The sequence below is a fragment of the Corythoichthys intestinalis genome, chromosome 14, assembly GCF_030265065.1.
Source record: "Corythoichthys intestinalis isolate RoL2023-P3 chromosome 14, ASM3026506v1, whole genome shotgun sequence".
Lineage (NCBI taxonomy): Eukaryota > Metazoa > Chordata > Actinopteri > Syngnathiformes > Syngnathidae > Corythoichthys > Corythoichthys intestinalis.
Genome location: NC_080408.1, coordinates 14,720,107 through 15,296,822, shown reverse-complemented (window position 1 = coordinate 15,296,822; position 576,716 = coordinate 14,720,107). Strand labels below are relative to the sequence as shown.

At 39.4% G+C, this 576,716-nt stretch overlaps 1 protein-coding gene across 12 annotated transcripts; it reads left to right on the top strand.

The window, feature by feature from the left end:
• Positions 1–105,868: 105,868 nt before the first annotated feature.
• On the top strand, positions 105,869–570,673 carry LOC130929923 (receptor-type tyrosine-protein phosphatase F-like). Of its 12 annotated transcripts, XM_057857553.1 has the most exons (35): positions 105,869–106,008; positions 106,085–106,387; positions 269,207–269,382; positions 310,890–311,035; positions 314,865–315,006; positions 372,541–372,729; positions 376,877–376,894; positions 388,540–388,650; positions 412,733–413,002; positions 414,718–415,299; positions 420,550–420,683; positions 422,745–422,889; positions 428,715–429,020; positions 431,589–431,782; positions 448,683–448,709; positions 458,572–458,689; positions 459,266–459,838; positions 462,309–462,409; positions 465,679–465,932; positions 468,769–468,847; positions 472,552–472,776; positions 502,671–502,828; positions 515,917–516,029; positions 522,930–522,962; positions 524,519–524,616; positions 537,712–537,835; positions 537,921–538,096; positions 546,833–546,952; positions 549,674–549,828; positions 553,171–553,456; positions 558,254–558,432; positions 566,120–566,246; positions 568,766–569,046; positions 569,122–569,257; positions 569,418–570,673. In XM_057857553.1, exons 3-35 carry the CDS (start codon positions 269,301–269,303, stop codon positions 569,484–569,486), a joined length of 5,751 nt encoding a protein of 1,916 aa, XP_057713536.1. In that variant the 5' UTR covers positions 105,869–106,008; positions 106,085–106,387; positions 269,207–269,300; the 3' UTR covers positions 569,487–570,673. The 12 variants fall into 12 exon arrangements, with proteins under 12 accessions (XP_057713536.1, XP_057713537.1, XP_057713540.1 ...); XM_057857554.1 differs by lacking the exon at positions 376,877–376,894; XM_057857557.1 differs by lacking the exon at positions 428,715–429,020.
• Positions 570,674–576,716: the final 6,043 nt, after the last annotated feature.

Here is a 576,716-nt window from a genome sequence, read left to right as displayed (position 1 = left end):
AAACAAAACAAGTTTAGCGCGCACGGTCGTACTTTGGGTGTCAAATTCGACTAATGTAGGACGTTACGCCGATGTAACAGATTTTGGCAGAACACCGTCTCTGAACAGATGAGGTATAGCGGTCTAGTGCTGCCGCCAGGTAAAATGAACAAAAATGTGTTGGTCTACTCCACCTTAAAGACTCTGTTTTCTGCATCAATATTGCACAGCTTTGAGCACGCCATTTGCCGTACCTTTTCGGCTCTTCCTCCAACTTCATTCAGCTCAGTTTTTGGCTGTCACTCCGCGGAGTCTGGAAAGCGAGTGTGAGACATGCTGTTCTAAAAATAACTTTCAAATGCTTCGCTCCCATTGACTGGCTCACGCGCGTCACCGCTAAGGTTTTTGTATGTTGCTCACCTCCGCTCTGCAAACCCGCAGAAAAAAATGATTTTTGTTGTTGCAACGTGTATAAGTCTGGACAGCTTGAGATCCGGTCCAGATGGCTTGGGGGTCCGGAACCGGACCGAGGTCCGCAGTTCCATGACCTCTGTTTTAGATGTTAAATAATAATAATAAATTAAAAAAAAAAAAAAAAAAAATGTTTAAAAGGGTAAATGTATGAAAATGAAAATCTCGATCACTCCTTGATGTCTGCGATTTCTGCATTGCGACCCTTTTTATATTACCATGTTTCACTCATTAAATCCCCCCAAAATCCGGTTGTGGCCATTCACAGCTGTGTCTTGACACTCGGTGATGCTACATGGAGTTTGTGGAACGAAAAGAGGTAAGTACGCGATATCTCTTTAAAATCATGGCGTCTTTAATTATGCTCTTGCGTGCTCTCACCTCCAGTTAGGGTTTTACTGTTAAAAAAAACAACATCTTTTTAAAATGCCCTCCTGTTCAAAATTTTTCTTCCACCAGAAAATTGAGATTTTAAGCTTTCCAATGATGTATCACACATGCATATAGCACAATTTTGAAATCTGGCCGATTTGGGGGTCTCAGAGCAGGACTATATATTATATATATATATATACAGTCCTTCTAAAAAAAAATTGCATATTTTGATAAAGTTCATTATTTTCTGTAATGTACTGATAAACTTTAGACTTTCATATACTTTAGATTCATTACACACAACTGAAATAGTTCAAGCCTTTAATGGTTTTAATATTGATGATTTTGGCAAAAAAGTCAAGAAAAAACTCAAATCCCTACCTCAAAAAATTTGCATATCATGAAAAGGTACTCTAAAGAAGCTACTAACCTAATCGTCTGAATCAACGAATTAACTCAAAATCCCTGCGAAAGATTCCTGAGGCTTTTAAAAACTCCCAGCCTGGTTCATTACTCAAAACCGCAATCATGGGCAAGACTGCCGACCTGACTGCTGTCCAGAAGGCCATCATTGACACCCTCAAGCAAGAGGCTAAGACACAGAAATAAATTTCTGAACGAATAGGCTGTTCCCAGAGTGTTGTATCAAAGCACCTCAGTGGGAAGTCTGTGGGAAGGAAAGTGTGGCAGGAAATGCTGCACAACCAGAAGAGGTGACCACACCCTGAGTAAGATTGTGGAGAAGGGCCAATTCCAGGCCTTGGGGGACCTGCAGAAACAGTGGACTGAGTCTGGAGTAGAAACATCCAGAGCCACACAAGCGTATGCTGGAAATGGGCTACAGGTGCCGCATTCCCCAGGTCAAGCCACTTTTGAACCTGAAACAGCGGCAGAAGCGCCTGACCTGGGCTACAGAGAAGCAGCACGGGACTGTTGCTCAATTGTCCAAAGTACTTTTTTCAGATGAACGCAAATTTTGCATGTCATTTGGAAATCAAGGTGCCACACTTTGGCAGAAGATTGGGGAGAAGGAAATGCCAAAATGCCTGAAGTCCAGTGTCAAGTACCCACATTCAGTGATGGTCTGGGGTGCCATGTCAGCTGCTGGTGTTGGTCTACTTTGTTTTATCAAGGGCATGGTCAATGCAGCTAGCTATCAGGAAATTTTGGAGCACTTCATGCTTCCATCTGCTGAAAAGCTTTATGGAGATGAAGATTTCATTTTTCAGCACGACCTGGCACCTGCTCACAGTACCAAAACCACTGGTAAATGGTTTACTGACCATGGCATTACTGTGCTCAATTGGCCTGCCAACTCTCCTGACCTGAACCCCATGGAGAATCTGTGGGATATTGTGAAGACGAAGTTGAGAGACACCAGACCCAACACTGTGGATGACCTTAAAGACCAAATGTGAAGTAAGGTTGGCCAACCATGTTTTTGAATAATATCAATCGCTAAACAATTATAAGCATATTTTCGTTTTTTTTTTTTTTTAATGCAACCCTTCCAGATTCTTTGTTTAACCCATAGTAACGCCCTTGACAACGAAAATGCTTTTCTTTGACAATCTTCGGAAATCTTCGGAAATGACGTCACACCGAGAACTGCGAGGGAAATCTACCATACACACAGTATTGTTGCATTGCTTCTCGGTAAGATGCCACGGCGGTGTGTGGCGATGTATTGTTCTCAATCTAAAGAAAAGTTGTATGAGTGGCTAAAGGATAGCAGGGCCATGCCCAATGGACATCTTTTGTTCACACTAAGCAAATGAATTTCACGCCATCATCGAGTAGTATTCTCTGCTACAAACACTTCGAAGATGCCTGCTTCCTCAGCTGGTCTGCTTATGATCAAGGATTTGCAAAAAAGTAAGTGTGATTTTTGGATAGATGACTGATGACTTTGTCAAAGCAGAGCTGCGAACTGTTGTGGAATGAACAGCAGAAGGTAGCGACGCTAGCCGAAAGGTAACTCGAGGCAAAACCCCAGTCGTGTTGTGGAATAAACAGCAGAAGCAAACTCGTGGCAATCCCCGATCATAGTTGTATTTAGTTCCTTTTGCTTACACTTATAAATTCGTCAAAACTTTTCTTTTGTCCCAGGCAATAGTAGGTGGTTTATCCACCTGACATGCCTCGGCGAACACCCCCACCCCCATCAGAGGGTCCGAAGGCGGAAGTGTTCACCGAAACACGTCAAGCAAACAAAAGCTAACGTCGCTAGGCTCCACCGTTCATTCCACAACACGATCGGGGATTTGTCAAAACTTTTCTTTTATCCCAGGCAATAGTAGGTGGTTTATTTACATGACATGCTTCAAATCATAAAAATAATACCAGCCTATATCTTATCAATCTTGTTATCTCGATGGGTCTTGTCTCCATTCCATGTCAGGTAGTCTGGGCACATTGTTTGCATCCTGATTAGCGTCTGGCTAATACATGTACGGTCCAACATAAAATTCCAACCTCCTCCTCTTCCTCCAACTCTTCAAAAACATCGATCTCCTCACTTGCGCTCGATCTGTTGCTTATATCGCTATTTGAATAGTTGTTTTGAAGGGCTTTGTATGGCGGCCGTATGGAGCGCTATCATTGCTGTTCTCGATGTGACGTGTCACTTCCGGGTTCGTCCCTTTTCAGGCTCGAACTTCGGAAATGTTAGGTTTTGTGTTGATTCCCTCCTAGTGTGTCCTTGTGAGTGCCCATTGCTTTCACCTGTGTGTGTTCTCCCAGTGTATCCTGCAATCTGCATCCACCTGTGTTACCCAGCTGTTCCTCGTCTTGTTACCCCTTGTCTGCGTGTGTGTAAATAATGACCCAGTTTCTTGTCACTCCTGGTTGCGTCATTCTGTCACGTGGTGCGTGGGCAGGCAGGACGTGTGTTGACCCAAATGCAGGGAAAGTGAGGCGAGGCAGGTAGACTGTGCAAAAACGTTTTAATCAATGCCAACAAAAAAAAAAGTATCAACAAAATGACCGGGGAATCCAAAAAGTCTTAACAAACAAAAGTCAGTCTAACAAATCAACTTACTTCAAATGCAGGACGAGGAACACGAGGAACTGGGAAAAAATGCTGACATGAGCGTGGACATGCGCATAGACAAACATGGACAAGCACATGGGCATTGACATTGACAATGACGCAACAAGGAGTGACAAGAAACTGGGTCATTATATACACACACGCAGACAAGGGGTAACGAGACGAGGAACAGCTGGGTAACACAGGTGGATGCAGATTGCAGGATACGCTGGGAGAACACACACAGGTGAAAGCAATGGGCACTCACAAGGACACACTAGGAGGGAATCAACACAAAACCTAACAGGAAACGCGATTATTTTGTCAAATATACAACATATAAATTATTTTTTCATGCTTTATTTGTTGGACAATGTTTAATTACTTTAATTGTGACCCTATTTGGCATTTTATGAAATTACTTCACATTTGGTCTTTAACGCCGCTATCGAAGCATCCTGGGCCCCCATAACACCTCAGTAGTGCCACATGCTGATTGCCTCCATGCCACACCGCATTGAAGCAGTCATTTCTGCAAAAGGATTCCCCAAAGTATTGAGTGTATAGCTGATATAATTAATTGAAGGTTGACTTTTTTTGTATTAAAAAACACTTTTTTGTATTGGTCGGGTGAACTATGCTAATTTTTCTTGACTTTTTTGCAAAATCATCAATATTAAAACAATAAAAGGCTTGAACTACTTCAGTTGTGTGTTATGAATCTAAAATAATATATGAAAGTCGACTTTATCACAATATGCTAATTTTTTTAGAAGGACTAGTACCGGTATATATTTTTTTTCTCAAGGAAAAGTCATCCTTCTCAGAAACAGACTTCATTCTGGCATTTGATTGGCTGAAACAAATGTAAGGTACGAATTGATACAGCTCACACAATGTGCATCTGCAGTGATTCATTGTCAAGTAAAGATCCACGTTTCAAGCGGTGCAAAAGCATTCCACTTTCATAATACTTGTACACGCAAACCCCAAGCACATACGAGTTAAGCCTGTATGTGCCTCAATTTAATACAGTGCTTGAGTGCTACAACGGCGTGTGGTGCACGCAGGCAGCACTGATCGATGCCGATTGTTTGCAGACGCTCGCGGCTGCATCGGAGCTCCCGTGAGCTTTGTCTTCATCACAAACAGCAGGCAAGAAATACCCGATGTGATGCCAACACTGAATCTGTTGCCTCACATACACCGGTGTCGGTAAAATGTGCAGTGAAACACAGTCTACTTCAAGAAGAAAATAGTAAATTGTCTGCATGTTTTGTAGAACAAAAAATGTTGGTGGGGTTTTCTTAGACAAAAACATATCTAATCTGTATAATAATGGCACCTTGGATAGTGGGTCGACTGCTGTGAATCAGACTGGTGAGAACCGTGTGGACTCAGCGTAAATCGGAATCTAAAAATTACTCAAGGAGAACCACCGTTTTTCTGACACGGTGTTCTGCCAAAATCTGCTACATCGGCGAAACGTCTACATTAGTCGAATTTGACACCCAAAGTACTACCATGCGCTCTAAACTTGTTTTGTTTACATTCATACAGGAATAACGTACTAAAAAATGCCTGCAGAAAATACTTAAATGTAGTTATATCAAATAAGGACGGTTTAAATACGCTACGTGCCTAATGTGGTCAACTGCTTCAAAGCTAACACAAAAAAACACAATGGTTAAAAGTATGAGAGGGTAATACATGCAAAAAGTATCTTTGAGACTGTGAAAAGGTTCTAAATAACTAAATAAAAACAAAAATAGTGAGTACTCACCGCTTCTAACCGATGTGCGCATGCGTGTGAATGATTGCGCAAGCGCGCTGAGCATTGTGTTGGACGTTTCGCCGCGTAGTAGGGAATGGCCGAACACCGGTTAACACAACTAGCAGAACTTTGTGTGGCATTTCGGTCAAGCAACATCAACCCTTGTCTGTTCGGTAGATTTACCGGCGAAACTACACCGCGGCAGTCTGCAAAGAGCTGATTAAGCTAACAGCTAAGCAAACAACTACTGACATGGCGCATAAAGCAAAACAAGGTGGGGATAACTTAAACGCAGAGGTGATGGAAATCCAGAAATCACTGAGCTTTTTAACTCACGAAGTCGCCACCATATCAGCTCAACAGAAGCAAATACTGGAACTTTTGTGCAACATAAAAGAGTTGCAAAGACAGAACAAGGAGAAAGATCAGAAAATTGCCCTACTGGAGAGCCGCTTGGATGATCTCGAGCAATATTCCCGCATAAATGATGCCATCGTGAGCGGGTTGGAGATCAGGCCCCGTTCGTACGCCCGCGCCTTAACACCAGAAGCCGCTGCGAACGGGGGAGAACCAACCGAGACCGAGGCAGAATCATTGGAGCAACAGGCGATCACCTTCTTCACCAACAAAGGCATCGCCATCAATCGATCGGAGATCGAGGCCTGTCATCCTCTCTCCAGAAGAAGAAATGATGCTAAACCGGCGATCATAATCCGCTTTGTCAACAGGAAGTCCAAAAATGCTTTGCTCAAACAAGGCAAAATGCTCAAAGGAACAAATGTCTATGTGAACGAGCACCTCACAAAGAAAAACGCGGACATTGCCAGAAGAGCACGAATCTTAAGAAGACAAAGAAAAATTCAATCAACTTGGACTGCAAACTGCAAAGTCTTTATTAAGCTGAATGGAGCTCAGGAAGATGCCAAGGTGCTCATCATCAAAAACATTGAGGAGTTGGATAAGTATTAACAGCACAGCGCCACCCTCAGGTAACCACAGGTCATAATCCACTGAACACGCATTAAAATGAACATACATGAAGATATTGATCCTGATTTGAATTTTTTGGACCAGCTATGCAACAAATGTTGCTACTACACAGACAGTCAGTTTAAAAGATCATTTGCTCAAGAGGATGGACTGTCAATACTCCATTTTAATGCAAGAAGTTTGTATGCTAATTACCAACACATTAAAACTTATTTAAATAAATTAAAAAGACACTTTGGTGTCATAGCAGTTTCAGAAACCTGGATCACCGCAGAAAAAGGAACAGATTTTCCTCTTGATGGATATGAGCCACTTTTTCTAAACAGGACAAATAAAAAAGGAGGAGGTGTTGCATTGTACATAGATAAACATCTTAAATATACCTGTAAGATACGAGAAGATATGACACTAACTATTTCTGATGTTATGGAATGTTTGACTGTGGAATTGTATTTAGAAAAACAGAAAAATGTGATTATAAGCTGTGTGTACCGTGCGCCTAATTCAAATATGGACATTTTCAGGAACAGTTTAGAGAATTTGTTTTCTACAACAAGCAAGGTCATGTTTGTGTGTGGTGACTTCAATGCTGACTTGTCCAAAGAAGGAAAAGATAAAACAACTGACGAATTTATAGAGACCGTTTGTAGTATGGGGTTATATCCACTGATAATCAAGCCTACCAGAATAACTGCTCATAGTGCGACAATGATTGTCAACATCTTCACTAACCACATGGGAAGCAGTCTTAACTGTGGATTACTGATCAATGATATTTCAGATCACTTGCCGATCTTCGTTATATATGACTGTGCTGTACTAAAACAAAAAGAAAAACAAACAATTAAACATTCAAGGTGTAGAACAGAAGAGACAATAAATTCTCTCAAAAATGAGATGCAAGAGTTTAACTGGGAATTTTTATATGGCAAGAAAAATGTTGATGATGCTTACGAATACTTTTTACAGGTATTTATATCTTTATACAACAAAAACTGTCCAATAAGAAGAAGTAAGTTTAATTTGAAAAATGATGATAAACCATGGATCACAAAAGGTCTAAAAAATGCTTGTAAGAAAAATAATTTGCTATATAAACAATTTATAAAACAACAAACAAAAGAGTCAGAACTCAAATATAAAAAATATAAAAAATAAATTAAATACCATATTGCAATTATTTAAAAAAGACTATTATACTAAAGAGTTAGAAAAACAAAAAGATAACATAAAGGGTATGTGGAAATTAATTAATAATTTAATCAGGAACACTACAACTAATCAAGACTATCCAAACATTTTCCTTAGGGAGGACGAACATATTAGCAAGACGGAAGACATAGTTGAGGGATTCAATAACTATTTCGTAAGTGTTGGGGAGAAGCTGGCTGCGAATATTGGGGGAAATCAGATCATTGATCCAACTGTTTTTAAAAATATCTCAAGAAATCCAAATTCAGTATTTCTAAGCAAGGTGGAAAACAAGGAGGTTATTGATACAGTAAATACATTCAAAAACAAGACTTCAACTGATTGCAATGGGATTGACATGACGATTGTAAAAACAGTAATACATAGTATAGTAAATCCACTAACCTACTGCAACCTCTCTTTTAGTACTGGAGTTTTTCCACAGAAAATGAAAACGGCCAAAGTCATTCCACTTTATAAATCAGGTGACAGCAAATTATATTCCAATTATCGCCCGGTGTCTTTATTGTGCCAGTTCTCAAAAATACTGGAGAAACTATTCGAAAAGAGACTTAAAATTTTCTTGGAAAAATTCAGTATTTTGTCGGAAAGCCAGTATGAGTTCAGAGAACAAAGATCAACTGCACTTGCATTGCTTGACGTTACTGAAGAAATATCTCGTTGTATTGACAAAAGTAATCACGTAGTTGGTGTTTTTGTGGATTTAAAAAAGGCATTCGATACAATAAACCATGATATATTACCAAAAAAATGGAAAATGGAAAGATACGGGTTTAGAGGCATTGTTCTGGAATGGTTAAAAAGTTACATGGGAAACCGCAAGCAGTACGTACAGATTGGTGATTACAGATCATCATTATCGGACATCACAGTTGGAGTACCACAGGGCTCTGTATTGGGTCCAAAACTCTTTATACTATTTATCAATGACCTATGTATGACATCTAAAAAATTAAAATTTCTACTCTTTGCAGATGATCCTATGCTCAGGAAAATTTTTAACGAATCTGATGCATGAGGTAATGACTGAATTAACATATCTGAATCACTGGTTCACGCTAAACAAATTATCAATAAATATGGAAAAAACTAAATATATTTTGTTTGGAAATAAAAAGAAACTGCAGAAAAGATTATTATAGACAATAGCGAAATTGAGCGAGTAACTGAGACTAAATTTTTAGGTGTAATACTGGATGAACAGTTGAATTGGAAGTCACAAATAAAGCACATAAAAACAAAACTGGCAAAAAGTGTTGGACTACTGAACAAAACGAAACCCTTTTTAAATTATAAAGCACGCCATATCTTGTTCTCTTCATTAGTAATGCCATACCTCAGCTACTGTGTGGAGGTTTGGGGCAATACATATCCCAGCAATTTACAGTCACTTGTGGTACTTCAAAAAAAGGCAATAAGAATAGTGCACAAGGCTAAATACCTCGAACATACAAATAGACTGTTCTTGGAATCCAAGTAGTTAAAATTCCTGGATCTAGTCAAATTCAAAACGGCCATAATCATGTTCAAGGCATGGAAAAACGCATTACCTGGAAATATACAAATTTTGTTTTCAAATAGACAAGGAGGGTATAATCTGAGAGGGGAGTTAAATTTCAAAAAGCAATACCACCGTACAACAAAAAAGAGTTTTTGTCCTTCAATTTTAGGTGTGGACTTGTGGAACAAACTTACTGAGGACCTAAAGAAAAGCGCTAATTTGAGCGTGTTTAAGAGAAAATACAAAGATCTTGTTTTCTGTAATTATAGAAATGAATTATAGTATTTATGTTGAGAAAATGTTGAGTGATGCCAACAATTGTTCTTTAGGCATTATTAAACTGTTGTGAACTGTATTTGTTTTGTCTGATTCATGCTGATGAGTAGGTAGCGGACAAAGGGGTAGGATTCATATAAGTTTTTACTTCTTCCTACTCCTTTTCGAATCTTATGTTTTGTTTGTATTTTTGTATATCCATAATGTGATGCATGTTTTCGAAATAAAATTCAATCAATCAATCAATCAATAATATAAATGCTTGGAATACTACACAATTAAAAACAGTTAAATTTGCGAAAACAAACTACAAGAAAAATGCCAGATTGAAAATCTGTCAATTTTATGGAGCGGATCATAGATTCGTGAGATTATTGTCGTCTTTTTAACGATGATAATGAGTGAGTTGTGTCGGTTGCTGCATCAGTTCTATTATGACATTGGACCAATTGCTTCGGAGCACTAATGGAAGTGCCCCGAGAACACCATGTCCAGGCACTCTCGGCTAGGTTGTTTTATTTCGCATCCAAACGCGATTGTTGTGCTCATGTATGTCCAGGGGTGAAAGTGGCTATAATTTCTTGCTGGAACTCCCTGAAATGAAGGTTGCCATGGAGCCAGATTTTTTTTCAAATCTCCTAAAACCACTGAAATCAAAGACAACTGCTTTTTATATAGTTATTCCTATAGCACATTAAAAAAAAATCTGATTTTCATTCAAAATGGTATATTTTCAAGGTTTTTGCAAAATAAAAGTTAACAAAAATGGCAGTAACCCCAACCTCCATCTCCTATTTTTTATTTGCCCTCATTTACTCACATCTAAATGCAAAATATCAATTTTGACTACCGTAATTTTCGGACTATAAAATGCTACTTTTCTTCTTTTTTTTTTTTTATCCTGCGGCTTATAGTCCAGTGCGGCTTATTTGTTGATTTATTTGGGTTATTGGTAACACTTTATTTGACAGCGGTGTCATAAGACTGTCATAAGACCATCATAATTATGGCATAACTCTATCATGGGCGTTACTGAATACTTATGACAGATGTCATTAAGTGTCATTTGGCAAATTATGTCACTAACTCCATTTATGTCCAGCTTGGATTTGTTCCATCCATTTAAAAGTGAGATAATTTGCCGGATAACACTAAATGAAATCTGTTATAAGCATTCATTAATGCTCATGACAGTGTCATGCCATAATTATGATTGTCTAATGACAGTCTTATGGCGCTACTGTCAAATAAAGTGTTACCAAATACTATAACTAGCGATTATTAAAACAACTGGAACAACTGGAATGATTTGTTAGATTACCCCGTTACTTAAAAAATAACACCGTTATGTAGCAAAGTAGTAAAATAAATGAACAAAAATAGGTTCAAAGTGCACATTGACAGGTAAGATGTTCTGAACCTCCCCATCAGAGTAAATAAAATACAATAAATAAGCATTTTCAAATCTTTCCTTGCTCTGAAAGATTGTTCTTTTTTTCCTTTCTTTTTTTTTTGCTGTTCCAGAAAACGTGCATTTGAATCAGAGCTATCTCTTCTGATCACAAGTCAGTATGTCAGCCAATGGCGTACCGCAAGCAACACATCACTTCCGCTCATTAACATTCATGACGTTAGCAACTGTTGCTAAGGGGGAACAAGCCACTGTTTGTCCCTAATAGGAAATGAATGGAAATGTTTGAGCTAAACCTACCAATTCTCTCCGAAAATTATGTCCCTGGTGCCAAATTCACTGGTAAAGATGTGGAAGTACATAAAAATGTTCAGTTCAGGCTTGAGTGTCGAGGGCTGAAAAAGACGAAAAAACGAGCCGACCTAAGCATAGCCTTAGCTTTTTTATCGACACCTTTTTCTTACGCGACTGACAATGACATTCTCCTGTTTCAACAAGCTATCCTTTACTACGTCACCGACCGTTCTTGGGGTTAATTTAGTTAGTTTTGTGTAACGATCGCAAATGCTAGTCAGTGTCAGCCAACGAACACTTTTAATTTTTTCATTGATAACAAATCTTAATTCTATAATTTATTTACACTTCCCTCTTACTAAAGTTGTTTTTTTTTTACAACAGAAAAGGTAACTGGCAGTCAGATACCATTTTAATTCTTTTTAGCTCATTCATTGTCGGACAGAAGCAGCACAGCACAACGTCACGCTAAAAAATAAGTTAAAAATATCAAAATGGCTTACCTCTTTGTCCTCTGAAAGAACATGCCAACCCAACAAAATGTTTACTGCATATGAAATGTGAATGGCATCACCCTGGCTTCACCAAGCTGGCGTTAAAACGTCCGTGCAAGTTGATTAATTCTTCACATTTTTTCCTCCATTTTTTGGTTTCGGGACACGTATGAAGAAACATCCTTCATATGTCGTAATGTCTAGTCGTATCTACATGTTCCCAAAAAGCAATGTGTGTGTTAGGTTTTGTGTTGGTTTTTTCCTAGTGTGACTGTCCCTGTGATTACCAATTGATTTCACCTGTTGTGCCTGCTCCTAGTGAGTCCTCCTGTATTGCCCAGCTGTTCCTCGTTTTCTCGTTACCCCTTGTATGCATGTGTGTATATAAGCACCCAGTTTCTTTTCACTCCATTGTCAATTGCCACGTTTACATGGAGCCAAATATTCCAATTACAATCAGAATATTTGTTCAAACCGAATAAATGTGTTCCATATAAACACCTCATTCGGAATGAACAGGCCCAAACCGAATGGAATTTCAATCCGATTCACAGGGGTGGAATATTCCTTTTCCCAAACCGATTAGAAGTAAAATTATATCATGTAAACAGGGAAGCGGAATGGTGTCTGGTTGCGTTCTTTCTGCACATGCTCCGTACTGACGTGGTGACGTCACTTTGTGACGTAAGTAACGTCACTTGCAACATGGCTTCCAAGCACAGCGCACCTAATTGGAGTCCGGCGGAAAGATTGTATTTAATTCAAACTTTAAAAGAATTGAATATAATTGCTCGCTTAGACGGGCGTAAAACGAGGAACAGTGAACTATTTAAAAAAGTTCACGAGAGGTTACATGAAGCCGGAATAGACCGGAGCGTTGACCAGATTAGAAACCGGTGGAAAACCGGCTACTACAAGGCAAAAGAGCAAAACAGCAGAAGCGGATACGACCCCGCAAACACAACAAGTGGGTTAAAGTTAAAACAGCAGCACTCCGACGATCGATCTCCATGTTTTGCAACGTGACGCTTTGTTTTGATTAATCTGCGCATGTCAGACGGCAGTTGTCAAACGTCCTTTCGGAATAAAGGCAGTCACATGTAAACGCTGGATCGGAATAGATGAAGTGACATGTAAACAGCTGATCTGAAATTTCCATTCGGAATGATTTGAATCGGTATGAATAAAAGTCAGCATGTAAACGTGGCTAATGTCAGAGTCTCTGTCGTCAATATCTTCGTTCATGCCAGTGTCAGTTCTTGCCCGTTCCTACGTCAAAGCCCTCGTGTTTCTCTGCCTCAGTAATTTTTTGATACCCAGCCTTTTGTTAGTAACCTGAGTTTTGTTTGCTACTAGGGATGGGAATCGAAATCCGATTCCAATTCGGAACCGGTTCCGAGTGTTTCAAGGCCTCGACATCACAATGAAAAAGCCTTAACGATCCCTTTAACGATTCCTAAAGACGCGTATTGCGTCGTGACGTGTCTTGTTGTCCAGACGCATCAAACTAGCATGGCGCCAAAAACCACTAGCTCCAAAGTTTGACTAGACTTCACCAGGAAAGAGTGTGAAAATGAAAGGTTACGACGGGTAAGCACGAGCATTGCGGCCATAAACATAACGATGACAGCACGCAGGTTCAAACACTCGAAAGTGTGTCTTCACTTCACGAGGAAAAATTACAACAAAGCGACTTGCAGTGTGATTGCGAAGTGGAGATAACTGCATCGGGAGGGAATGCGACTGCGCTGTCCTCACAGAGAGGCTAAGGCTCAGTCCTGGCTATACAGCTAGCTAAACTCCCAAATGACGATGCAGAAGACGTTGTATAATTTGCTGACTTTATTCAACCATCATTTGAAGAGTGAAACTAAGAATAGAAATGAAACAAATCAATTTCGTCCCCAATAACAAACAGGTTTGCATCAACGTAAATCAGCGATGATTAGTTGCTAATAACAATAAAAACAAATGGTAAGCATTCATTCGCTAGCATTAGCACATCGTTCAAACCACTACACAACTGGATTTAAGAGTCCGATCGCGAGTGGAAACACAACAACAACAACACAAAAGATGATACATACAGGCGTTGCCTCTGTAGATATTAACATTAACAAAGAACATAGGCTCGTAGAAGTGTTTCCCTCTCTCACTAACTCGCTCACTCGCTTGGATGCGGCATTTCTTCTTCGGGTCTAAGCGCGCTCTTCTTCACGTGAGCGCGTTCTTCTTCGCGTGAGGAAGCGCAAGGGCGCCCCCACTTGAGCGTGTAAGCGCCACAAAAACTAAAAGGCATGCATTTCAATGTAATGGTAAATAATACACGTTAACCCAGGAGTCCCCAAACTGCGGCCCGCGGCCCAAATACGGCCCGCCTCCACATTTGGTCCGGCCATTTTGAAATTTTTTTTTTCCTCAATCGTGTTATTTATTTCCTGGCCTTTTCCTTGAAGAATTCATAGAGGGTTATTTGGTTATTATCTATTTAATTAATAGTGTTTTTATTATTAATTATTATTATTATTGTTATATTATTATTTTTATTTTATTTACTTTCATTCCGTGAAGAATCCAGAAAGGGTTATTTGATTGTGGCTTTCTGAAAAACAATAATTTTTTACATTTATGCACTTCTGCAATCATCACACTTTTTCTGCTACAAACTGACCCCAGCCCCTCATCAGAGAAGGGAAAAGTTATGTGGCCCTCACAGGAAAAAGTTTGGGGACCCCTGCTTTAACACATATTGCCAAAGGCAGAACAACAACCTATCTGCCAATATATACCAATATTTTTTATTTCTATTAGATAAATGTTTCAGTAAAATGTTACACATTCTTGTGTATTTGCCACTTATTGCCACAGTTAACATTGAGGCTTTGGGCCTCTTTTGATCTCGTTGTGAGTTTGTAAGGTTGTGACTTCTGATTAAACAAACTCGATGCCAATCAAAACGTTTGTTCTTCTTTTTCCCCAAATTAGAATCGATAAGAGAATCGATAAAGAATCGAATCGTTAAGCAATATCGATAATGGAATCGGAATCGTAAAAATCCTATCAATTCCCATCCCTATTTGCTACTGTGTTTTTTGGATCACCTCAGTTTTGGTTTGTACTTAGTTTTTTCTGTCGGCCTTAATTAAATCATTTTTGAACCGCCTTTTTTGCCTCGCTTCACTTTTACTGCGTTTGGGTCAACACACACCTGCCTGCCCGCATCCCTGACAGTGTGATCGGCATGCAGGCATGCAACCTGGTTAGGGGTGAAAAAGGTGACAAAGTAACATGGACACACGGCATGCACGGAAAAGTGCATTTCATAGTGCAACCAGAGACATCTCGAATTAAACACAGTACATAAAAATTTAACAAATACAAGTCTAAATCTCTCATCCTGAAATCAGAACATATAAGACGCATTAAGTAACAAATTATACAAAATCTAAATTATAAAATATACAGTATGTCCTATTTGCATTAAGCAGAGAACAGCTGTGCAGTAGGGGTGTAACGGTACACAAAAATCTCGGTTCGGTACGTACCTCGGTTTTGAGGTCATGGTTCGGTTCATTTACTGTACAGTAAGAAAACAAAATGCAAAATATAAATGTGCTAGTTGTTTATTACACCCTTTTGTGCTTTCAACAATAGGAACATTAGCCTATACAAAGCTAGAATTCTGCTCAAAAAGTAGCAGGTATTTAAAGATAATCCAACAACAATTTGTCTTTCAGACCCCGCGTATTGGTCAGCTTTCTTTCTGAAAGAAAGAAGAAAAAAGAAGTCCTGTGCTAAAGAGAAAAGCAATCCCAACGACAAAGATTTTAGCATGTATTTTACAAATGCAATGCCTCAATGAAACATTTTTTTTCTTATGAACGGTTTTCAAAAGCTTTATTGGTGGATTAAAGCACCACACAGAAATTAATCAATTTAATTGTGTAAGCAGGATCTGTGTATTATTCTTATTATTTAATTACAGGTGTTTTAGCTCATTTCAATTTATTTTATTGAAATGGGCTTTTTTTTTATTTTATTGTGTGTTTCTATTTTACAAACGTGATGTAGTATTCATTTATATTGTATATTTTATGTTGTATAACTTTAGTTGCTATGTGAATATTAGTTCCTACTTGTTTTGTTGTGGTAGGAGGATTTTGTATTGTTATTATTATGGCAGAGAAGACAGCAGTAAATCAACAAAGACAAGTCAACTGTGCCCCGATCTACCACTCAAGAGATCTGATGGACTCAAAAAGTAGGTTACGATTGCATATTAGTTTGAAAATCGACCGGATCCACCGTATTTTTACACGAGTGACTTCCGGCCCGATCCAAGCTACCGGTAGTAGTATTGATGCAGGAGGGCCACGTCTCCCGTCAAATAATCAACTTTGCCGTTTTCGTTCGTCGCGTTGAGCCGCTTCTGGGACGCGTCTAACACGCGGCCGAACTGCGACTGGTGTGCATTGGCTGATTGACTTTACCGCCCGCGTTTCACTGAGTGGTCAAGGTGGAAATATAATTTTTTGTGAATAAATGTGCATAAGTGGAAGCTTCTCCCCTTTTTGGTATTTTTATACACGATCCTAGCTACCACGCATTACAATGTACAAGACATGGATTACACAAGATGTGCTCTTTGGCCTGTACTGTATGTAAAGCACACAACTCTGGATGCTAACAATCTACATAATTATATTGGGATAAGTTTGAAAACGCAATACGCTTACCTTGAATATCTGCTAATAAAACCGGAGTTCCAAACAGCATACACTCTGGCTCCCAACCGGAGTTCCAACAACAGCACTCTCTCGCATCACCAGTTTTGCCCAACTTTTGTCTTATCAGGTATTTGCTGCACGCATTTTCCCCTGAAGCTCGTCTTGTGAACGACCGACAGTGCTGTCCTACTCTTAACTTTTCAGATCTGGTTCAAATAGGAAGGGTAGAACTGACGACATGTTGGGAAAGCTAACGAGTGACACGCTGGAATTTCGGCAACGGGACCGGTTACGTCATGCACTGCGACGTAACAAGAAGGGCGACCTATCACTTAAAAGAATTTTACAAACGTTATTAAAACAAAAATATTAAGAGGGGTTTTAATATCAAATTATTATAACACATACTAACATTTATCTTTTAAGAATTACTTGTGTTAAAAATAGAGGATCCCTTTAACACTTGTGCGTGTAAGTCTGATGTTGGTAGATTGTTGGAGATGAGATGAATGTGTGGCAGCCTGGCAAGTCTTTTTTTGTTTGTTTGTTTTTTTACATAGAATTTTGACAGACATATTTTCGAGATCAAAGCACCGAGTCTTATACCGGAACGGCGTTCCAGATCATTCCGGCCTACTTTCACCCCTGCATATGCCCAAACACATTAGTCCTCATTTTGTTTTGAAACAAATACTCATAATCAGAAAGGTGTGAAAGCTCCCATTAACAATGCGTCTGATTTCTGAATTTTTCCGAGAAATTACTTTCTTGAGACTTTTGTTTGAGATCGTGTTAATGATTTGCTGTTATTGTGCCTCCTGTGTCTTTTACGTTCGGCTGACAGCCTGTATTTTAATGAACTGAACAGTTGACAGATTTGTTTTGGGTTTTTTTTTTTCATATCCACTTTCATTTGGTAGAACACAAAAAAAAAAAACTCTTGGAAAAAATTCATGCATATGTGGGTGGAGGTCTCTTCAGGCAAGTCTTTTCTCAATGTGTTTGTCCTCCAAACACTTCATTAAAATTCGCAAAAAGACACAAGTTTCTTACCTTACAAAGCAGGAGATTAGACACCAAAGGTGGACTGCAGGGTGATGAATGAGTGACGCGAGCAGTGAATAAAATAACAAGTCAAAGAGAAACAGGTGGTAACATGAGGACAGATTGAAGAGGGAGGAAATGCGTGGGCCAAGTGAGCCCTGAGGATTTCTTTCAGCCTAGCCAAGGTTTTCATCACCCAAAAAATTGACGCGGTCTCAAAGACGTGTGTTTATTTGTCAGAATAGTTGCTTCATAAACATTCAGTAATGGAAATTTTAATTGAATTTGATGGTTACACAAATTTCAAGTTCATTGTTGTTACCAAACGTGCCATGCTCATTCATTCATTCTCCAGTACTGCCTATTCCCACAAGTGTCCAAGGAAGATGGAACCTATCTACAGTGGTATGAAAAAGTATCTGAACCTTTTGGAATTTCTTACATTTCTGCATAAAATCACCATCAAATGTGATCTGATCTTTGACAAAATCACACCGATGTAAAAACAGCTTTAACTACCACCCAAACATTTAAAGGTTTTCATATTTTAATGAGGATATCATGCGAAGAATGACAGAAGGAGGAAAAATATGTAAGTGAACCCTCTGCCAAAGGAGACTTAAAGAGCAATTGAAACCAATTTTTACCAAACAATTTAAGTCATGTGTGTGCCCAATCACTGATGAGTGGTGTAAAGCTGCACTGCCCACTATAAAACACAAACCTGGTAAGAATTGTCTTCATGAGAAGCATTGTCTGATGTGCATCATGGCGCAGTCAAAAGAACTGTCTGAAGACCTGCGATCAAGGATTGTTGATTTGTATAAAGCTGGGAAAGGATACAAAACCATCACTAAAAGTCTGGATGTTCATCAATCGACAGTCAAAGAAGTTGTCTACAAATGGAGAGAGTTTGGCACTGTTGCTTCTCTCCCAAGGAGTGGCCGCCCAACAAAGGTATTGCCAAGAGTTCAACGCAGAATACTCAGAGAGGTTAAAAAAAAAACAAAAAAACCCTAGAGTGTCTGCTAAAGACGAACAGTGGTATGAAAAAGTATCTGAACCTTTTGGAATTTCTCACATTTCTGCATAAAATCACCATTAAATGTTGTCTGCTTTAACTAAAACCACACAAACATTTATAGGTTTTCATATTTTAATGAGGATAGCATGCAAACAATGACAGAAGGGGGAAAATAACTATGTGAACCCTCTGCCTAAGGAGACAAAGTAAAAATTTAAACCAATTTTTACCATACAATTTAAGTCAGGTGAGTGCCCAATCACTGGTGAGTGGTTTAGCTGCCCTGCCCACTATAAAAAAAAACACCTCGTAAGAATTGTCTTAATGAGAAGCACTGCCTGATGTGCATCATGGTCTCGGTCAAAAGAGCTGTCTGAACACCTGCGGATCAAAGATTGTTGATTTGTATAAAGCTGGGAAAGATTCATAACCATCTCTAAAAGTCTGGATGTTCATCAATTGACAGTCAGAGAAGATGTCTACAAATGGCGAGAGTTTGCTTCTCAAAGGTGACGGCAAGAGTTCAGCGCAGAATACTCAGAGAGGTTAAAAAAAGAGCCCTCGAGTGTCTGCTAAAGACGTACAGAAATCACTGGCACAGTCCAATATCTCTGTGCAAACATCAACTGTATGTAAAACGTTGCCCAAGAATGGTGTTCATGGGAAGACTCCACAGAGGAAGCCACTGCTGTCTAAAAAAAAACACTGTTGCTTGTTTAATTTTCGCAAAAAGGCACTTGGACACTCCACAGAAGTTTTGGCAAAATATTTTGTGGACTGATGAAACCAAAGTTGGATTGTTTGGGAGTAACACACAACGTCACATGTGGAGGAAAAATGGAACAGCTCTACAACATCAACACCTCATCCCCACCGTGAAGCAGGATGGAGGGAGCATCATGATTTGGGGCTGTTTTGTTACCTCAGGGCCTGGACAACTTTCAATCATTAATGGTACAATGAACTCAAAAGTTTATCAGGATGTTTATCAGGAAAACTTTTCACTTGAGACCGCCCCAAAAAGCCCTTTTTTTTCTCCTTCATTTGGAGGGTTTGGGTCAAACAATTTGGGCGCGCACGTGCAAATGCTCGTCCCCGCGCATCCCCGTGGCAGAAGCGCCGTTTCACCAGGCCTCCACCTAGTCTCAGCTTGGCAAAAACACTGCAAACTTGGGCTAATAATTGTCCACAATTTACCATGGATTCTGCAGACCATAAGAAGAGACCGGCTTCCAAGCATGTGCTTCATGCACGAGCTTAACACAGAGGCTGCAGTTATGCTTTAGGCCGGAGGTGGCATTCAAGAGTAAAAATGTGATAAAAGTGCAACAGGATATAGAATTTTAGGCCAAAACTGAAATATAAAAATCTATTTTGGTTTAATGTACTTCTATATCCAACCCAACAAATGAGTCCAGTGCCTCAACAGTCATCAGCCCAAATGCATGTCACAGTTACAATTAGAGATGGACCAAGTTTTTTCAGGACCAATACCAATTATTAGTAGTTAGAGGGCCCGATAACCAATTTTTTGAGTCGATATTCATTTTCAGTAAAAGTGTAAAAATTGGCGTAAAAAATTCAATAATGCAAACATTGACCTTCATTGAAATGCCGAAAGCATGTTTATTGAATCACACAAATAAAAAATAATAGCTCCGCAAGTGCCTGAATTTCCTAGACTCAGAAACATCTCTTACAAAGTTGAATAAAAGCTTGAATAAATAGCTCTCCGGGAAAAAAAAAAAAAAAAAGTTTTAACATTTTACTATTCCACCGTGCCACCTTCATTATGCCAACTATTTTTAAAAAATAATAATGTAGAAAAGGTCTTGCCTCTTTTAAATGCTTCATTGAGTTACCGCTAAGAACAGCTGCGCACACAGACACACACACCCCAACACACACGCAATGAGTTGCCACAGCACACTCGTGTTTAACAAGCTAAACGATGACTGACATATTCGGCGTCTTTGAACGTAGCACTGCCAAGCTTCTCTGGCAAGATCAAAGCTTCAATGCCTGTCAATCATCATTAACTTTAACAAGCAAAACTCGCAGTTCACTACTGACCAAGAAAAGCAGCAGGAGGTAGAGTGAGGCTGTACGAGCATGAAGCAGAAAAACATAAATGTATTTTTTTTAATTAAAAACTTGATCCTTTTCACACGATTCCGATCATCTGAAAAATGGCGCTCTCTAGTCCCAATCCCTAGTTTTATTTTGTTATTTATTTATTTATTTTAAACCTGTCCTGTTCAGCTGTTTGACACGGAGAATGGAAGTCTAAGTGCCCGGTTGGTCTGAACAGTTTTAATGTTTCACATTGCAAGTATGACATACTCCAATTGTGATCATTCAACATACCTCGTTTATTATGACAAAGCAACGATCAGGAAGGGGTTATGGGGGAACAGAAGAAAAGAAACACAAGAAAGAAAAGAAACACAAACAACAACAAGAAATACATTGAACGTGTACACTAACTATTAATATGTTGGTGCTATCGTCAGCTAGATGTATTTCCGGTTGACACCATGTGGGGGGCCTGTTGACCCGGGAAAGAGGGGGATGGGGGCGGGGGAGTCTATAAGCTAAGTGATTGAAAGTGGTAAAGTGTACACAAATCAGCTCTGTGATCTAGAACCCAGTAATCATGTGAATCCCTTGTGAGTGTAAGCCCGCTGGCGACCGACCCTACGCCGCTCCATCGCCAATCCCGGCACGGGCACCCCCAATCGCTAGTTTTAAATTAACCGATATCGATATATGTCAAATTTTGAAATATCGGCCCGATATATCGGCCTAGTAACAATTATAATAATTTAAAGAAGCACAAAAGTATTTTTCAATATGTTAAACTGTTTAATGCAGAAAACTCGAAAGGGTATTGTGCCCTGGTTGAATTTTGTAATCTATGTAGTTTTTTTTTTTTTTTTTTTTTTTTTAAATTGCAATTATTTTTCAAACTTTTTTTATTTTGGAAACAGTATGTTTTGAAATTGATCACGCCATGCCTTTTTATGCATTACCCCTCCTCATTCTCCTGGCACGCTGTCACGCCTGGGTGAGGGTTGTCATGTCTTGGTATATTGTCTCTTCATGCTTTATTCTGAAGCCTCACCCTCCTGTTTCCACCACTCACCCTTCCTGCTGTCTCACCTGTCTCTGATTATGATTACCTATTGTTACCACCTGTGCCCCATTCTTCATGTGCTTAAATTGTTTGTCACTCCCTAGTCTGGTGCCAAAGTGTCTTTGTCCTTCGTCGTCACTACAGCCCGTGTTCATAGTCCAAGATATTCTATTTTATGCCTAGTGCCAAGTCCTTTGTTATAGTATTCTACTCCAGTGCGTTTTGCCTGGCTCTCTTGTTTCCCGTTTGTACCATTTTATTTCAGAGCTCGTCATGTCCTCCTTCTGGAGCACCCTCAGTTTGTTACTGCTTCTGATTATTTGTGTTCAATAAAGACTGAATTCTGCACGTGAGTCCACTCCATTCCGTCCAAGTGTGACACACGCCTGCTTATCTTGGTAGCACTGAGAAAAGCTGTCTGGAAGTTGCCACTTCCTGTTTCTTAATTGAGCTGCAGCAAGCATAAAGTATATAAATAATGCAGTATTTAAAGTGATCCTCCGATTTAAATACATGTAGGCTCTAATAATCCACAATTAATCTCTTGTACTAAAATATGTTGTTAGAAACACATAAAATGTTAAATCAATGGCAATATTAATAATATTTAGTCCATATTTTGACCGTTAGTTGGCGCCATGGTTTGCGGGCTCGCAGTGATGACGTAATTGGTATCTTTCCAAATGTGTACCGTGTTCAACAATTGCTTATTGCTGCCTAAATTCGCGAAGTAAAATGCCACGATGTGCTGCTTTTGGATGCAATTTCCAGTCAAATGGAAAAAAGGGGAGTGAAGTAAGTGGTCAAGGTGGAATTATTATTTTTAGTGAATAAATGTGCATAAGTGGAAGCTTCTCCCCCTTTTGGTCCCTGTATGCATGTATCCAACCCACCACGCGTTACAACTGTCGCCCGAACATTTTTCCTGGATCCTCAGTCAAGTAAGGGTCCCATCGCGTCTGCAATAATGGTTTTGGATCTGTCCATTTATTTTTATTCGTCGGTCCCACAGCGGCTTTTCGGATCAGTCTATTTTGTGGAATCGATGGCCTAATCGCGGCTGCGATATTGCCATGGGATCAGTTTAATTCCCGGATCTCCGAATGAGTAAAAAACGCGGATTTGGATTAGTATTGCTATCTTTTTTTGTTGACTATTCTTCGTGGGAGTTTTCCCCAAATCATACTAAATAATTAAAGCACTATGGCACGCTACAGTGACGACAGTGACTCTGACGTGGACCTTACAACAATGTTGGAGTTCGTCAGGGAATGCGTGTTTGCGTACTGCTGAGCTCCCGAGTGAAGAGAGGTCAAGGTGGAAATATTATTTTTAGGGCTGTCAAAATTATCGCGTTAACGCGCGGTAATTAATTTTTTTAATTAATCACGTTAAAATATTTGACGCAATTAACGCACATGTCCCGCTCAGAAAGTATTCTGCCTTTTGGTAAGTTTTACAGCAAGGCTTTTTGTGCTGTCCAACAGCGAACTCTTGTGGTCGCTTTGCGACATGGTTTATTGTTTTCTTGCCAGTTCATTATGGCTGCACGACGTCTCGGGCTGATAATGTTGTGCTTATATGATCCTTGGACAAGATTTGTCCGTAAGTATGGTTGTTGTAAAGAATGTACATATTATGTTAGTAAGCGAAATGTTATATTTTTTGTATGAGACGCTTTTTGTTTATGTTTAGTGAACCTGTATAGCGTGCTCAGCTAACGTTGTTGCTAATGCAATGCTTGTGTACTTTTTGTAGTTTTACGACGGTCTAAAATGGTTTGAGGCCATTTTATTAATAAATCAGATGAAAAAGGAAGAAGTCTAATTATTAAGGCGTCGTTCACTAGCTGTCTAGCTTTGGAAAAAGTAGACGCTTCGGAGTGAGAACAGCATAGACAGATTTAAATGACAGTAAAGTGAAATGCCCACTAGTCTTTATGTACCGTATGTTGAATGTATATATCCATCTTGTGTCTTATCTTTCCATTCCAACAATTTATTTTACAGAATATATATATAATTTACAGGAAAATATGGCATATTTTATAGATGGTTTGAATTGCGATTAATTGCGATTAATTACGATTAATTAATTTTTAAGCTGTAATTAAATCGATTAAAAATTTCGTTTGACAGCCCTAATTATTTTTTGTGAATAAATGTGCATAAGTGGAAGCTTCTCCCCTTTCTAGTACTTTTATACACGTATCCTAGCTACCACGCGTTACAATGTACAAGACCTGGATTACAAAAGGTGTGCTCTTTGGCCTGTACTGTATGTAAAGCACACGACAGCTCTGAATGCTAACAATCTAAATAATTATATTGGGAAAACGTTTGAAAATGCAATATGCTTACCTTGAATATCTGCTAATAAAACCGGAGTTCCCGAATCACAACAGCATGCACTCTCGCTCCCAACCGGAGTTCCTAACAGCACTCTCTCGCATCACCAGTTTTGCCCAACTTTTGTCTTATCAGGTATTTGCTGTACGCATTTTTCCCTGAACATCGTCTTGTGAACGACCGACAGTGCTGTCCTGCTCTTCACTTTTCAGATCTGGTTCAAATAGGAAGGGTAGAACTGACGACATGTTGGGAAAGCTAACGAGTGACAAGCTGGAATTTCGGCATTCGGGGCCAGTGACGTCACGCACTGCGACGTAACAAGAATGGCGACCTATCACTTAAAATAATTTTACAAACTTTATTAAAACAAAAACATTAAGAGGGGTTTTAATATCAAATTATTATAACTCATACTAACATTTATGTTTTAAGAATTACTTGTCTTAAAAATAGAGGATCCCTTTAAATCTATACATCTATATTTCATGCTTTTTAGTACAATACACACAGTCACACAACCAGTTCCTGTCTTTGTTTTTTTCCATAATGACCAAACCTGTTCGTATTGCGGCTATAGGCACTCATAGTTTTTGTTTTTTTTTTTCTTTTGCAAAGGCTTTAGTATTTGCAATTTGTCTGACATGCCCTGGAAACTATAGTTGAAGATTCTAGATTCTAGTTCTAGAATTTAAAAAAAATCATGTTCAATTCATTGATGGCTAAATTATTTTGATGTTACATAGGTTAGGTCATTGAAGACTTGAATTGTTTTTGTCGTTTACAAAAACATGTTAGTTAGTTAGTTAGTTAGTTAGTTAGTTAGTTAGTTAGTTTGAAGACTAAAATGTTACTAGCAAAAATTTCTATGCAAGTTTTGATGTCTGATGTCTGAAATTAAATAGTTTAAGATGCTAACAAAAATGCGTACTTGTTGTAATTATCACTCCAATCCATGTTTACGATAATTAAGGCACTTTTCTAGCACTCATTCAAATTAGCTCAACCTCGGGGATATCCAATCATATCTCAACAAAACCCGTCAATATGCAACAAAAGTTCAACTGGCTGTCTTATTCAATAATGCATGTGCTGTAAGCTTCTTGCATCTGCTCGGCTCCTGCTTCGTAATGATCTGATTAGCAATATTCAGGCTGAAATATTAATGTGACCAGCGTAAAACAAGTCATAATATTTGAGAGGTCGGAAAATGCACACAGTGCTCGGATGTGCAAATGACTGTAAATAGAAGTTCTCCAAATGGGAACGTTGCCCTAATCAGTAATCATTTTCATATTGTCATCCATGGATATATTTCTGAAATGTATACATGGTTATTATGGATACATTCTACTTCTTACAGCTTCATTGAAGACTAAATTGTCTCTGACAATTTCTTGAAAAATATTCTGTTCAGTTATCAAAGCCCGTTTGCAAAGGACTTTAATATATGTGATATATTCTATCTTGTCTGGTGCATTCCATGCAACTCCATGGCATCTAGCGCTAGGCTAAGTTAGCGGCACACAAAAACAACATTGCAAAATGATGGAGAATCTATACACGGCAGACCAACATGTCTCTTTGCTTAACGACCGGTGACGATGGCAAAGATTTGTGATCTTTTGAGGGTTGTGCCCTTCTCCCCCAGCGATTCCATCCAATGAAAGGGAACGAGCTGTGGGGACAATCCCATCTGAAAGCGGCGGCCACGGAATTGTCGCCATTCATCTATGTCTCGCCTACCACGCTAGGGCTGCGGGCAGTGTGACACATTCCTTGCTGGCCACTTGTCAGCTGCCGACACCAGCCATGTGCTGCAATGTGGATGTGTGTGGTCCACAAGGAGGCTCGCAGGCCTCCGGACTGGGCATTCATTTTTTTTTTCAGTTTTCCTAAATACAAAGAAGTTCACAATTTCAGTATTTTTTTTCTTGGCAAAGTTAATCAAAATAGCTAATGAGCAACAAATGTTTTGAGCAGGGCTGTAAAACGATTAAAATTTTTAATCGAGTTAATCACAGCTTAAAAATTAATTAATCGTAATTAATCGCATATCAAATCATCTGTAAAATATGCCATACTTTTCTGTAAATTATTGTTGGAATGGAAAGATAAGACACAAGATGGACATAAACATTCAACATACTGAATATAAGTACTGTATTTGTTTGTTATAACAATAAATCCACAAGATGGCATTAACATTATTAACATTCTTTCTGTTAAAGGGATCCACGGATAGAAAGACTTGTAGTTCTTGAAAGATAAATGTTATTACAAGTTATACTAATTTTATATTAAAACCCCTCTTAATGTTTTCGTTTTAATGAGATTTGTAAAATTTTCAATCAAAAAATAAACTAGTAGCTCGCCATTGTTGACGTCGCCGAGCGGCTCCCTGCCGTTCTTCCAAGTGTCTTTAACTACGTAAGGTAGTGAGTGAAATACACTACAAGGTGTCAATAGCGAGTTTTAAATTAACTTTGAAATCAAGCCAAATAGTGTGTTTTGTCCCTTGACTGACGCCGTAGTTCCCTGCTAACTGGTCCGTCCATTGTAATTCACGTAATTTGAGTGCTGGCTTCACAACGTACGAGACCTCTGATAGTTTGTATATTGTGACTAAATATTGCCATCCAGTATATTTGTATACCTACCGTAATTTCTCGAATATAACGCGCACTTTTTTTCCCCAAAATCAACTTTTAAAATCATGGTGCGCATTATAAACAGGTACATGGATGGAGACAGAAATATATATATATGTATATATATATATATATATATATATATCAAAGGGTTGCGCTAGACTTTTCATTGTCTGTCATTTTGACTGACAGGGTCATAAAAATCCGGTCATAATCTATTTTTACCCGTCACTTAAATTTTTAAAATGATGATAATGACATTGTGGTGACCCTTTGTTTGGCATAATTCACCTTCCGTACTTGTGTGTCCATTTGGCCGAGCGCGTTAGCGGCTACGACACAGTCACGTGACAGTTTTCATTCATTTTAAATTAATATTCTGTCCGAACAAGCTTAACAGAGAATCCACACCGTGCCATCACACATCAAGCAGATGAATATGTAACTTTTTCTCCGCAGTAACAAAAACAGCTGACTGTGGCCCCAGTAGGTAGGTAGCCTACCATATGTAGCATATGGAACAATGAAATTAACAGTTCCCCTGCTGTGGCCTGAACGTAGTTTTCACACCTTCCTCCTGGTGCGCATGGACTTGAATTGCGTGCCCGTTTGTGCAGTCCCTGTTTTTTCACCTCTTTTATCAACACCATCGTCGTTTTGGGGCTTTTTGAAGAAACTTCGGACACTCAGTTGCCTTGACATTTTTTAGAGTAAGGCCAACGACGTCATGCATCAAGAGAGACAATAGCTAATTAAAATGCTCACTCGCCACCCTGTGGTCTGGGGTGTGAATTGCAACCTGTCAAAATGACGGATGGACTTCAGTTTTTTCCGTCACCGTTTTAAAAAAATCGGTCAACGACGGAAAATATTCGGTTAACGCGACCCCTGATATTATATATAAATATATATATATAAACCGATTTTTATTTTTTATTGACACGGCCACGTTGTGTTGAAGAAACGTATGCGGCAATCCGTTGCCGACCATTACGGTACGTGATGTCACCATTTTGTTTCGGTAATAGTTCACTCTGGTCGGCCGAATGATTTCGTCTGTTGAATTCTGCTTTTTTCACTCTTCATAAAGCACAGAATTTAGTTTCTTGAACTCATTTGAGTCAACGTTTATTGCAGCTCCGCAACTCCGACCATAACAAACGTAACAACACAGACTTCCTGTGTCCGTCAACTATATCTGTCCTTCAGGAAACTCAAACCCAAATAACAATAGTTCCTATTGTTACTGTCGTGTCGACAGCGATGTGCTCTTTCGGTTTTCCGACTTCACTCCTCACTTTTATTTTACCGTATCAATCAATGGAAGAAACATTTATTCATCATGATGAAACGAGCAAGTTATACAGCAGCCTTTAAAAGAAACGTCACATCTGTTTTGTTTTCTCCTAGATTCTGGTAAGTTCTGGAGAAGTTGTCAAATCATATTATTACTGTAAGTATTGTCAGTTTATGGTAATGTTTTGAACTACCAATGTGCTATGCTTGTGCTGTGTTTCACCAGGTCTTTGTTTTTACGTTCTATTGATTTTAATGTGATTTTTGTGACCTTCATGTGATGTAAAGAACTTTGAATTGTTGAAGTGTTGAATTGTGCGATATAAAAAAAAAATTGATTTTATTATTTTTTTTTTTTTTAAATGCCCTCCTGTTCAAAATGTTTCTTCCCCCAGAAAATTCAGATTTTAAGCTTTCCAATGATGTATTACACATGCATATAGGACAATTTTGAAATTTGGCCAACATGGGGGTCTCAGAGCAGAACTTTAAGTCACCTGAGTGTTTTCTGCCACATATATTGACTGCCAAGTTTATTTTTTCTTTTGATGTGTCCTTATATGTTTGTTCACTTATTTATAGTGAATTTATGTGTGCAAAAAAAAAACATTTCTTTTTACTGTGAGCACGAATGGGTTGAGAGCCCCAGGGATTCACTGCTTCGAGCCCCAAGAGAACCTAGCAATGCCACTGTAGACAGTGCGACTTAAAAAAAAAAAAAAAAAAAAAAAAAAAAAAAAAAAAAAAACGAGAAGCCAAGGTGGCAGAAATGAAGATGTTGAGGTGCTCTCTATTAATGATCAGGTTGCATTGGATCAAAAACATAATTTTATTAGCAGAAGAGCCAAAGTGAGACGTTTAGGAGACAGAGAGCAGACGTCAATAGCTTTGACACATCCAGGGAAAAAAGATTTTCATTACGTGGGACTTTTTTTTTATTATTCATTGCCATTTTTACAATATCCTCTGATAGCAGCATTAGACCAATTTAGTTTTTCTGTATTTCTATTCAATTTTGGATGCAATCACACACCCCGTGTGGGTTGTGTACCTTTCTCAAATTATGCTATTCAATGCAAAGTGATTAACTTGATGACAGATATGTTGTGTAGCAGACCCATCAAAATCAAGAGGCAACCGAGGTTTCCTGTAACCAAATGACAACGCCATCCTATCTTAACATTGACGCATTATGATTCATGGTCTCGCATGGCAGAATTAACCATTCAAAAGCATCGTCTCGAGTGTGCTTTGTCTTCATTAACCCGAAGATCAATATGTCATTGGCTCAATTACGTTAGACACCGATGACATTGAGCCCCTCGGTCCTATTTGTTCCGCGCCGCTTCATTTTGGAGCATCAACACTATTCCAGCCCTCACAACCCGAATGTAGTAGGCCCACTTGACTCCACCCGCCGTTTTCATCAGCGAGTTTGCAGAGTAAACAGCCTCCTGTGATGATGTGCACAAAAGCCAGTGCCCTCTGGGAAGAAAGGGCTAATACAAAGTATTTGCACGGCACAAGGAATCATCCATTGGTGGAGCTATATTGGTTGATATAGAGGTTGCTGGGGAGGAAAAATGTTGGCTCATGCTGGGCTAAGATGAGATTTTCTGCCTTCAAGGCACTATTACAATGTTGTTTTTACTGATTGTTCCTATGTCTACAAAAACATGTGTAGTTACATTGAAAGCTCAGTACAATCCAAAATACTTACAAAAACCATCATAGTGCGCTTTTTGAAACTAGAATTTCCGATGATGTTTACACAAACATATATGATGGCTTCACAAAACAAATATCTATAAAAACTATATTAATGTGAATTACGATCGCTGTTGATGGTAACATTACATTGGTATGAAAAAGTATCTGAACCTCTTGGAATTTCTCACATTTCTGCATAAAATCACAATCAAATCTGATCTGATCTTTATCAAAATCACACAGATGTAAAAACAGTGTCTAATTTAACTAAAACCACCCAAACATTTATAGGTTTTCATGTTTTAATGAGGATAGCATGCAAACAATGACAGAAGGGGAAAAATAACTAAGTGAACCCTCTGCCTGAGGAGACTTAAAGAGCAAATGAAACCATTTTTTACCAAACAATTTGAGTCAGGTGTGTGCCCAATCACTGATGAGTGGTTTAAAGCTGCCCTTTCCACTATAAAACACATACCTGGTAAGAATTGGCTTGATGAGAAGCATTGTCTGATGTGCATCATGGCTTGGTCAAAAGAGCTGTCTGAAGACTGGCGATCAAGGATTGTTGAATTGTATACAGTAGAGCTGGGAAAGGACACAAAACCATCTCTAAAAGTCTGGATGTTCATCAATGGACAGTCAGAGAAGTTGTCAACAAATGGAGATACTTTGGCATTGTTGCTTCTCTCCCAAGGAGTGGCCGTCCACCAAAAATGACGCCAATAGTTCAGCGCAGAATACTCAGAGAGGTAAAAAAGAACCCTTGAGTGTCTGCTAAAGACTTACAGAAATCGCAGGCACAGTCCAATATCTCTGTGCACACATCAACTATATGTAAAACCATGTCCAAGAATGGTGTTCATGGGAGGAAGCCACTGCTGTCAAAAAAAAAAAAATTCTTGCTTGTTTAATGTTCGCAAAAAGGCACTTGGACACTCCACAGAAGTTTTGGCAAAATATTTTGTCGACTGATGAAACCAAAGTTGAATTGGTTGGGAGTAACACATAACGTCATGTGTGGAGGAAAAATGGAACAACTCACCAACATCAACACCTCATCCTCGCCGTGAAGCATGGTGGAGGGAGCGTCATGATTTGGGGCGTTTTTGCTGCTTCAGGGCCTGGACAACTTGCAATCATTAATGGAAGAATAAATTAGAATGTTTATCAGGATGTTTTGTAGGAAAACCCGAGGCCGTCTGTCAGACAGTTGAAGCTAAAAAGAGGATGGAGGCTGCAAAAAGACAATGTTTCAAAACACAGACGTAAATTAACTTCAGAATGGTTTCAGAAGAACAAAATACACGTTCTGGAGTGGCCAAGTCAAAGTCCAGACTTGAACCCCATTGAGATGTTGTGGCATGATCTAAAGACAGCGATTCATGCCAGACATCGCAGGAATCTGACTGACGTACGTACAGCAGTTTTGTAGAGAAGAATGGGCCAAGTTTTGTATGATCGATGTGCATGACTGATCTGCAGCTCCAGGAAGCGTCTGGTTGAAGTTATTGCTACCAAAGCGGGGGGCGATAAAATATTAAATTTGATGGTCCACTTACTCATTGTCCACCTCCTGTCATTGTTGGCATTGTATCCTCATTAAAATATGAAAACCTATAAATGCTTGGGTGGTTTTAGTGAAAGCAGACAGTTTTTTTTTCATCTGTGTGATTTTAACAAAGATAAAATCAGATTTGATGGTAATTTTATGCAGAAATGTGTGAAATTCCAAAATGTTCAGATACTTTTTCATACGACTATATATGGTACAAATGGATGGAAGCTTCAAAAGTACAGTGCCTTGCAAAAGTATTCGGCCCCCTTGAACCTTGCAACCTTTCGCCACATTTCAGGCTTCAAACATAAAGATATAAAATTTAAATTTTTTGTCAAGAATCAACAACAAGTGGGACACAATCGTGAAGTGGAACAAAATTGATTGGATAATTTAAACTTTTTTAACAAATAAAAAACTGAAAAGTGGGGCGTGCAATATTATTCGGCCCCCTTGCGTTAATACTTTGTAGCGCCACCTTTTGCTCCAATTACAGCTGCAAGTCGCTTGGGGTATGTTTCTATCAGTTTTACACATCGAGAGACTGACATTCTTGCCCATTTTTCCTTGTAAAACAGCTCGAGCTCAGTGAGGTTGGATGGAGAGTGTTTGTGAACAGCAGTCTTCAGCTCTTTCCACAGATTCTCGATTGGATGCAGGTCTGGACTTTGACTTGGCCATTCTAACACCTGGATAGGTTTATTTTTGAACCATTCCATTGTAGATTTGGCTTTATGTTTTGGATCATTGTCCTGTTGGAAGATAAATCTCCGTCCCAGTCTCAGGTCTTGTGCAGATACCAACAGGTTTTCTTCCAGAATGTTCCTGTATTTGGCTGCATCCATCTTCCCGTCAATTTTAACCATCTTCCCTGTCCCTGCTGAAGAAAAGCAGGCCCAAACCATGATGCTGCCATCACCATGTTTGACAGTGGGGATGGTGTGTTCAGGGTGATGAGCTGTGTTGCTTTTACGCCAAACATATCGTTTTGCATTGTGGCCAAAAAGTTCAATTTTGGTTTCATCTGACCAGAGCACCTTCTTCCACATGTTTGGTGTGTCTCCCAGGTGGCTTGTGGCAAACTTTAAACGAGACTTTTTATGGATATCTTTGAGAAATGGCTTTCTTCTTGCCACTCTTCCATAAAGGCCAGATTTGTGCAGTGTACGACGATTGTTGTCCTATGGACAGACTCTCCCACCTCAGCTGTAGATCTCTGCAGTTCATCCAGAGTGATCATGGGCCTCTTGGCTGCATCTCTGATCAGTTTTCTCCTTGTTTGAGAAGAAAGTTTGGAAGGACGGCCGGGTCTTGGTAGATTTGCAGTGGTCTGATGCTCCTTCCATTTCAATATGATGGCTTGCACAGTGCTCCTTGAGATGTTTAAAGCTTGGGAAATCTTTTTGTATCCAAATCCGTCTTTAAACTTCTCCACAACAGTATTTCGGACCTGCCTGGTGTGTGCCTTAGTTTTCATAATGCTCTCTGCACTTTAAACAGAACCCTGAGACTATCACAGAGCAGGTGCATTTATACGGAGACTTGGTTACACACATTTGGATTCTATTTATCATCATCGGTCATTTAGGACAACATTGGATCATTCAGAGATCCTCACTGAACTTCTGGTGTGAGTTTGCTGCACTGAAAGTAAAGGGGCCGAATAATATTGCACGCCCCACTTTTCAGTTTTTTATTTGTTAAAAAAGTTTAAATTATCCAATAAATGTTGTTCCACTTCACGATTGTGTCCCACTTGTTGTTGATTCTTGACAAAAAAATTAAATTTCATATCTTTATGTTTGAAGCCTGAAATGTGGCGAAAGGTTGCAAGATTCAAGGGGGCCGAATACTTTTGCAAGGCACTGTATCTTGAGTGGTTGTATAACTGCTGACTTCACTTAAAACAAGATCATCATTGATATTCACAAAACGATCCACTAAAGGCTCTATAAAGCCTAATGTTTCAAAATACACATTTTAAATTTATGCATAATTTATCTTTAATGTTTATGAAATTCTTAACAAAAACCGTAAAGTGTGTGTGTTTGCTTTTCTAAAGACATCATTAATATTTATGTTTGTGCTAACATGTTTTAGATTAAAGACTCCCTCTAAAAATTGTCTATGATTCATACAAATATGTTAAAGAGGATATGAAATAATTCTGAGCTCTCTCAATTTAACCCCTTCAGACCTGAGCATGCTGCTCAAGGACATGACGCGTTCGCGTCTCTAAACTAATAAATACACGGAATTTAGTTGCTATTGCCACTTCTGGGAGATGATTGGATGAAACTTTATCCATCGAAATCAAATCATGAAGTTTAGCGCGCCCTCTTTGCTATTTTTGGCTCTTTAAAAATGGCTTCAAAAAGGCAAACATAAGTGCTCATTTCTTATCAAAAACACATTAACATTCAAAAATAACAAATAAAAGCATTAAATATCACTGACAGAAAAATTGCACTTTGTTCTGGTGTTTAAGTAGAGTAAAAGTCAGCGATTTTTTTTTTTTTTTTTTTTTTTTTTGCCCAGCAGAAAAAATGTGGATCTGAAGGGGTTAAAGCAAAAACACAAACTTTTTTGTTCATGAAATCCAAAATTTTTAATTATCTTTTTGGGTTTAAATTATTTCTATTTTTACATTATTTTATTTAGAATAGAATAGAATTGTCGCCATAACTAGTACAATAAAATTTAAAACCGTCCTTAAAGTAAGAGCAAAAATAAATAATATATAAATCAGATACATACATCATTCAATTCTTGAAGAGGCATTCATGGATGTGGCGGTGGTTGAAAACAAAAAAAAAACAAAAAAAAACTTGTGCATGTCTCTCAGTTCTGGCAATGAAAACTAAATCATGTTTATTTTTTAAGCAAGCATCAATTATGTTCTGTTTAAGTTAGTTTCTTAATTTCTTGGGGGAAAAAATCTTTTAGATACATGAGAATATAGTCTTTGATGTCAACAAAAATACACACGCATAGACTTCACTATCATTTGACGGGACACGGGGCTCGGGGCCAATCCGTAGGGGGCCTATTTTAAAAACTTAAAATTCAAATATTTTCAAAACCAAAGCCGCTGGAGACCTAAAAGCAAAACAGGCACCTCCCTTAGGCATATATGAGTTTCCATGAGCGGTCACATCAAAAAATTCAAAGTCATTCCCTAATAAAATACCTTTTTTATTTTTTATTTTTTTAAATAACAAAACTTAAAATTGCAATAAAATTTTCAAATTTGCACAAAAATCCCCAAATACAAAGATAATCACCTACATTTCCAGGATCAATAGCAATATTCAACATAAATCATACGTTTTTAATCAAAATAGCAACTTCATTTTTTTTTTCAATTTCGTGCAAATTTTCAACAGCTAATAAATTACTCAAATGTCACATCAGAAACTTAATAGTTGAGGAAAGCATGCAGAATCATCTTAATTTTCCTCAACAACAGCAAAATTTTCATTTTTCTATATACAATCACAACTTATTTAGGTTGAATTCCGCTATTGTGCAGAGATACAATATCCATCATGGCGGCCGTCACAAAACAGCTTTTTAAGTAGAAAATTCTTGCAAATAAAAGATTAAATCACGGAATTTCTATAGATATGAACGTAAAACAGCCTAGATTCTTGGTTAAAAGCAAAAAACGGGCAGTTATCATTCATTTTACATACATATTTCAAGCCAAAGTTACGGTATTGTTTAATCGAACATGGCTGACGTCACAAAACAAAGAGCTTTTTAAGCTGAAATTCTTGCAAATAAATGTTTACATCATGAAATATTTGTATATATGAACGTAAAAAAGTCTAGACTCTTGGTTAAAAGCAAAAAAAAACGAGCAGTTTTTATTCATTTTACGATTTCAAGCTAAAGTAAAGCTAATTTTTTTCTATTTATTTCATCGTATTCACAATCTTTCAAAATGCATCCATGCATGGTGCGAAAAATATAATAATTACCTTGAATCCTCAACCAAATCTCTCTTGAAACTCTCCTGCCTGGTTGTATGCCGTAAAACATTCATCCTATTTCCACCTAAATCCGGCGTTAGAACGCAGCGTGTGTTTGAGTTTATCACATTGAATAGTGAAAGCCACCTCAACGCTGTATGGGTTGGCCCCCTACGGGAAGACGTGGCACAAAGTCTGTGGGAGTTGTGTTGTCAACTGATAGTGGAGTCTATGACACACGTTAGGTTCAATTTTTGACTTCATATGAATTTTTCTCTTTTTTTCCCTACATGTAAGCTTCCTTGAAGTTGCTGAAAGGCTGTTGATATTCATAAGAAATATGAGTTCATGTAAAGCTTTCAACTTCCTCATTGCACATAACAACTTAACGCTAGCCTCGTTGAACTTTACTGTCTTTGATGCCTAAAAAGTATCAGTCAGACATAACAAAGACTGCGTTTCACAAAACCAAATACATAAATCATCTTTGACACTTACGAAAATGTATGCTAGTCTCATTGAAGATTCTGAAATCGTAGGTTCTTGGGTTGTTTACAAAACTTGTTAAGACTTTTTTAGGCCGTCAGCGTTAGTTTTATGCTTGAAAAAAAAAAATAGGTCACATTGAACAAAGACTAAAAATCATCTGTAATCTTTGCGAAAACATGGTTATTGTTAAAAAGTGAATTGTTTTTTTTATGTTTAAAAATACATTTTACAATAGTTTCATTGAAGCATCCAACACTTGATGTTAATCTACAACATTGTGAATTCTATATGGTGCTATATAGCTAGTTACCCTTCTGGCTGCCTTGACATGAGACACATCATTGTGTTCTGTCTTTTTCATGATGAAAGCCACTCTTCCTCTTCAATTTGAAGTGGGAACGTCAAAGAAAGAATTGTGTGACAAAGATACAGGTCAGCAGAGCCGAGAGGAGCAGGTGTCACCAAGGCGTGTTTAATAGGATCTCCTCAAGCCTCTTACACTCATTCCATGACTCGAGAGCCAGTGCCCCACTTTTCCAGCCGTATTGGTTCCTGTATCTTTGGCGCATGTAGTTTTCTGCAATTACAAAATAATAATACTATTTCCCCTTTAACTGTTTTAGAAGATGCTGCTAAATCATATGCTGAGAAATGTATGCTCTATTTAGAACTGAGGGGCCATGTATCAAGCAGTTAAGAGACCATTTTTCTACACTTACTCTAGTTTTTATCCAAGAATGCAAGAATCTTGTTTACAAAACTCGCTGCTAGGGTCATTTAATACTCTGTATCATGATTATTTTATGCTTACAAATACATTAAACGTGCTGCAGTGGAGATGAAACGGGCTTGAAGGTCATCCAAGGCAGTAAATTGTCTTAAATGTTTAAAAAAAAAAAAATTTAAAAATAAAAAATAAAAAAAAGCATACGCAGTATGTAGTAGTCAGACTACAGAGAAAATTAAATGGTCTTTCACATTGACAAAACAATGTAAATTTATTAAGCGTCTCGTATTATGATTAAAAATAAATAAAATAAAAAATAGTACCGTATTGGCCCTGATTATAAGACGACCCTCTCTTTTTCAAGACTCCAGTTTGAAAAAAAGACTTTTTGAACACCAACTTAATTTTTATACAGAAAATAATTACAGTGCATCTGAAACAAATGATTATAACAATATATTTGAAAGAAAAAGCATGTAATTTTGCCTCATTCAAATCTTAATATCTGAACATTTAAATATGTAAACTAAAGTGCAATCACATTTGTAAATGAATGGTTAATGGTTTTTGAAATGTAAATAAACCAATCTATTGTGATAAAACAACAAAATTGCAATAACTGCGTTAACCATCAAAGTGAGGTCTAACTGTAACTGTAGTCTTGAAACAAATCTGAATAAGGAAAAACATTGCAATAAAATAATGCAAACTGGTTAAACTTGAGAGTAGCTGAGATCTGTCATGACAGAACATTACTCAAGTTCAGCATTCGCTTAATTGATATCTGGCGCCATCTGGCGTCGTGAATGGGTATAATGTCTAGACCCCAAATATACAGTAAGACGACTCCCACTTTTTCAGTCTTCTTTCAATGCAAAAAACACTGTCTTATATTCGGACCAATACGGTAATTGAAAAAGATAATGCGATGAAATGTTCATTTAGAGGTGAGTAGTAATGAGTTACATTTACTTGAGTAACTTTTTGAGAAAAATGTACTTCTAAGAGTAGTTTTACTAACTTTTACTTTTTTTTCTTCTTAGCCTGTACTGTTCAGCTGTTTGACACAGAGAATGGAAGTCTAAGTGTCTGGTTGTTCTGAACAGTTTTAATGTTTCTCATTTAGAATATGACTTACTCCCATTGTGATCATTCAACATATCAACAGGAAGGGATTATGGGGGGACAGAAGAAAAGAAACACAAGAAAAGAAAGAAAAGAAACACAACAACAAGAAATATATTGAACGCCTATACTAACTATTAATATGTTGTTGCTATCATCAGCTAGATGTATTCCCGGTTAACAACATATGGGGGGCCTGTTGACCCGGGAGAGAAGGGAAGGGGTGGGGGGGGGGGTCTATTGAGCTAAGTGATTGGGAGGGGTATAGTGTACACAAATCGCTCTGTGATCTAGAACCCAGTAATCGTGTGAATCCCTTGTGAGTGTAAGCCCATTGGCAACCGACCCTACGCTGCCCCACAGGAAGTCCCGGCACCGGGACCCACCACCCGAGCGCGCCCAATCACATCCAGCCGCACGCAAGCCCCGCCAAACACGTGACAGCCAGGCAGACGAGCGGAGACACCGCGCATGCTATTTAGTCAGCTTTGAGTAAAACATTAGAAATGAGGCCTTAAGAAAAGCACCCATATTAGGTCTGCTGAAGACATCAAACGGTCTTGGATGTTTACAAAAAAATCACACTAATAAGCAACCTTTATTTGGAACAGAGAGGTCAGGTGTCTACAGCAATTAACAACAATTACGTGCTCCGGTTATTCTAAATGTGTTCTAGTTGAGTGTTGCATATTTTTAATTAAAGGTCGAGCACATCGCCAGCTATCACTTTGCACGACGGCGACATTTTTGGAGGTAGACGTCAGCGCAGACGAGTCTGGCCGGCTCGTGACCCTACGCGGCGGGCTGTCTGCCCAGTGTTTACTCAGCTGCTCATCACAAAGCCTCCTGACGGCTTTTGTCTTTATTTAGTTCCGTCACTTAGCGGGCGTTTGCAATGCCTGGGGTTGCAAGCAGGGATTATTTCCTTACAGTGAGCATTCCCCCGGAGAGACAAAAGGCCGTCAGTGGACTTTGTATGTTCATCACTCAGCGTGACGCTTGCTTCTGTCGAACGGCTTCGACTGTTCTGCTACAACGCCGATCGCGAGATCCGGGTTTTACTCTTTGGGAATGACTTCTTTTTTTACAGAATTACTTCAAAAGAAGCAAAAACACATATGTTCCATTTATAAATGAATAAAAACTTTGAGGGATTGATTCTCATATGTTACCCTCTTAAAGAGTCTATAAATGAATCTTTGGCATTAGCCCCATTGAATAGATATCTAGCTGCATGGGTTTGCGATTCGATACAAAAACAATATCACCAAAGACACGATGATACAATTTGGTTTAAAGGATTACCATCCCAAAAGTAATTGGAATTTGCATGAAAATGTATTTTTCAGATGCAGCATCCAATATTATAAAAAAATATTATGTTCGCCTATCACTACATTGTTATCGAGTACGAAGACTTCAGTGTCATCTTATAGAATTTTAGGAAGTATATAAAAATGTATTTAAGAAGAAAAAAAATAAAAATGCATTTAAGAAGAAAAAAAGGCAATACACACAAATTGGTTAGGTTTTCAGCAAATAGCACAGATTCCGCGGGGGAAAATGCAAATGAATGAATTCATGAATAATGAGCCCTTTACTGTAATTGCTACTTCTGGGGCATTTCAATAATCAATTTACCTGTAACCCATTTATTTCTAAGCGTGTCTTTGTACGACAACTTTGAAATGATATCAAGGCTCTATGGAGTTGATGTTAGGGCTATATTTAGAATTTAAACTACAGACATACAGTACATATATAGGGCAATAGAACTGAATTCTAGTTTTTACTAAATACACTAGGTATTAGTTTCTAACCCCCACTAACCAGATAGCAAAATATAACTGGAGCAGACAAGGGCCGGATGTACTGCAAATTTCAGTTCATTTTCATATAACGGATCCGCCCCAGTGTCTTTTTGAACAATGGGCCAAACAGGGATTCAGTTGCCGGATCAGAAAAACAGTTTTGGGCCAGAACTAGCCCAAATCGCAGACATTAATATATGGCACACATGTTACCCAATCTGAGCCAGCACTGGGCCAGATGTACTGTGGAGCAAATAACTATTTAGTCAAAACACCAATTGTGCAAGTTCTCCTACTTGAAAATATTAGAGAGGCCTGTAACTGTCAACATGGGTAAACATCAACCATGAGAGACAGAATGTGGAAAAATTTATTTCCAAATTAGAGTGGAAAATAAGTATTTGGTCACCTACAAACAAGCAAGATTTCTGGCTGACAAAGAGGTCTAACTTTTAACGAGGTCTAACAAGGCTCCACTCGTTAACTGATTAATGGCACCTGTTTTAACTCATTATCGGTATAAAGGACACCTGTCCACCACCTCAGTCAGTCACACTCCAAAGTCCACTATGGCCAAGACCAAAGAGCTGTCGAAAAACACCAGAGAGAAAATTGTAGACCTGCACCAGACTGGGAAGACTGAATCTGCAATAGGTAAAACGCTTGGTGTAAAGAAATCAACTGTGGGAGCAATTATTAGAAAATGGAAGACATACAAGACCACTGATAATCTCCCTCCATCTGGGGCTCCACACAAAATCTCACCCCGTGGCATCAAAATGATAACATGAACGGTGAGCAAAAATCCCACAACCACACGGGGGACCTGGTGAATGACCTACAGAGAGCTGGGACCACAGTAACAAAGTGTTTTCTGAAATTTCTAGGTTCGCGGTGAGTCAGCAACAGGCAAACACTTTTGCTCAATAGAAGATGTTTATTGATTAGAAAATGCAGAATAAATTAGATTTATTGATTACAATCCCACAAAAGCGAGCATCAACAGGTCAAACCTACACAATCAAAACAGGTCAGACATGCAAACAAGTAGTAACGGGTCGCTAGATTTGGGTTTGTCAGTCTCAGATCCCAGCGTTACCGTTACAGCTCAACCAAGTTGTCCCTTAGAAATGCAAATCGCTTACCGTGACAAAATGAGTGGGAAGCCAGCAGCACTCCGGTAAGGCGAACAAAAAGGGACACGCTGATGTGCTGTAACAGTAACGCGGGGGTGTGAGGTTGGCAAACTCAGACTTAGCGTGAGGTTACTACTTGCTGTGCTTGTTTTTGATACCTGTTTGCTTGCTCTTGTGGGATTGCAATTAATAAATCACATATATTCTGCAATTGTCATAAATAAACATTGTCTATTGAGCAAAAGTGTGCCCGTTACTGATTCACTGCGAACCTGAAATTTCATACAACACAAAGGCTACTATCAATAACACAATGCGCTGCCAGGGACTCAAATCCTGCACTGCCAGACGTGTCCCCCTGCTGAAGCCAGTACACGTCCAGGCCTGTCTGCGGTTCGCTAGAGAGCATTTGGATGATCCAGAAGAGGACTGGGAGAATGTGGAAGAATCTGGAAGAATACTGAATTGCATCCGAAGAACACCATACCCACTGTGAAGCATGGGGGTGGAAACATCATGCTTTTGGGCTGTTTTTCTACAAAGGGACCAGGACGACTGATCTATGTAAAGGAAAGAATGAACGGGGCCATGTATCGAGAGATTTTGAGAGAAAATCTCCTTCCATCAGCAAGGGCATTGAAGATGAGACGTGGCTGGGTCTTTCAGCATGACAATGATCTCAAACAGACAGCCAGGGCAACAAAGGCGTGGCTTCGTAAGAAGCATTTTAAGATCCTGGAGTGGCCTAGCCAGACTCCAGATCTCAACTCCATAGAAAATCTTTGGAGGGAGTTGAAAGTCCATGTTGCCCAACGACAGCCCCAAAACATCACTGCTCTAGAGGAAATCTGCATGGAGGAATTGACCAAAATACCAGCAACAGTGTGTGAAAAGCTTGTGAAGGGTTACAGAAAACGTTTGGCCTCCGTTATTGCCAACAAAGAATACATAACAAAGTATTGAGATGAACTTTTGGTATTGACCAAATACTTATTTTCCACCATTATTTGCAAATAAATTCTTTAAAAATCAAACAATGTTGATTTTCTGTTTTTTTTTTCCACATTCTGTCTCTCATGGTTGAGGTTTACCCATGTTGACAATTACAGGCCTCCCTAATATTTTCAAGTGGGAGAACTTGCACAATTATTGGTTGACTAAATACTTATTTGCCCCACTGTAGTCCTGATTCCCAGATAATGAAATATAACTTGAGTGGACATGGGCCAGATGTTATGCAAATTTTGGCCCAATTTCGTAAAACGGATCCGTCCCAATCTCAGTATGGATTAGCTTGCCGGATCAGCAAACACTTTGAGCCAGAACTGGTCCAAAGTAGCAGAAACCAAATTAATGTTCGGCCCATTGTTCAAAAAGACACTCGGGCAGATCCGTTTTACAAAATTGGGCCACAATTTGCAGTACATCGGGCCCATGTCCGCTCCAGTTAGATTTTGCTATCTGGGTAACATTAATTCTTGATTGAATAACTTGTTTAGCAGTCAAGCAGTGACTTCAAAACGTGATTATGACTTGGAATAAAGCACTTACCATGAAAATTTGCCGCCCACCGAAATGCTGTGTCCTGACTCCTGCGTGTTCTCCTGTTTAGTGTCGAAGCGCGGACACCCACCTTCGGGGTGTGTGCTGCTGTGACGTCACACGTGAACCATTAAATTTCAGATTTTGAGCGCGGCCGGTCAGCACAGTCCACCCCAGGACAGTGCGTAACATATCATTTGGTCGGTCAGATTGGGCGGTGTGATTGCTATGTGATTCTGGCGAGCTGGGGCCGGAACCGACACGCAGTGACCTGCTGTTGGGGTAATAGAAAGGGATCACTTTTAAGTGTAAAACATGTGCAAACTTAATACTGTACCAGACTTACAATTTCCTACAAAACTGCCATCAGAAAATTATCAATATCAGTGGCCTCAAAAGGTTTCATTCACCTGTAATGTGTACTTTTGCCATCTTTTCGTTAGCGCGTACAATTAACTGCACAGTCCCGTCACGCTTGAACACAGCCAGCGCGTTGCTGTTTGACTCTAATAGAACTGATGGGACAGGCCTTGCTTCTCAATAGTTGAGACAGATTGGAAACTTTTGTTGTTCTACTTCGCTCATCACCTTTGCCGTGTCGGGAGTGTCAGATGAGAAGATTGATTGCCCTGCGCATTCATTATGACAGCACCGGTGTGAGGCGAATACAAATGACGCACAAAGATGAGACACACTCCTGCAGGCACCAGGCGGTGGATGGAATGAAAGAAAATAAAAGCTTTATTACTGTGTTTTATTGATTTTTATCAACATGAGAGAAATCATATTTGGTTAACTTTCTGACATCTTTAGAGCAAAGTGGTAGACATGACTCTCTCTGTTTGGCTGTTAACATGTTTAGAGTAATACAGTGGGGCAAATAAGTATTTAGTCAACCACTAATTGTGCAAGTTCTCCCACTTGAAAATATTACAGAGGCCTGTAATTGTCAACATGGGTAAACCTCAACCATGAGAGACAGAATGTGGAAAAAAAACAGAAAATCAACATTGTTTGATTTTTAAAGAATTTATTTGCAAATCATAGTGGAAAATAAGTATTTGGTCAATAACAAAAGTTCATCTCAATACTTTGTTATGTACCCTTTGTTGGCAATAACGAAGGCCAAACGTTTTCTCTAACTCTTCACAAGCTTTTCACACACTGTTGCTGGTATTTTGGCCCACTCCTCCATGCAGATCTCCTCTAGAGCAGTGATGTTTTGGGGCTGTCGTTGGGCAACACGGACTTTCAACTCCCTCCACAGAATTTCTATGGGGTTGAGATCTGGAGACTGGCTAGGCCATTCCAGGACCTTGAAATGCTTCTTACGAAGCCAGTCCTTTGTTGTCCTGGCTGTGTGTTTGGGATCATTGTAATGCTGAAAGACCCAGCCACGTCTCATCTTCAATGCCCTTGCTGATGGAAGGAGATTTTCACTCAAAATCTCTCGATACATAGTCCCATTCGCTGCTCAGCCTTCACCGCGTACAGACGCACTCTGAGCTGCTGAAGCACTCTCTTATCAACCGATAAGCGCTCAGGGCCAGCAAGCTCGACTCCCAGTATGGCTCCCAAGAATTTGAAACCTGGAGACTTGGATGAAATAAAATCCTTCATACAGAGGTTGGAGGTCTCCTTGACTGGCTTGATTCAAAACCAGAATCAAGAAATCGTCAGAGAGCTCCAGTTAATTCGCGCTGAAAACGAGAAACTCAAAAATGTCAGGGGCATGACAAAGCCTAACCTTGTACGCCCTGAAATTAATCGAGCTGCTTGACTGGACGCTAAGTTACTAAACCCAGATTGTTGATTGTGTTATTGTACAGTTTTGATGTATGTCCCATGCCTGAATGTGCGTCTTTAGTTGTATGGGGGACGGGAAACTGATAAGCATATGCTTCATCCCGTCCGCCTTTGTCTTTTTCTTCGGTTCCCCCAGGCAAGTCATATCACATTTTGTAATTGTCAATGATTGTCAATGATACCGATGATGATGACAATAAAATTCCATTCCATTCCATTCATTATTTCCTTTACACAGATCAGTTGTCCTGGTCCCTTTGCAGAAAAACAGCCCCAAAGCATGATGTTTCCACACCCAAGCTTCACAGTGGGTATGGTGTTCTTCGGATGCAATTCAGTATTCTTTCTCCTCCAAACACGAGAACCTGTGTTTCTACCAAAAAGTTCTATTTTGGTTTCATCTGACCATAACACATTCTCCCAGTCCTCGACTGGATCATCCGAATGCTCACTAGCGAACCGCAGACGGGCCTGGACGTGTACTGGCTTCAGCAGGGGGACACATCTGGCAGTGCAGGATTTGAGTCCCTGGCAGCGCATCGTGTTACTGATAGTAGCCTTTGTTACTGTGGTCCCAGCTCTCTGTAGGTCATTCACTAGGTCCCCCGTGTGGTTCTGGGATTTTTGCTCACCGTTCTTGTGATCATTTTGACGCCACGGGGTGAGATCATGCATGGAGCCCCAGATCGAAGGAGATTATCAGTGGTCTTGTATGTCTTCCATTTTCTAATAATTGCTCCCACAGTTGATTTCTTTACACCAAGCGTTATACCTTTGGCAGATTCAGTCTTCCCAGCCTGGTGCAGGTTTACAATTTTGTCTCTGGTGTCCTTCGACAGATCTTTGGTCTTGGCCATAGTGGAGTTTGGAGTGTGACTGACTGAGGTCGTGGACAGGTGTCCTTTATACCAATAATGAGTTAAAACAGGTGCCATTAATACAGGTAACGAGTGGAGCCTCGTTAGACCTCGTTAGAAGAAGTTAGACCTCTTTGACAGCCAGAAATCTTGCTTGTTTGTAGGTGACCAAATACTTAATTTCCACTCTAATTTGGAAATAATTATTTTTAAATCAAACAATGTGATTTTCTGTTGTTTTTTTCCCACATTCTGTCTCTCATGGTTGAGGTTTACCCAAGTTGACAATTACAGGCCTCTCTAATCTTTTCAAGTAGGAGAACTTGCACCATTGGTGATTGACTAAATACTTATTTGCCCCACTGTATGTTACCTTCTTTCTATGTTGGTATTAACAAACTATAAGCACAAACTATATTCCTTTCATTGTTCCACATAATTGTTCCATCGTCTGAAAAAAACAACGTGGATGCGCTGTAAAACCATGAAAGTACAGTGTTCGTTCAATCACTAATCACCCAATCTTGAGGGGAGCTTCATTTTAGATAACCATTTTCGTAAAAGAAGCTCCATGTTCAGAACGGTAAAAACACCACATCGGTGTTTGTTAGCCTGTGTGACTAAATTGTTTGTAGCGTATATCTCTATTAACCTAGTGGTGGCTACAGTAGGAATTTATTTTAAATACACAATATTTAATTCTCTTTGTAGTCTGGCAGTAATCTGCTTCAAAAAGTCACAAAGAGCTTGATGCTTTGTTATTTTTCATTAATATTAATAAGTAAATAAGCTTTACTCTCGATGGATCTTAGTTGTGATATGAAAAACGTGTGGTCTAGTTGTTTATATACTACTATTTGACCAGAGGGATAATTGGCTTGCTCTGGCCAAGTGTTCGTAGTGACTTGACTTTTGATCATGCACACATTCACTTAGTGCTTCTCAATTTTCTGGTACGTGACACATATTTTAGGGATATAGAGTGCAAGCATCACTATTTCTTCCACAGGTACGGATGAATATGTAAATATGGTTAAGTTGTTGTATAATACATAATATAGCTTTAATAATGAGTTGCCTTAGGGGCCGTTTACATGGTGACACTCCGAGAATGCGAAAAATTTCAAATTTGCATTTATATGGGCCCGTCTCCATTCGAACAATGTTGCAATTCCTCATGAAAACGATGTAGTATTCATGCCAGGCCCTAGGGGGCAGTGCAGATTTACAAGGCGACAGCGAATGATGAACTTTGACCCCACCAAGCTCATCAGCCCGGGAAAAAAATATGCCTGCCCACTCGAAGCAATGGCATTTTGTCTTTTGTTCAAAAAGGCACAAAAATCTAAACATTCAACATATCTAATTTAAAAAATGTTATTAAAACAGTAAATTAAAGCCGACATTCCGCCATATTTGCTGTTTTTAATGTTTACTAGCACCGCTGCGCACGCCCCATGTGACGTGTACGAGTGCTGCGGTTATCGGCGCTAGGGGTGTAACAAAATATCGAAACGATGATATATCGTGATACTTTGTATCCCAAAAGGTTATTGATATGCTTCTGCCAAGAATCGAGATATCATTTTAAAAAGTTGTTAATGTTTAAAAAAAAAAAAAAGAAGAACCAACAAGTTGTTATCCAAATCTTCCACTATAATACAACCCCTAGCAAAAAGTATGCAATCACCAGTCTTGGCCGAGCACTCACTCAGACATTTAATCATAAAAAGCTTGAAAAAAATAATGAATTAGTTAAAAAGTGCAACTCTTTTTTTTTTTTTTTTATGTCTTCTTCAGCCAATCATCTTTGTAAATGTCACTGGAACGGTACCAAACAAAAGTTCCAGCATCATCATCTTGTCAAGAGTCAAGAATCTGCTTTGGACAAAGTGTGACTCTCTGCTTTGGACAAAGTGTCAAGAGTCAAGAATCTGCATTGGACAAGGTGATGATGCTTGAACTTTTGTTCGGTGCTGTTCCAGTGAGACCTTAAATGGCCCAAAATTACCTCATTGCCTGGCATTGACTGCCACTGACAGCCATAGACGTTCAATCCGTTTGAAGTGGGAGGGATGGCAGCGAATGAACTTTCGTTCATTCGCTGCCACCCTCCCAGTTCAAATGGATTGGACGTCTACTAGTGATGAACTAATTCCAATTCACACTAGAAGCTGGTTTTTCTGTTAATTAGTTTTGCACGCAAGGCCATTCCGCTACTCAGTCATTGCGTCTTTGTGTCGCAGAGTTGCCATGTAAACTGCCCCTTAAACTGATGAGATTATTTGTCGGCATGTTAACTCTGATCAACTATGGCACATACACAACCTACTGCATATGTGTGAAAAAACAGGTAGTAGACCCTTTTAGACCATTTTTTTAATGTAAACAGAGCGGAAAATGGCTTTTGATGGCCTGGGACATTCAAATTCGTAGTCCAGTCCCTAAACCCAACAAATACCAAGAATTATAGGCACAAGAAAATTTAGTCCCCGGAACCTTAGGCATATCAGACTAAACTTTTACTAGCACTAAGCCCAATTTCTACACCCTAACACTTAATCCTACATGCCCTGAATACCTTAAAGGCCTTTTCACACTAGCGTAAACCCAGTGTGAAGAGCAGTCCATGGCAAGCGCAAAGTGGGCGGAGCCACGTAGCATATTTACTATAATCCCAAACACCAATATACAGTAATATGATAATATTTCATTGTTGCACAAGAAAACAGCGACTTTTCCTATTTCAAGGAGTAGTGGACATTGTAATAGCCGTGTAAAGAGTTTTACTAGTTTCAGTGAGAATGTGAATATTTAGGGCCCGAGCACAGTGTGCGAAGGCACTATTGTAATGCAAATGTTTATTTTTATTTTTTTTCATGGCAAATGAAAATGGTCAATTTGAAGGCCTGAACATACTCGAAAACTTACCAAAACGCACCAAAATTTGCAGGCTTCGCGTAAATTTCGATAATTTTTCAACGTTGCGAAAAAATGGCTCAGTAGTTCCCCCTTTAATTTTTAAAAAAGTCCTTTCCTTTGATGTTTTTTAACGTAGAGCGATGAAATTTGGGGAGTCGATACGTTGTCTAAAACTGCCTCAAAAAGTCTTAGCAGCCATATTCCAAACTCAACAGGAAATCGGGTATTTTGGATTGAATGTTGAAAAACATGCCATTTTAGTCGAAAACTAGCGTGCACCTTTGAGACCATTACGCCGGGGCAGTAAGTTGAATGCTCCTCAAAATTGGTCAGACTGTTCATGACACATATCAGATGTTAGGTTGTCAAAATGGTGACTTTTCATTCACGGGCCTGACCTGGGCAGGGGAGCAAATTCGGGCGTTTTCTTGTAAACATGCCAATTCAGTAAATGACTAATAACTTCCTGATACAAGGTGCAAACTTTTTCATATCTGGCACGCATGTGAGGTATTTCAGCCTGAACATGACCTTATATAAAAATTACCCATTACGCCTGGCGCCCCCTAGTGGGAACAGGAAACACGAGAAAGTTCTCCTCCTCCTCAGGGAAAAAAATCAATTGACCTCAAACCTGCATCAGGGGAGCCTTAAAACATGTGTTCAGGTACCTGATGAAAAATGTTGTTTCGTTGAAGCAGAGGGGTCCAATAGGAAAGTCAAAATGACTGTCGCCATTTTGTCTCGCCACAAATTCTGAACATTCAGACATACAAAATGTATCTGCACCAACCTTCCCCTGCTTAGTGAGAGTCATACCCTGAAGAGTCCTGTAGTGTTCATTTGTATCAAGCCTACAGCGCCAACTAGTGGCAACAGAAAGTCACTCATTTTACTTATACATGTCCAGTTCGTTTCAGGTTAATCATTGTACTTTCAAGAACCTTTGTAATACTACATTTTAAGGCCCATGTCCACATTTCTCTGTCTGTTGTCGTGACCACCCTTTCTTCGCCATTAAGAGAAAGAATATTTTTTTCTGGGACTTGGCCAGCTTACAGCGCCACAGAATTTGCCGCACTTTGTCGAATTGGCCCAATTAAAGAAGATTCATTTTGATTTTCAATAAGGGCGTGGCTGCACAGCTCAGTAGGATCTCCTTTTTTTTTTTTTTTTTTTTTTTTTTTTTTTTAAAGAACTCAACAACAGGGTTTTTTTCTTCGAGGTGTGTGAAATTCTTTCTCATCCCTAAAACAGAGGAAGAGGACACTTTCCAGCATGTTAGGTTATCATTAGATGATTAGAGGGGGACGATCTGCCACCACCCCGACCTGCATGCCCTCCGCGTTTGCGTGAAGTCCGAGTTGTGCCATTCTGTGAGGGCAGGGCCCGTTCAGTCCTGCTTGCAGGGCTAGTTTTTTGTTGTTGTTCGTGAACTACATTTCCACACAAATACATATCAAGGTACCGTTTAGCTTAGCAAGGAGAGGTGTGGGAGTCATTTCTCAAGTGTCCCAGAGCTCGCAAAACTTTTAAAAAGCGCATTTATCAAGTTTTCATCAGCCGTGGTTTGTGTATATCCGTCTGCCGAAACAGCCTGATGGCACAGATATAAGTACGCCTCCCTCTCTGCTACTGGATGCGTTGTTGACGTTAGCGAGGCAGCGCTCTGAAAATAGATCAAGGCTGTATTATGGGCCTCGCATCTCGGTGCAAATTCATTCAAACTTGCCGTTCCGCCCTAAACAGCCGCCCACTGCTCACTTTTGCCCTCCCACATACACAATCAATGAGTTGCTGCAGAACCCTTCACACTAGGCTGCCGCTAGTTTGAAACTGCCTGAATGCTCAGCCTTCAGTTCTAGGAATTACCAGTATCATGAGGTTCTCGAAACCTTAGGTAGAAAGCGGCTTTTATCTAATATTTTCTGCAAAGAAACTTGATTGCAGTGCACTGCAATGACGCGTACATAGGCTGGCATATACACAGTAATCACATAACTTAGTAGTCGAAAAAGCCTCTGCCGCTCCACAGAGCACTAACTATAGAGGTGGCCTGACCTATACATTACTGCCTGTCTCCTGCTCTGGCAAACACAATTAAACCTGTATTTTGAAATGCACGCACAGTCCTTTCCTCTCGCATAACGGATATTTGTCACTTTCCACCCCAACCAACTCAACCACTCCCACAAACACACTCAGGCAGAAAGATATGGAAAGGGATAACAGTGCTTTACAGTACAAGGTGATCGGGAGCAGACCTGCTCGCTTACAAACACATTCATTATTCAATAAACATTTCAGGTAGGTTTAAATGTAAATTCATACCTAGCATATTTTATAGTAGTAGTAGAAAACTGAATATTGGAAACATTTGGCTGAAAAACCGAAAGGCAGAATAATACACATGTATACAATTTTTTTTTTTTTTGTGATAATTATTTCATTCATTCATTCATTCATTTTCCATGCCGCTTTTTCCTCACAAGGTTCATTATTTTCCAATTAATGTCATTTTTTATTATTTATTTTCTTTTGGAAATAAAATAGGTTTCTCATAAAATGTTCTACGATCCCTGAGGCTCGAGAAATTTTGTTTGAAAGGTGCAGATTCTGAACACCCTCCTATGGGGCGCTGTTTGTAAAGCAGCACATGCTGAAAATTACGACAACATTTTCTCACATTTAGCGCCACACAGTGTTTAAAACGGTGTGAAATTTTTAGAGTCACATTTTTTTTGCACATTTACAACATTATTTAGCAACTTGAATATTTATTTTTAAATAAGAAGTTTTGGACCTGATTCTTTAAACCCAGTACTATATATTTTATATAAATCTTAAATTTAAATCCTATATCCTAAATGTTAAATCAGGAAACGGTCGGAACTAAATATTTAGCTTAATATGCAAATTCACAAGACTGGAGACCGGAAGTAACAAAATAAAAGCTGGTGGAGCAGCTCAGACTGTCTGTTGACTTTGTTTGAAAATGAATAAAACCTACTCAACGGTGGCAGTCTGCTCTTAGACATGAGTCATTGTGATAATAACAATATATAGGTAAAATACATATTTAGGAGAAACTATTTAAAGAGTATTTTGTGTGCTCCAGCTTTTATTTTGTTACTTCCGGTCTCCAGTCATGTGAATTTGCGTATTAACCTAAATATTTAGCTCCAACCGTTTCCAGATTTAGCATTTAGGATATATGATATAAATTTAAGATTTAAATTAAATATTTAGCTCTGGATTTAAACATTCAGGTACAAAACTTCTTATTGAAAAAGAATATTTAAGTTGCTAAATAATGTTGTAAATGTGCACAAAAAAAAGGGACTTTAAAAATTTCCACCACATTTTAAACACTCTGTGACGCTAAATGTTGTCGTAATTTTTAGAGATGTCCCGCTCGCCGATCGATCGGGTCCAATCACGTCATTTTCAAAGTATCGGAATCGGCAAAAAAATATCGGCTATGCCTTTTTTTAATATATATATTTTTTTTAATTAAATCGTTTTCTAATTGTATTTAACGTTACAGACATAATATGTTACACTCATCCCGAGACTTTAGTTTAGGCTTAAGGTAGGGTTATCAGATTTATCCCTTTTTTTAAATGTATCACATTAAAATATTTAACGCAATTAATGCATGCGCTGCACGACCCACGCACGCATTGTCGCGCTCAATCTGTAATGGCGCCGTTTTACCTATATAGAGAGAAAAAGCAGCGTAAAATGAGTAGAGTAAATTTTGGCAGCCTTTGGAGCCTTTTTTAATTGGCCGAAGCCTTACAATCCCTCTCCCTACGATCAGAAATATCACTGGAAGCAATGTGGGGAAGTAAGGTAGCAATTGATCTTTTTCTTAACACCTTATCAATTGGTAGCACTACGCACAGTCATGGTTCCACTTCCCATCATGCATTTGGGCATGGCCACAGTATCATTTACTGCAAGCTCAACAAATACACTAGATGGCAATATTTAGTCACAATATACAAAGTCACAAGTCTTTCTATCCGTGGATCCCTCTCACAGAAAGAATGTTAATAATGTAAATGCCATCTTGAGGATTTATTGTCATAATAAACAAATACAGCACTTATGTACTGTATGTTGAATGTATATATTCGTCCGAGTTTTATTCATTTTTTTTCTTAATGCATTGCCAAAATGTATATGATCGGGAAAAATTATCGGGAATGATTGGAATTGAATCGGGAGCAAAAAAAAAAAGCAATCGGATCGGGAAATATCGGGATCGGCAGATACTCAAACTAAAAAGATCGGGATCGGATCGGGAGCGAAAAAACATGATCGGAACATCCCTAGTAATTTTCAGCAAGTGCTGCTTTAGAAACGGGTCTTATAACAGAGGTGCCAGTGTCGTCGTAGCATTCTGTTCGGTGGACGTCACGGCCGCTGATACCTCGATAAAAGCACTTTCTTGGAAGTTTGGGACAATCGAAAAATGGGTCTCAAGCCTCCAATTGCTAAGCTAATTGAGATGTCGATGTACGTTTGTGTGGAACTGTACTTTACAAAAACAACACAAAACTATTCCGTTCTCGCCAAAACTATTAAAGCTCTATACAGGGCTATTACAATCTTTTGTACTCCTTAAAATAAAGATTCGCTGTTTTCTTGTGCAACAAGTGGAATCAATCGAGAACCAGGCGAGTGGGCCGAGTCCTAGCGGCGACGAAGGCGAGCGAAGTCGCTTCTTGTCGGATTAAACGGCGACTGGCAAAGGGGTGGTGAAAGTCGCCAAAAAAATGTGACAAAAAGAGGAAGTGGTCGTGCAATAAAAATATTGTACTAAACCACAGCAAATGCACATGTTTGCATATAAATACTACTGGTACTTTATTTGTATATTGCACACTTGATTAAACTCCAAACTACTCACACACGGACTCAAATGCACTGTACTCGATGTGACGCGAGACATCAATGGAAAGCAACTTCAGAACGAGCGTGTAGCAGCGATGAAAGCAAATTTATTTTCCTTCATTTAATAATTTATACATTTCTTTGATACATCAAAATACTTTTAAACTGCGGACATGTTGGCTGTGAGCCAGTTGTGTTGCTTCTCGCCGTGTTTTGATCGCGTCATCACAAGAGGACTACGGTTTTTCACACTATTCAGTAATAAACTAAAAATGCAATTTTAGCTATTTTCGGCGTCGCAATTTTCGGTCACATCACTATTTATATAGTATATCTAGCATATTTGGTACAACTGGAGGAGAACATGCTTCGGTACAAGGCAGAATAGGCAGAAGAGAGACCCGTAAAGATCAAGTTAGAAATGTTTTAAAATATTTTCAAACATGCATATTTCATTTTGTAATTTAAAATATACAGTTATTATACTGTTACAACCTTGTGATTGCTACAAGTCAAACAGTAAAAAAAAAAAAAAAAAAGTAATCAACAATGACTTAAAGACTTAAAATGTCAGTAGTACCTTAAAGGGATCCACGGACAGAAAGGCTTAACAGATAAACGTTATTATGAGTTAAAATAATTTGATATAGAAACCCCTCTTGATGTTTTCATTATAATACAATTTGTAAAATTAGTTTAACTAGTAGGTCGCCATTGTTGTTGACGTCACAGGGCGGTGACGTCTCATGGTTACGCTCAGGGCTGGCCCAGCCTATACGCAGACTATGCAGCTGCTTAGGGCCCCTGACCACTAGGGGGCCCCCAATTGTTTAATTTATATTATATTTTGTTTATTACAGTATGCTTTATTTAACTTTTGTGAGTTTTGATGCTTGATTACAAGTAAAAAAATAAAAGTTCTTCCTTAACTTCTTTTTTTCCTCTTTTAGAAAAAGGTTTGACGCTTTCTACTGTAAGTCGGCCAAAAACTGCCAACTTTTTTATCACTTTATGTCGTATTTTTGGTTGGTGCACTTCATCATTTATTGTGTACATATGTTTGCTGTGAGTCTGTGACTTATTTCCGTGTCACACTTCAAGTATATGAAGAATAAAGCACAGATTTGGTGTCAAAAGAGTTGTTTTGAGCTTTAATTTTCAATAACAGACAGTTCACACACACGATACATCATCACTGATTGAGAGTGCCTCGGTGCTTTTTATGATAACGTTAAAATCAAGGCTCCTAACACAGTTTGGGAAGTTCCATAGACGCCAGAAATCTGCTATGGCTTCCCACTGGATGGTTGTAGGACACGGCAAACAAATCGGGCTGGAGGGCTTTGCGGACCTTGAACGCAGTGCTCAACGCCAGTTTGAAGCTAGCCGCCACAGCTAGCTCTCTCCACCCGAGTCTAAAACTCTCTGCGCGGCATCAAAAGTCGGCCAGACCGCCTCGAAACCTTCTTCTGCGTCGCCTGCCCCTCAACATTTGTATGGTCAATATTTATTCAGTGTTGATGAGCAGAATATTTACTTTCAAGAGTTCCATCTTGCATTGTTTATTTTTTCTCCAACTAGCGGAAGTCAACAAGCATGCCCCAAAACCGTACAAACATAACGGCACATCCCTCTAGTGGCTTGGCGGTGAATTACAGAGCAACGCGTTTCCTCACCGCAGAACTATCAAATGTCGAATGACGCCGTAGTCGCTGCGCCGTCACCGCAACGCGGGAGTATAGCTCAGGTTTTAGAGCAAGCATGTCCAAAGTCCGGCCCGGGGGCCAAATGCGGCCCTCGGTCAAATTTCATCCGGCCCCCAGCCTCTGTCATAGTAATCATTAACATCTGGCCCGCATAGACTTAATATATTGGTCAGCAGTACTGCTACCAGCATATGCAGTAGCTTACACACTAACTGCTGCTCCTCATTTACCCACTAAAAGGCAGCAGCACTCTAAGCAACATTACCCCGTGTGACCCTTTACTCCCAATTTTCTAAAATGGCAACACTCAACAAAAACTGTTGACTGCGACAGCCGACGCTTCAGGGATAGGTGGAAATTGGACTATTTCTTCACTAAAATATGCAACAGCTGTGTCTGCCTCATTTGCAAAGAGACAGTGCGCTGTTTTTAAATAGTGCAATGTTAGGCGATGATTACCAGAGGCGATATTACCAAACAAGACACGCTGACATGTACGAAAAGATTACAGGGAAGGAGTGAGAAATTGAAGCAACTTGAAGCTAGTTTAATTTTACAGCAGCATTATTGCATTATTACATTACATATAACAGCAGTATTTCGCAAGAGCCCGAGAGTCGAAAGAGAACGCCACAAAAGCTAGTTGCGAGATTGTTGAAATTATTTATTTAAAAAATTAGGGCTGCAGCTATTGATTATTTTAGTAGTCGATTAATTGATGAACTAGTTTGTTCAAATAGTCGAGTAATCGGATAAGGAACATGAAAAATTAAAATACCTGAGCCTCAAACGGTATAAAAAATAAATAAGGATTGACAAAAGAACAATGGGTAACTTACATAGCAAATGTCTGCTAGCTTAAATGCTATAAAACACTCATGCTTTTTTTTTTTTTTTTTTTTTTTTTTTTTTACAATGCTCTTGACAAATGGTTCAAATATTCCCACAAAAAAAACAACAACTGCTAAATATACCGGTAAACTAAATTACGAATACATTTGAAAAAAAAAAAAATTAGCCCAAACAAAAACTTGGCTTATGTTGGTTTGAACATGGAGCAGCTGGATTCAGCCATGTGAAATGAGGCAGACTAGAGAGCAGTGTATTACTTTGATTAAACGAATACTCGAAGCAGCAAAATTTAATTCGAATCTTTTTTCTTTAATGGAATACTGGAGTTAATCGATTCATCGTTTCAGCACAAAAAAAAAAATAACGCAAATGTGACACACAGAATGGCTTGCTAACATTTCCTTAAATATATTGTTCTATGTAAAGGACGTCAGCCAAGGTCGGCCCTCCACATTTTTACCACACCAAATCTGGCCCCCTTTGCAAAAAGTTTGGACACCCCTGTTTAAGAGCCTACAAGTCTTTAAGTCTGAGGTTTACTTTAAGATATATTTTTTTAAATACTGTAGTAATAGTTTGTTGTTTTTTTTGTACAGTTTCATCACATAGTTAACCATTTTTTGGAAACACAAGCTGCTGATAAAATGAGCATCACATGCTTCACTGTAAGGGTCTGTAAAGACGAATGAAAAAAATTTTGCAAATTTTTGATAGTTAAACAATGACCAAATCTACACGTGCGTGTGCATTAGTACCTTGTGGGATGTATGTCGGAGATAATGCCATGTTTTTGGTGCCGCTCATGCAAGAAATAGTAAACTGATCATCTAAATTCCCAGTTACCTTCGAGACATACTGTAGATGACAAATATTTTCCTGCGAGGTCTTGGCAACATATAACTGTAGGGTCACCTTCAAAACAGCTTCCAGTAGGTACACACTGCAGACAAGTCAATACTTTATCCTGCCAAACTGTACATCTTAGCCAGAGGAGCATCCCGGGCAGTGGCAATAAGAATACTATAAAAAGTGATAAACTCAAGTCATGTTTCCCAGTGAAATAGTAGTAATTGTGTTGTGTTGTGTTGCTGTGCAGATGAATAGACTACAGTGTGAAACAAACACACACATGCACACACGGGCATATGCAAGGAGCCAGGCGTTCAAACAGACACGCAAGATTAAGTATTGATGCATCACAGCAACATAGCCTGTGGTATGAAACTGGCATCTGGCATCTATTACAGTAAACATAAAAGACAGTTTTTCCCCCCAAAATGCGGAAAACACTGCTGCTGGTCGCTAGTGTGTTTTGCAGTAACTTTAGAGTAAAAACATGCAATACAAGAGATTAGAGGCGACGGTTGATAAATCCTGGTTACCTAGCAACAAGTGTCTCGAAGTGGGAACTCCAAAGCAAAGCGTCTCTGTTCAGTGGGCAATGTTGTGTGCTCAAGAGCAAATGGCAAACGAACCTTCGCCAAGGCTTAAATTTCTTATTTGGTTCAGAACCAAATTGTACACCCACAACCGAAATATGCCTGGATTAATTTTCATTTTCACAAAAAAAGTAATACAAACACAACCCACCCTCCCCCCCACTCTAGCAGAAAAGATCACAACCAATTCTAGAATTTCATGTGTTATAGGAATGTTTCATTGCGAGTGATTTAACGTTGTTGCCATGCCCTACCTACATGCAATTACAAAATCTAAAATGTTTCTTGATTTAGAGTATCTTGGGGTCCTATTCCCGAGTGAGAGAAGACAGGCAGATCAGTTCGGCGTCGCCGATGACGCGGACTCTGCATTGGTCTGTTGCTGTAAAGAAGGAGCTGAGCTGAAAGGCGAAGTTCTGTATTTACTGGTCGATCTACGTTCCTACCTCTTATGGTCACGAATGTGCATCATGACCGAAAGAACAGGATCCTAGATACAGTGGGGCAAATAGGTATTTAGTCAACCACTAATTGTGCAAGTTCTCCTACTTGAAAAGATTAGAGAGGCCTGTAATTGTCAAAATGTGTAAACCTCAACCATGAGAGACAGAATGTGGAAAAAAAACAGAAAATCACAGTGTTTGATTTTTAAGGAATTTATTTCCAAATTAGAGTGGAAAATAAGTATTTGGTCACCTAAAAACAAGCAAGATTTCTGGCTGTCAAAGAGGTTTAACTTCTAACGAGGCTCCTCTCGTTACCTGCATTAATGGCACCTGTTTTAACTCATTATCGGTATAAAAGACACCTGTCCACAAACTCAGTCAGTCACACTCCAAACTCCACTATGGCCAAGACCAAAGACCAGAGACAAAATTGTAGACCTGCACCAGGCTGGGAAGACTGAATCTGCAATAGGTAAAATGCTCGGTGTAAAGAAATCAACTGTGGGAGCAATTATTAGAAAATGGAAGACATACAAGACCACTGATAATCTCCCTCGATCTGGGGCTCCATGCAAGATCTCACCCCGTGGCGTCAAAATGATAACAAGAACGGTGAGCTAAAATCCCAGAACTACATGGGGGGACCTAGTGAATGACCTACAGAGAGCTGGGACCAAAGTTACAAAGGCTACTATCAGTGGTATGCGCGAGGGACTCAATCCTGCACTGCCAGACGTGTCCCCCTGCTGAAGCCAGTACACGTCCAGGACCGTCTGTGGTTTGCTAGAGAGCATTTGGATGATCCAGAAGAGGACTGGGAGAATGTGTTATGGTCAGATGAAACCAAAATAGAACTTTTTGGTAGAAACACAGGTTCTCGTGTTTGGAGGAGAAAGAATACTGAATTGCATCCGAAGAACACCATACCCACTGTGAAGCATGGGGGTGGAAACATCATGCTTTGGGAGTGTTTTTTTCTGCAAAGTGACCAGGACGACTGATCTGTGTAAAGGAAAGAATGAATGGGGCCATGCATCGAGAGATTTTGAGTGAAAATCTCCTTCCATTAGCAAGGGCATTGAAGATGAGATGTGGCTGGGTCTTTCAGCATGACAATGATTCCAAACACACAGCCAGGGCAACAAAGAAGTATCTGCGTAAGAAGAATTTCAAGGTCCTGGCGTGGCCTAGCCAGTCTCCAGATCTCAACCCCATAGAAAATCTGTGGAGGGAATTGAATTAAATTAGCACACATGAAATGATGAAAACATTCTATTTTGCTAAGTGGAACTGACTTTGTGGGTCAAACTTTCCAAAAATCCAGACCTAACGTAGATCTTAACCAGTTTCTCTAAATCAAACTAACATGTTAACAATGAAAACTAAATTGTCCCAAAGCTTAGTGCACGGGTGTCCAAACCCGTCCTCAAGAGTCGCTATGGATCCTGTTTTTAGTTGCTACCGATCGTGCACAGAACATTTAACCAATGAGGAATCAGCTAAAACAAACAGAACCTGACTTACACTTGTAAGACACCAGATTGGTGCAAAGGTGTCGCTTAGGCTACGTTCATACTACAGGTCTTAATGCACGAATCCGATTTTTTCGTGTTTTTCCGACTCGAGTGAGGCATTAACTTGACGGTCTGAACGTGACAAGTCGCATAGAACTGGACCATTTCAGATCCGATCTGGGTAACTTTCGTATGTGGTTCAAATCCGATCTGGGCCACATTTTTCCAGACTGTCGCGGCGGTCTGTACTGTCTAGTCTCTCAAATCGGAATTCATGCAGCAATTACATCATCAAAAAGCGAGAGAGACGCTACGGTAGCGGTGCAGCTGTGCGTCATTAGCGCCTAGCTTGCCTTGAGCACGGCTTTTAAAGAAGGGTCGGACTTGACAGTCATTAAAAAAAATAAAAATGGGTTGAGGATAATCCTGAGAATGATCGGTTTTCTGTCTGCGCCATATAAGCAATATTTCAACATTGCTTACACGGCCGAGAGTCGGGGCAGACTGCCCGTATGTACATGTGACATGCACGGACAGTGCGTGCATGCTATCGATCCATATACTTTGAATATAAACCTAAACTGGGATTATTTATGTCTGATATTTGTGTCCTCTTTTTAAAAAGCAAAATATGATATCCCTGGAATGATCGATGACAGCCAGCATGTGGTCATTTGTTTTGATGCTTCTGCGCATGCGGGTCATCTTGCTCAGCGCGTGTCGGACTGCGAATTAGTGCGCATGCGTAGAACTTGAACGGTCTCAATGGACAAAGGCAGTCTGAACGGGCAAGCCAAAAAAACAGATATGACAAAAAAACGGATTTTTTCGTGTTTTTCCGACTCGAGTCAGGCATTAACTTGACAGTCTGAACGGGACAAGTCGCATAGAAGTGGACCATTTCATATCCGATCTGAGTCACTTTCGTATGTGGTTCAAATCCGATCTGGGCCACATTTTTTCAGGACGTGACTGACGGTCTGAACTGTCAAGAGTCCCAAATCGAAATTCATGCAGCAATTGCGTCAGCAAAGGGCAAGAGGCACGGAGGACGGCAGCCATGTCGGTATTAGCGCCTAGCTTGAACTCTGCTTTTAAGCACGAAGTGGGCTTGGCCACCGTCATAAAAAATAAATAAATAAAATGAAGAAAAGAATAAGCCTTACCATTTTCGATTTTCATTCTGTGTGCCGAATGAGCAATATTTCATTATTGCACACATGGCCGAGTCGGGGCAAACTGACGCATCCACGTCATTTCACGCTCACACGTCAAGGCTGATGTGTGTGCGTGTATGCGTTCTATCAGTCCATTTAAACTTTGAATATAAGACTAAACGAGGATTATTAATGTCTGTTATTTGTGTCCTCTTTTTGGAAATCAAAATATGATCACTCTGGAATGACATACAGCTAGAATGTGTAATTTGTTTTGATGCTTCTGCGCATGTGGGTCTCTTTGCTGAGCGCATCTCGGACTGCGAATTAGTGCGCGTGCGTGATACTTGAACGGTCTCAATGGACAAAGGCAGTCTGAACGGGCAAGCAGAAAAAACAAATATGGCAAAAAAAATCGGATTTGTGCATTAAGACTAGAGATGTCCCGATCACGTCATTTCAAAGTATCGGAATCGGCAAAAAAATATCGGACATGCCTTTTTTAATATATATATATATATATATATATATATATATATATATATATATATATATATATATATATATATATATATATATATATATATATATATATATACAGTGGTACCTCTACATACGATCGCTTCGACACACGAACTTTTCGACATCCGACGTAAAATTTGACTCGCCATTTGTTTCTACATCCGACGACATGCTCGAAATACGACGACAATGGCAGCACCGCAGACGAATGCACGGCGGATTTTCTTGTGTGACAAATCAACACAGGTTTCAGAAAAGGTTGGTACAGGTGGTGAAACAAGGAAAAAGTTGATGCTTACCTTCGAAATGAAGATGCAAATGACAGAAAAATATGAGCGTGGGGTGGGCATCCGTGAAATGGCTCAACAATACATCTCCACGGTCCTCCTCCGACCATCGTTCGCCAGTCTTTATAAATTAAGCTGACAATTCTTATTGTCTCCAAAGAAATCGCCAGCTTCGCCACGTTTTCATCATTTCTTTTACAACTTATTCAACACAAAACGCCTGCTGTCTGCCTCAAATGATGGTGTTCTCAAGAGAACATTCAAAGTGAAAGTGAAACTCAAGCTCACCGGTCTGTTTCTGGCACGTGAGCCCCGCGGTGCGTTCAGGTACACAAAAAAACGTCCGCCTTATTAGAACCCGATTCGTTACACTATTACAGGAATTATTATTATTCTTTTTATTACATTATTCCAATTTTGATTTATAATTTATTTGTTTTGCTACGTGTAATTGCCATTTGTAATAGCACCAGCAGTATTTTTTAAGGATTTAGTGCAGGTTTTTGGGCTGTGGAACGAATTAATGGAATTATAATGTATTCCTATGGGAAAATCCTGCTCGACATACGACCATTTCGACTTACAAACAAGGTCCTGGAACGGATTAACTTCGTATGTAGAGGTACCACTGTATATATATATATATATATTTTTTTTTTTAATAAATTGTTTTCTAATTGTATTTAACATTGCAGACAAAATGTCTTACACTCATCCAGAGTCTTTAGTTTTGGCTTAAAGTGGGGCTGTCAAATTTATCGCGTCAACGGCGGTAATAACATTAAAATATTTAACGTAATTAACGCATGCGCTGCACTACCCACTCACGCATTGTCGCGTTCAATCAATAATGGCACCGTATTACGTATACATAGAATTAAAAGGCAACGTAAAATGAGTAGAGAGAATTTTGGCAGCCTTTGAAGCCTTTTTTTAATTGTCCAAAGCCTTACAATCCCTCTCTCAATGATCAGAAATATCGTGGTAAGCAATGTGGGGAAGAAAGGTAGTAGTTGATCTTGTTCTTAACACCCTATTTTATTTCCCAACGCTGAGAAGATATATCAATTGGTACCATTACGCACAGTCATGGTTGCACTCCACATCATGTATTTGGGCAGAAGTTAAATGGCTGAATTGCTGAATTATCATTTACTGAAAGCTCATAAAAAATCCATTAGATGGCAATATTTAGTCACAATATACAAAGTCACATTTGTCCTTCTTTCTATCCGTGGATCCCTCTCACAGAAAGAATGTTAATAATGTAAATGCCATCTTGAGGATTTATTGTCATAATAAACAAATACAGTACTTATGTACTGTATGTTGAATGTATATATTCGTCCGAGTTTTATTCATTTTTTTTTTCTTAATGCATTTCCAAAATGTATATGATCGGGAAAAATTATCGGGAATGATTTCAATTGAATCGGGAGCAAAAAAAAAAAAACAAAAAAAAAGGCAATCAGATCGGGAAATATCGGGATCGGCAGATACTCAAACTAAAACGATCGGGATCGGATCTGGAGCAAAAAAACATGATCAGAACAACCCTAATTAAGACCTGTAGTATGAACCTAGCTCTAGTGTGTAACTCATGTGTCCAGTAGGCAGTAGAGGTTCAAATTAGCAAGAAATAAAAAAAAAAAAAAAATACCCCAGAATTTCAATTTAAAGTACTCCTGAAAATTCCAAAATATCAGACTAAGATTCACCTGATTAAGAAGGAACATTTTACTGATTGAAAGAATGATGTTTATTGGCTGTTTTCCATTTTTTTAACTATGAAGCTAGTCATTTTCGAGTCCTTCCAAGAAGACATTTAATAAAAATTTGCCGTAAATGGCCTCTAGCTTGTCCAAATCGTAGCCTGTAGCAATAGATGAATGTTGTTGAGTATGGGTCTAATGAGGAGATAAGTTGCTTAATGACTTCAACATTGATCAGCTCTCACCGGAATATGTGCATCCAGTCAGAGCTGTTTATGTGGGAGCGCCGCATTAGTGGACTTGAATTCCAATAGGGTGGTTACTCATTACACTTTAGGGGAAATAGTTGTGTGAGAGTTAGAGACGCCACTGTTTGTCTCTAGGAATGGAGCGGTAGTCGATACTAGGAGCTCTGAAGGAATGGAAATACTCAAAGTGTGAGTTTAGAAAGTGATAGGTGTTTCCATTTTGTGCAGTGTCTCACCCTGACACTGATCAATTCCCTCCCACTGGAGAAGCCATGACTTCACTCAGATGAAGATTTTGTTACCTTTTTTTGGCCACTCGAAAAGAAACAAGACCCTCCCTCCACGACAACACAACACACAGACCATCTGCACCTCACCTCCCTCCCTTTTAAAAGTCGACATTTCATTATCAGGTTTATTCAGTTACAAGGCCCTATCAATTGCATAATCTATATTCGTCTCTAATACTGCAAGCCTTGTTTGGATAAGAATAGGATACTCGTGAAAGTAGATCATAGGAGACTTCTATTTTGAAAATTTGTAACAAAAAACTACATATGTATATAGGTAGGGTTATGTAGGTAAAGAATTATGAACGATAGATATGGCGGAAAACACAGACAAGACTGAAAAAGCAGTTTCTGCTCTTGCACTCCTCTTTAAAAGAAACAGCAGTATTTTAAGCCAAAAGAACTGTTGTGTTTGATAGAACAATATGTCTATATGCTGCCATAGCAGATTCATGGCGCATTAAGCCCCCAAACCATTTTTAGTTTGTCCGTTTTACCCTGAAAACCCACGTTTACAGATGTCGCGCAACCGCTTTTGTTTCAACCTAGCCATAAAAAAAGGTAAGTATTTATATTTAGGGTTGTTCCGATCATTTTTTGCTCCCGATCCGATCCCGATCGTTTTAGTTTGAGTATCTGCCGATCCCGATATTTCCCGATCCGATTGCTTTTTTTTTTTGCTCCCGATTCAATTCCAATCATTCCCGATAATTTTTCCCGATCATATACATTTTGGCAATGCATTAAGAAAAAAATGAGTAAAACTCGGACAAATATATACATTCAACATACAGTACATAAGTACTGTATTTGTTTATTATGACAATAAATCCTCAAGATGGCATTTACATTATTAACATTCTTTCTGTGAGAGGGATCCACGGATAGAAAGACTTGTGACTTTGTATATTGTGACTAAATATTGCCATCTAGTGTAATTGTTGAGCTTTCAGTAAATGATACTGTAGCCCTGCCCAAATGCATGATGGGAAGTGGAACCATGACTGTGCGTAGCTCTACCAATTGATATATCTTCTCTGCGTTGGGAAATAACATAAGGTGTTAAGAAAAAGATCAATTGCTACCTTGCTTCCCCACATTGCTTCCCACGTTATTTTTCATTGCTGAGAGAGGTTTGTAAGGCTTTAGCCAATTTTTAAAAAAAGGCTCAAAGGCTGCCATAATTCACTCTACTCATTTTACGCTGCCTTTTATCTCTCTATATAGGTAAAACGGCGTCATTACAAATTGAGCGTGACAATGCGTGAGTGGATCGTGCAGCGCATGCATTAATTGCGTTAAATATTTTAACGTGATACTTTTTTTTTTTTAATTAATTACCGCCGTTATCGGGATAAATGTGTTAACCCTACCTTAAGCCTAAATTTAAGACTCTGGATGAGTGTAACATATTACGTCTGTAACGTTAAATTCAATTAGAAAATTATTTAATCAAAAAAAATATATATATATATTAAAAAAAGGCATGGCTGATATTTTTTTGCCGATTCCGATAGTTTGAAAATGAAGTGATCGGACCCGATCGATCGGCATCTCTATTTATATTTGTTATTTAAAATGTCATTTTTTGCTTAGAATCATTAATTGATGTCTAATATTTAGTTTAAAAAAAGAAAACGACTTTAAAAAATGATTCACTCGCATATTATAAACTTTTAAACAAATTACGTCACAATGAAAAATTTGGCGTCTGTAAAAAAGTCACGGATATCTACCTCATGACTATCGTTTAATTGTATTTTCTTTGTTACTGTTGCATTTTCCCCGATATGTTAGATGATAAATAATCGATCCAAACAAAGAAAAATTTTAAAATAACGTTTAAAAGGGTAACTATATGGAAAAGAAAATCTCAACCACTCCTTGTTGTCTGCGATTTCTGCATCACGACCCTTGTTATATCACCATGTTTCACCCATAAAATCCCCAAAAAATCTCGCTGTGGCCACTCACAGCTGTGTCTTGACACTCGGTGATACATGCTACATGGAGTTTTTGGATCAAAACAAGGTAAGTACGCGGTAATAACTCGTTAAAATCGTGGCGTCCTTAATTCTGCTCTCGCCTGCAGTTAGGGTTTCGCTGTTTAATTTTTTCTTTTTCTTTTTTTAAATGCCCTCCTGTTCAAAAATTTTCTTCCCCCAGAAAATGGAGATTTTAAGCTTTCCAATGATGTATCACACGTGCAAATCGGACAATTTTGAAATTTGGACAAATTGGGGGTCTTCGAGCGGAACTTCAAGTCACCTAAGTGTTTTCCGTCATATAGTAATGAGGTACATGTTTATAAGGGAGGCACGTAAAAAGAATGACAGATGGATGGTAAAGTCATTGGTCAGTTGCTAATTAGTTTCAGAATCAAAATCTTCGTTATTGGCATGTATGTTAGAAAAACAAATGGATTTTTTTTCCGGTACAAAGAGCATCTCTACTATAATATCAAACAAGCCAAATAGCAGGGGTGGGCAAACCGTCCTCAAGGGCCGCAGTGGGTCCTGGTCTTTGTTACTACTGATCCAGCACAGGCAATTTAACCAATGAGGAGCACGGGAAAACACGAAGCACCCAACTGGAATGAACTGATTGCACTTGTAAGGCACCAGATTGTTGAAAAGCTGTCCTCTTGATGGGTTGCAACGAAAACCTGCACCCACTGCGGCCCTTTGTGGAATAGTTTGCCCACCCCTGCACTATAGATAAAGTACATTTAGGACATAACACATTAATAATACAATACGACATGACAATAGTATGAAATGCTGATCAACATAATATAACGTGACAGCCATCATCATCATTATCATTGGAGATCTGAAATCAGAGATTCTCCACAGGAGAGCCCTGGCAGCCTCTGCCATATAGTCTCTCTGGAAACCACTCTGGCGGCGCCAAGCCATCTCACGGAAGACGAAGCTCCGAATCTACAACACCGCCGTACTCTCTATTCGCCTCTATGGCTCTGAAGCATGGCCCCTAAACAAGACACTGGCCTCAAGAATAGACGGCTTTGACAGCAGGGCTTTCAGAACCATCGAGAACATCAGGTGGCCCCAGCAAATCTCCAACGAAACCCTGCGAGCCCGGACAAATCAGCCCAGAGCCTCCTGCCTGGCTGCACAACGCCGCATCCGCTGGCTCACTCATGATCTTCGTCTTCCTCCTGAACACCCAGCAAGAGCCATCCTGAAGTTTGACCCAAAGGCTGCAGGCTGGAGACGACCACGAGGAAAGCCCCGCACTTGATTGCTTAACACCATCGCAGACGACCTCCAACAACACGGAGTTACGTTGAAGGATGCATCTGCTGGCACAAGATTGCCAGTACTGGAGGGGCGTAGCTCGCCTGGTCAGCTCTACGCAACGGGACGGGAAACCAGCCCCAACGCAAGTGCCGCGATGATGATGAGTTGCGATATATCATATTGTACATGCAGACAATAAGGCTACAACAGTGACTATCATACTACTGGTCAGGGCCGGCGCTAGCTATTTTGGTGCCCTAGGCATAAATGCTTTGTGGTGCCCCCCCCCCCCCCCCAGCCCCCCATCCATCCCCCCAACGATAGAAATGAATGAACCATGGTACAAACATTTTCTAAATTAATTATAATATTATGCAGGCCCATATTTAAAACACAGATACATGAAAACTTTAATATTATACCTTTATAGACATGGACTGATAGGGCACTATATAAACATTCTGGACATAATGTGGAAACAATGAATATGAAAGAGGAAATCTACATAGCTTTTTTTTTTCTAATTAATTTCACCAGTAGATGTCGCTCTTGGCCTCTGAACCTCTCGAAAATGACTACGGCTTCTTACTAATGGAGAAATTTCGGTATCAACATAGTCGTTGCATAAAACCACTATCGGTATGTCTCGAAACATTCCATTTAATTTTCATTGTGCAATGAATTTGCAAGTAACATCATTTCCACCACAGCGTTTTGGAGTAGGTTTTTTTTTGGTTGTGCACACTAATAAACCGATCATAACCCGACTTCTGGAGTTACCAGATTATTCAAGTGGTCATGTAAAGAGCATAATCCGCTATCCTTTATCTGACAAACACCGCTATTTTACATCTCTGAGCATGTGTACAAATGGAAAAACGGATGTCGCTAGAGAGGCCTTAGGGACGCCAAACTGATTCGCTTTCAGCCTATGGGCCTACTCTGCAGTTAGCGAGCTTGTGTAACGCAATCACCACACTCGCATTTGAAGAGGTTCAGTGGGACAACTTCAAGCAAGCATGGGTTTTTGGTAGACATGGAGGAAGGCCTATGCCAAGAGTTTTACGTCATGTACTTGGAAAGAAATTGAACTATTGACTTAACATGTAAACCAGGTTTTTCCTGATTATCACATCACTGAAGTGCAAGTAAATGCGTCAAATCTCATTATTGTCATTACCTGGTTATTCCCAGTTATCAGATTATTGTAGTCATGTAAATGTAGCTGATAATAAACAATTGTTTAAATAAAAAAAATAAAAATAAAAATAAAACATTCTTACCTGCAAGTGATGCGCGGGCATCATCTCGCTGCTTTTTCCTCTTCCTTTTTTCCGCCCCCGACTCTTGTTGTCTTTTCGATGACATTTCCTTTCAAGAATAAACTTCTGCCAAATTTGCGACTGAAGCATAATGGAGCAAACCACCAGGGAATTAGGGGGGGTGGGGACACCAAAGGTAGACTGACGAGAGGGCCGCACAGGAGATTATTTTTTTGTGTAAATAATGAGCATATGTTACTTATATTTGTATTACTTGAATTTATCAGGCTTTACAAAGCTTTATTTTAAATACTATATATTGTTGTTATTATTACAATTACTGTTTTTTAGGATTTTTTACAAACTTGATTTTTTTTTGGTTGACTGACGCGAGAAAAGTCTGAAAAAGACGGACTCACGGAGACGAGAGAGCAGAGCAGGAGTGGGGAGGAGGCAAGGGAGTGTGACGCCGTGGCAAACGCGATGCTACTATGCTAGGTGGCTCCAATAATACCTGACTGGAGCTGATAGCCTACAAACTACGCCCACATGATGCTTCCGTAGATATCACATATATGCAGAACTAGATGCAAATGACAGACACGGCAGCATTAGCAACAAGTATAATAAAGAACTAGATGCGTTAGTAAACAGCCGCCATCTTAAAGCAGTAGACTTCTCAAGAAGGCTCTGTTGTAGAGAACCTTAACTTAAATCTATCTTTATATGATGAAACCGTTTTAAAATTTACACATGTCGAAAATAGACAGAGGGGAACTACTGCAATAACGGGAGCAATTTTAACAACTTTAATGGTTGATTCACAACATTAAATGACTTCCACACATAGCAAAGGTTACTATCTAGTTATCGCAATATCCGCAATACCCCTGTGTCTAGTTAAGTTTAGGGTAAAGAATTGGGCTAGGTCCAATTGTCCCAAAAAACCATTTAAACTTCACATTGAGTGACCTATTTTAAAAAACATGAAAAAAAAAACATGAAAATTACCAGTTACTTTGCCAAGTAACTAATTACTCTTACATTCAGGTAACTGAGTTACTAACGCAATTATTTTTTGGGAGAAGTAATTTGTAACTATAGTTAATTATTTTTTTAAAGTAAGATTAACAACACTGGTTAGGTTGCCCTCTAGTTTTTGAGCCCATAGCGCGATAGTGCCTACTTGAGGGAAGGACAAATTGCAAAAGCAAAAGGTCGTGGCCAGGAAATGAGCGTTCATTGACAATTTTTCCCCCATTGTCCTAGTCCTTCCCAGATTTTGTCCTTCGTTGTAGCCACACCAAACCATAGCATGATGGATGAGCATGGGACTGATTTAATTTATGCTGTGTAACAGTGCCTCAAGAGGGCATGTCATGTTTCCTCAGCAACTGCCCGAAGTACATCTTCTGCTTGGCCTTTTTGAAGATGGAGTTAAAGTTGGCCTCCCACTCCGGGTCCTGAGAGACTAATCCGCAGAAATTTAAAGGTCACTTTGACCAGGGGATAGTTGGCTGACCGAAGTCATGACTATCAGTAGAAACTGGGTTGGTAGATGGGTTGTGTGATAAATGGACAGGTAAGTGTGTAGGTATTAAAGCTATTATACCATTGCCTAGTAAAGGTAGGTACAGAATATAATGGGTTGTTCCTCCTTTCTTTAAATATAGAAATATAATATTGATACACTATCAATCTTTTAGCCAACATCAAATTCAACAGAAAACCTTACCAATTATCCACTAAGTAAAAAACAATTTATTGAATATATGCAGCCATTCAGCTGGATATTCTGGTGATAGATTTTAAAGTTTGTGAATAAAGAAAATAATACATGGGATCCATTGCCTCAATGAAATATATATAATATATATGATAAATATAGTTAACAGAAAGAATAAATATTTAGCTTTAGCTTTTAACCTATACCAACTATAAAGTAAAGTGTCTCTCAAAAAGTCAATTGGCATGTGGTACAAAGGCCCATATTGCCTCAAAGAAAGATATTGTATTGGCGTAGGTTTCTGAGTTACCATCACACCCACCTGTGTGGTAGCATGATATGTACCAAATAGAGAAATGTTGTCACGCCGCAGTGATTAGAGGTCCTGTTTATAATCTCCCTTCTCTCCATCCTTTTTCCACACATCATTACAGTAATACGACAGGCTCTATTACCCCCTCAGCAGCCTTCCAGTGGCCAGCCTTCCTACGGAGAGCTGATGAGGATGCTTGGCTTGAGTCAGGGCCCAGGGCCTTTTTGCTGCAGCATGGCAGCTTTAATTTCACGCTTTGTTAATGCCCCCCCCTTGGAAGAACTTGTCCTGTCCAATGCCCTCCACCACTACCCCCAATCTAAGCCAGGGGTCACACCCACCCGGGATCTTCATCCCTCTGCCATCTGTTTCTACCTGCGCATCCCCCAAGTATCTTATGCACTCTGTCAATGCCTATTTCACTCTTCTACCGCCCTTCTCACGACTCCCCCCACTCTTACGATTATCTGCCTTCTCTATTGCTCATTGCCTTCCTCTCGCCGGTAAACAGCTCTTTTGCCTCCGTACACTGCATCGTCCTCCCTCGCTGCCACCTTGATTACTGCTTTCTATCTCTTTCCACCCCATCCTCTTTTTCCTCCCTTTTAATTCCAACGTCTCATTGCTTCCACCCACCCCCGTCTCTCTCCCTAAGTCCTCCGTTTACACACTGTGCTGTCTGTGTTTGCTAAGCAGCAAAAAGAGGTTGGGAATCATCATTCTGTCAGCGGGCTGCTTCTGCATGAGTCGGCACGCGGCCTTAAAAATGCCACAGTAAGCACAAAGTCGTTGAACTGCACTTTTCTTTTTAAGAGGCATTCTGATAACACAACCCTTATTTTGACGATAATATGAGAGGACATGTATCCAAGAAAGTATCTAAATGATCTACAGTATTGACTTGCGTGCGTGCATACCTACCGTTTTCTATCTCTCTATCTGTCTGTCTGTCTAACAATTGTAATTTACGTAGATTGGCCATCAGATGGTTGAATGGACTGAAGGGAATAGTTACTTTCTCGCACACACCATATAACTGTTTGCATTACTCTAACACACTGAATATAATCAACCAGGGAATAGTACCGTTTCTCATATGTACTGAAGGATTGTTTGTACTACTCTAACACACCTAATATAAAATAAATAGCACACCATAGTTCAATGAAAAGAAGCAGAATAGATACACAACGCCATCTTATCACAGAAGCCCAACGTGTGCGTCACGAGCAAGATTGACGCACCAACTCTCGCAATCAGTCCTCCCGGCCACTCCAAGGACAAAGAGCAGGGCGCTCTGTCCTAAAACAAGTAGCATCGGCCGCCCAACCAGGATATAAAGTTGATAACGGGCGCTTGGGACGTCAAGACCGGCGTCGGTCGTTGTGGCAAGAACGTCCCAGCCACGAAGGATGACGCACGAACCTAACCGACCACAGAGGGATGATCCCAAAACAACACCCAGCCACACCTTCGGCCCGGCCCACTCCACTGCAGCTTTCAAAAAGACTGGACACTGAGATAACAAACGGTTCGCTGTTCGGGATCATTGGTATGTAGCCATTGTTTTGACGACCCTGGATCCAGAATTGTCCCTCTGTTGTCTGTTTTTGCCTAGTTTTTTAAACACTGTCAACGAATAAATTGTCAAACTGTTTTCGGTGAGCCTTCTTCAGACTTTCGGAACATGGAGTCAGTACAAAGGGTTAACACAAGAGGGGAACTCGCAGAATGTCGGCCCCCACCGGTTGGCTTACGGGAGCGGTGCCAGTGGAGCGGCACTTCGTTCGGCTGATGGTGTTTCCACGGCTTGGCGGGGGGGCCGCCAATTCCTTCAGGACGGATAAACAAATGTAAAAGCCATGACTAAAACAGGAAGAGAGACTTACTGTACTGAAAAGGTTTCTATGTAGGTTGGAGGCATTACTACATTAAATGTTGATTATCTATAATGACTGTCTTTTAGCGCTTTCATTTGGTCAGTAAATCCCTGATCCAGCTAGTACAGTACAAACTGTATCTATTGTTGCCATGGTTTTAACAAGCCCAGTAATTGTCTATCCCTTTGTCTGTCTTTTCTATGTACCCATCTCTTGTACCTGGCTTTAATCTCCTTACCTAGTATCTACAGTATACCTACTTTTGTCATGTTTCTACTTTTCAGATGTCCCTACATCAAAACTAAAGACATATGAGTAATGGACAATCAAAATATTTTGGGAGGACAAGCGGGGTGGCTGTTCATCTGTTATTTTTCTTACCTGTCATCAGTGTTGTCAAAGATTACTTGAAAAAGTAATTTAATTACTGATTACTGATTACGCCTCAAAAAAGTAATCTAGTTACTTTACTGATTACTTCATTATCAAAGTAACTAAGTTACTTTAAAAGTAATCTGTCAGTTACTTTATACCCATTTTTCTCCCTTTGCCGCCTCAACATAAGAATGACAACAGAAAAATGTCATCACATGACTTTCCGATGATTGAATAAAGGGGAATATCAGAATTTCACGCTAGCTTAGCCACTCCGGAGCCCTCAAACTAACAAATATCTGACAAACTGCTTGGAATTTGTTAAAATCAACTCCACCAACCAATTAAACCCCGCTAACTCTAAGATTAAACCTAATGTCAAAACGTCTGAATTTCGGCTTATGGTTAACAGCATATCAGTGCCAATGTAAAACAATGCAAACTGACTGCACAAAATTGCAAAGGTGGTGGCGGGCGTGGATGCGCGTCCACAACCCGGAAGTACTCCTCTCAACACACATGTGGTCAATTTGGCCACAAAACGTGGCGGCAACTAAGCACTTTACACTCAATCGGACTTAAAACACATCCCACAGATGCTAAACGAACACATCACTTCACGGCATAAATGTGCAACACGCATATGATGTAAACAAAGCTTGCCAACTTGGAGCGATGACTGCCCGTCGTTGCTACGGCAAAGCTACGAAACGGCCGCACATGTAGGAAGTCCAACCTTTTGCTGATACCCTCCAGAATGAAGGAAAAATACTCACCTTCATTCATGGATATCCACAGATCAATATTCTTTCGCAACGTGTCAACACTCGGCTCCAATGGCCCACGCCTTCAGTCCCACAACACATGTGACACGAGACCAAAACAGGAAATAGCTAAGAGGTTGTCATGGAAACACGTACCGGGAACCTTTTACTTTAGCATTTTCTATTCAAAATGCTCTTCGTACATGACTACAATAATCTTCATTTTACATACGTTATAAGGCAATGAAAAAATAGTAACGCAGAGACACTAAGGAAACTAACTTTAATCAGATTACTGGTGTCAAAAAATGAACGCGTTAGATTACTCGTTACTGAAAAAAGTAATCAGATTACAGTAACGCGTTACTAACTAACGCCTTACTGACAACACTGCCTGTCATCCTCCCACCTTGTATGGCGCCTGTTGTTGACTTTAAACGGCCTGTCCTTCAGTCCATCTATCAACGTACTGCAGTTAAGGGTTGAACATCTACCTGTGTAGCCTTTAGTCCCCCAATAACCCTTAAAAGTATTACTCTCCGTCTGTCCTTAACCCAAACTCTCTGGAATAGTAGGATACAGTAGGTAGGGATTGAAGTGGCACCTGTTTCCCTAACATGTAATTTGGCAATTTCATGTGTATTTTCCTCCCTGGTGGGGCCACCTCATTATGGGTCGTACATGTGGACTTAGTCCTGATATGTGAGAGAGGCAATGCTGACAAAGCATGTATTCTCCAGTGCGTGTGGTACGATTTGACCAATGGTGTGCGCATCATCGCTCACAGTATTGCACCTGCATTTCTATTGTCTCAAGAGAACCTGAGCTGAGAGTATGGAGGTGACATCACAGTAAACACACTATTCAGCACTTTGATTTATGCCTGTCAGCCTGACTCCAAATGGCAAAAGGCTACCCACAAACATCATGCTGTATATTCCAGGGCCCACTGTCACATCTCTGCAAGCGAAAAGTTTGTTCAAGCATTGTATCACTATAAAAATGTCCTTGGAGTAACTCAGCGGACGAAAAGATGAATAGGATAGAAGCCAGGAATCAATTGGTTCATTTGTCAGGTTGTCGATTATTGGCCATACAGATTGAAGGTTTTAGCTTGCATTAAAAACAATTAGTCCTTCAGATCCATCACTCAACTGCCGCTCCAAATCAATCTGTTGGCTAACAGATTTTCAACCCATAGTGAAAAATATGGAAATTGTGAATGTCGTGGGGGTTTGTACTAGAGATGTCCCGATCAATCGGCATCCGATCACATCATTTTCAAAGTATCGTAATCGGCAAAAAAATATCGGCCATGCCTTTTTTTAATATATATATATATATTTTAATTAAATTGTTTTCTAATTGTATTTAACGTCACAGACATAATATGTTACACTCATCCAGAGTCTTTAGTTTAGGCTTAAGGTAGGGTTATCAAATTTATCCCGATAACGGCGGCAGCAAATTTTTTATTTTTTTAAAATATGTCACATTAAAATATTCAACACAATTAATGTATGCGCTGCATGACCCTCTCACTCATTGTCGCGCTCAATCTGTATTGACGCCGTTTTACCTACATAGAGAGATAAAAGGCAGCGTACAATGAGTAGAATGAACTTTGGCAGCCTTTGGAGCCTTTTATTAATTGGCTAAAGCCTTGCAATCCCTCTCCCTATGATTAGAATCATTATGGGAAGCAATGTGGGGAAGCAAGGTGGCAATAGATCATTGTCTTAACACCTTATGTTATTTCCCAACGCAGAGAAGATATAGCAATTGGTGGCACGTTGCACAGTCATGGTTCCACTTCCCATCATGCATTTGGGATGGCCACAATATCGTTTACTGAAAGCTCAACAAATACACTAGATGGCAATATTTAGTCACAATATACAAAGTCACAAGTCTTTCTATCCGTGGATCCCTCTCACAGAAAGAATGTTAATAATGTAAATGCCATCTTGAGGATTTATTGTCATAATAAACAAATACAGTACTTATGTACTGTACGTTGAATGTATATATTCGTCCGAGTTTTATTCATTTTTTTCTTATTGCATTGCCAAAATGTATATGATCGGGAAAAATTATAGGGAATGATTGGAATTGAATCGGGAGCAAAAAAAAGCAATTGGATCGGGAAATATCGGGATCGGCAGATACTCAAACTAAAACGATCGGGATCGGATCGGGAGCAAAAAAACATGATCGGAACAACCTTAGTTTGTCCTTGCTAAGAAAAAAAAAAACAGTATGCACTTACTTACTGTTTTCCCAATCAATCCAATGCAATATGAGTTTTTCCACCAAAATGCAGCAAATAACAAGGCTTTACTGTACTTCCACTTGACATATTTTGTTGTACTTCAATAATGAACATAGCAGTTTTGAGGGGGAAAAAAAGCTGTTTTGTGACATCTTTCTCCTGTCTGCCATCGCTGTAGGTAAAGGAAACTCAAAACGATGCCTCCTCCCCTTCAATTCCTCAGATCTTATTTAATTTCCTCTCTCGCTTTCTCTAGGTGAGACAGAGTGAAGAAATGGAGGATGGCGTTATATTCAGTCGGCGCATGTGTCACTGTCAGGTGGAAGCGGCGGTGGCCAGGCAGCCAGTTAATAACGCCGGTGTGAGGTCTGGTGATGGGGCATCATCAAGCGGTTCGTGCTGCTGTCATGAGCATTTTGCTTGCAAGGAGCTCCTCAACTTAATGGAATATCTGAGTCAATCAAAAAAACAATCATGGCCACCAATATTATTGAAAACAGATGCTTTCTTCTGTGGTCAAAAGAAAACATAGTACAGATGTTTATATGTATCCACAGAGTGACTTGTACGTGCTCCTAATCCTTCTGTTGCAATCATTTTTCAGGGATTGTAGTCCTGTCATTTTGATCTGAAGTGTTTGACTCTTCAAAAGCGACAGATACTGTTGCTTAATTCATTAACCATATCATTATATATCAGAAACAGACCATTTTTGTTGCATATGTGCACCAATACGCAGTACTGTTTATACTGTACATATTTTGACAAACTATTGAACCCCAATTAAAAAGCAGGCATCCCAGGTAGATGGGCAGCATTCAACTGCATAGCTTATTTGCCAACCACGTCGACGCATTAGTGCATGCTGTCAAGATTTTTTGACCATCTCTAAGATCAGCAAAAGAGTAAGCAAGGAACTGTATACTGTGCTATACGACCTATGCGAGTTTTTATTTTATTTGAGGACCTTCCGTTTCCAAAATGTATTTGTTTAACAGTGTTGGAATTTAGTCCCCCCGGCCAAAGCTGCATGGAAACGGCGGCAGCCGAACAGAACTGGTGCTCCGCTGTTTACAGCCCCCCGCGAGCCAAACCGGGAGGAAACAAAACTCTGCGCATTCTCTTCTTATTATAACCCTTCGTACTGACTCCATGTTTCAAAAGTTTGAAGAAGACTCACCGAAAACAGGTTGACAATTTATTCGTCGACAATGGTCAAAAACAAGGCAAAAACAGACGAGGTAGGGACCATTCTGGATCCAAAGCAAGGCTACATAGAAAATGTTTCCGAGCAGCAAATCTGAGTTATCTCAGTGTCCAGTGTTTTTAAGTCCGTGGTGTAGGAGGTCAGGCCGAAGGTGTGGCTGCGTGTTGTCCGTGGACGGGACGTGGTTGCCACAGCGGCCGACGCTGGTCTTGACGTCCCAAGCGCCTGCTATCAACTTTGTTATCCGGGCTGGCTCTACTTGTTGTCGGACAAAGAGCGCTTTGTCCTTGTAGAACTTGTTTTGGTGCGTCAATCATGCTCGTGACGCACACGTTGGGCTTCTATGATAAGATGGCGTTGTGTATTTATTCTGCTTCTTTTCATTAAACTATGGTGCGCTATCTATTCTACACTAAGTGTGTCAGAGCAGTACAGTCCCACAGTAAATATGAGAAATTATATTATTCCCTGATTAATTGGATTCCGTGTGTTCGAGTAATGCAAACAGTTAGACGGTGCCTACGAGAAACGGTACCATTTTTCCATTTCCCCCTCAGGAGCCCTGATAAGGTGATTAACTTTACTGTGTCAAGGCCACTGAGTGAAATCTGCCTAAACTATAGTTAAATGAATGTGTTAGACTAATGCAAACAACTATATTGTGTGTGCGAGAACGGTACCTTTTCCCTTCAACAGGACATTTTGACCAAGCTGTTGCAGCACTGAAGATTCGAAAATCAAACCAACGGTGCTCAGACACATGCTGTAGTGGAAAAATGGCTCAATTGCATGGGATACAAACCCTTATCTTGTGTTTCCTCCCACCATGCCTTAATGAACTGCTCTCAGTATCCACTCAATATCTTTTCAGCCCAGAACTTCCATTGTGCCTCCAAAAAGGGTCAATAGTTGGACAGTGTGTCTTTGAGAGGTTTTCTGCCTCACGCCAAGACTCCTAATGGTGTTCAATGGACAGACCAGCACACAACAATCCCCAGGGGGTGTTCCCAGATATCCGCCCATGATACCTAATCCAGGGGCCCATTAGCTCTCCTCCCAGCCATGAAAGAGCGTGGGCTCCCTCGCAGCTCAGGAATTAAAAATTAACCAGCTAATATCCATTTGTCTGATGGGAGGCGGCGCAGTTGAAACGGCAGATTCCCTGGTGAGGGATGACTGCTGGAACTCAATCTGCTGTAGGGGGGCCAGGAGGGAAGGAACGCTGACAGGGATGACAGGAAGAAACAAGAGGGATCATGCCTGTCCGTCACATCCATCACCTCCACGCCAACGACTCGTGCATTTACTGAGAGATGACCTCCCCGATAAAGCCGCCGTCTATTCCCGAGGCGTCACCTAGCGGCATCAACACCTCGCAGGTTTTACACTTGCTGCATTACCAAAAAGACAGACGTGATGTGCACTCGACATGGTGTAGCATGAGAGATGGAAGAAAGGCAGAGTGTATCTACCTGTCTGCAGTCTTTTAAGGGTCTTCATGAAGCACCATGAAAACTGAGAAACAAATATACAAACATTCAGTATTACAATAATTACAATCGTCAAGCGCAAATGTCAATAAACAAAAATAACATACCGAAAGCCCAAATAGAATGTTGACATGAAATTCTTTTGCTTTCTTTCTGAAAAATTCTCTACCTCTAACGCGCACCATCCGCATTTGTGAACTCAACTGGACGTAACTGTTCACAACAGCAGTGTTACCAGGATGCCAGGTGTGGGCATTAGTCTTACCTGAAGGGGTTGGGGGGGACCCTAAAATGCTCAAGTAGGTCGAAATCCAGTGTAGGGCTACTGCACCTTAAAACATGTTTTCTTTTCTCCTTGAGATAACTGTCGTTGTGATTTGGTCTAAACAAATAAAATTAATTTGATTTTATTTGACTTAGAACACATCCATAACTGAACACTATGGACATGCAGGTGACAATGTGTTTTTTTAGGTAACTTATTGTGGTTCCTCGGTTTTACCGTATTAGCCCGAACATAAGACGGTGATTTTTGCATTGAAATAAGACTGGAAAAGTGGGAATCGTCTTATATTCGCGGCCGAGACATTATACCCATTCACGACGCTAGATGGCGCCAGATATTATTGAAGCGATGTTCTGTCATGACAGATCTCAGCTACTCTCAAGTTTAACCAGTTTGCATTATTTTGTTGCAATGTTTTTCCTTATTCAGATTTGTTTCAAGACTACAGTTACAGTTAGACTTCATTTTGATGGTTAATGCAGTTATTGCAATTTGGTTTATTTACATTTCAAAAACCAGAAGCCATTCATTTACGAATGTGATTGAACTTTAGTTTACATATTTAAATGTTCAGATATAAAGATTTGAATGAGGCAAAATAACATGCTTTTTCTCTCAAATATATTGTGATAATCATTTGTTTCAGATGTAGTGTAATTATTTTCTGGATAAAAATTAATTTGGTGTTCAAAAAGTCTTTTTTCAAAATTGAGTCTTGGAAAAGACGGGGTCGTCTTATAATCAGGGCCGTCTTATATTCGGACCAATACGGTATTATTATTATTATTGTTATTCTTTGTGCCGCAGACCCTTTGAGCTCAATTTGACCCCCTTAGAATGCTTCATTAGCACCAAAATCGGCAGGCAGGTCAAGACAGGTGCAATCTTTGATACCGTGTAAAGACAAATTCCAAATACACTAAGTAGCGCCCCCTAGCTGTCATTCTTTGTACCGCCAACGCTTTGAGCCCTACTTTGACCCCCTCAGAATGTTTCAAAACTCACCAAACTCAACAGCCAGGTGAACACTGGTGAAAACTTTAATAAAATGTAAAAAAAAAAAAAAAAAAATCAAAATATGTGTAAAAATAATAAAATATGCGTAAATGTAAATTTCATTTCTTTCTTTCTTTTCTTTTTTCTTTATTTATTTTTTTTTTTTAAAGGTCAAAGAGGAGGTAACAATGCAAAGGTTAAAACTTAGAACACATCAGTACTATGTGAATGGGATACCATAGGCGATGCCCAGACTGCCATTACTACTGCATCCAGTTTTCTTTGGGTGGGCAGAGCATATCCGTGGCCCCCCTGGTAACGCCCCTGGTTCACAACATTCTCTGAGAATAACAACTTATAACAACATTCAATAGTAAACATTGGCAAATAAGCAGAATTTGAAAAAAAAGCATGTGTTTTACAAAATTATAAATTTTAAATAGAGTCATCTGATATTATCAAGTAGCCGATAATATTGGCCAATGCAAGCTTTTTTAAAATGATAATCGATAATACAGTGGGGCAAATAAGTATTTAGTCAACCACCAATTGTGCAAGTTCTCCTACTTGAAAGATTAGAGAGGCCTGTAATTGTCAACATGGGTAAACCTCAACCACGAGAGATAGAATGTGGGAGAAAAAAAAAAAAAAATCACACTGTTTGATTTTTAAAGAATTTGTTTCCAAATTAATTAGTAAGTATTTGGTCACCTACAAACAAGCAAGATTTCTGGCTGTCAAAGAGGTCTAACTTCTTCTCACGAGGTCTTACGAGGCTCCACTCATTACCCGTATTAATGGCACCTGTTTTAACTCATTATCGGGATAGAAGACACCTGTCCACAATCTCAGTCAGTCACACTCCAAACTCCACTATGGCCAAGACCAAAGAGCTGTCGAAGGACACAAGAGACAAAATTGTTGACCTGCACCAGACTGGGAAGACCGAATCTGCAATAGGTAAAACGCTTGGTGTAAAGAAATCAACTGTGGGAGCAATTATTAGAAAATGGAAGACATACAAGACTACTGATAATCTCCCTCAATCTGGGGCTCAATGCAAGATCTCACCCCGTTGCATCAAAATGATAACAAGAACGGTGAGCAAAAATCCCAGAACCACACGGGGGGACCTAGTGAATGACCTACAGAGAGCTGGGACCACAGTAACAAAGGCTACTATCAGTGACACAATGCGCCGCCAGGGACTCAAATCCTGCACTGCCAGACATGTCCCACTGCTGAAGCCAGTACACATCCAGGCCTGTCTGCGGTTTGCTAGAGAGCATTTGGATGATCCAGAAGAGGAATGGGAGAATGTGTTATGGTCAGATGAAACCTAAGTAGAACTTATTGGTAGAAACAGAGGTTCTCGTATTTGGAGGAGAAAGAATACTGAATTGCATCCGAAGAACACCATACCCACTGTGAAGCATGGGGGTGGAAACATCATGCTTTGGGGCTGTTTTTCTGCAAAGGGACCAGGATGACTGATCTGTGTAAAGCAAAGAATGAATGGAGCCATGTATCGAGAGATTTTGAGTGAAAATATCTTTCCATCAGCAAGGGCATTCAAGATGAGATGTGGCTGGGTCTTTCAGCATGACAATGATCCCAAACACACAGTCATGGCAACAAAGGAGTGGCTTCATAAGAAGTATTTCAAGGTCCTGGAGTGGCCTCGCCAGTCTCTAGATCTCAACCCCATAGAAAATCTGTGGAGGGAGTTCAAAGTCCGTGTTGCCCAACGACTGCCCAAAAACATCACTGCTCTAGAGGATATCTGCATGGAAGAATGGGCCAAAATACCAGCAACAGTGTGTGAAAAGTTTGTGAAGAGTTTCAGAAAACGTTTGGCCTCCGTTATTGCCAACAAAGGGTACATAACAAAGTACTGAGATGAACTTTTGGTATTGACCAAATACTAATTTTCCATCATGATTTGCAAATAAATTCTTTAAAAAAATCAAACAATGTGATTTTCTGGGGGGGGGGGGGGGGTCCACATTCTGTCTCTCATGGTTGAGGTTTATCCATGTTGACAATTACAGGCCTCTCTAATATTTTCAAGTGGGAGAACTTGCACAATTAGTGGTTGACTAAATACTTATTTGGCCCACTGTATATTGGTTAAAAAGTCATTTTCGGACAACTAAATTAAACTAAATTAATACAAAGACTACGGTTTCATGATGTCATTGCAAAGGTTAGGCAAGACTAGCGGCCAGTTACACAGTCTTTACGTAACCTAAGTAATTTAGGGGAAGTAGGATGCAAGTAAAGGACTCCAAGAAAACCCATGGAAAACTATCTTGGGGCAGTACTCCAAAGTGCTGCTTTCAAAGATATGTGTGAAGCATTTTAATATTTATAAAGGAAATATGTACATATCCATTGTTTCGTTTCCTCGTCTGTAAGCCAGCCAACATCTGTTACAAGCAGTGGCAAACTTAGAGCACCAACACTGGGCCTTCAACTCAGCAGCCAACAGCCAATCCATCTGCATCACAGCTTTTGTCTAATCATCGGCAATCAGGAGAACGATAATTTGCAAGATAATGTACATTAAAAATAACTGCACTTTGTGTGCCAAATTGCCTCGTTGTTGACTCTTTGCGACATCTGTTATATTCACAAGATCAGAGCTATGTTGCGATGCAGTTTTCAGAATATTGTCAATATACAGGGTGGTTTTTAACTATCCAATAAGACCTAGAGCAGTGGTTCCCAAACCGGTCCTCAAGGACCCCTGTGGGTCCTGGTTTTTGTTCCTACCGATCGAGCACAGACCGTTTAACCAATAAGGTTTCTGCTAAAACAAGCAGCACCTGACTACAGTCAACTGATTACACTTGTAAAACACCAGATTAGTACACATTTGTCATCCTGTTTTGTTGTAAAGAAATCCAGCAGCCACAGCGGCCTGATGTGGAATAGTTTGGGAACCTAGAGTAATGGGATGGGAAAATGTAATGGGTAAAGTCTCAGTCACTGTCATTGCAAATCGTCACGTGGAGATGATACAATGTTTTCGTTAGACCTGAAATTAACAGTTTTACCTACGTTCAAGAAACCTGGTTTTAACAGGATGGAGCGACATCACCACCACACTGCAATCATAGGAGGCTATGCGAGAATTGTTCAATAACCGTGTGATCTCAAGATTCGGTAATGTCCCATAGCCTTTTAAATTGTCAGATTTGTCCATTTGAGATTTTATTTCTTGTAGGACGTTCAAATGTAAAGTGTACACGACTTGAGTACAATAGCTCTGGATAAGTTAAAATAGAGAATTCTGGTGTAGTAAAGGATAATACAGGGAGGACACATACACACATGGTTGAACAGATACAGATAGTTGTGTACTTGCTTATCCCTCGCGCCAACAGTGTGAATGAAAAAAACATTTAACCTTATTCCTGTTAAGCTAAATGCTGATGTAAGCCACAGGGCAAAGGAGCACAAAATATGTAAGAACACTAATTAAATATATATATACAGTATATATATTAGGGCTGTCAAAATTAATGCGTTAACGGGCGGTAATTAATTGTTTTTAATTAAACACGTTAAAATATTTGACACAATTAACGCACATGCCCCGCTCAGAGGGATTTAAATGACAGTATAGTGAAATGCCCACTTGGTAATTGTGTTTTGTGGAGTTTTGCTGCCCTCTGCTGGCGCTTGGGTGCGACTGATATTATAGGCTTCAGCACCCATGAGCATTGTGTAAGTAATTATTGACATCAACAATGGCTTGCTACTAGTTTATTTTTTGATTGAAAAATTTACAAATTTTATTAAAACGAAAACATTAGGAGGGGTTTTAATATAAAATTTCTATAACTTGTACTAACATTTATCTTTTAAGAACTACAAGTCTTTCTATCCTTGGATCGCTTTAACAATGTTAATAATGTTAATGCCATCTTGTTGATTTATTGTTATAATAAACAGATACAGTCCTTATGTACGGCATGTTGAATATATATATCCATCTTGTGTCTTATCTTTCCATTCCAACAATAATTTACAGAAAAATATGGCATATTTTATAGATGGTTTGAATTGCCATTAATTGCGATTAATTACGATTAATTAATTTTTAAGCTGTAATTAACTCGATTAAAAATTTTAATCGTTTGACAGCCCTAATATATATATATACAGTGCCTTGCAAAAGTATTTGGCCCCCTTGAATCTTGCAACCTTTCGCCACATTTCAGGCTTCAAACATAAAGATATGAAATTTAATTTTTTTGTCAAGAATCAACAACAAGTGGGACACAATCGTGAAGTGGAACAACATTTATTGGATGATTTAAACTTTTTTAACAAATAAAAAACTTAAAAGTGGGGCGTGCAATATTATTCGGCCCCTTTACTTTCAGTGCAGCAAACTCACTCCAGAAGTTCAGTGAGGATCACTGAATGATCCAATGTTGTCCTAAATGACCAATGATGATAAATAGAATCCACGTGTGTGTAATCAAGTCTCCGTATAAATGCACCTGCTCTGTGATAGTCTCAGGGTTCTGTTTAAAGTGCAGAGAGCATTATGAAAACCAAGGAACACACCAGGCAGGTCCGAAATACTGTTGTGGAGGAGTTTAAAGCCGGATTTGGATACAAAAAGATTTACCAAGCTTTAAACATCTCAAGGAGCACTGTGCAAGCCATCATATTGAAATGGAAGGAGCATCAGACCACTGCAAATCTACCAAGACCCGGCCGTCCTTCCAAACTTTCTTCTCAAACAAGGAGAAAACTGATCAGAGATGCAGCCAAGAGGCCCATGATTACTCTGGATGAACTGCAGAGATCAACAGCTGAGGTGGGAGAGTCTGTCCATAGGACAACAATCAGTCGTACACTGCACAAATCTGGCCTTTATGGAAGAGTGGCAAGAAGAAAGCCATTTCTCAAAGATATCCATAAAAAGTCTCGTTTAAAGTTTGCCACAAGCTACCTGGGAGACACACCAAACATGTGGAAGAAGGTGCTCTGGTCAGATGAAACCAAAATTGAACTTTTTGGCCACAATGCAAAACGATATGTTTGGCGTAAAAGCAACACAGCTCTTCACCCTGAACACACCATCCTCACTGTCAAACATGTTGGTGGCAGCATCATGGTTTGGGCCTGCTTTTCTTCAGCAGGGACAGGGAAGATGGTTAAAATTGACGGGAAGATGGATGCAGCCAAATACAGGAACATTCTGGAAGAAAACCTGTTGGTATCTGCACAAGACCTGAGACTGGGACGGAGATTTATCTTCCAACAGGACAATGATCCAAAACATAAAGCCAAATCTACAATGGAATGGTTCAAAAATAAACGTATCCAGGTGTTAGAATGGCCAAGTCAAAGTCCAGACCTGAATCCAATCGAGAATCTGTGGAAAGAGCTGAAGACTGCTGTTCACAAACACTCTCCATCCAACCTCACTGAACTCGAGCTGTTTTGCAAGGAAGAATGGGCAAGAATGTCAGTCTCTCGATGTGCAAAACTGATAGAAACATACCCCAAGCGACTTGCAGCTGTAATTGGAGCAAAAGGTGGCGCTACAAAGTATTAACGCAAGGGGGCCGAATAATATTGCACGCCCCACTTTTCCGTTTTTTATTTGTTAAAAAAGTTTAAATTATCCAATAAATTTTGTTCCACTTCACGATTGTGTCCCACTTGTTGTTGATTCTTGACAAAAAATTAAAATTTTATATCTTTATGTTTGAAGCCTGAAATGTGGCGAAAGGTTGCAAGGTTCAAGGGGGCCGAATACTTTTGCAAGGCACTGTATATACATATACATATACAGAACAGCTGTCCAGAGCCGATCATATAGTCTCACTCTCCATCCCTCCCTCTCCCTGCTCTTTGTTGTTCAGGCAATGCTCTGGAGTTGCTAATTAGAGTTAATGATGATTGAAAGATGTCTTCTATTTGATCTTGCCACAGATCCCTGGAAGCCTCAGCATCAAAGCGCCGCATGCGTCAATCATCGTTTAACTTGTTAAACAGTTGCTGTGGAGACTCATTGTCTGTAAGTGATGAGATGAAGCGGAATTGAGAGAACTCACTTGATGAAGCATTTAACAAAGACAAGCATTTTTATACTTTATTCTTGTTTACAAATAATTCGGTGGGACAGTAAAATGTTTAAAATTTATGATTGTTACATTTGAAGTGCTTAACTCATTTGCTCCCAAAAACATATAAATACGTTCCATTTTTAATTGTTTCAGTGTCCCAAAGACATAGTTATACATCTTTTACGTTTTTTTATTTTTTATATTTTTTTACAAGAGACATCCCTGGGTTCTGATTCAATTTAGCTCCAAAGCACAAAGCTGAAAATCCATTTTAAAGCAATAAAACTGGCCACTGGAGGGCAGTAGCGCATTTGGTAAGACCTGCAACCCGATTCAATGGCAACGAACAGCGTACGGCCGGGGCGCCGGCGGAAGACGACCGAATGGCGTCCAGGATGCCAGGCGGCAGACGACCGAACAGAATAATCTAGAGGACGCACGGGATGCTAGGCGCTGGATGACCAAGCAGAACGACCGGGACCACCAGTGCAGCAGACGATGCCGTTAAGTCCGTGCTGCTCGCCGAGCAGACCCCGCAGAGACTCAAAATCCATCTTTAACAGACAAACGGCGATGAGGGAAAAGTTTACCCGGCTGTCGCGGCCACAACAACGTCATCTCTCAGTTAGTTACTGTATGTGTAAATAAATTGTTACTTTGCTATCAAAAGCTCTATTTGTCTTGTTGTTTATGTTATTTTGTAAAAGGAAAACATGATTCAGATGTTTGGGATGTAACTAAAGCAAAAAATAGCTGTGTTAAAGTCAAAGTTATGTTTGAAATGTATGCTTTCACAAAAAGCTCAATTTCTCAGTTTTTTCCATCAGATATTGGAAAATTGCTCAAACTAAGCTATTTTATAATTCTGATATCTAAAGAATGGAAAAAGATATAAACTTACTTTTTTTCCTGCTAAAAGAAGAGAGTCTAATTTTTCTTTTGATGGGTTCCATGTTTATATAGCAATAGAACAGAATTTTCTGTGGGCCTTGCAAAATCAGTCAAAATCCAGTAAAACAGCCGGGAGCGAAGGAGGTTGCACCGGTGAAAATGGCTGGGAGTGAATGAGTTAAATACCATTTCTTAAAATATACATATACATGAGTTTTTTTTTTGGGGGGGGGGGGGGTTGTTATACTTTGGGGAAAAAAGTGAAAAAAAAAAAAGACTTATATGTATAAATTTCCAACGCTAAATCTGAATAAATACATTGAACACACACACAAAACAAAAGCACAAATTTGTTTTTGTTTTCTTGGTGCGCTACCTCGCAATTTTATAAATGAGGGATCACTATATTCATTGTCTTTACCACCTATTTCACTAGGGTTTTAATAATATAACCCTCGGCCATCACTCTAGTGTAGTGCTGTGCAGTGCTCTTAATTTAAGCAAAGAATTGTTATCATTGAGTTTTGAACATAACTTTTTGATTAATTGACAAATCTAAAAAAAATATCGTCTCAGACAAACAGTAGTGTCACCGAAAGTGTTGATTACTATCACAGTTTTAACAAAGTGCCAACATCATTGAGTGTTGTAAGTACTGTAATGTTTGGACGATATTAATGACAATTTTATATTTGAACTATGTCACGATTGTCACTACAGTAATTTAATTTTTTGTCAGATCTATTATTTGCAAGCAATATGTTTCAAATGATTGGACATACAGAACTACAGCATGATGTATAGGGTTGTTCCGATCATGTTTTTTTGCTCCCGATCCGATCCCGATCGTTTAAGTTTGAGTATCTGCCGATCCCGATATTTCCCGATCCGATTGCTTTTTTTTTTTTTGCTCCCGATTCAATTCCAATCATTCCCGATAATTTTTCCCGATCATATACATTTTGGCAATAAATTAAGAAAAAAATGAATAAAACTCGGACGAATATATATACATTCAACATACAGTACATAAGTACTGTATTTGTTTATTATGACAATAAATCCTCAAGATGGCATTTACATTATTAACATTCTTTCTGTGAGAGGGATCCACGGATAGAAAGACTTGTAATTCTTAAAGGATACATGTGACTTTGTATATTGTGACTAAATATTGCCATCTAGTGTATTTGTTGAGCTTTCAGTAAATGATACCGTAGCCATTTAACTGTTCTGCCCAAATGCATGATGGGAAGTGCAACCATGACTGTGCGTAGTGGCACCAATTGATATATCTTCTTTGCGTTGGGAAATAACATAGGGTGTTAAGAAAAAGATCAACTATTACCTTCCTTCCCCACATTGCTACCCACGATATTTCTAATTGTTGAGAGAGGGATTGTAAGGCTTTAGCCAAATAAAAAGACTCCAAAGACTGCCAAAATTCACTCTACTCATTTTACGCTGCCTTTAAGCTCTATATATAGGGAAAACGGCGCCATTATAGATTGAACGCGAAAATGCGTGAGTGAGTCATGCGGCGCATACCTTAATTGCGTTAAATATTTTAACGTGATTAATTTTTTAAAAATTAATTACCGGCATTAACGCGATAAATTTGATAGCCCTACTTTAAGCCAAAACTAAAGACTCTGGATGAGTGTAAGACATTTTGTCTGTAACATTAAATACATTTAGAAAACAATTTAATTAATAATAATATATATATATATATATATATATATATATATATATATATATTAAAAAAAGGCATGTCCGATATTTTTTTGCTGATTTCGATACTTTGAAAATGACGTGATCAGACCCGATCGATCGGCATCCCGGTCGATCAGGACATCTTTAATGATGTACTGTTGTCGTGTTTCCGGTAATTAAAAATCAAGCACACTTAAAATACTGTAAGTGTGGGAGGGTGCCATGTTCCCTTCTATTACATCTTGGATCCCAGTGTTCAAGGGCCCAGCCAGCCTGCTTTTGCTGCGGCCAACGTTGGGAGAAGAGAACTAAAACACCAGAGGGACAGCCTTGTATTCTTGACCTTCATCTCTCTGCAGGAAAATTTCTGCCTTTCATTTTCTTTTTTTTCTTGTAATTTTCATTCTATAATCACAGGTTCTTTTCAGTGTTGCCAACTCAATAGGCGCTGCGTACAGGTCCTACATCTAAATCCCAACCCACAAACCCTTTCCTCCTTTCCATCTTTGTTTCTCTGCATTGCACCCTTTTAAATACATCTTGTGTATATATGCTCCTTAGTAATTGTTCCATCTTACAGCTTAATGTCTGTTAAGGCTTAAGAGCATGCGTCACATCACGTCATATATATTAAATATATTATGAGACATGAATGGCTCATTAAGCTTAGAAAATGAAAGACTTTTCAGATGAGCTGCCGCCAAGAGAAAAACTGGGACCTAAGCAGAAATTTGCAATAAAGCTCAAGTTGTTTTATTACCGCCACCAATTGCAAAAGCGCAAAAGCATTGTTTTCACCCCTGATTGCCACGAAACTTTGTGGCTCCAATAAACCTATGCAGTCGACTGTCTACTATACATTTGTTTGGCTTTGAATTAGCTGTAAAATAATGCTATGGTGTTGATAGACCAATTTTACACTTTGTTCATGGCAGCCACAGCAGCCCTGCTTCCCGCAAACATATTGTGTTGTGGGAGCTTCGGAATTTTTTTTTCTCCTTCCTGGTATTCCCACTTTATAAACATTAAAAACATGCTCCAGTGTGTGTATAACGGAGGAGTAGAACTTCAAAGTTAGAGTCCACAAGAACAATAACAACCCGAGTGGCGACTTGACAGCTCTACAGCCTATAATACAAATGGAAACCACACAATACAAGTGAACCACTTCTCTCTTTGCTGCCCAGTTTTAACTTAACTAAAACTTTAAAATGGTATTAAATTAGTATTGAAGCACTTCCTGTATGTACTTAGGTTGTTTTGTCATGCCATATCCGATGCAAATTCAGTCCATTAATTCTGACAGCACAGGTGTGTAATAGTGTATTTCTTGTTGTTGTTTGTTCCTCCTTTATCTGCTTTCTCTTTTTCTGTCCCCTCATAACCCCTTCCTGTTCGCTGCATTCTCCTGATAAATCAACAATATTGAACAACCACAATGGGAGCAAATCAAACTCCCATGTGAACATTGGCGTGCATACATAGAGGCCAGGTGGTGCTCAAGTACTGGCCCTTGCCCTCTTGACCAAGCAAGTGCCCTTATCAAGGTTATTAAGTCATGATCATTATTATGGTAGTATTGTGCCCCCCTCGCCCCCCCCCAAGAGATGCAGCCATAATCACTGGAACATCCTACAAACATGGAAACAGCACAGTATAATAGCTTCCATCCACGCCCTCTTCACCTCCGCTTGCAGCCCCTACGCAGAGGTAACAAATAAAGTTATGTGTATGTGCCCTCTTAAACCTCAATTGCTTAACTGTATGTCTCATGAGGTAACTTTTGTCTATGTGCAATTCTCTAAATTAGCCGAATGACTAGTCCCACATGTTAAACAAGCTAGGCTAACCACTCGCCATGAAACTCTAAATAGATGGAACTTGGCAACAGCACACAGCAACAATAAATAAAACTACGTACTGTAATGCCCTCGGCTGAGAGAGGGGATGAGTGACTTCACTTACTGTATTGTAACAACAATGAATACAATAATAATAACAATAATTACAGTGGGCCAAAGAAGTATTTAGTCAACCACCAATTGTGCAAGTTCTCCTACTTGAAAAGATTAGATAGGCCGGTAATTGTCAACATGGGTAAACCTCAACCATGAGAGACAGAATATGGGGGGAAAAATCAGAAAATCACATTGTTTGATTTTTATAGAATTTATTTCCAAATTAGAGTGGAAAATAAGTATTTGGTCACCTACAAACAAGCAAGATTTCTGGCTGTCAAAGAGGTCTAACTTCTTCTAACGAGGCTCCACTCGTTACCTGTATTAATGGCACCTGTTTAACTCATTATCGATATAAAACACACCTGTCCACAATCCCAGTCAGTCACACTCCAAACTCCACTATGGCCAAGACCAAAGAGCTGTCAAAGGACACCAGAAACAAAATTGTAGACCTGCACCAGCCTGGGAAGACTGAATCTGCAATAGGTAAAACGCTTGGTGTGAAGAAATCAACTGTGTGAGCAATTATTAGAAAATGGAAGACAAACAAGACCACTGATAATCTCCCTCGATCTGGGGCTCCATGCAAGATCTAACCCCGTTGCGTCAAAATGATAACAAGAACGGTGAGCAAAAATCCCAGAAGCACACGGGGGGACCTAGTGAATGACCTACAGAGAGCTGGGACCACAGTAACAAAGGCTACTATCAGTGACACAATGCGCCGCCAGACGCAATCCCGCACTGCCAGACGTGTCCCTCTGCTGAGGAAAGTACACCTCCAGGCACGTCTGCGGTTCGCTAGAGAGCATTTGGATGATCCAGAAGAGGAATGGGAGAATGTGTTATGGTCAGATGAAACCAAAATAGAACTTTTGGTAGAAACACAGGTTCTCGTGCTTGGAGGAGAAAGAATACTGAATTGCATCCGAAGAACACCATACCCACTGTGAAGCATGGGGGTGGACACATCATGCTTTGGGGCTGTTTTTCTGCAAAGGGACCAGGACGACTGATCTGTGTAAAGGAAAGAATGAATGGGGCCATGTATCGAGAGATTTTGAGTGAAAATCTCCTTCCATCAGCAAGGGCAATGAAGATGAGACGTGGCTGGGTCTTTCAGCATGACAATGATCCCAAACACACAGCCAGGGCAACAAAGGAGTGGCTTCGTAAGAAGCATTTCAAGGTCCTGGAGTGGCCTAGCCAGTTTCCAGATCTCAACCCCATTGAAAATCTATGGAGGGAGTTGAAAGTCCGTGTTGCCCAACGACAGCCCCAAAACATCATTGCTCTGGAGGAGATCTGCACGGAGGAATGGGCCAAAATACCAGCAACAATGTGTGAAAAGCTTGTGAAGAGTTACAGAAAACGTTTGGTCTCCGTTATTGCCAACAAAGGGTACATAACAAAGTATTGAGAGGAACTTTCGGTATTGACCAAATACTTATTTTCCACCATGATTTGCAAATAAATTATTTAAAAATCAAACAATGTGATTTTCTGGGGGGGGTTTCCACATTCTGTCTGTCATGGTTGAGGTTTACCCATGTTGACAATTACAGCCCTCTCTAATATTTTCAAGCGGGAGAACTTGCACAGTTAGTGGTTGACTAAGTACTTTTTTGCCCCACTGTATATTAATAACAATAATACTATTACCTATTATTAATACTACTAACCATAACAATAATACCTTTGAGTCTGGCACATCAAACCAAAATCACCATCTTCCTGTTTAATTTTCAGGATTTCTTTTTACTCCTGTTTTTTTTTTTCATCTGATCTGTGCCATTTTTTCACTTTTTTTTATTTTTTTTATTGTACCTTTCAATTATAACCAGCAGGCCACATTCAACCATGGTTGAGGTCTGAGCTCTACCACCTCATTAGAGGTGTGGCATCAAGCATGAATGGCTCATTAAGCTCCAGGAGAAGAGGATCTCTCATTTGAAACTGTCGCTACAAGGCCATACCGACGCAGCAAAGACAACAGAGCCTGAAAATAAACCTGTGATTACCACAGAGACTGCCAACAACTGCTCTGAAGTCTGCTCTGAAGCTCTCGCAAAACTTTGCAACGTATCTATGGCTTAGCGTCACCGAGGAATTCGTCTAATGCTGTCAGAAATGTCTTTGTGGCGAAAGCTATTTAAAATGCAGAGAACTGAAATTGATGCTGCTGTCCTAATTCCATTCTTTCATCTGTGTGACAACAATTTAACAGAAAATGTACACATACTGTACTTGCATTTTTCTTGCTGTGATACACACTGATACAAAATTTGCATAATCTGTTTCCAAGTATGAGACGTAGGCATAAGAACAATTTTTCAACATATTTGCCTGCATGTTGGTTAATGATACAAGAAGCACAGTAAATTGTGGTCATTAAATTCCATTAATAACGTTTTCCTGCCACATTGAATTATGTGTTAATTTCTCCTCGTTTTGATTAAAACTCTCCTCATAGCTTGCAGTTTTCTGGTTAAACGTGTTTTCCATAACAAGCGCATTGAGGCTTAAATGTTACAATCAAGGATCTTGAAAGGGAATACACCTGAGTGCAGAATTTGTTCAGGAGCTAAGAACAAATGGTGAAGCTTCAAGCCGAGATTGATAGAAACTTGCTCACTCACTTTTTAATGGTAAATGAATCTTTGAAAGGGATTGACTTTCCAATGGCAAAATTCGATGGAACATGGTAAAAAGCTTCTCAGTCGAGCATTACCCATATTTTCAGATACTTGCTTCCAATTGCGCCTCATTTGGGACAATTCCATTGCGGATGTACACCAAGTAAGAAATCGATATAATTCAACGGTAGAACACGACGGATACAAGCATGCCTTGTACTTGGGGCACTATTGAGATCACACATAAGAAATTGTATGCAGAAGAACACGCTGTAATGAAAACGCTAAGTGACTTTAATCTTGGACAGCAACCACATCCTTCCTTCAAATAGGTGTTATACTGTACTTCCTCCTCGGACTACTACATTCTTTCTTTAAGCAGAAAATAAAATATATGCCAATAAAGGTCATACGGCGACAGCAGGCATTTTTTTTTTTTTTTTTTCAGTATGTAACATTTGTTTGTATACTGAACCATAACATACATTAGATGTTAGGTGACTGATGGATGATGTAACTGCATTGTGCTCAAGTTTAATCCTGAAACAATTACGGTGCAGCTCAGTTATTGGTTGGTAAACACACTAAATAATATGCTAATATCACTACATGCTATTTAATTAGAAACAGCATCGCACCAATATCAGTGCTTCGTGACGAATACAAATAGCACGGTACAAACAACACATTAAGCTGAATTTGAACAGCTCATCAGATCAAGCTAAAGCAATAACAATGCTTCTGCTGTTTTTATTGTGTAATAATTCAAATGGTTCAAAATGTTACTGTTTCACTCGTCTGCGTCCTTCATTTCCCAACATTATAACTTATTGATGTTATTCCCTGAAAAGAAAACGATTTAAGATGTCGTACATTGCTAAATGTCATTTATTTTATTGTACACAATATTTTATTTGAGAATGTTTTAGATATTGGAGCATTTGCAGGTCGCAGACAGTTTTTTTCCATTTGATTTAGATGCCTATTACTGTTCGCATTAAAAGAAAAACATCTTTATATTTTGCATTCTGTGCCTGGCTGACCATCTGACTAAAGTATTGCCCAATAGTTAGGATCATTTAGGGATACCCTATATACAGTATATATATAAAAAAATAAAAATAATGTTTAAAAAAACGGATGCATAGATTAATGTTTTGCTTTGTGACCTTTTCCGTGGCCTTGAAAAATAAAGTATTTAATGAAAAGCAAGACTGAGTGTACCTGTATGACCCTCGTGCAACATATTGTAGTGGCAGAACATACCAATTATCACACCATATCGTGATGTTATTGATTTTGTGGCTTATATTATGATATGAAATTTTGATAGCTAAATTGAGTCCAACCTTGAGATGTGGTTCCGGGTTAATGATGGCGTTCCATTCCTGCAATAGCAAAGTAACTTGAGTACAGAATGCGATGCAGGCCATCACTAACCTACGCTATCCCAGACTATAGTCATAGGCTACATTTGCACTCCATGTCAATTCAGATTTCTTTGCCCATATGCAACACACATCTAATTTTTTTCATGCAATATGAACAGTCCAGTTTCGTTTATTATTTTTCATATTTGAACTGGGCTCATTCATATGTGGATGAGAATCACAAGGGCATAAATTTGGTCTCAACATTGGCATGGACGATACAACAGCATAACCTGCATGGACACTTTTTGCTGAGGACGGGACATTAATAAGACCAAACAGATTATTGAACGGGATCAGAGCTAAATTTCTCAAAAAATATGAACCTAACCGAACAAATATGAACCTAACCTAACCTCCCGTTATTAAAAAAAAATAATGGGGAGCTATTCAAGAAAGGGTCCACTTCTGGGGGACAACTAAACAAACTACAGTATTGTTAAAAAAAAAAAAAAAACGTGATTTGGGGAAAAAAAATAATGAAAATATAGCAGTTATATCCAAGGACCAATCGACATATGAGGCCTACTAAACTACCCCAAGAGTCGAACCAAAGTACTCTCAGCACGTTGCATTACCGTAATACACATAATGCAAGCAATGATCCAAATGAGGGACGGCTAGCTTGACTTTGTTGTTCCTTGTTGGCCTGATCACAGTAGTTTGGCAGGTTAGCAAGTTCATACAGTTTAATTTAATGCTAACTCTGATGCAGGTCGGACTTGCAAAATTAGTGGTGTTTCCCTCACCTCCACAACATTGACGTCTTTTTACAATACTTACAGTGGCTGCTGCTGGCTGAAAAAAATCTTTTAATATCCTTCCTCATCGAAGGGGGCGGAATGTTGTCGACATGAATCTGTCGTGGCTGTGTGAGTGTGCGTGTGTGTCTGTGTGGCGGTAGGGGGGGAAGGTCAAGTCGTCAGCAAAACAAACGTGCGTTTGGGGGAGGGGATGGACCGGCACATTCAGCAGGTGAAAAAGGACAAATGTAAGTCTGAAAATAATGAAAATAATTCACTTAATAATGGTACGGTCTATTCTATCCTTACAACATATGGGAAGATAATCTAAATTACCTGTATTACTGAACTCATTATAAAATGCAAATGAGGTTGCTTCAAATTTGGTGGGGACAATTTGAGCATCCGGAAAAGTTGGTAGAGTTATGTCCCTACCTTCCCTGTGCAAACCTACACCTTTGATCCGACACCTTTGGATTAGAAAGGTATATCCGCATGAATGAGACCCATACGTCAACAAGTGACATATGTCACCACTGTTCAGCAAGAGAAACAAATGTGAATGAGCAATGGCGGACAAAGGTGGAAAAAAATGTTGGCTTCATTCGTATTAAATCTTCAAAAGTTGCCACAAAAGTGTGACGCTTGAGTCTGTACTTCTATAAACACTGCGAAGTGTGATGATGTGATACAGTGCACGTGTGTGTGGCATCACGGAAACATTCCTTTCATGCTACAAGTTGCATATTTCTTTGCAATATGAATGGCTGCACACATAAAATCTGAATTACCAAAAATAACTGAAGAGGGCATCATGCCCTGAATTGTTAATGTAGCCATAGAAACTCGATATTTCCCACATTCGCACTTTTATGAAAAAGGCTGTATAAAACATTCAAAAGAAAAACGGTAAGTATTTTGTAAAACGATGAATGATATGTCTTATTTGCTTGATGATTACATATTCTATTGCATATTCCACTGCACGAACTAGTACATGACTTTTGTTACCTCTGAACATTGCATACCGGAGTCATCGTAAACTGAAGATCACTTTATTTGGACTCAGAAAAGGAAACTCTACAGTAATCATGATGATCATTTAAAATTTGAAGAAAAAAACAAAAAAGATTTCAGAAAAAGTGTACCCTACCTAAAAATGAGGCAACACGGAATCTTCAAGACAAAGCTTTTTCCAGATACAGATTTTAATGTTTTTATTTCTTCTCTCTGTGGAGTAACAAGGGAAAAAGCAAATTCGCAAGTGTCCCATGAGATAAAAGTCTTGCGTTTGAAATTTCAACTGATGACAAATTTAGGGGATGTGATACCACTTTTCCAGAGGTGATCAAAAGCAATTATGCCGCCTGACAGAAAATGGATTTGAGTTGCGGCCCGAAAACGCAGCGGGACACCATTCTCATTACGCGGAAACTGTCGCTCGTCATTACATGTTGTATGGAAACTAGCCTGAAACCAGTAATTGTGGACTAGAGGGTATTTCAGTTGAGTCAATGATTTGGTTTCACTGTCAAGTTAGCCGTGTGATTATTTTTCAGACTGTGTGGCTTCCGTGCTATATTCCAATCATTTACTCCACAGGGATTTTCCTAGTGTTGTAGTCGAAGTGCAAATGTATATATATATATATATATATATATATATATATATATATATATATATATATATATATATATATATATATATATATATATATATATATATATATATATATATATATTAGGGCTGTCAAAATTATCGCGTTAACAGGCGTTAATTAATTTTTTAAATTAATCACGTTAAAATATTTGACACAATTAACGCATGCACTGAATGAGCCGCTCTCGCATTGGATTTCAATGAGGCCGTTTATGGACATTAAGAGTAAAGAGAATGCCACCGGCCGCTTGGGGGCAGCGCAGCGCCGTTCCATACTAATGTTATTCCTTCTAATAGTGGGAGAATTAGTAGTTGTGAGACCTTAATGCTGTTGCTTTGTGCTCCACACATATTTCGGTAAGTTTGCTTTCCTTTAGTGGCAATTATGTGTCTCATGTTGTATTTTGGGTAAGATATGCACAGAGATATATCTTTTATAAAGGCGAGTGGACACAGGCGTTCATTGGACTGCGCCGTTTATTGGCATACGCTTCTGCAACTCCTTCACAACAAACAGAAGTATCATTTAATGAAAGCACAACAAAAATAATATTGCTAATTCTCAAAAAAAAAAAATGTTCACAAAAAGAAAAGCACTTCAGTCTGTAGTAATGAGGCCCTATCTCACACAGCTAAACAACAATGCAAAGTGAACTGGCATTACTCAGAGTTTGGTCACTCAATTCTTATTATTGTTATTTTTATTCTTCTTATTATTATGTTAACTCTACTTTTGATTGAAAAATGTACAAATTTTATTAAAACGAAAATATGAAGAGGGGTTTTAATATAGAATTACTATAACTTGTAACTATAACATTTATCTTTTATGGACTACAAGTCTTACTATCCATGGATCACTTAAACAGAAAGAATGTTAATAATGCCATTTGTGGATTTATTGTTATAATAAACAAATACAGCACTTATGTACAGTATGTTGTATGTATATATCCGTCTTGTGTCTTATCTTTCCATTCCAACAATAATTTACAGAAAAATATAGCATACTTTAGAGATGGTTTGAATTGTGATTAATTGCGATTAATTACGATTAATTAATTTTTAAGCTGTAATTAACTCGATTAAAAATTTTAATCGTTTGACACCCCTAATACATATATATATATATATATATATATATATATATATATATATATATATATATATATATATATATATATATCAGAGGTTGCGCTAGACATTTTCGTTGTCTGTCATTTTGACTGACAGGGTCATAAAAATCCGGTCATAGTCTATTTTTACCCGTCACTTAAATTTTTAAAATGATAATGATGACATATTCAATAGTATTTAGTTTTCATTCATTTTTAATTAATATTGTAACGCTTGCTTGGCGGCGAAAAATTAGACACGGAAGTCGTGGTATTTTTCTCCCTTTTTTCTCTGCTTACCGCCAACAACTCCGCCCCCAAAAAAAAGAAGAAAAAAGAAAAAAAAAAGAGGCAACGATATAGACCCCAATCACCAACGTCACACAATGATCTTAATTGTGGTTGTCAGCCCAAAATCTTCTAAATATATATTAAATGCATCTTACCAGATATAAAATGACTACTACATAGTCTGTGGTGATCGTTTGGTGCCCAGATTTCTTGTCGAATTACAGCAGTCCATCTCGCTCTCATCTTCGGGCTCTCAGAATACGGTAGAACTTCAAGTCTCTCCGTCTATCTTCTCTGTTACAGCAACCAACCGCCACACACGCCTTCACCATTTTGATTATTAATGTTAACGAGCAGAAAAACACGCCGTAATAGGAGGCATGTACCTAGCGGTAATGTGTAAACATGACGAGCTGACACACAATATGGCGGCTCCAGTCAGGGGGGCGGAGTTGTGACGTCATGTGATCGGGCTCTATACACAGGCGGCAATCTTGTCCATCAATTGGATGACGCGCTGGCACACCGGGTGCACCAATAAGAACCTCGCGTTGATGTGTCAATCACGGTGCCACCGCCAGACCCCGGTGACGCTACAATATTCTGACAGAAGAGCCAACGACGTCATGCATTAAGAGAGACAATAGCTAATTAATATGCTAACTCGCCACCCTGTGGTCTGGGGTGTGAATTGCAACCTGTCAAAATGACGGACGGACTTCAGTTTTTTCCGTCACCGTTTTAAAAAACCGGTCAACGACGGAAAATATCCGGTTAACGCGACCCCTGATATATATATATATATATATATATATATATACAGTATGTATAATGCGTTAAATATTTTAACGTGATTAATCACCACCCGTTAACGCGATAAATTTGACAGCCCTAATATATATGCGTGTGTGTGTGGCTCTTCTAATTCCAATCAATTTAATCAATAGAGATTTAGGTCTGTTAGGTTTTTAATTTTTTATTTATTTTTTTGTTAATTAATTTGACAAAATTTACGATGGTTGGTGTTTTCTCAGATTCTATGAATCCCGAATGACCGCCAGAGCATTCCGTCATTCCTCAGAATCCTCGTGCTCATATGAGAAGATTCAGAAGAATTTGGTTGTCACTAGAACTTATACCTTTTCCGAGGGTCAACCTCGTGTCTCAGGGGACTTCTTTGGTATTATTACTTGCACTCCGCATGTACGAATTTATCATTCTGTGCTTACAGCACCGCCTCTGGCGGTCAGCAGGGATGAAATAGAACTCTTTACAGCAGAAGCTGTGTTATAATTTGGAAAAAAATAATAATAGCTAATAAAAATAACAGTAGTAAAATTTCATACAAGAACTATGCAAAAATACTTGCTTTATAATTTGTTTATGGAAAAATGTCGTAAACTGTAGTTGCGCTGAAGGGAATAGTACCCTTTCCCATATTTACTGTTTGACTGCTTGTATTACTCTAACCCACTTAATATAAAATAAATTGCATTTAAATCAAAGTTCAAAAAAACAAGTAGAAAGTATCTGAAGTATGAGTGGGGTTGGAGTGATTGGAATTTGCAACGCCGAGACAACGGGCAGATAAGGGCAATAAGAACTACAGGATGCCTGCTGAGTACGGAAGCCCAACGTGCCTCATGCAGCTGACTGAGCGAGACTGACGCTGACGGAGCGAGACAAGAAGGGGATGGCCAAGACATCTACAAGCCCAAGTCTGGACCACCAAATCCCACCATCAGCTCTTCTGGTAACCAACAATGGACAAACCAGACCAATGAAAGGACATCCTCTTCTCCCACAAAGAACATCTGATAACGGAAGAACCCGCAACTGAGGAGTTGACACTCAGCACTCACGTGGCGCTGAGACTGGCAAAATCCTCAACTCTCGTTGCCCTGACAACAGTAACGCCCAAACTTTTGTGCCCAATCCGCAACAGTCAAATAGCATCCAAACACGCCCTTTCTCCGAACCACAGCCCGCCTCACAAGAGCATTTAAAAGACTGAATGTTTAACTAATTGTTGTCATTTTTGCTTGGGAATATTTTGTTGACCCCTGATCCAGCCTTCCTCTTCGTCTGTTTGTTGTTTTGCCTTGCTGTATGGTTGCTGTTGGAATGAATTGTCAACTTGTATTTTGAGGCCTTTTTCCAGCTTTTAAAATGGAGTCAGTGCAAGGGGTTAAAACTAAGGTGAATGCGCAGAGTTTGGCCTTTTGGCTGGATTGTTGGAACCGCCCCGCCCCGGGTCATTGGTATTGCGCTAGCGCATTTCCGTCAGCCTGGCTGGTGTGGTTCCGGCAATCTGGCTAAAAAGTCAAATTCCAACAGCGCTTATTGGATGTACATATTTTGCATAGAATTTTGACATATTGTGTGAAGAGGGACAGAAGAGTAACTGTAGGCCTAAAATATTAGCTTTCCACCTGTCACTTATCAAGAATGAGGGCTCAGGACCAAAATGAACTGCTTTACATTAATTTCCCCTTCTCTTATTTCCCCACAGAGATCAATAAAATATTAATAAAGCAGGGGAAGCCAATAAAACGGATCCAAGTTTCTAATCCTGGTATGTTATGTTTGGAAACTGGTTTGGTAGCTCTGACCGCAGTGCAGTAAATGAGAGACATGCGAATTAGTTTTGTTCGGGGAGTCCGAGATCTGAGTAGAAAAGATGAACTGTAGCAAAAAAAAAAAAAAAAAAAGGAAGAGATGCTTATGTTAAAGGTCATCAACACTGTCTACATAAGAGGGATACATAGAGAGAAAATGGAAAAGCTGGTGTTGTCAATCAGAAAGAACTAACACTTTCCAATGGTCCTGTTTTTTTTTTTTATTTTTTTTTTGCACCTTCACTGCTTAATGGGTTCGCCTTCTCAATGTGATAATGCTTTTAATTGTTTGAAAGGAACATTGTGTGCTGGCCAAGGTTATCATTTGTGCACTTAAGAGAAGATAAAGTCCCTTTTAGTAACTGCTGGGTTCACCGTAAATGCTCTATAGATGAGACTCATTTGGGAGTGTACATAGACAATTAGGTCCAAGCGTATTAGGACAGTCACTGAGTTTGTTATAGTGCTCTTCTGTCCAGATTTCAATTAAGAGGCATCACAACAATATTCTGTTTACAACGTAGGTATACTATGGAAGCCGTTTCATGCTGGGTTCTTCCTATTTTCAGAAATCTTGGTCTCACAGGGCTTGATATCCATTTTTTTGTTGTTGTTAATTCCAAGTTTTTGTGTAACTCTTCATATTGCAAAAACATATGTGAGGTGCCGTATGAAGGAATAGGTACATGCAGTAAAATGCATGCACACTGCAACACGTCGTCATGTCGCAGTGTTTATGGAAGTAAATAAGGTCTAGCCTTTTTTTTTTTTTTTTTTAAACCTGAGACTGTAACTGTAAGAAGGAAAACTTCATTTTTTACACTTCCGTCCGCCATTTCTTGCTTGCGTCTGTTCTTTGTCTTGTCGAACAGTGGTAACATATTTAACTTGTCGATGATGTATGGGTCACATTCATGTGAGTATGTGTTCATATTACAGAGGTGTCAGATAGACATCTGAATCTTATCTGCGTACGACTTGTGACACATGGGCAAGGAAATTGGAATATACTCACAGTGTGAAGGTAGGCTTAAATAGTGTCATCTTGAGAAAACCATAATACTGTACATTAGCATCACAAGGCCCTTAACTTTTTCAGGGACACTGGTAGTTACTTCAGTGGATACCGAGATGTTGATTTCTGATCATACCTACAGAGTTATAAAAATACTTGAGAAAAGAATCCTGAACATAGCCAAAATTAGAAATATTTTGTCTAAAAATGATGCAGAAAAATTAATTCATGTGTTCGTTACATCTAGATTGGATTACTGTAACTCCTTACTTGCAGCTAGTCCTAAAAGTTCCCTAAAATGTCTTCAGCTAGTCCGGAACGCAGCAGCAAGACTTTTAACAGGAACTGATAGAAGAGAGCACATCAACCCTGTGCTCCAAGCCCTTCACTGGCTTCCAGTCGAGTTTAGAATTAAATTTAAAATCCTCCTTCTTACATTTAAGACCATTAATGGTTTGGGGCCATCTTGTCTCACCGATGCTCTGGTTCCATACCGCCCCAACGGAACACTCCGTTGTCAGAATGCAGGTCTACTGGTAGTTCCCAGAGTCTCTAAAAGTACAGTAGGAGCTAGAGCCTTTAGCTACCAAGCTCCTGTCTTATGGAATCATCTTTCATCTAGTATTAAAGAAACCGACACAGTCTGTACATTTAAGATTAGATTAAAAATGTTCCTATTTGACAAAGCTTATGGTCAGGCTAGTTGAAATGGGACTAGACTCGCAGTTCAGTCTAAGCTGCACTAGAAGCTATAATGCTGGGGGAAGTACAGCCACTGAGCCCTATCCCCTGCTATCCCCTGTTTCTCACTCTACCTACCACTTGTCTTTACTTTATTTCTCTTTTCTAATTCTAATATCTAGTTTACTAGTCTCTTCATCACTAATCAACCGTTGTCCCCGGGCTATTTTTCAGCTGCAGCCTTCTGACTGTCCTGGCCCTGGCTGGATGGACGTACTCCCCTCCCCCACCCACCCCCCGTCTCATCTGGCTAAATGGACCCTCCCTTGTGTCTTCACTCCATTGCATCTCTACAAACTGGACCTCCTGCTGCTGATACCCACCATCAGTCCTGGTGCATCTATAGCCTGTCCATCCTGGGAGTGGATCTCTCCTGACTGTGGTTCTCCCTAAGGTTTCTCATTTTTCCCAAAGGGTTTTTTGGAGTTTTTCCTTCCCGGCATGGAGGGTCTAAGTATGGGGAATGCCCAGGTCATGAAGGACATGAACTTTATCTAATTCACCTACTGTTTCTGACTGTGTATCATATGACTGCAAAGCCCTCTGAGACAACCTTGTTGTGATTTAGGGGTATACAAATAAAATTGAATTGAATTGAATTTAGGCCATCTGAATTTGTGCGTAAATTCATCTTAAGTAGCGTGAAATATGACAGTAAAGAGTGGACACTGCCCAACTCAACCATCTGTCTAAAAACAATTTTCAGTGAAAGGGGAAGGAAAAAGTTGGCACGTTTGTGCGTATAAATTATAAATTACAGTATTGCCCTGAGTCTTGACAAGGTGAGAGCAAGGATGATGAATGGGATTTTAGTGGGAACAGATAGTGGGTTAGGGGAAAGGCAATCTATTTGTGTGGATGTAGTGTGATGAGCCAGTTGTACTATGTTTTGATGCATTTTGTCATAGGAGAACCGAATAGTCTCCACCACACCCTTCCTTCCAAATTGTAATGCAATTTTTATGCTCCCGCTACATTTGTTTCTTTAGTCGCCCATGTTGTGTACTTTTGTTGGAGCTCTTTGTTGACTTTCTGGCCGGTTCCCAAGAAGCGGTGATGTAGAAATGAAAAGAGAGTACATAAGCTGTCTGGTTGAACAAGTGGAAGCTTTATTTGCACTGAAATATCTTGTCTCCTAACAAACCCTCATAAACAGCTGTACTGTATTTCTCTCCCTACCTAAACCAAAATTACCCCGAAAACATTTGTCCCGCAACCTGGCCAATCGAATGGAGTGTTCCACCTCACCCCAAGAAGTGGGGGTACCCCTGCTATTCAGCCCATAGGGTTGCCAATTGGCTGCCCCCTGCAGTATCGCTACATAAAGTGATATGAAGACAATTTATCCTAGTTAACCCTGAGATACAGAAGTAAATGTATGAATAATAATTGTTAAATAACTGTTCAGTTACCACAAACACAAATGTTCATGGGTCTGTGTGACCCTCTGCATATTCAACCATAAAAATTGCATTCAATTTTATTTAAACTCAATTCGATTCAGTGTACCTACTAGAATTATGTATTATTTTGAATGTTGAAAACTCCAAATAAATATAATATATGATTAGGCCTGATAAACATTGTACATAGTTTTATCAAACGTATAATTTTATTTGCTTTTGTAAGAACAATAGAAATTCGAGAATATTTCCTGTAGAGGCGTTAAAATTCTGTGAATTTGGACAATGTGGATTCAAATGTCTTAATACGGTGATAAAAAAAGAGTTGTGGATTAATGTGATTACCAGAGCTGGGTAGAGTAGCCAAAAATTTTACTCAAGTAAGAGTAGCGTTACTTCAAGACAATATTACTCAAGTAAAAGTATAAGTATCATCCCAAAAAATTTACTCGAGTACAAGTAAAAGGTACTCGGTGAAAAGAGTGTAACATTGTAACTGCTTACATTTTTGTTTTTCATATATATATTTTTTAAACAATGGTATTTTTTTCTCAGCATGAAGTTATCTTTATGAACTGTTGTTATAATGATACTGTACAATAACCCAAAACATAACCACATTAAGCCAAAGAAATACAAAAAAACAAACACACAAAAAAAAACATCGAATTCTGGCGAGAGAAAAAAAGATGACAGAAATGAAGCATTACTCGTCCAAAGAGCATGAGTGCCCTCTAGTGGAGAAAATAGTTCCTAGCTTCCGTCATAGTTCCGACACTGAAAAAAATATTTGGTGGATTTACGTACTTGATGAAATCATTGTAACAATTTGCATTTACTTTTACCAAGTAAATTTTATATTTACTTAATACAAGTGCAATTTACTACAAGCAGTAAAAATTACTAAATAAAAGTGCAAATTATTACATTGATTTTATTAAGTATATTCACCAAATATTTTTTTCCGTGTACTTAGTTGTATTGAGTTTATCTTGTCTACACTTACAGATAAGTTAAAGATAGTTAGGCGGAAGGAGTCGCCGAAACATGTCAGGTAATCAAAACAACCTAAAATAATTGTCTGGTATAAAAGAAAAATTCAACTTCGTAGTTCCTACAATGAAATTAAAAATGTCTTATCTCCAGTCACGCTCCAGTTTTCCGTGGTCAATCGGTGCCAAATAAAAATTGAGTGAGAGGTTAAAATCCGCGTTTTTGAGTCATGTTGAGGGTGGTGCTCTATATCAAATACTTAATTTTTTACGGTGCTTTAAAGACGCCACGTGAATGAACAGGCTGGCGTGATCATAAATCGGCAAGCTTGCGTCTGATTGGCATCAGGGCAAAAATAAATAAATACATGAATAAATGAATCTAATATGTAGAATAAAGAGGGAAAATATAGCGACTCTTCAAAGTAGCGGAGTAAGAGTAGCGTGTTTCCTTCACAAATCTACCGGTGGCGCCACCAGGGGGTGGCCAGGGGTGGCCACGGCCACCCCTATAAATTGGTTGGCCACCCCACTGGCCACCCCGCTTGCCAGTATATCGTTAGATTGTTGTAGCATCAGTTATGCATTTCATTCCAAATGAATGCATTTATTTGTTTTGTTAAATGTAGGGCTGTCAAATTTGTCATGTTAACGGGCGCTAATTAAAACTTTAAAATTAATCACGTGGAAATATTTATCATAATTAACGCATTCGCGGTACGACTCATTCACGCATTGCTGCAAACAGCCTACAATGGCGCTGTTTTACTTATATACAGAAATAAGAGGCAGAGTGGAGTAGATACAAGCATTCATTGGGGCCGTGCTTTTAATTGGCAAAAGTTTTGTCATCTCTCCCACAGCAACTATAAATATTGTGGGAAGCAACGTGGAGAAGAATGACAGGAGTTGATCTTTTTCTTAATACCCTGTAATGTACCCAACACAGAGAGGATATAGCATTTGCAGCCACCACACACAGTCATGGTTGCACCACTTCATTTACTGAAAGCTCAACAAATACACTAGATGGCAATATTTAGTCACAATATACAAACTCACATTTATCCTTTAAGAATTACAAGTCTTTCTATCCGTGGATCCCTTTCACAGAAAGAATGTCAATAAAGTTAATGCCATCTTGTGGATTTATTGTTATGATAAACAAATACAGTACATGTGTACAGTATGTTGAATGAATATATCCGTCTTGTTTTATCTTTCCATTCCAATAATAACTTACAGAAAAATATGGCATATTTTAGAGATGGTTAGAACTGCGATTAATTACGATTAATTAATTTTTAAGCTGTGATTAAAAATTTTAATCGTTTGACAGCCCTAGGTAAATGTACACCTTATGCCTAATATATACATAACACAATAAAACATAATTGTTGTGGAACTCAAAATGTTGACTGGACAGTTATGGACTACGCACATTAAATCATTAGTAACATCAAATATTACACAATACACCAAAGTATATCAGTAGCCGTGTGCTTAAGTCTTAAGAAAGTTTTCCCCTGACCTTTTTACTGCAATAATATAATGAAAACCTGATATTATGGCTTTTAGTTTTGGCCACCCCAAGATAAAGTGGCCCCATCTGGCCACCCCTATTAAAACTTTCTGAAAAGAATAACTTCGTAGAATTGCTCTTAGAAGTGCAATTTTCTCAAAAAAATTACCCAATTTAATGTAACGGAGTACATGCATCGCGTTACTACCCATGGTGATTACTAAATCATTGTCAATTAAATTATTAATCATGTTCAAAAATGTTCTCAATTATCTTATAAGTTTAAATAAAGTGTTAAATAAACAAACGAAATCGATCATTTTTCCCGATGAAGCATGACGGGAGAAGCACACATTGGTTGTAAAAAGGATGGTTAAACTACAGTGAGCTATTGTTTTCCCACGACTTCGCGGGAGGCGCCGAAGATTGCCGAGTGGAACCGAAGCCCCTGCCGGCTGACCGACCGGAGCGAGTCGTCTCTCCTCTAAAACGAAAGAAGCGTGACCGAGTGAAGGGAAGCTGAGAAACGGATTCGACTTGCTCCCACGTCTCGCGGTGGCTGTTATACTGAGGGACGCTGGTGCGTATATTCTCCATATTTACTCGAGGACTGATATAAACACACTTTTGTTATTTATTTTTTAATTTATTTTTAGGGGGGGCGGATTTTTGTGCCCATGCGCACACAGCCGCCGAATAGATCCTCACAGTACTCGTCTGGACGACCCGGTCGGGACAGGACCTCGTGTTTTCCTCGTTCCCGACTCTTATATGGTCTTTTTTCATCTCAATCACCTTGGACTTCTTTTACTCTTTACATTTTGGTCCCCGTGACGTGGATTTTCCCTCGACTGGCCACAAAGTAAAGGACGAGGAGCGCTTCTTCCACGGGAGAGGTGGTAGTGGTGGTACTGGGGAGAAAGACATGCCAACGACGGCAGCGACAGCGAGGAGACTCCGTAAGTGCTTTGCCACCAGTTTTCTCCTTCAATTTAACTTGTGCTGGCGGTTGTTGCTGTTTGAGATTAGGGTTTGGTTTGGAACGTGTCGCGGAACAGTTTGGAGCAGGAAAAGGGGCTTTTGGGGGTGAAACATAAGCAAAGGTCAGCCACCGACTGACCGGTTGAAGCGGTAGCCCGAGCTAAATTTGCTAACTTTCAGCATATCAAGTGTCATTATTGCCATTAAATTGTGCCCGGTGGGTTTGTTTAGGCAAAATCGCGGTGATTTTAGGGCGAAAAAAAAAAGACAGAATCTTCGTCTTAATGAGTTTAGTCCGCTCGGATAAAAAAAAAAAAAAAAAAAGAGCGAAGGAGAAAGAGAGGAAAATACGCAATGGCAAGGTGTTATTGATGAAAGTGTTATTCAATAAATTCTTTTAAAAGGTGTCGTTTCGTGTAATACAAATTTTTTACTGTTTGGGAAAGCAGTTTTTGATTCTGCAGAACATGCCTCGCTTACCCTGCGTGCGTGCACGCCCCCCCCTCTTTTTAATTTTTTTTATTTTGATGACATGCACGCGCACACCGATGCCAGTGATTTGCCGCCATGACGTCACAGCCAACAAGAAAAAGAAGCTGTGGAAGAAGGATGTCGCTGACACCTGTCAATCAACACCTCAATCTTTTTTTTTTTTAATTGTACTGATGCATAGATAGAAGCTCATTGTTGGTAGCCTGAAGCGTTCCTCAAGGCTGGATCCATTCTGGGAAAAGAAGAAGAGGCGGGTGGGGAGTGTTTTCGATGCGCACGGGAAGGTTCTAAAGCGACGCCCGCGGTGTCCTGCATGGCAATCTTGCAGGGTGCATGCAAAATTATCCCCTTGGTCGAAGCCCGGACCGTCTCCATCACTAGGCAGACATCAAAAGACGAAAGCGTGGTTTGATAGTTTCTCGAAATTGCATCAGATGCATTTAAAAAGAAGAAAAAACACAAGGCCTGCATGTGAGGGATTCTGAAAACTGGGCTGAATTAAGTCTGTTTCGACTGCATGACCAAATATTCATCTGTCCGCAAAAAGTATCGGGTGTGATTTAAGAATCGGCCAGTCTATCGTCGTTTTATTCATCCACTGTGGCTGTTCTGTTCAAGGCGGCATTCACACTCCTTGGCTTAAGTGACACAAGACCAATTTTTTTTCCTCAAGTGACACAATATGACTAAGTGTCATGTCAGTTTGAGGAGAGAAAAGACAAGGCGTAGGCCTTCTTCTGTCCAAATCTGATACACATTGGATACAGTATGGCCAATCATAACGCTAATCATGCAAGAAAGTGAGCCGAATGCTCGCAAACAACATGAGCAGTGCTTTATTTGTGATGGAAAGAGGGTAGAAAGCATCCCAGCAGTAATCTCCCTCTGCACATGTCTATCAATACACTGTAGACGGGGAACCTGCACATATTCATGATCAAAATTTGTGAACTTGCATACTGTACTTGCAAATTCTCTCCGTGCAACTAACAAATACTGTATATTTTGAAAAAACGCCTGTTAGTGCTAGGTCTGGCAAACAGGTGAGACGACTCCTCAGATGAGGAGAAAACAGGTAAACAGGCATTGGTAGGCGAATGGTTTGACGCTATACTATTTTAAAAGTCTGATTTAAAAATGTTTTTGAGCTTTAAAAAAAAAACCCAAAAAAAACATGTTTTAAGCCTAGCAGCTAGAGAACTGTGCAAACTCATCTTATTATGAATCCCTCTTGATTCCTCCTTGGCTCCAGCAGCCAATCATTGTAGCCATTCACAGCAACCAACTACAAGTTAGAATAGCGAACATTGGTTGGAGGAGGGTGGCAGGAACCCTGCCACACACAAAAAAATAAAAAAACCTACAAATGTGCTGACTGCTTTATGACATACGTCACTTCCCCCTTTCTCCATTCATTATAAAGACGGAAGTCAATACGAACGCTTTCGCGCAAATTCTGTAAAGATAGCGGAGCAACGAAAGAGACAAAAAGTTTTGTCTGAGGAGGAAAACAAGAAAGGCTACCAGGATATACAGAATAAACATTGGCCCGGCCTATGCGATAATAAGCAACACTGCCACTCGCTGGCATGAACCCCAACTGAACTCGTCAGCGCCGACGAGTTCGGGCGGGGTGGTTAGCGACACTAAGCCACACGGTTGCTAAACGTCATAAGCTATTATTTGGCCGCAACTGGATTCATTACCTTATTAATTTTCATCCTTCACACAGCAGCAGGAAAAAGAAATGTTTTTTAATCTAGCTGCAGGCGACCAGGAGATTGATTTTTAATTGATTAAGGATTTTACGACACTGCGGGTGTGCGCTGGTCCTCACGGGAAACGCAGTCTTCCTTAAGGCAAAACACTACCGCTTTTGTCCACCGGCATCGCTAAAATCGACCAAAAATAAAACCTATCAAGTATTGCTTTAACTCTTGTGATTAAATTAAATGTAGTTAGTATCACATCTACAATTTGGTGAAATCTTCCACCGTTATGCGCTGTTTAGGGCTGCAGCTATCGAATATTTTAGTAGTCGATTAATCGAAGGACTAGTTAGTTCGAATAATCGAGTAATTGGATAAGGAACATGAAAAATTAAAATACCTGAGCTGAGCCTCAAACGGTATAATATATATATATTTTTTAATTTTAAAATGTGGATCTATGTACAACAAAAGAACAATTGGCTAACTTACATAGAAAAAGTCCGCTGGCTTAAATGCTATAAAATGCTAAAGTTTTTTACAATGCTCTTAACAAATGGTTCGGACACATTCCCACAAAAAATGGCTAATTATATCTATAAACTAAATTGTGAATGCATTAAAAAAATAGCTTAAACAAAAACTTAGCTTACGTTGGTCTTAACGGGGAGCAGTTGGATTCAGCCATGTGAAAAGAGGCATACCACCCTAATCCATAAAACTAAATGCAAACACGTTCAAAATAAACTATTACAACGCCACTTTAATTAAACAAATACTCGAAGCAACAAAATTTAATTTGAATGTTTTTTTCCTAATCGAATACTCAAGTTAATCGATTAATCATTGCAGCACTAGTGCTGTTGTTGAAAATCTTTAAAAAAAAAAAAAAAAAAGGATAACCTTTGTGAAGGCTCTTATACCATTTTGTAGGACAGTCATCGTACAACAATGATGTTAAAGGAAATAAATCTACTCTACAATTGTGAGACTCACAGGGATTTGGTTGGTAAATCTACATTGAGTTTTAATTGGTATTGGTTTGTGAAAGAAGTGCATTTCTTTTACTGTTAGCGTTACTGTTTTTTTTTTTTTTTTTTTTTAAATCAGCATTCAGAGCTTATAGGCAGCTGAACAAGTGCCTTGAATTGTTTTGATAACAGTAAGAAACACTCGCAACAGGACATTTGATTTCAAAAACAATTGGACCACGTTTGCCCATCTTAACCTTGAGTTCCTACTAGACAAACGCAGAATGGTGCATTGTCATTTAAATTCAAGGCACTTTGTTATCAAGCTGTCCTACTGCTGTGTTCTGCTGACTACATTACAAGGGCCATACGAGGCCTCAGTCCACTGTAAAACATTCCACAGGCAGCTGGCGCTATTTGGATGTTGTTATACGGTGGCTGGATATTTCACGATGTAATCCTCCAAAGCATTGTGCTGCAGCAATTTAATTTTTTTCCCTTCTGAGTGTTTTGCATTTTATAGCAGCACACTGTGTTTATCCAGACTGTTTGTGGGCTGTTAATAGTTGAAAATGGCCAATAGTAGGTGTCGTGTGGCTAAAGATGGAATACTGTCTAGAAATACAGTAGGTGGGTTACTGTTTGCTTGGAAACCTGTCGGGCACTTGGTAAATCCAACATTGGTTGTTGTTCGCCAACAATTAAAGACAGAATCTTTGCCCTGATGAGTTTATTGCTAATACTGTATACATGATGGTAACAATCATTGATGGGCTAATTTATTCGATATATGTAAATTTCAATGAACTATTTTGCCACATGATGGTATTGTTGACTACAATTAGTGATCAGGACCACACAAAAAATGAAGAAAATATGAGAAAGAGGCAAAAAAAAAATGGAGCTATTTTCAGACAAATTTATAATGTTACAATAGAAAGATTTCAATTTTATAAAAATAAATTTGTTATTCTTCATAATTAGTTGGGCGAAATTTTGTGCAAATTTTTAATTTTTGACACTAGCCCTGAAATATGAACAAAAAAGTGGCTAATTGTGAGCTCTACAACTGGGTCTTCACTGTCAAGAAAATATATGGTCAAACGACAAAAGCGGCAGCATGATGAATAGCGTACCGCATGCAACACGTCACTTTTGCTCATTAAAATTCATGAAGTTAGCAACTGTTGCTGGGGGGGGGGGGGGTCAAGCTCATGTTTGTCACTCATGCTAGAAGCATGTAAATAGTGTACGAACGAGATGTTTACTGTACTAAACCTACCAATTCTGTCTGAAAATTATGTCCCTGGTGCCAAATTCACTGGTAAAGATGTGGAAGAACATACAAATGTTCAGTTAAAGAGATGGCTTGAGTGTCGAGAGCTGAAAAAGACTGGAAAAAGAGCCGACCTGATTCAGGGTAGCTTTATCGACTCCTTTTTCTTGTGTGCATTGCCTTACGCCACTGACAATGACATGCTCCTGTTTCAACAAGCTATCTTTTACCACCATATGCCCTGTCTCTCTTATATATTATATCCTCTGGTTGTCTTACCTCTCTGACCGTTCTTGGGAGTAATTTATATTGCTATTTATGTGTAGCGATCGCAAATGCTACTCAGTGACAGCCAACGAACACTTTCAATTTTTTCATTATTAACACATCTTAATTCTATTAATTTATTTACACTTCCCCCATACTAAGGTTGTTTCTTTACAACAGAAAAGGTAAAGCTGGTAAATCTAGAGCCTACATGTAGGCTTGAACAGGCTTACTATACAAAAAGACCAAGGCCAAACATGGCTAATTTATTTAAACATCTGTATTTTAGAAAAATAGGCCCACATGACTGTTGTGATATATAAATAAAATTTTTAATTTTTTTCAGGTCATTCATTGTCAGACAGAAGCAGCACGGCAAAACGCCATGATAAAAAATAAGTAAAAATATCAAAATGGCTTACCTCTTCGGGGCAGGATTGTCGATCTGTAGGACCATGGCCCCCAACAAAATGTTTACTGTAGTGCTGCAATGATTAATTGATTAATTCGAGTGTTTAATTAAAGTGGCATTGTAATGGTTTGTTTTGAAAGTGTTTTCATTTAGTTTTATTGATTTGGGTGGATACACTGCTCTCTAGACTGCCTCATTTCACATGGCTGAATCCAGCTGCTCCCTGTTAAGACCAACATAAGCTAAGTTTTTGTTTGAGCTATTGTTTCTTTTTATTACATTCATAATTTAGTTTAAAGGTATATTTAGCCGTTTTTTTGTGGGAATGTGTGTTCGAACTATTTGTTAAGAGCATTGTAAAAAAACGTTGGCGTTTTATAGCATTTAAGGTCACGGACTTTTGCAATGTAAGTTAGCCAATTGTTCTTTTGTTGTACATACAGTATATTCCTCATTTATTAATTTTTTTTTTACCATTTGAGGGTCAGGTATTTGAATCTATGTTCCTTATCCGATTACTCGATTATTCGAACTAACTAGTTCATCGAATAATCGACTACTAAAATAATTGATAGCTGCAGCCCTAGTTTACTGCATATGAAGATGAATGGTTTTAGCTTGCTGCCGTTAAACTGGTCTTTTAGACGTCTGCACAAGTTAATCCATTGTTCACATTTTTTCCCTCAGAGTTTTTGGCTTCGGGAAACGTATAAAGACAACATCCTTCATATGTGGACGGTCGTAATGTCTAGAGTCGTTTTTTACAAGTTCCATAGCAGCAGTGTTTACTCTTTTTTTGAAAGATTCCCGGGAGAAAATAAGCAGTACTCGTATTGGTTGTATGCTAGCGAGCTCCAATGTTGACCCCCTTCCGGTTTACGATGGTGACGTCACGCAGCCTTGCGGTCTAAAAATAGCATTCGTGCGGTACGCTATTGAACATGCGCACTGCAACTCATAATAACCAAGCCAAACATGATTTTTAGAAATCGATCTGAAGGATCTTATTAAATTTTAAGGACACATTTTAGAATCACATTTTAAATTGGTTGTCCTCTTTAAAGTGACATTTTCAAAATATTATTTAGGTCAATATATTTGCAATTTTTTTCTGCTAAGAGTCTAACGAGAAGGGTTGTTGTCTGGCCTTTGTAGACATGTTTGCAGCACCCACCTTTCGTCCATGTCCTTTGAACTTGTTGCTCAAATGCATCTGTTGCTCATTGACCTGAATACATGCTGTCACTTGTGAGCTGTTTGTGAAGGGTATTTCCTAGAAGGCTTGGTCCGGGCCACACGCCAGAGCATCTGCCTTGGCCTCCTCATCCAGGCTTGGTGATTGTAGGTCGGGGCGGGGGAAGGGCCGAGCTGATGCTATTTATGAAGTCCATCTACTCAGCAGGCCGCACGCTTAGAAACCGCCAGGCACGACCAACTCCCATTTGGTCCATACTGGTAAATTCTTGGTAATTTCAAGGCCCCTGGCTCTGTTTGATGAAAGCTTTTGGCTCTAGTGTGTTGGTTTGTGGTGGGTGGGATCGACTTTTTCTGTGGGGTTTAAAGTGGATATGCTGGCCTGTTTTCAGGGCGTTGGCAAAGAGAACGCACGGCCTGTTTTATACTTTATTTATTTATTTATTTTTTTTAAACCAGAGAAATAGGTTTAAATGAGGTACGGAGGTTGCTTGGCAGCAGAATTAATCACGCCTAGCTTCACGCTGTAGTTCAGTCCACTTGCTCCCGGCTTGTGATTCCAACCCTTGTAGATTACTGCAGAAGATATTCAGATGTTCTGCTTAGACATCAGATTATGTTGCATCTATTGGGCCCCCGCAAGCTATTGTCCTGTTTATCATCGCCGTATAGAGAGAGGGTGCTCTTCAGTTGCGCGCTCGGTGGGGTTTTAACAATGCTTTCTCCTTAACGTCAGCAACATCGAGGTGGAATGATTTAATGCTCATGTCTGCGAGGATACTTGGAGCAATTTGACTGTTGATTGAAACCAGCTCTCTGACTCGAGATTCCACTAGTGACATTATAAACCATTTACACCAGGGGTTTTTATAGGCAAAAAGTGGAAACGGCCGTAAAAATGTCTCACGAGAAGCATAGGATTTGCATGCCTGACTGCAGACCGTGTGTTGTTTCTGCTGAGTGAAAAGGTGAGCATGGACAACATCGAGAGGTTAAGTGTTAATCAATTCTGTCTGTTTCTCATTAAAGAAGAGTTGCCCATCTGCAAGGGGGCTATTAGGCATATGGAGCGAGTGGCTTGAAGGAAAAAAAAAAAGACATTATCAAGTGCCGTTACAAGTCTTAACTTTCTCTCCACTACCGACTTTCAACCAATGCAATTCCTGCTTGATGATGAATGCCCGAGCAATGGACGTTGGTTCCATATGTAATCATGTTTGTTAGTGACTCTAACAAATTGCCTGCAAAATTCAATCATTTATAAATTAATGTGCGGATGATCCATATGTCATAGTGGATTAGGAAAAGGGTGAGTCATTTCAGAGGTAATATGAGAGATATTAACCTCGTGCCAAGCAAGGCTTCCCTGAACTCGCGGACTCATTTTTTTTTTTTACTACCTGAAATATAAGTAAGAGCGTTAACGGCATGCAAGAAGGAGGTAATGGAATAAAGTATTCGCATGCATTAGCCAGGGCAATGTTGAACTGTAAATGGATTTTGGCTGTGCCATTTTGGCCTTCTAATTAGTCACAGCATTTTGGTAGCCTGGACGTGCTCACATTTGAAAATAGGGAGCAATAACATGGAAGCAGATTGTTACAGATTAAAGTTTTTGAAGTGTAGTAAAGTTTCAAAGTCTGTAGTCGAGAAAGGGATAAAGGCCATGACATTTTTGCTATTTTAAAAAATTATGAGGGGTGAAAAACACGAACATGTTTACATGTTCGCAATTTTGATCACATCATTTCGGGAGCCAGAAAAACACAAATATTTGTGATAGATAGATGAAAGTTTTAGCAGTGTTGCTCTTTAAATACCGGTAATTAAATTGTTTTGGTGACTTGAAATTAGGGGTGCACGATATCCATTTTTTGAAACAGATACCGATAGCTTTCTGCTCCTCAAGTCCGATACCGATACGATAACCGATAACTTATATATAATTTTTCAATATATATTCACCTGAGTTTTTGAACACCTGTAGGTCAATCACCTGAGTTTTCCAACACCTGTAGGTCAAAAATACTAGTGACTAGATCTGCCTTTGACCAAACCAGAATTTTCATGATGACATGAACATTATTATAATGAACAAAACAAAGACAAAAAAAGTTTTGACTTCAGATAAAGTGCCCATATTCATTAAAAAAAAAAATATATATATAATTTGAGTCGATCACAATCAATCGGTCAATATCATTGATGATGTGTTCCCCTGAACAATGAGCACTGATCTAAAACAAGCATAAATCCAACTGGTATTTTGGCTTTGTCAGCAAATAAAACATTTGGTGCAACAGGAGAGGAGACTTTTGTCGTATGTGTCCATGAAACAACTTTCTTAACCTGGCAATTAGAGAACAGCAAGCCTATCAATAAACAAAAGGCCTCTCAAGAACTTCTGAACATAACACTGCAAAATGCAAACATTTGCTAATTGCCATAGTAAGGTTTATAACTCCGTGAAGGAAATATACTGCCTCCAGAACAGTAACAAAACTTTGCATAAAGGCAAAACAGGAGTGGAAACAACGAACGCATCCCAATCCGACACCGTGCCAAAATTATCACTAATAGGACCAATAATATATATTGTTATCGGATTTATTGGGATGACGTCATAATTTCTATTATCGGACCGATAATTATCGGACCGATAATTATCGTGCACCTCTACTTGAAATTTGACAACTTGGGTTCGGGACATTTCAGCAGGCCATGATGGATGATGAAACTGTTAACGTTATTGCTTACTGTAAAAAATTGGAAAACAGTGGCATTGCTTTGACCATTCTTTTCATGAGTATTGTGACCTGAAAATGCTAACATTTGAAAATGGGGGGTGATCGCATGCCAGCAGATCATAAGTGTTAGCAGTGTAGCTCAGTCTGTTCAGCCAAGAAACATTTAATGACACAGTTTTTTAAAATTATAATTCTAAAACTGCATCTACACTAGGACAAATAATTTTTTTCTGGGGTATTTCGCCGACTATTTTTATAGCTGTCCGCACTAAGTTTGAGGTGCGTTTAAGGCCTCCCCGATTCTGCAAGGTACGCCTGCATTTCCGCAAACTACGCATTTGTGGAAAGGAGCAGTGTCAAGTGTTACGTCATTGTCCGTGCAGTTTACATCTGAACCGGAAACTTGTCGCTTGCCGGCGGGAAATTTAGAAAATACTACACCTTCTAGACCTGGGGTCGGGAACTCCATTTTGTGACCACTGTTTTTTATGTTTGCATTTGAACGCGTCACGCAGGGGCTAGAGTGAAGGGACTGAGGGCACACTCTGCTTTCAAGCAGTTGGCGAGTTGTGATTAAAATAAATCTTTAGAAAACAACAACGAAAGCCTGACATTGTTTCTTGGGATGTTACAATCGATGCTCAGTTGCACACTATACACTTGGAAAATAACAAATAGAAACATACGGTGTGGCGCTGTGTATATTTCCTGGAAGTGGAAACCGCAACCAGGAATGCTTGTACATAACAGTGGCGATCTTGGATCCAGTTTTGACAGGCGGAAATTTCATGAAAAAAACTGATCGAGCACCTCTGTGACTGGAGGTACCACACAGTTCACTTTTCGTGGTTTAATTTTCCCCTACGTATTTTTATGTACTCCAGTTCGGTCGGCATTGAGTTGAGAGGGGCCAGCCCTACAGCTAGCTGATCGGAGACTTAACGAGGGAGATGAGCTCTGTAATAAAATGCTCTTCTCCATGTAATCCGCGATGGGAGGACCACCAATTGGCACTGAATTTAAGCATATTATTGTGACGTACGTTTGAAGGTTCAAGAAAATTGTGTGAATGCATTATCAGCTCATCACAGCTCGTTCAAGTCGAGGTAGCCGGCAGGTACCACATTTAAAATTACGGGTTGACGGAAAGGCAGATACACTCATCAAAAGAGCTAGAAATGACTCGCGAATGTTCCTGAAACCCGTTCTACACTCTAGATGGTAAACTGTAAACAATGACTGTGGAAAAGAAAAGAGGAACAGGAATGGCACGACATGATCGTCCGCCGCCATTGTTTACAATGGCGCCATGCCGCACTAAAAATGGCGATGACAGCTCCATGATGTCACTTCCTTTGTATCCGATTGTTGTACAGAGACACTCTCCTATATTAAGCGGCAGGTAATATAAGCCGGCTAACTTATCCATGTAAGTTCTTGCATGGATAAGAGGCACATTAGTGTAGCCGACATGCCGCATAGTGTAACTAATTACACATTTAAGGCCATTATCCGTTCTAGTGTTGACGTAGCCTAAATCCCAAAGTGGCTTAGAAGTGCTAGCATAATTTAAAAGGGAGGATTCATTGACGATTGATTGATGGAAAGAGACAGTGTTTTCCGGCTAGTAGTGTTCATTATGTGACTTTCTTTTCCCAAAACAACCTTAAGATTGGCTTCCTAATGCTGACAAATACACCCAAATCTGAACTATTTTGGCAGCGGTTTACTCGGTGCTGGTTAAACAATACGTCGGTGTGCTCTTTTAGTATGAGTGATCTCCCTTGTTTTTGACTCTGGGGTGTAATTGCTTGTTTTCACTACATTGTATAAAAGTGAGGGCATACTGTATTTGGCTGGCGTTGTCATGTAGAGAGCGCTTCAGATGAGACAAAACACATTATGTTCATAGTACAATAATATGCACATATATTCAGGGTTTGAGTAAAATTGATCATGAGTTATGAGTCTCGCTGTCTGTCGGGCGTATAAAATAATGATTACGGAATGAAATAATGATGATGCACAGCAATGCATAACTGAGATTTTTATGACTCATTAAAGTGCAGACATCCCTCTCCTCAATAATTGCTTAGTCAGCAACAAGGCATGCTCATTTTTCATACGGATGCCGGTCTTTTGGTTTTATTTTGGTAGTTGTTGCGGCTCCTTTCAAGTTAACGCCTGATTAGATTTGTGCTCGAACAAACTCAGTCTACCTGGGTGGTTGCTGAATATCACATAAGGTCACAGAGTCCGCCGTCTTCATCAGGCCCGACTTAAATGTCACACGCGCAGCCATCATCAAAAATGCAGGAACAAACGTGACAAACACACAGACACACACACAAGTGATGCAGATTAAACGTTGTCTGCGATGAGCAATGAGCCGATTGTCACACCGAGCTCAGCCCCGGATACTCCATTTTCATTAGCATCACGCTACATTAGCCGCATCGCATTGCAAATCAATGCATCCAGACGCTTCTTTCTGGCATCTTCCTTCATCCTTCAGCTCTCTCTGACAATTCAAATGACCCCCGTATGGCCATAATGACTGTGGCTAGATTTGTGGTGTCACAGACTGAGCATCTCTCCTTTCATATCATTCAGGATTTTTCGGAAAATGTGGAATTTTGTTTTGTTCCTGCTACGCAATGTGCTTGATAGCGAATAATTGATCATTACGTATTTTTTCACTTCTGTGGAATTAATTGTTGAACATGTTTTGAGGCAATACAAAGCACTATACAGCTAGTTTAAACTCTAAAGATAACAGAAGATATGGATTTTTCCACCTCATGAAAGGAAAAGTAGCAATCAAATGAAACACTAAAGGTTTCTTCAGTTTACGACATAACCAACAATCGTTTAATTTTTTTCATATCGGTGTAATATCTTGTCAGTTCTTCATTTTGTTTATATTTATAGATGGTTCTTGTTTCACTCACCACCATCAACCCACAGGAAAGCACAACTCATAGGCATACCGTATTTATAGACTACTGATTATTTCGTGTAGAACATTTTTTACCAAGGCATAATAAATTCCAGCACAGGACATATTGGGTAAGGTACAGGAGGAGTGCGTCCTCCTGGATTGGCCATACGTCTACCTACTAAACAACAACTGAGCAGTTTAGCTTCTGGCTAGCAGATGTGATGGCAAATATGATTTTAGAAGTACCGTATTGGGCCGAATATAAGGCTGTGTTTTTTGCATTGAAATAAGACTGAAAAAGTGGGGGTCTTCTTATATTTGCGGTCTAGACATTATACCCATTCACGACGCTAGATGGCGCCAGATATCATTGAAGCGATGTTCTTTCATGACAGATCTCGGCTACTCTCAAGTTTAACCAGTTTGCGTTAGTTTATTGCAATGTTTTTACTTATTCAGATTTGTTTCAAGACTACAGTTAGACTTCACTTTGATGGTTAATGCAGTTATTACAATTGTGTTGTTTTATTATTACAATTGTGTTGTTTTATAACAATAGATTGGTTTATTTACATTTCAAAAACCAGAAGCCATTCATTTACGAATGTGATTGCACTTTAGTTTACATATTTAAATGTTCAGATATTAAGATTTCAATGAGGCAAAATAACATGCTTTTTCTCTAAAGTATATTGTTATAATCATTTGTTTTGGATGTACTGTAGTTATCACAATGCTATCTTGTAACTGTCAATGACACCGATGATGATGACAATAAACAATAAATCATTTTTATCCGTATAAAAATTAATTTGGTGTTCAAAAAGTCTTTTTTCAAACTTGAGTGTTGAAAACGAGGGGGTCGTCTTATAATCAGGGCCGTCTTATATTCGGGCCATTATGGTAATATAATTTGATTAGAACTCATTTGAAACTAGGGATGTCCCGGTCCGATCACACGATCGGAAATCGGGCCGTTTTTTAGTGGATCTGAATCAGTTGAAAAGTATCAGGTTTTTAATTTATAAAAAGTTTTTTAATTAAGGGCTAAAAAGTAACAAATATTTCAGAAATACAATAGCATTGCCAAAAGAAACAAAACTATATAAGCTTATACTCTACAACACTCCCGGAAAAAGTGAAAGCACTGTAAACAGTACCGTACTGTAATATGTTTGGAACTTTTATTAAAAAAAAAAAAAATGGTATCGAATCGGGACTCTATATTGGCAGATTGTAAAAATCAGGTGATTCGGACTCTGGTGCAAAAATATGCGATCAGGACGTCCCCATTTGAAACCACATCATACCATAGTCAAAATCAGTGCAGAAAGCTATCAATACATGGACGCTCCATCCTTTTTTCCCAAAATGCTATATTGTTTGTTTGTTTGACTTGTTTTGGGGTGCACCCCCGAAATCTCTAATGACCGAACAAAAATCCCATTTCATCAGTCTTGACTATTTTTCAGTTATAGCTAGAGTATCGAGCCAATAAATAATGGGAGCCTCGTATTGTAGTGTTCTGTCAAATGTGCAAATCACGCTGACAGTGAAGAATTAGATTGGAGTATCAAGGAACTTTTTCAGGACGTGATGACTGACAGTTGAAGTGAACGTTGCTTTGCCACATTTGGACACATGCCGTCTGATTAGTTCTTGGGAATACTTTCACACAAACTGCATGCTGTTGATTGCTCAATAGCAAAGTGGTGGATGATGGAAAAGTGCACACTTAGTAGTCTACGGTGGCCTCCGCTGATGCAGCACATGAAAAGGATTTTAAAGGAATGGGAGCGTTTGGTGGAGAGGAAGGGAGATGACAGCTCCTTCGCAACTGGGGGCCTTGGCTCTGAGCGCCGACTGTGTCCTCCTGACAGCACTGTAATGCCGTCAGAGATCATTAGCGCTGACAGCATCGCATCATGTCACATAGCAGCTCATGGTCAAGCTATGAATCACACCGATAAGGACAGGCTTGTTTATTCCAATCCCTCCCTGTTTACATTAAGTTTATCCATACAGTTGCTGTTCGATGACAATCTATAAGCCATGTTTTTAATGATATCTCCTTTGACTGCCAGATTTATCCTTCAAACATACGCTTAGACATATACTACACTATTCACTGCATTTTTTTAAATGTTGTTTTTTTTCTTAATCAGAAGACAGTGAAGCGTAAAGCTAATTCTAACTAGTCTTTAGTAAACCAAAAACGGTTAACTTTGGATTAATATTTTGAGCAGTTCATCAACAAGGACAACATCATCTCCTGATTGTTTTAAGACGGTCAAAATGGGGTGGACATCTTTGAATTATCTTTGAATGTGTATTTATTTGTAACTGCAAGTCGTAGTTACTTTTATACGTCCTTAGTCCAACGCATGTGAACTATTAAAATGCATTGATCATACAGGAAAGGCTGACAAGAAAAAATTCCTGGATCTCAAGCAGTCTGAAGTGTGTTTTATTAAGTATCATTTCTTGGGCTTATGATTACTAATTTACTAAAACTAGGGCTGTCAAATGATTAAAACCAAGTGGGCTTTTGCTGCACATAGAAAAAAATATATATATCTTGTTAAGTCATTTCTCGTATGTGATTCAACAAAACCCTTAGAATGACACAAGTGAAGACAAGTGACTCTCATAAAAGTGTGTAATGCAATCATTCAGTGACCCAATTACAGGATACTCATTTTAAAGGGAGCTGTTCTCAAGTTAGGAAAAAACTTACAAGGTCTACAGTGCTGGCCTAAAGTATTGGCAAAATACAAAAATTTGTCAGATAATGCTGAATTTTTCCCCGAAAATGATTGCAATTACAAATGCTTTGGTAGTAATACCTTCATTTATTTTGCTTGCAATGAAAAAACACAAAAGAAAAGAGAATGAAAGAAAAAAATTAGATCATTATCGTTTTACACAAAACTCCAAAAAGTGTGATGCTTCTCTAATTTGTGTAATTAACAGCACCTGTTACTTACCTGTGGCACATAACCGGTGGTGGCGGCAATAACTAAATCCCACTTGCAGCCAGTTAAAATAGATTAAAGTTGACTCAACCTCTGTCCTGTGTCATGTGGTTACCTCATTGGGCATACAGAAAAGAAAGAAGACCAAAGTATTATCTGAGAACTTGAGAAGCAAAATTGTGAAGAAGCATGGGCAATCTCAAGGCTACAAGTCAATCCCAAAGACCTGAATGTTCCTGTGTCTACCATGCACAGTGTCATCAATAAGTGTAAAGCCAATGGCACTGTGGCCAACCTCCCTAGATGTAAATGGAAAAGAAACATTGACGAGAGATTTCAACGAAAGATTGTGCGGATGTTGGATAAAGAATCTCGACTAAGATCCAAACAAGCTCAAGCTGTCCTACTGTCCGAGGGTACAACAGTGTCAACCCGTACTATCCCTCGGCATCTGAATGAAAAGGGACTCTATGGTAGGATACCCAGGAAGATCCCACTTCTGACCCAGAGACCTAAAAAAGCCAGGCTGTAGTTTGCCAAAACTTGCCTAAGAAAGCCAAAAACATTTTGGAAGAATGTTCTCTAGTCAAATGAGACAAAAGTAGAGCTTTTTGGGAAAAGGCATCAATATAGAGTTTACAGGGGGGAAAAAACAAGGCCTTCAAAGGAAAGAGCACGGTCCCCATAGTCAAACATGGCGGAAGTTCTCTGATGTTTCGGGGTTGCTTTGCTACCTCTGGCACTGGACTGCTTGACCGTGTGCATGCCATTATAAAGTCTGAAGACTACCAACAAATTTTGAAGCATAATGTAGGGCCCAGTATGAGAAAGCTGAGTTTCCCTCAGAGATCATGGGTCTTCCAGCAGGACAATGACCCAAAACACACCTTAAAAAGCACTAGAAAATGGTTTGAGAGAAAGCACTGGAGACTTCTAAAGTGGCCAGCAATGAGTCCAGACCTGAATCCCATAGAACACCTGTGGAGAGATCTGAAAATGGCAGTTTGGAGAAGGCACCCTTCAAATCTCAGAGACCTGGAGCAGTTGGCCAAAGAAGAATGGTCTAAAATTCCAGCAGCGCATTGTAAGAAACTCATTAATGCATACCAGAAGCGGTTGTTCACAGTTATTTTGTCTAAAGGTTGCGCTACCAAGTATTAGGCGGAGGGTGCCAATACTTTTGTCCGACCCATTTTTGGAGTTTTGTGTAAAATGTAGGGCTGTCAAACGATTAAAATTTTTAATCGAGTTAATTTCAGCTTAAAAAAATAATTAATTGTAATTAATCGCAATTCAAACCATCAATGAAATATGCCATATTTTTCTTTAAATTATTGTTGGAATGGAAAGATCAGACACAAGACGGATATGTACATTCAACATACTGTAGATAAGTACTGTATTAGTTCATTATAACAATAAACCAACAAGATGACATTAACATTATTAACATTCTCTTAAAGTGATCCATTGATAGAAAGACTTGTGTTCTTAAAAGATAAATGTTAGTACAAGTTATAGAAATTTTATATTAAAACCCCTCTTAATTTTTTCGTTTTATGAAAATTTGTAAAATTTTCAATCAAAAAATTAAATAATAGCTTGCCATTGTTGATGTCAATCAGTTGGACCCAAGCGCCAGCAGAGGGTGCCAAACACCAAAAAACAAGTAACAAGCGGACATTACACTCTGATGTCATTTTAATCTGTTTGAGCGGGGCATGTGCGTTAATTGCGTCAAATATTTTAACGTGATTAATTTAAAAAATTAATTACCGCCCGTTAACGCGATAATTTTGACAGCCCTAGTAAAATTAGAATTATTTAAATTTTTTTTCATTCTCTTTTGTGTTTTTTGATTGCAAGCAAAATAAATGAAGATATTACTACCGAAGCATTTGTAATTGCAATCATTTTCTGGGAGAAATTGAGCATTATCTGACAGAATTGCAGGGGTGCCAATACTTTGTCCAGCACTGTAGCTATTGGTTGAGGATTCTAACCATTCGTTGTTGATTGAATATCATGACAAATGTGTTTTTTTTTTTTTTCTATTTGACTAGATTTCATTGCTTAACCATAATCAGCCATTTAGACAGCATATATCTTTGAAAAGAGAAAGTTGTTTTTTGCTGTGAATCGCTTTTGTATTCCAATACTGGAATTAATCATTGCCATTTCGATACGGATGAAATCTACAATACTTAACATGTCGGTGACCTGGCTTTATACAGTTTCATTCTTATCGTTGCACTGCACGAAGTAATAAGTAGCGGGACATAGACTGAACTGCCTTTGAATGGATGGACCATCCGTTGACTTTTTCTGGTATCCTCTATATAGCATATTATCCATTATCCATATTATAAATGCCCTCCTCTTCCATGCCATTGCACATTACCAGCATATTCTTTGTGATAAGTACATTTCAAGGTGACAAAAGTAGTGTGGAGATGAAATATGATGCAAACATTACCAACTGCACCTGGAAAATTAATGGAATATTGCAGCGTGAAGTTTAAGGTTACTTAAAGGGTAGTTTGGGCACGTTTATTGTTTGCCGGCACCAGTTATTCTGTTGTAATGCATCATCTTTGGTGCATCAGTCATAAATTAAAATGTTTATTTTGTTGTGTGTATTGTGTGCATTTCTAAACTCAACTTTAATCGCGGAGCACTTTCCTAACAACTGCAGCTGACACAGTGATATACATGCACAAAAATCAAACATGACACTATTCAATTAAAGATAATCGAATAGAAACAAAACACTAAGCAAGGGCATGGTGAATTCCAAAGAATAATTCAAAGAAAAGGACGTATTGCATGAGAAAGAATACACCCTAAACTGGTCGCCAGTCAGTGACGGGGTACTTAATCAGAAGAGACAGACAGCTATTCACTCTCACACCATCATTGAATGAGAACTGAAATCACGCTGAGTGCATCATAGACAGGAAAATGCACCACACGTCATAAGTGAAGGATTAAAATCACAGAAATATAGCGTATTTTTTCGGACTTTAAGGTGCAACAGATCATATGGCGAACCAACAGTGAATGAATTTATTTTCGTCCATATGGCACACCTTATGATATGGTGAATTAATGTACATAATTTGTTCTTCATCTTTTAACATTGTGAAGGACTCTTGATTTTTTAGCCAGATTGCCGGAGTCACGCCAGCCGAACTGTTGGAACTGCGCTAGCGCAATCTCAAAGACCTGGGCCGGCGGAACTCCGAGAACCCGGCCAAAAGGCCAAACTCCACGCGTTCACCTTAGTTTTAAACCTTAGTTTTAAACCCTTGTACTAACTCAATTTTAAAAGCTGGTCAACAGAAGTTGACAATTTTTTCCAAGTCGGCAGCAATCATACAGCACAGAGAGACCCAGCCAAGGAGGAAAACTGGATCCAGGGTCACCATATCACAAGTCAACAAAAGATTCCTCTGAAAAATGACAACAATCGGTTTAGTGCTGCAACGATTAATCGATCAACTCGAGTATTAATTCGATTAGAAAAAAAAGATTTGAAATAATTTTTGCTGCTTCGAATATTTGTTTAATTAAAGTGGTGGTGTAATGGTTTTGAAAGTGTTTGCATTTAGTTTTATTGATTTAGGTGGATACACTGCCCTCTATTCTGCCTCATTTCACATGGCTGAATCCAGCTGCTCCCTGTTAAGACCAACATAAGCTAAGTTTTATTTTGAGTAGGGCTGTCAAACGATTAAAATTTTTAATCGAGTTAATTACAGCTTAAAAATTAATTAATCGTAATTAATCGCAATTAATCGCAATTCAAACCATCTATAAAATATGCCATATTTTTCTGTAAATTATATATATATATTCTGTAAAATGTTGGAATGGAAAGATAAGACACAAGATGGATATGTACATTCAACATACGGTACAGAAGGACTGTAGTGGGCATTTCACTCTACTGTCATTTAAATCTGTCAGTGCTGTCCTCACTCCAAAGCGTCTTTTTACTTTTTCCAAAGCTAGACAGCTAATCAACGACGCCATTTATTAATAAAATGGCCTCAAACCATTGTCCTCTTAAGACCGTCGTAAAACTACAAAAAAAAAAGTACACAAGCATTGCATTAGCAAGAACGTTAGCTTAGCACGCTATACAGGTTCACTAAACATAAACAAAAAGCGTCTCATACAAAAAATATAACATTTTGCTTACTAACATAATATGTACATTCTTTACAACGACCATACTCACGGACAAATCTTGTCCAAGGATCATATAAGCACAACATTACAACGTAGGCGTCAGCCCGAGATGTCGTGCAGCCATATTGAAATGGCAAGAAAAAAATAAACCATGTCGCAAAGCGACCACAAGAGTTCGCTGTTAGACAGCACAAAAAGCCTTGTGGAAAACTTAGCAAAAGGCAGAATACTGTCTGAGCGGGACATGTGCTTTAATTGCGTCAACTATTTTAACGTGATTAATTAAAAAAAATAATTACCGCGCGTTAACGCGATAATTTTGACAGCCCTAATTTTGAGCTAATGTTTTTTTATGCATTCATCAAGTAGTTTATAAGTAGATTTAGCCGTTTTTTGATGGAATATTTGTCTGAACCATTCGTTTAGCGCATTTAAAAAAAAGTTAGCGTTTTATAGCATTTAAGCTAGCGGATTTTTGCTATGTAAGTTAGCCAATTGTTCTTTTGTTGTACATAGATCCTCATTTTTTTATTTTTATTTTTTTTACCGTTTGAGGCTCAGCCTAGGTATTTCAATTTTTTTATGTTCCTTATCCGATTACTCGATTATTCGAACAAACTAGTTTATCGATTAATCGACTACTAAAATATTCGATAGCTTCAGCCCTAGATTGGTTAAACACTCAGTCTTTTAAAGGCTCTGGTGAGGCTGGCGGTGGTCCGGAAGAAGCGTGTGTTTGAGCCTTGTTTAGGATTACGCGGGTTCCTCGTTATCAGATGTTCCTTGTAGCAACACAGGTTGTCCCGCCATTTGTTCTGGACTTTCCAGAAGAGCTATTTGCGGGATTTGGTGGTGCAAATGTGAGGTTGTAGATGTCTATTTTTATTTTTCTGGAAACCAAAATCTCAAGTTGTTTGTGTTTGCTTCATTCCGAAGAATGATGGGATTAACTCATTTGCAAATTACAGACAACCTTTACCCCGTGAAGTATGTAATTAACTGCAAAACCCCTTGTACTGTATTGAGTTTGAGCTTTGAATTTTACCAGCACTGCGGTGTAACCTATAATGCTCTTAAAGGACGATTGTTTTCAACTTGAGTGGAGATGCACTTATAGTTTTACTGTAACTTTAGAGGTAATTGTGTCACAATGTGGATCTTAAATCGAGCAAGGAACATTATAGAACTACTAATGTCTAAAGAGTGCATTATTAGGCAGAAATCACTCAATAGCGTTACTGTTGTCAGGGCAATGAGATTTGAGGATTTTACCACCACAGCGCCACGTGAGTGCTCAATGTCAACTTCTCAGTTGCGGGTTCCTCGTTATCAGATGTTCCTTGTGGCAACACAGGATGTCCCGCCATTTGTTCCGGACTGTCCAGAAGAGCTGATTGCGGGATTTGTTGGTGCAAATGTAGGGTTGTAGATGTCTTGCCTATCAACTGCTTGTCAGCGTCAATCTTGCTCAGTCAGGTGTATGACGTGTGCGTTGGGCTTCTCTGGTCAGAAGGCCTCCTGTATCTGTTCTGCCCTTATCTGCCTGTTGTTTTGGCGCTGCAAATTCTAATTACTTCAAGTCCAACTGTTCATACTATTAAATATATTCTGCTTGTTTTTCTAACACTATGATATCAATGCTATTTATTTTATATTTGGTGTGTTAGAGTTATAGTCAAACAGTAAATATGAGAAAAGACATGAGTCCATGAATGATTATATTAAGTGTTTTAGTGTAATACAAACAGTCAAACAGTAAATATGAGAAAAGATACTATTCCCTTCAATTGATATAATTGTTTACTATTTTTTGCTTTGTTTCATTTATGAGACTGATGAGTGAAAAATGTTTACTTTACTGAAGTAGTTTAATACAATTATGCTCCAACAAAGTAGTTTTAAGGTCAATAAGCACAACCAGAATTCATGCAGTACATAGAGCAGGCTGGATTATTAGGCGCACTGTCAATTTTGGGGAAAAATAAAGGATTTCATGTGCCCCTATAGTCTGAAAAGTATGTTATTCCAAATTTGATATCATTAATTCAGACTCAAATATAAGTAAGTCAAAAGTTTGTGCTTTAATTACGCGAATGAAACTATTTTTCTCATTAAATTCCAGTCGGCCTTTGCTCAGTGTCAGGCTCATATACTCCATTCCCTCACACGCAAATGTAGTCGTACTCATAAATATGGTGATTGGTGTCAAACATATCTCTCCGCCGTACTAATGTGCACTTTCATGCTCCGAACATGTACTCCCGATTTTCAAGGCTGGGATTTAAAAAGCATGAAATTTGATTTGGGAACGTGTGTAGGTGCTCTGCTCCATTTTATTGAGAGACATTTATTCATGACATTCATATTAAAGAAAGATGATGGAAGCATTAAGGCAGAATGATATTTTTATTTTTCTGGAAACAAACAACTCAAGTTGGTTGTGTTTGCTTCATTCCGAAGAATGATGGGATTAACTCATTTGCAAATTACAGACAACCTTTACCCCGTGAAGTATGTAATTAACTGCAAAACCCCTTGTACTGTATTGAGTTTGAACTTTGAAGCAATTTTACCAGCACTGCAGTCTAACCTATAATGCTCTTAAAGGACGATCGTTTTCAACTTGAGTGGAGATGCACTTATAGTTTTACAGTCACTTTAGAGGTAATTGTGTCACAATGTGGATCTTAAATCGAGCAAGGGACATTAGAGAACTACTAATGTCCAAAGAGTGCATTATTAGGCAGAAATCACTCAATAGTGGCCTATGTGACATTAAAAAAATGAACCCTCTCCCACACCTGTTTCACTAATCGACTTGAAATTTGGTGGATATGTCATGACATGAAAAGTCTCGAGATTCAATGACAAAAACTGAAGGAGGTATTTTGGTTTAATGTAGCCATTTTTGGTACCGTAAATTCCAAGGCTGTTAGGGCCCAAGTACACCAGATGCATGATCGTTGCGGTTCCGGTCTGACTCCGGTAAAAAATAGCGCCGGAGCCAATCCGTTCCCATTATATCCTATTGTTCAACGTATACCGGCCGCGTCAGTGCTCCGGATTGACTGCGAACCACCTCCGGTGTGCCGCATGTCCGCCGGATGGTATAGGCTATTTTCTATTTTTGCCGGACACGCATCCGACAAAATGGGCGGAGCTGGGCCTGACGTCAAAAGCCCAGGTGCCTAATCACGGTTTAAACACGAGCGAAGATGGATGATGAGCGCTTCATCATGGAGGTGAAAAGTCCCAAAGTTATATATGATGCAGCAGATCGTTATTATAAGGACAGCATTAAAAGCGAAGCTGCAAGGTGTCCTATTATGTGTGTTTTTCTGGCAATTATATCAAACACACGACGTGCTGACAACTTTGAGCGAAAAAAAAAGCAGCCTATCTGGAAGTGGTTCCACTGCAGAAATTCTCATGCCCGGCGCACACACAATGTCGGTTTGTATGCAGAGTCAAGGGGGAAAAGTACGAAAGAGAAAAAAGAGACACCCACAAGTTTCAACCTGGTGATCTATTCAAGACGTTTCTCTTTCTTTCCTACATTTCACTTGACTCTTCATGGAAAAAACAACAGTTTGCGCTGGGCATAGGAATCTGTAGTGTTGAGACACCAATTCCAAGTACCGGTACGCTGATTTGATAGAATTCGCTATCCATTTTATAAATATTACGGATTATTTAACAGTTGTTTATAACAGCTCTATGCGATGTTATGTGCCATAAATTTTAAATGTGCACAAAGATATAAACCCACCGACACAACCAAGGGCATAATAGCCCCCCTTCCCCCCACACATGGAGCCCTGATCTCAACATGATGCAGTCAATCTGGAATTAACAGACAGACACAACGAAAATATTGTAGCGTCGCCGGGGCTGTCATCGGTGGGTTAATTTATGCACCAACGCGGGGCTGTCATTGGTGTGCTGGTGCACCGGCGCGAAGCTCCGATTGGTGGACTAGATAGCGTCAGTGTATATAGTTGTTGTTTTTGCATTGGTGAGGTGGCGGGAAGTTAATAAAGAAAAAGAGGAAAAAGGCGTTGAAGCTCGTGTGTTGTTTTCGCGGCCAAACTTCCGCTTAGCAAACGTTACAATATCAATATGCAAGGGGAAAAAATGCGCTCTCTCTCTGCTTCTCTGATGAGTACAGACTCCGTGTGTTTGTCGTTGTTTTAAATGGCACATTATTGCACATACACGCGAGAGCTCACGAGGGGACGGAGTTGGCGGACCGCAGCCATGCGCAGCCCGTATGATTTGCCTGTTTTTGACGTACTGTGTGGCACGCAGTCAACACTGAACCGGACCGGAACCGCAACGATCATGCATCTGGTGTACTTGGGCCCTTACATTGACCAAATCAGACTGTGAAATCTGGAATGATTAAGATTGATATTTGCATTCTTATTGATGTAAACCTTTTCTTGAGCACCACAAACTAAAACAAGAAACAAAACTACTCACCATTTTAAATCACCTGACAGGCACACGATGCATGTTTGTACGTTTTAGTGTTAATGCAGAACCATTTCTGAAGACATTATTACTGATTCATCGATACTGATGCCAGTATCGGCGGGGGGTGGGGTGGAGGGCAATAGCCGGTCTTAACCAATGGGAGGGCAGCTTCTTTACATGTAGTAAAAACAAACTACGAAAGTAAAATGTTGGCGGTCTGGACATATTTCAGTTTATAATCTCCATCGAGTACAATAACTGCATGCAAGATTTGCGGCCTGAAAATTTTGACAGGTGGAGTTAAATCAGCCAGTTTCAATACCTCGAACCAGATAAAACATTTGAAGATGAAACGTGAATGAACACAAAGAGTTTAAGGCTGCAAAACCAGGACTGCTATCCAGAGGAAGGGGCTGGACCGGAGCAACAATATCTGGTCAGTTCACTACGTCTATTTTACCTGTATTGTCTTTTACTGAAAGAGATACCGCAGTAATTTGAGACCTGTTTCCAAAGTAGGTTTGCCACCTTTAGGAAATAGAAAAATCCCGCCAAAAGCCGTACAGGAGACGAAAAAAAGGGACATCCCCAAACTCCTAAAATGCATAGAAATGTATCTATTTATATATATTCCGTATTGATTCAATACGGAACACTACTTTTAATTCCCAATTCAGAACGATTCCATTTTTCAAAGGACGGGTGGCAAGCCTGTACAAAAGTGCTGTAAAAGTAAGCTAAGCTAAGTGGCTAAGTGTGTGTTGCTGCTGGTGCACAGAGAGGGAGGGTAATGGAGAGACAGGATGCTATGGTCAATTACTTATAATTTCATGAAAGTTGCACTGTTTGGCCTTTAAAAGCCAATACTCAGGGTTTAAGAAAGTTTATTCACTTCATTCATTGTATTTTTACTTTCTCATTGTTGGGCTGGTATTATACATGTTTTAATTTCATGAATTTAGCTCTATTTTGGCCTTTGAGAGCCAAAGGTTTATTCTAGGGCTGTCAAATGATTAAAATTTTTAATCGAGTTAATCACAGCTTAAAAATTAATCGCAATTAATCCAAATTCAAACCATCTATAAAATATGCCATATTTTTCTGTAAATTATTGTTGGAATGGAAAAATAAGACACAAGACGGATATATACATTCAACATACTGTACATAAGTACTGTATTTGTTTATTAAGACAATAAATCAACAAGATGGCATTAACATTATTAACATTCTGTGGATTCTATGGATAGAAAGACTTGTAGTTCTCGAAAGATAAATGTTAGTAAAAGTTATAGAAATTTTATATTGAAACCCCTCTTAATGTTTTCATTTTAATAAAATGTGTAAAACTTTCAAAAAATAAACTAGTAGCTCGCCATTGTTAATGTCAATAATTACACAATGCTCATGGTGCTGAAACCCATCAAATCAGTCGCACCCAAGCGCCAGCAGAGGGCGACAAAACACAAGTAACAAGTGGACGTGACACTGTGCTATCATTCTAATCTGTTTGAGCGGGGCATGTGCGTTAAATGTGTCAAATATTTTAACGTGATTAATTAAAAAAATTAATTACCGCCCGTTAACGGGATAATTTTGACAGCCCTAGCTTATTCATTTAACTATTGTCACTAGAGCTGTCCCGACTAGTCGACGTCATCGATGACGTAAATCCGTCGATGAGCACAACATGCCGTCGACGGTTAATGAAGGGTTAAAAAAATATATGCGTGGAAAGTCAGAATGTCGGATGCTCTGTTTGCAAGCGGGGAAAGCGGCACAAAGCCAAAAAAAGCGCACCAGAGTGTCCAAAACATTGACTCATTTCAAAGAAACAAAGGAGAGTACACTCTTCTGTCCTGTCTCTTCAGTGCCAAGCTTGGCTGCACGTCGGCCGTGAATAAACACCTCAAGCGCCTTCACGCGGTTTGTAATTTTTTTTTTTTGTACACCAGAGGGTGCTGTCGCCTTACTAAATAATAATGTTTCATTGACAATGGGCCTATAAGTGCTATTAGTATTGTTCTTAATGCTAATTGAAAGGTTTATTTCATGTTATGGTTTATTTTATGGTATAGAAAATTATATAAGGTTAAAAGGTCATAAATATATACAGTATATACAGTGATTGCACTCAAGGGAGAGATTGTCAATGATAAGGTAATAAGGTAAAGGCAATTCATATAGGCAATTCATTGATATATAAATAAGGTTTAAAAGGAAAAAGGTGAAAAGTTTTTGTTAATTTCTAATTGTGTTGCTTTATGTGTGTGCACCGTAGCTCTTACAGTGTGTTTACATCAAGGATGGAATAAAAGTTGTAAACCATCAGTTTAAGAGACCATCTTTTCAATCGGGATGCTACACTAGTTAATTCTATCAGCATTTGAACTCATTGTTTATTTGTGATTTATTATTGCTATTTACGTGTTTATTTGTACTTTAATAAATGATTTGAGTGTTCCAATATGTTTTTTTTAATTGATAAGCGTCAACAAAAATTTCATTGCTAAATTAGTTAAAAAAAAAAAAAAAAAAAAAAAATTAAATTTAATTATTAGATTAGTCGACTAATCGTAAAAATAGTCGGCTGACTAATCGGGAGAAAATTAGTCGTTTGGGACAGCCCTAATTGTCACCCATACCAGGTATGCAATAAAAAGTTGTACTGGATTCTCTTTGTGTATATACAGTGGGGAGAACAAGTATTTGATACACTGCCAATGGGTTTTCCCATTGACTGTGTATCAAATACTTGTTCTCCCCACTGTATAATAACTATATACATATATATATACGGTATATTTATTTTTTTCAAACGAAGTGGTATCTGTATGTTATCGGTATCGGCCGATACTGCACAGCCAGGTATCAGTATCGGGGCCAAAAAATGGTATTGGTTCAACATTAGAAATTATTTTTCTAAATGATTAAACATGAAGTTCATAGTAAAAAAAAAAAACAAACAAACCAGGAGACGTAAACAGTCGACTCTAATTGACTAGGTTTTTTTTTCTGTCCCTTTGTGTATACAAATAGATAAACGGAAAAGAAATCTATTCAGAACACCAATGTCTTCCAGCTTGCGCTTTTCGTGTCAGTGGAGCTTAATGTGTAAATGCACAGCCTTGCTTTGCTTTATGCGCCGATCGTCAAAGCAGTACAGTATTCTGTTCTTTCATGTCTATGTGGCCCTGAATTATTGTGCTCAGCCAGCCATTTTTTTTTTTTAAAAGACATTGTTCAGACATTCCTCTCTGCTTTTGCCTACTGGGTAGAATCAGGAGAGACCTTATGGACAGCAAGGTGAGATCTATGCTGCAGCACTTCTAAAAGGCTAATGATTCATGGGACTGGCTCCATGCACCCCCATCCCACATTGTCCCTGAGGCTGAAAGAAATAGCTGGCATTATCGTCTGCAAATGGGTTTGAAAATGCTCTCAGCCACGTTGACCAAGGCACTGATTTATGGGGCAAGATGGGCTGATCACTTTGGTTTCTTCACGTATTGGCTCAAGTCACCCCCGCCTGCCTCCATCGCATGTACACAAACATCGAGTGTGTACTTACAAACCCACTTCTATTCCTCAACACTTGCAATCTATGTATCTTCAATTTAAGCTTCATTCTGTGAGGTATTCGCAAAAGCAAAAGATAGTAAGAAGCTAATTTATGATCCCCAAGTTGGTGGGTGATAGAAGTAGCCCATTTTCTCAACATATCACGCTGAGGAATGTTTTTTTCTTTTTTAAAGTCTTTTATTTGTCTGTATCTACTGTCTATATACGGATGTATGTGCCTTATCCTTTGCTACTTGAAGTGTCTTTCCTTTTATCTGCAGTCAAAAGAGAATACAATTCTCCTGAAATAGTGAGGGTATGTTTCAATGACGATGGAGAGTTGTGGTTCATTTGTGTTTTGTGACAAGATCATATAACTCACGCGGTATGATTTTCAGGACTAGAATGTAAAAAATATCAATAATTGCCAGAGGCAAAAATATCTGCTGCACTGCAAAATCAGTAAAAGTAATTTAACTTCTAATATCAATAATTGAGAGATTTTATTGGAAACTGAGAACAGTAGTAAACAAAATAAAGAATCCCGTTCACAAAAATAAATACAATTGTCTGCTTGCGATTAACTGATGACCAGTCGAAGGCATAGTCGCTGTTTGCCTGTCGGCCCACTCCATACTCTTATTAGCTGTTACTACTGTGTAGAACATGAGGTGGTGGGTGCACTGTAGATGGCCTGCTCTGACCTTGACGACCACTCCCCCCCCCCCCCCCCCCCCCCCAATTCCTCTAATTTCTTTGATCCGTGTTAGTTTGTGCTTCACCTCAACAGGTTCTAATGATTTCTGTGTTCAGACATTGCATAAACATTTTCCTGAATATACCGGAAGACAGTGTTTTCCAACCTCTTTTGAGCCAAGGCACACGTTTTTCCTTATTAAATTCCCAATGCACACAACCAGCAAAACTGTAATATTAAATTTATGTAGCCTATAATACCAATATAAAGTTCTGTATTTAATAGGAATCAAACTAACACAAAAAAAGATTTTACAATCATACTTTTACTCACTTACTGTGTCACCTGGGCCTGTTGTAGTGGAGTAGGTATCGTTGCATTCCCGGTGAAAGTTAATCCCGCTATGTCCAGTTTAGGGATGTCCCGACCCAGGTTTTTGCACTTCCGATCTGATACCGATATTGTTTCGCACTTCCAATCCGATACAAATACTGGCCGATACCGGCCTATCTGAGCATGTATTAAAGTTTAAAGTTATCTAGCCTCCTTACTTTGTTGTCAGACTCATGTTGAAACGGGTTTTAGTACGCTTGATAACAACTAGCCAGCTGAATTAGGTAAGTTTGAATAATACACAATGGTTGGTAACAAGAAAGTGTCCTGTTTATTCAGTGATAAACACAAACAGGGCCGGAGTGGGACTCATTTTCGGCCCTGGAATTTCATGCCTCAGACCGGCCCACTCATTTAAAATTATGTCATTATGCATACACGTGTTCAGTGTTCTCTAAAGCCGTGTACTGTAATTCTGTGTATTCCAATTCAGTGCAGGTAATGGTTGTTTAACAAGGTGGCTTTATTTTAACAAGTGCAACACAACATATTTTGAACAAATTTAAAAATGGATTTAAAAAAAAAACTATATTAAATGATACATTTGAAAAATAAATTAGGGCTGTCAAACGATTAAAATTTTTGATCGAGTTAATTACAGCTTAAAAATTAATCGTAATTAGTCGCAATTCAAATCATCTATAAAATATGCCATATTTTTCTGTAAATTATTGTTGGAATGGAAAGACAAGACACAAGATGGATACATACATCCAACATACGGTACATAAGGACTGTATTTGTTTATTATAACAATAAATCAACAAGATGGCATTAACATTATTAACATTCTGTTAAAGCGCTCCATGGATAGAAAGACTTGTAGTTCTTCAAAGATAAATGTTAGTACCGCTTATAGAAATTTTATATTAAAACCCCTTTGAATGTTTTCGTTTTAATAAAATTTGTAAAATTTTCAATCAAAAAATAAACTATTAGCCCGCCATTGTTGATGTCAATAATTACTTACACAATGCTCATGGGTGCTGAAGCCTATAAAATCAGTCGCACCCAAGCGCCAGCGGAGGGCGGCAAAACTCCATAAAACACAATAAGTGGGCATGTCATTGTACTGTCATTTAAATCTGTCTGAGCAGGGCATGTGCGTTAATTGCGTCAAATATTTTAACGTGATTCATTAAAAAAATTAATTACCGCCCTAAAATAAATGAATAAATAAGACCTTTTCTGCAACATCAACTATTAACAAAATGAGTGCTTACAGATAAAACAAACATAGCAACATAACAATATGAAAAATAAAGAATACGTATTGCACATTGTAACAACTTCTAATGATACTATTATCCATGTTCCATTTCCACTTTAAAAACGCCACGTAATTGATTATATTAATTCTAATGTTCACTCGCTGAACGACATGGCAATCCTACCTTCCAGCTCTGCACCTGTGGTGTGTTCATTATGGCTAATGCTTGCTGCTACATATCCCTTGTGAGGTGCTACAAGAAGCCAAAGTTTCCACAATTACATATTGTCGTATCACACGGTGCAAGTTGCATTTTATTCGCCATCTGGCCTTACCACTTTCGTTGTAATCCTCTGTAGTTTGAGGCAGCAAGGTCGTTGCATGAAAAAAATTAGCTATTTTCGCGCATTTTGCCGATTCTTTCACGAGTGCTTTTCTCTTTTTAATTCTTATTTTTCAGCGCCACCCTTGCTCTTTTTATCCATCCGAGCACCGAGATAGCAGCTAATTTGGCTCAATACAGACTACAATTAGGGGGCGGAGCTGCATGCTGTATTTTTCGTCTGCACACGTGAGGATGAGTCTGGAAAAAAAAATAATACTGTTTTTTTTTTTTTTTTAAGACGGCCCACAGGGACAGCGGTAACAGAATGTAAGTTATACTCAGTGACACTGTCATAAATAAATACCAAACAAAAAATTATAACAGTGTAATTTTTTTTTTTTTTTTTAATAAAACCCGGACCGGCCCTTCTGGCCGGCCGGCCCTTCTGGAATCGTCCAGAAGCTCCCGATTAGTCACTCCGGGCCTGAACACAAAACATAAATAATAAACAGAAATGGCATAGTCAGTAAAACGTGCAAATAATATTGTAAACGGTCTTAAAAAAGCAAAACACACAACCTCAATGGAAAATAAACTATTAACTCAGCATCAGTTCTCTGCTCTTGAACAACTGTACCAAGGCTTTAAAAATCAGTGCAACTAATACTATTTTAAACCAAAAATGGCTTCTACTCCCCAATCTTCTCCACACTTTGTTGCTCCATCTATTCTACACACTCCCTTCAGCTGTTTGCCTTGGATGCAGTCCCAGCATGATGGGGAGATTTTTTTTTTTTTTTTTTGACAAAGACAAGCATTCCAAGATGCAGAGGTGACAGCTGACATTTTTACCAATTAACTTTAAATTTACATTGCAGTCATAATGTAGGAGATGCCACGGAGGTAAATTGGGAGACGGTAATGCTCGTGTGCTGAAGGTGTGCCGTAAAATGCAGACCGGACTTTAGGGAAACCAAAGCAAAAACTGGAATGGATTATGTAAATCAGTGCATTGGAAAACCCGGACCGGATTTGAAAAAAAAAAAAAAAACTGGATCAGGTGTCTGGTTCGGAATTTTTCCGTGTCGGCCGATCCGATACCTATGCGTATTTTTTTGCGCATATCGGCGGTCGATCCGATCCAAATATCGGGTCGGGACAACCCTAGTCCAGTTTTTTTAGTCTTTGCTAAATCCCAATGAAAGATAGCTTTTGCTTTATTGTCTCATGCCAGAGACTTTCGGCAAGAAAACACTCTTTGCTTTCTTTTGAACGCCACTCATTCCTGAGCCTTATCTGGGTCAGCATTTTTATCCAGTATCCACATCTGAGTTAGCATCTTTCCTTTTCAAAAACCTTTTCATCCCTGTCATCATTATAGTTTTGCGAGCTAGTCACCTCCACCTGATGCATTACTAAACAAAGTAATTAGCTACATGTTGCCACCTGCTGATAAGGATGAGTATTACATGATTAACTCATTCACTCCAAGCCATTTTCACCTGAGCAAGGCCCTTCGCTCCCGGCCGTTTTACTGGATTTTGACTGATTTTGCAAGGCCCACAGAAAATTCTGTTCTATTGCTATATAAATGGGGAACCCACCAAAAGAATGATTAGACTCTCTTCTTTCAGCAGAAAAAAAGTTGGTTCATATCCTTTTCCATTATTTAGAAATCAGCATTAGAAAATAGCGTAGTTTGAGCAATTTTCCAATTTTGATGAAAAAATTGAGCTTTTTGTGAAAGCATACATTTCAAACATAACTTTGACTTATACACAGCTATTTTTTGCTTTAGTTACATCCCAGACATCTGAATAATGTTTTCCTTTTAAAAAAATAAGATGAACAACAAGACAAATAGTGCTTTTGATAGCAAAGTAACAATTTATTTACACATAACTAACTGAAAGATGACTCTGTTCTGTCCGCGACAGACGGTTAAGCATTTCCCTCATCCCCGTCTGCCTCATAAAGATGAATTTTTTGTGTGTCTGTTGGCTCTGCTCTCGAGCAGCACTGACTCAGACATCGTTCGCTGCACTAGTGGTCTCTGTCGTTCTGTTCGGTCGTCCAGCACCTGGCATCCGGGGTGTCCTACCAGTTGTTCTGCTCGTTCGTCCACCACCTGGCATCCATTCTGCCCGGCCGGCAGCCCGGCCGCGTGGCTTAGCCGTTGGTTGCCGTTGAATTGGGTTGCAGGTCTTACCAAATGCACTACTGCCCTCCAGTGGCCAGTTTTATTGCTTTAAAATGGATTTTCAGCTTTGTGCTTTGGAGCTAAATTGAATCACGACCCAGAGATGTCTTTCTTGAGAAAAAAGAAAAAAAGTAACGTATAAGACGTATAAATACGTCTTTTGGACACTGAAACAATTAAAGATAGAACGTATTTATACGTTTTTGGCAGCCAATGAGTTACCGATCATTGGACAGTAAAGACACTCGCAATAACACATGGATTAATTTTCAAAAAACACTTTGCGAGCAGTTTAGGTAAAAGTGGATGATTTTCCATACCACACCAGAAACTACGCCACGACACCGTGGTTGAAAAACCCTGCTGTAAGAGACATTTTCTATTGCTTTTACTTGCCGAGCACTTTGCAGATCTTGAGCAAGACGAGCTACTTGTCCGCTGGCCGGTTGCATGGTGTGCTTGCGTTAAAGCACACTCTCCCCCCAGGGTCGTGTCCACAAGCAGATGCAACCTATGGTTTCACATCCTTCGTGCCTTTGCGTCCGATTGTGGTTCCGCCCTTTCTCACCAAAACTGCTGGTGTTTACACAGCCCGTGGGCAGGAAAGTCTGACTGCTTGCACAAACGAAATTCGACTGAATTTGTCAAGCGTTTAAAATGCAAGGTGACAGACTGTGTTTCAGCCAACATCACCTGTTTTTAGTCCCAAAGCGCAACATGCAGCCCCTTTTACTTTCAAACTTTCCTATTTCTGTCCTATTCCTGTCACAAATGTTGCATGAGCTCACGCCTCTATCAAACCAATCGAAGCCTCTTGTGGTTTCAGCAGCAGTTGCTTTGGGTTTTAATGAGTGAGTGAGTGATCTAAAGTCTGCAAGCCTTTGGGTAGCAGGTATCAGAGACCTCAGAACAAGTATCGTCTATCGTCTTCTAAAGCCTACCCAGCATATCACTATCTGAAAATCTTTTCAAAGATGAATGTTAATTTGTTTTAAACTATGCATTCACAAGTGGATTATTGCAACAGTTCCACGACACAGATCTTTATCTGGCAGCTCGACTCAACTTGGTGTTTCCTACTTGTATTTGAGAAATTAGCGAATTGCTCAGACAGTAAGTCTGACTAGAAAAAAAGCTGTGGAAAAATAATCCTTGATGAATTTATTGTGAATTTACTTTAAGTGAGTCAAGCGTGGTCTTTTATCGGTTTTACTTATGTAATAATCCAGTCAAAAATTGAGGGAACTGAAATTGAAGGATACATTTAAAAATAAAAGGAAGGTAGCTTGGCTCAAGAAGATGGATTGATCAACTTTGTCATTCTGGTATGCACAAATGAATACAGAATGAGTTGTCATTGCATTTCACCTGCACAGTGCGGAAAATAACAAAGTACCGTATTGGCCCGAATATGACGTCCCTGATTATAAGACGACCCCCTCTTTTTCAAGGCTCAAGTTTGAAAAAAGACTTTTTGAACACCAAGTTAATTTTTATACAGAAAATAATTGCAGTACATCTGAAACACATGATTAGAACAATATATTTAAGAGAAAAAGCATGTTATTTTGCTTTATTCAAATCTTAATATCTGAACATTTAGATATGTAAATTAAAGTGCAGTCACATTCGTAAATTAATGGCTTCTGGTTTTTGAAATGTAAATAAACCAATCTATTGTGATAAAACAACAAAATTGGAATAACTGCATTAACCATCAAAGTGAAGTCTAACTAGTCTTGAAACAGATCTGAATGAGGAAAAACATTGCAATAAACTAATGCAAACTGGTTAAACTTTAGAGTAGCTGAGAACTGTCATGACAGAACATCGCTTCAATGATATCTGGCACCATCTAGCGTCGTGAATGGGTATAACGTCTAGACCTTGAATATAAGACGACCCTTACTCTTTCAGACTTATTTCAATGCAAAAAACACCGTCTTATATTCGGGCCAATACGGTAATACAAATAAATTAATGTTAATATATAATAAAATGAGAATAAAAGAATCTGGGAATTGGACTACTGTAAAACAGTGCAATAGAAATATGCAAAACAAGCAAGCTAGGACGAGGTTCACAACAATACTTACAACAATATTTCAACATGCACAGATAGGTAAATCATGTAAACTGTCTGAATATTGTACAGAAGTGCAGAGAAAGTATCTTGCGTGACTGAAAACCATAAAATGCAAACTTTCAAAACTAAGTTTCAAAATTGAAATTTTGGAGAAAGGATTTTAGAGCCAAGTGTACATTGCATCATTTTTTTTTATTTTATTTTTTAAATTCCATCCAGATAATGATCTCAAGTCATATTGCTGTTTTTAAGGTAAGACGAAACTTCTGCAGCTAAATCTACTATGATAAGCAGAGACTCACCATGAAATACCGATAAATGGAGGATTACAAAATATAATCTGGGCTGCTTTTCACCATGTTTCCTCCACTGAATTCTCTCTGTTTGTTAATTGGGTTTTAAAGTGTGGCAGCATTTCAGGTGGTTTATATGTGTAAGCAATTCAAATTGTCCTAAATGATACTTCTTCTGTTAATGTCATTATAGGATAGTAGCATGGTTTTGGCTGGAAAGAAGACTTACCGTAGAAGAACCAATGGGTTCATCCTGCATTCCTAGGACTTGTTTTCTAATACAGTGAAATAATGTATGCAGTCAAAAACTGAGAACATGCATGGAAAAGGATCTTGAAAAATCAAACAACCTTGGGGGAAAAAAAAAAAACTGCGTTCAACGCAACTCTTAAAACATGCTGTGACCCACGGTAAACCCATTTTGGTGTCCTCGAGAGAATTTTTCAATGAGAATGGAAGACCGCATTGATCGAGTGAATTCATCTTTTCATACTGTACGAGGAATGTCAAATGTCTCTCAGAAGTGAAGGAAAGGTGGGGAAAAAGTCAGTACTTGTCCAACCATAAAATGCGTGTGAGATTGGGTTTGAAGTAAAGCAAAGCAAAAGAACCTGCTGTGAATCTGACCTGAAGGCATTTTAAATAAAAACCGAAAATCTTATTTGCTACTGCTTGGTAGTTCAAAAAGATCTCCTGTTTCCTTATTCCCGAGTGCTGTATATCAACAACACGTAGAAATCTTTACATTTTTTCCCCCCAGGAACTTGCCGTTCTTGAATTTTGCTTGAAAAAGAAATAGAAACTAATTTATTATACTGAGTCAATTAATATCTACAGCAGGTAAGGATCAACTATAATATAAAAAATATATATATTTTTTTTCACATGAGTAATTCTTTGGTTGAATCATTTTTTAAACTTTATGAAATACAGTCAAAGCACTCTGGCTGCTTTATCAGGGATGTATTGGCATATCATTTTTACATTCAGACCTATTACGTGTCAATGTCCAATACAATCAAAGGTCCCTTCACACCACCTTAAACTATTTGTGAGCCAAAAAATGTCAAATCTACTTCACATAAATACAAAACTAAGGATGGAATATACCAAAAAGGAAGACCCCATTCAAAGGACACAAGGCGATCAGAACCTTGTGGCTAACAGAATAAAGCTTTCTGGGTTCTCAATCAATAATCCAGATTACTTCTAAATTCCTGAGCGCGCAGCATTAATTATTAGATAAGCAAAGTTAATTTGCTTGAGTATGCATATTCATGACAGCCTTATCCCGGGAACACTGAGGCTCATTTACATTTAAAGCGGCACATTGCGGTCAAGGACTGTGTGCACCACGAGGCTTTGGAGCATTCCAATGAGTCCTTTCGTTTTGAGTGGAGGGATGCCACTTCGACTTGTATGCCGAACCTTGAAAGAAGGGAAGCACTGTGTTAAAACTTTTGGTAAAACCCAACAGAAATGCAAAGTATTAGCTTAATGATGCGTGTAAAACATCTGGAATTCTCCTCTCCTGTTCCACTGTTTGCTCTTCAACCACCTGTTGCGTCGCGCCGTTCTTAGTTTGAAAGTAAACAATCTTTTACCATTTTCACAACTCTTAGGTTTCCTAATAAAAGGTGTGACATTCTTTGGTCAGAAACATAATGAGTAAAGAAATGCATCACCCATGAGGGGTGGTCCTGTCTCATGCAAATGAGCCACTGCTCACCTTGTCCACATTTACAATGCATAGTAGTTACCATGGCACAAAGGGAGATAGAGGTAGTGCTGTACAACTAATGACATTATGTAAATTAGCCGAATGGTGACACACCCATTCAATGCATTTACATAATAACCACCCCCCAAAATCACAATGGCTTGCCCAAAGATGCATTACACGAAATACCCATTTTACAAAAAAATTACATAGTTGTTTAATTTAATACTTTATGGGTGTGTACTGAATAGAGGCGTGTGAAATTTCCGATTCTTAGATTATTCGCGATTCGGCCGTGGAAGATTTGAGAACGATTCACAGACATCCAAATTCCGATTATTGAATTATACCAGGTAAAGCGGAAATAAAACACAGTCAGCGCATTCTTCAGGACGCAATGAGGAACAGACTGAGAGTAAATATCATGTTCAACTTATGCCGCTAGATAAAACAAACAAACAAACAAAAAAAAAACAATAATACCTGACTGCGGCCGTCAGCCGCTACAAACAGCGCCCAGTTGCTAGTTACTATAAACATACGGCGACATACGGCTATGGTAGATATCGCATATATCTAGAACTAGGTGTGAAATGACAGATGACGGCCGTGTTAGATCATATACCAAGAACTAGACGCGAAATGACATTTTCCCGCGCTAGTAAACAGGCGCCATCTTAAAGCAGTAGACTTCTCTAGAAGGCTCTGTTGTAGTGAACCTAATTACTTTTTATCTAAAACAAAAAACAAACAAATCGGCAAAATCTTGACTTGAATCTATCTTTAAATGATGAAACTGTTTTAAAACTTTCACGTCGAAAGTAGACAGTAGGGAAATTATGGAATAACGGGAGCAATTTTAACAACTTTAACGGTTGATTCACAACATTAAATTAATTGAATGTAGTTTAAAGATGCCTATACAGAATGGGGACTTGAGTATTTTATTTACTGTTTTTAACTGTTACCTTGGTACTGAAATAGTGGTTTGTTTAGCCTGGTAGGATTTTTGAACAATTTTGGAACTAGTGTACAAAAAATTAAAAGCGGGGTGGGTGGGGTTGCTGTGCATCAATAATCGTTTTATAATCGAATCTGAGCCTCTGAATCGTAATCGAATCGTTAGGTGCCCAAAGATTCCCAGCTCTATTCAGTACTAGAGGTGGGAATCTTTGGGCACCAAATCGATTATTGATGCACAACAACCCCACCCACCCCGCTTTTAATTTTTTCTTACATTAGTTCCAAAATTGTTCAAAAATACTCTCAGGCTAAACCAAACTACTATTTCAGTATCAAGTTCGCATATAGCAGTAAACAAATATACAGAAATAACATTAAATAAAAAAACTCCAGTCCCCATTCTGTATCAGCAGCTTTAAACTACATTCAATTAATTTAATGTTGTGAATCAACCGTTAAAGTTGTTAAAATTGCTCCCGTTATTCCATAATTTCCCTTTTGTCTACTTTCGACATGTGAAAGTTTTAAAACTGTTTTAAAGATAGATTCAAGTCAATATTTTACCGATTTAGGAGTATTTTAGATAAAAAGTTAATTAGGTTTGCTTGGAAGGTTCGCTACAACAGCCTTGCAGGGAAGTGTACTGCTTTAAGATGGCGGCCGTTTACTAACACCCGCATCTAGCTTTTTGTAGATATGCTGCTTACGCTACTGAATCTATAATGGATCTAGTCCTATATAAATGATATCTACCGTAACATTATGTGGCTGTACTTTGTAGCAGCTTTTCGGCAGCAGTCAGGTATGTTGTTGTGTTTTTTTATCTCGTGGCATGAGTTGAGCTAGAGCCGTGAGTTGAGCATTGGCATTACCTGAGGGGCCGGGTAATGAGAAGCATGATGTTTAGCTACTCGCTGCGTTCTGTCCTGAAGACCGCGCGGCGCGCTGAGTGTGTTGTACTTCCGCTTTACTTGGCATATTTCAATAATCGGAATTTGGATGTTTGTGAATCGTTCTCGAATCTTCCACGGCCGAATCGCGAATAATCTAAGAATCGGAAATTTTGCACACCTCTAGTACTGAATAGAGCTATTTACATATTTCCATAACTGCAACCAATATACATTCATCCCCTAAATTGTTCATACCACCCCAAGTATGAAAGACTTCCACAATGAAAGCAAATACGCACTAATGTGGCAACAGGTTTGTCATCTTTCGCCTCATCTATCTTGCCATCTTTTCAGTTTTCTTGCACATAAGCCTTTTGTAAGTAATTCTCAAAATATATGTCAGTTGGAAAATGTACAACTTGTGTTTTGTTGTTGGACGCAAGTCAAGCCAAATGCTTGCTATTGCCAATGCAACATGTGTTTTAATGACTGCTTGTTAAGCGCAGCCTTCCTTTGGCTTCAGGCCAGGCAGATTTGTATTTTTTTTCATTTTCTACACACTGCTCGAATAATCTCCCAAACACCACTGAGGCTACTGAACATCTTTCTGTTTTGACCCTAGATGCAAGTTATTATCATTTACATGACTCTTTGATGACATTTCAAGGCTGGTTATTATAGTGCATGCCTTGATTAGCCATTAATAAAGGACTGGAGTACACTTCTGTGTACCAAAGACATTTTGAGTTCGAGCTTCCTCTGTTGGCTTGCCGTCCCTATCGCCAGTGTTGCCAAACACCCTAGGCTACAGAATGTTCAATTCTTTTGTTGCTTCCTTCTTGCTCCTGCATCTTTCATAAGCGTGGCCACACTGCTGCGTGCGCTGTGTACTGCAGCGGTTAACGTCATTCGCCAGCGTGAGGGCTGACACTTGGTGCAGCATGCGGTGCCCTTGTGTACACTCGCCTACATGTTCTACATACTGTCAGTTGACTTAAAGGAAATGGTAGAGAATTATTCAAAGCTTTGATTTCATACTAGAGACAGGCTTTCGATTATGATTTCTTGATTAATGATTATTTAATGAGATGAGTTGAGGAGAGCAATGCTTCTTGGGGGAGTTGTGCCTTAGCTCAATTTCCCCTACCTCATGATTTTGTAGTCTCCTTTGAACATTTAACAATTTGAGTTAATCAACAGACCCGCTAGGTGCGCTCCTTTTTATTGAAATACTTTGAACTTCATTCACATTTTCACACATTCAAAAGAATTCTTATTGAGCCCACACTATATTCTTTAACCATCACATAAGGCACGTCATTTCAATAAAGACACAATCAAACAGAATTCTTAATCAATAATTACTCCCCATACAGTACTTGTCATCAAAAAATAGCATATTGTGATAAAGTTCATTATTTTCTATAATGTACTTATAAACATTAGACCTTCATATGTTTTAGATTCATTACACACAACTGAAGTAGTTCAAGCCTTTTATTGTTTTAATATTGATGATTTTGGCAAAAAAGTCAAGAAAACCCCAAAATTCCTATCTCAAAAAAATAGCATATGTCATCTGACCAAAACAAAAAAGTATTTTTTTAATACAAAAAAAGTCAACCTTTAATGAATTATATCAGCTATGCACTAGCAGTGCAACGGTTTGCGGTTCAAAACCGAACCGTACGGTTCGCCCTGTACGGTTCAATACGCCTTTATGAACCGCGCCTTTTTGGTTTTGCAATTACAGTAATTTATTCCGAACGCTTGTGGAATGAATTGGTCAAACTCTGTGTGCCTGTGTGTGACGTGAAGCGCAGCTGTGGAGAAATTCCCGCCCCCGCGAGTAAATGTCCAATCGCTGTCAAGCACCTGTGTAATAGGAGCCGAGTAACGCTCTCTCTCACTTACGAGCGAGTTGAAAGTGAAACAAGAAAGAAAACAAAAAAAGTTATGGCGAGCGGAGGAGTCGACAGACCGATTTTTGAGGAGGCACCGGCTTCTTTCAAATCTGCGGTGTGGCAACATTTCAGTTTCCCCGTGGACTACAATGCAGACGGAGAGAAAATATTGAAAAAAAAAAAACAATTTGCAAGCTTTGCTTAGCGCTTGTTCCCTATGCTAACGGCAACACTTCTAACTTGACTTGGGCACCTCAGCCGGCATCACCCACAGACATCGCTTTCTCAGAGCAGGACAACCCCGAAGATGACACCAGTGAAAACACACGGGTCTATAGAAGAGGCGTTCCAAAAGCCTTACAATATCAGGTCAGAAAAACACAAGAAAATAACCCACGCAGCGGGGATGTGCATTGCAAAAGACTTGCAACCATATTCCGTGGTTGAAGATGCAGGCTTAGTTAATTTAATTGCAACGCTTGACCCGCGTTATATTGTTCCCTCGCGGACATATTTCGCCAACAACATAATCCCCGACATTTATGAAATGGCACGCAAAGCCATCGAAGATGATTTCGCGAAAGCACATAGTTTCGCCCTGACCGCTGATGGTTGGACGTCCCGTGCTACAGAGTGCTAATACCTAACTGTGACGATCCACTATAATTCATACCTATCAAGTTGTACGGTCTCGGCGTTATTTGTACAAGTGAGCACTGATTTTTAAACGTGTATGCCGTACGTTACGTTCAAAATCTGCACGTTTTTCGTGCATTGCGGTTTTTTTTTTTTTTTTTTCATCCGTTTGGATTTGGTCACGCGTTTGGTTTGTAGCAAACGCGATGCTAGGCGGCTCCAATATTTCCTGACTGTGGCCGACATCATACAATCTACGCCTAGATATCTCATGCATATAGAACTACATGCGAAATGACACACAGTAGCGGTAGTAAACAGCCGCCATTTTAGAGCAGTAAACTTCTCAGAAAGGCTCTGTTGTAGTAAACCTTCCGAGCGAACCTAAGCAACTTTTTATCCAAAATACTCCTAAATCGGCAAAATCTTGACTTGAGTCTATCTTTAAAGGATGAAACAGTTTTGAAATTTTCACATGTCGAAAGTAGACAGAAGGGAACTAAGGCAAAAACGGGAGCAATTTTATCAACTTTTAACGGTTCACAACATTAAATAACATCCAAACATAGCAAGGGTTACCATGTTTTTGGGTTGTTTTTTTTGTTTTTTTTTGTTTTAATGAAAAAAAAAACATGAAAGGTATCACCAGTTACTTTGCCAAGTAACTTTTTTACTACTGTGTGTGTATTTCAGTAGTCAGTCACTACACTTGACAAAGAGCTAAGAGGCATTTTAACAGTCGAAAATGTTTACATTTTAAGTGTTTATTTCATTTTTTTAAAAGCAAAATAAAGGCAGTTTAAAAAAAAAAAAAAAAAAAAAAAGAAAAACGCAAACCGAAACCGAGGTTCAAACCGAACCGTGGGCTAACTGAACCGTTGCACCCCTACTATGCTCTCAATACTTGGTCGGGGATCCTTTTGCAGAAATGACTGCTTCAATGCGGCGTGGCATGGAGGCAATCAGCCTGTGGCACTGCTGAGGTGTTATGGAGGCCCTGGAGGCTTTGATAGCGGCCTTAAGCTCATCCGTAGTGTTGGGTCTGATGTCTCTCAAGTTCCTCTTCACAATATCCCACAGATTCTCTATGGGGTTCAGGTCAGGAGAGTTGGCAGGCCAATTGAGCACAGTAATGCCATGGTCAGTAAACCATTTACCAGTGGTTTTGGTACTCTGAGCAGGTGCCAGGTCGTGCTGAAAAATAAAATCTTCATCTCCATAAAGCTTTTTAGCAGATGGAAGCATGAAGTGCTCCAAAATCTCCTGATAGCTTGCTGCATTGACCCTGCCCTTGATAAAACACAGTAGACCAACACCAGCAGCTGACATAGCACCCCAGACCATCACTGACTGTGGGTACTTGACACTGGACTTCAGGCATTTTGGCATTTCCTTCTCCCCAGTCTTCCTCCAAACTCTGGCACCTTGATTTCCGAATGACTTGCAAAATTTGCTTTCATCTGAAAAAAGTACTTTGGACCACTGAGCAACAGTCCAGTGCTGCTTCTCTGTAGCCCAGGTCAGGCACTTCTGCCGCTGTTTCAGGTTCAAAAGTGGCTTGACCTGGGGAATGCGGAACCTGTAGCTCATTTCCAGCACACGCCTGTGCACGGTGGCTCTGGATGTTTCTACTCCAGACTCAGTCCACTGTTTCTGCAGGTCCCCCAAGGTCTGGAATCAGCCCTTCTCCACAATTTTTCTCAGGTTGCGGTCACCTCTTCTGGTTGTGCAGCGTTTCCTGCCACACTTTTTCATTCCCACAGACCGCCCCCGGAGGTGCCTTGATACAGCACTCTGGGAACAGCCTATTTGCTTAGAAATTTCCTTCTGTGTCTTAGCCTCTTGCTTGAGGGTGTCAATGATGGCCTTCTAGACAGCAGTCAGGTCGGCAGTCTTGCCCATGTTTGCGGTTTTGAGTAATGAACCAGGCTGGGAGTTTTTAAAAGCCTCAGGAATCTTTCGCAGGTGTTTTGAGTTAATTTGTTGATTCAGATGATTAGATTAGTAGCTTCTCTAGAGTACCTTTTCATGATATGCTAATTTTTTGCGATAGGGGTTTTTGGTTTTTCTTGACTTTTTTGCCAAAATCCTCAATATTAAAACAATAATAGGCTTGAGCTACTTCAGTTGTGTGTAATGAATATAAAATATATGAACGTCTAAGGTTTATCAGTACATTACAGAAAATAATGAACTTTATCACAATATGCAAATTTTTTTGAGAAGGACCTGTATGTGGAATCGTGTTGTTCATCTCCTTTATATCGTAAACTAATTGAGAGGTAACAAATTCATAACCCATCTGGGTGCACCTTTTGTTGCCTGGGTGACATGATTTATTTAATTTCACTAAATTGGATTAATTTTTACAAGTCAGTCGATGAATACCTTTCATATTTGTAGTCATTGTAATTATAAAATTCAATTATTTTAGATTCCAATTATCTCCTATTGGGCTTCTTGGGTCTTGTTTGGTCGTCTTCTGACAATTAACTTGTTGGGACTGGAATGACAGTGCCTTTGCTGATTGCAGCCAAGTGTTAATCATTACATCAATGCCACACAGCCACTAGAATTCTGCACGTATACTCTGTAAAATAGCTTGAAACAGTTCCTTCTTGGATTACCGTGTTATTGAGTGACTGATGTCTCAGGGGTCGGTGCTGGATTTTTCTTGCCAGCAACAGAATCGAAGCTCAGTAGGTTTCTGTTTTGAGGCGCTTCTCGTCCCCTCTGGCGCACTGCTACAATGTAAGCAGGCGCCTCTTCACATTAACAACAAGCAGCAGTAGCAGCCGCTCGACTGTGCAATGCAGGAGATTGCTGCTACTGTGTTTGTGTGCGACACGGCAAGAGGCGGGAGAGAGCCAGTGCACGGGACTTGATCCTCCTGCACATGTCAATAAAACTGACAGCACGGATGAGGATTATTCCTTTTTTCTGGCAGTTTGGCCGGTAAACGACTTCTTTGAGTACCTCCTGTGTACTTTACATTGAGGATTAATGCCACCAGTCATGACTCAGTGTGAGCTGACATAAACCTGTAGTCCTTACCTCCAAATGCTGAAACGATGTATGGTAAAGATACTGTTTCTATTATAGGATTTCATTTAACAAATTTATATATGTGACTTATCCTGTTCAGGGTCATCACTTGTCCATCATTGGCTCCTAATGAATTCCAGAATGAATTTGAAAGCCAGCAAAAATGATGTACTTTGTCCCTGCTCGCTGTTTCATCAAAATCGGCACTTCAAATACTAACATTTATTCACTGTTCTTCCTCATGAAATGCAATGATGTGTGACATTTTCACACAGAACCCAATGAGGCAAGACATTTCCGTTCATGTGTGCGGAGCAAATTTTCATAAACAGACAATTACCGTATTGGCCCGAATGTAAGACGGCCCTGATTATATTACGACCCCTTCTTTTTCAAGACTCAAGTTTGAAAAAATACTTTTTGAACACCAAATTAATTTTTATACAGAAAATAATTACAGTACATCTGAAACAAATGATTATAACAATATATTTGAGAGAAAAGTCATGTTATTTTGCCTCATTCAAATCTTGATATCTGAACATTTAAATATGTAAACTGAAGTGCAATCACATTCGTAAATGAATGGCTTCTCGTTTTTGAATTGTAAATAAACCAATCTATTGTGATAAAACAACAAAACTGCAATAACTGCATTAACCACCAAAGTGAAGTCTAACTGTAACTGTAGTCTTGAAACAAATCTGAATAAGGAAAAACATTGCAATAAAATAATGCAAATTGGTTAATCTAAAAAGAGTAGCTGAGATCTGACATGACAGAACATCGGTTCAGTGATATCTGGCGTCATCTAGCGTCGTGAATGGGTATAATGTCTACACTGTGAATATAAAACGACCCCCTCTTGTTCAATCTTATTTCAATGCAAAAAACACTCTCTTCGGGCCAATACGGTAGTTGCATGGCAAAGTGGGCACCAGAGCCTCTTGTGTCGTGTACAATACTGCACCTGTTTTAAACAATCACACCACTTCTTTTCACAATTTCACATTCACTCACACGGTCACCGCCGTGCCTCTTGTTGCACTCCAGTATTGTGTAGGTAACTGAATTGGCTTCGAACAGAAACGTTCTAGACCTGTAAAGTAGTCCACGCTTGGATTTTGAAATGAGCTTGGAGTAATCGATTACGTAGGAAATTTAGGTTTCTGTCAGTAATTAGTTACCAAACACTTAACGTAATTTTCTGACTATTAGGCGCACCTGACTATAAGCCGCCACCCACCAATTTTGGCACGAAAACGGCATTTGTTCATTGATAAGCCACACCAGACTATAAGCTGTCCTCACTGAATTATGGGACAGCAAAAGATATTAACCAGTAACACTGTCAGGGAAATTCAACTTTGAGCTCCAAGACAAGTGTTACCTCGATAGCTCGATTGGAGAAATGAATACGACCCCAACCATGGATTGCTTTTCTTCGAAGGCTTTATGAACAAGAGCTCTTGGGTACAAACCGATGTGACCCAGCCAGGAGCTGTGATCACCCAGAAAGTACAGAGAAGTACAATAGAGGCTGGACATTTATACTGTTGAAAGGGCGGTGCTGAAGCCCACCGTGAAACTAAACTTACTGAGAAATGAACTCATCATCTCACAAACCTGGGTATTTTTCCATACAAAAACATCTTTGAGCTGAGACCTTGAACACCGGTCCCGGCTAGACTGATGATCAGAAATCCTCCCTTGTATTCATTCAGGGCATATTAAACAACACAGGAACATAACAGTCCAGACTTGGGCATATTGTGATACAGTCTACAATAGTCAAGGCCATGGGAAGGCACACTCAACAGATTAATGCTACAATGTTCTCATGCAAGCATAACAAAAGCATACAAAATATAATGTATAATGGTTGTGTTCTAAGCATGAATACAATTCTTTCACAAACACTTTTTTTGACAGCGGCATCATAAGACTGTAATAAGACCAAATGAACCACCATGAAGCTCGGATACAATTGGCTGCAAATCTTCATTGCTTCAAGAAGCTTCATTTGGCCATAACTGCTCGCTTGGGGGAAACGGTCAACCTATACTGCCACCTGCTGTCAACACTGTTTTTGTCCAACATGCCTCCTAGCATGCATTGCAGCACTACCGATGTAAATAACAATCAAAATGCATGTTCTGTGCTAATTATTACTTTAATTACTGTTCCAGTTGTTTCATTAATTGCTATTTATGTTATTTGGTAACACTTTATTTGACAGTGGCGCCATAAGACTGTCATAAGACCGTTATAATTTTGACACGACACAAACCTGAGCACTAATGAATGCTTATGACAGATTTAGGTCTTATGGCAGTCTCCGCTGTCAAATAAAATGTTACGTATTAACCCAAATAAATAAACAAATAAGCTGCACTAGACTACAAGCCGCAGGATTCAAAATGACGGAAAAAAGTAACGGCTTATAGTCCGAAAAATACGGAAATTCCCCTTTATTTTCCTTTATTTTAACTGTGTCGATGGCTTGCGGGCACAAAAATCACGCTTTTCCATCTCTCCCTGTCCTCGGCATATTTTGCTTGAACTCCAGCCAGCTGCATATTTTCCCTCGCCATGTCCATAAAGCTTCCCTTCAAATTTACAGCACCCTTTTACTGATATATACATTTTCCTCCTCTGCATGTCCAAGGAATCTTAATCTGGCTTCTCCATTTTTGACTCCTAATCTTGTCCCTCAAATGAGCTCATTCCTTATACTGCCTACTCAACCCTCTGACAGAAAATCTCAATGTCTTCTTCTCTAGGCCTGTCACTTGTCTTATGGTTGATCAAACATACCTCCAAAGCTGGATAATTCACTTCAACTACCCCAGTCAAAAAGCACTGGTGCTTTGATTGTGTTGTCTGTTGTAGGTGCGTGTGTGTTCGGGGGGGGGCTTTGCACATTTCATTTCAGAGGACACTGTAGGCATTTGTTGTGACTGCCGCACCAGATCCTGCATCACAGTTAATCAGTAAGAAATTGGCCCAGACATGACATTCCGCTATAAAGCACTTTTTCTGATAAATAATGCATGATATTTGGCATCACGGTAAAACCTGATGAAAGGTTGTAAACCATGTCGCCACGTTTAGTCGCGCCGCATCTGGCAGATGCACGATGAATATACCAGCACACGGATGCTAAATAGTTTTATTGTGACTCGGGTCAGCAGTATTTAAGAAAAAAAATCCCCCCCTCCGCTTCCCATCCTAAATCATGTTCCTGCAAAACGAATACAGAGCCTAACAAACCTCATGAATAGCCATTCTCTGTCAGTTTTGATGTTGCCGCTGATTACATTCGCCGAGAGATGTTATGGGATTTACTCATGAATACAAATTGGGCTGCAAGGCCATTTTAATATTATGGCGTAGTTGAAAATAATTTTTTTTCACGCACAATTTTTTTTGTTGAATTATTCATTCAGCTAAAGGGGCGCTAAGGGATTTTCCACGGGAGTTTCCCCGAAAGGCTTTCATCGCTGTACCCCTAAAAAATGCGAGTGCACAAAACAACAAAATTACTAATAGGAAAATGAATCCAGCTATTATTCATTCTGACTCCACTTTAAAACAGGTACTGCATGTTAAGGATCAGGGCCTATTGCCATTTTTTAAATCAAAAGTTATTCATGTACAGTGGTACCTTGACATACGATCGCTTCGACACACGATGTTTTCGACATCCGACGTAAAATTTGACTCGACATTTGTTTCTACATCCGACGGCAGGCTCTCAATACGACGATCTATGACAGCACGGCAGTTTGTTTTCCCGCAAGACAGACGCATGGCAGATTTTCTTGTGAGAGAAATCAACATTGGTTCCGACAGTGTTAGTGCAGGTGGTGGGAAAAAAAAAAGGAAAAAAGGTGATGCTTACCGTTACCATTGACATGAAGATAGATATGATAGAAAAATAGGAGCTTGCCGTGCACATCCGTGATATGGCTCGCTCAACAATACAGTACAGCCGTAGACGATCTATGACGGTCCTCCTCTGTTCGCCTGTCTTTATAGGTTAAGGTGGGAATTATTATTGTGGTAACATCGCCAAAGAAATCGCCAGCTTTGTCAGGTTTCTCATCATTTATTCCATCAACGAATGTCCCCGCAGTAAGTAAACAAGGTGAAAGTGAAACTAAAAGGCTCACTATCAAGTCAGCCACATGATGCGTTCAGGTACACTATACAAACACATTCGCCACATTAGAACCCAGTTTGTTAAATTAATACTTAGGGTGTAACGGTACATGTATTTGTATTGAACCGTTTCGGTTCGGGGAGCTCTGTTCGGAACATAGGTGTACCCAACGAGTTTCTGACATAATGTAACCCTTACTTTTCGAGGCTGTGAGTCGATCGGGTTACAGTTTCTTGGTGTAGATTATATTTACTCTGTCTTCTCTCTACTATAATGAGGACCAACACAGTAGGACTGTGGACAGTATAACCCAGAAACGGCAACGTGGCCGCCGCGAGAACGCAGTGAAACGCGGGCGTTAAAGTCAATCAGCCAATGCACACCAGTCGCAGTGCAGCCGCGTGTTACGCGTTCCAGAAGCGGCTCCATGCGAAAAGAAGAGTTTATTATTTGAAGCGAGACGCGGCCCTCCGGTGTCAATACTACTAGCTAGGATCAGGCAGACTGGAAGTCACTCGTGTAAAAATACGGTGGATCCGGTCGATTTTCAAACTAATATGCAATCATAACCCACTTTTTGAGTCCATCAGATCTCTTGAGTGGTAGATCGAGGCACAACTGACTTGTCTTTGTTGATATACTGCTGTCTTCTCTGCTATAATAATAACCAACATGGCCCCGTGTTCAATACAAAACCCTCCTTCCACAACAAAACAAGTAGGAACTAATATTCACATAGGAACTAAAGTTATACAACATAAAATAGACAATATAAATGAATACTACATCACATTTGTAAAATATAAACACATAATAAAATAGCCCATTTAAATACAATAAATTGAAACGAGCTAAAACACCTGTAATTAAATAATAAGAATAATACACAGATCCTGCTTACACAATTAAATTGATTAATTTCTGTGTGGCGCTTTAACTTGAGAAAATCCACCAATAAAGCTTTTGAAAACCGTTCATGAGAAAAAAAAAGATTCATTGAGGCATTTCATTTGTAAAATATGTTAAAATCTTTGTCATTGGGATTGCTTTTCTCTTTAGCAAAGGACTTTTTTCTTCTTTCTTTCAGAAAGAAAGCTGACCAATACGCTGGGTCTGAAAGGCAAATTGTTGTTGGATTATTATCTTTACATACCCGCTACTTTTTGAGCAGAATTCTAGCTTTGTATAGGCTAATGTTCCTATTGTTGAAAGCATAAAAGTGTGTAATAAAAAACTAGCTCATTTATATTTTGAATTTTGTTTTCTTACTGTACCGAAAATGAACCGAACCGTGACCTCAAAACCGAGGTACGTACCGAACCGAGATTTTTGTGTACTGTTACACCCCTACTGTTATTACATTATTATTCCGATTTTTATTCACAGTGTATTTTTTTTGCTCTTTGTACTTGATATTTGCAAAAGTAACATCGGTATTTATTGAGAATTTAGTGTAGGTTTTCAGGCTATGGAACGAATTAATGGAATTATAATGTGTTCTTATGGGAAAATCCTGCTTGACATACGACCCTTTCGACTTACATACAAAGTCCTGGAACGAATTAACTTCGTATGTAGAGGTACCACTGTACTTTTCTTTTGAAACTGATATTATACTTTAAATGGGACTTAGGAGAGCATGGTGTACTACTGGTTAAGTTCTGGCCCTGAACACGAACTCAGTGCCAAAGGTTGTACCGTTAACACCTGTTATGTGTCAGTTTTGACATGAAGGCACAACATTAATTTCGGCCATTGATCAGTTCGGTTCATTTTCTTGGTAGACAAATGAACGCAGGTACACCGTACGGCATGTCACCCAAGATTTTTTATTTTTTATTTAATGCTGCGCACATCTCGATGCGCGCCGCCCAGTGAAGCGCTTTCAGATTCTTGCAATCAATCTCCGAGAACGAGAGCACAGACTTCTACACAGCCTGTCGGCCGTCCTTTCATTCTGGCCCTGTTGGGGGAATGGTGATTGGATCCTAGTCAACTTGCAATAGATGGATTGGCCCTCATTCTGCCGATGATTGAGTGACTGTGCCTGCCGCCTGCCTCCTTGCCTGCCGCTATCCGCGCATGTGTACAGTATTTGCTGTTGTCGTGGACACGTGATGCCGTTACCCTCTGCATACGAAGCGCATTTGTTTGACTTCATTTTCTCTCACATTTGAATTTGGATTTCTTTCCATCACTGTTTGTCTTACACCTCCTTTGTTTCATAGAATAGTTATTCCTGTTAAGAAAGTATACTGGACTGTCTCAGGAAATTAGAATACACAATATTCTAATTTTCTGAGACAGTCCTGTATATTGTTCTATGTAAAGGACGTCAGCCAAGGTCGGCCCCCCACATTTTTACCACGCCAAATCTGGTCCCCTTTGCAAAAAGTTTGGACACCCCTGCTTTAAATGGTGGATTAATGTACAGGACTGTCTCAGAAAATTAGAATATTGTGTATTCTAATTTTCTGAGACAGTCCAGTAGTCGACTTGGCTGTCAAACGGATGTAATCCCAGCAGAATGGAACATTTAGTCGACGTTGATGTGAAAAGCATATGAAACAAATTCTGATATAACAAATCATACCATTTTTTTTTTTTTTGCATTACAATGAAGACTTTCAAATTCTCTGCAGTAGGTGCCGTAGAAGGATGTCATAATGCAGGTGCTTGCCACTTACAGGCTTGTGTTCTTGTGTTTGTGTGCGTTAGTAATTGCTTCATGCTACGTTATTGAGATGACTGCCATGCACTATTAGGCAAGTTTAATGATGTGAAACAATTGCTCTTAACAGAGCCATCAATCACATGCGTTACTACGGTAACTGCGTCTGCCATGACGCAGATCAAAGGTATGTGACGCCAATCCGAGATGTGAATTTGCCATGTAAAGTACAGTATTACGGTAATCCTCAGCCTGTTAACAGTTTACTATCTGCGGAATGACTTACTCAAGGATTTTTAGAGGGTAACTGATGTTATTCTGCCTTTCCCACAAAGATGATTCTGCAAGGTGGCGCCAAACACATCTGCACTACAAGTGCATCTTTTTCAAAGTTAAATCTTCCAAATGCCATTTTATTTTCATGAGAAATTTGGGAAGATCAAGCAGTGCTCGGAAACATGAGCATCACAATTGCTTCATTGATTAATGTGCCATTTTCAGGTTGCTGTGAAAAACTAGAATGTCTTTAAAATGTCAAATTTGAAGCACGTTTAGTAGAAGAATCAGAGAAGCTAAAGTCTAAAAAAGAGGGCGAGAAAGATGTTTATACAGTAAGGGTGTAACGGTACTTGTAATAGTTTAGAACCGTTTCGGTACGTGGTGCTCGGTTCAGAACGGACGCGTACCGAACGTGTTTCTGACGAAATATAACTCGGGCTGCAGCTATCGAATATTTTAGTAATCGAGTAATCGACTGAAAATTCTGTCGATTAATCGAGTAATCGGATAAAACTTTTTTTTTTTTTTTTTTTTTTAGGTAAAGAGGAATTATACATATACATGAGAAAAAAAAGACATTTAATCCAATATTGAACCATTTTCAGTCAATCAATGTCTTTATTTACGATGTACATTGTTGCAAACAGGCAACAATTGCATCGAAGATGTGACTAAAAAAAAAAATTCACTGCTTTCACTCAAAAAACGTCTAGATCTTATAAAAAATATATACATATATTTCTTACCTAAAAATGTAATTATGCTTGATAACACACATCACTTGAAAGCTACGTGTTTTTCCCACATGTTTCAATTTAATTTCCATTTGTGTCAAGCTATTTTTAAGTTAAGTTTTAAGTTAGTCTAAACTGTAAGTACTGGTAGGATTTTGAGTTTTTGCAGTGTTCAAAATAAATGTATGATACCTGCTGTATTGGAGCACATTTATTCAGCAATGACTACTGAGCTAAAACTGACAGTTAGCTTTATTATGTTTTAATTTTACACCCTCATCACTCTACAGCACTGTGTTTTTACAGATTAAATAAAGCCTGTATGTAAGACACGTTAGCCACGCATCGACAGTGGTCATAAACAATAGAAACCTAACTCTCCGAAGGGCTAACGTTACGTGAGCGAGTGACAGTAACGTTATATTTATTAGCGATGAGAAGTCTACTGCTTAAAGATGGTGGCTGTTTACTAACGCTGCCCAGACGCGGCCGAGTCTGGCATTTCGCATCTAGTCCTAAATGCATGCGATATCTATGAGAGGCATCGGACCTGCTACCAAACTAGCATCATGCGGGCGTAGTTTTTAGCAACGTCGGCTTAGTTTGTAGCGGCTGTCGGCTGCGGTAAGTTTTTTTTTTTTTTATTGCTTCTTCCTCTACGCACGTGACGTCAGCGCGTTGTCCCGCATTAAAAGTAGTCCGGGCAAAACAGGATGCTTTGAGCTGGCAAAATTAAACGATTCCTCGAGGTGAATAAAATTACTCGGATCAGTTTTTAAACTCGAGTTACTCGAGTTGCTCGAGTATTCGTTTCAGCTCTAAATATAACCCTTACTTTTCGAGGCTGTGAGTCGATCGGGTTACAGTGTCTTTGTGTAGATTATATTTACTCCATCTTCTCTATTATAATGAAGACCAACACGGTAGGACGGTATAACCCAGAAACGTCAACGGCGCGACAGCGTGGCCGCCACGAGAACGCAGTGAAACGCGGGCGCTAGAGTCAATCAGCCAATGCACACCAGTCGCAGTGCTGCGTGTTAGATGCGACCAGAAGCGGCTCAACACAACGCACGCGAAAAGAACGGCAGAGTTTATTATTTGACACGAGATGCGGCCCTCCTGCGTAAATACTACAACAGGTGTTCGGCAGAACACCAGTAGCTAGAATCGGGCCGGACCGGAAGTCACTCGTGTAAAAATACGGTGGATCCGGTAGATTTTCAAACTATCATGCAATCGTAACCTACTTTTTGAGTCCATCAGATCTCTTGAGTGGTAGATCGGAGCACAGTTGACTTGTCTTTGTTGATTTACTGCTGTCTTCTCTGTCTTTACTGCTGTCTAATAACCAACACGGCCCCGTGTTCAATACAAAACCCTCCTACCACAACAAAACAAGTAGGAAAATATGCAATATAAATGAATACTACATCACATTTGTAAAATATAAACACATAATAAAATAAATAATAGCCCATTTCAATAAAATAAATTGAAATGAGCTAAAACACCTGTAATTAAATAATAAGAATAATACACAGATCCTGCTTACACAATTACATTTATTAATTTCTGTGTGGCGCTTTAACTTGAGAAAATCCACCGATAAAGCTTTTGAAAACCGTTCATAAGAAAAAAAATGTTTCATTGAGGCATTTCATTTAATAAAATACATGTTAAAATCTTTGTCATTGGGATTGCTTTTCTCTTTAGCAAAGGACTTATTTTTTCTTCTTTCTTTCAGAAAGAAAGCTGACCAATACGCGGGGTCTGAAAGGCAAATTGTTGTTGGATTATCTTGAAATACCCGCTACTTTTTGAGAAGAATTCTAGCTTTGTATTGGCTAATGTTACTATTGTTGAAAGCACAAAGGTGTGTAATAAACAACTAGCACATTTATATTTTGCATTTTGTTTTCTTACTGTACCGAAAATGAACCGAACCGTGACCTCAAACCGAGGTACTTACCGAACCGAGATTTTTGTGTACCGTTACACCCCTAATATATAGTGTATACAGTATATATGTATGAATATGTTTTTTTTTCCCCCAAACAAGACTTTTGTATTTTAAGGTACGTTAAGACATTTTTATAGGTTTAATCCGTCTTTGGTTTTGAATGTGTCCCAACACTCTTTTATCTTCGCTGTTTGAGAAAGGCTATATAAGAATCATGTATGGCCTGCGGCAAACAATTGAGCCATCCATAATTCTTTGGAAATTCAATCATCTGTTTTTGTGTTGCAGGGTCATGTTATTATGTTATTATGATCATAGCTGCATATACGCCTCCGTTTTTACCTGCTGGAGTTGATTTAAACAATGTAACAAGAAAAAAAAAATTCCCCATTAAAACCTGTGTGCCTTGTGTTCCTCTGAGTTCACCATCAAGCAACCATGTTGTCGCCTCGGCTATTGAGTTTCGGTTTTTATTCAAAAACCTTTGTCCAATCTGATTTTGACCAGTGACCAATCACATCCTGTATCTGTGACCAATTACAATTGTATGCTCTTAACTTGATGGCCACTAGAGGCGTGCGAAATTTCTGATTCTTAGATTATTCACGATTCGGCCGTGGAAGATTCGAGAACTATTCACAAACATCCAAATTCCGATTATTTTATTATACCAGGTCAAGCGGAAACAAAAACACAGTCAGTCTTCAGGACGCAATGAGGAACGGATGGAGAGTAAATATCATGTTCAACTCATGCTGCTAGATAAAAAAAAAACAATAATACCTGACTGGGGCCGACAGCCACTACAAACAACTCCCAGTTGCTAGTTGCTACAAACATACGGCCACATAATGCTACGGTAGATATCACATAGATATAGAACTCGATGCGAAATGGCAGACGACGGTGGCGTTAGAACATGTATAGAGAACTAGATGCGAAATGACAGACTTGCTGACGTTAGTAAACAGCCGCCATCTTAAAGCAGTAGACTTCTCTGGAAGGCTCTGTTGTAGCGAACCTAGTTAACGTTTTATCTAAAATACTCCTAAAAAGACAAAATCTTGACTTGAATCTATCTTTAAATGATGAAACGATTTTAAAACTTTCACATGTCAAAAGTAGACAGAAGAGAAATCATGGCAAAGCAAGGCAAGACAAATTTATTTATATAGCACAATTCAACACAAGGCAATTCAAAGTGCTTTACATCACATGAAGATCATAAAAATCACATTTAAATCAATAGAACGTAAAAACCAAGACAAAAGATCGCATTTAATCACAAATAGAATAAAAATAAATAAATCAAAATAAAACAGAAATAAAAATACAGTGGTACCTCTACATACGATCGCTTCGACACACGAACTTTTCGACATCCGACGTAAAATTTGACTCGCCATTTGTTTCTACATCCGACGACATGCTCGAAATACGACGACAATGGCAGCACCGCAGACGAATGCATGGCGGATTTTCTTGTGTGACAAATCAACACAGGTTTCAGAAAAGGTTGGTACAGGTGGTGAAACAAGGAAAAAGTTGACGCTTACCTTCTAAATGAAGATGCAAATGACAGAAAAATATGAGCGTAGGGTGGGCATCCGTGAAATGGCTCAACAATACATCTTCACGGTCCTCCTCCGACCATCGTTCGCCAGTCTTTATAAGTTAAGCTGACAATTCTTATTGTGGTAACATCTCCAGAGAAATCGCCAGCTTCGCCACGTTTTCATCATTTCTTTCACAACTTATTCAACACAAAACGCCTGCTGTCTGCCGCAATTGACGATGTTCTCAAGAAAGCATTGAAAGCGAAAGTAAACTTTCACCCGCTCCCCTCCCTCTTTGTCACGTCAGCGCCGCGGTGCCTTCAGGTACAGAAAAAAACGTCCGCCTTATTAGAACCCATTTCGTTACACTATTACAGGAATTATTATTATTATTATATTATTAATCCGATTTTTATTTATTATTTATTTGTTTTGCTATATGTAATTGCCATTTTAATAGTACCAGCAGTATTTTTTAAGGATTTAGTGCAGGTTTTTGGGCTGTGGAACGAATTAATGGAATTATAATGTATTCCTATGGGAAAATCCTGCTCGACATACGACCATTTCGACTTACAAACAAGCTCCTGGAACGGATTAACTTCGTATGTAGAGGTACCACTGTAAAACAAAAACTACTACTAATAATAATAATTGAAATCAGCAATGGAGATAAGCACAAGAGGAATAGAAAGCAGGTAGATTGAAATATATAGCCAGTTATGGATATGCAGTGCTAAACAAAAGCGTTTTTAGCCCTGATTTAAAAGAGCTAACAGTTTGAGCATACTTCAGACGTTCAGGTAACTTGTTCCAGAGGTGAGTAGCATAATAACTAAATGCTGCCTCACCCTGCTTGGTTCTTGTTCTTGGAACATGCAGAAGACCGGTTCCAGACGACCTTAGGGGTCTAGATGTCTCATAGGAATCTAACAAATCAAGCATGTATTTTGGTCCAAGGCCATTAAGTGTTTTGTAGACGAGCAGTAGTATTTTATAGTCTATCCTTTGACTCACTGGAAGCCAGTGTAGCGATTTCAAAACCGGTCTAATGTGGTCCAGCTTCCTTGTATTTGCGAGGACTCTGGCTGCAGCATTCTGTACTAGCTGCAGCTTCCTGGCTGATTTTTTATCAAGAGCTGTAAATATACCGTTGCAATAGTCCAATCTGCTGAAAATAAATGCATGCATAAGTTTTTCCATGTCTTGTTGAGTCAGAAGCCCCTTAATTCTGGTTATATTTTTTAGGTGGTAATAAGCGGATTTAGTGACGGACTTTAGATGGCTATCAAATTTTAGGTCTGAGTCAATAATTACGCCAAGGTTTCTGACTTGATTTGTAGCTGTAAGTGACATTGTGCTAAGTTGCCTGCTTATCTTTGACCTTATGGAATAACTGGAGCAATTTTAAGAACTTTAACGGTTGATTCACAATATTAACTTAATTGAATGTAGTTTAAAGCTGCTGATACAGAATGGGACTTGACTATTTTATTTACTGTTTTAAACTGTTAACACGATACTGAAATATTAGTTTGGTTTAGCCCGAGAAGTTTTATGAAAAAATTTGGAACTAATATACAAAACATTAAAAGCGGGGGGGGGTGCATAAATAATCGATTTATAATCGAATTGTAGCCTCTGAATCGTAATCGGATCGTTAGGTCCCCCAAGATTCCGACCTCTACTGGCCACTGCACTTTTTTCTTAAACTTTGTGCATAGTCAGGTGTTATCTTCTTGACTATTGGGAAATCCGATTTGTTCTGCCTGACCAATCAAATTTTTTAATTCTTCACTAGTAAGATAATGGCTGTTTTGTGACAAAGTTGTTTGATTGCAGGTATGCAAATATTACTTTATTGTTTTGATTCTTGAAAAGGTACAGTATCATTCATGACTAGATTTTCGATTGTTGAGTATCTGTTGAAATTAAAGACTCTATTAAATGTATTTGGAATTGAGTTGGCTTGATATGTGAATGTCATAAGGAATCCAATGTGGTATTTACCTCCATAAAAGTAAGGAACCTTGAAAACCTTCAACGGCTCACAGAATGTCAGACGAGCACTTCATTTCGATAATCCTCTGACCTTTTACAGATAAGATGAAAAAATACAAGACTGGGCCGAGTTATTTCCATCAAATTTTCAGCTTTTGGTTGGAGGAAAAATGGCAAGCTTTATATTGTTGAGATGTTGAAATGTCACAAAGAGGGACAATCTCTGTTAGTGTTATGGGGCTGTCCCATTCCTGTTTGTGCACTTGTACATGCGGACACACCATCCATCGGCAGGCAAATAATAGTGTTTGCCACTGAGAAACAGAGCAACTACCACACGCATTCCTACTTTAAATGAATGTTTGCTATGGCTGGACTTTTTGGCTGTAATTTCTCCTCTCCAAATCTTTGTGTTAGACTCAGATTTTTTTGATGGTCAAAAAAATTCACCTCCTTGAGGGGCCAACAGACAAGAGTCTCAAAAAGCCAAGCTCCAAAAAACACCATAAATCTGCACTTGTATAAAGCCTGAGGTATGCTTCTGTATTGCGGTGACGGCGTAGCAACTACGGCGTCAATGAGCATTCGATAGTTCTGCAGCAAGGAAACGTGTTGCTGTATAATTCACCGCCAAGGCAATAGAGGGGTGTGGCGTTGTGTTTGTACGGTTTCGGGGGACTCTTGTTGACTTCCTCTAATTTTCTTCCAGTTACACAACAATGCCAACGGAGATGGAACGGCAATCTTTATAATACCTTGACTAAACATTGTACAGGTGGTCATACTTGTGGACCTCTTCGACGACGCTCTTGCCGGCTTTGTCCATTTTTGAGTCTAGCGCAAGAATGTTTGTAAATGGCGATGATTTCGTGCTGAACCGGAAACAACAGTCCGAGCGGACCACAGGCCATTTACATCACGTCACCACGCGTTGACGCGACATGTAGTCAGAATTTTGTGGAGCTGCACGTCAGGCTATGGCGGAGGGTTGTAAATTGGGTCTGCCTTGACGGCGTAGGTCTGACGCAGAATCATAACTCAGCTTTTAGGGTTAATTTTCAGGGGTCTTTCAAATTTTCAGGGGTCTTTAAAAGACTAACTTGCTCTAAAAGATTTTGTCAGATAGTCAATTTGAACTCTGAATGGAAGACGGAGGGTTCTCGCATGTAACTATGAAATTAACTACGCACACGGTCAAAGCTTTACCAAATGTCTCTTTATAATGTTTTGTTTATTTATTTATTTATTTATTTTTGTTATTAAATCAATGTATTACCGTATTGGCCCCAATATGAGACGGCCCTGATTATAAGACGACCCCCTCTTTTTCAAGACTCAAGTTTGAAAAAAAGACTTTTTGAACACCAAATTAATTTTTATACAGAAAATAGTTACAGTACATCCGAAACAAATGATTATAACAATATACAGTGCCCTCCATAATTATTGGCACCCCCTGAAAAAGATGTGTTTTTTAGCTTATAATATATATTTTTTAATTCAAATAATATGGGACCTTAATGGAAAAACAGACAAAAATCCAAACTTCAATACAAGTGCATTCATTCAGTGGGGGAAAAAAATCCCACATAAAGAAAAAAATATTTGACATCAAATAATGTGTGTCACAATTATTAGCACCCCTGGTGTTAATATTTTGTATAACCCCCTTTTGCCAACAAAACTAGGTCTGGGGACTGAGATGGCCATGGGAGGAGCTTGATTATGTGTCTGGTGAACCATTTCTGTGTAGATTTGGCCATATGTTTAGGGTCATTGTCTTGCTGAAAGACCCAGTGACGACCCATCTTCAGCTTTCGGGCAGAGGGCGACAGATTTTGATTTAAAATGTCCTGGGATTTCAAGCATTTATAATGCCATGCACCCTAACAAGGTTCCCAGGGCCTTTGGAAATGAAACAGCCCCACAGCATCACTGACCCACCCCCATACTTCACAGTGGGTATGAGGTTCTTTTCAGCATGCGCATCTTTCGTGACACACCAGACCCACTTAGAGTGTTTGTTGCCAAAAAGCTTAATCTTGGTCTCACACAAAAATACACACGGTCCCAGGCTTCAACTGAGACTGTGTGCTTTGGTCGGATGGGATTTTTTTCCCACTGAATGAATGCACTTGTATTGAAGGTTGGATTTTTCTCTTCTTTCCATTAAGGTCCCATATTATTAAAAAAATATATATTAGAAGCTAAAAAACACATCTTTTTCAGGGGTGCCAATAATTATGGAGGGCACTGTATTTGAGAGAAAAAGCATGTTATTTTGCCTATTTCAAATCTTGATATCTGAACATTTAAGTATGTAAACTAAAGTGCATTAACAACCTAAGTGTAACTGTAGTCTTGAAACAAAGCTTAATAAGGAAAAACATTGCAATAAAATAATGCAAACTGGTTAAACTAGTAGTTGAGCTGTGTCATGACAGAACATAGCTTCAATGATATCTGGCGCCATCTAGCGTCGTGAATGGGGAGCGTAGCTGAGATATGTCATAACAGAACATCGCTTCAATGATATCTGGTGTCATCTAGTGTCGTGAATGGGTATAGTGTCTAGACCGCGAATATAAAACGACCCCCTCTTTTTCAATCTTATTTCAATGCAAAAAACACCGTCTTATATTCGGGCCAATACAGTAGTATAGCTAGACCCTGCCAGCATTCCACAATAAAGCAACAGTTTCTCTTTTCAGTTTCATTAAACAGTGTTTGAAGGCTACTGACAGTGTTGGAGGTCTGGTTTTGACCTTCCTATTTTTGGGCTGTGCATCACACCTTTCTTAATTAGGTGATAATTTTTAGGGGGGTGCTTTTAAAAAAAATCCCAGCTTCATTTCAATGGCCCGTTACCAAATGAATCCTATCCTTATTGTAAGATGAGAAGGACTCCCTGACAGAATGTTGGCAACCCCCTCCACCCCTGCAATCCTTTCCTCTATATGCAGCTCATTTTGTACACGGCAGGCTGACAGTTGTGAAGGAACAGGCCTAAGGGAATGCAGTGCACGCGTCTGATGTTGTATCTTCTCGGTCCAGCACTTGTTCCTTTGGAGCTCCACTCCAACCAATCCCGCTCCCCGTTGCTCACCAGACCCTAAGGGCCCACTTTGATCTCCCTGAGCAGGACAGCGGTTCAAGCATCTTGTAATATTTCACTGTTTAATCCATCAGATGTGTTTGTCTCAGCAATAGGGTAATGAACATGTCTATCCAGCGCCTCTCTTTACTTCTGAACCGCTTGACTGATCTGGGGAAAATTAGATTGGAAAAGATTGTGAATTCCAACCTATAGACCCTACTCACATGACGTCACAACCACGCCTCCGCGCCATGTTGTCCGTCTACTTGTCGTGTATACGCATTACCGCTACGTAAATTCCTCCTATTATGGCTTGTTTTTCTGCTCGTTAACATTAATAATCATAATGGTGAAGGCGTGTGTGGTGGTTGGTTGCAGTAACAGAGAAGATAGACGGAGAGACTTGAAGTTTTACCGTATTCCGAGAGACCCGGAGAGGAGAGCGAGATGGACTGCTGCAATTCGACGAGAAAACTGGGCACCAAACGATTACCACGGATTATGTAGTAGTCATTTTATATCTGGTAAGATGCATTTAATATATATTTAGAGGGTTTTGGGCTGACAACATTAATTAAGATCATTGCGAGGCTAATCGCCGACAACATACAGTTTCAAATTCAAGATGCTTATTTCTTCCACCATCATTACTTTTTGAATAAAATTTAGCTGGTACCAAGTGAAAGAAGCTGGCCTCGTCTACGGATCATCAGTTAAACAGGTGTGTCCAAACCTTTTGCAGAGGGGGCCAGATTTGGTGTGGTAAAAATGCGGGGGGCTACCTTGGCTGATTTACATAGAACAATATATTTAAACAAATTTTAGCAAGCCCTTCTGTGTGTCACATTTATTTTTTTTTTCATTAATTCATAATTTCAACAATCTCGCCTTTGTGGCGTTCTCTTTCGACAATCGGACTCTTGCGAAATACTGCTGCTGTGAAATTAAACTAGCTTCTAGTTGCTGTAATTTCTCGCTGCGTATCTTCCCAGTAATGTTGTCGTACATGTCAGTGTGTCTTGTTCGGTAATATTATCGCGTCACATCGAACTCTTTGAAAACAGCGACTGTCTCTTTGCAAATGAGGCAGACACAGTTGTTGCGTGTTTTATTAAAGAAATAGTCCAATATCCACCTATCCTTGAAGCGTCGGCCATCGCAGTCAACTTTTTTTTTTTTTTTTTTTGATTGTCGCCATTTTAGAAATCACACAGGGTAATGTTGCTTAGAGTGCTGCTCTGAAAGTTTTTCAAACTTTTGTGAGAATAGGTTGATTTTGTGTGGACAAGATAGTTGTAGATATCAGGGTAGCAGATGTCAGGCAGAGAGGGCGAAGACAGCGGGTCGAAAAATATCGATTTAGGCATCAAATATGGATCTGGCGAATGGATAGACTGAAGCTTTTCCACATAACGCCTTTTATGCAACGCATACAATGAGTTTACAGCGTCTGAAAGCACTGGGGCTTCCATGAATTGCTCTATAAACTGAACGACTAATTGAAACCATTGAGAATAGGGCTAAACAGAGACGGACAATATGGCGGCCGGATACAGCGACATGTCATTCTATGACGTCGGTGAGTCGGGTCTATTGGTATTAAATTGTAGGTTTAACGGGATGTTGCGCCACTGTACCTTAAACGGCAGTAAGGCTCTGCATAGCTATTACCTATTGTCATATTCCACTGAAATGTCAGGGCAGAGCTGGTTATACCGAACACCAATCTGTTTGGACAATTTACTTAATAGACACCAAAAATGGAGGCAACTAATGGGGAATCTATAATTCAGTCAAGAACAGGCTCTGACCTTATAACTATTTTAGGCATCTTATTGTTGACATGTATTGTACTTAACAGCTTGGACAGAGATGAATTTACCAAGCAACCAATAGCACAGTTGAGGCCATATTGTAACAAGCATCAAAAATCTAGTCATGTCAAAATCAGAAGGGTATCTCATTGTTGCCTTCTCTAAAGGTATTGTACTGAGAAGCTAAAGAAAGACATTTTCATCGCTAGTCAGGCTGTACCTGTGGAGTTAATCTACTGAGCTAAAGTGTCAGGAGATTTGCTGAAGTCTAGGGAGATTTGCTGACATCTTGTCTGACACGGAGGATTGATCGTGCAACTTTTGAAGGACATTGTCCCATTGTTTGGGCTTTATTGTACAGTATCTTACCCTTTTGCCGGGAAAAAAATGACATAGTGTCTTGAATCAGCGTATTTTAGGTCGTGTCCCTTTGGCAAATCATGTCCAGCCTAATCCACTGCACCCCCTTCAAATCCCCCTGTGGCTAAGATGCTAAGCCACCTAAGCAAAATGTCTCAACTAATTAGAGGCTTTAGACCAAAGCTGTAGAAATGGATCATATGACTTGGTTTTTATCTTTCTGCTTGTGTCTTTGCATCAAATGTATGTGCCTACAAACACAGAACTGCAAAAAAAAAAAAGATGTTTGGCCCTAAAAGCAGCATAGTAAAAAGTGTGATACGACTTGGTTATTTTTCGACCATTTTCAATCAACAGATCGTGGCTGTGGCCTTTGCTATCTATTTTAGCTGCGAGGAAAAAGCCCTCCAAATCCGGAGGCACCGAGCTGACCCGACAAGGGTGGATCCCAGACTATCCCGGGGATTGTCAGTTCTCATCTGATAGTTTCACAGCAAGCACACTAGCCGACGCAAACCGACGGCTTCTCCTTGAAAGTATCTTGTGCACGTCAGTCTGTATTATTGATGCAGGCAAGCATGTAGAAGGGCCTCAAGGATGACTGTCTGTCTGTCTTTGAGAACAAGACAAAATAGTACTGGAAAAAAGATAAACAGGTATGTTTGGCCCAGTTTTTGACCTTTGAGGTGGCTTGCACTTATCAGGTGGTGTGCACATTTATAACAAGAAGTTAGATGCACTGATCTCACTTTTGCTTCATCTGATGTCCTTTATGATACCTTGACTCTGTTCGCCCAATCATCACAGGCACTGCAGAATAGAAACTGTCTATGATGATCAATAGAAAGCCAAGCATTTCTACTTATATTTTTCACCCGCCGTTGACAGATGACATTCCAGATCAGTGCTTGAAAGTTGCGACTTTGATGCAACTTTTGCCCCACTGGTATTCAATCTTTCAACCAAATAATTGTTTGATTATCTGGGTCTTTAGTGTTTTTCGTTTTTTTTTTTGAATGGGATTTCTTCGGCGCACCTTACAGCCCGAACCGTTTGACCGATCGGCACCGTTCGAATATCGAAACGACCAGAATTTTCACGCGACGCAGGGAATTTTTCGAACGACCCAGAAAAATTTTCCGTTTGCCCGTAAACACCGATTTTTCGGAAAACAAATTTCTAAATTTATCTAGTCCTACAATTTTTGAGCAAATCACATAATTGGACATCAAAAATTCCAGGACGGTGAGGGGCATAAAAGTTGTATACAGAATTTGGAAAAAAAATTACGGTTCCCCGGAAATTTGCCAAAAACTTTCCCGTTCATTTTTAATGGGATGCAACGATCAAATTTCTCATTCACTTCCAATGGAATTTACTGTACATGGCCGTCAATGGCTTCAATGCAATGTATATCGATTCTATTGATGCCAATGTACTTGGACTCCGTTGACGGCCATGGACGTCCAAATTTCCATTCATTTCCAATGGCATTTACATTGAATTGGAGCCAATTTAGACAGATGCTATTGACGGCCATGTATGTCAATTCTATTGATGCCAACGTACTTGGATTCCATTGACACATATGTAAGTCAATGCCATTGATGGCCTTAGACGTCCAAATTTCCCATTCATTTTCAATGGCAAAAAAAAAAAAAAAATGTCCCCAAATTAACAGGAAATGACCAGCTATCTATAGGACGTGTCCACCAAACGTCCCAGATTCCATTGATGTTTATGGCGGGTGCTTCCATTGACAGCCATGGACGTCCAAATTTCCCATTCATTTTTAATGGCATTTACTTTGTTTAATGCCATTGATGGCCGTGTTTGTCGATTCTATTGATGCCAATGTACCCCTATTCCATTGACGCAATTGTAAGTCGATTCCATTGTTGGCCATGGACGTCCAAATTTCCCATTTGTTTTCAATTTCAAAAAAACAAATGTCCCCACATTATCAGGAAATGACCAGATATGACGAGGACACGCCCCCCCCCAAATGTCCGCAAATGACCTGATATGATTAGGAAACGCCGCCCAAATGGACCCCAAATGACCTGATATGACTAGGACACGCCCCCCCCAAATGTCCCCAAATCAACAGGAAGTGACCTGATATTGTCCCTGAAATGTCCTCAAACCAACCCGGGCGGGGCTAAGATCTGTATCTCCACACAGCAAAGACCTAGAGCAATTTCTCCAGAAATTGCAGTTTCTAGTTATGAAGAAATGTTTCATGCCATTGTTTCACAAAGTTACATTCATTTGATAATCTTCAGATGTCTGCGGGATCAAAATTATGGAAAACTTCAACCTCTTTAACAGCCAAATTGTACTGTTATGGGAGATGTCCTGTGTCATGCAAATAAATGGGTGTCTACTCTCGCCGACTCTTTCTACTGGGGGATGTATAGATTTGCATTTACCTCGCAACTTTTAACATTGAATGCTGGGATAAACACGAATGTTGGCACATTTTTTGGACTGTACAGGCTCTGCTTGGTACAGCTGCCATTTGGGCTATAGCTAGTATCTGCCTTTGTAGCTTTACAGCCTTCTGGTTTTACAGACTTCAGTAGCATGCACCACTCTGGAGACTGAGGAACATTTTGATAATTTATTTGAAGAGAAAATTGACAGTAAAACAACACCCAGATATAAAAAAATATACAATAAACTCTTCCATAATCCAAACCTGTTTTTATATAACAGCGGCAGTTTATATACAGTATATATATATTATATATAGGCATTTGGCATGATGGCATGATTTAAATCTTTAAAAAAAAAAAAAAAAATAGTGCTGTAGGTGTCAGTCAGCAGTTGAGCGTGGAGTGGGGCAATGACAAAATTGGTGGGTCTTTTCTTCGTATATGACCTTTGTTGCCAAAAGCGTGGGTTTGAGCACTTCCACTATCTGCTTCAGCGTTTGAGATGTCAGACTTGGTCAGTCACAGTCTTCCTCACCTTAAAAACAACCCAATAAAATAAAAAATATTAGCTACTTCATAGCTTTTGAGTTGAAATCCTGATTTTTTTTTGTGTTGGAATATTCAATTTAGAAAATATATGAATTGAATGTATAGACATTAAAAATGCAATAATTACCTATTTTTAATCTGTAGGCTACATTAATTATCATGCACATCACTTTATATATCTTGGAACCTGTTCAAACCATTTTTATAGCTTATTGTATCAAAGTGGCAGTAATAACAGTTTGTGTAGTAAACTAGATGGAAAGTGGTTCTCAAATAATATCAAATAGGTAAATTCATGTGGGCTTGTTCGATATTCATTTTCATCCAGTTTAGGGTCCTGGTTTATTTTATATCATTCAACATCAAATGTCATCAAAATAATTAGAGCTGGGAATCTTTGGGCACCTAACGATTCGATTACGATTCAGATGGTCCGATTCGATTCTAAAACGATTATTGATGCACCCCCCCTTTTTTTTTAATTTTATTTTTTTAAATATTTTGTACATTTGTTCCAAAATTGTTCAAAAATATTCTCAGGCTAAACCAAACTACTATTTCAGTATCAAGTTAACATATAGCAGTAAACAAATATACAAAAATAACAGTAAATAAAAAACTCCAGTCTCCATTCTGTATCAGCAGCTTTAAACTACATTCAATTAATTTAATGTTGTGAATCAACCGTTAAAGTTGTTAAAATTGCTCCCGTTAATCCATAATTTCCCTTTTGTCAACTTTCCACATGTGAAAGTTTTAAAACTATTTTAAAGATAGATTCAAGTCAATATTTTACCGATTTAGGAGTATTTTAGATAAAAAGTTAATTAGGTTTGCTTGGAAGGTTCGCTACAACAGCCTTGCAGAGAAGTGTACTGCTTTAAGATGGCGGCCGTTTACTAGTCTGCATCTAGCTTTTTGTAGATGTGTTGCAAACGCTACCGCTACCGTTGTGCATCTAGTCTTATATAAATGATATCTACCGTAACATTATGTGAATGACGTACTTTTGTAGCAGCTTCAGGTATGTTGTTGTGTTTTTTTATCTCGTGGCATGAGTTGAGCTAGAGCCGTGAGTTGAGCATTGGCATTACCCGAGGGGCCAGGTAATGAGAAGCATGATGTTTAGCTACTCTCGCTTCGTTGCTCATTGACCGCGCGGCGCGCTGAGTGTGTTGTACTTCCGCTTTACTTGGAATATTTCAATAATCGGAATTTGGATGTTTGTGAATCGTTCTCGAATCTTCCACGGCCGAATCGTGAATAATCTAAGAATCGGAAATTTTGCACACCTCTAAAAATAATACATGTAAATTAAAAATCAATTACATTGCAAAACTTTCTTACTTCAAGTGATGAAAGCGAAGCAGTGAAGAAATCCGGTGTGCACTTCGTCACCAGCTCCCAGTGAACCTTATTTTTGCTAGACAATTCTTGTATACAGCAAAGTCCTTGTTCACCTTACTTCCTTTGTTGTTGGTGTAAAATCTAAAGTGTTTCCCCATGTGTGATTTGTAGCAATATTTTTCTCCTGTTTTGCGCCACCGTTCTCACGAAGCTTTATTATTTTTTCAACCCACTTGGAGCTTCCTCTCTTCTTCTCTAGACGACTTGTGCGCACTTTACCTTCACCGCCACTCCCGAGTGCCCCTAGTGGACCGCCAAGGAATTGCTCAACAAACATTGAGCAGTTTACAGCATCCATACTCCATTGTATGGCCAATATGTTAAATAAAAGTATCGATACATGGCGGGAGCATATCGATAACCGATCGGGTTGCAAAATATTGCGATATATCGCTGTATCAAGATATTATCACACTCTTAGTTGGAAACAAAGAGTGTGACAATATAGAGTGTGAGAATTGTGCAGCAAACTCAATGCTATTTTCGTGAACTTGGATCTTGGATTGATGATGTTAGAATAGGAGGCAGACAGGCGTACAAAGCATTTCTCTTATATATCTTGATTGTTGCTTGAATATTAAGTTTCTTGGAGATCCTAACCAATTTTCCAGAATGGTGACGTCAATTTCTTGAACTTCGCTTACATCCCCATCAGCAATCGCGTTGTCTGCTGGAGGTTCTACCTCAGGCTCATACATGTACAGACCAAAAATATCAGGTTAGGATTTAAGTTTTCCATCAGACTCACTAGTCAGCATATACAGTATATCATACTCAAAACCATCTTCTATTAAAATGAAAACATTTTCATCTGATTCAATGTCTGAATCGCTGAAGAAGGATGAGTTGTCCAAGGATTGTGCTGTATTAAGTGCAGCCGTGCCAATATAAGTTTGGATTTATCCACCTGCCTTTGCTCATTGCAGTTTAATAGGGAAGCCATCAAAGTATTCCCCATACTGCCACAGGTTGTAGGGTCTTCTGCCGGGCGCAGCCTGAATGTCCGTTGCAACACCGCCAGCCGCTCCAGGCAGGCAGGCAGGCAGGCAGGCAGGCAGGCAGGCAGGCCTATCAATACTAAAGTAAAGGAGAGCCCTGAGCATCCGACACTTAAGGTGTCCATGTGGAAACTCCCACAGTTGGTTCCTCACGCAGCGCTTAGCTTGCACTAATAATTAATTTTAGGAAGGAAAAAAAAAAATCATGAAACAAAACCAAAACTGTACGTAACTGAACCAAACTGAAAATACAAAACCGAAACAGTTCAATAAATCCTTGTGAACCGTTACACCCTTAGTGATCAGTGTACAGAGATGTATGTCCTCGTATGTATGCATAGTAGGACCGTGCCGGTATGATATTTTGATGGTGTGATAACCTTAAGCCAAAATATCACGGTTTTTGCTATTACAGCTGTAAAATGTTGTACTTTGAGGTATCTGGGTTTAAGAAAAAACAAACAAACAAAAAAAAAAACAAGTATAATGTTAAGTTACAATAAATAAATAAAAATAACTGTGATATTCTAAATAAAATTCAAATAAATGTCCTTTAGGTGAGCCTAAACCAGTACTTCTCAAATAGTGGGGTGGGCCCCCCCAGGGGGCAGCAGAGCGATGCTGGGGGTGGCGCGTATGACTTTGGGGAACATACTTTTTTGCCGTACTAGAATTAAGGATAATTGCACATCAACTCAGTGGGTGGCAGTGCCGCTCTCATTTTCAGCGTGTGCGCAGTATTTTTTTTAACCAAACAAGAGCACACAGCAAAGAGCACTGGAAATATGAAAAGCTAATACAAGGAAATATGATGAAGGGTATGCAGCATTTGGCTTTGACATTTAGTACAGTGGGAGACGAGGAAAGACCAGTCTGTTTACTTTGTTTAAAAATGTTTGTAGCGGACAGCAGGAATTATTATTACTATTACTATTTTTTGGGGGGGGCGAAAACGTGCCAAATATTGCCAACAATCCTCCCGCTTAGTCAGTGTTACCAGCAACCAGCAAAACCAGCAAAGCACGGTCAGCATCATATAAGGTGGCATACGTAGTTGCTCAGTGCAAAATAACCCCACACCACAGCAAAGGAGCTGATACTGCCTGCAGCAAAAATAAAAACTGTCCCTCCGTCCAATGACACTGCCGTTTTTGTTCTATTAATTTTTGTTTTTTCGGTCTCATTGTTTGGCATATTATCCTGATGAGTTAATGTTGCTAATCAATTTGAATTTATTTTTATTTATTGATTTTAATAAATTCACATTTTTAGTATCAAACGGTCAAACTATGGAACTTGACTGTAATTTTACAGTATGGATGTGTTTGTTTTTTATTTATTTATTTTTTATTACACTTTATTGGAAGTTGATCTTAATTATTTTTTCTTTTAATATTAAAAAGAACACAATGTTATGCAGAGGTGTAATTATAATAATAAGAATTTTATATACAATCATACTACAGTACATTTATAGTGGCGGCAGAGAGTTGGGGGGCCGCGGAACGTTTATGTCTTCCCGTGGCGGGCATAACAGAAAATAAATGACAAGCACTGGCCTAAACCCACAGCCACAGCTCAACATTATTACCATCAGAACAAAAATTATTGAATTATTTTCCATAAAAAACCATGTGTGTATGACTCGTATCATGTTTACATTACACACACACTCTCTTTCTCAACACAGACAGTTGCTAGAGAGAGAAAAGACCACGTGTTTTACCACCGCTAGACACATTAAACACGCTGGAGTTAACTCTCGTTGCTGGTGGGAAATATTCATGACAGTGTTTACTAACCTCTAATTTTGTATAAATGCGAAATCATATTGGAGGTATTGCCTTCTCGGCAGCCACCAAAAATATTTTACATGTCGGTTGGCCCCCCTCTTCTAAGTCGCGGCAGTCCGTAACTTTTCTGTAGCCGAAGTAATCCCATACCAGCTGTTTCATTTTCTTCGATGCGGGGAAAAGGTTCAGGAGTTTCACTTCCTCCAGCCATCGTGTAGGACAGCTGACTCACTGACACTGAGCAACAACCGGTAGGGGAGAGTTGAGCCTTGCAGCGACGAGCAATAGATTCTCGCTGCATTTTGAGACATAAAAAATAGCTAATACCGTAGGGACGGTATGACGGAAAATTTTTGCGGTGTTGAAACTGTGGTGTTTTCTTCCACGGTATACCTTGACACCGGTAATCGGAACATGTCTAGCGCATACACTATCTCCCTTTGGTGACGTCACACGGCTAGTAACCAATGTTTGGCCACGCTGATGAATTGGCCGATTGTCTTCGGAAGTCCTGCGGTGGGGGCAAGTAAAATCAACTTTTCCTCAATAAGTGTAGAAAATATTTAATGGAGGGTGACAGGTTATTTCTACATACACTACATATATTGATAGAAACATACAAAATTATGTGATTTTTGGAAAGCTAATCTGCCGTTTAAAAAAGTGTAAAGGACATGTCTTTGCCTGCTGTAAATGACACCTTTACTTGGAATGGCACCTTGGAGCTTCTCTTCCTGTTTACAATCGTGTCTCAGAATCAAATATCCAATATTTCACACACAAAAAAAAAGAAACATGATTGCTTTTATTTATTTATTTTAAATCCAACAAGCTTGAGTACATCCACTTCTGCATGTACTTTCAAATGAAGTCGTGTCGACATAAATTTGCAGGAGCTTTCAACTCCTTTTATTTCAGATGTATATCCCAGGTGACTGCTTACTTCTCAAATAATGGGAATCCTGTGTGTAACAAATGTCAGCGCTGGTGTAAGATAGTAAAGGCACACCAACAGAATTTGTATCTCGGGTTATATTTTTTGCTCCGGAATTTTGACGAAATGTTAATAATCTTGAAGTTTATTATTAATTTATGAACAAATACTGGAGGCACAATGAGAAGTACAGATTTTACACAAGTTTGTACATAGGAGGTACTCACGATACGATACGATTTGCGATACAAAGCTCACGGTAACAATGATCTGACGATATGGCGATACAACGATTATCAATACATTGGTCAGCAAATCATTCTAGTTTACATCCTTTGAAATTGAACGAGTCCGGTTCCAATTCTGCTTCCACGTTTCGATTCCGGTTCTGAACGAATTCCGATTCTTTTAAGAGGCAGGGTAAAAAAAAAATGCAGTGTCCAAAAAATTGCATAGTTTATATTAAAGGATGTTTTTGGAAATTAAATGAACTTCTTACAGGGCTAATTATAACTTGTATATAAATATCAGTGTTTAAATTCGAGCAATTTTTTTCCGCTCGGCGGTCAGGGCATCGAAACAAGGAATCGAAATTTAAAAATTCAAACGATTCCGGGAGCATCGGAGTGTTAGAACCGGTTCCCATCGATGCTCAATGCCCAACCCTACTTCTGCTGTGAATCAGAATGAATTTATCACTATTAGACGTCCAATCCATTTGAACTGTGAGGGTGGCAGCGAATGAACATTCGTTCATTCGGTGCCATCCCTCCCACTTCAAACGGATTGAACGTCTATGGCTGTCAGTGGCAGCCAATGCCAGGCAATGAGGCAATTTTGGGCCATTTAAGGTCATTTACCTGTTGATTTTCAGTTACTTCCTGTTGATTTTGGTGTATTTTATGGGTCACTTTGTGATTATTTTGCATTACAAAATGAATAGGCAGTGACTCAAACGCAACAGGAAATGACCTGTAAATGCCCTAAGATAAACAGCAAGTGACCTGTAAATGGCCTGAAAATCGGACAGAATGACTGTGAATTCTCTGGTTCCGAATGAACGAACTTTCCCATTCTAAATGGAATGGGCGTCGAGCACCGTCAATGCAGCCCTAGAATTAACTTAGACACTATTATGGTGGATTATGGTTTTATTAACGTCTATTTTTTTTTCTTTCTTTTTTTTTTTTTTTTTTAGATATTGACACCTTTTTAAAATGACATCTCGATTCTTGCAGGAGCATACCGATAACCTTTTGGGATACAAAGTATCACAATATATCACCATTTTGATAGTTTGTCACACGCTTAAAGTGATCCCCTAACTTAAATACATGTAGGCTCTAATAAACCACAATTGTTCTCTTGTACTAAAATATGTTGTTAGAAACACATAAAATGTTAAATCAATGGCAATATTTTATAATATTTAGTCCATATTTTGACCGTTAGTTGGCGCCATGGTTTGCGGGCTCGCAGGGATGACGTAATTGGTATCTTTCAAATGTGTAGCGTGTTCAACAATTGCTTATTGCTGCCTAAACTCGCGAAGTAAAATGCCACGATGTGCTGCTTTTGGATGCAATTTCCAGTCAAATGGAAACAAGGGGAGTGGAGTGAGTGGTCAAGGTGGAATTATTACTTTTAGTGAATAAATGTGCATAAGTGGAAGCTTTTCCCCCTTTTGGTCCCTGTATGCACGTATCCTACCCACCACACATTTCAACTGGCGCCCGAAATTTTTCCTGGATCCTCAGTCAAGTAAGGGATCCGCCTATTTTCTGGATCCGACGGTCCCACCGCGTCTGCAGTATTGGTTTCGGACCTGTCCATTTTTTTGATTCGGCGGTCCCAAACAGCAGCTTTTCGGACCAGTCTATTTTGTCGAATCGACGGCCTGACGCGGCTGCGACATTGCCATGGGATCGGTCTAATTCCTGGATCTTCGAGTGAGTAAAAAAACGCGGATTTGGATTACTATTGCTATCTTTTATGTTGACTATTCTTCATGGGAGTTTTCCCCAAATCATACTAAACAATTAAAGCACTATGGCACGCTACAGTGACGACAGTGACTCTGACGTGGACCTCACAACAATGTTGGGAGTTCGTCAGGGAACGCGTGTTTGCGTACTGCTGAGCTCCCGAGTGAAGAGTGGTGAAGGTGGAAATATTATTTTTTTGTGAATAAATGTGCATAGTGGAAGCTTCTCCCCTTTTTGGTACTTTTATACACATACCCTAGCTACCACACGTTACAATGTACAAGACATGAATTACACAAGGTGTGCTTTTTGGCCTGTACTGTATGTAAAGCACACGACAGCTCTGGATGCTAACAATCTGCATAATTATATTGGGATAAGTTTGAAAATGCAATATGCTTACCTTGAATATCTGCTAATAAAACCGGACAGCATACACTCTCGCTCCCAACCGGACTTCCCAACAGGACTCCCTCGCATCAACAGTTTTGCCCAACTATTGTCTTATCAGGTATTTGCTGCACGCATTTTTCCCTGAAGCTCGTCTTGTGAACGACCGACAGTGCTGTCCTGCTCTTCACTTTTCTGATCTGGTTCAAATAGGAAGGGTAGAACTGACGACATGATGGGAAAGCTAACGAGTGACACGCTGGAATTTCGGCAACGAGAACAGTGACGTCACGCACTGCGACGTAACAAGAATGGCGACCTATCACTTAAAATAATTTTACAAACTTTATTCAAACAAAAACATTAAGAGGGGTTTTAATATCAAATTATTATAACTCATACTAACATTTATCTTTTAAGAATGACTTGTCTTAAAAATAGAGAATCCCTTTAATAGAAAATGTACCTGTCCTGGGTACTATAGTGTACATTAAATGAAAAGGTAGTATTTTACAGTATGTCCAAAGAAAATGGAATTGAATAATACAACACACATTTTATTCTACGCAATGCCTTTACCTTTAATAGTGCTACCTCTGTGGCTGTGCAGGTGGTACTAAGTTCCCACCTGTCAAACCTGCATCTGAAACTTATTTGGCATTGTTTAAATAGTCAGGTTATGGCCATTGTTGTTAATAACGGCGTAAAAATATAACGGCGTTACTAACAGCGTTATTTTCCTCAATAGTGAGTAATCTGATTAATTACTTTTCTCATCTTGGCAACGCTGTTACCGTTACTGAGGCGGGAAAGGCGTGCATTACTACCCGTTACGATGTTGGTTGACTGACGCGAGAAAAGTCTGAAAAAGACGGACTCACGGAGACGAGAGAGCAGAGCAGGAGTGGGGAGGAGGCAAGGGAGTGTGACGCCGTTCCAAACGCGATGCTACTATGCTAGGTGGCTCCAATAATACCTGACTGTAGCTGATAGCTTACAAACTAAGGCCACATGATGCTTCGGTAGATATCACATATATATATAGAACTAGATGCAAATGATAGACACGGCGGCATTAGCAACATGTATAATAAAGAACTAGATGCGTTAGTAAACAGCCGCCATCTTAAAGCAGTAGACTTCTCTGGAAGGCTCTGTTGTAGAGAACCTTTCTAGCGAACCTAAGTAACTTTTTAACTAAAATGCTCCTAAATCGGCAAAACTTAATCTATCTTTAAATGATGAAACAGTTTTAAAACTTACACATGTCGAAAATACACGGAAGGGAACTAACAACTTTTAACAACTTTAAAGATTGATTCACAACATTAAATGACTTCCACACATAGCAAAGGTTATTATCTAGTTATCGCAATATCCGCAATATCCATGTGTCTAGTTAAGTTTAGGGTAAAGAATTGGGCTAGGGCCAATTGTCCCAAAACCCTTTAAACTTCATATTATGTGAGTTTTTAGGGGGAAAAAACCCCATTAAAATTATCACCAGTTACTTTGTCAAGTAACTAATTACTTATACATTCAGGGAACTGAGTTACTAACGCAATGACTTTTTGGGAGAGGTAATTTGTAACTAGGGTTGTTCCGATCATGTTTTTTTGCTCCCGATCCGATCCCGATCGTTTTAATTTGAGTATCTGCCGATCCCGATATTTCCCGATCCGATTGCTTTTTATTTTTGCTCCCGATTCAATTCCAATCATTCCCGATAATTTTTCCCGATCATATACATTTTGGCAATTCATTAAGAAAAAAATGAATAAAACTGGGACGAATATATACATTCAACATACAGTACATAAGTACTGTATGTGTTTATTATGACAATAAATCCTCAAGATGGCATTTACATTATTAACATTCTTTCTGTGAGAGGGATCCACGGATAGGAAGACTTGTAATTCTTAAAGGATAAATGTGACTTTGTATATTGTGACTAATTATTGCCATTTAGTGTATTTGTTGAGCTTTCAGTAAATGATACTGCAGCCATTTAACTTCTGCCCAAATGCATGATGGGAAGTGCAACCATGACTGTGCATAGGGGCACCAATTGATATATCTTCTCTGCGTTGGGAAAGAACATAGGGTGTTAAGAAAATGATCAACTACTACCTTTCTTCCCCACGTTGTCTCCCATGTTATTTTTAATTGCTGAGAAAGGTATTGTAAGGTTTTAGAAACATAAAAAATGGCTCCAAATGCTGTCAAAATTCTCTCTACTTATTATGCGCTGCCTCTTAGCGCTATCTATAGGTAAAACAGTGTCTTTATAGATTGAACGCGACAATGTGTGAGTGGGTCGTGCAGCGCATGCGTTAATTATTTAACGTGTTTAATTTTAAAAAATTCATTACCGCCGTTAACGCAATAAATTTGATAGCCCTACTTTAAGCCAAAACTACTCTGGATGAGTGTAAGACATTTTGTCTGTAACGTTAAATACAATTAGAAAACGATTTAAATAAAAAATATATAGATATTAAAAAAAGGCATGTCCGATATTTTTTTGCCGATTCCGATACTTTGAAAATGACGTGATCGGACATCTTTATTTGTAACTGTAATAATTACTTGTTAAACTAAGATTAACACTGGTTATGGCACCAGGTTTCAACATCCAATTGGTCATCCCATATTTTTTTCAATATAATTTACTATCTCCTCACATTTCGTAACTCTTTCTGTGTCCCTTTAACACTTGAAAGGTCACTGTGTCTGTGCTGTTTTCGACTCAAATGGAATCCAAAAGACATTTAGCAGGGTGTGACTTAATGCTTGGAAGTTAACACATCATCATATTAGTTGGAATAAATTAAATAAAAGGGTAACGCTGATATTTTCCAGTGTTTTAATTTGCTTGTTATTTGTCAGATACAACCACGGGCAGTAAAACCTCAGCAAGAAAGCGCTAGTATAAATGTAGCGGCTAATGACTGGAACAGATGCGTATGTCCAGAGAAACCGCTTGATGTTCTCTCCCAGTTTCCTTTACTAGTCAAGCATCTTCGAAGGGCGAATGATTGGACTTTATTTATTTCAGCATTCATTTATTTATGCTTTTATGTAAGCCAGAGGTTATTATTTTTGATATTTTCCAATCACACACAAAAGGGACTGGTCATTTTCATTCATATATGATTATAATTGGTAATGTTGTGCAAGTAGCTGACTGAGAGACTGGAAATGAGTTTACTTTGGGATTAAAATAATATGACAACTTAGTCTCTTTTAATAACCGCAATTTAGGCCAACTTGCGCTGAGTATATTTGTCATATTTTGCCTCCAGAGAGTCTTTCTCATTCCTCCACTTGTATTATTTAGTCACTTTTTTACTTCATTTAAATTGCCAATTAAGCAAGAAGTGTGTGACATGTAGACTAATTTGCATAGTCACTCAAAGGGGCACGGGGTGGTTTTTAATTCAGTGGCAGACACATTTTGTCGTTTAAATAGGCCATGTGGCGGCAGAATTACAATATGTATCTGCATATGTGCTGCTCAACTGGTAGAAATAATCAAAAGACTGAAAATGAAAAAAGACATGACAGTACCGCCTTAAATTTATACACTGTTCATACCATATTATCACATAACTTATTTATTTATTTTAATTTTCACTGTGTACACAATTGAACACCATTTATAGCAAAATATGAGCAAAGTTTTGCCAAGACCTCCAGCGATATACGTGGCCTAGATCTCGCTGTTATCTAATATCATAAATCAATGCTGTCAGACAAATGAAACAAAACGTACCAACTATTATTTCATACTATTCTTGTAGATTGTGCGACATTGTTTGCTAATTCCCCGATGAGTTGTAAATCTTTGCTATAAAGGTCTAAACCCTAAAAAATAAAACTAGGACAAAAACTCAGAACTAGCATTAAATTTGGAATTTGATTCTTTATAACTCATCATTTTACTAAATCAACTCAGGATTTGCTCTAGGTCACAAACGCTCATAACAAATGTGGCTAACAGTATAAAATCATCCGTCGCCCTTTTATGTAGCTAAACATATCTCTTCTGTCTATGTGGTCCAACCTGTTGCCACACTTATGCTGCGTTCAAACCGGCCGGGTTGTGTCACGCAACATCACGCCGCTCGCCCATAAACTTCCTTATTAGTTGACGAGATAGCTTCTAAAGATATTGTGCCACGGCTTCCTGTAAGTGGCCGGGCCAGGCAGAGTGTCGTGGAAGCTTTCACTGCGATAAACTCAAACACGCGCTACGTTCTAACGGCGGATTTAGGTGGAAACAGGACGAAAGCTTTAGTGCATACAAGCAGGCAGGAGTGTCTCAAGAGTGATTTGGTGGAGGATTCAAGGTAATAATTGTATAAAATAGCACCATGCATGCACAAAAATATATGAATATATGAAAAAATATAGTGAGATTCCTGGATACTGATTAAATATAAAATCGTTGCCCACGTTCAACCATTTAATGAGATTCTTGGCTACATAAAGAAAGCTTACATGACATTAAATAAAATATGCCATATTTTTCTGTAAATTATATATATATTCTGTAAAATAAATTGTTGGAATGGAAAGATAAGACACAAGATGGATATATACATTCAACATACGGTACATAAGAACTGAAGTGGGCATTTCACTCTACTGTCATTTAAATCTGTCTATGCTGTCCTCACTCCGAAGCGTCTACATTTTCCAACGCTAGACAGATAGTGAACGACGCCTTAATAATCAGACTTCTTCCTTTTTCATCGATTTATTAATAAAATGGTCTCTAACCATTGTCCTCTTTAGACCGTCGTAAAACTACAAAAAAAAGTACACAAGCATTGCATTAGCAACAACGTTAGCTTAGCACGCTATACAGGTTCACAAAACATAAACAAAAACCGTCTCATACAAAAAATAGAACATTTCGCTTACTAACATAATATGTACATTCTTTACAACAACCATACTTACAGACAAATCTTGTCCAAGGATCATATAAGCACAACATTACAAAGTAGGCGTCAGCCAGAGACGTCGTGCAGCCATATTGAACTGGCAAGAAAACAATAAACCATGTCGCAAAGCGACCACAAGAGTTCGCTGTTGGACAGCACAAAAAGCCTTGCTGTAAAACTTACCAAAAGGCAGAATACTGTCTGAGCGGGACATGTGCGTTAATTGCGTCAAATATTTTAACGTGATTAATTTAAAAAATTAATTACCGCGCGTTAACGCGATAATTTTGACAGCCCTAATTTTGTTATATATTTACGTAGATGTATAGCAATTTTTTTCTTTGTAACATGAAGCCAAAGCATTGGTTTAGTTGTTTTATAAGCCACATTTGGTAACGTACTAAATGAAATGGTCAATACACCGTCGAGTTTCGAAAACCGGACATCGGTAGTCAGGTACTTTGTTTTCCTCTCTGTATTACTAATATGAACAGCATTTTTTTTACCCACATCTTTTGTCCACAGCTCAAAAAGCTCTTTTCTCCAAGATACATGGTAAGAATTGTCCGTGATGAGCCACAATGGGCTTTGAATGTTCCTCTTGGCTCTCTTAAGATGAGATCTGTACTACCTTGTTCATTCATTCCTCCCTCGTGGATCTTTCTTTTCTAAAGACCAGACGCTTTGATTCTGGATTTAATGTGTCAAAAACTCTGCAAGTAAGTATTAGAACATGCAACTACTACATTAAGCCAAATAGAGGAGCTGAAAGTGTCTTTTCTTCTCCCATTAGCGAGCGCGTGAAACCACTCATCTTTTCTCTGTGAATGTATGAGGCAGCAATGCTATAATAAGAAGGTTTGTGTTGAATTTTTTATCCCCTTAATTTTTTCGGGCCTGACTTGAAGTCCATTTGTCATCCCCCCGCTGCGCATTTTAAATAGAGAGACAAACGGTTGAGAGTTCTTGTGAGGTTCTTTTATGTACATATATTTAGAAAAACATTATGAAGACATGTCATTCTCACCTCCCACGTTCAGTGGCCGTCCCGCTCCTAAGTGCCATTAACTTTTTGTGGCCAAAAATGCATGTTTATCCCAGACTTGGTTGTTTCTTTTCTCCTGGCCACCATTTTCTTTGGCCAACACTGGGCTATTATTTTGCAGTCAGTCAAGCCGCCATTGAAGAAAGGCACCCCATGTTGAAACGAAATGGCATGAGTGATGGATTACTCCCTTCACTTGGCAGGCTTTTCATCTCTCACGTGAAAGTCCACCACCATGTAAGGATTAGTCGGGTATTAGGAATGCGTATTTACTTGTTTTTCTTTCTTTTTTTTTTCTTTTTTCTTTTCTTTTTCTAAATAGAGTTCAATAGTTCATGCTTGGAAAAAAATTAAGAAGCCTCATTTTTGTACATACTACACAGAATGAGGATTTAGACGTCGCTACTCAGATGGCATTTTAAGAGTTCAAGAGTGCGATTTGTTCTCAAGCTATTTAAATCATTACCGTAATTTACGTACTACTACTACTACTACTACTAAGCCACTATTTTTTTCTTAGCTTGTTGATGGATTTTTATAGGCTAATGAGCTGCATGTCTTTTCGTGTCAATATCCCATGATACAGTGTAGTGCAGCTTATATGTGAACAAATACAATTTTCTTGTAAAATTTGGTGGGTGCAGCTTTTAGGCATGTGTGCGTTATAGTCCAGAAATTACACTAATGTTGCATAAAAACAGACAAATTAGGGAAGATACATATATTCTAATGGATCAATGAGATCATCTTCTGCAGACGTAATCAGGTGTTAAGCAGTTGCTTTGGCACGTTCAGAAAAACCTGGGAATATATTTAAATGCTACTAGAGGTTTGCACCATTTAAGTACTTTTATTGCCATTTCAGATAAGTTAATAAGTTTGATATACTGTCAAAAGCTTATTGCTAGCTCCAATGACTGCTATCCAGTCTTGGCTACCATGTTTTCTTTGATAGAGTCATTACATTTTTTGTTAGTTGCTATGTTCTGATGAGGAACTTAATACATGTGTATTTTCAGACACAAGGAGGAAATATCAACACATTTCTGTTCCTTTGCGATTACGCGTTGGTTGAGTACTTTTACTTTAGTTACTGTTTTTTGACGAATAAGGGTGGTACTTTAGAACCTGCTTTTTACGGAATAGCCTGGAAGTAGCTCACTTGATTTCTTATGGGGAAATTTGTGTTGATTTGAACATGGGAGTGGAGCTGAAATGATTACTCGAATAATTTGAGTAACCCGATTTTAAAAATTGTTGGAGGCATTTTCTCCGCCTTGAGGAATTGTTTAATTTTGCCAGCTCTAAGCCTGACGTTTTGACCGGACTACATTTAATGCGGCACAGCGCGCTGACGTCACGTGCGTAGAAGAAGAAGCAGTAATACCTGACTGTAGCCGACAGTCGCTACAAACTACGCCGACGTTGCTACAAACTACACCCACATGATGCTACGGTGGTAGCGTCTGATGCATCTCAGATATCATATGTATCTAGAACTAGATGCGAAATGACAGACTCGGTGGTGTCAGCACATGTATTTAGAACTCGATGTGAAATGACAGACTGGTGCTAATAAATAAAGATTAACTTTACTGTACTTAGCTAACGTAACGTTAGCCCTGTGGAGGGCTAAGTTTCTATTAATTATGACAACTGTCGATGCGTGACTAACGTGTTTTAGATACAGGCTTTATTTAATCTGTAAAAACACAGCATAGTAGAGTGATGAGGGTGTAAAAAAAACATAATAAAGCTAAGCGTCAATTTTAGCTCGCTAGTCATTGCTGGATAAAACACAAGTAGCACTGGTGCCTAATGTGCTCCAATACAGCAGGTATCATACATGTATTTTGAACAGTGCAGAAACTCGAAATCCTGTCACGATTTACAATTTAGACTAACTTTAAACTTAACTAGAACCTAAAAAGAGCTTGACACTAAGCCTGTCGCGATATGCAATAAGTCAAATTATCGCATGGTAAATAAAAATGAAAGCGATAATTTTCCCGGCTGCGATTTATCGCCGCGTGCGTGCATACATATGTGCGTGCGTATGCTGCGTGCACTCGGCACACGTGCGTGTTGATTACATATGAGACTCCAGTAGCTTTCACTGTTGTTTATTGGCCATCAAAACGCCGTGGAATTAAACTTCAGACATACAAAACAAAGAAACACTTCTATATTGAACATTGTAAAACGTTAGCATTGCTACATTGAGGCTAATGGAAAAAGACAATGTACTAACCACTTTAGTTTGCTATAAAACATTGACAGTCTTCTCCACAACGCAAAATTGCGGTTAAAAGGTGTCACATCAAACATGAAAACTCGCTGGATAAAAGAACACCAGAACAAAGGGTTGCGAACAAAAGAAAAAAAAAATCTATTAATGATACAACATGCATGATGAAAGAGAAGTGCATTTTTTTTTCTTTTTATTGAGTGTAAAGCTTACGGTTAGTGAGTGCAATGCTTATGGTTAGTGGCTTTGCAAACATTCTTCCGGTTAACATTTCAAAATAAAAGCATGTAATTTTCAGATTTCTGGAGGCAATCGTACATACTTCAGATTCTATACTAACAATAAATTAACAATTACAATTAACAATTAACAATAAATTCACCCATTATGAAAAATCTGATTGGAAATGATAATATGATGTAATAAATAATAATTTGGCTTCAAATTTTTTACATGCTGACTTTGCAGGACAAGATGACTGTCATTTTGGATCAAATTAACACTTTTAATGGGTCCTAATTGGCAGACAACAAAAATGATAGTGGGTTTCTAAGCTATTTCATATTCTGCACCTCACTAGCTTTAAAATGACTCATTATGCATTGTGTGCTTTTTTAATGTATTTATTTTATATAATTTGTGTTTTATTTAAGAAACACAATTTAGTGCATTTCAATAGGTGATTTATTAGGATGTATTTTCACTATATTCGTGGTTAAATAGGTAAAAAAAAAAACAGGCAATAATATTGCAATAATTTATGAGAATATATATCGCCTACTAAAATTTGTTATCGCGACAGGCCGAGGTACCATACATTTATTTTGAACGCTGCAGGAACTCAACTTAACTCGAACTTAAAAATAGCTTGACACAAATGGAAATTGACTTACAAATGGAAATTCACTTAAAACACGTGGGAAAAACACCTAACTTTTAAGTGATGCGTGATCAAGCTTAATAACATTTTTAGGTCAGAAATATGTTCATATATATTTTTTTTATAAGATTATAAGTTTTTTGAGTGAAAGCAATTAATCGATGGAATTTTCAGTAGAATACTTCATTACTGAAATATTGAATAGCTGCAGCCCTACATGGGAGTGAGGGCATCATTTTAATACTCTGGTGTTTTGTGGTACAAGACACTGTAAATGGGTTTTCAAAGCTATAGTTAATTTCTGACTGTAACTTTTCCAGCTTGTCAATGAGACATTATTTCAAAACGCTAGAGGTTCAAGGTGAATGCGAGTTACAGCAGTGTTTTTTTTTTCCTAAGCAGCATACATAAGTGACAGGGAGAAGGTGTGAAGCTGGGGAGTGTCAAAGCAGCAGTTGACACTTTTTACTGGAGCCAGTCAGGCAACTTGTCTTTTTGAGTGCCGGAGTCTTATCGTCAGTGCGAGCCAGAAACATATTAAGGGGGAAGCATCCGGAAGGCAAGCTTGTCAGGAACTGAGAGCGCCGACGCTTGACTGAGGCGGCACCGCTCCCTAGGGCTCGAACCTACCGCTAAAAGCCTTCTTCGTTTGTGTTCTTGTGGAGAGCCAAGATGCAAGACCAACAGTTGACCCCTGCATGCATTTATTCACAATACATTGCTGCTGTTTTTGTTTTCACAGTGCTGTCAAAAGCTTAATTTTTCTACTTAGTGGTGTACTTGCATGAGAGGTAACGTAGAGCAGGGGTCCCCAACCTTTTTTGCACCACGGACCAGTGTGATTTGGGTCTTTTTTTTCACGGAACGGTGTTTTGACAAATTTTGCAACCCATCAAAAACTGCAACTATGCGGTTCTGCGAATGCGCGTAACATTAAAATAACATTAAAAATGGCCGCGAATGCAGCGATTCCAAAGTAAACACTACAAACTTTCGTTAAAGAAAGGAATATTAACTTACGTTTGATCATGGATGGAAATGTAGAAAAGTTCTCCTCTGACCCATCCTGCCATGTTAGCAGCACACCGCTAACACCTTCGCCGTGTCGTTAAGCATTAATTAAGAAGCCTGCTTCACAAAGATACGATGTTGGAAAGTGTAGCAAGGTTTTCAGTGTTCTTGTAGCGCTGTCAGGATATTCCGGAATGACTTTAATTGTCTCAAAAATACGTTTAATGTCGCCGTCATTTGCGATCTCTACAAGCTGATCCTCCTGTTGCACAGACATGCTCGAATCACTCAGTTTATTCACAAACGGGTCACGAATCGACTCTTTCGCAGTTCGTGGGTCTTTGAGGTTGTAGGCTTATCTTCTGGCTCATCAGGTGCTCTTTTTTGCCGTAAAAAATCACTCCAAAGACGTTTGTTTTCCAGTCATTTTCGCTCGTGTGGGGGAACAAATGTGCTGCGCCCGCGACCTAGTCATACGTTATTATGAAGGACAAGCACACATAGATATATTATATACACAAAACAAGATGTACTGCAATCCAATCAATGGGCTTCTATGACGACATTCTAATCTATACCGTGGTATTATATCTAGAGTAGACAGAGATATTGATGTGTTGAGCAGGGGCACAGGCCAAAGTTAATTCGGCCAAAATGCTGTCGTTACTAAAATATTATTTTTTTTGCGGCCCGGTAGCAAATGCGTATCGGTCCGTGGCTCGGTGGATGGGGACCCCTGACGTAGAGGATGGAATAAAATTTGCCTGCCGGCTTTGAACTAGAGCTGAAACGAATACTCGAGTAACTCGAGTTTAAAAACTGATCCGAGTAATTTTATTCACCTCGAGGAATCGTTTAATTTTGCCAGCTCTAAGCATCACGTTTTGCCCGGACTACTTTAAATGCGGGACAACGCGCTGACATCACGTGCGTAGAGGAAGAAGCAAAAAAAAAAAAAAAAAAAACCTTACTGCAGCCGACAGCCGTTACAAACTGCGCCGACGTTGCTAAAAACTACACCCGCATGTTGCTACGGTGGTAGCAAGTAGCGTCTGATGCGTGTCATATATATCACATGTACGTAGAACTAGATGCAAAATGACCGACTGGGCGGCGTTAATAAAACAGCCGCCATCTTAAAGCAGTACACTTCTCAGCGCTGATAAATAAGATTAACGTTACTGTGACTCGCTCACGTAACGTTATCCCTGCGGAGGGCTAGGTTTCTATTCATTATGACCACTGTCGATGCATGGCTAACTCTTACATACAGGCTTTATTTAATCTGTGAAAACAGCGCTGTAGAGTGATTAGGGTGTAAAATAAAAACTTAATAATGCTAACTGTCAATTTTAGCTCAGTAGTCATTGCTGGATAAAACACCAAGTAGCACTGGTGCCTAATGTGCTTCAATACAGCACAGCATTTATTTTAAACACTGCAAAAACTCAAAATCCTATCAGGACTTACAGTTTAGACCAACTTAAAACTTAACTAGAACTTATAGCTTGACACAAGTGGAAATTCAATTGAAACATGTGGGAAAAACACCTAACTTTTAAGTGATGTCTGTTATCAAGCATAATGATATTTTTAGGTAAGAAATATATATATTTTTTATAAGATCTACAAGTTTTTTTTAAGTGAAAGCAGTGAATTAGTCCGTTTTTTTTAGTCACATTTGAGATGCAATTAGGTTGTTGGCTGTTTTCAACAATGTGCATTGAAAATAAAGACATTGATTGACTAAAAATGGTTCAATTTTAGATGATTTCTCATCTATATTTAGAATTGCTCTTACCAAAAAAAAAAAAAAAAAATGTTTTATCCGATAACACGATTAATCGATCGAATTTTCAGTCGATTACTCGATTACTAAAATATTCGATAGCTGCAGCCCTACTTTGAACACAACACTAGCATTTCTTAATGTTTTTTTTCGGGCAAAGCACATAATAGCACTAGAATACTCTTCAATTTACCTACAAAATGACTAATTATAATGTCTGGTCCTATTTAATGGAACACAAACCTGATAAATAGTACTCAAACTTAGTAATAGTTCAGGACATCTAGTAGCTATGCTGCTGAAGATCATTTAATGGCATACCGCAAGCAACACGTCACTCCCGCTCATTAATATTCATAGCATTAGCTACTGTTAGGACAAGCCACCGTTTGTCCCTAATAGGAAATGAATGGAAATCGTGTACGAAGGAGATGTTTACGGCGCTAAACCTACCAATTCTCTCCGAAAATGATGTGCCTGGTGCCAAATTGACTGGCATAGATGTGGAAGAACATAAAAATGTTCAGTTAAAGAGATGGCTTTAGTGTCGAAGGCTGAAAAAGACGAAAAAAAACGAGCCGACCGAGGCATAGCTTTAGCTTTTTTTTATCGACGCGACTGACAATGACATTCTCTGGTTTCAACAAGCTATCCTTTACCATCAGCCCTGTCTTTCTTATATATCCTCTGGTTGTCCTACGTCTCTTACCGTTCTTGGGGTAATTTAGTTAGCTTTGTGTAGCGATCGCAAATGCTACTCAGTGACAGCCAACGAACACTTTTAATTTTTTCATTGATAACACATCTTAATCCTATAATTTATTTACACTTCCCCCTTACTAAAGTTGTTTTTTTATATATATATATAACAGAAACGGTAACAGTGGCAGTCAGATACCATTGTAATTTTTTTCAGGTCATTCATTGTCAGACAGAAGTAGTACGGCACAACGTTATGCTAAAAAAATAGAGTAAAAATATCAAAATGGCTTACCTCTTTGTCCTCTGAAAGACCATGCCAACCCAACATAATGTTTACTGCATGTGAAACGTGAATGGATTCGCTGAGCTGGTGTAAAAGTCCGCGCAAGTTGATTCGGCTTTCACATTTTTTCCTCCCGAGTTTTTGGTTTCCGGGAACGTATGAAGAAAACATCCTTCATGGTCGTAATGTCTAGAGTCGTTTCTACAAGTTCCAAAAAAGCAATGCGTGATCGGCATGTTCGTTTTTGAAAGATTACCGGCGAAAAGTAGCACTTTTTACGTTGGGTCTATGCGAGGGAGGGTCTATAATGTCCCACTTCGGCTTTACTTCCGCTTTACGATGCGACGTCACGGTCCAAAAAATAGCCTGCGTGCGGTACGCCATTGTTCTGCCTGTTACTATACTGAACTAAACAGTGACCTTAAAACAAGGTTATATACTAAACTGTGGTTTTTGGCAGACTGCTACACCTCTTGAAGTAACTGTTGTGTGTTAGTGCGGAAGTCCTGTGCAGCAAACTAGTGTGTAAATAAAATGGGGACCGAACTCCTGCTTGGCTTTGGGAGTTGGAGGAGGATTCCTTTGAAGGTCACCAGCTAAGATACATTTAGATAAATGGGAACCAACATCCATATCATCGATCGTTAACTTAGCCTTTGAAGTTGTATAGTGTTGCCCCGGAGCCTTTGTCTCGAACACTGGCTGTATGCCTCACCGCCCATTGGGAGCATCCTAAAGCGGGTTCAGCCATTATCTCTGCAATACAGCTGTGTAAACAAGAGGTACGTGGTGCGAAATGATGTTATGCCACTTTTGTCACCATCTGTAATACATAGTTCACCTCAAAACTGAGGGCCTCCTCCAACAGGCAACCGCGTGCATCGACTGCAAGCCAGTCTGTCTCCGTCGGGAGCAGTGGGGGCCAGAGGGCAGAGAGGGGAGCACGGTGCCTTGGCGGCGCTTCATTTCCTCGTTTTAATTGGGCTATCTAAATGCATCCCCAGTTTGTCAATACCCGCTGGGGTTCCTGATAAAAATGATTTGTCTCGCGCATTCGGAAGCATGCTCTCCGCCGTTCCCTTTAGAGGGTGCGCGCCCCGTCGGTTGTCGGCGGCAGAGTGTAATTTAGAGTGCGCGTTGCTTTTGATTTTCAATGAGTAGCGGGTAAAGATGTGCACCCTTTCATGCCACCCCCCAGTCTATACCTCTCATTTGCCTTCCCTTGTGTTCTTTAACCTGTAACCCATAAGTCATTATAATGAACAAAAAAACCACACAAACCTCAGTTGAGGGTGAACAATAACACATAAATATGCACATTTGTACAACCTTGACTGTACTAGCAGGGCAACGGTTTGCTGTTCAAAGCCGAACCGTACAGTTTGCCCTGTACGGTTCAATAGGCCTTTATGAACTGCGCCTTTTCGGTTTTGCAATGAATTTATTCCGAACGCTTGTGGAATGAATTGGTCGAGCTCTGTGTGCCTGTGTGTGACGTGAAACACAGCTGTGGAGAAATTCCCGCCCCGCAAGTAAATGTCCGATCGCTGTCAAGCACCTGTGTAATAGAAGCCGAGTAATGCCCTCTTTTGCATACGAGCGATGTGAAAGTGAAACAAGAAAGAAAACAAAAAACTATAGCGAGCGGAGGAGTGGAGAGACCGACTTTTGAGGAAGCAGCGGCTTCATTCAAATCTGCGTTGTGGCAACATTTCGGTTTCCTCGTGGACTACAATGCGGAGGGAGAGAAAATATGGAAAAAATAAATAAAACAATTTGCAAGCATTGCTCAGCGCTTGTTCCCTACGCTAATGACAACACTTATAACTAGGGCTGTCAAAATTATCGTGTTAACGGGCGGTAATTATTTTTTTAAATTAATCACGTTAAAATATTTGACACAATTAACGCACATGTCCCGCTCATACAGTATTCTGCCTTTTGGTAAGTTTTACAGCAAGGCTTTTTGTGCTGTCTAACAGCGAACTCTTGTGGTCGCTTTGCGACATGGTTTATTGTTTTCTTGCCAGTTCAATATGGCTGCACGACGTCTTGGGCTGACGCCTAAGTTGTAATGTTGTGCTTAAATGATCCTTGGACAAGATTTGTCCGTAAGTATGGTTGTTGTAAAGAATGTACATATTATGTTAGTAAGCGAAATGTTATATTTTTTGTATGAGACACTTTCTGTTTGTTTAGTGAACCTGTATAGCGTGCTAAGCTAACGTTGTTGCTGATGCAATGCTTGTGTACTTTTTTTTGTAGTTTTACGACGGTCTAAAGAGGACAATGGTTTGAGGCCATTTTATTTATAAATCAAATAAAAAAGGAAGAAGTCTGATTATTAAGGCGTCGTTCACTAGCTGTCTAGCTTTGGAAAAAGTAGACGCTTCGGAGTGAGGACAGCATAGACAGATTTAAATGACAGTAGAGTGAAATGCCCACTACAGTCCTTATGTACCGTATGTTGAATGTATATATCCATCTTGTGTCTTATCTTTCCATTCCAACAATTTATTTTATAGATAAATATATATATAATTTACAGAAAAATATGGCATATTTTATAGATGGTTTGAATTGCGATTAATTGCGATTAATTACGATTAATTAATTTTTAAGCTGTAATTAACTCGATTAAAATTTTTAATCGTTTGACAGCCCTACTTATAACATGACTCCGGCACCTCAGCCGGCATAACCCACAGATATCACTTTCTCAGAGCAGGACAACCCCGAAGATGACACCAGTGAAAACACATGGCGGGCTTCGTTAATTTATTTGCAACGCTTGACACGCATTACATTGTTACCTCACGGACATATTTCTCCAACAGCGTAATCCCCGACATTAATGAAATGGCACGCAAAGCCATCGAAGATGATTTCGCTAAAGCACATAGTTTCGTCCTGACCACTGATAGTTGGACGTCCTGTGCTACAGAGTGCTACTACCTAACTGTGACGGTCCACTATGATTCATACCTGTCAAGTTGGACGGTCTCGGCTTAATTTGTACAAGTGAGCACTGATTTTTAAATGTGTGAGCCGTACGTTACTTTCAAAATCTGTACGTTTTTCATGCATGACGTTTTTTTTCCTCCGTTCAAATTTTGTCACCGTTTCGGCAACGAGCGTGTATATGTGCGTTAATACATTGGTTGAATGACGCAAGAAAAGTCAGAGACACGGAGAGGGAGGAGTGTTTGTTGTGACGCTGTAGCAAACGCGATGCTAGGCTAGGTGGCTCCAATATTTCCTTACTGTAGCCGACAGCCTACAATCTATGCCTAGATATCTCATTCATATAGAACTACATGCGAAATGATTGCCTGGTACACCAGACTCACCGCTGTTCCAGCTATTGAGTCTGGCTACCATTCAGCGGATACAATTTCCAGGGCGGAGCAAGCCACAGCAAACAGACAGCGGAGTGGACCAATCAGCGACGGGCAGACGTGACGTTAGTAAAACGACGAGGGCAGGACGAGGGACTTGCGCGCGGAACTAAACATACGAGGAGAGCGGAGTTTATTCAACATGGCTAGCGCGAGACAGACTGTTGTCGATGACTCGTGTCGATGTGTTTTTGTTAATTTAAAACTGATTTTACCGTGGATTGGAACATATTCTCGGCTCTCCTGTTCACCATCTGTGTTGTTGTGGACACGACTTCCGACAAGCAAGGGTGACGTTGGTCGTTAAGAACACGTCACGCAAATAAACGAATCTGATTTGTCGATTGATTTTGTACCTGCTCGAGAGGCCGTTAATGGGCTGATTCCCAGACCTTTCTCTCAGTGTTTGAAAAATAACAGGACGAACAGTCTGGCCGTGCCAGGCAAGCGAAATGACACTCGGTAGCGTTAGTAAACAGCCGGCATTTTAGAGCAGTAAACTTCTCAGAAAAGCTCTGTTTTAGTTAACCTTCCTAGCGAACCGAAGTAACTTTTTAATCTAAAATACTCCTAAATCGGCAAAATCTTGACTTGAGTCTATCCTTAAAGGATGAAACCGTTTTAAAATTTTCACATGTCGAAAGTAGACAGAAGGGAAGTAATGCAAAAATGGGAGCAATTTTATCAACTATAACGGTTGATTCACAGCATTAAATGACCTCCAAACATAGCAAAGGTTACTGTTTTTTGAAAAAATGAAGAAAAAAAAAACATGAAAGGTAACATTAGTTACTTTGCCAAATCACTTTTTTACTACTGTGTATTTAAGTAGTCAGTCACTCCACTAGCCAAAGAGCTAAGAGGCAATTTAACAGTCAAAAATGTTTACATTTTAAGTGTTTATTTCATTTTCTTAAAAGCAAAATAAAGGCAGTTAAAATAAAAAAAAAAGAAAAAAAAAGAAAAACCGAACTGAAACCTTGATCCCAAAACCGAAGTTCAAACCGAACCGTGGGCTAACAGAACCGTTGCACCTCTAGACTGTACCCTGTACTATCACTTTTTACCACTGTCCTCGTCTTTTCTCACAACCTTTTGCCATTAAAATTTTTCAGTATTTGAAGCCCTTTGGTTGGAATGTGTTTTAATTTGCACATAGCTCCCAATAGTTCATTGTATTGTCAGTCACGGTCCGGCTCTTATCTTTAGGAGCTGTATGCTTCTTCCCTGGCAGCCTAAAGGGAAATTAGCTAACAAGTTGACAGGAACAGTAGCCAAGCCTCAGTAAAGAGCAACTCTGGCAGGAACAGAGGAGAGGGAATGGGGGTTGTGGTGGTAACAGGTGTTGCCCAGCTGTGTCTTTGGCCGTGATGACATCGCTTCATGTTAGGAGGCTATCAGCAACAGCAGCACACTAACTTTCACAACTCTCTGTTTATGACATGGGTCAGCATTTTTCTCTTTGGCTCTCAGCCACGATTGTGGAGGAAGCAAAAAAAAAAAAAAAATACTGCATTGGAGTTCGTGTTCACAAAAGGAATTTTTAATGTTGTTTTTTCTATAACAATGGTGATGAATGAAGCTTAGATTGTCATTCTTTTCTGAAGTGGAATAAAATGATGTAAAGCTTTTTCCTTATGTCAGCTGTGTTGTCACCCACCCCACTCTCTAGCAGATTTTATTCCCTGAACCGTGAGAGGGTTTTGGCAGACTGGACTTGTTAGGCTTGCGCAGACAGTGATATTGATAAAGATTCATCCCCATCCTGCTGCCTCTAGCGAACTCTCTTCCCATCAGACGATGTCTGTAGTCCTCCACTGCCAAGCGGAGCTGTCTGGCTCGATCCAGGTGTTCATCAGCCTCCAAGTGCTTTCAAGCATTGTTTCCCCACCGGCTTGAATCGCACTACTGAGGCCGCTGGGCTCCCTTTAGATTGAAAAGGTTGTCACCCCTATTTCAGTGTTGTGGAATGAGTGGGGGATGGGTGCTTGTCACAATGTTATAAATTCATTCTTTGGAAAGAGGGGTTGGTGGTGGTGGTTGTCTATGCAAAGCTACTCAAACGGGGGTGGGGAAGTAGTAAAAGTACTGCACCCGAACAGTTTTCACTTAACATTTTAGCGAGGATCATTGTTTTGTTTTTAGATTTACTTATTAAACTGTTTGTAAGATCCCCCCAAAAATGTGTCCACAACTTCAAAGTGGTAAAAAAAACTTTTGCTTAAATCTATTAAGGGAAATTCATCTTTTTTTTTTTTTTTTTAAATACTTATAAAACTACTTATAAAATACTGTTTTTGTAACCACAAAACAAAGGATGATTGCGATTTAACCAGGTCTGAAATACTTCAACCTGTTTTGCCAAATGCAAAAGTTGGTTGCACAAATACTCAAGAGTAATGTCATGTATTGCTCCCCCTAAAAGCCTTGAGAGGCTGTTTAAAGTAGGGATGCTCGATCGCATATTTTTGCACCCGAGTCACCTGATTTTGAGAATCTGCCGATATCGAGTCCCAATCTGATACAAAAAAAAAAGTTTTCCAAAAAAAAAAAGTGTTAAACAAGTTACTGTCCCACTGTGCGGCATTCATAATGTGAATTAAACAACAATAACGTAGAAAAATGCCTGTCTTTATCCAATGTTTAAATGAGTGCATCCACTCACGCTTTGACGCTCACACTGCTGAGAACAGCCTCTCACTTGTGTTTAACAAGCTAAAAGATGATTGACACATTTGGGCCTTTGATGGTAGTGGTACCAAACCTCTCTGGCAAGATCAAAGCTACAAACCTGTCAATCATCGATAACTTTAAATAGCTAACTCCAGGGCACTGCTGACTAAGAAAAGCAGCAGGAGGAGAGTGAGAGTGAGAGCCTTTTCACCCAATTCCGATCCTCTGTAAAATGATGTGATCGGACCGGGACATCCCTAGTTTAAATGCAATTGGAAATCACACCATTGTTGTAAACTGTTTTTTCAAATAAATTGTCAACATTTGCAGACTACTGAAAGCATGTTGCTATCCTTGCGGCCCCTTGGATGAACTATGCAGTTGACTTTCTGTCCATTACCTGCTGTAAGAACGGAATGCCGTCGTTAACTGTCCACAGATACTCCTCCATCTGTTAACCAACGGCTAACTTTACATACATATATACATACATTTTCTCTCGGTTATCCAAGATCGGGTTGCGGAAGCAGCAGCTTCAGCAGGGAAGCCCAGACTTCCCTCTCTTCAGCCACTTCAGCCAGCTCTTTTTGGGGGATCCGAAAGGCATTCCTAGGCCAGCCGATAGACATGGACTCCAAAGCATGTCCTGGGCCGGCCCTGTGGCCTCCTCCCAGTGGGACGTGCCTGGAACACCTCACCAGGGAGGCGCCCCCGAGGCATCCTAATCAAGCCACCTCATCTGGCTCCTCTTGATGCGGAGGAGCAACGGCTCTACTCCGAGCCCCTCCCAAAGGACCGAGCTTCTCACCTATCTCTAAGGGAGCCCGGACACCCTATGGAGGAAACTCATTTCGGCCGCTTGAATCTGGGATTTTGTTCTTTCGGTAACGACCCATGGCTCGTGACCATCGGTAAGGGTAGGAACGTTGATCGACCGGTAAATGGAGAGCTTTGCCTTTCGGCTCAGTTTTCTCTTCATCACGACAGACCGGTGCAGAGTCCGCATCACTGCAGACGTGGCACGGATCCGCCTGTCGATCCTCGTTCCATTTTTTCGTCACTCGTGAACAGAACCCCATGGTACTTGACCTCCTCCATTTGGACCTCATCCCTGACCCGGAGAGGGCATTCCACCTTTTCCCGACTGAGGACTATGGTCTCGGATTTGGTGGTACTGATTCTCATCCCGACCGCTTCCCATTCAGCTGCGAACCGTTCCAGTGAGAGTTGAAGGTCATTGCTTGATGAAGGCAACAACACTACATCATCTGCAAAAAGCAGAGATGCGATACTGAGGCCACCAAAGTGGACCCCCTCAACGCCTCGGCTGCACCTAGATATTCTGTCCATAAAAGTTATGAATAGAACTGGTGACATAGGGCAGCCTTGGCGGAATCCTACCCTCCCTGGAAATGGATCTGACTTACAACCGGCTATACGTACCAAACTGCTCATACAAGGACCGGATCCCCCGTATCAGGAATTCCGATACCCCATACTCCTGGAGCACCCCCCACAGGCCGGGGCACACGGTCGAACGCCTTCTCTAAGTCAGCAAAACACATGTAGACTGGTTGGGCTTCCATGCCTGGACGAAAACTTTACATCTATTGTAATAAAATATATTCTTGATCTAATATTACTATCGATCATCTTGAACATGACTTTGAAGGATTGTAATTTACGACAGATTTTTGTAAATAAAAAACTGTGCATTGTATGGTATGTTGTTTCAGCCAATGTTCAACAATGTTTCGCGGTCAAAAAGTGCTTGTCAAGCCAACACAACTATATACTCTTTTTCTTTTTTTCCTCTATGAAAAACATTCAACAGCTGTTAGGCACTGACTGCGTCTTTTTTTGCACATTTTTGCGGTATGGCAATGACATTGAAGTAAGGACACTGGATGTGTGGACGAAAGGGATTGCTTTGGCAACTGAATTAAGGAATGACAGATTTAATCATCGAAATCAGATGGAAATGGTGACAATTGCCCAACACCAATAGATCCTGGAGGGTAACCGATTGTCTCTGAACATCTGTTGATAATCTTTCATTCCACTTTTTATGGTGGTTTTCAGCTATTTTCCGATTTGATCGTGAGTGAACATGACATTTGACTTCAACAGGAACACCTACGCTGTTTACGTCTGCAGCAGACATTTCTTTTCTTCTTTCTCTTCTCTCAGGGGTGCGTGGGTGCTAATTGTTCTCCAGAAGTTTTCCCAGCTCACTCGTGTCTTTGTAACATGATGACAGGCTTCCAAAATTCGGCATGGTTGTCTTTTTTTTTTTTTTTAAAACAGATGTACGATTTCAGGAGTTTGAATGAGCTGGATTATATTGACATGCAGAACAGGCGCTGGAATTACTGTTTAATCAGATGACCCATATCCTGTTTTGTTCAAAGCCAGAGTAAAAAGTTTGAGATAAAACAATTGCAGCGCTCTCTTGCTGCATGCGCACATCTGCAGCCTCCGGTGAAATTAAGCTGTCGCTCATTGTTAGCGACGCGGAGAAATGTAGAACACATTGCACTTCGCCATTTCCCGCTGTGGAGTTTAAGCCTAGGAGACAGTCGACATTACCGCTTAGCGGAAACCCATCATAAGCAGTTTGAATCTTTTAGTCAACTTCTTTTAAAATGCTGTACTTTGTCGGTAACACTGCAATGTTACTACGATTGATGGGAGCCAAGCAAACCATTTAACCGCACTTAAAATTTTACTCAAACCGATGATAAAGAAATGAGTTCGAATAGGTTACCGCTTGAAAGAAAAGTCACATTAAATGGAAACATCCAGACAAAAACAAAGTTTTTTGACAAGGAGTCGGGGGTCAGTTAAAGCAAAATCGTTGATTTTAGCGATGCCAGTTGACAAAAATTTTGCCTAACGGCAGACCACATTTCCAATGAGGGCCTGCTCAAGTGTCGTAAAGTCCCGAGCTCCCTGTCACCTGCAGTTGAACTGCACTACATTTGTGTTTCCAGTGGCTGTGCGAAAGATGAATAGCAATGAGGTAATGAATTTAAGTATAGGTAAGGATAGATAAGGACCGTAATGAAGGAATCCGATTTTTTTGTGTTTTTCTGTCTTGACTGAAGCATTAACTTGACAGTCGGAACGGAACAAGTCGCATGGAAGTGGACCATTTCATATCTGATCTGGGTCTCTTTCGAATGTGGTTTAAATCCGATCTGGGTCATATTTTTCCAGAATCTAGCGGCGGTAGGAACTGTCAAGTCTCACAATTGGAATTCATGCAGCAATTACATCAGCAAAGAGCAAGAGGGCAGGCAGGTTGGCAGCAATGTAGCTAGCTGTGCATTAGCGTTAGCGCCTAGCTTGAACTCGGCTTTTACGCAGGAGGCGGGTTTGACCACAGTCATAAAAAATAAAATAAAATGAAGGAAAGGAAAAACCTGATAATGCTGTTTTTTTAGCGCACCGAATGAGCAATATTTCAGTGTTACTATATGCTTACATGGCCGAGTCGGGGCAAACTGACGCGCACACACACACAAGTTTTATGTGTGCGTGCATGCGTCCTATCAATCCATATAAACTTTGAATATAAGAATAATCAGGGATTATTAATATTATTATGTTTATACGTGCCCTCTTTTTGGAAATCAAAATACAGTAGTACCTCTACATGCGAAGTTAATTTGTTCCAAGACCTTGTTTGTAAGTCGAAATGGTTGTATGTCGAGCAGGATTTTCCCATAACAATACATTCTAATTCCATTAATACGTCCCACAGCCGAAAACCTACACTAAATCTGTTAAAAATGCCAGGTTACTTGCATGTTACGTGTTTTGGATCCCCTTGGTGGCGAGTTGCAATTTGTTATTTTTCTGATCAGGCATAATTTAGCCACCTAAAGAGACCTACGTTCTCATAGAAAGAAAATAAAAAAGCTACCTACAGGTAACAAGACAGCCAGCACTTCTACAGTTTGTAACCAACCTTTATGCACATTTTATTGTTAGTGTTTGTAACCATAGGCGGAGTTTTACTTTTGTGGGACTGGGGGCAAAGCATATTGTTGACTCTGAAACAAAAATCAAAAGTTTGGACACACCTCATCATTTTTGCGTTTTATATAATTTCACTACTATTGTAAATCCTCTCTGAATACATCAAAACTATGAAGGAACATGTGCAATGGCAAAAAAAGTGAAATAACTGAAAACAGGTTTTAAATTCTACATTCTTCAAAGTATCCACCTTTGAGGTGTTGCCTGACTTTTGGCCAATACTGTATATATACATATACGTATATAAAACTGTTCAAGCTCAGTTGTTGTTGGTTGTGTTTGAAAGCTTAGGTTTACAGAAAATCTAAATATCCATCTTGCCTCCACAGGTGTAGTTTTGACTAAACAAAGCAAAAGATAGTCTCTAAGGTGCTAGTGACATGATCTGCTTGAAAAATGATTTTAGACCCATTATGAAATACGTTGTAGGATTCTTGTTCATTTCATTCATTTTTGTTGTTTGTTTTATTGCTTTACAGCTTTTATAGACAATATTTTAACAGCTAGGTCTTTATTTTAAAGGAGAAGTCCAGAATTTTTGACATTAGGCATTATCTTGGAGTTACTGGGGGTTTATTTAGTCATTGGAGTTGATTTGAACAAATTCTGTGCAGTTTGTCAGTTATTTGTAAGTTTCAGGGCTCCGGAGTGGCTAAGCTAGCGTGAGTCAATGGTGGTTGAAATCAACTCCATCGACTTATTTAACCCCCGCTAACTCACAGATTAAGCCTTATGTGAAAATTTCAATTACATGTGATGACATTTTTCTGTTCTCATTTTTATGTTGAGGCAGCAAAAGGAGAAAAAATGGTTAAACGTAACTGATAAGTTACTTTTAAAGTAACTTAGTTACTTTGATAATAAAGTTATCAGTAAAGTAACTAGATTACTTTTTTGAGGTGTAATCAGTAATTAAATTACTTTTTTAAGTAATCTGTGACAACACTGGCCGGGACAGAGGTGTCATTCAACTACCTGTAAGTCGATGTTTAATCACAAAAAATAAGAATAAGTTTAATGAAAGTTACAGGTTGTCTTTAATACACATTGAGACATAATGCTAAGTATTGGTTATCCAATGTTAGTTATTTTTGTCAACCTAGCAGTATTGTTTTGAGCAGCTAGAGCAGTGGTCTCAAACCGGTCCTCAAAGGGCCGCAGGGGGTACTGGATTTCATTCCAACCAAACGAGACAAATACCTTTTCACCAATCTGGTTTCTTACAAGTGTAATCAGTTGATTGCAATCAGGTGCTGCTTATGTTAGTAGAAACCTCATTGGTTGAACTGTTTGTGCTGGATCTGTTGGAACAAAAACCAGGACCCACTGCGGCCCTTTGTGGAGTCGGTTTGAGACCGCTGAGCTAGAGCATCTTACTTTGCTATGTGACTGCAGTATTGCAATACCATTCTTAATATCTTGTTTTATGTGTTCAGTGAATGTCATTTACTTTAGAGCTGTCCTGACGAGTCGACATACTCGACGTCATCGATGACGTAAATCCGTCGACGAGCAAAACATCCCATCGACGGTTAATGAAGGGTTAAAAAAATATATGCGTGGAAAGTTCAGAATGTCGGACGCTCTGTATGCAAGCGGGGAAAGCGGCACAAAGCCAAAAAAGCGTACCAGAGTGTCCAAAACATTGACTTATTTCAAAGAAACAAAGGAGGGTACACTCTTTTGTCCTGTCTCTTCAATGCCAAGCTTGGCTGCACGTCGGCCGTGAATAAACACCTAAAGCGCCATCACCCAGTTTGTAAGTCCATCTAACTAACTAACGACATGTTTTATTGAAGTTGCTAAGCCTGTCACGATATGCAATGAGTCCATTTATCGCACGGCAAATAAAAATGAGGCCGGTAATTTTCACGGCTGCCTTTTATCGCTGCGCACGTGCGTGCGTGCGTGCATACATTGGTGCGGGCGTGCTGATGGCATATGAGACTCCAGTTCCTTTCTCTTATCAACATGCTGTAGAATTAAAGTTCAGACAACAAAATAAGAAAACACATCTATATTAAACACTGTAATGTTACCACTGCTACACTGAGGTGAATGGGGGAAAAAGGCTACTTACTTTAGCCTGTTATAAAACATTGGCAGTCGTCTCGTGAAAGCAAACTTGCAGTTAAAAGGTGACACTTCAAACATGAAAAATCGCTGGTTAACAGCATTTGCAAACGAATAAAATGACCAAAAAAATCTATTACTGACACTACATCCAATTACAAAAAGTGCTTTTTTTGCGTAGTGTAAAGCTGAAGGTAGCGGTTTAGCGAACATACTTCCGGTAAGCATTTCAAAATAAAAGCATGTCATGTTCTTCATATAAATAGCGATTTCTGGAGTTAATCGCACATACTTCAAAATTCAGATTCTACACTAAGAATACCTGTATTTGTACTTAAATAATTAAATAAATTTAAATTCAATTAAACAAATAATTTACGTGTTCCAATATGTTTTTGTGAATTGATAAGCGTCAACAAAAATTTCATCGCTAAATTAGTAAAAAAAAAATTTTTTTTAATTAATTATTAGATTAGTCGACTAATCGTAAAAATAGTCGGCTGACTAATCGGGAGAAAATTAGTCGTTTGGGACAGCCCTAATTTACTTTGTGCATTTCAGTGGTAGTATCACAAAAATGCCAAAGAAAACTTAAAACTTTTGAATATGGTTATTATTGTAGTCTTTTTATGCAATATTTGATCCCCGGTACTGCACAATATTATGAATGGCATCATCTGGAAGCATTTGTCTTGGCCATTGCTCGCAGCGTCAGCAGTGTCACTGATTAAAAAAAATCATTACATGGACGACAGAACATGGTTGAAGCATTGCCGGATGAGCCAAGTTACAGTCCACGCAGTATTACTGGGATAAATGAGCAAACTTCCCTCAAGGTCCTGAGGCCGTGTGATCTATTAAGGCGCTGTCGTCTCGGATGGCAAATCTCAAAGAGCAAGGGAATTTTGGGAGGGGAGAATGGTTGTGCTGACAACCTCCTCTTGGTGCAATCCCTCGTCCTTGTAGGACAGACGAGAGGGGGGAAAAAAAGAGCACCCGGAGCGGAGGCTGACTTGGCTGTTCCTTTGAGCTCTGTCATAAATCCCACTGAACATTTTTGAACATCTGTTGTGGATGATTAGCTCTGTGGCTAGCAGAGTTTGACCACAGGGAGTTGGTACAAGTGTGTTTGGGGATTCTGTGTGTTTGTTTGTACATCCGACGCCCTGCTGAATTTGTATTATTTTGCATATTTTTACATTTTCAACCTCTGTTAATGAGCGTCAAGAACTAAGTTATTGTATTTATACATTCCTCTAGGTGGCACCTATTAATCTCTTCTTTACGCAAGACATTTTTCCCATCCTCTGACCTTGAGTCAAGTTTTTGATGAGCCCTCAAATTTTTTATAGTATGCGCCAACTGACAAAAATGATGACTCAAATTAGTTGTGCCCCCGCAGTCAAGTACTGTTTACAGAAATTTTTTGCACATTTCGAAGAAATTGGACACAATTTCTATTGCACGTTTGTCTATTGAAAGACCACTGATAATAGCTACAGTTACTTTTCGTCATACCTTTTTGTGGGTCTACTCATGATCAGTGTTGGGCACGTTACTTTAAAAAGTAATTACATTACTCACTACTTCTTCCAAAAAGTAACTGAGTTAGTAACTGAATTACTCTATAGTAAAAGTAACTAGTTACCAGGGAAAGTAACTATTTCCGTTACTTTAAAAACAACTTGCTGTATGTCAAAGAATTTGAAATTTTCTGAGCAGTATTCGAGTCAGTGGAATAGAGAACAGACAGGTAGTTAACTTGTTAGGTGCTTCAGCAGATTTGAATTGCTTACCACAGATGTCGACAAAAGCTTTGCCTCGGGAGATAAATTACACATTACATGCAGGTTCTTTCCTTTAATCTCGACAAACTTGAAATAGTGTCTATATCTCCACCTCTTAAAGGACAATTTTTCTTCTGAATGCTCTGCCATCCCGACCCTGTGCATCTGTTTTGCGTGTGTGTGTTTGCCGCACGCGCTGTTCCGGTTTGCTTATGAAATCATCGGCTCTGATTGGCTTACAACGACACATGACTCTAACCCTCAGCCAATCACAATCACTTCCATCGCATCTCTCGAGGGGCTGCATTTAGGTAGGCTCGTTTCCCGACAATTCACGTCACCTTCAAAGCGTCTGCCGTCCTCAAGATGGAAGCAGAATTATTGCTAGCTGACAGTGGGAGATGGGAACGAGGCTAGCATCAGGTGTAGCAAACAGAGAAACGTTATCAAACTTTGGAAAGCATTGTCTAATTGAATGAGCAGGGACAAACAGCTTGGAGTCAGAAGTACGCGCGCTATTCTTGAACCTGAACGCACCCCAAGTCTTGGATGACAAATCAACAGAGGAAAGAGTCGACTCGACACGGCTGGTAGTTTCTTCAATTTATTCAGCGTAAGTAACGCACCGCTTTTGACCATCAGTAACGGTAACGGCGTTGTAACGGCCGAAAAAGTAATTAGTTAGATTACCCCGTTACTGAAAAAAATAACGCCGTTACGTAACGGCGTTATTTATAACGGCGTTATTTATAACGGCGTTACTCCCAACACTACTCGTGGTAGACATGCCTGCCAAATGTTAATTTGCTAAAAAAAAAAACTTGCTTTTGGGGCTGAATTTTAAAATAAACTGGACATAGGGTCCCCAAAAGTAGAAAAATCTTTAACCCTTTAAGATGGTATGACGGAAAATTTTTGCGGTTTTGAAACCGTGACGTTTTCAAACCACGGTTTGCCTTGAAACCAGTTATCGGCACATGCTTAATACAATTACAAGTCCACCAAGTAGTAACCTGTGTTATTAAAATAAGTAAATTAATTAAATTAAGAAAGAAAACTGTTACTTAGGGCTGCAGCTATCGAATATGTTAGTAATCGAGTATTCGACTAAAAATTCTATCGATTAATCGAGTAATCGGATAAAACAACTTTTTTTTAGGTAGAGAGCAATTATAAATATACATGGGAAAACAAGACATTTAATCTAATATTGATCCATTTTCAGTCAATCGTCTTTATTTTCGATGTAAATTGTTGAAACTAGGGCTGCAGCTATCGATTATTTTAGTAGTAAATTAATCGATGAATTAGTTAGTTCGAATAATCTAGTAATTGGATAAGGAACATTTAATATTAAAATACCTGAGCTGAGCTTTCAACGGTATAAAAAAATAAATGTATAAGGATCTATGTACAACAAAAGAACAATGGCTAACTTACATAGCAAAAGTCCGCTAGCTTAAATGGTATAAAACGCTAACGCTTTTTATTTTTTTTATTATTATTATTATTATTATTTTTTTTTTTTTTTTTAAACAATGCTCTTAACAAATGGTTCAGACACATATTTTCACAAAAAAAAAAAAAAAACGGCTGAATATACCATTAATCTAAATTACATTAATTAGTAATTGCATTACTTGGCTTATGTTGGTCTTAACATGGAGCAGCTGGATTCAGCCATGTGAAATGAGGCAGACTAGAGGGCAGTGTGTCCACCCAAATCAATAAAACTAAATGCAAACACTTTATTAAACGAATACTCAAAGCAACAAAATTTAATTCGAATCTTTTTTTTCTAATCGAATACTCGAGTTAATCGATTAATCGTTGCAGCTCTAGTCTCAATGCCCGACAAGAGATGAAGACTATGGATATAAAATAGTCATTGCTTGGTGTCCCTTAAAAACTAAGTTGAAGTCAAGATTTATTATGATTGCTATAAAAACTGAACCATATATACGACCAGATGGGGTATGCAAAGATGTAAAACATTTCAATTTTCAACAGTGCCTTGCGGGCATTTCCGTGAAGTTAAGAGATTCTTTAATCCCTTTTCTGGTAGAAATTGACATTTTCACTGTTGATGGATATTCTCTGAACTCTTGGGAAATTTGATTGGTTTTACTGCAACATGTTTTGGATTGGCACATTCCCCTGGGTATGTGTCAAGGTCATACTGTTGAGTGTCTACTGTGTTGACATGGTGCACCAGAGGTATTTTTATGATGTGCTTTATCATCTCATTCCTGTGTATCGGTTAGATTTCATCAGCTCCTTCTCACTGGAAGCAGGCCAATAGATAAGAGAGGCTGGCAATTTTCTATGAGTAAAGAAAAAAGAATTTAAAAAAAACACAACTCTATGTGTCATCATCATACCAGATATTAGTAGTTAATTTTACAATAAGGTGAACTCCAGACTTGTCTCCCATTGGTCATGGCGCAACAAGGTAAGGCCCTGGCCCTCCTCCCCTCTGAAATCGGACACCAATGACATCACACAGTGGGTTTGGCTTCTCCCTTGCCAGTGCTGAGCACCCTTTTCCCTCAGTGTATGAACAAGCTCTCCTCACTGAAGGATCGTTCCTAAACTCGACACCGCTCGGTTGCTGGAATTTTCACACTGGGAAGAAGACCGCTTTCTTCTGCTTCCCCTCTTTTGTGGAATAATAGAAGAGTGCCTCGAAGAATAATTTGAGGGATAATCATTTCTCGGATACCATTGGATTGCCTTTCCTGGGATTAGAGCATATTTCCTTCTGGAATAAGCGCCTAAAAGTGAAAAGGAATAAAAAAGATTGACTCATAATCAACATGAATGGGTAAGTCGAACATTATTAATGAGTTTTTGTCCAAGTGGAAACTTTCTGAAAGATCTTCTAGTGCAGGTGCATTTTAGGGAAGTACAGTATGGCTGAGTGATTTACTGGGGCATTCGGGAAAGAAGTTGCTTGTTTTAATCCCTGAAATAAAAGTAACAAAATAAGTTGATGTGTCACACTTGAGCGGTCAGGTATTTTCCTACTCAGTCTTTTTGTGCGCTACTCTTTTGTCCTTGCTCACTCTAGCTTGTTAAGCCAAAACAATAGTTTAACCTCATCTTGGCTTTGCTCTATTGGCTGGCTCTCTGGCAAATTGCCCCGTCTGCCGCAAGCCCTCCCTGAACTTATTCAGGAGGACTTTGAATAGATGGGAGCCATAGAATGTCCCCTAGCTACCGCTGCTAAGGTGAGGCACCCTGCCGTTTCTGCCACGTTAGGGCCTATCTCGGGGCCAAACAACCTGCTTTTCCAGTTGCCTTTATCTCCCCGGGCAATCTGGAGGCTAGGATTTCAACGACAAGAATTCCAGACTGAGGGGGACAGACACGAAGAAACTTCAAATCTCATATAATTGCAGGGAAAACATCAAGAGCCTCATAACCTTCAAGCAAAGCTTTACGTATACCGTATTTTTCGCACTTAGTTTTTTTCATAGTTTGGCTGGGGGTGTGACTTATACTCAGGAGCGACTTATGTGTGAAACTATTAACACATTATGATATCATTTCACATGTTATTTTGGTGTTTTGGATTGACACTGATAGTTTTGTAAACTTGTTAGCATGTTCTTTATGCTATTGTAATCTGAATAACTCTTAATAGTAAAGATGTCCCTATCACGTCATTTTCAAAGTATCGGCATCGGCAAAAAAATATGGGACATGCCTTTTTTTAATATATATATATTTTTTAATCAAATCGTTTTCTAATTGTATTTAACGTTACAGACAAAATGTCTTACACTCATCCAGAGTCTTTAGTTTTGGCTTAAAGTAGGGCTATCAAATTTATCACGTTAACGGCGGTAATCAATTTTTTAAAAATTAATCACGTTAAAATATTTAACGCAATTAACGCACGCGCTGCACGACCTACTCACGCATTGTCGCGTTCAATCAATAATGGCGCTGTTTTACCTATATATAGAGCTAAAAGGCAGCGTAAAATGAGTAGAGTGAATTTTGGCAACCTTTGGAGCTTTTTTTTAATTGGCTAAAGCCTTACAATCCCTCTCCCTACGATTAGAAATATCATGGGAAGCAATGTGGGGAAGCAAGGTAGCAGTTGATCTTTTTCTTAACATCTTATATTATTTCCCAAAGCAGAGAAGATATATCAATTGGTAGCACTACGCACAGTCATGGTTCCACTTCCCATCATGCATTTGGGCATGGCTACAGTATAATTTACTGAAAGCTCAACAAATACACTAGATGGCAATATTTAGTCACAATATAAGTCACAAGTCTTTCTATCCGTGGATTCCTCTCACAGAAAGAATGTTAATAATGTAAATGCCATCTTGAGGATTTATTGTCATAATAAACAAATACGGTACTTATGTACTGTATGTTGAATGTATATATTCGTCCGAGTTTTATTCATTTTTTTCTTAATGCATTGCCAAAATGTATATGATCGGGAAAAATTATCGGGAATGATTGGAATTGAATTGGGAGCAAAAAAAAAAAAGCAATTGGATCGTGAAATATCGGGATCGGCAGATACTCAAACTAAAACGATCGGGATCGGATCGGGAGCAAAAAAACATGATCGGAACAACCCTACTTAATAGCTATGGCCACGTTCGCGTTCTGCCTTTGGCAATGTGTGTTCAATTGTATCATTGACATTTTTTACATTGAAATGCATGCTTTTAGTTTGTGGCGCTTTCACGCCCACGTGGGGGCGCACTCGCACTTGTTTACGTGAAGAAGAGCGCTCACACGCCAGAAGAAGACTGACAGCTACGTAGCTTGGCGTGAGTGGGCCAGTTAGCGAGAGAGAAACACGGCTGTGAACCTACGTTCATTGTTTATGCTTGTAAAATATCTCTACAGAGGCAACACATGTGTGGATCATCTTTTCTGTTGTTGTTGTGTATTTTCCACCCTCGATCGGACTCTTAGAGCCAGTTGTGTGGTTGTTTGAACGATGTGCTAATGCTAGCGAACGCATGCTAACCGTTTTTGTCATTGCTCTAATAGCACCTAATTATCATTTATTTACGTTGATGCGAACCTGTTTGGTATCGTGGGCAAAATTGACTCAGCAAATTATACGGACGTCCAGCATCGTCATTTGGGAGTTTAGCTCGCTGTATAGCCAGGACCGAGCCGTAGCGTCCTGGTGAGGACAGTATGTTCGCATTTCATTGTTCATGCACTGCAGACTGTACACTTATTCAGCATGTTGTTCTCTATTGTATTTTTATATTAAATTGCCTTTCAAGATGACATATCTGTTCTATGTGTTGGATTTTATCAAGTAAATTTCCCCCCAAAATGCAACTTATACTCCGGTGCGACTTATATGTTTTTTTTCTCTTCATTGGGCATTTTATGGCTGGTGCGACTTATACTCAGGTGCGACTTGTTGTCCGAAAAATACGGTACCTGTATTTTTTTTAAGCAATCTGCTCTGATAGCCAAATATGTAAACATGTGAATCTTTTAGACAGGGTTAGCTTTTTCCATGCCTTTCGCTCTTAATTGTTCTCAATCAAAGAATTCGCTTTAACATCCCCACGTGAACATTGAAAATTTTAAGCCTTGTAATATTAGCTTAGTCATTGGTATTCTTGAGACTCTAGGAACACATGATTAGTAGGATTGCTCAAGACACACTTGCTGGATTGGTGGTATACAAAAACAAAAAAAATGTGTCTTGTGTTGACACATGGTTAAACTATGACCTTGAGGCAAAAGGACCCCTGCAACTCCACGATGGCCGTTAGAATGTCTGTTGAGCTGCTTAAACAAAGAAGACAAAAAGCCACCATCATTTATTTAGACAAAGCCAATTCCTGTCCACCATGGGTCAACCCCCAACCCCCTTTAATCTCAGATATGCTTGGTCAGTGACACTTTTTACGACTATACCTTCGTCAGTCACTCATTAATAAAGATGGGCAACCACCAGAACAGATAACCAGGACGTCATCCCAGGAAGTGTCTCCTCATCTTTATTAGATCTTGTGCTAAAAAAGAAAACCTTTTCTGACTTGAAGGCTTTCCTTTGAAATGAATCACCCTGTGTCTCGCAGGCAATCTTTCAGTTTTCCTCTCCCATAGGATTACTAAAAAGTAATTATGAAAGGGAGCCAATGGATTTTTTCATTCAACTTGATTTCTCATCATGGGTGACTTGGGTAGATGTTTAATGGCCTATTAACGCATGATGGATTTACCCTAATCGCTCTTAACCCAGTTGGGACACCAGAGAGAGTTGCTTTAGAATCACAGATCGATGTCTGAGAAAGCCAAACAAAATATTGATATTGTGGCATGTCTTATGACAGTCTCGTTATACAGGAAACATGTATAAATATTTTCTGGAATCTGGAAAAAAAAGTTAAGTCATCCTGCATACGCTAGGATTTGAAATTGTCTAAAGTCCCATTTCACACCTAGACCAGTAGTCTCCAAACTATTCCACATAGGACCGCAGTGGACGCAGGATTTAATTCCAACAAAAACAAGACACCTATGCACCAATCTCGTGTCTTACAAGTGTAATCAGTTTAGAGCTGAAACGAATACTCGAGCAACTCGAGTAACTCGAGTTTAAAAACTGATCCGAGTAATTTTATTCGCCTCGAGCAATCGTTTAATTTTGCCAGCTCTAAGCATCACGTTTTGCTGGACTACTTTTAATGCGGGACAACGCGCTGACGTCACGTGCATAAAAGAAGCAATAAAAATTAAAAAAAACTTACTGCAGCCGACAGCCGCTACAAACTACATTGACATTGCTAAAAACTACGCCCGCACCATGCTAGTGTGGTAGCAGGTAGTGTCCCATGCGTCTCATAGATATCGCATGCATTTAGGACTAGATGCGAAATGACAGACTTGGCTGCGTCTGGGCAGCGTTAGTAAACAACCACCATCTTTAAGCAGTAGACTTCTCAGCGCTAATAAATATAACGTTACTGTCACTCGCTCACGTAACGTTAGCCCTTCGGAGGGCTAGGTTTCTATTGATTATGACCACTGTCGATGCGTGGCTAACGTGTCTTACATACAGGCTTTATTTAATCTGTGAAAACACAGCGCTGTAGACTGATGAGGGTGTAAAATTAAAACATACCGTAATTTCCCGAATATAAGGCGCACCCGTGTATAATGCGCAACCCAAATTTACTTGTAAAATCTAGGGAAAAATATTGTACCCGTTTATAACCCGCACCCTAATTTTAGCACCAATAAATAGAAGAATACAAGAAAACAGAGCTCGTGTACAGATACAGAAATGTCATTTTACTGACTGGTGAAACACAGCACAAGCATAGCATATTGGTAGTTCAAAACATTACCATAAACTGACAATATTTACGGTAATAATACGATTTGACAACTTCTCCATCTTACCAGAATCTAGGCGAAAACAAAACAGATGTGACTTTTCTTTTAAAGGCTGCTGTATAACTTGCTCGTTTCATCATGATGAATAAATGTTTCTTCCATGGATTGATACGGTAAAATGAAAGTGAGAACGTAAGTCGGAAATCCGTGAGAGCTCATCGCTATGACCACGACAGTAATAGGAACTATTGTTATTTGGGATTGAGTTTCCTGAGGGACAGTTATAGTTGACGGACACAGGAAGTCTGTGTGCTTACATTATGGTCAGAGTTGCGGAGCTGCAATAAACGTTGACTCAAATGAGTTCAAGAAACTAAATTCCGTGCTTTATGAAGAGTAAAAAAAGCAGAATTTAACACAGACGAAATCATTCGGCCGATTAGAGTGAAGTATTACCGAAACAAAATGGTGACGTCACGTACCGTAATGGTCGGCAACGGGTCGCCGCATACGTTTCTTCAACACAGCGTGGCCGTGTCAATAAAAAAAAAAAAAATTGGTTTACATATATATATGTAATATATATATATTTCTGTCTCCATCCATGTACCCGTTTATAATGCGCACCATGATTTTACAAGTTGATTTTGGGGGAAAAAAGTGCGCGTTATATTCGCGAAATTACGGTAATAAAGCTAACTGTCAGTTTTAGCTCAGTAGTCATTGCTGAATAAAACACCAAGTAGCACTGGTCCCTAATGTGCTTCAATACAGCACGTATTATACATTTTATTTTGAACACAGCAAAAACTCAAAATCCTATCAGTACTTAAAGTTTAGACTAACTTAAAACTTAACTAGAACTTAAAAATAGCTTGACACAAATGGAAATTCAATTGAAACACGTGGGAAAAACACATAGCTTTCAAGTGGTGTGTGTTATCAAGCTAATTATATTTTTAGGTAAGAAATAGGTTTTTTTTAATAAGATTTTAAGTTTTTTGAGTGAAAGCAGTGAATTTTTTTTCCTAGTCACATCTGAGATGCAATTGTTGGCTGTTTTCAACAATGTACATCGGAAATAAAGACAATGATTGACTGAAAATGGTTCAATATTGGATTAAATGTCTTTTTTTCTCATGTATATTTATAATTGCTCTTTACCTAAAAAAATGTATTATCTGATTACTCGATTAATCGATAGAATTTTCCGTCGATTACTCGATTACCAAAATATTCGATAGCTGCAGCCCTAAATCAGTTGATTGCAGTCAGGTGCTGCATGTTTTAGCAGAAACTTCATTGGTTACACTGTCTGCACTCGATTGGTTGGAACAAAAACCAACACCCACAGCAGCCCTTGAGGACCGGTTTGGAGACCCCTGCTTTAGACATTTATATTATCAATAGCGCTGAGCACTGAGCCGTCTGGAGTTTGCCACTTCCTGCATATGCTATATAAATAATACATTTAAATCTACGAATGTGCAGTTACTTTGGTTTACTGCAATACTTTTGTCGCACAAGCAGTTCCTCTCTTATGTCACTTTTTTTACTACAACCTCCACCCCTGTGCCGCTGTTTGCTGTCTAGCCGGCCTGAGAGGTACCTCCGCCGGTGTTAAGTCGCCCTCCTCGTCTCGTTTACGATCAACTTTAACCGCCCCTCCATCCAGCAACAGTCTACACTGTTTACCTAGCTTGCTTCACTGCCAAAAGTCGGCCTCCTCATGGTTCTCGAGTGTACTCCGGAACACTCCTTACCGTCTTGCCGGTCAGTAGGCACTCCCGCCATTTCGTTCGCCACCAAGAATCGCTGTCCTCATCTGATCGACTTTAACCCCCCCATCTGTGCGTTGTCCCTGCCGCACCTCTTTTAACGACCCACACACATTGTACACCACGGGGGGCTTCGGCAGGGGGCGGTGGGATATGCGGATGGAAAGAACTTCCATGCGGCGGTCTCACTGCCCTCAGCGGGGATCTCCACATAATCCCATCACGATGCTGGGTAATGGCTGCCAGTCGGGGACCTGGCAGCCACGCTAATAGGGTGGTAGGTGGGTCACACACTTTTTCTCTTTGGCGTGGCTCCCAAAGCGAGGCCTACTCTTCGCCTGGTTGCCGGGTGTGTGTATAGGGGCGGGGTTGGGGTGTTCGGTCTTGTGCCTTGTGGGTCGGCGGGGTGTCGCCCACTCTGGGTGGCGACCCTGTCCTGCCCTGGGCCTTGTGGGCCATGTGGGTCCCACCGTGTGCAGTGTCTGTTGTGGGGTTGCAGCAGTCGCTGGTGGGCCTAGTTGGCGGCCAGTGGTGGGGGCGGGCGTGGGGGTTGGTGCCACGTCCCTTCATTCATTCCCTGAGGGCCAGTTAATGTGGGCGTGGATGGTCTGGGGGACCACCCTGGATCCCAGGGGGATGACGGTGGCCCCCTTGCTGGAGCTGCAGGAGGGGGGATGATTATGGCTCACCACCCAAGATGGACTGGGGAGGGTCCGTGGCCCTGGGGCGGCCCCCGCGCAGCATTTCTACTTGTCTACAGGACTATCACACGTGGGATTCACGCATGACTCTGTGCAATTAGGCACACTCGAGTAGAGAAACTATCGGTGCCAGGATTAGCGATCAGGCAGCATAAAATAAGATGTCAACATATCCACACTTACACGTGATTCACATATACTGGGTTCTACACATCACATTGCTTATTTGCGTACACTCCACCCAATCTAATCACATCTCTTACTCTCCCCCTCACCCCACCTCTTCTTTTTTGTCCGCGGTCATCAGGCCCCCCACATGCCGTCAACCGGAAATACAACTAGCTAACGATAGCACTACTATATTCATAGTTAGTGAACCCATTGAATGTATTTCTTGTTTTTTTTTTCTCTTGTCTGTCCGTCCTTTTATATTTGCCTTTTCAATCATGTGATACATCAAAACTGTTCAGACCAATAGGACACTCAGATCCCCCCATTCTTCGTAACAGGACAAGTTTAAAAACAATGATAATAATAATACTAAATAAATGCATAAATATTGTATTAAACCACCTAAAATATTATAAAAGATAGAACAATTTAAAAAAAGTGATGGGTGAAAAGACACGAGAAAAAATAGTTAAATAACAATAATAACATGATAATAATAGTTGGTCTTTGTAATTTTTTTTAACATGACTTTTACGCCACACACAAAGCATGATGCTTTGCTGTAAGCGTTGTCTTTAGCATATCTAGGCCACATTTGATAGAAATGTTTTGACAGTCGGCAAATGATTAAAACCTTTCACCACAATGAACTGCAATTGAAAAGCATCGCTTACATGTTTTTATTGGATTAAAATGCAATTAATTTCTGAACCCTAATTAATTTGATTTTTTTTTTTTTTTTTTTAATCAAATCCCACCACTGAGAGTTCCTCTGCGATTCCACCCCTAATTTGCAGCGCCAATAAGAGTTCAACGCTTTGATGTAGAACAGCTATGTTTGTGATCTGCCTCAAAGAAGTCAAAGTTGTTTGGTTTTTGCGCCAGGAATTAACTGCCCGTTGGCGACAAGGTCAAAAGTAGCTGCTTTGTGATGACGATGCCTAATTGCCAGTCCCCCTGCGCTGCGCTAAACAACGTGTCGATGCAGCGAAAGAGTGAAAAGGGGCTGAACGCACCAGATAGTCACGCATAATACCCGACTTCAATCAGCCGCCACCAACTGAGCGAATGTGTTAGTTGTGCTGATAGTCACTTTCCGGGCACAGTTGTGACATTTGGCTCCTAGCACGCAGCTTCATTCGTTGTGACGGCTGCTGGGATGAGATGTATGAGGGGAGGGAAGAAAATGCTGCCTTACCACTAAGATCACTATTAGGAATAGCAGGGTGCTCATAAAGTACAGGAGTAGGAGTACTGTACAGTCCAAAAATTGTTTGTTCTGTGCGACAGTCTTGCTGAAAAGGGCAGAAATGCCATTTCTGGAAGAGGATAATGGAAGATTTATTCAAAGAGAGGCAAGACTTTATGTATGTACAGTATTATTGTATTGTATTTGTATTTTTGACAGTTTTGCTCATGAGACGGATGACCCTGCACCACCCTAGAAACTACATTTTACATCAATTGAATTTTTCTTTTAACTCAGACAATGTGTTTTTGGTTGTTTTATTTACCTGACATGTTTCGGTATGTATGTATTACATTGTCTGGGATAAAAGACTATAAGTGTAGACAAAATGAACTTAAAACAGCTATATTTTACATAGCAAAAAGGCAAAACAATAAAAAACAACATGTAAAAAAAATAAATACTGAAATAATTAAAGTTTCAGTGTACAAATAGTATGAAAAATGGGCAATAAAGAATAAACAAATATAAAAACAACAACTAGCAAAATATATAGATGTATACAATACAGAAATATCAGAAGACGTTAGGGAAAAAATTATATGTATGATGCAAAATATTCCATTTTTTGGACATTTAAAAAAAATACAAATAAAACAATAAGTGAATAAAAATGCACACACATTAAAAATATAAATCTGAAACTACTTATATTACCAAATATTTGACAAAATTACCAAAATATCAGAGATTTTTTTTTTTTTTTTTTTTGAAAAAGAATAAACTAAAAATGTTTAAACTAATTTTGGAATACTATTTTGAACTTGAAAAATAGTGAGAAATACCGTATTGGCCCGAATATAAGACGCCCCTGATTATAAGACGACCCCCTCTTGTCAAGACTCAAGTTTGAAAAAAATACTTTTTGAACACCAAATAAATTTTTATACAGAAAATAATTACAGTACATCTGGAACAAATGGTTATAACAATTTATTTGAGAGAAAAAGCATGTTATTTTGCCTTATTCAAATCTTAATATCTGAACATTTAAATATGTAAACTAAAGTGCAATCACATTCGTAATTGAATGGCTGGTTTTGAAATGTAAATAAACCTTTATATTGTGATAAAACAACAAAATTGCAAAAACTGCAGTAACCATCAAAGTGAAGTCTAACTGTAATTGTAGTCTTGAAACAAATCTGAATAAGGAAAAACATTGCAATAAAATAATGCAAACTGGTTAAACTTGAGAGTAGCTGAGATCTGTCATGACAGAACATCGCTTCAATGATATCTGGCACCATCTAGTGTCGTGAATGGGTATAAAGTCTAGACCGCGAATATAAGACGACCCCCTCTTTTTCAGTCTAATTCAATGCAAAAAACACAGTCTTATATTCGGGCCAATATGGTAATAAAATTATTAGTTAAACTACAATAGAGAAATGAACAAAAATGGCAAAACTAATCACAGTAATAATGACAAGAAAATATTAGACACAAAATACAAATGTGATTTCTGATAGTACTGAATAAATGTAAACATGGTAAAGAAAAAAAAAACTATTAAAAGATACTTGTATATTTGAAAAAAAAATAAAATAAATATCAGGAAGAATAATTTTAATGTTATTAAACGTAACAAAATATACAAAATAGTAATTCATTTGCATCTGGTTTGTTGTGGGTACATTTGCAAGTAAGTAGTGAGACCTTTTACATTCCGGTTAATTATCTCTCAAGTACTGCACTTTTCCAAGAACAATTTCATACTTCAGATTCTATCCACCCAGTCCTGTTTTGTGCGCCTGGTCTTACACCTTTCACTCAAACCTTAAAAGCTGAGTAAAATTCTCAAAGGAACACAAATCCGCTGTTGCCTTCCAGCCTTGTACAAAACTCATTTCAATCTCATTACACCGCCATATGAACTGCAGAAGCCTTCGTTTTCAGGAGGCCCTTCCAACTATTGTCGTTTTTGTACATGATTGAATACATTCAACAGAAAATAGTTCTATCATTTTGCTTCCTATTTTGCGTGGACTCTTCATTCCTTGAATAATAGTGACAACCTACAACTTCTTCTCTGCTACGTTTTTGTCAAACTGCCGTAACTTCTGGCAGCGTTTCTCACACAATTATATCAATTTGAAGGAACTCAAATCTCAAGAGGTTTTAAACAATCCACGTGATTTGAGATATGCAAAATAAAAAATGAACATGTTTTAGATTAAACCTCCTCAGTAAGGAGGAAAAAAATTGCCGTAACTACTTCAATTAGTGTGATGTCCTGACATTATAAAACTTATGTTTTTTTTCTTAGGCTGCTTTCCAGTTTGTCTTGCTTAAACCAAATAAAAATGGAGAAGGCACCCTGATTTATGCATCGCTTGGTCTTTTGGCAGATTTATCCCGCCGCTCCACGACACCCCTCGTTTGTGCCTGGCCCTCCCAATTTCTCCAAATGTCGGGTGTCGACTCCACGTTCTGCTTGATTACTTTATCAGCTCCCGCTGTCGCCGCTTCGACGAGTTATGACCTCATTTTCATCGGCCCAGCGTTGCGCAGCAAAACATGACAGAGTTTGACTATCATTAAAATGTTACTGAATGTAATAGCGACCCATTTCTAGCCTTGCATTTTCAGACATTTTGCTGTTTCCCTATTTCTTTTCTGCTGGAATACCAAGTCCCTCGCTTGTTCAAGGAAGATGGATGGACGTTGGTTTCATTAGAACGCCTGACTTATTTATAGCCTGTGCGCTTTTTTCTCCACTGTGAGCCCTGTAAAGGATGCTAGAGGCTGATGAGACATTCTTGCGTCTGGGGGGTATTCTCCACAGAGGCTACAGTGAAAAAGAGGGTGACAAGGCATGAACTAGTGTGGATATAAAAAGTCTGCACCCTTGTGATAGGCCATGTTTTTTTTTGTTTTTTTTTAATAGAAAAAAATGAGATGCAAATCAAAACATTTTTAAAGTAATTTATGATCTGTAGAACTCAATTTGCGCCGTAGCTCTTTTTAAGTCCTAACGAAAATGATTTAACAAAAACATTGGTATATAAACATGGACATCATGGTGATGTGACTCTTAAAACTTTAAGCAATGTAAAAAAAAATACTGGTCCTACTCAAAAACATTTTTGCCAAAATCATCAATATTAAAACAATAAAAGGCTTGAACTACCGTATTGGCGCGAATATAAGACTGCCCTGATTATAAGACGACCCCCTCTTTTTCAAGACTCAAGTTTGGAAAAAAGACTTTTTGAACACCAAATTAATTTTTATACAGAAAATAATTACAGTACATCTGAAACAAATGATTATAACAATATATTTGAGAGAAAAAACATGTTATTTTGCCTCATTCAAATCTTAATATCTGAACATTTAAATATGTAAAGTGCAATCACATTTGTAAATGAATGGCTTCTGGTTTTTGAAATGTAAATAAACCAATCTATTGGGACAAAAACCAACATAGTGAAGTCTAACTGTAACTGTAGTCTTGAAACAAATCCGAATAAGGGAAAACTGCAATAAAATAATGCAAACTGGTTAAACTTGAGAGTAGCTGAGATCTGACATGACAGAACATCGCTTCAATGATATCTGGCGCCATCTAGCGTCGTAAATGGGTATAATGTCTAGACCGCGAATATATGACGACCCCCTCTTTTTCAGTTTTATTTCAATGCAAAAAACACTTATATTCGGGCCAGTAAGGTACTTCAGTTGTGTGTAATGAATCTAAAATACATGAAAGTCGAATGTTTATCAGTACCTTACCGAAAATAATGAACTTCAACACAATATGCTAATTTCTTGAGAAGGACTGTGTATATCTGTCTAGACAGAGAGTTGTCCGATAATGACTTTGTAACCGATATCCGGATATTGTGCAACCACAAATGCATACAAAACGAAATATACACACCTCGAATATACTACATAATGCTCATTAATATAAAACAAAGGAAGACTATAGCTCACAAGCAATGAGATTGCAAGACTGCTATGGTACACTAGCTGCAGACTTGAGCTCGTCAATTTTTCTCGATTTGCAATGAGCCCTTGTCAACATATGATGACGTCAGCAGAAAGTTCTGGAATGTTTCAAAACTAATTACACCTAGCACCAGCAGGGGGCGTCAAAACATCAGAAACACAGGCAGTTAATAAGTGGACATGACAGCACTGCCATATGCATATTGGCTCAAAACTGGTAATTAAAAACCGATGTGTACAGTATCTTTAAAATGCTTTTACCAGCCGTTATTATCGCTACCCCATAATATTGGACAACTCTCTCTGTTTATACAGAGCATTTTCTGTGTTTTCACATCTGTGGTCTAAACTTCCTCCTTTGGCCAGCTTATTATCCCAGCAGTGTATCTGATCACTGGTAGTGCATAGCTGTTGTTCTTGTTATTTAGCTAACTTCTCAGGACCTGCCTTACTTGTTGCAGATACATGACCGTTGCAGCTTTCTTTGTTGCCTCTTTGTGGTTACCATTTGCCTGTGGTATTAAAAGGTACTTGTAGCTCTCTTCAACATCTTCTATCCTGCCCTGTGGGAGTGTAACCCTTTATCTGGACTACCGTCCCTTTCTTTGTCACCATTTGGCCACATTTCCAGAGTCTGAATAACAATTCTGATGTCCCCGCTGTAGATCCTGGTGGTGTGGATTATTGAGTCAATATCTCTATCGCTCTTAGCGTACAGTTTGATGTCATCAATGTAGAGGAGGGGACTAACTGTGACCCCATTCTTAAGTAGGTATCCATAGCCAGTCATGCACAAGGATATATATATATATTGCGGAAAACACTCAGGTGGCTTGAAGTTCCGTTCTGAGACCCCCATTTTGGCCAAATTTCAAAATTGTCCTATATGCACGTGTGATACATCATTGGAAAGTTTAAAATCTCTATTTTCTGTGGGAAGAAGATTTCTGAACAGGAGGGAAATACATATATATATATATATATATATATATATATATATATATATATATATATATATATATATATATATATATATATATATATATATATATATATAAACTGTATAAAGTATATAATATGGGGGAAAACACACACACGACTGAAAAAGCAGTTTCTGCTCTTGCACTCCTCTTTAAAAGAAACTGATGTATTTTAAGCCAAAACAACTGTTGTGTTTGATAGAACTATATGTCTATATGCTGCCATAGCAGATTCATGGTGCATTAAGCCCCCGAACTATTTTTAATTTGTCCGTTTTACCCTGAAAACCCCCATTTACTGACGTCGCGCGACCGCTTTTGTTTCAACCCAGCCATAAAACAAAGGTAATTAATTGTATCTTATTCAAAGTGTCAGTCATTTTTAGCTTAGAATCAATAATTGATGTCTAATATTTCGTTTAAAAAAAAAAAAAAAAGAATGACTTTAAAGACATTTTCACTCGCATATTTTAAACTTTTAAACAAATGACGTCACAATGAAAAAAATGGTGTCTGTAAAAAAGTCACTGATATCGACCTCATAACTATTGCTTTATTTTTATTTATTTATTTTTTTTTTTTTGTTGACTGTCACATTTTCTCCGATATGTTAGGTGATAAATAATCGATCCAGACAAAGAAAAATTGAAAAAAAACTTTTCAAAGGGTAAATATATGAAAAAGAACATCTCGACAACTCTTTGTTTGGGATTTCTGCATTGCGACCCTTGTTATATTACCATGTTTCACCCATAATGTACCGCTCATTGATTTCAAAGGAGGCTTCAGTTCCAGTCACTGATGTTTATTGCTCTTCAGAACGCCAAAGCACTTGAACACCGAACACCAAACACCGTAGAACTAAATAAAAACATAAACATATATTCAATTTGAACAACGCTAGCATAGTAGCAAAGACGCTAATGGCAAAATACAATACAAAGTTGCACTGACCACTTTAGCCTGCATTCAACCAATGGCAGTCTTCTCAAACGCACTCTTCTCAGTCAAAGGTGATGCTTCAACATGAAACTGTTACATTTACAACATTGTTAACGATGAGAAAATTATAAAGATATACAATATGCATCACATGCATGAGAAACCTGAACGCACCTGCTCTCTTTCGCTCCAAAAATGTAAAGCTTCCGATTAACGTCGTAGCGTGCGCACTTCCGGTTAACGTGTCAAAATAAAGCACGACGCCTGCAGCTACACATAAAATCCCCCCAAAATCCGTCTGTGGCCATTCACATCTGTGTCTTGACACTCGATGATGCATGCTACATGGAGTTTTTAGATCGAAACAAGGTAAGTAAGCGATAGTATCGCGTTAAAATCATGCTGTCTTTAATTCTGCGATCGCGTGCTCTCACCTCCAGATAGGGTTTTGCTGTTTAAATGCCCTCCTGTTCAAAATTTTTCTTCCCCCAGAAAATTGAGATTTTAAGCTTTCCAATGATGTATCACACATGCGTATAGGACAATTTTGAAATTTGGCCAAATTGGGGATCTCAAAGCGGAACTTCAAGTCACCTGAGTGTTTTCCACCATATTATCTATAGTTAACGGTTAATTTCAGGAAGTACCTAATAAAACTTCTGCCATTTGCTTGGTTTACTCAATCGGAGACGGTTAAACTGAAGGCAGGTGTTTACCAAATCTCATTCAATGACTGGAAAGTGATTAATACCAAGTACAACCAGTAATAAGACTGCAGACCTGTTTAGCCACCTTATCGCTGTTGTATGATTTAGTTTACTACTCGAAATACTTGATTTATTTCTGGCCTGCTCAGATGGAATGAAAAATAAGCCATCAAGAATATTTTCCACCATTCAACATCATGGCTATGATCCTGTTTAAAAAAAATATTTATTTTTATTCAAAGATTGCAAATAATTCATTTTTAAGTGCTGTAGAAGGTTATAGGTCACCTTGATTGTGAAAAATGTTTTGAAATGATTTAATATCTTTTGGTGTGAGGAAAAAAAAATTGGCATTTGAATACAGAATGGCCTTGTCCACTTATAGAGTAAGTTTGATCAAATACGCAGCTGCAGCATTCTTGCTTGGTAGCTTGTCTTTTATAAAATACCATGCTAGTGTAGGTGTGTTTATTCATATCATACAATCAGGGGAAAAAACATTCTTTTCATGAAAATTTTGACCAAGTGTTCAATTGCTCACAATTCAACACTTGAAAAAGTGTTTTATAAAGCAATGCATATAAGATTTCATTATCACCTTAGCTGTACATTAACACAATTACAATACTTGCGTTTCAGATCTATACAAACCTTTAGCAACATAATGAAACATATATATGGCGGAAAACATTCAGGTGACTTGAAGTTCCGCTCTGAGACCCCCAATTTGGCCAACTTTCAAAATTGTCCGATATGCATGTGTGATACATCATTGTAAAGCTTAACATCTCAATTTTCTAGGGCAGGGTTCACTAAATCCGGACCTCGGTGCCACTTTTCCTGTCGTGTTTTGCATGTCTCCCTCCTCCAACACACCTGAATCAAAATAATCGGGATCATTATCTGGCTTCTGGAGAGGTTGCTGATGACATAATCCTTTGATTCAGGTGTGTTAGGGGAGAGAGACGTGGAAAACACGACAGGAAAAGTGGCACTGTGGTCCTAATTTAGTGAACCCTGTTCTAGGGGAAGAAAAATTTTGAACTGGAGGGCACTTAAAAAAAAAAAAAATTAAACAGCAAAACCCTACCTGAAGGCGAGGGCAGAATTACAGACGGCATGACTTTAATGAGATACTATCACGTACTTGCCGATCCAAAAACTCCATGTAGCATGTATCACTGAGTGCCAAGACACAGCTGTGAATGGCTATAGCTTAATTTTGGGGGGATTTGATGTGTAAAACATGGTAATATAACAAGGGTAGCGATGCAGAAATCGCAGACATCAAGGAATGGTCGAGAAAACGGGAAAATTAAAAATAGTTCGGGGTCTTAATGCGCCATTAATCTGCTATGGCAGCATATAGACATATTGTTCTATCAAACACAACAGTTGTTTTGGCTTAAAATACTGCAGTTTCTTTTAAAGAGGAGTGCAAGAGCAGAAACTGCTTTTTCAGTCTTGTCTGTGTTTTCCGCCATATATATTTTTTGCATGCAGATGTTTTTAAATTGTACATGGAAAGAATGTCAATAAAACACTTCTGTCTGCATGAGACCAGACATTGCCCAAATCTTTGTTTTGAAGAAAAGACTTTGATTTGGTTTTAGTGAACCGCCTGTTTAATGAAGATTTTTGATGGATACACTTTGGTCTTTAACTTTGAAGGAGAATAATGAGATGAAAAAGATGAAAGCCTTTGGCGTTTTTTTTGTTTTGTTTTCAAAAAAGTACTTGGAATTTTTTTTTTTTTTTTTTTTTTTTTAATCTTCTAAGGGAGTTTCTCATGCACACACGTCTTCTTCAGGACGTATACCAGTTGATGTAAGTCACTATTATTGAGCGTTTGTCAATGTAAGGAGTCATAATTAGATAATTATAATATTCTCTCTCTGGCTTTCTGTAATGATGGATTTATGTTTTTAGGCATTAATCTATTTGACAGTTGTTTTGTTTTTAAATATTTCGTAGTCACTTAATTGCTCCTGACAAAACATCAGTGTGACAAGTAGGCCTGAACGATATATCGTTTAAACATCGCCATCGCGATGTGCGCATGTGCAATAGTCCCATCGCAAGGACGTGCGATAGTTTTTTAATTTCATTTTTTTTAATCCACAAACGTTTGTTTTGAGGAAGGAGAGGGGAAAAAAGCGCACAGTTTCTCTTTCTCTCCAGCAAGTCATCGGCTCCTCCCCCTCCCCCTGCAACAGCGGAGTGGAGGGAGGAGGGGCCGAACAGCAGAGCGGAGGGAGGAGGGCCCGTTCTCAAAGTGAAAGCAAGCAATCAACTCGTTGGAGGAGCAAGGAAGACTGTATCCAAAAGGAGTTTTGGAAGTATTTTGGCAAGAACAAGACTATAAGGGACAAAAAACAGCCCTGTCGACAGTGCCTCGCCATGGTTGCCTCAACAAGAAGTAATCTGTCAAACATGTGGGACCATTTAAAACGCAGGTATCTATGCATTCCTGCTACGAGCTCCCCATCAGAGGCTTTTTAGCACAGGTGGGAACATTGTTAAATGCCAACGTTCTTGTCTCAAGCCTGCTATAGTGGATAAACTAATAGTCTTGGCCAAAAACCTATGAGACCCAGTTTAGAATTGCTGAGCAAGGAAGGTGGACGATATGCAGACAAATACATAACACAGCTGAAGGAATGTCTTTTCTTTTTATTCATGTGACAGCTATCAGGAAGGCAGGAAATTTGGGAGTTAAAATGGTTCTGTTATTCATCACAGTTATTTGCAGTTATTCAGTTCAATTATTTACAAGTTCAATTGAGTTTGTTTCTTTTATATTTAAATTTATTGTAAACCGTATTTTTCAAATAACTATATATAGTACAGCTGCACATAAAGTTTTGATACTTAATATTTTTGTTGAAATATTTTTACAACTTTGTTGCCGTTTTGCAGTTTTATATTGTTATATTTTGTGTAAACAACTCAGGGGACTAATGCACTTGCACTTTTATTAGTCAGATTTAATATTTAAGTTCAAATATGTTGACAACTTTGTTGTTTAACTGAGGTTTTTATGTATTGTTATAGTTTGTGAACTCTTTTGTCATATTTAATATTTTTGTTCAAATATGTTGACAACTTTGTTGTTTTACTGAGGTTTTTATTTATTGTTATAGTTTGTGAACAACTCTTTTATTTGTCATATTTAATATTTTTAATATGTTGACAACTTTGTTGTTATTTTACAGAAGTTTTTATTTATTGTTATATTTTGTCAAAAACTTAGGGGACTAATGCACCTGCTCTTTTATTTATCATTTAATGTATTTGCTGCTGTTGAAGTGTAAAATATTGTATTCAATAAATGATCTATTTTGTGCAGACATGACTTCCTGGATACCTTCATACAGAAATCTTCATCATTCACAAATTAAACGGTATTATATGAATACACTGTGGTCACCGTGTGTTATGTAAAGTATTTCCAAACAGCTATTCAAGTCATTTAGTGAAAATTTCTTTAAAAAAGATAGATCTTTTTTTTTTTTAATATCGCAATATAATATCGCAATATATTGCAAACCTAAAAAAAATCGCAACAATAGTTTTTTCCAATATCGTTCAGGCCTAGTGACAAGCATCATATTTTACCTTAACGCCACTTAGCACCAGTTCTCAAGAACCAACACTCGATAAATATTGGGGCTCCCCCTCCCTTCGTTTTTAGCAGTCCTGCTACCAAATCTTTATCGGTATCTCCCCCTTCTTGCTCCAGAGATTAGTGCTTGGCAACTCTGCAGCAGGGATGCTGTCTGCCTGGCAATTTGACGGCTAATCCCCTGCCTCTTCCCGTACAAATCTCTTCCCTGATAAAGGCAATGCCTCAACATTAGTAAACACAGCAGACACTGCTTGCCCTACTCTTCTTAACAAGTGCTGCAAGGAAATGGAGGGATCACCAGTCTTTGCGTTGTGGTTGTGCTTGAAGAAATGGCACGCGAGGAAATACATCCGAATGGTCAGAACGGACATTCAAATTAACATCAGGCCATGGCTTTTGACCTAAATGTGTTATGCTCATAATCACTGCTCTACTGCTTGCTGCTTCAAGATGTAAATGACTCACACAAAAGGACTTCTTCACCTCCGATCTTACTTCAAAAGCTTCCCATAGTGTAGTGATAGCCTGGTGAAGGACCTTCTGCCAGACATTTTTTTGGGGGAGACAAAAAAATAAATGTATGTCCCGTCCCTTCCACAAAGATTTCTACACTCACCGGCCACTTTATTAGGTACACCATGCTAGTAACGGGTTGGACCCCCTTTTACATTCAGAACTGCCTCAATTCTTCGTGGCATTGATTCAACGAGGTGCTGGAAGCATTCCTCAGAGAGTTTGGTCCTTATTGACATGATGGCATCACACAGTTGGTGCAGATTTGTCGGCTGCACATCCCAAAGATGCTCTATTGGATTGAGATCTGGTGACTGTGGAGGCCATTTGAGTACAGTGAATTCATTGTCATGTTCAAGAAACCAGTCTTGAGATGATTCCAGCTTTATGACATGGCGCATCAGAGTAGCTATCAGAAGTTGGGTATATTGTGGTCATAAAGGGATGAACATGGTCAGCAACAATACTCAGGTAGGCTGTAGCGTTCCAACGATGCTCAATTGGTACCAAGGGGCCCAAAGAGTGCCAAGAAAATATTCCCCACACCATTACACCATCACCACCAGCCTGAACCGTTGATACAAGGCAGGATGGATCCATGCTTTCATGTTGTTGACGCCAAATTCTGACCCGAATGTCGCAGCAGAAATCGAGACTCATCAGACCAGGCAACGTTTTTCCAATCTTCTATTGTCCAATTTCTATGAACTTGTGCAAATTGTAGCCTCAGTTTCCTCTTCTTAGCTGAAAGGAGTGGCACCCCGGCATGGTCTTCTGCTGCTGTAGCCCATCTGCCTACAGCAGTTCGACGTACTGTGTGTTCAGAGATGCTCTTCTGCCTACCTGTAACGGGTGGTTATTTGAGTCACTGTTGCCTTTCTATCAGCTCGAACCAGTCTGGCCATTCTCCTCTGACCTCTGGCATCAACAAGGCGTTTCCGCCCACAGAACTGCCGCTCACTGATATTTTTAATTTTTCGGACCATTCTCTGTAAACCCTAGAGATGGTTGTGCGTGAAAATCCCAGTAAATCAGCAGTTTCTGAAATACTCAGACCAGCCCTTCTGGCACCAACAACCATGCCACGTTCAAAGTCACTCAAATCACCTTTCTTCCCCATACTGATGCTTGGTTTGAACTGCAGGAGATTGTCTTAAAACATGTCTACATGCCTAAATGCACTGAGTTGCCGCCATGTGATTGGCTGATTAGAAATTAAGTGTTAACGAGCAGTTGGACAGGTGTACCTAATAAAGTGGCCGGTTAGTGTATGTCCCTATTTAACAATAGAACATATATGACTATGGATAGATGTTGTCCTCACAGGGGTTTTCACAGGTATGGTATGTACAGTATGTCCGAGCATGGCTAGGCCTTCTCTGCCCAAGCAACACTTGACCGGGATGAAGTTTATAAACCAATTGGCGAAATTACTGCGGCCTGATGACAGTGATGCCTTTTGGTTTGCTGACCTAACAAAAAACATTTTAAGTGTCAGGGTGGATCTTGGTTGTAGGGTGAGTGACAGGTTCTTTTCCCCTACAACTGCCAGAGTGTTAAATCCAATAATTGTCAAGGGCGGGAGATGACCTGTCAGGAAATGTTTGGTGAGGCATCCGTTTGCAGTAGGCAGTACAGTGCTAAACACATCTGCCTCACAATATTTAGCTTCAAATCTTGTTTAGAGCTGTTAGCTATCGATTATTTTAGTAGCTTATTAATCGAAGAACTAGTTAGTTTGAATAATCGAGTGAGGAACATAGAAAATTAAAATACCTGAGCTAATCAAACTGTATAAAAAAAATAGATAAATAAAAATGTACAAAAAAAGAACAATTGGCTAACTTATAGAGGCGTGCGAAATTTCAGATTCTTAGATTATTCGCGATTCAGCCGTGGAAGATTCGAGAACGATTCACAAACATTCAAATTCTGATTATTGAATTATACCAGGTAAAGCAGAACTAAAACACAGTCAGCGTGGTCTTCAGGACGACCGAGAGCAAATATCATGTTCAACTCATGGCGCTAGATAAAAAACCAAAAATACCTGCCTGCAGCCGACAGCTGGTTCAAACAACGCCCAGTTGCTAGTTGCTACAAACATACGGCCACATACGGCTATAGTAGATATCGCATCTATGCAGAACTACATGCTAAATGACAGACGACTGCGGTGTTAGAACATATAAAAAGAACTAGATGCGAAACGACAGGCTTGCCGTTTAGTAGTTGCCGCGTTGTAAACAGCCGCCATCTTAAAGCAGTAGACTTCTCTAGAAGGCTCTGTTGTTGCGAAGCTAATTAACTTTTTATCTGAAATACTCCTAAATCAGCAAAATCTTGACTTGAATCCATCTTTAAATAATGAAACAGTTTTAAAACTTTGACATGTTGTAAGTAGACAGAAGGGAAATTATGGAATAATGGGAGCAATTTTATCAATTTTAACGTTTGATTCACATCATTAAATTAATTGAATGTAGTTTAAAGCTGCAGATACAGAATGGGGACTTGAGTATCTTATTTAATTTTTTTAACTGTTAAATTGATACTTAAATATTAGGTTGGTTTAGCCTAATAGGATTTTAAAACTATTTTCGAACTAATGTACAAAATATTAAAAGGGGTGGGGGGGGGAGTTTGGGTGACATCAATAATCGATTTATAATCGAATTGGAGCCTCTGAATCGTAATGGTAATCAAATCGTTAGGTACCCAAAGAGTCCCACCTCTACTAACTTACATAGCAAAGGTCCGCTAACTTAAATGCTATAAAATGCTAAAAAAATGTTTTATAAATTTTATTTGCGTTATGTCATATTCACTGTCACCACTAGAGGGCAAAGTATCTACCCAAATCAAAACTAAATGCAAACACTTTCAAAACAAACCATTACAACGCCACTTTAATTAAACGGATACTCAAAGCAGCAACATTTAATTCGAATCATTTTTCTAATCGAATTACTTGAGTTAATCGATTAATCGTTGCAGGACTAATCTTGTTCTTACCTTCTTGTGTGGACTTTTGAATGGTCTTGAATGGTCCAGTACTTAGTAGGGTTTGAGTCATGTACCTTTATCTTCCTCCCACATTACAAACAACATGAATGTTACGTTATTTAAATATTTAAATTGCCCATACGTGTGTATACTCATATGAGTCTCACTGCCTCTTTCACAAAGTCAGATAGGATGGGTAAATCGATCTGTGTTTATGGCACAATATAAACCAGTAATACGTATTGTGCGAAAGGATTGAGAGCAGGGGCTTCGCTAACAAAAGACCAAAATAAAACAAAACAAAAAAAAAATTGTGATTGGACTCAATCCGTATTGCAAATGTAAACACAGTTCAAACTTGGAAACTTGTATAACTCCTTGGAAGAACATTTTATTCATGGTTATAAAACACATAACTGCTGTGATACTATATTTATTTGTGAGGCTGTATCCACATGTATTTCTTTGAACATAATACAAAGAGTTTCTGTTGACTGTCTTATCTGATTTTACTCCCCCTCGCTCCAGCTAGCGCTAGTTTTCCAAGGTCGTAACTCATGATGTTTTTCAGCTGAAAATCATCGGAGGTGGGCTGTAATAAGTTTCGTTTTTCCTTTGATAGTACATAACGTTTTCATAGTAAGCAACGCCCTTTCAACAAGCATATGTAAACCCTTGACTTGTGTAGTCTCTCTGTACTCCAGCGTTTTCACAGCATCTGGCTGGATCACGCCATTGTACCCTGGATATTAGGGGTATAATGGTACACAAAAATCTCGGTTCTGTACGTACATCGGTTCATTTTTGGTAAAGAAAGAAAACAAAATGCAAAACATAAATGCGCTAGTTGTTTATTACACACCTTTGTGCTTTCAACAATAGGAACATTAGCCTATACAAAGCTAGAATTCTGCTCAAAAAGTAGAGAGTATTTAAAGATAATCCAACAACAATTTGAATTTCAGACACCGGGTATTGTTCAGCAAGAAAAAAGAAGTCCTGTGCTAAAGAGAAAAACAATCCCAATGAAAAAGATTTTAACATGTATTTTACAAATGAAATGCCTCAATGAATCATTTTCTTTCTTATGAACGGTTTTCAAAAGCTTTATTGGTGGATTTTCTCAAGTTAAAGCGCCACACAGAAATTAATAAATTTAATTGTGTAAGCAGGATCTGTGTATTATTCTTATTATTTAACTACAGTTGTTTTAGCTCATTTCACTTTATTTTATTTAAATGGGCTATTATTTGTTTTATTATGTGTTTATATATTTTACAAATGTGATGTAGTATTCATTTATATTGTATATTTTATGTTGTATAACTTTAGTTCCTATGTGAATATTAGTTCCTACTTGTTTTGTTGTGGTAGGAGGGTTTTGTATTGAACACCGAACCGTGTTGGTTATTATTATAGCAGAGAATACAGCAGTAAATCAACAAAGACAAGTCAACTGTGCCCCGTCCTACCACTCAAGAGATCTGATGGAGTCGAAAAGAAGGTTACGATTGCATATTAGTTTGAAAATCAACCAGATCCACAGTATTTTTACACAAGTGACCTCTGGTCTGCCAGATCCTAGCTACCGGTAGTAGTATTGACGCAGGAGGGTCGCATCTCGCGTCAAATAAAAAAACATGCGTGCGTTGCTTTGAGACACTTCTGGGACGCATCTGAACACGTGGCCGCACCGCGACTGGTGTGCATTGGCTGATCGACTTTAACGCCCGCGTTTCACTGCGTTCTCGCGGCAGCCACGGTGTTGCGCCGCTGACGTTTCTGGGTTATATACTGTCCTACCGTGTTGGTCATCGTTATAGTAGAGAAGACGGAGTAAATATAATCTACACAAAAAAACTGTAACCCGATCGACTCACAGCCTCGAAAAGTAAGGGTTACATTACACGTGTGGAGTCCCTCAAGGGTCAATTCTTGGACCACTCTTATTTAACATCTATATGCTTCCGTTAGCTCAGATAACGGAACAGTACTACATCTCCTATCACGCCTATGCAGATGACACACAACTGTACATTTCTGTGTCCCCACATGATTATAGTCCCTTAGTCTCCCTGAGTAAATGCATTCATCAAATCAATGAATGGATGTGCCAGAATTTTCTCCAGTTAAATGTGGAGAAGACAGAGGTGATCATTTTTGGGCCAAAAAAGAAAAGGTCAAAGATAAGCAGCCAACTTAGCACAATGTCACTTACAGCTACAAATCAAGTCAGAAACCTTGGCGTAATTATTGACTCAGACCTAAAATTTGATAGCCATCTAAAGTCCGTCACTAAATCCGCTTATTACCACCTAAAAAATATAACCAGAATTAAGGGGCTTCTGACTCAACAAGACATGGAAAAACTTATGCATGCATTCATTTTCAGCAGATTGGACTACTGCAACGGTATATTTACAGGTCTTGATAAAAAATCAGTCAGGAAGCTGCAGCTAGTACAGAATGCTGCAGCCAGAGTCCTCACAAATACAAGGAAGCTGGACCACATTACACCGGTTTTGAAATCGCTACACTGGCTTCCAGTGAGTCAAAGGATAGACTATAAAATACTACTGCTCGTCTACAAAACACTTAATGGCCTTGGACCAAAATACATGCTAGACTTGTTAGATTCCTATGAGACATCTAGACCCCTAAGGTCGCCTGGAACCGGTCTTCATCATGTTCCAAGAACAAGAACCAAGCAGGGTGAGGCAGCATTTAGTTATTATGCTCCTCACCTCTGGAACAAGTTACCCGAACGTCTGAAGTATGCTCAAACTGTTAGCTCCTTTAAATCAGGGCTAAAAACGCTTTTGTTTAGCACTGCATATCCATAACTGTCTATATATTTCAATCTACCTGCTTTCTATTCCTCTTGTGCTTATCTCCGTTGCTGATTTCAGTGATTATTAGTAGTAGTAGTTTTTGTTTTATTTTTATTTTTGTTTTATTTTTATTTATTTATTTTTATTCTGTGATTAAATGCGATCTTTTGTCTTGGTTTTTACGTTGTGTTGATTTAAATGTGATTTTTATGGCCTTCATGTGATGTAAAGCACTTTGAATTGCCTTGTGTTGAATTGTGCTATATAAATAAATTTGCCTTGCCTTGCCTTACATTATGTCAGAAACTCGTTTGGTACCCCTCCGTTCCGAACCGAGCACCACGTACCGAAACGGTTCAATACAAATACATGTACCGTTTCACCCTTACTGGATATACAGTATATCTTGTATTCTATAAAGTCCTCGAAGCAGGCAATCCTTGGCTGTGTTGATTCATTTCTTATAGATCTATCGAGTTGTCACTTGTATTGGAGTTCAAAATTGAATTTCCCTGACAACTTCCAAGTTATACTTGGGTGCTATAAGTTGCCTAGCCTGGGCCTTGACTTGAAAAGATCTTGTTTTCTTTATTTTGGTGTACCTACTGCTCTTTATTTCACATCCATGGTCTGGACTTCATTGTCATACAGACAGTGCTAGCTTATAGAGTAAATATACTATCAAATGTTAGTAACCGACTATGGTGCGTATCCATTTGCACATGAATTCAGGCCATATTGTCTTTTGTTACATTGCTGTACAAAGAGGGCCAATAACTAAGTAAAATGTGTAACTCTTATTTTTTGGTATTCCAAAAAAAAGTCAGTTCCATTGACAATAAGCTCCGTTTGGTAAAAATGTCACAACTAATCTTGGGAGGGCAGTATCCTACATTTGCCTGCCTGTCTTCTCTGTGTGTGTGCGCTTCTTGTTAGGGGAGCCGCAGAACAGTGATTCTACAATGGGTAACAGTGGTAATTGATAGTCTGGAGGTTGTCTCGACGGCAGGTAAATCCTATCTACAGCTGCGCTGTTGCGCGAGTGAGTGAGCAAGCAGGGCTGGGTGGAGGTACAGGGAAGGTATAAATAAGTCTTCCCAGGTCTGAGGATTTGAAAGTAACCAGTCGAATGGCGGGGCTAAGTGGAGCAGATAGCATATCTGTTGATAGACAGGGTAAGGGGTGGGCAATATTTCACATGGTGGCTTTTTCCTTATCATTTAAGATAGCGCACACATTTAAATCTGCAACATTTCTCGACGTCAGCTTGAGTATAAAGTGTGTCGTTCTGGTACTTTTAAAAGAGACTTTCATAATTAAGCTTACCGTCAAAATCCAGTCCAGTGATTTGCAGAGAGAGATGGTGTTTATGGGGTGAAAAAAAAGTCTGAGATTGGAGACAGAAGAGTGAGCCAAGCAAGAGAGATTGGTCCCAGTGAGAGATCCGTAGGTAGTAATGAGGCCAGCGCCGGAGTGCGGGTCATGGCGCCGCAGCTTCGGCTTGTCACTATAATGGACCTCGCCAGTCAGCTGGCAATCGATCGGAACGTTCCTCTGTTGTTCCTCACTCTTCCCGACTGTCAGGACTGCCACCTCGAGAGAGAGCGAGGATGAAGCATAATCTTTTTCCCCTACGACAGATTCCATGTCCAGATACGACCTCATTAGTTGTGGGGTTGTCTGGGGATATATGTGGCCGAAAGAATTTCCATCATCCAACTTATATTGTAACCTGAAAAGGTTCAAAAGTCAAAGCCTCCTTTAACATGATGACAAGCACAAGTACCTCATATTTATAAGAACCCTTGTTCAAATATCTGTTGGAACACCTCACCCAAAAATTAGAATAGTTTCCATTTTACGTATTGGATGGATTGACTAAAAAATAACGCACGTAAACACATTGTAATGCATTTGAAGTTACCAATAATTACAGACTCTTAAACTCATTCACTCCCAGCCATTTTCACCAGTCCAACCCCCTTCGCTCCCTGCCGTTTTACTGGATTTTGACTGATTTTGCAAGGCCTACAGAAAATTCTGTTCTATTGCTATATAAACATGGAATTAGACTATTTATATGGATTACTCTCTTCTTTCAGCAAGAAAAAAGTAAGTTCATATCTTTTTCCATTCTTTAGAAATCAGCATTTGAAAATAGCTGAGTTTGAGTAATTTTCCAATTCCTGATGAAAAAACGGAGAAATTGAGCTTTTCGTGAAAGCATAGCATTTCAAAGATAACTTTGTTTTAAACACAGCTATTTTTTTTTGCTTTAGTTACATCCCAAACATCTGAATGTTTTCCTTTTACAAAATAACAGAAACAACAAGACAGAGCTTTTGATAGCAAAGTAAGAATTTATTTAAACATAACTAGGGGTGTCAAACGATTAAAATTTTTAATCGAGTTAATTACAGCTTAAAAATTAATTAATCATAATTAATCGCAATTAATCGCAATTCAAACCATCTATAAAATATGACATATTTTTCTGTAAATTATTGTTGGAATGGAAAGGTAAGACACAAGATGGATATAGACATTCAACATACGGTACACAAGTACTGTATTTGTTTATTTTAACAATAAATCAATAAGATGGCATTACCTTTATTAACATTCTGTTAAAGCGATCCATGGATAGAAAGACTTGTAGTTCTTAAAAGATAAATGTTAGTACAAGTTATAGAAATTTTATAATAAAACCCCTCTTAATGTTTTCGTTTTAATAAAATTTGTAAAATTTTCAATCAAAAAAAAAACTAGTAGCCCGCCATTGTTGATGTCAATAATTACTTACACAATGCTCATGGGTGCTGACACCTATAAAATCAGTCGCACCCAAGCGCCAGCAGAGGGCGACAAAACTCGGAAAACTACAATTAACAACATGACATTTCACTGTGCTGTCATTTTAATCTGAGCGGGGCATGTGCGTTAATTGCGTCAAGTAATTTAACGTGATTAATTTAAAAAATTAATTTCCGCCCGTTAACGCGATAATTTTGACAGCCCTACACATAACTGAGAGATGACGCTGTTGTGGCCACGACAGCTGGGTAAACTTTTCCCTCATCGCTGCCTGTCTCATTAAGATGGATTTTTTTGAGTCTGTGCGGGATCTGCTCGGCGAGCAGCACGGACTCAGAGGCATTGTCCGCTGCACTGGTGGTCCCGGTCGTTCTGCTCGGTCGTCCAGCGCCTGGCATCCTGGGCGTCCTCTTGGTTGTGCTGCTCGGTCGTCCGCCGCCTGGCATCCTGGACGCCATTCGGTCGTCTTCCACCGGCGCCCCGGCCGTTCGTTGCCGTTGAGTCGGGTTGTGGGTCTTACCAAATGTGCTACTGCCCTCTAGTGGCCAGTTTTATTGCTTTAAAATGTTTTTTTTAGCTTTGTGCTTTGGGGCTAAATTGAATCAGAACCCAGAGATGTCTCTTGTAAAATAAAAAAGGAAAAGTCGTATAAATAGAACAAGTATTTGATACACTGCCAATCAAATACTTGTTCTCCCCACTGGTATGTCTTTGGGACACTGAAACAATTAAAAATAGAACGTATTTATACGTTTTTGGGAGCAAATGAGTTAATTGTGCCAGTGTGAATGTGTTTATTTGTCGATATACAGTATGTTCTGTTACTAGCTGGTGACCAGTTCAGCGTGTACCCTGAAGCAGCTGCCATCAGCTCCAGCTCACCCGTGAAACTCGAGGAATTGAAGTGCTATAGGTTATAGGTTTTTCACTGTCACCCGAAACGTGACGTGTTTCCGCCCAGATGTAAACATTCCTCCATCTTGGACCTTCTGGTGGAGTCTCTCCTGCAATGAAAACAAAACAAACAAAAAAAACAAAGAAATAAAAACAGGATAAATGCCAATAAGTTCGTGAATAATATTACTACACTGAAGCGCACGCATCACTTTTGATCAAAGCCATTCTTAGTCAGATTTTATTTCTCTCTCTGCACGCGGAAGTGCGAGGCTCTTGAAGCATCTTCCCTAACTGAGTGGTAGCTTGGCCCAGCGGCCAAACACACTCTAACGTTAGCGTAATTAAAAAATGATGATAATAAATTTGCATACCTCCTATGAAATGGGCGCTACAGAGCCTCGAACAGTCAGTTGGGAAGAAGTATACCCTTTTGATGGCAGCCAGCCATTTCCCACGTCGCTCCTTCTCTTTTGGGATCTGATAAAATTGCAGACTCTTCGAATTCTCCTGGACATTTGTGCAGTGAAATGCTACGCAGTACTTCATCATTTCGTATTTTGTCACAGTGTATCTAATTGGAAAGGAGATCACTGCCTAAAAGTTTAAACGTAGCCTTGCAAAGCTACGGCGTGTGTATAAGTGTGCGGAAGTCACGTGAAGAACCTCAATAGAAAATGGATGGATGCGGTTGACGATTGCTGTTGCTGTGAAAAAGGCTTAACTAGAGTAACCTAAAGTGCGTATGACAGGAGAAAAAAAGTCTTAAATAGGATTATTATGTGAATTAGAATCGTATTTTGAGACGATTTGACAATATACAACAATTTAGCAAAGCGCAGATGACGAGAAATTAGTCTTTAAATCTGCTGGTTGGCCACACCTACCGTTATAGGGCTCTAGCGTCCCCAACAGGTGGATGACGTCAGCGGAGTCACGATTTCATCTGATTTAGTATGCAGCCCATTGAGGGGGAATTATTCACAACGAGCGAAACGCGACGAAGAGAGCCGCAAAATGTCATTGTTTCAGTCTCTCTACGCCAATATTTTTACAGGATATTCTTTTTATCCAAGTATTCTTCCCAATAGCTAAATAAAAGGCATGGTCATGACAAATAAAAGTCTTGTGCTAAATGGAATATGAAATAATAAAAATGCATTTATTCAAGACGACATGGCAAAATTACTCCATATTGGTCAAAACTGTCAACTTCACCTTTACTGTCGCACCTTCTGAACGATATTTATGCCACCTAAATCGGGCTTATGTCATTTCCCTTCCCCGGCTTCGGAGAATGTAAGCAAACCAAGACAGCTAGCCGACATGCTAACCTGAACAGAGTGATGTTTTAAAGTCTCCGAAGCAGAAAATCACACATAACTAGCCCGGATCATTTCACATGACGACTGGGTTGTCGATTGTCTTCGCCGATTGGCAAACCACCCGGCGGAGAGCAATTTACAGCTTGTTCCCCTACTACGGGCAGGAGAGCTCGCCAGGGAAGCAGCAATGACCGCCGAACAAACCGGCCGATTGAGGAGCGTGTAGCTTCCAAATGGTCAACACGAATATGGCAAAATAATGCTTTACTACTCGGCGAGGTTGTAAACAGCAAGACTCAGTGGAGGAGGGCGGCTGCAGTTGTTGTGCAGCTAACGTGTATGAGGAGAGCTTTTTACATGCCCATCCATGATCAAACGTAAATAGTCCTTTATTTAAAGAAGGTTTGTAGTGTTTACTTTGTAATAGCTGTATTCACGGCTATTTTTAACTCAAAGTTGCAATTTCTGATCGGTCGGAAAATTTGACAGAACACCGGGCACATGAAGAGGGGAATAAGCCGAGGGGCGATGGGATGTGCGACAAGCCGCCGGTCGTCGGTCGAGGGGACAAGGAGCATGTCAGCCAAAAAATGCAAGCCACCTACATATTAAAATGATCCCAGTATTTGACATAATACAAAAGATGATGTTTACTCACTTCCTCGTAAGTCCCATGGTCCCACAGTAGTAGGGCTTGTTTTGTCCAATATTCACTGGTGAATGGGAACCTTTTGAAACCCCAAAAAGACGCACACGCCTCTCCCTCATACAGCAAGATTTTTCTGCGTGTATTATGAAATAAACAGGCTTTTTCGTGTCACAGGCACTTGAAAAAGCACATATTTTGTCATTTTCCCCAGTCACTCCCTGGCAAACACTCCAGGGAGTACCTCTTTGTCAGGATAGGCTAGAGCAGAAATACATCTCAATCACTATGTCAAAATAATTACCCTATAGTACTTTGGTTTTTACTTGAGAGAGAGAGTCCCTCTGTTCAAATACTGTCAAACTAAATTGATTAGGATTAAGTATAAGGACGTTGTCTTTCAGGTTAATTGCTCTGTGACACATTAATAGTGATTTAAGGCATATTGAACTATATCTTGTTTGATGAGTCTAGACTATAGAGAGACTCAGTGGTGCACTCATCACTTTTACATTTTAAATCCTTCTGCCTCTAGAGACGGATGGGGATATATAGTCCCATCTGCTCCAGCAGACCGACTCGCGGCTCAGACGGGCAGAAAAAGACAGAGCAGGAGACTTTGACCCACAGAAGCAGAGTTAAGGCTGTAAAGAATCGAGCAAAGAAAGAACATCTTGTTAGACAGACGGCTAGCTTTCAAAGTTTGTACTCCCTATCAAATTCCAGCACTCAAGTCCACTTCTATAAATACGAGCTAATTCTTTGCCATACAGTTCATCCCACTCTGTCTGATATTACCCTAAACCAAGATGTATTTTTTTCCAGCCTGTGATGTTTCCACCTGTCTCTGTTTTACTTCGCCGGGATACACGTAGTTCATGTCTGGTTAACCGAAATCAGGGCGCGTGAGTAAGAATATTGGTCGGGTGGATGAATAGCAGTACCTTTACGCTACCTACTTTTTTTCTGCAGCTACAGATAAGGCAGGATAGCTAAACTAACAAGAAAAAGGGGCTAAAAACTCAATTTCTCAAGTACACAATTCCACAATTTTAGCAAAATACAATACATTGTCTTACTTTACTCGACCTTCAACCACACTAACAATCGTCTTATTGTGTTTGGACATAAATGAAACAAGTTTCGCAATATAGAGAATCGCAAAAGAATGTGGGCATTCAAAGCTACAATTGCATATCCATCTTTGGAAAGAGCGGTTGAGTGTTTTAAGCAAATTTGTTAGGAGTACAATTGGTGTTTAAAATAGAGTTTACCCTCTTCCAAGTGTACACAATTCATACCTCGTTATTTTTTTGGGGAGTCAAATGAACCCATCCATTGGGTCTAAAATGGTCCGCGGGTCTGCGGCAGAGAGTGAGTCAAAATTTGTGTGTTTTATGTATATCCAGTCCAATGTGTCTTTGCAGTTTTTCCTTAATTACATAATATAATTCTGTTATACGATTTATTTTGTACTTTTTGTATACTATACTTAGCTTATCCTTGAATAGATGCATTCTACGTTTGTTTTTGTTTTAAGCCCATTCTTCCTAATTATTTTGCATTTGAAACACCTCAAACAATAATACAAAATCAACACTTAGAAAGGACTTATAAAGGATTTCAAAACTATATTTTTTTCCAGATATCCCACTACCAGTGTTGTTAATTTTACTTTAAAAAAGTAATTAATTACAGTTACAAATTACTTCTCCCAAAAAGTAATTGCGTTAGTAACTCAGTTACCTGAATGTACGAGTAATTAGTTATTTGGCAAAGTAACTAGTGATCATTTTCATCTTTATTTTTCTCAAAAACAAACAAACAGATCACACAATTTGAAGTTTAAAGGGTTTTGGGTACAATTGGCCCTAGCCCAATTCTTTACCCTCCACTTAACTAGACACAAGGGTATTGCGATAACAAGATAGTAACCTTTGCTATGTGTGGAAGTCATTTAAAGTTGTGAATCAACTGTTAAAGTTGTTAAAATTGCTCCTGTTATTGCATTAGTTCCCTTCTGTCTACTTTCAACATGTGTAAGTTTTAAAACTGTTTCATCATTTAAAGATAGATTTAAGTCAAGATTTTGCTGATTTAGGAGCATTTTAGATTAAAAAAAAAAAAAAAAAAAGTTAGTTTCGCTAGGAAGGATCTCTATCTCAGAGCCTTCCTGAGAAGTCTACTGCTTTAGGATGGTGGCTGTTTACTAACGCATGTAGTCCTTAAACCATGTTGCCAATGCAGCCGTGTCTGTTATTTGCATCTAGTTCTATAACATGTGATATCTACCGTACCATGTGGGCATAGTTTGTAGGCTATGACTACAGTCAGGTATTATTGGAGCCACCTAGTATCGCGTTTGCAACGGCGTCTTCCCCACTCCTGCTCTGCTCTCTCGTCTCTGTGAGTCTGTCTCTCTCAGACTTTTTTTTTTAATTCAACCAACTTAGTAACGCATAGTAACGCACGCCTTTCCCGCCTCAGTAACAGTAACGGTGTTGCCAAGATGAGAAAAGTAATTAATTAGATTACTCATTACTGAATTATTATTTTAAAAAAAATAAAAATTAAAAAAAAAAAAAAAAAAAAAAATATATATATATATATATATATATATATATATATAAAACACCGTTAGTAACGCCGTTATATTCTAACGCCGTTATTAACAACACTGCCCACTACGTGACACGCTGGGGACGTCAGTAGTGTTCATCACTCCATGAACTCTCTCTTCTTGTGATTATGACACACCTTATACTAAATACGCAAGCTCTTTTATCTAAACACGTATACACTTTTTTATAGTGCGAAATCACTGAAACTTGTCTGACCTCTAATGTGATGACTTATTTTATTTTAGAATAGACGTGGCGAGCCAAGATTCACCCCATAATATTTTATCTTCTAATCAAAAGCCGTGCTGATTATAATTCCAAACCAATACAATGCTGCATTTAAAAATGTAGCTTGTTTCTCAATACATTGGTTTACAAACCGGATTTTCACAGTCACTCTTCAATGTCTAACTGATAAACGAGTTAATTCTTTTTGATGAATCGAGACGTTCACAGCTTTGAATGGCTTGATGTAAGTCTGACTTAAGTCGGTCAAGGCAGATCTTGCAGTTATTATGTTGCCACTTGGTTTACACGGTGCATTAGGGTTGCAGCTATCGATTACTTTAGTAGTCGATTAATCGATGAACTAGTTAGTTCGAATAATCGAGTAATCAGATTCGGAACATTGAAAATTAGGAACATTGAAAATTAAAATAACTAAACTGGGGCCTCAAATGGTATAAAAATATATAAATAAATGAAGATCTAAGTACAACACAATAACAAGCCAGCTATCTTAAATGCTATAAAATGCTACATTTTTTTTTTTTTTTTTTTTTTAAACAATGCTCTTGACAAATGGTTCAAACACATATTCCCACAAAAACGGCTAAATAGGCCTCTAAACTAAAACAAACGCATCAAAAAAACTAGCTCAAACCAAAACTTGGTTTATGTTGGTCTTAACAGGGAGCAGCTGGAATCTGCCATGTGAATAGAGGGCAGTGTACCCTCCCAAATCAATAAAATTAAATGCAAACACATTCAAAATAAACCATTCCAACGCCACCTTAATTAAACGAATACTCGAAGCAGCAAAATTTAATTAGAATATTTTTTCTAATTGAATTACTCGAGTTCATCGATTAACCGTTGCAGCACTACTGTGCATACAATTTTGTTTTTGTGATTTATTTAGTAAAATTTAATATCATGTTTTTTTGTTTTATACATTTCACCAAAACAACTAAATTGTAGCTGATGTCAAGAACTGACACCAATATGTAACATTTATTATTTACAAGCACAACTTAATGACTTTGATCATGCGCCGATGGTGATGTCGAGCGGTGTGCCATCTTAGGCACCCCACGATTCAATTCGATTACGATTCAGGGTGCTACGATTCGATTATTGAACGATGATCACGGTATTGACGATGATCGCGGTTATCGCGATTATCACGATTATCGCGATTATCAATGCATCATACATTACTTCTTAATACAGTAGCCAAACAAACAAATTTATGCCCATTATTTATTTAAAATATCCTAATGATTCAACAGGAACAATGGAAACATGCCCATACTACAAAAAGCTGCCCTCAAGCTGCTTTTTATATTTATTATTGTTATTTTTTTTACAAGAAAGTGCAAAAACATTAACCATTTTGTACTTATTTCTCTCAACAATACAATGAAATTTACAGTAGTGGAATGAATTCCACATTTTCTGGAAACAAAGTGTCTTTAGAAATAAGACTTCTTTTAACCAATATACTTTGTTTTCGCAGATTTTTGTACTATTTCGCATGTTTGTTGTGTTACCGGTGTACTTAATCATGGTTTTACACGTCCTCCATATGAAATACATGTTAGCGAATTAGCTAATTCGCTTTAACATTTCAAAAACAATAAAGGCTAAACCGTACAAGAGGGTTTGTGTACTCACCTCTTATAGATGCAGACGGGTCTTAGCAACACACTCAGGACATTTTTCAATTGAAATGCTTTAAAACTACTGCTAAAAGACAAGGAGCAACGAACTATCTCTCTTCCCCTCTTGCTCTAAAAAATAACTTTCGCACAAAAGCGCGACCACGGGGTTTGCCTGCCTGTCTCATACACAAATTATTTTCCAGTCTTTTAAAAAGGAGTAAATCTCTCTCTCAGTAACCGGCAGCATCCATCATAACGTGCGTGCGCCCGTTAACAGTGCCCGGGCGGCAGACGTGTCTTGAATTTCGTTCTGCTACGAGCGGCTGCCATAAAGTTATGAGGGAAAATCATTGTTTTTGAACCTTTATGCATCGTAATCGAATCGTCACGTGTCGAATCGCGATGCATGTAATAATCGATTAGGAGTGGGAACCTCTTGGTACCTCACGATACGATACGATTTGCGATAGAAAGCTCACGATAACGATGATTTGACGATATGGCGGTACAACGATTATCGATACATTGGTCAGGAAATCATTGTAGGATATTCTACAAACAACTAATAAACAGAAAAACAAGCTTCTGCTGTGAATTGGAATGAGTTTATCACTAGTAGACGTCCAATCCATTTGAACTTGGAGGGTGGCAGCGAATGAACGAAAGTTCATTCGCTGCCACCCTCCAAGACCAAATGGACTGAACGTCTTTAGCCGTGAGTGGCAGCCAATGCCAGGCAATGAGGTAATTTTAGGCCATTTAAGGTTATTTACCTGTTGATTTTCAGTTACTTCCTGTTGATTTTGGGGTATTTTATGGGTCACTTCCTGTTTGTTTTGAGTTACAGAACAGGAAGTGACCTGGGAATCACCCAAACTCAACAGGAAATGACCTGTAAATGCCATAAAATGAACCGCAAGTGACCTTATGCCCTGATTTCCAATGAACAAACGTTCCCAGTCTAAATGGATTGGGCGTCGTGCACCGTCAATGCAGCCTTAGAGTTAACTGAGACACTATTATGGTCAGTGTTGTCTGTAACGAGTGATCTAACGCGTTCATTTTTCTACACCAGTAATCTGATTAAAGTTAGTTTCCTTAGTGTTTCTGCGTTACTATTTTTTTATTGCCTCATAACGTATGTAGAATGAAGAATATTATAGTCATGTACGAACAGCATTTTGAATAGAAAATGCCTAAATAAAAGGTTCCCGGTACATGTTTCCATGACAACCTCTTAGCTATTTCCTGTTTTGGTCTCGCGTCACGTGTTGTGGGACTGAGGCGGGTGGACATTTGCACCGAGTACTGAGACATTGCGAGGGAATGTTGATCTGTGGATATCCATGAATGAAGGTGAGTATTTTTCCTTCATTCTGGAGGGTATCAGCAAAAGGTTGGACCCCCGACATGCGCGGCCGTTTCGTAGCTTTGCCATAGTAACGAAGGGCAGTCATCGCTCCAAGTTGGCAAGCTTTATTTACATCATATGCTTGTTGCACATTCATGTCGTGAGGTGATGTGTTCGTTTAGCATCTGTGGGATGTGTTGTAAGTACGACTGAGTGTAAAGTGCTTAGTTGCCGCCACGTTTTGTGGCCAAATTGACAGCGTGTGTGTTGAGAGGAGTACTTCCGGGTTGTTAATGTGCACGGCTGCACGCGCATCCGCGCCCGCCACCAGCTTTGTGTTTATTGCACTGTTCAATCCACCTGTGTGTTGTAGATTATTGTGCCGTCAGTTTGCATTGTTTTACATTGGCACTGATATGCTGTTAACCATAACCCGAAATTCTAAGTTTTGACATTAGGCTTAATCTTAGAGTTAGCGGGGTTTAATTGGTCGGTGGAGTTGATTTCAACAAATTCCAAGCAGTTTGTCAGATATTTCTTAGTTTCAGGGCTCCAGAGTGGATAAACTAGCGCAAAATTCTAATATTCCCCTTTAAATTCAATCATCGGAAAGTCAATTACATGTGATGACATTTTTCTGTTGTCATTCTTATGTTGAGGCGGCAAAGGGAGAAAAATGGGTAAAAAGTAACTGATAGATTACTTTTAAAGTAACTTAGCTATTTTGATAATGAAGTAATCAGTAAAGTAACTAGATTACTTTTTTGAGGCGTTATCAGTAATCAGTAATTAAATTACTTTTTCAAAGTAATCTGTTACAACACTTATTATGGTGGAAGATTTTGGTAGCAAATTGTTAGTTCCTTTATATTAATTTTTTTAGACATTGACACCTTTTTAAAACGATATCTCGATTCTTGGCAGGAGCATATCGATAACCTTTTGGGATACAAAGTATCACGATATAACACCATTTTTAATATTTTGGCCCACCCCTAGTCTACACACTTTGGCGATACATGTCACCAAATCCAATATTGCCCTTCAGCAGTCGCTTTCATTGATCCCACATTATTTTCCCCACAGTGCTCTGACATTTTAAAAGTATAGAAATAGTATTGGAAAAGAGCAAAAGTAACAGCCTCTACACTGCAGGACTCCGGTGTTGCTTATTTATTGCGCCACCACGACTCTCCAAGCAGGGCCACCCTTAAAAAAGAAGCGATCGTTATCTGTCTCTCTGTCTCTTATTTCATTTGAAAGAATCACCAAACAATTACAAGGGGGGGAAAAAGTTGCTGGCACACGGACCTTCCAATTGGGTCCCTGCTGGCCAAAGAGCTCCACTCCACAGGCAGTTACAGTTCGTAATCTGTCTTGACACCAAGCTGATTTACAATACCCCCTACCCTAAGTGCTGGCCGAATGGAGGTAATTGATTTAGAACAGTGGAGGCACCTGCTGAATAGTATGAAACTCTCAAATACCCCCCATCTATGCACTTGTACAAAGTTGGGGGCTAATGTTCTCACTTTAGTGCACTGCCACCAACTGAATAGAAATTCGTCGAAAAAAAGCTTCATGCTGTTGAGTAAACATTCAGACTTTGCAATTATACATTTAACTCAACTGTTATGTTGGTTCCTTTGGTACGAGGCAAATGTGTACATGGGTATTTGACTCGCTGCATTCAAATTCATAAAATAGGTTAATTAAAAATAATCGAAAAACACGTGACCTCGCTCTACATACATATTTTTATTCCTGCACTGAATATACTCCTAACATAACATAATGGGTCAAATTTTACCCATATTATGCCACAGCCATGGTAAAGCAACTCTGCACCACTAAATTCATTAGAACTAGTGGTGCAACGATTAATTGATGAACTCGAGTATTTCATTAGAAAAAAATATTTGAATTAAAAGTTGCTTCGAGTATTCGTTCAATTAAAGTGGCGTTGTAATAGTTTCGTTTTTCTGATTAGGGTGGATACACTGCTCTCTGGCCTGCCTCTTTTATATGGCTGAATCCAACTGCTCCCTGTTAAGACCAACGTAAGCTAAGTTTTTGTTTGAAGTAATGTTTTTCGATGCATTCATAATTAAGTTTATAGGTATATTGAGCTGTTTTTTTATTTTTATTTTTGTGTTCCTTATCAGATTACCGTAATTTTCAGACTATAAGCCGCTACTTTTTTCCTTCTTTTTGAATCCTGCGGTTTATAATCCAGTGCGGCTTATTTGTTGATTTATTCGGGTTAATAGGTAACACATGCCTCCTAGCATGCATTGCAGCGCCAACAATGTAAACAACAATCAAAATTCATGTTCTGTGCTATTTTTTTATTCAGTTACTGTTCCAGTTGTTTCATTAATTGCTAGTTATGGTATTTGGGAACACTTAATTTAACAGCAGCGTCATAAGACTGTCATAATTATGACATGACACAATCATGGGCATTAATCAATGCTTATAACAGATGTCAAATGTCATTCGACAAGTTATGTTAATAACGCCATTTATATCCAGCTCGGATCTTTTGCATCCTTCCAAAAGTGAGATCTTTTGCCGGATAACACGAATGACATCTGTTATAAACTTTCACTAATGCTCGTGACAGTGTCATGTCATGATTATGATTGTGTAATGACAGTTTTATGGCACTACTGTCAAATAGTGTGTCACCAAATAGTATAACTAGGAATAAATGAAACAACTGGAACAGTAACAGTTATAAATAATTAGCACATAAAATGAATTTTGATTGTTATTTTCATCTGGAGCACTGCAATACACGCTAAGAGGCATGTTGGACAGCAACCGGGTTGAGAGCAGGTGGCAGAAGAGGTTAAATGTCTCCCCCAAGGGAGCAGTAATGGCCAAATGAAGCTTTTTGAAGCAATGAAGCTTTGCAGCCAATTGATTCAAAGCTTCACGGTGGTTCATTTGGTCTTATGACAGTCGTATGATGCCGATTGTCAAATAAAGTGCTACCAGTTGATATCTTTTGGTCTAAATATCCCATAATACAGTGAGGACAGCTGCGGCTTATAGTGCAGTCTGGCTTATCTATGAACAAATGCCGTTTCCGTGTCACATTTGGTGTGTGGCGGCTCACAGTCAGGTGCGCCTTATAGTGCGAAAATTACGATACTCGATTATTCGAACTAACTAGTCGATCGATTAATCTACTACTAAAATATTCGATAGCTGCAGCCCTAATTTGAACCCTTTCTTTTTATCTCAATGCTATGCCAATTTTAGAAGGAAAAAAAAGTTTAAATATTGATGTTTTTTTCTTTATAACTTAACAATTTAACAAATCTTAGAGAAAAAAAAAACACCAAGCAAAAACAAGTGAGGTTGCAACCTGTATTTTTCCAAACTTGGTGATCGAATCAACGAGCTAAAGCAGCACACTTTTTCCACCATTTTTTATTTCTAAAGTGCTCCTTGAGGTACACATAGCTCACAGTACGGTCAGCTAATGGCGGCCTTCTGCGAGGGTGATGAGAGGTTTGTGTTGGGCTCTGCAAACAAGGAGAATTTCAACATGGCTCTCATGTTTGTTTTCTATGCCCTCGAAGGCTTTTCTCGTTTTCAAAACAACGACTTCAGACAACAGCAAGGCGCACAACCCCGCGTGGTGAAATAAAAGTGTAACATAACCACGTTATTTTCTTTCCCTTTCGCTGTAAGCGCAAAGTCGATGGTGCATGTCTTTTATACGCTGTTGCGGCGACAAGGCTCAGCATTGAAATCCGAGCCAACAAAGGCTAACGTCCTGTGACCTATCGAGTTTTATGGCGCGTCTGTTTACAAGCCGATTGCAGGGGGTTAATTGTTAACGCCTTACTGCCAGGAAGACAGCTGAAAGACACTGTAGCAGAGTAGTGGACTTTTTGGGGCTGAGTCAGCGCCTAGTGGCATTCTGTTTATTTTTACCACGTAGCTGAGTGGCAGTTACCAATAATAACTGGCGAGAGGAGAAACTCCATAAATATATGGCAGTACATGCCTTGTGTTTGGACTTTTGATTGTCGTTTATTTCCCGCAAGTGTGCTGGACTGTCAGCGTACCATCCTTTGAACTTGCAATATTTTTTTCTACTTATGTATTAATTTTAGTTTGTTAACTCATTTGTTCCCATAAACATATAAAAACGTTCTATTTCTAATTGTTTCAGTGTCCCAAAGACATATTTATACGTCTTTTACGTTTTTTTTTCACAAGAGACATCTCTAGGTTCTGATGCTCCAAAGCACAATTCTGAAAATTAGGGGTGCACGATATCCATTTTTTTGAAACCGATACCGATATCGATAACTACCTGCTCGTCAAGGCCGATACGATACGATAACCGATTATATATATATATATATATATATATATATATATATATATATATATATATATATTAGGGGTGTCAAACGATTAAAAATTTTAATCGAGTTAATTACAGCTTAAAAATTAATTAATCGCAATTAATCGCAATTCAAACCAGCTATAAAATATGCCATATTTTTCTGTAAATTATTGTTGGAATGGAAAGATAAGACAAAAGATGGATGTATACATTCAACATACGGTACATAAGTACTGTATTTCTTTATTATAACAATATATCAACAAGATGGCAATACCATTATTAACATTCTGTTAAAGCGATCCATGGATAGAAAGACTTGTAGTTCTTAAAAGATAAATTGTAGAACAAGTTATAGAAATTTTATATTAAAACCCCTCTTCATGTTTTCGTTTTAATAAAATTTGTAAAATTTTCAATCAAAAAATAAACTAGTAGCCCGCCATTGTTGATGTCAATAATTACTTACACAATGCTCATGGATGCTGAAGCCTATAAAATCAGTCGCACCCAAGCGCCAGCATAGGGCGGCAAAACTCCGAAAAACACAACAAGTACAGCTTTCACTCTGCTGTCATTTTAATATGTTTTAGCAGGGCATTTGTGCGTTAACTGCGTCAAATATTTTAATGGGATTAATTTAAAAAATTAATTACTGCTCGTTAACACGATAATTTTGACAGCCCTAATAAATATACATAATTTTTCAATGTATATTCACCTGAGTTTTTGAACAGCTGTAGGTCAAAAATACTAGTGGTTGATTAAGCATTGATTTGCCTTTGACCGAACCAGAATTTTCATGATGACATGAACATTATTATAATGAACAAAACAAAGACAAGAACAGTTTTGACTTTAAAAAAAAAGGCCAATATTAATTTTTTCAAATAAATATAATTTGAGTCAATCACAGTCAGTCAGTCAGTATCATTGACGATGTGTTCCCCTGAACAATGAGCACTGATCTAAAACAAACATAAACCCAACAGGTATTGTGCTATGTCAGCAGATAAAAAATTTTGGTGCAAAAGGATAAGAGACTTTTGTCGTCTTGGTCCATGAAACAACTTTCTTAACCTGGCAATTACAGAACAGCTAGCTTATCACTAACCAAAAGGCCTCTCAAGAACTTGTAAACATAACACTGTAAAAATGCAAAAATTTGCTAATTGCCATCGTAAGTTTTATAACTCAGTGAAAGAAAAATACGTCAAAACAGGAGTGGAAACAAACGCACACGTTCCAATCTGACACTGCCAAAAATATTATTAATGGGCCCGATTACATATTGTTATCTGATTTATTGGGATGACGTCATAATTCCTATTATCGGACCGATAATTATCGTGCACCTCTACTGAAAATCCATTTTAAAGCAATAAAACTGGCCACTGGAGGGCAGTAGCGCATTTGGTAAGACCCGCAACCCAGACGAAATCCGGCACGAGGCAGTGGTTACCACAAAAGAAAGACTAAAAAAAAAATCCATCTTGATGAGACAGACGGCGATGAGGGAAAAGTTTACCCGGACTATCGCGGCCACAACAGCGTCATCTCTCAGTTCACATGTGTAAATAAATTGTTACTTTGCTATTAAAAGCTCTATTTTTCTTGTTTGTTATTTTGTAGAAGGAAAACATTATTCAGATGTTTGGGATGTCACAAAAGCAAAAAATAGCTGTGTTAAAGTTATGTTTGAAATGTATGCTTTTACAAAAAGCTCAATTTCTGTTTTTTCATCAGAAATTGGAAAATTGCCCAAACTAAGCTATTTTCTAATGCTGATTTCTAAAGAATGGGGGAAAAAAATATGAACTTACTTTTTTTCCTGCTGAAAGAAAAGAGTCTAATCTTTCTTTTGGTGGGTTCCATGTTTATATAGCTGCAGAATATAAATTTCTGTGGGCCTTCCAAAATCAGTCAAAATCCAGTAAAACGGCCGGGAGCAAAGGGGGTTGCACTGGTGAAAATGGCTGGGAGTGAATGAGTTCATTTCTTTCATGGATGGTGGCAAGTTCAATGAATCAGACTTTATTTTGTGGTCATAATGAATAATTGTCATTTCACGTGCTTGTGCGTGTTGGTGAATGGACGTGGTGATTGTTTTTTTTTATTCTATTCTGTCGATTATTTCTTGTGAATCTGTTGTGCGAGTTGTTTGGTATCATTTAACGATCATTTCACGAGACATGATCTTAGGGGCCGTTTACATGGTGACTCTCCGAGAATACGAAAAATTTCAAATTTGCATTTGCGTCTCCATTTGAACAATGTTGCAATTCCGCATGAAAATGATGTAGTATTCATGCCAGGCCCTAGGGGGCAGTGCAGATTGAGAATGATGCACTTTGACCCAACCAAGCTCCCTGAGCCCGGAAAAAAATATGCCCGCCCACTCGAAGCAATGTCTTTTTTCTTTTGTTCAAAAAGGCACAAAAATTGAAACGTTCAACATATTTAATTTAAAAATATTCTTAAAACAGTAAATTAAACCCGACATTCTGCCATATTTGCTGTTTTTAATGTTTTGTAGCACTGCTGCGCACGCCCAATGTGACGTGTACGAGTGCTGACGTTAACGGCGCGGTCTCGCGCCACAGGAGCCTTTGATATGCATGTCGAGGAAGCCCCCCTCAACCCCCCGCAATTGGATTCTTCCACTTTGGAGGCAGGATTCAGAATTTTTCGTCTTCGCCGACACCATATGCACGCGAGGCGAGTCCGCTACTCAGTCATTGCGTCTTTGTGTCGCAGAGTCGCCATGTAAACTGCCCCTTAGAAACATGACTCGTTGCAGTGGACTTCTTGTTGGTCTATCCATATTTCTAGTCATTTTCACGTGAGGAAGAACGATCGAATTACAGTAATGGTAAGACTTGTCGACTTTGCTGTTAAGTGTACATATACAGAAGCTGAGCTCACCAGATTGTTGGTGTCAAGTGGACGAACTGCTTGCACGGTCCATTTTGAGTACGCCCAATCACAAAGTAAACTTGACCTAAAATCCAATCTGAGGCGTACTGTAATAAATCACTTGAGAAAAGAGCATCCATGAAGGTGACGCAACCCAACCTCATTAGGTACGTGAGAAATTCAAGTTTACAACATATGGCGCCATTTACTTGACGCACAAGGGGCGGGAATTGTACACACCTGATAAAACAGTTGGACGGGTGGTAACTCGTCCCACCGTTTGCAGGCGTCTTACATTTAGTCTGAATGAGTGAACATTTAATGAAACTCAAAAGCCTACATAAATTCCCATAGGTCAGGGGGGAGGGATTTACACCTCTATGACAGGGGGGTGCAAATCAATCTACGAATGAGAGGTTCTAGGTATTATGCTGATGTGTATTACACAGTGGAGATGAGACACACTTTCAATTGGATTTATTGGAGGGCGATTATCGGTGTTGTCGCGAGTGAAAATGGCTTGCACTGCAAAGCGTGGTGCAAAGGGCTGGTGATAAATCAAGTAGCTGGCGTCAATGTAAAAAACAAATTCATCAAGGAAAAAGCTAAAGCTGTGAATACTTGGAACTGTTCAGTGTAAAGAAAGTAAAGTATTGACAACCAGAGGCATAATGAGCCATAGTACAAACTCGAATACAAACAACTTTAGTATTAGACTGTCATTCAACTGTACATATTACACAGCGTATTTTCCAATGAAATGGAAATCTTGACTGCCACTGAATGAGCAAACATAAAATTGCTGTCAACAACTAATGTCTTGTCTATACAATGAGCAGAGGTAAAACATGTGGTGTTTTTCTCTCTCTGGCAACTGTCTGTGGAGAAAGAGTGTGTGTATTATGTAAACATGATACGAGTCATACGCACGTGCTTTTTATGGAAAATAATTCAATTATTTTTGTTCTGATGGTAATAATCTTGAGCTGTGGCTGTGGATTTAGGCTCACCTATAGGACTGCATTCAATTGCTGTAATTGCAATACCGTGAAACCGTGATATTTTGTTTTAGGAGTATCATACTGTCAGCATATCATACTGGCACTTGCCTAACTGCACGTCGAACTGCTCATTCTCGATATACTGTAGATAGGAAAAAAAAACCAAGCTCACAAGCCAGCAAAAATGGCTCTTCAAGTACCACTCACGCATCATAGCGTTCAATCTGCAATGGTGCCGTTTTACCTATATATAGAGCTAAAAGGTAGCATAAATGAGTAGAGTGAATTTTGGCAGCCTTTGGAGCATTTTTTAAAATTGGCTAAAACCTTACAATCCCTCTCCCTACGATTAGAAATATCGTGGGAAGCAATGTGGGGAAGAAAGGTTCTTTCCCAACGCAGAGAAGATATATCAACTGTTACCACTACGCACAGTCATGGGTGCACTTCCCATCATGGAATTGGGCACAACAGTTAAATGGCTACAGTATCGTTTACTGAAAGCTCAACAAATACACTAGATGGCAATATTTAGTGACAATATACAAAGTCACATTTATCCTTAAAAAATTACAAGTCTTTCTATCCGTGGATCCCTCTCACAGAAAGAATGTTAATAATGTAAATGCCATCTTGAGTATTTATTGTCATAATAAACAAATACAGTACTTATGTACTGTATGTTGAATGTATATATTCGTCCGAGTTTTATTCATTTTTTTCTTAATGCATTGCCAAAATGTGTATGATCGGGAAAAATTATCGGGAATGATTGGAATTGAATCGGGAGCAAAAAAAAAAAAAAAAGCAATCGGATCGGGAAATATCGGGATCGGCAGATACTCAAACTAAAACAAAAAAACATGATCGGAACAACCCTACCATTGTCTGTTAGCAATGTTTTAGACCTCAGCTCTGGAGGACATTCAGGTATTGGTTGTGAGGGGGGCTAACACCATGTACAGTAGCTAAGGTATAATTTTCCTCTCAAACCCTCTTGAAGCACTTCCTCATGGCCTCCATTTGTGAACATTTTGAGATTTCCTCCATCCCATTGTAGCCTGTCTAATTACCTCTGTAAACCTCTTAGAATTCTGTCTGTGGCACTATTTACTCATATAGCACATATGTCATGTTAGATGCATTACTGGTGGGGGGACTTCCCAGACTCCTAAAAGCTTTTTCCTAAATGACTCTGAGGCTGTGGGTAATTCCCAAATAAGGGTGGCTTGTCAATAGGGCTCCCTCCGGTGTTGGTGAACACCCGGTTGATATTTAGAACCGCATATACTACAACCTGATAGTTTCTTGTGTGAAGCTGGAGCAGTGCATAAATATGTCGATTAGGGCTGCAGCTATCGAATATTTTAGTAATCGAGTAATCGACTGAAAATTCTATCGATTAATCGAGTAATCGGATAAAAACATATTTTTTTAGTTAAAGAGCAATTATACATATAGATAAGAAAACAAGACATTTCATGTAATATAGAACCATTTTCAGTCAATCAATGTCTTTATTTTCGATGTAGCCAACAATTGCATCTCAAATGTGACTTAAAAAAAGACTAATTCACTGCTTTCACTCCAAAAACTTTTAGATCTTATAAAATATATATTTCTTACCTAAAAATGTCATTACGCTTGATAACACACGACTTAAAAGTTAGGTGTTTTTCCTATGCATTTCAATTGAATTTCCACTTGTGTCAAACTATAAGGTCTAGTTAAGTTTTAAATTAGTCTAAACCTGATAGGATTTTGAGTTTTTTCAGTGTTCAAAATAAATGCTGTGCTGTATTGGAGCACATTAGGCACCAGTGCTACTTGGTGTTTTATCCAGCAGTGACTACTGAGCTAAAATTGACAGTTAGCATTATTATGTTTTTATTTTACACCCTAATCATTCTACAGCGCTGTTTTCACAGATTAAATAAAGCCTGTATGTAAGAGTTAACCACGCATCGACGGTGGTCATAATGAATAGAAACCTAGGCCTCCGTAGGGATAAAGTTATGTGAGCGAGTGAAAGTAACGTTAATCTTATTTATGAGCGCCGAGAAGTGTACTGCTTTAAGATGGCGGCTGTTTTGTTAACGCCGCCAAGTCGGTCATTTCGCATCTAGTTCTACGTATATGTGATATCTATGACACGCATCAGATGCTACCTGCTAGGCTGCTACCACCATAGCAACATGCGGGCGTAGTTTTTAGCAACGTCGGCGCAGTTTGTAACACGCACGTGACGTCAGCACGTTGTCCCGTATTAAAAGTAGTCCGGGCAAAACGTGATGCTTAGAGCTGGCAAAATTAAACGATTCCTCGAGGTGAATAAAATTACTCGGATCAGTTTTTAAACTCGAGTTACTCGAGTTGCTCGAGTATTCGTTTCAGCTCTAATGTCGATTAATAAATAAAGAATAAAACACCGCTCTAGGAATTTCTCATTCGAGATGAAGAACATCTGCCCGACATTGGCATCTGTCGCGGAAGATATCCAGCAACAGCCTCCAACGGTTTTGAAGGGACGGCGGTGAGCCAACTATCAGCACGCGAAGCACATACATGAAGACGGGCGTCAAAACTAATTTGTCAGCCAACAAACTTGAGGGGGTGCTACATTTGTCCTTTCTATTTTTGTGGAAAGTCAACTGATGGCATCAACTGGAAATCAAATTTAGGGTTCAATTTTTCAAATATGTTTACTATTGATCTCAGAAGCCTCAGAGCTGCTTTTTTTTCTGGCACCCTGAGCGGGGTATTAGCGTCAGTGTTAGATGTGGAGCTTCCTATCATATTCATCCATTTCTTGTTATGCTTGTCCTTATTTGGGTCACTGGTGAGCTGGAGCGTATTTCAGCTGACTTTAGCTGAGAGGCAGGGTACCCTGAGGTAGTCCGCACCTGAAGATGATTTATTACCTCCATCAGTTGGTGAAACCGACAGAAGGCGGAGGTTAAATATTCGGTATTCTGTCTAAGTTCAAGGATGTTTGTAATTTGAAACTGAATAGTTGATTAAATTTAGCCAGTCAGGAACCTGGCAACCATATTTGGTAACCATGGTTGGTGGTTCCCAATTTTCTTTTGGCGTGGCTCCTGGGAACGGGGCCTCTTCTTTGTCTTGGTGGGTGACTGCAGTGGGGTGAGGGGCTTGGATGTAATCATTATTAGGTGTCCCTAAAAAATAAACTAGGGCTTTCAAAATTATCGCGTTAACTGGTGGTAATTAATTTTAAAAAATTTTCACGTTAAAATAATTGATGCCATTAACTCACATGCCCCGCTCAAACAGATTAAAATGACAGCACAGTGCAATGCCAACTTGTTACTTGTGTTTTTTGGAGTTTTGTCGCCCTCTGCTGGCGCGTGGGTGCGACTGATTTTTATGGGCTTAAGCACCCATGAGCATTGCGTAATTATTGACATCAACAATGGCGGGCTACTAGTTTATTTTTTGATTGAAAATTTTACAAATTTTATTAAAATGAAAACATTAAGAGGTGTTTTATAGACCTTATGATATATTTATTTTAGGGCTGTCAAACGATTAAACATTTTAATCGAGTTAATTACAGCTTAAAAATTAATTGTAATTAATCGTAAAATTCAAACCATCTCTAAAATATGCCATATTTTTCTGTAAATTATTGTTGGAATGGAAAGATAAGACACAAGACGGATATATACATTCAACATACGGTACATAAGTACTGTATTAGTTTATTATAACAATAAATCAAACAAGATGGCATTAACATTATTAACATTCTCTTATAATGATACATGGATAGAAAGACTTGTAGTTCTTAAAAGATAAATGTTAGTACAAGTTATAGAAATTTTATATTAAAACCCCTTTTAATGTTTTTGTTAAAATTTGTAAAATTTTCAATCAAAAAATAAACTAATAGCTCGCCATTGTTGATGTCAATAATTACACCATGCTCACTCATGGTGCTGAAAGACATCAAATCAGTTGGACCCAAGCGCCAGCAGAGGACACCAAACACCAAAAAAGAAGTAACAAGCGGACATTACACTCTGCTGTCATTTTAATCTGTTTGGGCGGGACATGTGCTTTAATTGCGTCAAATATTTTAACGTGATTAATTTAAAAAAAATAATTACCGCCCGTTAACGCGATAATTTTGACAGCCCTAGTTTTTAAAAATTCTTTTGCCCCTCAATGGATTGGGTGTCTATTGGCGTATTGGAGTTATTATGGTGGTTGATTTTGGTAGCAACTTATTGGTTCCTTTTTATTTTTTAAATATTGACACCTTTTTTAAAATGCTATACCCATTCTTGGCAGGAGCATATCAATAAGCTTTTGGGATACTAAGTATCACGATATATGACCATTTCGATATATTGTCCAAGCCCTATGCAGAAATATACCGATACTTTGGATTTAGCCGCTTAGGCGGAGGTCTGCTCTCTCATCGTGCTCTTTTAGTTTACTCAACCGTTTGTTTCATCAGTTTTCGTTTTGCCACGTTCCCAACAATACAGTTTTAGTTCAGGTTATGGATCCTTCTTCAGTTTTTCTCGTATTGTTTCCCCCCCCCCATCTTTCATTGTTACATAAAAGAACAGGTAGCGTTATCTGTCGAGCAATCACCCGCTGTTTCTAGCTACATTCTCCACAAGCTCACCACTGTGATCAGAAACTCAACAAAGGGGTACTGAGAAGTGAGAATGTTTTGTTCGATCGATGACATTATCATTTACAACTTTTTTCAGTCAATTGTCTGTTTGATTTCCTTTCTTCTTAAAGGCATTGATGTTGATTTTTGATTTGGCCTCTTTACTCTCTCAAGATGAATAACATATTTGTGAGTCAGTTTTGAATGCTGAGTTACAAACATACCAAAGATGAAAAGGATAAATTATCTTTTTTTAGTGCTTTAACACATTCAAAAAGTAGTCACATTTCGCAAGGCTGTGTTAAATTGCTGAGATATTTAAATGCTATATGAATGTTGAAAACCATCCCAGATTTTTTGATATTTGCTCCCCATTAGAGTGTCGGATCAACATCAAATCACCAAGTATTGATTTTTCCTCACGTTTTAAATTGAGAAATGTACATGCTGTCTGCCATTTTAGTGTGTAGAGCTGAAACGAATACTCGAGCAACTCGAGTAACTCGAGTTAAAAAACTGATCCGACTAATTTTATTCACCTCGAGAAATCGTTGAATTTTGCCAGCTCTAAGCATCACGTTTTGCCCGGAGTTCTTTTAATGCAGGACAATGCGCTGACGTCCCGTGCATAGAGGAAGAACCAATAAAAAAAATACCTTACTGCAGCCGACAGCCGCTACAAGCTACGCCGACGTTGCTACAAACTACCCCCGCATGATGCTACAGTTGTAGCAGGTAGCTAAGTTCTGATGCGTCTCATAGATATCATATGTATGTAGCACTAGATGCAAAATGACAGACAGGGCGGCGTTAGTAAACTGCCGCCATCTTAAAGCAGTAGACTACATAGCACTAATAAATAAGATTAACGTTACTGTCACTAGCTCACGTAACGTTAGCCCTGCGGAGGGCTAGTTTTCTATTAATTATAACCACTGTCGATGCGTGGCTAACGTGTCTTACATACAGGCTTTATTTAATCTGTGAAATCATAGCGCTGTAGAGTGATGAGGGTGTAAAATAAAAAATAATGCTAACTGTCAATTTTAGCTCAGTAGTCATTGCTGGATAAAACACAAAGTAGCACTGTTCCCTAATATACTCCAATACAGCAGGTATCATACGTACATTTATTTTGAACACTGCAAAAACTCAAAATCCTATCAGGACTTGCAGTTTAGACTAACTTAAAACTTAACTAGAACTTAAAAATAGCTTGACACAAATGGAAATTCTATTGAAACACATGGGAAAAACACCTTTTAAGGGATGTGTGTTATCAAGCGTAATGACATTTTAGGTAAGAAATATACATATTTTTTATTATAAGATCTAGAAGTTTTTTTAAGTAAAAGCAGTGAATTCGTCTTTTTATTCTAGTCACCTCTGAGATGCAATTGTTGGCTGTTTTCAACAATGTACATCGAAAATAAAGATATTGATTGACTGAAAATGATTCAATATTAGATGAAATGTCTTGTTTTCTCATGTATATTAATAATTGCTCTTTACCTAAAAAAAAGTTTTATCCGATTACTCGATTAACCGATAGAATTTTCAGTCGATTACTCGATTACTAAAATATTCGATAGCTGCAGCCCTATGAGTGTGTAAATATCCCATTGAAACCAAAATTGCCAATAGCATGTACATTTGTAAAGGTTTTTCTTTGTAGAATTTTGGCCATTTCCTAAAGTCAAAAGGAATTTGAATGACTGTGTCCAAATTTCAACTAGAGTGTGTATCTTTTTAGAGGAAAACAATATTACATAATATAATTTAATGCATTTATATACTGTAATTCTCGCACTTTAAGGCGCACCTGACTATAAGCCGCCACCCACCAAATTTGACACGAAAACGGCATTTGTTCATAGATAAGCGCACTGGACAATAAGCCGCAGCTGTCCTCATTGTATCATGGGATATTTACACCAAAAGACATGAATCGGTGACACTTTAAGACCAAATGAACAACCGTGAAGCTTTGAACCAATTAGCTACAAAGATTCATTGCTTCAAGAAGCTTCATTAGGCCATCACTGCTCCCTTGAAGGAGACGGTCAATATCTGCTGCCACCTGCTGTTAACACTGTTGTTGTCCAACATGACTCCTAGCATGCATTGCAGCACTACAGATGTAAATAACAAAATTAATTTTTTGTGCTAATTATTTTTTCAGCTACTGTTCCAGTTGTTTCATTAATTGCTACTTATGGTATTTGGTAACACTTTATTTGACAGTGGCTCCATAAGACTGTCATTAGAATCATAATTATGACATGACACTGTCATGAGCATTAATGAATGCTTATAACCGATGTCATGTAGTGTTTTCGGCAAATTATCTTACTTTTGAATGGATGTAAAATATCCAAGTTGGACATAATTTGCTGGGTGACACTTAACTCATTCACTCCCAGCCATTTTCACTGGAGCAAGGCCCTTCGCTCCCGGTCGTTTTACTGGATTTTGACTGATTTTGCAAGGCCCACAGAAAATTTTGTTCTGTTGCTATATAAACATGAAACCCACCAAAAGAAAGATTACTCTCTTCTTTCAGCAGGACAAAAAAAGTAAGCTCATATTTTTTTTCCATTCTTTAGAAATCAGCATTAGAAAATAGCTTAGTTTGAGCAATTTTCCAATTTCTGATTAAAAAAAACAGAAATTGAGCTTTTTGTGAAAGCATACATTTCAAACATAACTTTGACTTTAACACAGCTATTTTTTTGCTTTAGTCACATCCCAAACATCTGAATGTTTTCCTTTTACAAAATAACATAACAGCAAGACAAATACAGCTTTTGATAGCAATGTAAGAATTTATTTACACATAACTAACTGAGATGACGCTGTTGTGGCCGTGACAGCCGGGTTAAATTTTTCCCTCATCGCCGCCTGTCTCATAAAGATGGACTTTTTTGAGTCTCTGCGGGGTCTGCTCGGCGAGCAGCACGGACGTAATGACATTTTTCCTCTGCACTGGTGGTCCCAGTCATTCGGTAGTCCGACCCCTGGCATCCTGGGCGTCCTCTCGGTCGTTCTGCTCGGTCGTCCGCCGCCTGGCATCCTTCCGCCAGCGTCCTGGCCCTCCAGTGGCCAGTTTTATTGCTTTAAAATGGATTTTTTTCAGGTTTGCGCTTTGAAGCTCAGTTGAATTAGAACCCAGAGATGCCTCGTATGAAAAAAAAACCTTAAAAAATATGTCTTTGGGACACTGAAACAATCAAAAATAGAACGTATTTATACGTTTTTGGGAGCAAATGAGTTAATGACATCTGTTATAAGCATTCAGTAATGCCCATATAGTGTCATCTCATAATTATGATGGACTTATGGCAGTCTTATTACGCCGCTGTCAAATACAGTGTTACCTATGAACACAAAGAAATAAAAAAATAAGGCACACTGGACTATAAGCCGCAGGATTCAAAATGAAGGAAAAAAGTAGGAACTTATAGTCCGAAAATTACGGTAATGCACTTTAAAATTTTTAGGAAAATGACATCCTTTAATTGAAACACAGTAAAATTCCTATTCACCTCTACAACTCCGCGGCAACAAGTCTTACTGCTCAGGTGAGGCTCCAGGTTTCAGGTGACTCACTACATTCCTTTGAGTCATACCACTCAGTCTGCTTTCATAGAATAAACAAACATTTCAACACTTGGGCTTTATTTTTATTTTTTTCTCAGTCTGTATTCACCCGCAGGGCTTTCAGAAAAGGTGTCCCATGAATATTTTGAAAGAACTTTGTGAGTAACACAGCACTCAAAACCTCAAGATGCTTTAGAATGGAATGATTTTGTCTTCCCCTCCCCCCATCTGCAAATACTGGAGGCTTTGTCTTTCTGACATGCTAATAGGAGTGGGAACCTTTTGGTACCTCACGATACGATATGATACAAAGCTCACGATAACGATGATCTGACGATATGGCGATACAACGATTATCGATACATTGGTCAGGAAATAATTTTAGGATATTCTACAAACAACTAATAAACAGAAAAGCAAGCTTTTGCGGTGAATTGGAATGAGTTTATCACTAGTAGACGTCCAATCCATTTGAACTGGGAGGGTGGCAGCGAATGAACATTCGTTCATTCGCTGCCATCCCTCCCACTTCAAACGGATTGAACGTCTATGACCGGTAGTGGCAGCCAATGCCAGGCAATGAGGTAATTTTGGGCCGTTTAAGGTCATTTACCTATTGATTTTCAGTTACTTCCTGTTGATTTTGGGCTATTTCATGAGTCACTTCCTGTTTATTTTGAGTTACAAAACAGGAAGTGACCTGAGTATCACCCAAATGCTTAGGCAGTGACTCAAACTCAACAGGAAATGTCTTGTAAATGCCCTAAAATGATCAGCAAGTGACCTGTAAATGCCCTGAAAATCGGACAGAACGACTGTGAATGCTCTGGTTTCGAATGAACGAACATTCCCAGTAGGGCTGCAGCTATCGATTGTTTTAGTAGTCGATTAATCGATTAAGTAGTTAGTTTGAATAATCGAGTAATCGGATGAGGAACACGAAAAATTTAAAAATACCCGAGATGAGCCTCAAGCGATATAAAAATAGATAAATAAGGATCTATGTCAACAAAAGAACAATCAGCTAAATTACACAGCAAAAGCCCGCTAGCTTAAATGCTTTAAAACGCTAACTTTTTTTTTTTTTTTTTTTTGCAAAGAGAGCCAGATTTGGTGTGGTAAAAATGTGGGGGGGGCGACCTTGGCTGATGTCCTTTACGTAGAACAATATATTTAGGCAAATTTTAGCAAGCCATTCTGTGTGTCACATTTGCTTTTTTTTTTTTTTTTTTTTTTTTTTCTTAATTAATAATTTCAACAATCTCGCAACTAGCCTTTGTGGCGTTCTCTTTCGACTCTTGGACTCTTGTGAAATCCTGCTGCTGTGAAATTAAACCAGCTTCAATTTGCTTCAATTTCTCACTGCGTATCTTCCCTCTAATCTTGTCGTACATGTCAGGGTGTCTTGTTTGGTAATATCGCCTCAAATTGAACTCTTTAAAAACAGCAACTGTCTTTTTGCAAATGAGTCAGACACAGTTGTTAAGTATTTTAGTGAAGAAACAGTCAAATTTTCACCAATTTTCAACTTTTTTTTTGTTGCTTGTCGCCATTTTAGAAAAGTGGAAATAAAGGGTCACACGGGTAATGTTGCTTAGAGTGCTGTTGCCTTATAGTGGGTAAATGAGGAGCAGCATTTAGTGTGTAAGCTACTTCATATGGTGTTAGCAGTACTGCTGACCAATTTATTAAGTCTGAGTGCGGGCCAGACGTTATTGATTTTATGACAAAGGCTGGGGGCCGGATGAAATTTGACCACGGGCCGCATTTGGCCCCCGGGCTGGACTTTGGACATGTCTGCTCTTAACAAATGTTTCAGACACATATTCCCACAAAAAACGGCTAAATATACCTATAACTAAATTACGAATGTATTTAAAAAAAAAAACATTAGCGCAAACAAAAACTTGGCTTATGTTGGTCTTAACATAGAGCAGCTCGATTCAGCCATGTTAAATATGGCAGACTATAGGGCAGTGTATCCACCCAAATCAATAAAACTGAATGCAAACACTTTCAAAATTAACCATTGCAACGCTACTTTAATTAAACGAATACTCGAGGCAGCAAAATGTAATTCGAATCTTTTTTTCTAAACGAATACTCAAATTAATCGATTAATCGTTGCAGCACTAATTCCCAGTCTAAATGGATTCGGCGTCGAGCACCATCAATGCAGCCTTAGAGTTGACTGAGACACTATTATGGTGGAAGATTTTGGTAGCAACTTGTTGGTTCCTTTTTATTTATTTATTTTTTAGACATTGACACCTTTTTAAAACTATACCGCCCGTTAACGCGATAATTTTGACAGCCCTAGTTTTTTAAAAATTCTTTCGCCCCTCCCGGTCTGAATGGATTGGGTGTCTGTTGGCGTCAATGGCAGCCATAGAGTTAACAGAGACACTATTATGGTGGATGATTTTGGTAGCAACTTGTTTGTTCCTTTTTATTTTTTAAATATTGACATCTTTTTAAATCAACATCTCGATACCTGGCAGAAGCATATCGATAACCTTTTGGGATACAAAGTATCACGATACATCACCATTTCGATATTTTGTCACACCCCTACATGCTAACATCAGCGGTTGCGCTAGACTTTTTCGTTGTCTGTCATTTTGACTGACAGTGTCATAAAAATCCGGTCATAATCTATTTTGACCCGTCACTTACATTTTTAAAATGATAATCATGACATATTCAATAGTATTTAGTTTTCATTCATTTTTAATTAATATTCCGTCCGAACAAGCTTAACAAGAGGCAAACAGACAGCGGAGTGCACCAATCAGCGACGGGCAGACATGCCGTTAGCAAAGCGACGAGGGCAGGACGAGGGACTTGCGCGCGGAAGTAAACATACGAGGAGAACGGAATTTATTCAACATGGCTAGCGCGAGACAGACTGTTGTCAATGACTCGTGTCGATGTGTTTTAGCTCATTTAAAACTGAATTTACCGCGGATTGGAACATATTCGCGGCTCTCCCGTCGCCATCCGTTTTGATGTAGAGACGACTTTCGGCGCGCAGGAGTGACGTTGCTCGTGAAGAACACGTCACGCAAATAAACAAATCTGATTTGTCGACTGATTTTGTACCTACTCGAGAGGCTGTGTCCCAGACTTTTCTCTCAGTGTTTGAAAAATACAGGGAGAACAGTCTGGCCGTGCCAGGCAAACACTCAGTTGCCTTGACTTTTTCCGAGTAAGGCCAACGACGGAATAGCAACCTGTCAAAATGACGGATGGACTTCAGTTTTTTCCGTCACAGTTTTAAAAAAACGGTCAACGACGGAAAATATTCGGTTAACGCGACCCCTGGCTAACATATATCTATCTGAAAAAAAAAATAGATTAAAGCAGACTGGCCACCCAGTGAGCATGAAAATATGCAGTACATTTAAGATTTACTCATAAAGCCCTTCAAGACACAACTTTTAGAAAAACTTTTCTAAAAAAAAATTTTGCTTCATCCCGAAAGTCCTCTGGAGATACTGCTTTAATTCCATGGACAGACAAGATTTCTATCCGTACCCTATTGTGGGTCTGCTTTATAGCGTTACAATTGCTCATCAAAGATGCCCCACGGGCAAGAGGATAAGAAATTTTGTTAGTGCAATTTATGGGCTCGCACAGTTACTTTGTTTGTAATAGCATTAGGCAGAAACTGCAGGCTATAAGGGGGGAAAAGTTAGGGTCATATATCTTGATCTTATTATTTCCTGCACTAAATCTAATTCCTAAAAAGACAAAAAGAATCCCTGCGTGCTTTAGAACAGACTTTCTTCTTCTAGTACATTTCCTCCGACTGTTTTAACACCAATGCTTTTGCTTTTATGGCTTGTTTAATTGTGCTGCATTTGTGACACACCTGCTGCTAGCAGTCTCCCCGGGGGGCGACTGGTATAAGGGTGCTGGGGTTTAGCTAAGCATACATGTTGGCATTCAATGACATCATTGCTCTTGTTTTAATTTGAACCCATATGGAGCAGCAATCTTCCAAATGGAGAGTGTCAACGTTATTCCTTTGGGAGAGCTTCTGGGTTTTAAAACGGATCCCCAGGGAGACAGTCTTGTATTTGGTTGCTCTTACTTTCTTCCCATCAATTATAACTGCGACATTGTAGCCCATTTGTTATCCTGACTGCTCCGCTGTTGCTGTTTTTTTTTGTTTTTTTTTCCTAGCTTCACATGTACTGTCTTCTGCCCCAAGCAGAATTTAGATGGTGGTGTGCATTGTAGGGATAAGGCAAAAATATTATTAATTTTGCAAACTGACTTGCTTTCATAGCACAATAGGTTATTTATTTTTAATATGCAGATCATGTTATTGCAATGTGGTATCTTTGGTATTTTTTGAAGAAGGTATTAATCTTATTTATTCCATTGGAAATTGTGGCTAGAATAAGGATTATGCAATGTTGTTTTGTCACGATATGATATCAATGCTAGGTCGGTATGTATTTTTTGCTCGAATTGGAAATTGTGTCCGTAGTTTTGATGTTGCCAATTTTGCGATATTGTTTTCTCCCTTTTGGTTGGTCGGGAGGTAAATACTTAAATGATTCCATAGGAAATTCTGTCCAGAATATTGATACCCTAATATCCTTTTTTGTGTTTTAGTATTTCAGGTTGATATCTCGGTAGCTATTAGGGGTGTGCCATCTTAGGCACACCACGATTCGATTACTGACCGATGATCACGGTTATCACGATTATCATGATTGTCAATGCATCGTACATTACTAATTAATAAAGAAGCCAAACAAATTAATGTCAATTATTTATTTAAAATATCCTAATGATTCAACAGGAACGATGGAATCATGCCCATACAACAAAAAGCTGCCCTTAAACTGTTTTGTTTTATTTTACAAGAAAGTGCAAAAACATTAACCATTTTAAAGGCATTATTTATTTCTCAACATGCCCGTACAACACACAGCTGCAATGAGATACTCTTTTTCACAAGAAGGTGCAAAAACATTAGCTATTTCAAAGGCAGTAGTTAATTCTCTCAACAATACAATAAAATTTACACAGGTGGAATAAATTCCACATTTTCTGGAAACTAAGTATCTTTAGAAAAAAGACTTCTTCTGACCAATATACTTTGTTTTCACAGATTTCTGTACTATTTCGCTTGTTTGTAGTGTTACCGCTGTACTTAATCATTTACACGTTCTGCATATGGAGTAACTTTTGTACACCAACAACGGACAAATGGACATAGAAATACACATTAGCGAATTCGCTAATTAGCTTAGCGCTCGGCGCTAACTGTTAACATCTCAAAAACAACAACAATAAAGGCTAAACAGTACAAGAGGGTTCGTTTACTCATTTCTTATAGACGCACACGGGACTTAGCAACACACTCAGGACATTTTGCAATTGACATGACTTGAAACTACTGCTGGACAACTGGAAGACAAGGAACAACGAACTATTTTTCTTCCCCTTAGCTCAAAAAAAAAAAAAAACTTGCGCACAGAAGCACGACTGCCGAGTGCCTGCCTGTCTCATACACAAATGTTTCTTCCAGTCTTTTGAAAGACTCGCTCAGTAAACGGCAGCATTCATCATATTGTTGTGCGTGCGTCCGTTAAAGGTGTCTGGGTGGCAGACGTATCTTGAATTTCGTTCCGCTACAGGCAGCTTTCATAAAGTTAGTAGGGAAAATCATTGTTTTTGAACATTTATTAATCATAATCGAATCGTCTTGTGTCAAATCGCGATGAATGTAATAATCAATTTTTTTGGCACTCCCCTAGTAGCTATATGATTATTATATCCTGTAGCTTCTCTGGGCACAATATTCAAAATGTTGAATATATGTATGCTGTACGTTAACTTTTGCTGGTAGATACTTGACCCTGTAATTTTGACTATGGCTGGGCCATTTATTGAAATGTAAGCATTTTGTTTTTAAAGGGATACACGGAAAGAAAGACTTGTAGTTCTTAAAAGATGAGCGTTGTTATTATGAGTTAATTTGATATGAAAACCCCTCTTGATGTTTTCGTTTTGATACAATTCAATTTGAACCCGAGAGGAATGAGCATGACAGCACTGTCGATATTTCACAAAACTAGCGGCTAAAGCAAAATTAACTGGAAAGACGGGATGAGATGAGACGAGAGTATGACAAAACCGGTTTTCTGCCAAATTGTACTACACCGACGAAACGTCATACAAGAGGCGAATTTGACACCCAAAGTACTACCGTGCGCTTTCAGCGTGTTTTGTTTAGATGCATACAGACAGAACATACTTAAGATGTGTTAAGAAAATATTTAAACGTAGTAATATCAAATAAGAGTGGTTTAAATATGCCACGTGACTAATGTGGTCAACAGATCAACAATCTTCTTTAAAGCTACTATAAGAAAACACAATGCTTAAGGGTATGAGAGGGAAACACTTGCAAGGAGTATTTTGAGGCAATGAAAAGGTAATAAAAGACTAGATAAAAAAACAAATAGTAAGTACTTGCCGTTTTTAACCGATGTGCGCATGTGTTGGACATCTCAACGCGTGGTAGGAATTGCATTAACCTGGTGGTGTTCGTCTAGTGACAGTGACAAACTACGTCATCACCCCGAGCGTCCATTGCGCGCATAGAACATGGCGCCCTCCGTAGGTCAAAACAATGGCAATATTTTATGTGTTTCTAATAACATATTTTAGTAAAAGAGAACAATTGTGGTTAATTAGACCCGACATGTCTTTCAGTCTGAGGTTCCATTTAAGTTCTTACGATGATAATAAACATCACAATGGAAGAAAAACAATAAATGAACCTGACGGCATGTTGCACATAAGCAAGTTCCTGTGTTGTGAAAATGTCCACATTGCATTGTGTTCCATTGTTTTATGCTCTGCCCTTCCTGAGTGTGTTTTAAGCTCTTTAATGATGCCCCAGTTGGAGTTTACTGTTAAACTAAATACTCAAAAATGATTACGCTCATTGTATATTTAGATACAACAGATGCTTTATCTGAGTGACGGCTTCATGCCAACATTGAACTGAAAAACTCTACAATAAAATTAGCTTTAAAAGTGACAAAATCTTCCAGACACCAAAAGTATTTTTAGCCTGAGGTAATGCACACACAGTTTAGAATCAATTACCATTTATTCCTTCCAAAATGTTAAAAGCAAGAGAGAATGTGATAGCAGTTGCGCTAGTAGGTATGAAGAAAAGCTGTTTTGCCTTTAAGATAACATAATCTTTCATAGTTAAATTGCAATGTTGTAAATGTAATTGAAAATTAAATGTAATTGTGCTCATGTTTGCTCTTGCAGGTTTTAACCTTTGATCGTGTCAGAGCGGGACGCGTCCAAGCAGGGGGAAGTCGACCGAGGGCGGGAGCAGCAGCAGCAGTGCCAACTTTGAGACATGGCGCCCCCCGCAAGCAGAGGGGCGTATCTTGTCTTGCCCCTGCTCCTCAGCTGCGCCGTGATCACCTCTGTAGCAGACAGTAAGTTGTTTCGTTCTATATCGCCACATCATTAATGCATACGCTTCAAATGTATTTATTTTCATCTTGAATCATTATTGAGGCTCAATTGCTCTGTAATATATTGTAGAGCCATCTGTGTCTCTTCTCAATCTGCTGTTATTGTGAAAGACAGCCCAGACTTGAATAAGGTTCACATTCAGATGTGGCATTGTTGCTGCACCTTAGGTCTTAGGGCGGGGGCTTGAGGGGCTCCGTCATAGCCAAGACAAGGTCAAGAACTGAATTAAATGAATACATGACCTTACCTATAGTGCTGTCAGAGCATCAATGTAATTCAGTTGCACGCGCACACACACGCACAAAAAAAAAAAAAAACATGAACCACAAGAACTCATCCATCCTTTCCTTTGTTGCTCCAATTACATTTGTTGTTGTGGAACCCTTTCTTAGCATTCATGAAATCAATTTGGACTGTTGTTGTTTGCAGGTCATGTGCCAAGTAGAGATGTCCCGATCGATCGGGATTATGTCATTTTCAAAGTATTGGAATCGGCAAAAAAATACCGGCTATGCCTTTTTTAAATATATATATATATATATATATATATATATATATATATATATATTTTTTTTTTTTTAAATTAAATCGTTTTATAATTGTATTTAACGTTACAGACATAATATGTTACACTTATCCAGAGTCTTTAGTTTAGGCTTAAGGTAGGGTTATCAAATTGATCCCAATAACGGCGGTATTTAATTTTAAAAAAAAATGTATCATGTTCAAATATTTAACGCAATGAATGCATTCGCTGCACGACCCACTCATGCATTGTCGCGCTCCATCTGTAATGGCGCCGTTTTGCCTATATAGAGAGCTAAAAGGCAGCATATAATGAGTAGAGTGTATTTTGGCATCCATTGGAACCTTATATTAATTGGCTAAAGCCTTACAATCTCTCTCCCTACGATCAGAATTATCATGGGAAGAAATGTGGGGAAGCTTGTTAGCTATTGATCTTTTTCTTAACACCTTAATTCATATCCCATCGCATAGAAGATATATGAATTGGTAGCACTACGCACAGTCGTGGTTTCACTTGTCATGGTTCCACTTCCCATCATGCATTGGGCATGGCCTTCAGTATCATTTACTGAAAGCTTAACAAATGCACTAGATGGCAATATTTAATCACAATATACAAAGTCACAAGTCTTTCTATCTGTTGATCCCTCTCACAGAAAGAATGTTAATAATGTAAATGCCATCTTGAGGATTTATTGTCATAATAAACAAATACAGTACTTATGTACTGTATGTTGAATGTATGTATTTGTCTGAGTTTTATTCATTTTTTTCTCAATGCGTTGGCAAAATGTATATGATCGGGAAAAATTATCGGGAATGATTGGAATTGAATCGGGAGCAAAAAAAAGCAATTGGATCGGGAAATATCGGGATCGGCAGATACTCAAACTAAAACGATCGGGATCGGATCGGGAGCAAAAAAACATGATCAGAAAAACCCCAGTGCCAAGGTTCTCACACCGTAATTTCCCGAATATAAGGCGCACCCGTGTATAATGCGCACCCCAAATTTACTTGTAAAATCTAGGGGAAATTATTGTACCAATTTAAAACGCGCACCCTAATTTTAGCACCAATAAATAGAAGAATACAAGAAAACAGAGCTCGTGTACAGATACAGAAATGTCATTTTACTGACTGGTGAAACACAGCACAAGCATAGCACATTGGTAGTTCAAAACATTACCATAAACTGACAATATTTACGGTAATAATATGATTTGACAACTTCTCCAACTTACCAGAATCTAGGAGAAAACAAAACAGATGTGACTTTTCTTTTAAAGGCTGCTGTATAACTTGCTCGTTTCATCATGATGAATAAATGTTTTTTCCATGGATTGATACGGTAAAATGAAAGTGAGAACGTGAGTCGGAAATCCGTGAGAGCTCATCGCTGTCGACACGACAGTAACAATAGGAACTATTGTTATTTGGGTTTGAGTTTCCTGAAGGACAGATATAGTTGACGGACACAGGAAGTGTGTGTGCTTACGTTTTTTTATGGTCCGAGTTGCGGAGCTGCAATAAACGTTGACTCAAATGAGTTCAAGAAATTAAATTAAAAAATTGTCAAATTCCTCGGCAACTAATTCATTAATCGATTTAATCGATTAGTTGTTGCAGCCATAGTTATTAATTTGATAATTGTTTTCAACAAATATATATTGTTTTTAATTGGAGAGTTTTTATTTGTTCTGTATTTTTTGCTTCACATTAATCTTTCATAATTTAGGTGTTTTTTTTTTGTTTTGTTTTGTTTTATTTGATTTTATTGCCTAGATTATTTTAAATAAATTTTATTAAGATATTTGTATTCATTTTTATATAAATGATGGATTAATTTTATTACATCTTTTTATTTTCTTCCTGTTTCAAATTATTTGTATGGATTTTTTTGTTTGTTTTTAATTTCCTCCCATTTATTTAGTTATTTTACATTTCCTCTCATTTATTTATTGATTTTTATATTTATTCATTGCTCTAACTTGAAACTCTGGGAAAGTTTGTGGCCTTGGATTATCATGAGTTCAGCCAAAGATAATTGGCGACCGATCACTCGCTCATAGATTTTGTAGATGAAGCCACACAAGCACAAGAAAGAATTCCGACTGAGGGGGGAAGAAAAAACCAAGAGAAACTCAATGAAGCCCGCCTCTCTGGTCTGAGGTTAAGCTACACTTGTATTTTAGCGTGCATGCACGCAGGGAAAAAAGAGCACAGCAGACCTGTTATTACCGCCAGCTATGAGCAGACGTGAAATTAAAATAAGACCGTTGGGGGGTGAAAATAACAGCTACCACTAATAGCAGGGTTGTGTAAATGTGGTGCCTGTAATTTCTGTGCAACTCAAGTTATGTGAACTTGATAGTGCCGGTTTTGGATTTCCTGTGTTATATAGTCCAGACAGCAGACAGATATTATGGGAATGGGTGCATGACAGGTTTATGATTACACGCCTTTGGTCCGTCTCTTTCCAAGATTCTTAAAGAAGTCTTAAAAAGAAAATCAGCATAATTAACTGTATATTGGATTAGATTCGAGCGAGGTCAGGGACTCGTTGACAACAGAAAACGACAATTTTGAGTCTTTTACACACACATACATCCTAGGGTGTGGCTTCAATGGAGTCCTGACTGATTTTGGATTCTGTTTTGCCTTATCAATATACTGGGGATGTGATTATCTGTTCTGAAGTCTTAGATGTTTGCTTTTCAGCAACGAAGCCAGATTTTCGCCACCATGCCACACCCATGAACTCGCCGGTTTGGCATTTAAACATACGTCTGTGTTCTATACTGAACATAAAAGATATCCCGTTTCACGAGAAGAAAGTGATTTTTTAGCTATTTTTTGGTCAAGATCAGAGCTTGGAAGGAGTTATGTGAGGTTTCTGTAAGCAAAAGAAAGGCATTTGTTTTCTTGGTAGACCCACCCAAAATAATCACAAGCCTCACCCAATAAGACAAGTGGCCATTTTATTTTGAAGTGGCAACTTTTGGGTCATTGGAGTAAAAGCTTTTTCATAAAAGAACTAGCATCAAAATTAAAGGTCGACCGATAAGGGATTTTCAAATGCCGAGGCTGATACCGATATCTTAAAAAAAAAAAATCAGCCGATTGTCGATATTTAGAACCGATTTTGTAAGCCGATATTTGAGGCCAATATAGTTTTTTTAAAGCACGTAAATTATGAGAGAGATTTTTTTTCAAATTACTTCAACAGCTTCAAATTTACAATGATGTCCATAGACTTAACAGTAGGGTTGGGCATCGAGCATCGCGCATCGATGCGAACCGGTTCTAACATTTCGATGGTCCCGGAGTCGTTCGAACTTTTAAATTTCGATTCCTTGTTTCGATGCCCTGAGCGCCGAGCGGAAAAGAATTGCTTGAGTTCAAAGACTGATATTTATATAAGAGTTCAAATTAGCCCCGTGAGATGTTCATTTTATTTAAAATATCATCGAGAAGTTACGACTTTAATATAAACGATGCAATTTTTTTGACCTTGCTTTTTTTAAAAAAAATTTTTTACCATGGCTCTTAAAAGAATCGGAATCGAGAATGGTTCGGAACCGGAATCGAAACGTGGAATCGGAATCTGAAACGGAATCGTTCAATTTCAAAAGATTCCCAACCCTACTTAAAAGATTAATTAGATCTCGTGCTACCAAACTAACAAATGCAGCAATTCTTTTTACGATTATACACACTCAGCAAGAACAGTACATTATTTGAAAATAATTAAACCCACCAGGATGTCACGACGAGAGTTAAACAAGTGAGGGTTTAAGAGGATGCTTGCCATGCTAAAGCTAATGCGAATGCTACGCCAACGCTACAAGTTACATTTAAAGTGTAAGAATCACTCAGTAAGCAACTTAAAGTGCCTGTAACACGAAAAAGCATGTTTATTTCATAATACACGCGGTATTTTATGCCCCTGAATGATATGGGCCGCTTGGATGTGTGTAGAAGCGATCGCTATTTTTATTTAGTTTTTTGAATCCCGCGCCATGAAAATGAGTGACTTCCGGCTTCGGTCTTGCATTGAGGAGGAGGGCGCTGTGACGTGTACGGTAGAAGACGTCCTCTTCACGCTACAGTGTACTGTTGCGTATGAGGACGAAGGATTCAGCTGATTTTGCGGATTAATACGTTTATTTTTCGCATCACGCCAGCCAAACGGCTGCAGAAAAATCATTCTGTATGAGGGAGAGGCGTATGCGCCTTTTTGGAGTTTCAAAAGGTTCCCATTCACCATGGATATTTACTGTGGGACCATTGGACTTACGAGGAAGTCAGTAAACATCTTGTTTTGTATTATGTCAATACGAATACAGCGATTACAAAGTAAACACTACAAACTTCCTTTAAATAAAGGACTACTTACGTTTGATCATTGATAGGCATGTAAAAAGCTCTCCTAATGCTCATTAGCAGCAGCACGTTAGCTGCACAACAACTGCAGCCACCCTCCTCCGGGGAACGAACTGTAAATTGCTCTCCGCAGGGCGGTTTGCCGATCCGCGAAGACAATTGACAACCGGGTCGTCATGTCAAATAATCCAGGATAGTTATGTGTGATTTTCCGCTTCGAAGACTTTGAAACATCACTCAGTTCGGGTTAGCATGTCGGCTAGCTGTCACGCCTTCTGGTTTGTTTACATTCTCCGAAGCCGGGGAAGGAAAATGACAATTGTCCGATTTAGGTGTCATAAAATATCATTCGGGAGGTGCGACAGTAAAGGTGAAGTCAACAGTTTTGACCATTATGGAGTAATTTTGCCATGTCGTCCAGAATAAATGCATTTTTATTATTTCATGTTCCATTCAGCACAAGACTGGTATTTGTCATGACCATGCCATTTATTTAGCAATTGGGGAAAATACTTGGATAAAAAGAATATCCTGTAAAAATATTGACATAAAGAGACAGAAACAATGACATTTTGCCGCTCTCTTCGTCGCGTTTTCCTCGTTGTGAATAGTTCCCCCTCGACGGGCTGACTGGTCCTTCTCAAGCAATTTATATAGCTATTGGTGAAAAATACTTGGATAAAAAGAATATCCTGTAAAAATATTGGAGTAGAGAGACTGAAACAATGACATTTTGCGGCTCTCTTCGTCGCGTTTTCCTCGTTCTGAATAATTCCCCCTATGGGCTGAATAGTAAAACCGATGAGCCCAGTCTACCGCTGACGTCATCCACCTGTTGGGGACGCGAAAGACCTATAATGGTAGGCGTGGCTAACCGGCAGATTAAAAGACTAATTTCTCGTCATCTGTGCTTTGCTAAATTGTTGTATATAGTCGAATCGTCTCAAAATATGATTCTAATTCACGTAATAATGCCATTTAAGACTTTTTTTCTCATGTCATATGCTCTTTAAAGGCTAAAGCAACGCTGCATTTTTTTTCATGCAAGATAAAAAGAAAACTTACAATATTTAAAAAAAAAAAAAAAAATAGGCAACCCTGAAGCTTCCTGTAGCAGCCTGCCTTCAAGCGAGATGGGTCTGACTGCAGCCGGCGCCACTCTACAAACCACGCCTCATACAAACTATGCCTCTCCAAACCATGCCTGCAGTCTGTACGATGGCGCGAAAAATTCGTTGACTGTACTTTGTGAAGTTCAAAGAGTTTTTGAGACAGGAAAGGCCCTACCCCAATTGTTTACCCTAAGCTTAACCAGACACAGCGATATTGCGGGTATTGTGATAACTAGATTGGAATATTTGCTATGTTTGGAATTCAGTTACCATAATTTTCAGAATATAGCACGTACTTTTTTTCCCCAAAATCAACTTGTAAAATCATGGGTGCACATTATACATGGGTACAGGGATGGAGACAGAAATATATACTGTATACGTGTATATATATATATATATATATATATATATATATATATATATATATATATATATATATATATATATATATATATATATATATATATATATAGGGCTGTCAAAATTATCGCGTTAACGCACGGTAATTAATTTTTTAAATTAATCACGTTAAAATATTAGACGCTTTTTGTTTATGTTTAGTGAGCCTGTATAGTGTGCTAAGCTTACGGTGTTGCTAATGCAATGCTTGTGTACTTTTTTTTGTAGTTTTACGACGGTCTAAAGAGGACAATAGTTTGAGGCTATTTTACTAATAAATCAGATGAAAAAGGAAGTAGTCTGATTATTAAGGCATCGTTCACTAGCTGTCTAGCTTTGGAAAAAGTAGATGCTTCGGAGTGAGGACAGCATAGACAGATTTAAATGACAGTAGAGTGAAATGTCCACTACAGTCCTTATTTGTCTTATCTTTCCATTCCAACAATTTATTTTACATAATATACAATTTACAGAAAAATATGGCATATTTTATAGATGGTTTGCATTGCGATTAATTGCGATTTATTACGATTAATTAATTTTTAAGCTGTAATTAACTCGATTAAAAATTTTAATCGTTTGACAGCCCTGATATATATATATATATATATATTTTTTTTTTTTTTTTTTTTTTTTTTTAATTATTAAATTTATTAGGATCATGGAAGCTTCCACTTGGGGAAAATATATACATACCGTATATCCTGTATATACATAATATAATAAAAATATACAGTACTGTGCAAAAGTTTTAGGCAGGTGTCCTGCCTAAAACTTTTGCACAGTACTGTATATATGTATATATGTCATATATATTTAACATTCGTTCATTCGCTGCCACCCTCCCACTTCAAATGGATTGGACATCTACTAGTGATTAACTCATTCCAATTCACAGCAGAAGCTTGTTTTTCTGTTTACTTCTTTTTTGTAGAATATCTTATTTCCTAACCAATCTATCGAAAATTGTTGTATCGTCAGATCATCATTATCGTGAGCTTTGTATCGCAAATCGTATTGTATCCTGAGGTACCAAGAGGTTCCCACTCCTAATTTTGACTGATTTTGCAAGGCCCACAGAAAATTCTTTTCTATTGCTATATAAACATGGAACCCACCAAAAGATAGATTACTCTTTTCTTTCAGCAGAAAAAAAGTAACTTCATATCTTTTTCCATTCTTTAGAAATCAGCATTAGAAAAAAGCTTAGTTAGAGAAATTTTCCAATTTCTGATGAAAAACGGAGAAATTGAGCTTTTTGTGAAAGCATACACTTCAAACATAACTTTGACTTTAACACAGCTATTTTTTGCTTTAGTTACATCCCAAACATCTGAATAATGTTTTCCTTTTACAAAATAACAGGAACAACAGGACAAATAGAGCTTTTGATAGCAAAGTAACAATTTATTTACACATAACTAACTGAAAGATTACGCTATTGTGGCCGCGACAGCCGGTTAAACTTTTCCCTCATTGTTGCCTGTCTCAAAAAGATGAATTTTTTTGAGTCTCTGCGAGCAGCACGTGGTCCCGGTCATTCTGCTTGGTCGTCCAGCGCCTGGCATCCCGGGGGTCCTACCGATTGTAAAAAAAAAAAAAAAACATACAGGTCGCGCCTATGCGATTAGATGAAAAAAATACTCGCACTGGCTCTAACTTTAGTCGCAAAATGCCCCTACTTGGGGGCAGTCTGGCGCCCTGCTCTTATATTTTCGAGTTCTGGGAAAGTCAATTTTTTTCCAAAAGTCAGTGACCTAACACTCAGTTTGCATGTTGGCATAAAGTGAAGAAAAAGAAGACTAAAAATGTGCGGGAAATGTTTGTGTGCGGACGTGGCCAAGAATAGGCTTAGCTCCTAGGATCTTTTGTCAGTTCCTTCACTTGGCCAGAGGTGCTCTGAAGCAGCTGCCGTTGAAACAAGTGGCGTGCGAATGTTCCTCCGCGTACGAGTCGAGCGGCCACATGAGGCAAATATTTGTGCGTTGCCTTTAAACACCCCTTCATTTTGCACCGTTGCACAATTAAAACGCTGTTGTGATTCGGCAGCACGAATAAGTCCTTGAGCTGCACTATCAGCTCGGTGACATTGTTCATCTTGTGTTGTCATTGAGTACACACAATGTAGTGTTATTACAGTGAGAGCTGATCGCAGACATCCCCATCGATTCTCCTCTGGGAGCTAAGCCTAATCAAGCAACCCCTACTTGTACACAATGGGCCTTGGGGCCCGCAAGGTCGGCCTCAAAGTCACACATAGCTGGCTTCTCAGTGCAACCTATCTTTGTGTAGCGCTGCTGTTGTGAGTTATTTCGCCGGCGTTAATAAGCTTTTGATGTATGTGTCGCCTCGGCGTTCCTCTCCTGTTATAATCAGGGTGGGCTTTTCATGCGAGGATGACCACAAAGGGCTCCTTTGGGTACACGAAAGGATTACGATACTGACTTAATTAACTTAGTACCTTAAAAGTGACTGTATGTGTGTCACTATTGTGTTCCTACATGTATGAACAATTAGAATTATTTTGTCCTCACTGTCGTCCTTTGCTGTTTTTATTAGACAAATTGACATTTAACAAAACTTCACAAAAGCACCCCTCAGGATTACATTTAAATTCAGCCTTCAAAGTTATTCATATCTCGCAACATTAAGATTGGTAGGCATGTCTTTCATGCCATTTCAACCCATGCTCAGAAAGACATATTTGGGCCATATCCTGAGCTTTCTTACAAACAAATGTGAACAATAGTCTTGTCTGATTTTCTATTAGCACCAATGACAATAACACAATGACGATATTTTTCAAGAAGTCTCAGGTTTGACCATTTATTTAGGGGCAGTTTACATGGTTACGCTCCGAGAATACGACAGATATCATTAGAGCTGAAACGAATACTCGAGCAACTCGAGTAACTCGAGTCTAAAAGCTGACCCGAGTAATTTTATTCCCCTTGAGGAATCGTTTAATTTTGCCAGCGCTAAGCATCACGTTTTGCCCGGACTACTTTTAATGCGGGACAACGCGCTGATGTCACGTGCATAGAGGAAGAAGCAATAAAAAATATATAAAAAAACATTTCTGCAGCCGACAGTCACTACAAACTACGGCGTCGTTGCTAAAAACTAGCCCGCATGTGCGGTGTCAGCAGGTAGCATCTGATGCGTCTCATAGATATCACATCTAGATGCGAAATGACAGAGTCAGCGGTGTTAGTAAACAGCCGCTATCTTAAAGCAGTGCACTTCTCAGCGCTAATAAGATTAACGTTACTGTTACTCGCTCACGTACGTAACGTTAGCCCTGCGGAGGGCTAGGTTTCTATTTAGACCACTGTCGATGCGTGGCTAACGTGCCTTACATACAGGCTTTAACATAACATAGCGTTGTGGAGTGATGAGGGTGTAAAATAAAAACTTAATAATGCTAACTATCAATTTTAGCTCAGTAGTCATTGCTGGATAAAACACCAAGTAGCACTGGCCCCTAATGTGCTCCAATACAGCAGGTATCATACTGTAACGTTGACAAAGAGTCACCCGCTTCGTTAGGTTGCAGTGATTTCTGTTTTGGGAACTTGTGGAACGACAACACCAGCAGAAAGGCACGTCTCTCGCTCTCCCGCACCTCCCTCACCCCCGCACGTCACGCAGTGCATTCAGGAACGCATGCAAATACGTATCCCCGCCATATTATAACCTGATGTTACAATACATTTATTTTGAACACTGCAAAAACTCAAAATCCTATCAGGACCTACAGTTTAGACTAACTTAAAACTTAACTAGAACCTAAAATGGCTTGACACAAATGGAAATTCAATTTAAACATGTTGGAAAAACACCTAACTTTTAAGTGATGTGTGTTATGCGTAATGGCATTTTTAGGTAAGAAAATATATATATATTTTTTTATAAGATCTAAAAGTTTTTGGAGTGAAAGCAGTGAATTGGTTTTTTTTTTTTTATTCGAGTCACATCTGAGAGGCAATTGTTGGCTGTTTTCAACAATGTACATCGAAAATAAAGACATTGATTGACGGAAAATGGTTCAATATTAGATGAAATGTCTTTTTTCTCTCATGTATAAATATAATTGCTCTTTACCTAAAAATATGTTTTATCCGATTACTCGATTAATCGATAGGATTTTCAATCGATTACTCGATTACTAAAATATTTGATAGCTGCAGCCCTAAATATCATATTTGCATTTACCGTATTGGCCTGAATATAAGACGGCCCTGATTATAAGACGACCCCCTCTTTTTCAAGACTCAAGTTTAAAAAAAAAACAAAAAAACTTTTTGAACACCAAATTAATTTTTATACAGAATTTAATTAACAGTACTTCTGAAACAAATGATTATAACAATACCGTATTTGCCCGAATATAAGACGGCCCTGATTATAAGACGAGCCCCTCTTTTTCAAGACTCAAGTTCGAAAAAAAGACTTTTTGAACACCGAATTAATTTTTATTCAGAAAACACTTACAGTACATCCGAAACAAATGATTATAACAATACTGTATATTTGAGCGAAAAAGCATGTTATTTTGCCTCATTCAAATCTTAATATCTGAACATTTAAATATGTAAACTAAAGTGCAATCACATTCGTAAATGAATGGCTTCTGGTTTTTGAAATGTATATAAACCAATCTATTGTGATGAAACAACAAAATTGCAATAACTGCATTAACCATCAAAGTGAGGTCTAACTGTAACTATAGTCTTGAAACAAATCTGAATAAGGAAAAACATAGCATTAAAATAATGTAATTCAATAAACTTTACGTATCCCTTGAGAGATTTTCCTCAGGGAAATTAGTTACAACAATGGCAACCTAGTAGTTAAACAAATTTTACAAATTATATAAAAATGAAAACATCAAAAGGGGTTTCAATTACAACCTTTTTTAACTCATTAATAATGTTTATCTTTTAAGAACTACAAGTTTTTCTATCCGCGGATCCCTTTAAAACCAAATTCTCCTGCAGTATGGCATTGATATTTTTATGTTTGATGGGGGAAAATATTATGTGATGCCTTAACATTAGCACATTATGCCTTTGTGATGTGTAATTGCTTCTGTGACTTAGATTGTAACAACTTCTATTGTTTTTCACCTTGGGTCCCATAGTTAGGAGGGAATCTCAAGAGATAACTTGTTTTGCACCATAGTACGCGCTTGAGTTCCATAGTTAGGAGTTAACTTAAATAATCATTCTACTTTAACCGCTGGGAGCCTCACCTGGGGGGGAAATCTCATACCCTTGTGGGGGTTGGGGAGTCTCACGAGTTCGGGTGTTGCGTTTTTGTGGGGGCAGGGAGTGGCCACCCGTGTCCCCGCGTCAGACGTGCCTATAAGAGAGATTCCCCCAACTTCCCGGAAGTCTGCCAGAGGATTAAGTACGGGTCGCTTGGCTTTGTTCCTTCGCCGCTTAGCCGGAGTGTTTGGCTCCCCGCTCATTTGTCAACGGTAAGCGATTTTCATTGTTAAGGAACAGTTTGTTGTGCTGTAACGGTAACGCAGGGATTCTGGGATTGACAAACTAGATCTAACGTCATTGTTACCACTTGTTCTTGTTTTGATACTTGTTGCTTGCTCTTGTGGGATTGTAATAAATAAATCTCATTTATTCTGCATTTTCTAATCAATGAACATCGTCTATTGAGCAAAAGTGTGCTGGTTGCTGACTCACCGCGAACCTGGAAATTTCGGAAAACAATGTTGAAAACACAATTTGATCCGTATACATCACTCACACTCCATGACGTCTGCTCACAACATACTCTGAGGTGAATAGCTCCTGGTTTATGAAAACAAAGGAAACAGTTGTTTTATGTAACTATTATGTTAAGGACACTTGATGCTGGCCTTGAAACACACATTATCTTTGATGGTTTCATTTGTTGCATAACTACATACTTTACACAGTAAATAAAGAAATATTAATGAAGAAATAAAGATAAGAAATCTTGATAAAGATAAAGAAATCATAAAGTGGTCTTGAAATGTGAACTTTGTGTAACAGTGAAACATTACTAGTCCCAACTACAATTGCTAAAGACTATTAGAATTTATAACTCGTGGACCAAAATACAATCTCCTCACATCTTGTTAGACAAGCTTTTAGATTAAATTGGCAATCTCGAAAACCTCTTTCAATGCCGTGATGTAATGAATGTGCCAAAGTGGGTTTTGGACTAGGGGCGAGCAGACGGGCAGCTGTGCGGGTGGAAATTGGATTGTTTTTTTTTTTAACGGTCCATATGGTCACCCAGTTCAAAATCAAGTGGGGGACAGAGAAATTGATTATCTTTTAATTAAAGGTAACCATATCCACCTTGGAGAGCCACTTGGAGAGCCTAATGCAGTTAGCGCACAGCTGCGGTCCCTGGCCCGCCGGAGCTGGACGACAGCAGTGGCAAGAAAATCATCCGGAAAAGCAATACGCTCGATTTGTAGAATAATAGCGTCAACAAAATAAAGGAAATGGAGTTGTTTTCATAAGCCAAAGTGCAGCAGTGTCACAAAGTGGCGGCTAGACGGGGGTCTGCGGGGGTTAATGATGTGAGATTAATAGTTTAATTGGAGCTCGATAGCGTGGCTTGAGGCACTCACCCAAACCCTTCCCACTGTGTCCCAGATTCATCAGTGCTACACGACAAGTAAGGAATTTTAATTTGTGTTCATACAAAATAGCTTTATTGACAGTGGACATTTTGCCACCCACTCTTGTCTTTTGCAATCACACTAAAGATTATATTGTGCATGGATGCCAAACGGAAAGTCTTCAGCTGACGGTAGCAGGAAGTCATAAAATGAATTACAGGTATTTTGCAAATCATGTGTTGTGTCATGTTTAAACAAAATGAACCAGTCTTAAAGGGGCTATGGCTCTGAATGGCATAAACATCCATGCCTGTGTATTTATGTGTCCATTTGATTGAAATGGCCAATTATGGTACCTCACTGAATCTAAAAGTGGCTCTTCAATTCATTTCTGAAAGCTCTTGTCCTCAGAAGGTACTAACACCGACTCCAGCTGGGTGAGAGCTGGGTACACGAAGGATAGGTCGCCGGCCAATTTCAGACCAACATTTGTAGACCTAACATGCATGTTTTTTGAAATGAGGGAGAAAGTCAGACCACCCCCAAAATTCTACATTGGAGCACTTGATTAGGCTGCAGCTATCGAATATTTTAGTAATCGCGTATTCTACTGAAAATCGATTAATCGCGTAATCAGATAAAACTTTTTTTTTTTTTTTTTTTTGTATAAGGGCAATTATAAATATACATGAGAAAACAAGACATTTCACTTAATATTGAACTATTTTAGACAATGTCTTTTAGATGTACATTGTTGAAAACAGCCAACAATTGCATCTCAGATGTGACTAGAAAAAAAGTAACACATTCACTGCTTTCACTCCAAAAACTAAAGATTTTTTCTGTTTTTTAAAAGATAAGATCTTATTTATTACCTAAACATGTCATGACGCTTGATAACACACATCACTTAAAAGTTAGGTGTTTTTTTCACGTATTTCAATTGAATTTCGATTTGTGTCAAGCTATTTTTAAGTTCTGGTTTTAAGTCTAAATTGTAAGTCCTCATAGGTTTTTGAGTTTTTGCAGTGTTCAAAATAAATGTATGATACCTGCTGTATTGGAGCACTTTTTAAGCACCGGTGCTATTTGGTGTTTTATCCATCAATGACTACCGGGCTAAACTTGACAGTTAGCTTTATTATAGAGGTGCATGATAATTATCGGTCCGATATTAGGAATTATGACGTCATCCCAATAAATCCAATAACAATATATATTATCGGGCCTATTAATTTTGGCATGGTAGCGGTGGATTGGGATGTGTGCGTTTGTTTCCACTCCTGTTTTGCCAGTATGCAAAGTTTTGTTAGTGTTCTAGAGGCCATATTTTTCCATCACTAAGTGATAAACTTTACTATGGCAATTAGCAAATGTTTGCATTTTACAGTGTTATGGTTACAAGTTCTTGAGAGGCCTGGTGGTTATTGATAGCTTTGCTGTCCTATAAGGTTAAGAAAGTTGTTTCATGGACCAAGACCAGAAAAGTCTCCTTTCCTGTTGCACCGAATGTTTTATCTACTGACAAAGCATAATATTCAAATCCACCACTAGTATTTTTGACCTACAGGTGTTCAAAAACTCAGATGAATATTCATTTAAAAATTATATATATAATTATTGGTTATTGTATCGGTATCGGCTTTGAGGAACAGGAATTTATCTATATCGGTATCGGTTTCGAAAAATGGATTTCGTGCACCCCTACTTTATTATGTTTTTATTTTGCACCCTCGTCACTCTACAGCGCTGTTTTTACATGTTAAATAAAGCCTGTATGAAAGACACGTTAGCCATGCATCGACAGTAGTCATAATTAATAGAAACCTAGCCCTCCGCAGGGCTAACATTACGTTAGCAAGGTACAGTAACGCTAGGCGCTAGGCGCCCGACCCGGGTTTCGGGGACGGCCGTGAGGTCCAGCTGGGGGTTGCGGAAGCATAGGCAGGCTGATAGCCGGGGCCGGGTGGGGGTAGTGTTATGCTAGCGCTGTCTTACAGTGAATACATTAAACAGTGTTAGCCTTGGTCTCCAGCTTGAAATGCTCCCACACTTTTGACATTTTCTGCTTTTTCTTGGTGTCTTTCCCTTCACTTTCGTCGGCTTCTTTGTCGTTACCTATATATTTATGTGTGGTGGAAATCAAATGTATCCACCGCCTCTCTCGTCTTCCTGTACACAAGTGACATCAGCGCTGTGTGCCACATTACAAATAGTCCGGGCGAAGCGTCATGCTTAGAATTGGCAAAATTAAACAATTTCTCGAGGCGGAGAAAATTCCTCGATCAATTTTTAAAATCAAGTTACTCGAATTATTTGAGTAATCCTTTCAGCTCTACTCTTTATATCATAGCTAGGGTTGTTCTGATCATGTTTTTTTGCTCCCAATCCGATCCCGATCGTTTTAGTTTGAGTATCTGCCCATCCCGATATTTCCCGATCCGATTGCTTTTTTTTTTGCTCCCGATTCAATTCCAAGCATTCCCGATCATTTTTCCCGATCATATACATTTTGGCAATGCATTAAGAAAAAAATGAATAAAACTCGGACGAATATATACATTCAAGATACAGTACATAAGTACTGTATTTGTTTATTATGACAATAAATCCTCAAGATGGCATTTACATTATTAACATTCTTTCTGTGAGAGAGATCCACGGATAGAAAGACTTGTAATTCTTAAAGGATACATTTGACTTTGTATTTGTGACTAAATATTGCCATCTATTGTATTTGTTGAGCTTTCAGTAAATGATACTGTGGCCATTTAACTTCTGCCCAAATGCATGATGGGAAGTGCAACCATGACTGTGCGTCGTGGTACCAATTGATATATCTTCTCTGCGTTGGGAAATAACAGGGTGTTCAGAAAAGATCAACTACTACCTTTCTTCCCCACATTGCTTCCCACAACATTTCTAATTGTTGAGAGAGGGATTGAAAGGCTTTAGCCAATTAAAAAAGGGCTTCAAAGGCTGCCAAAATTCTCTCTACTCATTTTACATTGCCTTTTAGCTCTATGTACATGTAAAACGGTGCCATTATAGATTGAACGCGACAATGTGTGAGTGGGTAGTGCAGCGCATGCGTTAATTGCGTTAAATATTTTAATGTTATTACCGCCGTTAACGCGATAAATTTGATAGCCCTACTTTAAGCCAAAATTAAAGACTCTGGATGAGTGTAAGACATTTTTCTGTAACGTCGAATACAATTAGAAAACGATTTAATTAAAAAAATATATATATATACACACATATATATGTATATATATATATATATATATATATATATATATATATATATATATATATATATATACAGTGGTACATCTACATACGAAGTTAATCCGTTCCAGGACCTTGTTTGTAAGTCGAAATGGTCGTATGTCGAGCAGGATTTTCCCATAGGAATACATTATAATATCATTAATTCGTTCCACAGCCCAAAAACCTGCACTAAATCCTTAAAAAAATACTGCTGGTACTATTACAAATGGCAATTACATATAGCAAAACAAATAAATAATAAATAAAAATCGGATTAATAATATAATAATAATAATAATTCCTGTAATAGTGTAACGAAACGGGTTCTAATAAGGCGGACGTTTTTTTCTGTACCTGAAGGCACCGCGGGGCTGACGTGACAAAGAGGGAGGGGAGCGGGTGAGAGTTTACTTTCGCTTTCAATGCTTTCTTGAGAACATCATCAATTGCGGCAGACAGCAGGCGTTTTGTGTTGAATAAGTTGTGAAAGAAATGATGAAAACGTGGCGAAGCTGGCGATTTCTCTGGAGATGTTACCACAATAAGAATTGTCAGCTTAACTTATAAAGACTGGTGAACGATGGTCGTAGGAGGACCGTGGAGATGTATTGTTGAGCCATTTCACCCCACGCTCATATTTTTCTGTCATTTGCATCTTCATTTAGAAGGTAAGCGTCAACTTTTTTCTTGTTTCACCACCTGTACCAACCTTTTCTGAAACCTGTGTTGATTTGTCACACAAGAAAATCCGCCGCGCATTCGTCTGCGGTGCTGCCATTGTCATCGTATTTCGAGCATGTCGTCGGATGTAGAAACAAATTGCGAGTCAAATTTTACGTCAAATGTCGAAAAGTTCGTGTGTCGAAGCGATCATATGTAGAGGTACCACTGTATATATATATATATGTTAAAAAACGCATGTCCGATATATTTTTGCCGATTCCGATACTTTGAAAAACCCAAGATCGGACATCTTTAATCATAGCCCATGGCTATGTCTTCTACTCATACACCCTTTAAACTCACTGTTATCCAAGTCAAGTCACACTTATTTATATAGCGTTTAATCACAACAAATGTCTCAAAGGGCTTCACAGGCCCACAGTTAAAAGGCATTTTTGACATCCTCTGATCCAAACCCCCAAAAGAGCAAGGAAAACTCGAACAAGGGGAAATAGGAAACCTTGGGAGATCCGTCCAGGATAACCAGGCAACATTAGATACCGAGTGGTCAATATTTAACAAATTGAATGATGCTATACAATATCAAAAACAACTTGAAAGCACATTCTGTGTGATGAAACACCATAGGTGGGATTCTAAGGAGAGAATGCGAAATCGGAGGCAGCTTTAAAGGAAGTGTCGTGCTGTGAGTAAGCTGTTTTAATTAGTAAATTACAGTCATTTAAACCTTGCCTCTACCCCAAAATTTCTAGTGGTACTGCAACCTTTTTTGCCATATCTATTGGATCTAACATGAAGCGCAAATTAGCTTTCCCATTATTTACTTTTACAGTAAAATCAACAAAAGCAAAGCTTTAATAACTTGTCTCCCTCTGATGAGTGCAGTAAGATAATTTATGTGAAGCTAGCGTAGAGTGGAACGAGCAAAGACTAAAGGGGGTGGTGTGGTCAAGATGGCAAGAACAATAGTGGGTCTCAGAGGGAGGGATAATCCAGGGGAAGCAAATTAATTAGGTAAGTGGGGTTACAAGAAGGGCTTAAGGTGCAGTTGCACAGTAATGGATGATGAGCTCACCCCCAGCACCCCCAAAATGGGAAGACTGAAGAAGTTGGGATTCCTTTTCGCCAGCTGAGTCCCTGTGCCTCTTGGGATCATTTAATACACTTAACATCTACCCCGCATTGATCTATTAATTGTAGTGTAGCTGACCACAGGACCCAACCAGCTGTGTTAACAAAGCACTTGGCCTAATACAAATATCCAGTTAGTAGAGTAGCTTGGATTTCCATTACAATGGTGCCGCATGTACTCAAAATGGTTTGGACTTTGAATTTTGATTAGAATGCAAGCATTCGTCATACAAAAGCTATGTTCATGTTAGGTGCCTTTCTGATAATGACGTCACACTAAATGATGACTCAACATGTACATTTTGCTCCAAAACAATAGTGGCAAACAACAGTAGCACCAGAAGCTTCACAAAACAATCATGTCTTTTCATTGCTGTGGCTTTGTTGCACATGTACTGTAGATTTAAAGCTGGTGAGTCCTGGCCAATCCCCAGAAAGGAAGTACACAATTGAAGGGCAATTCTGGCAGCCAGTGGAAATATGATTATTATCCAAAAACAAAGTCTATGCAATTGTGGAGACTGAGTCATCTACCATGCACAAAAAGGATGTGAGCCATTTCAAGTAACATTATGATTTCTAACGTCAGCAAAACTGTGTTATTTCCAAGATGATTTGTAATTGGATTATTAAAACAATGTATCTGTGATTGCTTTGATGGAACTGGGAGTCTGGTCCTGTCTTCTAAAAGCAAGTACGTACAAATTTCAAGGGCAATGGGGAGATAGAATGGCTGTATGCAGTTTATCCAGTTTCCTATAGTAGCTTTATCAAAATGGAATTTGGGCTGCAGCTTTCCAAAATTTTAGTGATGGAGTATTCTACTGAAAATTAAATCGATTAATCGAGTAATCGAATAAAACTTTTTTTTTTTTTTTTTTTAAGGTAAAGAGCAATTACAAATATACATGAGAAAACAAGACAATTCACCTAATATTGAACCATTTTTAGACGGTCAATGTCTTTATTTTAGATTATGTACATTGCTGAAAAAAATCACTTCTTGGACTCCAAAAAATTAAGATCTTATGTTTATGAAACCTATATATGTATATGAAACCGTATTTCTTACCTAAAAGTGTCATTACACTTGATAACACACATCACTCAGTTAGGTGTTTTTCCCATGTGTTTAAATTGAATCTCCATTTGTGTCAAGCTATTTTTAAGTTTTAAGTTATTCTAAATTGTAAGTCCTAGAGCATTTTAGATAAAAAGTTACTTAGGTTCGCTAGGAAGGTTCATTACAACAGAGCCTTCCTGAGAAGTCTACTGCTTTAAAATGGCGGCTGTTTACTTACGCATCTAGTTCTTTATTATACATGTTGCTAATGCCGCCTTCTCTATCATTTGCATCTAGTTCTGTATATATGTGATATCTACCGAAGCATCACTTGGGCGTAGTTTGTAGGCTATCGGCTACAGTCAGGTAATATTGGAGCCACCTAGCATAGTAGCATCGCGTTTGCAACGGCGTCACACTCCCTTGCCTCCTCCCCACTCCTGCTCTGCTCTCTCGTCTCCGTGAGTCCGTCTTTTTCAGACTTTTCTCGCGTCAGTCAACCAACATCGTAGCGCATAGTAACGCATGCCTTTCCCGCCTCAGTAACGGTAATGGCATTGTCAAGATGAGAAAAGTAATTAATTAGATTACTCACTACTGAAGAAAATAACACCGTTAGTAATGCCGTTATATTCTAACGCCCTTATTAACAACACTGCCTGCTGTATTGGAGCAGATTAGGCACCAGTGCTACATGATGTTCTGTCCAGCAATGACTATCGAGCTAAATTGACAGTTAGCTTTATTATGGTTTTATTATACACCCTCATCACTCTACAGCGCTGTTTTTACGGATTAAATAAAGCCTGTGTGAAAGATACGTTAGCCATGCATCAACAGTAGTCATAATTAACTCATTTGCTCCCAAAAACGTATAAATACGTTCTGTTTTTAATTGTTTCAATGTCCTGAAGACGTATTCATACGTCTTTTACGTTTTTTTTTTTTTTTTTTTTTTTAAAAAGACATCTCTGGGTCGTGATTCAATTTAGCTCCAAAGCACAAAGCTGAAAATCCATTTTAACGCAATAAAACTGGCCACTGGAGGGCAGTAGTGCATTTGGTAAGACCCGCAACCCAATTCAACGACAACGAACGGCCAAGCCGCAAAGCCGGGGCGCATGCGGAAGACGACCGAATGGATGCCAGGCGGCGGACGACCGAACAGAGCAACCGGTAGGATGCCCAGGATGTCAGGCGCTGGATGACCGAGCAGAACGACCGGGACCACTAGATGCCGTTGAGTCTGTGCTGCTCGCGAGCAGAGCCCGCAGCGACAAAAAAAAATCATCTTTTTGAGACGGGCAACGATGAGGGAAAAGTTTAACCGGCTGTCTCGGCCACAATAGCGTCATCTTTCAGTTAGTTATGTGTAAATAAATTCTTACTTTGCTATCAAAAGCTCTATCTTGTTGTTTCTGTTATTTTGTAAAAGGAAAACATTATTCAGATGTTTGGGATGTAACTAAAGCAAAAAATAACTGTGTTAAAGTCAAAGTTATGTTTGAAATGTATGCTTTCACAAAAAAGCTCAGTTTGTAGCGCATTGTGCCACATTAAAAGTAGTCCGGGCAAAACGTCATGCTTAGCACTGGCAAAATTAAACGATTCCTCGAGGCAGAGAGAATGCCTCAATCAATTTTCAAAATCGAGTTACTCGAATTATTTGAGTAATCGTTTCGGCTCTAAACGGAATGATAAATAGTAGGGTTGTTCCGATCATGTTTTTTTGCTCCCGATCGTTTTAGTTTGAGTATCTGCCGATCCCGATATTTCCCGATCCGATTGCTTTTTTTTGCTCCCGATTCAATTCCAATCATTCCCGATAATTTTTCCCGATCATATACATTTTGGCAATGCATTAAGAAATAAATAAATAAAACTCGGACGAATATATACATTCAACATACAGTACATAAGTACTGTATTTGTTTATTATGACAATAAATCCTCAAGATGGCATTTACATTATTAACATTCTTTCTGTGAGATGGATCCACGGATAGAAAGACTTGTGACTTTGTATATTGTGACTAAATATTGCCATCTAGTGTATTTTTTGAGCTTTCAGTAAATGATACTGAAGGCCGTGCCCAAATGCATGATGGGAAGTGGAACCATGACTGTGCGTAGTGCTACCAATTCATATATCTTCTCTGCGATGGGATATAACTTAAGGCGTTATGAAAAAGGTCAATTGCTACCTTGCTTCCCCACATTGCTTCCCATGATAATTCTAATCGTAGGAAAAGGGATTGTAAGGCTTTAGTCAATTAAAATAAGGCTCCAAAGGCTGCCAAAATTCACTCTGCTCATTTTACGTTGCTTTTAGTTCTCTCTATAGGCAAAACGGCGCCATTACAGATGGAGCGCGACAATGCGTGAGTGGGTCGTGCAGCGCATGCATTAATTGCATTAAATATTTTAATGTGATACATTTTTTAAAAACTTAATCACTGCCGCTATTGGGTTAAATCTGATAACCCTACCTTAAGCCTAAACTAAAGACTCTGGATAAGTGTAACATATTATGTCTATAACGTTAAATACAATTAGAAAACGATTTAATTTAAAAAAAGGCATGGCCGATATTTTTTTGCCGATTCCGATTCTTTGAAAATGACGTGATCGGACCCGATCGATCGAGACATCTCTCATAAATAGCATTAGCTAATTATGGGTTTACTGAAGATTTTGTCATCTTAAGATGACAAGTCACCAAGGGGGTAAAAGCCTAAAAGGTTTGACACGCAGGTTTATTTGTATTGTACATGTAAAAGTAATCTTGTTTTCCCAAGAACACCAAAGTGATTGGTGTTAAAAAGTAAAAGCTTCTTCCTGAATCATTTGGCACTCTGGGCATCAGGTTGATCCTGAAATCACAGTGCGTGTTTTCCTTCTTGGTCACATGGTGCTTATTGGGCCGTCTAAAGAGGGGATGCCTCCCTAAGTTATAATCGGGATGGAGAAGATGAAAGCCATTACATAACGGCGACTCACACGGGGAAGAGAAGAGCGAAGGGTAATTGCACTTAGAGTTCTTGTTCTTTTGCTGCTGTCTTGAATAATTCACCGAAAGCTGCGAGTCCTGATAGAAAGCCCCCGCCCACCCCACCCCTTGCAACCCCCTCTGCCTTTTCATGGTACGCTGGGGTATTGAAAGTTTGATGTTTTTCTCTTTGCTTCTCACTGTTATGGTTTTAGACATTAGGACGCCAACTAAGTGGCAATGCATCACGTCGTTTGTCCAATTTCACGCGGGCGAAACTGCAATCTTCGACTTATTGGTGACGACGAAAATAAGATGCTTATTGCCGTGTCATGAATCAAAGCTGTGTGATTTAAATCGGAGAAAGATGAAAATATCAGAAGTCTGCAATGGACTGTAATTCTGACCTTTTTGGATAAAATTTGTGAGCTTCTAAACGATCGGGCTCATTTAAAATGTGTTTGTCCTGAAGAAAAAAGTTGATTTTCTATTTGCACAGGTTCTTTAATACTCTTAACAAACAAGAGATGACGACATACAATACAGGAACAAAAAAGAACAATAATCATCTACAGGCATGGAAATCTCTCACTTTTCGGCGAAATTCGCCGTTTTTAAGTCAAGAAGGGTGACCTACGTGAATTGTGTAGATCCGAGGAGAAAACTTTTAAGGGGGGTGGTGGTTCGGGTTTTTAAAAAAAATTTTTTTTTTAAATGTCGTACGCTTGGTATGCAAGCGGGGAAAGCGGCACAAAGCCAAAAAAGCGCACCAGAGTGGCCAAAACATTGACTTATTTCAACGAAACAAAGGGGAGTATTGTCCTGTCTCTTCAATCCCAAGCTTGACTGCATGTCGGCCGTGAATGAACACCTAAAGCGCCGTCACCCAGTTGTAATTTTGGAAGACGACAGGAGACAATTAAAAGCTGGCAGATCGTAAGTCCATCTAACTAACTAACGACTTGTTTTATTGAAGTTGCTAAGCCTGTCGCGATATGCAATGAGTCCATTTATTGCGCGCTAAATGAAAATGAGGACGGTAATTTTCACGGCTACGTTTTATCGCCGCGCACACACGTGCGTGCTGATGGCATATTAGACAACAGTTTCGTTCACAGATGTTTATTGGTCATCAACATGCCGTAGAATTTAACTTCAGACATACAAAATAAGGACACACATCTCTATTAAAAACTGTAAACGTTAGCATTGCTACATTGAGGCTAATGGGGAAAAGACAACCTACTTTAGCCTGCTATAAAACATTGGCAGTCTTCTCCAAAACGCAAACTTGCGGTTAAAAGGTGACACTTCAAAAAAGAAAAATCGCTGGTTAACGGAATTTGCAAACAAAACAAAAAAAAAAAGAAAAAAAATGATTACTGACACCACATATAGAGACAAAAAGAGCTTTTTTTGCAGAGTATAAAGCTTACGGTTAGCGGTTTAGCGAGCATACTTCCGGTGCACATTTCAAAATAAAAGCACGTCATGTTCATCATATAAATAACGATTTCTGAAGTTAATCCCACATACTTTCAGAATTCAGATTCTACACTAAGAACAGCTTTAAAACGACGCCCTTTATGAAAAATCTGATTGGCGATGAATAATTATGATACTACTATTATATATAATAGTATACTATAATATTAATGCTAGATATGTTTTTAAGAATTGTTTTGAATCATGTTGGAAAGGCTAAGTAAGTGTTCTGAATCCATTCAATCCATCCAATGAATTCCATTCTTTTGCACTAGTTAATGCTATCAGCATTTGACCAACTGCATTTGTTTACTTGTGATTTATTGTTGTTATTTACATGTTTATTTGTACTTTAATAAAGAAATTAAGTGTTCTGAAATGTTTTTGTATATTAATAAGCGTCATAAAAAATATCATTGCTAAATTATTTGGAAAAAAAACAACAACAAAAAACGGGTGAAAATTTATTAGATTAGTCGACTAATCATAAAAATAGTCGGCAGACTAATTGGCAGAAAATTGCTCGTTTGGGACAGCCCTAGTTGTACAGTCTGTGTACCGGAACATATTTCCTCCACACCCTTCTCAGCTTTTTAACCCCTAACCCATTTTCGTGCCTGCATCTAAGCTAAATACATTTATTAAGAAAATAACAAAAGCTGGCCTGCCAAAACTTCCCTAATCCCCTAGAGCAGACATGTCCGGCAAAGTCCGGGGGCCAAATGCGGCCCGTGGTCAAATTTCCTCCGGCCCCCAGCCTCTGTCATAAAATCAATAACGTCTGGCCCGCACACAGATTTAATAAATTGGTCAGCAGTACTGCTACCAGCATATGAAGTAGCTTACACACTAAATGCTGCTCCTCATTTACCCACAAAAAGGCAGCAGCACTCTTAGCAACATTACCCCGTGTGACCCGTTATTTCCAATTTTCTAAAATGGCGACAATCAACAAAAAAAAAGAAAGTTGACTGCGACGGCCGACGCTTCAAGGATAGGTGGAAATTGGACTATTTCTTCAATAAAATACGCAACAACTGTGTCTGCCTCATTTGCAAAGAGACGGTCGCTGTTTTTAAAGAGTTCAATGTGAGGCGATATTACCAAACAAGACATGCTGACATGTACGACAAGATTACAGGGAAGATACGCAGCGAGAAATTGAAGCCACTTGAAGCTAGTTTATTTTGCAGTATTTCGCAAGAGCTCGAGAGTCGAAAGAGAACGCCACAAAAGCTAGTTGCAAGATTGTTGAAATTATTAATTAAAAAATAATAATAAAGCAAATGTGACACACAGAATGGCTTGCTAAAATATATTGTTCTACGTAAAGGACGTAAGCCAAGGTCGGCCCCCCACATTTTTACCAAACCAAATCTGGCCCCCCTTGCAAAAAGTTTGGACACCCCTGCCCTAGAGTGTCCCTTCGAAAAGATTCCGTCTTGACCTTCCAACTAGTGGTGCACGATATTCATTTTTTGAAACCGATATCGATAACTTTCTGCTCCTTCAGGCCGATACCGAAACGATAACCGATAATGTATATATATATATTAGGGCTGTCAAAATTAACGCGTTAACGAGCGGTAATTAATTTTTTAAAATCCCGTTAAAATATTTGACGCAATTAACGCACAAATGCCCCGCTCAAACATATTAAAAGGACAGCAAAGTGAAAGGTATACTTGTTGTGTTTTTCGGAGTTTTGCCGCCCTCTGCTGGCGCATGAGTGCGACTGATTATATAGGCTTTAGCACCCATTTGCATTGTGTAAGTAATCATTGACATCAACAATGGCGGGCTACTAGTTTATTTTTTGATGTAAATTTTACAAATTTTATTAAAACGAAAACATGAAGAGGGGTTAATATAAAATTTCTATAACTTGTACTAGTTCATTCATTCATTTATTCATTTTCCATGCCGCTTATTCCTCACGAGGGTCGCGGAGGTGCTGGAGCCTATCCCAGCTAACTTCGGGCAGTAGGCAGGGGACACCCTGAATTGGTTGCCAGCCAATCGCAGGGCACAAGGAGACACACAACCATTCACGCACACACTCACACCTATGGACAATTTAGAGTGTTCAATCAGCCTACCATGCATGTTTTTGGGATGTGGGAGGAAACCGGAGTTCCCGGAGGAAACCCACGCAGGCACGGGGAGAACATGCAAACTCCACACAGGAAGGCCGAAGCCCGGGATTGAACCCTTGATCTCAGAACTGTGAGGCAGACGTGCTAACCACTCAGCCACCGTGCCGCCGTGTACTAGTTATTATCTTTTATTTATTTTCTATAAATTTTTATAAATATTTATATATTTTATTTATTTATATAATAATAATAACAATGCATTTTATTTGTAACGCACTTTACATTTGAAAAACAAATCTCAAAGTGCACATTGGCAAAAAAAGAAAATAATAAAAATGTATATATTTTATTTATTATTTTTATTTATCTTTTAAGAACTACAAGTCTTTCTATCCATGGATCGCTTTAACAGAAAGTTAATAATGGTAATGCCATCTTGTTGATTTATTGTTATAATAAAGAAATACAGTACTTATGTACCGTATGTTGAATGTATATATCCATCTCGGTCTTATCTTTCCATTCCAACAATAATTTTCAGAAAAATATGGCATATTTTATAGATGGTTTGAATTGCGATTAATTGCAATTAATTTTGAGCTGTAATTAACTCGATTAAAAATTTTAATCGTTTGACACCCCTAATATATACACATATATATATATATATTTATCATATTATTTTTCAATGTAAATTCACCTGAATTTTTGAACACCTGTAGGTACAAAATACTTGTGGATTCAGCATAGATTTGCCTTTGCCTTTGACCTAACCAGAATTTCATGACATGAACATCATTATTATAATGAACAAAACAAGGACAAGAAGAGTTTTGACTTCAAATAAAGTGCCCATGTCCATTTTTTCAAATAAATATAATTTGAGTCAATCACGATCAATCAGTCAATATCATTGATGATGTGTGCCTCTGAACAATAAGCACAGAACTAAAACAAACATAACCCAACAGGTATTGTGCTTTGTCAGCAGATAAAACATTTGGTGCAACAGGAGAAGAGACTTTTGTCATCTTGGTCCATGAAACAACTTTCTTAACCTGACAATTATAGGACAGCAAGCCTATCAATAACCAAAATGCCTCTTAATAACTTAAGGGTAACCATAACACTGTAAAATGTAAACATTTGCTTATTGCCATAGTAAGGTTCAAAATAAGGCCTGTAGAACAGTAATAACACTTTGCATACTGGCCAAACAGAAGTGGAAACAAACGTACACATCCCAATCCACAGACACCGTGTCACAATTAATATTAACAGGCCCGATAATAAATAATAATATTGGATTTATTGGGTTGACGTCATAATTCCGATTATCGGGCCGATAATTATCGTGCATCACTACTTCCAACGCATACACGTTTTGTTATTCCGAATGTGAAAAGTCAGGCCCCCGTTTAACCCAAAAAGTGGCTCACAAGAAAGTTGGAAGTTTACTAGCAGCTGTTTGTTCTCTGCCGTGACCTTGCTTCAGAGAAGAAGCTAGGAGCTGCACTCTTATCTTATCCAAATAAAGTCAGAAAGAAAACAAAAATTTATGTATCCTGCCCCAAGTGGAGGAGTTCGAATACCTTGGGGTCTTGTTCACGAGTGGGGATGGGAAGGAACGATAGATCGACGGGCGTATCTGTGCAACGCCTGCAGGGATTCGGAATCTGTAACGGTCCGTTGTAGTGAAGAAGGAGCTGAAGGCGAAACTCTAGATTTACCAGTCGATCTACGTTCCTAACCTCACCTATGGTCACGCGCTGTGGGTCGTGACAGAAATAACAAGATTCTGGATACAAGTGGCTGCAATAAGTACCTCCGCAGGCTGTCCGGGCTCTCCCTTAGAGATAGGGTGAGACGCTGGACGCAATCAGTTGCCATCAGCCTCACCCAGTCAAAATAGAATAGCCGTCTAGTTCCATCAACGAGTTAAACTAATAATTCATAGACTTTTCCATTTTCTTGTGCAAAACACAAATGGAGACATAATTTTCATTGGCTTAAACAGCCTGAACTGCCTCAATCTCATTGTGGTAAATAACTTACAGGGGCAAAGCGGCTTTATTTGGAATTAATTGCATACAAGTTGCCCACTAATGGCCTGCAAAAAAGGCCTAAATGGAAGTGTTCCATTAAATCCAGCAACTCTGATGGCATCAGACGTATTCCCGCTAAGTGTCGCCTTGTGAAAATGATAACTTGCTAATTTATTATTAATAGGAATTAATGGTTTTCACTCTGCCGCTTGCAAATCGATCCCTGATACTCTACACTGCAGATGAGGCTCTCAGGCAGAGCAGGTTTGGGAATACGCTGATTTTCAACCACCAAAAAAAAAAAAAAAAATAGAAAAGCTGTTAGCTATTCTCATAGTCTCAGACTAGTAAAATACCATAGCTTGTTTTTTATAACCATGAACAAAATACTTTTTCACACAATACACCTCATTTGCAGGCCTATTTTCCTTCCCTTCAAACTGATTTTTCATTGCTTTGTCCCGTCACCACAGCCAAACGAATAGCAATTTACACAACTCCGGCAAGGTGTTAGATACCCATGTGCAGTTTTTTATTTTATTGATTATTTTTCTGTTTCTTTTGTACCATCTTTTATATTAACGTGGTCTCTTAATAAATCCATTTACTCCTGTCATTTCATTTTATAGGGTCACATTTTGATCATAACAAACCATATAACTCTATTTTAGACTTTAAACCTACATTGACATGACCCCAACCTCGAAGCTCTGTTGTTGACTGTTTCAGGAGAGCATGTGTTAAAAGACACACCGTGTCAAGAATGGAGTTTAGAATAGAATGGAGTTTCGTTCTTTAGAAAAAACCTTGAAAGGAGGAGAGTGACTATGCACCTCAGCTGAGGGGGAGGATTTGCATAGGTAGGCTTATGTGTTCTTCACCTCATCCTCGTCTTTGTTTTCATGTGACAACTGCCTGACAGCTAGAAAAATGGGACACAGGCAGTGGAAAAAAGGTTTAAGAAAAGAAACGGCAAAAAAATAAAACAGTTTGATAACCTTAAGCGGTGATGCAGGAACACCCAGACCTAAGTGTATATTGTGAAACCGTATATCTTGCCTTCCTGGGAATGTAGCTGGATAAAAATAATTTTTATTATTAAAATGCCAACATCAAGACAGTTAAGTATTCATAATATGAGCAGTATACAAATATTTATATATAATATATATACGTACACTGAGGGAAATAAGTAATTGAATACCCTGTGATTTTACAAGTTCTACCACTTAGAAATGATGGGCGGGTATGAAATTTTCATGGTCGGTGCTTGTCCACTGTGAGACAATCTAAAGAAAAAAAATTCCGAAATCACAGTGTATGATTTTATTAACAATTTATTTGTATTCTGCTGCAAATAAGTATTTAAACACCTGTTCATTAGCTGGAATTGTGAGCCTCAATAACCTGTTAGTCACCTTTTCAAAGTTTAACGAGTAAATGGAGTGGAGGTAGATTTCTTGAGTCTGATTTTTTTTACCTGTTTGATGCGGTTAGCTGCATATAAACACCTGTCCACCCCATACAATCAGGAAGACTCCAATTACTAACATGGTCAAGACCAAAGAGCTGTCCAAAGAAACCAAAGACAGAATTATAGACCTCGACAGTTGCTACAATTGCTCCAACATTGGAGTAATTATTAAAAAAAGGAAGAAGCTAAACATGACTATCTCCCTCGGACTGGGGCTCCATGCAAGATCTACCTCGTAGGGTATCAATGATCCTAAGAATGGTGAGGAATCAGCCAAGAATTACACAGGAGGAGCTGGTCAATGACCTGAAAGGAGCTGAGACTACAATTTCCAAGTTTACTGTTGTTAATACTACTGGTCCGTGGCGCATTTGCTACCGGGCCGCACAGAAATAATAATTTAATAACGACCACATTCTGGCTGAATTAACCCTGTGCCCCTGCTTAACACACCAATATCCCTGTCTACTCTAGATATAATACTACGGGATAGATTAGAATGTCGTCATAGAAATCCATTGATTGGACTGCTAGCAGTACATCTTGTTCGTGTATATAATATATCTATTTGCGCTTGTCCTCGATAATAACATATTGCTAGGCCGCTGGCGCAGCACATTTGTTCCCGGAAATAATTAGCCCCCACACGAACGAAGATGACTGAAAAACAGACGTCTTTGGAGATATTATTTGCGGCAAAAAGGGCAGCTGACGAGCCTACAACCTCGAAGACCCACGAACTGCGAAGGAGAGGATTCGTGACCCGTTTGTGAATAAACCGAGTGATTCGAGCATGTCTGTGCAACAGGAAGATCAACTTGTAGAGATCGCAAATGACAGCGACCTTATTAAACGTACATTTGAGACAACTCTACCGTGGTTCTGGATTAAAGTCATTCTGGATTATCCTGACATCGCTACAAGAGCATTGAAAACCTTGCTACTAGAGATGTCCCGATCCGATATTTGGATCGGATCGGACGCCGATATGGGCAAAAAAATGCGCATCGGTATCGGATCGGCCGACACGGAAAAATTCCGATCCAGTTTTTATGAAAATCCGGTACGGGTTTTCCAGTGCACCGATTTAAATAATCCATTCCAGTTTTTGCTTCGGTTTCCCTAAAATCCGGTCCCCATTTTACGGCACACCTTCAACACATTACATTTACATTACCGTCTCCCAATTCACCGAGAGACTTTATCGGGAAAAATGTCAGCTGTGTGGGATCATTTCACCTTAAAGGACGACAAAGACGAAGAGGCAGAGTGCAACATATGCCACTATAAAGTCAAGCGTAGTGGTAAAGCTGTAAGAAGTTTTATTACAACCAACCTAATCAAGCATGCGTTGTTGTCCACACTGTAAACTGCCTTTTTTTAAGTTACATCCTTTGCTGATCGTCAATATAAAAACATAGCACAACAAAGATAATTCACTGTATGAGAAAAAATACATGGCGTCTCAAATAAACTTGATTTACTTCATTATTGTGTTATCATTCATTACATTTTCTTGAGCGCCATTTTGTCCAGTGACATCAGATTGAAACAACTTGTAAGTCGGGGTAGTTATTTTTTCTCCGACTTCGCGACTTGGACCTCCCAGTTCGAGTGGCGTTCCAATGATATTTTCCTAGTCGGAGGTCGGAAAAGTCCGACATCCCACTTTTCTGGAACGTAGCATTAGAACCACGGTACAACACGCCCAGACGTCATTACATCCTTCAGCGATTCGGCCGTGGAAGATTCGAGAACAATTCACAAACATCCAAATTCCGATTATTGAAATATGTCAAGTAAAGCGGAACTAATACACAGCGCGGTCTTCGGGACGCAATGCCGTCCATCATGCTTGTCTAATAGATATCATATGTATATAGAACTAGATGCAAAATGACAGACTCGACACCGTTAACAACACGTGCATTAAAAACTACGTGCGTTAGTAAACAGCCGCCATCTTAAAGCAGGAGTCTTCCCTTGTAGGCTGTTGTAGTGAACCTTCCAAGCGAACGTAATTAACTTTTTATCTAAAATACTCCTAAATCGGCAAAATCTTGACTTGAATCTATCTTCAAAACCATTTTAAAACTTTCACATGTCAAAAGTAGACAGAAGGGAAATTATGGAATAACGGGAGCAATTTTAACAACTTTAACAGTTGATTCGCAAAATTAATTGAATGTAGTTTAAAGCTGCTGATACAGAATTGGGACTTGAGTATTTTATTTACTGTTTTAAAATGTTAACTTGATTCTGAAATAGTCGTTTATTTAAACCTGAGAGGCTTTTTATACAATTATTGTAACTAATGAACGAAACATTAAAAGCATCTAATAACGTTGGGGGTATGTGGGATTTTCCACTGACAGTTTACAATATTATTTGCGCGTTTTACTGACTGACTATGCCATTTCTGTTGTTATTTTGGTTTTGTGTTTGTCACTGAATAAACAGGTCAGTTTCTTGTTACCAACCATTGTGTGTTATTCAAACTCACCTAATTCAGCTGGCTAGTTGTTATCAAGAGTACTAAAATCCTTTTCAGCATGAGTCTGACAACTAAGTAAGGAGGCTAAATAACTTTAAACTTTAATACATGCTCAGATAGGCCGGTATCGGTATCGGATCAGAAGTGCAAAACAATATCTGTATCGGATTGGAAGTGCAAAAACCTGGATCGGGACATCCCTACTTGCTACAATTTCCAACATTGTATCTTTGTGAAGCGGGCTTCTGTTTAACGACAGGGCGAAATTGTTAATGGTGAGAGCGCTGTGCAGTTGTGTGCAGCTTACATGGCAGGATGTATATGAGGAGAACTTTTCTACAAGTCCTTCCATGATCAAACGTAAGTTAATATTCCTTTCTTTCAATAAAGTTTGTACTGTTTACTTTGGAATCGCTGCATTTGCGCATTTTACGGCTATGTTTAACATTACGCGCATGCGCAGATCCGCATCGTTGCAAAATTTGTCAGAACACCGGTCCGTGAAAAAAAGACCCAAATAACACCGGTCCATGGTTCAAAAAAGGTTGGGGACCCCTGCTCTAAGAATTCATGGTTTAAAATCATGCAAGGGACAGAAGGTTCCCCTGCTTTAACGAGCACATGTCCAAACCCGTTTTAAGTTTGCCAATGACCATTTGGATGATCCAGAGGATCATAGTGTTTGGAGGAAGAAGAATGATGCGTATCATCCCAAGAACATCATCCCTACTGTGAAGCATGGGGGTGGTAGCATCATGCTTTGGGTTTTTTTTCTGCACGTGGGACTGGACGACTGAAGAGGATGACCAGGGCCATGTATTGTGAGATTTTGTAGAATAAACTTCTTCCCTCAGTTAGAGCATTTAAAAAGGGTTGTGACTGAGTCTTCCAACATGACAATGATCATAGTGTTTGGAGGAAGAAGAATGATGAGTACCATCCCAAGAACACCATCCCTACTGTGAAGCGTGGGGGTGGTAGCATCATGCTTTGGGTTTTTTTTCTGCACATGGGACTGGACAACTGGAGAGGATGACCAGGGCCGTGTATTGTGAGATTTTGTGGAATAAACTTCTTCCCTCAGTTAGAGCATTGAAAAAGGGTTGTGACTGGGTCTTCCAACATGACAATGGCCTGAAGCAGACAGCCAAAATTATCAAGGAGTGGCTTCGTAAAAAACATATCAAGGTTCTGGAGGGGCCTAGCCAGTGTCCAGACCTAAACCCAATAGAAAATCTTTGGAGAAAGCTCAAACTCAGTTTATCAGTGGCAGCCCAGAAACCTGATTTGATCTAGAGAAGATCTGTGTGGAGCAGTGGTGCAAAATCCCTGTTGCCGTCTGTGCAAACCTGGTGAAAAGTTCCAGGACGTTTGACCTCTGTAATTGTAATCAAAGTCTACTGTACCAATTATTACTAGGGTTGTTCCGATCATTTTTGCTCCCGATCCGATCCCGATTGTTTTAGCTTGAGTATCTGCCGAACCCGATATTTCCCGATCCGATTGCTTTTTTTTTTGCTCCCGATTCAATTCCAATCATTCCCGATAATTTTTCCCGATCATATACATTTTGGCAATGCATTAATAAAAAAATGAATAAAACTCGAACAAATATATACTTCAACATACAGTACATAAGTACTGTATTTGTTTATTATGACAATATATCCTCAAGATGGCATTTACATTATTAACATTCTTTCTCTGAGAGGGATCCACGGATAGAAAGACTTGTAATTCTTAAAGGATAAATGTGACCTTGTTTATTGTGACTAAATATTGCCATCTCGTGTATTTGTTGAGCTTTCAGTAAATGATACTGTAGCCATTTAACCTCTGCCCAAATGCATGATGGGAAGTGCAACCATGACTGTGCGTAGTGGTACCAACTGATATATCTTCTCTGCGTTGGGAAATAAAATAGGGTGTTAAGATAAAGATCAACTACTACCTTTCTACCCCACATTGCTTCCCACGATATTTCTAATTGTTGAGAGAGGCATTGTAAGGCTTTAGCTAATTAAATAAAAGCTTCAAAGGCTGCCAAAATTCTCTCTACTCATTTAAGGTTGACTTTTACTTCTATGTATACGTAAAACGGTGCCATTATAGATTGAACGCGACAATGCGTGAGTGGGTAGTGCAGCGCATGCATTAATTGCATTAAATATTTAAAAGTTATTACAGCCGTCAACGCGATAAATTTGATAGCCCTAGTTTAAGCCAAAACTAAAGACTCTGGATGACTGTAAGACATTATGTCTGTAACGTTAAATACAATTACAAAACGATTTAATTCATAAATATATATATATATATATATATATATATATGATTCCGATACTTTGAAAATGACGTGATCGGACCCGATCGATCGGCATCCCTCCGATCGATCGGGACATCTCTAATTATTACCATTGGTTTTCTCAGGTGTTCAAATACTTATTTGCAGCAATATAATACAAAAAAATTGTTATAAAATCATACACTGTGATTTCGGGATTTTTTTTTTCATTGTCCCTCACAGTGGACGAGCACCTTCCATGAAAATTTCAAACCCGACCAACCATCGTTTCTAAGTGGGAGAAAATCGACGGGTGTTCAAATACTTATTTTCCTCACTGTATGTAGGTGTGTGTGTTTACTCGCTGTATATATTTCCTATAAAAGACAATATAGAGTTGGATTACTCATAAGAATATTAAACTGAAAAAAAACAACCCCCCCACACACACACACGCACACACAGCTTATGTAAAGTCACTTGTTTCAGGAAAAAGCCAGTTTACAGTTTGCGTGTAAACGAACAGAAAAACAAGTTGTCCAAAACACCTGCAGTCTTTCATTGTGTGTTTATAACAACAGTGAACCTGTTTACCTACTCTAAGCACCACACCCAATAAGATCGCGTGTTGACGCGACAATGAACACACCTTAGCTTTATTTACCGCCCGGATAATACGATCCGTGTGTTCGACCAGTGGCACAGTGATACGCTTCTCTTTTCAGCTTGTGTTACATCTTTACAGTCACATAGGAAACAGGAGGGAGAACACTTAGACTGCCGAAGCGCAGACATGCACCCTTTCCCATGCACACGCATACACAAGGGTTGGAATCATGATGTCAACAGAGGAGATGGCAATGTTACCCCACTGGGGAAATTCCTACAATAGTTGCCACCACTTTGTTCAATAATCACTGTTGGCAAGTAAGTGAATGGATAATTACGGTAGTCAGATTTTTTTTTTGACTGGATTGATGTACTGCATTGGTGTACTGCAATAAACCATGAGAATCCATTTGAATAGATAAACCCCACACCTGGAAGGCACTTTTTTGCCCCTTTGAGATCAGATGAATGGTAATAATGCATGTTGCAGTAGGTGCTCCCTGCACAGCATACAGTGATATGGAAAAGTATCTGAACCTTTTGGAATTTCTCACATTTCTGCATAAAATTACCATAAAAAAAGATCTGATCTTTGTCAAAATCACACAGATGACAAAACGGTGTCTGCGTTAACTGAAACCAACCAAAGATTTATACGTTTTCATATTTTAATGAGGATAGTATTCAAACAATGCCAGACGGGGGAAAAGTAAGTAATTGAACCATCACATTTAATATTTTGTGGCCCCCTCTTTGGCAGAAATAACTTCAACCAGACGCTTCCTGTAGCTGCAGATCACTCTGGCACATTGATCAGCACTAATCTTGGCCCATCTTCTCTACAAAACATCTGTAGGTCAGTCAGATTCCTGGGATGTCTGGCATGAATTGTTGTTTTTAGGTCATGAAATAGCATCTCAATTGGGTTCAAGTCTGGACTTCGATTTGACCACTCCAGAATGTGTATTATTTTCTTCTGAAACCATTCCCAAGCTGATTTACTTCTGTGTTTTGGATTATTGTCTTGTTGCAGCATCCATTCACTTTGTAGCTTCAACTCTCTGACAGATGACCTCAGGTTTTCCTGTGAAACATCCTGATAAACATTTGAATTCATTCTTCCATTAATGATTGCAAGTTGTCCAGGCCCTGAGGCAACAAAACAGCCCCAAATCAGGATACTCCCTCCACCATGCTTCACGGTGGGGATCAGGTGTTAATGGTGGTGAGCTGTTCCATTGTTCCTCCACACATGACGTTGTGTGTTACCCCCAAACAATTTAACTTCCATTTCATCAGTTCACACCAAGTGCTTTTTTTGCGAGCAACAATGTTTTGTTTTGTTTTTTTTCTAATTTTTTTAGACAGTAGTGGCTTCCTCCATAGAGTCCTCCCATTAACACCATTCTTGGCCATAAGTCTTTAGCAGACACTCTAGGGTTGTTCTTTACCTCTCTGAGTATTCTGCGCTGAAGTCTTGGCGCCATCTTTGGTGGACGGCCACTCCTTGGGAGAGAAAAAACAGTGGCAAACTCTCTCCATTTGTAGACAACTTCTCTGACTGTCGACTGAAGAACAACCAGACTTTTATAGGTGGTTTTATATCCTTTTCCAGCATTATAGAAATCAACCATCCTTGATCGCAGGTCTTCAGACAGCTCTTTTGACCGAGCCATAATGCACATCAGACAGTGCTTCTCATCAAGACAATTCTCACCAGATGTGTGTTTTATAGTGGGCAGGGCAGCTTTAAACCACTCATCAGTGATTGGGCACACCTGACTTTAATTGTTTGGTAAAAATTGGTTTCAATTGCTCTTTGAGTCTACTTTGGCAAAGAGTTCAGTAACTTATTTTTCCCCCTTCTGTCATTGTTTGCATGCTATCCCTATTAAAATATGAAAACCCATAAATGTTTGGGTGGTTGTAGTTAAAGCAGACACTGTTTTTACATCTGTGTGATTTTGACAAAGATCCGATCACAATTGATGGAGATTTTATGCAGAAATTTGAGAAATCCAAAAGGTTCAGATACTTTTTCATACCACTGTATGTCACAACTGTGACACTTGCATGGGGATTTTGGGGGGATTCAGATTGGAATATGTTTGTCATGCCCATCTTGCCTGTAAAGTTATAGATTTGATTCTGTAGTAATGAGTGGATGCCTGCGTTGATTAGGCATGTGCCGGTATGAGATTTTGACGGTACGATAACCTTGAGCAAAAATACCGCGGTTTCACGGTATTGCAATTATAGTTCCAAAATGTGTTATTTTGAGATGTATGGGTTAAAAAAAAAACTTTTTTCGATTGAAAATGATTTTTAAAAAAAATTTCAGAACATATTCGCAAATTGGTCCATGAATATAATGTTAAAATAGATAAATTAATTAACAAAAAAATAACAAATAATTGAAATAAAATTAAAATAAATAGCATTTATAGACTAGCCACTCCTCAGGTTGCTCAAGATTAGAGCAAGAACAAAAATAATTGCTATAAAAAAGTAAAAACATTTCTAAATAAAATGTAAAAATATACACTGCACGACTTTATTTTTATTTTTGGGGGGGGGGGGGGGGGGGGGCATCAAGTTTCACCATTTTTAGCCATTGTGTCAACTCTAGTCTCCATGTCATGCCTTTTTGTTAAAAACACATAAATAATTCATAAGTTATTAAGTTAGTTAAAAATGTATAAGTTAGTCAAAATGTAAATATTGTTGTGTAAAGGTTTCATCTTAAAAAAAAAACATTGGGAGTGAGACCTCTCCTTGTCCAGCGGACGTTGATTTGTGCTTAGGGCAAGATCATCTGTCGCAATCAGCGATCTTTGACTTCTTTTCCCCTTCGTTCAAGCTCGTTTCTCAGCGGCTATAACCTCGGCGAAGTTGCTCTCCCAGCTAAGACTAGGCTAACATTCGTCTTTGAAAGATTTTGGTTAGTTTGTATTTTGAATTTGAAAGGAAAATGTGTGTTTTATTTTTAGCGAACTTTTTCATGGCGTTCATGGATATAACTTCCTCACATTCTGTTGTGTTTGTACTAATGAAGCTATTCACACGTGTTAAAAATACTAAATGTATACATTTTGTATATTTCAGTTACCATGATATGAGACCTTCATAAATTCAAGAAAAGAACGCCTTTTGTTTGGAGTGTTTCTTTTTTGGTTGGCTAGATGTCTAGCAGAATAGCGTTACGGACACACACACAACAACAACCAGAGGAGAGGGAGGGGTGAGCGCTCCCGCTCCAAGACACTTCTGGCTGCATTTTTGGGACATGTAAAATAGCGAATACCGTGCTGCGGTATGACGGAAAATTTTAGTGGTTTTAAAACCGTGGCGTTTTCATACCACGGTAAACCTTGAAACCGGCACATGTCTAGCGTTGATACAATTTATGAGGAAATGGGGTTGAAATAGTTAGTGTGTTTACACTCAGTGACTACATTAGTTACACCTGTATTAACATTGCAACCGACTGTCTTGCATTGGATGGCACTGGACAAGTCAAATCAACGGTTAGTATGTATAAATATTACAAGCTTGCAATAAACCCATTTGCAACTTGCCGAAATAAATATGACAAGTATTTTGCTTTAAAGCTCCAGCAGTATAATCCGCCTGAAACGGGGGATGTCACTTAGCACAAATTGCTACAAGGTTGTTGGGTTTTTTTTAAGTATACTTGTGGGACTATGTGTAATATAAATGTGAGTTTAGCTAGCTTGTCTTTGAATTAAACATGGACGTTCCCAGCTGCACTTTTCATTTAAATAACGTAAGACGTTCAAGTGTGTGGGTTTTTACGACACGCACAATAATCCGACACGCACACACACACGCCCTATTGTTCCTCAACCCGGCTGACATTTGACTGTTATTTTGGTCCTGCTTGTTGCACTGAAAATATTTGGAGTGCAAATCCTTTTCTTTCCCCTGCAGGCGCCAACCCGCACTAATGATCGCAACCTGATCAGCTCTTATGCCCGAGCATGCGTCGGTGCGTGCAAAGGAGTGTTAAGAAGGGTTGGGTTGTGAAGGGGGTTCTTGCCCAGCATCCTAAAGACCCGATTATTACTTCAAGAGTCTGTCTCGTGACATTTCCGTTTAAAGTTAATGTGGAGACTTTTCACTTTGTGGATCAGACGGCATTAAAACAGCTCTCAAATTAAGGACGCACGGCCTCACTGCTCCTACAAACATTTAGCACCGCAACATCTAAGAAATCATGGGAGTTAGGCGAAAAGTAGAGTAGGAGTTCAGCCTTTCTTTTTTGCTTTAATCCGCTTAAGCCAAGCTTGCTAAATTTTGATAGGCTGCCCTGATGACTTGAAAACAAACACTACACGGCACAAGTGTCACTGGTTAATCCACATCTTGCTTGGGTCATTTGTGAAATGTCAAAAGTGTATCAACATTTTTGTACGGAGTGTCGTTACTAGATCTCCAAAATGGAGTGTTGATACTAAATCCACCCTCACCCCTGTTTTATTTTTATGATTGAGTACATTTTATTTAATGTATTTTAATCTCCGATTTTGCATTTTAATTTAAAAAAAAAATTATCTGTGCTTCAAATATAAATACAGTACATTATAAAATTTCATTTGAAACTTATTGTTTATTAATTTAATCATAACAGGTTGGCTAAGTTTTATCATTTTTGCGTAAAGTTTTTAAGTATCGTATTTGCTAGGTAGTTATCACGATTATAACGATTATCGATGCATCGTACATTACTAATTAATATAGGAGACAAATATTTGTCCATTATTTATTTAAAATATCCTAATGATTCAACAGGAATGATAGAAACATGCCCATACAACAAAAAGCTGCCGTTAAGCTGCTTTTTTATTTATTTATTTTTACAAGAACGGGCAAGAACATTAACCATTTTAAAGATAGTACTTATTTCACTCAACAATACAATAAAATTTACGCAGGTGGAATGAATTCCACATTTTCTGGAAACAAAGTGTCTTTTGAAATAAGCAGTCTTTTAACCAATATACTTTGTTTTCACAGATTTCTGTACTAGTTCGCATGTTTGTAGTGTTACCGCTGGACTTAATCATGGTTTTACATGTTCTGCATATGACGTACACATTAGCGAATTTGCTAATTAGCTTAGCGTTCAGCACTAACTATTAACACCTCAAAAACAACAACAATAAAGGCTAAACAATACAAGAGGGTTCGTATACTCACCTCTTATAGACAGACGCACACGGGTCTTAGCAACACACTCAGGACATTTTTCTATTGATATGACTTGCGATAAATGTAATCGATTTTTTTTTTTTTTTTAACTCCTTTAGTGCATTCATTGATGAAGAAAAAAATAGCCGGGAAGGTTATATTTAGGGCTGTCGATTATTTTAGTAGTCGATTAATCGATGAACTAGTTAGTCCGAATAATCAAGTAATCGGATACGGAACATGAAAAATTAAAATACCTGAGCTCAGCCTCAAACATTATAAAAAAGTAAATAAATGAGGATCTATGTACAAACAAATGAACAATTGGCTAACTTGCATAGCAAAAGTCCACTAGCTTAAATACTATAAAATGCTAACTTTTTTTTCCAATGCTCTGAACAAATGGTTCAGACACTTATTCCCACAAAAACGGCTGAATATACCTTTGAACTGAATTACGAATGCATAAAAAAAAAAAAATCATGGTTTTACACGTTCTGCATATGAAATACACGTTAGCGAATCAGCTAATGAAGCTAATTAGCTTAGCGCTCGTCGCTTATTATTAACACCTCAAAACATCAACAATAAAGGCTAAACAGTACAAGAGGGTTCGTGTACTCACCTCTTGTAGACGCACACGGGTCTTAGCAACACACTCAGTACATTTTTCAATTGACATGACTTGAAACTACAGCTGGACATCTGAAAGATGAGGACCAATGAATTATTTCTCTTCCCCTCTTGCTCTAAAAATATAACGTGCGCCGTTACAGAAGTGCGCTGGGTCGCGCTTCTGTACCTGCCTGTCTCATACACAAATTTATTTTCCAGTCTTTTGAAAAAGAGTAAATCTCTCACTCAATTAAAGGCAGCATCCATTAAAACGTGCCTGCGTCCGTTAAAGGTGTCCGAGCGGCAGACGTGTCTTGAATTTCGTTCCGCTACGAGCGGCTGTCATAAAGTTATGAGGGAAAAATCATTGTTTTTGAGCCTTTATGAATCCTAATCGAAGCGTCACGTCTCAAATCGCGATGCATGTAATAATCGATTGTTTGGAACTCCTCTAGTATTTTGAGTATATGTATTTTTAATTTTTGACATATTCTCATATTGAATCGTAAATTACTTACATTGAATAGTTTTATGAATTTGTTTACCTTTTCCATTAGGTATTGATTCGTGCGTGTAATTTTTTTAAAAAAATTAAGATTACATTTTAGAATATCCCATTCAATTGTATTATTCTTTCGATGTATTGCATTTAGTTATGATTACTATATTTTATTGCTTGCCTTGAATACAGCTGGTTGGAAATGACTTTGTTTTGTTTTACTAACTAATAATTTTCTTAATATTTATTATTATTATTAATCATTTTATTTAGTTTTCTAAAAATATTCTGCTTTCCTCCTTTTGCCAGAATTGTCTCTCTTCAAAATGGCAGTATAGTTTTTATTATGTTGGTTCTTGTCTAATCTGTGCAATGCAAAGTTTTCCTTTGCATCAAAATGTGTATTTAAAGCCTTGAACCATCATTATCAATATATCAATTGTCAAATTCACTGTCACCTCCTTTCAGGCCTGCCAAGTTTCATCAAATCCCCTGAGGACCAGACTGGAATCTCTGGTGGCGTCGTGTCCTTTGTGTGCCAGGCCATCGGCGAGCCCAAACCGAGAATCACCTGGATGAAGAAGGGCAAAAAAGTCAGCTCGCAACGCTTTGAGGTAGGCACTCGCATCTCATGACATATTTGCGCAAACATACATAACATGTCGTCCGTTCTTCGAATTACTATTGATCCTGAAACAAAGCGACTTGGTCTCTTCACTCCTTGCAAGACCAGACAAGCCTCTCTCCCTTTGGCTTTAATCTTCTTCCGTGTCAGTTTATAGAGTAGTCCACTTCATCTTTGTTTCTGCTCGCCCCCACATCACTCGGCTACATCCTTTCCACCCGTGTGTGGCTATTGATGTGTTACTCTCTGCCGCCTCTTTTAACACATATGTGCTAAAATGATACCTCACACTGCTTTCCCGACCGTCTGGAACTGAAGATGGAGAAAATGGCGTGGGATCTTTATTCTTGTTTCCTAACATGTCTTTTGAACGTCATGGTTTGTCTGTGTCCACAAAAATCAAGGCCAAACCGAATCATTTTAATTGCAGAACAGTGTTGTTTTTGTCAACAATGACGATAACAAAAATATTTCATCGATGAACATTTTTTTCATGACGATGAGGAGCTAGAAACGTGGCTTGGGAGACAAATACCAGTTTTCCTGAACGATATTGGAAAAAAAAAACTATTGTTGCGATTTTTTGGGGCTTTGCGATATATTCCGATATTATATTGCGATATTAAAAAAAAATATATATATATATATATATATATATATATATTTTTTTTTTTTTTTAAAGAAATTTTCACAAGATGACTTGAATACCTGTTTGGAAAGACTGTGGATGATTCACCATGACAACAGTGAACAGTGATCCCTCGGTTTTCTGTGATAAGTGAAAAACCGCAAAGTAGCCCCCCCCCCAAAAAACAACAACAACAAAAATTACGCGCTTCCTTGCTCAGCAACTATTGAACAAGTGAAACGATGATTGACGTATGCGGCGCATGTGCACCTGCTTCTCTGGCAAGATCAAAGACAACCATCTGTCAACATCGTTAACTTAAATAAGCAAGTGCCACAGTGACTAAGGAACAAAGAGCTGGGAGAGGGATGGAAGGAGGCTGTGCGAGCGAATGAAGCAGAACAAATGTTTGTGGATTAAAAAAAAAAAATTTTTTTTAACTATCGCACATCGTTGCGATGGGACTATTGCGCATGCGCACATCGCGATGGCGATGTTTAAACGATATACTGTTCAGGCTTAACGTGGAGTATGTCAGCTTGCACCGAGTTTTGATAGTGTCACTCATGTGAGATGTGCTGCGACTGTCCCTCACTCCCCTCACGTGAGTTTAGGATGTGTTCCAAGCTAGGCTGCGCTCCATCTTGCTTGTTTGGAAACACATGGTAAGATTGTTGTTTTCTTATATTGGATATACAGTATCGCTTTAGCTTTTGAAGATATGTGCTGAGTGATCATCACACACTAAATGTAACTCATCGCGTTAGCATAGCATTCGCGTTAGCATGAGTATCAACTTTAGCCTGGCGAGAATCCTATTAACACTTAAAAAACTTTTTTTTACTTACAGTTCATGGCTTCTAGGTGGGTTTCATTGAAAATAATTACAGGTAGTAACCTGGTTACAACATACCCGACTTTACGACGTCTGTCTTATCGTTTGTTTGTTTTTTTCTTTTGTTAAATGTTGACTTTTGTTTTGTGATGCATGCTTTTATTTTGGCGCAGCAAGCGTAGAGCAGGTTGTACTTCCGCACGCAAACCATTTACACACGGCGTATCCCACACACGCACATATGAGGAAGACCGTAGCCGACTGAAGAGGTAACAGCCTGTGCGCACATTTGTTGCTTGTGAAGCATCCAAAGGCATTGACTGTATATAACCCCTTTTTTTCCTGTATATAACCCCTTTTTTACTCTTTATTGTGCGTCTTCAATTGTAGTCGAATACTTGGGGCGAGTTTATGTGATTGTTTTTGATGATATGCGGACGCTAACTGATACATGCTAATTGTTTGTTATTGCTGTATCAGCAGCTACTTGTGAACGTAAATTTAAATTGCTCTTATTGAAGATGAGACTGATTTAATTTTATTTTAGTTTAATTCTGCAAGTGTTGATGTCATTAGAAGCTGAATAAATTCAGCAAACCACACAGACGCCTGACATCGTCATTTCAGAGCTTAGCTCGCTGTCTAGCTAGGACTTAGCTCTAACGTCTCGGCGAGGACAGTACAATGATGTATAATACATGTTTTTGGATATGTTTTTCTTTCATTTAGAGGGTGTTTAGAGGTATTTAAAGGGTAAATTCCGACTTGCTTGGAAATCTGGGTTACATCGCCAGCGCAGGAACGGAACTCGTTCGTAAACCGGGGACTACCTATACTGCTTTTCTTGCTGAGTGTATATCATTATCACAAAGTTGGCGTTATACTGTAAAACCCTACAATATGTGCTCGTTTATCTTTAATAGAAATTGTTGAAAACTTTATTTGGACTAAAACGTTTGAATTTTACAGACGAAAACGTTTTGAGTAATTGTCAACTAAAACCAGACGAAATTTGCATGCGATTTATTTGACTAAACCGATACAAAGACGAACACATTTTGAAATGACTATAATACGACTAACACTAATAAGCATTTTCGTCCAAATGACAAAGACAAATTGAAAAGGCTGCCAAAAATAACACGGTTGCAGACCAGTGCAACTTTCTTTGTACCGTAATTTTCGCACTATAAGGCGCACCTGACCATAAGCCACAACCCACCAAGTTTGTCAACAAAACGACATTTGATCATCGATAAGCTGCATTGGACTATAAACCGCAGCTCAGTGGTAGCATAATTGTCCCCCAACCCAGAGGTTGTGGGTTCGATTCTCTGCCCTGATGAACTCGCCTAAATATCCTTGAGCAAGATACTGAACCCCACATTGCTCCTGGTTATTTACCCCATGGGATATTTACACCAAAACATATTAACTGGTAACACTATTTGACAGTGGCATCATACGACTGTCATAACACCAAATGAACCCCCATTAAGCTTTGAACCAATTGGCTGCAAGGTTTCCTTGCTTCAAGAAACTTGATTTGGCCATCACTGCTCCCTTTGGGGAGACAGTCAACCTCTGCTGTCAACACTGATGTCATCCAACATGCCTCCTAGCATGCACTGCAGCGCTACAGATCTAAAATATCAAAATTCATGTAATTATTTCTTCAGTTACTGTTCCAGTTGTTTCATTAATTGCTAGTTATAATATTTGATAACACTTTATTTGACATTGGTGCCATATGACTGTCATTAGACAATCATAGTTATGAAATGACACAATCATGAGCATTAATGTATGCTTATAAGATGTCATTTAGTGTTATCCGGCAAATTATCTCACTTTTGAATGGATGTAAAAGATCCGAGCTCGACATAAATGGAGTTAGTGATCTAATTTGCTGGAGGGCACTTCATGACATCTGTCATAAGCAATCAGTACTGCCTAAGATAGCGTCATGTAATAATTATGACGCTCTTATGACACCGCTGTCAAATAAAGTGTTACCTAAATCAAATAAATCAACGAATAAGCCGGACTGGACTATAGGCCGCTGGATTCAAAATGAATGAAAAAAGTAGCGGCTTATAGTTCAAAGATTACGGTAACTGTTTCTTAGATTTGGCATTGTGATAAAGTTTGTCTTCTCACGATAGAAAGTTGAGCCTAGTTCTCCATTGTCTTACCCTGCTGCTATTCCTTATCTTGCTTGCTTTAGTATTTTACATGACGTTCTCCACTTTGTTGCAACGGTCTGTGAACTTCCGGCCCTTAGAGGTTCCTCTTGCTGCAATATAGTAAAATGACAAAAAAATAAAACTAAACTGACACCCTGCCTTTTCCCAGGTGATCGAGTTTGACGACGGCTCGGGGTCCGTGCTGCGCATCCAGCCACTGCGCACGCACCGCGATGAGGCCATTTACGAGTGCACGGCGACCAACAGCGCCGGCGAGATCAACACCAGCGCTAAGCTGACCGTGTTTGAAGGTATGTCGAGGATCTCCTCTCCTTCGTTCTCCTCTGTCAGCAGTCATTCCCTCACTGGTAGTATCAAGACCTGGGGTTTGCATCAATTATGCATTCATTTGTACATGGACACTTTGATGATTCCTCACATTGGTCAGTGTTGATGTTGAGGGATTTTTGTGAGATTAGCATTGAGTCCAACAGTTTTAAGTAGAGATAAGTGTGAAAATCAATTTATGAATTGTAAAATTGGTTGGTAATTAACACATGGGCTGCCACTGAATGTGATAGTTGTCTGATCCATTTGAACTGAATGATCACTGCTAGCCCCGTAATTTTTGGAATATAAGCCGCTACTTTTTCCTTCATTTTGAATCCTGCGGTTTATAGTCCAGTGCGGCATATTTGTTGATTTATGTGGGTTAATAGGTAACACTTTATTTGACGGCGGTGTCATAAGACTGTTATAAGACCATCATAATTATGATATCACGCTATCATGGGCATTATTGAATGCATATGACGGATGTCATTAACCCCTTCTTGCCAAATGTATCACATTTGATACACTTAGAATTTCATGATTTTGAGACTAATTTAGAATTTTGAAATATCTTTTCTCCCCCACCCAAAAAAATGGATGCAAGTCAACTCATGCATCTGCAGGTTCCATGAGAAAAAAAAAAAACAGGATTTGGCAAGGTTTATAGATATTAGAGCGCTTATTACACAAATTATTATTGTTTTCTTTTTTTACAAATTTGAAAATTCACTAAGACCTTATTTTTCAAGTTTTGTGATTCTCTGACAATTACTTCACATTGCATAGTGTCATCCGGCAAATTATGTCACTAAATCCATTTATATCCAGCTCGGATCTTTTTCATCCATTCAAGAGTGAGATCATTTGCCAGATAACACTAGATGACATCTGTTATAAGCATTCATTATTTCTCATGACAGTGTCATGTCATAATTATGATAGTCTAATGATTTTGTTATGGCGCCACTGTCAAAAAAAAGTCTTACCAAATACCATAACTAGCAATTAATGAAACAACTAGGACAGTATTTGAAGAAATAGTAGCACAGAACATGAATTTTGATATTTACATCTGTAGCACTGCAATGCATGCTAGGAGGCATGTTGGAGGAAAACAGTGTTGACAGGAGGTGACAGCAGATGTTGACTGTCTCCCCCAAAGGGGAAGTGATGGCCAAATGAAGCTTCTTGAAGCAATGAACCACCATGAAGCTTTGAACCAAATGGCTGCAAAGCTTCATGGTGGTGCATTTGGTCTTATGACAGTCGTATAATGCTATTTTAAAATAAAGTGTTACAGATTAAAACTTTTGGTGTAAAAATCCCATAATACAGTAAATTGTCCAGTGCGGCTTATCTATGAACCAATGTCGTTTTCATGCCAAGTTTGGTGGGTCTCAGCTTATAGTGAGTTGCGGCTTTTAGTGCAAAAATTATGGTAATTTACATGTACGGACCTATACATTTAGGTTTTGAAAAAGATCATTGGACCTCATCTCATCATATATGAAATTATACACTTTGGCCCTGCTGGAAATTCAGATTGTTCAACCTTTGGGGAGGTCGACACATTTGCCGAAAACGGGCTCCAACATCCTGTGTCAACAGTCCACAAAATGGCTGCACAATGTAAAGTATTCAGTGAGCGACATGCAGAATAATCACACAAACAGCATTTGGAGTGTTTTCCACATATCGGCCTTAACACCCCGTCCTCCTCCTGCCCACTCCTTCTCGGTGGCGTTAATGTACGTGATGTATTTGGACAGAGGTTCCGCACCCCGTCCCCCGCTCAGCCTTCCATATCAGTAGCTCGTGAGCGTGCATTTCCTCCCTAATTGATTGTAATTTTGTCATGTGGATGCAAGTCACTGCGGGGCTTTGATTCCATTAGAGTACAAAAAAAAAAAGAGCCTGCGAGCGAGCCAGTGGGAGGATGAGGGTCATCCGTCGCCGTCACGCCGGACTTACAGAAGATCCCACTCCTTCCCTTTCCCTTCCGCGCTTATTTGATATCATTGGTCGGGGCTTGCGTAATCTTCCCAAAGGGACTTTTGCTTTACTTTCTTGCCCACCCTCCTAAATCTCTCTTACTCGTCCTCATCTTGTGCATAGTGAGGAATTCTGTGGCACGAGGTGCACATGAGTCACATAACATTAGGCCTAAGTACAAGTCCACAGTCCCCCTAGTTATTGTTGGAGTTATCTGAGAGAACAGCTTCTGCTCTCCTGGGAAACAAAAAAACAAGATTCTGGAGTGTGTCGGTGGGATTATTGTCACTCATATTGGGCCCTGAGAGAGGCCATAGCTCACTGTATTTTGTTGCAGTTCATCCCAGAGGTGTTTGATGGGCTTCTTTCGCACCAAAGTCACGCAGTCCAAAACTGTGCTCTGAGCTGTGGGAAAACTTCTCCAAACTATTCCCAGAAAATTAGAAGCTAAAAAATGTCTTGAAGTCCAGAATAAAATAAAAGGAAAAAAAAAAGAAAACACAAGTGTGAAAAAAAGACTTTTTGAACACCAAATTAATTTTTATACAGAAAATAATTACAGTATATCTGAAATAAATGATTATAATAATATATTTGAGAGAAAAAGCATGTTATATTGCCTCATTCAAATCTTAATATCTAAGCATTTAAATATGTAAACCAAAGTGCAATCACATTTGTAAATGAATGGCTTCTGGTTTTTAAAATGTAAATAAACCAATCTATTGTGATAAAACAACAAAATTGCAATAACTGCATTAACCATCAAAGTGAGGTCTAACTGCAACTGTAATCTTGAAACAAATCTGAATAAGGAAAAACATGATAATGCAAACTGGTTAAACTTGAGAGTAGCTGAGATCTGTCATGACAGAACATCGCTTCAATGATATCTGGCGCCATCTAGCGTCGTGAATGGGTATAATGTCTAGACCGCGAATATAAGACAACCCCCTCTTTTTCAGTCTTATTTCAATGCAAAAAACACAGTCTTATATTCGGGCCAATACGGTAATAAGGACTGTCAAGTTATTGCAAAACCTAATATTTTTCCATTTGATTATTTCAGATGTTTTCTGGAATTCATTAGTCATTGAAAAAGGAAACTTACTTTTAGATTTTAGAGCTAAAAATAAAATTTGGAAGGGAAATAAAATGAGGATTCCTTGATTGATCCCAAAGTACATTTTACTAAGTGGCGTAAAAAGGCTTGCTCAAAACAACCACGAAGAGTCCTTATACTCGATTCGACACTTGCAATGATGTATTTTGTTGTTGCAGTTGTGACTGTAGGTTTAATAAATGACTATGAGGCTAGTGTAGCAGTACAATTTGATAGTACAACAAACCATGCGCACAAATTCACAGTCCGAGATGCGCTGAGCAAACTGACCCGCATGCGCAGGAGCATCTACACGTCATTTTAGGGTGTTCATACAGTGGTACCTTGAGATACGACACCCGACGTAAAATTTGTTTCTACATTCGACGACACGCTCGAAAAAAGAGGACATGACAGCGCCGGAGACGGACGCACGGCGGCTTTTCTTGTGAGAGAAATCAACACAGGTTCTAAGAAGGCTAGTGCAGGTGATGAAACAAGGAAAAACGTGATGCTTACCATTGAAATGAAGATGGAAATGATAGAAAAATATGAGCGTGGGGTGCGCATCCGTGAACTGGCTCAATAATATGGCCGTAGAATGTCGACGATCTCCACGGTCTTTCTCCGACCTCCTTTCGCCAGTCTTTATAGGTTAAGGTGACAGTTATTATTGTAGTGACATCGCCAAAGAAATCGCCAGCTTCGTCAGGTTTTTATCATTTTTTCAGAGCTTGTGCAACACAACACGCCTACTGTCCACCGCAGTTGACGGCGTTCTCAACAAAACATTAAAAGAGAATGTAAAATCTCAACCGCACCATTCCCTCTCTGTTACGTCAGCGACGCGGTGCGTTCAGGAACAGCACGCAAAACACGTCCACATTAGAACCCGATTCGTTACATTATTACGGGATTCAAAGTGATTGTTGAAGATACGGAAACCTGTGTCAGCTTCGCTTAATGTAAACGAATGTGGCGCTTTGGTCTCATACGAGAAATATATATTTAACAAAGTTTTCCAGCGTTATTTTGTTCTGTAAATGCATTTATAATGATCATAAAAATATGTAGACTATTTAAACATTAAGACAACTTGAGGTTTTTTTCTGCCAACTTGAGGAGATTAAAATAAATCCACTATAATCAACACTACTCCGCTTGTTAGACACGCAAATATAAACGATATAAATGTTTATTAAATATCCATCTTACAGCAACCACGCATCACATCCCCGCATTTCCTCCTTCTCCTGATTCCTCACAAATATAAAATTTTGTTTTTTTTTCGGGCTCGTGCCTACAAATAAAACATAAAATTTCGGGTTTTTTCGGGCTCAGGCAAGCAAATTAAGTTAATTGATCGGGATCGGGCCACATCTGGCTTTAATACCCACGGGTCGGGCTGGATTTTTTAGGCCCGATCTAACTTCTGACGTCATGTAATGTTAGCATACCGTACAACTATTCAGCCTGTTGTTCTCTATTGTATTTTAAATTGCCTTTCAAGATGACACGTCTGTTCTTCGTGCTGGATTCTATCAAATAAATTTCCCCCCAAAAATGCGACTCATACTCAGGCGCGACTTATATATATATTTTTTTCCTTTTCATTGCACATTTTTGGGCTGGTGCGACTTATACTCAGGTGCGACATATAGTCCGAAAAATACGGTATAGTGTTATTGAAACATTTGCTTACCATGGCTGTGCTAGATATTCTTGTATTTTTGGCATCGCGTACTTAAATGTTCAATGTTTTTAATTTCCATCTACATTTGTCAGTACCATTTGCAGAGTAGCTTTTCCCTCTCATAGACTCATACCCTTTCAAAAGTGGACTTTTCTCAGATGAGAAACACCTCTCTGTCTGCAGGATTTATCTCAATAAGTTTTAGAAGACATCTTAACATTCCTCACAGTCTTCCATCAACGGTTAAAGAGAAAAAAAACCCCTCATAGTGATGAATAACAGTCAACTGTTTTGATCCGACAAAAGCAAAACAATGTGTGCTCATCTATCATGTGTGGAAAAGCTGCTCTCGGCCTACAAGCTCAGGCAAGCCTGTCCTGGCTGCCTGCGCTTACCTGCCTGTAGAGAAATGGGCAGGCGGCCAAAGCAAACGGGCGCCCGCTGAAGGTGAAGGCTTCATTGAGCGTCTGAAGCGTCTGACACAAGAGAGACAGATGTTCTTGTGTGAAAACACACTCGTGTTGTACAATGTTGTTTGGTGCCTGCACTGAATATACAAGAATGCCCTAGATTTCTTGAGCCCTTCCATATTGTCTTGTATCAGTGAAAATAGGGTAATGGTTAAATATTTGTATGTGTTTCTATGTTTAGAAAATATAACAATTTCTGAATTTTATTTTAGTTCTGTATCTTTTTTTTTTAAACAATATTTTCCAGACTATAAGTCGGACTTTTTTTCATAGTTTGGCTGGGCCTGCGACTTATACTTAGGTGCGACTTACGCCCCTTTGACACACAATTGAACACCGTTTAAATCCCGGGATTTAAATGTGTAAAAGCAACTTCCCGGGTCGACTGACACTGAGATGACGCAGACATTTACCAAGTCGCGTCTTGGTATATAATCCCGGACTTTCCCGGGAAGCGGTACGTGTGAAAGCACTCATTAAAGTCCCAAAATCATGGTCTGGGGTTACATCCAGTATGGGGGGTGTGCGAGAGATATGCAGGGTGGAAGGCAACATAAACATTCTGAAATGAAATCATTTGGGAGGGTCTTAGCTTTCATACGAGCCATTTCTGAAACCAATTGAATAATTAAAAGTCAGGTTATCAGCAATTGTTTCTACAAAATGGATAAGCGACAAGACTTTTGTCAGGGACTGTATTAGTGCTGCAACGATTAATCGCTTAACTCGAGTATTCGATTAGAAAGAAAAGATTCGAATTAAATTTTGCTGCTTCGAGTATTCCTTTAATTAAAGTGCTTGCATTTAGTTTTATTGATTTGGGTGGATAAACGGCCCTCTCTTCTACCTCATTTCACATGGATGAATCCATCTGCTCCCTGTTAAGACCAACATAAGCTAGGTTTTTGTTTAAGATCGTGTTTATTTTTTTGTTATTGAATTCGTAATTTAGTTTATAGTTATATTTAGCCATTTTTGTGGGAATATGTGTCTGAACCATTTGTTAAGAGCATTGTAAAAAAAAGTTAGCATTTTATAGCATTTAAGCTAGCGGACTTATGCTCTGTTATAAGGCTGTCAAACGATTAAAATTTGTAATTGAGTTAATTACAGTTTAAAGATTAATTTATCGTAATTAATCGCAATTCAAACCATCTATAAAATATGCCATATTTTTCTGTAAATTATTGTTGGAATGGAAAGCTAAGACACAAGATGGATGCACACATTCAACATACGGTACATAAGTACTGTATTTGTTTATTATAACAATAAACCAACAAGATGGCATGAACATTATTAACATTCTGTTAAAGCGATCCATGGATAGAAAGACTTGTAGTTCTTAAAAGATTATGTTAGTACAATTTATAGAAATTTTATATTAAAACCCCTCTTAATGTTTTCGTTTTAATAAAATTAGGAAAATTTTCAATCAAAAAATAAACTTGTAGCCCGCCATTGTTGATGTCAGTAATTACACAATGCTCATGGGTGCTCAAGCCCATAAAATCAGTCACACCCAAGCCCCAGCAGAGGGCAGCAAAACTCCAAAAAACACAAGTAACAAGTTGGCATTGCACTGTCATTTTAATCTGTTTGAGGGGGGCATGTGCGTTAATTGCATCAAATATTTTAACGTGATTAATTTTAAAAATTAATTACCGCCCGTTAACGTGATAATTTTGACAGCCCTACTATGTAAGTTAGCCAACTGTTCTTATGTTGTACATACATCCTCATTTATACCGTTTGAGGCTCAGCTCAGGTATTTTAATTTTTTATGTTCCTTATCCGATTACTCGATTATTCAAACTAAATGGTTCATCGATTAATCGACTACTAAAATAATCGATAGCTGGAGCCCTAGACTGTATACTCAAGGCTTGCGCTCTACTTAAACTTGTGGTGCAGTTGTTCAAAATTGATACTGAAGATGAAGACTTGAATGGATTTGGTAGTGATTTGGAGTAAGATCGGGAGTTTGTTTTGTTTAGCATTATCTGAATAACTGTTAATATTTTAACAGATACCTCTATAGAACTTTATTTTTGCCTGGTCTCTGATTAAATAAAATTGGACTTATTGTCCAGTGTGACTTTTTTCCCCACTTCTTTGTGCATTTTTGGCTGGTGCGACTTATAGTTTGAAAAATATGGTAAATTAATTATTACTGTACTTGCGTTTATATTTTTTGCTGTTCTCAAATCTGCAGTTCAAAACGACGAAAATATATGGAGTAAAAATAGAAAATTTGTTGAGGAAATGATTGAAGCAAAATCCTCTGTCAAAGAAAATGAATCATGTGAAAGACATAGGGTGAAAATTTGACTAGTTAAAGTGAAAATTTGGTTAGGTAAAGGGGTTAAAATTGTGTCTTTAGTAGGCAGTGCAAATGATGTTGTTATACTGCCTCCGAGAACAAAAGTGGGTTACCGAGTGACTTTGCCCCGCAGGATATTAAAGGCAAAAATACAATATGGCTGCTACTCGCAGCGCCCAGAGTTTACTGAATGTAGCATACTCGTAGCTGCTCTGCCATTGGTTATTGCCTAGCATTCTTGGCATCAAATTGGCTAAGAGGGACCTCTTCTGTATGTGTATCCCAGCATCCTCTTAATTCGCCCCTCGTGTTCCGGCAGCTTTAATTGTGTACTAACTTTTATTCTTTATTCTTGGTTTTTTACATTATGCACAACTCTGATTTTATGTTTATTGTGAAATAATCTAATTGTAACGTGTTTTTGATGCATGTTTTGATGCATTTTTATGCTTTACAAAAAACATATATGTCTGAATTTTGGGGGGCTTGGATTGAATTAGGTCATTTACATGGAAAACACGTCTCTACTGACAGAATTTTCAAGTGAAGAAACTACTTACAGAACCAATTAATTTTGTAAGTCGAGATACCACTATAGTAATTAGGGATGGGAATTGATAGGATTTTTACGATTCCGATTCCATTATCGATATTGCTTAACGATTTGATTCTTTATCGATTCTCTTATCGATTCTAATTTGGGGGAAAAGAACAACAAACGCTTTGATTGGCATCGAGTTTGTTTAATCAGAACTCACAACCTTACAAACTCACAACGAGATCAAAAGAGGCCCAAAGCCTCAATGTTAACTGTGGCAATAAGTGGCAAATACACAAGAATGTGTAACATTTTACTGAAACATTTATCTAATAGAAATAAAAAATATTGGTATATATTGGCAGATAGGTTGTTGTTCTGCGTTTGGCAATATGTGTTAAAGCAGGGGTCCCCAAACTTTTTCCTGTGAGGGCCACATAACTTTTCCCTTCTCTGATGAGGGGCCGGGGTCAGTTTGTAACAAAAAAAGTGTGACCATTGCAGAAGTGCATAAATGTAAAAAATTATTGTTTTTCAGAAAGCCACAATCAAATAACCCTTTCTGGATTCTTCACGGAATGAAAGTAAATAAAATAAAAATAATAATATAATAATAATAATAATTAATAATAAAAACACTATTAATTAAATAGATAATAACCAAATAACCCTCTCTGAATTCTTCAAGGAAAAAGGCCAGGAAATAAATAACACGATTGAGAAAAAAAAAAAAAATTCAAAATGGCCGGACCAAATGTGGAGGCGGGCCGTATTTGGGCCGCGGGCCGCAGTTTGGGCACCTGAAGAAATGCCGCATCCAAGCGAGTGAACGAGCGAAGTGAGAGAGGGAAACACTTCTACGAGCCTACGTTCTTTGTTAATGTTAATATCTACAGAGGCAGCGCCTGTATGTATAATCTTTTGTGTTGTTGTTGTTGTGTTTCCACTCGCGATCGGACACTTAAATCCAGTTGTGTAGTGGTTTGAACGATGTGCTAATGCTAGCGAACGAATGCTAACCATACTGTTATTAGCAGCTAATCATCGCTGATTTACGTTGATGCAAACCTGTTTGTTATTGGGGACGAAATTGATTTGTTTCATTTCTATTTTTAGTTTCACTCTTCAAGTGATGGTTGAATAAAGTCAGCATATTATACCAACGTCTTCTGTATCGTCATTTCGGAGTTTAGCTAGCTGTATAGCTGTCTCGGTGAGGACAGTGCAGTCTATTCCCTCCCGATGCAGTTATCTCCATCTTGCAATGACTGCAAGTCGCTTTGTTGTAATTTTTCCTCGTGAAGTGAAGACACACTTTCGAGCGTTTGAACCTACGTGCTGTCATTGTTATGTTTATGGCTGCAATGCTCGTGCTTACCCGTCGTAACCTTTCATTTTCACACTCTTTCCTGGTGTAGTCCAACTTTGGAGCGAGTGGTTCTTGGCGACATGCTAGTTTGATGCGTCTGGACAACAAGACACGTCACGACGCAATACGCGTCTTTAGGAATCGTTAAATGGATCGTTAAGGCTTCTTCATTGTGATGTCGAGGCCTCGAAACACTCGGAACCGGTTCCGAATTGGAATCGGATTTCGATTCCCATCCCTAGTAGTAATACAGTACATTTTAGAGTGGCCTTTTTTCCTATGGACAACCTCTGGCATACCTTTGCAGTAATCTTGCTGTCTAATCAGCATCTTTACATTCCACACCCGTATTATCTCAGCAAAGGAGAGGAGCTCACGAACACAGATTTAAACTTGATAAAACATAGATCTTTTGTGAACAAAGTATTATATCTTTTATGATAAATGGGAGCTAAAGCAATTGTGTTGTGCTTATATTTTGCTCAGTATATAAACATGAAAAGAGAATATGCTCGTTCCGTGACACAAAGCTTCTTAAAGTGCGACGTCGTCACCCTTACCGGACTATATTTAGGCTATTGTTTGTGGCCATAGCAATGCATCAAGTTCATAGCGCCGGAACTCGGTGCAAAAAACACAGGGCAGCTCACAAGCAGACTGAGATTAATGGCCGACCAGCCTTAATGGACCGCATGCTAGCCTGGAGCTTTGAGAAGTTGTACAGCAGCTCTGATGAAAACGAATGATGGCGGGAGGGGGGGGGGGTTTGTTAACATTAACTGTAGTGCCCTTGAGCAAAGCACAAGGTGAGAAGTGTTTAACACTACAAAATCTCACTAAAACTGCCACTGTATGAATTAAAAACTGTATTGTACTTAAATAGGAGGAATTTGATGTAACTAAAAATGAATAATTTAGACACGAAGTAAAGCAAATAAGAAACATACAGTATACTCCCATGTACTTAAATAAAGTAAACCTGTGCTTTCTAGGGGTGTGCCATCTTAGGCACCCCACGATCTGATTCGATTACGATTCGATTCTTGAACGATGATCACGGTATTGACGATGATCACCGTTATCACGATTATCACGATTATCGAAGCATCGTACATTACTAATTAATAATGTTAACAATTTTTTGTCCATTATTTATTTAAAATATCCTAATGATTCAACAGGAACGATGGAAACATGCCCATACAACAAAAAGCTGCCCTTAAGCTGTTTTTTAATTAATTAATTTATTTCTACAAGAAAGTGCCAAAAACATTAACCATTTTAAAGGGAGTACTTATTTCACTCAACAATACAAAAAAATTGACACAGGCGGAGTGAATTCCACATTTTCTGGAAACAAAGTGTCTTTAGAAATAAGCCTTCTTTTACCAAATATACTTTGTTTTCACAGATTTTTGTACCATTGCGCATGTTTGTAGTGTTACCGCTGTACTTAATCATGGTTTTATACGTTCTGCAAATGACACACACAATAGCGAATTAGCTAATTAGTTTAGCGCGGCGCTAACTATTAACACCTCAAAAACAACAACAAAGGCTAAACAGTGCAAGAGGGTTCGTATACTCACCTCTTATAGACGCACACGGGTCTTAACAACCTACTCAGGACATTTTTCAGTTGACATGACTTACGATAAATGTAATAATCGATTTTTTAAACTCCTCTAGTGCATTCATTGGTGAAGAAAAAAATAGCCGGAAAGGTTATATTTAGGGCTGCAGCTATCGATTATTTTAGTAGTCAATTAATCGATGAACTAGTTAGTCGGAATAATCGAGTAATCGGATAAGGAACATGAAAAATTAAAATACCTGAGCTCAGCCTCAAACAGTATAAAAAAGTAAATAAACGTGGATCTATGTACAAACAAAAGAACAATTGGCTAACTTACATAGCAAAAGTCCACTAGCTTAAATGCTATAAAATGCTAACGTTTTTTTACAATGCTCTTAACAAATGGTTCAGACACACATTCCCACAAAAAACAGCTGAATATACCTATAAACTAAATTACGAATGCATTAAAAAAAAAAAAAAAAATCAAACAAAAGCTTGGTCTTAACAGGGAACAGCTGTATTCACCCATGTGAAATGAGGCAGACAAGAGGGCAGGGTATCCACCCAAATCAATAAAACTAAATGCAAACACTTTCAAAATAAACCATTACAACGTCACTTTAATTAAACGAATACTCGAAGCAGCAAAATTCGAATTTTTATTTCTAATCGATTACTGGAGTTTATCGATTAATCGTTGCAGCACTAGTTATATTTTTTTTTACATTTTTAACTGCTATGCAAGTCTTGAAAATATTTTAATACGTTAATCCCCCTTGTTTTATTAGTAAAGGTTGATAAGTCTGAAGTTACTAAGAAAAGAGTCAAAAACAATGGCATCATAAAGATTCTCGAGCAGGTTTTCTCAGCCTTCTGCCAAGTTGGACTTTAGCACTTTGGCATGTCACGAGTGTCCAGCCATTCTGTAATTCATTCTGTCACGCTGCTAAGACCCCCGCACTTTTGTTTTGCTGCTGTTCTCACGCCCCCTTCCTCTTCTTGAGAGGTCATCCAGACTTTCATATGAGGCCCAAAGTCATCATTGTTTTCGCCTATAACAAAATAATTATCTGTGTCATACCTCGCTTCTTTCATCCCTGCTAAATTCTTTTATCGCTACGGCGAGTATACAGGATACTCGGAAATGACCGGAGGGAACAATGACTCGTTACATGGGTAACGATGCCTGAGCTCTGACCCCCGAGCACCCCCACTAGAATTGAAGCGCCTCAGTAAATGTCCTGCTAAATGGCGCTTGTCTGGCCAATGTGTGAAATAACACTCCCGTCGGCAGGGAAGACATCAGAAGCGACACGGGTGGTAGAACTGCGAAAAGCACTCAGGATTGGAGACGTCACTCGGAATAAGATGTGCTAACAAATACCGACAATTCAGAAGAAGCCACTCTTCCAAGTTGACTCCTCTTGGTTAGGAAACTATATTTATGGGAGAGAAAACTGAGGGCCACAGAAAACGGACGGCTGCAGTAAAGTGTAGACTCTGGAAGGGTCATACGGCAGCCACCAGTGCTAATACATAGGATTGTATGTTTTTAGCCATAAAATAAGATTGATCAAAACAGGTTCGGGATCGTAATTGATTCAGCGCAGCCATTAAAGCAACACTAAGTAGCTTTTCAACCTTTATAAAATATTCTCATAACATTTGTTATGATATGCTTTACGGCATACGTCACTTCCCCTTTCCCCATTCATTATAAAGACAGAAGTCGATGCTAATGCTTTCGTGTGAATTCTGAAAAGATGGCAGAGCAACAAAAAGTTTTGTCTGTGGAGGAAAAAGCAATGGAGGCTACTAGAGGCTTGCGAAATTTCCGATTTTTAGATTATTCGCGACTCGGCCGTGGAAGATTCGAGAACGATTCACAAACATCCAAATTCCAATTATTGAATTATACCAGGTAAAGCGGAAGTAAAACACAGTCAGCACGGTCTTTGCGACGCAATGAGGAACGGACCGAGAGTAAATATCATGTTCCACTCATGCCGCTAGATTTAAAAAAAAAAAAAAAAAACAATCATATCTGACTCGGGCCGACACCGGCTACAAACAACGCCCAGTTGCTAGTGGTTACAAACATACAGCTACAGTAGATATCGTATATATGTAGAACTAGATGCAAAATGACAGACGACGTCAGTGTTAGAACATGTATTATTGAACAGAAATGCGAAATGACAGACTTGCCCGCGTTAGTAAACAGCCGCCATCTTAAAGCAGTAGACTTCTCGAGAAGGCTCTGTTGTAGCGAACCTAATTAACTTTTTAGCTAAAATACTCCTAAATCGGCAAAAGGTTGTCTTGAATCTATCTTTAAATGATGAAGCAGTTTTAAAACTTTGACATGTAAAAAGTAGACAGGAGGGAAATTATGGAATAACGGGAGCAATTTTAAAAACTGTAACGGTTGATTCACAAAATTAAATTAATTGAATGTAGTTTAAAGCTGCTGATACTGAATGGGTACTGGAGTATTTTATTTACTGTTATTTTTGTATATTTGTTTACTGTTATATGTTAACTTGATGCTAAAATAGTAGTTTGGTTTAGCCTGAGAGGATTTTTGAACAAATTTGGAACTAATGTACAAAACATTAAAAAAAAAAAAAAAAAAAAAAAAAAGGAGGGGGGTGCATCAATAATCGTTTTATAATCGAATCGGAGCCTCTGAATCGTAATCGAATCGTTAGGTGCCCAAAGATTCCCAGCTCTACAGGCTACCAGGACATACAGAATAAAAATTGGCCCGGCTTTCACTCGCTGGCGTGACACCCTGCCCGTCGAGTTCGGTTGGGTGGAGTGGGGGTTAGCCACAGTAAGCTACATGGTTGCTAACCGTCAAATGCTATTATTTAGTCACAACTGCATTTATTGCTTTTCATCCTTCACACAGCTGCTGGAAAGTGGAAACAGAAATGTTGTTTAATCCATCTGCAGACGACTAGCACGATTTTACGACACTGCGTGGGTGTGCGCTGGTCCTCATGGGAAACGCAGTGCTGGTCCTCATGGGAAACGCAGTCTTCCTTAAAGCGAGAGTTCAGAATTTTTGACATTCGGCTTAATTCGTCTTTGAGCTAGCGGGGGTAAAATTAATCGGTGGATTTGACTTCAGCAAGTTCCGTGCAGTTTGTTATTTATTAATTACAGGGCTCAGGAGTGGCTAAGCTAGCACAAGTCAATGGTCCCTTCCGAGCTGAAGTGCCATGAAGTGCAGCCATCAAAACATGATAGAAATTGCCAAAAGTGCTACATACAATTATGACAAATGTCACTGTTAAATTTTAGCAATCATGATGTAGCTGAAAATATTGATTGTTCTTTGATTGCACCAGGATATATGTTACAATATTACCAATAAATTCATATTATTTTAAAAATTGAGTTTTATTTTTGTTTCATATTGCACGCTATATACAATGTTGTAAGATTAGTCACCAATTTGTGAGGGCATACATAACTATTTGTAAGATTGCCAATGGCCTCGGGTTGACAGGTATGAATTGTCATGCGTGCGTATGTTATTTTTTATTGTCATGCTAGGACGGGCTCATTGACTCGCGCTAGCTTAGCCAATCTGGAGCCCTGAAACTAATAACTAACTGCACGGAATTTGTTGAAATCAACTCCGCGGACTAATTAAACCCCTGCTAACTCGAAGATTAAGCCTAACGTCAAAAATTCTTAACTTCCCCTTTAAGGGAAAACACTACCACTTTTCTCCACCGGTGTCGCAAAAATCGACCAAAACTGAGAAGTTACCAAGTGTTGCTTTAATCTACGACGTCATTGTCTACAAAAGTTGTTTTCAGAGGGAGAAACAAATGGTTTTATAAAGAAAGACGAGGCATGTACTAAGACGCGGAAACACTTTGCTTACACAGACAACATTTAGATCTCGAAAAATATGGAAAACTCATAGATTTCCAGCTGTTGTTTCCTGAACGTGTCAGAAGAAGAGTACCTGGTAGAGATTAGTTTCACCAATGCAACAAGCCTAAATTGCTTCGTCTAGCCAACTATATGTTGAGTATTAGAAATGAAGGTGCTTTGGAGACCTGAGTCTCGTCCTCGGGGAGACTGCGGACGTGTCTCCAGACAGGAGAAACGTTATCTAATGGTAACAGATCAAAAGCACACCATCATTACCAAAGTCCTCCCCTGTCAGAGCGTAAATTAGAAATGTTCTTTTTTGAAGAAGTTAGCACGTCAACTCCCTTTGAACTCGCAAAGTTTTCACATGTGGAAAAAGGTCAAGTAAGAAATAAGCAATTTATCCCAAACTTCGAAGAAAAATAAGTTGTCTACTTGTTGGAAATGTGGCGAAAGGAAAACTGCGGAGCGGCGCAGCTCCCCGGAATATTAATAGTCCCGCCATATGAATTCAATTTATGCTGCAAAAAGGAGACATTTTTGTGAAAACCTCATTGGTTTCTTGACCATGCCGCAGCTTGACTGTATTTAGTGGCGCTGCCTTTGGTGGCAGTAAACAAATTACAGCCCGACCTCACAGAAGGCCTTTATTTGCTCGTCCGGCTTGAGCTGGTCCCGGCTCAGAGGCGGGAAATGACTGCGACACAATACTCGGTAATAAATATCTTGTTGGCATGGGCAAGTGTGGACAAACAGAGCGAGTGGGATAAAGAGCAAGGAAATCTCATTGCGCGATGAATGCGTACGCGAGCTGTATTGGAATGATTTAACACGGAGCCGAGCTCCTCCGACAACTTAATCCCTTCCTTTGCTCGCCTTTATTCAAATTGTCGACAATGACAAAAATAAGGTGTGTTGTATAAGTGATATTCTCCCACAATCTTCCATTCTGCTCTCCATCTCTTTATATAATGTCAGTTTTGCAGTTTAAACATTCTGGCTGGCATGTGTAGCATGTCACAATGCTTCTGCTGTTTATTGTCACAACATATTGTAGCTGAAACGGTTTACAGTTTACGGATAAACCGTGATAACATTTCGAGACGGTTAGTATTAACATTTTACATTGTTAAGATACACCTTAACATACGTATGATAGTAGTTGTCTTTTGAATTCCTTCATTTAATTGCAAACTAAACATATGAAATGCTATAACCATTAACGGTGGGACTCATGGTGCACCTAACGATTCCATTACGATTAAGAGGCTACGATTCGATTCTAAATTGATTATTGATGCACCCCCCCCCCCCCCCCCCCCCTACAGCCGATCAATTTAATGTTGTGAATCAACTAGGGCTCTCAAAAATATCGTGTTAATGGGCGGTAATTAATTTTTCAAATTAATCACACACGCACATGCCCCTCTCAAACAGATTAAAATGACAGCACAGTGTCATGTCCACTTGTTACTTGTGTTTTGGGGTGTTGTGGCGCTTGGGTGCGACTGATTTTATGGGTTTAAGCACCATGAGCAATGTGTAATTATTGACATCAACAATGGCGAGCTACGAGTTTATTTTTTGATTGAAAATTTTACAAATTTTATTAAAACGAAAACATTAAGAGGGGTTTTAAAATAAAAAATTATATAACTTGTGCTAACATTTATCTTTTAAGAACTACAAGTCTTTCTATCCATGGATCGCTTTAACAGAATGTTAATGTTAATGCCATCCGGTTAATTTATTGTTGTAATAAACAAATACAGTATTTATGTACAGTATGTTGAATATATATCTCCGTCTTGTGTCTTATCTTTCCATTCCAACTATAATTTACAGAAAAATATGGCATATTTTAAAGATGGTTTGAATTGCGTTTAATTACGATTAATTCGTTTTTAAGCTGTGATTAACTCGATTAAAAATTTTAATCGTTTGACAGCCCTAGAATCAACCATTAAAGTTGTTAAAATTGCTCCCATTATTCCATCATTTCCCGTCTGTCTACTTTCGACATGGGAAAATTTTAAAACTGTTTCATCATTTAAAGATAAATTCAAGTCAAGATTTTGCCGATTTAGGAGTATTTCAGATAAAAAGTTATATAGGTCCGCTACAAGAGAGCCTTCCAGGGAAATCTACTGCTTTAAGATGGCGGCTGTTTTGCATTTACAGTAGTTCTCCATACAGTGGGGCAAATAAGTATTTAGTCAACCACTTATTGTGCAAGTTCTCCCACTTGAAAATATTAGAGAGGCGTGTAATTGTCAACATGGGTAAATTTCAACCATGAGAGACAGAATGTGGAAAAAAAAACAGAAAATCACATTGTTTGATTTTTAAAGAATTTATTTGCAAATTATGGTGGAAAATAAGTATTTGGTCAATACCAAAAGTTCATCTCAGTACTTTACACACACTGTTGCTTGTATTTTTGCCCATTCCTCCATGCAGAGCAGTGATGTTTTGGGGCTGTCGTTGGGCAACACGGACTTTCAACACCCCCCACAGTTGATTTCTTTACACCAAGCGTTTTACCTATTGCAGATTGTCTTCCCAGCCTGGTGCAGGTCTACAATTTTGTCTCTGGTGTCCTTCGACAGCTCTTTGGTCTTGGCCATAATGGAGTTTGGAGTGTGACTGACTGAGGTTGTGGACAGGTGTCTTTTATACTTATGAGTTAAAACAGGTGCCATTAATGCAGGTAACGAGTGGAGCCTCGTTAGACCTCGTTAGACCTCATTAGAAGAAGAAAAATATTTTGTATGTATGCCTGTTTTTTTTTTTTTTTAACTCAAACTACTTTCTTTATTGTCGATCAGTATTTTTTTCCATGCTCATTAAATTACCATACTTTTTACAATATGGGCATAAAAGTGTGATCATTTTGATTAGCATAACCATGAAATTATTAATTGTATTATACATATATATATATATATATATATATATATATATATTAGGGCTGTCAAAATTATCGCGTTGAAGGGCGTTAAATTTTTTTTTTTTTTAATTAATCACGTTAAAATATTTGACGCAATTAATGCATGCACTAAATGACCCGCTTGCACATTGCCTCAAACAGATTACATTGAGGCCGTTTATGGACATTAAGAGTGAAGAGAAAGCCACCGGCCGCTTGGGGGCAGCGCTGTTCCATACTCATGTTATTTCTTCTCAATGTGGGAGAATCGGTAGTTGTGAGACATTCATGCTGTATTCACGATGCAATGCTAATTGCTATTTGTGCTCCACACATATTTCGGTAAGTTTTCTTTCTTTTAGTGACAATTATGTGTCTCTTGTTGTATTTTGGGTAAGATAAGAACAACAAAAATAATATTCCTATCTCTCCAAAAAAATAATGTTCACAAAAAGAAAAGCACTTCAGTCTATAGTAATGAGGCCCTATTCTGACACACAGTTAAACAACAATGCAAAATGAACTGGCATTCCATATCAAAATACCTATGCAAAATACACGTAAAACTTTGGTCTTTGGCCAATCTATTTTTATTATTGTTATTTTTATTATTATTATTATTATATTAACTCTACTTTTGATTGAAAATTTTACAAATTTTATTAAAACGAAAACATGAAGAGGGGTTTTAATATAAAATTACTATAACTTGTAACTATAACAATTATCTTTTAAGAACTACAAGTCTTTCTACCTGTGGATCACTTTAACAGAAAGAATGTTAATAATGCCATTTGTGTATTTATTGTTACAATAAACAAATACAGTACTTATGTACAGTATGTTGTATGTATATATCCGTCGTGTATCTTTCCATTCCAACAATAATTTACAGAAAAATATGGCATATTTTAGAGATGTTTTGAATTGCGATTAATTACGATATATATATATATATATATATATATATATAGTGGTAAACTTACAAACTGGATAGAGAAGTACACAATGACTATTTGACCTCTTCAGGTGTACACTCCTCCGCCTGTATATATTTTGCCAGTTCCACTGTGGCAGAACGTACCTCCCGATTTAATATCTCCCACCATCTGGTGGCTGGAGGTCTGGCGTCGTAGATCATATCCAGGTTGACAGTTACAAACTGCATCTGTCTCTGTGTGCCTCTCCCAAGGACTTAGACAATATGGCGAGGGTGGACGTAGCGGTCTGCGCCCTTACATTGTTGCTTCCAAGGACTTTATGGGAATTTATAGGACAGATGCAAGGAATCTTGCTGTTGAGCAAGACTTCAAAGGGAATAGAAAATAAAGGAACATGTTTGGAAATTAGGGGCAAAACACACGGGAGGCGATGAGCAGTGGTGAAATGCAAAAGTCATCGCTCTTGAGCTGAAAGCCAACACACGAGGCGCGATGCGATTACAGGGCAAGCGACAGCGACATGAATAGCCCTCTGCCTATGCGTCATCGCTCATCTCTGATTGGCTATGAATTTGGAGGGCATTTCAAACAAAATCATGCCGAGAGCTATTATAAAGTATGTGCTGGTCGCACGTACACTGCTAAAATGACACGCTCCTCAATGTTGACATTTTTTTTTAAATGACAAGCAATGTTTTACGATCATTGAAACTTGTAAAGAACAGCAAACGTACAAGCGATACAAGAGAAAATTAAATATCCATGTTGACATTTTTTTTTTGTCAAAGTGTGGCATATGGATGTCAGTTTCCAGGTTGGCCAATGTCCTCGCAGGTGATTTGTCGTTCAATAAATCAGTTGCTGATTGGTTGTAGTGCCAGGCGACGGAAATAGAACCATTTCCTATCTTCATATTTCACATTGCTGGTCCGCGTGTGCACATGTATGTGTACGAGTGCGAAATTTCACATGCACGTATGTCGCGTGTCGCTTCGCTGCAAGAGGGTTGTCGCGCTCGTTCCATAGAAAATGTTGCGAGTGACGTCGCCTCCAGTGTGTTCCCTTACAATTCCAAATCAGGTCTTATTTCTGAAGCTACGTCTACACTAGGACAGATAATTTTCTGAAGGGTATTTTGCCGACTATTTTTATACCTGTCCACACTTACATTAAAGGTATGTTTAAGCCCTAAGCACTAAAAATGGCGACGGCATGAAGTCACTTCCTTATTATCCGATTGTTGTATGGAGACAGCAGTCCATATTAAGCGACAGGTAATATTACCCGCCTACATTATCCGTGTAACAACTAATCAGGATAATAGTCATACAAGTGTAGCCGACATGCCGTATAGTCCAACTACCGTATTTTTCGGACTATAAGTCGCACCTGAGTATAAGTCGCACCAGCCATAAAATGCCCAATGAAGAGGAAATAAACATAAGTCGCACCGGAGCAAAAGTCGCATTTTTTTTGGGGGGGTTTACTTGATAAAATGCAACACATAGGACAGATATGCCATCATGAAAGGTAATTTAATATAAAAATACAATAGAAAACAACATGCTGAATAAGTGTACAGCATGATGTTACATGATGCATGAACAACGAAATGCGAATATACTGTCCTCACCAGGACGCTACGGCTCGATCCTGGCGAGCTAAACTCCCAAATGACGATGCTGGACGTCCGTATAATTTGCTGAATCAATTTCGTCCTTGATACCGAGCAGGTTCGCATCAACGTAAATAGATGATAATTAGGTGCTATTACAGCAATGACATAATCGGTTAGCATGTGTTCGCTAGCATTAGCAAATCGTTCAAACAACCACACAACTGGCTCTAAGTGTCCGATCGCAGGTTGAAAACACACAACAACAACAGAAAAGATGATACAGACAGGCCTTGCCTCTGTAGATATATTTTACAAGCATAAACAATGAACGTAGGTTCGCAACCATGTCTCTCTCTCGCTCTCTCTCTCAGAGACACTCTGTAGCTGTCAGTCTTCTTCTGGCGTGTGAGCGCGCTTCTTCGCGTAAGCGAGAGCGCCCCCACTTGGGCGTGAAAGTGCCACAATCTAAAAGCATGCATTTCAATATAAAAAAGTCAATAATACAATTGAACACACATTGCCAAAGGCAGAACGCGAACATGGCCATAGCTATTAAGAGTTATTCAGTTAACTATAGCATAAATAACATGCTAACAAGTTTACCAAACCATCAGTGTCACTCCAAAACACCAATATAATATGTGAAATGATATCATAATGTGTTAATAATTTCACACATAAGTCGTTCCTGAGTATAAGTCGCACCCCCAGCCAAACTATGAAAGAAAAACTGCGATTTATAGTCCGAAAAAATACGGTAATTACGCGTTTAAGGCCATTATCCGTCCTAGTGTAGACATAGCCTGAGGGATGCTGTTTAAAAATGAGTTGCGCAATCAATTGTTGGGCAAAAGCTATCAACAAGCAGTAAAATAGCTTGTTCTTGTTTATTAGTTGTTCAGAGGATTTGCCAACAAGTGGGGTGTTCTTTGTTGGCAATTGTGCTACGGGAAATGATTTTTGCTAAACTTGAACGATTGGACTGAAAAAAAAGAATTTTGATTGTTGAGATTTGATTTTACTTGATCATTTGATACATTACATTGGAAAACTTAATATGACCTAATGTAAAAAATACCTTTTTTTGCCAAGGTTTTAATGCAATGATTTAAATTACACTCAAATTTCAGATTATATGTTGTTTTAAGGTCTATGTACACTCACAGGAACTCACAGGGAGTCGATGTAGTCTTGGTTGCTTTAATGGCAGCCCTCGTTTAAGGGAAAACAAGGATGGCAGGGACAAGAAAGCGTTCATTCTTGGTTTTTTGTAGAGATGTGATGCCGATCGATCGGGTCCGATCACGTCATTTTCAAAGTATCGGAATCGGCAAAAAAATATCGGCCATGCCTTTTTTTAATATGTATATATTTTTTAATTAAATTGTTTTCTAATTGTATTTAACGTTACAGACATAATATGTTACACTCATCCAGAGTCTTTAGTTTAGGCTTAAGGTAAGGTAATCAAATTTATCCCGATAACGGCGGTAATTAATTTTTTAAAAAATGTATCACGTTAAAATATTTAAGGCAATTAATGCATGCGCTGCACGACCCACTCACGCATTGTCGCGCTCAATCTGTAAAAGCGCCGTTTTACCTATATAGAGAGATAAAAGGCAGTGTAAAATGAGTAGAGTAAATTTTGGCAGCCTTTGGAGCCTTTTCTTAATTGGCTAAAGCCTTACAATCCCTCTCCCTACGATTAGAAATATCATGGGAAGCATTGTGGGGAAGCAAGGTAGCAATTGATCTTTTTCAATTGGTAGCACTACGCACATCATGGTTCCACTTCCAATCATGCATTTGGGCATGGCTACAGTATCATTTAGTGAAAGCTCAACAAATACACTAGATGGCAATATTTAGTCACAATATACAAAGTCACAAGTCTTTCTATCCGTGAATCCTTCTCACAGAAAGAGTGTTAATAATGTAAATGCCATCTTGAGGATTTATTGTCAAAATAAACAAATACAGTACATATGTACTGTATGTTGAATATATATATTTGTCCGAGTTTTATTCATTTTTTTCTTAATGCATTGCCAAAATGTATATGATCGGGAAAAATTATCGTGAATGATTGGAATTGAATCGGGAGCAAAAAAAAAAGCAGTCGAATCGGGAAATATCGGGATCAGCAGATACTCAAACTAAAACGATCGGGATCGGATCGGAACAACCCTAGTTTTTTGCATTATGCACAACTCAGATTTGATCTTTATTTTGCAATAATGTAATTGTTACATGTATTTGTTACATGTTTGATGCATTTGTTTGCATTATAAAATATTTATGTCGGAATTTTGGGGGCTTGGAAAAGATTAGGGCATTTATATGGAAAACCTGTCTCTACTTAGAGAATTTTCAAGTTAAGAAACTACTTCCAGAACCAATTAATTTTGTAAGTCCAGGTACCACTGTACTTGGTAGCCGTTTGACCCAGGACAAAGGGAAGGCTGACTAGACAGAAGTTATCCTATCTGGTGGCTTACATAATGAGGGACGCACCAATGTTAACTGTGTGCACGTGAATTCTAACAATAATGTTAAAATCAATCTTTTCAATCTATTCAAATTATATTCTAAACTATTCAAGTTTAGAATTCAGATTGAGTTTCTGGTGGATGCACTCTAGCATTAGTCTGAAAGCGTAATCCAACATTTGCAGCATCACAAATATCCGAGGCAACCTTGTGGTGTCCTTCAACAAGACAGAATCCCTGCCAGAATTATTTTTTCCCCCAATCCCTTTCTCCCGTCGATAAATGGTACCTCGTGCATTTAAAGTGATTGATAAACTCCTTTAAAAGTTAAATTTGGTGGAATATTTCCTTAGCGTTGGAAGAAGGAGTCGTCGGTGCTCTCGGGCGGCGTTTTATCATCTCTACTTGTCCATCAATTGCCGTGTGCTTTTGGCGAGCTGTATCTGCAAAAGAGCAAATGCTGCACTGTCAGTGATGATCATGTCTGTGGCCTCGGGGAGCTGAGGAAGCCAGAGAGGGAGGGAATGAGAAAGTGGGCAGGAAAAGTGAAAGAAGAGGACAAAACCTCAATCAATGACTAAAAATACGGATTGCGGACAAGAAAACCAGAAGGGAGACTTGCAATTTTCAGAGTTTGTAGTGAGATTATAGAGCTCCGAAAGTAGACCCTTTGGTAAAATCTCTGAAACGTGTAATTTGGTATTAGAAACCCACCAAACACATCTGCAGCCTTTAAAACAGATTCATGCCAAAAAACTCATTTTCAGATGCATTCATTTGGGTTTCAAGTGGGTACATGAAAGTCTCTTATAGTGGGCTTCTCCCTCTCTTCACACATTCAAGTGTGTTATTTTGGGGAGACATTAAATGGCTTATTCATGCTCAACGTCTTTGCAGCTGTGGACACTGGCTTAGTTTTAGGACCAGCTGTTCGGTATCCTCTAAAATGTGTATTTTTCATTAAATATTTATTTTGCCATCTTTTTATATTTCCTTCTTTTTATCCTAATGTTTTTGTACCTGTAGTTTTCTAATGTTTTGGCATTTTTACTCTATTTTTCTGAGTATAAGTTGCACCAGCCAAAAATTGTGCAATGAAGAGGAGAAAAAAAACATGTCACCGGAGTATAAGGCACATTATTGGGGGAAATTATATTTGATAAAATCCAACACCAAGAACATGTCATCTTGAAAGGCAATTTAAAATAGAAATAAATTAGAGAACAACAGGCTGAATACAGTAAGTGTACGGTATGCTAACGTTACATGACCAATAAACAACCAACTGAGAACGTGCCCGGTAAGTTAACGTAACATAGCTATTAAGAGTTGTTCAGATAACTATAGCATATGATATAATAATTAGGGCTGTCAAACGATTAAAATTTTTAATCGAGTTAATTACAGCTTAGAAATTAATTAATCGTAATTAATCGCAATTAATCGCAATTCAAACCATCTATAAAATATGCCATATTTTTCTGTAAATTATTGTTGGAATGGAAAGATAAGACACAAGATGGATATATGCATTCAACATACGGTACATAAGGACTATTTGTTCATTATAACAATAAATCAACAAGATGACATTAACATGATTAACATTCTGTTAAAGCGATCCATGGATAGAAAGACTTGTAGTTCTTAAAAGAAAAATGTTAGTACAAATTAGAGAAATTTTATATTAAAACCCCTCTTAATGTTTTCGTTTTAATAAAATTTGTAAAATTTTCAATCAAAAAATAAACTAGTAGCCCGCCATTGTTGATGTCAATAATTACTTACACAATGCTCATGGATGCTGAAGCCTATAAAATCAGTCGCACCCAAGCGCCAGCAGAGGGCGGCAAAACTCCATAAAACACAACAAGTGAGCGTTTCACTGTGTACTGTCATTTAAATCTCTCTGAGCGGGGCATCTGCGTTAATTGCGTCAAATATTTTAACGTGATTAATTTAAAAAATTAATTAACGCCCGTTAACGCGGTAATTTTGACAGCCCTAATAATAATGTGTTAATAGTTTCACACATAAGTCGCACCCTCCGCCAAACTATGAATAAGCAATTTCCCCGGTCGACTGACATGGCGATGAAACAGATTAAATGGGTCGCGTTCGAGTATAATGTCCGGGATTTACCCGGGATGCGGCATGTGTGAAAGCAGCCGTTTAACCCATTAACACCTGAGCCTATTTTGTCTGAATTTGCATGCCTTTGATGTTGCCTTTATATTTCAAAGAAAAAAAATGTTCACATGAGCCTGGTGTTTTTCAGGACACCATAACCTTCATGTCCAAACTGTTGTTTTCTTCACTGGTCAATTATAAGCAACATTTTGGACCCAAAAAGACACAAAAGAATCCCCAAATCTTTTGTCAAAATTTGTAATGTTAATGTTCCATTGACAACCAAACATGCTCGACGAACTGTTTTGATGCTTGATGATCATTTTTGAACTTGTAAGGATAAACATTCAGCAAAAAAAAGTAGACAAAATAGTGTTATATTTGACAATTCAACACAAACAGCAGGTATGGTCATAGGCATTTTTGGCCTTTACACATAATATGGTCAAAACAGGGAACGAACAGTAGACTAACAGTGCAAAATAGTGAAAGAAATATACATAAATACATATTCATCATCTAACACAAAAAATGTTTGGAGCATATCTTTTTGTGAGGTTAGGTATTGTACCCATTACCTTAATAAAAGTATATACATGCAATCAGGCTTTTCGAACACAGACATCTATATACAAATTGAAAAGATTGATAGTGAAAAAAAACAAATACAACATTGAAGAAAGTCTTTAAAAATATTGACAATAAGCTAGTTCAGTTCAATTATTCAGGCATGCCACTCAGTTTCCTCTTGAACAGGACACAGAGCTACAGTTGTGGTCAAAAGTTTACATACACTTGTGAAGAACATAATGTCATGGCTCGCTTGAGTTTCCAGTTATTTCTACAGCTCTGATTTTTCTCTGATAGAGTGATTGGAACAGATACTTCTTTGTCAAAAAAACATTCATGAAGTTTGGTTCTTTTATGACTTTATTATGGGTGAACAGAAGAAAGTGATCAAATCTGCTGGGTCAAAAATATACATACAGCAGCGCTAATATTTGGTAACATGTCCCTTGGCCATTTTCACTTCAATTAGGCGCTTTTGGTAGCCATCCACAAGCTTCTGGCAAGCTTCTGGTTGAATCTTTGACCACTCCTCTTAAAAGAATTGGTGCAGTTCAGTTAAATGTGATGGCTTTCTGACATGGACTTGTTTCTTCAGCATTGTCCACAAGTTCTCAATGTGGTTTAAGTCAGGACTTTGGGAAGGCCATTCGAAAACCTTAATTCTAGCCTGATTTAGCCATTCCATTACCACTTTTGATGTGTGTTTGGGGTCATTGTCCTGTTGGAACACCCAACTGCGCCCAAGACCCAATCTTTGGGCTGATGACGTTAGGTTATCTTGAAGAATTTGAAGGTAATCCTCCTTCTTCATTATCCCATTTACTCTCTGTAAAGCACCAGTTCCATTGGCAGCAAAACAGCCCCAAAGCATAATACTACCACCACCGTGCTTGACGGTAGGCATGGTGTACTTGGGGTTAAAGGCCTCACCTTTTCTCCTCCAAACATATTGCTGGGCATTGTGGCCAAACAGCTCGATTTTTGTTTCGTCTGACCACAGAACTTTCCTCCAGAAGGTTTTATCTTTGTCCATGTGATCAGCAGCAAACTTCAGTCGAGCCTTAAGGTGCCACTTTTGGAGCAAGGGCTTCCTTCTTGCACGGCAGCCTCTCAGTCCATGGAGATGCAAAACACGCTTGACTGTGGACACTGGCACCTGTGTTCCAGCAGCTTCTAATTCTTAACAGATCGGCTTTTTGGTGATTCTCGGTTGAATCTTCACCCTCCTGACCAATTTTCTCTCAGCAGGAGGTGATAGCTTGCGTTTTCTTCCTGATTGTGGCAGTGACAAAACAGTGCCATGCACTTTATACTTAAAAAAAATTGTTTGCACTGTTGCTCTTGGGACCTGCAGCTGCTTTGAAATGGCTCCAAGTGACTTTCCTGACTTGTTCAAGTCAATGATTACTTTTTCAGATCCATGCATGTATATTTTTGACCCAGCAGATTTGATCACTTTTTCTGTTAACCCATAATTAAGTCATAAAAGAACAATACTTCATGAATGTTTTTTGTGACAAAGAAGTATCTGTTCCAATCACTCTAACGGAGAAAAATCTGAGTTGTAGAAATAACTGGAAACTCAAAAGAGCCATGACATTATGTTCTTAACAAGTGTATGTAAACTTTTGACCACAACTGTACATCATACACTACGTCACACAGCCCACTCTTCCACCGTTTGCGCACTGCTGTCACTTCTCATTTGCCGACTCATCCGAAGAAAACAACGACAAATCTGGCTCTTCCTCGAGTTGATGAAATAATTCATTAGCTTTATTTAGTTTTCGATTCATTCCGCACGTTTTAAAGTCGCACGCTCATTCCAACCGGCCATCGCTCACTACCTCGCCTCCCTCTCCTTAGGTGGCGCCTCGCCTGGCAATTTATTGAAAATGTTTGCATTACTTCCGCCCTTCTTGAACTCACAATGTCTCCTGGGATATGTAGTATTTTGTGGTGCTTTTGGTTTTTAAAAAGGACAAGAAATGATGGCAATATAGACATAAACACATGGTCCACGCAGCGTTTTAATGCTTATTTATGAGGGCAATGAAACTATAGAACTCAGAAGACATTATATCCCGTTGTACTTGGTCGATTAACTACAAGTATAAACAGGCGTGGACCTCCGAACTTCCGCTCTTTCAAATGAGACCTACCAGCTGCACATGGGTGACGTAATTACAGCGTGACAAGGCTAAAAAACGACACGTTCGGTGTTAAAGGGTTTATTCCCGTGCAACAGCGCGACGGCTGATGACGTAAATATTATGGCGGGCTGATCGGTATTTCCTCTTTCATCGCAGCAAGACGAAAACCGGTTAAAAAAACATCGCATTTATCAACATGGAAAACAGCAAAGTTAAACTGGAAACATAACGAAATTTAATTGCCATTGGAGTTGGAGTCGCCAACTCGTGACAAGTATGAGAGTGTCCAACCCGGGTTATTCCCAGGATATCTCCCCATGTCTGACAGCCATGACACGAGTAAATCCTCGTCACCTTACACGAGAATTTACCGGAATATACAGTAAGTCTAAAAGGGGCTCAAGTCTAATTAAAAAGCAATTTAACATGTTGTATTTTAGTCATATTTAAATACTCTAACAAAACTGACATATTTTTCATCCAATACAATGTATCTTTAGGTCTAATATTATTTTATTTTGAGTGATGAGGCATAGTTTGCAAAAGAACTTTTTTAACAAGCTTCAGACAAAGACAAATTGACAACATTTGCCCAACATCACGTACCTCGCTCACAATTGAAGATGAGAGTAATTCAAGATACTCTCATTTACAACGTTAAGAAATGATACCGCTGTGTTTTTTAAATAAAGCCGGCGTGTGCTATTTTATTTTAATATAATTTATATTTTTGTAGCTCAGTGAAAATGGCATCTATTGGTTTGTTGTGGCAGCTGATTTTCAGGATGTATTGAACTCGTCATCTGGATGTCGTCTCCGGCCCCGCGGGGAGATATTGAAGATGTGACATGACACACGCCTCCTGTAATATCTGCCAATTGTCAAGAGCAGACAGTGACGTCTGCAAATTGACGTGTGGCTGCTAAATATCCACAAGCGAGCAGTTTTTCATCACTAATATGAGATTTTGCCCAGAAGTCTTATGAGAGCATGACTGATCTGATTATCAAGACTAGTGTGTCATGTCTACATGTAGCTATCACTGTGATGAACATTCGTTCCAGTTTAACTCAGCCTGTTGTGGTTCCCAATAATTTAACTCCGTTGGAGGGAATTTTTTCCTGCTAATCAAATCGAGCCAGCAGTAATTATGTCTGACACTTGATTTAAGAGAGGTGCCGACGTTTCTTTAGCAGTAACTAAAGCGGCAGGCGACACGAAGCTCTTCTGAGGAGTCATCGGAAATGTTGCAAGTTTGCACTCTGAAAGTTTCTTTCACTGTGACAGCAGAAGAGTGATTGCACGAATGTCAACAGCATCCATAGAGGATGTTCTTAATACTGATCTCCATTCTTGTCAACTCTTAAGTCCTGGATTTAGTCTAACTTTGGTAGCATGCTATTATTGAATGACGTGTTGTCTTTATCTGTGGTGGAAATTTGGGTTAAAAGACAAAAGAGGTACGGTTTATTCTAATAAAAATATAAGCCTCTTTTCATATCATGACATTTGGTAGGAATGTCGATTGAATAGACCATACCTCTCAAGTTGTACGGTTCCAGCGTAATTTGTACAAGTGAGCACTGATTTTTAAATGTGTACGCCGTACGTTCAAAATCTGTACGTTTTTCGTGCATTACGTTTTTTTTCTCAGTTCGGATTTTGTCACCGTTTCGGGAACGAGACAATGTGCGTTACGATGCGTTGAATGACGTGAGAAAAGTCAGAGACACTGAGAGAAGAGTGTTGTGACGCTGTAGCAAACGCGATGCTAGGCTAGGTGGCTCCAATATTTCCTGACTGTAGCCAATAGCCTACAATCTACGCCTAGATATCAAATGCTTATAGAACTACATGCGAAATGAAAGACGGCGGCGTTAATAAACAGCCGCCATTTTGAAGCAGTAGACTTCTCAGAAAGGCTCTACTGTAGTGAACTTTCCAAGCGAACTTAAGTAACTTTTTTTCTAAACTACTCCTTAATCGGGATTTAGGAGTTTTAAAACTTTAACATGTCGAAAGTAGACAGAAGGGAACTAATGCAAAAACGGTAGCAATTTTAACAACTTTAACAGTTGATTCACAACATTACATGATTTCCAAACATAGCAAAGGTTACTATGTTTTTTGAAAAAATGGGAAAAAAAACATGATAGGTAACACCAGTTACTTTGCCAAGTAACTAATTACGCTTACCTTCAGGTAACTGAGTTACTAACTCAATTACTTTTTGGGAGAAGTAATTTGTAACTAATTAATTACTTTTTAAAAGTAAGATTAACAACACTGGTCATAAAGATGAAGTCTGCAGAATGAAAAGTGACGAAAGCGGAGATTTTATTCTGGCAATTTGTTGCTGAACAAGATTTGCCCGGAACTATTGCTAATCACTTATCAGAATTAGCAAAAAAAATGTTCCCTAACTCAAAGATTGCATCGGTAAGTTGATTTTATCAATTGACCTTTTTAATTTATAATTGGACACACTAACGAATAGAGGTGTGCAAAATTTCCGATTCTTAGATTATTCACGATTCGGCCGTGGAAGATTCGAGAACGATTCACACACATCAAAATTCCGATTATTGAAATATGCGAAGTAAAGCGGAAGTACAACACACTCTTCGGGACGCAATGAGGAACGAAGCGAGCGTAGATAAACATCATGCTTCTCATTACCCGGCCCCTCAGGTAATGCCAATGCTCAACTCACGGCTCTAGCTCAACTCATGCCACAAGATAAAAAAAAACACAACAACATACCTGACTGCTGCCGAAAAGCTGCTACAAAGTACATCCACATAATGTTACGGTAGATATCATTTATATAGGACTAGATGCAATATATATTCGGTAGCGTTAGCAGCACATCTACAAAAAGCTAGATGCGGGCGTTAGTAAACGGCCGCCATCTTAAAGCAGTACACTTCCCTGCAAGGCTGTTGTAGCAAACCTTCCAAGCGAACCTAATTAACTTTTTATCTAAAATACTCCTAAATCAGTAAAATATTGACTTGAATCTATCTTTAAAATAGTTTTAAAACTGTCACATGTCGAAAGTAGACAAAAGGGAAATTATGGAATAACGGGAGTCATTTTAACAAATTTAATGGTTGATTCACAACATTAAATTAATTGAATGTAGTTTAAAGCTGCTGATACAGAATGGGGACTGGAGTTTTTTTATTTACTGTTATTTTTGTATTTATTTTTTTTTTACTGCTATATGTTAACTTGATACTGAAATAGTAGTTTGGTTTAGCCTGAGAGTATTTTGAACAATTTTGGAACTAATGTACAAAACATTAAAAAAAAAAAAAAAAAAAAAAAAAAAAAAAGGGACGGGGGTGCATCAATAATCGTTTTATAATTGAATCGGAGCCTCTGAATCGTAATCGTAATCGAATCGTTAGGTGCCCAAAGATTCCCAGCTCTACTATTGAACTAATTGAATTGCGAGTTGAACTGCCATGAAGTGCAGCCATCTAAAAACATGATAGAAATTGCCAAAAGTGCTACATACAATTGTAACGAAAGTCACAGTTAAAATTTTAGTAATCATGATGTAGCTGAAGATTTTGGTTGTTCTTTGATTGAACCAGGCTATATGTTACAATATTACCAATAAATTCATATTATTTTAAAAATTGAGTTTTATTTTTGTTTCATATTGCACGCTGTATACAACGTTGTAAGCTTAGTCACCAAATTTGTAAGGGCATACTTCACTATTTGTAAGATTGCCAATGGATTCGGGTTGACAGGTATGCTAGACCCACATTAAAGTCTATAGAAAGTCTTTTGTCAAGAATTTACATTCCGCTTCATTTCCTCTGTTTTTTTTTTTTTTTTTTTAAAGTGCAGCCCCTGAAGCCAGTTTTACTTAACAGCATGACGTTTGCTTAGCAGGCTTACCATGAGTAGCTCCACAAGAATTCTCAAGAATACCTGCTATGCCTGAACAGACACAGGAAGTCTGCCATGCTGGTTTGAAGTATGAATTTCATGATAGTTTTAGACATTTTCATGCTAAACTCAACATCATAAGGTCAAACGTTTGACCAAACTTTGGTTGGATAATATTTAGGGTAGGTTCACAATAGGCGTGTGCCATTTTAGGACCCCCATGATTCGATTCGATTACGATTCAGGGTGCTACAATTCGATTGTTGAACGATGATCACGGTATTGACGATTGTCACAATTATAGATGCATCGTACATTATTAATTAATAAAGTAGCCAAACAAATTTATGTCCAATATTTATTTAAAATATCCTAATGATTCAACAGGAACGATGGAAACATGCCCATAACAACAAAAAGCTGCCCTTAAGCTGTTTTTTTTTTTTTTTTTTTTTTTTTTTTTTTTTTTTAATACAAGAAAGTGCAAAAACATTAGCCCTTTCCAAGGCAGTACTTATTTCTTTCAACAATACAATAAAATTTGCACAGGTGGAATGAATTTCACATTTTCTGTGAAAAACAAGTTTCTTTAGAAATAAGAATTATTTTAACCAATATACTTTGTTTTCACAGATTTCTGTACTATTTCTCATGTTTGTAGTGTTACCGCGAGTAACTTTTCTACACCACCAAACAACGCACAAATTGATGGAAATACATGTTAGCGAAGTCGCTAATTAGCATAGCGCTCGGCGCTAACTAGTAACATCTCAAAAACAACAATAATAAAAGCTAGACAGTACAAGAGGGTTCGTGTACTCACCTCTGATAGACGGACACGAGACTTAGCCAAACACTAGGGACTTTTTCAAATTAACACAACTTGAACCTTCTGCTGGACAACTGAAAGACAAGGAGCAATGAACTATCTCGCTTCCCCTCACGCGCTACAAAATAACTTGCGCACAGAAGAGGACCCAAAGCGCCACCGCCGGGTACCTGCCTGTCTCATACACAAATTTATTTTCGAGTCTTTTGAACAGGAGTAAATCTCTCGCTCATTAACTTCTGCTGCATCCATCATACCGTTGTCCGTCCGTTAAAGGTGTCCGGGCGGCAGACGTGTCTTGAATTTTGTTCCGCTACTAGCAGCTGTCATAAAGGTATTAGGGAAAATCATCGGTTTTGAACATTTATGATTCGTAATTGAATCGATGTCGTTGCATCTAAAAGTCGTGTTTTATGGTGCACCGCTAGTTCATACCGCAGGTCTTAATGCACGAATCTGATTTTTTCGTGTTTTTCTGACTCGAATGAGGCTCCGGTAGCGATGGACCTGTGCATTAGTGTTAGCGCTTAGCTTGAACGCGGATTTTAAGGAACAGGTGGGCTTGACAACAGTCATTAAAAAATAAAATGGGGGGACGATATGCCTGAAAGTGCTTGGTATTCACTTCGTGCTCCAAATGAGTTGTATTTCAAGATTGCTTAAACGGCCATGGGTCTGGGCAAACTGCCCGTATGTGTGTGTGGAGGGGTGTGTGTGCGTGCTTTCAATCCATATAAACTTTAAATATTTAAGACTAAACGGGGATTATTTGTGTCCTCTATTTGGAAATCAAAATATGATCACCCTTGAATGCCGTTATGCCAGCATGTGTTGTCGTTTTGATTAGGGGTGTGACAAAATATCGAAATGGTGATATATCGTGTTACTTTGTATACCAAAAGGTTATCGATAGGCTCCTGCAAGAATCGAGTTGTCGTTTTAAAAAGGTGTCAATGTCTAAAAAAAAATAATAATAAAAAGGAACCAACAAGTTGCTACCAAAATCTTCCACGATAATAGTATCTCAGTTAACTCTAAGGCTGCCTTGACGGTGCTCGACACCCAGTCCATTTAGACTGGAAACGTTCGTTCATTCGAAACCAGAGCATTCACAGTCATTCTGTCAGATTTTCAGGGCATTTATAGGTCACTTGCTGTTCATTTTAGGGCATTTCTAGGTCATTTCCTGTTGAATTTGAGTCTCTGCCTATTCATTTGGGTGATTCCCAGGTCACTTCCTGTTCTGTAACACAAAATGAACAGGAAGTGACCCATAAAATACCTCAAAATCAACCAGAAGTAACTTAAGATCAACAGGTAAATGACCTGAAATGGCCCAAAATGACCTCATTGCCTGGCATTGGCTGTTACTGACGTCCAATCCATTTGAACTTGAAACGGATTGAACGTCTACTAGTGATAAACTCATTCCAATTCACAGCAGAAGCTTGTTTTTCTGTTTATTAATTGTTTTTATATAGTTGTTTTTGTATTGATAATCGTTGTATCGCCATATCGTCAGATCATCGTTATCGTGAGCTTTGTATCGCAAACAATATCGTACCGTGAGGCACCAAGAGGTTCCCACTCCTAGTTTTGATGCTCCTGCACCTGCGGGTCAGTTTGCTCAGCGCATCTCGGACTGCGAATTAGTGCGCATGCGTGATACTTGAACGGGCTCAATGGACAAAGGCAGTCTGAACGCGCACGTATGACATTAAATCAGAATTGAGCATGAAGACCTGCAGTATGAACCTAGCCTCAGTTACTCATATTGACTCTATGAAAGCGCAACCTTAAACCTCAATCAATAATCTGATAATATAATTTACGATACGTTTGAGATTCATGAACACATCTAATTTCCTCTTCTTTTTGGGTCAGCTGGATAATAAAAATTACAATCAAATAACCAAGTGCGCTTTTGTGCCTTGAACCTCAACAAAGGGTTACTGAAAAACAGGACAGGTAGGGTTTAGGTTCTTTAGCACCCTATCGATCAGAGGAATCGCTTGGTACAAACATCTTAGAGATTGTAAATGCTTGATTTCAGGATCATAAAAGCATGAAGCGCTCTTTCTTTAACAATGCTCTGTTCTTAATCGCCTGTCGGGAGAGCCGCGTTTCATTCATCCAATTTGTTAATAATGGCGCCCCTAGCCCGTAACCTTGCTATTAAAGAGCAAGGTCCACCTAATGGCTTTGCAGGCCAATGAGTCAACGGCTCCCCGGGCCCTGACTAGCTATGGATGGATGGGCCTTAGCGCATGTCAGCGGGGGAGTCCTCATACCTGTGCCGCATGACCTGGCTCATGGGAAGCCCCTCAACCTGACCCTCTTTCTTCTTCTCTAACAAAATAGAACCCTTTTTACACCAGATCCTGGAGGTTACGCATCAGTGAACGACTTGGCTTTTTGTCACATGAATAGTATTTTGTAAGACTTTTTAGCAATAAGGGCACATTTGTTTGTTTATGACTGCATTGCATCAATACTAATGCAAGGCATGGCTGACTTAGCAAACATTATCTCATCTTAGTTTGACCTAATTCTTAACACCTGCAGTGTCACACCTTAATGTCTATGTTTACTTTTAAATAAGATAAGGATGGTATCTTGAACACTGTCACTCATGTCATGACTAAAGCAGGATCCCCACGCCCCGATAAAGATATCTGTCAAGACAGTGTTGTATAGCAAATACCCCTGTCTGCTTGCAATCACTAAAATAAAAAAAGACTGAAATGCCAGTGTATGTAGCCCTGCACAGACAAAAGGAAAAGATAAATATGATGAGCAGCACAAGATTAGAGTCATTTGTGTAGATTGATGATAAAGACAAGCTTCTGCTCGTGTCGTTTTAAACCTGTGGTCCTCAAACTCGGAAGTCTGTGAGTCATACCTTATAATTTGCATGAATTGTTGTAATTAAAAAGGGTTTAACTACATATGGGAACAGACAGGCAAATAAAACAAGCATAATCAACTAATTACTGATTCCTTTCATAGCTTTGGGCTAATTAAAACAGAAACCAGAAATAGATCAATAAGTAAGTCCGGACTTTTTTCAGTCACAAATTTTAGCAGCTAAAACAAACACTCTCCCATAGCTAGGATGGCTTTTCATTCGCATTATCTGTTGAATCCAGGAGCCAGAAGTAGAAGGCCCAACAAAGATTAAAGGAACTTAGCAATGTTCGTCTTGGTGATAAATTTGCATTTTCTAGAAAAATGGGCTTGTTTCCTCGACCTTATTGAAAATGGATCCCCTGAAATGTACATAAAATCTGCCATTTTCTTTCGAAGCGGTCACTTAAGGTTAGGGTTGGGCATCGAGCATCGATGGCATCCGGGACTAACACTCTGGTTCTCCCGGATCCGTTTGAATTTTTTATTTCGATTCCAAGTTTCGATGCCATGACCGCCCACCGGAAAAAATAGCTGCCGAACACCACGAAGAAGCCACATGAAGACTAGCTTTGTTATGAGCTAATCAAATGAAGTGGCTAATTTAGCTTAGCACAAAAACGTGTTGCTTCGCTTCACATAACTTACTACAAAGTAACAGAATAAACACATTGAAATGATATCAGACCTTCTGTTAAAACGTGCAAACTTACAGATTTTGTTTTATCAAGGGTTCCCAACGATGTGTAGTGCAGAGGAGGTCTGTACACCTCAAGGATTCTTTTCCAACTAATGTTCTTTTTGCCTGCTGCTTCCAGTAAGTCACCACTAGGGGAAGCCAAGCGCACATAGCAAAACCAAAGAAAAACTGTAGAGTCCGGAGTTACAATTGTGACATCTTGTAAACGGATGAACAATATATCAGCGTAGTAAGAAATCAAAGTTAAAAAGTAGTCAGTTTAAGACAGTGGTTCTTAACCTTCTTGGAGCTACCGAACCCCAACAGTTTCACACGCGCATTCACCAAACCCTACTTTAGTGTAAAATAAAATGTGATTTTTTTTTTTTGGTTTTTCCAAATTCAAGACATATACTGTAGTTTTTCTACTGGTGCACAAAATGAACCGTGCAGAACAAAACCAACATAGTGCATGAACTCACAACAAATTACATACCTGCGTTGCGATCAGGTACGCAACTTCATATGATGTTGTTAGGATCGTTTTGTTAATGGTTACAAATCAAATAGCGGGCAGAGTGACCTTATCATCGAATCAGGCTCTGTTTACCTTGAATTCAGCAAACTTTGTGTTCTTATATTCCCCATCTCCATGCAGCTTCTCGAAGTGTTCCTTTAGTTTTGCCGGTGCGAGGATGGAGTTGCTCAACTTGGTATTGCCAATCATGCAGCTAGGAAACTGACTCCTATCCCGTTCCACCGTGATACATGAGAATCCATATTGTACGTATTCGTCCGACCACTTTCTTTTTTAGTACATACAGTGGGGAGAACAAGTATTTGATACACTGCCAATGGGTTTTCCCATTGACTGTGTATCAAATACTTGTTCTCCCCACTGTAGTTAGCATTGATTAATATATGAAGTAATACGACGTACTATGATGAATTTCAGACGTTGTATCACTCCTGAGTGCACTAAATTCTTCGCAGCACTGATTGGCCAAGCAATGTCACGTGAACAACATCGACCAGTGATGGCCAAGCGGGACATGCCATCGTCTATAGACATGATGAGTCCGCGTGTCTTGACCTCAGCGGTAGAACCCCTAGACTTCGATCGAACCCAGGTTAAGAACCACTGCCTTAAGATCAAGGGACAGAACACTCCCTGCCTGACATCTCAGCCCGTCACTAACTTTTAGGGGCAGTTTACATGGCGACTCTGCGACACCAAGACGCAAAGACTGAGTTGTGGACTCGCCTCGCGTGCATATGGTGTCGGCGAAGACGGAAGGCGAAAACGAAAAATTCTGAATCCTGCCTCCAAAGTGGAAGAATCCGATTGCGGGGGGTTGAGAGGGGGGTTCCTCGGCATGCATATCAAAGGCTCCTGCAGCGCGAGACCGCGTCGTTAACGTCAGCACTCGTACACGTCACATTGGGCGTGCGCAGCGGTGCTACTAAACATTAAAAACGGCAAATATGGCGGAATGTCGGCTTTAAGTTACTGTTTTAATAATATTTTTAAATTAAATATGTTGAACGTTTCAATTGTTGTGCCTTTTTGAGCAAAAGAAAAATGACATTGCTTCGAGTGGGCGGGCATATTTTTTTTCCGGGCTGAGGGAGCTTGGTGGGGTCAAAGTGCATCATTCTCTGTCACCCAGTAAATCTGCACTGCCCCCTAGGGCCTGGCATGACTACTACATCATTTTCATGCAGAATCGCGACATTGTTCAAATCGAGACGCAAATGCAAATGCAAATTTGACATTTTTCGTATTCTCGGAGAGTCACCATGTAAAAGGCCCCTTAGAAATACCACCTAAAAAACACAATGCAATATAATAAAAAACGGCCTGCATTTGACACTCTAAAACATAGGCAAAAGAATATGCGTAAAGGTTTTCTCCATGAGTTTTTGAAAAATAAACATCTTTGTGAAAGTGCACTCATGTGGAAAGAAACTTCATCATATTCAAGTTCAAAGACTGATATTTATATACTGTACAAGTTAAAAATAGCCCTGTGAGAAATTCATAGCAAAGTTAATTGAAAGTTCATATAAGAAGTCAATATAAAATATGCATTCTTTTTTTACCCTGCCTATTAAAAGAATCGGAATCGAGAATCGTTTGGAAGCGGAATCGAAACGAGAATCGGAACTGGAACATTCAAATTCAATCAGTGCCCAACCCTACGTTTCAGCATTTTTCAAGGACCTTTAAATAATTTCTTACATATTTGCCACAAAATTTGATACATGTTCATTAGACAAACAGGTTACGCCAAATTGTGAAGAATTTACATTTTTGTCATGGACAACGATTACAATGCAAATTCCATATAACTATTTAGAAAAATATGTAGCCTACCCACAAAATACTGTGAATGGGACATAAGATCAAGATTGTGATAAGGATGTAAAGATCTGTTTTGCAGCTCACTGGATCTGATGAAGCAATCATTGCAGCATCTTAGCACTTTAAATTGAAGGTCATGCTTTTCCCTTCCCTTCCAGGCACCTGAACTGTTGTCCAACACACTGATTCAATTACCTCATTTGCGAAACAGTTTGCCGGTGGTTTTGAACCCTTCTTCTATAATCGAAGTTGACGCTGTTGACAGGGACTGCATATTATTCATTATGTCCAACCGAGGGAATGAGTAAAGCCTGTCACAGGAATGGCGCATTTTAATTAAGCCAACCCGCCACCATCCACTCTCCAAACCGCATAAAAGTCTCTCCTATCTGCCTGTAATTACACTTAGCGTGTCGCGGCGAAGTTCCCCCGATGATTAATTTGAGGCGTGGAGATGATTGATTCATTTGTTTGTTTACAAACCTGTTGCTCTGCTCGAACAGATCGTCACGCTCTCCTGGCTTTTGGACCCTTGTCCTTTTTATCTCGTAGCTCCAAGAGAGACAGTCAAGCCTTATTACAGACACTGTGGTTCATTTACTTGTCTACAAATGGCGGTGTTTGAAAAAACAACTGTGTGTGCATTGTATGAATGTGATCTTGATTAGTGCTGCAACGATTAATTGATTACCTTGAGTAATTCGATTAGAAAAAAAGCTTTAGCTGCTTCTAGGATTCGTTTAATTAGAGTGGCGTTATAATGTTTTGTTTTGAGAGTGTTTGCATTTTCTTGTATTGATTTAGGTGGATACACTGCCCTTTAATGGGAACAGTGAATATGACATAATTCATTTAGAAAGTCTGAATACAGTCCCTGACAAAAGTCTTGTCGCTTATCCATTTTGTAGAAACAATTGCTAATAACTAGGGCTGTCAAACGATTAAAATTTTTAATCGAGTTAATTACAGCTTAAAAATTAATTAATCGTAATTAATCGCAATTAATCGCAATTCAAACCATCTCTAAAATATGTCATATTTTTCTGTAAATTATTGTTGGAATGGAAAGATAAGACACACGACGGATATATACATACAACATACTGTACATAAGTACTGTATTTGTTTAATGTAACAATAAATCCACAAATGGCATTAACATTCTTTCTGTTAAAGTGATCCAAGGATAGAAAGACTTGTAGTTCTTAAACGATAAATGTTATAGTTACAAGTTATAGTAAAACCCCTCTTCATGTTTTCGTTTTAATAAAATTTGTAAAATTTTCAATCAAAAGTAGAGTTAATATAATAATAAGAGGAATAAAAATAACAATAATAAAAATAGAGTGATCAAAGTCTTAAGTTTTACATGTATTTTGCATAGCTATTTTGATATGGAATTCCAGTTCATTTTTCATTGTTGTTTAACTGTGTGTCAGAATAGGGCCTCATTACTATAGACTGAAGTGCTTTTCTTTTTGTGAACATTATTTTTTTGGGGAGAGATAGGAATATTATTTTTGTTGTGCTTTCACTAAACGATACTTACAGTGGGGTGAACAAGTATTTGATACACTGCCAGTGGGTTTTCCCATTGGCAGTGTATCAAATACTTGTTCTCCCCACTGTATGTTTGTTGTGAAGGAGTTGCCAATAAACGGTGCGGTCCAAAGAATGCCTGTGTCCACTCACCTCTACTGTATAACATATATTTGTACATATCTTACCCAAAATACAACAAGAGACACATTATTGCCACTAAAAGAAAGAAAACTTACCGAAATATGCGAGGAGTATAAATAGCAATTTGCATTGCATTGTGAATACAGCATAAACGTCTCACAACTACTAATTCTCCCACGTTTAGAACAAATAACATGAGTATGGAACGGCGCTGCCCCCAAGCGGCCGGTGGCATTCTCTTCACTCTTAATGTCCATAAACGGCCTCATATGATGTACTGTTTGAGGCAATCTGCGAGATGGTCATTCACCCAAGCGCCAGCAGAGGGCGGCAAAACTCCATAACAACAAGTGAGCGTTTCCGTGTACTGTCATTTAAATCTGTCTGAGCGGGACATCTGCGTTAATTGCGTCAAATATTTTAACGTGATTAATTAAAAAAATTAATTAACGCCCGTTAACGCGATAATTTTGACAGCCCTACTAATAACCTGACTTTTAATTATTCAATTGGTTTCAGAAATGGCTCATATGAAAGCTAAAACCCTCCCAAATGATGTTGAATGTACAAAAATATTATTTGTTTCACTGAAAAAAGATTTATCCTTTATTGAAGACATGAAGGCCAAATTTTGGCAGGACAAAAGTTTTGTCGCCTACAGAATGTAGTGTGAAAATTGAACAAAAAATGTACTTCAAATACAAAAATATGTTACATAACATAGGCGACTTAAGTAGTGGTGCTGTGAGATCCAAATCTAGTATTTTGTATGACTTCCATGGGCTTGAAGGACTGCATCCATGCGGTTCGGCAAGGATTCATACAATTTATTGATGAAGTCATCAGGAACATCAAAGAAAGCAGTGTTGCATGCCTCCCAGTGTTCATCCTCTTTCATCCTACCCCAGACATGCTCAATGATGTTCATGTCTGGTGACTGGGCTGGCCAGTCCTGGAGGATCTTGATCTTCTATGCCTTGAGGAACTTTAGGTAGAGATTGAAGTATGCGATTGAACACCATCCAGCTGCAGAATTTGTCCCTTTTTATGGTTAGGAATGTACGAGGCAGCGAAGATTTGTTGATATTTCAGACATTTATGTTGCCTTCCACCCTGCAGATCTCTCGCACACCCCTATACTGGATATAATCCCAGGCCATGATTTTGCCACCACCAAACTTCACTGTTTTGTGGCAAAAGGTAGATTTTTCAGATGAGTCTTCCATTGAATTACACCACAGTCGCTGCAAATATTGCAGGAGACCTACTGGAGCCCGCATGGATCTGAGATTCACTCAGAAAACAGTGAAGTTTGGTGGTTACATCATTACCAAAATCATGGTCTGGGGTTACATCCAGTATGGGGGTGTGCGAGAGATCTGCAGGGTGGAAGGCAACATAAAAACTAAACTACACTAAAATATTTGATTCCTTTGTGGATTACCCTAATCTGGATGACTGAGAATCTAAACTGACATAAAGGGGGAAAAAACTCAATAATTAGCAAACACATTGGTGTTTTTTATAAAGATGTCCCGATAGATCGGATGCCGATCGATCACGTCCGATCACGTCATTTTCAAAGTATCGGAATCAGCAAAAAAATATCGGACATGCCTTTTTTTTAACATTTTTATAAATTTTTTAAATTGTTTTCTAATTGTATTTAACGTTACAGACAAAATGTTTTACACTCATCCAGAGTAGTTTTGACTTAAAGTAGGGCTATCAAATTTATTGCGTTAATGGCGGTAATTAATTTTTTAAATTAATCACGTTAAATAATTAACGCATGTGCTGCACGACCCACTCACGCATTGTCGCGTTCAATCTATAAAGGCGCCGTTTTACCTATGTATAGAGCTAAAAGGTTGCATATAATGAGTAGAGAGAATTTTGACAGCCTTTGGAGCCTTTCTTTATTTGGCTAAAGCCTTACAATCCCTCTCTCAGCAATTGAAATTATCGTGGGAGGCAATGTGGGGAAGAAAGGTAGTGGTTGATCATCTTCTTAACACCCTATGTTCTTTCCCAACGCAGAGAAGATATGTCAATTGGTGCCCCTACGCACAGTCATGGTTGCACTTGCCATCATGCATTTGCGCAGAACAGTTAAATGGCTGCAGTATCATTTACTGAAAGTTCAAAAAATACAGTGGGGAGAACAAGTATTTGATACACTGCCGATTTTGCTGGTTTTCCCACTTGCAAAGCATGTCGAGGTCTGTAATTTGTATCATAAGTTCTTTTCAACTGTGAGGGACGGAATCTAATACCAAAAAAAAAAAACAGAAAATCACGGTGTATGATTTTTAAATAATGAATTTGCATTTAATTGCATAAAATAAGTATTTGATACATCACAAAAATCGAACTTAATATTTGGTACAGAAACCTTTGTTTGCTATTACAGATACCAAACGTTTCCTGTAGTCCTTGACAAGGTTTGCACACACTGCAGCAGGGATTTTGGCCCACTCCTCCATGCAGATCTTCTCCAGAGCCTTCAGGTTTCGGGGCTGCTGCCGGGCAACACGGACTTTCAGCTCCCTCCATAGATTTTCTAACGGGCTCAGATCTGGTGACTGGCTAGGCCACTCCAGGACCTTAAGATGCTTCTTACGGAGCCACTCTTTAGTTGCCTTGGCTGTGAGCTTTGGGTCGTTGTCATGCTGGAAGACCCAGCCAAGACCCATCTTCAGGGCTCTCACTGAAGGAAGGAGGTTGTCAGCCAAGATCTGGCGATACATAGCTCCATCCATCCTCTCCTCAATACGGTGCAGTCTTCCCTTGGCAGAGAAGCAGCCCCAAAAAATGATGTTTCCTCCTCCATGTTTCACGGTTGGGATGGTGTTCTTGGGGTTGTACTCATCCTTCTTTTTCCTCCAAACACGACGAGCCAAGTTTAGACCAAAAAGTTCCATTTTGGTCTCATCCGACCACATGACCTTCTCCCATTGCTCCTCTGGATCATCCAGATGGTCAGTGGCAAACTTCAGACGTGTCTGGACATGCACTGGCTTCAGCAGCAGGACCTTGCGTGCGCTGTAGGATTTTAATCCATGACGGCGTAATGTGTTTCCGATGGTTTTCTTCGAGAATGTGGTTCCAGCGCCCTTCAGGACATTGACCAGGTCCTGCCGTGTAGTTCTGGGCTGATCCCTCACCTTCCTCATGATCAGTGATGCCCCACGAGGTGAGATCTTGCATGGAGCCCCAGAACAAGGCAGATTGACCGTCAACTTGAACTTCCTCCATTTTCTAATAATCGCAACAACAGTTGTTACCTTCTCACCAAGCTGCTTGCTTATTTTCCTGTAGCCCATCCCAGCCTTGTGCAGGTCTATTATTTTATCCCTGATGTCCTTACACAGCTCTTTGGTCTTGGCCATTGTGGAGATGTTGGAGTTTGTTTGTTTGAGCATGTGAACAGGTGTCTTTTATACAGGTAACAAGTTCAAACAGGTGCAGTTACTTCCGGTAATGATTGGAGAACAGGAGGGGTTCTTAAACTAAGAGCCGGAATATTTACTAGTTGATAATGTATCAAATACTTATTTCATGCAGTTAAATACAAATTTATTATTTAAAAATTATACAATGTGATTTTCTGGATTTTTTTTATTAGATTCCGACCCTCACAGTTGAAGAGAATTTATGATACAAATTACAGACCAATACATGGCTTGCAAGTGGGAAAACCAGCAAAATCGGCAGTGTATCAAATACTTGTTCTCCCCACTGTACACTAGATGGCAATATTTCGTCACAATATACAAAGTTACATTTATCCTTTAAGAATTACAAGTCTTTCTATCCGTGAATCCCTCTCACAGAAAGAATGCTAATAATGTAAATGCCATCTTGAGGATTTATTGTCATAATAAACAAATACAGTACTTATGTACTGTATGTTGAATGTATATATTCGTCCGAGTTTTATTCATTTTTTTCTTAATGCATTGCCAAAATGAATATGATCGGGAAAAATTATTGGGAATGATTGGAATTGAATCGGGAGCAAAAAAATAAGCAATCTGATCGGGAAATATCGGGATCGGCAGATACTCAAACTAAAACGATCGGGATCGGATCGGGAGCAAAAAAACATGATTGGAACAACCCTAGCTTTTTATTCATGTTGTGTCAGTCGTTAAAAACAAGCTAGAGATTTGCGAAATTAGGCTGAGGATATATAGGAAAAGACACTGCCAGTGAGACAGACAACACAGCCGAGCAGAACCCTGTAATAGAATACAAACGAGTCCGAGTATAGTCTTCGTTGACAGAAGACAAGGTGACTCGGTCAACAGAAGCGAACACATTTTGGAGAACCACCCGTGGGCTTGTCGTGTCGGGTCAGAGGCCAGGGTTATGTACTAAAAGAATGCTCCCTGGCATTAATAAGAGGCGCATGGATTCTGGCAGGGCCGTAGATCACACTGATGGCAGTGGAAGTATGATATCAGATCGCCTGAAAGCGAGAAATAGGAAAAGTGGAAAAGATGAAGATGATAAAACGGCAGGAAAAAGAGGAAGGACTTGGGTGGTGTACGGGGGAATTAAATGACTGTTATTGATTATGTGCCTACTGGCGGGGAAATAAGAGCAAATGTTCTGCTCAGCCAGACAAAAAAGTATATTGTTTCAAAGGTCACACAAATGCATTACAGTCATTTTACTCTGGATAAACAGTGTGCTAACACCCACTACATCTTGTTGCGAGTGTGTTAAAAACGACGGTTGCAAGGTGTTTTTGTTTTATGTGCTGTGACTTTGTTTGGCGACGCTCTGTTACATCAAGGTGTGTCACAGTATTTATATTGTGTTTGTTTGTGACACCATAGCAACTTGCCCAACACCTGGAGCTGTTTTGCTAGCCTCAACGTAACACGCATGTCTTCGTTGGTTTTCCGAAGGATCGAAAAACTGGTGAATGGAGGCATTCTAGCCTGACCGCAGGAAGAATTTGGATGCCGCTGTCGTTTTTCATTCCAGTCACCTTTATCCACGGAGATTCTAATCATTTAACAATCGTGTTACATCAGGAGACCCTGGAGGCGTTTCTTGAAATTGATTTAGGTTATTGTTGTATAATCTTGCTTCAGTTGCAAAAGGCAACAAATCAGCCGTCCAAAAATGTCTGAAAACATGAGTTGAATGTCGATAGTTCAGAATTATTCAAGCGATTTTTTTTTTTTTTTTTTTTTTTTAAATAAGAATGGAATGCTAAAAACTAAACTGATTTGTACCACTGTTGCTTTGGTACTTGCACATTCCCAGATCGAAGACCTAACACAGAATGACAATGCTACCCTCTTGGAAACCTTGGTTGTACTATGACGCTTCGCGGTAACACTTAACTTAATTTGGGTAGAAAATTCCATCTTGCATATGGCGGAAAACACAGACAAGACTGAAAAAGCAGTTTCTGCTCTTGCACTCCTCTTTAATAGAAATTGCTGTGTTTTAAGCCAAAACAACTGTTGTGTTTGGTAGAACAATATGTCTATATGCTGCCATAGCAGATTCATGCCGCATTAAGCCCCCAATTATTTTTAATTGGTCCGTTTTACCCTGAAAACCCCCATTTACAGACGTCGCGTAACCGCTTTTGTTTTAACCCGGCCATCAAACTAAGGTAATTAATTATATTTATTATTCAAAATGTCAGTCAATTTTAGCTTAGAATCATTAATTGATGTCTAATATTTTGTTTAAAAAATTTTAAAAAAAAAAACGACTTTAAAAAATTATTCACTCAGATATTTTAAAAGTTTAAACAAATTACGTCACAATGAAAAAAATGGCGTCTGTAAAAAAGTCACGGATATCTACCTCATAACTATCGCTTAATTGCGTTTTTTTTTTTTTTTTTTTGTTACTGTCACATTTCCTCAGATATGTCAGATGATAAATAATCGATCCAAACAAAGAAAAATTGAAGAAAAAAAAAAGTTTTTAGGGGTAAATATATGAAAAAATCTCAACCACCCCTTGATGTCTGCAATTTCTGCATGGCAACCCTTGTTATACTGCCATGTTTCACTCATAAAATCCCAAAAAAAAATTCAGCTGTGGGCATTCACAACTGTGTCTTGACTTTTGACACTCAGTGATACATGCTACATGGAGTTTTCAGATCGAAACAAGGTAAGTACGCGATAATATCTTGTTGAAGTCATGGCGTCTGTAATTCTGCCCTCACGTCCTCTCACCTTGCTGTTTAAAAAACTTTTTTTATTTTTCTTTTTTTTTTTTTTTTTTTAACAATGCCCTCCTGTTCAATTTTTTTTATTCCACCAGAAAATGGAGATTGTAAGCTTTCCAATGATGTATCACACATGCATATCAGACAATTTTGAAATCTGCCATGGCCAAATTGGGGGTCTCAGAGCGGAACTTCAAGTCACCTGCGTGTTTTCCGCCATATGTGAAATATCTTGACAACAGACAATAATGAGTCAAGCAGCTTTTTTCAGTTGATCCTACTAAACTTAATATTTTTTGCATCCACCTTCCTGTCTTTTTTTCCCCACTGTGTTGACACCTCTATGTATGAGGCACATGCAAATGCCCCATTGGAAAACAGCTGCGGGCATTTTCACCTCCCAATCAGACAACTTGTGTGGCTTTCAGTGCCATATTGACTCAAGCCCAATTGGAGCCAAAACAACACCTTTAGTGCTCTTTAGGGTGTTTTTGCCCTTACTAATGAATAATAAAAGGCTTGACTGTAAGACCTTGGTATTGATTAAAATAAATTTGGAAGGACTAATACAAAACATACGAAGTGGGGAAAGTGCCTCTTTGTTTTAATATCCAGAAAGCTTTTTAGTCTAATGGCATTTTGCACTGATGAATGTTTAGTCTTCATGAGCAGTTGTTTTTGGTCTCTTTAATATTCTCTGGAACATCAGCTAAAAGAGATAATTCTTGGTATTGTCTGTTGACAGAAGTTTTGGGTTTCTTGGAGGCTGTAGGCTCCTCTTCTATCTCTTGCCCTGTAGAAGAGCTGTCCAAAAAGGTCTGTTTATCACTCATCTTCGCTAGTGTGTTGGCTTATTATTTCCAGGAACTAATGTGATGCGCCTACGTCATATGTCATTATCAAGGAAAAGCGCACATTGATATTTAAAAAAAAAAAAAAAAGATACTAGCGCCAATGGATATCTTGGAAGATGTCCTATCAAATTTTATCATTACAGAATATATTATTATTGTGCGATCTGGACCGGTCCCCGGTCTCTTAAAGATGGATTTTTTTGAGTCTCTGCGGGGTCTGCTCGGCGAGCAGCACGGACTCAACAGCATCGTCCGCTGCACTGGTGGTCCCAGTCGTTCTCCTCGGTCATCCAACGCCTGGCATCCCTGGCGTCCTCTAGATTGTTCTGCTCGGTTGTCTGCCACCTGGCATCCTGGACACCATTCGGTTGTTTTCCGCCGGCGCCCTGGCCGTGCGGCGCGGCCGTTTGTTGCTGTTAAACCGGGTTGCGGGTCTTACCAAATACGCTACTGCCCTCCAGTGGCCAGTGTTATAGCTTTAAAATGGATTTTCAGCTTTGTGCTTTGGAGCTAAATTGAATCAGAACCCAGAGATGTCTCCTGTAAAAAAAAATATATATATATAAAAGATGTGTAAATACGTCTTTGGGACACTGAAACAATTAAAAATAGAACGTATTTATACGTTTTGGGGATTGATTACCATCCAACAACAGCAAGCAAACAAGCATAACAAAAGGTAACGATGACGCTAGATTTGAGTTTGTCAATCCCAGAATCCCCGCGTTACCCTTACAGCACAACCAGGTGTCCCTTAGCAATGAAAATCGCTTACCGTGACAAATGAGCGGGAGCCAACGGTCCGGTAAGGCGGCGAAGGAACAAAGCCAGGCGATCCGTACGTGACCCGCTGACGGACTTCCGCAATTTCTTAAACATCGCTATTCTGTTACAGCTCACCTAGTATTACTTAATTCAATTTATCAAAGCTCACGTCAACTTATCCGTTCCCTGCGCTACTGATGGCGCTAGACCAAAAATGTACCAAAATGTACACTCAATTTATCGAGTAATACGTCAAACCAAGCCGACAACGCCACTCATGTTTTCTGAAATTTCCGGATTCGCGGTGAGTCAGTAACAAGCACACTTTTGCTCAATAGACGATGTTTATTGATTAGAAAATGCAGAATAAATGAGATTTATTGATTACAATCCCACAAGAGCAAGCAAACAAGCGTAACAAACGCTAACGATGACGCTAGATTTAATGTTTGTCATTTGGCAGGGCCGCGCCGCTCGGGGACGGAGGTTGGCCTCTCCGCCTCCGCGGGGCACGTCCCTACAAAAACCGGACATTTCCGGGCGACCCGTGAAATCCGCCAGCGGGTCACGCACGGATCGTCTGGCTTTGTTCCTTCGCCGCCTTACCGGAGCGTTGGCTCCTGCTCATTTGTCACGGTAAGCGATTTTCCTTGGTAAGGAACACCTGGTTGTGCTCATCGGTAACGCTGGGATTCTGGGATTGACAAACTCAAACTCTAGCGTCATCGTTAGCGTTTGTTATGCTTGTTTGCTTGCTCTTGTGGGATTGTGATCAATAAATCTCATTTATTCTGCATTTTCTAATCAATAAACATCGTCTATTGAGCAAAAGTGTGCTTGTTACTGACTCACCGCGAACCGGGAAATTTCGGAAAACAAGTAATTTGTAACTAACTAATTACTTTTTTAAAGTAAGATTGACAACAATGGTGGCGAAGGCCCACCATTTTAATTATGCTGCATGGAATCACTGTTATTTTAAAGCCTAAAAACAAGTTATGTACGTTAAAGAAAAGCAAAGTTTGATGAAGTTGTTACCCAAGCATTCCTTAAGTTGTTATCCATGACTCTCCGACATCTTCAAGCCGTTTCAAAACGCCTGGGAACCGTTTTAATTGGGGGAAAATGGCATGATATGTCTCTGTTAACTATTGATGCAGATTGTGGAGAAATGTGTTTTCCTCATGAATATTCCCAGGCATATGCTCATTCCCCTTATGTTTCACAACTGGATGTATTCTCTATAGGAGGCGTCTATTCTCCTGCCCACACGTTAAACATTCATAGCAGCACATTTGTCTGCCTTCTGCACTGCAGATTGAAACGAGTAATGAGAACACACGGCCAGATGAAAATTAGATACGAGTGCGGTATCTCGCGTGTCAGGCCTTTCTAGTTACCAGTTTTTCCCCTGTTGAGATGTTTGGGAGAGTGTGGGGGTCGACACTTTCTGACATTAGCACAGTATTGCCATCCAGCGGCCCTCCCAGCGGGACAGTAGGACGAGGACGGGTCTTTTTCAGCGGGGCCCTGATTAGAGCCATCGCCCTCATCGCCACGCTCCACTCGCGCTGGTAATTGGAGCTGGCAGGAGGTTGGCACGTAAACCCTCCCTGGTGCCCACCCCCTTTCTCCTTGCTCTCTTTCTCATTTCCTCTTCCCTCTCACCTGCTTCATGCTCATGGTATGCCACAGTAGTTTAGGACTGTGTCATGCCGTGTTAATTGAACTAATTGCCATATTAAGGGTGTAGTCCTTAGCCCTAGCCCAACCCTCTGCTCGACTAATTCGGTAACAACCACAAAACCACATTAACTTCGGCCTGCAAGTTAGGGCTTGAAGCCAGTGGTCGCGTTTCAAAGTAGGTGTTCAACTAGGGCAAGAGTAAGATTCCAAGATAGGATTATGGTTTTAAATAAGGGTCCAGAGTCGGGGTTTGAAGCCAGTAAATTTTATATTAGAGTTCAAACTAAGCTTGAGAACGATAAACCGATACGACCGGATATCCGGTTTTACAGGTGATAGATACAGCTGTATCGATAGTAAAGTTCCCATTCGACAGTAATTAGCCATTAAATATTCAATGAACCGATAGTAGAGATAAAATTCGGCTTTCGCGAGCACAAGAATCGGCTTCTAATGCCTCGTTCAATGCATTGCTTAACGGGATAATAATTTAGCTTTTACTTCCCATGCTGCGCTTGTGTCATTCACCACACAGCGCACTTCGATTGAGACCGCACGCATGATATAATATGGACAAGCACAACTCCCGGTCGTGGTTTCCTCAACTTCCCATGCATTTCGGCAGAACCGCTACTAGTCGCCGTCATTACCCGATCGTCACGGGCGTGTCATAACAACGCGAGAGCTAACAAAACCACTTTAACGCACGCTCCGTAGCGTTTTCTTCACAGCCCAAAACGAAACTAGTAGTGGCAACGACGCAACATGCTAAAACAATGGACAGTTTTAGCACCGACGCCAGCGACGTCCAGCGATTGATTTTCAACGCACCCAGGAAAACAAAAGTCCGACTTTGACGTGAGGAAGGCAGCCAGATCTGTTCGCATGGGACAGAACTAGTGTGAAGTTTCGAGTGGTACAGAGATCGTGAGTTTTTAACCCTGAAAAATAACCCACTACAATGGTGGAAAGGGCAGCACGACCCTCTGGGGATTTTTTTTTCTCACGAAACGCAGTCCACTTAAACATGAACATGTGGATTAGTTGATCTTCCTCAAGAAAAAATCTGCCCTTCAGAAAAGATATGGACAGTGATGAGGAGTAAAAAATGTGGAAACACAGGCATAAGTGAAAGACTTTGCTGTGTATAAGGTTAAAGTAATGATTATTGACTTGTATGTCTAAAATGCCATATTTTTATTCCCCCAATCATACCAGTGGTAAAGCATAATTTATTATTTATTAATAATAAAATTGCAGGTTTAATTCTTTTTTTTTCTAGAGCTGCTGCATATAATTAATATTTTTTGTTTGTAAGATGTTTATGTTGAAAGTTTGCACTCAAATTACTTACCTCTTGAATTACTGCACTTTATTGTTGTCCGTCACTGGAGTTTTGGTATCAATCCCATTCAACAAAATGACAGTCATATAGTAAGCCTTAATTTTTTTTCCTCCAAAAAATAAAACATAACATTGGTATTAAATTTTGTTGTTTGATTTTGCTATTACAAATGTGGTCTTTTTCATATGTTTAAAATACTGTACGAACACACACAACAAATGCTTACTATCGTATCGTTTTCACTCTGTATCGAACCGTATCATTCTTAAACTGTATCGAATCTTATCGAATCGCTTGGCCATAACAATCGTTTTTGAATCGAATCGTAACCTGTGTCTCTAGATACATATCGAATCTGCTTCGTGCCATAGATTCCCAACCCTAGTTCAAACCATAGCTTTTACTCAGTCTGTTATCTTGAGAAAAATCAACCCGCATGTTTGATTCCATTTATTGGCTTTCCTCCAAGCATTGCCTGCCTTCTCTGTCATCCAAAGCAATAAAAGAGAATGTGAACAAAGGATTGTCTTTGTATTGGCTGGAATGACAAGTTGGCAGACAGACCAGCTGCAAGAGTCTGGAAACCATGCAGGCCTCAAGTCTTCCACAATAGCTTGTCAACAACTCATATTCCGACAACTTTCGTTTTTTTTTTTGTTTTTGTTTTTTTAACCAAGTGAGTGGGATATGCAAATTGGTTCAACTACTTCCAACAAAATGTGCTGAATTTTGCAAATAATATAAATTAACCAATTCTACAACTCCATTCATGCAAAGACTCTACAGAGTTTTCCTCATTAATGCTGTAACAGTTTGCTTATTTGCATTTTACACAGAAACCAGTAAAGGGAAATATGTTTTAAGATGTTTTCGTTTTTCTTTTGAGGCACCGTATAAATAAATACATTTCGGGTGAGGGTAGTTCAGTAATAGGGGTTGAGATAGGGGCTTCATGTCACCATAAGGCAGCTGTTCCCAAAACGGTCCTTAAAGGGATGGGTCCTGGTTTTTGTTCCTACCGGTCGAGCACAGACCGTTTAACCAAAGATTAAGATTTTTAAATTACATTTTCAATTCAAGTTTCGGATTTCTACTTGGTTTAAATCTTAGTTTAGAGAAGTGGTTCTTAACCTTCCTGAAGGTACCGAACCCCACAAGTTTCACATGTGGCTTCACTGAAACCTTCGGAATTAAAAGCAATTTTTTTCAAATTCAAAACCGATATTTCTAAGCTATCTATCTAATAATTTAGCAAATTCCTGTTCAAAATTATTCCCATTTTGACAGCATGTTTTATAAACCGATCAAAATTTGAAACCACGCTGCTTATTGGTCTGTTGTATTCCCTCATACTAACTGCGAGTTGAAGCAATTTGCCCCCCCTCCCTTCCCGCCATGCCTCGGAAACAGCGCCAGCCGAACGAAATGCTGTTCTGCTGGCACCGCTCCCGCAAGCCAACCGGTGGGGGGCCAAGATTCCGTGCATTCACTCCCGTGTTAACCCTTTGTACTGACTCCATGTTCCAAAAGTTTGAAGAAGGCTCACCAAAAACAGATTGACAATTAATTCGGTCAAATGGTCAAAAACAAGGCAAAAACAGACAACAAAGGGACCCTGCTGGATCCATGGTCGGCAAACAAGGCTACATAGAAATGTTCCCGAGCAGCGACCGTGTTATCTAAATGTTCAGTTCTTTTTGAAATCTGCGGTGGAGTGGGCCGGGCGGAAGGCGTGGCTGGGTATTGTCTTGGGATCATCCCTCTATGCCAGGTCAGGTTCGTGCGTCATCCTTCGTGGCTGGGACGTGGTTGCCACGGCGACCGCCAGAGATCTTGACGTCCAGGGTGCCCGCTATCAACTTGTTATCCTGGTTGGGCGAGATGCTACTTGTTTTAGGACAGAGCGCCCCGCTCTTTGTCCAGAAGTGCCTGGGAGAATTGATTGCGAGAGTTGGTGCGTCAATCTTGCTCGTGACGCACACGTTGGGCTTCTGTGATAAGATGGTGTTGTGTATCTTTTATGCCCTGTATTCTGCTTCTTTTCATAAAACTATTGTATAAATGCTATTTGTATTATATTAGGTGTGCTAAGAGTAATACAGTCCTAAAGTAAATCTGAGAAACGATACTATTCCCTGATTGATTATATTAAGTAATGCAATAAGTAATATGGTGTGTGCGAGAAAGGTAACTATTCCCTTCAGAGTCAACCTTCCACTGAGCAAACAGTTCCTCCTCGAGGACTAGCAGTTAAAAGAAATAGATTAAGCCTGTAAATTGGGAGCAAACTAGTCTGAAACCTGGTCTAAAAAGCCACTTTGCCTGGATTTAATTGGCACACGAGAATAGGACTCTGTGTTTCCTTACCTTCGACGAACCCCTTAGACATACACACCGATCCCCAGGGGTTCAATTGAACCCAAGTTAAGAACCACTAGTTTCGAGTTTTAAAGTATGGTTCAACTAGTCAGGATTCTGACTGTGTAAAAAGCATCACTGTTATCACTCGAAACACTTGGACATGCAAGAAGTTGCTCCGGGTCAGTCAATGTATCTGTTTTAAAATTCCCAATCGGGTTGAATTCCAAGTGCAAAACACTTGTTTTGGATTTCACAGTCGCCTGCTGTGCAAACAGAGTGGAAAAATTGTCAAGTTCATGTAAAAGCCTTTTTGATTTATTCCCTCCTAGTTTGGAGTCTCCTGATATGACCAGCTCATGTTATATCTGTGTTTGCATTTTTCGCCAGCCGGAAGCACTCGCCAATAATCTTAATCATAAATATTATATGGGCGGCAGTACAACATTGTTTCCTCTAAAATATCCCCTGTTGACGTTGAGAGCGAAAAGGGCTTAGCTCGCCAAAACGCTGCTGCATGAATACAAATATTTCCATGTGTAAAGCAAACACCGGGACGTGGGATGTTGAAGGCTGTTTTTAAAATGTATGTTTTCCATTTTTCAGTATACACAACAATAACATTGATGTACCCAACCAATTATTGATAAAAATAAAAACACGTTCATATAATAGAAATAAACAAGATTCGAATTTTGAGTTGAAGCCCTAGCCCAACTATAAGGTGTTGAAAATTCAGTCCTATTGGAAGTATTAATTGAAAACCACTAGCGTGCACAGTTGGACGCTTCGAATCACATAAATTTGATGCACAAGTCAGCACAAATTAAACCTGTCATATCATGAATCTGATCACGCCATTTAACTCATTAATAATGATAACTGCCTTTTTGCACAGTCTAAATAAACAGAATGACTCAGTCATCTACATGAGTAAATGTGAGTGGGCAAAAACCTAGACCTACTATTTCAAAACATACACTTTTCCTCCAGTTAACATGTATTTCAGACTAGAAGGGACATCGATTAAAGGTGATCATCAATCATCAGTGAATGAGTTTATTTCTTCCGTAAGGCATGTCTGGTTATAACTAGGGTTGGGCATAGTTTGAATTTGAACGATTCCAATTCAACGTTTCGATTCTGGTTCCAAACAATTCTCGATTCCGATTCTTTTAATAGGAATAGGCAGGGTAAAAAAAAAATGCATAGTTTTTATTGATTTCTGAATTTCTCAATTATTTTTATTTATTTTTTTAGTTATATGAACTTTCGATTAACAATGAATTATAAATATTAGTCTTTGAACTTGAATATGATGAAGTTTCTTTCCTCAGGAGTGCACTTTTGCAAAGATGTTTATTTTTAAAAAGCTCAGGGAAAAAACATTTACACATATTCTTTTGCCTATGTTTTAGAGTGTCTTATGCTGTAGGCATTTTTACGTGTTGTTGAGCTCCCACTAATGGGCTAACCTGGCAACTTGTAAAATTTGGTCCAGATTAGCAGCAGGTACCGTTTAAAATCAGAACGTTTTTGTTGAGAAAAATGATCATATTTGCCTTCTCAAGCAGTAAACGGGAAAGTTCTGGACAGATAGTGTCTCCTGCAGTAGGGAACACACGTTTACTGGGTGTAGATGAAGCTTGAACATATAAAAATGAGAAAGTGACAAAGAAGTCGCAAATATTACGTAAGGGTAAGGTAGCTGTGAGCCGCTACGCACATTACATATACAGTATGTATCTGAGCTGGGAGCTACAACGAAGCATAGTATAAATTATTCTATTGAATATAATTTGATATAGATGAGGCAAAATAATAAGGATAACCCTTATTTGTAAAACCGATCCTAAAACAAAAGATCCTTTTAATGCTGTTGATTATAACGGAGGCGGCAACGCGCTACATAAAGTACGTAGCTGCTTATATAGCTACATTAGCCAGATGTAATAATACGACTTATTCTTGTATTTTCCATCCATCCATCCATCCATCCATCCATCCATCCATCCATCCATCCATCCATCCATCATCTACCGCTAAATCCAGGTTGGGTCATGGGGGCAGCAGAGGACAGACGTAATTTATTGTTTTACTTACCTGGTTCTGACTGGTTAGAGGACCAGCGCAGCGTGTCAAATACGCGGCACTCACATATGCACTACTCGGCAATTGTTTTCCATGAAGCCGGAGGTGTTTAATCAAATTGGTTGTGCATCCATCTTTGCATGATATAGCTGTGTTGCAAATGTTGCACTGAGCTGACTGTTCATTTTTCTTTGCGAAGTTGAGCCAAACATTTGAGTGCCGCCGCACCATGTCCATGGCTGAAATCAAGTTGCAATGCACAAACACACGCCTCGTGTGGTGTCTTCGTGGTGTTCGGCAGCTATTTTTTCCCAATTGGCGGACGGGGCACCGGAACATGGAATCAAAATTTTAAAATCCGAACGGTTCCGAGAGCATCGGAGTGTTAATCCCGGATCCCATCGACGCTCGATTCCCAACCCTAATCGGCAGTTCAGTGCACCAATGTACTGCATTTATCATTTGTTCTTTATCTTTTAGCATTAAAATTATTGATTTATTTTTTAATGACTTTATTTGCTGTTTTATTTATGACTTTGATAAATTATGAGTAGAGGTGTGGTAAATTTCCGATTCTTAGAGTATTCGCGATTCGGCCGTGGAAGATTCGAGAACGATTCACAAACATCCAAATTCCGATTATTGAAATATGTCAAGTAAAGCGGAAGTAAAACACACTCAGCGCGCCGCGCGGTCTTCGGGACACAATGAGGAACGGAGCGAGAGTAGCTAAACATCATGCTTGTCATTACCCCATGTTCTGACAAATTTTTTTGTCAGAACACCGGCCCCTCGGGTAATGCCAATGCTCAACTCACGGCTCTAGCTCAACTCATGCCGCGAGATAAAAAAACAACAACAACATACCTGACTGCTGCTAAAAAGTACGTCCACATAATGGTACGGTAGATATCATATTTATATAGGGCTAGATCCAAAACGACTCGGTGGCGTTAGCAGCACATGTACAGAAAGCTAGATGCGGGCGTTAGTTAACGGCCGCCATTTTAAAGCAGTAGACTCCCCTGCAAGGCTGTTGTAGTGAACCTTCCTAGCGAACCTGTTAACTTTTAGTCTAAAATACTCCTAAATCGGTAAAATATTGACTCTTTAAAATAGTTTTTAAACTTTCACATGTCGAAAGTAGACAAAAGGGAAATTATGGAATAACGGGAGCAATTTTAACAACTTTAACGTTTGATTCACAACATTATATTAATTGAATGTAGTTTAAAGCTGCCGATACAGAATGGGGATTTGAGTATATTATTTATTGTTTTTAACTGTTAACTTCATACTGAAAGAGTCGTTTATTTAAGCCTGCGAGCCTTTTTTTTTTTTTTTTTTTTGTAACTAATGTACAAAACATTAAAAGCAGCTAATAGCGGGGGGAGGGGGGTCATCAATAATCAATTTATAATTGAATCGTAGCTTCTGAATCGTAATCGTAATCGAATCGTAAGGTGCCCAAAGATTCCCACCTCTAATTATGAGTGTGTAACAGTATAATACAGTGATGCTCCAGCAAAATAGGTTCAAAGCCGTGAAGCACAACCAGAATTCATGCAAAAGGCACACTGGATCAGAAAGCACACTGTCAATTTTGTGGAATAAATTTTATGCATACAGTACAGTATACTTACAGTCAGAAATATACTAGTATGGTACTAATAAAAACCAACAGATTGTGTAGCAGAAATAAACAGGACTCCCAGTTGTTCACATACAGCAACATGTGAGCATTCCTTCTGGCATACATCAATGAAAACAAATCGATTTGAAGTAATCCGCAGATTATAGAAAGTTGATGCTGTAGTGAGGTAATGCTTTAATCATTTCTATACAAATGTTCCTTTCTTGTTTACTGAATACCTCCTCATTCGGCAATGAACACCTCCTATGTACTTTGCATGCTTGTTATCCTTGAAGCTCTCAAAACTGCTGAGAGGCCTCTCAACGTCAAACCTTTTTTTTATCAATGCTTGCGTTCCTCCTGAATAGCTCTACTAACAGAAATTTTTTACAAATGTTCTCCCACAGAGAACCAAATCCCCCATGGCTTCCCTACCATCGACATGGGCCCACAGCTGAAGGTGGTGGAGCGCACCAGGACCGCCACTATGTTGTGTGCAGCCAGCGGAAACCCCGATCCGGAGATCACCTGGTTCAAGGATATGCTGCCTGTAGATATTGGCAGCAGCAACGGGCGTATCAGACAGCTACACTCAGGTACACTTTTCAGTATTTAGTTGTATACTTTATGTTTAAGGAATAAAAACAGTTGTCCTGAAAGCCGATGAATATCAATTGATGAAAATGACAGATATGCACCAAGGACCAAAAGGCCCACGACTTATCCATTATCAGATTTTGAGTGGGTCAAAAATATTGCCATTTCATGGTATTGCAAAGTACATCTCTAGAATACGGCTGCAGCTAACGACTATTTTTATAATCGATTAATCGGCCAATTAATTAAACGATTAGTCATATAAATGTCACCTTTTTTAATTACATTCACGGTTTAACTTGAAGTTGTTTTTGGTATGTTTTAAGTAAAAACGGAGACAAAATCCAATTTCAAAGCACACTCTTTTGTATGACAATTTACAGTTTGAATGGGAGTTTGTTTTGACTCTAAGCTTTTATATGAATGGGTTTATGCGTTTGGTTTCGTTATAAAAAGAAATTTGCTTTCAACTTTGCTGTTTAACAATAACTCAAGTACCAGAATAATTCTCCAAAACCCAATACAAACAGACGCTTAGGACTAGGCATGTGCCGGTATGAGATTTTGACGGTATGATAACCTTAAGCAAAAATACCGCGGTTTCACGGTATCACGGTATTGCATTAAAATGCTCTTTTTTTTATTTTTATTTTTTAGCAATGCTCTTAACAAATCGTTCAAACACATAGAAAAAGCCTAAATATAACTACAAACTAAATAAGAATGCACTAAAAAAAAACATTAGCTTAAACAAAAACTTACCTTATGTTGGTCTTTACAGGGAGCAGCTGCATTCAGCCACGAGAAATGACTTATGTCATATTCACTTTTGCCACCAGAGGACAATGTATCTACTCAAATCATTAAAAATAAATGCAAACACTTTCAAAACAAACCGTTACAACACCGCTTTGACTAAACAAATACTCGAAGCAGCAAAATTGAATCTTTTTTTCTAATCGAATTACTTGAGTTATTCGATTAATCGTTGCAGCACTACGGAAGACTTTACAAAGTAGGCTAATCGTAGTGAGGAAACTAGTTAGCCGTCTTGGCATGCTGACTAGCCACGTTATCTGCCTCGTTAAAAAGCTTACGTTAGAGTATTTTTTTCATCATCGCTAGACACACTAAACACGCTGGAGTAAACTTCACATAGCTGGTGGGAAACGTTCATGACAGCATTTACTTATATTAAATTTGTGCAAAGTGATGGATGATGCTTATGTAAACGTGAAATCATGTTGGAGGTGTTGCTTCCCCTGGCAACCACCCTCCACGAGCGTGTCGGCTGTCCTTCCTCTTCTAAGCCACAGCCGTCTGTTTCTGTTGGCTAGCCAAGTCCTCACTTACTAGCGACTTTGTCTTTTTTGAAAGGGTAAAAGCTCAGGTGTAGTTTCACAGACAGACACAGGACAGAGCAACATCTGGAGGGGAAGGGGGCGAGCGCTGCCGCTCCAAGCCATGAATTTTTTGCTGCATTTTTTGGATTTAAAAAATAATACCATACTAAGGTATGATGGAAATTTTTTTTTTTTTTTTTGAAACCGTGACGTTTTCATACCACGGTAAACCTTGAAACAGGTAATCGGCACATGCCTACTTAGGACACTGATTATCATAGTCGCTAACTAGCTTAGCGCTCCGTGATAAGTAGTAACGTCTCATCAACAAAGAATACAAACAATGCAATTGGCTTCATTTACTCACTTCTGATGGAGGCACGCAAAATCTAACAACACAAAAGACATTGTAACGTTCGACATTTTGTAATATTATTGATTCAGCAACCCAACCTTATTGTAGCAGTGAACTCTCTCTCTCTCTCTCTTGCTCTAATCCCTGGCATGCACTCGCGCAGCCTCACATTACACAAAAAAAGCACCCAAACGGGACTTCTCATAGCTGCCGGCAAAAATCAATGATCAAACTCGTTCGAAATTAATATATTAATTGACTTTAATCAATTAGTTATTGCAGCCTCATTGAAAAGCTGGTTTAGATTGTAAAATGTCTGAAAATTGGAAAAAAAATGTGAATTGTTGTTTTCCGATCTGCTACTTCGACTTTGCAAAAAATATAATGAAGAAATCTGATATTTTAAACTGAGAAGTCATATACAGTGGGGCAAATAAGTATTTAGTCAACCACCAACTGTGCAAGTTCTGCTACTTGAAAAGATTAGAGAGGCCTGCAATTGTCAACATGGGTAAACCTCAACCATGGGAGACAGAATGTGGGAAAAAAAACCATAAAATCACGTTGTTTGATTTTTAAAGAATTTATTTGCAAATCATGGTGGAAAATAAGTATTTGGTCAAAACCAAAAGTTCATCTCAATACTTTGTTATGTACCCTTTGTTGGCAATAACGGAGGCCAAACGTTTTCTGTAACTTTTCACTCTTCGCTTGGTTTAAAGATATCAACTGTGGGAGCAATTATTAGAAAATGGAAGACATACAAGACCACTGAAAATCTCCCTCGATCTGTGGCTCCATGCAAGATCTCTCCCCGTGGCGTCAAAATGATAACAAGAACGGTGAGCAAAAATCCCAGGACCACACGGGGGGACGTAGTGAATGACACACAGAGAGCTGGAACCACAGTAGCAAAGGCTACTATCAGTAACACAATGCACCGCCAGGGACTCAAATCCTTTACTGCCAGACATGTCCCCCTGCTGCAGAAAGGACACGTCCAGGCCCGTCTGCGGTTCGCTAGAGAGCATTTGGATGATCCAGAAGAGGACTGGGAGAATGTGTTATGGTCAGCGGAAACCAAAATATAACTTTTTGGTAGAAACACAGGTTCTCGTGTTTGGAGGAGAAAGAATACTAAACTGCATCCGAAGAACACCATACCCACTGTGAAGCATGGGGGTGGAAACATGATGCTTTGGGGCTGTTTTTCTGAAAAGGGTCCAGGACGACTGATCTGTGTAAAGGAAAGAATGAATGGGGCCATGTATCGAGAGATTTTGAGTGAAAATCTCCTTCCATCAGCAAGGGCATTGAAGATGAGACGTGGCTGGGTCTTTCATTATGACAATGATCCCAAACACACAGCCAGGGCAACAAAGGAGTGGCTTCGTAAGAAGCATTTCAAGGTCCTGGAGTGGCCTAGCCAGACTCCAGATCTCAACCCCATAGAAAATCTGTGGAGGGAGTTGAAAGTCTGTGTTGCCCAATGACAGCCCCAAAACATCACTGCTCCAGAGAAGCTCTGCATGAAGGAATGGGCCAAAACACCAGCAACAGTGTGAAAAGCTTGTGAAGAGTTACCGAAAACGTTTGGCCTCCGTTATTGCCAACAAAGGGTACATAACAAAGTAATGAGATGAACTTTTGGTATTGACCAAATATTTATTTTTCACCATAATTTGCAAATAAATTCTTTAAAAATCAAACAATGTGATTTTCTGGGTTTTTTTCCCCCCACATTCTGTCTCTCATGGTTGAGGTTTACACATGTTGACAATTACAGGCCTCTCTAATATTTTCAAGTGGAAGAACTTGCACAATTAGTGGTTGACTAAATACTTATTTGCACCACTGTAAATATTATAATTTTAAGTCCAACAGTTTCTTTGGAGAAGCAAAATATGTTAAAACCAGTGCCTACATTTTTTCTCACAAACAAAGCAATTATTACACACCAAGGTTAAAACTAGTATCATATGTTACTTCTGATTGTCAAGCAGTAAACTTTTAATTAGTTTTCTTACTCTACTGGGACAGTGAGGGGGTGCCTGGAAACACCCTGATATGCCCCTAGACAAACCGCTCTTTTTATCCATCCTGCTTCCTACAACAACGACCCCCGGATTACCAGACATCTGCTGCCGCATCGAGATTTACTGCTAGCCATTCGAGTAGATGTGTAACAAAAATTACATATAAGCACAAGGAACGCGTGAGGTGTCTGGCTGTTTATTAACGAATGCACTGACTGGAAGCTGTACGTGCTACACAGCAACAGTGTACTTTTATCACTTCGCTTCTAATCTGTATAGTCCTTATCTGTAGCCTGCCAGACAGCCGTGTGTTATATTTGTTTTTTTTGTTTCCTTCTCTCCTACTGATGATTAAGTGGATTACTAACCAAATCTCTCAACCCCTGTTTGCCTCAAAATGACCCCCACCTAGGTGGTACACCAATTAGAGGTAAGGATGTGAAAAAAAAAATCCATCACATCTCACAAAAACAAATCGTTTGCATCAGCCACTTCACCCTATTACCCAAAACCACCACCACCTCTACAGGTTCATCAAGGCCTCTTCGTCCTTTCCCTTCGTCTGTCGAGCACATGGTCTGTACGTTGTGGTTGTTGCGCCTTACACACAATGTTCACCAACCTTGTTCTTGGCATGTTCCAAGGTGTTACCTTGAACATACTGTACAGTACGTCCTCGGAAAAACTAGTGAATGCAATCAGTTCTGGGACAATGGCAGACCTTCCATTTCTTCATACCTTTCCATAGGTAATGAGAATAGCAAGCGTGTTGTTGCTAATTTGCATAAAGCAATGCAAACCAAAAGATTCATCTGATGAAGATGCATGAGATGTTATCCTTTGATATCAACTGATTAATGCCATGGGCATTATGTATTGAGCAGCTACGGTTCTTCGGTCATGATCACGCGTCTTCTCTTTATCCCCACCGCTACGGCTAACCCTCGCTAAGATGTCAGCGCTTAATACGACTCGGCCCCATCTAGCAGGCCTTCAACTCTGGCTGTGCTGCCTTAAATGCCGACTTTGAGTCGTCCACGTCTCGACCTCCTGGTGTTCGAGCGGAGCAGCATGGAGTTGAATATTAATTTGAAGGACGATTTGGCCACGTGAGGCTTTGCTGTGGCTACCTGCCTGGAAAAGTAAATTGATGCGACATTAGCATATAAGCCATGCTGTGAGGCTTTCATTCTCGCACACATTTTGAAGACTGTTGATTTTAACACTGATAAACAGTATTAAATGTTTATCTCTGCATCACTAATTTTATTATACAGTCAGTTGACCTTGTGAACGATAGACTCTGAAGCAGAGGTTCCCAAACTTATTTGGTCCGAGCCTTCTTTACGGGCGTGACTTTCATAAAGACACGCTCATAATCAGAAAAGCTTTACTGTCATTGTACGTTACCATAAAACACGATTTTAAACTTTAAAAACGGTGAAATAACATAAATATTTCAGTGATAGAGATAGAAATGAAAAGACAAATACCGTATTGGTCCGAAAATAAGACGGCCCTGATTATAAGACGACCCCCTCTTTTTCAAGACTCAAGTTTGAAAAAAGACTTTTTGAACACCAAATTAATTTTTAGACAGAAAATAATTACAGTACATCCGAAACAAATGATTAGAACAATATGTTTGAGAGAAATAGCATGTTTTTTTGCCTCATTCAAATCTTAATATCTGAACATTTAAATATGTAAACTAGGGCTGCAGTTATCGAATATTTTAGTAGTCGAGTAATCGACCTAGAATTCTATCGATTAATCGGATAAAACATATTTTTTCTGAGGAAAAGAGCAATTATAAATATACATGAGAAAACAAGACATTTCATCTAATATTGAACCATTTTCAGTCAATCAATTTCTTTATTTTCGATGTACGTTGTTGAAAACAGCCAACAATTGCATCTCAGATGTGACTGGGATAAAAAAAAAGACTAATTCACTGCTTTCACTCAAAAAACTTCTACTTCTTATAAAAATATATGTATTTTTCTTACCTAAAAATGTCATGACGCTTGATTACACACATCACTTAAAAGTTAGGTGTTTTTCCCACTTGGTTCAATTGAATTTCCATTTGTGTCAAGCTATTTTTAGGTTCTAATTAAGTTTTAAGTTAGTCTAAACTGTAAGTCCTGATAGGATTTTTAGTTTTTTCTGTTTTCAATATGAATATATGATACCTGCTGTATTGGATCACATTAGGGACCAGTGCTACTTATGGTTTTATCCAGCAATGACTACTAAGCTAAAATTGACAGTTAGCATTATTAAGTATTTATTTTACACCCTCATCACTCTACAGCGCTATGTTTTCACAGATTAAATAATACTGCTTTAAGATGGCGGCTGTTTACTAACGCCGCCGACTAACGCCGTCATTTCGCACCTTGTTATATATAAATGATATCTAAGAGACGCATCAGCCGCTATCAGCTACCACCGTCATGTCACGTTTTAGTGGCTGTCGGCTGCAGTCAGGTATTTATTGCTTCGTCGTCTACGCACATGACGTCAGCGCGTTGTCTCGCATTAAAAGCACTCGGGCAAAATGTGATGCTTAGAGCTGGAAAAATTAAACGATTCCTCGTCGAGGTGAATAAAATTACTTGGGTCAGTTTTTAAACTCGAGTTACTCGAGTTGCTCGAGTATTCGTTTCAGCTCTAATGTAAACTAAAGTGCAATCACATTCGTAAATGAATAGCTTCTGGTTTAGGAAATGTAAATAAACCAATCTATTGTGATAAAGCAACAAAATTACAATAACTCCATTAACCATCAAAGTGAATTCTAACTCTCACTGTAGTCTTGAAAGAAATCTGATTAAGGAAAAACATTGCAATAAAATAATGCAAACTGGTTAAACTTGAGAGTAGCTGAGATCTATCATGACAGAACATCGCTTCAATGATATCTGGCGCCAACTAGCGTCATGAATGGGTATAATATAAGGGTGTAACAGTACGTGTATTTGTATTGAACCGTTTTGGTACGTGGTGCTCGGTTCGGAACGGTGGCGTACCGAACGAGTTTCTGACGTAATGTAACCCTTACTTTTCGAGGCTGTGAGTCGACGAGTTACAGTTTCTTTGTGTAGATTATATTTACTCCGTCTTCTCTACTATAATGAGGACCAACACGGTACGACAGTAAAACCCAGAAACGTCAACGGCGCGACAACGTGGCCGCCGCGAGAACGCAGTGAAACACGGGCGTTAAAGTCAATCAGCCAATGCACACCAGTCGCACTGCGGCCTCGTGTTAGACCCCTCCCAGAAGCGGCTCAACACGACGCACGCGAAAAGAACGGCAGAGTTTACTATTTGACGCGAGACGCGACCCTCCTGTGTCAATACTACTACCGGTAGCTAGGATCGGGCAGACCGGAAGTCACTCGTGTAAAAATACGGTGGATCCGGTCGATTTTCAAACTAATATGCAATCGTAACCCACTTTTTGAGTCCATCAGATCTCTTGAGTGGTAGATCGGGGCACAGTTGACTTGTCTTTGTTGATTTACTGTTGTTTTCTCTGCTATAATAATAATAACCAACACGGCCCAGTGTTCAATACAAAACCCTCCTACCACAACAAAACAAGTAGGAACTAATATTCACATAGGAACTAAAGTTATACAACATAAAATATACAATATAAATGAATAATACATCACATTTGTAAAATATAAACACATAATAAAATAAATAATAGTCCATTTAAATAAAATAAATTGAAATGAGCTAAAACACCCATAATTAAATAATAGGAATAATACACAGATCCTGCTTGCACAATTACATTTATTAATTTCTGTGTGGCGCTTTAACTTGAGAAAATCCATCAATAAGGCTTTTGAAAACCATTCATAAGGGAAAAAATGATTCATTGAGGCTTTTAATTTGTAAAATACATGTTAAAATCTTTGTCATTGGGATTGCTTTTCTCTTTAGCACAGGACTTATTTTTTCTTCTTTCTTTCAGAAAGAAAGCTGACCAATACGCGGGGTCTGAAAGGCAAATTGCTGTTGGATTATCTTTAAATACCCGCTACTTTTTGAGCAGAATTCTAGCTTTGTATAGGCTAATGTTGCTATTGCTGAAAGCACAAAAGTATGTAATAAAATACTAGCACATTTATATTTTGCATTTTGTTTTCTTACTGTACCGAAAATGAACTGAACCGTGACCTCAAAACCGAGGTACGTACCGAACCGAGTTTTTTGTGTACCGTTACACAGCTAGACCGCGAATACAAGACGACCCCCTCTTTTTCAGTGTTATTTCAATGCAAAAAAAGTCATATATTTGGGCCAATACGGTAAATAAAATCTATCGGTAAATCAAATTCTAGCCATTAGCCTTCAGGAGACTGTTGGCTCACGGACAGAACCTGTTCTCTAGGTGGTTAGTCCTGCTGAGCAGGAACCCTAAACTGTTTACCTGATGGTAGAAAGTTGAGTACTGCCAATTCCAATTCAAACTACAAATTCTATGATGATATTTCTTTTTTTATGTTTGAACCTAACTATTGATCAACTGTAAAATAACAATGCAATTAATATATATCCACCTTGGTTTGCCGATGTTAAATGTTTTCACTAACAATTTTTCTGTGAACAGAAAGGAGCTAGCTTGCTAAACCACAAATTTTTGCTTACTTGGAGATTTGGTTGCTTTGTTAAGCGAGTTTTTTTGAAGGCTCGAGAATTTTTTTTAAAGCTACTATCAAGCTTAATAATCACTTAAGTCATTGAAATATTGAAAGAAGCTCTAGTAGAAGCACGACACTTCCAAGGACATAATAGTTCTCAGTTATAGCTAAATGTCATCTGAAAACCAACTATCTGTCACGTTTGTTTAGCAGAGTATATTTTCTATGACAGTCATTTTTAAAGCTTTCAATGTCCCAAAAGTTAACCCTTTAACACCTAAGCCCATTTTGGCCGAATATACATGCCTTTGATGTTGCCTTTACATTTCAAAGAAAAAGTTGTTCACAATGGCCAGGTGGGTTCCCTTTTTTCAGGACACCATAACCTTCATGTCCAAACTGTTGTTTTCTTCACTGACCAATTAGAGGCGTGCGAAATTTCCGATTCTTTGATTATTCGCGATTCAGTCGTGGAAGATTCGAGAACAGTTCACAAACATCCAAATTCCGATTATTGACATATGGCAGAAAACACTCAAGTGACTTGAAGTTCCGCTCTCAGCTCCCCAAATTTAGTCAATTTTCAAAATTGTCCTGTATGCATGTGTGATACATCATTGGAAAGCTTAAAATCTCAATTTTCTGGGGGAAGAAAAATTTTGACAGGATGCCATTTAAAAAAAAAAAAAAAAAAGGGTTTTTAAACCGCAAAACCCTATCTGGAGGTGAGAGCACGCGAGAACAGAATTACAGACGCCATGACTTTAACGAGATATTATCGTGTACTTACCTTGTTTCAATCCAAAAACTCCATTTAGAATATATCACTAAGTGTCAAGACACAACTGTGAATGGCCACAGTTGGATTTTTTTGGGCATTTTATGGGTGAAACATGGTAATATAACAAGGGTCGCGATGCAGAAGTCGTAGGCATCAAGAAGTGGTCGAGATTTTCTTTTTCATATATTTACACTTTTAAATGTTTTTTTTTTTTTTTTCAAATTCTCTTTGTCTGGATCGATTATTTATCATCTAACATTTCGGAGAAAATGCGACAGTAACAAAAAAAATACAATTAAGCGATAGTTATGAGGTAGATATCCGTGACTTTTTTACAGGCGCTAATTTTTTCATTGTGACGTCATTTGTTTAAAAGTTTAAAATATCCGAGTGAATAATTTAAAAAAGTTTTTAAGGTTGTTGTTTGTTGTTGTTTTTTTAAACTAAATATTAGACATCAATTAATGATAGAATGATTGAAAAATGACAGACATTTCGAATAGTGAATATGATTACTTATCTTCTTTTTATGGCTATGTTGAAACAAAAGCGGTTGCGCAAAGTCTGTAAACGGGGGTTTACTGGGTAAAACGAACAAATTAAAAATAGTTCGGGGGCTTAATGTGCCATGAATCTGCTATGGCAGCATGTAGACATATTGCTCTATCAAACACAACAGTTGTTTTGGCTTAAAATGCAGCAGTGTTTTTTAAAGAGGAGTGCAAGAGCTGCTTTTTCAGTCTTGTCTGTGTTTTCCGCCATATGCCAAATAAAGCGGATATAAAACACGGTCAGCGCGGTCTTCGGGACGCAATGAGGAACGGACCGAACGCCCACGTTGCTACAAACTACGTCCACTTAATCCTCCAGTAGATATCTTTATAGAACTAGATGAGAAATGACAGACTCGGCGGCACTGGTAAAGAGCCGCCATCTTGTAGCGAACTGAAGGGAAAAGGTACCGTTCTCTCACACACCATATAATTGTTTGCATTAGTCTAACACATTCATTTAACTATAGTTTAGGCAGACTTCACTCAGTGGCCTTGACACAGTAAAGTTAATCACCTTATCGGGGCTCCTGAGGGGGAAATGGAAAAATGGTACCGTTTCTCGTAGGCACCGTCTAACTCAGGGGTGGGCAAACTATCCCACAAAGGGCCGCAGTGGGTGCGGGTTTGTGTTGAAACCCATTAAGAGGACACCTTTTCACCAATCTGCTGTTTTACAAGTGCAATCAGTCGATTGCAGTCAGGTGCTTCTCATTTCTGCTGAAACCGCATTGGTTAAACTATCTGTGCTGGGTCAGTTGGAACAAAGACCAGGACCCACTTCGGCCCTCGAGAACCGGTTTGCCCACCCCTGGTCTAACTGTTTGCATAACTCGAACACACGGAATACAATTAATCAGGGAATAGTATCATTTCTCATATTACTGTGGGACTGTACTGCTCTGACACACCTAGTGTAGAGTAGATAGCACACCATAGTTTGATGAAAAAGAGCGGAATAAATACACAACGCCATCTTATCATAGAAGCCCAACGTGTGCGCCACGAGCAAGATTGACGCACCAAAACTTGCAAATCAGTTCTGCAAGGACAAAGCGCTGTTTGTCCGACAACAAGTAGAGCCAGCCCGGATAACAAAGTTGATAGCAGGCGCTTGGGACGTCAAGACCCGCGTCGGTCGCTGTGGCAACCACATCCCATCCACGCACGAACCTAAACAGCCCGAAACTGGCCAGAGAGGGATGATCCCAAAGCAATGCCCGGACACACCTTCAGCCGGCCCACTACATCACGGACTTTGGACACGGAGATAACACAAAATTTTGCTGCTCGGAAACATGTAGCCTTGTTTTGGATCCAGAATTGTCCCTCTGTCAACCTGCTTTCGGCGAGTCTTTTTCAAACTTTTGGAACATGGAGTCAGTACAAAGGGTTAACAGCCGAGATGAACGCGCGAAATTCCGCCTTCCCAGTTGGCGCGCGCGGAGGCAGCATTGGCAGAGCGGCACTTTGTTCGGCTGTCGCTGTTTCCGTGGGGCTTGTCTGGGGAGGCGAATTTCAACAGAACCAAATTAACTTCAGGTAAAAACCTCAACTTCCGCATTTTCAAATGAGACCAACCAGTGGCACGTGGTTGACGTAATTGCAGCGTGACGAGGCTTCAAAGCTGACATGCATAATTTTGTAGTCGCCGACCGTTTGGTGTTAAAGGGTTAAGGGACTTTTAATTAATGAGTTTTCAATCAGTGCACCGATCATATTTAGCACATACTGTAGTGTAGACAGTAGATGGATCACAACCTCTTAAAAAAAAAAAAAGAAAAGAAAAAAACATAATAAAGGCAAACTATTTGGCAAACCAGTACGTTAGGGGTTACAGACACGTGAGGGTTCTTAGACCTTAGTTTGAGGACTACTTCTCTAAAAAAATAGTAACCAGACTGGAGGGTATGCTGGGAGACTCGGGAGTTAAGTGTCGCAGGTCTGACAACTTAAACACCCGTGTTCCCACAGGCGGTCTCCGCTATTTCCTCCCTAACGTGAGATTGACAGTTTGGTGACAGCATCATTAGTATGCATGTGCGTGTCAGCACTGAGCCGCGCGACGGCGAGTTCGCCACCTCAGAATAGAAGATATGCTGTCGTGAGATCTGAGCGCCCCGTTCCCTCCTACTCGAGAAGCCTCACCTTGGTAGTCAGGTTGCCGGGTGGTGAGCCTTGTTTGTCGCATCCATCTCATGCTGCATGGCGTGCGGGAAAAAAGTGTATCCTGACACATCATCTTACACTGACTGTTTTGTCTTGTTCCCAACTGCACGGTGGCTGGCTGACTTTGACGCTAGTTCCATGCTGTTCGGAAGGCGTCATATTTGTCGTTGTCATAAGCACGTGTTCCAGACACATAAAGTTTTTAACATATATGTTGTCAGTCATGACAGGCAGGTAAGTTTTTTGTTCTTTGTGTCACATTGCCATTTGGGACAACTCCAGAGGCCTTTTCACATTGCGTTTTCAGAGATGTAACAATCAAAATGCTGTTTATTCTGCAATTACTTTCGACACAACGAGGGGCGTGGACAGCAGCAGCCATAGTGACAGTCTTTTCTGTCAAGTTTAACACAGTGGTCATGACCTCCTCCCTCTGTTGCATTCTAAGTGAAATTACTTTTTCAGATAATACAATTGGATGGCGACAACAACAACTGCTTTTAGCACAACGAAGACGAGAGCAATGAGTCACCGGCGTTAAACACAATACTTTTCACTTAATCCTATGCACACCCATTGTGAAATTATGATTTCAAAATTATAGACACGTCAAACCAAGGGCGTAGGTTTGCATAGGGACTGTAGGGACATAACACTACCAACTTTTTAGGATGCTCAAATTGTCCCCGCCAACTTTTAAGCAACCTTGTTTGCATTGTATAATGAGTTCAGTTGAGTAGATAATTTAGATAGTCTTCACATACATTTTAAGGATAGAATTGACCCTACCATTATTAAGTGAATTACACACACACACACACACACACACACACACACACCTCATCCTTAACACCCCACCACCCACACATACGCACAGCCCCTAAAGAATAATGTCATGCCTCCGCCTCTTTCGAAGAGGAGGGATATTAGATTTTTTTTTTTTTCCGGCCAGCAGCAGCAGCCACTTTAAGTAATGTAAAAAGACATCAATGTTGTGGATGTGGGGAACACACCACTAATTTTGCTACTGAAAGCCTGACCTGCATCAGAGTTGGCATAGCATTAAACTGTAAAACTTGCTAACCTGCAAAACTCGAGTAGGAAGCTGCTGAGGGAGAAGTTTCCTCCTGTTTGTGTTTTCGACTGTTAACATTACTTAAACTGTGAGAAATATAGTGAACTCTGCTGGAAACTATAGAAGCAAAAAAAAACGTAAGCAAAAAGCTGCTTAGAGACAGAGGACCCAAGTGTGTATGTCAGGCAATTTTCAGAATTTTTACAAGGAAAAACGTTCAATTTTTATTTGTTGTTATTCCCTGACAAAGAGGTTTTTCAGTAATATTTGATTTATTTATTTAGACAGACAATGTTAAGTAGTGTTAAGTTTTTTTTTTTTTTTTACATTCCCAGAGAGTTAAGAGATTAACAAGTTTGTATTTGTTATGTATGTTAATATAATTTATTATGAACAAGTTTGTATTTGTTATGTATGTTAATATAATTTATGTTCAAATATTGCAATTCAAATTTGCAATAAAAGTTACATTAATAAAAACCAGAAGTTGAAAGTTATTATTAGTGTTGCACCGATACCATTTTTTGGCCCCGATACCGATACTTGTCTGTGCAGTATTGGCAAATACCGATACCATACCGATACCATATATTTATATATATATATAAAACTTTGGGCAGGACACCTGCCTAAAACTTTTGCACAGTACTGTATATATATTTTTTTAATTATTAAATTTATTAGGATCATGGAAGCTTCCACTTGGGGAAAATATATACGTACAGTATATCCTGTATGTACATAATATAATAAAAATATACAGTACTGTGCAAAGGTTTCCTGCCTAAAACTTTTGCACAGTACTGTACATACATATATATATTTATTATTATTTATTTATTTTTATTTATTTATTTATTTATTTATTTATTTATTTTTATGAGCTACATACTTGGATGTGAAATCATTGCTATCATGGCTTTGTCAGGCTGCTGCTTACCTTTGCGAAACAGGAAAAAGACTAATACAAAGTGAATCCAGTAAATCTTTTTATTGCATACTTGGTATGGGTGACAATAGTTGAATAAACCTTTGGCTCTCAAAGGCCAAAATAGTGCTAAATTCTAAATTCGTGAAATTAAAACATGTATAAAATTAGCCCAACAGTAAGAAAGTAAAAATACATTCATAATTTTAAACTCTAAATTAACTGAATAGACTTTTTTTAAACCTCTAAAAGGCCAAACAGTGCAACTTTCATGAAATTATAAGCAATAATAATTATAATTGACCACAGCATACTTTCTATTAGCCTCCCTCTTTGTGCACAAGCAGCAACATAACTCAACTCCATCTATAGCAATACACATATGCAAACAGCGCGCACGCACACACAGCTTAGCCACTTATGGTAAATGGAGAGTACTTTACTTATGTAGCACATTTAGGTACGTTGTTACAATGCCCAAAGCGCTTTACATTAGCACAGCTTCACCCTTTCTTTGTAAATTATCGAAGCCTAATTTTTCTGTTTACCGAATGTCTTTTATTTTGTAATTCACCATTACGTCCGGTAAAGCTTTTATTTTGGTGTATTTCCTGTTTCAAGTGTTTTGCAATGTTTGTAGCTTTAAGGCAGGCGGAGTGACGGCAAATGTGCATGTTTTGATCTCGTGTAGCGGCCCCTCGGAAAGAGGCAAAGCTCTTACAGTGATTCTAGTGATCCGTTTATTTTCTGAGGTGATCGGTTTCATTTTTTTAGGGTTAAAAGATACGCTTTGCAAGGTTTGATAATAAAAGAAACCAAATCTAGATGGCTAAATGGTATCGGCGCCCTCTTTGTTGGTACTCGCCGATACCGATACCACCATTTGGGGCCGGATCGGCGCCCCCTGCCGATACTGGTATCGGAATCGGTGCATCTTTAGTTAATATAAGTCAATATAGATTTATGTTGCGTTGATCATTTAGCCTATCAATTAATTAGGTTCATACTTTTGAGAAATGTAGCCCTGTCCCCTGTTCACCGAATCTGTTTGGTCTTATTAGCAAAAAGTGTACATGCAGGTTATGCTGTTATATCGTCCCTACCGATGTTGAGACCAAACCTACGCCCTTGCATCAAACAAAGCAACAGCTGCTTTTGAAACAAAGGCAGCATGGCAGTAAGTCTCAGGTGTTGAATTTAACAAGCTGGTCACGACTTCTCACTACACCCTTTACACTGTCCAACTCTGTTACACCTCTGATGACGCAACCTAAGACTTCAACCTCCTCATTTCCCCTTTACACACAGCGATAGCGAGACGGGAACAAGATATCTTATATGTCCAGTGTGAAAGTGGCGCGACTGTACTGTACGCAGCATGGTAAAAGACAGTACAGTTTGTCCAAATGACCGTAGTGTCTCTTCGACTTTGATATTTTTTTTACAACATGTTTGCTTTAAGGCTTCTGGTAAAAGCTATAACCAAAGCCATCTGGCAGTGTCAACACCACCCTGGGGGAGTCGTGTTGACACACGGTCAACAAAAAAAGACCATTAAATATGGTAGACCTGCAGCAATGAACATTAAACACACATGTTGCTTTAATATTGCTCTAATGTTGTCAGTGTAATAGGTAAATTAATCAGTTTTGGATGATCAGACGTTGGGCATTTTCTGAGTTGGGGAATATATGCTTATTATTTTTGATTTGTTATCAAATAGCAAAACAAATTCACATCACTCGAAATGTTTGGAGCTAATTAATATTATGCCAAAATGCCACAGAGAATATTAAAAACAATGCAGCAGAAACACATCCATTCTCTAGCAAAATATATTGTTGCTGTGCTTGTAAGTCAAGTTTGTAGCTCAAATCTTTCATCCCTTCCTCCCACCCCCACAGGAGCTCTACAAATTGAGAACAGCGAGGAGTCTGACCAGGGCAAATATGAATGCATCGCCACCAACAGTGCCGGAACCCGTTACTCTGCTCCCGCCAACCTCTACGTACGAGGTAAAGTCAACCAAACCCCTGTACCTTTTTTTCTCTTCTCCATCTATCTTGGTGTCAAACCTAACTATATTTCTACATATATTTTACTCTTTGTGGAATGATCATGCATTTTGATCAACTAACCTCCTCCTCCAGGTGCAACCTTTATCCAAAAAGCTACATTTAAAGCTGAAATTCCACACTGAAAGTGCACACCAACACCAAATCTCAAATGTCTTATTTTGACTGCGTTGTGAGGCTTTCCAAACAGGACTGGCAGGTTCTTGTTTTGGTGCCTCCGTGAGCGGACTAATGCAGGGCAGGCTGAGGGCAACACTGCAGACATTTTGCAGTAGGAGGAAAAAAAGACAACAAAACATTCACACACAAAATAAGAAGCAGCAGCCAGTACGGCAACGGGAGTAGTGTGCAGGTCAGCCCCAGTGGATAACACCAGCATGTCTGAAGTACATGAAACAGAATAGCAGCTCCAGTTTTTAGTATAGAGTGAGAGCGGGATGAAGGGATGAAAAGAAAGTGTAAGGCCAAAGAACACACACACTTTTAACATTTCACGACTTTGTAGCAAGCAAATATAGAAGCAGCCTCAAGTACATGTATTCCCAGTGTCCTAGTTACAAATGACTGAAATAAAAGCCCTAAAAAGGTGTGTCATTTAGAGTGGGACCGGTTTAGTAAGCATCGTGTCAACCAGCATCAAAGGGTTGACTAAGTGTGTTGCATTTTAATACACAAAAAGTATTTTACATAGGGCTGTCAAATGATTAAAATTTTTAATCGAGTTAATCACAGCTTAAAAATTAATCGTAATTAATCGCAATTCAAACCATCTCTAAAGTATGCCATATTTTTCTGTAAATTATTGTTGGAATGGAAAGATAAGACACAAGACGGACATAAACATTCAACATACTGTACATAGGGCTGCAGCTATCGAATATTTTAGTGATCGAGTAATCGACTGAAAATTCTATCGATTAATCGAGTAATCGGATAAAACTTTTTTTTAAGGTAAAGAGCAATTATAAATATACATGAGAAAAAAATACACTTAATCGACTATTGAACCATTTTCAGTCAATCAATGTCTTTATTTTCGATTTACATTGTTGAAAACAGCCAACAATTGCATCTCAGATGTGACTAGAAAAAGAATTCACTGCTTTCACTCAAAAAACTTCTAGATCTTATTTAAAAAAAACATATTTCTTACCTAAAAATGTAATTACGCTTGATAACACTCATCACTTGAAAGCTATGTGTTTTTCCCATGTGTTTCAAAAAGCTATTTTTAAGTTCTAGTTAAGTTTTAAGTTAGTCTAAACCAGACATGTCCAAAGTCCGGCCCGGGGGCCAAATGCGGCCCGTGGTCAAATTTAATCGGGCCCCCAGCCTCTGTCCTAAAATCAATAACGTCTGGCCCGCACACAGACTTAATAAATTGGTCAGCAGTACTGCTACCAGCATATGAAGTAGCTTACACACTAAATGCTGCACCTCATTTACCCACTAAAAGGCAGCAGCACTCTAACCAACATTAAACCGTATGACCCTTTACTCCCAATTTTATAAAATGGCAACAATCAACAAAAAAAGAAAGTTGACTGGGACGGTCGACGCCTCAAGGATAGGTGGAAATTGGACTATTTCTTCACTAAAATATGCAACAATTGTGTCCGCCTCATTTGCAAAGAGATAGTCACTGTTTTTAAAGAGTTCAATGTGAGGCGATATTACCAAACAAGACACGCTGACATGTACGACAAGATTCCACGGAAGATACGTCGCGAGAAATTGTAGCAACATGAAGCTAGTTTAATTTCACAGTAGTATTTCGCAAGAGCCCGAGAGTCAAAAGAGAACGCCACAAAGGCTAGTTGCGAGATTGTTGAAATGACTAATTTAAAAAAATAATAAAGCCAAATGTGACGCACAGAATGGCTTGCTAAAATTTGCTTGAATAATATTGTTCTACGTAAAGGACGTCAGCCAAGGTTGGCCCCCCCACATTTTTACCACACCACATCTGGCCCCCTTTGCAAAAAGTTTGGACACCCCTGGTCTAAACTGTAAGTAGGGTTTTGAGTTTTTGCAGTGTTCAAAATAAATGTATGATACCTGCTCTATTGGAGCACATTAGGGACCAGTGCTACTTGGTGTTTTATTCAGCAATGACTACTAAGCCAAAACTGACAGTTAGCTTTAGTATGTTTTAATTTTACACCCTCATCACTCTACAGCGCTGTGTTTTTACAGATTATATAAAACCTGTATGTAAGACACGTTAGCCACGCATCGACAGTGGTCATAATCAATAGAAACCTCGCCCTCTGAAGAGCTAAAGTTACGTGACCGAGTGACAGTAACGTTGTATTTATTAGCGATGAGAAGTGTACTGCTTAAAGATGGCGGCTGTTTACTAACGCTGCCCAGACACGGCCGAGTCTGTCATTTCGCATCTAGTCCTAAATGCATGCTATATCAATGAGACGCTTCGGACACTACCTGCTACCAAACTAGCATCATGCGGGCGTAATTTTTAGCAACGTCGGCGTAGTTTGTAGCGGCTGTCGGCTGCAGCAAGTTTTTTTCCTTCTTCCTCTATGCACGTGACGTCAGCGCGCGTGATGCTTCGAGCTGGCAAAATCACCTCGAGGTGAATAAAATTACTCGGATCAGTTTTTAAACTCGAGTTACTCGAGTTGCTCGAGTATTCGTTTCAGCTCTAACTGTATTTGTTTATTATTACAAATCCACAAGATGGCATTAACATTATTAATTCTTTCTTTCAAAGGGATCCACGGATAGAAAGATATGTAGTTCTTAAAAGATAAATTTGAGTACAAGTTATAGTAGTTTTATATTAAAACCCCTCTGAATGTTTTCGTTTTAATAAAATTTGTCAAATTTTCAATCAAAAAATAAACTAATAGATCGCCATTGCCAAGCAGGAAGTCACATGGGCTCCCTGCCGTTCTACCACAGTGTCTTTAACTACATAAGGTAGTGACTGAAATACACCACAAGGTGTCAATGGCGAGTTTTTAATTAGAGATCTAGCCAAGGCAAAGTCTGAGTAAGTTTTATGTGTATTTTGCATAGCTACTTTGATTGGGAATGCCAGTTCTCTTTGCTTTGAGCGCTTTTCTCTTTGTGAACATTTTTTTGAGAGATAGGAATATTATTTTTGTTGTGCTTTCACTAAATGATACAGTAGCGACTTAACTGTTCCGCCCATATGCATGATGGGAAGTTGGGCTTATATAGTTTTCTTCATTGATAGCATGAGTTAATCATGCTGTTGAACCAACCAAGTAATCTAATAACTTTTCAACCGATGACTCGGGCTGGGCGATATGGCCTCCAGTACGTATCATGGTAAATTGAGCAGACTTACCTCGATAACGATAAATAACGATAAATTCGACCAAGCGGGCTGTTATATAATTTGAAAATCTGAATCAATTCATTAAATACAAATTAACCGTTTCTCGTTAATGTATTTACCAGCTTTCAATTTAACAAATTTAACCATTGTACATGCAGTCTAAACATTGAGTATATAAACATTTCTTTTAAACAATAAGAATTCAAGTATGAACATTTATAACAGCTTTGTATGACTTGAACAATGTACAACATTATAAAAATCAATGACAACTGTGCAAAGATCATTGTAATACAAATGACTTACAGCTTGAAGAGTACACTTCAAACAGATAACTTATTGTTAATGGCTTGCCAATGAAACATTTAAGGATTTATGATGGCAGTAATGACACAGAATAATGCAAGCCCATACAGAAAAATAGCTGTGACCATTAAACGGTCATATTATAGGATTCACTGTTGGCTTGTATTTTATGCTGAACGCTTTACCATCATAAAAAAAAAGATTTGTCCGAAGAGGAAAAATTAAGGAAGGCTACCAGGATATACAGAATAAACATTGGCCCGGCTTTCACTCGCTGGCATGACGCCCACCCCTCCTTCAACCGAACTTGTCAGCTCTGACGAGTTCAGTTGGGGTGGGGTGGTTAGCCACACTAAGCCGCGCAGTTGCTAACCGTCACATGCTATTGTTTAGCCACAACTGGATTCATTACTGCTGGAAACAGAAATGTTGTCTGCAGGCGACCGGGAGATTGATTTTTGATTGATTGATGATTTTATGACACTGCGCGTGTATGCTGGTCGTCATGGATAACGCTGTCTTCCTGTAGGCAAAACACTACCGCTTTTGTCCACCGGCGTTGCTAAAATCAACCAAAACTAAAAAGTTACCAATTGTTGCCTTAACATATTCATTATTTTTCAATCATTTATTGTTGCTTTAATGTTTGCACTATGAATGCAAATGGTCACCTCTCATAACAAATCCCATGCATCTTAGTTTGGTGACTTCTAATGGTCAATAAGCATAATTGCTGTGCTAAGCTGTGACCAGCCCTTGTACATGGGCAAAAGTCTTCTGCATTTATTTTGAAGGCAACATGCATATTGGCCCAAAATCAATAATGAAAAACTTATGTGGATATTATTCCCTATCATTTTAAAATGCTTTAATCGGCCGGTAATAAATGTGAACGGTCTGATGTTTTTGTTTTTTTTTTTAAAGAATTTAATATTAGTCAAGAAGTGACTTAACGTGTTCGTGCATGCTGCATTACAAATCTCTGATTGATTAGTTCTTCTCACACTGAGTCAGTTTTAAAATAATGATTAAAAATTGGTAAAGGCATAAAATGGGAGTTATAGATAGATTACTGATATTTTTTCAGATTATAGAGATTACATTCTACTTTTTATATTGGTAAATTAAACATAGTATATCAACTCAGTTGTGGTTTTCTTTTTAATACTGTAAACTGTCCGTTTTAAAACATCTGTGTAGTAAATAGATTAAAGACCTCGAGAATTCCAAACAGCATGTGAGAAAAATGAAACTGCAACAACAAAATACCTTCCCGTGAGGGAGTTACATTATCTTTTCAAGGGCAATAGCACCATCAAAATTGCGAGATGAAACACCACAAGCACAGACAGGTTCTGCTCTTAAATCTTAAAAGTGGGGGTGAGGCGGAGGGGTCGCACATGGAAGGGGATGTAGGTCTCGTCTATTAATCAGCTGTCACAGGTGTAGACGCGGCCTTTGCTTCCTCTCGCAGGTAATTACAGTCATTGCGTGGCGTGGCGCCAGTAGGTCTCCAACACCACCCAGGTGGCTGTCAGACCCCTTTTACCCCCACCCCCCAGCACACAGGTAGAAATCAAACCAAGCGTAACCTTTAAAAACTATACTTGTCTCCAGTGGGGTAAGAAAGGCTTGTTTTTGCTCCGTCTTTGTTACCACGACGACGGCGGATGTCGAACCCGCGAGCTCGGCTGTAGGTGGGCTTTGATTTGGCCAAAACACGAGTGACGACGCCAGTCTCGTTTGTACTTTGTGTCGTTTTATCCAGCACACCAAAGGGGAGATTTAAGGGATTAGCATATCTACCCCCTAAACTGTAAACATTACAAGCTTTTGGATGCAAAATGGAGCGTTTTAGAGTTAAAAAGTGTTGCAGCAGAGTGTTGCGGTAGTGATACGGTGAGACTGGGGCTGATATAAATTTCAAGAAATCCTCGTAATAAATAATGCAAGCAAAATCATTCCACTAAAATCTAGTATAAAATGAAACACACAATAAAAAGAATTACAAGCCACAAAAACGTCTCTACATTACCTTAATGCTAGCACACAATTCAATATGCCAGTAGCGAGCTAACATATAGCCTTTAAATCTAAATCTTTGAATAATGATATGAACAAAAACTGTATATTAACAATAATCAGAAGAATATATTGTTATTACTCTATGGAAAAACATGTTATGTATTACTGAAGCTAAATCTTTACACATTTCTTGGAGGGGTTTCATCAAATCTACCTGTCGATTGGCTAGGCAACTACACTGCTCCCTTGGAGACCTAGGGGTGCACGATTGTAACAGCACATAACTAATACAACCAAAGTAAATAGGATTATTTAGTTTGTGTCAGAACAAACAGCCTTCCCATTTTAGTCAGTATTCGGGCTGCAGCTATCGATTATTTTAAGTAGTTGATTAATCGATAAGCTAGTTAGTTCGAATAATCGAGTAATCGGATAAGGAACATAAACAATTAAAATACGTGAGCTGAGCCTTAAATGGTATTAAAAAATGAATAAATAAGGATCTAAGTACAACAAAAGAACGATTGGCGAATTTGCATAGCAAAAGTCCGCTTGCTTAAATGCTATAAAATGCTAACGTTTTTTTTTTTTCTTCTATTTACAATGCTCTTAATAGTTTGAACTAGAGCTGAAACGAATACTCGAGCAACTCGAGTAACTCGAGTTTAAAAACTGATCCGAGTAATTTTATTCACCTCGAGTAATCGTTTATTTTGACAGCGCTAAGAATCACGTTTTGCTCGGACTACTTTTAATGCGGGACAATGCGCTGATGTCACGTGCGGAGAGGAAGAATGGGGATTAAAAAAAAAAAAAAACTTACTGCGGCCGACAGCCGCTACAAACGACGCCGACGTTGCTAAATACTAGCATGCACGATGCTACGTTGGTAGCAGGTAGCGCCTGATGCAAAATGACAGACTCGGCCGCGTGTGGGCACCGTTAGTAAACAGCCGCCATCTTAAAGCAGTAAAGCGCTAAGCGCTAATAAAGAGCGCTAAGCGCTAATAAATAAGATTAACGTTACTGTCACTACTAGCTCACGTAACGTTAGCCCTGCGGAGGGCTAGGTTTCTATTAATTATGACCACTGTCGATGCGTGGCTAACGTGTCTTACATACAGGCTTTAACATAACATAGCATTGTGGAGTGATGAGGCTGTAAAATAAAAACTTAATAATGCTAACTATCAATTTTAGCTCAGTAGTCACTACTGGATAAAACACCAAGTAACACTGGTCCCTAATGTGCTCCAATACAGCCTGTATCGTACATTTATTTTGAACACTGCAAAAACTCAAAATCCTATCAGGACTTACAGTTTGGACTAACTTAAAACTTAACTAGAACTTAAAAATGGCTTGACACAAATATAAATTCAATTGAAACACGTGGGAAAAATCCTAACTTTTAAGTGATGTGTGTAATCAAGCATATCGGCATTTTTAGGTAAGATATATATAAGATCTAAAAGTTTTTTGTGTGAAAGCAGTGAATTAGTCTTTTTTTTTTTTTTTATTCTATATACATCTGAGATGCAATTGTTGGCTGTTTTCACCAATATACATCGAAAATAAAGACATTGATTGGCTGAAAATGGTTCAAGATTAGATGAAATGTCTTGTTTTCTCATGTATATTTATAATTGCTCTTCGCCTAAAAATATATTTGTTTTATCCGATTACTCGATTAATCGATATAATTTTCAGTCGATTACTCGATTACTAAAATATTCGATAGCTGCAGCCCTAGTTCGAACAGATGTTCCCACAAAAAAGGGTAAATATACCTATTAACTAAATTACAAATGAATTTAAAAAAACATTAACTCGAATAAAAACGTATCTTATGTTGGTCTTAACAGGGAGCAGCTGGATTCAGCCATGTGAAATGATTTATGTCATATTTACTGTTGCTACTAGAGGATAGTGTATCCACCCAAATCAATAAAACGAAATGCAAACACTTTCAAAACCATTACAACGCCACTTTAATTAAACGAATACTCGAAGCAGCAAAATTTGATTCTTTTTTTCTAATCGAATTACTCGAGTTAATCGATTAATCGTTGCAGCAGTAGTCCATATTTTCTGCACTACAGGGCGCATCTAAGTATAAAGGGGCGTTTACATCAGGGGTCCCCAACCGATTCCATTAAGGCCCACTGTGGGTGCAGGATTTTGTTCCAACCAAACAAGATGACGCATTTTTACCAATCCGGTGTTTTACAAGTCCAATCAGTTGACTGCCGTCAGGTGCTGCTTGTTTTAGCAGAAACCTCATTGGTTCAACGGTCTGCGTTGGATTGGTTGGAACAAAAACCAGGACCCACAGCGGGCCTTGAGGACCGGTTTGGAGACCTCGGCCTCGCATTTACACGGTGACGGCAAAAACGGAATGCGAGGACCCAAACTTTTGATTACGGCCTCCAAAGCGGAACGATTCTATTGCAGGGATTGTTCCCCAACCATATGAATGGAACTTTTCGCTCCGATGATGTCGGCACTCGCACACGTCACTTTGGGCATGCGCAGTCGCTGCTACTAAACATTTAAAACAGCAAACATGGTGATACATCGGGTTTAATTTGCTGTTTTTATAATATTTGTAATTGAAATATAGTTTACGTTCGCATATTTGTGCCTTTTGAAGCAAAAGAAAAAAACACGTGGATGCCATTGCTTCAAGTGGTATGTTGTCTGAGGAAGTTGTTGTCAAGGATGTGCATAATTGGCCTTTTAAAATTGCATTGCCCCCTAGGGCCTGGCATGAGTGCTACATCATTTTCACGCAAAATTGCAACATCGTTCGAATAGAGACGGAACCTTGTAAATGCAAACATGAAATGTGTCCTATTCGCGGAGCGTCACAATGTAAACGGTCCCTAAGGCACACCTTCAATGAATGGCCGAGTTTAAAACTTTTTTCATATATACAGTAGGGGGCACCGCATTATAAAGCACAGTTTGTAGTAGTAGTCAGTGTTGCCAACTTGGCGACTTTCTCGCTAAATCTGGCAACTTACCAAAGCTTGTGACTACCGACAAATCTAGCGACCTTTTCTGGTGGTTTTTTAACTTACTTTTTGCGTATCACACAATTTGATTCTACAGCGTCCATTAAAATTACATGCAAAAGGGTGATTATGCAAATTAGGTGATGACGTCATCTACGACAGCCAATAGCTGCTTTCCTTACTGGGGCGTTGGCAACACTGGTAGTAGTAGTAGTAGTAGTGGTTGGGTTTGCGTTATAAATTCACTAGATGGATGCTGTGAGAATGTCGTGCTACGATTAAACAGTATTGATCCGTATATATGCCGCATCAGATTATAAGGCTTTCAGTCGTTTTTTTGAGAAAATGATGGTTTCTAGGTGCGCCTTATAGTGTGGAAAATTCGGTAATTTAAGGAGCATAAAGTGACAAGATACCTTTGTTCATTCTACTCAGCCCAAATGGCTTGAAGGTGAAATACCCTAATGGCAAGGCAAGGCAAATTGATTTGTATAGCACAATTCAACACAAGGTTAAAGTGCTTAGTGGTAGAAAATGTCTACACTACTGTACTTTTTGCCTGCCATCACTTGCCACACTGCTAACCTGATCCTATTCACTGCTTGGGGTTCTGCTACCCGCAGCGCAGCCGCCACCCCTTGTCTTGACATTTTACAGCCGCCGCAGAATGATGTCTTCATATTTCACCACAAGGGAGGAAAGAGAGGTGTCTTGTTTTTTTTTGCTGCCTGTCCTTGTTCTCCTCTGTCCATTACAAGCGTTCCGTAGGTACTGCAGGTGCAGGTCTCTCTCTCTCTGACTGGTAAAGGGAGGACTTGATCAGCGTGGGTGGAATGACAAGCGTCCTCATTTATCAAGAGCTTTGTCCGGCGCAGAATAGCTCCTGTCTGCAGCAGCTCTTTTCCATATATCCATGTGACATGTTCATGTCACGTGGCTAGAGTTTAGCACTCTCGGCATTCCTTTGGCCAAAATGTCTCCATTTTATATGTTAGGAAGGAAAACTTTTTCGCACATTGTTTGAAAAGATGATATCCATAACACATTTCCATAGGCATTAACCATGTACAGTTAAAGCATTGTATAGCTTCAAATGGTTACTTTTTGCAATGAAAGCTATGAAAATACAGTGGTACCTCAACATACAATCCTTTGACACACCATCTTTTCGACGTCAAATTTGACACGCCATTTGTTTCTACATTCGACGAAATGCTCGAAATACGACAATTCATGACAGCGTCGCAATTTCATTGTTTTCCCGCAAGACTGACGCACGGCGGATTTTCTTGTGAGATAAATCAACATGACATGAGTTCCAAAAATGTTAAAGCAGGTGATGAGAAAAGAAAAAAAAGGTGAGGCTTACCATTGAAATGAAGATGCAATGATGGGTGCACGTCCATGAACTGCTTGACAATACTCCGACGACCTCTGTTCGCCAGTCTTTCTACGTTAAGGTGACACTTATTATTCTAGTACCATCGCCAAAGAGATCACCAGCTTCGTCAGGTTTTTAATCATTTAATTCAGAACTTGTGCAACAAAACACGCGTCGCCTACTGATAGCAACAATAAGACGTGAAAAGACAAAGTCAACTGCACTCTCACTCTGCTGTCAGCGCCGCGGTGTGTTCAGGTACTCTACGCAAAATACATAATGTATTTGTGTTGCTCTTGTAATTGCTTTTTGCAATAGTAACAGCAGTATTTATTAAGGATTTTGTAAAAAAGCACTGAGCTGGTGTGACTAGAAGAATGGATACCACTGCAGATAGTCCTTTTAGAAAAATAATTATGCCCTTCCCGAAATAATTAGACCAGAACTTTCTCTTCATCAACGCGTTACCTTTTTATTTTCTATGAGAACGTAGGTCTTAGCTTTCTTTAGGTGGCCAAAATATGCCTGATCATTAAAACAACACATTGCAAATCGCCACCAGGGGGATCCAAAACACGTAACATGCAAACAACCTAGCATTTTTAACACATTTAGTGTAGGTTTTTGGGCTGTGGAACTAGTGACGGGATCTGTCGTTCACTTGAGTAAACGAATCCATTCCGGTTCGTTCAGTAAAACGATTCGTTCAAACGAATCGTTCAACGAATCGTTCGCCCCCCTCATCTCCCTCCCCACCCAAATGAATCGTTCGGTTAGTGAACGGGAAGTGACGTTGCCGAACGAATCACCAAAGACCGCTTCGCAGTATAACTGAACGGGAAGTGACATTGCTTGGTCCCTCCCTCTCTTGCACATTGACCACTCGTCGTAGTTTCAGAAATGAGTGACAGGCGATATCATTCTGCTCTCAGAGACAGCCTCGTCTCCCTCCCGCTGCTGCAAAAGCGAGGGAGGACTTCCGCGTCGTCTGTCCTAGTTCTATGGGCTCAAAGTCATGGCTCGTGCTTGCATTTCGAATTAGGACACGGTTAAACATTTTCCTTTTGAGGGGGAAGTCGGGGTTTGGGGTCGGGGGCGCACGGACTTTCTTTAGCATGATCTTGCTCACATATACAATGCTGCTGCTAACAGCCAACGCGGCATGCTTGCTGTCACGAAAATAAAAATAAATCGAAAGTTTAATTTCTAATTATGGAACGGCCAACACATCATATTAACCTCTCGCTCTGTTGTATTTTTGTTTTTTATTATTAAGATGATCGTTTTGAATTTTTGCACTGGTATTAATAAATAAAATAATCCGGTCAGCTCCCCTGTCGTCCCCGCATCTCAGATCGTCAAATGCTGACGAGAAATAATTGTTTGCTTTATGATTTCGCCTTTCTACTCTTATTAGTCTGTTAAGAAAAATGTAGACATATTGCGACATCTCCCGTGTCCGCGCGCTTTGTTTTTGGGGCGCTTGAGTAGCACATGATGGACGGATTGACATAATTTGTCAAACCAACCGACACCCTCTGACACGAAAAAAAAAAAAAACACTCGGAAAAAATTGACATGTATATACAGTTTCATTGCAAATCAGTATTATGGTGATCATACTAAATATTATTTTTTTTCTGTGCACATATGAGGTACATATCGCTGCCATGAAGCCTCCATATAGTGACAGTTCTCTGCCCGCTTCACTGCCGTCACGCGACCGCAGCTCAGGTTTTGCTTGCCTCGTAGCTACGTGTGTTTTAAATTACTGTAAATTTGATAGTATATCGTCATAGGCACAGTCCCGAGTCTGTTGAGAAAAGTAGAACACTAAACCATGCTCGCTAGATTTGTGTGGTGTTTTTGTCTTTTTGAGCAGCATTTGATAGGCTCCACGTTAACAAATATGTGACAAAGTAGTTTCCTTTCATTTTATGACTCGTTCACCGCATAGTCATTACTGGAAAGTCAAGTTAGCAGCAAGCTAGGTCAGGAACCGGAGGACCGAATCACTGAACGGGAAGTGACAAAACTCAGTCTTTCCCCCCTGCCTGCACGCTGGCTGCTTATTGGCCACACGTGGAAATGAGTGACATACGCCATGATTCTGTTTCCGCTCCCTCCCCTGCCCGCGATGAGGCTGGCGTCTGATTGGTCGTGTGCGATGTCAGAAGACGCTGCCGCTTGCTCAACGCCCTCCCACGCAGCGAACAAGCGCCACCAACTTCATAGAACGAATCAGTGCAGATGGTGATTAGTTCGGTCTCGTTCACCCAAACAATTCGTTCAAAAAGAACGGATCGTTCGCGACCGATACAACACTATGTGGAACGAATTAATAGAATAATAATGTATTCTTATGGGAAAATCCTGCTCGACATACGAAGATTTCAACTTACAAACAAGGTCTTGGAACGAATTAACTTCGTATGTAGAGGTACCGCTGTATAGCCAATAAAATTAACTAAACCGCTGTGTAGAACTCGTCTAAATTTCCAAGTTTCGGAAGTTAATGACAGCTCATTGTTTTTATGATTAAAAGTGTGTTACAAGTGTCAAGTAAATGTTCAACCGATTGGATGACAGTGATAGGCGAACTGGAGTTGCACTGAAAATGAACAGTTTTTACATTAACCACATAGCAACTATGGCATATTACCACTTCAACACTGAAAATAAGGAAACGCATCAACAGCCTTTCTACTGTTCTATCAGCTTTAATGTTGTTTCCTAAATGAACATTGGCTGCCATTGACGGCAGTAGCTGTCTGATACATTTTGACTTGAACGGGCTGGCAGCGGTCGAACGACACATGATGATTCACTGCCATATATAGAATGGGTTGAACGCATATGTCATGTTCTGAACTCCAGATTCCCCACCTCCAGTAATACTAATTCGGCATTTTTACTTGTTAGTAGGTTTTAAGATTTAACTTGCTCTTTTCTCTTTATGCAGAAAACTAGCGCTACATAGAGAATTTTAACTAAAAGAGTTATATACGATCATGCTTTCAACATATCAAAGGGTTTTACAGTACCTTTTGACGTTTCTGAACCAAAGGTTGCCTGCGAATGCAGCTTTATGGATGTGTGTCTCATGTACAGTGCATGCCTAAATTCATGTATAATTCAAAAACAACGTGTCCACTTAGGAGGAGGTCATCAAACCTTTTCCTCACCACTCTGCCTATGCATTAGCATCTGTGTCACGTTACATGTTCTCCATAACACTGTTGTCTTTCACCTGTGTGTTGTCTTGCTCTCCACTCTTCATTTCCATTGCTCACCTCCATCAAAATCACTTCATCCGTGCACAGATCAACGCGAAGGTTGGTTCAATTTAACTTTTAACCCCGCCCACCACCCACCTTTTTAATTTGTCACAGATTTTCAACTGGATTAGGAATCCCAGAAATCCCTTTCTCAGACTCAAATAGGGGTCTTTTAACTTTCTTATTTTTGTATACTCCTCCTCTCCCGCATGCTGCCCCATGTCCTGCACAACAGACTTCTGACAAACTTGCCAAAACACTCTTGGCGGGATTGTACAGTTGGCTCAAGGCATTATGAGTTTGTTGTATTGTTTTTTTTTTCTATAGTAATGCCCTTGTTGTAACTGTCAACTCCAACCACCAATATACAGTGGGGCCAATAAGTATTTAGTCAAGTTTTCCCGCTTGAAAATATTAGACAGGCCTGTAATTGTCAACATGGGTAAACCTCAACCATGAGAGACAGAATGTGGAAAAAAGAGAAAATCACATTGTTTGATTTTTAAAGAATTTATTTCCAAATTGGAGTGAAAAATAAGTATTTGGTTACCTACACACATGCAAGATTTCTGGCTGTCAAAGAGGTCCAACTTCTTCTAACGAGGCTCCACTTGTTACCTGTATTAATGGCACCTGTTTTAACTCATTATCGGTTTAAAAGACACCTGTCCACAATCTGTCAGTCAGTCACACTCCAAACTCCACTATGGCCAAGACTAAAGAGCTGCCGAAGGACACCAGAGACAAAATTGTAGACCTGCACCAGGCTGGGAAGACTGAATCTGCAATAGGTAAAACGCTTGGTGTAAAGAAATCAACTGTGGGAGCAATTATTAGAAAATGGAAGACATACAAGACCACTGATAATCTCCCTCGATCTGGGGCTCCATGCAAAATCTCACCCCGTGGCGTCAAAATGATAACAAGAACGGTGAGCAAAAATCCCAGAACCACACAGGGGGACCTAGTGAATGACCTACAGAGAGCTGGGACCACAGTAACGATCAGTAACACAATGCGCCGCCAGGGACTCAAATCCTGCACTGCCAGACGTGTCCCCCTGCTGAAGCCAGTACACGTCCAGGCCCGTCTGCGGTTCGCTAAAGAGCATTTGGATGATCCAGAAGAGGGCTGGGAGAATGTGTTATGGTCAGATGAAACCAAAATAGAACTTTTTGGTAGAAACACAGGTTCCCCTGTTTTTGTTGGAGAAAGAATATTGAATTGCATCCGAAGACCACCATACCCACTGTGAAGCATGGGGGTGGAAACATCATGCTTTTGGGGCTGTTTTTCTGCAAAGGGACCAGGATGACTGATCTGTGTAAAGGAAAGAATGAATGGGGCCATGTATCAAGAGATTTTGAGTGAAAATCTCCTTCCATCAGCAAGGGCATTGAAGATGAGACGTGGCTGGGTCTTTCAGCATGACAATGATCCCAAACACACAGCCAGGGCAACAAAGGAGTCGCTTCGTAAGAAACATTTCAAGGTCCTGGAGTGGCCTAGCCAGTCTCCAGATCTCAAACCCATAGAAAATCTGTGGAGGGAGTTGAAAGTCCATGTTGCCCAACGACAGCCCCAAAACATCACTGCTCTAGAGGAGATCTGCATAGAGGAATGGGCCAAAATACCATCAACAGTGTGTGAAAAGCTTGTGAAGCGTTACAGAAAATGTTTGGCCTCTGTTATTGCCAACAAAGGGTACATAACAAAGTATTGAGATTAGGGCTGCAGTAATCGAATATTTTACTAGTTGATTAATCGACAGACTATTTAGTTCGAATAATTGAGTAATCGGATAAGGAACATAAAAAATTAAAATACCCGAGCTGTGCCGAAAACGGTATAGAACTTTTTTTTTTTTTAATTTATTATTTTTTTTTTTTATAATTTTTTTTATTGATTGATTTTTTACACATTAATGGGATAGGTTTTTTTAAATGAGGATCTATGTACAACAAAAGAACAATTGGCTGACTTACACAGAAAAAGCGTGCTAGATTAAATGCTATAAAATGCTAGTTGTTTTTTTTACAATGCTCTTAACAAATGGTTCAGACACATATTCCCACAAAAAACTTAAACATACCTATAAACTAAATCATGAATGCATTAAAAAACATTAGCTAAAAAAAAACGTGGCTAATGTTGGTCTTAACAGGGAGCAGCTGGTTTCAGCCATGAAAAAGGAGTTAGATCATATTCATTGTTGCCACCCAAATCAATACAACTACATGCAAACACTTTTAAAATAAACCAATACAACGCCACTTTAATTAAACGAATACTCGAAGCAACGAAATTTAATTTGAGTATTTTTTTCTAATCGAATACTCGAGTTAATCGATTAATCGTTTCAGCACTATTGAGATGAACTTTTGGTATTGACCAAATACTTATTTTCCACCTTGATTTGCAAATAAATTATTTAAAAATCAAACAATGTGATTTTCTGGGGTTGTTTTACACATTCTGTCTCTCATGGTTGAGGTTTACTCTTGTTGACAATTACAGGCACCTCTAATATTTTCAAGTAGGAGAACTTGCACAATTATTGGTTGACTAAATACTTATTTTCCTCGCTGTAATATAACAAGATATGTATCCGTTTTTGTTGACTTAACTATTTTTTGCTCTGAAACAATCAGCAAATGTTTCAGTCATCACCACTGCCAACCCATGATCTAACATTTAAGAATGATCTTGCACCACTCTGTCAGTCAAGCTGTTCAGCCGTCATCATCCGAGGAATCATCGGGGAGCTTCACTGACACTGCCCGTTTGCCCGTCCCGATGGATTGGATTGACAGAACACATTCTGCAATCCTCAGGCACTTTTAAAAAGGCAGTTAAATTTATAGATACCCAGGGCTGAGTGGAGACAGGGCTTTATTTTGTGGTTTTGATAGAGTCCCATCGCCCGTCTAGGCCAGCGACTCTCGTCGGCGTTAGCAGCTCGGCGGGGGAATCGATAACAATTACCTGCCCTCCAGTCGTTTAGTTCCGCAGCACCTCTCCAAACTTAACCGCACGCCATGAATTATTCACAGCATTAAGTGTTCAAAATACGCAAGCCCCATTGACTGTCTCCTCTTAGCGCTGTTAAGTCGACGCTATCATGACAGAATAACAGACACTTTTAGCGTAATGGTCTTGCATTAGGCCCTACTCCACTCCAGGCCGTATTCGCGAGTGAATGTTGTGCAAACTCACTTCGTATTCAATGAATGGGAGTGACACCAGTGGTCACAGGGTCCCACCAGAAGCCAAAAACTAGCTCGTCATATATTAGTCATACTGCAAATCAGTTGGCCGGGCCTTGATAGGAGAAAATCGGACCGAAGCACTCCGTTTATCCTCCTCTTTCCTCTGTCCTGTTTCCTTTTGAATCCTTGCTCTTATCTTTCCTGTGCTCCCTTGCATGCCTAGCTTGAGAACGTCATCCTTGTCTTTCCCATAAACTTGCAACATTTTTCTTTTCAGACCTGTGCATGTCTAAATCAGCCTCAATCCAAGAAATATATTTATACCTTTACCAAACTGTTTTGTTTTTTTGGTTCTTCAGTTTTTCAAAATTGCTTTTGTTGTGGGTATTTCCATGAGATGTGATTTTAAGACAGTCTGGTTGGGCCCTATTTATGGAAGCTGACTGAATCAAAGCAAAGTGGTGTTTTCAAAACAAGTTTTGGACTGGTTATTCCCCAATTTACAGGCTTTATTCCAATTCTTTCAACTGCTAGTCCTGTAACTGATGAAAGGAGAAACTGGTTTGCCCAGTGGAACGTTGACTTTCACTTGGTATGAGGAAGTACAACACTGCGTTGACATTAAAAAAAAAAATCATTTGAGTCACATTTTACGCCATGAAAATAATATGCGCGGCAAAGATGCACTAGAATGAGAATGTCGACATGAAAACAAAAATAGAAATGGTGTGAAATGAACTGAGTTTAATTTCATTTTCCAATGTGAAAAGCAAATCAAAATGCATAATTATTTGTTGTAAATTAACACTGTGTACATACCTGTCAATCCGAGGCCGTTAGCGATCTTACAAATAGTGACGTATGCCCTTACAAATTGGTGACTAATCTTACAACGTATATAGCGTGCAATATGAAACAAAAATAAAAATTTTCAAAATAATATGAACCTGGTGCAATCAAAGAACAATATCTTCAGCTACATCATGATTAGGAGTGGGAACCTCAGGGCACCTCACGATACGATACGATTCGCGATACAAGGCTCACGATAACGATTATATCACGATACAGCGATTATCGATGTATTGGTCAGAAATTGGATACATGAAATTCTACGATACAACTGTTGAAACGGAAAAAAAAAAAAAAGATTTGAAAATAGAAAAAAATACTGTTTAAGTCATTTATTAAACAGTAACACCTTTTCTGTGCAACATTGCTGTAAAATATAAATCTACTGCAAATTGTGCCCCTGCACATATAGAGGAAACCAACCACGACCACTGATATCGCTTGGAGAGATCAAAAAATAAATAAAAAGTGCCGTAGGTGTCAGCAGTTGAGCTTGGAGTGGGGCAATGATAAAATTGGTGGGTCTTTTCTTCGTATATGAACTTTGTTGCTTGGTTTGAGCACTTCCGCTATCTGCTTCAGCAATTTAGATGTCAGACTTGCTCAGTCACAGTCTTCCTCACCTTAAAAAAAACAAAATAAAACAAAAAATATTAGCTACTTCATAGCGTTTGAGTTGAAATCCTGATTTTTTTTTTGTGTTGGAAGTATTGAATTAAAAAAAATATGAATTGAATGTATAGAAATTAAAAATTCAATAATTACCTATTTTTAATATGTAGGCTACATCAATAATTACCTATTTTTAATATGTAGGCTACATTAATTATCATGCACATCACTTTATATATCTTGGAACCTATTCAAACCATTTTTATAGCTTATTGTATCAAAATGACAGTAATAACAGTTTGTCTAGTAAACTAGATGGAAATTGGTTCTCAAATAAATCGGTAAATTCATGTGGGCTTGTTCGATATTCATTTTCATCCAGTTTAGGGTCCTGGTTTATTTTATATCATTCAACACCAAATGTCATCAAAATAATACATGTAAATTAAAAAGTCAATTACATTGCAAAACTTTCTTACCTCAAGTGATGAAAGCAAAGCTCACAAACTCCAGTGTCCACTACGTCACCAGCTCCCAGTGAAACTTATTTTTCTTAGACAATTCTTGCATACAGCAAAGTCCTTGTTCACCTTACTTCCTTTCTTGTTGGTGTAAAATCTAAAGTGTGTCCCCATGTGTGATTTGTAGCAATATTTTTCTCATTTTTTCCCTCCACCGTTCTCACGGAGCTTTTTTATTTTTTCAACCCACTTGGAGCTTCTCTTCTTCTCTAGACAACTTGTGCGCACTTTACCCTCACCGCTACTCCCGAGCGCCCCTAGTGGACCGCCAAGGAATTGCTCAACAAACATTGAGCAGTTTACAGCATCCATACTCCATTGTATGGCCAATATGTTAAATAAAAGTATCGATTCTTGGCGGGAGCATATCGATAACCCATCGGGTTGCAAAATATCGCGATATATCGCCGTATCGAGATATTGTCACACTCTTAATCATGATTGCTGAAATTTAACAGTGACTTTTGTTATCATTGTATGTAGCACTTTTGGCAATTTCTATCATGTCTTGATGGCTGCACTTAATGGCACTTCAGCTCGCAATTCAGTTTGACTTGAAGATAGTTCGTTATTCTGAACCAGATCTGAAAAGTGAAGAGCAGGACAGCACTGTCGGTCGTTCACAAGACGAGCTTCAGGGAAAAATGTGTGCAGCAAATACCTGATAAGACAAAAGTTGGGCAAAACTGGTGATGCGAGAGAGTCCTGTTGGGAAGTCCGGTTGGGAGCGAGAGTGTATGCTATCCGGTTTTATTAGCAGATATTCAAGGTGAGCATATTGCGTTTTCAAACTTATCCCAATATAATTATGTAGATTGTTAGCATCCGGAGCTGTCGTGTGCTTGCAGTACAGGCCAAAGAGCACACCTTGTGTAATCCATGTCTTGTACATTGTAACGCGTGGTAGCTAGGATACGTGTATGAAAGTACCAAAAAGGGGAGAAGCTTCCACTTATGCACATTTATTCACAAAAAATAATATTTCCACCTTGACCACTCTTCACTCGGGAGCTCAGCAGTATGCAAACACGCGTTCCCTGACGAACTCCCAGCATTGTTGTAAGGTCCACACGTCAGAGTCACTGTCGTCACTGTAGCGTGCCATAGTGCTTTAATTATTTAGTATGATTTGGGGAAAACTCCCACGAAGAATAGTCAACAAAAAGATGGCAATAGTAATCCAAATCCGCGTTTTTTACTCACTCGAAGATCCAGGAATTAGACTGATCCCATGGCAATGTCGCATCCGCGATCAGGCCGTCGATTCCACAAAATAGACTGATCCGAAAAGCCGCTGTGGGACCGACGAATCAAAAAAATGGACAGATTCGAAACCAATATTGCAGACGCGGTGGGACCATCAGATCCAGAAAATAGACGGATCCCTTACTTGACTGAGGATCCAGGAAAAATGTTCGGGCGCTAGTTGTAACGCGTGGTGGTTAGGATACGTGCATATGGGGACCAAAAAGGGGGAGAAGCTTCCACTTATGCACATTTATTCACTAAAAATAATCATTCCACCTTGACCACTCACGTCACTCCCCTTGTTTCCATTAGACTGGAAATTGCATCCAAAAGCAGAACATCGTGGCATTTTACTTCACGAGTTTAGGCAGCAATAAGCAATTGTTGAACACGTTTGGAAATATCCCAATGACGTCATCACTGCGAGCCCGCAAACCATGGCGCCAACTAATGGTCAAAATATGGACTAAATATTATAAAATATTGCCATTGATTTAATTTTTTATGTGTTTCTAACAACATATTTTAGTACAAGCGAACAATTGTGGTTTATTAGAGCCTACATGTATTTAAGTTAGAGGATCACTTTAAGCAAAGGATTACTTATGCCGTTTCCACAATTGACGAGGCTATGCTACAGCGAACATGGCAAGAAATCGAGTACCGTCTTGATGTGCTTCGTGCAACTAATGGTGCCCATGTAGAAGTGTATTAAAAGAGGTTTAAAAAAATCAGATAAACACTGAATACCATAGAACAAATCTAAATAAATTAATTTTTAATAAATTTTTGAAATGGTAAAGAGACTTTATGGAAACCCTGTACATTTACATTATAGTCTACAAATGTAGCTGTTGATTGCAAATGCAAACAAATTTGTTCAAGAGCATTGCAGCAGGTTTTGGGAGCCAAGCTTCATTTTAGATTGCATAAATCCACCACAGGTAGTCTATTAATCATTATAAACCTAAATGAAAGTGCAGAAAAGCCCCCATTTCCTTACTATAATCTCAAAAGGTGCTTTTGCATCATTCAATTCCACCTGATAATGAAAGGCACGCTGTGTAATGATATTACGGTTGGAATTAAATCCGGTGGGGACGAGTGGGTGAAAGTTGGGGATAGGGAAGGTGAAGGAGGACTCGAATTTGAAAATTGTGTTTTGATGGAGACTTGTGCAAAAAATAGAGAAGCAATTACAGTCGAGGGCTTTTTTTTTCCTAGAGAAAAACAGATGCTGCAGTAGTGCGGGGGAGCGCAGCAGTATAAAATCTGCAGGGATAGCTTAATGCCATAGTGTTTTGAATACATTCCACCTAGCAGTATTGGGAAAGCTATAATGGCATCCCACTGGGCAGCTAAGTGTTTGGCTTGGCTTCCATTTTCTCCATAATCAAAGAGGTCACAGCTCTTCCTCACTAGCATTCAGTTCATACCATGCCGTATTATGTTATGGATTCAAAAGTTAGACTTTCGCCACAGTGTCCGATGTTTACCAAAAGTTACCAGGAGTGATAATAGCAGGCATCTCTGGTCTGTTTTTATTCAAACAGGGGAAACAAGTCATATGTAAATGCTGTCTGTCTGTTTATTCTGGGCCTGGTTTCTCAGGACGGCACATTGGAGCCTTCGCATCAGTGTTTGCCTTGTCCCTCCGCGACGTCAGCGGGCCTTCTCGTCTCCATGGGAACCCCTTTTTAATGTCAGCCCATCTGCATATCACCACTGCACAAAAGACGAGCAAGCGAGCCAAAGGGAGCATAGAGGGAGAGAAGGCAAGAGGGAGGAGAAATTAAACAATGGCCTGACTGCGGGGGCCCACAGTGATGCAACTCGTCACCATTTGAAAGTCCCTCGCAAAAGTCCTTTTTTATTCCTTTTCTTGGGGGTTGCCCCAAAACCCAACAACAGTTGCTCTGCAACATCTCTGACCAATTTTAGTAAATTAAGCCAATGAACCAACCCATTTCAACTTAACATTAAATGTTGTATGTATGCCTAGCAGGAGTTACAATTAAAAAGAGGGATAACTTTTTTTAACAGTTGTATTAAATAGGTAAATTTGTAATTTTTAAAAGTTTTATAAAGCTGCTCTCATGTAAACCAGTTAGTCAACTTGCCTCAAACACAACTTACCTCTAATTGTGTTTTTAAGTCTGGTCCATGTGGTGTTTATCTACCCAATAACTTTACTTAGCACTTAATAATTTTGAAAAGTTAGTTTTTGTTTTATCAATTATTGTTTGTAAAATAGGATACTTTTGATTTTTTTTTCACCCAATGCTGTTTCACTCATTTGTTGGTGTTTGTTATAAATTTCATTTGTTTCAAACTTATGGTGCTGCTATGTTATTTGTCGATTTTTTTACATTGTAAATCAATTTATAGAGATGTGTATATACGTATACAGGGTGGGGCAGAGCAACTTGCTTATTTGAATATGGCGCCCTGAAGTTATGGTTGCTCTGAGGATGGTAGGGTTGGACTTTTTTGAGAGGGTGGGCTTAAAGTTTGGTTCTTAAAGTGCGTTATTTATTTTTCAGGAACCCCAGTGAGCATCATGGATTGGACGAAGTTGGAATGCACTTTCATGGTTTAGGCATTTTTTTCACTCGTCCCAACGCAACGTGAATTCCGTAGACATTTCAAAATATTGCCCCCCCTCCTCCCATTGTCATGTTCCTGGCTGGCAGTCGATTGTTTCATGAGTAAAAAACTTATTGGAAACGGGTAATATAAAAGAAAAGAAACCTAGCCTCCCACGAACAGCAAGGTCACTCCAAAACATTGCTGCAGTGAGATAATCTGTTTTGAAATCTCCCCGAAGGTCTGCTAGCAAACACGCATCTGCTCTTGGGTTGTCTACTCTTTCTGTGAGATGAATCCTCCATAACAAATTGAAATTTCATCCCTACAAATTGGCTATGGTGCAGGAACTTAATCCACGCGATTTTATTGCTCGTGAAAATGCATGTGAAGCGCTTTTAGGCTTGCCTGACAACACACTTGTTTTCTTCAGTGATGATGCTTACTTCCATCTTTCGGGATCTGTAAATAAGTAAAACGTGCTATTGGAGTCTTGGCAACCCCAGAGAACTTCATCAACGTCCTCTATATGGACTACGTGTAACTGTTTGGTGTGCACTATCGCGAGTTGGCATAATTGGCCAACTTTTTTTTTTTTTTTAAGAAAATGAACAGGCAGTATCCGTTATGTAAACATGATCAATGACTGTTTCCTGCCAACACTGAACCAGATGGGTGTGGAACGGGGGGCAATATTGAAATGTCTACGGAATGCACGTTGCGTTGCGACGAGTGAGCGACAGCTTGAAAAAAATGCCTCAACAGCGAGAGCGCGTTCCAAGTTTGTCCATTCTATGATGCTCACTGAGGTTCCTGAAAAATAAACACGAAATAAATAACGCATGTTAAGAACCAAACTTTAAGCCCCACCCTCTCAAATAAGTCGATCCCTACCATCCTCAGAGCAACCATTGCTTCAGTTCGCCAAATTTAAATGAGCAAGTTACTCTGCCCCACCCTGTACTTATATATGTATGTATGTATGTGTGTATATATATATATATATATATATATATAGTGATTTTTTTTTTATTTTTTTTTTTTAGATTTTTAGCATTTAATGAATTAACAACCCCCCTAAAAAGGTATGGAACATTGGGCACCATTGAGTACTGGTTTTGATTCCCAGCTTCTGGGTAATGGTACTGTCCAGGTTCAAATGTGAATGTGTTACCTGATTTCAACCCTTCAGATTATGTATGTAGCTAGGTGAAGCTAATTTGCTTAACACTTAAATTTCTATTATTGCAAAGTTCAGTCACTAGCTTGGTAGCAATGTCAAGTTAAGCTCTCGTGTTTTTATCTTTTCTTCAAAAATCTACCGCGGCCTAATTTTTTTTTATTCTGGGACAAAGCTGCCATGTAATTGAATTGTCCATTTTCAGGGGTTGTTCAACTTGTCTTTGATATTTTGTGTAATAGCTCAATTGCTATGTTATTTGAAGCACGTACAGATGAGGTTATTAAACTGTGAATAGATTGAGTGCTTATTGTTGTAGGTCTTCCCTTCCTTTTCCCTCAATACCGTACAGTGTATACAAATTGTTTTACCTTTGTATATTTACCAGCCGACTCGAATAACGCAGCGGCACAAGGTCACATTGACAAATGTCAAATGCTAACTACACCAATCCTTGTCCTGCCCCTTCTCTTCTCTAGTACGCAGAGTCCCACCCAGGTTTTCGATCCCGCCCACCAACCAGGAAGTGATGCCCGGCGGCAGCGTCAACTTGACATGTGTGGCCGTGGGCTCGCCTATGCCATATGTTAAGTGGATGATGGGGCTGAAAGAACTGACCCGTGAGGAGGAGATGCCCATGGGACGTAACGTGCTGGAAGTCACCAACATCCGCGAGTCGGGCAACTACACCTGCGTGGCCATGTCTTCGCTTGGCATGATCGAAGCCACAGCACAAGTCACTGTCAAAGGTGAGAGCCAATGAAAGTCTTTTGAAAGTCACTGTTTACTACTAAAAAAAAAAATCAGAGGGAAGCTACAAGGTGTTGTCTTTAGTAACTGTCTTTCAAGCTTACCATATGCTAACTGTGTGACTTATTTGTGTCACACTGCTGTTGCCATAGTGTGCACTTCCTATGGGTGTGGTATTACAGTATAAAAGGAATCTCTGTGATGTCTCTGTGACATATATGCTGAGAAGCACGCTGAATAAAGAAGTGTTGTTCCATTCAAGTCTCGGCCTTACATGTACTCAGTGTTGTCACAGATTACTTGAAAAAGTAATTTAATTACTGATTACGCATCAAAAAAGTAATCTAGTTACTTTACTGATTACTTCATTATCAAAGTAACAAAGTTACTTTAAAAGTAATCTATCAGTTACTTTTTACCCATTTTTCTCCCTTTGCAGCCTAAACATAAGAATGACAACAGAAAAATGTCATCATATGTAATTGACTTTCCGATGATTGAATTTAAAGGGGAATATCAGAATTTCGCGCTAGCTTAGCCACTCCGGAGCCCTGAAACTAACAAATATCTGACAAACTGCTTGGAATTTGTTGAAATCAGCTCCACCGACCAATTAAACTCCGCTAACTCTAACATTAAGCCTAATGTCAAAACCTCTGAATTTCGGGTTATGGTTAACAACATATCAGTGCCAATGTAAAACAATGCAAACTGACGGCACAATAATCAACAACACACAAGTGGATTGTACAGTGCAATAAACACAAAGGTGGAGGCGAGCGCGGATGCGCGTGCAGCCGTGCACATTAACAACCCGGAAGTAGTACTTTCAACACACACGCGGTCAATTTGGCCGCAAAACGTGGCGGCACTTTACACTCAATCGGACTTACAACACATCCCACAGATGCTAAACGAACACATCACCTCACGGCATAAATGTGCAATACGCATATGATGTAAACAAAGCGTGCCAACTTGGAGCGATGACTGCCCGTCGTTGCTACGCTAAAGCTACGAAACGGCCACGCAAATACTCACCTTCATTCATGGATATCCACAGATCAACATTCTCTCGCAACGTCTCAACACTTGGCGCGAATGTCCATCCGCCTCAGTCCCACAACACGTGACACGAGACCAAAACAGGAAATAGCTAAGAGGTTGTCATGGAAACACCTACCGGGAACCTTCTATTTTAGCATTTTCTATTCAAAATGCTCTTCGTACATGACTACAATATTTTTCATTCTACATACGTTATGAGGCAATGAAAAAATAGTAACGCAGAAACACTAAGGAAACTAACTTAAATCAGATTACTGGTGTAGAAAAATGAACGGGTTAGATTACTCGTTACTGAAAAAAGTAATCAGATTACAGTAACGCGTTACTAACTAACGCGTTACTGACAACACTGCATGTACTTAGATTAAGGAAGTACATAACAAACTGTTTTAGTGAACCACTAAATGTGGGCATTTAGCACCGAAACTATGACACTTTGGGAGCTGCTCAAATCAAGGATGATCTTTTTCATGTCTCTGGCATGAATATGTCATCTATATCAGAATAATGCTTTTGTTAGGTAATGCAAATCTATGCATCCAACAAAACTCAATGCAGCATTACCTATCTTTTGGCCATGACAAGACAGAGTAAAGAGTTACTTGTGTATTCTACATTGCAAACATATGCAAATGTATTTCTTTAGCCCTACCAAAGCCCCCAACTGCTCTCATGGTGACCGAGAGAACAGCCACCAGTGTGACGCTGACTTGGGACTCTGGAAACCCTGAACCTGTGTCCTATTACATGATCCAGTATCGGGCCAAGACTTCAGACCACGGCTTTCAGGAAGTAGAGGGTGTCGCCACCACCCGCTACAGCATAGGTGGCCTCAGCCCCTACTCCGAGTACGAGTTCCGTGTCATGGCCGTCAACAACATTGGCCGCGGGGCGCCGAGCGAGCCGGTGACAACACGCACGGGCGAGCAGGCCCCGTCTTCGCCGCCGCTGCATGTGCAAGCGCGAATGTTGAGCGCTACCACCATGTTGGTCCAGTGGGACCCGCCCGAGGAGCCCAATGGACACATCCGAGGCTTTCGTATCTACTACAGCTCGGACCACACAGCGCCGCTCAGTGCTTGGCACAAGCACAACACTGACGACAGCCGTTTGACAACCATCTCTGGACTGACGCCTGACATCACCTACAGCCTCAGGGTGCTGGGCTTCACCTCGGTTGGGGACGGCCCGCCCTCTGAAGTCCTTCAGGTTAAAACCCAGCAGGGAGGTGAGTGTCCAAACCTCTGTGTTATTTCAGTCTACGGTTAGGTTCATACCGCAGGTTTTAATGCATAATTTCATTTTTTGGGCGTGCCCATTCAGTTCTTCGTTCAAGTATCACACATGCGCACTAATTTGAAGTCCAAGATGTGCTGCGCAAACTGACCCTCATGTGCAGGAGCATCAAAACTAATGACTACACATGCTGGCTCAACGTCATTCTAGGGTGATCATGTTTTGATTTCCAAAAAGAGGACACAAAAAACAGACCTAAATAAGCCCCGTGTAGTCTTGTATTCAAAGTTTATATGGATTGATAGCATGCGCGCACTATCCGATCACGTCATTTTCAAAGTATCGGAATCGGCAAAAAAATATCGGACATGCCTTTTTTTAATGTATACGTATTTTTTAATTAAATCGTTTTCTAATTGTATTTAACGTTACAGACATAATGTGTTACACTCTTCCAGAGTTTTTAGTTCAAGCTTAAGGTAGGGTTATCAAATTTATCGCGTTAACGGCGAGAATTAATATTTTTTACATTTATCACGTTACAATATTTAACGCAATTAACGCATGTGCTGCACGACCCACTCACGCATTGTCGCGTTCAATCTATAATGGCGCCGTTTTACCCCTAGAGTATATAGAGATAAAAAATGAGTGGAGTGAAATTTGGCAGCCTTTGGAGCCTTTTTTTAAATGGCTAAAGCCTTACAATCCCTCTCCCAATGATTAGAATAATCGTGGGAAGCAATGTGGGGAAAAAAAGTAGTAGTTGATCTTTTTCTTAACACCCTATGTTATTTCCCAACGCAGAGAAGATATATCAATTGGTACCACGACGTACAGTCATGGTTGCACTTCCCATCATGCATTTGGGCATGGCTACAGTACCATTTACTGAAAACTCAACAAATACACTAGATGGCAATATTTAGTCACAATATACAAAGTCACATTTATCCTTTAAGAATTACAAGTCTTTCTATCCGTGGATCCCTCTCACAGAAAAAATGTTAATAATGTAAATGCCATCTTGAGGATTTATTGTCATAATAAACAAATACAGTACTTACGTACTGTATGTTTAATGTATATATTCGTCCGAGTTGTATTCATTTTTTTCTTAATGCATTGCCAAAATGTATATGATCGGGAAAAATTATCGGGAATGATTGAAATTGAATCGGGAGCAAAAAGAAAAGCAATCGGATCGGGAAATATCGGGATCGGCAGATACTCAAACAGTTTGCCCTGACTCGGCCGTGTAAGCAATCTTGAAATACAGTGGTACCTCGACATACGATCGCTTCGACACACGATCTTTTCGACATCCGACGTAAAATTTGACTCGCCATTTGTTTCTACACCCAACGACATGCTCGAAATACGACAACATGACAGCACCACAGACGAACGCATGGCAGATTTTCTTGTGTGAGGAATCAATACAAAATGTTTCAAAAAGTTTGGTACAGGTGGTGAAACAAAGAAAAAGGTAACGCTTACCTTTTAAATGGAGTTGCAAATTTTTAAAAAAAATAAGCTTCGGGTGCACATCCGTGAACTGGCTCAAGAATACATCTCCACGGTCCTCCTCCGACCACCGTTCGCCAGTCTTTATAAATTAAGCTGACAATTATTATTGTGGTAACATCGCCAAAGAAATCGCCAGATTCACCACGTCATTTATCTCACAACTTATTCAACACAGAATGCCAACTGTCTGCCGCAATTGACGGCGTTCTCAAGAAAACATTGAAAGTGAAACTCAAGCTCACCGCTCTGTCTCTGGCACGTCAGCCCCGCGGTGCGTTCAGGTACAGCAAAAAACGTCCGCCACATTAGAACCTGATTTGTTACATTATTACAGGAATTATTGTTATTATTCAGATTTTTATTGATAATTTATTTGTTTTGCTATGTGTAATTGCCATTTGTAATAACACCAGCAGTATTTTTTAAGGATTTAGTGTAGGTTTTTGGGTTGTGCAACGAATTAATGGAATTATAATGTATTACTATGGGAAAATCCTGCTCGACATACAACCATTTCGACTTACAAACAAGAACCTGGAACGCATTAACTTTGTATGTAGAGGTGCCACTGTATTGCTCATTTGGAGCACAGAAAGAAAACCACGCATTCTCAAGCTTATCCCCCACATTTTTTTTTTTTTTTTATGGATGTTGTCAAACCCACCTCTTCCCTAAAAGCCGCGTTCAAGCTAGACGCTAACGCTAATGCATAACTCTATCGCTACCGTGTCATTTGCTGATGTACCGTATTTTTCGGACTATAAGTCTCAGCTGAGTATAAGTCGCCCCAGCCATGAAATGCCCAACGAAGAGGAAAACAAACGTATATAAGTCGCACCGGAATATAAATCACATTTTGGGGGGGGGGCAATTTAAAATAAAAATACAATAGAGAACAACATGCTGAATAAGTGTGCAGAATGAAAATGTTACATGATGCATGAACAACGAAATAAGAACGTGGCCGGTATGTTCACTTAACATAGCTATTAAGAGTTATTCAGATAACTACAGGGATTCCCCTATATTCAACAGATTGTGGCGCACCGCCACACTAAAATGAAAGCCGCCACGCCTGGCAAATGAGATGTATTTTATTTATTTATTTAAATAAATAAAAAATTTTAAGGCCGCTTCAAACTAGCGGCAGCCGAGTGGGAGGAGTTCAGCGGACACCTATTCATTGTGTATTGTAGCCTAATGTTCGTAACTATGCAGGCCGCGCCTTAAGAGACGCAAGGGGAACGAGTAGGAAGAATGGGAGAACGAGCGAGATAGCGAGAGATAGCGGTCGCATGTCGTAGCAGCCCGCTGTTATTTTGTTATTGTTTTTCTTTATTATTGTTACCACAATAAAGTGGGTAAGCAAATACAGACTTCTCTCCTTCTTGCCCATATCCGGGGCATTACAATAATTTGGATCGGACTTTTCGGCGAAAGTGAGCGGCGGACGGCCGTCTGGGACGGAAAGCAAACTTTGACTAACTTGCGCTGAGAGACTGCGGAGAGGCGGGGCCCAAAATAAAGCCTTGCTCTATTTTCAGAGCGTTGGTCACAGTAAACGATTTATCAGTTCAAGCAGAGTAAAATGATACATATTCACGGTACAAGAACGTCGTTTCTGGTTCCATCGATTGGTAAGAAAAGGCTGTTTGTACGAGTGACGTGTGGGCGCTCCCGTCAGGGGGGACATTTCACGTGGAGTGGCTATTTTTCGGCACAACACCGGCGCGCCAACTTCAGACAATTAGGGCTGACGAAACTTTGATAAATGCGCCCCCCCACCCAAATTTCGCGATCTCTGGTACACTCGAAAAATGACTCTCATACCTCTCCTTGCTAAGTTAATGGTACCTCGACGTGCCTTTGTGTGGAAATTTTGTTTACGAACAACGGGGAAAAAACTATTCACCTTCTCACCGAATCAAGTAAAACTCTTTACACGGCTATTAGAATTCCCCCAGTGCTCTAAATGGGTCAGTTGACAGAAGGACTGTTATTGTTGTGGTAATGTAGTACTTATGAGGGTCAAATAAAAGGAAAAAGGAGGACTACGACGGTGGTCTGCAACCCGCGGCTCTCGGGCCGCATGCGGCTCTTTAGCGATGCTTCGGCGCTTTTTTTTTTTTTTTTAAATGGAAAAAGATGGGGGAGGGAAATATATTTTTTTGTTTTAATAGGATTTCTAGGAGGACAAACATGACACAAACATTCTTTCAATTCATTAATATTGTAATGAAGTTAAACTTGTGGTGGCATAGTACAACAGAGTAGTCACGTGGTGCGTCATTCTCTATAGCAGGGGTCCCCAACCTATTCCACAAAGGCCCACTGTGGGTGCAGGATTTCATTCCTACCAAACAAGATGACAACACTTTTTCCCCAATCTGGTGTTTTACAAGTGCAATCAGTTGACTGCAGTCAGGTGTGGCTTGTTTTAACAGAAGCCTCATTGGTTCAACTGTCTCTGCTGGATCGGCTGGAACAAAAACCAGGACCCACAGTGGGCCTTGAGGACTGGGTTGGAGACCCCTGCTCTATAGGATCCACTGCAGGGAAAATAAACATTTAATCATGAAGGCTAATTACGTATTTCTAGCCAACTTAGTCATTTCTATAGTAGGCTAATATAGCTAGTATCAATAATTATAAGGCTTGTACAAGGCTTTTAATTTTTTGTGGCTCCAGACATACTGTATCAGGTTTTTTTTTTGTTTTTTTGGGGGTCAAATATGGCTCTTTCATCAGTTTGGGTTGCCAACCCTGAGTCACTACGAGATGTAAGTCGTACTATTGCCACGAGAAAAAAAAGTCGCATTAGTACATCGGGTAACGTAGCTGTAATCAGCTACGCATTTTACATACATGTACTGTAGCTGAGAGGTACAACATTAGCCTGGCTAATGAAATATTTCAAATATATCTTTGTTATGGTTCTTCTTGGGGGAAAAAATGAAGAAAAAAAAATTCGCTGTGGCACGACATGGTGAGGCTGTCCGACTCCGATGCAGCCCACCACCACAGCTTCAAAAAATCCTAGGGGAAACACTGAACTATAGCATAAAGAACATGCTAAAAAGTTTACCAAAATAAGATGCGAAATGATGTAATAATGTGTTAATAATTTCACACATAAGTCGCTCCAGAGTATAAGTCGCACCCCCAGCTAAACCAAAACTGTGACTTATAGTCCAAAAAATACGGTAATTGCTGCATGTATTCCAATTTGGTTGACTTGACAGTTCAGACCGCAGCCACTTTCTGGAAAAATGTGACTCCATTCGGATTTTAACCACATACAAAGTGACCGAGATCAGATTTGAAATGGTCCACTTTTATGTGACTTTTCCCGTTCAGACCGTCAAATTAATGCCTCACTCGAGTCGGAAAAACAGGAAACAATCGGATTCGTGCATTAAGATCTGCGGTGTGAACCGAGCCCAAGGGTCTGCAACCCTGGTCCTCGAGAGCCGCTACCCAGCTTGTTTTCCATGCCTCCCTCCTTTAACACACTTGAATCAAATGATTAGCTCATCAGCAAGCTCTGCAGGAGCCTGATAAAGATCCTGATAATTTAATTCAGGTGTGTTAAAGGGGGGAGACATGGAAAACAAGCTGCATAGCGGCTCTCGAAGACCAGGGTTGCAGACCCCTGACCTAGCCTAAGAGTTTATCGGGTCATATTAGCGTCTTAATACCTATTTTCTCTCAGTCCCATCCCAACCGTCAGGCTTTGAAGCTGAAACTGAGCTGGACACCCGTGTCTTGCTGTCATGGCTGTGGCCCCTCCAGGACCCCATCATTAAGTACGAGCTGCAGTACTGGGAGGCTGGTACGGACAACAAGGTAATAACACAGTCCTTCTGCCTATTTGTCTGTTTGTTTTACATTTATATTGTATAAGTTGGTACAGTTGGTAAGTCGTATTACCTACAGGTATGAAAATCTCTCACCTCTCTGAGAAATTCGCCGTTTTGAAGTCAAAAAGGGTGACCTACGTGAATTTTGTAGATCCGAGCAGAAAAACTTTGGGGGGGGGGGGGGGGGGTATTCGGGAGATTTTTTTAAATGTCGGACGCTTGGTATGCAAGCGGGGAAAAGCAGCATAAAGCCAAAAACATTGACTTAATTCAACGAAACAAAGGAGGGTACACTGTTGTGTTCGGTCTCTTCACTGCCAAGCTTGGCTATTTCGGCCGTGAATGAACACCCAAAGCGCCGTCACCCAGTTGTAATTTGTAATTTTGAAAGACAACAGGAGACAATTACAAGCTAGCAGATCGTAAGTCCATCTAACTAACTAACGATATGTTTTATTGAAGTTGTTAAGCCTGTCAAGATATGCAATGAGTCCATTTATCGCACGGTAAATGAAAATGAGGGCGGTAATTTTCACGGCTGCATTTTATCGTCGTGTGCATACATCTGTGCGTGCACACGTGCGTGTTGATGGCTTATGAGACTGCAGTTCCTTTGACAGATGTTCAACATCAACACGCCTTAGAATTAAAGTTCAGACATACAAAATAAGGAAACATATCTATATTAAACACTGTAAACGTTAGCATTGCTACATTGAGGCTAATGGGGAAAACTATAGCATAAAGAACATGCTAAAAAGTTTACCAAACCATCAGTGTCACTCCAAAACACAAAAATAACATGTGAAATCATATAATAATGTCTTAATAATTTCACACATAAGTCGCACCAGAGTATAAGTCGCACAGCCAAACTATGAAAAAAACTGCGACTTATAGTCCGAAAAATACGGTAATCGTAAAAATGGTCTGCTGACTAATCGGGAGAAAATTAGTCGTTTGGGACAGCCCTAGTTGTACAGTGTACCGGAACTAGAGGTGTGCAAAATTTCCGATTCTTAGATTATTCGCGATTCGGCCGAAAGAAGATTCGAGAACGATTCACAAACATCCAAATTCCGATTATTGAAATATGCCAAGTAAAGCGGAAGTAAAACACACTCAGCGCGCCGCGCGGTCTTCGGAATGAGGAACGGAGCGAGAGTAGCTAAACATCATGCTTCTCATTACCCGGCCCCTCGGGTAATGCCAATGCTCAACTCACGGCTGTAGCTCAACTCATGCCACGAGATAAAAAAAAACACAACAACATACCTGACTGCTGCCGAAAAGCTGCTACAAAGTACATCCACATAATGTTACGGTAGATATCATTTATATAGGACTAGATGCAATCTAGATTCGGTAGCCTTAGCAGCACATCTACAAAAAGCTAGATGCGGGCGTTAGTAAACGGCCGCCATCTTAAAGCAGTACACTTCCCTGCAAGGCTGTTGTAGCGAACCTTCCAAGCAAACCAAATTAACTTTTTATCTAAAATACTCCTAAATCGGTAAAATATTGACTTGAATCTATCTTTAAAATAGTTTAAAAACTTTCACATGTCAAAAGTAGACAAAAGGGAAATTATAGAATAACAGGAGCAATTTTAACAACTTTAACGGTTGATTCACAACATTAAAATAATTGAATGTAGTTTAAAGCTGCTGATACAGAATGGGGACTGGAGTTTTTTATTTACTGTTATTTTTGTATATTTGTTTACTGCTATATGTTAACTTGATACTGAAATAGTAGTTTGGTTTAGACTGAGAGTATTTTTGAACAATTTTGGAATTAATGTACAAAACATTTTTTTTAAAAAAATTTAAAAAAAGGGAGGGGGGGGTGCATCAATAATCGTTTTATAATCGAATCGGAGCCTCTGAATCGTAATCGTAATCGAATCGTTAGGTGCCCAAAGATTCCCAGCTCTAACCGGAACGTATTTGCTCCACACCCTTCTCACCTTTTTAACCCCTAACCCATTTCCATGCCTGTACATACATGTAAGTGTTCACTGGTTCATTAATATCACACTTCGCAGATTCACGTGACCTTCGATCCTGCCGGTTCTTACGCAGTGGACGGCCTCAAGCCCGACACAGTCTATCGCTTTTCCCTGGCTGCTCGCTCCGAGATGGGCTTAGGCGTCTACACCCAGGCCATTGAGGCTCGCACTGCCCAGTCCAGTAAGTCGGTCATGTTTTTGTTTTATCTCTTCTCTCTCGCATCTAACCAAAAAAAGAGTCATCTGCCAGCTAGCCGAGGTCATCGCTTTTAGCACGCAAAGTTGAGTTAGTAAAATGGCAGACAACCTAAGTGTCAAAGTCAATTCCAGCAGAGCATCAAATGTTGTTTGTGCGTCCGTCGTCCTTGTCAACAACACTAACACCGTACACTCACCTGAGGGCGAGGCTCTGTTGTTCAACATTAAAGGTAGGTTTTATGTGTCCCCTCCACACATCATTTGATCCGTTTAGTAAGACTCCCACCATGCATGTACTGCATGAATCCCTTTATGTTTTTCTATACGATTGGCTAACTCAATCACTCAAAGGAGCCCTTGAATAATTCACACAGTTAAAGTTGTGAAAAATGTATTACGCCTTTTACATTTGAAAGAGAAAACTCTACTTTATCTTTAATTTGATCTTGGTTTCATGCCTCGTTCTTATCGCACATTGGCTTTTTTTTGCCTCCGAGGCTCGTGTATTTCCCGTGTTTCCTGATTCAGCTTTTGTCAAGAGAATAATATTGAATGGATGTGAACGCCTAAATGTTACAAAGAAGCTATTTCTTCAACACTAATTTGACTTTAACCCTTGAGACGTCCTTGAATAGTCACGCTCTGACAAAAATGACCAGCTCTCCATAAAAAAAGCCCAAAATGTCAATGTAGGTTTTTTTTTTTTAATTTTTTAATTTTAAATTATTATTATTGTGCTTAAATGAAAGTGTGGCTCAACCAATACAAACCAATACAATAGTTATAAAAATACTATTTGAGCTTCATCATCAACACATATTGCATGGCCGCTTGCGGAAAAATTAGGGGTGTCAAACAATTAAAATTTTTAATCGAGTTAATTGCAGCTTAAAAATTATTTAATCGTAATTAATCGCAATTCGAACCATCTATAAAATATGCCATATTTTTCTGTAAATTATTGTTGGAATGGAAAGATGAGACACAAGATGGATATATACATTCAACATACGGTACATAAGTGCTGTATTTGTTTATTATAAAAATAACATTCTGTTAAAGCGATCCATGGATAGAAAGACTTGTAGTTCTTAAAAGATAAATGTTAGTACAAGTTATAGAAATTTTATATTAAAACCCCTCTTAATTTTTACGTTTGAAAAAAAATTTGTAAAATTTTCAATCAAAAAATAAACTAGTAGCCCGCCATTGTTGATGCCAATAATTACTTACATAATGCTCATGGGTGCTGAGGCCTATAAAATCAGTCGCAGCCAAGCGCCAGCAGAGGTCAACAAAACAATGATATTTACGTCATCAGCCTTTACACTGTGACCCGGGAATTCACCAGCTTTCATACATGCCGCGTACCGGTTAAGTTCTGGACGTTATTCTAGGACGCGACCCGGTTAATGTCAGTAACAGTCGACCCGGGCTAACATGGCGGATGAAACGATGTAAAGTCGAAATCACGTAAGTCAGGTATATCGTAACCCAGGGGGCTATCTGTATAGTTATTCTGTGCAGACCATAGGCAGAGTTTGACTTTAGGGCAGGGGGGGGCACAACATGTTGATGACCCCGAAACGCAGTGTCAACAATAAAATCAACTTACAAGAATATTTATAATTATAAGTTAACAATGAGCGTTTTTTTGTTTCCCATCATTCTTGAGGGGAATTGTAAATCAGGCTGCTTAGGACAGCTATACTTTTCGCCAAGATCATCCATTGAATATGGTACGCCCGCTGGTGTCGTGCCAATGTAGTTACTACCCTGGCAAAAATTGTATCCCCTGGGCAGAGCCATATGGAGGTAGATTTGTGTCTTTATTATTCAATCCAAAAAAAGTTGCTTCAATAAAAAAATAAGTTGCTTCAATCAAAATATGTATTTTCAACCCAAAAAATATCGCTTCAATAAATTTAAAAAAAAAAAAACATGTTTCAATGCAAAAATAAATTTGAAACTCAAAAAAATGCATATGAAAGCTATTTTTCTTTGATTGATATATTTTTGGGGGGATTGAAGTCTTTTTTTTTTTTTTATTGAAGCAACTTTTTGATTGGAGTAATGTTGATTTGTGTTTGGGCCACATTTTGTCTAGGCCATTTTTGTCTTTATTATTCAATCAAAAAATAAGTTGCTTAAAAAAAATATTTTTAAAAAGAAAAATCAATCAAAAAAAGAAAAATTTCAACCATAGAAAGTTTTTGAATGCGAAAAATATTTGAGATTAAAAAATTTGCATTTGAACACTTAATTTTTCATTGAAAAAGTTTTCTTTGATTGAAGCAATCCTTTTTGTGTTTGGGTCAGATTAAGGGTAGTACATTTGTGTCTCAATCATTCAATCCCTCAAAAAGTTGCTTCGGTAAAAAATATATTTTCAATCAAAGAAAAAAATCATTTGAAAAATAAAATTGCCCTCCCCTAATATTTTTTTAAAATCAAAATTATATGCAAAGCAAATGACCGTCTAAGGTGCTAGTCACATGATCTGTTCGAAAAATAATTTTGACCCATTATATTTTTTTGTTCATTTCATTGATTTTTGTTGCAGTTTTATTGCTTTATGATTTTTATATACTGTATAGACAAGGCAAGGCAAATTTATTTATATAGCACAATTCAACACAAGGCAATTCAAAGTGCTTTACATCACATGAAGATCATAAAAATCACATTTAAATCAATACAACGTAAAAACCAAGATAATCAAAATCGGAAATAAAATCTTACATAGAAATCGCATTTAATCACAAATAGAATAAAAATAAATAAATAAAAATAAAACAAAAAGTACTACTACTAATAATAATTGAAATCAGCAATGGAGATAAGCACAAGAGGAATAGAAAGCAAGTAGATTGAAATATATAGACAGTTATGGATATGCAGTGCTAAACAAAAGCATTGTTAGCCCTGATTTAAAAGAGCTAACAGTTTGAGCATACTTCAGACGTTCAGGCAACTTTTTCCAGAGGTGAGGAGCATAATAACTAAATGCTGCATCACCCTGCTTGGTTCTTGTTCTTGGAACATGCAGGAGACCGGTTCCAGACGACCTTAGGGGTCTAGATGTCTCATAGGAATCTAACAAATCAAGCATGTATTTTGGTCCAAGGCCATTAAGTGTTTTGTAGACGAGCAGTAGTATTTTATAGTCTATCCTTTGACTCACTGGAAGCCAGTGTAGCGATTTCAAAACCGGTGTAATGTGGTCCAGCTTCCTTGTATTTGTGAGGACTCTGGCTGCAGCATTCTGTACTAGCTGCAGCTTCCTGACTGATTTTTTATCAAGACCCGTAAATACAGTGATACCTCAGCTCACGAACATAATTGGTTCCCAGAAAGTGTGTGTAAGGCGAAAAGTTCGTCTTCCGAACATTTATTTCCCATAAGAAACCATTAAAATGAGAATAATCCGTTCCCAGGTCCCCATAAAACATAATTTTCTACTAAATAAGCCTTAAAACTACACAAAAATATACCTTATTTTCTTTAATGTCTTCTTAGGCTTAACACTAGCCTGTGGTGGGGTCTTTTTCGGTCCCATAATAGCAAAAGTACACTCAATATGGTCCAAAATGTCTATCAAACACAAACCACGTCCGCACTCAACGAAAGGGAGGGGACGAACTGGGACTCCGTGAGCGTGCGTCAGCTTCTCGTGGCGCTGTTCGACCGCGTGGTTTGGTTCGTCCGCCGAAAATTAGTTCGTCAGTAGAGACTATATGCTCGCGAATTTAATGTTCTTGAGGCGAAAAGTTCGTGAGCTTAAGCGTTCGTGAGCTGAGGTATCACTGTATACTGTTGCAATAGTCCAATCTGCTGAAAATGAATGCATGCATAAGTTTTTCCATGTCTTATTGAGTCAGAAGCCCCTTAATTCTGGTTATATTTTTTAGGTGATAATAAACAGATTTAGTGACAGACTTTAGATGGCTGTCAAATTTTAGGTCTGAGTCAATAATTACGCCAAGGTTTCTGACTTGATTTGTAGCTGTAAGTGACATTGTGCTAAGTTGCCTGCTCATCTTTGACCATTCCTTTTTTGGCCTAAAAATGATCACCTCTGTCATCTCCACATTTAACTGGAGAAAATTCTGGCACATCCATTCATTGATTTGATGAATGCATTTACTCAGGGAGACTAAGGGACTATAATCATGTGGGGACACAGAAATGCACAGTTGTGTGTCATCTGCATAGGCGTGATAGGAGATGTCATACTGTTCCATTATCTGAGCTAAAGGAAGCATATAGATGTTCAATAAGAGTGGTCCAAGAATTGACCCTTGAGGGACTCCACACGTGAATTTGGTTCGTTCTGACTGATGGTTTCCGATTGACACAAAGAAATCCCTATCATGTAAATAGGATGTGAACCACTGAAGAATAGTGTCAGTAAGCCCTACCCACTGTTCCAATCTGCTGAGTAGTATGTTGTGATCAACCGTGTCGAATGCGGCGCTGAGATCCGATAGTAACAGAACAGATGATTATATATGAGTATATAGGAAAGTCAGTTACATGCAATGATACTTTTCGGCCACGGGGGGGGGCTGCACCCCCCCCCCCCCCCTTAAAATCCACTTATGGTGCAGACGCACCCCTGTAGAAAATAGATATTAAATAATGCTGCATGTTTTGAATGAGTAAGTTACACAGGACAAACATTAATAGTCCAAATTGAAATGTCATCACACTGGATTGCATTACTTCATGTAGAAGTAAATGTGCGATGAAAATGGCAGTGGTTTATATTTATAGGACCTATTTTTTGTTGCAAGGAATATATTATCTGCCATGTTTTCCATTTTTGGGCTAATTGCAGCAAAACAATATGAATACAAAGGAGTTTTTAAATGAATATCCTTGGCCCTATTCAACCAGTAGTGCTCATTCAACACAACCAAAATAGCTTGCAAAAAGATGAATGGCACAACATGTCCTTTGGGGTTAATTTGTATATCAGCTTCCCATTGGAACACACTGTTCATCACGCTGCATCTTAAGAAGGTCATTTCATAGGCATGTTTGCTTTGAATCCCATCTTATTTTCCCTTTGTGGTGTTGAATAGGTGTTGTGATGAAGATAGATGCATGCCGTTGAGTTACAACGCGTACCTTTGGACTTGGGAGTTTTCTCACCGTCTCACACTGTGGCTGTTAATTAGCCGTAACGACCAATGAGTAGCAGCTCCGTACAGACACATTAGTCGGTAAACTCTCCACTGCCGCTACGCTGCTTCTTCGGCAACAACGTGCAAACATCACTTGACACTCGTTCACACTCTCGCGCAGTTATTTGCTCGCTTCACCGGGGGAGCAGCGGGAGGGGCTATCGCAGTTCAGGGCAAATTACATCTTTATGAAAACACTGACCTGTAAAATTCTCTGGGATATTTTATATTCTGCTCCTCCTGTTGTCGTCGTTTCACGGTCCTGCGAGTAAATGAAGTGCCAAAACACACACACACAGCACACTCCCGTGTATGTGTAATGCAGCAAAACTCTCCAGTCCAGAGGTAGCATCCTTGTGTCTATGGAAGCTTTTTCTATATCCATATTGCTTAAATTGCTGGGCGTACAATTCACATGTAATGAACAAAAGTATTCGGATACTCTCTGCAATTTGTTCCGATACTTTTGATCATTACCAACTAAAAATATAATGAAAAGCTTCCATTGTTTCGCATTCAGTTTGCTTGTCTTTTAGTTTTTATTTTACGTTTGCTTGATCCCCACATTCCCTCCCTTGTGGCTGTGCCCCCCCCCCTCCCTCCACTCCCTTCCTCGCAGCCCCCTCGGCTCCCCCCCAGGATGTGCACCTGTTCAGTCTCAGCTCCACTAGCCTCAAGGTGAGTTGGGCAGCACCGCCAGCCGGCCGGCGCCACGGCGTCATCATCAGCTACACAGTCAGCTACCAAGCGCTTACTGGCGAGGACACGGACCGCCATGAGGTGAGCGGCATCGGCGCCGCCGCCTCCTTCTACGTCATCCAAGATCTGGAGCGCTGGACCGAGTATCAGGTGTGGGTGCGCGCCCACACCAAGGCAGGCCCGGGCCCTGAGAGTGCCCCGGTGAGGATGAAAACTCAGCCGGATGGTAGGTTGACACCAGATGTGGCAAAAGTAATCACACTTTCCCCTAGTAGACGGAAGAAAGATTATACAGTGGGGCAAATAAGTATTTAGTCAACCACTAATTGTGCAAGTTCTCCCACTTGAAAATATTAGAGAGACCTGTAATTGTCAACATGGGTAAACCTCAACCACGAGAGACAGAATAGAGAAAAAAAAAAAAAAACAGAAATCACATTGTTTGATTTTTAAAGAATTTATTTGCAAATCATGGTGGGAAATAATTATTTGGTCAATACCAAAAGTTCATCTCAATACTTTGTTATGTACCCTTTGTTGGCAATAACGGAGGCCAAACGTTTTCTGTAACTCTTTAAAAGCTTTTCACACACTGTTGCTGGTATTTTGGCCCATTCCTCCATGCAGATCTCCTCTAGTGCAGTGATTTTTTGGGGGGCTGTCGTTGGGCAACTTTCAACTCCCTCCACAGATTTTCTATGGAGTTGAGATCTGGAGACTGGCTAGGCCACTCCAGGACCTTGAAATGCTTCTTACGAAGCCACTCCTTCGTTGCCCTGGCTGTGTGTTTGGGATCATTGTCATGATGATAGACCCAGCCACGTCTCATCTTCAATGCCCTTGCTGTTGGAAGGAGATTTTCACTCAAAATCTCTCGATACATGGCCCCATTCATTCTTTCCTTTACACCACAGGTGTCAAACCGATTCCAGAAAGAGCCAAGTGGGTGCTGGATTTTGTTCCAACCGATAACGCGCAGAGAGTTTAACCAACAAACTTCCTGTTGAAACAAGCAGCACCTGACAAAGTTTAACTGGTTACACATGTAAAAGATCTAATTGGTAAAAAGGTGTCCTCTTCATTGGTTGGAAAGCAAACCTGCACCTACTTGGCCCTTTTTGGAATCTGTTTGACACCTGTGCTTTACACAGATCAGTTGTCCTGGTCCCTTTGCAGAAAAACACCCCCAAAGCATGATGTTTCCACCCTCATGCTTCACAGTGGGTATGGTGTTCTTCGGATGCAATTCAGTATGCTTTCTCCTCCAAACAAGAGAACCTGTGTTTCTACCAAAAAGTATTATTTTGGTTTCATCTGACCATAACACATTCTCCCAGTCCTCTTCTGGATCAACCAAATGCTCTCTAGCGAACAGCAGAAGGGCCTGGACGTGTACTTTCTTCAGCAGGGGGACACGTCTGGCAGTGCAGGATTTGAGTCCCTGGCGGCGCATTGTGTTACTGATAGTAGCCTTTCTTACTGTGGTCCCAGCTCTCTGTAGGTCATTCACTAGGTCCCCTCGTGTGGTTCTGGGGTTTTTGCTCACCGTTCTTGTTATTTTGACGCCACGGGGTGAGATCTTGCATTGACCCCCAAATCGAGGGAGATTATCAGTGGTCTTGTATGTCTTCCATTTTCTAATAATTGGTCCCACAGTTGATTTCTTTACACCAAGCGTTTTACCTATTGCAGATTTAGTCTTCCCAGCCTGGTGCATGTCTACAATTTTGTCTCTGGTGTCCTTCGACAGCTCTTTGGTCTTGGCCATAGTGGAGTTCGGAGTGTGACTGACTGAGGTTGTGGACAGGTGTCTTTTATACCAATAATGAGTTAAAACAGGTGCCATTAATACATGTAACGAGTGGAGCCTCGTTAGACCTCGTTAGAAGAAGTTAGACCTCTTTTACAGCCAGAAATCTTGCTTGTTCGTAGGTGACCAAATACTTATTTTCCACTCTAATTTGGAAATAAATTCTTTAAAAATCAAACAATGTGATTTTCTGTTTTTTGTTTTTTTCACATTCCGTCTCTCGTGGTTGAGGTTCACCCATGTTGACAATTACAGGCCTCGCTAATCTTTTCAAGTAGGAGAACTTGCACAATTGGCAGGTGACTAAATACTTATTTGCCCCACTGTATCACTATTATCAATAATCGACTTTGACAGAACCTAGATGACATCACAGACGACTACAAAAAAAGCTTTACTTCAACCATTAGTAGAAAGTAGAAATATCTTACGAGCAGTATTGCAGTACAACTGTTTGACGCAAATACGATGCAAGACCTCTTTTCTTATTTTCCCTCTCCGTACCCGTCATCGTCTTTTTCTTCTTTGTGTTTCTGCTGTTAATCAATAACAAGCTAATGAGGCGCTCCTGTAGCCACGAGGGGCGCCATGTTGGTTTTTCACCTCTTTTTCTCCTTTCAACTTTTGAAAATGTATTGCAGGTTATGTCTCATCACCTCGGGACTTCCCTGTGTGTCACTTCCCTTCCTTACTGTTTACACAATATTCAGGTTCTAAAGTGGAACACCGCGCCTGCTCCCTTGCTCCCCTTTCTTCTTCATTTGCTTGCTTCCCCTTAGAGAAATCAGTCAGTAATGAATGTTTTTTGAAGTTCAGCTCATTTTCACGCCATCACTGCACCCACACACTGGCCCACATTCTCGCCGGTCCAAAAGTTGCTGTTGATCCGCCGCCAACGCCGCTTTTCTTTATCAGTCGTCTCTCATCAAAGAGCAGCGAAAATCACAAACTCAGCATTTCCTCGACTTTCTTTTTGCTCTCCAGTGCCTGGCGCACCGCCCCGGAAACTAGAGGCCGAGGCGGTCAACTCCACGGCCATCCGCGTGACTTGGAAGCCGCCACTGCAGAGTAAGCAGCATGGCCAGATCCGAGGCTACCAGGTGGCTTACACGCTGGTGGAAAATGGCGAGCCGCGCGGACAGCCCAACATCCTGGACGTTGTCTTGGCAGAGGAACAGGTACATAGTCCATAGCTACGCAATGTCCACTGATTCACGTTCAATTCTCCACCACTTCCACTTCATACAAGTTCATACTTTAAATGTCTCTCTTGCTACTTTCCTGGTAAATATTTCTCCACATGACATTCGCTTTGAAATTGCCTCTAACACCTTTTTATAATGTATAAAAAGGTCTATTGATAGTCTACCCACACAGGCATAACTACAAGATTCACACATGCACTGCCTTGTAATGACTGGTTTCTAACTAGTGAAATTAAGACATTTATTGTGCTGCCTTAAGATTTGTCCAGGGTTCATGTTTGTTACCTTTAAGCCGCTACTTTTTTGTTGTTTTTAACCCATATGGTAAATAGTCTATCGCGGATAATTTATGGATTTGCACTGGCTAATTAACTGTAGGTATTTTGGTGTAAATATTCCAGAATGCAATATGGACATCTGCGGATTAGAGTCAGTGTGGTTTACATATGAATACAGTTTTTTGTCAAATTGTGTGGGTGTGTTCGATAGTTTGCGGCACCTTACAGTTCGAAAATTGCAGTACAGTTATCCCTCCAACTTTGCGCTTCAAGCTTTGTGCACTCTGTCAATCGCGGACTTTTTTTGTTCAATCAAAAAAATAAATAAATACTGATGAGGTGTCCCGATTCGATCACGTGGTCTCCCTCTCCCTCCTGCTGCTTTTCTTGGACTGGCAGTGCCCTGGAAGTGCTTATTAGTTATTAGGGTTGTTCCGTTCATGTTTTTTTGCTCCCGATCCGATCCCGATCGTTTTAGTTTGAGTATCTGCCGATTTTTTTTTTTTTTTTTTTTTTTTTTTTTTTTTTTTGCTCCCGATTCAATTCCAATCATTCCCGATAATTTTTCCCGATCATATACATTTTGGCAATGCATTAAGAAAAAAAATGAATAAAACTCAATTCAATTGCTCCAAGTATCTTTTTTATTGTCCAACATGACATTGTTCCACTGCTTTGGATCAAAACAAAGCTTATCAGCACTGTGCCATGTTGTGGTTGTGTTAAACGACGACCTGCTCGTTCCTCCACGCGGAATGTCCGCCTTGCAAACATTGCACCGGGCTGTTGGGCTGCCTTCGTTTTCAAGTTTAAAATAATTCCAAACTTTGGATATCATCTCCGTTTATCCGTATGACTGCTTCTTGTAGTTAGACTTCTGCCTTTTTTCCCCGTAGCCACGCTTAACGCTTAACCCCCTCCCCTCAAAATAAAGTTACACGACGTCACTTCCATGTTCCAAGTTTTTTCCGGTGACACACTTTGTGAGTGCGACAATAAATGGCAGGGGAGGATGTTTGTTGTTATTATGAACCAATCTTTAAACCAAAACTAAAGACTGGATGAGTGTAAGACATTTTGTCTGTAACGTTAAATACAATTAGAAAACGATTTAATTAAAAAAATATATATATATATATATATATATATATATATATATTTAAAAAAGGCATGTCCAATATTTTTTTGTTGATTCCGATACTTTGAAAATGACGTGATCGGACCCGATCGATCGCAGACTTTAAGGTTCGATCTTGCCAGAGATGCTTGAAAGCCAAAACTTTAAAGTGCCGCATGCGTCAATCATCGTTTAGCTTGTTAAACAATTCCTGTGGCAACTTATTATGTGTAAGTGAGTGTAACCCGGCCGCGCCGCCGACGCGTTCCGATCGCCCTCGCTCAAGTCAGGACTCAAACCCGTGTCCCCACGGCAGGAGGAGGCACTAACCGCTAGGCCATAAGCTCGAGCTGACAGTCGCCGGCATTTTTTTTTTTTGGGGGGGGGGGGATTCTTATATGCATCTCTCTCCAATGCTAAATCTGATTGAATACATTGAACACTGTTGGGTCTAAAACTCGTTCTTTAACTTAGTTATTTACCCAAGGCAAGCTGACAAAAGGCAGGGCATAAAGTGAGACAGAGTCAGAGAGTTGACATTTTTCAACCTGCAGGTTGGGAGAGCCAGGAGACAGAGTTCCGCGACCAATGTCTCATTGAAGTCTCTCTCCAAGCTCCCCCGCGCTGCTAACTTTTATTGAGGGCTTGTTGCTGGGCAGAATATAGTTACAACACTGTTGTCCAACGTGGCAGTTTCGATCGGGCAAGTTCCTTACTGTAGTCATTGATTGAACAGTCACACTTTTGATTGAATTAACAGTCACACTCTTGAGCGGGCAAGATATCTTTGTTTTGAACACACATTTGCACTCAAAGTAATGTGGCTTGGTGGAAAAGTACTGAGACGTTGTGTGATGAATCAGCATATGTGTGTATCTATTTATCAGCAGAATGTGAGCAATTGTCGGTAATAAAAATGTCAGCACATGATTATGGGCTAAAACTATTCTTCATAATAGCTTGGGAGTGCACGTATGACAGCTGTGGGAGAGCAAACTGGCATAATATATTTGGCATACAAAAACAAGCTTATCTTACAAACACACAAAATTTTTTTTGGGGGGGTGGTACTTTGCTGTTCTTCAATTATCCTGGTAGGTTCTGGTCCCCATTAACCGCGATAAACGAGGGAACACTGTATCTAAAATCATAATTTCCCATTAAAAAGAATGAGATGCCATTAATCAACTCCAACCTCTTTTATAAAGGAAAATAATACATTACAATATTGTATTTAACAAAAACAACAATGCCATAAATGTAAAGAACTGAAGAGTTGTGGTCTGTACTGTACATTATAAAGGCATGGCGGACTGGTCAGTAGGTTGCCTCACAGAACTGATTTCAGGTTCAATTCCAGCCTCCAACCTTCCTGTGTTGAGTTAACATGTTCTGACTGTGCCTGCATGGGTTTTCCTTGGTTACTCCGATTTCCAAAACCATACATGATAGGTTTGATTGAACACTCCAAATTGTCTGTGGACGTGAGTGTAAGTTGTTGTCTCATTGTACCCTGTGATTAGCTGGCAATCGGTTCAGGGTCTGCCCACCTATTGCTCATATTCAATTGGGATAGGCTCCAGCACCCTCTTGACCTTTGTAAGGATGTGTTATGGAGTGTTATGGAAAATGCACATTGTGTCACTTTGTCTTAAGTGTGCGCCTTAGCCACCTAGGGGCAGTATACAGTGATACAGACAAATTATACATAGAGCCTGTCAAAGAAGTAATTTGTCATTCTTCCTGGTCGTTACAAACCAGCTAAATTGGCAGGTTGAGTCGTTTCTGTCTTGGTCACCTGGCAATACAGTACCATACGTCTAACAAAGGGGCGAAAAAACAGAATGCATGCCTCTCGTGAAGTCAGCTACCCGTTTTTTCGTCTTACAATACACCATGCACTGCCTTATTCATCGTTTGATGACTATCTTAAGAACCCAATAAAACACAGGTTCTGTTTGTCCTGCCGGCTGCTACCATTAATGGGAACACGCATTGGTGCGCCGCCCTCTGCCGCCTCAGAAAAAACATCCCATTTTTCACACGCCTGCGTTTCGGAAGAGCAGCGGGGATACCGGCCCACTTCCTTGGCAAATGCGCCCTTGAGCGGGGGTGCTATTAACCCTCATTAGCAATGGTAAATATCCCGTCGTCTTCACCCGATCGCACACTGTCAAGGTCAACTAAGTAGCCTGCAAAGGATCTTCTTTTGCGATGGGATGGCCTTTTGTAAAAGGTTTAATGAGAATTGTTAGTGTGGACAGATGTAGGCATGAAATTATTATCATTAGTTGCAGGGCACCTCAGGGTCAAATGGGAAGGATTTGGCTGGATAAATAGCAGGTTTAGTGATTCACAAAGTAAAATAATGATTCTCTTTTTTTTTTTTTTAACACACCCTCCGCCTCCACACCGTATCGCTCCCATTTTCATACAGTTCACCATATCATTTGTGTATAGAATTGTGTCAGTACAGTAAGATTATTAGCAAAGACGCCAAACTATCAAAGAAAATGGCGTTGTAATGTTTTGAAAGTGTTTACATTTAGTTTTATTGATTTGAGTAGATACACGGCCCTGTAGTGGCAACAGTGAATATGAAATAACTCATTTAACTTGGCTGAACCCAGCTGCTCCCTGTTAAGACCAACATAAGTTATGTTTTTGTGTGAGCTAATATGTTTGTTTATGAATTCGTAATTCAGTTTGTAAGTATATTTAGGTGTTTGCTTTGTTTTGTATTGTTAAAAAAAAAAAAAAAAAAAAAAAAAGCATTTTATAGCAATTAAGCTAGCGGACTTTTAGTATGCAAGTTAGCCAATTGTTCTTTAGTTGTACATAAATCCTCATTTAATAATTTTAAGATCTGGTATGTAGTTTATTTTTAAATGCAAGTGCAGTCCTTATTTTGTATTTGCATTTAATGCTCTTTTGAAAGTGCAATCTTAGCAACCCATTGTTTTAAATCCCCTAGAATTGATTCCACAAACCGTTAAATATTCCTAATCTGATTACTCGATTATTCGAACTAACTACAAGTAGGTGATAAATTAATCAACTACTAAAATAATGGATAGCTGCAGCCCTACACTGTTATGTGATTTTCAAGTAATCTTTTTTTGTCAAGTTATGCAAAACATCACCTTTTTTCATTGGTTATTTGTGATATTTTACTGTATTAACATCTTTTTTTTTTTTTTTTTAATCAAATATTTTGAAAGCACTGTATTTGCAAGAGAATTCTGACATCAGATTAAAGAGCAAAAATTATTATAAAGGATGTTTAGTGCTTGTGCTTTAACGGTATATCACGAGAACTGCTATTTTTACATGCTATTTAAATAGTCAGCACACAGTCTCACAATCGTGCCACTTGAAGTTTTGACTGCGAATAAGAAGATGGCGGCTGCCAGAATGAGTGTAAACCTGACTAGTTGAACTCAACGTGACCCAGACCTGTCGTGCAAACAATCATACCTGACAGTTCTGATTTGCACCCCACACAATTAACACATTTGGCAAATTGCCTCTCAAGCCAATTCCGTTGACGCCAGTCTTTCTCTTTCTTTCAAACCAGTTGTTCTTGCCTCTGGCAAATTTCAATCTCGCTCTCTGTTGTGTTTTTTTCTTCTTGACTCTACAAGCCGTTTGAATCATTTCATCAGAGCCTTTGCGTGCGAGTCCGTTCCCCTCGATTAAGTCATTTTGAGCGGGCGACCTGCACGGGCCTGCTTGGACGTTAGTGAAGAAAAGGACCACACAGCCAGCCAAATAACTAAATAGCACTCAAGCAACCGTTTTCTCACCCAAGCATCAGCCCCCATGTCGTGTTTCTCCTATCAACCGCAACCGTGTTGTCACCTCAAACAGACAAGTACCGTATTTTTCGGACTACAAGTCGCATCTGAGTATAAGTCGCACCAGCAATAAAATGCCCAACGAAGAGAAAAAAAACATATACAAGTCGCACCGGAGTATAAGTCGCATTTTTGCTAGAAATTTACTTGATAAAATCCAACACATAGAACAGACATGTCATCTTTAAAGGCAATTTAATATAAAAATACAGTAGGGAACAACATGCTGAATAAGTTTACAGTGCATGAACAACGAAATGTGAATATACTGTCCTCACCAGGACGCTACGACTCGGTCCTGGCTATTCAGCGGGCTAAATTCCCAAATGACGATGCTGGACGTCCGTATAATTTGCTGAATCAATTTCGTCCTCGATACCAAGCAAGTTCGCATCGACGTAAATAAATGCTAATTAGGTGCTTTTACAGCAATGACATGACACAAACGGTCAGTATGTGTTCGCTAGCATTAGCACATTGTTCAAACAACCACACAATTGGCTCTAAGTGTCCTATCGCGGTATAGATATTTTACAAGCATAAACAATGAACATAGGTTCGCAGCCATGTTTCTCTCTTGCTAACTCGCCCACTCACTCAGAGCTACGTAGCTGTCGGTCTTCTTCTGGCGTGTGAGCGCTCTTCTTCACGTAAACAAGTGCAAGTGCGCCCCCTCGTGGGCGTGAAAGCGCCACAAACTAAAAGCAAGCATTTCAATATAAAAAAGTCAATAATACAATCAAACACACATTGCCAAAGGCAGAACGCGAACGTGGCCATAGCTATTAAGTTACTCAGATAACTATAGCATAAAGAACATGCTAACAAGTTTACCAAACCATCAGTGTCACTCCAAAACACCAAAATACCATGGGAAATGATATCATAATGTGTAAATAATTTCACACATAAGTCGCTCCTGAGTATAAGTCACACCCCCAGCCAAACTATGAATAAAACTGCGACTTATAGTCCGAAAAATACGGTACTGTAATAGGTTAGGACTAGGGTTGTTCCGATCATGTTTTTTTGCTCCCGATCCGATCCCGATCATTTTAGTTTGAGTATCTGTCGATCCCGATATTTCCCGATCCGATTGCTTTTTTTTTTTGCTCCCGATTCAATTCCAATCATTCCCGATAATTTTTCCCGATCATATACATTTTGGCAATGCATTAAGAAAAAAATGAATAAAACTGGGACGAATATATACATTCAACATACAGTACATAAGTACTGTATTTGTTTATTATGACAATAAATCCTCAAGATGGCATTTACATTATTAACATTTTTTCTGTGAGAGGGATCCACGGATAGAAAGACTTGTAATTCTTAAAGGATAAATGTGACTTTGTATATTGTGACTAAATATTGCAATATAGTGTATTTGTTGAGCTTTCAGTAAATGATACTGTAGCCATTTAACTGTTCTGCCCAAATGCATGATGGGAAGTGCAACCATGACTGTGCGTAGTGGCACCAATTGATATATCTTCTCTGCGTTGGGAAATAACATAGGGTGTTAAGAAAAAGATCAACTACTACCTTGCTTCTCCACATTGCTTCCCACGATATATCTAATTGTTGAGAGAGGGATTGTAAGGCTTTAGCCAATTAAAAAAAGGCTCCAAAGTCTGCCAAAATTCACTCTACTCATCTTACGATCTTACGACCTTTTAGCTCTATATGCAGGTAAAACGGTGCCATTATAGATTGAACGCGACAACGCGTGAGTAGGTCGTGCAGCGCATACGTTAATTGCGTTAAATATTTTAACGTGATTCATTTTTTTTAAATTACCGCCGTTAACGCGATTAATTTCATTGCCCTACTTTAAGCCGAAACTAAAGACTCTGGATGAGTGTAAAACATTTTGTCCTTAACGTTAAATAAAATTAGAAAATGATTTAATTAAAAGATATATATATATATATTAAAAAAAGGTCATGTCCGATATTTTTTTGCCGATTCCGATACTTTGAAAATGACGTGATCGGACCCGATCGCTCTGCATCCCGATCGATCGGGACATCTTTAGTTAGGACTAGGCATGTGCCGGTATGAGATTTTGACGGTACGATAACCGTGAGCAAAAATACCGCGGTTTCATGGTATCACGGTATTGCAATTATAGCTCCAAAATTTTGAGATGTATGGGTTTTTAAAAAAAAAAATAAAAAACTTTTTTCCATTGAACAGGTTTTTTTTCAGAACATATTTGCAAATTGGAACATGAATATAATGTGAAAATAAATTAATGTGAAAATAAATAACAAAAAATAACAAATATTTTATATAAAATTAAAATAAATAGAACCTAGACTATACCCACAGCCACAGCTCAAGTTGCTCAATAATAGAGCAAGAACAAAATAAAAGTAAAAACACTTCTAAATAAAATTTAAAATATATACTGTATGACTTTTTTTGAGGGGGAGAAGCTGAAGTTTCGCCATTTTCAGCCACTGTGTCAACTCTCTTCTACATGATGTCATGCCTTTGTGTTAAAAAGAACAAAGAATTTATAAGTTAATAAGTTAGTTAAAAATGTATAAGTTAGTTTTATAAGTTAGTTAAAATGTAAATATTGTTGAGGTTTCAAGGTTTCATCTAAAACAAAAAGTGAGGAGTGAGACCTCCTTTCGCAATTAGCGATCTTTGACGCGATCCTTTTTTTTTTCTCCCCCCCTTCATTCAAGCTTGTTTCTCACTCAGCGGCTGTGAGACATAAAACGGCGACGAAGCTGCTCTCCCAGCTTAGCCTAGGCTAACATTCGTCTTTGTAAGTTTTTAGTTAGTTTGTATGTTGAATTTGAAAGGAAATGTATGTTTTGTTTTTGCCGACCTTTTTCATGGTGCTACTGCTATCCTGTTGAACCTACTCACATGTGGGAAAAATACAATTGTACAACGTTTTAAATGTATTCATTTGTATATTTCACCACGATTTGAGAGCTCAATAAATTGAAGAAAAGTACGCTTTGTGTTTCGAGGGTTTGTTTTTGGGTTTGCTGGCTGTTTAGCAGAATAGCGTCACTGACACTCACGGCAACAAACGGGAAGGGTGAGCGCTGCCGCACCAAGCCACTTCGGCTGCATTTTGGCACATGAAAAATAGCGAATACCGTACTAAGGTATGACGGAAAATTTTAGTGGTTTTGAAACCGCGATGTTTTCACACCACGGTAAACCGTGAAACCGGTAACCGGCACATGTCTAGTTAGGACTGTTAACTCATTCACTCCCAGCCATTTTCACCGAGGCAACCCCCTTCGCTCCCGGCCGTTTTACTGGATTTTGACTGATTTTGCAAGGCCCACAGAAAATTCTGTTCTATTGCTATATAAACATGGAACCCACCAAAAGAAAGATTATACTGTCTTCTTTCAGCAGGAAAAAAGTTAGGTCATATCTTTTTCTATTATTTAGAAATCAGCATTTGAAAATAGCTTAGTTTGAGAAATTTTCCTATTTCTGATGAAAACAGAGAAATTGAGCTTTTTGTCAAAGCATACATTTCAAACATAACTTTGACTTTAACACAGCTATTTTTTGCTATGTGACATCCCAAACATCTGAATAATGTTTTCCTTCTACAAATTAACATAAACAACAAGACAAATAGAGCTTTTGATAGCAAAGTAACAATTTATTTACATTATTGAACTGAGAGAACTGTAAACTTTTCCCTCATCGCCACCTCTCATCAAGATGGATTTTTTTGAGTCTTTTTTTTTTTTTTTTTGTGGTGACCACTGCCTCGTAACGGAGTTCGCCTGGGGAACTTGTGTTCCTGGGGGGGGAACTGGTTTGGCTGTCAGCGTTTCCGGCTGAGTCGCGGGACACTGGAGGGTGCGGGGGACGCGAGTGGCCGAGCACGGCAGCGTGGGCTGCACTTGTGGTCACAGTCATTCTGCTCGGTCGTCCAGCGCCTGGCATCCCGGGCGTCCTCTCGGTCGTTCTGCTCGGTCGTCCGCCGCCTGGCATCCTGGATGTCCATTTGGCCGTCTTCCGCCGGCGCCCCGGCCGTGCGGCCCGGCCATTCGTTCCGTTGAATCGTGTTGCGGGTCTTACCAAATGCGCTACTGCCCTCCAGTGGCCAGTTTTATTGCTTTAAAATTGATTTTCAGCATTGTGCTTTGGAGCTAAGTTACGTCAGAACCTAGAGATTTCTCTTGTGAAAAAAAAACGTATAAGACGTATAAATACGTCTTTGGAACACTGAAACGATTAAAAATAGAACATATTTATTTGTTTTTGGGAGCAAATGAGTTGATGTAAGCATTAGAAAATAATAGTAATAAATATATTCTTTTAAGTTTTATTAGTTTTGTGTTGTTTCTTGTCCATGCGAAGTAATCATTGTAGTTATAATACAAACAAAGGGTGAAAGAAACAATCTACCCTCCAACTGTATACCTTTATTTTATTAATGGCCAGAAAATGATGCAAAGGTCTATAAAGGGGTAGAGGAATGTCATATTTATAAACACACAAGTGATCCTCCTTAGTGTGCTAAAACAACGGGAAAGCTAAAGACATTCTTTGAATTTATCTGTTGAGTCACACAAACCTTAGTGCAATTGGACGGTGGATTCCGTCTGCATCGCTATCGCCTCTCCCTATCTTCTTATCACTGACTGTCGCTCGCCTCCTCACGCTTAGCTGCAATGCTACAATAGCCGCTCTGTGTGTCTGTGTATATGTGCGTGCTAGAAGCACCACTCGTCAAGCCCCAGCCCACACAGCAAACTCATTTTACGTGCTAATTTTAAACAAAGACTGCGCGATGCTATCGACCCCTTTTTTCCAAATATGTCAGACGTGGGCCACCTCCGCTACTCTGCACTTAGTGCAACCTTTCAGCAATTACTGCCTGTGATAAAAGCCCCATTTCTAGTTGCGGTACCTACTCAGCTGTTCTCGCTAGCTTTTTTTTTTTTTTTTACCAGCGAAATGGTTAGCTGGGTTTCAAAGAATGCTGAAGACACACAACTAAAAGTAAATATGCATGCTAATGTTAGCTGTGGAGGTTGTAAGTGATACATTTTCTCTCTTCCCTATCTTAGGCGTTTATAAGTTTGGCAATTTGTCATTTAAAATTAAGTAACAATAAATTACAAATTCAACAATTCATAAAATTACAACATATGCAGCAATGTAAAGACTGTATGATTGAGATTTTTGCTGTTTGACTTTGGCGGAGCTGCGCTACTGACTCTTAGGCTAGGTTCTTACTGCAGGTCTAAATGCACAGTTCCGATTTTTGTCAAATCTGTTTTTTTGGGGCGTCCGTTCAGACTGCTTTTGTCCATCTAGCCCCTTCAAGTATTACGCATGCGCACTAATTCGCAGTCCGACATGTGCTGAGGAATCTGACCCGCATGCGCAGAAGCATCAAAACGATCGAATAGATTTTTTTCCCTTGGAGGAGCAGCCTGTCTCATAAAAAAAGGCATTTCCTGTTACCACTAGGGGCGCTGTGCCTAATGGGTAATATAACAATGCACTCGTGTTAAGGGTGGGATACCGCACATACATGCCAGATATGAAAAAGATTGAACGTTGTGTCAAGGAGCTAGTAGTCATTTACTGAATTTGTCATTTTGCCAAAAAAATGGCCGACTTTGGCACCACGCCAAGGTCAGACCCATGAATGAAAACGCACTATTTTAAAAACTTAAGATCTCATATTTTTCCTGAACAGTCTCACCAATTTTGAAGACGATCCAACTAACTCCCTCGGCGAAAAGGTCTCAAATGTGCACCCTGTAAATCGATAAAAATTTCACATTCGATCCAGAATAACGGATTTCCTGTTGGGTTGGAATATGGATGCCAATGTTTTTTTGGAGCAGTTTTGGACAAGGTATAGACGCTCCAAATTTCATCTCTCTACACTGACAAACCCAAATGTTATAGACCAATTTTAAAATTTCAAGGGGCCGCTACTGTTTTTTTCTAAAGATTAATTTCAATCAAAACTCAGCAACTGCTCGTAAAAGCTGAGCGTGACCTCACTCTTGCTAGCACGTGATGCGTTCAAATGCGCCCAAGGAAAAACCAGTGGTCACAAAGGTCAAGCTGGCAAAAGAATATATATACACATTGTATGGCTCTCGTTTTAAAATATGTTGGGTGTTTTGGCACTTTTGGTCAAAAAGAAAGGTTCCCGACCCCTGATTCAGCCTACTGTATGTGGAACCCATTCATTTTAAAGTGTACCTGGATTAAAGTTGAGAAATGAATTTCAGTTCTGCAATTTCCATCAATAATGCAACATAAAAGCATATGTAATGTTAGAGTGTATATGAAGGTGGCAAAGCTATTCAAACTAAATTAGGCACACCATAACACAATTATCAATAACAGCCATCGGAAAATAGTCTGCTTTGTGGTTGACTGCATCAGTTCATATTTTTTTCTCGTCTTACCGCCCATGTTTGCCTACATTCAGCACCCGCTTTCTCAGCTCCATTTTGCTTGATCGTTCATGCGTTTGCACACTTCACGCGTGTTTGTGCTGGTTCCCGCGTGTGCTTGTGTGTGTGTTTTGCTTCATTGCCTCAGATAGGAGTTGAATAGAAATGGAATAAAGAAAAAAGAGCACCTCAGTCCGTTTCACTCCATCAATCATGACAGCTCCTTCTCTTCCACATCACTCGTCACGCCGCCGCTACCTCATTCTCATTTTGATAGCCGCAAATTTCAGCCCGTGTCATCACATTTGCATCCGTCGGCGGCGGTGACGCTTATCGGCTCGCTGTGGCGTCGGAAATATAAATGTACGCCAGGGTAATTTATAAGGCTTGCCTAGAGTTTAGACATAAAGATATTCAAGACGTGACGAGAGGCTGAAGGAAAGCAAATGAACCAATTAGATTCTGTCCATCCTATTGAGAGGTGTTCCTTATATTTTGGTACAGTAAACCCTGCTGGTCCTGCTAAAAGGAGGCTGGATATGAGTCATTTTGGGTTTAGTTTACAATAATATGCGCTAGGAGTGTTACAATATATCGAAAGCGATATTTTTGTAGACCAAAAGGTAATTGATATGCTCCCACCAATAATCGATATGTTTTAAACAGGTGTAACTGTTTAAAATAAGAATAAATAGGAACCAACAGGGTAACTACCAAAATCTTCCATTGAAATAGTGTCTACATTAGCTCACTGGCTGCCATTGACAACACTCGACATTAGTGGTGCAACAATTAATCGACAACTAATCGATTAGCAAATTAATCGACAACTATTTTGATAAATGATTCATCATTTAGGACCTTCTCCTTAAACTTGTCTAAATTCTTGAAATGTTATAATATAAATATAACTTCTCAGTTGTAAATATTATCAGATTTCTTCATTATACAGTACATATATGTTAAGTCAAAGTAGGACATGAACAAAGATCAATTTTCGGACATTTTACCATCTAAACTAACTTCTTAAAAAGGTTGCAACAGCTAATCGATTAATAAATTAGTTGCCAATGAATTTGATAATCGATACAGTTGAATGAAATAGCAATTTAAAGTTAAATTGTGAAAGTAATTGAAAGAAGTGACATTTATCCGATTAATCGTTTAATTAATCGTCCGATTAATCGATGATTAAAATAATCGTTAGTTACAGCTAGTGCTGCAACGATCAATCGAGTATTAACTCGAGTATTCGATTAGAAAAAAAGATTCTAATTAAATTTTGTTGCTTCGAGTATTCGTTTAAAATCAGTACTTCTCAAATAGTGGGGCGCGCCCCCCCAGGGGGGCGCAGAGCGATGCCAGGGGGGGCGCATGGACCTCGGGGAACATGCTTTTTTTTTTTTTTTTTTGCCGTACTGGAATAAAGTGTACTTGCACATCCACTCAGTGGGTGGCAGTGGCGCTCTCATTTTCAGATCGCGAGCAGTATTTTTGAACTAAGGGAGAGCACTCAGCACACACAGAAAACAGATATGAAGAGCAGTGTGCCGCCGCCGTTTTCGAAAGCCGTTTTCCAACCGGACTCACTCACGCAGCGACCCACTTTAATGTCCGTTTCTCACGTCGCCGCCCGAGAAGTGCCATTTTCGGCTTAGGATCTTCACGACAACCGCCCTCACCTACGGTTCTACCTCGGCCGCCGAGAATGCGCTTTTTTTGTGCCGTTTGCCTTTTAGCTTGGACTTTTAATACAGTGGGGGGGGGGGGGGGGGGTGAGGAAAGACCACTGTTTACTGTGTCTAAAAATAATTGTAGCGGACAGCCAGAAGCCAAATCAATTAAGACGCCACTTAAAGACATTAGACCCCAATCTCATTGATAAGCCGCTTGATTGTTTTTCAGTGAAAACGTGCCGAATATTGCCAACAATCGTCCTGCTTTGTCAGTGTTTTATCAGTAAACCAGTGAGCATTGTTAGCATGCTCATTGCAAAATAACTCCACACCACAAGGAGGTAAATACTGTGAGCAGCAAAAATAAAAACTGTCCTTCTGACCAAGCACACTCTTTTTTTCTTTTATTCAGTTTTGTTTTTTCGGTCAAATTTTTTGGCATATTGTCCTCATGAGTGAATGTTTCTAATCACTTTTAATTTGTTATTATTTACTGATTTTATTACATTTTATTTTTCTGTATCAAGTGGTCAAAAATGTACCTTGAGTGTATTTTTTTACAGTTTGGATGTGACTTTTTTTTTTAATTCAGGCAAATTGATGTGCGTCAAGTCTTCTCTGTTACAAACAAAACAATGTTAATAAAGTTATACTTTATTATAAGTTGATCTATGTTACTTTTTTTTTTAATTAGAAAAAAGGACACAATGTTAGGCAGATGCGTATTTATAATAGTAATTTTATAGACAAATGATACTATTTACAGTGGCGGCAGAGAGTTTGAGGGGGGCGCGAAACATTTACGTCTTCCTTGGGGGGCGTAACAGAAAATAATTGAGAAGCACTGGTTTAAATGGTTTATTTTGAAAGTGTTTGCATTTAGTTTTATTGATTAGCGTGGCTACACTGCCCTCTGGTCTGCCTCTTTTCACATGGCTGAATCCAACTGCTCCCTGTTAAGACCAACGTAAGCTAAGTTTTTGTTTGAGCTAACGTTTTTAATGCATTCAGAATTTAGTTTATTGGTATATTTAGCCGTTTTTTGTGGGAATATGTGTCTGAACCATTTGTTAAGAGCATTGTAAAAAAAAAAAAGAAAAACTTTTAGCATTTTATAGCATTTAAGCTAGTGGACTTTTTCCATGTAAGTTAGCCGATTGTTCATTAGTTGTACATAGAGCCTCATTAAAAAAAAAAAAAGATTATACGGTTTGAGGCTCAGCTCAGGTATTTTAATTTTCCATATTCCTTATCCCATTACTCGATTATTCGAAATAACTAGTCCGTCGATTAATCGTCTACCAAAATATTTGATAGCTGCAGTCGTACTAGACATCCAATTAATTTTGACTGGATTAGACATCTTGCACCGTCAATAGCACTAAAGCCAGTGCATTCACAGTCTTTTACAGGTCACTTCTTGTTCATGTTAGGGCAATTACAGGTTACTTCCTGTTGATTTTGAGTCACTTCCTATTCATTTAGGGACATTCTAGACCAGGGATGTCCAAACCTTTTGCAAAGGGGGCCAGATTTGGTGTGGTAAAAATGTGGGGGGCCGACCTTGGCTGACGTCCTTTTCGTAGAACAATATATTTAAGCATATTTTAGCAAGCCATTCTGTGTCACATTTGCTTTATTATTTTTTCAAATTAATAATTTCAACAATCTCGCAACTATCCTTTGTGGCGTTCTCTTTCGACTTTCGGGCTCTTGCGACATACTACTGTGAAATTAAACTAGCTTCAAGTTGCTTCAATTTCTCGCAACATATCTTCCCTATAATCTTGTCGTACATGTCAGCGTGTCTTGTTTGGTAATATCGCCTCACATTGAACTCTTTAAAAACAGTGACTGTATCTTTGCAGATGAGGCGGACACAGTTGTTACGTATTTTAGGGAAGAAATAGTCCAATTTCCACCTATCCTTGAAACGTCGACCGTTGCAGTCAACTTTCTTTTTTTTGTTGATTTTCGCCATTTTAGAAAATTGGGAGTAAAGGGTCACACGGGGTAATGTTGCTTAGAGCGCTGCTGCCTTTTAGTGGGTAAATGAGGAGCAGCATTTAGTGTGTAAGTTACTTCATATGCTGGTAGCAGTACTGCTGACCAATTTATTAAGTCTGTGTGCGGGCCAGACGTTATTGATTTTAGGACAGAGGCTGGGGGCTGGATGAAATTTGACCACGGGCCGCATTTGGCCCCCAGGCCGGAGTTTGGACATGTCTGTTCTCGTCTCACTTCCTATTCAGTAACCAAAAATCAAGATAAAGTGACCCCCGTAAATGCCCCAAAATCAACAGGAAGTAATCCGTAAATGGCCTAAAAGGAAAAGGAAGTGACCAAAAATCAACAGGAAATGACATGAAATGCTCCAAAATTAACTCGTTGCCTGCCATTGGCTGCCACTGATGGCCATAGACGTCCAATCCGAATGTTTATTCACTGCGACCCTCCCAGTTCAAATGGATTGGACGTTTTCTACTGATAAACTCATTCCAATTCATAGCAGAAGGATGAAAATATCTTGTTTTTCCTGTTTATTAGTTCTTTTGTAGAATATTCTAGAATGATTTTCCTGACCAAGGTATCGATAGTTGTTGTATCGCCATATCGTGAGATCAGTGGTATCGTGAGCCTTGCATCGTAAATTGTATCGTATCGTGAGGTACTCAGAGGTTCCCACCCTGAATATGCACATGGCTTTATGTCCGGTTTCCTTTTCCAATTAAGGTCCATTTAGGCAACTAACTTATTGGGCCTTTTGCTTCACCTCATTTTTGGTAACTTCGCATCCCCCCGCTGTGTCATTCAGTAGCACCTTCTCTACTGTTTAGGCATGCTTACCTCTACCAACATTCTTAATCCCGCCCCAAGTCCTCACTATGACCCTCTGACGGCGCCAATCAGTGAACTTGGCCCACGAGTTGCTGAAGTAGGCAGCGAGTTGTCGGTAAATGGCAAGTGGTTGCATTCCGCACGGACGGGTTTTGATGTTGGGTCGCGAGTACAGTGGCGCTGGTAATAAGATTTCACGCTTGGCGTCGGTGCCGGCGGCAGGAAATGGGTTTTCACGTCCCCGGGGAATCTCCTGGGGCGAGGAAAGGAGAACATTTTGGAAAACATATTGAAATGTAATGAATAAAAAAGGGTGAGAGGGAAACACTTTCCCCCGAAACGTCCAGTGCAGTTACGGCTAATGGAGATGTGTGGGAACATGTTTTCTTAAGATTGATAGGCAGGAGGGAAAACAAGGCAGTGCATCATAACACCAGAAAGTTTCACAATCATTCCCGACCTTGATGACACACATTCAACTTTTTTTACTGCCTCCTCTCCATCACTCTCGCTCGCTCTCTCTGCCGCTTCCTCTGAACGACACCTACATTCATCTGTCTTGCAGCAGAAAAAAAGTCCTAGAGCTTTTTTTCCAAGTGCCTGTTGTGTTGTCTCTGGACTCATTCTCCTCCTCCGTGCACCCCACCCTGTGTCCTGTGTGTTTTGTCTTCTCTCCCATCAGTTCAATATAACGGAGTTCACCGAGCATGTGAGTAAGCCTCATGTGTGCTGCTGGGTTTTCCATTTTTTTGCAAGGTTCCAATCTGCAGTTTGGGGGTGTTTATTTGTGTGTGTTTTGTGTGTTTGGATTGAACGTGTGATCGTGTGCGTGCTGTGGCTTAAATTCATCTGGTTTGTTTCCTCACCATATGCAATATCAACACAGCAACAGCAATTCACCAAGAAGACTTGGGATAAAATCAAGGCAATAGGGGAAATTAGTTTTTTGATTGTAGAGTATACTAAAAAGAAAATAGTACAATGGTTTTCCAACCATTCCCAGTATTTTAGAACAAAATCGCAGTCAAAAGAATTTTAACCCTTTAACACCTACGCCTATTTTGGCCGAATTTGCATGCCTTTGATGTTGCTTTTATATTTCAAAGAAAATTGTGGCCAGGTTGGGTCCCTTTTTTCAGGACACCTTAACCCCCATGTCCAATCTGTTGTTTTCTTCACTGGCCAATTATAATCAACATTTTGGACCCAAAAAGACTACAAAAAAAAATCCCAAAATCTTTTTTCAAAATTCGTAATGTTGATATCCCATTGACAACCAAACATCCTCGAGCAACCGTTTTGAAGCTTGATAATATTTATTCAACTTGTTGGCATAAACATTCAATAGAAAAAGACACAAACAGCAGGTATGGTCATAGGTGTTTTTGGCCTTTACACATACTATGGTCAAAACAAGTTATATACAGTGCAAAATAGTGAGAATTTGAAAATATATATATATATCAGGGCTGACAAACTTATCGCGTTAACGGGCGGTAATTAATTTTTTTAATTCATCACGTTAAAATATTTGACGCCATTAACGCACATGCCCCGCTCAGATAGATTTAAATGACAGTACAGTGAAATGCCTACATGTTAATTGTGTTTTATGGAGTTTTGCCGCCCTCTGCTGGCGCTTGCGTGCGACTGATTTTATAGGCTTCAGCACCCATGAGCATTGTGTAAGTAATTATTTTCTTCAACAATGGCGGGCTACTAGTTCATTTTTTGACTGCAATTTTTACAAATTTTATTAAAATGAAAACATTAAGAGGGGTTTTAATATAAAATTTCTATAACTTGTACTAACATTTATCTTTTAAGAACTACAAGTCTTTCTATCCATGGATCGCTTTAACAGAATGTTAATAATGTTAATGCCATCTTGTTGATTTCTTGTTATAATAAACAAATACAGTCCCTATGTACCGTATGTTGAATGTATATATCCATCTTGTGTCTTATCTTTCCATTCCAACAATAGTTTACAGAAAAATATGGCATATTTTATAGATGGTTTGAATTGCGATTAATTGCGATTAATTACGATTAATAAATTTTTAAGCTGTAATTAACTCGATTAAATTTTTTAATCGTTTGACAGCCCTAATATATATAAATTATCTAACATAAAAAGGGTTTGGAGGATATCTTTTTGTGAGGTTAGGTATTGTACCCATCACCTTATCAAAAGTATATACATGCAATCAAGCTTCTCAAACACACTCATAAATATACAAATTGAAAAGATTGATAATGAAGAAAAAAAAGCAATTATAACCTTAAAAAAAAAGTGTTTTAAAAAATAATGACAAGTAGTTCAGTTAAATTTTTCCAGCAAGCGACTCAATAAAGTTTTTTTTTTTTTTTTTTTTGGAGACTCAATAAAGTTTCCTCTTGAACAGGACACTGAGCTACGTCACACACGTCGCACAGCCCACTCTTCCGCCGTTTGAGCGCTCTCACTTCTACTTGCCGAGACGCCCACTCATCCGAGGAAAACAACGAAAAAATGAAATAATGCATTAGCTTGCGCTTAAATGTAGTTTTCGATACATTCGATACATGCTTCGCATTCCTCCCTTTCCTTAGGTGGCGCCGCGCTCGACAATTTATTAAAAATGTTTAATTATTAAATTAGGTTCGTCCTTCTTGACCTCACATCGGCTCTTGGGATATGTAGTCTTTCGTGCTGCTTTCGGTTTTGAAAAAGGACAAGAAATTATTATTATATAAAACTATAAAACTAAAATGACATTATCTCCCGTTTTACTTTATTTGAAGTCGATTGACTTCAAATAAAAACTGGTGTGGACATCAACTTCCACACTTTCAAATGAGAGCAACCAGCGGCACGTGGGTGACTTAATTACAGCGTGACGAGGCTTCAAAGATGATATGCGTAAACACGTCGCCACTGACACTTTCGGTGTTAAAGGGTTAAAAAACAAAAAAATAAAAGAAAACATTTGCCCCCTAAATGGGCTTTCATAGCAATTAACATAATGCAAATTGTTGTCAATATCACTCTATACAATAAGCCCCAAATTATTAGAATAAGTTTGATTTAGGCCAAAAATATTCACTGTAACAATTCCGCCAATTTACCTCCCAATTTTTTTAACCTCTCATTCAGTGGTGTTTTGGGCATCCCTTCTTATTTTGATCTTCGTTTTAATCTTTTGTACGGAAATACAGTGGTAACCTCGACATACGATCGCTTTGACACACGATTTTTTCGACATCCGACATAAAATGTGACTCGCCATTTGTTTCTACATCCGACGACATGATTGAAATACGACGATTAATGACAGCGCCGCAGTTTTTGTTTTCCCGCAAGACGGAGTATCTTGTGAGAGAAATCAACATGGGTTCCAAGTTTGTTAGTGCAGGTGGTGAAAAAAGCAGAAAGGTGAGGCTTACCACTGAAATGAAGATGGAAATGATAGAAAAATATGAGCATGCTGTGCGCGTCAGTGAACTGGCTCGACAATACGGCCGTAGAATGTATACGACGGCCCTCCTCCGACATCCGTTCGCCAGTCTTTATAAGTTAAAGTGACAATTATTTTTATTGTAACATCGCAAAAAAAATCGCCAGCTTCGCCAGCATTTATTTCAGAACTTCTGCAACATAACATGCCTACTGTCCGCCGCGGCTGAAGTGAAAGTAAAAAGTCCTCTCTCACTCTGTCACGTCAGCCACGTGGTGCGTTCAGGTACACCAGGCAAAACTCATCCGCCACATTAGAACCCGATTCGTTACATTATTACAGGTATTATTATTATATTATCATTACGATTTGTATTCATAATTTATTTGTTTTGCTCTGTGTAATTGCTATATGCAATAGTGCCAGAAGTATTTATTAAGAATTTAATATCGGTTTTCGGGCTGTGGAACGAATCAATGGAATTACATTGTGTTCTCATAGGAAAATCCTGCTCGACATACGACCATTTCGACTTACAAACAAGGTCCTGGAACGAATGAACTTCGTATGTAGAGGTACCACTGTACTTATTAGTCTTTTTTTAGTCAATTAAGAATTTTTTAGTCTCGTTTTCGTTGACAAAAAGTCGAATTTTGTCTAGCTTTAGTCGACTCATACTGAAAATGTTTTCGTCTGCAAAATAAAAAAGTTTTCCAAAAATGTTTCCAACTATTTTGAATGAACATAAACAGACAAGCACATGTTGTAGCGTCTAGAAAAGTGGTTATTAACCTGGGTTTGATCCAACCCAAGGGGTTCGGTGAGTAAGTCTAAGGGGTTTGGTGAAGATAAAGAAACTCAGAGCCCTATTTTTGTATGCTGATTAAATCTAGGCAAAGTGGCTTTTTAGACCAGGTTTTGGACTGGTTTGCTCCCAATTTACAGGCTTAATCCATTTCTTTAACTGCTAGTCCTCGATCTGATGGGAGGAGGAACTGGTTTGCTCAGTAGAAGGTTGACTCGCAGCGTGGTCTCGAATTTTGACCTGTTTATAAAACATGCTGTCACAATGAGAAGAGTTTTGAAGAGCAATTTGCTAAATTATTAGCTTGCTAGCTTAGATATATTGGTTTTGAATTTGAAAAGAATTGTTTTACTATCTATTTCCAAAGGGTTCGGTGAATCCACATGTGAAACTTGTTCGGTTCAGTACCTTTTAGCAAGGTTAAGAACCACTGGTCTAGAAGGACAACACCAAGTTCGTAATGATAATACACACTCAGCAGGAAAATAATATTTTCAATGAAACCTACCTGTAAGACACAAACTGTATGTAAAAAAAATTTCCAAGTGTTTAAGAGAATGCTCGTCACGCTAAATGCTAATGCTAACAAGAACGCGAATGCTATGCTAACGCTCCAAATTTCGTTGAGTGTGTGATGATCACTCATCACAGAACTTTAATGGCTAAAGCAACATTGCATATTCTCTCAGGCCAAGATAAGAAAAAAAATACCTTAATTTCAAAACAAAGGTTAGTAGATGCAGCATGTCACATAAGTGACACAACCAAACACCGCTACAATGTAGGCTAACTACACAAACAATTAGAAAATGTCATACATTGTAATCATTTGACGGAAGCTAAGGGGGAATTTTCGTGTCGTTGTCATCTCATCAGATGAAAATGAGCATCCGTCATGTTATGCTGATGTCTCCTAAGACACGTTTTTAGCTCGTTATTTCGTAATCGTGCGTCATGAAAAAAAATCTTTATTAATGAAATATTTTTATTAGCGTCTTTTTTCACGAAAACAACAATACTCCCATTTAAATGTCAAGGCAGCAAAGCAGTTGGACTTAAAATTTTGAGGTTGACTGTGAAAGCAGCGATATTTACAACAATTTATATTCCATTATTTGAACACAGGCCCATTTAGACTGTGAGTTAGACAGGCCTGTTTGAACACCGCCTCTGTTGGGTTACTCGCCGCCAGATAGTGAACTCCATTACACTTAAGTTGATTCACAAGACAACGCAGCAGTGACATAACAAAACCTCATTAGCAAAAGCGCCAGATGGATATATTGCCGTCATATTAGATTTATCATGCCCATCATTGGCCATGCCCCTCTCTGTAGTCTATATTTATTGTGAGCTCAGCTTTGAAGGCGCTCACTGATGACTGCGTGCCCATCTTATCACAACGAGAGGCGACCATTTGATGTCATATTCGGCAAGTTCTGTTTTCACAATGTTGGAAGACATGACTTGAAAGCTAACCTGTTGTCCAGATGCGCGTTTTCATCTCCAAGATTGACCGGCAGCCTTTTTATGTCAACAGCAGCTTGCTGTTCCACGTTGCTGTCATGCGCGGTTCTACGTTAAATTACCTCTTCTTCATCTGTGCACTTTTGAATAAATGCGCTGCGTCTTACTGTTACCATGACAGAGATTTTTTTTTTTGAGCGCTCTCATGATATCGCCATGAAAATACAGTTGTACATACGGTGGGGCAAATAAGTATTTAGTCAAACACCAATTGTGCAAGGTCTCCTACTTGAAAAGATTAGAGAGGCCTGTAATTGTCAACATGGGTAAACCTCAACCATGAGAGACAGAATGTGGAAAAAAAAAACAGAAAATCACATTGTTTGATTTTTAAAGAATTTATTTCCAAATTAGAGTGGAAAATAAGTATTTGGTCACCTAAAACAAGCAAGATTTCTGGCTGTCAAAGAGGTCTAACTTCTTCTAACGAGGTCTAACCAGGCTCCACTCGTTACCTGTATTAATGGCACCTGTTTTAACTGATTATCGGTATAAAAGACACCTGTCCACAACCTCAGTCAGTCACACTCCAAACTCCACTATTGCCAAGAAGACCAAAGAGCTGTCGAAGGACACCATAGACAAAATTGTCGACCTGCACCAGGCTGGGAAGACTGAATCTGCAAAAGGTAAAATGCTAGGTGTAAAGAAATCAACTGTGGGAGCAATTATTAGAAAATGGAAGACATACAAGACCACTGATAATCTCCCTCGATCTGGGGCTCCATGCAAGATCTCACCCCGTGGCGTCAAAATGATAACAAGAACGGTGAGTAAAAATCCCAGAACCACACGGGGGGACCTAGTGAATGACCTACAGAGACCTGGGACCACAGTAACAAAGGCTAGTATCAGTAACACAATGCGCCGCCACAGACTCAAATCCTGCACTGCCAGACGTGTCCCCCTGCTGAAGCCAGTACATGTCCAAGTAGTCTGCGGTTCGCTAGAGAGCATTTGGATGATCCAGAAGAGGACTGGGAGAATGTGTTATGAAACCAAAATAGAACTTTTTGGTAGAAACACAGGTTCTCGTGTTTGGAGGAGAAAGAATACTGAATTGCATCCGAAGAACACCATACCCACTGTGAAGCATGGGGGTGGAAACATCATGCTTTGGGGCTGTTTTTCTTCAAAGGGACCAGGACGACTGATCTGTGTAAAGGAAAGAATGAATGGGGCGATGTACCGAGAGATTTTGAGTGAAAATCTCCTTCCATCAGCAAGGGCATTGAAGATGAGACGTGGCTGGGTCTTTCAGCATGACAAGGATCCCAAACACACAGCCAGGGCAACAAAGGAGTAGCTTCGTAAGAAGCATTTCAAGGTCCTGGAGTGGCCTAGCCAGTCTCCAGATCTCAACCCCATAGAAAATCTTTGGCTGGAGTTGAAAGTCCCAACGACAGCCCCAAAACATCACTGCTCTAGAGGAGATCTGCATGGAGGAATGGGCCAAAATACCAGCAACAGTGTATGAAAAGCTTGTGAAGAGTTACAGAAAACGTTTGGCCTCTGTTATTGCCAACAATGGGTACATAACAAAGTATTGAGATGAGTTTTTAGTATTGACCAAATACTTATTTTCCATCATGATTTGCAAATAAATTCTTTAAAAATCAAACAATGTGATTTTCTGTTTTTTTTTTCCCACATTCTGTCTCTCATGGTTGAGGTTTACCCATGTTGACAATTACAGGCCTCTCTAATATTTTCAAGTGGGAGAACTTGCACAATTAGTGGTTGACTAAATACTTATTTGCCCCACTGTAATTACTGTATATACTGTAGATACATACATTTATTGTGGTATACATCAATACTTAATTTAGTGTGTAATTGTGGCCATCCCGCTACCACGCTGTTATTTCTACAAATATTATATTCCTAACGGCGGAAAAAATTCTTTGGGCAAAGAAATGCAAAATAAATCAGTCTTGACAGAGAAAAATGTCCTCTGTGCATGTGTGAGTCCCACCGCACGCCATTTTCATGTGATTAAACTAATAGGACTTCACTTGATAAAGTTTTTTTTTTTTTTTTTTTTTTAAATTAATATTTTTGTAGTCATTTATAATCCAGTGTCTCAAATTACAAAAATCGTAATTCACAAAAGTGTAATAATAACTTGGACTTATATCGTGCCACGCTTTAGATGGACCAACGCTATACAGTAGGTCATAGGGTGTCAGATGGTAGGAAAATAGGCATCATTCCAAGAGTAGTATTTAGCCAGCAGGGAGGCTTGTAGCTGTGATTGCCCTCTTGGTGACTCCACAAGATGACAACTGCCTCCCCTCTCATGTGAGCTACAGGCATTTGTTCCAAGAGTTGACTCTTCTCTGCATGCATATGCAGCATATTATGAATAAATAAGTTACTTGCATATTTGTGATTGGTGAGTATGCTCGTGTGCTGTTGATCGTGGTTTATTTTTCTGAGTGCAGTGTTTGTGTCTGTGTGATGTTCCACTGGAGCGTGTCAGTGTTTGTCACGTTCATATGGGAATGACCACCACTGGCGTTAACAAAAGTTAGAATTTTACAGCAAGGATGGGTGTTTCACACTAAGCACAACCTATAGAATATACTTGGATCTCTTTTCAAGAAGTATAATGAATAACACTCGCACATAAAAAAGAAGAAGAATCACTGCCAGCCTCTCCCAGTTAAGATTGACTGGACGTCTGTCGCCCTTGATTGAAGCCAATGTGCTGAGTGCACGAAATAGGGGGAAAAAAAACCATCACGAAAAAATAAAATGTCTTGCACATACTGGATAAAGTTTTGACTTAAAGCAACACTATGTAACTTTTTAACCTTTATAAAATATTTTTATAAAATTTGTGATAATATTTCAACTGACAACTAGTTCAATGACACCTCTTTTATATCTTGAGGGGGTCTGTATCACTTTCACCGACACTAATTAACTTTGAAGAGGGTGGCATGAACCACACAAAAAACTCCAAATGTACTGACTGCTTTACGGAATATGTCAAGTCCCCCTTTACCCGTTCCTTACAAGGACGGAAGTCGAAGCGAACACTTTCGTGCGAATGCTGCAATGATGGCAGAGCAACAAGAGACAAAAAGTTTTGTCCGAGGAGGAAAAAAAGAGAGGATACAAGGATATTCAGATTAAACATTGGCTGGGCTTTCACTACCTGGCGTATTGCCACACTAAATCCTAAAGCCTGTGCTTCTGCATTGCGGTGACGGCGTAGCGACGATGTAGACTCTACGGCGTCAATGAGCATTCGATAGTTCTGCGGCAAGAGAACGCGTTGCTTTGTAATTCACCGCCAAGACACTAGAGGGGTGTGGTGTTGTGTTTGTACATTTTTAGGGGACTATTGTCGACTTCCTCTAGTTTTCTTCCAGTTACACAACAATGGCAACAGAGATGGAACGCTTGAATTTGGATCTTCAGCTCATTAACATTGAACAACATATGTTGATCATACAAATGTTGAGGCGCAGGCAATGCAGAAGACTGCTGCGGAGGTGGTCTGTCCGACTGTTAATGCTGCACAAAGACTGGCAGTTTACAAATTCTAGCAACGGGTGGAAACCAGCAAGCTGCGTTGTCCAGCGTTTTGTCCGATTTCTTTGCCGTGTCCTATAACCAGCCAGTGGGAAGCCATAGCAGATTTCTGGCTGCTGCTATGGAACTTCCCAAACTGCGTTGAAAGCCTTGATTTTTAAAACAATAACAACAATGTTTGAAAATAGTGGTGATTTCACGCTGAACCGTAAACAACAGTCTAAGCGGACCAGTCACACTCCATTTGCGTCACGTCACCACGTATTGACCTGACGCCCAGTCAGGATTCTGATGAAGTGCACGTCAGGCTACGGTGGAGGGTCGTAAATCGGGTCTGCCTTGACGGCGTAGGTCTGCCGCAGAAGGATAACTCGGCCTTAAGCCACACGGTTGCTAACCGTCATATGCTATTGTTTAGCCACAACTGGATTCATTGCCTTATTACTATTCGTCCTTCACACAGCCGCTGGAAACTGAAATGTCGTTTAATCCATCTGCAGGCGACCGGGAGATTGATTTTTGATTCATTGATAATTTTCCTACTGTTCGGGTGTGCGCTGGTCCTCATGGGAATGCAGTCTTCCTTAGGGCAAAACACTACCGCTTTTCTCCACCGGCATCGCTAAAATCGACCAAACTGAAAAGTTGCAAAGTGTTGCTTTAAATTCATTTCTACGTGATTAAACGCAAATTACATACAATACAACTATTTCATACTTGGCAAATATACTGTAATTTTGTGGATTTATTGGCATAAAAATAACACGCAATTAACTTCAGTAATTATGGGAGTCCTTCGCAAACCACTAGAGGGAGCCCGCTCACTACAATTTTGAATCACTGGCTTAATGTGAATACACCCTTGGAAAGCAACAATTTGATTCAGTCCACTGAATTGGATGACTCTGCCTATCCTTGTTCATTAGCGTGTTTAGCCTCTGGTCATCTCCCAAGCGGCTGGCATAAACACTGAAACGCTGGTGATGTTCTTGCTCATTCATTGGTCGATGGGTTTGGAGTGTGCCTTGCAATTGGACGGGGGAGTTTTTCTTGCCCAAGAAAAGTTCCTGGTTCCGCTTATGTATCTTTTGGAAGATTCTGAGGTTGTTTTTTGGGGGGTGTTGTCAACAGATTTGACCAGGACACTATCAATGGATGATGGAGTTGTATCAAGTTGCTTTTGAAGGAACATGGCTGAGAATTCTTCTTTGTGTAGACCTTTTTTGAGGGTTTTTGTAAATGTCGCCACAATGCAGGAGGCCTACATCACCGGACTGCAGTCTGAGACCACCTACTCAATTGCTGTTGCGGCATACACCACCAGGGGAGATGGACCTCGGTGCAAACCTAAGTTGGTCACGACCACTGGAGCAGGTGAGATAGTCTTATCTTGCTGTAGGGTATTTTTCTTTCATTTTAAATTACATTTATTACCGGAATGCCAAAGCAAGTTGAAAGGAAAACCGCAGAACATTTTTTACATATTTATTACACGACCTAAGAACAAATACAATTTTCAGTAAAATACAGTTACATCACACATGAGCTGATATCGGCCATAGCACAAAGCCAAACACTAATCTGGAGACTCTGTGACAACACTCGTCACCTAACCCTTGAAGCTACTTGTTAAACATGTAGAGATTACCATTCATTCCATACAGTACAGTTTGAACATTTTATCGTTCTATTCTTTGTGTGTTTACTTATTCATCCAAGTAAAAAAAAAAAAAAATTGGGGTGGTGGGGGGGGGGGGGTCACTCGTAAGTCACATTTATTTATATAGCCCTTGATCACTACAACACAGCACAGGCTCATGGTTGACAAAAATGACACCCACTGATCTAAACCCATGTGCTATAAACAAGTGTCCACCTAATGTTTTTATTCCAGATGAAAATATTTAATACAACAGACAATGCTGTAACAATCTACATTAATGATTCCAGTTCCAGGCAAGCCCACCATGATGATCAGCGCCACCATGGGTAACACGGCACTTATCCAGTGGCAGCCCCCCAAAGACATGGTGGGGGAGCTGATGGGCTACCAGCTGCAGTACAAGCGCACCGACGATGACACATTCACATCGCGTGAGCTACGCAGCACCGATGACCACTACACAGTGACGGGCCTGCACAAGGGCGCCACCTACATCTTCCGCCTCAGTGCTCGCAACCGCGCCGGTGTGGGCGAGGCATACACCAAAGAAATTGGCACTCCCGAGGATGTTCCTTCAGGCTTCCCATTGAACTTGCAAGTGACTGGTCTCACCCAGTCCAGTACCCAACTGACATGGGACCCGCCCCTGCTGGCAGAACGTAATGGCAAGATTGTCTACTACGTGGTGATCTACCGGGATATTAACAGCCAACAGAACAGTACCAACCGCACGGCTGACACACGCATGACCATCATTGGGCTGAACCCTGACACTACCTACGACATACGGGTACAGGCACACACCAGCAAGGGTGCAGGACCCCTTAGCCCGAGCATCCAGAGCAGGACCATGTCTAATGGTATGACCTAGCAAAGTAGCTTTTGTGGTTGTGTCTTCAATACCAAAGACAGTTAAGAAACATAGGCTACTGATTAGGGCTGCAGCTATCAATTATTTTAGTCGTCGATTAAGCGATGAACTAGTTAGTTTGAACAATAAGGAACATGAAAAATTAAAATACCTGACCTGAGCTTCAAACAGTATAAAAAACATAATAAATAAATAAGGATCGATGTACAACAAAAGAACAATTGGCTAACTTACATAGCAAAAGTCTGCTAGCTTATATGCTATAAAACGCTAACTTTTTCTTTTACAGACACATATTCCCACAAAAAAAGGCTAAATATACCTATAAACTAACTTACGAATGCATTAAAAAAAACATTAGCGAAAACTAGGGTTGTTCCGATCATGTTTTTATGCTCATGATCCAATCCTGATCGTTTTAGTTTGAGTATCTGCCGATCCCAATATTTCCCGATCCGATTGCTTTTTTTTTTGCTCCCGATTCAATTCCAATCATTCCCGATCATTTTTCCCGATCATACATTTTGGCAATGCATTAAGAAAAAAATGAATAAAATTCAGACGAATATATACATTCAGCATACAGTACATAAGTACTGTATTTGTTTATTATGACAATAAATCCTCAATATGGCATTTACATTATTAACATTCTTTCTGTGAGAGGGATCCACGGATAGAAAGACTTGTAATTCTTAAAGGATAAATGTGACTTTGTATATTGTGACTAAATATTGCCATCTAGTGGATTTTTATGAGCTTTCAGTAAATGATACTGCAGCCATTTAACTTCTGCCCAAATGCATGATGGGAAGTGCAACCATGACTGTGCGTAATGGTACCAATTGATATTCTCAGCGTTGGGAAATAAAACATGGTGTTAAGAAAAAGATCAACTACTACCTTTCTTCCCCACATTGCTTCCCACGATATTTCTAATCGTTAAGAGAGGGATTATAAGGCTTTAGCCAATTAAAAAAAGGCTTCAAAGGCTGCCAAATTTCTCTTTACTCATTTTACGTTGCCTTTTAGCTCTATGAATACGTAATAGATTGAACGCGACAATGCGTGAGTGGGTAATGCAGCGCAGCGTTAATTGCGTTAAATATTTTAATGTTATTACCGCCGTTGACGCGATAAATTTGACAGCCCTACTTTAAGCCAAGACTAAAAGACTCTGGTGAATGTAAGACATTTTGTCTGTAACGTTAAATACAATTAGAATACGATTTCGTTTAAAAATATATATATACCTGTATATATATATATTATATATTAAAAAAGGCATGTCCAATATTTTTTTGCCGATTCCGATACTTTGAAAATGACGTGATCGGACCCGATCGATCGGCATCGGGACATATTTAGCGCAAACAAAATCTTGGCTTATGTTGGTCTTAACATGGAGCAGCTGTATTCAGCCATGTGAAATGAGGCCGACTCGAGGGCTGTGCATCCACTTAAATCAATAAAACAATGCAACTGCAATCTAACTAACTGTAGTCTTGAAACAAATGTGAATAAGGAAAAACATTGCAATAAAATAATGCAAACTGGTTAAACTTGAGAGTAGCTGAGATCTGTCATGACAGAACATCGCTTCAATATATCTGGCGCCATCTAGCGTCATGAATGGGTATAACGTCTAGACCGCGAATATAAGACAACCTCCACTTTTTCAGTCTTATTTCAATGCAAAAACACCGTCATATATTCAGGCCAATACGGAAATTACCTTGAATCCTCGAACAAATCACTCCTGAGACAATCGTGTTTGTATGCGGTACAGCTTTCGTACTTTTTCAACATAAATCCGGCGTTGGATCGCTGCATGTATTTGAGGATAACTGCGACTGACTTTAACCTACTGAAGCAAATTGTGGGATGGCACCCTACTTGAGGCATGGCGCAGTGCCGGGGGAATGCGTCCCGTCAATATCATGATGAAGTCTATGACTAGGTTTTGAAAGCACACTTTGCACACTGCCTGACCCACTCCTGTAATCGCATTCAATGCATGTTTTGCAAGCGTTAAATAAACTCCGACTCTCTGAGGCGCTTTAGCTTAGTATAAAAGCGCCTAATAGTATTCAGAGAAAAAAACATCAAGTGTTAAAATTTGCAATGCTCAGCGTTTGAAGATCACGTCACCTGCTTGTTTTTGAACGTAGCAGCCTTCATTTTTTTCCCCCCCATCAGTTACGTTCCTTCCTCAGTGAGCATGTCTCCACACACCTGCGTATGTGCTTATTGATTCATGACTGACTAATCTCATTACACACTGCGGTCACACCATCCTCCCTGCCGTCACATACATCCTCGTGCTTTTTATCATCGTGTAAATTAATGCTACGCTTTCGACGCCAACTAGTCATGGAGAAGGTTTTGATGTCGTGGAACGGGTAACCTTACATTTATGTGAACATTAAGGGTTTTCCATCCTCCCCATTTTCCTCCAGACTTTCCCACTTTGAACTTTGGCGTCAAAGCAGTCATGAAGACGTCGGTGCTCCTCACCTGGGACTTGCCGCCGAACTATAAGTCCCAAGTGCCTTTTAAGGTAAGGGTCCAACAAGACACTCACAGTACACGGAACGTATCTATTTTTAGCAAAGCCGTTATTATTGAATTCTATTGTGTGATGTTCAAGTGTTGTCATGATTAAATGGCTAATGGAGCCATTGCATTACACTTATGAAGCATATATTGTGCTCTCAAATGCATTGACTAAAGTGCCATGGACTATTTATTTTTTGTCTCTGTGGATTTCTATGTTCATTTCCTCTGTACAGGGTGATGGTTATATAAGTAAAAATGACAAGCACTTTGTGCTATTTTTTTTTTTTTTTTAACTCCGCTGTGGATTATTTCTATTTGTGTTGATTGCTTTTACAGGGTGTAGGTTGCCATAAAAACTGATGAAAGGAGCATTCATATTAATCATGTATATGACCATGTGGGTATGCATGATTTAAGTGTGCCTGGACTTTTTCTTTTATCTGTGAATGATTTTTTGTTGTTGTGTAGCAGTGATTGCCTTGGTGACTTGAATAGGCATTAGAGTAGATGTGGAAAAGCAATCAAATCCAAATTTTCATACTTGAATTGGAACAAAATTACCGTAATTTTTGGACCATAAGCCGCTAATTTTTTCCCTCATTTTGAATCCTGTGGCTTAAAGTCCAGTGCGGCTTATTTGTTTGTTTGTTTTTAAACCTGTCTTGTTCAGCTGTTTGACACAAAGAATGGAAGTCTAAGGCTACGTTCATACTACTTGTCTTAATGCACGAATCCGATTTTTTCGTGTTTTTCCGACTCGAGTGAGGCATTAACTTGACGGTCTGAACGTGACAAGTCACATAGAACTGGACCATTTCAAATCCGATCTGGGTCACTTTCGTATGTGGTTCAAATCCGATCTGGGCCACATTTTTCCAGACTGTCGCGGCGGTCTGTACTGTCCAGTCTCTCAAATCGGAATTCATGCAGCAATTACGTCATCAAAAAGCGAGAGAGACGCGACGGTAGCGGGGCAGCTGTGCGTCATTAGCGCCTAGCTTGCCTTGAACACGGCTTTTAAGGAAGGGTCGGACTTGACAACAGTCATAAAAAGAAAATAAATAAAAAAATTTAAATGGGTTGAGGATAAGCCTGAGAATGATCGGTTTTCTGTCTGCTCCATATAAGCTATATATCAACATTGCTTACACGTCCGAGAGTCGGGGCAAACTGCCCGTATGTGCGTGTGACATGCACGGACAGAGCGTGCATGCTATCGATCCATATGCTTTGAATATAAGCCTAAACTGGGATTATTTATGTCTGTTATTTGTTCCCTCTTTTTAAAAAGCAAAATATGATATCCCTGGAATGACAGATGACAGCCAGCATGTGTGGTCATTTGTTTTGATGCTTCTGCACATGCGTGTCGTCTTGCTCAGCGCGTGTCGGACTGCGAATTAGTGTGCATGCGTAATACTTGAATGGTCTCAATGGACAAAGGCGGTCTGAACGCACACGCCAAAAAAACAGATATGACAAAAAATCGGATTTGTGCATTAAGACCTGTAGTATAAACCTAGCCTAAGTGTCCGGTTAGTCTGAACAGTTTTAATGTTTCTCACTGAGAGTACGACATACTCCTATTGTGATCATTCAAGATACCTCGTTTATTATGATAAAGCAGTGAACAGGAAGCGGTAGTGGGGGAACAGAAGAAAAGAAACTCAAGAAAAGAAACACAAACAACAAGAAATACAATGAAAGCCTACACTAACTATAAATATGTAGGTGCTATCGTCAGCGAAATGTATTTCCGGTTGACACCATGTGAGGTGCCTGTTGACAAGGTAAAGAAGGGGAGGTGGGTGGGAGAGTCTATAAGCTAAGTGATTGGGAGGGGTGGAGGGTACACAAATCAGCTATGTGATCTAGAAACCAGTAATCATGTGAATCTCTTGTGAGTGTAAGCCCGTCGGCAACCGAACCTACGCCGCCCCACACCAATCCCGGCACTGGGGCTCCCCACTGGAGCGCGACCAATCACATCCAGCCGCGTGCGAGCCCCACCAAACACGCGACACCCACGCCAGGACTACGGCCCCCACCCAGCCAGACCGGGGAAGGGCGGGTGGGGGACTTGGGAGGGGGGTGCAGCGCAGCCCATCCATCCTCCTCCAGCCCAACCAAAGGGGCGCGGGTGGGATGGGGGGGACCATCCCCATCAACCGGCTTGGGATGGGAAAAGCGGAAACGCCACCATCCCCACCCCCGTCCAGTGCGGCTTATTTGTTAACTTATTTGGGTTAATAGGTAACACTTTGACAGCGGCGTCATAAGACTGCCATAAAACCATCATAATTATGACATGACACTGGCATTGGCATTAATGAATGCTTATGACAGATGTGATTAAGTGTCATCCGGCAAATAATGTCACTGACTCTATTTATGTCCAGCTCGGATCATTTACCTCCATATAAAAGTGAGATAATTTGCCGGATGGCACAAAATGAGATCTGTCATAAGCATTCATCAATGCTCATGGTAGTGTCATCTCATTAGTATGATGGTCTTATGACAGTGTTATGGCACCACTGTCGAATAAAGTGTTATCAAATAACATAACTAGCAATTAATGAAACAACTGGAACAGTAACTGAGGGCATAATTAGCACAGTACATGAATTCTGATTGTTATTTACATCTGTAGCGCTGCAATGCATGCTTGTAGGCATTTTGGACGACAACAGTGTTAACAGCAGGTGGCAGGAGAGGTTGACCGTCTCCCCCATGGTGCTGTGGTGGCCAAATGAAGCTTTTTGAAGCAATTAAGCTTCATGGTGGTTCATTTGGTCTTAAGACAGTCTTTTGATGCTGCTGTCATTAAATAAAGTGTTACCAGTTACTATATTTTGGTGTAAATATCCCATAAACAGTGAGGACAGCTGCAGATAGTCCGGTGTGGTTTATCTATGAACAAATGCAGTTTTCGTGTCAATTTTTTGCGTAGCGACTTATAGTGAGGTGCGCCTTATAGTCCAAAAAGTACGGTAATGTTGCTCGTATGAGGAAGAGCAAATTTCCTTTTAGGATTATCTCTTGCATGTATTGTCACTGAAAGTACACGTGACGTATGTTCAGTGTGTGTGCAGTGAAAGCACTGCTGTTGTATCTCGCTGTGTTGATTTTGCTATCATAACTGGCAAGGGAACCATCTCTTTTTCTTACTACATTTATCGTGTAACATACCATGTCCAGCGGCGCACACAGTGGATTTCTTTTCAACTTTGTGGATTGTTATAGTGACTCTCTATGTTGCCGTTTTAGATCCTGTACAACCAGCAGAGCGTAGAGGTGCAGGGCAACCTAAAGCGGAAGCTGATCACACAGTTGCAGCCTGACACTGACTACTCCTTCGTGCTGACAAGCCGCGGCAACATCGCCGGGGGTCTGCAGCAGCAGGTGTCTATCCGCACCGCCCCCGACCTCATCAAGACCAAACCCCTGTACAGCACCCAACAGGCGCAGGGTGGCGTGATGACCATTAGCCTGCCCAAGGTGCAGACCACCACTCGCATCAGGTCAGTGGGAATACTCCCAACGGTAAACAGGTCTGATTGGTTAAGAAAAAAAAAATGCATTGCAGTTTGGCAGTTAGATTTTGGAAGTGTGAGCGCGGGGAGATGAGGTCTTGTTAAACCTCTTGCACTTAGGTATTTGACTGACTGTTAAATCACAAACTCGGAAGTGTAGCGAGAGGTAGGCGGCCGCCTTGGCTGTCTGCGGCAGATGGTGGGAAAAGTGCTCAAATGCCGCAGCGGGAGGGGAACTTTTAAAGTTGTCGACTTTAAAGACAAAAGGAGACAAGCACCTTCAGCTTCAAAATAACATGCTGTATGTGCTCATCGAGGTTTTTATGTTGTTTGTGTTTGTGTTTTTCCTTATCTCAATATTTACTTTGAACTTAAAGTACGGGCTTCTACGAGCTTCGGAGTTTGGAAATAAAAGATACTTGTTGTAGTTTCACGTTAGGTTTTCAAAGTAAATTAAAATTTAAATTAGGATTTCCTGAAATTAGGGTTAGGATTTTAGAAAAGAGATTTAATATTTGGGTTTCAAGATGGATTTGAAATTGTAATTAGGGCTGCAGCCAGTGTTGTTAATAACAGCGTTAGAATATAACAGCCTTACTAACGGCACTATTTTTTTCAGTAGTGAGTAATGTGATTAATTACTTTTCTCATCTTGGCAACGCCGTTACTGTTACTGAGGATGGAAAGGCGTGCGTTACTATGCGTTGCTATATTGGTTGAATGACACGAAAAAAGTTTGAGGGAGACGGACTCACCGAGACGACAGAGCAGAGCAGGAGTGGGGAGGAGGCAAAGAAGTTTTGACGCCGAGCAAACGCGATGCTAGGTGGCTCCAATAATACCTGACTGTAGCCGATAGCCTACAAACTACGCCCACATGATATGGTAGATATTGTAGACATGGTAGATATCACATATATATAGAACTAGATGCGAAATGGCAGACACGGGGGCGTTAGCAACATGTACAGTATAGGAACTAGATGCGTTAGTAAACAGCCGCCATCTTAAAGCAGTAGACTTCTTAGGAAAGCTCTGTTGTAGAGAATCTTCCTAGCGAACCTAAGTAACTTTTTTATCTAAAATACTCCTAAATAGGCAAAATCTTGACTTGATTCTATCTTTAAATGATTAAACAGTTTTAAAACTTCCACATGTCAAAAGTAGACAGAAGAACTAATGCAATAATGAGAGCAATTTTAACAACTTCACTTTTAACAGTTGATTCAGGGTAAAGGGTAAATTAGGGTATAGAATTGGGCTAGTGCCAATTGTCCCAAAAGCCTTTTACACTTCACATAGTGTGACCCAAGTTTTTATTTATTTATTTATTTGTTGAGGAAAAAACAAAACAAAACATGAAAATTATCACCATTTACTTTGCCAAGTTACTAATTACTCTTACATTCAGGTAACTGAGTTACTAACGCAATTACTTTTTGGGAGAAGTAATTTGTAACTATAATTAATTACTTTTTTAAAGTAAGAAAAACAAAAAACAAATTTGTGTTTCAGCTGGGAAGTTAGGGTTTTGTGCTAGAGTTAGTTTCAAAATACATTTTCAAGTTTCAGTTTCAAAGTAGGGGATGTCGCCAATGTTTGGTTTCAAGTAAGGTTAAAGCCATTGTTAGGGTTTCAAGCCTCTGTTTAAATTTCACAATAGGCTAGGTTTTGAAATTATGTATTTTACAGTAACCAAGGATTCAAGCCCGAATTAGTATTTCAAAGTAGGATTTCAAGTCATGATTATGGTGTGAAAGCAGGGTTAGGGTTTCAGGTTAAGGCTAATGAAATGAGTATATTGAAATTAGGAGTGGGAACCTCTTGGTACCACACGATACGATTTGCGATACAAAGCTTACGATAACAATGATCTTACGATATGGCGATACAACGATTATCGATACATTGGTCAGGAAATCATTCTAGGATATTCTACAAACAGCTAATTAAAAGAAAAACAAGCTTCTAGTGTGAATTGGACTTCAAACGGTCTATGGCCGTCAGTGTCAGTCAATGCCAGGCAATTAGGTAATTTTGGGCCATTTAACGTCTCACTGGAACAAGGTGATGATGCTGGAACTTTTGTTTGGTACCGTTCCAGTGAGATTTACAAAGATGATTGCCTGAAGAAGACATCCAAATTCCCTCAGTCCTTGATGATATGGGGCTGCATGTCAGGCAAACGCACTGGGGAGATGGCTGTGGTTAAATCTTCAATAAATGCACAAGTTTACATTGAAATTTTAGACAGCTTTCTTATCCCTTCAATTGAAAATATGTTTGTCATTTTCCAAGATGATGCATGCCACAGAGCTAAAACTGTTAAAGCATTCCTTGGAGAAAGACTCATCCAGTCAATGTCATGGCCTGCAAATAGCCCAGATCCCAGAAACGATATCTCGATTCTTGGCAGGAGTATATCGATAACCTTTTGGGATACAAAGTATCATGATACACCACCATTTTGATATTTTGTCACGCCCCTAATTAAAATGCATGGATGATGTCTTCCCCAACATATTGATTTATTGCAATTCCCAACTGTACTAAATAGCTCACTTTTGGCTCTATTTGCGGCCTCGCTAATGATAGCAATTAGCGCTTCCTCACACAAGGCGTCCTGTTAACCTCACGAGTCCTGTGGGCATCTCTTCGCTCCTGGCTCGTCTGGCTGGGACAGTGTGTGACTGCACTATGTGTGTTGGCAGATTCTTTTGTTTCCCGTATTCAATAGAGAATACACTTTCACCCAGATAGTTTGCACGTTCCAGCTTGTCATTGTATATCATTGTATTTAGATGCTATTGTGTTTTTACCTCAGGTGGTACTACATCGTGGTTATGCCGGCATCCCAAACGAGCCGGCGCTGGAAGAATCCAGACGAGATGGACCTGGACGAGGTGAGAAGTAGCAAGCAGCCAGCAGGTTGGCACGTTGCGTGGCGGTTGAAAGGTCGCCTTGAGCTCCAACTGGGCAGGAAGTGTCCACTTGTTACCAATTATCTCCACCGCTCTCTAGGGCGTGAGCACGGTGACAGTGGTGCAGTGGGGGGTGACTAATTATTGCGTGCCAGGTCTGCACAGTCCCCATCTGCTCGTTGCACCATCCACAGTAAACACTGAATAATTAGACGCCACACAGTACAATAGAAATAGACACAAAAAAAAAAAAAACCTTCATTGAATTCATGAATATTATGCGTGCAATGAAAAAAAAATGTATGGATTCACAATATCGGATGAATAAATCAATGATAAATACAAAAATAAATCATATACACTTTTTAACATGAGAGAAAAATGGATAATAGTCAAATAAATCTAATTAGAATGAATAAATATTTACATGTATTGTTTTTTTTTAAAATTCAAAATACCGTAATTTTCAGACTATAAGACGCTATTTTTTTCCTTCATTTTGAATCCTGCGGTTTATAGTCCAGTGCGGATTATTTGTTGATTGATTTGGGTTAATAGGTAACACTTTATTTGAGAGCGGCGTCATAAGCCCGTCATAATTATGACATGACACTATCATGGGCATTAGTGAATGCTTATGACAGATGTCATTAAGTGTCATCCGGCAAATTACTATGTCAATAACTCCATTTATGTCGAGCTCGGATCTTTTACATCCATTCATAAGTGATATAATTTGCCGGATTACTCTAAATGACATCTGCTATAAGCATTCAGTAATGCTTATGACAGTCTCATGTCATAATTATGATTGTCTAATGGCAGTGTTCTGGCGCCACTATCAAATAAAGTGTTACCAAATACCATAACTAGCAATTAATTAAACAACTGGAACAGTAACTGAAGAAATAATTAGCACAGAACATGAATTTTGATTGTTATTACATCTGTAGTGCTGCAATGCATGCTAGGAAGCATGCTGGACAAAAAAGTGTTGACAGCAGGTGGCAGCAGAGGTTGACTCTCTCCCCCAAGGGAGCAGTGATGGCCAAATGAAGCTTTGCAGTCAATTGGTTCAAAGCTTCATGGTGGTTCATTTGCTCTCATGACAATCGTATGATGCCACTGTCAGACAAAGTGTTTCCGGTTAATATCTTTTGATGTGAATATCCCATAATACAATAAGGACATCTGCAGTTTATAGTCCAGTGCGGCTTATCTATGAACAAATGCCGTTTTCGTGTCAAATTTGGTGGGTGGCGGCTTATAATAGGATGCGCTTTATAGTGCGAAAATCGCGGAAAATGTATTTTTTCTTAAAAAAAAAAATCAAAATACAACCAGTCCACTAAATTAGATTTCACATATAATTGTAGTGTATGGATAAATATATGTATGTAAATTCATCAAATAAATATAATTAAAACTGAATAAAGTTTTTTGCAAAATATACTATGAATTAATTTGATTGAATGTTATTGTCAAATACAATGTGTTCAATATGTACATAAAAACAAGATAAATCCTTTAATATATTGCCTAATGTAAACTATTGTCATGGAATATCGAGCCAATATTGCCCCGCTTACAATGGTCACATTAAGCGGAGGTCTTAAATTTGATCGAGAATGCCTTTAAATAGCCTTAAATTTGGCCTCCTTAAACCTGCAGACATCCTAGAGGCTTCATTCTCGTTTTACATAGTGTTTGCGACTACTTTATCATTCTTTTTAATGAAGATTTTCTTGTCCCACGAGGGGACTGAAGCGTAATGACAGCGTGAATATTAATAGCAGCGTATTTAAATAAAGCACAAGACTGGCAAGGAAAGAGAGGGGCCTCCTTGAGTCATTAAACAGCGAGCGGCCCATTGTCTCCTCTCTGCGACATCATCATTTAATAAAGCTGCATCTGGAGCGACGCTTGACACTAAACAAAATGCCGCCGCAGTGCCGTAGTTTGCTTATTTCACCAAAGGAAAATTTTAGTCGTGTACATTAGTTTGGCTGTTTGACTTTGTATTGCCTAAATGAGGAAATTATTTTCAGTGGGGCAACTAAGTATTTAGTAAACCACCAACTGTGCAAGTTCTCCCACTTGAAAAGATTAGAGAGGGCTGTAATTGTCAACATGGGAAAACCTCAACCATGAGAGACAGAATGTGGGGAAAAAAGACAGAAAATCACATTGTTTGATTTTGAAAGAATTTATTTCCAAATTAGAGTGGAAAATAAGTATTTGGTCACCTACAAACAAGCAAGATTTCTGGCTGTCAGAGGTCAAACTTCCTCTAACGAGGTCTAACGAGGCTCCACTCGTTACTTGTATTACCTGTATTAATGGCAGCTGTTTTAACACATTATCGGTATAAAAGACACCTGTCCACAATCTCAGTCAGTCACACTCCAAACCTCCACTATGGCCAAGACCAAAGAGCTGTCGAAGGACACCAGAGACAAAATTGTAGACCTGCACCAGGGTTGGAAGACTGAATCTGCAATAGGTAAAACGCTTGGTGTAAAGAAATTAACTGTGGGAGTAATTATTAGAAAATGGAAGACACTGATAATCTCCCTCGATCTGGGGCTCCATGCAAGATCGCACCCCCTGGCGTCAAAATAATAACAAGAATGGTGGGCAAAATCCCAGAACCACACGGGGGGACCTAGTGAATGACCTACAGAGAGCTCGGACCACAGTAACAAAGGCTACTATCAGTAACACAATGCGCCGCCAGGGACTCAAATCCTGCACTGCCAGACGTGTCCCCCTGCTGAAAAAAAGTACACGTCCAAACCCGTCTGCGGTTCGCTAGAGAGCATTTGGATGGTCCAGAAGAGACTGGGAGAATGTGTTATGGTCAGATGAAACCAAAATAGAACTTTTTGGTAGAAACACAGGTTCTCGTGTTTGGAGGAGAAATAATACTGAATTGCATCCGAAGAACACCATACCCACTGTGAAGCATGAGGGTGGAAACTTCATGCTTTGGGGCTGTTTTTCTGCAAAGGGACGACTGATCTGTGTAAAAGAAAGAATGAATGGGGCCATGTATTGAGAGATTTTGAGTGAAAATCTCCTTCCTTAAGCAAGGGCACTGAAGAAGAGACGTGGCTGGGTCTTTCAGCATGACAATGATCCCAAACACTCAGCCAGGGCAACAAAGGAGTGGCTTCGTAAGAAGCATTTCAAGGTCCTGGAGTGGCCTAGCCAGTCTCCAGATCTCAATCCCGTAGAAAAAAATCTGTAGAGGGAGTTGAAAGTCCGTGTTGCCCAACGACAGCCCCAAAACATCACTGCTCTAGAGGAGATTTGCATGGAGGAATGGGCCAAAATACCAGCAACAGTGTGTGAAAAGCTTGTGAAGAGTTACAGAAAACGTTTGGCCTCCGTTATTGCCAACAAAGAGTTCATAACAAAGTATTGAGATGAACTTTTGGTAGTCACCAAATACTTATTTTCCACCATGATTTGCAAATAAATTCTTTAAAAATCAAACAATGCGATTTTTTTTTTTTGGGGGGGGGGGGTCTACATTCTGTCCCTCATGGTTGAGGTTTACCCATGTTGAAAATTCCAGGGCTCTCTAATATTTTCAAGTGTGAGAACTTACACAATTAGTGGTTGACTGAGCTTATTTGCCCTGCTGTATGTCCAAGATAACAATGATTTGGTTGTGTCTGCAGCTGCTTAAATCGAGCGAAGGTCCAGCTCTAAGGCGGCGGCGTCACCTGGACTCGTCCAAGCCGTACATAGCCGCCAAGCTGGCCTCACTGCCGCCAGCCTTTACGCTGGGTGATGAAAAGCGCTACAATGGCTTCTACAACAAACCTCTGACCAGCGGGCAGGAGTATGTCTGCTTCGTGCTGGCCGCCCTGCGATACGAAGGAACAGACAGCACCTCCAATTATGTGAGTCAAATGCACACTAATTTGTGACGTGAATGTGATTTTTTTTTTTTTTTTTTTGGTTTGGTTGTTTTTGTTAAGCCAATTTGATTGTATGAATCAAGGTTGGACAAAGTACCCTAAAAAATCTATTCAAGTATTGTTATGTCAATTAAATTTTACTCAAGTCAAAGCACTTTTTTGTACAAATCTACTGAAAGAAAAAATAGAAAGTTGATTATTTGAAAAAGTATAAAAAGTAAAATTTGTTTTTGCGTTGGGTGGTGCAATAACACTTTTGTAGAAAGGTAGACATTTTTAACATCTTTATAAAATAAGGAATACAAACAAAAAACAGATGTGCTAGCAACTACTTGCACATAACGATCGCCATTTTCTGCAAAATTTGAGTGCTGCTTACAATGTGATGTAAATGATGTTAGCTATGCTAATTAGCAATTTTATGTAGTCGGTAGCAACCATTATTACACACGAACTGGTAGCTGTTTCCAAACGCTATTAGAAAGTGTTTAGAATGTATTATTGATGGTAGCTTTACATGTAATGAGAAAGCTACCATCTAAAGTAGTCCTTTTAATTTTGCATTTGTTTTGTGCGGCGCACAGCTGACACTGCTCTTTTGTTTAACACCGTAAAAAATTAACGTTCGCCCAAAAACGCGGGCTTCTTAAAAAAAAAAAAAAAAGTGACTTTTCAAAACGCTACTTACAGTTTTTGTCCAAATCACATCATTTACAGATTTAAAAAATTCAGAACGCTAAGGAGCGCGAAAGTTGTATACAGGTGCTTCCCGGGTTAGGATGTACTCGACTTAGGCGATTTCGACTTTACAACGCCGGAGTCTCGTCCGCCATTTAGTATCCGGTCATTTTTTTATGTCACATAAACAGTACCTTATTGTACCTCATAGTATCTTAGTTTTTACTTTACTTTATTAATATGACGTGTTCTGCCTTCACTAAATGTGAAGTTGTTCAGGTTTACAGACATCAAACAAGGCAATTTTGCTTTTGGAAGTTTTTTTTTTACTTAAAGCGTTAAGCTATAACACATACTGTATATGTACACTTATGGTCAAAACGACACTCATTTTAATAGGAAAGTTTAAAATCAATATGTGAATTTAGTTGATTAAATTTGCCTAATTTGCCTAACAAAATCCAATAGCTTACATGCTACGAATGCTAACGTATTTACAATTCTCATAGCAAATCGCTCACACGAAACTCCACAAACTGTAGCTGTAATCTTAATTACAAATGCATACGCAAACATATTAGCTGAAACAAATTACAGCCTTTTGTGGGCGCAGCTGTCCTTTATCCATGTCAGATGAGAGTCTGCTCCCCAGTCATACAAGGCGACAGTCCAGCCAGACCCAACACTGCCACCAGAGAGCAGTGTATCCTCCATCATTAAACAAAATACAATACTTTTGGACTTTTTGGAATCATCATTTTGGGGTACTTAGAGGCTTAACTCTGACTTACACGGAAATCCGGTTTACGTCGCCAGCATAGGAACGGAACTCGTTTGTAACCCGGGCACTACCTGTACAGGTTTTGCTAAAAACGTACAGTTCAGCCAAAATTTGCCAAAAAATTACACATTCATTTCTAATAGCCAAAATTTCCCATTCATTTGAAATTGCCCTATTCGCCATTCATTTCAATGGCACAAAAACTTTGCTCTTATTGATTTCCAACCCAGACCTGCAAAAATCTACATTGGCATACTCAAAAACATAAGTCTATTGGTAGTTATGATTTTTGACTAAACACTTTCCATTAAAGCCCATTGATATTCGATTATGACCCTCCACAAACATGTATGTCCATGCCACTGACGGCAATCACAGAAAAGCTACCATTGCATTTTATACAGAAATTGCATTTTATTGTTAATAGTGTAATTTACCTTAACTGGTGAGGGTGAGGAAGCCATTCCCGTATGGGCAGAAATTCAGAACGCCTTTCTTGACATGACAGAGTTTCTACTATGTGAAAGTAAAATTACTGATTTTTTAAAAATACTCAAAAAAATGACAACTTACACAAAAAAATACTAACAGTAATATGAGTAAATGTAAATCATTACTTTCCAGTCCTGGTATGAATATAATCCAAGTTTTCTCATCTCTCTCGGCAAAGTAAACAAAAATTTGTAGATTTGTTTCTTTCAACAACAAAAAAATCCCATTAAAAATGTCATTTTTGGAGCCTGCATTTATTATAAAACTAAGATTATAATGATTAATTTGGCTTTGAATTGTTGTTGTTTTTTTTTTTAAGTGTACAACATTTCTGATGATTGTATTGTCATCAGGAAGGGTGTCTCATTACTGAATGTGTATTTAAAAACAATAATTGCTTATATTTGCTTACATTGACTAAAACAAAACATTTGTTTATAGTGACAAATTTTCCAAATTAAAATTTCTTTCCTGGTCCCGCTTTCAACACATGAACTAATTTCAATCCAGACCACAATTTATCATATTTTTATGAAAATATTTTTGGGACATCTTATGTTTTTAGGCCAAGTGAGGACATCTGAATGACTTGTAAAGGGTTAAGCCCCTAGTCCAATCAATACCTCAATGATAGATCCTTATTACTTTGCAGTGTCTCGAACGCAACGTGTTGATGTCATTTATGCCAGTGTAAGTAGAAATAGTTTTTCAATTTCAGACCTAAAGCCTCCTCCTCAACTCGCCAAATTAAAAAGGAGTCAGCCCCGAGCCCGCTCGCCTGACAAACTATTTAAGTTTATCGCCCATCCCCAGGCTCTAACTACGCCGCCGCTAAAGCGTGTCCAGAATGGGCGGCGATGGCGAGCCAAATAGCGCTTGTTTTTATTGCCACTTAGCCTTTAATACAGCCGCCTCTAAAAGTCATTGCGGCTTGTCCCGCTAAGTCTCCCCCCCAAGCCCCACATCTCACCCCCAGTTGGCCCCCTCGAGTCATCGGAGATGCGGCTTTTCACATAGCGAAGAGAATACTTCGAAACAAGACGCTTTGGCTTTTTAAGTGGATGTCAAAAAAAGAGTGCCCCCTCCGCACCCCCGTCGACTTGATTCCGCAAAGAATGAGGAAGCCGATTGCTCTGGGCTGCCGCTCGACTCCGGGCATGCATATTTATTAGGCGCCGTCGATGCCCCCAAGCAAGCGAGTGCAAATCAGGGCTTGTTGTTACATACTAGTGGATGTTATGTATTGTACAGGTGTCACCGTATGCCAAAAAGTCATACCTTGGTTAGGTTTAACTAGATATCAACTGATAGGCGTTTTTCAGGACAGATACCGATACCGATTATAAGTACCGTATTTTTCCGACTATAAGTTGCACCTGAGTATAAGTCGCACCAACCATAAAATGCCCAACGAAGAGGATAAAAACATATAAGTCACATTTTGGGGGGAAATTTACTTGATAAAATCCAACACATAGAACAGATATGTCATCTTGAAAGTAGGGCTGTCAAACGATTAAAATTTTTAATCGAGTTAATTACAACTTAAAAATTAATTAATCATAATTAATCGCAATTAATCGCAATTCAAACCACCATAATATATGCCATATTTTTCTGTAAATTATATATATTCTGTAAAATAAATTGTTGGAATGGAAAGATAAGACACAAGATGGATATATACAGTGGGGAGAACAAGTATTTGATACACTGCCAATGGGAAAATCCATTGGCAGTGTATCAAATACTTGTTCTACCCACTGTACATTCAACATACGGTACATAAGGACTGTAGTGGGCATTTCACTCTACTGTCATTTAAATCTGTCTATGCTGTCCTCACGCCGAAGCGTCTACTTTTTCCAAAGCTAGACAGCTAGTGAACGACGCCTTAATAATCAGACTTCTTCCTTTTTCATCTGATTTATTAATAAAATAGCCTCAAACCATTGTCCTCTTTAGACCGTCATAAAACTACAAAAAAAAAAGTACACAAGCATTGCATTAGCAACAACGTTAGCTTAGCACGCTATGCAGGTTCACTAAACATAAACAAAAAGCGTCTCATACAAAAAATAGAACATTTCGCTTACTAACATAATATGTACATTCTTTGCAACAACCATACTTACAGACAAATCTTGTCCAAGGATCATATAAGCACAACATTACAACGTAGGCGTTAGCCCGAGACGTCGTGCAGCCATATGAACAGGCAAGAAAAAAACTAAACCATGTCGCAAAGCGACCACAAGAGTTCGCTGTTGTGCTGCAGCACAAAAAGCCTTGCTGTAAAACTTACCAAAAGGCAGAATACTGTCTGAGCGGGACATGTGCGTTAATTGCGTCAAATATTTTAACGTGATTAATTTAAAAAATTAATTACCGCGCGTTAACGCGATAATTTTGACAGCCCTACTTGACAATAATTATTATAATAATATATATATATATATATATATATATATATATATATATATATATATATATATATATATATATATATATAATTAAAGGCAATTTAATATAAAAATACAATAGAGAGCAACATGCTGAACACGTCTAACCCCCCACCCCTCCTCAGCCATGCGTAAGGTTACGTTATGTCACCACGCTAAGATGTGCGTCGACAAGTGCAACCGAATTCATTCAGTTCAAGGAAGTAAACAATGCAGAGCAACATGGAAGCCTTCTTCTTCTTCTTATCCACGATTGGGAAGGAGCTGGCAGGTCTCATCATCTTTCCAATGCTGGGACATGTTGTTCAATGTGGTGCGCTACTGGCTCCTTCTTCTTCTACTAGCTTTGTTGTGAGCATCGACGTAACTACGGTTGTGGGGCGTGTTAAATGGGAGGCGACTGGCACGTTGTTATGACGCATCACGTAAGAGCCTACGTCACCACGTAGATTAGGGTGTTGACTGTTGACCCGGGGTTTTGCTTTCACACTGCATGACTATCAGAGCCGAGGCGATTTTAACGCGGGTCGCTTGGCGGGTTGATTGACACGGGTCGCTGCACCTTTCCCACTGCCTCCAAAAGCCGATTGTTAGTGGGTTGACATGGGTTTTTTTGGCCAGTGGGAAAGGGGTATAAGACATTCATTCACTCATCATCTGAACCACTTATCTTCACAAGGGTGACGGCGGTGCTGGGGCCTCCCCCAGCTAACAACGGGCAGGAGGCATGGTACACCCTGAACTGGTTCCCAGCCAGTCGCAGCACTGTAAGACTATAAGTGAAACATTTTCAAACATTTTTTAGGCAAGTGTAACCACATCTTTTTTTAAAGGAAAGGAAAAATGCGGACTAGTGCAACAGTAACAGTTTGAACTGTGTGAATAATTGTGCTATAAAACCTGGATGGCATTCATTATTGCTTTGGATGCACTGCCAAAAGCGTATTGCTACATGACGTTTGCTAGCCTGAGGCTGTTGTGGTTCTGATTGAGCAGGGGACCCAAGCGCAGAGATGACAGGCAAAACTGGCAGTGACAACACTTTATTGGCAGGTTTGGCAGAAGGTGTTGAAATAGTCAGGTGAGTCTTTGCGATAGATGAGCAGACGGGCAAGCAGGTGTTCAGGCAGGCAAGTATCACAGGATCTAGGGAATAAAAGAAAAATTAGCTTAATAGTATTTTTCAGGTCTTTTGACTGAGGCTTGAGTCACCAACTCTTTGAGCTGAGTTGTTGATCTGGCGATGAGGTGAGGCCAGGCACTGGTTTAAGTAGGCTGTTAACGACGATCACCTGCACCTGGTCCCAGGCTCACCCATCTGTCCAAACCTGCAATCAAGACACGCACCCACACACACACACACACACACACAAGGAGGAGCAGGGCTCAGGAGGCAGGATTCCTAACAGTACCCCCCCTCCTACGGGCGCCACCCGGCGCACAAGAGAGGCGACCAGGGTGCTGACGATGAAAGTCACGGATAAGCGACCGGCATAGCACATGGCGGGCAGGGACCCAGCTGCGCTCCTCAGGCCCGTATCCCTCCCAGTCCACTAAATACTGGAGACCCCGACCCCGCCGACGTACGTCCAGCAGCTTCCGGACGGAGAAGGCAGGATGCCCATCGATGAGCTGAGGAGGAGGAGGGGCCGGCACTGGAGCGGACAACGGACTGGATGAGACTGGCTTTACCTGAGACACATGGAATGTGGGGTGGACTCTGAGGGATGCAGGGAGCTTGAGGCGAACAGCGCATGGGTTTATCACTGCCGCGACCTCGTAGGGGCCCACGAATCGTGGTGATAGTTTTTTGGACTCTACTTTGAGTGGGAGGTTACGGGTGCTGAGCCAGACCCTCTGCCCGACGGTGTAAGATGGCGCTGGTATGCGTCGGCGATCAGCTTGCGTTTTGGAAGTTGAGGCCGCACGGAGCAGGGCATCGCGAGCAGTCTTCCAGACCCTGGCACACTTGCGCATGTGGGTTTGCACCGATGGAACAGTGCATTCACTTTCCTGCGATGGAAACAAGGGGGGTTGGTATCCCACGGAGCATTGGAAGGGGGACATACCTGAGGAAGCGCTCGGTAATGTGTTATGCGCATACTCGACCCAGGCGAGATGTGAACACCAGGAAGATGGGTGTGAGCTGGACATACAGCGCAGGGCAGACTCCAGTTGTTGGTTGGCTCTCTCTGCTTGCCCGTTAGTCTGTGGATGGTATCCGGAGGACAGACTAACTTTGATGCCCAGGGCCGTACAGAAAGCCTTCCAAACCTGGGAGATGAACTGGGGGCCACGGTCAGAAACGATGTCGACAGGGATTCCATGTAGACGGATGACATGGTGTACCAACAGATCTGCTGTTTCTTTAGCTGATGGAAGCTTGGGTAGTGCTATGAAATGAGCAGTCTTTGAGAACCGGTCAATGACAGTGAGCACGACTGTGTTGCCCTTGGAAGGCGGGAGACCAGTGACAAAGTCCAGGGCTATGTGCGACCATGGGCGTCCAGGAACAGGGAGTGGCTGGAGAAGGCCGGAACTTGGCTTGGAGGAGGTTTTATTTCGTGCGCAAACTGTGCAGGCCGCCACGAAGGCTCTTGTGTCTCCTTCCATGGAGGGCCACCAAAACCGCCGCTTAATAAAGGCTAGGGTTCTGCGCATGCCAGGGTGACATGTCAGGGGTGTGGAGTGCCCCCACTCTAGCACCTGGGCTCGGACCAAGTCGGGCACAAACAAACGGTTCCTGGGGCCACCTCCGGGGTCTGCCTGTTTTGCTTGGGCCCGCTTCACCACGGATTCTATTTCCCAATTGAGCGAAGCGACAAAACAGGTAGAGGGCAGAATGGGTTTCGGGTCAGGTATGTTGCAGTCGGGCGAAAACTGGCGGGACAGGGCATCAGGCTTGACGTTCTGCGACCCTGGACGATAGGACAAGGTGAAGGAGAATCTGTCAAAGAAAAGAGCCCACCTGGCTTGCCTGGAGTTCAACCTCTTTGCTGACCGGATGTATTCAAGGTTTCGATGGTCAGTCCATACGATAAAAGGGTGCTCAGCCCCTTCCAGGTGGTGGCGCCATTCGTCCAGGGCCAGTTTCACTGCCAGGAGCTCCTTGTCGCCGATACTGTAGTTGCGCTCTGCTGCAGTAAGCTTTCGGGAGAAGAAAGCACAGGGGTGTACCTTGTCGTCCCGTGAGCGCTGTGAAAGCACTGCGCCCACTCCCAGGTCTGAGGCGTCCACCTCAACAATGAACTGGCGAGATGGGTCGGGGTGACACAGGATTGGCGCGGAACTGAATCGCTTTTTGAGGTAACTGAATGCCGCCTCAGCTGCACCAGACCACTTGAATGGGGTAGATGGCGAGGTCAGGCCTGTGAGGGGGGCGGCCACCCGGCTGTAGTCTCTGATGAATCGCCTGTAGTAATTTGCGAAGCCCAAGAAGCGCTGCAGCCCTTTCCGCGTGGCAGGCCTGGGCCAATCAACTACAGCTGTCACCTTGGCAGGGTCCATCTTCAACTTCCCCTCGGCGACGACGAAACCGAGGAAAGTGGTCTGGGAGACGTGGAATTCACATTTCTCTGGTTTGACATACAGCTGATTCTCAAGAAGTCGCTGGAGCACCTGTCGCACGTGGCTTACGTGAGCTGCTGGGGATTCTGAAAACACAAGTATATCGTCTAAGTAAATGAACACAAATTTGCCTATCATGTCCCGCAGGACGTCATTGACCAGGCACTGGAAGACAGCAGGCGCGTTAGTTAAGCCAAAGGGCATCACCAAGTACTCATAGTGGCCACGATGAGTATTAAAGGCTGTCTTCCATTCGTCCCCCTCACGAATGCGGACGAGATGGTAGGCTCGGCGGAGGTCGAGCTTGGTGAATATTGTGGCACCATGAAGGGGAGTAAAAGCAGACTCAATTAGGGGTAGCGGGTACCTGTTCTTGACAGTTATGGCGTTGAGGCCTCTGTAGTCCACACAGGGTCGCAGGGTCTTGTCCTTTTTGCCCACAAAGAAAAACCCAGCCCCCACCGGTGAAGAGGAGGGGCGGATGATGCCGGCAGCCAAAGATTCAGTGATATATTCCTCCATAGCTTGCCGTTCATGGCGTGATATGTTGAACAAACGACCTACTGGCAGAGGCGCACCTGGCTTCAAGTCAATGGCACAGTCGTAGGGCCTATGGGGAGGCAACGTCTTGGCACGTTTCTCACTGAAAACAGGAGCAAGATCATGATAACAAACTGGGACAAGAGACAGATCTACTTTCTCGGGAGCTGGAGGTGAGGCTGCGACACCGGTAGCCGAACCCAGGCAGTTGTTGAGACAAAAGTCACTCCAGGCTGTTATGCTGCCCTCTCTCCAGTCAATACTGGGGTTGTGGGTCTTTAACCAAGGAAGGCCAAGAACTAAGGGCACTTGCAAATTCTCAAAAACATAAAATTTTGTTACCTCCCTGTGGTTGCCAGAGAGTACTAGGGATAACGGGACAGTCACTTGGCAAACACTATACAACAGATGACCATTGAGGGCCCGAGCTTTGATGGGGGTGTCCAGAGGTCGCAGTGCAATTCCCATCTGGTCCACCAGGCAGCGGTCAATTAGATTGTCATCTGCACCAGAATCAACAAGAGCAAATAACGGCATGGACTGGTCCCTCCAATTAAGCGTAGCAGATAGTTTTAAGCGAACGGTGGTTGTGGTGTGGTCACTACTCACCAGGCTGTCCCTATTGGGAGGGGAAGTGGCCCTCCTTCCCGACCGCAGTGGACAGGTGGCGAGAAAGTGATTTTTTCCCCCGCAGTAAAGGCACAGATTGGCATTCCGGCGGCGCTCCCTCTCTTCACTGGAGAGCCGGGCACGTCCCAGCTGCATCGGCTCAGGTCCCACACCAGGAGGCAACGCAGATGGGGAGTCGTTAGTCCTATGGAGCGAGGGGGATAGAAGGCCGTGTGGCAGGGTGGCCGACGAAGCCAGTGGCCCCTGGCGTCTCGAGCGCTCCCTGCGACGCTCACGGAGGCGACAATCAAGCCGGATGGACAGGTTGACAAGCTGGTCAAGATTGGCGGGCTCGTCGCGGGCGGCCAACTCATCTTTGATTGAGTCATTGAGAGCACCCCGGAAGACCTCTTGGAGGGCCTCATCGTTGAAGTGGCTCTCTGCGGCAAGCGTCCTGAAGCGAACGGCAAACTCCGCCACGCTGTCAGAGCCTTGCCGGAGCGACATGAGGCGCTTTGCTGCTTCCCTGCCACGCACTGGGTGATCGAATATCTTTTTCATTTCCCCTGTGAAGGCATCATAAGAGGAGCAGGTAGGAGAGCACCCCTCCCACGTTGCCGTGGCCCATTCAAGTGCTGAACCCCGAAGGCAGCCTATAAGGTAAGCTATTTTGGCCTCGTCAGAAGCATACATGTGGGGCTGCTGTTTGAAAACGAGCGCGCATTGCACCAGAAAGGCCCGGCATGTTCCTAGGTCACCATGATAAGGAGCCGGTGCGGGAACAAACGGCTCTCTGACTGCATAAGGGACTGTGTTATATGGCACGGCAGCAGGCGGTGTGCGCTCAGAGTCCAGGAGGGAGGAAAGCCCATTCTGGAGGCGAGTAAGGCTTTCGGCAAATACACGCACCTGACTCATTAGGGCTGTGATTGCTTCACCGTGCTGCTCCAGAAGGCCGTCCTGTGCAGCTACTCGACGGCGGAGGGGGCTGGTCTCTGCTGGGTCCATAATGTGGCCAGATCAAGCTGTTGTGGTTCTGATTGAGCAGGGGACCCAAGCGCAGAGATGACAGGCAAAACTGGCAGTGACAACACTTTATTGGCAGGTTTGGCAGAAGGTGTTGAAATAGTCAGGTGAGTCTTTGCGATAGATGAGCAGACGGGCAAGCAGGTGTTCAGGCAGGCAAGTATCACAGGATCTAGGGAATAAAAGAAAAATTAGCTTAATAGTATTTTTCAGGTCTTTTGACTGAGGCTTGAGTCACCAACTCTTTGAGCTGAGTTGTTGATCTGGCGATGAGGTGAGGCCAGGCACTGGTTTAAGTAGGCTGTTAACGACGATCACCTGCACCTGGTCCCAGGCTCACCCATCTGTCCAAACCTGCAATCAAGACACGCACCCACACACACACACACACACACACAAGGAGGAGCAGGGCTCAGGAGGCAGGATTCCTAACAGAGGCAGTGTTGCACTGTTGAGTGTAACGTTTAGTAAGTGCATTTCTATTTTCTGTTTGTTATCTAATGAGTTCCATGATGAATATGCGTCTGGAACAAAGCACAAAACAATCCTATTTTAATTTTTTTGAAGAGAGTAGTTTTATTATTAAAGACAGAAATGTCAATAAAACAAGAAGATGGTTTATCTTATAAGGGAATTTTTAATATGGAAATGTCGCATTGTAAGGAAATGAAAACAATTGGTTAACCAAGTATTTTTCAACCTTTTTTGAGCTACGGCACATTTTTTTCAATAAAAAAAATCCCAAAGCACGCCACCTGCAAAAAAATGTTAAAAATCAATTTCTGTAGACTATATCAACAATATACAGTTGTGTAATGAATAAGAATCAAACAAACACAGAGAAAACAAATGTTCATATTCTTACTTAATGTGACCACTGGGCTTCTTATATTGAAGTATCACTGCATCAGTGATGAAAGTTAATCCCACTATGTCCAGTTCTTCTTTGGTCTAGCATAAATCCCAATGAAAAGAAGTTTTTGCTTATTGCCTTGCACCAAAGACTCTCCAAGAGGAAACCGTCTTTGCTTTCTTTTGACCACCATTCAACAAATTTTGTCCAATTTTGAGTTAGCATCTTTCCTTTTTAAAAACCTTTACCATTGCTGTCACAGTTATAGTTTTGCTAGCTAGCCGCTAGCTCCAGTCATGTCCACGCTTACCTTTTACGCATCACTAAACCAAGTAGTTACTGTAGCTATCCATTGTCACCAACTGAGAAGGAAGGGTATTGCATTATTGGCATGGTTACTGACCAGCACAGACACTTACAAAGCACATTTGTGGATTAATTTTCAGAATAACATTTTTACACAAATTACCGTAAATTTCAGACTATAAGACGCTACTTTTCCCCTCATTTTGAATCCTGTGGCTTATAGTCCAGTTCGGTTTATTTGTGGATCTATTTGGGTTAATAGGAATAACACTTTGACAGCTGCGTCATTAGACTGCCATAAGGCCATCATTATTATGACATGACACTGTCATTGGCATAAGTTAATGCTTATGACAAATGTCATTAAGTGTAACTCCATTTATGTCCAGCTCGGATCGTTTACATCCATTCAAAAGTGAGATAATTTGACGGATGGCACAAAATGACATCTGTCATAAGCATCCATTAATGCTAATGCAGTGTCATGTCATAAGTATGATCATCTTATGACAGTGTTATGGCATCACTGTCAAATAAAGTGTGACCAAATAAAATTAGCAATTAATGAAACAACTGGAACAGTAACTGATAGAGGTGGGAATCTTTGGGCACCTAATGATTCGATTCCGATTACGATTCAGAGGCTACGATTCGGTTATAAATTGATTATTGAAGCTTTGCAGCCAATTGGTTCAAATGGTGGTTCATTTGGTCTTTTGACAGTCTAATGATGCCACTGTCAAATATAGTGTTACCGGTTAATATCTTTTGGTGTCAATGTCCCATAATACTGTGAGGACAGCTGCGGCTTATAGTCCAGTGCGTCTTATCTGTGAACAAGTGCTGTTTTCATGTCAAATTTGGTAGGTTGCGGCTTATAGTCAGGTGCGCCTTATAGTCCGAAAATTACAGTATGTGAAAGCGGATGATTTCCATGGCAAACCAGACACTACGCCACGGCACAGTAGTGTGCCACGGAAAAATGCTTAAAAAACTCTGGGTTAACCTTTTGAGAATATGATCATTTGAAACCGAGGAACAAGTCCATCTTGGCACTGCATGTCTTAGTTTGTTCCATTGGTGTCGCTGTATGACATTGCCCACTTTGAGCCGCAAATGCGAGGAGAAAAAAAAACCTGCAGAGCCCAGCAAATCCCCACCTATTCACCTATTTCTTCCATCCAACTCCTCTTTCCCTTTTTCTCACTCGCTCTTTCTCCACCGTGACAAGAGCAGAAGAGATTGATTAGCGCAGCTGGAGTTAAGAGGCAGAAGAGGGCCCGGTCACAGGGGGCCCAGGGAGCTTGTAAAGCGGGCCAGATTCCCTTGAAATGCTGCCTTAAATATCCCTTAGGCCCCCCTCCTCGCCTGTAATCCCCCTGCCATGTAGAAGGGGAGAGAAAGGTGTGACTGAGGCTATATTGGCCAAGCCACGATTTGCTCAACTTGGAAGGAGAGCCTCCCCAGGCTAATAATGTTGAGTTCAATGAAAAATATTAAATGTAAAGCCTGCCATTATTACTTTATTTTCATACATTCCAAGTTCCGACAAACTTTGTTCATCATGTGAATTAATGTTCATATCAATGCATGTACTGAAAAGTCAAAACAGTGAAAACTGACTTTGTTTTAATCAAGTTCAAATCCAGACAACTTGGATTAAGTTATGAAATAATATTTTTTCAAAGGCGAAATTACATGTTAATGTTGATTTCAACTAGAGCTGTCAAACGATTACAATTTTTAATCGAGTTAATCACAGTTTAAAAATTAATTGATCGTAATTAATCGCAATTCAAACCATCTATAAAATATGCCATATTTTTCTGTAAATTATTGTTGGAATGGAAAGATAACACACAAGACGGATATGTACATTCAACATACTTTACATAAGTACTGTATTTGTTTATTATAACAATAAATCAACAAGATGGCATTAACATTAACATTCTGTTAAAGCGGTCCATGGAAAGAAAGACTTGTAGTTCTTAAAAAATAAATGTTAGTACAAGCGATAGAAATTATATATTAAAACCCCTCTTAATGTTTTCGTTTTAATAAAATTTGTAAAATTTGCAATCAAAAAATATACTAGTAGCTCGCCATTGTTGATGTCAATAATTACACAATGCTCATGGTGCTTAAACTCATAAAATCAGTCGCACCCAAGCACCAGCAGAGGGCGACAAAACACCAAAAAACATAAGTAACAAGTGAACATGACACTGTGCTGTGATTTTAATCTGTTTGAGCAGGGTACGTGCGTTAATTGCGTCAATTAATTTAAAAAATTAATTACCGCCCGTTAACGCGATAATTTTGACAGCCCTAATTTTAACAAAGTATCATGTCAGATCTTTCTTTTTTAACTCATTGATGATCATTCGCTGCCAGCCTCTCTCAGTCCAAATGGATTGGACGTCAAGCGCTGTCAATGGCAATGAAACAGGAGCATTTAATCAATTAAGGAGATTTAATCAACCCTGACTGCCACCAAATTTGGGTCAGACTAGGTAATATCTGTTACATTTAAAGCAACACAACTTTTCAGTTTTAGTCTATTTTAGAAGCGCTGGTGGACAAAAGCAGTAGTGTTTTGCCTATAAAAAAGACTGCGTTTCCCATGAGGACCAGCGCACACCTGCACAGTGTCGTAAAATCACGATCTCCCGGTCGCCTGCAGATGGATTAAACGACATTTCTGTTTCCAGCGGCTGTGTGAAGGATGAATAGTAATAAGGTAATGAATCCAGCTGTGGCTAAACAATAGCATATGACGGTTAGCAACAGTGTGGCTTAGTGTGGCTAACCCCCCACCCGAACTCGTCAGGCCAGCGAGTGAAAGCCGGGCCAATTTTTATTCTTTTGTATCCTTTTATCCCTGGTAGCCTCCCTTTTTTCCCCTCCTCGGATAGAACTTTTTGTTTCTTTTGTTGCTCTGCCATCTTTGCATAATTCACGCAAAAGCGTTCGCTTCCGTCTTTATAAGGAATGAATTCAACAATTTTCACATAATCAAACCATGGAATATTGTTAATCTTAATGTCAAAGATAAGGAATAAAAGTATACCTTTGTTACTGTGTTATAAGGGAGACCTGAGAAGTATGAGAGAAAGGTGTGACTGAGGATGTAGTGTGCAAGCTGCGATATGCTCGAGTTGGAAGGGGATGCTCGCCGGCTGGCCCCCTCGCCGCTCTACGCCTGTCGGACACACTCGGCTGCATCTAATGGGATTCAATATTTGTCTCTTTTCTGCCGACTGCCCTGAACGGTGCAGCGCCCCTGCACCTTTAATCGCTCGCTTCAATTGCAGCATTTCGCCTCAACGAGCAGCATGCCTATTGACAGCACAGCTAATGTCTTCAGCTTACTTCAACAAGGTTGTGGCACATATAAATTCAGGCCATTTACGCTCATTGTGATCAATATCGGGAACGTGTCAATGTAGCAGCTTCAGCCTTGATACTGTCGCTTTCTAAATGAGAAATTTTCCCTTTGAATTGGATCTCTGTATTCTCCTTATGTGTTGTCAACACTGCAAATTAGAGAGTCGCATGCACTAGACACGATTTTTCAATATTATGTCAGGATCGCCACACAGCAGAGGTGCTACAGTATTGTAGGGGAAGAAGGGGTTATCGCAGTCTAAACATCTGAACAGGACATGTCAGTGGGAAAAAAATCCAATTAGCCATGACTTTGTTTTATTTGAAAGTGCAACTAGAGTTTGATCATGTTGGGTGAGAACATGTAAAATGTGAATCTACAGTGGTATGAATAAGTATCTGAACCCGATTGGAATTTCCCACATTTCTGCATAAAATCACCATCAAATGTGATTTGATCTTTGATCTTTCATTTTTTAATGAGGAAAGCATGCAAACAATGACGGAAGGGGTAAAAATAAGTAAGTGACCCCTCTGCCAAAGGAGACTGAAAGAGCAATTGAAACTGATTTTTATCATACTTTTTAAGCCAGGTGTGTGCCCAGTCACTGATGAGTGGTTTAAAGCTGCACTGCCCACTATAAAACACACACCTAGTAAGAAATTTCTTGATGAGAAGCATTGTCTGATGTGCATCATTGCTCGGTCAAAAGAGCTGTCTGAAGACCTGTGATCAAGGATTGTTGATTTGTATAAAGCTGGGAAAGGTTATAAAGTCATCTCTAAAAGTCTGGATGTTCATCATTCGACAGTCAGAGAAGCTGTCTACATATAGAGAGAGTTTGGCACTGCTGCTTCTCTACCAAGGAGTGGCCTTCCACCAAATCGATGCCAAGAGTTCAGCGCAGAATGCTCAGAGAGGAACAAAAGAACCCTAGAGTGTCTGCTTAATACTTACAGAAATCACTGGCACAGTCCAATATCTCTGTTCACACATCAAATATATGTAAAACTACAGCCCAGAATGGTGTTCATGGGAAGACTCCATGGAGGAAGCCACTGCTGTCTAAAAAAAAAAAACATTGTTGCTCATTTTAAGGCGCTTGGACACTCCACAGACGTTTTGGCAAAATATTTTGTGGACTGATGAAACCTAAGTTGAATTGTTTGGGAGTAACACACAACATCATGTGTGGAGGAAAAATGGAACAGCTCACCAACATCAACACCTCATCCCAATCTTGAAGCATGCTGGAAATAGCATCATGATTCGGGGCTGTTTTTCTTCCTAAGGGCCTGGACAACTTGCAAACATGAGTGGAAGAATGAATTCAAAACTTTATCAGGATATTTTGCAGGAAAACCTAAGGCCGTCTTTTAGACAGTTGAAGCTAAAAAGAGAATGGATGCCGCAACAAGACAATGATCCAAAACACTGAATTAAATCAACTTCCGAATGGTTTCAGAAGAACTAAATACACATTCTGGAGTGACCAAGTCAAAGTCTAGACTTGAACCCCATTGAGATGCTGGGGCATTACCTAAAGACAGCGATTCATGCCAAACATCCCAGGAATCTGAGTGAACTACAGTAGTTTTGTAGAGAAGAAATTGCAAGATTCGTCCTGTTCGATGTGCCAGACTGACCTGCAGCTACAGGAAGCGTCTAGTTGAAGTTATTCCTGCCAAAGTGGGGGCCACAAAATATTAAATGTGATGGTTCACTTACTTATTCCCCCCCATTCTGTCATTGTTTGCATCCTCATCAAAATATGAAAACCTATAAATGTTTGGGTGGTTTCAGTTAAAGCAGACACTGTTTTTTCATCTGTGTTATTTTGACAAAGATCAGCTAACATTTGATGGTGATTTTATGCAGAAATGTGAGAAATTGCAAAAGGTTCAGATACTTTTTCATACCACTGTATAAATCACCCTCACTTTGTTTTAAAAACCTCAAGTGTCAAAAACTTTGCCGTGAGCGAATTCACTATTCAATGATTCTGACCTGAATTTCAATGGCAAATATGACATTTACGAGCCTATTATTCGGGTTTAATAATCCAAGCGTAGAAAATGCCCAAATTCATGAATACTAAATATAATTTCGCATGCATCCAATAAGTTTATTGAGTTACTTAGGTGCATAACATTAAATAAAACGACCGCAATTCTCACCTCAAACTTTACACGTGTGTTTACGTGAATCATGCGGTGTGGGATTAACGAAAGTCATTACTCATAGTGGCTCCACACTTAAGTTAATTATATCTGGAGTCGGACTGGAACTGGCATTGAAAATGAGATTATTTTTCCCCGGCAGAACAGAAGCAGAACTACAGAGCTTGTCCTCTCATTGAACCGTCAGTCCAAATCTTTGACAAAAAAAAAAAAAAAAAACTGTGGGTTGCAGCACACTGCGTCAAAACTCACATGGAATTTGCTTTTCCTTGCCTTCAAAAGTACGTGAAAGGAATCTAATAACTATATACGCTGTACTGTAAGCACACTTGGTTGATATCGCAATAGTCCTCACACGCAGCGGAGGTGGTGATTACGAGTCGACTATTGCTGATTGCATCACAGAAGCCCCTCACCGTGCACGACGAGCGTCTCTGCAGGCGACTTTGTTGACTATAAAAGCAATGCCTTAGTGGACAGCAAACGACATCACCGCTTTTCTCCCTAGCCACCACCAGGCACGGATCAAACGACAGCAACCGGGTTTTAATAACCCTTCGTCCATCAACGGCCTTGAGCAGCCAAGTTCGGAAGGGATAGGAAAGCTGGGAAGGAAGGAAGGAAGGAGTAGCGCGCCTTCACGTCGCCCCAGAACCTGAGGCGGATAAACAAGCCTGGGGAAGTGTGAAATGGGATGATAGATGCTGCTGTGTATAAACAGTATCATTTAATGCGAGAGGCGCGCGAGGGAGGGGTGCGAGCATGAAATAGTGCGTGATGCCGCAGAGACGACGGAAAAGAAGAGAGCGAGCCCTTCCGTCCTTCCTATCCTGTGATAAAAGGCGCAGGCGGAGGAGATTGTTGTAAAAATGTCTTATAAGTGCATATTAGTATATCATAAAAATATTAGCTCAAAATGTCTTATGATGTGTCATGATGCAGGAATCAGCACACTATTCACAAGGGATTTAGGCCAAGTGCTGCCACGGGTAGCGAAAAACTGAGTAGTTGCCCAGATTAATAGTTGAAAACTGAAATACAAGCCAACAAATTTTGAAGCCGCAAATTTACCTGCGTACAGTGTAGGTATGTGCCGGTATGATATTCTGACGGTATGATAACCCTAAGCCAAAATATCATGGTATCATGGTATTGCAATTACAGCTCTAAAATGTGGTACGTCGAGATATCTGGGTTAAAAAAAAAAAAAAAAATTCCATTGAACAGGATTTTTATTTTTCAAAACATATTAGCAAATTGGAACATAAGTGTTATATTAAGTTCAAATAAATTAAAAAAAAATAAAATAAAAATAAATGCAGTCCTTTAGGTGAGCCTAAAGCCATAGTCAGCTCAACATTATTACCATCAGAACAAAATAATTATTTTCCATAAAAAGCACGTGTGTATGACTCGTATCATGTTTACATTATACACACTCTCTTTCTCAACACAGAGAGTTGCCAGAGAGAAGGCAAAGGCAAAGTTATTGATATAGCACAATTCAACACATGGCAATTCAAAGTGCTTTACATCACATGAAGAGCATAAAAATCACATTAAATTAATAGAAAGTAAAAATAAATACAATCGAAACAGGAAATAAAAATCGCATTTAATCACGAATAGAATTTAAAAAATGATAATAATGATACTACTACATACTACTACTGCTGCTAATAATTGAAATCAGCAAAGGAGATAAAGCACATGAAGAATAGACAGCAAATAGATTGAAATATATAGACAGTTATGAATATGCAGTGCTAAACAAGAGCGTTTTTAGCCCAATTTAATGGAGCTAACAGTTTGAGCATACCTCAGACCTTCAGGTAACTTGTTCCAGAGGTGAGGAGCATGAAAACTAAATGCTGCCTCACCCTGCTTGGTTCTTGTTCTTGGAACACACATAGCAGAACACGTAGTTCTTACACATAGCAAAACAAATACATTATATATGAAAATCGGAATGATATAATAATTATAATTCCTGTAATAATGTAACAAATTGGGTTCTAATGTGGTGGACGTTTTTTGCTGTACCTGAACGCACCGCGGGGCTGACGTGCTAGAGACAGCGATGAGCTTGAGAGTTTCACTTTCACTTTCAATGTTTTCTTGAGAACACCTTCAATCGCGGCAGACAGTAGGTGTTTTGTGTTGAATAAGTTGTGAAATAAATGATAAAAACGTGGCGAAGCTGGCGATTTCTGTTTGCGAAAAATGTTTGCGGTTTTGAAATCTTGACGTTTTCATACCAGAGTGTACCTGGAAACCCGTAATCAGCACATGTTTAGTACAGTGTTGCAGGGCCGGATGTATGGGGGGGGGGGGCGGGGTGGGCACGGCCCACCCAGACGTGAGTCGTGCCCACCCAATAAAAATGTCGGGAATATCTATTTGTAGCGTCGAACTGGATATAGAGAACGCACTGAGAGTTGGTCTCACCTACTTTTTATTGCACGATTAACGGTTACTGTTGGCCGCAACCCGCTGTTGAGAATTCCCTGCTGTGAGGGCTGGACAGCGAACTGCCTAGCTTTGGGACAACTGCGTTGCTGCACATGCGCAGAGTATTCTAAAAATACTGCGGTTGAGGAAAAAATGTTCGTCCTCGGCCGATAAGTAAGTTATAATGTTCTCCGCGTATACTGAAATCATATATGTGATGCTTGTGCTTGTATCACTACTCTTTATTATTGTTTGTAGTTCGTAGCACGTTAGCTCCGCTCGTAGCATCCCATTGCTAACGTAGCATTCTATTGCTAACGTAGCGCCTAGAGCGTGATAATATATGTATAAGTTGCACTGTATTGGATTGCTAAGGGTACATTCCGAAATTAATCCCATTCAATGTTCAGATTTGAGATCGCTGTCCGTTGTGATTGTAGTTTTCTGATTCATTTAGCTACCGAGTGCATAGCTTGCAGCTATAGCAGCCCTCTTGTTTGTGGGAATTGCCATTTATAATTGATGGTTCATTGCTTGTCCAATGCGGACATCTAGTGGTCATTTTTTGGATAACGCCTAGTTCATTTTAGGCTGGAATTCATTCAATTCATTTTATTTTGAATTGTACATGTTGTTTCACTATAATAATTTTATTGATGTTTTTCTTTATTTCTTTTAGATACACAAACCACAGACTTTCAAATTAATGTCCAAATGCATTCAAACGGCTCAAAGGATGGAAAAAAACTGTAATTAAATTTCATCAAACCAACTGAAGTTGCTGCATCTTCTCTGACCGCAGGATTAGGTCAATTATATTCAGCCGTTAACATTGTCACCGACCCCCAAATCCTCACATACGTCGAAAAAGCAATCACCAAAACAAGCTGTTTTTCCAACCTCGTTTGTTATCCGCGCGCATCCTCTCTCTCTTCCAGACACATTCTTGCAGTCTGACATCCGGGCATTAATGACGTCACCAGCCACAACAAAGCGTCACCATATTGAAATGGGGGCAAAAACACGAGTCACAAGCAGTTGCTCTCTCATGCATTGTAGTACAAACACGTTAAACTTTTGTCTTATTTGCGGTCTTTGTTTTTCCCCCTTCGGAATGACTAAAAGTTGCCATGTTGCGGGTTGTAACATAAGGAAGAGTTCGGAGCCGCATTTGAAGTTCTTCATTCTTCCTCGTGAGAAGAAAAGGACAAGCAAATGACTGAAAGCAATCAACCGAGGAACAGTAAAAGGAGATGGTTCCTTGGACCATTCTCGCCAGTGGGAACCTAAATCCAGGCAAAATTACGTTTGCAGCCGACATTTTATTACTGATGAGTAAACTTTAATCGATTTTTTTTTTTTTTTTTTTGCCCCAATTAGATGCTAGGATTCAGTAGACTAGGCAGTGGTTATTATTACTGTAACCGACAACTCGCAAACCGTTATTTTTCTTTTGCCATGAACTGCTCTGATCGGTCAATCGGTATATTATTGGCCTGGTGCGAATTGGTTATTTTGCCGTTACGTGCTCACGGCTAAATAACGCTTGGAGGCGAATTACCGGTTACGGCAGAAATAATCACTCCGTATATACTACCAGTTTTCTTAGTTCCACACAGCACATATTCCACGTAATTAATGACTAACTGGGTTTGTATCAGAGGCAAAACAGAATGGCAGTTGTTATTGGAGTGGTTCTGAGATGTACTAATTGCCTGTTGCATTTCAGAAGGAACATTCAAGCACAATTGTTTTCCAGATTGCTGTCTTGTTTTTACCGTATTTTTCGGACTATAAGTCGCAGTTTTTTTCATAGTTTGGCTGGGGGTGCGACTTATACTCAGGAGCGACATTTGTGTGAAATTATTAACACATTATGATATCATTTCACATGTTATTTTGGTGTTTTGGAGTGACACTGATGGTTTGGTAAACTTGTTAGCATATTATTTATGCTATAGTTATCTGAATAACTCTTAATAGCTATGGCCACGTTCGCGTTCTGCCTTTGGCAATGTGTGTTTAATTGTATCATTGACTTTTTTATTTTGAAATGCATGCTTTTAGTTGCGCTTTCACGCCCACGTGAGGGCGCACGCGCACTTGTTTACGTGAAGAAGAGCGCTCACACGCCAGAAGAAGACTGACAGCTACGCAGCTCTGAGTGAGTGGGCGAGTTAGCGAGAGAGAAACACGGCTGCGAACCTACGTTCATTATTTATGCTTGTAAAATATCTCTACAGAGGCAACGCCTGTGTGTATCATCTTTTCTGTTGTTGTTGTGTTTTCCACCCGCGATCGGACACTTCGAGCCAGTTGTGTGGTTGGTTGAATGTTGTGCTAATGCTAGCGAGCGCATGCTAACCGTTTGTGTCATTGCTGTATAGCATTCAATTAACATTTATTTACGTTGATGCGAACCTGTTTGGTATCGAGGACGAAATTGATTCACCAAATTATATGGACGTCCAGCATCGTCATTTGGGAGTTTAGCTCGCTGTATAGCCAGGACAGAGCCATAGCGTCCTGGTGAGGACTATATTCGCATTTCGTTGTTCATGCACTGTACACTTATTTAGCATGTTGTTCTCTATTGTATTTTTATATTAAATTGCCTTTCAAGATGACATATCTGTTATATGAGTTGGATTTTATCAAGTAAATTTCCCCCAAAAATATGACTTATACTCCGGTGCGACTTACATATATAGGGTTTTTTTCTTTCCGTTGGGCATTTTATGGCTGGTGCGACTTATACTCAGGTGCAACCTGTAGTCCGAAAAATACGGTAATTCTCCCGATGTGAGAAGGTTAATGTAGTCAAGGCAAGAACAGTTCTGGCTTCAGTATCAGAGACATAACTACTTAACAGTCACACCCCCTTTTTGTTGACAGCAATTCTCACTGGGTCAGATTTTGCCACATATCAAATTATCTGCATGAAGCTGCAATGGGTGTGTGAACGTACGCCGCTTCTCAAATGCAGACTCTATTGTTATGCCTTTGATGTGCAGTGTAAAAGCTGCGCATGATCATCCTCCAACTTGCAGTTTTTGTCTCATCAACGACTTCCCCTCGCCTCCCTTCCAGCTTTGTCATGCTCAGATGAGGACCAGAGCGTGGGCTTCCCCGGGGGAGGCAGCAAGAGACACATAATGGCCGTCTTTGCACGCGTGTGTTTGTTTTCGCGGCTGCACGCCCCCCTGCGGCTTATTTAAGCCATTTTGGGAAAGACAAGAGGCTCGCAGGGTCAACAGCGAGTTGAAACAAATTTGGTGGTGTTTTTTGCTGCGCACTGCCGATTGGGAGCTCGAGGGATGGTGGCGGGGGGAGTGGGGTTATGTAGCCCACGGGCCAGATCACAGACTGGATATAGTGCAAGTAGCAGAACATCCCTTGCTCCGATTGTCTCCTTGCTCGCTGCCAGCTTTCATCAGCTCCTAGTTGACTGTGGAGTACTACTTGCGCTGCAAACCCAAACAATGTTTTCCGCATGTCATTAACGGCACATCTATAAATCCTACCAACACAGTTCGAGTCCAATTAAATTGACAAAGTAGCCTCTGATCTGAAAAGCAGTTCTACTCTTCCCATCAAGGTCATCCTCTTTCGTTGTCTACAACTCAAAACATTTTATGAAAAAAAAAAACTCATCACGCAGTTTCTGTATCATTTCAATGCATGAAGGACCTTTGCTGGCCTCTGCTCTCCTTATAAATCCTGATGTCTCATTTATACGTGAAAAGCACTTGTCGAAGAAGAGCCAATTGTAGAAGCGGCTCTTTGTTTTGTCACAAATAAAAGTACATACTTGAAGATAAGTGGTCAAGAACATATTCATCCAGGTCCTTATGTAGACTGTTAGTCTATGGCCAGTGATTAAAAGGTTTACACACTTGAAAAATAGTTGTCAAGGTCTACTTCACCTGGAGTTTTAAAGAGACAATTTTGTGACGTTCTCATAAACAAAAAGGTTTAAAGTGCTTGTGACACGAAAAAGCATGTTTATTTCATAATACACGCGGTATTTTATGCTCCTGAATGATATGGACCGCTTGGATGTGTGTGGAAGCGATCGCTATATTTATTTAGTTTTTTGAATCCCGCGCCAGGAAAATGAGTGACTTCCGGCTTCGGTCTCGCATTGAGGAGGAGGGCGCTGTGACGTGTACGGTAGAAGACGTCCTCTTCACGCTACAGTGTACTGTTGTGTATGAGGACGAAGGATTCAGCTGATTTTGCGGATTAATACTTTTATTTTTTGCATCACGCCAGCCAAACGGCTGCAGAAAAATCATTCTGTATGCGGGCGAGGCGTATGCGCCTTTTTGGAGTTTCAAAAGGTTCCCATTCACCGTGGATATTTACTGTGGGACCATTGGACTTACAAGGAAGTGAGTAAACATCTTGTTTTGTATTATGTCAAATACGAATACAGTGATTACAAAGTAAACACTATAAAATTCCTTTAAATAAAGGACTACTTACGTTTGATCATTGATAGGCATGTAAAAAGCTATCCTCACGCTCATTAGCAGTTAGCTGTTAGCACGTTAGCTACACAACAATTCCAGCCACCCTCCTCCAGGGAACGAACTGTAAATTGCTCTCCGCCGGGCGGTTTGCCGATCCGCAAAGAAACTCGACAACCGGGTCGTCATGTCAAATAATCCAGGCTAGTTATGTGTGATTTTCCACTTCGAAGACTTTGAAACATCCCTCGGTTCGGGTTAGCATGTCGGCTAGCTGTCACTCCTTCTGGTCTGTTTACATTCTCCGAAGCCGGGGAAGGGAAATGACATATGTCCGATTTAGGTGTCATAAAATATCGTTCGGCAGGTGTGACAGTAAAGGTAAAGTCGACTGTTTTGACCATTATGGAGTAATTTTGCCATGTCGTCTTGAATAAATGGATTTTTATTATTTTATATTCCATTTAGCACAAGTTATTTGTCATGACCATGCCATTTATTTAGCAATTGGGGAAAGTACTTGGGTAAAATGAATATCCTGTAAAAATATTGAAGTAAAGAGACAGAAACAATGACATTTTGCCGCTCTCTTCGTCCCGTTTTAATCATTGTGAATAGTTCCCCCTCGACGGGCTGACTGGTCCTTCTCAAGCCATTTATATAGCTATTGGGGAAAATACTTGGATAAAAAGAATATCCTGTAAAAATATTGGGAGTAGAGAGACTGAAACAATGACATTTTGCAGCTCTCTTCGTCTCGTTTTCCTCGTTCTGAACAATTCCCCCTCAATGGGCTGAATAGTAAAACCGATGAGCCTAGTCTACCGCTGACGTCATCCACCTGTTGGGGACGCTAAAGCCCTATAATTGTAGGCGTGGCTAACCGGCAGATTAAAAGACTAATTTCTCGTCATCTGCGCTTTGCTAAATTGTTGTATATGGTCGAATCGTCTCAAAATATGATTCTAATTCACATAATAATGCCATTTAAGACTTTTTTTCTGGTGTCGTATGCTCTTTAAATTCTATTTAAATTCCATGAGTTGGCAAGTTTCAGTGAGACCAGGTTCTTCCAAAGACATGTCTTTGGTCAATCACGAACAAGATGATGCAAACACTTACAGTGGGGCAAATAAGTATTTAGTCAACCATCAATTGTGGAAGTTCTCCTACTTGAAAAGATTAGAGAGGCCTGTAATTGTCAACATGGGTAAACCTCAACCATGAGAGACAGAATGTGGGGAAAAAAAGAAAATCACATTGTTTGATTTTTAAAGAATTTATTTCCAAATTAGAGTGGAAAATAAGTATTTGGTCACCTACAAACAAGATTTCTGGCTGTCAAAGAGGTCTAACTTCTTCTAACGAGGCTCCACTCGTTACCTGCATTAATGGCACCTGTTTTAACTCATTGTCGGTATAAAAAACAACTGTCCACAAACTCAGTCAGCCACACTCCAAACTCCACTATGGCCAAGACCAAAGAGCTGTCGAAGGACACCAGAGACAAAATTGTAGACCTGCACCAGGCTGGGAAGACTGAATCTGCAATAGGTAAAACACTTGGTGTAAAGAAATCAACTGTGGGAGCAATTATTAGAAAATGGAAGACATACAAGACCACTGATAATCTCCCTCGATCTGGGGCTCCATGCAAGATCTCATCCCGTGGCGTCAAAATGATAACAAGAATGGTGAGCAAAAATCCCAGAACCACACGAGGGGACCTCGTGAACGACCTACAGAGAGCTTGGACCACAGTAACAAAGGCTACTATCAGTAACACAATGCGCCACTAGGGACTCAAATCCTGCACTGCCAGACGTGTCCCCCTGCTGAAAAAAAGTACACGTCCAGGCCCGTCTGCGGTTCGCTAGACAGCATTTGGATGAGCCAGAAGAGTATGTGTTCTGGTCAGATGAAACCAAAATCGAACTTTTTGGTAGAAACACAGGTTCTCGTGTTTGGAGGAGAAAGAATACTGAATTGCATCCGAAGAACACCATACCCACTGTGAAGCATGGGGTTGGAAACATCATGCTTTGGGGATGTTTTTGTGCAAAGGAACCAGGACGACTGATCTGTGTCAAGGAAAGAATGAACGGGGCCATGTATCGAGAGATTTTGAGTGAAGATCTCCTTCCATTAGCAAGGGCATTGAAGATGAGATGTGGCTGGGTTTTTCAGCATGACAATGATCCCAAACACACAGCCAGGGCAACAAAGGAGTTGCTTCGTAAGAAGCATATCAAGTTCCTGGAGTGGCCTAGCCGTCTACAGATCTCAACCCCATAAAAAAATCTGTGGAGGGAGTTGAAAGTCGTGTTGCCCAGCGACAGCCCCAAAACATAACTGCTCTAGAGGAGATCTGCATGGAGGAATAGGCCAAAATACCAGCTACAGTGTGTGAAAAGCTTGTAAAGAGTTCCAGAAAATGTTTGGCCTCCGTTATTGCCAACAAAGGGTACATAACAAAGTATTGAGATTAACTTTTAGTATTGACCAAATACTTATTTTCCACCGTGATTTGCTAATAAATTCTTTAAAAATCAAAAAATGTGATTTTCTGGGTTTTTTTCACATTCTGTCTCTCATGGTTGAGGTTTACCCATGTTGACAATTATAGGCCTCGCTAATATTTTCAAGTGGGAGAACTTGCCCAATTAGTGGTTGACTAAATACTTATTTGCTCCACTGTAAATATGAGTTGTCAAGGTTCAGTCAAGTTTTGGAAGGCAATTCGTTTTTGGAGTGTCATCAAAAAAAAGATTAATATGAAGATAACTTGTCAAGGTCCAGTCCATTTGCATTATAACAAAACAATTTGGTTGTCATAGAGTGGAGTTTTTGGTCTATTGTGTCTGGTGTGTACAGGTTCCACTTAGCTACAGAAACAAAGGGCCTCTGACACACTAAACAGGACAAATAATAGAGGGTTTCCTGTTCCTACCGTAGGGCAGTAACGGGCCGCAGGATGTGGCCCCGCGGGGAATCCTGGGAAGTTTTTTTTACTACCCCTGTGGCGTAACAAATTAATGCAGCTGTGCTTTGAGTGAGGGGACACGCAAAGGAAGGCCATGCTAAACAGAAAAGGCTGCTTTTATGTGCCTCGGTCACGGCGAAAGACTCAGGATCATCCATTTGAACGACGCTAAAATCTGATAAAAGCCCGGTCACGCAGCAGTTCGAGTGAGAGGCTTCACAATACACTGACCGTTGTGGAGTCAGTCACAAGAGCATTTGCGCATCTCATCCCTCGCTGCAGTAGAGAGTTGTGTTTTTTTCTTACATTATGTATCATAAAGCATTTTAGCTCATTGGCTTGGAGCTTGTAAACAAGAAGGCTGCGGGGACTCAGTTCAACTTCTACACGACGCAGTCACACCAATCCAATCAGCATTTCACAGCGTTAAGTGTTGTGATCTCATTTTTACTGTATGAGTAGACTTGCAAATGCCTCGCAGTAATTACGCTGCCACTCAAAAGCCTTGAAGTGCAAAGTAACTAAATATCTTTGTGGAATATTGCAGTTGCTGGTATTATGGTTAGGAGTGTTTATTTACTCAACTGTAGCAAAGAACACAAGGCGACTATAAGTGGTAAGGTCCAAATGCTCCGTCACACCTTTCATACCACAGCCTACCATGGGTTTTATCAACCAGAAATGCATATCCGTCATGATGAGACCCACGCAAAGTCTCAAAGCCATTATCAAAAAGACATCAGAAGTTTCAGAAGCCTCCATTTTTTCGCTATTGATAGGGAGTCTTTTCAGAAAGTTCTAGCCCTAGAGCCAATTTCATCTTGCAAAAGACCAGGACTGAAAAGCCAAGGAAGTTTGACATTTTCACTTGAAACTGCCATTTTATGGTAATTTTTGGTCAATTTTTTATTTGGTAGCATTTCCTGGAATGTCTTCGAAATTCTTTGCTAATTTCCTTCAACATTAACTGCATTATGCATGTCCTATAAAAACGACGTTTTAGGGACGTTTTGGGCAGTTTTCAACTCATTTGCAGTCATTGATGGTGATGGATGGCAAATCCATTTAAACTATAAGGGGATGATCACATTCGGTGCCATTGGGGGTTATTGATCACTGCCAACCCTCTCTATTCAAATGGATTGGACGTCAGTTGCCATCAATGACAGCCTAAAGTTAACACACTTAAGAGATAATGAATGTTAAATTGCATGATATTGCGTGTACAATGATCCCTCGTTTCTTGGCCGCGATAATTGAAAAACCGCTAAGGAGTGTACCCCCCAATTTTTTTTTAAAAATTTTATTTTACTTTAATGTGTCTTCAATGTATTTATTCAGATTTAGCATTGAAAAGAGATAAATATAAGATATGTGTTTTCACTTTTTTCCCCAAAGTATAATTTAAAAAAATTACATATATATATATATATGTATGTATATTTTAATAAATGTTTTTTAAGCACTTCGAATGTAATAATTGTGATAAGTTGTAAAAATGTTACTGTCCTAACAAATTATTTTTAAACATGAATGAAGTAGAAAAATCTTTGTCTTTATTAAATGCTTCATAGCTTGAGCACGCTCAAGCTGCACACTTACACACAATAAGATGCCACAGCAACTGTTAACAAGTTAAGCGATGATTGACGCATGCGGCACTTTGAAGTTCGTGTCTCTGGCAAGATCAAACCCAAACGTGTGTCAATCGTCGTTAACTTTAATAAGCGACTACAATGCACTGCTTGACCAACAAAGAGCAGGGAGAGGGGGGAGAGTGAGACTACGCAATTGGCTCGGGGCTGCTCATCTTTACTTATTTATTTATTTATTTATATTTGAGAGGGAAAAAAAACAATCAGCAATGGATTGAGGGCGCGATGTTTGAAGCGCGAAGTAGCGAGGGATCCCTGTAGTCTGATCATTGTGGTGACATTTGTGGCACAACTCCATGAAGACAACCTTTTTAAGTTGAGAGCTTGACCAAAAATCTTGGCCGCACCCTGAAAACATTCAACAATGCCCTCTATTGGCGAGAGTGTAATGATGCAATAACTGGTTCATTAATTCTGGAACGTCCTTCCTCTGTTTGTCATCTTTTTACTTTTACACTCGACTTCCCGTGTGTGTATACGAGTGTGCAACCGCATTCCCCCGCAAGCAACTCGCACATCCACCATTTTTCCTGCTAGAGTTGCGATAACAGAAGTATATATACAACTTTGAACCCATCTTGGTTTATCTTTCCAATTAATATCTGCCTTTGTGCCGCAGAGCGGGCCGCTGTGCCGCTAATGATGCGGATTACTGCCGCCTGCCGGTGCCGCTGCACGCTGGGAGCCCAACTCTCCCCGCCACGGCCCGCGATCTGTCACCCGTGGCCCTCCCTTCCCAAACCGCGTCCCCGCTTCGCCGCGCAATGAGCAGCACGCTGAGCTCTAATGACGAGAAGCTTTGCCGCGCTCTCGTCTGTCACCTCGCTCTCCCGCTGTACCTCCACCGCACACCTTCACCCCTCTGCCTCATCTTCCTCCTCCTCGCCGTCATCTGAAGACGAAAGAGCAAGGAGGGGGAGACGTCTCATTTACACGCCCCTGTCGCCATCACCTCCTCCCCTCGCTCTACCGTCATGCCGTGCACAGTAATGAAGGAGAGGCAATGCCCCCCATTTATGTGTAGCGGACCAGAGGGCGGAGGGAACATTTTTCTGCCTCCCCTTGCTCACCTTTCTCAAGTCTCATCAGGCTGTCTCGGCTCATTCTGATGTGGTACAGTTAAAAAACACAAGCTCCTGAGGAATCAAATACTCTGCCATACTTACCAATCATTCAGTAACTCACCAAGTCAGTATTTTGGAAGCACACATGGGCATTTGAATTGCCTATATGGAAATGTTTACAAGTACAATACTGCTGAATTCTTATTGTTCACAAATCACAAATTTACATTTCTCTATAACACTTTTGATTTCACAAGATGGTGTCAAAGTTCTAAGAGTAGTATTTGCTGTCAATGAAGTACATAGGTTGCAGCCTGGTTTGTTCCCCAGTTAGCTATTGACTAACGCATATCTTTACCCCAACAGATGACATTTTCAGCCAGCCCCTATTCGGACCTCATCCAGGTCACCACGCAGTCAATGGCTCAAGGGACGGAACAGACGGAAATGCTCTGGGTAATGGGACCCGTGTTTGCTGTGGTGCTCATCATCAGTGTCGTCATTGCCATCCTGCTTTTCAAGAAGTAAGTGGCCTTCTTATGTTTTCTTTTTTTTCTAGTAAACATGTGTGCTCTCCATTTACTGATATGTGCTTATGGGGAAGCTTAATACGAAGGAGAGTTGACATGATTTGTTCAACATCAGTCAGGTCACACACTTATCATTTCATCTTGGCAATATTTAAAGTTACAACCTCAATTGAAGAGCAAAAAATAACCATAAAAAAGAAAGCCATTAGTCCAAACAAAAATTATGAACACAAATGATTGCATTTGTTTATTATTCAAAAGCTAATCTGTTCTGAAGCCAGCCTCTGCGGTCAATCATGCATGCAGACTAGAGCTCAAACGATTACTCGAAAACTTTGAGTAACTCGATTTTAAAAATTGAACGAGGAATTTTCTGCGCCTCGTGGAATCGTTTAATTTTGCCAGCTCTAAGCGTGACGTTTTGCCCGGACTACTTTTAACACGGCACAACACGCTGACATCACGTGCCTACAGGAAGAAGTCAGAGGCGGGGGATATATTTGAGTTCAACCATGCATGAATCATCGACTTCATGATATATTTACGGGTCACTTTCCCCAGACCCTGTCCCATGCTTTCGGGTAGGGGGCTTCCCACATCCTGTATAAGTTAAGGCTGAGTTATGCTTCGCATTCGGTCGCAGTTATTCTCAAACACACGCAGCGATCAAACGCCAGATTTAGGTTGAAAAAGTAGGAAAGCTGTACCGCATACAAACAGGAAGGATTGCCTAAGGAGTAATTTGTTAAAGAATTTAAGGTAATTATTATATTTTTCGTACCATGCATGCATTTTGAAACGTTGTGTAAAAAATCAAAAATGGGAGAAATTAGCCGCTACGGCATTGGCGTCATACTTTGCAATATTTACGTAAAATAAATGCCAACTGACGGGTTTTTTGCTTTTAACCAAGAATTGACTCTTTTACGTTCATATATTTAAAGAATTCAGGGATTTAAGCATTTATTCACAAGAATTTTCAACGTAAAAAGCTCTCTGTAAAGGGAGATGCTCCAAAATTTTATTGTACAAGTGTATAATGACAATAAAGGGCCATTCTATTATATAATAAGTTGTAATTGTTATATTGAATTTATTAATAATCTATTCATGTGTTATTTACAATTGATTCTGCATGTTTTCCTCAAGTATTAAGTTTCCAATGTGAAAATTGAGTGATTTACTTGCTGTTGAAAACTTTTAAGTTACTATTTCGGGCAGAAACCTATATGAAATGTTAATTATTGCCATTGATCCTCAAAATATAGATGATTATCTCTGCATTTGGTGATTTTTGTGCATCCAGTGTAAGATTTGAGACGTTTATAGCCATTTTAAGTTTTGTTATACTTATATAAAAAATTATTAATCGGAATTTTATTAGGGAACGACTTTAAATTTTTTGATGCCGCTGCTCAAGGAGACTCATATATGCTCAAGGTAGATGCCTGTTTTGGTTTTAGGTCGGTAGCAGCTTTGGTTTTGAAGATATTTAAATTGTAAGTTTTTTATTTGAAAATAGGCCCCCTATCAATCGGCCCCGTGCCACCTGTCCCGTCAATATATTATGAAGTCTCTGCATGAATATACAGTGCCTTGCAAAAGTATTCGGCCCCCTTGAACCTTGCAACCTTTCGCCACATTTCAGGCTTCAAACATAAAGATATAAAATTTTAATTTTTTTGTCAAGAATCAACAACAAGTGGGACACAATCGTGAAGTGGAACAACATTTATTGGATAATTTAAACTTTTTTAACAAACAAAAAACTGAAAAGTGGGGCGTGCAATATTATTCGGCCCCCTTGCGTTAATACTTTGTAGCTCCACCTTTTGCTCCAATTACAGCTGCAAGTCGCTTGGGGTATGTTTCTATTAGTTTTGCACGTCGAGAGACTGACATTCTTGCCCATTCTTCCTTGCAAAACAGCTCGAGCTCAGTGAGGTTGGATGGAGAGTGTTTGTGAACAGTAGTCTTCAGCTCTTTCCACAGATTCTCGATTGGATTCAGGTCTGGACTTTGACTTGGCCATTCTAACACCTGGATACGTTTATTTTTGAACCATTCCATTGTAGATTTGGCTTTATGTATGTATATGTATTATGTATATATTTATCATTGTCCTGTTGAAAGATAAATCTCCGTCCCAGTCTCAGGTCTTGTGCAGATACCAACAGGTTTTCTTCCAGAATGTTCCTGTATTTGGCTGCATCCATCTTCCCGTCAATTTTAACCATCTTCCCTGTCCCTGCTGAAGAAAAGCAGGCCCAAACCATGATGCTGTCACCACCATGTTTGACAGTGGGGATGGTGTGTTCAGGGTGATGAGCTGTGTTGCTTTTACACCAAACATATTGTTTTGCATTGTGGCCAAAAAGTTCAATTTTGGTTTCATCTGACCAGAGCACCTTCTTCCACATGTTTGGTGTGTCTCCCAGGTGGCTTGTGGCAAACTTTAAACGAGACTTTTTATGGATATCTTTGAGAAATGGCTTTCTTCTTGCCACTCTTCCATAAAGGCCAGATTTGTGCAGTGTACGACTGATTGTTGTCCTATGGACAGACTCTCCCACCTCAGCTGTAGATCTCTGCAGTTCATCCAGAGTGATCATGGGCCTCTTGGCTGCATCTCTGATCAGTTTTCTCCTTGTTTGAGAAGAAAGTTTGGAAGGACGGCCGGGTCTTGGTAGATTTGCAGTGGACTGATGCTCCTTCCATTTCAATATGATGGCTTGCACAGTGCTCCTTGAGATGTTTAAAGCTTGGGAAGTCTTTTTGTATCCAAATCCGGCTTTAAACTTCTCCACAACAGTATCTCGGACCTGCCTGGTGTGTTCCTTGGTTTTCATAATGCTCTCTGCACTTTAAACAGAACCCTGAGACTATCACAGAGCAGGTGCATTTATACGGAGACTTGATTACACACAGGTGGATTCTATTTATCATCATCGGTCATTTAGAACAACATTGGATCATTCAGAGATCCTCACTGAACTTCTGGAGTGAGTTTGCTGCACTGAAAGTAAAGGGGCCGAATAATATTGCACGCCCCACTTTTCAGTTTTTTATTTGTTAAAAAAAGTTTAAATTATCCAATAAATGTTGTTCCACTTCACGATTGTGTCCCACTTGTTGTTGATTCTTGACAAAAAAATTAAATTTCATATCTTTATGTTTGAAGCCTGAAATGTGGTGAAAGATTGCAAGATTCAAGGGGGCCGAATACTTTTGCAAGGCACTGTAGAGGTAATGACGAAGAAGCCGACAAAAGCGAAGAGAAAAGGACCAAGATGGAGACCAAGGCGAGCACTGTTTCATGTATTCACCGTAAGACAGCGCTTGCATTTCACTACAGCACGTCTTTAATTCTGCAGCTCCACTGAAGGAACCCCGTTTACTCCATGAGCGGAGGAGCGATACTCGGGGCAAGTTAAAATTAACTTAACGTAGCGCTAATTAGTAAGATTAACGTTACTGTACCTGGCTAACGTAACGTTAGTCCCAAGGAGGGCTGAGTTTCTATTAATTCTAACTTCTGTCGATACATGGCTAACGTGTCTTTTATACAGGCTTTATTTAATATGTAAAAACACAGCGCCAGAGAGTGATGAGGGTGTAAAATAAAAACATTATAAAGCTAACTGTCAATTATAGCTCTGTAGTCATTGACGGATAAAACAAGTAGCACTGGTGCCAAATGTGCTCCCATACAGCTGGTATCATACATTTATATTGAACACTGCAAAAATCCTATCAGCACTTACAATTTAGACTAACTTAAAACTTAACTTGACTTAAAAGTAGCTTGACACAAATGGAAACTGAATTGAAACACGTTGGAAAAACTTTTAATTGATGTGTGTTATCAAGCATAATGACATTTTTAGGTAATTTTTTCAGATTTTTTTTTAATAAGATCTTAGGTTTTTTTTTGTGTGAAAACAGTGACTTGGTAGTTGTATTTTTTTCGACTCACATTTGAGATAAAATTGTTGACTGTTTTCAACAATGTACATCTAAAATAATTGTCTAAAAATTGTTCAGTATTGGGTGAAATGTCGTTTTCTCGTGTCTATGTATAATTGCTCTTTACCCACAAAAATGTGTTATCCGATTACTAGACTAAACGATGGAATTTTCAGTAGAATACTCGATTACTAAAATATTCCATAGCTGCAGCCCTAATGCAAACTGCTATCAGTCTCACCTAGGCATAATAGTAAGCCTCAAGACACCCACCGAGCTGCAGTAGCCATTTTCTCTACGCCAACAAATTGACAGCAGGGAGTGTGAGCTGGAAGCTGTGAGCCCCTTTCTTTTTTTCCTGCCAATAAAACACGTAAAGCGATAATTGAGTTCTCACCGCCACTATAGTTATTGCTACCTGCGCATTTGCCAAACACAGAGCCTCCGATGAGGTTTACGTGGCCTGCCATAATGTCTCATACTTGACATTTTGAAAGAGCTGGATTAAAAACAAGAGCATAATAATTGCCTATTAATCCCCTTCCTCCCTCTCCTTCCTTTTCTTCATGAACGCAGCAAACAGGAGAGGTGGGTACTGTCACTCTTCATCAGTCACGTCTCCTCCATTCGTGTTGTGTGGTCTTCACTTCTTGCTTGTTTTTGAAAAATAGTGACAAAATGAAGGGAATGCCAGCTCAAATTGGTGCGTCAAGTCATATTTGTTGGGCTTTAGCAGACGTGGGGCGTAACAGACTCGTTTGAGAACCAGGTCAAAAAAAGTCACAGGAAATTTGTTTAGTTAACATTTTCAAAATCAATAAGAAACACAAACTTATCTTTCAGTCACAAGGCACCCTTACAGAAAAGAGTAATAGGTTTAAACTTTTTCTGCATGCTTTGAATGTAGGCAAATTAGCACAATGAGGTCAAAAAATATTTTGAAGATTTTACATTTTAAAAGCTCGCCTAGTATTTTGCAAAATCAATATCCAACACAGGATTTATATTGAAGTAGCGAGGCACCGTTTCAGAAAACATGCAAAATATTGCTGCAGGCTTTGAATTCTGTAGACAAATATTTAAATAAAACTTTGAAAGCCTTTATTTACATATACATGACTACTCAAGATCTATTGGTGACACAACCACACCATTTCAGAAAGGGACACATATTACTATGTTTATATTTTTTACCTATGTTTTCGTTGCATGCTTTGTAGGGGAAAATGGTGCCATCTAACAGACAAACAAAATTTTGGAAAGCTACCGTATTTTTCGGACTATAAGTCGCATCTGAGTATAAGTCGCACCAGCCATAAAATGCCCAATGAAGAGGAAAAAAAAAACATATAAACCGTATTGGCCCGAATATAAGATGGTGTTTTTTTGCATTGAAATAAGACTGAAAAGTGGGGGTCGTCTTATATTCGCGGTCTAGACATTATACCCATTCACGACGCTAGATGGCGCTAGATATCATTGAAGCCATGTTCTGTCATGACAGATCTCAGCTACTCTCAAGTTTAACCAGTTTGTATTATTTTATTGCAATGTTTTTCCTTATTCAGATTTGTTTCAAGACTGCAGTTACAGTTAGACTTCATTTTGATGACAAAATAACATGCTTTTTCTCTCAAATATGTTATTATAATAATTTGTTTCAGATGTACTGCAATTATTTTCTGTATAAAAATTAATTTAGTGTTCAAAAAGTCTTTTTTCAAACTTGAGTCTTGAAAAAGAGGGGGTCGTCTTTTCATCAGGGCCGTCTTATATTCGGGCCAATTCGGTAAGTCGCACCGAAGTCGAATTTATAAAATAAGTCGAAATAAGTCGAATTTTTGGGGGAAATTGACTTGATAAAATTCAACACATAGAACAGATATGTCATCTTGAAAGGCAATTTAATATAAAAATACAATAGAGAACAACATGATGAATAAATGTACAGTACGATAATGTTACATGATGCATGAACAACGAAATGTGAATATACTGACCTCACCAGGACGCTACGGCTCGGTCCTGGCTATACAGCTGCCTAAACTCCCAAATGACGATGCTGGACGTCCGTATAATTTGCTGACTTTATTTTGGCCGTCGTTATGACGCCATCATTTGAAGAGTGAAGCTAAAAATGAAAATAATACAAATCAATTTCGTCCTCGATACCAAGCAGGTTCGCATCAACGTAAATAATGCAATGACACAAACGGTTAGCATGCGTTCGCTAGGATTAGCACATCGTTCAAAGAACTACACAACTGGCTCTAAGTATCCGATCACAGGTGGAAAACACAACAGAAACAACAACAAAAAAGATTATGCACACAGGCGCTGCCTCTGTGGATATATTTTACAAGCATAAACAGTGAACATATCCATTTTCATTTGAAGTGGGAGGGTGGCAGCGAATGAACATTCGTTCCTTCGCTGCCATCCCTCCCACTTCAAACGGATTGAACATCTATGGCCGGTAGTGGCAGCCAATGCCAGGGAATGAGGTAATTTTGGGCCACTTAAGGTCATTTACCTGTTCATTTTCACTTACGTCCTGTTGATTTTGGGGTCTTTTATGGATCTCTTCCTGTTTATTTTGAGTTAAGGAACAGGAAATGACCTAGGAATCACCCAAATGAATAGGCAGTGACTCAAACTCAACGGAAAATGACCTATAAATGCCCTAAAATGAGCAGCAAGTGACCTGTAAATGCCCTGAAAAATGAACAGCGAGTGACCTCTAAATGCCCTGAAAATTGGACATAATGACTGTGAATGCTCTGGTTTCAAATGAACGAACGTTCCCAGTCTTAATGGATTGGGCGTCGAGCACCGTCAATGCAGCCTTAAAGTTAACTGAGACACTTATTGTGGAAAATTTTGGTAGTAACTTGTTGGTTCTTTTTTTTTTTTTTTTTTTTAGACATGGACACCTTTTCAAAATGATATCTCGATTCTTGGCAGGAGCATATCGATAACCTTTTGGGATACAAAGTATCACGATATATCACCATTTTGATATTTTGTCACACCCCTAGTGCAGTGGCTCCGCCAAGGGGATACAATTTTTGATGGGGGTAACTACATTGGCACGACACCGGCGGGTGTTCCATATTCAATGGATGACGATTTTGTTAAACAGTATAGCTGTCCTAAGCAGCCTGATTTAGAATCCCCCTCAAGAATAATGGGGAACCAAAAATGCTAATTTTCAACTTATTACCGTAAAAGATGGCCCTGATTATAAGACGACCCCTTCTTTTTCAAGACTCAAGTTTAAAAAAAAAAGAGTTTTTGTACACCAAATTAATTTTTAAAAGAAAATAATTATAGTACATCCGAAACAAATGATTATAACAATATATTTGAGAGAAAAATCATGTTATTTTGCCTCATTCAAATCTTAATATCTGAACATTTAAATATGGAAACTAAAGTGCAATCACCTTCGTAAATGAATGGCTTCTGGTTTTTGAAATGTAAATAAACCAATCTATTGTGATAAAAGAACAAAATTGCAATAACTGCATTAACCATCTGTAACTGTAGTCTTGAAACAAATCTGAATAAGGAAAAACATTGCAATAAAATAATGCAAACTGATTAAACTTGAGAGTAGCTCAGATCTGTCATGACAGAACATCGCTTCAAATATATCTAGCGTCATCTAGTGTCGTGAATGGGGAGAGTAGCTGAGATCTGTCAAGACAGAACATCGCTTCAATGATATCTGGCGCCATCTAGCGTCGCGAATGGGTATAATGTGAATATAAGACGACCCCCTCTTTTTCAGTCTTATTTCAATGCAAAAAACGCTCTTATATTCGGGCCAATACGGTATTATAAATATTCTTGTAAGTTAATTTTACTGCTGACACTGTGTTTCGGGGTCATCAACATGTTGTGCCCCTCCTGCCCCAAAAGTCAAACTCCGTCTATGGTTTGATAATTAATTAAACACAATAACTCCAACATAGTAACATTTTCGGAAACAGACCCCTCTCATACCAGGGTTTAACCAAGTCACGGGAGGTGTGGGAGTTGTGGTTGATGCGGGTTTACATATGCATGTTCCACATGTGGTGGCTGTGTTATTCATCACATCCGTCCTGTCTCCCCATGCTGTGTTTCATTATCCATCCAACGTCGGCATGCGACCCTAGCAGTCCCCCCCGCCATATCTGAATATGCCGAGGCAGCACACGGCTGCAGAATGGTCTATTGTCAAGTAAATGCCAAGCCGGGGGAAAAGTGCCGCAAAAAGAAATGTTCCCGTCTTTGAAGCTGACATTATCCGCAGAGACCCGTTCTTCCAGGCTGGAGTCGTAACAAAGGGCTTGTTCTGCCCTCATTAAGCATACTGCTTACTGCAACAACACACGCACTTACACACTTCAACTCACAAGTAGATTCTCACACTCACTTTACGCTTGACGTGAATAACCTTATTGAAAAATCTGCCGTGTTGACTGGAGGCCAGTGCTTAACCCTCCTGTTGCATTTCTCTCTCAGGAATGGGAATAAAATTCCTGTGTAGCATTGAACCAGGGCCTGTTTAGTTAAAACATGCGTCCAGCACTGTCGGAATTAAGAAAAAAAAAAAAAAGGAAGTTTTATCTTAGTAATGCCTTAATAACCATTTTTAAATTGCTTTTCAATAGGTCAAATTCATCCCTGACGTTATGGGATTAATAATCAAATTCATGACTGTACTCACTTGAATTACTTCAAAATAACAAATAAAATGGAAATAAACATTGTTTTTTTATCTCATTTTAACTCAGTTACTTAAATGTTTCTTTCAATATTTATAATCCATTATTAAAATTACTGCACATGCTAATTTTTAAAACTGTACTTCGTAATTTGGCCCGCAACCTAACACAAAGTTTAAAGGACTCAAATGTAAGTCTTAAGATACAGTACATTTACAAAATATATATATATATGGCGGAAAACACTCTTGAAAACACTTTGAAGTTCCGCTCTGAGACCCCCAATTTGGCCAAATTTAAAATGTTCCTATATGCGTGTGTGATACATCATTGGAAAGCTTAAAATCTACATTTTCTGGGGGAAGAAAATTTTTGAATAGGAGGGCATTTAAAGACAAAAAAAATTCAAACCCTAAACCCTAACTCGAGGTGAGCGCATGAGAGAGCATAATTAAAGACACTGTGATTTTAATGAGATATTATCGGGTACTTACTTGTTTCGATCCAAAAACTCTGTGTAGCATGTCTCAATGAGTGTCAAGACACAGCTGTGAATGGCCACAACCGAACTTTTGGGGATTTTATGCGTGAAACACGGTAATATAACAAGGTTCGCAATGCAGAAATCGCAGACATCAAGGCGTGTTCAAGATTTTTAAATATTTACCCTTTAAAAAAAAAAAAATCTTTTTTTTTTTTCCTTGTTTGGATCGATTAGTTATCATCTAAAATATCGGGGGAAATACGACAGTAATTAAAAAAAAATACATTTAAGCGATAGTTATGAGGTAGATATCTGTGACCTATTTACAGAAACTTTTCATTGTGACGTAATTTGTTTGAAAGTTTAAAATATTCGAGTGAATTATTTTATGAAGTAGTTTTTTTTTAAACTAAATATTAGACATCAATTCATGATTTTAAGCTAAAAATGACAGACATTTCAAATAATATAATTACTTTTTAGGCTCAGTTGAAACAAAAGCGGTTGTGCGGTGTCTGTAAACGGGGGTATCCAGGGTAAAATAGACAAATTAAAAATAGTTTGGAGGCTTAATTCGCCATGAAACTGCTATGGCAGCATTTAGACATATTGTTCTATCAAACACAACAGTTATTTTGGCCTAAAATACAGCATTTTTTAAAGAAGGTTGCAAGAGCAGAAACTGCTTTTTCAGCCTTATCTGTTTTCCACCATTTTTTTTCTAAGCAAAATGGAACAATCCCAATTCTCAGCATATCAGTCAATAAAGAGTACAAATCAAAGTTCAACACACTAATCAACCAAGGAGGTTTTATTCCGAAAGACTCAGTTTGACCCACGTTGTTAGACTGAGTGCCTTGTAGATGGCAATCACAGATCACACATGCAAGTCATAAACTGCCTCTCCGGGCACAGTCTGACTCAGAGAGGAAATGGATGCTTGTCGTGGATAATCCGTCACGCTTCTAGCATTAGCTTAAGCACCCAACGTTTAACGTAACAGGTGGAGCGAGTTCAGGCAGCTGTACGTCTTCACACCAGAAGGCCTCAAAACCTGCGCTTTATGGGGTGCAGTGAGATGTGAAATTTCCACTGGGTATCTCCATTTGCAGTCAGAGAGGATGTTGTGTTGTGTGCGTGTGCGCAAGTCAACAGATGCTGGCTGTCTGAACTTTGCAATACATAAGGCCTGTCTGCCTGATGGACAACATTACGGTCGACCGATACGAGCGGAGCGCCTACGCTATGATTCGCCGTGCGACACAGGTGCTGCAGAACCGGTCTCAATTATCCTGTGTTGTGCCGCCCAGCTGATGAGCTAATTACAGCAGCCGCCTGTTTTCCCTCTCAGTCTGGAAAGCCTGTAAACACAATGTGTTGTTGGCACACATGCATAGGCACAACCGTGAAAATCACACATATGCACACATTCCCACACAGCAGCTGTCATATATCCAAATCCAGGCTAGACCACTCCAGGAAAACGGTGGCCTTTCTAACTACTCAATTGGGAGACTAATGATGGTGATTTCCCGGCATTTAACACTGCCTTAATTTTCATAAGTAGTCCTCAACAAATTAGGTAGTTATGCCATTAATTAACCTCAGTTGGCCATCCTGAAAGTATAGTCCTATCATTATCCAAACAGGAAGTTCAATTGAGTATCGATCATACTAGAAAGTTTAGTCAAACCATAAGACATCCTTGAAAATTGTGACTGATCAGTCCAATCAACTCCAATGAAATGCTGATCCAACTTGGAAAGGCACTCAGAAACGGATCATTCTAAGAAGCTTTCATCAAGCTCATTTCAAGATCGTTCCATTCAAAAACAGGTCACTTTTAAAGTTCTGTCAAACTCTTAAACATCCTAAAATTTGAGTAAAAATGATCCTTCAGTTGGATTCAAGAGAACATAACGCTAACCAGCATGGTTAGTCAGCAATGGATCATCTTAAATCTGCCAAAAATGGATCATTCCATGTTGTTCAGTCAAACCTTGGAATCCAGAAAGTTTACTGTAGGGGGCCATTTACATGGTGACTCTCCGAGAAGACGAAAAATGGCATTTTTGCATTTATATGGGCCCGTCTCCATTTGAACAATGTTGCAATTCCGCATGAAAACGATGTAGTATTCATGCTAGGCCCTAGGGGGGTAGTGCAGATTTACAACGCGACAGCGAATGATGCACTTTGACCCCACCAAAGTTCCTCAGCCCGGAAAAAAATATGCCTGCCCATTCGAAGCGATGGCATTTTTCTTTTGTTCAAAAAGGCACAAAAATGGAAACATGTTTATTTAAAAATATTATTAAAACAATAAATTAAGCAGACATTCCGCCATATTTGCTGTTTTTAATGTTTAGTAGCACCGCTGCGCATGCCCAATGTGACGTGTACGAGTGCTGACGTTATCGGCGCCGTCTCGCGACGCAGGAGCCTTTGATATGCATGCCAAGATAGCTCCCCTCAATCCCCCGCAATCGAATTCTTCCACTTTGGAGGCAGGATTGTGAATTTTTCGTCTTCGCCTTCCATCTTCGCCGACATCATATGCACGCGAGGCAACTCCGCAACACAGTCATTGCGCCTTCGTGTCGCAGAGTCGCCATGTAAACTGCCCCTAGAACTGGTCACTCCAATAATTCACGGATAAATCTAGAAAGTTGAGTTATTTATTCATAACAGAAAGCTACCATAATTTACGCACTATAAGGCGCACCTGACTATAAGCCGCCACCCACCAAATCTGACACGGAAACTACATGTGTTCACAGATAAGCCACACTGGACAATAAGCTGCAGCTGTCCTCACGATATTTTGGGATATTTACACCAAAGATATTAACCGGTAACACTTATTTGACAGTGGCATCATACGACTGTCATAAGACCAAATGAACCACCATGAAGCTTTGAACCAATTGGCTGCAAAGCTTCATTGCTTCAAGAAGCTTCATTTGGCCATCACTGCTCCCTTGGGGGAGACAGTAACCACCTGCTGTCAACACTTTTGTTGTCCAACGTGCCTCCTAGCATGCATTGCAGCGCTACAGATGTAAATAATCAAAATTCATGGTCTGTGCTAATCATTTCTTCAGTTACTGTTCCAGTTGTTTCATTAATTGCTAGCTATGGTATTTGACAACACTTTATTTGACAGTGGCGCCATAAGACTTTCTTTAGACAATCATAATTATGACATGACACTGTCTTGAGCATTAATGAATGATTAGAACAGATGTCATTCAATGTTATATGGCAAATTACCTCACTTTTGAATGGATGTAAAAGATCTGAGCTGGACATAAACGGAGTGAGTGACATAATTTGCTGGATGACACCTAATGACATATGTCATAAGCATTCAGTAATGCCCATGATAGTGTCATCTCACAATTATAAAGGTCTTATAATGCCGCTGTCAAATAAAGTGTTACCTATTAATGCAAATTAATCAACAAATAATCCGCATTGGACTATAAGCCGCAGGATTCAAAGTGAAGGAAAAAAGTAGCTGCTTATAGTCTGAAAATTACGGTTAGTGAAACCACCTATACATGTAACTTCAACCAATAACAGATTATTCCAGGAGGTTTCATCACACTGTATTTTGTTCAGGTCTAATTAAGCAGCAATTCTCTGAGAACGCACAGCCATGAATAAACTATTTCTACAATCTTTATGAAAAAAGGAAATTTTAAAAAAATAGATCCTCCAAAGTGTCGAAACATTTATCCACCCTCAGAAAAAGTATCTTTCAAAGAGGTTTCCTGACCAAGTGTTTAGGCATTTCAAGGAGAAGCAGTGTCTATCTCAATCATGTTGTCATTTCCACTTAAGTGAATGAATCGGTGCCTAGCAGCAGGGAACCTCTTTAATGCTGTGTTGTTGTTGTTTGTCTCTCTCCCTAGGAAGCGGGCGTCACCACTGCCCAAGGATGAACACTCGGGCGGAGTGAAAGACTCCCTGCTGGCCAACTCCTCCGACCCTGTAGAGATGAGACGACTCAACTACCAGACACCAGGTAGGAAGCAGCCTTCCACCCTCCTTGTCACCTGCAGTGTTTGTCATCGACATATGGTTGAAGACATGGATGAGTCAAGTCAATGATTGGATCAACCAATGAGTGTCTCTAAGCAATGAAATGACTTAAGCAGATTTTTTAGCAGCCAATTCTATTATTGCATCAGTAAAAGAAACACAACTGGTAAACGTAGAGTGCACTTAAGGTAAAATTAACTGTACCATACCTGAGTTCAAGAGCGTAGGTATGCATAGAGTCGGTAGGGACTTGGGATGCAACGATACTGTTAAGCCAAAGTTCAGTACGACTTTCGATACGAGGGACACGATTTTCGATTCGATTCAATAAATTTAGTGCTCTGAAACAAAAAAATACGTTTTTTTTTGTTTTTTTTTTTTTTTTGTTTGTTTGTTTTTCTAATGTATTTTGATAACAAGCAAAAATAACAATGGCATCATATAAACATGCTTTGTAGTGCATGATATATATGTGCTTACTTCGTACTGATCTGAAGAAATTTTGTATAAAAGTGCTGAGAACAATCTTCACTGTTTGTAAATTGAGGCAGGGCACACTGTTGATTGCTATTACGCTCTTAGCAGGTATGTTTACCACATGAGAAAAACATCCCATTTGTGGTCCGAGTCCATCTGTGTTATGTACTGAAAGAACAATATTTGCAGCATTATCTATAGTCACTGGTATGGATTGATTTGGCCTGCTTAAAGGGTATTATAATACTAAGGGGCTGTGAGATACCAATAGAACCATTATGTGGCAAGATAACAAATATTAATAAAGTTAACAAAAAAATAAATCACATTCATGAGCAATTATCGAAAATAGATTGAAAATTACGAACATTTCCGAAAGTATTCCGGAAACAGCCGAATAGGGCTTTGACGTCACAGCAAGGAAACAAAAGGTTGAGGCAGGTGCCATCGTTGTTTATCGACGAGAGAGTTGTGTTCGTGTTTTATCCAAAAAAATCGCTAAAATGGTTCAAACCTGTCATGCTATGTGGTGTACAAATAGCCATTTGTCGCAATGTAGTACCCATGAGTTCCCAAACGCGAGAAAAAGAGCTGGAATACGCAGACAATGAATAAAGTTCCTCCGTGCTAAGAGGGCTAATTTTGCAGACCCAGCCTCCGGCAGTTTTGTGTGGTGTGCATTTTACACCTGAAAGCTATTCGAACTATGGACAAATGAAATCAGGTTTTGCTAAGAAATTGCTGCTGAAAGCAGATGCGGTGCCCACCATACATGCGCAGCCACCTAAATGTCCCGAGATATCAAGCAAGAGGACAATGACTGGCTCTGATGAGACCACCCCACCACCCCAGGCTAAGCAAAGGAGGGAAATGGCCAGAGTGAGTACTCTTTTATAATAAAAAAAACATATCACGCATTGGATATAGGACTGGACACATGTATAAATTATCGCTCGTAAAATATATACAACAAATCATCTAATCCCATTCATATTTGTGTCTGTTGACAGACAAAACCTATGATAGCACAATAAATGATAATTATTCTTCCATTATTTTGCGGTCACGGTGTATCAGCTTCACAAAAAGAAACGCAAAACAAACCATTCAGTGTTTCCCACACAGTCTGTTGCCAGTGTTTCATCAGTGTGATAGCTCCCTTCAATGGTCGTTTCATTAGGCTGCATTGGCTCTCGTTTGGGCTCAAATTGATACCCAAAACATCAAAAAAAGGTTCATAACTCTCCTCGCCACCATTAGAAGAACGTTCGTTACGTCGGATTCGTGGCTGCAACTAGAAACAAAATTGTCTGCCATCATCACTGCCATTCAGTCCTCGTTGTGACGTCACGCACACAATATGCTAGATTTCCGGGATCTCGGGCGCCAGTCGTTTTAGCTTGACAATCGATCCAAATCTCTATCATTTTCTTGGTGTTGCGATGTGTGTAATTAATTACACAAAGTGGCATGATATGAATCCAAAAGGCATGCGTTTATGGATAAATGATGGAATATTAGCATTTCCCCAGGTGTTTTAATACCCTTTAACTTTCATTCAGTCATGGCGGTTTTTAATTCATCGATGTAGTATATGTATTACACGTCCCATGATCACTCTAGGCTCACGCAGCCAATGGCATGGGATCTAACGTAGCACATCTAGGTTGTTATTTGATGAGATCTAGTGTGTGCGCGCGAGTGTAGTCGGGCATTAATAAAAGTTAACAAAAGCCACAGGGCCAGGCATCCCACAATCCGCTTCAGTAATTAACCCTATTAACCCTGGATTTAGGATAAAAGTACAAAAGCTGCACCGCATACAAACAGGAAGAATTGTCTCAGGAGTGATTTGTTTGAGGATTCAAGGTAATTATTATATTTTTCATACCATGCATGCATTTTGAAACTTTGTGAAAAAAAATCAATGGGAGAAATTAGCCGCTACAGCACTGGCGTCATAGTTCGCAATATTTATGTACAATAAATGCTATCTGCGCGTTTTTTTTTTTTTTACCAAGAATCGAGACTGTTTTTCGTCTGTATCTATAAAGAATTCAGGGATTTAAGCATTTATCCACAAGAATTTTCAGCGGAAAAAGCTCTTTGTGATGGTAAGGCGACACCACAGTGGCTTAAAGACTAGCAGCACATTCAACATATTTACGTAAAATAAATGCTAACTTCTCGGTTCTTTGCTCTTTTAACAAAGAATCAAGACTGTTTTACGTCCATACCTATGAAGAATTCAGGGATTTAACGTTTTATTCACAAGAATTTTCAACGCACAAAGCTCTTTGTTGTACTAAGGGGGCCGCCTCATTGGCTAACAGACTAGCATCACATTCAACATATTTACGTTAAATAAATGCTAACTGCCCGTTTTTTTTGCTTTTAACCAAGAATAGAGACTGTTTTACGTCAATATTTACGTCAGTATCTATAAAGAATTCAAGCATTTGTTCACAAGAATTTGAACGTAAAAAGCTCTTTGTTGTAGTAAGGCTGTGCCACAGTGACTTAAAGACTAGCAGCACATTCGATATATTTTGTAAAAATTATGCTGCCTTTTTTTTTTTGTTTGTTTCCGCTTTTCCAAGAATCGAGACAGTTTTACGTCCATATCTATAAAGAATTGAGGGCTTTACGCATTTATTCACAAGAATTTTCAATGTAAAAAGCTTTTTGTCTATGTTTCCTCTCAGTCAGCTTCTACGGAGATAGGCCCCCTATTAATCGGCCTTGTGTCCCATCAACATCATTATGAAGTCTATGGAAAAACTTAAGAACCGTTGCACCTGTATGGTAAAAATGAGACCATAAATTAGAATTCCATTAAAGCTGAGGAAAGAACGGTATTGTGGCATTGATTCAGACAAAAAATAAAAAATCAATTTTCAGTCAATCCCTTTAAAGCCAACAGAATTCTGTCACCATTGCAAACTCAAAGCTTTCGAACTACATTTCATTTTTATGCTGTTTTGAGAAGTGAAACTTAGATTTAAACTTACTGTTTCGTACCTTGTCACTTTCTGCGCCTGCTGTAGCTGACATATAAGAACTGTAGTTGGGTTGTTCATAATCATACCCCATTGTAGGAGGTCTTGGTTGATGTGGTCCCAAATATAATTTGGATTTAAAACAAACTAAAAACATCCAAGCATTTAAGCTAAAGCGTCAGACAGGGAAAACCCCTCTTTCACTCAGTTCTCTTTGATACCGACTCAATCCCATCAGTGTTGCTGACTCATGGCTTTAGAAATGCGTTTAATTTACGAGCCAGTCTTTCTTTTCCTTTGTAGCCTTTTCTAGAAGCGAAACTTAGATTGATCATTTCCAGCTTTGTCATTATCTTTGCCGACTCTAGCAGACCAAGGTCGATGATGGTCTCGGACAGGTCCGTAACAACTTGAGTTGAATTTAAACCAAACTACAAAACACATTGGCATTGCACTGAAGACTTGGGAAATCAAAACTAATCTTTCAGTCTGTCGACGTTAAAACTGACAAAATCCCATCACCATTGCTGGGTCAGAGCTTTAGAAGCTTGTTTCATTTGTGAGCATTTTTTTCTCCGTTGTAGCTATTCTAGATAGGATCAAACAAAGTTTTAAACCAAGCATTTTTATTTTTCATTGTTGGGGCAAAGTAGCCAAGTGGGGAGGGTTTTTGTTGAGGTGTCTGACCTCAGCCTCCTCCTTCCTTTCTCCTCCATCCCTCCCTTCATCAGCTGCTTTCAAACCCCCACCGAACTGGTAATGAGTCGTGCTGCCTCTGATGTCAAGGTGAGCTAGGTGGAGGGAACAATGGAGCCGAGAGAAAATGTCAACCTGGGAACAGACACAAACACTTGCACACACACACACATTTTATGCGTGTGTGTCTGCATTCCTTCTTACAGGTTATTAGAGACCACATTGACACACACACACACACAGGCACACAGCCTCTTTGAACCCCTGCAGAGGAATTAAGCAGCACTGCTGCTCTAAAGGATCCCTGTTCTCCCCTCCTCCCACTCCACCTCTTTTTCCCTTTTGTCTTCCATTTTCCCCCCTGAAGGATAATCTCTCACTCTCTCTCGCCCCCTCTCGCTCTTTTCTCTCACACTCTGACGCCCTCTTCCTTTCCCAGAACGTCAACATTTAGCTCTCTCTTTTCCTGCGTCGACTCAACAAAGGCGTTTATTGTCAAATAGTCACTAAACTGTACAAGTCATCGACTGCCATTTCTCACTCTTCTTGACTTGATTGTCTCACAGCGGGAGAACGTTCCTGCCCTGATTATAAGTGCTCCAGCAACAAATTACTTTGTTTAACATACAGTGGATTTAAAAACAGTCTTTGGGGTTGTATGAAACAAATAAGAACAATTTTATCCATTTCAAAACTTTTTTTCCATTACTTTGACAGGTTTGTGGGGTCTTAAAAAGTCTTAAAAGCATTGAATTTATTCATTTGGAAATATTACCTTATAAAGTCTTGAAAAAGTATTTAATTTTCATATCTGGGTCCATAGACTTCATAATGTATTGACGGGACATGGGGCGCGGGGCTGATAAATAGGGGGCCTGCATTGTTGGCGAGGCCGTCAAAGCTGACCTAGTGGAATCACAAAGAGCCTTTTTCGTAGGAAATTCTTGTGAGTTAACGCTTAAATCCCTGAATTTTTTATAGACATGGACATAAAACAGTCTCGATTATTGGTTAAAAGCAACAACAACAACAAAAACGTGGTTAAAAGCAAAACAAACAAAAAAAGTGCAGTAAGCATTTATTTTACGTAAATATGTCGAACCACAATGCTAGTCTGATAGTGAATGTAGCTAGCGGCCGCCTAATGTAAACAGAGCTTTTCAGATGAAAATTCTTGTGAATAAATGCTTAAATCCCTGAATTCTTTTTAGATATGGACGTAAAACAGTCTGGATTCTCGGTTAAAAGCAAAAAAAAAAGGTGCAGTAAGCATTTATTTTACGTAAATATCTTAAAATACAATGCTAGTCTGTTAGTGAATGTAGCTAGCGCCCGCCTGATGTAAACAGAGCTTTACCGGTGAAAATTATTGTGAATAAATGCTTAAATCCCCATATTATTTATAGGTATGGACGTAAAACAGTCTCGATTCTTGGTTAAAAGCAACAACAAAAAAACATGCAGTAAGCATTTATTTTATGTAAATATTGCAAACTGTGATGCCAATGCCGTAGCAGCTAATTTTTCGCATTGATTTTTTTTAACAACTTTGTAAAATGTATGCATGGTACGAAAAACATAATAATTACCTTGAATCCTCGAACAAATCACTCCTGAGACAATTCTTCCTGTTTGTATGCGGTACAGCTTTCGTACTTTTATCCTAAATCCAGTGTTGAATGCTGGATGTGTCGCAGCTCGAGTGCGAATAACTGAAGCGGATTGGATGCCTGGCCCTCTGCTTGATGGCGTTGCACAGTGGCTGGCTGAATTGACCCGTCAATACAATTATGAAGTCTATGCTGGGACTTTTATTGCTTTAAAATGTTGCCTGGTATACCAGACTCACCACTGTTCCAGCGATTGAGTCTAGCGACCGTCCGGCGGATCAAATTCCGAGAGCGGAGCAAGCCACAGCAAACAAACAGCGGAGTGGACCAATCAGCGACAGGCAGACGTGACGTCGTTAAAGCGACAAGTAATTAGCGTGAACGGAGAATGGAGAAGTTTATTCAAAATGGCTAGCGCGAGCCATGTTGACTGTTGTCAATGACTTGTTTCGATGTGTTTTTGGTCATTTAAAACTGGTTTTACCGCGGATTGGAACATATTCTCGGCTCTCCCGTTCACCATCTGTGTTGTTGTAGACACGACTTTAGGCGCGCAAGAGTGACGTTACTCGCTAAGAACACGTCACGCAAATAAAGAATCTGATTGGACGATTGATTTTGTACCTTGCTCGAGAGGCCATTAATTGGCAGGGTCCCAGACAATTTCTCGCAGTGTTTGAAAAATACAGGGAGAATAGTCTGGCTGTGCCAAGGCAATTTTAAATGAGTTTTGAGCATTGTGCATTGCAGTTTAGGTGCAACAGAACCTAGAGATGCCTCTTGTAAAAAAAAAAAAAAAAAAAAAAAAAAAAAAAAAAAAAAAAAAACGTAAAAGACGTATAAATACGTTTTTGGGACACTGAAACAATTAAAAATAGAACGTATTTATACGTTTTTGGGAGCAAATTAGTTTTTTTTTTTTTTTTTTTTTTTTAATGGTCTTAATTCGGTCTTTAAATGTCTTAAATTTAACTTGAGGAAAACTCTAGAAACCCTGTTTGACCTATAACCTATACTGAGATCATCCTGAATGTTGCCATTGAGCAACTCTTCCTCTTCTTTCTTTTCTTCCTTCCTCCTTGACTCTTCTTTCTTCTACAGGTCCCAGCTCTCACCGCAGCCCCAACACGCCAAGTTAGTCAGCTATGTCACTTAAGCCCCCCGCCCTCCGCCACAGTTGTACAGTTCAGTTAAACCCTTTGGGCCGTGCTTTAGTCCACAATTTCATTCCCGGAAGATGTGATTTTCTAACACACAATCGACTCTTAGTCTTCCCTGTGCAAAGAAATAACTACCGAACTGTACTGCTTGGTGGAAACAGGTGTCAAATGTGTTTCTCACGCGAACCCATTGTGTGTTTCCTCCACCCCCCCACTTCATTATATGTAGCCCACTAGCACTGAACGGAAGCAGCGGACTTAATCGTTAGCTGAGCTGACATGTGTTCTACACGCATTCGGCTATTTTCCGTCTTCACCGTCCATTTCATCTGCACTGTGGATGTAAAAGACCTGTCTGGCCACAGAGCGGCTTATGTTAATGTGCTGCTATTAATTGGATTCATTGCTCAGGTGCCATGGTGTGGAGAGGTCTTCGTTAGCAGTCAATGTGCTTTGGGTGCCTGAATGCTTCGGGTAATAAAGCTGTTTCCTACAAGGTGGCAATTTTGAAATTCAGCCAAAAGCAGATTATTTGCCATATAATGTTTACTAGCCAGAAGCTTGGCTGCACTGTATTTGTTTAGCGAGTAAACATGTAATGGAAGGGAAGCCCGGTTGGCAAATTAATGCGGGGTCCATGTGCGAATCTCTGGCACTATTTTGTAGCCCATCACCTGAGTTAATTTTTGCATGCTTTGTGACAAGCAAATGTGATTATCATAAAAATGAATGAATGGGATGTCTTAACAAGTTGGATAACAGCTCCTTTGTGTATTCAGAAAGCTTGGTGATTTGGTAAAGCAGCAAGTGTATTTGTGATCACATAAACCGCATGTAATACACGCGAGCGCTCAGTTTGCCCTCTCCTCTTTGTTTTTTCATATTTTAGCGCTTCCCAGTGTTTATTTTGGTAAGATAAAATGCCTTTGATGTATCTTTGAGTGGTGTCAAGGTGACACGCAGGATTGATGATGAACTCTGCGCCGTCTTCGTGAGCTCACTACTTTCCGGGCAATGTGTTTTAAGCCTAGATCAAAGGCGCATGAGGGAATTTGCGCTAACAGATTAGCAATAAATCACCCCAATAACGCGAGAAAACAGCAGGAGCGAATTGGAGGGGGGTGCAACAGGGGTGCGGCGAGGTTGTTTGAAAGTAATCCAGGCCAGGCGCTCTAGGCTGCGCCAAAGGATGCTCTATTGTAAGAAGAGATATTTTCAAAGAAATGAGTTCTGGCGGGTGACCAGTCACTTTTTCCCCCCGCTTCCTGTGAAATAAGAGCGTGACTGATCCGTTGAGACTTGCAGGGTTCTTGCTCGCTCTCTCTCCAGAGCCACGTCTGTTTCCAAGCCTCACACATCCACGGAAGCATGCCTCCCACCCCACAGTCACTCGTGCGCATCCACCTGTGTCCTGGCTCGCCATCTACTGTCACACTGATGCATCAACACAGCCTCGCGGTCCCGCCCCATTTCGCGACATTATGCAGAAATACACCCATTCTCACTGTTGTTCTGATTTTTTTCCGACAGGGATGCGAGAGCACCCGCCCATTCCCGTTGCCGGCCTGGCCGATCACATCGAGCATCTCAAGGCCAACGACGGCCTGCGCTTTTCTCAGGAGTACGAGGTAAGAGAAAATGCACTAATGCAGTGGTTCTTAACCTTGCTAAAAGTACCGAACAACACGAGTTTCACAGGTGCATTCACCGAACTCTTCGGAATCTTATTATAAAGCCATTTTTTCCGAATTCAAAACCTAGAACGATAACATCTGTGAATTCGTGTTCAGATTTCTTCCAGATTTCCAATTTACTTCAAAGAATTTTGCCTTTTGCTGTTGATTTTCACGATGGAAAATGAAATGAAACTTATTTAATTTCACACTGTTCCTTTTTTTGTTTTTATGCATAGACTTCACTATCAGTTGACGGGGCCGTAGGGGGCCTATTTTCAAAAATTCAAATATTTTCCAAACCAAAGCCGTTAGCGACCTAAAACCGAAAAAAGGCACCTCTCTTAGGCATTTTTGAGTCTCCATGAGCAGCGACATCAAAAAATTCAGAGTCGTTCTCTAATAAAATTCCCATTATTTTTCTTATACAAGTATTAAAAAATGCAGAAAATAATCACCTATGTTTTCAGGATCAATAGCAATATTTAACATATCAAGTTTTTGCCCAAAATAGCAACTTATTATTATTTTATCTTTTTAGTTTTTTTTAAGTTTTCAACAGCTAATAAATCACTCAATTTTCTCACCAGAAACTGAATACTTGAGGAAATCATGCAGAATCATCTTAATTTTATTCAACAAAAGCAAAATTTGCATTTCTTTTATATACAATCACAACTTATTCAGGTTTAATTCCGATGTTACTATTGCCTCATCACAGAGGCACGTCTTGCCGGCTATCTGGCCCTCGTCGTTTTAAAATTGAAATGTTGCATGAAACAAAACACGTAAAAGGCAAAGAAAAAAAAACATTTATGGATGAAGAAATGTCTAAATTACTACTTTTTTGCCCAAAAATGGGCAGTTGGCCAAAAATTGCCTGATCATTTAAACGTAAACTATGTACGTAAGGTACTGTGGATTAGGGGTGTGATAAAATACTGAAAGGGTTTTATATCGTGGTACTTTGTATCCCAAAAGGTTATCGATATGCTCCTGCCACTAATCGAGATAACGTTTTAAAAAGGTGTCAATGTCGAAAAAAATAAAAAGGAACCAACATGTTGGTACCAAAATCTTCCACCATCTTATTTAACTCTAAGGCTGAATTGACAGTGCACGACGCCCAATCTATTTAGACTGGGAACGTTCGTTCATTCAAAACCAGAGCATTCACAGTCATTCTGTCCAATTTTCTGGGCATTTACAGGTCACTTGCAGTTCTTTTTAGGGCATTTACAGGGCATTTCCTTTTGAGTCTGAGGCACTGCCTATTCATTTGGGTGATTCCCAGGTTATAAACAGGAAGTGACCCATAAAATACCCCCAAAATCATTAGGAAGTAACTGAACATCAACAGGTAAATGACCTTAAATGGCTCAAAATTACCTCGTTGCCTGGCATTGGCTACCACTGACGGCCATAGACGTTCAATCCGTTTGAAGTGGGAGGGATGGAATGTTCATTCGCTGCCACACTCCCAGTTCAAGTGGATTGGAGGTCTACTAGTGATGTACTCATTCCAATTCACAACAGAAGCTTGTTTTTCTGTTTATTAGTTGTTTGTAGAATATCCTAGAATGATTTCCTGACCAGCGTATCGATAATCGTTGTATCGCCATATCGTCAGATCATCGTTACCGTGAGCTTTGTATCGTAAATCGTATCGTATCTTGAGGTACCAAGAGGTTCCCACTCCTAGTATGGATACAACATGGCGGCCATCACAAAACAAATAGCTTTTTCAGTTGAAAAATCTTGTAAATAAATGCGTACATCCCGCAATAGCTATAGATATGAACATAGAACAGTCTAGATTCTTGGTTAAAAGCAAAAAACAGGCCGTTATCGTTCATTTTACGTAAATATTTCAAGCTAAAATTATGCAATTGTGTAAATCCAACGTGGTGGCTATCACAAAACAAAGAGCTTTTCGAGTGTAAATCCCTGAATTTTTTTAGATATGGACATAGAACAGTCTAGATTATTGGTGGAAAGCAAAAAAACCAGGCTGTTATCATTCATTTTACATAAATATTTTGAGCCAAAGTCACACACATTTTTTCCATCCTTTTTTTTTCATAACTTTTCAAAGGGCTATTTTGTATCGTAATTACCTTGAATCCTCAACCAAATCACTCTTGAGACACTCCTGCCTGCTTGTATGCTGTGAAACGTTCGTCCTTTTTCCACCTAAATCAGGCGTTGGAACGCAGCGTGTGTTTGAGTTTATCACAGCGAAAGCCAGGGTCAGCCCCCAATGGGAAGGCGTGGTGCAATGTTTGTGGGAGCGGTCTTGTCAACTGATAGTAAAGTCCTATGTTTCATGTCTACATTCTAATTTTCGCATCTTTGCATCACATACTACTTTCATGGTGTAATATTCCGCAAATTGTTTTTTTTTTTAAATATCTACACAGTCCACGCTGTCTGTAGGTCTGTTATACTTCCTCATACTAGGTGCCAGTCAACCTTCCACTGAGCAAACTGATCTCTCCTCCCATTAGATAGAGGGATAGCAGTTGAAAGAAATGGAATAAAGCCTGCAAACCAGTCCAAAACCTGGTCTAAAACGTCACTTTGCCTAGATTTTGTCAGTGTACAAAAAAGGGCTCTGCGTTTCTTAAAGGCAACCTCGGATTTAAAGACTCTCATAAGCCACAATTGTTCTTACTAAAATATGTTATTAGAAACACATTTTATATATATATATATAATAGCCCTAATATAATATATATATATATTAGGGCTGTCAAAATTATCGCGTTAACGCGCGTTAATTAATTTTTTTAATTAATCACGTTAAAATATTTGACGCAATTAACGCACTAGGCCCGCTCAGACAGATTTAAATGTCAGTACAGTGAAAGGCCAACTTGTTAATTGTATTTTATGGAGTTTTTCCGCCCTCTGCTGGCGCTTGGGTGTGACTTGCATATGTTATCTGGCGTAATGTCGCCCTCTGCTGGCGATTCAGTGCAGCTGATTATTTGGGTTTCGGCGCGCTTTTCTGACGTGATTATATGTCGACGCGAACTCACACTAATAGACAGTGCTATTCAGACCAGCTAACGTCCGCATCCAGTATTCAGTGGCAGTTCTCTTAGCCCCATCACACTGTTTGTGTCTAATACGTGCATCGTTTGTGAGTTATATTCCTCCTTTGTTTATATTCATGAGCATTAGATAGTTATTGATGATGTGTATTTGAATTTGTTCACATATATGGTGAAATGCAGTTACATTGTTAGATGCTTGTGAGCTAATTGGCTAGTGCTACTGCTCAAATGGACACGTGTGTGTACATTTTATGTTATTTTGTGATTTATGCAAGTTATTGACGCATTGCCTTGTTATTTTCAGTTTTACAAAAATACAAGAAACGTGCTCCTGTCAAAAAGAGATGACTTCAGTAAAGCCCATGCAACTTCGCCACACCGTCTGATTTCTTTTTGGAACTTATGTTCGCTATCTGTCAATTTGTGTACTTACACACATTGAGGACAGAATAGGGCTACTAGTTTATTTTTTGATTGAAAATTTTACAAATTTTATTAAAACGAAAACATTAAGAGGCGTTTTATTATAACATTTCTATAACTTGTACTAATATTCATCTTTTAAGAACTACAATTCTTTCTATCCATGGATCACTTTAACAGAATGTTAATAATGTTAATGCCATCTTGTTGATTTATTGTTATAATAAACAAATACAGTCCTTATGTACCGTATGTTGAATGTATATATCCATCTTGTCTTATCTTTCCATTCCAACAATAATTTACAGAAAAATATGGCATATTTTATAGATGGTTTGAATTGCGATTAATTGCGATTAATTACGATTAATTAATTTTTAAGCTGTAATTAACTCGATTAAAATTTTTAATCGTTTGACAGCCCTAATATATATATATATATATATATTCATTGCCTCTAAATACTTTTTGCATGTGTTTCCCTCTCATACTTTTAAGCATTGTGTTTTCTTGTGGTAACTTTAGAGCAGATTGCTGATCTGTTGAGCACATTAGTCACCTAGCATATTTAAACCACCCTTATTTTATATTACTATTTTTAAATATTTTCTCAAGGCATCTTTAGTATGTTCTACCTGTATGCATCTAAACATAACAAGATGAAAGCGCACGGTAGTACTTTGGATGTCAAATTTGCCTCTTTTAGCACGTTTCGCCGGTGATGCACATTTTGGCAGAACACCGTTCGATCGAACCCCAGCTAAGAACCACTGCACTAATGCCTTTTGGGTGCGCAAATACTGAACCGTGTTGCTGTTGAGTAATTCAATTCATGTGGCAGTTTGTAACGAAACAAAGTATCATCATCAGTAAATCTCTAACATCATGCATCTAGCATGTACACAATCATGAACGAATGATGAGACCAAATATACGTTAGAATTATTGGAAACAAACACACTGATGTGACAATCACATGATTGGTAAACATACCTTTTGGCTTTTACACTCTAAGTATAGGGAACACATATAATCACAGGAGGGTACACAAGCTATTCATCAATGCATTGGAAGAAAAACATGAGTGTGCATTCAAGAACCACTAAAAGAACAGATGCACAAGGGGATAAGAACTACCGTCCATAAATGGAACAACACGACCAAGGTGACACAAGGTGGCACTAAAAAAATACTTTTATTGCTTTGGCTCAAGCACAGAAACGTGGTATGAAAGTGATTTTAAGCAATTAACAAAAGTCAATTCCACCAAAAAATCTGCTTGTATTCAACCCAAATCTCCAGAGTTTACGATATCCCCTACTATATCCACAGTTGTTCACGTTCTAGCACACATTTCTACAAAGTTTTTGCCGCTTTGATCCCGTCCCGACAGCTTAATTACATTAAGAGCCGAAGCTGCATTTGATTCTTTTTTTGTGCGCGTGTGTATACAAAACTAGCAGGTGGTAACGAAGCAAAGGCAATCGTGGCGCGTCTTGATGCTCGCATCCTGTGATGCAACTCGGCGAGGGATTATCTCTCCTCTTCAATAAAAAGAAGCAGGGCAAATTAGCATTTAAAGTGGCACATTGCTTTGGAGAGCGAGCGAGGAAATGTCCCGTGTACAGAAAAACACCAACGTTCTGGTTTTTTATTTATTTTTTCCGACGTTTCAATCTGTTTCGTGTACCACTGATTGACCGCTTGGAATGATTGAAGGATGATGGGAAGATTTTTTTTTCTTTGCCCTGTTGAAAACAACAATTTGTTCACATTTGGAAACAGCTTTTTTATCGTATAGAATACAATGGAAATTGAATTTATCTGTTGTGGGGTCAAGGTCATTGTAAACTATAAGAGCATGTTAATAACACGTGACATCTTTTTGTTACTCATATTAACCACTAGAGGTGTGCAAAATTTCCGATTCTTAGATTATTCGCGATTCGGCCGTGGAAGATTCGAGAACGATTCACAAACATCCAAATTCCGATTATTGAAATATGCCAAGTAAAGCAGAAGTACGACACACTCAGCGCGCCGCGCGGTCTTCGGTACGCAATTAGGGACGGAGCGAGAGTAGCTAAACATCATGCTTCTCATTACCCGGCCCCTCGGGTAACGCCAATGCTCAACTCACGGCTCTAGCTCAACTCATGCCACGAGATAAAAAAAAAAAAAAACAACAACATACCTGACTGCTGCCGAAAAGCTGCTACAAGCCATATTATGTTACGGTAGATATCATTTATATAGGACTAGATGCATTATAGCTTCGGTATCGTTACCAGCACATCTACAAAAAACTAGATGCGGGCGTTAGTAACGGCCGCCATCTTAAAGCAGTACACTTCCCTGCAAGGCTGTTGTTGCGAACCTTCCAAGCGAACCTAATTAACTTTTTATCTAAAATACTCCTAAATCGGTAAAATATACACTTGAATCTATCTTTAAAATAGTTTAAAAACTTTTACATGTTGAAAGTAGACAAAAGAGAAATTATGGAATAACAGGAGCAATTTTAACAACTTTAACAGTTGATTCACAACATTAAATTAATTGAAAGTAGTTTAAAGCTGCTGATATAGAATGGGGACTGGAGTTTTTTATTTACTATTATTTTTGTATATTTGTTTACTGCTATATGTTAACTTGATATTGAAATAGTAGTTTGGTTTAGCCTGAGAGGATTTTTGAACAATTTTGGAACTAATGTACAAAACAAATTTAAAAAAAAAAAAAAAAAAATGAGTGGGGTGCATCAATAATCGTTTTATAATCGAATCGGAGCCTCTGAATCGTAATCGTAATCTAATCGTTAGGTGCCCAAAGATTCCCAGCTCTATTAACCACCATCTTGCACAATACATAAAAACTGAAAAACTACAAATATTCCAGAGTGGAAAAGCAATGGAAATATAACTTGGAGGCATTAAGAGTACTTTTATAGACAGACTAATAGAGCTACCAGTTTTCCTAATACCGCTAATAAAACAATGACGGCTCACTAACCGCATTACAAGCACCTCCAAAACGGCACATTGGCCTCACAGCATGTTCGTGTAAACGACACAGTGCTGGCCAGGAAGTGGCACGTGATGATGGCGGCGGCCAACCGGCCCAACTTGATGATGACTAGTGTAGAGAGGAAACAAAGGATAGACCACCTCCGCAGCCCGGCAGATGGCGCACCAGCCTGGCCGCCGCACGAGGTTACTCTTGGCGTTTTGTCAGCGTCGCCATCTACTCAGCATTTAGGCCACTTTTGACCGAAATGGATCACAAGAAAATAATGTCATTTTAAAAAATATATACTGTATATACAGTATATGGCGGAAACACTCAAGTTCCGCTCTAAGACCCCGAATTTGGCCAAATTTCAAAACTGTCCGAGATGCAATTGTGATACATCATTGGAAAGCTTAAAATCTCAATTTTCTGGGGGAAGAAAAATTTTGAACAGGAAGGCTTTTTTTTTTTTTAATATATTTTTTAAACGGCAAAACCCTAACTGGAGGCGAGAGCACGCGAGAGCAGAATTAAAGACGCCACCATTTTAACGAAATATTATCACGTACTTACCTTGTTTCAATCCAAAAACTCCATGCTACATGTATCACTGAGTGTCAAGACACAGCTGCGAATGGCCACAGCTTGATTTTTTTTTTTATTTTATGGGTGAAACATGGTGATATAAGAAGGGTCGCGATGCAGAAATCGCAGACAACAAGGAGTGGTTAAGATTTTTTTGTTCATATAGTTACCCTTTTAAAAGTTAATTTTCCATTTTTCTTAGTTTGGATCGATTATTTGACATCTAACATATCGGGTAAAATGTGACAGTAACAAAAAAAAAATACAATTAAGCAATAGTTATGAGGTAGATATCCGCCACTTTTTTACAGACGCCAAATTTTTTACTGTGACGTAATTTGTTTAAAAGTTTAAAATATGCAAGTGAATTAAAAAAACGACTGGGGACAAAATCTCAGAGTCTCTGGCGTCATAAAATCGAAATCACATGAGTCGGGTACATCGCAACAAGGGACTACCTGTATACCCACTGGACGCAGCCATCTGTATATAATTTTTTTTTTTTTAAATGTCCAAGAGTTTAAGATGACGCTCAGCTCACCATTAGCATTAGCCTAATGCTAAAGCGAATGGCCAAATAAGAGAACAAATCTTACCGTGTTTGCAAGCCTGGACAGGACAATTCACTGGTGAGGGGGGGAGGTTGCAGCCTGTCACACGAATGACACAACGAGACATATTGTGAACATGTGACTGAAACTATTGCGCATTTTCGTCTCGTTCTCGTCTCATCAGATGAAAACTAACATTCGGCTCTTTGTGTTTTAGTCTTTCAAAACACGGTTTTTGCTCGTTATTGTCTCGTCATCGTCATGAAAAAATTGTTCGTTGACGAAATAGTTTGGTTATAATCATCGTTGACAAAAACAACACTGGTAGCCAATAATATCGGCCGATAAAAGCTTTTTAATATGTTATCGGGTAATATTATTGGTAACATTGTTTTTTTTATTATCGGTTTGGGGCCAATATGCATGTTGCCCTTCAATTTGAATGTACAAGCTTTCTGCCTTTGTACAATACAAGCGCTGATCACAGTTTAGCATAGCAGTTATGCTTTTGACCATTTGATGTTTCCAAACTGAGATGCTTGGGATTTGTTATGTGAGCATTATCATTATTAAAGAATCCAGTGGGACATCACAATACAATTAGCCATAATATGTTAAGGCAAATTCATTTATATAGCACAATTCAACACAAGGCAATTCAAAGTGCTTTACATCACATGAAGATAATAAAAATCACATTAAAATCAATAGAACGTAAAAACAAAGACAATTCAAAAAGGAAATAAAATTATACATAAAAATCACATTTAATCACAAATAGAATAAATAAATAAATAAATAAATAATAAATACTACTATTACTGCTAATAATTGAATTCAGCAATGCAGATAAGCACAAGAGGAATAGAAAGCAAAACGATTGAAATATATAGACAGTTATGGATATGCAGTGCTAAACAAAAGCGTTTTTTTCAGCTAACTTGTTCCAGAGATGAGGAGCATAGTAACTAAATTCTGCCTCACCCTGCTTGGTTCTTGTTCTTGGAACATACAGGAGACCAGTTTCAGATGACCTTAGGGGTCTTGATGTTTAATAGGAATCTAACAAATCAAGCATGTATTTTGGTCCAAGGCCATTAAGTGTTTTGTACACAAGCAGTAGTATTTTATAGTCTATCCTTTGACTCACTGGAAGCCAGTGTAACGATTTCAAAACAGGTGTAACCTGGTCCAGTTTCCTTGTATTTGTGAGGACTCTGGCTGCAGCATTCTGTACTAGCTGCAGCTTCCTGACTGATTTTTTATCAAGACCAGGGATCGCGTTAACCGAATATTTTCCGTCGTTGACCGGTTTTTTTAAAACGGTGATGGAAAAAACTGAAGTCCACCTGTCATTTTGACAGGTTGCAATTCACACCCCAGACCAAAGGGTGGTGAGTGAGCATATTAATTAGCTATTGTCTCTCTTGATGCATGACGTCGTTGGCCCTACTCAGAAAAATGTCAAGGCAACTGAGTGTCCGAAGTTTCTTCAAAAAGCCCCAAAACGACGATGGTGTTGATAAAAGAGGTGAAAAAACAGGGACTGCTCAAGCGGGCACGCAATTCAAGTCCATGCGCACCAGGAGGAAGGTGTAAGACTCCGTTCAGGCCACAGCAGGTGAACTGTTAACTTCATTGTTCCATATTGTAGCCTACCTACTGGGGCCACAGTCAGCTGTTTTTGTCACTGCGGAGAAAAAGTTACATATTCATCTGCTTGATGTGTGATGGCACGGTGTGGATTCTCTGTTAAGCTTGTTCGGACAGAATATTAATTTAAAATGAATGAAAACTAAATACTATTGAATATGTTGAAGTGGTATGCAATGTTAAGAGTCTTGTTAGCTCGAATTGCTGTGTCCAGCCGCTGTAGCTCTGCTGCTCTCTGTGAACTCTCTATTCAAGCCGGAACGCGCGCGGCTCTTAAGTGTCTCTGTCACGTGACTGTGTCGTAGCCGGTAACGCGCTCGGCCAAATGGACACACAAGTACGGAAGGTGAATTATGCCAAACAAAGGGTCACCACAATGTCATTATCATCATTTTAAAAATTTAAGTGACGGGTAAAAATAGATTATGACCGGATTTTTATGACCCTGTCAGTCAAAATGACAGACAACGAAAAAGTCTAGCGCAACCTCTGATCAAGACCTGTAAATATACCGTTACAATAGTCCAATCTGTTGAAAATGAATGCATGCATACGTTTTTCCTTGTCTTGTTGAGTCAGAAGCCCCTTAATTCTGGCTATATTTTTTAGGTGGTAATAAGCAGATTTAGTGACGGACTTTAGATGGCTATCAAATTTTAGGTCTGAGTCAATAATAATAAGGTTTCTAACTTGATTTGTAGCTGTAAGTGACATTGTGCTAAGGTGCCTGGTTATCTTTGACCTTTCCTTTTTTGGCCCAAAAATGATCACTTCTGTCTTCTCCACCTGATACCACTTGATACCTGTATTGGATTTTTTGAGTTATATATCGGGGTATCGGTTAAAAAGTCATTATCGGACAACTCTATTATATACCAAACCTAAATACTATTGTATATCAAATAACCTAAATTTAATCCTAGGTCATGTGCTATCAAAGTGTTCTTAACCAACTCACCCAGACCCCAAACACACACACACATTTTTTTTTCCTCCCGCCAAGCATCATTTGTCTCCAGACGAAGCTGGACCGCATACATATTGATTGGCTAGGAATGTGCGACGGCATCCTATCCCCCGGCTCAATAATGTCACCCGGTCTCTTGTTATTTGCTATCGATCGTCACCTAGCAGCTGTGCTGCAGCTGCACCTTCACTAATTCGACCCCCACCACCCCCTTTCCCCACCCCAGGACCCTCACACAGCGCAAATCCAACTGAGAAAAGTCCACAAACGACATCCTAAAAAAATGCCCATGCTTATATTAAACTTCACACAATCAGTTATTTGATCGTTACATTGAAGTGTACGTTTTTAGTCTAAAAACACTGTTGTATTTTAAATGTTTTTTATGTTGTAAGGAAAAAAAACAATTAAAAATATGCAAATAAAAATGATAACTCTTCCTGACCTTTTTGTTTTTAATTACCCGTATGTAATAATTCATTTTACCGAAGGGCACCTTTCAGTTCATTCAGTCTCAGTACAAACATAAAAGAAAAACAATATAAAAATTATAATGAAACCTGAATTAAAATGGCAAATTATATGGGTAACATCAGACTGAATGAGAAAATAAATATTTATTTTAAACATCCTGCGACTGTTCTGGTCAGTTTGACCCACTGTAAGAACCTTAAGATTTTTGTCATAATTCTAATCAATGTATAAAATGAAACTTCATTTCGTACATTTTATTACATTAAAAACATGCATTTTTAAAAATGAAAAACAAGTTAACTATCCTTCTTGAACCATGATGTGTGACAGACAATCCAATAGCTATTGATTCGAATGTTGAGTAGTGGAGTTAATGAGATATTCATTGTTATTTGGCATTTTTCCCATATCTGACACCTTTAGATAATTAAACAAGCCCCGGGTCAAATGAACCTGACCAGACTTAAAAAGAGGGTTATAATTAGTCACTATGATTTTAATTTTCTACCCATTTCAGTTTCAGTCAAGATATATTTTTGCGTTTTGGTTGCTTGCTGTCCCCCCAAAACCCACCAACTTCACTTAATGATTAAAAACACCAACAGAATGGGACTGGGCAAGAAACACATTTTATAATCAGATTTTTTCTCTCAGTGTGACACCTGGGCTTGTTGCACGTATCGATTTTTGCCGGCAGTCCCTTTTGGGTTCTATTTGTGTGTGTAATGTGAGGCTGCGCGCCCAATGATGAGACCAAGAGAGAGTTCACTGCTACAAAGTATCAGAGTAGCTAGCAGCTACCACTAACCTCAATGCCACTCTACCTCTTCCGCATCACTAAACAAAACAATTAGCTATGGATTGACACCTACTGTTATTGAATAGTATTGCATGATAACCAACCATTGGACAGCACAGACATCGGATTTTGCGCATTTGCGGATTCAATTTCTAAAAATTTTTTACATCAAGTCGATGAAAGTGGATGATTTCCCCTGCATAGATGGAGTTTGACTTTTGGAGTGGGGGGGCCACAACATGTTGATGACCCCGAAACGCAGTGTCAGCAATAAAATTAACTTTCAAGAATATTTGTAATAATAAGTTGACCATGAGCGTTTTTTGTTTCCTATCATTCTTGAGGGGAATTCTAAATCAGGCTGCTTAGGTAATACTTTTAGCCAGGATCGTCATCCATTGAATATGGTACGCCCACCGGTGTTGTGCCAATGTAGTTACCCCAGTCAAAAATTAGATTTGTGTCATTATTATTCAACCCACAAAAAAGTTGCTTCAATAAAAAAAAAAAAAAAAAGTTGCTTCAATCAAAATATATATTTTCAACCAAAAAATGTTGCTTCAATAAAAAATGTGTATTAATTCAAAAACAAATTTGAAATTTAAAAAACGAAAAAAAAAATGCATTTGAAAGCTATTTTTCTTTGATTTTTGTTTTGTTTTTTTGATTGAAGCAACTTTTTTTATTTAATTAGTGTCGATTTGTATTTGGGCCACATTTTGGCTAGGACATTTTTGTCTTTATTACTCAATCGAAAATAAGTTGCTTTAAAAAAATCTAGATTTTCAAAAAGAAAACTACTTCAATCAAAAAAAAAAAAAAAATCAATCATAGAAAAAGTTTTTGAATGCGAAAAAATATTTGCGATTGAAAATTTTGCATTTGAACACTTAATTTTTCATTGAAAAAGTTTTGATTGAAGCAATCCTTTTTGTGTTTGGGCCATATTATGATTAGGATATTTGTGTCCAAATCATTCAATCCCCAAAAAAAGTTGATTCAATCAAAACAAAATTTTTTCAACCAATGAAAAAAATCTTTTAAATATTTAAAAAAAAAAATTTATTTTTTTTTCTCGATTTTTTGGGGGGGGGGATGTGGGGGGGGGGGATTATTTGCAAAGCAAATGACCGTCTAAGGTGCTCAAAAAATAATTTTGACCCATTACAGAAATATATGTTATTGTTAATTTCATTCATTTTTGTTGCAGTTTTATTTCTTTACAACTTTTATATATATAGGAAAGTCACTTACATGCAATGACACCCCCCCCCCCCCCCCCCTTAAAATTCGCTTATGTTCCCCTGGCACACCAGACACTACCCCACAGCACAGTAGTGTGCCGTGGCACGTTGGTTGAAAAACACTATAATAATGAACTTACGTAAAATGCAGGGATGGTTCTTGCTGTTGCTGAGAATATAACACAGCCAAATTTGAACCAGTCTTAAATATCTGATATCGGTGTCATGATACCGCCCCCTACTCTAATCTTTGTTAACATGTCTTCTTGGGATTTAATCTCTTTAGTCGATTGATCCGGGCCAGCAATTCACCTGGGAAAACTCCAACATGGAAGTGAACAAGCCAAAGAACCGCTACGCCAACGTAATCGCCTACGACCTTTCCAGAGTGGTGCTGACTTCTGTCGACGGTAAGAGTAAAACCTCGACTAAAGGGAGGCAGCTTCCTCGCAAAATCTGGAAAATGTAAAGTGAATAGATGCTTTTTCTCTGCAGCTGTGCCGGGAAGCGACTACATCAACGCCAACTACATCGACGGCTACAGGAAGCAAAACGCCTACATCGCCACGCAGGGACCGCTTCCTGAGACGCTAAGCGACTTCTGGAGGATGGTGTGGGAGCAGCGTTCCAGCACTATTGTCATGATGACACGACTAGAAGAGAAATCTAGGGTAAGGACAATTGTAGCAACTAATGAAAAGACAGAGTGGATGGGAAAATACTTGAAAATTCTAAAGGGGGAAAAAAAAATACATAGATCTGGTAATGCAACGATTAATCGATTAAGTCAAGTAATTCGATTAGAAAAAAGCTGTGAATCAAATTTTGCTGCTTTGAGTATTGAATTACATTGAGTGACGTTGTAATAGTTTGTTTTGATAGTCTTTGTATTTAGTTTGATTGATTTCGGTGGATATACTAACCTCTAGTGGCGACAGTGACTCAGACATAACTCATTTAACATGGCTGAATACAGCTGCTCCTTGTGAAGACCAACGTAAGGTAATTTTTTTATTAGAGCTAATGTTTTTTTATGTATTCGTAATTTAGTTTATAAGTATAATTAGCCGTTTTTTGTGGGAGTATGTGTTTGAACGATTTATTAAGAGCATTGTAAGGGGGATAAAAGTTAGCATTTTATAGCATTTAAGATAGAAACTTTTGCTAAGCAAGTTAGCCAATTGTTCTCCTGTTGTACTTAGACCCTCATTTATTCATTTTTTTATATCGTTTGAGGTGAAGCTCAGGTATTTTAATTTATTTTTAAAGGAAAGTGCAATTCTGTATAGTTTGAAGAAACACTCGGGAATTTTGTATTCACATATAATGCTCTTTTGAAAGTGCAATTTTATTAATCCTTCGTACTCCTAAAATTTATTGTGCATTGCGTTAAATGTTCCTAATCTGATTACTCGATTATTCGAACTAACTAGTTGATAGATTAATCGACTACTAAAATAATCAATAGCTGCAGCCCGACATATATAATAATAATATTTTGGGAGGATAAGAATACACAAATATTAGTCAAACATTGGCAAACAAAAACATAAACATATAGAGTTTTAAAATGTTTGATGGAAAACACTCAACATTACAGAATAATCCAAAACAATTACAAAATTAAAAAATAATCAGTGTGAGATGATAAATGTATAACTATTTTACATAAAATATTGATTACAAGATTTGAAATTTATAAACATATATTGCAGGAAGAATACATTTCAAGAAAAATACATTAAATTACAAAAATTTTAGAAAGCAGTTGAAATTTAAAAAATGACTAAAAAGAATGAGAAAACTGCAATATTACAGTGCGAAATATTGGAAAATAATGGCAAATATAAGACCAGTGGCCTATACTACGAAGCCAGTTTTCTGGCTTAGCAGGGTAACTTCGAGAGTAACTTCATCACGTGCGACCTAAGTTCGCAGCTAAGCGAGACTACGAAAGGTGGATATGTTGGAACCAAGAAGTGTTGCCATGGCAACACACGCCACACGCCAAACCTGGTCGTCTCAGAGTTAGATCTTGCTTAACCCCAGAATTCTAATTAACCACGCTATAATTAAACAGCACTCCTCCGCGGACGTGTCCTCCTGACAATGACAGCGTACCTGGACGACCCATACGACATTGGCGCGCGGATTGTACTTCGGAGTGCACGGGTTTTTGGAGACCGCCAGAATCCGCTGGCGTACCCGGAAGATGTTCTCCATGAAAGATTTTCAGCTGAGGGAATTCTTAACCTGTGCCAACTGATCGAGGCGGACGTCACTATAATGTAACCCGCCGAAGTCAGGCCCTCACAAACGGGCAGATTGTGTGCCTCTCCGTGCGCTCTTTCGCCAGGGACAATATATGCATTCCAATGGTGATGCTGAATATCTGCGTAAGAACACTGTATGCCGTGCGATTTGAAGTGGGGTATGGAAACGCTTCAAATTGATCGTTGAAATTGCTGAATGTAAACGAATGCGGAGCTTTGCTCTCATATACAAGATGACTTTTCCAGCGTTATTTCGTTGTGTAAATGAGTTAATAATAATCATAGAAATATGTAGACTATGTAAACATTGAGAAAACTTGCGTTTTTTTCTGCCAACTCGAAGAGATTAAATTAAATGTCAAATCCACTGATAGGACAGACGCACAAATAAAAGATATAAATGTTTATCGAATACTCATCACACTCAATCTCTCAGTCTTGTTTAACTGAAAATTCGTTACAAAAGACTGGCTTTAATTCACGCAACAACGCATGGCATCCCCGCATTTCCTTCTTCTCCTGAGTCCTCACAAAGATAACATAAAATTTGGGGGGGGGGAGTCGGGCTCGGGCCTGCAAATCAAGTTAATTGATCGGGCTCGGGTTGGGCTTGATTTTTTAGGCCCAAACTAAGGGGGGGAAGGACATACAGTCAATGGGACTAAACATACAATTATCCTGCTTCATGTGGTGATGCGCGATAAATTATTTCATACTGTTAACGTACCAAATCTTATTTTATTGTCCTGACAGCAGGCTTTATTTCTTTGCATGGATATAAGTAAACTGGCATATTGACGCATTCATAAATCACACGATCTGTAAATTCGCTGTCAACAGACCCGTTGCGTTCTACTCGCTGAAACGGTGTTCGATTTCGCGGTGAGGGTGGATTTTAATTCCTCATAACTCCGCATGATCATCGCGCATTCCTCCTCCGTGAAGTAAGGTGCCCGTATCGTCACAAGTAGTGTTTGACTCTGGTGTCCGCCCCCTTTTATGTGAACGCGCAGTAACTCTGACTGGGTTGACACAGGTTCGACTAATCAACCTCATAATCAGCGTCGTAGCACCGACTGACCACAAACTAGACAACCAGGTTTTGTCAACTCCGGTTACCCGCTGGTAAACTGGATTACTTCTGGGGAGGTTGAACTCAGTTCGTAGTATAGGCCACAGAAAAAAATTGGATATGTATGTATATATGTGTATATATATATATATTCGAAAATAAGTAAAAATATCCCACCAAAAGATGCTCATAAATGTAATGTAAAATACTCAAATTTAAGTCAAAACACTCCAATACAGGATGGTTAAAAATAAAATAAGACAAACATGTATAACAAACCCACAAATATTAGAAAAAAATCCAACATATTTGGTTGATTAAACGACAGACAGATTTTCTAGTGCAGCAAAATGTTTTATCAAAATGAATGTGAAAAGCTTACAAATGTTGCAATTTCTGCAAAGTTGTGGTTTTCTGGTAATTCTGCGTAATAAAAAAGTGGTGAATGAAACGTAACCTTAGAGAGGCCTCCTAATGAAAACCTTTATTGTCAAATGATCCCTCAAAAATACACTCCAGCAGCAGCTTCCCCATCCAGGCCTTTATTTGCCGCCTGCTTCTGCTCAGCTGGATTTGTCAGCCTGATCAAAGTCAGTCTGCAGACGCCATCGTTCCCAAAGATTCTTTAAATCTGTTCCTGCTGCACCTGTCTGCTGGACGGATTTCCATAATAATGAGAATTACATTCTTCATTCATTACCACTACACACATATAATACTAATATGTTTTTGCAGCCACGGTCGACTTTACGGCTGGTGTTTATGCTCCCTGCCTGCATTTGGCCCTTGAGACGACGGGAGGAAGAAAACTCTTTAAGTTGAAGTTAAGAGGATTGTCACCCAACATTTGCCCGCTTCTAAAAATACAGTCAGACTATAAAACACCAAAAAATAATGTTGGGAAAGTTTTTCAAAATATAACCTTCACATAACAATCAGTTACAAGTAACAAGGAAGCCTTGAAGGAAGGAAAAATAATTACCCGCTGTTCCGTTCCATCCATCAGTATAAATATGAATACAGCAAGCGCCTTTGTCAGGGGTAAGCACTCGACAGCAACATAACATCGTATGTTTTAATTTAGCCACTCCAGAGGCCATCAGTCATTTAGGTAAATTGGCCGACACGCTTATAAAAGCAGAGCTCACCTCGTCATACATAAGCGCGTGTTTATTGTGCGTTCAATCACACCGGCCACTGCATTAAGAGCTCTGTCTGTACTGAGGAAGCGGAATGTTGTGTAAAGTCAATTTGTCGCCATCATAAAACCTTTATTAGTGGTACAGGCAATGTTTGAATGTGCGAATTAGTCGTTAATGCTAGTCATTTTCTAACTGTCGTAAAACACTAAAGAAAGTTGGGGAACGATTCGAAATCTTGAGAATTACATCACACATTCAATCTTTCACTAATACTGTATTGAATGTAAAACATCAGGGAAAATGACACAGTGGAAACATATTACTAATTGTTCCTTTAACCCATGGCTCTCTTCGGGCGTTTAAGCTCCATTGCGCATCTTCAAATACGGTGGGGCAAATAACTATTTAGTCAACCACCAATTGTGCAAGTTCTTCTACTTGAAAAGATTAGAGAGGCCTATAATTGTCAACATGGGTAAACCTCAACCATGAGAGACAGAATGTGGGGAAAAAAAACAGAAAATCACATTGTTTGATTTTTAAAGAATTTATTTCCAAATTAGAGTGGAAAATAAGTATTTGGTCACCTACAAACAAGCAAGATTTCTGGCTGTCAAAGAGGTCTAACTTCTTCTAACGAGGTCTAACGAGGCTCCACTCATTACCTGTATTAATGGCAACCTGTTTTAGTTATCGGTATAAAAGACACCTGTCCACAATCTCAGTCAGTCAGTCACACTCCAAACTCCACTATGGCCAAGACCAAAGAGCTGTCGAAGGACACCAGAGACAAAATTGCAGACCTGCACCAGGCTGGGAAGACTGAATCTGCAATAGGTAAAACACTTGGTGTAAAGAAATCAACTGTGGGAGCAATTATTCGAAAATGGAAGACATACAAGACCACTGATCATCTCCCTCGATCTGGGGCTCCATGCAAGATCTCACCCCGTGGCGTCAAAATGATAACAAGAACGGTGAGCAAAAATCCCAGAACCACAGGGGGGGACCTAGTGAATGACCTACAGAGAGCTGGGACCACAGTAACAAAGGCTACTATCAGTAACACAGTGCGCCGCCAGGGACTCAAATCCTGCACTGCCAGACGTGTCCCCCTGCTGAAGCCAGTACACGTCCAGGCCCGTCTGCGGTTCACTAGAGAGCATTTGGATGATCCAGAAGAGGACTGGGAGAATGTGCTATGGTCAGATGAAACCAAAATAGAACTTTTTGGTAGAAATACAGGTTCTCATGTTTGGAGGAGAAAGAATACTGAATTGCGTCTAAAGAACACCATACCCACTGTGAAGCATGGGGGTGGAAACATCATGCTTTGGGGCTTTTTTTCTGCAAAGGGACCAGGACGACTGATTTGTGTAAAGGAAAGAATGAATGGGGCCATGTATCAAGACATTTTGAGTGAAAAACTCCTTCCATCAGCAAGGGCATTGAAGATGAGACGTGGCTGGGTCTTTCAGCATGACAGTGATCCCAAACACATAGCCAGGGCAACGAAGGAGTGGCTTCGTAAGAAGCATTTTAAGGTCCTGGAGTGGCCTCTCCAGTCTCCAGATCTCAACCCCATAGAACACAGGTGTCAAACCGATTCCAGATAGGCCCAAGTGGGTGCAGGTTTGCTTTCCAACCAATGAAGAGGACACTTTTTCACCAATCAGATCTTTTACACGTGTAATCAGTTAAACTTTGTCAGGTGCTGCTTGTTTCAGTAGGAAGTTCATTGGTTAAACTGTTGGTTACAATGTTTTGTTGACCCATGCTAGTTTGAAATAGGTTGCTAATTATTTAAATATATAAATATATATAAATGTAATTACGTATTACATATTCAATGCTTTTTTTTTCTGTCTTTCATTAATTCACATTGTTCTTACAAGGCAGCCGGGCTGCCAGTTACATACGCTGCAAAAGGTGCCGTTTTTTTCCCTCTGAGCACCTGCCCCCCCAGTTGTTTGTGCACGCCAGTGTACGCAGGGTAACATTGGCCACCCAAGCCCACACAGTGAGATTGTCATTCCAGACCTTACTACTAATCCATATGTTTCCACCGTGAGCATGTCCCCACCTCTCACATTAGTTCTCCCTATAACATGACCCGCCTTCATAGGGGAACTTAAATCATCTGAGAGTTAAGGATTTTACTGTATTTTCATTGTCAATCTGTGGCATACACCACAAGAGACGGACAGGTCTTCAAAATGTCAGCTCGGCGCTGCATGTATGTGACCTAACTGCACTGCGGCGCTTCCCTCTTGGGTTAACCTAATCGATAGTTGGAGGTGAAGAAGTTGAAGTGATCCCTGGCTCTGACTTTAGCTGTGAGGTCTCTGTAAGATTTTATAGATTACACATAAATGAAAATTATTGGGACAAAACTCTCGTGGGATGGACTGGAGAGGAAGCAAGCTCATCCTGGTTAAAATTTACAATCAGTAAGCCTTCTGTGCACAATTTAAAGTGGCGCCCTGTGTAAAACTGTGCATCACCTAGTCAGAGGCTCTTGAAGAGTTTTTTTCTTTTTTTTTAATCTTAGAAGAATGTATGAAAAAATATCAAAACATTTCTCAAAAATAAAGAAATGATAGATCCATATTGTCCACTCCACATGGTCTTAACATTTAGCCACCGCATTAACCCTTTACAGGGCACTCAATTGACTCATTGGCTGCCGTTGACGCCACAAGATGTCCCTTTTATCCTAGTTTAAATGGATGTCTATTGCTGACATAGGCATACAGGTAGTCCACATGTTGCGAACGAGTTCCATTCCTATGCTTGCAACGTAACCCGAATTTCCACTAAGTTGGAATTAACCCTTTAAGTACCCCTAAATACCAAAATAACTATCCAAAAACATGAATTATACGTCATATTAATATTATTTAATAAATTGAATGGATGTGTTATGGGATCGGATGGATGGCTGGATGGATTCCCGATCACACCATAGTTCTTACAACTAACATTTATTAATTTGTCACCGTCAAAGTGTGAACACACAGTTTGAAAATAAAATACAATCATGACAAAAAGCGTACAATAATGCTATAAAGTAAATCAATAAAGACATATTTGCCTACAAAAAACACCTCAATGGCTGCACAAAATACCAAGGGAAATAAGGTCCAAATCTTGGGAAATTTAACAAGGAAAACGGCAACTATTAGTGGCACCAGGCCAGTGGTGAAAACGGACACTGCTCAATAAGCTAGCGGGCTAATGGCGAGCTAACGGGGCCAGTCGCCAAGCCCACGCCGTATACCATTTTCTGCCTTCTGGAAATGTTAACTGCCGTTCACTCCCACTTCCCAATGTGAAAGCAATGCTCGAAACTAACAGAAAATAGCGCTGGTGTGATATCAAACAAGTCGGAGTGCAACAAGGGAATGCTGACCACACATTTAATTTAGTGTAATGAAATACCAGATATGCATAGAAATTACTGTAGAGATCAACCATTTAAATTAGACCTAATAAATAACTACATTAAATGACAAAATAATATACTGTACTTACCATCAATCCTGAGAGGTGGCGGATAGGACAGCGTTACGCGACTACTAAAAAAAAAACAACCTCACTTTACCTGCAGTATATCACTGCGGCGGTCTTCAAATGGATGCATATTGCTAACGAGATCAGTTTGATTTTTTTTGCACTGTTAATAACCAATATTTATTACTGACTTTTTGCACTGTTAATAACAAATACTCATTACTGACTGCTGCTATCCCATGTCATCTTACCTACACTGCAAGAGTACCACTATTAAAAGTCTTTTTATTGTGTTTGTATTGTGCACTTACTTTTTAATCCTTTTTTTTTTTTTGTCTGTGTGTGCACTCTATGGGGCAGGTTTGAATCTCATGACACTTTGTGTAATGACAATAAAGGCGTTCTGTTCTATTTTATTCTTAAAAAACGACTGGAGTAAAAACAGCGGACAAGTCGTAAAGTCGAAATCACCTAAGTTGGGTACGTCGTAACCAGGGGTCTACCTGTATATCAAATTTAAGGGGGGAAAAAAATCATGTCATTGGAGGCTGTATCAGTGTTTTTCTATTGATATTTTTGATTCTTATTTCATTAATTTATAACTCATTGAAAAATATAAAAATAATATGAAAAACATCCAACAATGAATAATAATAATGCATTTGTATACCAAATCTTAATATTGTGGCCTACATGACTCAAAATGGGATGTCCATGTATGTGTATACCATTGCTTTTCAATTACTAAAAATAGTCATAAAGGGTTAAGTTCATCCATCTATTTACTGTCGCTCTTGAACGAGCTGCAACCCATCCCAACTGGTTGTTGATGGTAGGCGGCTCAGGCTGGCTAAATCCTGGACTGGTTGCCATCTAATTGCAGGAAAGATGGAGACAATCAAGCATTTAAATTGATATTTCTTATCTTTGCTGATAATGATGACACCTTTATTTCAGTCACCTAAACGTTCCTATTACATGAACCTAAAATGCGTGTTTATTATATGAGGGGAAACAGACGTACCCACGCAGGCACAGAGTGAAATGACATTGTCCTCAGACTCCCCCATCCTCTGCAGTGCAACTGCAAAAAGGGGACATGACAAAGGCCTTGGAGCCACCTGACAATTAGCTCATTGGAAATGATCACAGGCTACTAAAAGACAAAGTGGCCTTTTGAAGTGCACTCCACACACATACACAGACAGGAGGTGAGAGCGGGCGTTCATGTTTTTGGTGGATGCTGAGTCTTCAGCTTTTAATGAGACAGAATGCATCGCCTCTGATCTGACCCCTCTAATGTTCCCTCCTTGTTAATCAGCACCGCTCTGCGCTCTCCTCTCAATGCCACACTCTGTTCTGACAGTCCGCCTCCTCTTTCCTCTTCTCTCCCTCTCCAACCGCCAGGTGAAGTGTGACCAATACTGGCCGGCGCGAGGAACCGAGACCTACGGCATGATTCAGGTCACCATGCTGGACACGGTGGAGTTGGCCACCTACAGCGTCCGCACTTTTGCACTCTACAAGGTACTGAACTTTTTTTGTAGGGAAAGGAAAGTAGTCAATATCAAGGCAGCCATTTTGATTTGAAGCAGCCGATCTTCATGGCAATGTTGTCAGATTGCTACCAAATATGAAGCACGTAAAGAAGCAAACAGGTCTAAATACCGTCTAAAACTTTTTGTTCCTTTGTTTGGATGGAATATGGCAGCAAAGTTTGTTGCATTAACATAAAACAATTCCTTAATTCACTGGCTGCCATTGGCGGTGATAGACATACAAAATTCCCTCTAAAAATGAACGGTTTGTGCACCGACCTATAGACTTCACTATCAGTTGACGGGGCTCTGGGCCGATCTGTAGGGGGCCTATTTTCAAAAACTTTAAATTCAAATGTTTTCAAAACCAAAGCCACTAGCGACCTAAAACCAAAACAGGGACCCCCCTTTGGCATATATGAGTCTCCACGAGCTGCGACATAAAAAAATTCAAAGTCGTTCCCTAATAAAATCATCATTAAATTTTTTATACAATTATAACAAAACCTACGATGGCTATAAAATTCTCAAATTTTACGCTAGATGCCCAAAAATCACCAAATGCAGAGATTGTCACCTATATTTTCAGGATCAATAGCAATATTTAACATATACAGTATAAGTTTTTGCCCAAAATAGCAACTTTTTTTTTTTTTTTTTTTTTATTTAGTGCAAAGGCTAATAATAATACCTGAAGAAAGCAGAATCATCTTAATTTTACTCAACAAAAGCAAAATTTGCATTTTTCTATGTACAATCACAATTTATTTAGGTTAAATTCCACTATTGTGTAGCGATACAAAATCCAACACACGTCACAAAACAAAGCTTTTTAAGTAGAAAATTTTTGCAAATAAATGCTTAAATTGCGGAATTTCTATAGATATGAATGTAAAACAGTCTAGATTCTTGGTTAAAGTAAAAAAATAGGCAGTTATCATTCATTCATTTTTCATTTTACGTAAGTATTTAAAGCCAAAGTTACGGTATTGTTTAATCCAATTTGGCGGCCGTCACGAAACAAAGAGCTTTTTAAGTTGAAAATTCTTCCAAATTAATGCTTAAATTGCGGAATTTCTATCAATATGAACGTAAAACAGTCTAGATTCTTGGTAAAAGAAAAAACGGGCAGTTATTATTCATTTTGCATAAATATTTCAAGCCAAAGTTGTGGTATTGTTTAATCCAGCATGGCAGCCGTCACGATACAAAGAGCTTTTTAAGTTGAAAATTCTTCCAAATTAATGCTTAAATTGCGGAATTTCTATCAATATGAACGTAAAACAGTCTAGATTCTTGGTAAAAGAAAAAACAGGCAGTTATTATTCATTTTACATAAATATTTCAAGCCAAAATTGTGGTATTGTTTAATCCAGCATGGCGGCCGTCACGAAACAAAGAGCTTTTTAAGTTGAAAATTCTTTCAAATAAATGCTTAGATCGCGGAATTTCTATTGATATGTGTATAAAACAGTTTAGATTCTTGGTTAAAAGCAAAAAACGGGCAGTAATCATTCCATTTGACGTAAATATTTCAAGCCAAAGCTACGGTATTGTTTAATCCAAAATGGCGGCTGTCACGAAAGTTGAAAATTCTTGGAAATAAATGCTTAGATCGCGGAATTTCTATAGATATGAATGTAAACCAATCTATATTCTTGGTTAAAAGCAAAAAACGGGTCGTTATCATACATTTGACGTAAATATTTCAAGCCAAAGTTATACTAATTTTATCCATTGATTTTTTTTTTTTTTTTTTTTTTTTTTTTTTCACGTTTCAAAGTGCATGCTTGGTGCTATTTAATATTATAATTACATTGAATCCTCAACCAAATCACTCTTGAGACACTCCTGCCTGCTTTTATGCAGTAAAACCTTCGTCCTGTTTCCACCTGAATTTGGCGTTAGAACGCAGCATGTTTGAGTTTATCATAGCGAAAGCCAACTCAAAGTTCAGCCTAAGGCGGCCCCCTACGGGAAAGCGTGGTGCAATGTCTGAGGGAGTTGTCTTGTCAACTGATGGTGAGTCTATGACTGACCACTGAATATCTTTATAACTCTTAGAACACTTAAACTTAGGAGACAGATCAACAGCTTTCATACTGTTGTTGTTTCATAGATGATCTCATTGAGTTAATAACTCAACTTCCAACGACTGACCAAATTCATGACTGCTTGCCTACTGGAAAGGGTTTGCTTCAAAAATGGATTTTTTTTTACAACATTTTAGCAATTGTTTCTTCGCAAAAGCCAATTAAACCTTCAGTTATTGTTTTGGATGACATATTGAATTGCGGGCAAGATGCAACGTCCTTTACTTCTCTCTGGTTCTTTTCAAAGCACAATTATCAGCGCTAATTAAATCCACTCCAGCCGGAGAAGGTTCTCGGATTCAATCAGCGTCGAAAGACAATTCTCGCAAAACTTTTTTTTCCAAGGAACTGCGGGAGGGGGGTTTAATTCGAAACACCGCACCTTATCTCCACCGACAGCCACACGGTGATCACAGCCGCGGGAGTGACTCCAATGGAGACCTTTCCTCGGAATAGCGAGGAACGTTTGACAATTAAATCGCTGGTGCTTTTCAAATGAAAGTCGAGTAATGTCATTAAAGCGCTTTGACCTTTCACTGTCAGGAGTATTTTAGCTCAGCACGATATGTTCTTCTAGCAATTACATCCTGAATAAGCTTCTTTCTCTCTTTTTGCAGAATGGTTCCAGTGAGAAGAGAGAGCTTCGCCAGTTCCAATTTATGGCCTGGCCTGACCACGGCGTGCCCGAGTACCCCACTCCCATTTTGGCCTTCCTGAGACGCGTCAAGGCATGCAATCCTCCAGATGCTGGACCCATGGTGGTGCACTGCAGGTGAGAATCAGAATAAGCCACCATCCACTGGAAAATTTCGGAAGCTATTTCTTAGTTTATGCTTGAGCAAAGCACTGTTCCTTGCCAAACTGATACTAAATAAAGGCTCTGAAATTGGACCAATTCCTTATAATGGTGTGACAAAATATCGTAAAGGTGATATATAACAATACTTTGTAGTCAGGGTGTGCCATCTTAGGCACCCCGCGATTCGATTTGATTACCTTTCAGGGGGCTACGATTCGATTTTTGAACGATGATCACGGTATTGATGCTGATCACGGTTATCACGATTATCACGATTATCGAAGCATCGTACATTATTAATTAATATAGTAGACAAACACATTTTTGTCCATTATTTATTTCAAATATCCTGATGATTCAACAGGAACGATGGAAACATGCCCATACAACAAAAACCTGCCCTTAAGCTGCTTTTTTATTTATTTTTACAAGAAAGTGCAAAAACATTAACCATTTTAAAGGGAGTATTCATTTCACTCAACAATGCAAAAAAATTTACACAGGTGGAATGAATTCCACATTTTCTGGAAACAAAGTGTCTTTAGAAATAAGCCTTCTTTTAAAGAGTATTAAAACACGTGGGGAAATGCTAATATTCCATCATTTATCCATAAACGCATGCCTATTGGATTCATATCATACCACTTCATGTAATTACACTCATCGCAGCACCAAGAAAATAATAGAAATTTGCATCGATTGTCAAGCTAAAACAACCGGCGCCCGAGATCCCCTGAATGGTGACGAGGAGGGTTATGAACCTTTCTTTGGTGTTTTGGGTTATCAGTTTGAGCCCAAACAAAAGCAAATGCAGCCAAATGAAACGATCATTGAGGGGAGCAATCACACTGATGAAACACCGGCAACAGATTGCGTGGGAAACACCGAATGGTTTGTTTTGCATTTCTTTTTGTGAAGCTGATACACCGTGACCGCAAAACAAAGTAATGTATAGAAGAATTTATTGTGCTATCATAGGTTTTCGCTCTGCCAACAGACACAAATATGAATGGGATTAAAGGATTTGCTGTATATATTTTACGAGCGATAATTTATACATGTGTCCAGTCCTATATCCAATGCGTGATATGTTTTTTATTATAAAAGAGTACTCACTCTGGCCATTTCGAGCTTGGCTGCTCCCCTCCTTTGCTTAGCCTGGGGTGATGGGGTGGTCTCATCAGTGTCAGTCATCGTCCTCTTTCTTGATATCTCGGGACATTTAGGTGGCTGTGCGTGTATGGTGGGCGCCGCATCTGCTTTCAGCAGCAATTTCTTAGCAAAACCTGATTTCATTTGTCCTTAGTTCGAATAGCTTTCAGGTGTAAAATGTGCACCACACAAAGCTATGCCGGAGGCTCGGTCTGCAAAATTAGCCCTCTCTGCAGGGACGAACTTTACTCATTGTCTGCGTAGTCCAGCACTTTTTCTCGCATTCGGGAACTCATGGGTACAACATTGCAACAAATGGCTATTTGTACACCACATAGCACGACAGGTTTGAACTATTTTAGCGATTTTTTTAATAAAACACCAACGCAACTCTCTCGTCGATAAACAACGATGTCACCTGCCTCGACCTTTTGTTTCCTGGCTGTGACGTCACAGCCCCATTCGGCTGTTTCCGGGCTATATTCGGAAATGTTCGTAATTTTCTATCTATTTTCGATAATTGGTCATGAATGTGATTTATTTTTCTGTTAATTTTATTAATATTTGTTATCTTGCCACATAACGGTTCTATTGATATCTCACAGCCCCTTAGTATTATAATTCTCTTTAACGAATATACTTTGTTTTCAGATTTCTGTACTATTTCGCATGTTTGTAGTGTTACTGCTGTACTTAATCATGGTTTTACATGTTCTGCATATGAAATACACGTTAGCGAATTAGCTAATTAGCTTAGTGCTCGGTGCTAACTATTAACAGCTCAAAAACAACAACAATAAAGGCTGTAAAACTGTACAAGAGGGTTCGTGTACTCACCTCTTGTAGACACACACGGGTCTTAGCAACACACTCAGGATATTTTTCAATTGACATGACTTCAAACTACAGCTGGACATCTGAAAGACGAGGAGCAACGAATTATCTCTCTTCCCCTCTTGCTCTGAAAAATAATGTGTTCAGTGCCTGCCTGTCTCATACACAAATTTATTTTCCAGTCTTTTGAAAAAGAGTAAATTCCTCACTCAGTTACAGGCAGCATCCATTATGACGTGCGCGCGTCTGTTAAAGGTGTCCGGGCGGCAGACGTGTCTTGAATTTCGTTCCGCTACGAGCGGCTCTCATAAAGTTATGAGGGAAGCTCATCGTTTTTGAGCCTTTATGAATCGTAATCGAATCGTCACGTGTCGAATCACGATGCATGTAACAATCGATTTTTTGGAAGTGCTCTACTTTGTAGCCCAAAAGGTTATCAATATGCTCCCACCAACAATCGATATATATTTTAAAAAGGCGTCACTGTTTTTTAGAAGAAAATAGTAACCAACAGGTTGCTACCAAAATCTTCCATTAGAATAATGTCTACGTTAGCTCACTGGCTGCCAATGATGGCGCTAAACATTCAATTCATTTTGACTGGATTGCCGTCAGTGGCACTGAAACTAGAGCATTCACGCATCCTGACTTCCTGTTGATTTTGAGTCACTTCCTATTGTTTAGGGACGTTTTTGAGTCACTTCCTTTTCAGTAACCTAAAATTAACAGGAAGGGACCTGTAAATCGCCCAAGATCATCAGGAAATGACATGAGGTTTGCCAAAATTAGCATTGACTGCCACTAATGGCCGTAGACGTCCAATCGGATTAAAGTGGGAGGGATGGCAGCGAATGACAACTAGTAGAGGTGCAACAATTAATCGACAACTAATCGATTAGCAAATTAATCGACAACTATTTTGATAAGCAATTAATTGTTGTTGGTTTTTTTTTTTTTACATATATTTCGTGGCGTCCAGGTGGGTATATATATATTTTTTATTTATCTAGTTTCTAAACTAGATAAAATTAGTCTTCAGTTTTCGTCAACAAAAACTACGAAGACAAAGACATTTTAAGATGATTAAAATATGACTAAGACTCATAAATATTATCATCCAAAAGACATGTAAAAATTAAAAGGGCTGCCAAAAACAACACTGGTTGCAGACCTAACGAATAGTCAATGGCGCTAAAACAGGATCATTCATTGCCAGCACTCTATCGCAGTCAATGGCAGTGAATGAGTTAACACCAACTTGATGTCATTGAAGATAGTATGAAGAAAATGCTAATGCAATAAAACTGTACTAATTCCTCTGCTGTACAGCGCGGGCGTGGGACGGACCGGCTGCTTCATTGTGATCGACGCCATGCTGGAGCGCATGAAGCATGAGAAGTCTGTGGACATCTATGGCCACGTGACATGCATGCGAGCTCAGCGCAACTACATGGTACAAACTGAGGACCAGTACATCTTCATCCACGAGGCGTTGCTGGAGGCAGCCACATGCGGCAACACAGAGGTGCCGGCGCGCAACCTCTACGCGCACATTCAAAAGCTGACGCAGCCGCCGACTGGCGAGACGGTCACCGCCATGGAGCTGGAGTTCAAGGTGGGCCTAATAATGAAGTATGGATTGCCTAACCCATTCTATAAATGGCCAAACTAAAATAACGGAAAACTACCAGAAGTAGAAGGTGTTTGTAAAGGTCCATGCTGTCCCCTACCATTATTCATCGCATTTTTATCCATGTAGTACTTGGCAGTCAGAGCTTTCCGTACCGAACGAGTTTCTGACGTAATGTAACCCTTACTTTTCGAGGCTGTGAGTCGATCGGGTTACAGTTTCTTTGTGTAGATTATATTTACTCCGTCTTCTCTACTATAATGAGGACCAACACTGTAGGACAGTATAACCCAGAAACGTCAACGATGCAACACTGTGGTCGCTGCAAGAACGCAGTGAAACGCGGGCGTTAAAGTCAATCAGCCAATGCACACCAGTCGCAGAGCGGCCGCGTGTTAGACGCATCCCAGAAGCGGCTCAACACGACACACGCGAAAAGAACGGCAGAGTTTATTATTTGACGCGAGATGCGACCCTCCTGCGTCAATACTGCTACCGGCAGCTTGGATCGGGCAGACCGGAAGTCACTCATGTAAAAATACGGTGGATCCAGTCGATTTTCAAACTAATATGCAATCGTAACCCACTTTTTGAGTCCATCAAAACTCTTGAGTGGTAGATCGGGGCACAGTTGATTTACTGCTGTCTTCTCTGCTATAATAATAACCAACACGGTCCCGTGTTCAATACAAAACCCTCCTACCACAACAAAACAAGTAGGAACTAATATTCACATAGGAACTAAAGTTATACAACATAAAATATACAATATAAATTAATACTACATCACATTTGTAAAATATAAACACATAATAAAATAAATAATAGCCCATTTAAATAAAATAAATTGAAATGAGCTAAAACACCTGTAATTAAATAATAAGAATAATACACAGATCCTGCTTAAACAATTAAATTTATTAGTTTCTGTGTGGCGCTTTAACTTGAGAAAATCCACCAATAAAGCTTTTGAAAACGGTTCATAAGAAAAAAAAAGATTCATTGAGGCATTTCATTTGTAAAATACATGTTAAAATCTTTGTCATTGGGATTGCCTTTCTCTTTAGCACAGGACTTCTTTTTTCTTCTTTCTTTCAGAAAGGAAGCTGACCAATACGCGGGGTCTGAAAGGCAAATTGTTGTTGGATTATCTTTAAATACCCGCTACTTTTTGAGCAGAATTCTAGCTTTGTATAGGCTAATGTTCCTATTGTTGAAAGCACAAAGGTGTGTAATAAACAACTAGCACATTTATATTTTGCATTTTGTTTTCTTACTGTACCGAAAATGAACCGAACAGTGACCTCAAAACCGAGGTACGTACCGAACCGAGATTTTTGTGTACCGTTACACCCCTAGCAAACACAATGATAAACATAATGATAAAATTCACATAATATGACCTCCATAACTACATGGACAGACACACTACATAGACACTACCGGTGTTCAAGGTGACCCACATGCACAAATCGCACACATACACCTGCTGTTTGTTTCGTGTGATGTCATTACAGTGTTTTTTCCTCTCAGCACCGCCGCTATGCCTTTTGCCCTGGTGGTGACCATGATGCATTGTGTTGGAAGTGATAATAGCGCTGGCCAATGAAAGATGGCTGGAGCAATCGTGTGGTGTTTGTGTGGTGTGAGGGTCACACTACACACACATACATGCACACATCCTGTACAAACACTCCTGGCAGAGCGCGAGTGCCCGTATGCACTCCTGCCAGTCCATCTGCTGTCTAAAGCAGTGCCAACTTGCTTGTGTCACATTTCCATGCACACGCTTTGTTAATATATTCCTTAAAATAGTGCTTTGAAATTAACACGTGCTCATTAAAACATGAGAGCAACGCACAAATGCATCATAAAATCAAATGGCTCTCCCCTCATCTAGCTTATTATGATTGCCGCCACTTTTCACATCAGATACCATATAATCATCTCATTTAGAAATAACCCATTCAAATGAGTCCATGGCACCTGTACGTGTGCAGTGTAGTTGTTATTTCATTAATAGGATGGCTTCTGTTACAGTTAGCTAACACAAAATAAATAATCAGAAAGACTGGAAAAAAACTGTCAAAACGCACACAGCACGTTGATTCACGCAAGGATTTCTGTGTGTGTAACCTTATAGAGCATCATTCGTGCATTGACATTTGTTGACAGTTATTCTTAATGACTGATTCACAAATCAAATACAGTGATCGCTCATTTTTCGCGGTTAATGGGACCAGAAACCACCACGATAATGGAAAAACCACACCCCCCACCCAAAAAAAATTTTTTTTGTGTGTGTGTTCAATGTATTCAGATTTAGCATTGAAAAGACATACATAGAATGCATGTTTTTCCACTTTTTTTTCCTAAAGTATAATTAAAAAAACAAACTTATGTATATATACAGTATATATACAATATATATATATATATATATATATATATATATATATATATATATATATATATATTAGTGCTGCAACGATAACTCGATTAACTCAAGTATTCGATTAGAAAAAAAAGATTCGAATTAAATTTTGCTGCTTCGAGTATTCAAGGAATAAGCGGCATGGAAAATGAATGAATGAATGCTTCGAGTATTCGTTTAATTAAAGTGGCGTCGTAATGGTTTATTTTGAAAATGTTTGCATTTAGTTTATTGATTTGGGTGGATACACTGCCCTCTAGTTTGCCTCATTTCACATTGCTGAATCCAGCTGCTCCATGTTAAGACCAATATAAGCCAAGTTTTTGTTTGAGCTAATGTTTTTTCAAGTGCATTCGTAATTTAGATTATTGATATATTTAGCCGTTTTTTTGTTTTTGTTTGTTTGTTTGGTTTTTTTTTGTGGGAATATGTGTCTGAACCATTTGTTAAGAGCATTAAAAAAAGTGTTAGCGTCTTATAGCATATAAGCTAGTGGACTTTTGCCATGCAAGTTAGCCATTGTTCTTTTGTTGTACATACATCCTTTTATATATATATATATATATATATACACCCTTTGAGGCTCAGCTCAGGTATTTTATTTTTTCATGTTCCTTATCCGATTACTCGATTATTCCAACAAATTAGTTCCTCGATTAATCAACTACTAAAATCATCGATAGCTGCAGCCCTAGTTTCAACAATTTACATTGAAAATAAAGACATTGATTGACTGAAAATGGTTCAATATTAGATGAAATGTCTTGTTTTCTCATGTATATTTATAATTGCTCTCTACCTAAAAAAAACGTTTTATTCGAATACTCGATTACTAAAATATTCGATAGCTGCAGCCCTAATATACAGTATATATAAGTATAGTTAAGTATAGTTAAATATAAGTTAAACAATGATTGATGCATGCGGTGGCTTGAAATAAGTGTCTCTGGCAAGATCAAACCTTAACAGTCTGTCAATCATCGTTAACTTTATAACTACACTGCACTGCCTGCCCAAGGAAAGTGGCAGGAGCAAGAGTGAGAGACTCCGTGATTGGATCGGGACAGCTCTATAAAATACTGCATTTATTTTATTTTTTTTAATTTTTTTTTTATTGAAAAAAAATTCCGAGATGGACTGAGGTAGCAAGGGATCACTGTAAATATTTTTTAAAAAAATAAAAATTTGAACAATGCATCACACATAGTTATATTAGATAACTAGTGAATGAGAATCATAGATCATGGAAGCATTGAGTAATAAAAGTTGAATAGGTAAACAGAATGTTGCTCACGTTTGATGTTAGTAGACATCCGATCCATTTTATGGCTCAGACTATATCTGTCAATGGCAAAAAATGTTTTCATAAAAATTACTCAAGTAAAAGCGAGACAGTGTGTTGCTTTCAAACTTCTCAGACAAGATCAATTCAACCCTAAAGTTATTTCAGTAAATTTTCGGACTATAAACAGCCACTTTTTTCCCTCATTTTGAATTCTGCTGCTTATTTGTTGATTTATCTGAGTTAGTATGTCACGCTTTATTTGACAGTGGCGTCATAAGACTGTCATAAAACTGTCATAATTATGACATGAAACTATCATTGGCATTGCTCAATGCTTATAACATATGGCAAATTATGTCTCTTACTCCATTTATGTCCAGCTCAGATTTTTTAACATCCATTCAAAAGTGAGATAATTTGCCGGCTGACACTAAAGGACATCTGTTATAAGCATTCATTAATGCTCATGACAGTGTCATGTCATAATTATGATTGTCAAATGGTGTTACCAAATACCATAACTAAAAATTAATGAAACAACTGGAACAGTAACCGAAGAAATAATTAGCACCGAACATGAATTTTGATTATTTACTTCTGTAGCGCTGCATTGCATGCTAGGAAGCATGTTGGATGACAACTGTTTTGGCAGCAGAGGTTGACTGTTTCCCCCAAGGGAGCAGTGATGGGCAAATGACGCTTCATTGCAGTCTTATAGTCTTATGCCAGTCTTATGATGCCGCTGTCAAATAAAGTGTTACCGGTTAATATCTTTTGGTGTAAATATCCAAAAATACAGTGAGGACAGCTGCAGCTTATAGTCCAGTGCGGCTTATCTATGGAAAAAAAATGTGTCCGTTTCAAATTTGGTGGGTGGCGGCTTGTACTCAGGTGTGCCTTATAGTCCGAAAATTACTGTAATGCAGTAAGTACTCCAAGTGTGTTGCTACGCACCTAGTGAATTTGAATAAATAATAATATGACTGAAAGCTGGGTATTGGTGATGAGTGCCACTTCTCACAATGAAACTAAAGTTGCTCCTCGGTCATTTTTTCTCTGTTAGCGGCTGGCCAATTCCAAGGCCCACACGTCCCGCTTCATCAGCGCCAACCTGCCATGCAACAAGTTCAAGAACCGCCTAGTGAACATCATGCCTTTTGAGTCCACGCGCGTCTGCCTGCAGCCCATCCGCGGCGTGGAGGGCTCTGACTACATCAACGCCAGCTGCATTGACGGATACAGGTACACCTCTTTGCCGTCCTCTACTCCATCCCCGCTTTATCCCTATTTCTTTGAAATGCCTCTTTTCGCTCTCGTTGAGCTCCACTGTTCTCCTCTTGTCCTGACTTACTTTCATCCGCTCCTCTTTCTCCTCTCTACAATTGCTTTCCTCATCTGTCCCCTTCTTTTCCTCTTTCATTCTGTCCTATCCTCGTGTACTTTTGAACTCTTTTCCTCTCTAATTATCTTCTCTTCCGTCACTTCTCCTTTTGACGCTGCACTTTTTTTCATCTCCTTCCTTCTACATTTGTCTTCCTCGGTGTTGTCTTCTATTTGATTCATTTTCCTTTGAGTAAATGATGATATGCCACTGACAGCGATAGACTCCAAATCCAGTTGATCACTGCCAGCACTCCTAGTTCAAAAGGATGGGGCGTCTTATATCCATCAATGGCAGCCAATGAGTTAAATAAGGTAGTTGATAAGCAGTGGCGGTTTTAGGGGTGGGCCCACAGGGGCACTGACCCCACCTCGACTAGAACATAACAAGACGAATGCTAGTTTTCGTCTGACGAGATGAAACCTCGACATAGTTTCTGTCATACATGTTCACTACGCGTGATACTTTAGTATAGGGTTGTTCCGATCATGTTTTTTTGCTCCCGATCCGATCCCGATCGTTTTAGTTTGAGTATCTGCCGATCCAGATATTTCCCGATCCGATTGCTTTTTTTTTTTTGCTCCCGATTCAATTCCAATGATTCCCGATAATTTTTCCCGATCATATACATTTTGGCAATGCATTAAGAAAAAAATGAATAAAACTCTGACGAATATATACATTCAACGTACAGTACATAAGTACTGTATTTGTTTATTATGACAATAAATCCTCAAGATGGCATTTACATTTTTAACATTCTTTCTGTGAGAGGGATCCACGGATAGAAAGACTTTTAATTCTTAAAGGATAAATGTGACTTTGTATATTGTGACTAAATATTGCCATCTAGTGTATTTGTTGAGCTTTCAGTAAATGATACTGCAGCCATTCAACCCAAATGCATGATGGGAAGTACAACCATGACTGTGCGTAGGGGCACCAATTGATATATCATCTCTGCGTTGGGAAATAACATAGGGTGTTAAGAAAATGATCAACTACTACCTTTCTTCCCCACATTGCCTCCCACGTTAATTTTAATTGCTGAGAGAGGGAATGTAAGGCTTTAGCCAAATAAAAAAAGGCTCCAAAGGTTGTCAAAATTCTCTCTACTCATTCCTGATCGATTGGGACATCTTTACTTTAATATTGTACATGCGTGACGTACAGTGGGGCAAATTAGTATTTAGTCAACCACTAATTGTGCAAGTTCTCCCACTTGAAAATATTAGAGAGGCCTGTAATTGTCAACATGGGTAAACCTCAACCAAGAGAGACAGAATGTGGGGGGGAAAAAAAACAGAAAATCACATTGTTTGATTTATGAAAAATTCATTTGCAAGTCATGGTGGAAAATAAGTATTTGGGCAATACCAAGAGTTTATCTCAATATTTTGTTATGTACCCTTTGTTGGCAATAAGGAAGGCCAAACGTTTTCTGTAACTCTTCACAAGCTTTTCACACACTGCTGCTGGTATTTTGACCCATTCCTCCATGCAGATCTCCTCTAGAGCAGTGATGTTTTGGGGCTGTCATTGAGCAACACGGACTTTCAACTCCCTCCACAGATTTTCTATGGGGTTGAGATCTGGAGACTGGCTAGGCCACTCCAGGACCTTGAAATGCTTGTTACGAAGCTACTCCTTTGTTGCCCTGGCTGTGTGTTTGGGATCATTGTCATGCTGAAAGACCCAGCCACGTCTCATCTTCAATGCCCATGCTGATGGAAGGAGATTTTCAGTCAATAACTCTCGATACATGGGCCCATTCATTCTTTCCTTTACACAGATCAGTCGTCCTGGTCCCTATGCAGAAAAACAGCCCCAAAGCATGATGTTTCCACCTCCATGCTTCTTAGTGGGTATAGTGCAATTCATTATTCTTTTTCCTCCAAACACGAGAACCTGTGTTTCTACCAAAAAGTTTTATTTTGGTTTCATCTGACCATAACACATTCTCCCAGTCCTCTTCTGAATCATCCAAATGCTCTCTAGCGAACCGCAGACGGGCCTGGATGTGTACTTTCTTCAGCAGGGGGACACGTCTGGCAGTGCAGGATTTGAGTCCCTGGCGGTGCATTGTGTTACTGAGAGTAGTCTTTGTTACTGTAGTCCGAGCTCTCTGTCGGTCATTCACTAGGTCCCCCCGTGTGGTTCTGGGATTTTTGCTAACCGTTCTTGTTATCATTTTGACGCCACGGGGTGAGGAGGGAGTTAAAAGTGTGTGTTGCCCAACGACAGCCCCTAAACATCACTGCTCTAGAGGAGATCTGCATGGAGGAATGGGCCAAAATACCAGCAACAGTGTGTGAAAAGCTTGTGAAGAGTTACAGAAAACGTTTGGCTTCTGTTATTGCCAACAAAGGGTACATAACAAAGTATTGAGATGAACTTTTGGTATTGACCGAATACTTATTTTCCACCATGATTTGCAAACAAATTCTTTAAAAATCAAACAATGTGATTTTCTGTTTTTTTTTTCACATTCTGTCACTCATGGATTGAGGTTTACTCATGTTGACAATTACAGGCCTCTCTAATATTTTCAAGTGGGAGAACTTCCACAATTAGTGGTTGACGAAATACTTATTTGCCCCACTGTACGTCAGCTTGCATCGTAGTAGCAGTGTTTGGGTCATGTCACTCATGTGAGATGTGCTGCACCTCTCGCGCACTCTGCTCACCGGATTTTAAGATGTGTTTCAAGCTAGGTTGCGCTCCAGCTTGCTTGTTTGGAAATACATGGTAAGATTGGTTTTCTTATCTTGGCAAGAGAGAATAAGCAATGTTACTTTAGCCTTTAAAGGTCTGTGCTGAGTGATCATCACACACTAAATGTAACTGTGCCTTAGCGTAGCATTCTCATAAGCATTAGCATTAACTTTAGCATCCTCTTTAAACATTCAGACAACTTGTTTTTACATACAGTTCGTGGCTTTTAGATGGGTTTAATGGAAAATAATATACTGCCTTTCCTGCCGTGTGTGTATTATCATCACAAAGTTGGCGTTGTCTCTACAATATGTGCTTGTCTATGTTCATTCGAAATTGTGTGAAATCTTTATTTTTTTACTAAAACATTTGAATTTTACAGACAAAAACATTTTGAGTAACTGTCGACTAAAACTAGACGAAGACGAACACATTTTGAAATGACTAAAATATGACTAATTAAGACTAATTAAGTATTTTCATCTAAAAGGCCAAGACTAAGAGAAAAAGGGCTGCCAAAAACTAAACTGCTTTATAGGGCATGTGACTGTTTGTGGTAATTAAAATAAAAAATAAAAAACTGAAACCATCATTGTTTAAAATATCACTCATAAATCTATTAATTAATGAAATGTTAAAATTAATAGAATTAAAGTTAATACAGCCAGAAATACACTGGTTATTGCCCCCAACAACACTCTCAAACAAGTCTTTTTTTCGTCATATACTTTAACTCATTGCCTTCTATTGACAACTTTAGATGTCCAGTTTAAACTGGGAGGACTGTCTGTAATGTAATTGTTTCCAATTCTTTTTTTTTTTTTTTTTTTTTTTTTTTACCATTTAAAGTTTCTTTTCGACTCTGGGCCTTTGTTGAGGAATTCCTTGTCATCCAAAAAAGTGAATTTCATTTATTTAGCAATCATTTAAAAGTACTTAGCATTTTTTCCTCCATTTATTTGGCTGTATATTAATGATAGTGGAGATGTTCCATTAGATAATAGATTGAAAACGTCTTTCCTCCTATCACATCTCTTTTACGTCTGCTCCTCCTTTCATCTTTCCTTTACCATTTTCTTCTGGTTGGTCCGCCCCATCCATCTCTTGGAATCTCCTCTCTTAACGTCCTCTCTTTCAACATTCTCCTCACGGCGTCGTCTCTCCTCGCTCTGCTGTCTTCTCTCCTCTTGTAACAATCTGTTGTTTCTTTATTTGTGCAAGGCAAAAAAGGCCCTCAGCACATTCTAATCTTCCGGTTCCACGTTAGTGCTTTGCCTGCAGTGCCTTCATTAGCTGCTCTGTGTATGTGTTCGTGTAACATGCATGCACATACATGCCAGGCTGCTTGCATCTCCCCTCCACACACACCTGCCCGCTTCAACATGTGCCACATGAGTGCGGGGCTCTGGCGCCACCCGCCGGTCGAGTAAACAACTGCAAGACCACTAGCACAGCAGCAGATGTTTATCTCTAGCTGCGTCGTCAAGATGGATGGGCGGGACATGTCAATTATGGCCATTGTTACGTTTTGTTTTTTTTTTGTTTTTTTACTTTCCTCGTGCAAGCTTTGTTTTGTTGTTTGTTTATAATTCTGTTAAGTACTAGAAGAATGAGGTATTTAAACTATAGCTGCAGCTATTGATTATTTAGGTAATCGATTAATCTAACAATTAATTAGTTCGAATAATCAAGTAATTGGATTACAAACATTTAATGTGTTGCAGAATACATTTTAGGATATGTAAAACAAAATTTAAAAAATGTTTACGCTTGGAATAATTTTTATTTTGGCTCGCTAAGATTACACTTTCAAAAGAGCATTAAAAGAGAATACAAAATAAAATTCTTGAGTGTTTCTTCAAATTATGCAGAATTGCACTTTCATTTCACAAGAGCAATACATGAATTTAAAATTAAAAAATCTTACCTTAGCCTCAAACGATATAAAAATAAATGGGGATCTAACTACAAAAAAAGAAGAATTGACTAACATTTTTTTTTACATTGTCCTCGACAAATTGTTCAAACACATTTTCCTTCCAGAAAAGCTGCTAGATATACTTCTGAACTTAATAAAAAAAAATTTTTTTTTAAACGGATAAACAAACATATTTGCTCAAACAGAAATACACCTTATGTTGGTCTTAATAGGGAGCAGCTGGATTCAGCCATGTTAGATAAGTTATGGAATATTCACTATTGCCTCTAGAGGGCAGTGTATCCACTCAAACCCATAAAACTAAATGAACACTTCCAAAACAAACCATTATGACGTCATTCTAATTAAACTAATCTTTGAAGCAGCAAAATTTGATTCGAACGTTTTTTTCTAATCGAACTACTCAAGTTAATCGATAAACAGTTGCAGCATTGATTTAAACTGTAAAAGTATTTCTAGACTTTCTTTACCCACTGGATCAATAGTATATATTTCATATACAGTGCCTTGCAAAAGTATTCGGCCCCCTTGAATCTTGCAACCTTTCGCCACATTTCAGGCTTCAAACATAAAGATATGACATTTAATTTTTTTGTCAAGAATCAACAACAAGTAGGACACAATCGTGAAGTGGAACATTTTTGGATAATTTAAACTTTTTTAACAAATAAAAAACTGAAAAGTGGGGCGTGCAATATTATTCGGCCCCTTTACTTTCAGTGCAGCAAACTCACTCCAGAAGTTCAGTGAGGATCTCTGAATGATCCAATGTTGTCTTAAATGACCGATGATGATAAATAGAATCCAAATGTGTGTAATCAAGTCTCCGTATAAATGCACCTGCTCTGTGATAGTCTCAGGGTTCTGTTTAAAGTGCAGAGAGCATTATGAAAACCAAGAACACACCAGGCAGGTCCGAGATACTGTTGTGGAGAAGTTTAAAGCCGGATTTGGATACAAAAAGATTTCCCAAGCTTTAAACATCTCAAGGAGCACTGTGCAAGCCATCATATTGAAATGGAAGGAGCATCAGACCACTGCAAATCTACCAAGACCCGGCCGTCCTTCCAAACTTTCTTCTCAAACAAGGAGAAAACTGATCAGAGATGCAGCCAAGAGGCCCATGATCACTCTGGATGAACTGCAGAGATCTACAGCTGAGGTGGGAGAGTCTGTCCATAGGACAACAATCAGTCGTACACTGCACAAATCTGGCCTTTATGGAAGAGTGGCAAGGAGAAAGGCATTTCTCAAAGATATCCATAAATTGTCTCGTTTAAAGTTTGCCACAAGCCACCTGGGAGACACACCAAACATGTGGAAGAAGGTGCTCTGGTCAGATGAAACCAAAATTGAACTTTTTGGCCACAATGCAAAACGATATGTTTGGCGTAAAAGCAACACAGCTCATCACCCTGAACACACCATCCCCACTGTCAAACATGGTGGTGGCAGCATCATGGGTTGGGCCTGCTTTTCTTCAGCAGGGACAGGGAAGATGGTTAAAATTGACGGGAAGATGGATGCAGCCAAATACAGGAACATTCTGGAAGAAAACCTGTTGGTATCTGCACAAGACCTGAGACTGGGACGGAGATTTATCTTCCAACAGGACAATGATCCAAAACATAAAGCCAAATCTACAATGGAATGGTTCAAAAATAAACGTATCCAGGTGTTAGAATGGCCAAGTCAAAGTCCAGACCTGAATCCAATCGAGAATCTGTGGAAAGAGCTGAAGACTGCTGTTCACAAACACTCTCCATCCAACCTCACTGAGCTCGAGCTGTTTTGCGAGGAAGAATGGGCAAGAATGTCAGTCTCTCGATGTGCAAAACTGATAGAAACATACCCCAAGCGACTTGCAGCTGTAATTGGAGCAAAAGGTGGCGCTACAAAGTATTAACGCAAGGGGGCCGAATAATATTGCACGCCCCACTTTTCAGTTTTTTATTTGTTAAAAAAGTTTAAATTATCCAATAAATTTTGTTCCACTTCACGATTGTGTCCCACTTGTTGTTGATTCTTGACAAAAAGTTAAAATTTTATATCTTTATGTTTGAAGCCTGAAATGTGGCGAAAGGTTGCAAGGTTCAAGGGGGCCGAATACTTTTGCAAGGCACTGTATGTGACATGGAAATTGCTGCTTTTTATTTATGACTTGGACTTTTTTTTTTAGACTAATTTTACATTTTTTTTTTATAATTTACAAAGCTTTAAAGAATAGCTAGTTTTTAACAATTTAAAAATATAGTCATTTTTAGGCTTTAAGACCCTTACCCGACGCGGCTTATATGAACAAATAGTTTTCTTGTGTCATTTGGTGGGTGGGTGCAGCTTATAGTCAGGTGTGCTTTATAGTTTAAAAATTAATAAACAACTGTATATTTCAATTGGAGATCCCATTTAATTCAATTACTGTATACATTATAATAACCTTTATGAAAAAATGATTTTTTTAGTACTGTTGTGGGTCTTTTTTACTTTCTATTCCAACTCGCTTGGAAACATTAAAATAAATAAATAATGTAAAATGTCAGTTTGATTTTTACTTGTTTTTAAAAGAAACAAAACTGATTATAAAACAAATGGCATTTTATTTTTTCTGTTTCATAAAATGTTTTCAAGCAATTTGCAAATGTAATTTCATTTTAGTTTGTTGGTTTGAGACACAGTTCAATCCAATAACATTCAAATTAAATTGTGATTTTATTATCATTTAATAATGTGAGGATGTTTGGTTCAATTAATTATACTAAATATGTATTTGATTGCAAGGTCTATTTATCCAAATATAAAACAGTCCATAATAATCCTTGTTAGGGTTTTGTCAACAACATGTTGATTATCATGTTCTCGCATGATGAATTTGTCTCGTTTGTGTTTGTGTGCAGACAACAGAAGGCCTACCTGGCCACGCAGGGCCCGCTAGCCGAGACCACCGAGGACTTCTGGAGAATGTTGTGGGAGCATAACTCCACCATCGTCGTCATGCTTACCAAGCTGCGAGAGATGGGACGGGTGAGGCGTGCACAATACCCTCATACATCATATCACATCATATATTGAATTTGTTTATTGTTGTGTATCTACATTTGACTGCTTTATACACAGCACTGTTTATAATATTTTGAACCTCTCTTGTCATGTAAGGTCACAATACAGTATATAAGAAACTACTAACCTTCTGTAATTGGATTCTTCATTCATTAGCTGTAGTAGTAGTGGTCAAAGTAAGTAGTTGCTCTAGCAGTAATATTAGGACTAGTATTTGTTGTGGAAGTGACTGTAGAAATTGAAATAATAAAGCTTAGGAGTTGAAGCAATAGTAATTGTAGTCATAGTCATTGTGTAGAAGTGTCAGTAGTCGCTTAATCCAGGGTCGGGTCACAGGGGCAGAAGCTTTAGCAGGGAAGCCCAGACTTGCCTCTCCCCAGCCACTTCAACCAGCTCTTTCGGCGGGATCCCAAGGCGTTCCCAGGCCAGCCGTGAGACATAGTCTCTCTAGCGTGTCCTGGGTCGTCCCCGGGGCCTCCCCCCGGTGGGACATGCCCGGAACACCTCTCCTGGGAGGCGTTCAGGAGGTATCCGAACCAGATGCCCGAGCCACCTCAACTGGCTCTTCTCAACGCGGTGGAGTAGCGGTTCGACACAGAGTCCCTCCCGGATGACCGAGCTTCTCCCCCTATCTCTAAGGGAGTGCCCGGACACCCTGCGGAGGAAATTCATTTTGGCCGCTTGTATCTGAGATCTTGTTTTTTCTGTTACGGCCCACAGCTCATTACCATAGGTGTGGGTAGGAACGTAGATCGACTGGTAAATCGAGAGCTTCGCTCAGATCCTTCTTCACCACAACAGACCGGTACAGAGTCCGTATCACTGTAGACACTGCACAGATCTGCCTACCGATCTTCCGCCTACCCTCACTAGTGAACAAGACCCCAAGCTCTTTGAACTCTTTCACTTGGGGCAGGATCTTATCCACTACCCGGAGAGGGCACGCAACCCTTTTCCGACTGAGGACCATAATCTTGGATTTGGAGGTGCTGATCTTCACACTCGGCTGCGAACCGCTCCATTGAGAATTGGAGGTCATGGCTTGATGAAGCCAACAGCACTACATCTTCTGCAAAAAGCAGAGATTTGACGCTGAGGCCACAAAACCAGACCCCCTCAACACTTCGGCTGTGCCTAGAAATTCTGTCCATAAAAGTTATGAACAGAATCGGTTACAAAGGGCAGCCTTAGCGGAGTCCAACCCTCAGTGGGAACAAATTCGACTTACTGCCGGCAATGCGAACCAAACTCTGATACCGGTCGTACAGGAACCCTTACCAAGGGGCTCTGTACCCCGTACTCCCGGAGCACCCTCTACAGGACTCCCGGAGGCACACAGTTGAATGCCTACTTCAGATCCTCAAAATATATGTAGACTGGTTAAGGGAACTCCCATGCACCCTCGAGGACCCTGCCGAGGGTGTTGAGCTGGTCCACACTTCCACGGCCGGGACGAAAACCACACTGCTGCTGCACACGGACCCTCCTCTCCAGCACCCCTGAATAGACTTTACCAATGAGGCTGAGCACTGCGATCCTTCTATAATTGGAGCACACCTTCCGTACCCCCCCTTCTTAAAACAATATCTTAACAGTAGTAATTGAAAAAGTAGCAGTAGTTGTAAATGAAAGATTAGGGTTTAATGTGTTAGCCTTAAGAGTAGTAGGAATTATTTTTCCAGTTGTAACAATCGTAATAGCAGTTGTACCTCTAGTTGCACTTCAATTAATTCGAGTTGTTGTGGCTGTAGTGGTACTTGTGGCTTGATTAGTAATAGGCGTAGTTTCTCTTTAGTTTGGAGGACACAATGTCCATGATTTCTTAAAACAATTTCACATGGGGACTCGTCCGACTACAGCACACTATGCGTCCGTCCATCTTAATGAAAAGCCAACAGTGTTACTGAATGTTATTGAGATATGGCTTTCTCTATGTCTGGAAGGGTTTTACCTTGCATTTCTAGACGTTTCAATGAACTGTGTTAACTGACAATGGTTCCTGAGCCCGCGCTGCAGTATTCTTTACACCAGTGGTCTCCAAACTATTCCACATAGGGCGGCAGTGGAAAATTTTGTTCCAACAATACAAGACGGCACCTTTGCACCAATCTGGGGTTTTACAAGTGTAATCAGTTGACTTCATTGATTAAATTGTGTATGCTCAATCGGTATGAACAAAAACCAGGACCCACAGCAGCCCTTGAGGATCTGTTTGGAGACCCCAGCTTTGGTCCTCTGTCATGGGCATTTGATGTTAGATTTGGGCCCTGACACCTATGTACAGACATTTCTCTGTTTTGTCTGAATCTTTTGCTATGTATAGTATATGAACCGTAGATGATAAAACACAATGCGTAATACATTAAGTAGTAGCATAACTGATGAGATGTTGTCCGTGTAAAAAGTACAAATGGTTTTATCTAGTTATCGTTTTGACTGTGATAGACTACTGGAATACGCTTTATTTATTTGTCGCACAACAGGAGAAGTGTCACCAGTATTGGCCCGCCGAACGCTCGGCCCGCTACCAGTACTTTGTGGTGGACCCAATGGCCGAGTACAACATGCCCCAGTACATCCTGAGAGAATTCAAGGTCACGGATGCCCGCGACGGACAGTCCCGAACCATCCGCCAGTTCCAGTTCACCGATTGGCCCGAGCAAGGGGTGCCCAAGACTGGAGAGGGCTTCATCGACTTCATCGGTCAAGTGCACAAGACCAAGGAGCAGTTCGGACAGGACGGACCAATCACCGTGCACTGCAGGTACGAGTCCGACCACAAAGTCCAAAACTTGAACAACGGAGCTAGAGCCTTAACGCTTCTCGTTGCACCGCTCAGTGCTGGGGTGGGCCGTACCGGAGTCTTCATCACACTCAGCATCGTGCTGGAGAGGATGAGGTACGAAGGTGTGGTGGACCTTTTCCAGACCGTGAAAACTCTTCGCACCCAGCGACCTGCCATGGTGCAGACCGAGGTGAGAATTCGTTTTTTATTATTATTTCCAACATCTACTACTTGAAGACATATGGTAACCTTAATTTAATATAAAAAGTATACCTCTTACTGGGGATAAAAAGACATTTGAGAGGAGGTACTTTAACGTAATCACGAACCTGAGTCAATGTGTGTCACAGGACCAGTACCAGCTTTGCTATCGGGCAGCTCTGGAGTACCTTGGGAGCTTCGACCACTATGCAACGTAACCGCAGGTGCCGAGGTCGGACCCTCTCAGGAGTGTGCCAAGTGTCCCATCTCAGCCACCATATGCCCCGAGAAGAAGGAAAAAAAAAAAAAAACACCACCCAACCCTGTCACTGTGGGGGAGGCACAAAAGGCAAAACCAACTATGTGACTTTTTTTGTGCTTTTAAGTCCTGTACAGTCAGCAGCGCCACCTGTCTCCCCTATACCGGTACCTCCACTCATTTTTTCATTTATTGTTTAGTCTACTTTTTTAATCCCTTTTTTGTTTAACATTGTGTCTTAACCAGGCTTTTGTTTTCATAATTGCTACTTTTTAATTTTTTTTTTTTATATTATTGTTTTAAAAAGGGGTACTTATTAGCACAAAGATGCTAGATGCTAAACCTGCGGGCCAGCTGCTTGTTTGCGTTGTTGTCGCACGCTCGGGATTTAGTTGGGACAACGACAGCGAAAAAAAAAGATAACGACAAGAAAAAAAAAACTGCCTTTTCACTCGCTATTTCCTCGAGGACGAGCACAAAGCGGCTAATGCTGAGCTAATGCTAGGCTAAGCCAAGAGACAACAACAGTGTGTATACAGGAAAGCAAAGCACACAACTATGTGTTTTTCTGCAAAAAGGCCTTTGTACAGAATGGACCATTCCTCCCAGATGTGACACACACTTGATTTTATTTTATACAGAAATAGAACTATAAATATATATATATATATATGATTATATATATGTACAATGACGCATAGGTGTACACACAGCTTATCTTGTTCTTGAGAGATGCCGTTTGCCGTATCTACTGTTCTACCTTCTACAAAAAACGAAAATGGACAAATAATGCAGCACAACCCCCAGGCCGTCGCCACACAGACAAACACACACACTCTGACAAGATGGCCGCCACAAGCGCCTACACTTAAAGTGGCGGCGGCGGGTTTAGAAGTTGGGGGGCTACCGTGTTCATTTTGAAATCTTGTGATTACATTGTGCTGTAGGGGTTCCACCTGTTGTACACACACCCGCACACAGAAGCGCGTCTGTTTTTCTATTTGTTAATAAAGAACTGGAATTTCAAAAGAGAACATGTTAACGAATGAACAAGTTGTATAAAAAAAAGAAAAAAAACAAAACTTGATGTTAATAAAGATACACAATTGGGTTTTTGTACAAAAAAATCTTTGACCTCTGTCGCAGTCGTTTATTTTTATTTTTTATTCAGGATAAGTTCGATTTTATTTGTTGTCGCATTGAACGGAAAATGAATTTAATACTTTCTAATTTATTGCCTCAACAATGGTAGTATCATAGTATGAATGCTGCAAAGACAAAATGTGCTAAGACAAGACATGACATGAAAAGCAATTCAAAACCAGGTACAGTTGGGCAAATAAGTATTTAGTCAACCACTAATTGTGCAAGTTCTTCTACTTGAAAAGATTAGAGAGGCCTATAATTGTCAACATGGGTAAACCTCAATCATGAGAGACAGAATGTGGAAAAAAAAACAAAAATCACATTTTTTGATTTTTAAAGAACTTATTTACAAAACATGGTGCAAAAGAAGTATTTGATCAATAGACCCTATCCACCTACGTCACAAAACCACGTGCTCGCTGTATGGTTCCGCCCACTTGTCCGTCATTTTGACTCTGTATTAGCATTGTTTTCAATTGATGGCGGAATTTTAAATGCATTTCATGGAAGACCCGGTGCTTTCTGATGCCGCAAACTCACTGGATCTGTTGCATAAAAGGCGTTATGAGGAAAAGCTTCGTTCTATACAGTCGCCAGATCCATATTTGATGCCCAAATCGATGTTTTTCGACCCACTGTCTTCGCCCTGTCTGCCTGACATCTGCTACGCAGATATTTACAATTATCTTGTCCACACTAAATCAGCCTATTCTCACGAAAATATGAAAAACTTCAAGAGCTTGGAGGCTTATAAATACTTCGTTGCTGGTTGGGTGAAACAGGTCCTCGTCCACGAAAATTCGGCAGGAATCTATCTTGTGCTTGGAAAGGTGAGTTACGAAATTTTCAATTCAAAATCTTTTGTTATTGCTAACATCCACTGTCAAGTCTAATGTATTTCATGTCGTTTGTCAATGGAGTTAAGGCTTTTAATGTTTATATGGTTTAGCGATAGCACTCTCACTACATACATACGTGTATGTTGTCGGCGATTAGCCTAGCAATGATCTTAATTGTGGTTATTTGTCAGCCCCGTAGACGAGGCCAGTTTCTTTCACTTGGTACCAGCTAAATATTATTCAAAAAATAACGATGGTGGAAGAAAGGAAAGTCACAAACATCTTGAATTTGAAACTATGTCGTACTACGTCGTATGTTGTCGGCGATTAGCCTCGCAATGATCTTAATTGTGGTTATTTGTCAGCCCAAAACCCTCTAAGTATATCTTAAATGCATCTTACCGGATATAAAATGACTACTACATAGTCTGTGGTGATTTTTTGGTGCCCAGTTTTCACGTCGAATTGCAGCCGTCCATTTCGCTCTCTTTGGATCCCTCGGAATACGGTAAAACTTCAAGTCTCTCCTTCCATCTTCTCTGTTAGTGCAACCAACAGCCACACACGCCTTCACCATTTTGATTATTAATGTTAAGGAGCAGAAAAACACGCCGTTAATAGGAGAAATGTACGTAGCCGTAACAGGTTAACACTATGTTTTGACGGACAAGTGGGCGGTACCATTCAGGAGAGCAGAGTTGTGACGTCACGTGGGTAGGGTCTATACCAAAAGTTCATCTCAATTCATTCTTTCCTTTATACAGATCAGTCGTCCTGGTCCCTTTGCAGAAAAACAGCCCCAAAGCATGATGTTTCCACCCCCATGCTTCACAGTGTGAATGGTGTTCTTCGGATGCAATTCAGTATTCTTTCTCCTCCAAACACGAGAACCTGTGTTTCTACCAAAAAGTTCTATTTTGGTTACATCTGACCATAACATGTTCTCCCAGTCCTCTTCTGGATCATCCAAACGCTCTCTAGCGAACCGCAGACGGGCCTGGACGTGTACTTTCTTCACCATGGGGACACGTCTGGCAGTGCAGGATTTGAGTCCCTGGCGGCGCATTGTGTTACTGATAGTAGCCTTTGTTACTGTGGTCCCAGCTCTCTGTAGGTCATTCACTAGGTCCCTCCGTGTGGTTCTGGGATTTTTGCTCACCGTTCTTGTTATCATTTTGACGCCACGGGGTGGGATCTTGCATGGAGCCCCAGATCGAGGGAGATTATCAGTGGTCTTGTATGTCTTCCATTTTCTAATAATTGCTCCCACAGTTGATTTCTTTACACCAAGTGTTTTACCTACTGCAGATTCAGTCTTCCCAGCCTGCTGCAGGTCTACAATTTTGTCTCTGGTGTCCTTCGACAGCTCTTTGGTCTTGGCCATAGTGGAGTTTGGAGTGTGATTGACTGAGATTGAGGACAGGTGTCTTTTATACTGATAATGTGTTAAAATAGGTGCCATTAATACAAGTAACGAGTGGAGCCTCGTTAGACCTCTTTAGAAGAAGTTAGACCTCTTTGACAGCCAGAAATCTTGCTTGTTTGTAGGTGACCAAATACTTATTTTCCACTCTAATTTGGAGATATATTTTTTTAAATCAAACAATGTGATTTTCAGTTGTTTTTTTTTCCACATTCTGTCTCTCATGGTTGAGGTTTACCCATGTTGACAATTACATGCCTCTCTAATCTTTTCAAGCTGGAGAACTTGCACAATTGGTGGTTGACTAAATACCTATTTGCCCCACTGTACAAGGGTCGACATATCACTTGAAGTTGGAGGCAAGGAATGAACGTTCTAGCACCGTCAATGGCAGCAGTGTCTGACGATGCCATGATAGCAATTACATTACAGTCAGGTAAGTATGTAGTACAGTGATCCCTCACTTTTCGCTGTTAATGGGGACCAGAACCCGCCCCCACCCCAAAAAAGTTTTTTTTGTGTGTGTTCAATGTATTTAATCAGATTTAGCATTCGAAAGAGATACATATAAGACTTGTTTTTTTCACAAAGTATAATTTAAAAAAATAGTAATAATGAATATATATATATATATATATATATATATATATTCATAAATGGTTTTTAAGCACTTCAAATGTAATTATAAGTTTTAAACATTTACTGTCCCATCAAATTATGTTTAAACAAGAATAAAGTAGAAAAATGTCTTTATTAAATGCTTCATTGAGTGAGTCCACTCAAATCCGCTCAAGCTGCTCACTTAAGGACAGTTTACATGGTGACTCTGCGACACAAAGACGCAATGATTGTGTTGTGGAATGACCTTGCCTTTATATGGTGTCGGTGAAAACGGAAGGCAAAGACGCAAACCTTTGATTCTGGGCTCCAAAGTCGAAGGATTCGATTGCGTGACTTGCTCAGCAACCATATAAATGGAAGCTCTCGCGCTGATGACGTCAGCACTCGCACACGTCAGTTTGGGTGTGCGCAGTGCTGCTACTAACCATTAAAAACAAACATGGCGGAATGTCGGCTTTAATTTACTGTTTTTATAATATTTTACATTTAAATATGTTTGACGTTTACGTTTTTGTGCCCTTTGGAGCAAAAGAAAAATGCCATTGCTTGGAATGGGCGGGTATGTTATCTTCTGGGCTGAGGAAGTTGTTGGGGTCAAAGTCGCCTTGTAAATCTGCACTGCCCCTGGCATGAATACTACATCATTCGAATGGAGACAGAACCATATAAATGCAAATATGAAATTTGTCGTATTCTCGGAGCGTCACCTTGTAAACTGCCCCTTACACCCAACGAGTTGCCACAGCAACTGTTTAACAAGTTAAACGATGATTGACATACGCGGCGCTTTGAAGTTTCGGCTTCCAAACCTCTCTGGCAAAATCAAACCCTAACGTCTGTCGATCATTGTTAACTTAAATAGACAACTACAGTGCACTGCCTTACCAAGAAAATACCAGATCAGAGACCACTGATCGGATCGGGACAGCTCTATAAAATACTGCATTTATTTATTTGAAAAAAATACGCGATGGACTGAGGGCGCAAAGTTTGAAGCACAAAGTAGCGAGGGATCACTGTATCAAGAGAAAACAAATGGTATCAGCACACTATCGGGTGTCGGAATCAGTATCAGGAGCCAAAAAATGGTATCGGTGCTGCACTACTTAAAAGGGGTGAGTGGACAAACTCTCCCAACTCTGCTAAAACAGATCAACGTACAGTGTTTCTCAAAGGGCAGTGCCCAAAAATCATTTCGTGGCCCTTTTTCTACTTTAAACTGTTACAGAAATAAAACTTCCACAATATTGTGCTAATTTAAAGTGCGTATGACACCAAAAAGCATGTTTATTTCATATTTCACGCGGTGTTTTATGCTCCTGAAGGAAATGGACTGCTGGGATGTGTGTGGAAGCGATCGTTTTATATATTCAATTTTTGAATCCCGCCCCATGAAAATGAGTAACTTCTGGCTCCAGTCTCGGGTTTAGGACGAATGTGAATGTGACATCACCCGGGTCAGCACCTCATAATACAGTATTGCTTTATAGCATAGAGATGGAATGCGTATTCAGCTGATTTTGCGGATTAATTCGTTTATTTTTCGAAACAAGCCAGCCAAACGGCTGCAGGCTTTTGTAGCTGCACCAGGGAGAGGCGTGTAAGCCTTTTTGGGTTGTAGAAAGTTCCCGTTCATCCAGAGAAGTGTGCGACAACTGTGGGACCATTGGAATTACGAGGAAGTGAGTAAACGTGTTTTCTATTATGTCAAATTTTCTATTATGTCAAATACTGGGATCGTGGCACACGTTTTAATACTGAGATGACTTGCATTATGTGGCTGACAATGCTCCTTGTCCACCGAGAATGCCACTTGGCCGACGACCGGCGCCTTGTCGCACACCTCCCTCGCCGTGAGAGCGCTGTACTCTACTTATTGCCCTCTTCGTGTGTCTGGTGTTCTCCCAAATTTTCCACCCCATTACAAATTGCAACTTTGTATTAAAATGGCCGCGAATACAGCGATTACAAAGTAAAAACTACAAACTTTCTTTAAATAAAGGAATATTTACTTATGTTTGATCATGGACGGACATGTAGAAAAGTTCTCCTCAGACACATCCTGCTTTGTTAGCTGCATACAACAACTGCACGCCGCTCTCTCACTGTTTACGTCTTCGCCATGTAGTTAAGCATTAATTTATGCCATATTCGTGTTGACCATCTGGCAGCTACACGCTCCTCTGACGTCAGCAGGTTTGTCCAGCTGCTTCCCCGCTAACGAGCTCTCCTGCCCCCAGCAGGGGACGGGCTGTAACTTGCTCGGCGCCGGGCGGGTTGCCGATCAGCAAAGACAATCGACAACCCTGCGCCGTGAGACATTTTCCGGGCTAGTTTTGTGTGATTTTTCACTCTGAAAAGTGAAAATTAGACTTTGAGACATCACTCGGTTCGGGTTCGCATGTCGGCTAGCTGTCACACCTCTTGGTTTGTTTACATTCTCCGAAGCCAGGGCAGGGAAATTACAAAAGCCGGACTAACTACAGTGGCATAAAATATCGTTCGGGAGGTGTGACAGTAGGTGAAGCCAACAGTTTTGACCATTACGGAGTAATTTTGCCATGTCGTACTGTATACATGCATTTTTATTATTTCATACTCCATTTAGCACAAGACTGTTATTTGTCATGACCGTACCATTTATTTAGCTATTAGGGAAAATACATGGATAAAAAGAATATCATGTAAAAATATTGTAGTAGAGATTGAAACAAGGACATTTTGCTCGTCTCTTCGTCGAATTTTCCTTGTTCTGAATAATTCCCCCTCAATGGGCTTTAAATCGGATGAAACCATGACCCTACTGACGTCATCCTCCTGTTGGGGACGCTAAAGCGCTATAATGGTAGGCGTGGCTAAATGGCAGATTAAAAGACTAATTTCTCGTCATCTGCGCTATGCCAAACTGTTGTATATAGTCGAATCGCCTCAAAATATTATGGTAATTCACATAATAATGCTATTTGACTTTTTTTTTAAAATCCTGTCATACGCACTTTTTAAGCACTGCCCGTATATACAGTATGTGTATAGGAAGCGGCAGCTCTGCTACCCTTTGGTCTTTATTCTTGAAAGAAGAGGTTATGAAATGTCCAAGGTTGGATTTGTATTCAAGTTGACGCCATCTAAAAGAAGACGCCGCTGTTTGAGAACATCTCAC

Bases quoted from the DNA above. Each gene is read 5' to 3' on its own strand.
- LOC130929923 (XM_057857553.1), top strand. From the start codon at position 269,301: ATGGCGCCCCCCGCAAGCAGAGGGGCGTATCTTGTCTTGCCCCTGCTC. The intron at 538,097-546,832 runs GTAAGGACAATT...TCCAACCGCCAG, and splicing joins GACTAGAAGAGAAATCTAGG to GTGAAGTGTGACCAATACTG. The intron at 558,433-566,119 runs GTACACCTCTTT...GTTTGTGTGCAG, and splicing joins AGCTGCATTGACGGATACAG to ACAACAGAAGGCCTACCTGG.